Source organism: Sebastes umbrosus, chromosome 15 (assembly GCF_015220745.1).
Source record: "Sebastes umbrosus isolate fSebUmb1 chromosome 15, fSebUmb1.pri, whole genome shotgun sequence".
In the NCBI taxonomy this organism is placed as follows: domain Eukaryota; kingdom Metazoa; phylum Chordata; class Actinopteri; order Perciformes; family Sebastidae; genus Sebastes; species Sebastes umbrosus.
In genome coordinates, this window is record NC_051283.1 from 28752113 (window position 1) to 29306676 (window position 554564).

A 554564-nucleotide genomic window follows, 5' to 3' on the forward strand; every position below is an offset into this window, starting at 1 on the left:
CGTGACTAAAGGGAGTTGTTCGGCTGAGATGAAGGTCGTGGTGAGGTTTCTGAGGAAAGCAGCAGTTTCAGTGGTGAAAAGGTTTCTTCTAATCTGATGGCGAGCGTGATCGGCGCCGTTGAGTTGGCAGGAAGTTGGGTTGCTATCATGTCCTGTTTTGTCAACAGTGGTTAGCTTGATGTTAACGTTGGCTGATAAAGTGAGCAGGACTTCTATTAGCCATCTTTTCCTCCACTGGGTGACGTTTACAATCAGTTTTATTGGTAACATTCATAACGTGCCGGTTGTGACTTGTCATCTTCAGTTTGGGCTCAGCGGCCGTGACGTTCAGTCGTCTGAGCTGCTGGGTTTTATTTCATGTTTCACATGACGTGTGGAAGGTTGCAGGAAAACAGCCTTTAGCGTCATGCAAACTGTTTCATTTGGTTTAAAACCTGACAGATGTTTCTCTAAAAAGAAATGCAGATTTTAAATGTCCTTGTGGTTCACATGAAAATGATGACACTGAAATCATGTAAGAAGCAGCTCTTTGTTGTTCCAACTGGAAACAAAGTTATGTTTCAGAAAAATTGAATCAATCAATCAGAAATCAATCGATCAGTCATTAACTGTTCCTGTATTTTGTGTCTCCAGGCGTTGACGGGGAGTCAGCCAGGCTGCCATGTTGGACTCTGGGGATCTGTGTCCTTCCAGCTGTCTTCGTCCTCTGTCTCGTCTTCATCGTTGGAATCTGCCTGCGCTCAGGTGTGTGTTTGTGTCCTCTACTTCTATCTATGAGGACCAAAGGTTTAGACATAGAGAGGGAGGACATTTGTGTGGACAGTGTCTCCACCTAGTGGTGGAAAGTACTCAGTACATGTCCTCAATACTGCAGCTTTAAGCCTCTGAGACCCACAATAGACCCATTTGTGTCTTCTTTAGGGGGAGATAGAGGTCAGCAGTAGATGTCACATAGAAGTGGTGAACATCATCTGAAAGCTGGGAAGCTGATTATTAATTTGAGATGCTGCTCAGCATTTTGTGTCAAGTTGTTCTAGTCATAAATCAGAAATAAACATGAATGAATGAATTCAAATAAATTGTGAAAGTGTATAAGGTAAGGCGTAAGTGTGTAGCTACTCCCGTGCTCTGAGAGGTAAAATGACTGGTTTTGTGAATGGAGTCTGGAGGCTTCGAAGAGAGCATTAACGGTTTCAGTTCCCCGTCAGAAAGAGCCGTCTGACGGCGAGGTAAAGCCGTGAAAATATTCTAAATATAGCGTACACTTTTTTTTTTTAGGTGTCGTAGAGAACTCAACTGCTGCTTGGATTTATGTCCAATGTTTACAGATGACATGTTCATTTTATTTTTTAATTTTCCAGAAGTTACACCCATGTAAAACTGCTGTGTTAACTCAATTGAGTTCTACAGAGCTTGTTTATTTAAGTAAGGCAGCTTCAGGTCAGTAAGTCAGTGTGTAATGTTACAACATGTACATGTCGCCTTTTGAGAGGAAAAACAGCATTATTCTTGATAAAATGTAACCTAACGGTGAACTGGTTTATTGGTAATTCCTCCAACAAACAAACAGTCCTCCTCAGCAGCGTTGAGCGTATGAATCATTTTTGTTGATAATCAAGAACACTAATTAATGTCCCCGATAACCGTGAAGACGTGGTTTGATCACACCGGCGTCAGCAGCATCCCGTACGGTCGGATGGACTCCTGCACGATGACCCTCGTCTCGACGTCGCTGCTTCCCTCCGGGACGTAGACCAGCCAGACGTCCTCCCTCTGGCACTTCGCCCTCTTCTCCGGGTTGATGCGGTTCTGAAGAACCACTTTGTACGTCTTCCCGTCCACTTTGGACTTGAACTTCTTGCAGTACTTCTCCGCCATCTTGATGTCCGGCGTGGAGTACACCCCTCTGCCCCTCGTCTCCCCGGTGACCAGAGAGGAGGCGGCGACATCCAGGAACTCCTGCTCGACGCCGAGGCTCTCGTCCCGGGTCAGGATGATGCCGAGGGAGCCGTCCATGTTCCGTCCCTGGTAGGAGACGGGCCAGGCGTCCTTCCCCGTCCCCAGCCAGGTGTCCCCGCCATCGTACCGCTGCGTGACCCGCAGGGCGACCCGGTTCCACCCACAGGGACGGACGTACGGCTCGTTACCGCGGAGGAACTTCTTGTCGCCGTCCTGGAGGGGGAGAGCGGGGTCAACAGGGTCAGAGGGACATGCTAACATGCTACATGCTAATCTCAATATTTAATATTAGTATAACAATAATATATTCACATGTACTGCATCACTTCCTCCCTCATTCACCCTCTCACTTCCTCACTCACTCATTCCCTTCCTCACTCACCCTCTCACTTCCTTACTCCCTCACTCCCTTCCTCACTCCCTCACTCACACACTCATCACTCACTCACTCCCTTCCTCACTCCCTCACTCACACACTCATCACTCATTCACCCTCTCACTTCCTCACTCACTCACTCATTCAACCTCTCACTTCCTTACTCCCTCACTCATTCATCCTCTCACTTCCTCACTCACTCACTCACTCCCTTCCTCACCTACTCCCTCCCTTCCTCACTCACTCCCTTCCTCACTTCCTCAATCACTCACTCCCTTCCTCACTCACTCACTCACTCCCTTCCTCACCTACTCCCTCCCTTCCTCACTCACTCCCTTCCTCACTTCCTCAATCACTCACTCATTCACCCTCTCAGTTCCTTACTCCCTCACTCACTCACTCACTCACTCACTCATTCACTCACTTCCTCCCTCACTCACTCACTCACTCACTCTCTCACTCACTTTCTACATTCCTCCCTCACTCATTCCCTTCGCCCCTTGTTTGCTCCCTTCCTCACTCACTTCCCCACTTACTCCCTCACTCACCACCTCCCTCCCTCCCTCACTCATTCACTCACTCACTCTTTCACCACCTCCCTTTTTCCTTCTTCCTTCCTCCCTCCCTCCCTCACTCATTTCCTCCCTCACTTCCTCACTCATGCACTCATTTACTTCCTCTCATCACATTTGACATTTTGCTCAAACTAAACAGAAAAACATCCAAACTTACTATATACATAAATACCATATAAACGTGATCATGTTATTGATCTTAATCCATTGATTAACTCGTAATATCACTATTATTCTAGTAGAGAATGAATCACGTGACCTCCTCACCTTTACGTTGGTGAAGTCGAAGTTGTACTGCGGATCAAAGAAGTCCTTTGGGTTGACCTTCACCTTGGTCCTGTGGTTCTCATCCGGCCCGGCGGTGGTGGGGCCTTCTGTCAGCGCCGGGGGGGAGCTGTACATGTCCTTGTCGTCCAGGTCCTGCAGGGACAACGTCCCCAGACTGGGGTACTCCAGCTCTTTAAACCCCTCCTGCTTGTAAAACTCCTTCAGAGCCACGATGTTGACAAAGTCCTGGGGGGTGAGCTGGGAGGCTCCACCTGTCGACTCGACTCTGAAGCCTGAGAGAGCCGACAGGGCCTCCAGACACAGCTGGCTGTCCACCGGCATGCTGCTGGCAGGAAACTACAATCTTTACTCCTCCCTTAGACAGAGGTTAATGTTAGAAACCGTCTGTTTCTCTGTTCTGAGTAGTTGTTGCCTTGAAGAAAAGGTAGAAATGAAGAGGAAGAAGTCTCTTTCTGTCTGCTGCTTCGTCGGCAAAAACAACTCGCCCTAGTTTCACTTTCATACTTTCACTTTCACTGACTGTGAGTCACAGGCTGTTCTCATAAGGGCTGGACTTGTGTGCTGTATTTGTCCAGGCTAGCTGGACTCATGTTACAATATTGAGTACTAGATTCAGAGTCAGTGAGTCCAATTTAAACCAGATTAAAATAGAGAATCAGCTGTTTGTGTAATCTTCCCTTCTCTCCTTTGTCTGCAGGTAAACCAACTGTTTGCTGCTGTAATCCGGAGAGAAGCAGCACAAGTCAGAGGGTCACAGAGGTCAGTAAACAATGAACACGTCCACAGCCCTCCTCCTCTTCCTCCTCATCTCTTTATTCTTCACTTCTTTCTCACTTAACATACTATAATTATATTTATAATATATATACAAATATATATATGTATATATATTTGTATATATATATAAAAATTACTCATTCTATTTCTAACGAAAACACAACGATTCTCATTTTCAGGTGATTATATACTAAAGAAAACATACTTATTAATATTATATTCCATTTCTGCCAATAGATCCTCCTAAATGTTACACACTGGTCCTTTAAATAACAGCAATACTGAATACCCTCATTACAAATATTAAGTAAATTACTGATCTGATATTAATGAAAGTTTAATTTGGTGAGACAAATTAGTTTTCTGTCTCTGCAGGAAGTGTCTTTGCACTATTCCAGTCTGAAGCATGCAGACAAGCCCCGCCCCTCCGGCCGAGGAGGAACAGGATTGGTCGAGAACGACGTCACTTACGCGGCAGTGACCAATCGCAAGATCCCAAACTGCTCACATGACCACAGATAGAACGGCTCTTTGCTGTTGTAGTCATTTAATGGCACAAAAAAAACTTGAATGTAAGAGATTTTATAAACTTGGCTATTCAAAAATGACTGTTTTTACTTTCTGCTCTTTAAACAAGTCAATAATGACTTTAAATACAAGTTTCTATAAATGATCTCTCTCTAAAGTAAGTTTCAGAAACCATCTTTCCCCCCAAAAATGTGTAATTTTTCTTTAACTGTGATATTTTAAGCTATTTCACTGATCTTTTTTCATATTAAATGTGTGAAATGTGTAGAAAAAATGTTTCAGATTTATATTTTGCTTTCTTACTGCTGTAACGCTGTTACTGCCAGTTAATTGCACATAATGAAAGAAAGTTTATTTGTTTAAATGCTGTAGCATCCACTGTGATGTGTGTCTCACTGTTGTTCTTATGTATCTGTCAACACTTTGTTTTTTAATTCTAAATAAATATATTCACATATAAAAAGGCTCTTGTTGTGTTGAATTTCTACACCTCGTCATTTATGACATGTTTGTTACATACAAACACGTCATAAATACAAATTTAGAGCATAAAAATGTGATCAGATGTGGAAGTATTGAAGTAGTGATACGATTCTTGAGCACTACTGGCTTCCTCGTATTTTCATATTCAACAGGAGTGAAATGAGACTTCATTTTGAAAACTGTTGAAAAAAAAAAGAAAATTCTAAAACCTAAAAGAAACGTGTTTCTTTTTCAACAATTTCCAAATTTCGCTATGGAGGATGGAACCTGCCAAAATAAAAAAAATAAATTACTAAAAAAATAAATGCCCCGATAAATATGTCACTAAATGCAGCAAAAATAATATTAAAATTAAATAAAGCCCTTAATTAATTGATAAAATGTGACATAAATTGATATTTCTGTTTTTATGTTTTCACTTCTATATTTATCTCTGTATTATTTCCCTTATTTATTTACTCTTCTGTTTAATTTTCCCTCGTATTTATTTATGTATTTTTTTTTATTAATTTTGAATTCATTATGTATTTATTTATATATTTAGTACGTAATTTTATTTATTAATCCATTTATTTATGCATGATTTTCTTTACATTTCACCCCTTATGTATTTCCCCAAACTTAAAATAAAAAATACATACATTTTAAAATAAATATAAAATAAAAAATGAATGCAAAAATAAATAAAGTTAAAGATTAATAGAAAAATAAATAAATAAATAAATAAAAGGGAAAATTAAACAGAAGAGTAAATAAACAAGGGAATTAATACAAAAATAAAGAAGAAACAAATTAAAACAGAAATATCAATTTATATCACATTTGATCAATTAATTAATGGCTACATTTATTTTTAAATATTATTTTTGCTACATTTAATGAAATATGTATTTATTTATTGAGTCATTTACTTATTTATTCGCTTATTTTTCATTTAGCAGGTTCCATCCTCCATATTTCTCAGGATAATCAACCAACCAACAGTTTTCATTGCAAATAATTACCAAATATGCTAAAATATTGAAAACTATAGCGAGATCAGTGAATTATCCAGCACATTATTTCTAGATTAGCTCCTCTTCATCACTCAAATAAAAACGATCAGAGTCCAGTTTTACATTTTTATAGTTTTAATTGATTACTTCTTTTTAACAGCTGAAGAAAGTTCGAAAAGTTTGTCAGTAAAACCTTCTAGTTATGAACTTTACAAAAAGATTAAAAAAAAAAAAAAAAGGATCTTTAATGAATAGAAATGTTCCATGAAACCATCTGTTTTGTGAAATAGCTACGCTTATTCGCTTTCTTGTTTAGATGTTCAGATTGATACAGCAGCTTGTTAGCTTAGCTTAGCATAAAGACTGGAAACAGAGGGAAACAGCTAGCATGGCTCTGGTCAAATGTATCAACCAGCAGCTCTAGAGCTCACTGATTGACACGTTATATCACGTTTAATCTGTATAAAAACCAAAGTTGTGGTTTTACGGGGGGTTAGCTCCCTTTAGGCGATGTGATCTCATCTCTACTCGTCATATTTTACCACTTGGGCAGAAGCAGCCTTTCTGTTGTATCTTGACGCAGAAGGTTCGCGCTTAACGTTGTAACGCGTGGTTAACGTTGTGAAAACCAAGCTCCCAGGAAGAGCGCCGGGCTGTGAGTTTGGCGGTACTACGGAACTAAAAGTTCAGATCAGAAACAGCCTCTCACGGTTTCACAGGTAACATTTCATTGATGCAGCCGACGTCGCTTCTGTTTGGCGGCCGGTCTGGTGATGACAGAAGAGTAGATGACGTCGTGGCGGTCCTGGTCCGGCGGAGTCCTGCCGGGTCTCTCCCTCCAGTTCTGGCGGCCCAGAGAGGCGTAATGGATCGTCTCCTCCGGCAGAGAAGGATTCTTGTTGACCTCTCGTTCTGCAGAGACGCAGGTGTGCGTCGGTGAAAACAGAACCGAGGGTGAAAGAATCGTACGGGACGAAGGTGTGATGGCGTTACCGGTTGGTTTGTCGGACGTCTTCCACGGCTGCAGCTCGGTGTCTTCAGGCCTCTGTGCTGCAGACAAACAGCACATGGCAGCAGTGTCACTTCTCCAAATGTCATCATGAATAAGAAAAATACATGTTGATATTGAGCTCAACTGATATGAAGGTTTTAATGCACCCAATAACATTTCAAAGGTTTTCTTCATGATGGGTTAAAGAAGTTTTCTACTCCTTCAATACAGATTTTAACCCGAAAAGATATGTCCTATTTCACACATATACATGACAGAACAGGAAATAAATACATGAATGAATCATGCAGTAAATAAAATTATAAAATCAAAGAAAAAATGCACAACTTGAATTGGGAAACAAAGTTGTAGAATATAAATGAGAGAAAAATGTGTGAAGTATTCAGACTTCTTTCACATTTGTATTTGAGCTCAGGGGCCTCCTGTTTCTCCTGATCGTCTTTGAGATGTTCCCCTTGATTGGAGTCCACCTGTGCAGCTGATTGGACATGATTTGATAAACACACACCTGTCTGTCTCACAGATGACAGAAACTGAGCCATGAGGTGGAAGGAGCTGCTCGCTGAGCTCAGAGACTCAGATCTGGGGACGGCTCTAAAATCATGTCTGCTTTACTGAAGGTTGCCGAGAGCAAAGTGACCTCCGTGAGTCTTCAATGGAAGAAGTTTGGAACCATAAGGACTCTGAAGGTTGGTCCACACTAAACTAAACAGATGTGTAAGATGTGAGAGAGCCCACACGTAACGACATGATATATCAAATTTAACAGTTTTGTTCCTATAGTGTGTGGAGAGCAACGATTTGACCAAATCAGCCAAAACACCACACACTAACAGATCCATTCATCAACAACAAGAGTCCCCACTAAACAAAACGGGAAATCTCACAAAATCTCTCGTGATTAAACGTGACTTTAGTGTAAACAAACATGGTGGATGACAGGCAGGAAGAATTAGTGATGTTATTTTTTACTTTGTACTGAATATTGAGGAAGGATGGCCGGATGAAGTCATAGAGACATGTTAAATAAACACTAATCAACAAGTTGCTCCTCCATCTCTGAGCTCCGGCGGTAGTTGTCCTTCCTTCTTCACTCAGCTTTCTTCTCTATTGGCTGTCGTTCTTTCTCACGTGATAGTGTCATTAGCTGTCCTCGGGGTTCCCCACACATAACAGGAGATCCCATCGGAAATATTCAACATGTTTAATATTTACGATTTGAAATCAGTGCAGCCAGGATGGACTTCTGAGCCAGTTGGGGATGTAAAAAAACATCTTTGTCTCATTATGCAAATGAGGGGGCTATCACTCAACATGTGACATCAAGGCGTCCCTCTCATTTGCATAATGAGGCAGAAATACATAAAGAAATGTAAAAAGAAATGAATACAGAAATAAATACATTTTGGGAAATAGATAATGGGTGAAATGCAGAGGGTAAATTGCGCAGAAATAAATAAATAAATACATGAATAAATACATACATTTAAAAATGAATATAAAATAAATAAATGCGAAATTATATAAATAAATATTAAGATTAATAAAAAATAAATACATAAATAAATAAATAAAAGGGGAAATTAAACAGAAGAGTAAATAAATAAGGAGTTAATACAAAGATAAATAAATAAAGAAGCAAATTAAAACGAAAATATCAATTTAATTGTTTGTTTTTAATATTATCTTTGCTACATTAAATTACATATTTATTTATTTATTGAGTCATTTATTTATTTATTCATTTCTTTTTTTATTTTGGCAGGTTCCGTCCTCCATGTAACGACAGCTGAATACAACTCATGTCGATCAAATATTTCTCAAATTATTGAGTCAATAATATGAGCGACTGGACACAATGGAATTTACTGAATTTTGAATTTCAAAACCTTCGCCAAATGTTGACAAAATGCAGCCAAAGTTTCATCTACCAGCCGAATGCTATTTTTACCCCAACCACTTTAATCAAAAGTAGTCTAGCTGGGCAGAAACCAGCCCAACCTGGCAACACAGAGCTCATCACCTGCACAATCCCAACCATGCAGCATGCAGCAGCATCAAGCTGATGAAATAAACCAAATATAGAAATATCAGATACCTGCAGATCTGTATTTCTTCTTCCTCCGGCACTTCATGCTGGTCAGTAAAACACAGACGGCGGCCATGAGGAGGATCATCAACGCCAACCCAACAACGACGACCATCAGCAGGGCTGAGAGACCAGACAGACATTAAAACACCTGTACACAGTTAACCTTCTGTATGAGGCCGCAGGTGAAGCGGATGTATGTAGCTGACTGACCATTCTCAGGTCTCTTCTTCTTCTCTATTTCAACCACATCTGATGAACAGAACAGAAACACACAAATCCAGACGGACGTCATATCATATTAATAGAGTTTTTTTTCTAAATGTTTTCAGTTTAAGTTTATGTTATGGATATATAAATGACAAAGTATATAAAACCCCAGATAAAATAAATAAAAACATTTTAAGACATAGAATAAACTAATTTGGAGAATTAGTCCAGTTTGTCTGCTTCTTATTGCACTTAAATTGAGCAAAAAATATATATATTTGTATGACATTTGGAAGATAAAATAATCATCTTATGTGATACTGTATTGGTAAAAAAGAGGCACAAATATACATTTGTTCACCATTAACTGGATTCAAAAAAAAAATTAAAATAAAGTAAAATAAATGGTAAACAGCTCAAGGGCGCCCCCTACAAAATTTCAACAGGGTAGCCCCTGCGGTGCGTTTCCAGGCTGGTCTAGTACACCGTTCGTAGTAACACATCCTACCTGTTTCCATGACAGCAGCTGTTGCAGTTGAACTGATGGTTTGCTGGATGCTGGTCGTCTCTGGCGGCTCTGATTAATCAAAAAGAATATTGTTAAATCACCTGTAGAACAAGTTGTTGTTCTTCTCAAGGCTGATGCAAAACACAACTACATGCTCAATATATTCCTTTAAACGGGACATTTTGCACAATGAGTTTTTGCCTGTGTTTTTTATTTTCCGAATAGATTAAAATATTAAATCAGCTTTTGTAGGAACATTTATATAAAATCAAGTAATTAAATTCCAGCTAAACAAACCAGCAGTCAGGACGGTGAGTCTGGCCTGCAGCTGTCCGTTGCACAGGTACTCTCCAGCGTCCTCCGGCTGCAGGTCCTGGATCTGCAGGGCCACGTTACCGAAGCCGAACCGGCTCCTCTCCGGTTTCACCGTACCGTTCCTGAACCGGGTCAGGACGGTCTCCCACCTCCCTCCCTCCCTCCGCTGAGACCACCTCTTTTTGGGTTTGGAGGAGCCGCTGCAGGGGAGCAGCAGCGTCCGGCCTGCAGACACCATGAAGTCACGGCCTGAGGGGGCACAGACACAGAGGAATTATGGGTATTCTTCATTGGTATTTACTCTGGTAAATTTACGACTTTATAATCTTGCAAATTTGAGAATTCATTTTTGTAAATTTACGACTTTATATCTCGCAGATTTGTGAGTTTTGTTCTTGTAAATATACGACTCTATAATCTTGCAAATTTGTGTTTTTTTTCTCCTAAATTCACGATTTTATAATCTTACAAATTTGTATGTTTTTTTCTTGTAAATTTCCCATTTTATTTTACAAATTTGTGGTTTTTATGTTTTAAATTTAAAAACATCTTTAAACTTTATAATCTTGCAAATTTGAAAAACCACACCTCTAGATGTCACTAAATCCTACACACTTTACCTTTTAAAGATATTAAAGGCATAAACCATACAAACATACCCACAAACTAACTGAGCTCAAAGCTTCATAATCCGTCCAACGGTTTAAAGACACACTACTAAATATGTCCCCTCATTCCCATAATGCACCACTCCTAGCTCCGCCTCCAGCGTATACCTTGTAGCACCTGCAGCTCGGCCACCAGCTGCTGGTTGCAGCGAAACTTCCCGTCGTCAGAGTCGTCGAGCCGCAGGAGGCAGAGGCCGCCGCCAGAGAGCAAGCGGTAGCGTTGGCGGTCCGCGTTGGTCTCGTAGCTGCCCTGTCGGGTCACCAGGACCTCCCGGTCCCGATGAGTCCAGACCACATCAGAGCTGTCCGGGCCGCCACATTGCAGGCAGACGCCATGATTCTCCGGGACTGAATACCGGATCACTGCTGGAGGACAGAAACAGATCTGAACCTACTTTAGACCTTATCTCATTCTATTTCGGTACTTTCCCTGCAGTGCAATATTTTATAATAACATTTTCAAACACACGACTTCATGTCTTTATGACGGCACCGTGTCATCAAACGGAAATATTCTGTCCTCCATATTTCCCAGCTGCTTTTTTGGATGCGGCGCTGCGTCACTCACATCCTGCTGATGGTCAGTTTTTAGCCTGTTTCCTGTTTTATCTCATGGAAACAGGCTCCAGCCAGTCGGCCTTAAATATAACAACGAAGGAAACAAACTGAAATTACAATAACTGACAGTGTGACTGCTCTTCATGAGAAAATGAACATTTATAATGTGCAGAATTGTTTTAATTAAAGAATTGAAAGCTATAATTACAATAAAACTGTATGGGGAAAAGATGTAAGGGCTAATACTTGTTAAAAATAAATAACTTAATAATAATAATAACAATGATAATCATAAAAATATATATTTTTAATATATAATATATATTTTTTAAATATATATAAACTTTGACATGTCACAAGTCACAGAAAATATTGTCATAAAAATGTTGTTGATTTTCATGAATTACTTTTAGTTGAAGATTCTGTATGTTGTTTATGAATTTAAAGCAGTTCAAGAAAAAGCCTAGACTGTTTTTTATTTATTTATGTTAAATTTTATATCACAATCAAACAGTATTTTGCGTATACAGTGTACATGTAGTATCTTCATTCCGCTGAGTCAAACAACTTTCAGTTTAAAAAATAAACATTTATTTTGAAGTATTCAATGTCTCAAACTGTGACATTTAAGATGTCTTTTATTTAGACATGAAGACGTGATATATTTTACACACCAACACAGAAAACAATTCAATAATACAGCAATATAATATAATAAAATAACCATTTTTAAAGATTGAGAATAGATGATATTGTGCAAATACTTTTGCACATGTAACAAGAATTAAAAGCGAATACAGTTCATATTAAAATGTTAATATATGAATGTGAAAGCCACCTGTACCTGTGGAGTTTCCACTGCAGCGGATCAGATCTGTGTGCAGGAACCAAACGTGACAGAAGATCATGAAACTGAACATCTTCAGATGAAAAGCATCAAACTGCTGCTGCTGATCCAAGTCTGAAGCTTCAGTCTGTCAGAGACACTTTTCCACTTGTTCTTCTTCCTCTTCCTTGTTTCAAAGACTTCGTCATCGTCCCGGAAAAAAATGGATGTTTGTATTCACAGCATTTAGCTGCTGTCTTCAATAAGGACTGTAAAATCAATGAAACTGAAGAAGCAATATGTCACCTACAGGTACTTGTAATTTAGAATAAAATAGAATAGAGTAGAATAGAAAGCTTTATTGTCATCGTATTAAATACGAGATTCAGAGTTGCCACTCCTGGTCAGTGCTTTAAAACAAATACTTGACAAGACTAAACGAGGCAGGTAAAACATATAACAGGTAAAACACACACAGCTATAAAGCAAATAAAACAGGAATAAAACAGGCAAAGTAGATGTAATGTAAACAGAAGTAATTGCCCTTGAAAATAGGTAGAGATGATGTAATAAAAAAACATTTCTGAAAACATTGAAAGAATTCTGAATTTAAAGGTGCAGCGTGTCGGATTTGGCGGCATCTAGTGGTGAGGTTGCAGATTGCAACCAACTGAAAGTTCTCCCGTGTGTTGAGCATAGACCGTATATACTGTAAGACCCATCACCCACTGGTTGGTATACTACGGTTTAGAAGCCACGACTTCAGTCGTCAACATCTTGGTTTTTGGCGGTTGCCTTCTTGGTTTTTGGCCATCGCAATCTCGGTTTTTGGCCGTCGTTTTTGCAACCAGAAGTGAAACGAGCTAAGAGCGACCGAACCCTGAATAAGACATTTTTAGGCAACCAAAATGTTTATAATTACATTTTTTTAACTGAAAACACACTGTGAAAGGGTTAAAGTTCTAAGACAAAAACACGGACAACTCCCAGACCGGACAATGCCGTGGTAGCGACCTGTCAATCACAAGGTAGCCCCGCCCTAAAGCATCCCCTGCTTTATGGTCTATCTGACTCTAAATGGGACCATAATTTACTAAATGAACATCATGCTGTGTTGAAGAAGACTTGAAACTAGCGATTGAGACCATAAACTCATGTTTACAATGTTTACTGAGGTAATAAATCAAGTGAGAAGTAGGCTCATTTTCTCATAGACTTCTATACAATCAGACTTCTTTTAGCAACCAGAGGAGTCGCCCCCTGCTGGCTGTTAGAGAGAATGCAGGTTTAAGGCACTTCAGCGTTGGCTTCACTTTTCAGACACGGAGGTTGCCCACTGGTTTCTGCAGTAAAGAATAGGAATCGTCAGTGAGCTGTAATGAACCTGTAGATTGAGAAAAACACAAAACACAAAATTTTTTTCAGTTTCATTCTCATTCAGCATTTTGATAAAGTAGGATTTAGTTTCTCTTATCTTCAATTTTAAATGTAATCCATTTTACGTATCTCAGGTTATAATAACCAGTAAACCTACAGTGCATATGTATTTACCAACCTGATTTCTTTATAGCAGACCTTTGCTATGTATAACAGACCGTTGCTATGCATAACAGGCAGTTGCTATGTATAACAGGCAGCTGCAATGTATAACAGACAGTTGCTATGTATAACAGACCATTGCTATGTATAACAGACCGTTGCTATGTATAACAAACCGTTGCTATGTATAACAGACCACGGTTATGTATAACAGACCGTTGCTACACTTTGGGACACAAACAGCGGTTTCCTGGTTGAAAGTCCTGTGTTTGTTGGATCCATCCACCTCCCCTCCCTCAGTCTCTCTCGCTTGTTACTCTACCTCACTAGCTCTGAGTGTAGCATATTCATGCCGACGCGTTTACATTGCAGTCAGTACAGACTAAATGGCGTGAAATGACAGGCCAAAAGCAAGAACGGCGTTCTTATTGCACGCGAAATGACTTACAAATTACCGTGCCATTCATACACCATTTTGGTGCGACCAGCTGGTATTTACAGAGTTCACATTTAATATCATGCAAGCCAAAATGAGGAGCGAATAGTTAAAGTTACCTTTATCGTTTCCACCAATAAAAGTGCTGCCAACAAAGGAATATGTGGACTCATTGGGTAGAGATGTGTCTGTAAAAAGAAATTAAACATACTGAATATATATACTGTATGGAACCAGAATATTTAGTCAAATGTTGATGAGAGCTCCGTCGTTACCGCTTGTCTTCACCACTGGAAGAAGATCCGGGATGGTGGAGTACGTGGGATCATTATTGTTTGATCCAGCTATTAAAACATTGAAAAACAAGCGTTATTAACCACGTTAAAACAACAGAAGACCGTCCCATTCGTCTGCTTTTCTTAAAGGTATTTGGGGAAATATGTTTATTTTATTATTATTTCTTTCTTATTATATAATTATTTACCTGGAAAATCTGCCAGGGAGTATATAGCAGTTGGTCCACCTGCTGGTCCACCAAAATAAAAGATGTTGATGTCAGTCTCGATCATAATAGAAAAAAGGAAGTGGTCTGTCTTTTTTTAAAAAAAAGAGGAACTCTTCTTAGTTCTCACCATTTGACGGCTGAAACACCGACCCATCCTGTATCTCATCATAGACGGGGCTAATTTCTCTTCTTCCTGTGGAAAACAGAACGTCATTACATTAGTAATCTGCTGAGTAATCACTGATGAAGTGACGTCACATTGGGCTGTAGTGTAGCGTGACATCACTGTTGTGTACAGACCATTTTTGTGTCAACGTTATGATTACATCACGGTGTTAGCTGGAGGTGAAACAAAGGAAAGACTGGAGGATAAAATGTCATCTTGCTGTGTTGTTGGGTGCCAGAATCCAGATATCACATTTATACATTTGAGATGACAAACTGTGATTCGAGGCTCCAGCGAGCTACAATATCGGTGAAACGTTTCAGAGAGTAACTACCTCTTATCTACTGGAGCTGTCAGAGCTTATCATTATTGTATATCATTTATTGTTTATTCATTTGCACATCTTATTTAAAGGTCCCATATTGTGCTCATTTTCAGGTTCATACTTGTATTTTGTGTTTCTTCTAGAACATGTTTACATGCTTTAATGTTAAAAAAAAAATTATTTTCCTCATACCGTCTGCCTGAATATACCTGTATTCACCCTCTGTCTGAAACGCTCCGTTTTAGTGCATTTCAAGGGAATTGCAACAGAATTGCGTTACCTGGCAACAGTTTGGGTCCATGTTTACTTCCTGTCAGCTGATGTCATTCACATACACTGCAACAGGAATAAACTGGGACACATTTAGAATGTTTACGATTAAAACCGTGTAATGGTCTAAATATTGTATATTTGTGACATCACAAATGGACAGAAATCCTACCGGCTTGTTTCAAAAGCACAATTTCTGAAGACAGGCTGTGTGTGTATTTCTCTGTATATTGAGGGCTTTGATACTTTCACGGTATTTATATAGGACTTTATAATATAAAAGACATGAAAATCTCACTTTTTACAATATGGGACCTTTAATATATATTTATTTTCCTCAGATGTGTGTACAAGTCAGGGTTGGTTCACCTCGTCTTTTCAACCTGCGAGTAAAGTAGACGACGACGATGATGATGACGAGGAGGAGGAGGAAGGAGACAACTATTCCAAACACCAGAAGAAGAGGTGGATTCCCTGGAAGACAAAGTAAGAATGAATAACTAACAACATGTCAGTTACAAATACAGCCGAGTGTTATTATAAAAACTACAGTATGTTGATGTGTAATTTTAATTTCAGCATAATTACAGACACTAGATTCTGTAGCTTAGAACTGATGGTTGCATCGTATTTACTGTCGGCTCTGATGTTTGTTCATATTTTTCTGTCTTGGTTTCTCAGAAGGACTTTGTTTCTTTCCTGTAGTCTTACCTGTGTTTGCCACCGATGTTGTTGTAGTTGTTGTAGTTGTTGTTGCTGGTGTTGTTGTTGGTGTTGTTGTTGTTGTTGTTGTTGTTGGTGTTGGTGTTGGTGTTGTTGTTGTTGGTGTTGTTGGTGTTGGTGTTGTTGTTGTTGTTGTTGTTGTTGTTGTTGTTGTTGTTGTTGTTGTTGTTGGTGTTGTTGTTGTTGTTGTTGTTGGTGTTGTTGTTGTTGTTGTTGTTGTTGGTGGTGTTGTTGTTGTAGTTTTTGTTGTAGTTGTTGTAGCAGTTTTTTTCTTTCTGGGTTTCTTCGTGTTTTTCTGTTTCCTTGTTGAAGTCGTATCTATACTAGTCAGAGGTGGTTCAGGCGTTGTAGGTGTTGAGGTTGAGGTCGTTGTGGGCGAGGTCTTGTTATCTTCAGGGTGAGAAGGAGGACGTGATACACGGCACAGAAATGCATTTTACCACAGAAAGTCATGAGGTCATGACTCATTTAGAGATGGGAGAAGGCTGTGTGGTTTTTGTGGTGTTTCATTTAGCAAAAGTGTTCTCACGACACAACAATTAACCTCTAAAGCTGCAGTGGGTAGAAATGGAGCAAGATGATGGATAAATGACAATTTCAGACAAATGTCTAACAGAATAAAATTATGACATTTTGGACGTAAACTGCAACGTGACTGGTTGGCGGACGTGTACAACCACGAAGTGGTAGTTGTAGTTTAATCAACAAATTCTCACTCCCAGTGCCCTTCGACATCGGGTACCCCTCTTGCATTACTTTTGGATGGACCGAGGACGGCCCGTCAATAATATTGTGTCCAGATGGTCAACCTAGATTTATGAAAAACTTGCGAATACTCTCCCGAGACTCTCAAGGTCAATGTCTAACCTCAACCATCTCGCTAGAGTTTCGCAAATCAAGTGTTACCATCTAGACACAATCAGGGATGGCGTTTCAGTTTCCACTTTTTACATGCATATAGTACATAGGTTTACTTAGTTTCTAGGTTTACTTAGTTTTTAAGTTTACTTAGTTTTTTGGGTTTACTTACGCGATGAAACTACTTGGTTAGGTTTAGGAAAAGATTGTGGTTTGGGTTAAAATAGGTACAGTATGTTACGTAAAATAAGTATGTTACATAAAATAAGTATGTTTGTTACGTAACTGGCGTTAGTTAAAAGGGAACACTACCCAAAATAGGAATTACAATATGTTACTTTGATGGCCTAGTTAAATTCAATAAATATTTGTGAACATGTGAACATTCTCACTCCCAACTTGTCAAATACCGCGGCTTGGTCAGCGCCCCTTAGCGTCAGAGACCGACGCACGGGTTACCCCTCTAGCGTTACTTTTGGACGGACCGGGGATGGTGTGTCAATGTCCTCAAAATAAACCTCAGTTTTCACAGGAAGTTAGGTTTAGGCAACACAGCCACTTAGTTAGGGTCATCGCACCCCTTCATAGCGCCCATCGGAAACCAATGCTGAGGGACATTGACCAAATGGCAGTATTTGACGAGTTGGGATTGAGAACGGGTTGGTTTAAAATGTACAAAAAACGAAGTGTGAAATGACCCGTTGTGGGGAGTCTGATGTCTTGTGTCTCACCTTTGATCACATTCAGGTAAACAGCTGGTTTTCCATCACAGTAGTAAAGTCCAGAGTTACCAAGCTCCACGCTTGCTACGGTCAACGTCTGGTCAAGAAATGAAAAATGAAACCCTCTTTGATATTGTAAGTCACGAAAGCCTCTGCTGCTCCATGTAGTAATATGTGATCCTCCAACATCATGAGGGCATGTCATAGTGACGCTGGTCCTCTCTGTAGCATCAAGTCTGGTTGCTCCTGCACACAACAAACATTCATGTTTTATAAAGCACCAAAAACTTTTAACACATATTCAGGAAGAAGAGTTTTAGGGGGGAGATCTTTCTCATGTGACTCTAAATGAACAAGAGGACTTGTTTCTTTTATAGTTTTTATAGTATAGACCCCTTTTCTATTAATAAACATGATGACGTATTTTGTGGAGCGTAGGCAGAATAATTCTCTGAACACGTTAGTTAACGTTCCCTAACAAGTTTTGTTGGCTGAAGAAAATACTAGTTTCTCTCAATATGTACTTTTCTGATCCAGAAATGCAGAAGTACACCAAAAACTTCTCAGCTACAGTACCAGGAAGTAAATATGAAAATAGTTGTTGTTAAAGGTAAAAATAAAAAACACATTTACATTAGCCAAAGTGTTTCTATTATCAGAGTTTAAGACAAATTAAACATTTAGCTCAGAGGTGTGATTCAGAAACAGGAAGAGGAAACAGAAAGCTGAACAACTTGATTAAAGTTGATTAAAGTTACCTGATGGGATCACCGTCAGCTCCACGACTGGTTCATTATTACACCAGTATCTTCCAGACTCTGAGATGTTAACTCTGCGATTGTACAGTGACTTATCTGCCTGTGAACTGTATCGTTTGCCCGGGTCATTGTGTCTTATGTCTCCGTCACCACCAGCTGTCAGAATGAGAACTTTACGTCCATCAATCTCTCTGCTCCACGTCACATCACCCTCCACAGAGTGAGGACAACGCAGAGAGACTGAGGTCTTTTCCTTCACGATTTCATGGATTATTTCTACAAAAGAAGACAAAATTACAATAAATAAGCATCTCTTCTCAGATTGTCAGCATCTCTAATATTGCAAAGAACTCAAAAGTGAGTCATAGGATGCAGCGGTTGAATAGTCTTTTTTTTTTTTTTTTTTAGGGCTGTCAGAGTTAACACGATAATAACACGATAACGCAAATTCGTTTTAACGCCACTAATTTCTTTAACGCATTAGCGCAACTTGTGATTTTTAATTTGTAGCGGGCTCAGTTTTGAAGCTAGAGTAAAGATATGAAGGGTATCAAATGAAACTATAAAAACCTAATGAATCCAGTGGTACCAACCATGTCATACTAGCTTGTCATGAAGGAGGTTAAATAACGCTCCAAACTTGTGCTAAATTTTGGCGCGGAAAAACTGTCATGTACATTTTCAAGGGTCCCTTGACCTCTGACCTCCAGATATGTGAATGTAAATGGGCTCTATGGGTACCCACGAGTCTCCCCTTTACAGACATGCCCACTTTATGATAATCACATGCAGTTTGGGGCAAGTCATAGTCAAGTCAGCACACTGACACACTGACAGCTGTTGTTGCCTGTTGGGCTGCAGTTTGTTATGATTTGAGCATATTGTTTTATGCTAAATGCAGTACCTGTGAGGGTTTCTGGACAATATCTGTCATTGTTTTGTGTTGTTAATTAATATCCAATAATAAGTACTGTATATACATACGTTTGCATATTTGTCCACTCCCATGTCGATAAGAGTATTAAATACATTACAATTCTCCCTTGAAGGTACATTCTGAACAGATAAAAAATGTGTGATTAATTTGCGGTTAATCACGATTAAATATTGAATCGATTAACAGCCCTAGTTTTTCTCTTAGGAAGGTTCCTAACGGAGTGAAATGACCCGGAAGTATCTCAGTAGCAGCCATGATAAGAGCTGGTCGAATCCTCTAAATGCTTAAGAAAGGAGCTTCAATTCACCTTTATTATAAAACCAAGATGGCGATGCCCAAAAATCAGGATGGCGACGTCTAACAACCAAGATTGTGACGGCCAGAAATCGGTTGTACTTAGCTCAACCTTCTCGTGTCACTTCTGGTTCCAAAAAAATGATGGCGACGGCCAAAATGCTGAACTCGAGGCTCCAAAACAGCAGGCCACAAACCAACGGGTGACGTCACGGTGACTACGTCCACTTCTTATATACAGTCTATGATTAGGACATAATTTTTTCGACTATTCGACCGCAGCCAGAATCCCATTTAGCTGTCGAGCGCTCACTGAGTTTGAATGTGAACTTGGTGTTCCGACATTAACCAGACTTTCACAGAGGAGGGTAATTTCAATGAAGATTGTAGCTACGCTCTTCTAAACACATTCTAATGCTTTAACTTTGACCTCTTAATACCTATAGTCTACGATGAGTGTCCAGCGGCATTTTGACAGACAGGAAGTGGAAATTCAACAATTGATAATTCTATTTTGTGTCGGCCACAGTTTCATCTTCACTACACAATAATAACAAAGAAACACGCAAATATCAGAGCAGATGATGATATGAGGTTAAAATATTTGTTTATGTATTCTGTAATCTGAACTAAAACTTGTGGTTGAATGACTTCCTGAAGTGCTTTCACTGAACACCAACCTCACGTTGACTATTGATTTCTATTTGAACATTTGGTTGGAGTTTAACTACAAACATCACTTTATGAAATTAATAAACTGTAAACAACACTGTTAAAGCTGCTGAGACAGAATAGATTAATATAAAAAGTTCTTACCTGCAGTGACGCTGCAGCCGAGCACTACAGCTAACAGCCAGACATCCACCCGCATCATCATCCTTCACACAGACTGGAAAGACTGCAGAGTGACCACAGTTTCTATCTGAAATGAGAACAGGAACTCTGCATGGGTGTTGTTCCTCTGACTAAAAAACCCACATGTCAACTAATATTAATGTCTCTGTCTGTTTCCGTATGTGGTTAATGAATGCTGACGTCTCTTCTTATTTGAATATAATTTAACTCCCAGTGAGAGACAGTAAACGATCAGCTTTCTTTATTAAGTTATTAATGTTCAGATCTGTTCATGAGAGTCATAATTCTCTCTGATACACTTGGATGTGACGGTGTTTATTTCTGCTGTATTATTTGTCTTTTTTAAACTGCAGTATGTTGTCTGGTCATAGAAGAAGTAACTGTGTGTTGGAAAACAACATATTTTCACCTTATAAACTAATGTGTTAACAAACGGACGTCAGCAGTCACAGAGCAACATGATCATCCCTTTGGAATCCTGTTTGTGTAAATAAAAGTCCAATATTTACTCTCTGGTTTGGTCTCCACCAACTCCTGAGGGAATTATCTTTCTACCCTTTTGTATCGCCGTTGATTTACTGTAACCATATGAAATTAAAGTAGAATTAACTAGAGTTACCGCCTCGCGGTTGTATGCCTCCGCCAACCAGCCAAGTGTCAGTTAACATAAATGTCATCAATTCATCATTTTATCCTCTTAGACATCCGTGTGAAATTGTCATAATTAGCATATGAATTCTTGAGTTAGGGTCAAAAATGTGTTTTGTGAGGTCACCAGTTCATCCTTGAGTTCAGGTGGACGTTTGTGCCAAATTTAAAGAAGTTCCCTTCAAGGCGTTCTCGAGAAATGTGTTCTCGAGAACGAGACGTCCAGACGACTATTTCACAAACTGCCGTGAGACTGTGTTGGCATGTGCCATTGTTATCCTTATTTTGAGGTATATTGCCATAACTACACATGAAACAATGCTAAGGATGTTTTTTTGTTTCTTTAGATGTACTACAGCTCATAAAGCCATGAGAGCGGCGTTCATACACAGAACACGAAGCAGAAATCAACTCAGTTTGTTTGTACACATTCTCAAGAATAAAAATGGGGAAGGATGTGACTTAAGAGCTTTATGAGAGGAGATGGCACGCAGAGAAAAATACATGACTTAATGAAAATGTCGTAGCAGCTGAATGAAAGCAGAAGTGATATGAGGCAAATAAACACCAGACTGTGTAGAAAGAGACTGTCTGAGCTGTGCAGGACGACGTCCTCCATGCTGTCAACCAGACTCCTGTGAGGAAACACGAGAGGACAGGTCAGGACATATCACTTCACAACCCCAGTTCTCATGGAAAACAGTTTAAAATAATCATCAACATTTAACTATGAGGATGTTTGGATTATTTCCTGGGTGGTCAGATATTTTAAAGGTGCAGTGTGTAGGATTTGGGGACATCTAGTGGCGTGGTTGCAGACTGCAACCGACTGAATACCCCTCCACTGGGAGTTTGGACTTTTTATTTCACTAATATATCTCTGCTCTTGAAAACAGAAACACACACCTGACAGATTGAGAGGTCATAACTTTAAGGTCATTTTAAAACCTGCTGTGACATCACTGGGGTGTGGCCAGATGTTCGAGACACACAAACAGCTGTTAACTTTTAACATCTTAAAGGCGAAAAACGACCATTTTTTAAAACCACTGATATTATTCTGGAGACTATGGCAACGGTACACATAAAATGGCTGCCACTCTGACCGTTCTGCTTCGTTGATTTGAAGGGTTATGTCCGTTCTACTCCTATATTCTATTTCTATGAGGAAAACGCAGAATAACTTTACGTAAGATATCATACGAACCGTTGTTCGTAAAGAGGATAAGTTGACTGTAACAACACAACTACCATAAATAAATAACCACCAACCTTAGCGGACTTTCTTAGATAACGTAACATAGCAAGCGTAAAGTTTACGTTTACTACTGTTATGTAACAAGCATAAAGTCAACGCTGAGTTGACTTTAAGTCAACGCCCCGTGTGTAGTGCCTCACACGGGACACCAATAGTGGTCTCCCGGGGGAAAGTCCTGTGTATGTATTTCCTATTTGATTGAACATGTTTGGAATTTGTAATGAAAAGTGACGGCCCTAAGAAGCAGTCCTAGTTGTAGTTTCAGCAGTATATCAGTAGCATCAGTGGTGGAAGCAGAGTAACTGTTTACTGTTGAGACTGAATGAAGACAAATGCTGATGACAGTTGAGTTTTTACCACTCTTGTTTCTGCATGATGGAGGATCAGAGATCGTTTCCTGTTTCTGTTGTACGTCGCTTCCGTTCGTCGAGCTGCAGAAGAGAGAAGGTAAACACGGAGATGATGGAAGACATTTTTATTTATTTAACGGTGTATCACAACTTTTCAGTCAATGTCGACATTTAAAACAACACATTTATGGTTTATGTTTACGTCTGGTTTTCAAAATAAGATGTTAACAAAGGGAACTGTATATACAAAATACATATATGGAAATAAGATTGATTTGATTATATTCACCAGAAATATAAAACATTACATGTACCTTGTAAAAATTAAAGAGAAAATACCACTATATCTGTGAGGGAAATTTTACTGTATTAATTTAGATATTTTCCAAAGTAAAAGTCCCTAGAAGTGTATGATTCAACTTCTCTCATTGTCTAGTGTTAAAAAAGTTAACAAAAATCGCAATAAATCCTAATAATGAATCGCAATACTTAAAAATCACAATACATATCGAATCGGCACCCAAGTATCATGATAGTATGGAATGGGGAGATAGGCGTATCGTCCCAGCCCTATAAAACGGTTTTAGGTCAGACTATATTCACCTTTTATCCAGGTGGTGACAGTGATGCTGATCATGATGATTAAATAGAGGATTACAACCACCGTACGAACACACATTGGCCACAGATAAGGAGTCGCTGCAAGAGAAGAAACACTCAGAATCAGAGTTTCATCCATCACCAGTTCAGATCAGATATGCAGGAATGTATGTTGATGTGCATTTATACAGACACTCATATTTACATATTGGAATTGAGTTGATGAAAATTTAGCAAACATTCAACATTTAGATGTTTCATCTTTTTGTTTCTGTGTTTCTTCATTGTAGTCTGTAGTGTTTGTACCTGTTTCTGTCAGAGTTGTTGTTGCTGCTGCTGTCAATGTTGTTGTAGTTGAGGCCGTCGGTGGTGTCTTGTCACCTACTGTGTGGAATAATCAAAATATATATTACAAAGTAGAAGAATGCAGTTATAGATCACTTAAAGGGGCTATTATGTAGGAATCAGAAATTGCTTGTTAACAGTGACACCTGTGGCCGTTAAGTCAACGACAGTGAGCGTCCTGTTGCTCGCTCTTGTTCTTGCATTTACGTAGATGTGAGCGAGCATTGGTTAAAACAGTGATGTGACACACTTGAGACTGAACGTGATTGATTAGCCAGCTAAAACCACAATATCACTTTATTCACATGCTTGGCAGTAATGTTAGCTCACCTGACCAAACAAACAAAGGAAAGACTGGAGGCTAACACTAGCAGAGAGCTAAAGTTATACAACTAAAATGTCATCTTGCTGTGTCGTTGGCTGCCAGAATCCAGATATCACAGACATTTGAGATGGCAAACTGTGATTCGAGGCTCTAGCGAGCTACAATATCAGAGAAACGTTTCAGAGATGGAGAGTAAATGTTGTTAATATTTAGCTGTCTGCTAACAGCAGCTCTGAACCATTGGCTGCTGTTAGCAGAAGGGTAAATATCAGCAACACTTTCTCTCCATCTCTGAAACACTTCTCCGATATTGTACGACTCTCTTTTTGACTGACTTTACTGAAGGATAGTTAGATAGATGCGTAGATATTGACACGTGCATCACGTGTTGCTCGACATTTGTTGGAAAGCGGATGAAAAGTACGTTGTTGAAAGTCGTGCTGAGCGTTACGAAAACAAAAAGAGAAATTTGTGTTTATTTACACGGACTGCCGTGAGGCTGTGTTGGCTGTCTCTGTAATGCGTCCATGACTCTACGTTGATTTTAGGCTTTCAGACATATTTATTTATATTTCTCTCTTTCTGTAGCATATTTTTGAGAGAATATCTGCTTTAATCTCCTTTTTTATTTTAAGTGTTTTCTTGTGTTTGAGTTCTTTATCACATCAGTTCAACAATTCATCTTACTGTTCTTTTTCTTTCTGGGTTTCTTGGTGTTTTTTTGTTTCCTAGTTGTAGTTGTATCTGTAAAAAAAAAAAATGCATCTCATAATACAGACTGCTGTAAAACAATTCAGCACGTTTAAAAATAAAACCAAAGGCCACGTCCACTTTTTGTGGTGAGTCGATTAACTGAAACCAATTTGAACTCAGCGTTCAGAGCAGGTTGTGTACTTCACTTCCTGTCCATGTCTGTCGTCAGCACAAAATCAATCTTTATGTATTCCACGTAATTGTGAACCGGGAAGAATAGATAGCGGCGAACGCCGTGTAGTGGTGGAGGTCGGAGTGGATGAGTGGATCAAAAAACACCAGACTTTCACCCGCTGTTCGTGTCCCTTGTGAAACCACAAATCAAAGTTGATTTATTTTTTCACTTAACTTCCGTACTTAAGTTACAACACTTCCAGAGTTATTTTAACCCAAACCACAACCTGTTCCTAAACCTAACTAAGTAGTTTTATTTTGAAAAGACTGGAGTGGAAATTGACACGTGCGTCACGTGTTGCTGGACATTTGTAGGAAAACGGACATAAATACGTTGTTGAAAGTCGTGCTGAGCGTCAGATAAGGAGTCGCTGGAAGAGAAGAAACACTGAGAATCAGAGTTTCATCCATCACCAGTTACAGTCAGTGTTCAGACACTGGTTGGATCAGATATGCAGGCATGTATGTTGATGTGTATTTATACATACAATCATATTTACATATTGGAATTGAGTCGATGTACCTGCAAGTGAAAATTTAGCATTCAACATTAAGATGTTTTTCATCTTTTTGTTTCTGTGTTTCTTCATTGTAGTCTGTAGTGTTTGTACCTCTTTCTGTCACAGTTGTTGTTGCTGCTGTCACAGTTGTTGTTGCTGTAGTTGAGGTCGTCGGTGGTGTCTTGTTATCTGTGTGGAATAATCAAAATACACATTACAAGGTAGAAGAATGCAGTTTACAGTAGCTCACTTAAAGGGGCTATCAGAAATTGCTTCTTGTTGCTCGCGTTTGTTCTCGCACTACGTAGACGCGAGCGCGCATTGCGCCACATCCGTTGGATTTTACCGGAAAAACAACGCAGAGAGGCTGAGGTCTTTGCCTCCACCATCTCATGGATTATTTCTACAAAACAAGCAACATTTACAATAACAAGCATCTCTTCTCAGACTGTCAGCATCTCTAATATCGCTCTAATATGTTATAGATTTTATACGTAACTTGCGTAACTCTCAACATGGCTAGTTTGACTCAAGATTCTTAATGAAGTTTGCAGCCACGCTCTTCTAAACACCTTCTAAACATTGCCACAAAGTTTTTAACCCAAAACTCATGTTTAACTTTCACCTCTAAATGTGCCGCCGTCTACGATGCATGTCCATGTGGCATTTTGACAGACAGGAAGTGGAAATTCAACAAACTACGTTAATACTACGGCGGTTGCTCCGACCGTCGAATAACACCGTGGGTGGGTCTACATTGGAGTTAATTGAAAGTCCGGTTCGTCACATGCTGTCGTTGGGAGTTGGTTTAATATGTGCAAAAACAAAAGTGTGAAATGACCCGTTGTGGGGAGTTATGGGCTGGCTGAGCCTCAAGGAAGACGACTGATTTCTTGTGTCTCACCTTTGATCACATTCAGGTAAACAGCTGGTTTTCCATCACAGTAGTAAAGTCCAGTGTTACCAAGCTCCACGCTTGTTACGGTCAACGTCTGGTCAAGAAATGAAACATAAAACCCTTTTTGATTTTGTAAGTCACGAAAGCCTCTGCTGCTCCATGTTACAATATGTGATCCTCTAACATCATGAGGGCATGTCATAGTGACGCTGGTCCTCTCTGTAGCATCAAGTCTGGTTGCTCCTGCACACAACAAACATTCATGTTTTATAAAGCACCAAAAACTTCTAACACATATTCAGGAAGAAGAGGTTTAGGGGGGAGATCTTTCTAATATGCCTCTAAATGAACAAGAGGACTTGTTTAATTTACAGTATTTATAGTGTAGACCCCTTTTCTGTTAGTATGTATTTTGTGGAGTGGAGGCAGAATAATTCTCTGAACACGTTAGTTAACGTTCCCTAAAGCAAGTTTTGTTGGCTGAAGAAAATACTAATTTCTCTCAATATGTACTTTTCTGATCCAGAAATGCAGAAGTACACCAAAAACTTCTCAGCTACAGTTCCAGGAAGTAAATATGATAATAGTTGTTGTTAAAGTTAAACAAATACAAAATAAAGCAAATTTACATTTTAAAAACACCATTTAATTAATGTGCCGAAGTGTTTCTATTATCAGCGTTTAAGACAAATGAAACATTTAGCTCAGAGGCGTGATTCAGGAACAGGAAGAGGAAACAAAAAGCTGAACAACTTGATTAAAGTTTATTAAAGTTACCTGATGGGATCACCGTCAGCTCCACAGCTGGTTCATTATTACACCAGTATCTTCCAGAGTCTGAGATGGTAACTCTGCGAATGTACAGTGACAGTGAGTTATCGTGCAATGAACTGTATCGTTTGCCCGGGTCATTGTGTCTTATGTCTCCGTCACCACCAGCTGTCAGAATGTCAACTTTACGTCCATTAATCTTTCTGCTCCACGTCACTACACCCTCCACAGAGTGAGGACAACGCAGAGAGACTAAGGTCTTTTCCTCCACGATTTCATGGATTATTTCTACAAAAGACACACAATTTTCAATAAATAATAAAGTTCACATGTGACTGTCAAATGCAGTGATCGCACATTAAATATATATGATCTTGTTAACAGAGTGCTGCAGGGATGACGTATTTTTGTAGGCCAACCAGGAAGTTAGCGATGCCCTGTTTCCCTCGAGTGTTAAAACGTTAACTCATTTCTAGGTTTTAAGACTCATTCCTGTAGAATTCTATAGAGTCGTGATGTCCCATGAAACAGTTGTGACAATTGTTTAGAGAAAGTTAAGACTATTTTGAGAAATGAGCCAAAGCCATCGAGGAAAAACTGTGAATAGAGTTCAGTTCAGTGCCGTTGAGTTTCAGGATGTGAGCCAGTTATATTGAGAAGATGATGTAACCAATAAGAAACAGGTGAAGAGTAACTGATTAATATGAAAAGTTTTTACTTGAGGCGACGTTACAGCCCAGAATAAAGGCCAACAGGCAGCTGAAGATATTCACCCTCATCTTCATACACACTGAAATGATCCAGTACTCAGAATAACGTCTGACTTCAACTTATATTTAAAATGAGAACAGGAACTGTGTGGTTAGATGAGTGTCTCTCAAACAAAAACACCTCTCTTTGTGGTCGATGAGCACTGATGTGTCTCTTTAGTGTGTGTGTTCATGCATCTTTCACCATCAACAAATACTGTGTTGGTACTGGAAAGTATTGTTTGTTTCCAACCACAGTAAAAATGTAACACTTCACTGGTCTGATCCTAGCATTAAGAGCAGCGTTATCTTCCATGAATGACACTCATATGCAAATATTTAATAACGGTGTGTTATATGGGAAATGTTATGCTGTCTTGATTAGGTTTCTTTCAACAAGTCATGCAAAATATGAACTGGTGAAACATCTCAGTGGATATTCAGTCATATTATTGTGTGACTACTAAGTTTAGTCAACTAGAAGTTTGTTAATGTTTGGAAAAGATGGTGGTTGTTAATGTTGATCTTTGCAGCTTTGACGTATTAACAGAAAATAATTGTTTTTGATTGTTTCAGAGGTTTCTTTTCCTTTAACACACTGAAATTAAACTGAAAGCAGTTAGTAAATTCTTAAAGAACACAAAAATACCCTTGTTTGCACAGCAGACCACAAGAAAGTAGGTGGTTTATTTAGGTTAGGAAACATTTACTTCATATTCATACTATATTCAGAACTGAATTACAGATATCTGCAGTGATGTCACTGAAAACGACTCTCAACTCGTCACACATCCTAACATCCTGACAATTGCAGATATCTATAATTCAGTTCTGAGTATCCCAAATAACACCTACAGATATCTCAAACCTCATTATGACTAGTCAGAGTTGTTGTGCATGACGTTGCTCATCAAGGCTTCTCATTGGATATCGGCCCAACAAAGCCTCTGAACAGTGTCAGCGGAAGCTTTTGCTGCTGTTGATCAGATAGTTAGAAAATGCCATGAATCTGTGGCCAACGAGAGCTTTGTTCACTAGAGAGTTGTGGTAGAAATTCACAGCGTATTGTAGATTTATTGTCTCCAGACACACTTTATAAACCCAAACGGCTGCAGTGCAGCGCCGTAGTAAAACTCTAATTCAAGATATCTGTAATTACATTTGACTCGGCAGAATGTAAATTAAAGATATCTCCAAATGAGATATCTCTGATCAAAATTCATTTCCAGATATCTATAACTTGATAGTAGATATCTCCAATTAAATTATGACTATTCCTAACTCCAGTTTGAGATATTTACATTTTAATTTTGACTAGTTATAATTCCAGTTCAAGATATCCACAACGTCATTCTGACTATAGTCACAATGTAATTTTAGATAGCTAAAAAGGAAAATATAGACGTCTTTAAATGAGGGGAATTAAAGATATCTTCGACTGGAATTCTGATACTACCACCAACTCCTGAGGGAAATGTCTTTCTTCTTTCTCTTTTCGTAACGCCGTTGATTTACTCTAACCATATGAAATTAAAGTAGAATTAATTAGAGTTACCGCCTCGCGTTTGTACGCCTCCACCAACCAGCCAAGTGTCAGTTTACATCCATGTCTGTAAATGTCATCACTTCATCATTTTATCCTGTTAGACATCTGTGTGAAATTGTCATAATTAGCATATTCATTCTTGAGTTAGGGCCAAAAATGTGTTTTGTGAGGTCACAGTGACCTTTGACCACCAACATCTAGTCAGTTCATCCTTGAGTTCAGGTGAACATTTTTGCCAAATTTAAAGAAATTCGAGATGTCCGGACGACTATTTCACAAACTGCCGTGAGACTGTGTTGGCATCTGCCATTGTTATCCTTATTTTGAGGTATATTGCCATAACTACACATGAAACAATGTTAAGGATGTTTTGTTTGTTTTCTAGATGTACTACAGCTCATAAAGCCATGAGAACCGTGTTAATACACAGACCACAAAGCAGAAATCAACTCAGTTTATTTGTACACGTTCTCAAGAATAGAAATGGGTAAGGATGTGAGTTAAGAGCTTTATGAGAGGAGATGACACGCAGAGAAAAATACATGAGTTAATGAAAATATCGTAGCAGCTGAATGAAAGCAGAAGTGATATGAGGCAAATAAACACCAGACTGTGTAGAAAGAGACTGTCTGAGCTGTGCAGGATGACGTCCTCCATGCTGTCATCCAGACTCCTGTGAGGAGACACGAGAGGACAGGTCAGGACATATCACTTCACAACCCCAGTTCTCATGGAAAACACTTTAAAATAATCATCAACATTTAACTATGAGGCTGTTTGGATTATTTCCTGGGTGGTCAGATATTTTAAAGGTGCAGTGTGTAGCAATTTGGGGACATCTAGTGGCGTGGTTGCAGACTGCAACCGACTGAATACCCCTCCACTGGGAGTTTGGACTTTTTATTTCACTAATATATCTCTGCTCTTGAAAACAGAAACACACACCTGACAGATTGAGAGGTCATGACTTTAAGGTCATTTTAAAACCTGCTGTGACATCACTGGGACGTGGCCAGATGTTCAAGACACACAAACAGCTGTTAACATCTTAAAAGCCAAAAACGGCCATTTTTTAAAACCACTGATATTATTCTGGAGGCTATGGCAACGGTACACATAAAAATGGCCGCCGCTCTGACCGTTGATTTGAAGGGTTATGTCTGTTCTACTCCTATATTCTATTTCTATGAGGAAAACGCAGAATAACTTTACGTAAGATATCATACGAACCGTTGTTCGTAAAGAGGATAAGTTGACTGTAACAACACAACTACCATAAATAAATAACCACCAACCTTAGCGGACTTTCTTAGATAACGTAACATAGCAAGCGTAAAGTTTACATTTACTACTGTTATGTAACAAGCATAAAGTCAACGCTGAGTTGAGTTTTTACCACTCTTGTTTCTGCATGATGGAGGATCCGAGATCGTTTCCTGTTTCTGTTGTACGTCGCTTCCGTTCGTCGAGCTGCAGAAGAGAGAAGGTAAACACAGAGATGATGGAAGACATTTTTATTTAACGGTGTCAAACTTTTCAGTCAATGTCAAAATTTAAAACAGCATGTTTATGGTTTACGTTTATGTCTGGTTTTCAAAATAAGATGTTAACAAAGGGAACTGTATATACAAAATACATATATGGAAATAAGATTGATTGAATTATATTCACCAGAAGTATAAAACATTACATGTCCCTTTTAAATTTTACTGTATTAATTTAGATATTTTCCAAAATAAAAGTCCCTAGAAGTGTATGATTCAACTTTTCTCATTGTCTAGTGTTAAAAAAGTTAACAAAAATCGAAATAAATCGTAATAATGAATCGCAATACTTAAAAATCACAATACATATCGAAACGGCACCCAAGTATCGTGATAGTATGGAAATGGGATTTAGGCGTATCGTCCCAGCCCTATAAATGCCGTTTTAGGTCAGACTATATTCACCTTTTATCCAGGTGGTGACAGTGATGCTGATCATGATGATTAAATAGAGGATAACAACCACCGTACGAACACACATTGGCCACAGATAAGGAGTCGCTGCAAGAGAAGAAACACTCAGAATCAGAGTTTCATCCATCACCAGTTCAGATCAGATATGCAGGATTGTATGTTGATGTGCATTTATACAGACACTCATATTTACATATTGGAATTGAGTTGATGAAAATTTTGCAAACATTCAACATTTAGATATTTCATCTTTTTGTTTCTGTGTTTCTTCATTGTAGTCTGTAGTGTTTGTACCTGTTTCTGTCAGAGTTGTTGTTGCTGCTGCTGTCAGTGTTGTTGCTGCTGCTGTCAATGTTGTTGTGGTTGAGGCCGTCGGTGGTGTCTTGTCACCTACTGTGTGGAATAATCAAAATATGTATGACAAAGTAGAAGAATGCAGTTATAGATCACTTAAAGGGGCTATTATGTAGAATTCAGAAATTGCTTGTTAACAGTGACACCTGTGGCCGTTAAGTCAACGACAGTGAGCGTCCTGTTGCTCGCTCTTGTTCTCGCATTTACGCAGACGTGAGCTAGCATTGGTCAAAACAGTGATGTGACACACTTGAGACTGAACGTGATTGATTAGCCAGCTTAAACCACAATATCACTTTATTCACATGCTTGGCAGTAATGTTAGCTCACCTGACCAAACAAACAAAGGAAAGACTGGAGGCTAACACTAGCAGAGAGCTAAAGTTATACAACTAAAATGTCATCTTGCTGTGTCGTTGGCTGCCAGAATCCAGATATCACAGACATTTGAGATGGCAAACTGTGATTCGAGGCTCTAGCGAGCTACAATATCAGAGAAACGTTTCAGAGATGGAGAGTAAATGTTGTTAATATTTAGCTGTCTGCTAACAGCAGCTCTGAACCGTTGGCTGCTGTTAGCAGAAGGGTAAATATCAGCAACATTTACTCTCCATCTCTGAAGCACTTCTCCGATATTGTACGACTCTCTTTTTGACTGACTTTACTGAAGGATAGTTAGAGAGATACGTAGATATTGACACGTGCATCACGTGTTGCTCGACATTTGTTGGAAAGCGGATGAAAAGTACGTTGTTGAAAGTCGTGCTGAGCGTCACGAAAACAAAAAGAGAAATTTGTGTCTATTTACACGGACTGCCGTGAGACTGTGTCGGCTGTCTCTGTAATGCGTCCATGACTCTACGTTGATTTTTAGGCTTTCACACATATTTATTTATATTTCTCTCTTTCTGTAGCATATTTTTGAGAGAATATCTGCTTTAATCTCCTTTTTTATTTTAAGTGTTTTCTTGTGTTTGAGTTCTATATCACATCAGTTCAACAATTCATCTTACTTTTCTTTTTCTTTCTGGGTTTCTTGGTGGTTCTTTGTTTCCTAGTTGTAGTCGTATCTGTAAAAAAAAAAAAAATGCATCTCATAATACGGACTGCTGTAAAACAATTCAGCACGTTTAAAAATAAAACCAAAGGCCACGTCCACTTTTTGTGGTGAGTCGATTAACTGAAACCAATTTGAACTCAGCGTTCAGAGCAGGTTGTGTACTTCACTTCCTGTCCATGTCTGTCGTCAGCACGAAATCAATCTTTATGTATTCCACATAATTGTGAACCGGGAAGTATAGATAGCGGCGAACGCCGTGTAGTGGTGGAGGTCGGGGTGGATGAGTGGGTCAAAAAACACCAGACTTTCACCCGCTGTTCGTGTCCCGTGTGAAACCACAAATCAAAGTTGATTTATTTTTTCACTTAACTTCCGTACTTAAGTTACAACACTTCGGGAGTTATTTTAACCCAAACCACGACCTGTTCCTAAACCTAACTAAGTAGTTTTATTTTGAAAAGACTGGAGTGGAAATTGACACGTGCGTCACGTGTTGCTGGACATTCGTAGGATAACGGACATAAATACGTTGTTGAAAGTCGTGCTGAGCGTCAGATAAGGAGTCCCTGGAAGAGAAGAAACACTGAGAATCAGAGTTTCATCCATCACCAGTTACAGTCAGTGTTCAGACACTGGTTGGATCAGATATGCAAGCATGTATGTTGATGTGCATTTATACAGACACATATTGGAATTGAGTTGATGTACATGCAAGTGAAAATTTAGCATTCAACATTTAGATGTTTTTCATCTTTTTGTTTCTGTGTTTCTTCATTGTAGTCTGTAGTGTTTGTACCTGTTTCTGTCACAGTTGTTGTTGCTGCTGCTGTCAATGTTGTTGTAGTTGAGGCCGTCGTTGGTATCGTATCTGTGTGGAATAATCAAAATATATATTACAAAGTAGAAGAATGCAGTTTACAATAGCTCACTTAAAGGGGCTATACGTAGAAATCAGAAATTGCTTCTTGTCGCTCGCGCTTGTTCTCGCACTACGTAGACGCGAGCGCGCATGGCGCCACATCCATTGGATTTTACCGGAAAAACAACGCAGAGAGGCTGAGGTCTTTTCCTCCACCATCTCATGGATTATTTCTACAAAACAAGCAACATTTACAATAACAAGCATCTCTTCTCAGACTGTCAGCATCTATAATATCGCTCTAATATGTTATAGGTTTTATACGTAACTTGCGTAACTCTCAACATGGCTAGTTTGACTCAAGATTCTTAATGAAGTTTGCAGCCACACTCTTCTAAACACATTCTAAACATTGCCACAAAGTTTTTAACCCAAAACTCATGTTTAACTTTCACCTCTAAATGTGCCGCCGTCTACGATGCATGTCCATGTGGCATTTTGACAGACAGGAAGTGGAAATTCAACAAACTACGTTAATACTACGGCGGTTGCTCCGACCGTCGAATAACACCGTGGGTGGGTCTACATTGGAGTTAATTGAAAGTCCGGTTCGTCACATGCTGTCGTTGGGAGTTGGTTTAATATGTGCAAAAACAAAAGTGTGAAATGACCCGTTGTGGGGAGTTATGGGCTGGCTGAGCCTCGAGGAAGACGACTGATTTCTTGTGTCTCACCTTTGATCACATTCAGGTAAAAAGCTGGTTTTCCATCACAGTAGTAAAGTCCAGTGTTACCAAGCTCCACGCTTATTATGGTCAACGTCTGGTCAAGAAATGAAACATAAAACCCTTTTTGATATTGTAAGTCACGAAAGCCTATGCTGCTCCATGTTACAATATGTGATCCTCCAACATCATGAGGGCATGTCATAGTGACGCTGGTCCTCTCTGTAGCATCAAGTCTGGTTGCTCCTGCACACAACAAACATTCATGTTTTATAAAGCACCAAAAACTTCTAACACATATTCAGGAAGAAGAGGTTTAGGGGGGAGATCTTTCTAATATGCCTCTAAATGAACAAGAGGACTTGTTTAATTTACAGTATTTATAGTGTAGACCCCTTTTCTGTTAGTATGTATTTTGTGGAGTGGAGGCAGAATAATTCTCTGAACACGTTAGTTAACGTTCCCTATAGCAAGTTTTGTTGGCTGAAGAAAATACTAATTTCTCTCAATATGTACTTTTCTGATCCAGAAATGCAGAAGTACACCAAAAACTTCTCAGCTACAGTTCCAGGAAGTAAATATGATAATAGTTGTTGTTAAAGTTAAACAAATACAAAATAAAGCAAATTTACATTTTAAAAACACCATTTAATTAATGTGCCGAAGTGTTTCTTTTATCAGCGTTTAAGACAAATGAAACATTTAGCTCAGAGGCGTGATTCAGAAACAGGAAGAGGAAACAAAAAGCTGAACAACTTGATTAAAGTTTATTAAAGTTACCTGATGGGATCACCGTCAGCTCCACGACTGGTTCATTATTACACCAGTATCTTCCAGAGTCTGAGATGTTAACTCTGCGAATGTACAGTGACTTATCTGCGAATGAACTGTATCGTTTGTCCGGGTCATTGTGTCTTATGTCTCCGTCAGCACGACCAGCTGTCAGAATGAGAACTATACGTCCATCAATCTTTCTGCTCCACGTCACTACACCCTCCACAGAGGGAGGACAACGCAGAAAGACTGAGGTCTTTTCCTTCACGATTTCATGGATTAGTTCTACAACAGACACACAATTTTCAATAAACAATAAAGTTCACATTTAACTTTTAAATGCAGTGATCGCACATTAAATATATATGATCTTGTTAACAGAGTGCTGCAGGGATGACGTATTTTTGAAGGCCAACCAGGAAGTTAGCGACGCCCTGGTTCCCTCGAGTGTTAAAACGTTAACTCATTTATAGGTTTTAAGACTCATTCCTGTAGCATTCTATAGAGTCGTGATGTCCCATGAAACAGTTGTGGCAATTGTTTAGAGAAAGTTAAGACTGTTTTGAGAAATGAGCCGAAGCGATCGAGGAAAAACTGTGAATAGAGTTCAGTTCAGTGCCGTTGAGTTTCAGGATGTGAGCCAGTTATATTGAGAAGATGATGTAACCAATAAGAAACAGGTGAAGAGTAACTGATTAATATGAAAAGTTCTTACCTGCGGCGACGTTACAGCCCAGAATAAAGGCCAACAGGCAGCTGAAGATATTCACCCTCATCTTCATACACACTGAAATGATTCAGTACTCAGAATAACGTCTGACTTCAATTTGTATTTAAGACGAGAACAGGAACTCTGTGGTTAGATGAGTGTTTCTCAAACAAAACACCTCTCTTTGTGGTCGATGAGCACTGATGTGTCTCTCTAGTGTGTGTGTTCATGCATCTTTCACCACCAACAAATACTGTGTTGGTACTGGAAAGTATTGTTTGTTTCCAACCACAGTAAAAGTTTAACTGGTCAGTTCCCAGCGTGAAGAGCAGCGTTATCTTCCATGAATGACACTCATATGCAAATATTTAATAACGGTATGTTATATGGGAAATGTTATGCTGTCTGGATTAGGTTTCCTTCAACATGTAAGACAGCTGCAAAATATGAACTGGTGAAACGTCTCAGTGGATATTCCTTCAATCATATTATTGTGTGGCTACTAAGTTTAGTCAACTAGAAGTTTGTTAATGTTTGGAAAAGATGGTGGTTGTTAATGTTGATCTTTGCAGCTTTGATGTATTAACAGAAATTGATTATTTTTGATTGTTTCAGAGGTTTATTTTCTTTTAACACACTGAAATTAAACTGAAAGCAGTTAGTAAATTCTTAAAGAACACAAAAATACCCTTGTTTGCACAGCAGACCACAAGAAAGTAGGTGGTTTATTTAGGTTAGGAAACATTTACTTCATATTCATACTATATTCAGAACTGAATTACAGATATCTGCAGTGATGTCACTGAAAACGACTCTCAACTCGTCACACATCCTAACATCCTGACAATTGCAGATATCTATAATTCAGTTCTGAGTATCCCAAATAACACCTACAGATATCTCAAACCTCATTATGACTAGTCAGAGTTGTTGAGCATGACGTTGCTCATCAAGGCTTCTCATTGGATATCGGCCCAACAAAGCCTCTGAACAGTGTCAGCAGAAGCTTTCGCTGTTGTTGATCAGATAGTTAGAAAATGCCATGAATCTGTGGCCAACGAGAGCTTTGTTCACTAGAGAGTTGTGGTAGAAATTCACAGCGTATTGTAGATTTATTGTCTCCAGACACACTTTATAAACCCAAACGGCTGCAGTGCAGCGCCGTAGTAAAACTCTAATTCAAGATATCTGTAATTACATTTGACTCGGCAGAATGTAAATTAAAGATATCTCCAAATGAGATATCTCTGATCAAAATTCATTTCCAGATATCTATAACTTGATAGTAGATATCTCCAATTAAATTATGACTATTCCTAACTCCAGTTTGAGATATTTACATTTTAATTTTGACTAGTTATAATTCCAGTTCAAGATATCCACAACGTCATTCTGACTATAGTCACAATGTAATTTTAGATAGCTAAAAAGGAAAATATAGACGTCTTTAAATGAGGGGAATTAAAGATATCTTCGACTGGAATTCTGATACTACCACCAACTCCTGAGGGAAATGTCTTTCTTCTTTCTCTTTTCGTAACGCCGTTGATTTACTCTAACCATATGAAATTAAAGTAGAATTAATTAGAGTTACCGCCTCGCGTTTGTACGCCTCCACCAACCAGCCAAGTGTCAGTTTACATCCATGTCTGTAAATGTCATCACTTCATCATTTTATCCTGTTAGACATCTGTGTGAAATTGTCATATTTAGCATATTAATTCTTGAGTAATGGCCAAAAATGTGTTTTGTGAGGTCACAGTGACCTTTGACCACCAACATCTAGTCAGTTCATCCTTGAGTTCAGGTGGACGTTTTTGCCAAATTTAAAGAAATTCGAGATGTCCGGACGACTATTTCACAAACTGCCGTGAGACTGTGTTGGCATGTGCCATTGTTATCCTTATTTTACCATAACTACACATGAAACAATGTTAAGGATGTTTTGTTTGTTTTTTAGATGTACTACAGCTCATAAAGCCATGAGAGCGGCGTTCATACACAGAACACAAAGCAGAAATCAACTCAGTTTATTTATACACATTCTCAAGAATAGAAATGGAGAAGGATGTGACTTAAGAGCTTTATGAGAGGAGATGGCACGCAGAGAAAAATACATAAGTTAATGAAAATATCGTAGCAGCTGAATGAAAGCAGAAGTGATATGAGGCAAATAAACACCAGACTGTGTAGAAAGAGACTGTCTGAGCTGTGCAGGACGACGTCCTCCATGCTGTCAACCAGACTCCTGTGAGGAGACACGAGAGGACAGATCAGGACATATCACTTCACAACCCCAGTTCTCATGAAAACACTTTAAAATAATCATCAACATTTAACTATGAGGCTGTTTGGATTATTTCCTGGGTGGTCAGATAATTTAAAGGTGCAGTGTGTAGGATTTGGGGACATCTAGTGGCGTGGTTGCAGACTGCAACCGACTGAATACCCCTCCACTCGGAGTTTGGACTTTTTATTTCACTAATATATCTCTGCTCTTGAAAACAGACACACACACCTGACAGATTGAGAGGTCATGACTTTAAGGTCATTTTAAAACCTGCTGTGACATCACTGGGGTGTGGCCAGATGTTCAAGACACACAAACAGCTGTTAACTTTTAACATCTTAAAGGCCAAAAACGGCCATTTTTTAAAACCACTGATATTATTCTGGAGGCTATGGCAACGGTACACATAAAAATGGCCGCCGCTCTGACCGTTGATTTGAAGGGTTATGTCTGTTCTACTCCTATATTCTATTTCTATGAGGAAAACGCAGAATAACTTTATGTCAGATATCATTCGAACCGTTGTTCGTAAAGAGGATAAGTTGACCGTAACAACACAACTACCATAAATAAATAACCACCAACCTTAGCAGACTTTCTTAGGTAACGTTACATAACAAGCGTAAAGTTTATGTTTACTACTGTTATGTAACAAGCATAAAGTCAACGCTGAGTTGAGTGTAAGTCAACGCCCCATGTGTAGTGCCTCACACGGGACACCAATAGTGGTCTCCCGGGGGAAAGTCCTGTTTATGTATTTTCTATTTGATTGAACATGTTTGAATTTGTAATAAAAAGTGACAGCCCTAAGAAGCAGTCCTAGTTGTAGTTTCAGCAGTATATCAGTAGCATCAGTGGTGGAAGCAGAGTAACTGTTTACTGTTGAGACTGAATGAAGACGAATGCTGATGACAGTTGAGTTTTTACCGCTCTTGTTTCTGCATGATGGAGGATCAGAGATCGTTTCCTGTTTCTGTTGTACGTCACTTCCGTTCGTCAAGCTGCAGAAGAGAGAAAGTAAACACGGAGATGATGAAAGACATTTTTATTTATTTAATGGTGTCGCAACTTTTCAGTCAATGTCGACATTTAAAACAGAACATTTATGGTTTACGTTTACGTCCGGTTTTCAAAATAAGATGTTAACAAAGGGAACTGTATTTACAAAATACATATATGGAAATAAGATTGATTGGATTATATTCACCAGAAATATAAAACATTACATGTACCTTATACAAATTAAAGAGAAAGTACCACTAACTTGTGATGGAAATTTTACTGTATTCATTTAGATATTTTCCAAAGTAAAAGTCCCTAGAAGTGTATGATTCAACTTCTCTCATTGTCTAGTGTTAAAAAAGTTAACAAAAATCGCAATAAATCGTAATAATGAATCGCAATACTTAAAAATCATAATACATATCGAATCGGCACCCAAGTATCGTGATAGTATGGAATGGGGAGATAGGCGTATCGTCCCAGCCCTATAAATGCCGTTTTAGGTCAGACTATATTCACCTTTTCTCCAGGTGGTGACAGTGATGCTGATCATGATGATTAAATAGAGGATTACAACCACCGTACGAACACACATTGGCCACAGATAAGGAGTCGCTGCAAGAGAAGAAACACTCAGAATCAGAGTTTCATCCATCACCAGTTCAGATCAGATATGCAAGAATGTATGTTGATGTGCATTTATACAGACACTCATATTTACATATTGGAATTGAGTTGATGAAAATTTAGCAAACATTCAACATTTAGATGTTTTTCATCTTTTTGTTTCTGTGTTTCTTCATTGTAGTCTGTAGTGTTTGTACCTGTTTCTGTCAGAGTTGTTGTTGCTGCTGCTGTCAATGTTGTTGTAGTTGAGGCCGTCGGTGGTGTCTTGTTATCTGTGTGGAATAATCAAAATATATATTACAAAGTAGAAGAATGCAGTTTACAATAGCTCACTTTAAGGGGCTATTATGTAGAAATCAGAAATTGCTTGTTAACAGCGACACCTCTGGCCGTTAAGTCAACGACAGTGAGCGTCCTGTTGCTCGCTCTTGTTCTTGCATTTACGTAGATGTGAGCCAGCATTGGTTAAAACAGTGATGTGACACACTTGAGACTGAACGTGATTGATTAGCCAGCTAAAACCACAATATCACTTTATTCACATGCTTGGCAGTAATGTTAGCTCACCTGACCAAACAAACAAGGGAAAGACTGGAGGCTAACACTAGCAGAGAGCTAAAGTTATACAACTAAAATGTCATCTTGCTGTGTCGTTGGCTGCCAGAATCCAGATATCACAGACATTTGAGATGGCAAACTGTGATTCGAGGCTCTAGCGAGCTACAATATCAGAGAAACGTTTCAGAGATGGAGAGTAAATGTTGTTAATATTTAGCTGTCTGCTAACAGCAGCTCTGAACCATTGGCTGCTGTTAGCAGAAGGGTAAATATCAGCAACACTTTCTCTCCATCTCTGAAACACTTCTCCGATATTGTACGACTCTCTTTTTGACTGACTTTACTGAAGGATAGTTAGATAGATGCGTAGATATTGACACGTGCATCACGTGTTGCTCGACATTTGTTGGAAAGCGGATGAAAAGTACGTTGTTGAAAGTCGTGCTGAGCGTTACGAAAACAAAAAGAGAAATTTGTGTGTATTTACACGGACTGCCGTGAGGCTGTGTTGGCTGTCTCTGTAATGCGTCCATGACTCTACGTTGATTTTAGGCTTTCAGACATATTTATTTATATTTCTCTCTTTCTGTAGCATATTTTTGAGAGAATATCTGCTTTAATCTCCTTTTTTATTTTAAGTGTTTTCTTGTGTTTGAGTTCTTTATCACATCAGTTCAACAATTCATCTTACTTTTCTTTTTCTTTCTGGGTTTCTTGGTGTTTTTTTGTTTCCTAGTTGTAGTTGTATCTGTAAAAAAAAAAAATGCATCTCATAATACAGACTGCTGTAAAACAATTCAGCACGTTTAAAAATAAAACCAAAGGCCACGTCCACTTTTTGTGGTGAGTCGATTAACTGAAACCAATTTGAACTCAGCGTTCAGAGCAGGTTGTGTACTTCACTTCCTGTCCATGTCTGTCGTCAGCACAAAATCAATCTTTATGTATTCCACGTAATTGTGAACCGGGAAGTATAGATAGCGGCCAACGCCGTGGAGGTCGGAGTGGATGAGTGGATCAAAAAACACCAGACTTTCACCCGCTGTTCGTGTCCCGTGTGAAACCACAAATCAAAGTTGATTTATTTTTTCACTTAACTTCCGTACTTAAGTTACAACACTTCCAGAGTTATTTTAACCCAAACCACGACCTGTTCCTAAACCTAACTAAGTAGTTTTATTTTGAAAAGACTGGAGTGGAAATTGACACGTGCGTCAAGTGTTGCTGGACATTTGTAGGAAAACGGACATAAATACGTTGTTGAAATTCATGCTGAGCGTCAGATAAGGAGTCGCTGGAAGAGAAGAAACACTGAGAATCAGAGTTTCATCCATCACCAGTTACAGTCAGTGTTCAGACACTGGTTGGATCAGATATGCAGGCATGTATGTTGATGTGTATTTATACAGACAATCATATTTACATATTGGAATTGAGTCGATGTACCTGCAAGTGAAAATTTAGCATTCAACATTAAGATGTTTTTCATCTTTTTGTTTCTGTGTTTCTTCATTGTAGTCTGTAGTGTTTGTACCTCTTTCTGTCACAGTTGTTGTTGCTGCTGTCACAGTTGTTGTTGCTGTAGTTGAGGTCGTCGGTGGTGTCTTGTTATCTGTGTGGAATAATCAAAATACACATTACAAGGTAGAAGAATGCAGTTTACAGTAGCTCACTTAAAGGGGCTATCAGAAATTGCTTCTTGTTGCTCGCGTTTGTTCTCGCACTACGTAGACGCGAGCGCGCATTGCGCCACATCCGTTGGATTTTACCGGAAAAACAACGCAGAGAGGCTGAGGTCTTTGCCTCCACCATCTCATGGATTATTTCTACAAAACAAGCAACATTTACAATAACAAGCATCTCTTCTCAGACTGTCAGCATCTCTAATATCGCTCTAATATGTTATAGATTTTTTACGTAACTTGCGTAACTCTCAACATGGCTAGTTTGACTAAAGATTCTTAATGAAGTTTGCAGCCACACTCTTCTAAACACCTTCTAAACATTGCCATGAAGTTTTGAACCCAACATTCATGTTTAACTTTGACCTCTAAATATGCCGCCGTCTACGATGCATGTCCATGTGGCATTTTGACACACAGGAAGTGGAAATTCAACAAACTACGTTAATACTACGTCAGTTGCTCCGACCGTTGAATAACACCGTGGGTGGGTCTACATTGGAGTTAGTTCAAAGTCCGGTTTGTCACATGCTGTCGTTGGGAGTGATAACGAGTTGGTTTAATATGTGCAAAAACAAAAGCGTGAAATGACCCGTTGTGGGGAGTTATGGGCTGGCTGAGCCTCGAGGAAGACGACTCTGACTTCTTGTGTCTCACCTTTGATCACATTCAGGTACACAGCTGGTTTTCCATTACAGTAGTAAAGTCCAGAGTTACCAAGTTCCACGCTTGCTACGGTCAACGTCTGGTCAACAGGTGAAACATGAAACCCTCTTTGATATTGTAAGTCACGAAAGCCTCTGCTGCTCCATGTAGTAATATGTGATCCTCCAACATCATGAGGGCATGTGATAGTGACGCTGGTCCTCTCTGTAGGATCAAGTCTGGTTGCTCCTGCACACAACAAACATTCATGTTTTATAAAGCACCAAAAACTTCTGACACATATTCAGGAAGAAGAGTTTTAGGGGGGAGATCTTTCTCATGTGACTCTAAATGAACAAGGTGATTTGTTTCTTTTATAGTATTTATAGTATAGACCCCTTTTCTGTTAGTAAACATGATGACGTATTTTGTGGATTAGAGGCAGAATAATTCTCTGAACACGTTAGTTAACGTTCCCTAAAAAATATTAGTTTCTCTCAATATGTACTTTTCTGATCCAGAAATGCAGAAGTACACCAAAAGCTTCTCAGCTACAGTACCAGGAAGTAAATATGAAAATAGTTGTTGTTAAAGGTAAAAATACACAAAATAAAGCAAATTTACATTTTAAAAACACCATTTAATTAATGTGCCGAAGTGTTTCTTTTATCAGAGTTTAAGACAAATGAAACATTTAGCTCAGAGGCGTGATTCAGAAACAGGAAGAGGAAACAAAAAGCTGAACAACTTGATTAAAGTTGATTAAAGTTACCTGATGGGATCACCGTCAGCTCCACGACTGGTTCATTATTACACAAGTATCTTCCAGCGTCTGAGATGTTAACTCTGTGAATGTACAGTGACTTATCTGCGAATGAACTGTATCGTTTGCCCGGGTCATTGTGTCTTATGTCTCGGTCAGCACCAGCTGTCAGAATGAGAACTTTACGTCCATCAATCTCTCTGCTCCACGTCACTTCACCCTCCACAGAGTGAGGACAACGCAGAGTGACTGAGGTCTTTTCCTTCACGATTTCATGGATTATTTCTACAAAAGACACACAATTTTCAATAAACAATAAAGTTCACATTTAACTTTTAAATGCAGTGATCGCACATTAAATATATATGATCTTGTTAACAGAGTGCTGCAGGGATGACGTATTTTTGTAGGCCAACCAGGAAGTTAGCGACGTCCTGTTTCCCTCGAGTGTTAAAACGTTAACTCATTTATAGGTTTTAGGACTCATTCCTGTAGAATTCTATAGAGTTGTGATGTCCCATGAAACAGTTGTGACAATTGTTTAGAGAAAGTTAAGACTGTTTAGAGAAATGAGCCAAAGCCATCGAGGAAAAACTGTGAATAGAGTTCAGTTCAGTGCCGTTGAGTTTCAGGATGTGAGCCAGTTATATTGAGAATATGATGTAACCAATAAGAAACAGGTGAAGAGTAACTGATTAATATGAAAAGTTCTTACCTGCGGCGACGTTACAGCCCAGAATAAAGGCCAACAGGCAGCTGAAGATATTCACCCTCATCTTCATACACACTGAAATGATTCAGTACTCAGAATAACGTCTGACATCAACTTATATTTAAAATGAGAACAGGAACTCTGTGGTTAGATGAGTGTCTCTCAAACAAAAACACCTCTCTTTGTGGTCGATGAGCACTGATGTGTCTCTTTAGTGTGTGTGTTCATGCATCTTTCACCATCAACAAATGCTGTGTTAGTACTGGAAAGTATTGTGTGTTTCCACCCACAGTAAAAGTTTAACTGGTCAGTTCCCAGCGTGAAGAGCAGCGTTATCTTCCATGAATGACACTCATATGCAAATATTTAATAACGGTGTGTTATATGGGAAATGTTATGCTGTCTGGATTAGGTTTCCTTCAACATGTAAGACAGCTGCAAAATATGAACTGGTGAAACATCTCAGTGGATATTCCTTCAATCATATTATTGTGTGACTACTAAGTTTAGTCAACTAGAAGTTTGTTAATGTTTGGAAAAGATAGTGGTTGTTAATGTTGATCTTTGCAGCTTTGATGTATTAACAGAAATTGATTATTTTTGATTGTTTCAGAGGTTTCTTTTCCTTTAACACACTGAAATTAAACTGAAAGCAGTTAGTAAATTCTTAAAGAACACAAAAATACCCTTGTTTGCACAGCAGACCACAAGAAAGTAGGTGGTTTATTTAGGTTAGGAAACATTTACTTCATATTCATACTATATTCAGAACTGAATTACAGATATCTGCAGTGATGTCACTGAAAACGACTCTCAACTCGTCACACATCCTAACATCCTGACAATTGCAGATATCTATAATTCAGTTCTGAGTATCCCAAATAACACCTACAGATATCTCAAACCTCATTATGACTAGTCAGAGTTGTTGTGCATGACGTTGCTCATCAAGGCTTCTCATTGGATATCGGCCCAACAAAGCCTCTGAACAGTGTCAGCAGAAGCTTTTGCTGCTGTTGATCAGATAGTTAGAAAATGACATGAATCTGTGGCCAACGAGAGCTTTGTTCACTAGAGAGTTATGGTAGATATTCACAGCGTATTGTAGATTTATTGTCTCCAGACACACTTTATAAACCCAAACGGCTGCAGTGAAACTCTAATTCAAGATATCTGTAATTACATTTTGACTCGGCAGAATGTAAATTAAAGATATCTCCAAATGAGATATCACTGATCAAAATTTCCAGATATCTATAACTTGATAATAGATATCTCCAATTAAATTATGACTATTCCTAACTCCAGTTTGAGATATTTACATTTTAATTTTGACTAGTTATAATTCCCGTTCAAGATATCTACTACGTCATTCTGACTATGGTCAAAATTTAATTTTAGATATCTAAAAAGGACAATGTAGATATCTTTAAAAGATATCTTGGACTAGAATTCTGATATTACCACCAACTCCTGAGGGAAATATCTTTCTTCTCTTTTCGTATCGCTGTTGATTTACTCTAACCATATGAAGTGAAAGTAGAATTAATTAGAGTTACCGCCTCGCGTTTGTACGCCTCCACCAACCAGCCAAGTGTCAGTTTACATCCATGTCTGTAAATGTCATCACTTCACCATTTTATCCTGTTAGACATCTGTGTGAAATTGTCATATTTAGCATATTAATTCTTGAGTAATGGCCAAAAATGTGTTTTGTGAGGTCACAGTGACCTTTGACCACCAACATCTAGTCAGTTCATCCTTGAGTTCAGGTGAACATTTTTGCCAAATTTAAAGAAATTCGAGATGTCCGGACAACTATTTCACAAACTGCCGTGAGACTGTGTTGGCATGTGCCATTGTTATCCTTATTTTGAGGTATATTGCCATAACTACACATGAAACAATGTTAAGGATGTTTTGTTTGTTTTTTAGATGTACTACAGCTCATAAAGCCATGAGAGCGGCGTTCATACACAGAACACAAAGCAGAAATCAACTCAGTTTATTTATACACATTCTCAAGAATAGAAATGGAGAAGGATGTGACTTAAGAGCTTTATGAGAGGAGATGGCACGCAGAGAAAAATACATGAGTTAATGAAAATATCGTAGCAGCTGAATGAAAGCAGAAGTGATAAGAGGCAAATAAACACCAGACTGTGTAGAAAGAGACTGTCTGAGCTGTGCAGGACGACGTCCTCCATGCTGTCAACCAGACTCCTGTGAGGAGACACGAGAGGACAGATCAGGACATATCACTTCACAACCCCAGTTCTCATGGAAAACACTTTAAATTAATCATCAACATTTAACTATGAGGCTGTTTGGATTATTTCCTGGGTGGTCAGATAATTTAAAGGTGCAGTGTGTAGGATTTGGGGACATCTAGTGGCGTGGTTGCAGACTGCAACCGACTGAATACCCCTCCACTCGGAGTTTGGACTTTTTATTTCACTAATATATCTCTGCTCTTGAAAACAGAAACACACACCTGACAGACTGAGAGGTCATGACTTTAAGGTAATTTTAAAACCTGCTGTGACATCACTGGGGTGTGGCCAGATGTTCAAGACACACAAACAGCTGTTAACATCTTAAAGGCCAAAAACGGCCATTTTTTAAAACCACTGATATTATTCTGGAGGCTATGGCAACGGTACACATAAAAATGGCCGCCGCTCTGACCGTTGATTTGAAGGGTTATGTCTGTTCTACTCCTATATTCTATTTCTATGAGGAAAACGCAGAATAACTTTATGTCAGATATCATTCGAACCGTTGTTCGTAAAGAGGATAAGTTGACCGTAACAACACAAATACCATAAATAAATAACCACCAACCTTAGCAGACTTTCTTAGGTAACGTTACATAACAAGCGTAAAGTTTATGTTTACTACTGTTATGTAACGAGCATAAAGTCAACGCTGAGTTGACTGTAAGTCAACGCCCCGTGTGTAGTGCCTCACACGGGACACCAATAGTGGTCTCCCGGGGGAAAGTCCTGTTTATGTATTTTCTATTTGATTGAACATGTTTGAATTTGTAATAAAAAGTGACAGCCCTAAGAAGCAGTCCTAGTTGTAGTTTCAGCAGTATATCAGTAGCATCAGTGGTGGAAGCAGAGTAACTGTTTACTGTTGAGACTGAATGAAGACGAATGCTGATGACAGTTGAGTTTTTACCGCTCTTGTTTCTGCATGATGGAGGATCAGAGATCGTTTCCTGTTTCTGTTGTACGTCACTTCCGTTCGTCAAGCTGCAGAAGAGAGAAGGTAAACACGGAGATGATGAAAGACATTTTTATTTATTTAATGGTGTCGCAACTTTTCAGTCAATGTCGACATTTAACACAGCCTGTTTATGGTTTACGTTTACGTCCGGTTTTCAAAATAAGATGTTATCAAAGGGAACTTTATATACAAAATACATATATGGAAATAAGATTGATTGGATTATATTCACCAGAAATATAAAACATTACATGTCCCTTTTAAAAATTAAAGAGAAAATACCACTAATTTGTGAGGGAAAGTTTACTGTATTAATTTAGATATTATCCAAAATAAAAGTCCCTAGAAGTGTATGATTCAACTTTTCTCATTGTCTAGTGTTAAAAAAAGTCAACATAAATCGCAATAAATCGTAATAATGAATCGCAATACTTAAAAATCACAATACATATCGAATTGGCACCCAAGTATCGTGATAGTATGGAATGGGGAGATAGGCGTATCGTCCCAGCCCTATAAATGCCGATTTAGGTCAGACTGTATTCACCTTTTCCCCAGGTGGTGACAGTAATGCTGATCATGATGATTATCATAGATATGATAATGAGGATTACAACCACCGTACGAACATGCATTGGCCACAGATAAGGAGTAGCTGGAAGAGAAGAAACACTCAGAATCAGAGTTTCATCCATCAACAGTTCAGATCAGATATGCAGGAATGTATGTTGATGTTCATTTATACAGACACTCATATTTACATATTGGAATTGAGTTGATGAAAATTTTGCAAACATTCAACATTTAGATATTTCATCTTTTTGTTTCTGTGTTTCTTCATTGTAGTCTGTAGTGTTTGTACCTGTTTCTGTCAGAGTTGTTGTTGCTGCTGCTGTCAGTGTTGTTGCTGCTGCTGTCAATGTTGTTGTGGTTGAGGCCGTCGGTGGTGTCTTGTCACCTACTGTGTGGAATAATCAAAATATGTATGACAAAGTAGAAGAATGCAGTTTACAACAGCTCACTTAAAGGGGCTATCAAAAATTGCTTGTTGTTGCTCGCGCTTGTTCTCGCACTACGTAGACGCGAGCGCACATGGCGCCACATCCGTTGGATTATCCCGGAAAACAACGCAGAGAGGCTGAGGTCTTTTCCTCTACCATCTCATGGATTATTTCTACAAAACAAGCGACATTTAAAATAACAAGCATCTCTTCTCAGACTTTCAGCATCTCTAATATTGCTCTAATATGTTATAGTGTTCAGAGCAGGTTGTGTACTTCACTTCCTGTCCATGTCTGTCGTCAGTACAAAATCAATCTTTATGTATTCCACGTAATTGTGAACCGGGAAGTATAGATAGCGGCCAACGCCGTGGAGGTTGGGGTGGATGAGTGGGTCAAAAAACACCAGACTTTCACCCGCTGTTCGTGTCCCGTGTGAAACCACAAATCAAAGTTGATTTATTTTTTCACTTAACTTCCGTACTTAAGTTACAACACTTCGGGAGTTATTTTAACCCAAACCACAACCTGTTCCTAAACCTAACTAAGTAGTTTTATTTTGAAAAGACTGGAGTGGAAATTGACACGTGCGTCAAGTGTTGCTGGACATTTGTAGGAAAACGGACATAAATACGTTGTTGAAAGTCGTGCTGAGCGTCAGATAAGGAGTCCCTGGAAGAGAAGAAACACTCAGAATCTGAGTTTCATCCATCACCAGTTACAGTCAGTGTTCAGACACTGGTTGGATCAGATATGCAGGCATGTATGTTGATGTGTATTTATACAGACACTCATACATATATTGGAATTGAGTTGATGTACATGCAAGTGAAAATTTAGCATTCAACATTTAGATGTTTTTCATCTTTTTGTTTCTGTGTTTCTTCATTGTAGTCTGTAGTGTTTGTACCTCTTTCTGTCACAGTTGTTGTTGCTGCTGCTGTCAATGTTGCTGTAGTTGAGGTCGTCGGTGGTGTCTTGTTATCTGTGTGGAATAATCAAAATACACATTACAAGGTAGAAAAATGCAGTTTACAGTAGCTCACTTAAAGGGGCTATCAGAAATTGCTTGTTGTTGCTCGCGCTTGTTCTCGCACTATGTAGACGCGAGCGCGCATGGCGCCACATCTGTTGGATTTTCTCGGAAAAACAACGCAGAGAGGCTGAGGTCTTTTCCTCCACAATCTCATAAATTATTTCTACAAAACAAGCAACATTTACAATAACAAGCATCTCTTCTCAGACTGTCAGCATCTCTAATATTGCTCTAATATGTTATAGATTTTTTACGTAACTTGCGTAACTCTCAACATGGCTAGTTTGACTCAAGATTCTTAATGAAGTTTGCAGCCACGCTCTTCTGAACACATTCTAAACATTACCACAAAGTTTTGAACCCAAAATTCATATTTAACTTTGACCTGTAAATATGCCGCCGTCTACGATACGTGTCCATGTGGCATTTTGACACACAGGAAGTGGAAATTCAACAAACTACGTTAATACTACAACAGTTGCTCCGACCGTCGAATAACACCGTGGGTGGGTCTACATTGGAGTTAGTTGAAAGTCCGGTTCGTCACATGCTGTCGTTGGGAGTGAGAACGAGTTGGTTTAATATGTGCAAAAACAAAAGCGTGAAATGACCCGTTGTGGGGAGTTATGGGCTGGCTGAGCCTCGAGGAAGACGACTCTGATGTCTTGTGTCTCACCTTTGATCATATTCAGGTAAAAAGCTGGTTTTCCATTACAGTAGTAAAGTCCAGTGTTACCAAGCTCCACGCTTATTATGGTCAACGTCTGGTCAACAGATGAAACATAAACCCCTTTTTGATGTTGTATGTCACTAAAGCCTGATCTGCTCCATGTAGTAATATGTGATCCTCCAACATCATGACGACATTTGATAGTGACGCTGGTCCTCTCTGTAGCATCAAGTCTGGTTGCTCCTGCACACAACAAACATTCATGTTTTATAAAGCACCAAAAACTTCTAACACATATTCAGGAAGAAGAGTTTTAGGGGGGAGATCTTTCTCATGTGACTCTAAATTAACAAGAGGACTTGTTTCTTTTATAGTATTTATAGTATAGAACCCTTTTCTGTTAATAAACATGATGACGTATTTTGTGGAGTGGAGGCAGAATAATTCTCTGAACACGTTAGTTAACGTTCCCTAGCAAGTTTTGTTGGCTGAAGAAAATACTAGTTTCTCTCAATATGTACTTTTCTGATCCAGAAATGCAGAAGTACACCAAAAACTTCTCAGCTACAGTACCAGGAAGTAAATATGAAAATAGTTGTTGTTAAAGGTAAAAATACACAAAATAAAGCAAATTTACATTTTAAAAACACCATTTAATTAATGTGCCGAAGTGTTTCTTTTATCAGAGTTTAAGACAAATGAAACATTTAGCTCAGAGGCGTGATTCAGGAACAGGAAGAGGAAACAGAAAGCTGAACAACTTGATTAAAGTTTATTAAAGTTACCTGATGGGATCACCGTCAGCTCCACAGCTGGTTCATTATTACACCAGTATCTTCCAGAGTCTGAGATGTTAACTCTGCGAATGTACAGTGAGTTATCGTGCACTGAACTGTATCGTTTGCCCGGGTCATTGTGTCTTATGTCTCGGTCACCACCAGCTGTCAGAATGTCAACTTTACGTCCATTAATCTTTCTGCTCCACGTCACTACACCCTCCACAGAGGGAGGACAACGCAGAGAGACTGAGGTCTTTTCCTTCACGATTTCATGGATTAGTTCTACAACAGACACACAATTTTCAATAAATAATAAAGTTCACATGTGACTGTCAAATGCAGTGATCGCACATTAAATATATATGATCTTGTTAACAGAGTGCTGCAGGGATGACGTATTTTTGAAGGCCAACCAGGAAGTTAGCGATGCCCTGGTTCCCTCGAGTGTTAAAACGTTAACTCATTTCTAGGTTTTAAGACTCATTCCTGTAGCATTCTATAGAGTCGTGATGCGCCATGAAACAGTTGTGGCAATTGTTTAGAGAAAGTTAAGACTGTTTTGAGAAATGAGCCGAAGCGATCGAGGAAAAACTGTGAATAGAGTTCAGTTCAGTGCCGTTGAGTTTCAGGATGTGAGCCAGTTATATTGAGAATATGATGTAACCAATAAGAAACAGGTGAAGAGTAACTGATTAATATGAAAAGTTTTTACTTGAGGCGACGTTACAGCCCAGAATAAAGGCCAACAGGCAGCTGAAGATAATCACCCTCATCTTCATACACACTGAAATGATTCAGTACTCAGAATAACGTCTGACTTCAACTTATATTTAAAATGAGAACAGGAACTGTGTGGTTAGATGAGTGTTTCTCAAACAAAAACACCTCTCTTTGTGGTCGATGAGCACTGATGTGTCTCTTTAGTGTGTGAGTTCATGCATCTTTCACCATCAACAAATACTGTGTTGGTACTGGAAAGTATTGTTTGTTTCCAACCACAGTAAAAATGTAACACTTTACTGGTCTGATCCTAGCATTAAGAGCAGCGTTATCTTCCATGAATGACACTCATATGCAAATATTTAATAACGGTGTGTTATATGGGAAATGTTATGCTGTCTTGATTAGGTTTCTTTCAACAAGTCATGCAAAATATGAACTGGTGAAACATCTCAGTGGATATTCAGTCATATTATTGTGTGACTACTAAGTTTAGTCAACTAGAAGTTTGTTAATGTTTGGAAAAGATGGTGGTTGTTAATGTTGATCTTTGCAGCTTTGACGTATTAACAGAAAATAATTGTTTTTGATTGTTTCAGAGGTTTCTTTTCCTTTAACACACTGAAATTAAACTGAAAGCAGTTAGTAAATTCTTAAAGAACACAAAAATACCCTTGTTTGCACAGCAGACCACAAGAAAGTAGGTGGTTTATTTAGGTTAGGAAACATTTACTTCATATTCATACTATATTCAGAACTGAATTACAGATATCTGCAGTGATGTCACTGAAAACGACTCTCAACTCGTCACACATCCTAACATCCTGACAATTGCAGATATCTGTAATTCAGTTCTGACTATCCGAAATAACAGTTACAGATATCTCAAACCTCATTATGACTAGTCAGAGTTGTTGTGCATGACGTTGCTCATCAAGGCTTCTCATTGGATATCGGCCCAACAAAGCCTCTGAACAGTGTTAGCGGAAGCTTTCGCTGTTGTTGATCAGATAGTTAGAAAATGACATGAATCTGTGGCCAACGAGAGCTTTGTTCACTAGAGAGTTGTGGTAGAAATTCACAGCGTATTGTAGATTTATTGTCTCCAGACACACTTTATAAACCCAAACGGCTGCAGTGCAGCGCCGTAGTAAAACTCTAATTCAAGATATCTGTAATTACATTTGACTCGGCAGAATGTAAATTAAAGATATCTCCAAATGAGATATCTCTGATCAAAATTCATTTCCAGATATCTATAACTTGATAGTAGATATCTCCAATTAAATTATGACTATTCCTAACTCCAGTTTGAGATATTTACATTTTAATTTTGACTAGTTATAATTCCAGTTCAAGATATCCACAACGTCATTCTGACTATAGTCACAATGTAATTTTAGATAGCTAAAAAGGAAAATATAGACGTCTTTAAATGAGGGGAATTAAAGATATCTTCGACTGGAATTCTGATATTACCACCAACTCCTGAGGGAAATGTCTTTCTTCTTTCTCTTTTCGTAACGCCATTGATTTACTCTAACCATATGAAATTAAAGTAGAATTAATTAGAGTTACCGCCTCGCGTTTGTACGCCTCCACCAACCAGCCAAGTGTCAGTTTACATCCATGTCTGTAAATGTCATCACTTCATCATTTTATCCTGTTAGACATCTGTGTGAAATTGTCATAATTAGCATATTCATTCTTGAGTTAGGGCCAAAAATGTGTTTTGTGAGGTCACAGTGACCTTTGACCACCAACATCTAGTCAGTTCATCCTTGAGTTCAGGTGAACATTTTTGCCAAATTTAAAGAAATTCGAGATGTCCGGACAACTATTTCACAAACTGCCGTGAGACTGTGTTGGCATGTGCCATTGTTATCCTTATTTTGAGGTATATTGCCATAACTACACATGAAACAATGTTAAGGATGTTTTGTTTGTTTTCTAGATGTACTACAGCTCATAAAGCCATGAGAGCGGCGTTCATACACAGAACACAAAGCAGAAATCAACTCAGTTTATTTATACACATTCTCAAGAATAGAAATGGAGAAGGATGTGACTTAAGAGCTTTATGAGAGGAGATGACACGCAGAGAAAAATACATGCGTTAATGAAAATATCGTAGCAGCTGAATGAAAGCAGAAGTGATAAGAGGCAAATAAACACCAGACTGTGTAGAAAGAGACTGTCTGAGCTGTGCAGGATGACGTCCTCCATGCTGTCATCCAGACTCCTGTGAGGAGACATGAGAGGACAGGTCAGGACATATCACTTCACAACCCCAGTTCTCATGAAAACACTTTAAAATAATCATCAACATTTAACTATGAGGCTGTTTGGATTATTTCCTGGGTGGTCAGATATTTTAAAGGTGCAGTGTTGTGGATTTGGTGACATCTAGTGGCGTGTTTGCAGACTGCAACCGACTGAATACCCCTCCACTGGGAGTTTGGACTTTTTATTTCACTAATATATCTCTGCTCTTGAAAACAGAAACACACACCTGACAGATTGAGAGGTCATAACTTTAAGGTCATTTTAAAACCTGCTGTGACATCACTAGGACGTGGCCAGATGTTCAAGACACACAAACAGCTGTTAACATCTTAAAAGCCAAAAACGGCCATTTTTTAAAACCACTGATATTATTCTGGAGGCTATGGCAACGGTACACATAAAAATGGCCGCCGCTCTGACCGTTGATTTGAAGGGTTATGTCTGTTCTACTCCTATATTCTATTTCTATGAGGAAAACGCAGAATAACTTTACGTAAGATATCATACGAACCGTTGTTCGTAAAGAGGATAAGTTGACTGTAACAACACAACTACCATAAATAAATAACCACCAACCTTAGCGGACTTTCTTAGATAACGTAACATAGCAAGCGTAAAGTTTACATTTACTACTGTTACGTAACAAGCAGAAAGTCAACGCTGAGTTGAGTTTTTACCACTCTTGTTTCTGCATGATGGAGGATCCGAGATCGTTTCCTGTTTCTGTTGTACGTCGCTTCCGTTCGTCGAGCTGCAGAAGAGAGAAGGTAAACACAGAGATGATGGAAGACATTTTTATTTAACGGTGTCAAACTTTTCAGTCAATGTCAAAATTTAAAACAGCATGTTTATGGTTTACGTTTATGTCTGGTTTTCAAAATAAGATGTTAACAAAGGGAACTGTATATACAAAATACATATATGGAAATAAGATTGATTGAATTATATTCACCAGAAGTATAAAACATTACATGTCCCTTTTAAATTTTACTGTATTAATTTAGATATTTTCCAAAATAAAAGTCCCTAGAAGTGTATGATTCAACTTTTCTCATTGTCTAGTGTTAAAAAAGTTAACAAAAATCGAAATAAATCGTAATAATGAATCGCAATACTTAAAAATCACAATACATATCGAAACGGCACCCAAGTATCGTGATAGTATGGAAATGGGATTTAGGCGTATCGTCCCAGCCCTATAAATGCCGTTTTAGGTCAGACTATATTCACCTTTTATCCAGGTGGTGACAGTGATGCTGATCATGATGATTAAATAGAGGATAACAACCACCGTACGAACACACATTGGCCACAGATAAGGAGTCGCTGCAAGAGAAGAAACACTCAGAATCAGAGTTTCATCCATCACCAGTTCAGATCAGATATGCAGGAATGTATGTTGATGTGCATTTATACAGACACTCATATTTACATATTGGAATTGAGTTGATGAAAATTTTAGCAAACATTCAACATTTAGATATTTCATCTTTTTGTTTCTGTGTTTCTTCATTGTAGTCTGTAGTGTTTGTACCTGTTTCTGTCAGAGTTGTTGTTGCTGCTGCTGTCAATGTTGTTGTGGTTGAGGCCGTCGGTGGTGTCTGTACTACTGTGTGGAATAATCAAAATATGTATGACAAAGTAGAAGAATGCAGTTATAGATCACTTAAAGGGGCTATTATGTAGAATTCAGAAATTGCTTGTTAACAGTGACACCTGTGGCCGTTAAGTCAACGACAGTGAGCGTCCTGTTGCTCGCTCTTGTTCTTGCATTTACGTAGATGTGAGCGAGCATTGGTTAAAACAGTGATGTGACACACTTGAGACTGAAAGTGATTGATTAGCCAGCTAAAACCACAATATCACTTTATTCACATGCTTGGCAGTAATGTTAGCTCACCTGACCAAACAAACAAGGGAAAGACTGGAGGCTAACACTAGCAGAGGGCTAAAGTTACACAACTAAAATGTCATCTTGCTGTGTCGTTGGCTGCCAGAATCCAGATATCACAGACATTTGAGATGGCAAACTGTGATTCGAGGCTCTAGCGAGCTACAATATCAGAGAAACGTTTCAGAGATGGAGAGTAAATGTTGTTAATATTTAGCCGTCTGCTAACAGCAGCTCTGAACCATTGGCTGCTGTTAGCAGAAGGGTAAATATCAGCAACACTTTCTCTCCATCTCTGAAGCACTTCTCCGATATTGTACGACTCTCTTTTTGACTGACTTTACTGAAGGATAGTTAGATAGATACGTAGATATTGACACGTGCATCACGTGTTGCTCGACATTTGTTGGAAAGCGGATGAAAAGTACGTTGTTGAAAGTCGTGCTGAGCGTTACGAAAACAAAAAGAGAAATTTGTGTCTATTTACACGGACTGCCGTGAGGCTGTGTTGGCTGTCTCTGTAATGCGTCCATGACTCTACGTTGATTTTTAGGCTTTCACACATATTTATTTATATTTCTCTCTTTCTGTAGCATATTTTTGAGAGAATATCTGCTTTAATCTCCTTTTTTATTTTAAGTGTTTTCTTGTGTTTGAGTTCTTTATCACATCAGTTCAACAATTCATCTAACTGTTCTTTTTCTTTCTGGGTTTCTTGGTGTTTCTTTGTTTCCTAGTTGTAGTCGTATCTGTAAAAAAAAAAAAAAATGCATCTCATAATACGGACTGCTGTAAAACAATTCAGCACGTTTGAAAATAAAACCAAAGGCCACGTCCACTTTTTGTGGTGAGTCGATTAACTGAAACCAATTTGAACTCAGCGTTCAGAGCAGGTTGTGTACTTCACTTCCTGTCCATGTCTGTCGTCAGCACGAAATCAATCTTTATGTATTCCACATAATTGTGAACCGGGAAGTATAGATAGCGGCGAACGCCGTGTAGTGGTGGAGGTCGGGGTGGATGAGTGGGTCAAAAAACACCAGACTTTCACCCGCTGTTCGTGTCCCTTGTGAAACCACAAATCAAAGTTGATTTATTTTTTCACTTAACTTCCGTACTTAAGTTACAACACTTCCAGAGTTATTTTAACCCAAACCACGACCTGTTCCTAAACCTAACTAAGTAGTTTTATTTTGAAAAGACTGGAGTGGAAATTGACACGTGCGTCACGTGTTGCTGGACATTCGTAGGATAACGGACATAAATACGTTGTTGAAAGTCGTGCTGAGCGTCAGATAAGGAGTCCCTGGAAGAGAAGAAACACTGAGAATCAGAGTTTCATCCATCACCAGTTACAGTCAGTGTTCAGACACTGGTTGGATCAGATATGCAAGCATGTATGTTGATGTGCATTTATACAGACACATATTGGAATTGAGTTGATGTACCTGCAAGTGAAAATTTAGCATTCAACATTTAGATGTTTTTCATCTTTTTGTTTCTGTGTTTCTTCATTGTAGTCTGTAGTGTTTGTACCTGTTTCTGTCACAGTTGTTGTTGCTGCTGCTGTCAATGTTGCTGTAGTTGAGGTCGTCGGTGGTGTCTTTTTATCTGTGTGGAATAATCAAAATACACATTACAAGGTAGAAGAATGCAATTTACAATAGCTCACTTAAAGGGGCTATACGTAGAAATCAGAAATTGCTTGTTGTTGCTCGCGCTTGTTCTCGCACTACGTAGACGCGAGCGCGCATGGCGCCACATCCATTGGATTTTACCGGAAAAACAACGCACAGAGGCTGAGGTCTTTTCCTCCACCATCTCATGGATTATTTCTACAAAACAAGCAACATTTACAATAACAAGCATCTCTTCTCAGACTGTCAGCATCTCTAATATTGCTCTAATATGTTATAGATTTTATACGTAACTTGCGTAACTCTCAACATGGCTAGTTTGACTCAAGATTCTTAATGAAGTTTGCAGCCACACTCTTCTAAACACATTCTAAACATTGCCACAAAGTTTTTAACCCAAAACTCATGTTTAACTTTCACCTCTAAATGTGCCGCCGTCTACGATGCATGTCCATGTGGCATTTTGACAGACAGGAAGTGGAAATTCAACAAACTACGTTAATACTACGGCGGTTGCTCCGACCGTCGAATAACACCGTGGGTGGGTCTACATTGGAGTTAATTGAAAATCCGGTTCGTCACATGCTGTCGTTGGGAGTTGGTTTAATATGTGCAAAAACAAAAGTGTGAAATGACCCGTTGTGGGGAGTTATGGGCTGGCTGAGCCTCGAGGAAGACGACTGATTTCTTGTGTCTCACCTTTGATCACATTCAGGTAAAAAGCTGGTTTTCCATCACAGTAGTAAAGTCCAGAGTCACCAAGCTCCACGCTTGTTACGGTCAACGTCTGGTCAAGAAGTGAAACATAAAACCCTTTTTGATTTTGTAAGTCACGAAAGCCTCTGCTGCTCCATGTTACAATATGTGATCCTCTAACATCATGAGGGCATGTCATAGTGACGCTGGTCCTCTCTGTAGCATCAAGTCTGGTTGCTCCTGCACACAACAAACATTCATGTTTTATAAAGCACCAAAAACTTCTAACACATATTCAGGAAGAAGAGTTTTAGGGGGGAGATCTTTCTAATATGCCTCTAAATGAACAAGAGGACTTGTTTAATTTACAGTATTTATAGTGTAGACCCCTTTTCTGTTAGTATGTATTTTGTGGAGTGGAGGCAGAATAATTCTCTGAACACGTTAGTTAACGTTCCCTAACAAGTTTTGTTGGCTGAAGAAAATACTAATTTCTCTCAATATGTACTTTTCTGATCCAGAAATGCAGAAGTACACCAAAAACTTCTCAGCTACAGTACCAGGAAGTAAATATGATAATAGTTGTTGTTAAAGTTAAACAAATACAAAATAAAGCAAATTTACATTTTAAAAACACCATTTAATTAATGTGCCGAAGTGTTTCTATTATCAGCGTTTAAGACAAATGAAACATTTAGCTCAGAGGCGTGATTCAGGAACAGGAAGAGGAAACAGAAAGCAGAACAACTTGATTAAAGTTGATTAAAGTTACCTGATGGGATCACCGTCAGCTCCACGACTGGTTCATTATTACACCAGAATCTTCCAGCGTCTGAGATGTTAACTCTGCGAATGTACAGTGAGTTATCTGCCAATGAACTGTATCGTTTGACCGGGTCATTGTGTCTTATATCTCCGTCATCACCAGCTGTCAGAATGAGAACTTTACGTCCATTAATCTCTCTGCTCCACGTCACATCACCCTCCACAGAGTGAGAACAACGCAGAGTGACTGAGGTCTTTTCCTTCACGATTTCATGGATTATTTCTACAAAAGACACACAATTTACAATAAATAATAAAGTTCACATTTAACTTTTAAATGCAGCGATCGCACATTAAATATATATGATCTTGTTAACAGAGTGCTGCGGGGATGACGTATTTTTGTAGGCCAACCAGGAAGTTAGCGATGCCCTGTTTCCCTCGAGTGTTAAAACGTTAACTCATTTCTAGGTTTTAAGACTCATTCCTGTAGCATTCTATAGAGTCGTGATGTCCCATGAAACAGTTGTGGCAATTGTTTAGAGAAAGTTAAGACTGTTTAGAGAAATGAGCCAAAGCCATCGAGGAAAAACTGTGAATAGAGTTCAGTTCAGTGCCGTTGAGTTTCAGGATGTGAGCCAGTTATATTGAGAAGATGATGTAACCAATAAGAAACAGGTGAAGAGTAACTGATTAATATGAAAAGTTCTTACCTGCGGCGACGTTGCAGCCCAGAATAAAGGCCAACAGGCAGCTGAAGATAATCACCCTCATCTTCATACACACTGAAATGATTCAGTACTCAGAATAACGTCTGACTTCAACTTATATTTAGGACGAGAACAGGAACTGTGTGGTTAGAGTGTTTCTCAAACAAAACACCTCTCTTTGTGGTCGATGAGCACTGATGTGTCCCTTTAGTGTGTGTGTTCATGCATCTTTCATCAACAACAAATACTGTGTTAGTACTGGAAAGTATTGTGTGTTTCCACCCACAGTAAAAGTTTAACTGGTCAGTTCCCAGCGTGAAGAGCAGCGTTATCTTCCATGAATGACACTCATATGCAAATATTTAATAACGGTGTGTTATATGGGAAATGTTATGCTGTCTTGATTAGGTTTCTTTCAACAAGTCATGCAAAATATGAACTGGTGAAACGTCTCAGTGGATATTCCTTCAGTCATATTATTGTGTGGCTACTAAGTTTAGTCAACTAGAAGTTTGTTAATGTTTGGAAAAGATGGTGGTTGTTAATGTTAATCTTTGCAGCTTTGATGTATTAACAGAAAATAATTGTTTTTGATTGTTTCAGAGGTTTCTTTTCCTTTAACACACTGAAATTAAACTGAAAGCAGTTAGTAAATTCTTAAAGAACACAAAAATACCCTTGTTTGCACAGCAGACCACAAGAAAGTAGGTGGTTTATTTAGGTTAGGAAACATATACTTTATATTCATACTAAATTCAAAACTGAATTACAGATATCTGCAGTGATGTCACTGAAAACGACTCTCAACTCGTCACACATCCTAAATGACAATTGCAGATATCTATAATTTAGTTCTGACTATCCGAAATAACACCAACAGATATCTCAAACCTCATTATGACTAGTCAGAGTTGTTGTGCATGACATTGCTCATCAAGGCTTCTCATTGGATATCGGCCCAACAAATCATCTGAACAGTGTCAGCGGAAGGTTTCGCTGTTGTTGATCAGATAGTTAGAAAATGACATGAATCTGTGGCCAACGAGAGCTTTGTTCACTAGAGAGTTGTGGTAGATATTGACAGCGTATTGTAGATTTATTGTCTCCAGACACACTTTATAAACCCAAACGGCTGCAGTGCAGCGCCGTAGTAAAGCTCTAATTCAAGATATCTGTAATTACGTTTTGGACTCTGCAGAATGTAAATTAAAGATATCTCCAAATGAGATATCTCTAATCAAAATTCATTTCCAGATATCTATAACTTGATAGTAGATATCTCTAATTAAATTATAACTATTCCTAACTCCAGTTTGAGATATTTACAATATAATTTTGACTAGTTATAATTCCCGTTCAAGATATCTACTACGTCATTCTGACTATGGTCAAAATTTAATTTTAGATATCTAAAAAGGAAAATATAGACGTCTTTAAATGAGGGGAATTAAAGATATCTTCGACTGGAATTCTGATATTACCACCAACTCCTGAGGGAAATATCTTTCCTCTTTCTCTTTTCGTAACGCCGTTGATTTACTCTAACCATATGAAATTAAAGTAGAATTAACTAGAGTTACCGCCTCGTGTTTGTACGCCTCCACCAACCAGCCAAGTGTCAGTTTACATCCATGTCTGTAAATGTCATCACTTCACCATTTTATCCTGTTAGACATCTGTGTGAAATTGTCATAATTAGCATATTAATTCTTGAGTAATGGCCAAAAATGTGTTTTGTGAGGTCACAGTGACCTTTGACCACCAACATCTAGTCAGTTCATCCTTGAGTTCAGGTGGACGTTTTTGCCAAATTTAAAGAAATTCGAGATGTCCGGACGACTATTTCACAAACTGCCGTGAGACTGTGTTGGCATGTGCCATTGTTATCCTTATTTTGAGGTATATTGCCATAACTACACATGAAACAATGTTAAGGATGTTTTGTTTGTTTTTTAGATGTACTACAGCTCATAAAGCCATGAGAACGGCGTTAATACACAGAACACAAAGCAGAAATCAACTCAGTTTATTTATACACATTCTCAAGAATAGAAATGGGGATGGATGTGACTTAAGAGCTTTATGAGAGGAGATGACACGCAGAGAAAAATACATGAGTTAATGAAAATATCGTAGCAGCTGAATGAAAGCAGAAGTGATATGAGGCAAATAAACACCAGACTGTGTAGAAAGAGACTGTCTGAGCTGTGCAGGATGACGTCCTCCATGCTGTCATCCAGACTCCTGTGAGGAGACACGAGAGGACAGGTCAGGACATATCACTTCACAACCCAGTTCTCATGGAAAACAGTTTAAAATAATCATCAACATTTAACTATGAGGCTGTTTGGATTATTTCCTGGGTGGTCAGATAATTTAAAGGTGCAGTATGTAGGATTTGGGGACATCTAGTGGCGTGGTTGCAGACTGCAACCGACTGAATACCCCTCCACTCAGAGTTTGGACTTTTTATTTCACTAATATATCTCTGCTCTTGAAAACAGACACACACACCTGACAGATTGAGCGGTCATGACTTTAAGGTCATTTTAAAACCTGCTGTGACATCACTGGGGCGTGGCCAGATGTTCAAGACACACAAACAGCTGTTAACATCTTAAAGGCCAAAAACGGCCATTTTTTAAAACCACTGATATTATTCTGGAGGCTATGGTAACGGTACACATAAAAATGGCCGCCGCTCTGACCGTTGATTTGAAGGGTTATGTCTGTTCTACTCCTATATTCTATTTCTATGAGGAAAACGCAGAATAACTTTATGTCAGATATCATTCGAACCGTTGTTCGTAAAGAGGATAAGTTGACCGTAACAACACAAATACCATAAATAAATAACCACCAACCTTAGCAGACTTTCTTAGGTAACGTTACATAACAAGCGTAAAGTTTATGTTTACTACTGTTATGTAACGAGCATAAAGTCAACGCTGAGTTGAGTGTAAGTCAACGCCCCGTGTGTAGTGCCTCACACGGGGCACCAATAGTGGTCTCCCGGGGGAAAGTCCTGTTTATGTATTTTCTATTTGATTGAACATGTTTGAATTTGTAATAAAAAGTGACAGCCCTAAGAAGCAGTCCTAGTTGTAGTTTCAGCAGTATATCAGTAGCATCAGTGGTGGAAGCAGAGTAACTGTTTACTGTTGAGACTGAATGAAGACGAATGCTGATGACAGTTGAGTTTTTACCGCTGTTGTTTCTGCATGATGGAGGATCAGAGATCGTTTCCTGTTTCTGTTGTACGTCACTTCCGTTCGTCAAGCTGCAGAAGAGAGAAGGTAAACACGGAGATGATGAAAGACATTTTTATTTATTTAATGGTGTCGCAACTTTTCAGTCAATGTCAACATTTAACACAGCCTGTTTATGGTTTACGTTTACGTCCGGTTTTCAAAATAAGATGTTATCAAAGGGAACTTTATATACAAAATACATATATGGAAATAAGATTGATTGGATTATATTCACCAGAAATATAAAACATTACATGTTTCCCTTATAAAAATTAAAGAGAAAATACCACTAATTTGTGAGGGAAAGTTTACTGTATTAATTTAGATATTATCCAAAATAAAATTCCCTAGAAGTGTATGATTCAACTTCTCTCATTGTCTAGTGTTAAAAAAAGTCAACATAAATCGCAATAAATCGTAATAATGAATCGCAATACTTAAAAATCACAATACATATCGAATTGGCACCCAAGTATCGTGATAGTATGGAATGGGGAGATAGGCGTATCGTCCCAGCCCTATAAATGCCGATTTAGGTCAGACTGTATTCACCTTTTCCCCAGGTGGTGACAGTAATGCTGATCATGATGATTATCATAGATATGATAATGAGGATTACAACCAACGTACGAACATGCATTGGCCACAGATAAAGAGTAGCTGGAAGAGAAGAAACACTCAGAATCAGAGTTTCATCCATCACCAGTTCAGATCAGATATGCAGGAATGTATGTTGATGTTCATTTATACAGACACTCATATTTACATATTGGAATTGAGTTGATGAAAATTTAGCAAACATTCAACATTTAGATATTTCATCTTTTTGTTTCTGTGTTTCTTCATTGTAGTCTGTAGTGTTTGTACCTGTTTCTGTCAGAGTTGTTGTTGCTGCTGCTGTCAATGTTGTTGTGGTTGAGGCCGTCGGTGGTGTCTTGTCACCTACTGTGTGGAATAATCAAAATATGTATGACAAAGTAGAAGAATGCAGTTTACAACAGCTCACTTAAAGGGGCTATCAAAAATTGCTTGTTGTTGCTCGCGCTTGTTCTCGCACTACGTAGACGCGAGCGCACATGGCGCCACATCCGTTGGATTATCCCGGAAAACAACGCAGAGAGGCTGAGGTCTTTTCCTCCACCATCTCATGGATTATTTCTACAAAACAAGCAACATTTAAAATAACAAGCATCTCTTCTCAGACTTTCAGCATCTCTAATATTGCTCTAATATGTTATAGTGTTCAGAGCAGGTTGTGTACTTCACTTCCTGTCCATGTCTGTCGTCAGTACAAAATCAATCTTTATGTATTCCACGTAATTGTGAACCGGGAAGTATAGATAGCGGCCAACGCCGTGGAGGTTGGGGTGGATGAGTGGGTCAAAAAACACCAGACTTTCACCCGCTGTTCGTGTCCCGTGTGAAACCACAAATCAAAGTTGATTTATTTTTTCACTTAACTTCCGTACTTAAGTTTCAACACTTCGGGAGTTATTTTAACCCAAACCACGACCTGTTCCTAAACCGAACTAAGTAGTTTTATTTTGAAAAGACTGGAGTGGAAATTGACACGTGCGTCACGTGCTGCTGGACATTCGTAGGATAACGGACATAAATACATTGTTGAAATTCATGCTGAGCGTCAGATAAGGAGTCCCTGGAAGAGAAGAAACACTCAGAATCTGAGTTTCATCCATCACCAGTTACAGTCAGTGTTCAGACACTGCATATCTGATCCAACCATGGTTGGATCAGATATGCAGGCATGTATGTTGATGTGTATTTATACAGACACTCATACATATATTGGAATTGAGTTGATGTACATGCAAGTGAAAATTTAGCATTCAACATTTAGATGTTTTTCATCTTTTTGTTTCTGTGTTTCTTCATTGTAGTCTGTAGTGTTTGTACCTCTTTCTGTCACAGTTGTTGTTGCTGCTGTCACAGTTGTTGTTGCTGCTGCTGTCAATGTTGCTGTAGTTGAGGTCGTCGGTGGTGTCTTGTTATCTGTGTGGAATAATCAAAATACACATTACAAGGTAGAAAAATGCAGTTTACAGTAGCTCACTTAAAGGGGCTATCAGAAATTGCTTGTTGTTGCTCGCGCTTGTTCTCGCACTACGTAGACGCGAGCGCGCATGGCACCACATCTGTTGTATTTTACCGGAAAAACAACGCAGAGAGGCTGAGGTCTTTTCCTCCACGATCTCATGGATTATTTCTACAAAACAAGCAACATTTACAATAACAAGCATCTCTTCTCAGACTGTCAGCATCTCTAATATCGCTCTAATATGTTATAGATTTTTTACGTAACTTGCATAACTCTCAACATGGCTAGTTTGACTAAAGATTCTTAATGAAGTTTGCAGCAATGCTCTTCTAAACACCTTCTAAACATTGCCACGAAGTTTTGAACCCAAAACTCATGTTTAACTTTAACCTCTAAATATGCCGCCGTCTACGATACGTGTCCATGTGGCATTTTGACAGACAGGAAGTGGAAATTCAACAAACTATGTTGATACTACGTCAGTTGCTCCGACCGTCGAATAACACCGTGGGTGGGTCTACATTGGAGTTAATTGAAAGTCCGGTTCGTCACATGCTGTCGTTGGGAGTGAGAACGAGTTGGTTTAATATGTGCAAAAACAAAAGCGTGAAATGACCCGTTGTGGGGAGTTATGGGCTGGCTGAGCCTCGAGGAAGACGACTCTGATGTCTTGTGTCTCACCTTTGATCACATTCAGGTAAAAAGCTGGTTTTCCATTACAGGAGTAAAGTCCAGAGTTACCAAGCTCCACGTTTAGTACGGTCAACGTCTGGTCAAGAGGTGAAACATAAAACCCTTTCCGATGTTTTATTTCACCATAGCCTCTGCTGCTCCATGTTATAATATGTGATCCTCCAACATCATGAGGGCATGTCATAGTGACGCTGGTCCTCTCTGTAGCATCAAGTCTGGTTGCTCCTGCACACAACAAACATTCATGTTTTATAAAGCACCAAAAACTTCTAACACATATTCAGGAAGAAGAGTTTTAGGGGGGAGATCTTTCTCATGTGACTCTAAATGAACAAGAGGACTTGTTTCTTTTACAGTATTTATAGTATAGAACCCTTTTCTGTTAATAAACATGATGACGTATTTTGTGGAGAAGAGGCAGAATAATTCTCTGAACATGTTAACGTTCCCTAGCAAGTATTGTTGGCAGAAGAAAATACTAGTTTCTCTCAATATGTACTTTTCTGATCCAGAAATGCAGAAGTACACCAAAAACTTCTCAGCTACAGTACCAGGAAGTAAATATGATAATAGTTGTTGTTAAAGTTAAACAAATACAAAATAAAGCAAATTTACATTTTAAAAACACCATTTAATTAATGTGCCAAAGTGTTTCTTTTATCAGAGTTTAAGACAAACAAAACATTTAGCTCAGAGGCGTGATTCAGAAACAGGAAGAGGAAACAAAATGCAGAACAACTTGATTAAAGTTTATTAAAGTTACCTGATGGGATCACCGTCAGCTCCACGACTGGTTCAGTATTACACCAGTATCTTCCAGAGTCTGAGATGGTAACTTTGAGAATGTACAGTGAGTTATCTGCCAATGAACTGTATCGTTTGACCGGGTCATTGTGTCTTATGTCTCTGTCACCATAAGCCATCAGAATGAGAACTTTACGTCCATTAATCTCTCTGCTCCACGTCACTACACCCTCCACAGAGGGAGGACAACGCAGAGAGACTGAGGTCTTTTCCTTCACGATTTCATGGATTATTTCTACAAAAGACACACAATTTTCAATAAATAATAAAGTTCACATTTAACTTTTAAATGCAGCGATCGCACATTAAATATATATGATCTTGTTAACAGAGTGCTGCAGGGATGACGTATTTTTGTAGGCCAACCAGGAAGTTAGCGACGCCCTGTTTCCCTCGAGTGTTAAAATGTTAACTCATTTCCCGGTTTTAAGACTCATTCCTGTAGCATTTTATAGAGTCGTGATGTCCCATGAAACAGTTGTGGCAATTGTTTAGAGAAAGTTAACACTGTTTAGAGAAATGAGCCGAAGCCATCGAGGAAAAACTGTGAATAGAGTTCAGCTCAGTGCCGTTGAGTTTCAGGATGTGAGCCAGTTATATTGAGAAGATGATGTAACCAATAAGAAACAGGTGAAGAGTAACTGATTAATATGAAAAGTTCTTACCTGCGGCGACGTTACAGCCCAGAATAAAGGCCAACAGGCAGCTGAAGATATTCACCCTCATCTTCATACACACTGAAATGATCCAGTACTCAGAATAACGTCTGACTTCAACTTATATTTAAGATGAGAAGAGGAGGTGTGTGTGGTTAGATGAGTGTCTCTCAAACAAAAATACATCCTAAAAACACCTCTCTTTGTGGTCGATGAGCACTGATGTGTCTCTCTAGTGTGTGATTTCATGCATCTTTCATCATCAACAAATACTGTGTTGGCACTGGAAAGTATTGTGTGTCTCCACCCACAGTAAAAGTTTAACTGGTCAGTTTGATGTTAATCGAAATGATAGATGTTAAAGGGACTGTTTGTAAGAATCACAATTGCTTGTTAACAGCGACACCTGTGGCCGTTAAGTCAATGAAAGTCAGCGTCGGGCTCGCACTTGCTCGCTCTAAATAGACATGAACGAGCATCGCTCAACACAGTGAGGCGACACACGTCAGCTAAAACCACAATATCACTCTATATTTCAGCTGCTTGGCAGTAATGTTAGCTGACCAGACGAAGGTCTCTCGATGAATCAGTGCTGATCCTAGTGTTGGCTTTTCCTGCCTTAGCCTCCCGGTCAGAGGGAGACACCGGAGTTTTGGTCAGAGACGATAACGTTTCTCACTGCGGAGCTCCGTCACTTCACAAAACACGGGAAACCTCTGTTGGTCTGGAGGAGCTGCAGCATTTATTTCTGCACAAACGTCCACTGTACATTCACTAGATATTCTCAGAGCTACTAACTCTTCTGCAGTGTGGAGTGTGCGCGCATGCACGTGAGAGTGGAACGAGCTGAGTGAAGGCAGGCAGAGGAGCAGAGGAGCAGAGACTCCGGCCCTGGAGACCAAAGCTACGGTCTCCGACCACGGCCAACACTGTTTAACAGACGGGCTTCACTAGATATAACTTTGCGGTTTTGGTGCTTCTGTGTAGTTTGTGTTGGAGTCTGAGTCTGAACAGCGTAGCCAGACACGAGCGCGCATGGGACACCGACCCGCAATGATTTATACGTATAAGTTACAAACAGTCCCTCTAAAACGGCTTGCCATAGGTATTCAGTTGGTTGCAATCTGCACTTTGTTGCCACAAAAATCCTACACACTGCATCTGTAATGGACTAGTTTGGAAAACACACTCATGTGCTTTCTTTTTAACAATAAAATGAGAACGTGCAATGCATGTTTTTTAGCCTAACTTAGTATAAAGACATCTTGAGAAGTGGAGTTTAATTGATTTAAAAACAATCTGCAGTGCAGAAAGAAGAAGTCCAGTTTCAGCATGTCCTCATTGGAGTTATGCAACAACTCCCCCACTACATCTCTACACATTAAGATTAAAAATAATAGTCTCAGCAGCAGGAGTTTACTTTAAGCAAAGCTTTATTTGTGTAAACCAGCGTCTGTTATTTCGAGTATAATCTTTTTTTTGCTCAGATAAACCGTGATTGGCTAGCACGCACGTCAATAAAACGCGGACCCGGAATCCCCGCGTTTCTATTGGCTGATTGTGCCTGTCCATCAAAATGCGCTGTTGTGATTGGTCCAAATCACCTTTTAAAACCCCGTCCCCTTACATCAGCCCTCAACGACAGGCTGACGGACACTCCAATCGCACTCTCTGAATGAATCATCCCCATTGGCTCTTTGTCTTGTCAATCACAACATTCTCTGCTGTGATTGGCTGCTCTGTCACAAGTGGGCGGCAACTTTTCCGGAAAATGCTAGTGATGGGAATTCCGTCTCTTTTTAGTGATCCAGATCATTTGGCTCAGCTCACCAAGAAGAGCCGGCTCTTTCGGCTCCCAAACGGCTCTTCATTTTACTTCACTTCTGCCTTTTTATAATTCAGCCAAATTTAGCTTTAGCTGTTTTGACCTATGATTAGTATGTGTGCACATATATCACTTAAATTATTCAATATAATTATACTAAACCTCATCATTTCCAGAATACCATAATTTGACAATCTGATTCGTTTCCGACTGTCACTTGTCTTTTCTGCTATTGGCACAACGCACTCCTGTCTCTTTCTCTCCTCCTCTCCCTCCTGCTCTGTACCTGTAGACCGTTAGTGCGCCGCGCACCCCCGCCCCTCTCTGCTTGATGATATGATCCTTGTCTGTCATCACCTGATTGGTCGCACGGACGTCATTAACACAACATTCAGTCACAGTCAGTGCATGGAGTGCACGTGGTGCGGAGAAGATCATCCTATCATTCTGCCTTGAATTAATTAGAGAAAGAAAAAAAAACGGCTCTCGGACGGGAGCCGGCTCTTATGGTGCGTGTCCACAGGCTCCGTGCTTTCTACGCTCCCCATTCATTGTCTATGTAAGCAGCCGCGCAATGCATTCTGGTAGCGTGGCGTTGCGATTCGAGAAACGGAGCGTCACAACGCCCGCTCCTTATTTGCATAAAGTTGAGGGCAAGTCTAATTTATGCAGATCACGGGCGTCCGACGCGACTCGCCGCCTCTCGTCGAAGCTCAACAGAATCTTTTAAACTAAACGTAATCGATCCAATATAAAGACAGATTCATCAACTGCACGGCTTATTTCTCGCCTCAAATGTTTTCAGAAACACATTTCAGTGAACTATTTTCGTGAAATAAGAGAAGAAAGTTTCCAAACGAGCCTCCATATTGTTTCCGGTTTGAAAGCTGGGAGCAGCAGCCCACGGAGGGAAAGCATTCGTCCAATCAGGTGGGGACAGCCTTGTGTCTAGTGACAGCCCATAGTGATGGCGAGCTGAAGCTTCATGAAGCATTGAAGCTTTCCAGCAAATTGGTTTGGAAAAGGGTTAATTTCTCGAGGCTTCATGTGCACGGAACCACCTGGTGGTCAAAGAGTGTAAAACAGGCAGATATGATCTTAACCATGTGATCTGTGATATACTGTATTTAGAGCCAGTAAAGGCTGTTGGGGAATGACTATAAACAATGAACAAACATATATTACCATGTAATCTATTTATATCTATATAATATTTAAAATAATGTCTATTTTGTAATAAGTATATTATGAGTATATAACATACATGTATAATAAACTGTAATTGTTTTATGAGTAATGCATCTTATGTGTGTAAACCAATCCTTTGGTCAATAATTGTATTGTAGTGTAAAATAATATAATAATGGCAGGAGGGGTAATATTAGTGTTCTGTGTCACTTCTGGAAAGTGGCATTGGTTCAACCAGTGAAGATCTGAACCACTTCCTGAACCAGTCAGCGGTATGGCCGGGCAGCGAGGCTTCGGACGTCATCAATGACGTAATTGGTCTAAAACGATACAAGCCTCGATACGCGCATCGCGGAAAACTTCCTGGATTACTCGACACGCGCTTACACAGCACGTAAGATCACTAGCAGCCCACCAAGCGTCCAATGTTGCGATAAAAAACGCCCCTGTGGACACGTACCATTATCGGTCACTTAAAAGAGTCGGCTCTTTGAACCGGCTCGTTCGTGACCAACACATCACTAGTAAACGCGTTTCCTTGTCTGTCATATGTGAAGCTAAAAGGGAAGAAGCGAAAGATCGTTTATGGAGATGCAATCTGACTACATATATCACTATTAAAACGGAGGAAATACCGCTTTAATCTGAGCTCTAAATGCTCTAATATCACCATAACCCGGGTAGCTTAATGCTAAATCAGCCGCCATCTTGTGGTCGTTTGTTTAGTTAGCCGTTAGCCGTTAGTAGCCGTTAGCCGTTGCTATCTCTCTCCACAACACACTCCGCCTTTAGTGGCGATGAGTACGGACTTACTGTCGGATCTGGACAGTCGTTTCTTCGCTGATAACCTCCTGACGAGCGAAGACTGGGGTGAGTTCACATTTAAAGCCTTTATAATGTTTATAATGTCAAATAAACACGTCTTTAAGCTGCTAACGGCTACTAACGGCTACTAACGGCTGTGTGGATGCTCCTCCGCCCAGCAGCCGTTAAAACCGTTAAAACTCCAACTGCTGCTGTTAAATCTCCTTTTTGCTGTTTTATTTGTTAATATAAGGTGTTAATGATGCAGGTTACACGTGGTTGCAGTGTGTAAGCATGTATGTTGTACTTCCTCAGTCAGCAGACCCGGATATGTCAGGTTATTTATCAGTACTAACATGGTGGGTGGGTGGACGTGTGATTATTACACATTAATACCAGCTTCTTCTTCCCCTTCTTCTACTTTATAAAACCTACATTTTATTGTCTTTTGATGACATGTTTCTTGTTAAAACTCTGTTATAACACAAGCAGTGGAATATGGCGTCCAAGTGGTGTTATTATGGGATGAATATTAAGATTAAATGCACTCATTTGAATGCAGTTACTATCTGTTTTAATAGGAACCTACCAGGTGTACTATTTATTAAAGGCACTTGCATTGTACAGAGTAACGTTACAGGTATAGAGACAATGAAATGCAGTTTATTATCTAACCAGAAGTGCACAAAGCAGTAAAGTGTAGAGCAATATATATAATATAATATATAATGCACAGTATGAATACACCTTATGAACTGTATGAGCAGTATTAACAGTGTGTATGAAAGCACTATATTATACAGTATGAACATAGTGGGCAGTGCAGGTATAGTATAACATATATAGAGATATTATATACAGAATAAACAGCTGGAGGTATGAAATAAATATGATTTTTATATATATATATATATATATATATATATATATTTCATACTTACTACTACATACTTTCATACTTTATTTTATTTATTTAATATATATATATACACATATATATATATATATATATATATATATATAAAATAATATAAATATGGATATTTACAGGGGTTTCGCAATATACCAGTACTGGCGATAACTGTGATATTTTAAAATGAAATAGTGATATCATGTTAATAATACACATATTATAATATTGTGTAAATAATCCAGAGCCTCTTCAATAGTTATATACGTACTGTTATGGTTACAGACTCTCTCTGCCTCCCTACACTCGTGTTTTGAGTGTAATTCATTTGCCCAAAAAAAAGAGACAAAAGGCACAATAAACAAGGTTAAATATGAATTTGACTGATCATATTTTATTTTATTTTATTTTTAATTGATAGGGACGATGCAATTTAACTTAATTCCAATACAGAGCATGAAACTGACACTGGTTTATATTTTCATTATTATCAACAGATTCTATGATGGTATAAATTTATTTTAACAAATATTATCAGAGTAGCAGCAGCTTGTTCTGTCATGCTATAAAACTCCACTATTTTCGATATTTTTTAAACAAACTCAGAGCTTTTAACGGATACATTACCTTTTTTACAATTAATATTGGATTTAATGCCTGCAACCTCTAAGATTGTTCTTGCTATCATCTGTTTTATCATTGCAAATTGAATACTGTGTTTATTCATCTTTGTTTGGTAAAACTAAAAATCAGATTATTTTTTTCATATTAAAGATAGATGTTTTGAGGACAGAAAAACAACAATCATAGATAATTAAATCCATGAAATATTTCCCTGATATTGTGTTGGAGACGACACACAGCACATTTAACCTTCCAGTGTTCTGAAATGTGAAGATATTCTCTCGTTCAGAGCAAATATTGATATGTGATACACCTGCGATTCACACCTGCTCTGTTTGACAGGATGTGGGCTCAATAAACGGCCTCGCTGTTTGTTTCAGTTTCAAAGTCCAGAGTTGTGTTGTCACCTCTGGCATCGTGAAATCAGGCAAAGCATCATGGGAGAAATGACGGCATGGTAAAAAAACGGTCTGTTGGTTTCCTGGATATGAAGCGTATAAAGAACTTCACATCATCAACAACTACCTGAGTGTTTAGAAACAGCTTTAAATACTTCTATTTATTGATGTGACGTTATGATGACATGTAATATGATTTAAAGTATTTAACTTATCAATTTACCCTGGTTGAACTTTTGAGTTCAACTTTTGAGTTCAACCAGGGTTGAGCCTCTCTCTCTCTGTCTGTCTCTCTGTCTGTCTGTATCTTTGAGACAAGCTCCTTCTCCTCTCTGGTGTGTCTAGTGCGAATAAACACAAATGAAAACGGCGGTCCAACTCGTCCGAGTAAAGCGAGGCGTAAATTCGCTTTGCTCTTGGTGTGAACATAACATGACCTCCAAATCTGCCACTGATGGCGCTTAAATCTGACAGCATTTTTGGGGTCTTTTCACTTCTAGTTCTTACATAATAATATGTTGGATAATACGACCTCTCTCTGATATCTTTTGTGCTGTCGTGACTCTCTGATTTCAGTTTTTAAATCCCGTGTCTCTCCTCAGATGCCTGCCTGTACCAGTGTGAGAGCATGGAGGAGGGAGAGGACGCAGACTTCAGCGTGGGGTTGAAATACGAGCCATCGGTACGGAGACAAAAAACAAAAGCTCTGGTGAAAGAGTGAAACTGATGCCCAGCCTCGGATACAAACGCTCCTTCACATTCACACCGTTCACACTTTTGATGAGCTACAGCTACAACGACTGTTTGTTTCTTTACAAAAAGAAGGGCAGAATTCACATTATCCTCATAACAATGTCTTCCTCTCTGTTCATCTTCTGGTTTTAATAATATGTTTAATTCCTTTAAAGGCCTTTGCACTAGTTTAGGCTTTAGTTCATTTTCTCGTATCAGCAGCTGCGTTTGGACAATGGACGCTACAATTATCCACTGAAAGTGAAAGTTTCTGCTCCGCACGGAGTCTCAGCTCAGAGCACACACACACACACACACACACACACACACACACACAGACAGAGGTTGCGCTCTGACTAATCCAACACTTGTTTGGTCTAATTTTCCACCTGACTCTCTCTCTGTTTTTCCTCCCTCCTTTCTCTCCCTCCTCCTCTTCCTCTGCCAACCTCTCGCAGTTTGACAATGACCTTGTGCTCACCCTCGATCCTGACAACCCCACGTCGCCATGGCGACACCTTGACGACAACCTTCTCACAGGTACAGATCAGCCAACCGTGGCCGCTCACAGGAAACCTTAAACCAGCTGCGGTCAGCGTTTTGCTTTCCACGCTTCAAACGTCTCTGAAACACGAGACGCTTCGTCCTCGCTGCTGCTACAGCGGCCGGTCAAACCCGCTTTAATGAGAAATACTCCAGTAATGTATATTATAAACATATTTGTGTTCCTAGATAGATCAGGTTTAATACAGTTTTCTTATTGTCAACAAATCCCATGAAAAGACCAAAACCATTAATGTGTTAGCAGTCCGTCTCTCAATACTGTCTGACTTCCTGTCTGTGGCCCTCAGCTCCAAGCTCATTGGTTCCTACTGAAGATTTAAATCTTAAAAACACAGATATAGTTTTATGTTTAAAGAGTCTCAGTAATTTCCTAAAACAGCTGCTCACTGTAGTTTTTATCAAACAAACAGGAAGTTAACTTATGTTTTCTTTCTTTCTTTCTTTTACTTTTATTTACTTATTCTATTATTTGTATTCTTTTTTTATACCATATTCTTGATTTAATACATTTTATTTATTTATTTATTATTTTATTTTAATGTTTTTTTTTAGTTACCCCATATTCTTAATTTTATTTTATTAATTAATTAAATTTGTAATTACTTTGTTATTTTTATTTATACCATGGTCTTAATTTATTTTATGGATTTATATAATTTATAGGTTTTATTTGTCTTTATTTTTCACTTTATTCACTTCATTATATTTTCATTGTAAATATATATCCTTTTTAACTTTATGTTTAGCTATTTACTTTCAAGCTATTTTTTATCATTATTATTTTATACACTGCCATATGTTCCATTTCTGTTGTATATAGAATCTGTTCAATGCATAAAATGAATAAATATATGTTAAAAAAAAATTAAACAGGAGTAAATGGTGCATTAGTTAGAATCCAATGGATTCATTAGGTTTTCTAGTTTCATATAATACCAGTATCTTCACTCTAGCTTTAAAAACTGAGCCGCTACAACCTAAAAATCACAAGTTGAGGTAATCCGTTATTGTCGCGTTAACTATGACAACACTAGTCTGAACCTCAGCGGTCTTTGTCTTGATGTTTCTGTCTGTGTTTTGTCTCTGAAGGGGAAGCTCCTGTGATAAAAAGTGAAATGACCATCACTAAGCCGCTACCAGTAGAAATGTGTAAGTTCTCCAGTTTCTCTTCCAAATCAAACTCATCTGTTGAACAAAAACAAACATGCTTACATCCTCTGTGTGTTTCACTGGTTTAATTGTCTGTTTGTGTGTCCAGTGTTCCAGGTGAAAGCAGAGCCTCCCTCTCCTGCATCCTCACTCGGGTCCGACTGCTCTTCATTCTCACCTGACCCTCAGGTGTGTGTTCAAGAATGACTTTTAAACAGTTTTATAGGTGAATGGAGGTTTATTTCCTCTCTTGTGGTTCATGATATCTGACTGCGTCTTCTCTCCCCGTCCAGATCACCGTTAAAGGGGAAAACCCTCCGACTCCTCCGTACATGTACGGAGACGTGCTGTCTCCTCCGCTGGGCGCCATGGAGGTCACCGTGGCAACATCAGCCATACCCCGACCACAGACGCAACTACAGACGCCGTTAACGACACAGATCCCAGCGGTCATCGGTGGAATACAGACGCAGGCTGCAGGTAGAGACATCAACGTGTTGTGTTATCTGTCTGAATGTTGCTTCAGTTCATCAGCAGAGAGAACAGCAACACTTTAACCTTCGTGTCTCACTTTAAATGAGTTGCTCTGATGTTTTCGATCAGTGGTTCTCAACTGACCCCCTCCAGTTTTGTTTAATTTTATTTAGTTTGAACAGCTAGGCACCTAGGTGTTGTCTAATGTGCTCCAGGCACTGGATTTTTGATGCGTTCGACGACTTTTTCTCTCCCCCTGAAATCCCCCGTCAGAGCACACTTTGACTCTCACAAACATTCTCAATAAAATCTATTCCGAGTCAAATTATATCACTGGTACAGGCGATATAATGTTAAACCATTCCCCAGTCTAAAATATGTTTATTTGTTTCTCCACAATAATCTGGCGACCTCCATAAACGATCTTGCGACCCCCTTTGGGGTCCTGACCCACAGGTTGAGAACCACTGTTCCCTCGAGAACAAAAATATCTGCATCAAAAAAACTGCTATAAAATGAAATATTGATATTATTTTCTACTTTCACTGAGTTAAATCTTTTAACCAACATCAGTCCCGATCACAACTACCAAATATTCATTCATTTTAACCCTTTAAATACCAGTCTGTTTACATGAGGCCTCTGTTGTTTTCACTCCCATGTTGATAAGAGTATAAATACTTGACAAATCTCCCTTTAAGATACATTTTGAACAGTTAAAAAATGTGCGATTAATTGTGATTAAATGTTTTAATCGATTCACAGCCCCCGTTTTTAGACTGATGGTATATTTATGTAGCATGTTTGTTTGTGGAACTGAGAGAGAACAAATGGAGAGATCATTTAATAGGATAGGTAATAAAACGGGGCCTCAGGCTGTTGTTGGTTTCTTGTTCAGGCTGTTTGATTGTACTGGAGTCAAGCCGTCTGGGCTGAAGGGAAAGCTCTCGATTTACCAGTTAGTCTAGTCTTCACCTGTGGAGGTATTCTGTGTCGAGCCCTCAGGGCAGACCCGCAAATAATTTGAGTGGGAACTTGTATTTGCATACTGAGGTTTGAGTCGTGTGTGTTGTTGACAGCTGGAGTATTTGAAAGAGCTGCAGTGTTTCTACAGTTAAAATGACTCCGTCTAAAATAAAATGTTTGAACTGTAAACTGACATTTGTTTCCTGTCACCTGAAGTTCTGCCGGGTTCGGCCACATTAAAGGCCAACACCATCCTGAGCACCAAACCTCCCATCCAGCCCAGACCAGTGTGTGTCACCACCCTCCCCGTCACCCACACCCCCGCACCGCCCAAGACCCTCATCCTGCAGGGCCTCCCCTCCATGGACCAGAACAGACCCGGTAAAGACCTGCTTGTGTTTCATCACCCAATAGGAAAACACTGATTTTAGATTGGTTCTGATGATCCGTCTCTCTCTCGCTTTCCACCTCCAGTCGTCTTGTCTCAGTCCGTCTGTCTCGGTTCGGCTCCGGCCATCGTCAAAATGGAGCCCGTCTCTCCCAGCATCCCCCAGCACTGCTCCAGCCCCACGGCTCTGCCCACCAGCAAACCCATCGTCCCGGCGACGACGGCGTTACCCGGCAATAACTCCAACGACATCGATGTGAGTAGGCCGGATGTTCCAACTCGCACCGATCCTCAAATCACAACCAGAAATCTGCAAGTTGATGGTTATCAGGTCAGACAACATAAACATTTGTTTTATTGAAGAGTATGTACCATCAGATAATAGAGTTGGGGGAGAAAAAATCTATATATGTATGCCAGAATCAATATACTTGATTAATTTGAGTCTATGTGGAGGTAGAAGGAAGTTACCGCTTTTATTGTTGTAGTGATGTAGTAACGTGACGTCATATCCATTCCGTATCTGTCAACCAAAACAAACCATAGAAAGTATAAAACGTTGGAGGGTCTGCGTGGATACGACCTGCACCCTCACATGTTAAATCCAGCGTGGTAAACACTACACATCCAGTAAAGGATGGAAACACTTTGGGTTTCACACATTGACAGGAAAAGCAGAGTTAGACATCACGGCTAAAGCTGCATGCTAACTCTGTCACGGACAGGAAACTTTATCGTATCACGGTAACGTAGCCGGCCGTCACTCTCATCTCCATGGTCAAATGGGCCGACGCTACAACTGTAGAGCACCCATACACTGACATTTCTGTTCTCTGCATTCAAACGGCCCCGATGGAGTTGACCATAGAGGGATAAAGAGAACGGAGCTGACGGGAGAGCTAGAGACCACCTTGGAGAAGTTAGAGGAAGTAGACACGTGTGAATACGTCCGGTTTTCAAAATAAGGTGTTAACAAAGGGAACTGTACATACAAAATACATCTATGGAAATAAGATTGATGGATTATATTCACCAGAAGTATAAAACATTACATGTCCCTTATGAATTAAAAAGAAAATACCACTAATCTGTGAGGGAAATGTCTTTATTCTTTGACTTTTGGGTTGACTGATATATTTGACTTCTCTGACTACATACATGCTGAAAATCAAACATTTTTTCTGTATTAATTTAGAGATTTTCCAAAGTAAAAGTCCCTAGAAGTGTATGACTCAACTTTTCCCCATGATGGTCTAGTGTTAAAAAAGTTAACAAAAATCTGAATAAATTGTAATATCGAATCGCAATACTTATAAATCTTAATACATATTAAATCTGCACCCAAGTATGGTGATAGTATAGAATCAGGAGATAGGTGTATCGTCCCGGCCCTATCAGATCACAGATGTGTTTGATTTTTCTAGTTGAATATATGAGAGTTGTGTTATTTAGTCAGAAACACAGCAGTGTGTTCAGTTTAGCAGGTTTGGTAACGTGAGACTGAAGCTCTGTGTTTCACCTCCTTATATAAGATGTGATATATGAACACTCAGCCTCCCTCAGGGAGCTGGATTATATCACTCACCTGTTGAACCTTTTGTTTTCTCCATTTGTGTTGATGCTTTTTCTCTCCTCCTCCTGTCTTCTTATCCTCTGTTTCAACCTCCTCCTCCTCCTTTCTTTCTCTTCATCATTGCATGTTCACTCCACCCAACCTCCTCCTCATCCCTCTTCCCTCCTCTGGGCAATTTCCATCCCTTTTTCCTTCTCCCCTTTTCTCTCCTCCATCTTTCTCCTCCTCCTCCAGATGAAGGTGCTGAAGCGGCAGCAGAGGATGATAAAGAACCGGGAGTCGGCCTGCCAGTCGAGGAAGAAGAAGAAGGAGTACCTGCAGAACCTGGAGGGTCAGCTCAGGGAGGCCCAGCAGGAGAACGAACGCCTCCGCCGGGAGAACCAGGCGCTGAGGGAGAGACTGGCAGGGAAAGAGGTGAGGGAGAGGAGGGAGGATGGGACTCTTCATCTACTCCATCACCTGCGTCTCCTTCTTTAGGGGCCGTTCACATGTTGCGTCTAAAAACAACTGGAAAATGCTGCTTTTATCGTTTTATCCAAGGTGCTTGGGAGGTTGCGCTCCCGTCGCGCCTGCCGTTACTAAGCAAGCAAAACCTGCATGCAGTGATGACGAGGATGAAGTTGCGGTAATTTAGCCATAAGCCTCACAGACTAAACTAGACAAAGTCAAAACACAGATAAATGGATAGTCCATGGGACAGATCATAAAGCTCTGGGTAGTCCTGCACTCAAATGAATGTGGTTGTTCCTCGTCACATGACCTGCGGTGCGCGCTGCAACGTTCCAAAAGTGTAACTATTTTTATCTTGCGGTTTTAGTTCAGCAGCTGCTCAGTAAACAACAGCAACAGGTTGAACCGGAGGAAATGACCGTTGAGGAACAGAGCGAGGAGAAAGACATACTGAACTGCAGAACACAAAAACATCTGAAGAGAGAAACCTGTTGAACCTGATGATGGAATCAGTGAAATGAAGATGACAATATGTTGTTAAGCAATGCTTCAATTTCCCTTGTGTGTTTTTTCAGGGCAGCGACTCGGCGAGCAACAAGAGAGCCGTGTGTGTCATGGCCGTCCTGCTGTTCATGACCTTCAGCTTCGGACCCGTCAGGTATCCGGCACACTTTTTTGATTAAAGCATCTACTTTTTACTTTTATTTTTTTTTATATTTATCTTATTTGTTTCTTAAATGTTCTCTGTTCTCACAAGTCTTTTTGTGACTACTGTTTTGAATATGCATTATAAATAAAGTTTTCCATAAAGTGAAATGTTCCTGAAGAATCTAAATTTAGGGACAAAAATGTTATTTAGGATCTCCTGAAAATCTGAGCTATGATGAGACTCTCATTTTCAAAAAAAAAAACTGCACGATGCCACAATGATTCAAAATCGAATCATCAGTCCCGCAATTTGACTTTCTTAATCTACAAATTCAAGAAAGAAGGTTTATATTAGCTTGACTTCTCCTTTCCTGCAGCATCACAGACAGGAAGCTGTCGGGCCTACAGGACGGCGTGATGTCGTATACGGGACGGCGGCTGCTGGAGATCGAACAACAACAACAACAACATCAGCAGGAAGCAGCTGCTCCGCCTCCGAGCAGAATGGAAGACAAGACGGAGACGGAGGAGGATGGAGTAGACGACGCTGCAGAGTCCTATCAGTTCAGGTGAGTAGAGTCTGATGACGTTCAGTTCATCAACTCAACCTGTCTCAGCGTCTAATTCAAGAAAAACTTGACACATTAATTCATTTCACATCATGTTTGATAATATAATCTGCAAAATATTCACTTTCCCACACAGAAACTCCTTCTATAAACATGTTTATCAGTTAGATATTTGTCAGCTGTAGCTTAAATCAACTACTGAAGGCTCTTGGTTCAGAAGTTTATAACTTTTAAATCACTGATCTGATATATGAATGAAAGTTTAACTGGAGAATATGACTCCTGAAAGTGATGCAACGTGATGCAACGTGATGCAACGTGATCCCCTAGAGAGACGATGTCTCACTCTGTTGGTGTTGTGGGGACGACAAAAAGTGCTGGTTTGCTGCTGCTGTTTGCTAATAAGAAAGAGAAGAGAAATAACAGATTTCTTGGATCATTAAATCTGTGTATTTACTCAGAGTCACTCTGCACCCACGTTTTCTCATTCACGCACTTTAACTTTCAGTCTCATGTGCAGTGAAATGATGCAGGTACAGTATTAGGCTGACAAAGCACAGTAGAATAAAGACGGGATCTGATTTTGATCAGCTTTATTTTATCCGATTCCAGCCCTTTTAAAACATGACATGTCTTGTCTATAAAGGTTTGGAGTTCAGAACAAAGTGGTCACTCTTAAATGTGCTCTCATCACTTTAATATGAACTGAAGGAACCAGAAGATGCTGTCAGCTCAGCTCAGAACTCAGTGAATGATCTATGAACATCAGATGAAATCAGGTGGAAAACCTCTCAGACGTTCTCTCAGTGTGTTGGTAGATAAAAACATGTTTTACTGCTCCGACTAATGACAGCAGACAGATTCACTTCACACTCTGATAATCATCTTGTCTCTCTTTAACTGTTAGAAAGAAATGCAGAAAAACATGTTTTCAGCATCTAACAGAAGAACTGGTTCTTTAACTGGTTCTTTAAGTGAAAGAATTGTTTGCTTCACAAGCTGATGTGTACATTAACGAAATTGATTACACTGCTGTGTTGAATCTCGATTCTGATTGGTCAATCACAGCGTTCTGCAGTCTGTAATTTCTGTATAACAGACCGTTGCTATGGGTGCAGCTCTGATGTTAAGTAGGAGTGTAATAAGTGGGATAATGTACAGCTAGCGGGTCATTGTTGTGAAAGAATCCGCTTCAGGGTGATGAGAGACCTGCGGCATCGCCCTGTCAGGGTTTCTTTCACAGCATTCACCGGCTCGCTGTACATTATCCCTTACGTCTTATATAATGAATCTTTAACTCATCCTGATGTGTTCGTGTGTCATCAGGAACCTGAGTGATGTGTTCAGTGACATGAAGGATCTGGTTCTTCAGGACATCGATCGGTACTTCAGCTCCTCCGACTGCAGACAGTTCAACCGCTCAGAGTCTCTCAGGTCAGCTGATAAAATACCACTTTTATAACTAGCTGAGTAAACCTCTGGTATCTCTTCCTGTCCTCCATCCTCAGTATTTGAAGTTGTATTATTTTTGTCACTTAGGACACCAGAAGTCATGTCATTGTTTTTCTCTCAGTTTAATGTTCTTTTCTCTCTCCTCGTGTGTTTCAGGCTGGCAGACGAGCTGAGAGGTTGGGTCCAGCGACACCAGATCGACAGGAAGAAGTCTGGAGGAAAACCAAAAATCGCCAAGAAGGCCAAGATCGCCCAGGTGCAGTAGACAGCGTCTGCTTCCTTTTGATGCTGACGCTGCTTCTTCGTCTTCTTCTCTTCTATCTAGATTCTGTTTTTATGTTTTTGATTTATCAAAGACAGTTTTTTATTTCTTCAGTTTCTTGTTTTTTAACATAAAGTAAAAAGTAATTCATTGATATCTGTAGTTTAACAGTAAAGCATTTTAGGAACCTCAATATAGGACGTTTTTGTATAATACCTACAAAATGTATTTTGCATCCCTTAGAAATAAACCTGGATCATTAAAGTTCATATTAATCGTTTTTCCATCTCATTTTGTTGTTGCAGAAAGCTCAGCTGAGGAAGACGAACTTCTCCAGATATCTGCCGATCCAGGCTCACCGCTCCATAGAAAGGTACACTTCATTACACATTTACACGTTTCTGGTAAAAGATATTCAGTCGTTAGATAAGTTTCAGTCCAAGTGTCTAGAGAAATGCAAAACTTTGTGAAACTGAACATATCTTTATATACATACTGAAAGTAAACTGGTGTGTTTCTGTCAGCTGGGTGAACAGAAGAGAAACTGTCTTTAATTAATGTAAAACAAATACTAAACGGAGCAGAAGAAAATGCATAAATGTATTGAATATCTGATAATTACTTCATTGTTTTATTGTTTCATTAAAAAATTAAAGAAGAACAACAGGTGATAGTCACATAAAATATCCCTAAATGTCCAGAGACATTTTCAACTGTTTGTGAGGTGCTGATATCCTCAAATCAAATGTTTTTTCATTACATATTTAATTGATTGAAGAAAGAAAACATTTCCGTTAATATTTCAGTCAGTGAAACGATTTATTTGAGTCTTTTATTTTGTAGTAAAACTCAATAACGACCTTGAGCTTGTTCTTCTTCCTGACTTTAGTCAGCTGCAGGTGCTTCCTGGTCCTGAGGTCACCTACAGCGACTTCCTGGACGCCATCGACCGCAGAGAGGACACTTTCTACGTCGTCTCTTTCAGACGGGTACGACACACATGAGGAGTTACTCCACAGCTCAATCTATAGAGACATAGGAGTGCCATAAATAAGATAATAAATCTGTAAAAGAATAAGAAAATAAATGTGGAAATATAAAGACAAATAATAAAATATAATAGAACAATAATAAGCATTTTCATTTATTTGTTCATTTATGTCTGTAAATATTTACTGATATATTTTTTGAAAATATTTTTATTTATTTATTTTAAAATATTTATTTTCACATGTAATTGTTCATATATGTCTGTAAATTTATTTATGTATATATATATTAATATTTATTTATTTATTTTCACATTTATTTATTCATTTATATCTGTAAATATTTATATATTTTATATATATATATATATATATATAGAGAGAGAGAGAAAAAAAAAAATGTGAAAATACTTAGTATTATTATTTTATATTTTGTTATTTGTCTTTATATTTCAAAAAAAATGTATGTGACCCGTTACTGACTTTGATAATTAAACCAGCCTGTCTCTTCTGTGTCTCTACAGGATCACCTGCTGTTACCGGCCATCAGCCACAATAAAACCAGCAGACCTAAGATGTCTCTGGTGATGCCGGCCATGTCTGTGAACGGTGAGTCCGTCTCAATATCAAACTGATCTGTTGTGATGCTGAACCGTTAGATGGTAAATGGAACAACCCTGCAGGTTACTGTTTGATGGAGGGTTCGTAGGCATGAAAAATTCCGGAAATGATTAATTGTCTAATCCAAGGGTCGCCAACACGGCCCGTGAGCGCCTGGTTGCCCATAGGGCACGTCCTAAAAGTAGCATGAGTAGATTTGAGCTTTATTGTTTTTTCCTGAGGCGCTGAGCGTCTATTTAGAGCGCTGCACGTTTGTTTGTTTTTTTTCTGGTCGTTGAGATTTGAAAAATGTTCAACTCCTTTCCTCTCTCCTTTCCTTCTTTCCTCCTTTCCTCACCTCCCTCCTGCCCCCTCAGAGAGCCTCTATAACTCCTCTCAGGGCTACGAGATGATGATGCAGGTCGATTGTGAGGTCATGGACACCCGCATCGTCCCCATCAAGTCCTCCGCCGTCCCACCGTCTCTCCGCGACCCGCCGCCGCCTCCCCCCTCCTCCTCCCACCACCATCACCACGGCAACCACACCTCGCTGCGAGGGCGCCACCACCACCACCCCTCGTCCTCCTCTTCATCTTCCTCACCGTCTCCGAGGCAACCATTACCCGCCCGCCAACGGACAGCGGAGTATTTAATCAGCCAATCAGAAGGAGTCTGAGGAGGTTTGATGTTTGAGACGGACATCTTTTAAATCATTATCCCTCCGACAGGTAACAAACACACGTGTCTGCTTCCTGGAAACGTTTTCTAGAGAGCAGGAAGTCGAGGAAACCTCCATGAAAACGCCTGCAGAAGGATTTTAATCGGTAAATAATACTGTTTAGAACTCGCCACTAAAACTCCTCGTTCACACCTTAAATAAAATGTCCTAATATATATATAAGAAGATATTTCTAGAAGTCGGAGGCAGACCCGGCAGCACACCGCACTTAGAAATAATCCTGAGTTTTAATATTTAATGTGAGAAGTGTACAGTTTGAATGAAGCGTGGAGGACAGGAAGCTGTCGGGGGGTTTATGTTGGTGCTGAAGAGACTTTACGTCTTCTTAAAGGACGGTTTGTTTCTGTTTTAGCTGCCTTAACAAACCGTCGCTGGTCGTGTTGTGACCGAGTCAGCTGACAGGTGGCGCCACAGAGCTGCACAGTAACGGCCGTTACACACCGGGGGCATTGTTTCCGCAGGGCAATATATTTGTTTTCATAAATACTTTAACACTGAACGGGAATATTACACAGCAAAGTGTAGTGTACTTTTTTTCGTAACGAGATTGATTTTTCTGAGCTACCCACCGTGAATAAAGGCATCAACCAATCAAGTTGCGCGGAACGGGTTGATTTGCGTCTTCCAAAATTGAGCGTAAGTTTAGAGCGTTATTTAACCTCCTTCAGGACAAGCTAACATGACATGGTTGGTACCGATGGATTCATCAGGTTTTCTAGTTTCATATGATACTAGTATCTTCACTCTAGCTTTAAAACTGAACCCGCTATAACCTTCAAACTTTGACAGCCCTAATTTTATTATATTTTTAAGATGGTACCAGGATCCTAAGTTCCTTAATTCAAACGCCTTTTGTTTGTCGCTGCCTCTCCTTTTTTTTTTTTTTTTACCTCACTTCGCTAAACTGACGCTAACTCTGCCCGCCGTGCTCATATTATGAAAAATAATTAATAATTAGGGATCCTACATATTTAAATTCAGTAGCATTTTTACCTCACAAAAAAATAAAAAAACAGCGGTTTATATTATCATTATTGTTTTTAATTAATTTGTTTCTGCTAGAAACATCTGGCAGGTCACTTTGGGCAGCCCTGCCCTAGACATATAATATTCGCAGGCGAGTATTTCGCATTTTCGTGTCGTTTATTCGTCACGCCCCCGATGTGTAACGACCTTTAGACCTTAAAAAAGGAAAACTAATTCAGGATTTTTCTGCATTTCAGCACCTCATCTGTTGTAATTAATCTTTTGATCAGCAATAAACCAGTTTATTAAAGTTGTAGAACTGTGCAGCTCCAGCAGGACAACTTCCTGTTTTCCTCGACGCACTACTGATGGTCCGGCTCTGTGTTTGTCTGTGTTGTCTGCATTTATATATTTGTGTTGTTGTCAGATGTTCACGTAGAAATGGAAACGTGTCGTCTGGATGCTCGATATCAGCGCCGACGGCTGCTGCATGAAGCTGGATCTTAACGTTAGCCTGAAGAAAATATATAATCTACTGCGTCTGGAGGACGAGAGGGATATAATAGAGTCGATATATTATCAATATAATATAATATATAATATAATAAATATAATATAGAGGTTAAAATAAAAAAAGACAGACTAAGATCTTGCTTCATGTGGCATCCGTCAGATTTATTATTCATGTTTATTATTTTGTTTTTATAGAAAAAATCATGTTCTTGTTTTGAATGGGGATTATTTAATAGTTGTAAATATCAGTGCTCCCTCTGTAGATATTGTGTTTGTTTTTGTCACCTTTTTATATTTTTTTATTTCTTTGTCTTTTGATCTTTTGACACAAAAAGTAAAATTTAAAAAATAATAAAGTTTGTGGAATAATGAGGCTCGGAGGGAAAAAAAAACAGACGCCAATATTTTTTATTCTTGTGTTCAGTTCAGTGGACCAACCACCTTCTCACTCTGTGAACTCAGGATATTCTGTCCTCATAAAACAATATATTTATGGAAATATATACACAGATTTTTGTTTTTATTGTACAGAATTAAGAAGTTTCAGCTCCTCCTGTAATTACAGTATATGATCAGTTTTGTTTAAAAAAATAAATAAAAATAAAATCATCCCAGAAAAGATCATAACTGCAGAAACAAGACACAATACTTTTATTTTTACACGTAAAATGGAGTTTTAAAAACGTCTCAAACCTTTAACACTTCCTGTTTTTCTTGTTTTCATACAAAAACTTGTGTTTTTGTATTCGTCTTTGTGTTTTATCTCGTGTATCATCGAATCTAAAAACTTTAAAGAGTCACTCCAACTATTTCCTCAGTTTACTCGGCATCATGGGAAATGTAGGATCTTCTGCGGCTTCTCTGGAGTGAGCTTTGTCAAGAAGTAAACAAACAAAAGAGGCTATTGAGTTGCATCATGGGAAATGTAGGATCCAGTGTTTTTACTTTAAACTCTGAATATCTCTGCGGCTCGTATTTCTTCTGCTCTTATTTTATGAGTTGCTTTAATTTCCTCAACTTGATGGAAGAGTTTAATTGGTGGAGTGGCCCTTTAAGTGTTCACCAGCTCAACACAGCAAAACGTAAAACTACAAAACATCAAGTTTGACAATCAAAGAAATAAAAAACTAGATGTTAACCATTCACATATTTTCCATTTAGCAAAAGAACTACCTGAATATTTTGTATTTGCTGATAAAATGTGTGAAAATCACGAATCAACAAGAGAAAAGAAGAGTTGATATTTTTTTTTATTCGCTTATTTGTTCACCGTTTTTACAGGCGGTTAAGAAATAGTACGGCACATAAAATTGTTGTTTTTACATTTGGATTTTTGTACAGAGTAAACAGATGGGATATAACATGCTGATCAGTGAGCTTTAGAGGAGCTGGTTGGTGGATGTTTGTTACCTTTGACCAGAGCCAGGCTAGCTGTTTCCCTCTGTTTCCAGTCTTTATGCTAAGCTAAGCTAAGCTAAGCAGCATATTTAGCAGTTTGTACAGTTTGGAGTTTGGCATCGATCTGAACGTCTAACTCTCAAAAAGCGAAAAGGCGACATTCCCAAAATGTCAAACTATTCCTTTACTAACGTAAACCGTCTTTATTTTTGGCTCTGCTTTCTTTTTTTTATTTTGTTTGTGAAGCTCTTTGTCGTCTGTCGTCTCCGGCCCGCTGCACTGCACGCTCCTCCTCCATGTTCCTCCTCCACGCTCCTCCTCCATGTTCCTCCTCCATGTTCCTCCTCCACGTCTGGAAAAGAAAGTTAAAAAAATATGCTTGTTTTTTTTTTTTTTTCATTTTTTATACTGATTGAATTTTGTTACTTTTTTGTGTAAAGAAATGCAAAGATGGAAAAAAAATGGATATAAAGTTAAATGTGTGGCTGGGACACCGTTCTGTTCATGTGAAACACCTGGTCTAAAAATATTGTTATTGTATGCAAATGTTTTGGCAATATTTCTCATCTGGTTGGTGGTTCTTAAAGTGGCAGTAGGCAACAATATTTTGGCATAATTTGGCAAAAATTCCATAATAACCTTTCAGCATATTGTAATTCAAGTGATCTGAGAGAAAACTACACCTCTGCACCTCCTCATGGCTCTGTTTACAGGCTTTAGAAAATCTTGCCCGTGACGGCAGACTTTGACCAATCACAGGGCATTTCAGAGAGAGCGTTCCTATTGGCTGTTCCACAAAAGGAGATGCGCGTTCACGTCTGGTCTCTGCAGATAGTGAAAGCCTCGGTCAATGGCGGAACAACCTACTGGAAAGCTTGCTATTCCAGCATTGGCAGCAACTGCCAACACCTCAAAACAACCCAAAAAAAGAAAGACAGACTTTCAAAAAGACAGTCCAAACTGTTGATGTCGTTAGAAGGTAATGTGTAGCTCGCTGCGGTAGCCTCCTCAGATGTAGCGAGCACGTATGAAGCGCGTGCATATGCCCGTTCTCGTGTGGGGGGAGGGGCTTCGGACAGAGAGGGGAGAGCGGAGAGAGGAGAGAGCAGCTCGAGGGGATGCAGGATTTTGCGTTTTCCGGATTTCTACGCACTGCAGCTTTAACCATAGACTCTATATAACAAGTGGACGTAGTCATCATGACGTCAACCATTGGTTTGTGGACTGGCCTAGAGTTTGGCGAAACAATGGCCGTCAACATCTTGGTTTTTGGTTGTCGCAATCTTGGTTTCTGGCCCTCTTTATTTCTGTTTTTGGCCCTTTCTATCTTTTTTTTTGCAACCAGAAGTTAAACAGTGAGAACATTGCAACCAGAGGAGTCGCCCCCTGCTGGCTGTTAGAGAGAATGCAGGCTCAGGACACTTCATTGGCTTCACTTTTCAGACCTGGAGGTTGCCACTTGGTTTTAACAGATAGATTTTACTTCCTGTCTGAAACCAAGGCCTGTGGAAATGAGTCTGGGTCACGGGCAGACATGTGTCTTGGGGTTCGAGGTATAACACATGCGCAGTGTAACTGAAGCTGCAGTCGTGCGTTGCGATTGGCTCAATTTCGGCGACTGCAGGCCAGATTTCACTGCGCATGTGTTTTACCCCCAAAGACATGACGCGTGACCCAGCCTTCTTTCCACAGGCCTTGTCTGAAACAAGGAAATGTGTTTTTGTGACGTTTGAGTCACTGTTAACAATTAATGGATATTTTCATTATCAGTTAATTTGTCTGGTATTTTCTCGATAAATTGATGGATTATTTGGGTTATAAAATGCCATAAAATATTTTTTAAAAAGGCGATTGAAATGCTTCAAAGCTCAAATTGATGTCCTGATATTGCAAAGACGAAGCGGAAAATAAGCAAATAATCACTTTTTGAGCTGAAACCAGTGGATATTTTGGGACTTTTTTGCTTCAGAAAATAATTTGAACGGTGACTGAATATCAAAATAGGGTATTAAGGTAAAATACGTATTCATTTTCTGTTGATAGACTAATCAATTAGGCGACCAGTCATGTTTGTATTGTCCCTGTAAAAAAATAAATAAGATCAAATAAAATGACTCAAAGTTGGCAGAGATTCCTTGGATCACAAATCATAATTGTTTGAATTATAAACTGGTGTTTAATTCTGTTTTTTGTGTTAAAAACATAAAAGACATTTCACACTAAATCAATAAAAAATATAAATGTGATTGTGATTGTTTGATTTAGAGTTTCAGATCCGGTTAAGAACCACCGACCTGATCAGAGTCCAGATATCAGACATTCACTTTGTTTTATTTTAAAAAGGATTTCCCAACACACCCAGCAGAGTGTGACAGCATGCTGTCTGTGGTGATAACGGTAACAATGTAAATACGATATGTAGAGTACGTCTTTGTTGTTTTTTTAATTTAAATATGTAAATACATCTTTCTAATTCCATCCTCTCTGATGACACATTTGAACTTCTGCCTTTTTGTGTTTGTAGGAAACGAAACGTTGAATTTGATAAAGATATAATAAACTAACAGTTCTCCTGTTGTTTGTTAAATTTAGTCTGTTTTAATTATTTGTTTCATTGGATTGATTATCAGTCCGTTTATATGAATAACACAAGCTTGTTTTAATGAGTTAGTTTGAGACGTTGATGCTGCTTCATGTTCACACAGCAGCTGCTGAAATTTAACTATGAAAACATACCGACATGCTAAACTTTACCTGGAAATGTTAGCTTGTTATCAAGCAGATAATGCACGAGGCATTTAACGTGCAATAAGAACGCCTTTCTTGCTTTTGTTGTGTCATTTGCACATCATGTAGTCTGTACTGACTGCAATGTAAACGCATCCATGTAACTATGCTGCGCTCAGAGCTAGTGACGTAGAATAAGAAGAGAGAGAGACTGCTGATGGTGGGAGAGGAGGGGAGTTGGATGGGTCCAACAAACACAGGACTTTCAAACAGGAGACCGCTGTTGAAGACAGGTGTTTTTGTTTAAGTTACGTAAGTGATGTTTGTGACGTGTTTTCCATAACTTACTTATGTTAGGTTGTTTCCGTACGTGTTTTATTTAGCTTACGTACTTATTTTAAGCCAACATATTCTCACTCCCAACTCGTCCGACATGCGGGGTCTCCTCTAGCGTTAAGTTTTGGACGGTCCAGGTACGGCGTGTCAACATGCACTCATTACATGCATAGTGTCCTTTCAAAATAAACTTCAGTTTTCGCGGTTGAAAGTCTTGTGTTTGTTAAGTTTACATACTTATTTTAAGCCCAACCGTGATGTTTTTCCTAACTAAGCAGTTTTGTTGCCTATTCATCATACAGGAACATTTTGCGCACACAACTACAGTAAATCGGTTACAGCTGTTATTAGGCTCGATTTGTTTTCATTTTTTTGAAAAATGTCCCCATTGAAAGTAATGTTTGAAAAAAAAATCTGAAAAAAAGTTTAAAAAATAAAGTCTGAAAAAAAAGTCTGAAAAAGGTTTGGAAAAAAAATTTGAATAAATAGTCTGAAAAAGTCTGAAGAAAAAGTTTGAAAAAATGTGTTTACATTTTGTCCACAAATATCAACCTCCTGAGAATGAAACTCTTCCAGTGACAGAAACACCGTGACCCAGCAGCTGCAGACCTCCCAAGGCTCTCAGTTTAACGTCTAATTGTTGAGCTGTAAATGTTTAAAGTTTTAAGTTTAGAGTTTAGAGTCATAAAAACAGCTGTTGTCGCGTGTTGCTGCAGGTTAATAACCGTCCCTGAGGAGATGTGAGGGTGGAGGTCAGCACTAACACACCTCACCTGTACACACAGGTGTCCTCACCTTGATTCTGTACCTGAGGGGAAGCATTTCTGCTTCACCTTTGAGACTCACATGTTTGTTTAAGCTCATATTCGCTGCCAGTCAATATTATAACAGATCTTTAATTTTGTTTTTTCATTGTCAAACCAAAAAATTAGAAGTAGCTATTTTAAGTCAAATGCAGTGATAGGGGAAATTCTGGAAAACACACTGCTTTAAAATCATTTAAAAAATGTTTCTGCATATACAATTCATTCAGAAAGTATTAAAACCCCTTCACTTTTTCACTCAATTTAATGCAAAATACCGGTAGTTTAAATCCATCTACACTCGATGCCCCATTATGACGAAGCGAAAACAGGATTATTTATTCATTTATTTTTAGTCTGAGGAATGTCCAAAAAAAAGTCTAGAAATAAAAGTCTGAAACAAAAGTCTGAAAAAAAAGTTTGAAAAAAAAATCTGGTAAAAAAGTTTGAAACAAAAGTCTGAAAAAAAAGTCTGAAAAAAAGTTTGAAAAAAAAGTTTGAAAAAAAGTCTAAAAAAAGGGTGTGAAAAAAAAGTTTGAAAAAAAGTTTGAAAAAAACCGTCTGAATAAAGTCTGAAAAATGTCTAAGATAAAAAGTGTGAAAAAAAAGTTTGAAAGCAAAAGTGTGAAAAAAAGTTTGAAAAAAAAGTTTAAAAAAAAACATCTGAAAAATGTTCAAAATAAACGTCTGAGAAATGTCCAAAAAAAATTTAAAAAAAAGTCTGAAAAAATGTTTGAAAAGAAAAGTTTGAAAAAAAAGTCTGGAAAAAATGTTTGTAAAAAAGTCTGAAAAAATGTTTTGGAAAAAAAAGTCTGAAAAAATGTTTGAAAAAAAAAGTTTGAAAAAAAGTCTGAAAAAAAAGTTTGGAAAAAATGTTTCTAAAAAAGTCTGAAAAAATGTTTTGGAAAAAAAAGTCTTAAAAAAAAACGTTTGAAAAAAACGTCTGAAAAATTTTCAAATAAAAGTCTGAGAATGTCCGAAAAAAGTGAAAAAAAAAAAGTCTGAAAAAAAGTTTGAAAAAAAGTCTGAAAAAAAAGTCTGGAAAAAATGTTTCTAAAAAAGTCTGAAAAAATGTTTTGGAAAAAAAAGTCTTAAAAAAAAACGTTTGAAAAAAAACGTCTGAAAAATTTTCAAAATAAAAGTCTGAGAAATGTCCGAAAAAAAGTGAAAAAAAAAAAGTCTGAAAAAAAGTTTGAAAAAAAGTCTGAAAAAAAAGTCTGGAAAAAATGTTTGTAAAAAAGTCTGAAAAAAAGTCTGAAAAAAAAGTTTGGAAAAAATGTTTGTAAAAAAGTCTGAAAAAAAGTCTGAAAAAAAAGTTTGGAAAAAATGTTTGTAAAAAAGTCTGAAAAAATGTTTTGAAAAAAAGTCTTAAAAAAAACGTTTGAAAAAAAACGTCTGAAAAATGTTCAAAATAAAAGTCTGAGAAATGTCTGAAAAAAAGTGAAAACAAAAAATTGAAAAAAAAAAAATTGAAAAAAAAGTCTGAAAAAAAAGTTTGAAAAAAAGTCTGAAAAAGAAGTTTGGAAAAAATGTTTCTAAAAAAGTCTGAAAAAATGTTTTGGAAAAAAAAGTCTTAAAAAAAAACGTTTGAAAAAAAACGTCTGAAAAATTTTCAAAATAAAAGTCTGAGAAATGTCCAAAAAAAGTGAAAAAAAAAAAGTCTGAAAAAAAGTTTGAAAAAAAGTCTGAAAAAAAAGTCTGGAAAAAATGTTTGTAAAAAAGTCTGAAAAAAAGTCTGAAAAAAAAGTTTGGAAAAAATGTTTGTAAAAAAGTCTGAAAAAATGTTTTGAAAAAAAAGTCTTAAAAAAAACGTTTGAAAAAAAACGTCTGAAAAATGTTCAAAATAAAAGTCTGAGAAATGTCCGAAAAAAAGTGAAAACAAAAAATTGAAAAAAAAAAAATTGGAAAAAAAAGTCTGAAAAAAAAGTTTGGAAAAAATGTTTGTAAAAAAGTCTGAAAAAATGTTTTGAAAAAAAAAGTCTTAAAAAAACCTTTGAAAAAAAGTCTGAAAAAAAAGTTTGGAAAAAATGTTTGTAAAAAAGTCTGAAAAAATGTTTTGAAAAAAAAGTCTTAAAAAAAACGTTTGAAAAAAAACGTCTGAAAAATGTTCAAAATAAAAGTCTGAGAAATGTCCGAAAAAAAGTGAAAACAAAAAATTGAAAAAAAAAAAATTGGAAAAAAAAGTCTGAAAAAAAAGTTTGGAAAAAATGTTTGTAAAAAAGTCTGAAAAAATGTTTTGAAAAAAAAAGTCTTAAAAAAACCTTTGAAAAAAAACGTCTGAAAAATGTTCAAAATAAAAGTCTGAAAAATGTTCAAAATAAAAGTCTGAGAAATGTCCGAAAAAATTTGAAAAAAAAGTCTGAAAAAATGTTTGAAAAGAAAAGTTTGAAAAAAAAGTCTGGAAAAAATGTTTGTAAAAAAGTCTGAAAAAATGTTTGAAAAAAAAGTTTGAAAAAAAAGTTTAAAAAAAAGATTGAAAATAAAGTCTGAAAAAAAAGTCTGAAAAACAAGTTTGAAAAAAAAGTTTGAAAAGTCCAAAATAAAAAAGTCTGAAAAAAAGTTTGATAAGAAAAGTCTGAAAAAAAAGTTTGAAAAAAAATGTGTAAAAAGTCTGAAAAAATGTTTTGAAAAAAAAGCTTGAAAAAAAGTCTGAAAAAAAGTTTGAAAAAAACCTCTGAAAAATATCCAAAATAAAAGTCTAAGAAATATCCGAAAAAAAAGTCTGAAAAAAAAGTTTGAAAAAAAGTCTGAAAAAAGTCTGAAAAAAAAGTCTGAAAAAAAGTTTGAATAAAGCCTGAAAAATGTCCAAAATAAAAAAATCTGAAAAAAAGTTTGATAAGAAGTCTGAAAAAAAGTTTGAAAAAAGTCTGAAAAAAGTTTGAAAAAAAAAGTTTGAAAAAAAAGTTTGAAAAAAACGTCTGAAAAATGTCCAAAATAAAAAAGTCTGAAAAAAAAGTCTGAAAAAAAGTTTGAATAAAGACTGAAAAATGTCCAAAATAAAAAAATCTGAAAAAAAGTTTGATAAGAAGTCTGAAAAAAAGTTTGAAAAAAAGTCTGAAAAAAGTTTGAAAAAAAAAGTTTGAAAAAAAAGTTTGAAAAAAACGTCTGAAAAATGTCCAAAATAAAAAAGTCTGAAAAAAAAGTTTGAAAAAAAGTTTGAAAATAAAGTCTGAAAAAAAAGTTTGAAAATAAGCCTGAAACAAAACTTTGAAAAAAAGATTAAAAATAAAGTTTAAAAAAAATGTTTGAAAATAAGTCTGAAAAACAAGTTTGAAAAAAAAATCTGAACTAAATTTGAAAAATAAATTTGAAAAAAAAGTTTGAAAAAAAGTCTGAAAAAAAGTTTGAAAAAATGTCTGAAAAAAAGTCTGAAAAAGGGCTAAAAAAAGTTTGAAAAAAAATGTTTGAAAAAAAACATCTGAAAAAAAACGTCTGAAAAATATCCAAAATAAAAGTCTGAGAAATGTCCGAAAACAAAGTCTGAAAAAAAAGTTTGAAAAAAAGTTTGAAAAAAAAGTCTGAAAAGTCTTAAAAAAAAGTTTGAAAAAAAAGTTTGAAAAAAAAATCTTAAAAATAAATTTGAAAAAAAGTTTGAATTTTTTTTTTTTTTTTTAAAACGTCTGAATAAAGTCTGAAAAATGTCCAAAACAAAAGTCTTAAAAAGGTGAGAAATGCCAGAAAAAAAGTCTGAAAGAAAAGTTTAAAAAAAAGTCTGAAAAAAAGTCTGGAAAAAAAGTTTGAAAAATACATTTTTGGAAATAAGTCTGAAAAACAAGTTATAAAAAAAGTTTAAAAAACACTCGAGGCACAGATCTGAAACATTTCTGCTGCACCGAAGGATCCCTGGAGCTTAGTGACCTTCATGATTCTTCAATGGAAGAAGATTGAAACCACCAGGACTCTTCTTAGAGCTGACCGCCCGACTAAACTGAGCACTCTGGTGATGTTATGGTCACTCTGAGCTCCAGAGACACGAATGCTTGGAGGCTTATAGGGTCAACTCTTTCTATCTCTATCAGCTAGAGGGCGACGTAGCGCTGCAGTCGGAGACGGTTCATCACTCTGCTGCTTCTGGAAACTGATGGAAAACACTGAACTGACTGTAAGACAGTAAAGTGACACAGACATATATATATATATATATATATACATGGTACAACACACATCACAGTGCTTCACTGTAACCATTTAAATGTCTGAATAATTTACTTCAGGCCTTATGAATAAACTACAGATGGAAGAAACACACACACAGTTAACCGTCTGCCAGGGAAACTCATCAATGAGTTGATTACTAATCCTCAGCATGATATCATATCCTAACTGTGTGTGTGTGTGTGTGTGTGCGTGTGTGTGTGTGTGTGTGAGTGAGTGATGGATGAGCTCATGGTGGTACATCACTGTCGGGTTTTATAGCTCTCTATTAATGATTGTTTTCCTCAACAGCCTGTAAATCTGCAGCTGATGACAGACGCTGCTGCTGAGAGAGGAAACACTCGTTTTTCTGCTTTAAAGACAAAACTCTTGTGGCAACGTATTTTTTGTACAGGTGATTTAGGGAAATGGTTGTGAACTTTCAGTGTCAATGCAAGTAAGAAAATTGAGCAAGCAGCAGCAGTGAGGAACCTGGAAATGAGGGGAAATTCTATGAAACTATATTTGCAATCTTATTGTTGTAGTTCTGGAGTTGTTTCCTGAGATCTGGGAACAAGAATCACAAGCAGAAAGACAAGCTGTAAACAAACTGAAAAGTAAAACAAGAAAGTGAGGCACCTGTGAGGTTTTACGACTGTTGTTACCCCAGATTTGTTAACATTTTGGCAAATTAGCACCATTAAAAGTATGCCGAATAAGCTGTTAGCAGCTCCTGTTAGCAGTGAACTCATTAATGTACAGACAACTATCACTGGATTACTTTGATACTGAAGAAAATTTAAAAATGTGAAGATTTTCAAGTTCTGCAGGTATAAAAAAAATCTTTTTCCTATGGTTTCTAAGCAGATTTATGGACGTTTATTTGCTAATTTTCACTTAGAAAAACAAATGTCAACCTCACGGTGGCGCTAGAGGAAAAAATCTGATTTATCTTCTAGGGACTATGAATGTTTGTACAACATTTCATGGCAAATGATTCAATAGTTGTTGAGATATTTCAGTCTGGATCAAAGTGTCCCATTCTGGGAAGTGAAGTCCAGACAAACCACAGCAAAGAGCGCCGAGGGTTAAAGATGGAGACGAGATTTTAATAAAAGACAGACAGCTCTTTATCACCTATCTGTCTGTCTGTCTCTTTACAATTCTTTCCAGTCATTATCTTCCTGCTGCGGCGTGAATCTCAGACGCGTTTCATCTCAAACTGCACATATTCACATCATAAGCCTGTGAAATGACCTGAAGGACATTTATGTGAAAACACACAAAGAAAAGATCCAGACACACATTTTTCCCAGACAGATATAACGTGTATGTGTTTGATTTCTGTTCACACCAAATTAGAGAATGAATCGTCAGATATGGATGTGATTCCCAGGGGGATCGTATTCAGAGAGAAACCTCATAATAAGAAAAAACTCTGATATTCTCTGAGATTAAAGTACGGTCTGATCATCTATCTGTCTAATGTTGCTATGGTGATATCTGGTGAAATTTGACGCTGAACTATAAATCAAAACCTGCACCACAGGTATCTACAGTACGGCAGGTCTGCCTTGAACTCCTCACATCATTTAATAAACGGTTTTGGTGATATTTCTAACTCAGGATGGCAGCTTTAATGTTTTCTCTCGACCTCCTCTAAGCCTGTAAGTCCACAGTCTTCCTCCCTCAGGAGCAACACGAGTCCAGATTTACACCAGCGTGTCTCAGATTTAGAGCTCCTGTTCGACGGCCAAAAAGCTCAAACATGAGAGAAAAACACAGGAAATGCAGACGGACTCTGGTTTAGGAGATTTAAAGCTGCACTTGTTAACTTGGCCTCAACAAAACCTGAACATGATTTTCACAGAAGCTACTTTTACGTTCAGTTTGTGGATAAAATGAAACTCTGTTACGTTGAATTCTCCCACAGAAACGCTGCTGCATCGTCACCACCGAGCCTGTATGTTAAAGAGGCCACAAACTCTCCTTTAATTACTGCTTATTATTTTAACACGCTGGTAATTAGGAGAATTATCTATTCATGAACAGCCAAGAACGTAACTCTGGCTCCGAGGTTTTAACAGGCAGCTATAGCTCGTAACAAGCTGTCTGTCTGTATATGTAATGTATATATAAACAGTGTGTGTGGGAACTATACAGAATGAAGATATTTTCCGTTGTAAACATGCTGCAGTTTATCTAAACGAGCACATAAACATCCAGGCGTTGACAGCGTGCCAGTGGCTCAAAGTCACGGGACCTGTAGTCGTTGGATACGAACAAAATAATCAACATTTTATCTAATTTATCACAAAGACAAAGGAAATACACTGAGTTACAGATGCTACAGATACTCCAAGCCGTTCTCCAACACATTAGTTGATATATTAATGCTCTGAATACTTTATATAGGACCTTTAAAGCTGCAGTAGGCAGTATATATTTTTGGCATCATTGGGCAAAAATGACGTAATAACCTTTCAACATATTGTAATTCAAGTGTTCTGAGAGAAAACTAGACTTCTGTTCCTCCTCATGGCTCTGTTTTCAGGCTTTAGAACATCTAGCCCGTGACGGGAGACTTTGACCAATCACAGGTCGTTTCAGAGAGAGCGTTCCTATTGGATGTGCTCCGGTCATGTGACCAGAACTTGGCGTTCCTTCACCAGATTTCACAATGGCGTCGGCGTCACAAACTTTCTCATTTTACAGCTAAACCGTGCACTACAAGATGATTCTGAGAACATCTGAGGAGAGAAATAGGCATTAACGTAACAGAATATTGATTCATATTTGATCAGCGCTGCCTAGTTTAACCGTTTGGTCGGAGTTCGCAAGTGATTGACAGCCGGCTCTCATAGACGGCAGCTGGACAGCAGACCTCAGATCAGCTCTTACTGCTTGTTTTCCTCCGGTCTGGGAAATCTTGCAGATGCAGTTAGGAGCACCGGAGGACACAGAGGCACATGATTTATTTCAGGTTACCTGTCTCTACTACTATCACGATATAGCGACTGTTTCATAAAAATAAAATGTTTTAATCATATTTGATCCGTTCTCTCCTACTTCAGCTTTAATTGACTGTGTTTTATGTTGATAGAGTCTCGTACTGACGGACTGTGTTGGATGTAAAGAGCAGAAGATGTTATGTTGTTTACTTCTGTTTCATCATTTCATCGTCCTCTCTGGCCTTCGCTTGGTTCCAGTCCTCACCTAACGACTTGTTGGAAATACAGAGGAGCGACTCGGAAACTCAGGACGCTGAATTGTCGTTCAAGTTCAAGTCCGTTGATGAGTTTCTCATCTGAGAGCAGAGAGATGGATGAAGACGTTAAACACAAACACGCTGAGACTGTGAGTCCAGCTCACAGGCCTCTGTGTGTCTATAAAAGACTTTTTATTCAGGAAGAGACAAATTTTATAACAACTGTTAAACTGCTCCATCATTTTCCATTTCAAACCATTTGCTATAATGGGAGCTTCCCTGCAGCAGACCAGTGATCCCACTGTGATGATGTGATGAGAAAACAGCGTTGAATAGCGTGAAGTGCCCTTGAGCAAAACTATCTCCAATGATTTAGAACAGACTGCAGAAGACAGTGAAGGTAAAAACACAGATAATATGATTTGCGAGCATTGCAAGTGTTTGTGTTCATGCATGAAAGTGTGTTGTGTTAGTGTGTCATATATTCATAATTGATGTTTGTTTGTGTAATGTCTATAATGTGGTTAAGTCTGCTCAAATAACCCTGATGACGTCATAGTGATGTCATCGGGGTTATCTGGGATTGGAGGCTACAAATGTTCAATCAGGCCACAAAACAAAAGTGTAACTCCAGCATTTTTATACATTTTTGTTGCATTTCACGGTTTGGGTTTAGTTTGACAAGAGGTGGCGCAATAAAGTTGAACTTTTTCTGTTGGTTGAATGTATAATTTGGAGAGAAAAACTTAGAAATTGACACTAGGGGTGTCGCGGTATACCGGTTTTGCAGTAATCGCGGTATTAAAAACATGAAAATTATATATATATATAACTAGTTTTGTCTTTGTGCGACCAGCCATTGTCTACAAGCAGATGTCATTTATTCTATTCCTTCATGATGGAACAATCCTCTTCATTTCATGGCACCGGTTCCCGACTAAATTGGATCCATCCCATTACGAACCCATTCGAATCTCCTTCAACTGCTTTTATTATTCACTGTAATCACCAGCGTCTCACGCATCATCACCAGAAACGAGCCGGACGTTTCCAAACGGCCAGCGTACGGCTCTGCCCATTACTGTCCATCAAATAAAGATCACCGCACCGCAGCCACCTCGCTCGTATCCACGTCCTTTTATTTTCCACTGCAGCTCCAACCACCGTGACCACTTCAATGTTCCCCCCGAAAAAAACCCTGTTTCATCTCGTCTCGGAGCGGCTCCATCACGCTTCATCATTATCTGGAAACCACATTATTTTCATTATATGTGAAAATTACTTCAAGTTACCTCAACAGTGATTAAACGGAAAGACCCAAATACTGCAAAGTGTTTCACATATCAAAGAACTGACTGACCCATGAAGATGTACCAGAGGAGGTTGGTTTCACTATTAAAATCTATGGAAAGAGAGGAGAATATAATGTAGGGTTGCATGTAGGTCGGCAAAGCAAAGATTGATTATCAGATTTGTGATCTTTGTGGCTAAACTCATATTAGACACTCAAAATGACAAAGATTAAATAGGACATAAGTGTTTGGAATTGCAATAAATTGTGTGTTTACATTTGTCCCACCATGCAGACACACCTGTCCAGGTTCAAGTAATTATATTATATATATATATATACATATATTCATATACAGTCTGCTATACGTAGCAACAGACTGTTATACATAGCAACGGACTGTTATATATAGCAACGGTCTGCTATACATAGCAACGGTCTGTTATACATAGCAACGGTCTGCTATACATAGCAACGGACTGTTATACATAGCAACGGTCTGCTATACATAGCAACGGTCTGTTATACATAGCAACGGTCTGCTATACATAGCAACGGTCTGTTATACATAGCAACGGTCTGTTATACATAGCAACGGTCTGTTATACATAGCAACGGTCTGCTATACATAGCAACGGACTGTTATACATAGCAACGGTCTGCTATACATAGCAACGGTCTGTTATACATAGCAAAGGTCTGCTATACATAGCAACGGACTGTTATACATAGCAACGGTCTGTTATACATAGCAACGGACTGTTATACATAGCAACGGTCTGCTATACATAGCAACGGTTACCAATATGTGGTAACATTGTTACTGTCAAAAATGGAAAATATGGACTTCTTTGTGTTGATATTTGTTTGGTGGCTGACGTGATTCCAAATTTATTATAAAAAAGAAATTAAAAACAAACAAATACAAATGCAGAATTTGTCTATTTTTATTTTGTTTGTTTGGTCTGTAATGTAAACATATATTTTCTATTTTTTATTTATTTATTATTTTATTTTAAATTCTGATAATGATGATAATAATTGTTGTTTATTAATAATAATATTATATTTTTATATGTTACTGTCATTGTTGGGTTTCTTGCAGGGTTGACTAGAGATGAGCCATGGAAACTTCTGACAATTAATTTTTATTTAATTTCTTTATATCTTTAAATTTGTATTTTTTTTTACAGTTTTTATGGAAACGTTATAATTCAAGCAAAAAATTAAAAAAAATCTAAATTTTAAAAATCATGTAATAAATTAGTTAAAATTATTTAAATAAATAAATTAGTAATTTTTCAAAAGTATAATATGAATTCACTGCTGCTGTTCTAGTGCTTCTTCTTCTTCTTATACTCATCACAATCCACCCGATATCTGCTCATCTCCGCTCTCTGGTGGTCGACGTGGTGGAACTACAGTTCCAGTATTTATGATTAAGTATCGTGATCTTTTGTCTTTTACACTTAAAACTAAGACTGGCTACTAAAAGGTAGATTGATAGAGAAACAAAAGGTAAACAGTGAGAGGAGGGGAAACCTTTTCACCTGGGAACCATTAACCTGACAGCTGTGTTTCCACGGAGGGGGGGACTTTCAGGGGGGGTGCGATGCAGTCATGTGTCGCCAATAAATGTGTTCCCCCACCTCAGCCAGATGTTGAGGTTTGCCCAGATGGTTTTAACAGCTGTGAATGAAATATGCATCTCTAATGTAACACAGGAACCTGCAGACGGCTGCAGTTCGATCATATCTGTGCAGCTCTTTGTCAACACGGAGTTGTGATGCATTTAACATATAACAAAGTAAATAAATACAATTGTTTGGTTTAATTGCGCCCAATCAACTGAACTTTGACCTTTTACATCTTAAATTGTTCCTTTAACTGTATTATAAGTTGTATTTTTTTATGAGTGCATTTGGAGTAGAAATCCACCATTACAACACATATTACATATATATATATATATATATATATATATTTTATTTTTGGTATTTGGAAAACAGACCTGTAGGTTGAATTATAATCAACTGCCTGTTTTCCAAATTCTGCAACATTTTTTACATTAAATGAAAGTAAATAAAATTGTCCATAAATTACTGCGTGGACAGCTTTTCTTTTTTTTTTATCGGGTTTACTCTTAATTACATTAAAATTAAATCAAAAACATGAACAATTTAGGGGTCATGAAGGTCGTTAGCAGCGTTGGTGTTAAAACACTGTTTCTGTACCAAATATTTAGTTTTTCCTCCAGTTTGTGTGCAACAGAGAGTTTGTTATTCATCAAGCTGTCCAGCAGAGGAAGTAAATATTAGTTATAGGACTATTTCCTTTTTCCAGGTTTAAACACACACAACTTAAAATTCACTCCCGTTTAACCTCAGTGCAGTGGTTTAGTGTCCGTCTGTCTGAGACCTTTGAATCAGCTGCAGGTCTGAACACAGAGACACTTGTTGTGTTTGTGGGTTTGACTTTAGAGACACACAATGAACGAGGTCTGCAGCGTCAAAGTCACATGTTGTCCATGAAGGTAACTCAGAAAAGACCGAGTTGTGGACACATAATGTGACATCTTCCAATGTTTTTCTGTGTGTTTGTCACGTGATGCATAAACAGCTCCAGAGAAAAATGTTGCTGTGTAACATTACGTAAGAAAGTCCGCTAAGGGTGGTTGTTATTTATTTACGCTAGTTACGTTATTATTTTAACATAAACCTTGATCTTTTTCTAACTTTAACTAAGTAGTTTAATTACCTAAACCTCACCAATCATTTCTCAATGTTAATCACGTGACATTGTGTGTTTCTACAAGCGTGATATGAGGCTGTGGTTTGCAGAAACGTACAATGCCAACATTTTTTCTGGCGACTGGGTTGAGCATTAAACATACAACATCTCGTTACAGTGAGGCCTTTACAGTAGCTTTTAAATATGATTAAACGTTTGTTGGGAGGTGAAAGCATCTTAAATAAGATGGAGATTTTGTCAAAATCTAATTGATTGAAGTGAAAAAAAAGTCAAAGGAAGAAGAAGAGTTTTCCTGCTGCTCAGATGGTTATCAGTTTACCACCAGATTAATAACAGAGATACATACTGATAGCAGTTGTTACAGTTGAAAGAAACTTTCTTTGTCTTAGCGACCGTTTCTGTTTGTGTGAACCACCTTTTACTCAAAAATAAAGTCACAGTAATTGATTTTCTTTGTTTAAAAATAAGTGTGAACATTATGTCCACTCTCTGTTGTGACCTGAGGATTCAAACCAACAACCCTGCGTAACCTTCAGAGCTGCTTTTAACCCGACACACTGCAGGAGTATCGTCATCACAGCAGCCTTTAATTCTGTTCATCCTGTCTTGATTCAAACAAGCACCTGCACTGTGCTTTAATTCACTTATTCAAGCAGGAAGTTCTAGACGTGTGCGTAAATGAAAGACAAATATTTAAAATGTAAATCAGCTTTCTTACTTTGGATATAAAGGTAGTTCTGTGAGCTGAGAGAGAGAGACTGTAACCTCAGACAAACACACCTTCAATATAACGTTGGTTTCTCTATTTACACATGTGCTTTTCATATTAAACGCCAAAATGAAAAAGTAAAGAATAAGTCACTTATATCGAGTATCACATAACAGGAATAAAAACCCTTAGAAAGTGTGAATGTAACTCTATAAAACTATGAGCTGTGTCGGGGTTAATTATGTTTTCTTACTTTATGGCTACAGTTTTTTCTGGGCGCTGTGTGCTGTATAGTGAAGGTGTTGGAGAATGACTGTGACTCTCTTCCTCTTAAATCCTGTTATACGCTGTCATCATGTAACAGAGCAACATGATCGTTCACTAGGAGTGGTGTTTGTGTCCACGTGATTAATGTGAGTCCAATATTCTCTCTCTTTTAGCTCTGTTTTTGGTCTCCACCACAGCCAATCAGAGTGATTTCTCTCACCGAAGAGCTCCGCTGCCGATTCAACATGCTGAATTGGACGAAAAAACTCAGACACGGGCAGACTAGAGCCAGAGAGATCGCAGAAGTGAAGAGACGAAACTCCGGTGTTTTTTTTTTTTTTAAAACAGCCGCTGCCGCCATTTTGGACTGATCGCTTATTATATGTATAATATTTAATTGTTCAACACAGGCCATTTCAGTAGAATATGACAATAGAATTTGTTCTACTTTTTTACGGCACTTTTTAGGTGGACATTTTACTGACGTCTGGTAGTCGCTTTCAGTCCAAAATGGCGGAAACGTAGCTCTGCTGTTGGGCGCTGATATTGCAATGGATCGAACAATTGACTTTCACTTCTTGACAATATATGTTCTTTGCTAGAGCCGACAGACACTAGGCTGACAGACGCTCACGACAGCCCCAAGATGTCTGACGGCCGACCTTCAGCGTGGTGTGTCGGGGCCTTAAGGAGACAGTCCCTGATTTTATTAAAAGGCCTTTCTCCACTTTACCTCGCACGGCAGCTGGATTCTCGCGATGTCACGAGATCATGCGAAAATCGCTGTATCACATATTACGCCATCCTGCCAGGCTTCAAGGAATGTGTTTGTGTCCAGCAAGCCAGCGCACGGACCAATCGGCGTCCTGAGAGGAGCTACTGGCGGCTACGTGGCATGGTGTAGGCGACTGTTCGTTCGCTCCTGAAGAGGTTAGCGTAGCTGCAATAGCATCGGTTCTATCAGAACTGGAGAGTATTTCTTCATTGAAAGAAGAGAAAAAAACAACACTGATGGCTTTTCTATTTGGAAAACGTGTTTTCACTCTTCTCCTGACTGGCAACTGCAAGGGTTTGATTGACAGATGGTTCCTCCAATCACCTGCCAAGTATTTTTCTTTTTTAAAGTGCCTCTCCTTTTTCCAAACAGTTTCCAATGATGGCTTCTCAGATGGTTCTGTGTAACAAACCATCTGGCGGATCAGGTTATTTCTCCCCTGCTCAGTTTGAAACTAAACTGTGCATAAAAGTGCATGTGGCCTTGGGGTTCGGCTACCGGAGACCCTGAAGTCGTTTTCTTTTCAGTGAATTTTCTTCTTCCTGTATTGGTGCAGATGTGAGCAGTGGATGCACAGCCGATCTTTAACCTTTAACCTCAAAGTGTGTGCACCGACACTGAGAAGAGAAAGTTTCTCTGCAGCGAAGAAAGATCTGACTCTGAGGACCGAGTGTGGAGGCGATTTTATCTCCCTAACAGCAGCAGTGATGATGAAGGTGATGATGATGATAAAGCCTCTGGAAAGCCGCCTGCCGGACCTGCATGACATCACAGTTGCTCTTCGTCCTTCCAGCAGCACTTAAAGTTCAGATATTTAGTTACCGAATCCCCCGACGATAAAATAAACTCACATTACAGATGTGACTTCAGGAGCCGTTGATCTGGATCGGCTCCTGTTGGCTCCGACAAACACGACTTCTGTTGGGTCTTTAACGGGTCCAGTCTCTGATGACGGACTGTGTTTCACGTCTGGATCTCAGACTGGAACCATTTATTGATCTTAGACCATTTAGGATCTCAGACTGGAACCATTTAGGATCTCTGACAGGAACCATTTAGGATCTCAGACTGGAACCATTTAGGATCTCAGACAGGAACAATTTAGGATCTCAGACTGGAACCATTTAGGATTTCAGACAGGAACCATTCCCCTTTGTTTGGACTTAACAGTTAACTGCACCACAGTTACTAAATCAGACTGTGGTGACATTGCAAATTGGTTCTCATATTCGTAAAATAAATATCGGTTGTCATCCTGTTTCTGTCAGATGAAAAGTAAAACCGCCCGTGATGATTGCATTGCTTTCTTATCTCCTTGATATTTGTGTAACATCTCCGCTGGTTCCCACTCGGTGTGAGTCTCTGCATACTTCACATTCTCCTTTTCATTTGTAATTGAATAGTTTGAATTCCTGCAGAGGAATCCGCCGTCACAATGGCCGCTTTCAGCCTCCTGGGAACAGACCAACAATTGCTTCTCTGGGCCGCTGATCCACTTCAGCATCTGAATTTTGATGTGTCATATTAACGTATCTGCGTCTGTTTTTTCATATACTAAAAACACAGTCTCACGGAAGTTCCTGAAATAGTCACGAAATTTAATCTATTTCATTCGTGTACGTAGACACGAATTTACCTTTTTTTTTGTGACGCTCGATCAGCACAACTTTCAACAAAGTATTTTTCTTTTCCGAATGTGCAGCAACACATGACGCATGGGTCAATTTCCGCTCCAGTCTTTTAAAAATAAAACTACTTAGCTTTAGGAAAAGATCGTGGTTTGAGTTTAAATAACATCGGAATTGGCGTAACTTAAGTACGGAAGTTACTTGACAAAATTACTTAGTTAGCTTTAGGAAAAGATCGTGGTTTGGGTATAAATGACATCGGAAGTGGCGTAACTTAAGTACGGAAGTTACTTGACAAAAACGAATTAGTTAGCTTTAGGAAAAGATCGCGGCTTTGGGTTTAAATAACATTAGAAGTGGCGTAACTTAAGAACGGAAGTTATCCGACAAAAACGAGTTAGTTAGGTTTAGGAAAAGATTGTGGTTTGGGTTTAAAAAACATTGGAAGTGACGTAATACAGAAGTTACCTGACAAAAACTACTTAGTTAGTTTTAGGAAAAGATCGCGGCTTTGGGTTTGAATGACATCGGAAGTGACGTAACTTAAGTACGGAAGTTACATGACAAAAACTAGTTAAAAAGCTTTAGGAAAAGATCGTGGTTTGGGTTTAAATAACATCGTAGGTGACATAATACAGAAGTTACCTGACAAAAACTATTAGCTTTAGGAAAAGATCGTGGTTAGAGTTTAAATAACATCGGAAGTGGTGTAGCTTAAGAACGGAAGCTTTGTGACAAAAACTGCTTAGTTAGCTATAGGAAAAAGGTCGTGGTCTGAGTTTAAATAACATCGGAAGTGGTGTAACTTAAGTACGGAAGTTACGTGACAAAAACTAGTTGGTTAGCTTTAGGAAAAGATCGTGGTTTCAGTTTAAATAACATCGGAAGTGGCGTAACCTAAGTATGGATGTTACGTGACAAAAACTAGTAAGTTTGCTTAATGAAAACATCGCGGCTTTGGGTTTACATAACATCGGTGATAAATCAATATTGACTTCTGGTTTCACAGCGGTTTCCAGGGAAAAAGGGAGGTTTTTTTTTACCATCCACCCCGACCTCCTTCGCCACTCTTTACATACGAATTGATTTTGTGCTGACCATCACGAAAAGAATGTGAAATTGGTGTCTATGAACACGAATCAATACATTACATTTTGTGCCTATTTCATGAACTGCTGTGTGACTGAACTGATACTAAAGAAGGTGATTGACTGATTTTATGAAACTGCGGTGGGTATTAAAGAATCTTAATTACACAAAACACTAAAATGTAATTAGAACATTTTTAGAGCAACTTGCATAAAATTAAAAAAAGCTCAAGTATTTATAAGTTGATGGATAAGTAGCTTTTTTTCCGGATACTAGTCTCAGATCTGTATTCAGAATAATTTATTTCTAGATATGAACACCAGTAATATCTACTTGACTGCAGGCCAACTACCAAACGTGCAGAAATGCTGAAACTCACACGGGGGCTGAAACCCTCTTCACACTGCTGACTCCCAACAGAAGTCTGTGTTTCAGTGACATATGAATAACTTCGCAGGCATCCCCTGCGGCGGCCCACAGGAAGTCTTTTCCCAGAGCATTACTCAGCCAAAACAAAGGCGGCCCCCGTCGCTGGCGTCCGTCCAGCCGTCACATCACCGAGAAACATTTCGCCTTTGTCTAACAGGGAAGTAATTCATTTGTACTGTCAGACAGCTGAGTTGTTACTGTGCTAATTCTGTGTTAGAGGATATAATATACTCCATCCATTATAATAATAATATACTCACTCACACTACCTTGTCATGAAGGAAGTTAAATAACGCTCCAAACTTACGCTAAATTTTGGCGAGGAAAAACTGTCCTGGCCATTTTCAAAGGGGTCCCTTGACCTCTGACCTCCAGATATGTGAATGTAAATGGGTTCTATGGGTACCCACGAGTCTCCCCTTTACAGACATGCCCACTTTATGATAATCACATGCAGTTTGGAGCAAATCATAGTGAAGTCAGCACACTGACACACTGACAGCTGTTGTTGCCTGTTGGGCTGCAGTTTGCCATGTTATGATTTGATCATATTGTTTTATGCTAAATGCAGTACCTGTGAGGGTTTCTGGACAATATCTGTCATTGTTTTGTGTTGTTAACTTATTTCCAATAATAAATATATACATACATTTGCATAAAGCAGCATATTTGCCCACTCCCATGTTGATAAGAGGATTAAATACTTAACAAATCTCCCTTTTAAAGTACATTTTCAACATGTAAAAAATGTGTGATTAATTTGCAATTAATTATTTTAAACGATTGACAGCCCTAGTTAAAATAAGTACATTACTTTTGGTTTCACACGGGACACAAACAGCAGTCTCCTGGGTGAATGTCCTGTGTTTGTTTGACCCATCCATCCACTCTGACATCGCCACTACGCGGATCTGCACGGGTTTCGATAAAAGGTATTTGTGATGCATCAAATACAAAAGTAATCGGGTAGAAAATATGTTCCGTTGCACCGTATTTGACAATGCACTTGTTGCGATTGTCTTGTAATTGTTTTGCACTAATAAATAAAAATCAATTCCTAAACTTTTAGCATTCAACAGCTTCAGTTCTGCTGATGCTTCTACAGACTCACCGGAGTCCAAGTGTGTAGCCGTTTTGCAAGTTTGGACCTTTCTTCTTGCCACATACATGAATATATGAATGCCTTTTTTGCATCTTCTCGTCTGTTTAGGTACATTTTCCTGCTCTCTGCTCTTTGTCTTTCAGAGGTCATCATGTCTTCCACCTCCAACTTTCTATCCCTCAGCTCTTTTTTATGAGACGTGGGGTTAGGAGCTCCATCTGGTGAAGGAATGATGAAGAGGAGGAAGAAAAGGAAAGGTAGGCTGTCCCTCTTGTAAAACCTGCCCTACACCTCCCTCTCTTTAGCTCCGTCTCTCTCAGAGGAGCGATCGCTGAGCTGGTTCTTGATGTTCTTCCAGTCTCAGTCTCTCACTGTGAGATGGACAAACCAGAGTTTCAAGGCCGCTCGCCGTGGATAACGTACGCGGTAACGGACCAAAACAAAGACAACACAACAACCGCTCCAACAAAAATACTTTATAATATGTCCGCACGTAAAACTTTTATTATCAAATAATACGTTTAAAAAGTTTTTGGCACAATGTAGTTCAAAGGAAAAGGATGTTGTTGAATTTCAGAATATCAGGAAAATAAATCACCCTGTGATGTTTGTGTGGTTCATGTGTTTGTTTCCAGCTTGAATTTCCACTCTGTTTTCATTTTTTTTCAGAAGATATTTTGGCGGGTAGCGAGCCGTGGTCAAATGTTGCGATCGTCATTTCCGGTCAGTGCGCCGCAGAGTATTCGATTTGAGACGACCCTACCCCGTTGAAATTTACGCACTACTCAAGTGAGTACAGAGTGCACAAAGTGCACTACATTGAAGTGTACTTCTGGAAGTACGTGGATTGGAACACACTCCAGGTCTCACAAACTGATTTATAACATCTAACGCTGGCATGAATGTGAAAGAGTCCTGTGTCTCCACATCTGCCCAGTGTGGAGAGGTTTTATATGGTTCCATCTGTACTGTGTGTGTGCGTGTGTGTGTGTTGTACCTACACATCGTTCACCTCGACCGTTCACTAGCTGCGGAAGCTGGTTGAGTGTCGGTGGAAACTGTGAGTCGGCGGTCAGACCGGCTCTCTGTGTGGCCGACATGTGCCCGTCTCACACCGACTGTATGTTGGTCTGCATATAAAGTCAGTAAGAGATTGTAAAGTATTTGAGCTCATGGTTCGCTCTCTACATACCTGATGCTTTCTTTTCAAATACAGTAAATTCTGCAACCAACCCGGTCTCACAGGAGGGCGTATAAACAGCCTGATATTTCACTGACATTCTGCGTGTCATGAATACGCATTTTAGCCTTTTTGCGTGTCATTTGTCCGCAACAAAACCACTTAGTTAGGTTCAGGTAAAACCACATGGTTGGGCTTAAATATAAGTACGTAAACTAAGTAAAACTTGTATGGAAATAACGTAAAGCAGCTACGGAAAACACGTCACTAACGTAACTTACAAAGCAAAACATCGGTCTCGAACATGGGTGTCCTGGTTAAAAGTCGTGTTTGTTGGACACAGAAATCAAGAATGGTGTTCTTATTGCACGCTATACGCCTTACACATTATTGTGTTACACATTTGCCTTTTTGTGTGAACAAGCCGTGAAAATACATTCAAATTCACCTAAAATGATCGTAAACGTGTAAATCTTTAATTCTTTCAAAGTGTTGATTTGGTCCCCCAACCGAAACGAATATAAAGCAAGACATTATGAAATTAATATTCACTCACTGACCACTTTATTAGGTACACTTGTATAGTCTAAGAGCCATTGACTTTCAAGCCAACACATTCTCACTCCCAACTCGTCAAATATCGAAGTCACAAACGTCATATCCCACATGTCTTAATCTGAAAATGCTCCTTTCAGAATATCCAAACATCATTGTTACCTGCTTCAAATGTATTGTAGCTTGTAATTATCATAATGCAACCATTTATAAGACAACATGACTAATGAGGTCACATTTTAGACCAAATAAAGACAATGATTTAGCAATAATTTATTTAAAACATGTAAAGTATCTTTGTGAGATGTGTTTTCTACAGGATCTGAATGATTAAAGTGAGAAGGAACTCAAGTTTTCAGTGTGTTTGTCGTATCAGCTGCAGCCTTCCTACATGTGTGTGTCTGTTGTGTTAGTTTCAGCGACCTGTCGGCCGTGTTTATTTTGGACAGATGTTAAAGGTGCTACAGTGCATGTCTCATAAAGCTGACACATGACTCCTCGCTGTTGTTGTCAAACCGACAGTTTTATAGTCAGGCGACAGTTGACCCGTTACTGGAGCGCTGACACTCCTCGCCAGCACCACCTGGAAGACGTCAAGGTCAGCTCCACGTTCACATGCTGAGCATAGTTTTAACATAATTTATATCTCCTTTGTCTTTCTGTATCACCAGCTGAGTGAGTCTGCATGGGCAGCTCAGATTAGGCGTCTGGTTCCTACGCCGTAGAGGTTTACAAACACGGTCTGGTTCCTCGCCGTAAAGGTTTACAAACATGGTCTGGTTCCTCGCCATAGAGGTTTACAAACACGGTCTGGTTCCTCGCCATAGAGGTTTACAAACATGATCTGGTTCCTATGCCGTAGAGGTTTACAAACATGGTCTGGTTCCTCGCCGTAGAGGTTTAAAAACGTAGTCTTGTGTCTTTTATAACCACAGAGCGGGACCCTTGCCGTGTCAGTCAGCAGCGTAACGCTCCATTAGAGGCTTGGCAGGTAGGACTCATGAGTTATAAGTGTTTCTGTGGGCTGATTTTTCCCTTTGCGTGTCTTTCTGTGCGTTGCGTTCGGCGGAGGAGCGAGGCGGCGAGCAGCCAGACAGACGGACGAGTCCGGACGGGCCTGTTGTACATGAGCTACTCGCTCTAATGAAAACCTGATCCCTCCTGAGGTAATGCTACAGTCACTTTGTGTTGAAGTGGTCCGCAGAACGGGGAGCGAGCTGGATCCCCTCGTCTCTAATAGATTCCCAGTCTGGACCGCCGTATTTCACAGCCGCTGGCAGTTCAGGGAACAACAAAGAGCTTTGTATACACACACTGATGTATGAGGGCATCAACATGTGGCTGCATCAGCCCAGTTTCACCTGGAGTAACATTCATGTTGGACAATTCTGCACAATTTACTTCCAGTGCCTCACAGGAAGTCGTACATATATACAGTAAACCGTACATATACAGTCATAAAGTAGTTAATTTAACAAGACATTTTACATATTGTCTAAAACAATAAGTCCCTGTCCCTGAATGATAGATTGATTGTGGTTTAACCTCCTCACTGCTAACAGAGGACGCTGTGGGTGTAGAGTAGGAAGTCAGTTCACAGCCTGCAGGTTGTTGATGTGCTGCTCAGATGTGGGGTTTTTGTGGTTGAGGTGAGAAGAGGCTGTTAGTCATTTAACCGCCGGTGGTTAGAAACACAGAGCGAGGACTGTGCACCACACAGGAAGTGGAGAACCGATACCTCACACACTCAACCGCCGACCACAGAGCGGCTTCTCAGTTTCATATGAAGAAACCACAGCCGGGATCGGTGTGACTGCAGGTCTGTGTGGAGTCACAGGCCACCTACTAACATCCCACTTCAGACCTCAAACCAGTTCAGGATTCAGAGTCCGTGGAGAGTCAGGAACCAGTCAGGTCGGTTTCAGATCAGCTGGTTCTGGTGTAGCCGACACAGTTCTGCATCCAGAGGAGCTTTCAACTTCATGGGACTGGATGTGATTAAACAAAGAGTTGAGTAGCATCATATCTGATCAGATTTTGGTGGTCGAAGGTCACTGTGACCTCACAAAACACGTTTTCGGCCATAACTCAATAATGAATATGCTAATTATGACAAATTCACACTAATATCTAAAAAGATAAAAATGAAGCAGTGATGACATGTTGGGCAAACATGGATGTAAACTGGAACTTGACTCGCTGGTGGAGGCAGACAACTGAGAGGCTGTAATTCTACATTTTAAATTGCCCCATATTCTCCCAGTTTGTAATCATTTTTTGCATATTTTGTCTCCGGCTATTTTTAAACCACGCTAGCGGCGTAGCTCGATGTCTGTCCTTAACCTGATCTCATGGAAAGGCAAATAAATACCACGACATTTTAAAGGGACTATTTGTAACTTTCAGAAATGCTTCTTAACAGCGACACCTGTGGCCGTGAAATCAACGAAAGTCAGTGTCGGGCTCGCGCTTGCTCGCTCTAAATATACCTGAATGAGCATCGCTCAAAACAGTGAGGCGACAGACGTCAGCTAAAACCACAATATCACTCTATATTTCAGCTGCTTTGCAGTAATGTTAGCTGACCAGACGAAGGTCTCTCCATGAACATGATTTAGATCTGATCTTAGTGTTGGCTTTTCCTGCCTCAGCGCAGGCTGAGGCAGCGGGGCTCTGCAGCGTGTCTCCCTGCTCTCTCCGCCCGCAGCCGGAGAGAGCAGGGAGACACCGGCACCCGGTCGGTAACGAGACGATAACGTTACTAGCTGAGGAGCTCCGTCACTTCACAAGACACGGGAAACCTCTGTTGGTCTGGAGGAGCTGCAGCATTTATTTCTGCACAAACGTCCACTGAACATTCACTAGATATTCTCAGAGCTAAACTAACTCTTCTGCAGTGAGGAGTGAGCGCGCATTCACGTCTAGAGGTGGAGCGAGCTGAGAACGCGCGCGCTCTCTGAGTGAAGGCAGGCAGAGGAGGAAAGGCAGCGGCCACACGCAAACCCGCCTATGCGAGCGCGCATGTGTGGCGACCCGCTACATTTATACGCTTAAAAAGTTACAAACAGTCCCTTTAAGGACATTCTGCATGTCATGTGTCATTTAACGCCACGTCGTTACCGCGAAACAGTCATGGTTATGTGTAAGCAACAAATATATAGTAATGGCTGCAGTTAGGTATACGCCTCGTTTCCGTTTTGTTTTGTGTCCGTAAATCCATATAGTATTCGGATTACGCCCCCTAGTGTTCAACGCAAGGAAATGCATCTCTTTATGGATGGATAGAAACACCACCACAGAAATAGGAATAGAAGTTAATTTTGTCTGTTTTCGCCGTCCAGTCTAGATGAATCATATTACATTCTTTCTAAGTGAAAAGTTAATATTTTACAAAACTGGCTAAATATGACGTCGAACTTTTCACTTGGAGAATAATGTATAATGTAATGTATAATATAATTCATCAATAAGTAATTAATTTGCTAATTCCATATTAACTTCCTCTGACACACAGTGCATACAGTCTGTGTGTTATCTGCCGCAAAAAAAACGCGTCGCAAACACATCGGAGATCACAGAGGTTCCCATAGGAATGAATTAACTTCCGGTGGATTCGCACACAGAGCTACAGGGAAACGAGGTGTTAGGCAACAAAATCACTTAGTTAGGTTTAGGAAAGTCTTCATGGTTGGGCTTCAAATAACTACGTAAACTAAGTCAATTATGTGCGTAAGCAACGTAACAGAAGTACGGAAAACAAGTCACTAACTTAAAAATAACTCAACAACACTTTGGGACATGAACACCGGTCTCCTGGTTGAAAGTCCTGTGTTTGTTGGAGCCCTCCCTCCTTCCCTCCATCAGCAGTCTTTCTCTCTTTATTCTACGTCACTAGCTCTAAGCATAGCATATTCACGCAGATGCATTTACATTGCAGTCAATACAGACTACATGCAGTTCAAATGACACGATGACACAAATACTAACACCTCCCACCTGCACATAGAGCGACATAAAGGAAGTAATGTGATAGTCAGTTTTATGTGTGTATTATGACCCACAGGAAAAAGGAAGGAGCTGTTTTATAGTGTCTTTGAACAGCACACAGACTTGTGCACACATAAAGTCTTGATTGGTAAATTTGGCCGACTGCTAACACTCTCAAAGCATTTGTCTAAAGCAGAGAGCTCTGAGCTTTTGGTCGACAATGAAACGAGTCCAACAGATTTTTTCCTCCGTCTTCGTCCCTTCATCTCGTTGCTCTCTGACCAAGTCAACACATCCGAGGGGTTTGACTCTGACTCTAACGGGCCTCTGGGGGATCAGGTCTGGAGCGGAAACAAGCTGCAGAAATAGAAAGAACAGAGTCATTTAATGGTGATGAGGAGAAAGGGGAAAAAATAACGATATCGCTCTCCTATAAATACGAAGCCCGCAGGTTTAACATCTGTGTGTCGGACAGAGGAAGTGAACTGCAGAGTTTCATGATAGAAATGTGAAATATGACGTTCCAATAATTAGCTCTGAGTTTGTTTCACATGGGATGGAAACGTCATGTGATCTCTGCTTTGCACTTGTTTGCATGATGCTGACTTGTGTTCCTGTAGCGGTGATGTGATGAGCTGCATGACGTCGTATTCACAACCTCATAAGTGGAAAGTTTATGAAAAGTCCAAGTTCACGAGTTGTGACGTGTTTGTTGACATTGTCAGAAATGGCGGAGGCCACGGAAGTAAATTTTTCGGTGCATAATAACTTAATATATTTTAATTTTAGCCGTATATTGTTTTTATTCATAATTTTATATTATGTCTGAGGAAAATGTTGATATTGCCAACGGCCTCATCGTTTTCCTCTCCAAAATTGGAGATTTCCAGAATAAAGTCATAACTTTACGTGAAAAAAGTCGTAACATTACGAGAATAAAGTCATATCTTTAAGAGGAATAAAGAAAATAATATGTAAAATTAGTACTTTATAATATTATGACTTTATTCTCGAAATCTCAAATTTATTTTTTTTCCTCAATGTGGCTCTAATACTCCGTCGTACCGTCATACCATAGACCTAAAACAATGATAAATAAAAATGAAAATTCAAACAAAAAGAACAGTTTCTTCATTTCCATTTTTAAAACTCCACAGGGAGCCACTGGAGAGGAGCTAAAGAGATGCAGGTTGCTGACAGCCTGATTTAATTCAATCATTTTCACATTTTCATACAGCCACAACTTATCTATATCTTTGCATGTAATTCCCTGTATTTTGCCCAGTTATTATATACTTTTCATATTGACATAAATTACATTATACACTGTACCATTAACTACTGATTTATTATCTGGATTCCACACTTAGCTGGAAGCCTGAGTGAAACCAGAGCGGTTTGTGGTCTCACACTTCTGTCATTTGTGGGTCATAAACTGACTGAAACCACAGAGGAAATAAATAAATAAATGACCCACATTGGCTGTTTCCTGGTCAAACACACACAGTCTACATCCGTCAGCGAGTCATTGACAGAACAATCAAGACGTAGGTGTCCACTTCAATTATCATTTTCCATCTTTACAGTGTCCATGCTCTCGTTAGTTTCTGCTTCACGCTCCCCACGGACTCCACTTGGCTCGGCTCTAAAGGCATCTGGTGCAATTAGCCTTCGCTTCATCGTGCATGTGGTCCTGGTTTCTGAGGCATCTCAGGGCTCCCTGAGAGACCATGAAGGTCCCAGTTGATGAGTCTACGGGGTCGGACTGAAAGGCTTCAGAGCTCCGTAGTTAAAGTTAGTAGTTAAGATGATTAGCTGTGAATATCCTCCCCAAAGATAGACAGATATCTCAACGTCAAAGCTGCTGAGAGACTTCACACGGAGAGGTGAAAGGTTCTCATTCTCAAAAAGTACTCATCATGCATAATGGATCCTTTCAAAGTGCTTTATTATTACAGAATATTATTCTGTTTTTATCACTAATGAATACATGTAAGAGCATTTTAATGTTGCAGTTCGTCAATGTGGAACCAATTTTAAATACTTTGTGTACAACTGGGTAGATTGGTAGTATATTCCTGCATCATATCGTATAACATCATCATGCTTTTATATTTAAAAATGTAACTTTAAGTGTCAAATAAATGTAGTGGAGTAAAAAGTATAATATTTCCCTCTGCGGTGTAGTGGAGTAGAAGTATAAAGTGGCAGAAAATGGAAAAAGTGATGTTAAAATTGTTCTTAAAATGTACTTAGTTATATTCCACCACTGCCAGAAGATGTATTTGTTGTAAAATAGCGGTGTCTTGTAATCCCTTGTGGGATGAGAAAATGAATTAAAAGATACTTTAATAAAATAAACTATAATATATATACATATTAGGGGAAAAGGGAGTTGCAAATCACAAATAGCGATGCAACGCATGAAAGAAAGTGCAGAGTTATGCGTTGTAAATGATTAATTAATAATAAATATAAAGATATTTTTTAAATATGTACAAAGTGCATCAGTGTTACAATTTGATAATAGTGCTATGACATTTTCACACTTATGTCAATATTCTGATTGAAATATATCTTTGCAATTAGTTTCTAAGTAAACACTTTGATTTTAAATTAAATGTTTGTGTTTTACATAAAATAAGATCTGTTGAACGTTTGTTTTTCTATTTGAGTTTATTTGCACATTTTTTTAAAAACCTTCATGTTGAGCAAAATCTGAATATTTCTCAGAAAGAGGTGACATTTTGATTTTTTTTTTAAGGACAATGATTTTAATAGAATATAATTTCTCTATAACAACTTGTTAATTCTGATTTTATCTGAGATTTTAGATTTTAAAGAACTCGCTAATGAACATTTTTTTAATATTTTAAGTATCTTAAATGTATGAAAATAAAATATGCAGCATGCCTGGCATCTGTGACAACATCTGTATTTTATTTATAATTTTTTGTGTCAGCATTTGTTGGATATTCATTTGTATCTGCTCTGCTACTACTAATAATAATTATACCAAATTCAAGATATACATTAATAAAAACCTCCTCTCCACATCTGTGCTGACACTGAAACAGATAAACATTTTATTAATATTTTATTATTTATTAATTTAATTTTTTTTGCTGAGATGCTTCACACAATATGAATACAAGGGAATATTTGAAATATATGTATGTGCACATTTTTTTCTATTTCACGAATTTCACTAAATCCACTCCATTATGCATGTTTTTTAAAGCAGCCAGGTGTAAACGGAGGATATAATGGTGCTCAGAGAGTGAAAGGAAACAGTGAGTGAAGTATGCAGCGTGGCGTGCCAGCTACCGTCAGGATTTAGGACCCGGGTAGTAAACCTGATAGTAAAGTTGATTGACCTCCGACCCCGATTAGTGAGCCTGAAACCACGAAGTCTGTATCTCACACTGAAGTCTACAGAGATGAAACTGTTTAACCAATATAATAATAATAATGATTAGCTCTTAAGAGCAGTTTGAAGGAACATTTCTGAGCAAAATGTCTTCATGTAAAGTAGAAAAATAAGTTCTTTTCAATGATTCACAGGAAGAGTTTCAGGTGTCAGCAGGTCAGTCTGAGTTCACAGTCAGGTTGTAAAGTTGAAGGTTAATAAACTTGATTGGCTTCAGCCCAAAACCAACACAAGTCAAACATTTTATCTTCATCCTCCAAACTTAATGAACATCTGATAAACTCCCTGCAGATATTGTGGTATATGCTAAACTATCGATTAGTCTTTTGACAGAAAATTAATCAACAACTATTTTTATTAAATAAATAAATTGTTATGTCAACCATTCCCAAAGTCCCAGCATCAGTGAGGTCTTATGTGATGGTGATTGATAATCTTTGGACTGTTGGTCGGATCAAACGAGCTGTTTGAAGACATCAACCTGGGTTGTAGGGATATCTACGTCGCCGTTCGATGTTGATGTTCATTTAGTAAATAATGATGGTCCCATTTAGAGTCAGATAGACCATAAAGCAAGGATGCTTTAGGGCGGGGCTACCTTGTGATTGACAGGTCGCTACCACGGCGCTGTCCGGTCTGGGAGTTGTCCGTGTTTTCGTCTTACAGCTTTAACCCTTTCACAGTGTGTTTTCACTTCATCAAAGTTTATTTATTACATTTTGGTCTTATAGCGTTCGGGTGTACTCAGCTCAACCCTCTCATGGCACTTCTGGTTGCAAAAGATGACGACGAGAAACCAAGATGCTGATGGTCGAAAACCAAGATGGTGACGGCCAAAAGCCAAGAAGGCGACTGCCGAATACCAAGATGGTGACAGCCAAAAACCAAGATGGCGACTGGCGAAAACCAAGATGGTGACGGCCAAAAACCAAGATCAAGGCCTATAGAAAGGAGGATACGTCACACGTCATCAGGGGGTATAACACATGCGCAGTAAAATCAGGTCTGCCCTCGCCGAAATTGAGCCAATCACAACGCACGACTGCAGCTTCAGTTACACTGCGCATGCGTTATACCTCGAACCCATGTCTGCCCGTGACCCAGCCTCCTTTCCATAGGCCTTGACCAGGATGGGGAAGCCCAAAAACCAAGATGGCAACGGCAAATAGAATGGACCAGAAATAAAGTAGAGTGATAAATTGTAAGTTGCCCCAAATGCAATAAAGGAAACAAAACAATTCAGACCTCTCCAATTGTTCAACTCATCAAAAACCATCCAAACCTGCTCTGACAGCAACATTTCGAGCATCCTAGATCAGTGGTTCCCAACCTCTTTTTGTCCCTTTCGTCTCTTTGTTTTCAACCAGTGGGAGAGCAGTGAAAAAGTGGAAAAAATCTCCCTTTAAGGTACATTTTGAACAGATAAAAAATTTGATTAATTGCAATAAACTATGGACAAACGTGATTAATTGTGATTAGATATTTTATTCGATTGGCAGCCCTATAGTTTATACATGTGTGAATCTAATATAGACAACCTCAGTGCAGACAAATCCTTCTGCACCCCCTGTGATCTCTGGCGCCCCCTAAGGGGGACCCAGACCCCAGGTTGGGAACCGCTGTCCCGGGTTACGGTTGTACATCCTCTCCCTGAACAAAACAAGACAGAAGGCAGCCAAATGTCTGTGTGACGTCAGATCCTGGAGCTGCTTCAATGACAGTCAATAGAGAGCAGGTTTATCAGCATCACAATGTGACCGAGGCAACAAACAACAAGAGTCTCTGACGCCACGGAGAGTCCAGTAGAGGACAGAGACACATTAAAGACCTTCAGGCCCCCACGTTCCCCTAAAAACATCTAAAAATTCAGATGTTTTCCATCTCAAATCGTCCGCCCAACAGGGACCTGTAAAGCACATAGAATTACATCAGAGAGCAAGAGGAGGAGGAGGAGGAGAGAGAGAGGAGGAAAAATTCTTCAAGTATGAGAAAATTTTACAGCTCTCCTCCCCTCTCTCTTTCTCTTTTTTTTCCTCCTCTCTTTCTGTCCGTCCTCTCGTCCTCCTGCTGGTCATTCAATGAGAGTTTCACAGAGACGGAAAGTCACCTCAGCTCACAGCAGGTAAGATGCTGCTTTGATTGATTTCAATCAATTTGGAAATAAGTTCATTGATATTATGAATATTGCATCAATGTGCACGAGGAGACATGAATTCAATTAGCAAAATGAATCAACTACAGATGAAACAATGAGGCAAATATCTAAATCTCAGCTATTTTGTTACTGATTAATCCTTTTTAGTTGTGACGACTTTGTCTTTATGAATATCTTTGAACCTGAAGACGTCGTCTTGGACTTTAGGAAATCATAGATAACTGATAATATACAACCATATATTCAATATTCTGAATAATTCAACAGTGTGCAATATTTTATTTGCACGGTACAGAAAGTATGAACAACTTTCAGCTCCACAGCTGATGGAAAATAGAAACTTTCGTACAACTTTTTGTGACTGAAAGTGATTTTGTATTTAGTATGAGTCACAAAAAGGATGTTCTTGTGTCATGCAATATTGTTTTTTGTTTTTGTTTTTGGTGCAAAGGGCCGTACACAAAACAGTATACACAATATACAATATGTATGCAATACATAGGAATGGACAGAAAACAAAGCATAACAAAATCAATTAAAAAATTACAAATTAACTTTACTATTTTATATTTAGTTGTGTTTATATTAAGAGATATGTTTTAACAGCTCTATTTTATGCCTTAATTATCATTTTGCTTTTACTTTTACATATTTTATGAGCATAGTTGAAGGAACCTGGAACCAAATTTTTATTGCCTGCTTGCTGGAATTGACAAATGACAAGTACCTTGAAAAACAAAACAATAAATAAATAACAATATATATATATATCTTGTATATTCCACAGTCTGCAAGTGGGATGAGTTTATTTCAGCCAGATCAATATCAATTAAAACAGAAAGGAGACAGATTGTTGCAGGAATATCAACAGAACGATGCCTGTAAAGTCCTAAAACATGAGACTTTGTATTAGAAACAGGTGAAATCACTCTGTCGGCGTATTCTGACTTGTTTTCTCCAGATGTTTTAGGAATAAAAAAACTGAATAAAATGTTAAGAAGAGGATGTTTTGACTGCATCTTCACCTTAAGGCTCCTGCATGAATGCATGCATTATGTTTAAATGTGCTGCGGTGATAATTACAGTGGCTGCAAGATGAAAATCGATGCAAATTTATGTGAAAACCATAAACTCTGTGAGTTTCTTTTCCAAATGATTTCATGTTGTCATATGTTGTCCGTGTGACCTCGTCCTGTGAAAGCCCCCGTCTGGCTGTCCAGACTGAGTACGTCACTGATGCTCGTTAACGAAGGCGGTGTGGCGGCTGTCAATCATTACATCACCAATGGCCAGGCAAAGCATTACAACACGCCATTAACCTGCAATAAAAACTAAAATATTCTGACCAAAAAGCCACTAACCAGAGGCTTTTTTTCACTTGTCTTCCTCAGGTTATTGAGTTTACTCTTATGGTACATGTCCACAAGATCTGTCATTTCCACACAACCCATTCCCAAAGGCCTCAGAAGGAGGTTATGTTTTCACCGGCGTTGGTTTGTTTGTTTGTGCGTTTGTTTGTCTGTTAGCAGGATTACTCCAAAAGTGCGTGATGGAGGACATAATAATGGCAGAGCTTCTGAGAAGACAGCAGGAAACAAAACTCAATATGCAACATGTTGACAGGCTGGCTCCCTTATGATAATAACCGGCCCCAGATATTTATTAATTTGTGCAGACGGGATGGCGTTATGCTGTTGTTGTGGACTCGGGTCCAGCACTGGGAAGTCTGAACAGCTGGTTTTACTGCTGCAGAAAGTGGATTTGAGCTCAAATAGCAGAAGTATTACATACGTGTGTGGAGCTGCTGTCCGGGAGAAAGAAAAAAGCGGTAGATGACGGGACGAGAGACAACATAGTGTAACGTTATACAGACATAACAAGGCTGCTAAATGAGAGAAGCATCCGCCGATACGTTACACGTGTTAATAATAAGCCGACTATCTCCGTTGGCGGAGGTCTGCGCTCTCCGGGTGCCATTCTAGTTATCTACGTAAGCAGCCCTTGCAATGCATTCTGGTAGCGCTGCATTGCGTTTCTAGAGACGGGGTGTCATGTTGGCAGCTCCTCATTTGCATAAAGTAGGCGACTTTATGCAAATCAGGGGCGTCCAGCGCGACTCGCTGCCTCTGGAAACTCACGAAAATGTTTAAATTAGGGCTGTCAAAGTTAACGCGTAAACGCAAAACAATGTCATGCTAGTTTGTCGCTAAATAAACTTAAATTTTGGCAAGGAAAAACGGTCATGTCCGTCCCTTGACCTCTGACCTCTAGATATGTGAATGGGTACCCACGAGTCTCCCCTTTACAGACACATCTGAAAGCCTCCAGGTTTACTCACCTGTTCAGTCGTATCTCAGCATCAACCAGAAGTTTGTGTTTTGAACGAGCCGCTCTGAAGGAGTTTATTTTGGCTTCTGAAGCTCGGTGTGAACAGGAGGAATGAAAACCAGCAGCAGTGAGAGAAAGTAAAGCTGGAGAGTCTTTACGGTGCGTTCAGGGACTTTCTATTGCCCTCCTGTGTTTTCTCAGAGGGTCCGTCCGACAGGAGCAGCTGCAGCAGCTTTAACGGGCAGGTATTTACAAGCTAATTGTTCCCATTGAAGTCAATAGAGACGGCTCACGAGAGTTCTAGACAAAGATGGACGTTAAACTGCAGATGCTGAACCCTGTTTGTGTCGGGTCAAGTTAAATTAGCAACAGAGTCAGGTTCACATATGAGACGCAGCAGTTTGAAGGAGGCATAGGCCTTCAGTACACAAACTGAGTACTAGGAGACATACTGTGTCCAACTTTATTTGGTATATTCATAGATTTGTCCAACTTTATGTGGTATATTCATAGATTTGTCCAATTTTATTTGGTATATTCATAGATTTGTCCAACTTTATTTGGTAAATTCTTTTTTGGTCCATGCTTCACCCTTCCACCAAGTTTCATGAAAATCGGTCAAGTAGTTTTTTCTGTAATCCTGCTGACAAACAGACAAAGAAACCAACAAACCAAACCGAAAACCTCCTTGGAGGACGTAATAATGGCAGAACTTCTGAGAAGACAGCAGGAAACGAAACTCAGTTAACAATATGCAATATGTTGACAGGCTGGCTCCCTTATAATAATAACTGGCCCCAGATATTTATTAATTTGTGCAGTCAAATTGCAGACGGGATGACGTTATGCTGTTGCTGTGGACTCGGGTCCAGCACTGGGAAGTCTGAGCAGCTGGTTTTGCTGCTGCAGAAAGTGGATTTGAGCTCAAATAGCGGAAGTATTAACCAGCTTCGGTTCTAAACCTCTCTGGGGAAACACGGTGGTTGGATCATTTAGGGTTTGACTCATATTTGTGGATTCGCTCAGCTACTGAATGTGTGCAGGAGGAAATGTCAGGGGGAAACTCTAAGTGTGGAGATGTTTATCTTTTTCCTGTAGTTTAATAATATCGTGGTCTTTTGTGGGGATTTACATAAATACTGTCTGACCATAAAATAGAGATTCAATTTAAAAAATGTCAAACAGTAACAGATTAGTTTTGACCATTGTTGGAAACTCTGATCAACGCTTGTCTTGTTGTTATTGACCTATTTATTTATTTATTTTTTCCCGTAATAATTTATTGGAAGTAATATCAGGTGTACAGAAGCACAAGTGCAAATGATTGTCCCTTCACCCACTGACGATGCAAAAAGGATAAAGAACAAAAAAGAAAGTTAAAATGAGAAAAAAAGAAAGAAAAGAGGATAAAAAAAATTATTAAAATAAATCTGTACAATATCTGTCATTGTTTTGTGTTCTTAATAGATTTCCAATAATAAATATATACATACATTTGCATAAAGCAGCATATTTGCCCACTCCCATGTTGATTAGAGTATAAAAAATACTTGACAAATCTCCCTTTAAGGTACATTTTGAACAGATAAACACGTTCATATTGAGCTTCATTTTCCAAATCAATCAGGATCAGTAAGGCCTAACACAGCTAAACCAATAAGACATGAGATTCCATTTCATTAAATACTCTTCAAATACTAAATATATTAAGTAGTCTAAATAACCAGCCTTTAGTCTGATCCATCGCCAAGACTGCATTATAACAAATTACCCTTTCAGACCAAGTTAGTTTTTCCGTTGTGGTTTATTGGCCGACACGCTGCACCGACAGGCCCGTAAACAGCTAATGGCCCCATATCTGCTAATTGTGACCAAAGTGGAGTCTGCTGAGCTAACGTGAAACTTTAAGATGTCTTTAAATGTGTTTCTGTCTTCGTTCCAGAGGAGGAAAATCACCTGGAGAACAGCGGAGAGACGGGAGGCAAAAGGAGCGGTGAATGTCATCACCTCTGTGGGATGTGATTGAAGTGACAGCAGCCGACAGAGATCTCTTTCACCTGCAGCTCGAGTGCTGCTAATCTGTTCATCTTTGGAAACAATCAGCTTCAACTCAACCAAACTAAACAGCTTCAATCAGCCCAGATTTCCTGAGCAGTTTCCCTTCTTTCCCTCTCCTTTTTTTATTTTCCTAAACAACCTGAGGAAGATTTTTCCTGGTCCGACCCCAGCGATGTTTCCCTTCATCCCCTCCTCCCTCCTCCTCGTCCTCCTCCTGGCTGCTCCGGCCCTCCTGACTCCATCAACCTCCCACGAGTTACAGGTCAGAGGTCAGAGGACGCCGAGGGATGCCAAGCAGGACTCCGTCAAGGTGAGTCGATTGTCGGTTTGGTGATTTAGTGAGGAACAGTTGGACCGTCGGCAAAACGAGTAGAAATGACTGACAGGTTATTGGCTGCATTGACAGAAACATCCTCCAATTGAAGAGATAATATTTCCTTCAAGAAGTGAAGACTAATCTCAACCTGATTCTCCTCAAATCCTCCCAAATAAAGACAGAAAAATAATGATGCATTCAGACAAGTTTCGTGTACTTAATGCCAAAAATGTACGATTTTTGATCATCTGGAAGTTACGCCCAAATGAGCAGTAGTAAAAGAAGTATTCAGATCTTTTACTCAAGTAAAAATTGTAAACAAAATCATTAAAATGAGCTCCACCTTTAACAGCTGCAACATTAAAGTGATGAATTCATGAATGCATCAATAATTATAATACAATAATATCTGCATAATGTTTCTTTTACTTTTGGTACTTAAAGTATATTTTGGTAGTAGTATTTATGTACTTTTACTGAAAGCTACTACGAGGAACTTAAATCTTGTGTTGATTTTAGCGGCCCCTCTGGACAAAAGTGGTAGTGTTTCTGAGCGCCAGACTCCCTTTAGAAATCCTCTCATTTTAAGTAGATTTTGATGCTCAGAGTACTTCTTCCACCTCTGTTTATCAGCTACATCATCCCAGAAAAGACAAACTGTCTTTGCTGTAGTTTAGTAAAGACTGCATTCTTGATAGAAATGCATTCAAACGTTGACCGTTTACTTGTGAGATGTGAAAACTCTGCAGAAACGTTTGGTTTAGAAGTTGGATTGAAAAACTGTCAGAATTAGTAATTAGAAATACTCTGTTACAAGTAAAAGTCCTGCATTCAAAATATTGCTTAAGTCAAAATCAAAATATATTTAAAGTACCAGAAGTAAAAGTACTCATGTAGCATTACCGGGACGACCTGGAGGCCTGATCCCCGGTAAGTTACCAGCGTTACTGAAGAAAAACGAGTAAAGTTTGGCTTTGAGGAACTGCAGTTTTTGGCACCTCAGTATTGGCGTCATTTCTCAGCACCAGAGGTCATCGCTTGTTCCTAACTCAATGCATCGTTTAATAATTGCTCTTTTAGGACGCAGCAATACTGCAAACATAACACAAAGAGATACTAAAGTTGAGCTTTGACATTGTTACAGGTGGTGATCTCAGAGAGCTTCCTCACTCAGGGGGATTCATCTGATGTCAGCCAGGGAGGTAAAAACCTGTTTATTTTATTAATCATACTCATTTAAGCATCTAAAGTTCAGTTTCCATCTCCTCCCAGTTTTTTAATCCAACCTGTTCATCTCTCAGGTAGAGAAATCAACCTGATCCCCGGTTCTCCTCTGGTCCTGACCCACAAGATCAAACTGGTTCCGTCGGGCTCAGGTTCCGGGTCTTGCGGTTGTGAGGCGGACTTCGCTGCCCTGCGGGAGCGTCTGGAGAGGCTGGAGAGGGAGGTGTCGTCTCTCAGGGAGAAATGTGGAGGAGCTGAGGGAGGCTGCTGCACCTCCAAGGAGAGCAAAGGTAAAACCAGCTCATTGTTAATATTTCTCTCTAGCTTTACATAAGCAACAACAGTTAAAGTGTCTGTAAGCAGCGTGAGAACAATGTGACAATGCTTCACTCGGCTTTGCAGAGCAGAGAAATCAATAAACAAAACAAACCCTCAAAGGTACTGCATTTAGCATAAAACAATATGCTCCAATCATAGCATGACAAACTGCAGCCCAACAGGCAACAACAGCTGTCAGTGTGTCAGTGTGCTGACTTGACTATGACTTGCCCCAAATTGCATGTGATTATCATAAAGTGGGCATGTCTGTAAAGATTCACATATCTGGAGGTCAGAGGTCAAGGGACCCCTTTGAAAATGCCTGTGACAGGTTTCCTCGCCAAAATTTACTTTGGAGCGTTATTTAACCTCCTTCGCACAAGCTAGTACGACATGGTTGCTACCAATGGATTCTTTAGGTTTTCTAATTTCATATGACACCAGTATCAGACTTTTCTTCTGTCTTTCTTTCGGACATTTTTCAGATTTTTCTTCAGAACATTTTTCAGATTTTTCTTCAGAACATTTTTCCGACTTTTCTTTCGGACTTTTAAAAAAAAAAAAAATTCTGACTTTTATTTCGGAAATTTCTCAAACTTTTATTTCAGACTTTTTTTTCGGAGGTCAAGACCCCTTTGAAAATGGCCATGACAGTTGAAATGCAAGATGCGTTAATGTGCTAAAGAAAGTAGTGGCGTTAAAACAAATTTGTGTTAACGCGTTATTGTCACATTAACTTTGACAGCCCTAGTTTAAAGGCCTTTTTACACACCAGGTTTTATGTTGTGCGATTAATTCGCACATCACAGAATGTGATGTGCGAATTAAGGCGAAAAATCAAAAAAAAAAATTCAGAACAAGGTGGATTTTTCTGAGCTTTTGCACCGCGAATAAAGGCATCAACCAATGAAGTTGTGCAGAACGGACATAGCGGACACATACAGTATATTACTCCTTTAAACCTTGACAAAGGCAGCGCGGACCAGATCCACTCTTTCCATTCTTACCTTACACAATAAAAGCCCTAGACATAAAATATTCCAACCCGATCTCACAGTAAGGCATTTTAGCCTTAAAATACGTATGGAAACAGCGTAACACAAGTACGGAAAATAGTCACTAACGTCACTTACAAAACAAAACATTGGTCTCGAACAGCGGCCTCCTGGTCTAAAGTCCTGTTTTTGTTGGACCCATCCACCCAGCATCAGCAGTCTCCCTCTCTTCTAATTCTACGTCACTACCTCTGAGCGTAGCATTCACACGGATGCGTTTACATTGCAGTCAGTACAGACTACATGGCGACAAATGACACGCCAAAAGCAAGAACGCCGTTCTTATTGCACGCTTTTGCCTCGCACATCATCGTGTCATTCATAAGCCCTTTCATGCAACTGAGCTGAATATTCGCAGGCGAGTATTTTCGTTTTCGTGTTGTTTATATTTGTCACGCCGCCTGCCCCTCCGGTGTGTGAAGGCCTTCAACCTCAAAAACATCATATTTAGGTGATGATGTCATGTTTTTGTAACTGAACCCCGCCCATCTCCAAAACCACAAATACATGAAAATCTCTGATGTGAAATAAACAAAACAGCAGAACATTGTGTGTTCCTTTTAAGCTGATTGAGAAAATATGTTTGGATGTTTTGAGGACATGTTTAGCTCCGTTATGATCGTCTGGACCAGAGGAAGTTAAACCCTCAGGGGGTCACGTGATTTACAGTAACGTCTTTTACGGGACAAAACGCCAGAGATCCACCCTAAAACCACTTAAAACTTGTCTTTTATCAACATGTTGTTGTCTGTGATTTGTTTTGACACACAGTAAAATTAAGTTATTAGGACATAATAAATCATAAATATAAGACGGTCCCTTCTGAGAACAAGATGGTGCATCTCAAGGTGCTTATCCCCAGATAAATAACGGAGGTGTTGAACCTAGATTTGATTCCTAAATGTTATCCTAACTATGAAAAATGATGATCATTCTCACACAGCTTTTCAATCTGACCACAGTCATGCTATCACTATTCGCCATGTGCTTCACCATGACAACAAATACAAACACATGATCTAATATGATTCTTTTGGTACTGATAACGTAACAGAACAGTCTAGACTCTCACTGTTATGAATTTTTAGCCCGATTACATTCTGAAATGACACATCTGGGTTTTGTGTTCTTGCTTTGCTGCGCAGCATGTGTTTATAGCAACATGTCTTGTATAAACACGGCACTGAATGTTCTTTGTTTGTTGAAAAATCCCTGTTTCTCTGTAGTCACAGCTGGATTGTTGTTGGTCAAAAGCTGCGAACAAAAACAGCCACGCTCGGTCGGTCCACCCCTGTGGTCCAGACTGATGTATTTTAACTGTTGTTGGATTTGTAAATTACATTTTGTACGGACATTCACGTTCCCCAGAGAATGAATGTTAAAGATTTCTTCTGATTTTTCCTCTGGCGCCACCGGGAGGTTTTGAGTGAAATAAATGTTGACAATTATTGGATAGTTTGCCATGAAACTAACGAATAAATGTCTATAAATCTGCTTAGAAATCATAGAAAAAAGAGTATTCGTATAACTGTAGAACCTGCCTGAGAATAATCACATTTTTAAGTTTTCTTCAGATTCAAAGTAATCCAGTGATAGATGTCTGTTGATTAATGGGTTCACTGCAAACAGGAACTGCTAACAGATAATTCGGCATACATTTAGTAGAAAGAAAAGTAGTAAAAATACTCTATTATAAGTAGAAGTTCTGTATTCATTCACTCCATGATTCTATTGTGATATCTTTAGATTCAGTGTGACGTACCCTTTCCGATGATATCATTATCTCTGATGTCCATCGAGAATAAATGTCCATAAAGATTAAGGAGGCGATTAAAAAAAAATATATATATATATATATATATATTAAAAATGGTGGAAAATTTAGTCAAGTGGACTTTAGAGGTTCTTGAGGTTTTTTTATAGAGCACATTGAGCTGGACATGTGGGTCAAATTTAAAGTCAATCTGACTTACGATGTAAGGGGTTTTGGACGTTAAAGACACCGATTGGGGTCATGTTGGAGTCTTGAACCCTACCTAGATATAACAAAGTGTAAACTATTCATTTGCAAAACAACTCAGTACAGTCGTTAAATAATCGTAGTGGGTTTGAGGTACAAAGTCGGAGTACCATTACCTCCGTTTTGTACTTACTAGAGTATTTGTACTTGTGACTGTCAGTTAAATCATCTTTGACAGATTTATGTTAGATTCAGTCCATCAGTCACTTCCTCCGTCGGAGTGGAGCTGACCTCAGGACTGATCCATTAGAAACTGGCAGAGCTCGAAGCATGAGCTAACTGTGTGTGTGTGTATGTGTGTGTGTGTGTGTGTGTGTGTGTGTGCGTGGGTGTGTGTGTGTGTGTGTGTGTGTGTGTCCTCCGCTCGCTGCCCAGTGTGATCTCAGTCCGGCTCCATCTCCTCCCAGTCCGGAGCAGCTTCCCTCCTCCACCCTCCTGTAATTAGTCAAAGCAGCGCTGCGTTACAGTCTAATTAGAGAGGATTAGACCTCCACCCCCCCAAATACTGAGAGGGACGACGACTCTGCTCTAAATAATTCAAGACATGTTTCAGATCAACTTCCATTATTAAACTGCAGCAAACAAAAGCTTCTGTCAGGATGAACTGTACAGTTCGAGCTCCGCTACTAGTGAGGCTATAAGGACACATTTTTATTTTTGGCAACTCTTTCATCTACATCTGACTTCACAATACGTGCTTGGTTAAAGCCTTTCTTTACCCACAGAGCAGGGCGTTGTCCAATTACAAAAGATTATAGGCTAGCCGAAGAATAGCTAGCATGGAAACATCCTACATGAAAGACCACATGGTTGAAGTGTCTCTGTGTCCTCTCCCTTGTTTAACCCGTCTGTCCTCTGTCTCTCTGCTTCAGGTGCAGGTTGCTCCATCAAACCAAAGACGGACGAGTGTCCCAACGAGTGCAGCGATCAGGGGCGCTGCGTGGACGGAAAGTGCGTCTGCTTCCCCGGTTTCAGCGGCCCGGACTGCAGCGAGTCCAACTGTCCCGGAAACTGCAACGACAACGGGCGGTGTGTGAACGGACAGTGCGTTTGCGACCCTGGTTTCGCCGGCGTCGACTGCTCGCAGAGAGGCTGCCCCGACAACTGCAACGACCACGGCAGGTGTGTGAACGGCAAGTGCGTCTGCGACAGTGGCTTCGCTGGTCCCAGCTGCTCGGACAAATCCTGTCCTGGTAACTGCAACAACAGGGGGCGCTGTGTGAACGGGCAGTGTGTGTGCAATCCTGGCTTTACCGGCACAGACTGCTCTGAGAAATCCTGCCCAGGTAACTGCAACAACAAGGGCCGCTGCGTTAACGGACAGTGTGCGTGCAATCCTGGATTCACCGGCCCGGATTGCTCAAAGAGGGCCTGTCCTGACAACTGCAACAACCGCGGCAGGTGTGTGAACGGTAAATGTGTGTGCGACAGCAGCTTCACCGGTGCAGACTGCTCTGAGGACTCCTGTCCAGGAAACTGCAACAACAAGGGGCGCTGCGTTGATGGAGAGTGCGTTTGCGATGACGGATTCGGCGGCCCGGATTGCTCTGAAAGAACATGCCCGGATGACTGCAGCGACCGCGGCAGGTGTGTGAACGGTAAATGTGTTTGCGACAGCGGCTTCACCGGAGACGACTGCTCTGAGGCGTCCTGCCCAGGAAACTGCAACAACAAGGGACGCTGCGTTAACGGACGGTGCGTCTGCGACAGCGGCTTCACCGGAGACGACTGCTCTGAGGCGTCCTGTCCAGGAAACTGCAACAACAAGGGTCGCTGCTTGAACGGACGGTGCGTCTGTGATGCTGGATTCACCGGAGACGACTGCTCTGAGGCGTCCTGTCCAGGAAACTGCAACAACAAGGGTCGCTGCTTGAACGGACGGTGCGTCTGTGATGCTGGATTCACCGGAGACGACTGCTCTGAGGCGTCCTGCCCAGGAAACTGCAACAAAAAGGGGGCGCTGCGTTAACGGACTGTGCGTCTGCAACGCTGGATTCACCGGAGACGACTGCTCTGAGAAAGCTTGTCCCAAAAACTGCAGCAACCACGGGAAGTGCGCAAACGGGAAGTGCGTTTGCGAGGTGGGCTTTGCCGGGCCGGATTGCTCCGCCAAACGCTGTCCCGGAAACTGCAACAACAAAGGGCGGTGCGTCAAAGGGAAGTGCGTCTGCCGGCGAGGGTTCACCGGACCAGACTGCAGCCAGTGTGAGGAGGGGAGGACCGGAGCCAACTGTGATACCGGTGAGTCCTGGAGACCTGAGGCTACACTGTGGTATTGCTATATTTTACTTTAGCAAAAGATCTGAGTACTTCTTCCACCACAGCCAGTAAATTCTGATGTTGAAATGCTAAAGGTCTTTGTACACCAAGTCCGTATTTTTTAGGGGTTTTTTTTACGATTTTTTTAATACCAGAATCGATATATCTGCTTCATTTGAGTAAAAGGAAGTTACCGCTTTTATTGTTGTAGTCTGAGTAACGTGACGTCATATCCGTTCCGTATCCGTCAACCAAAACAAACCGCTTTCTGGTTTCGTCTAGAAAACGTCGGAGGGTCAGCATGGATCCGACCTGCACCCTCACATGATAAATCCAGCGTGTTAAACACTACACATCCAGTAAAGGATGGAAACACTTTGCAGGAAAAGCAGAGCTCGACATCACGGCTAAAGCTGCATGCTAACTCTGCTTTGAACTGGTCTTGATTCATTCAACAACTTATTTTCCATCAATGATCTCATCGTTTCTGCTCAGAGCACTCGTAAAGTTTTTATTTTCATCATTGAGGACGTTTCCGTTCACTTTGTTGATTCGCTGCATCCTTGTTTGAGTGACGTCTAGTTGCTGTTTTCGTTGTTGTTCTTTGCCGTCGTCCTTGTTGTTGTTGTCGAGGCTACGTTAGCGCGTTAGCTTGTGTGTGTCTGTGCTGCTTCCAGCTGCAGTGGTTCCAGAGAGGGAAGTGTTTCATTAACAGCAGGATCCCCTCAGACTGCTGCTGCTGCTGCGTAATGGCCGACACGTGTGTGTGTGTGTGAGAGCGTTAAGTGTTTTCCCAAATGTAACCGACCGCTGATCGGAGCGAAGGGAGGGAAGTCCTGCAGTCTGAGGCCCCGTGTGAGACGGAGGGAGATAAGAGGGCAGCAGCAGTACGTTTCCATCAACCTGCTTTTATGCACATTTTGAACTTGTGCAAAAAATACCTGAATTCAATCACAATGTTTTTCTTTTTGCAGGGTGAGGTGACAAGGTTGGTAGTTTAAATATGAACACATGTTTGAACTAGGGCTGTCAATCGTTTACAATATTGAATCACAATTAATCGCAAATTAATTGCAAATTTTGTATCTGTTCAAAATGTACCCAATCTCCCGATGTGACAAGTATTTAATACTCTTATCAACATGGGACCGGGCAAATATGCTGCTTTATGCAAATATATGTATATATTTATTATTGGAAATCAATTAACAACACAAAACAATGACAGATATTGTCCAGAAACCCTCACAGGTACTGCATTTAGCATAAAACAATATGCTCAAATCATAACATGGCAAACTGCAGCCCAACAGGCAACAACAGCTGTCAGTGTGTCAGTGTGCTGACTTGACTATGACTTGCCCCAAACTGCATGTGATGATCATAAAGTGGGCATGTCTGTAAAGGGGAGACTCGTGGGTACCCATAGAACCCATTTACATTCACATATCTGGAGGACAGAGGTCAAGGGACCCCTTTGAAAATGTCTGTGACAGTTTTTCTTCGCCAAAATTTAGCCCAACTTTGGAGCATTATTTAGGTTTTCTAGTTTCATGTGATACCAACATTTATTCACTAGCGTTAAGACGAAGAGAAAAAGAGTCTAGAATCGGCGCTGCTGCTGATCATTTATTGTAGTTTCAACATCTTGAATCTTTATATAAAAGCAGTTAAAGGAAAAACTTTGCAGTTTCTTGCACCTTCTTTTATGGAGCTTCTGCACCAGTTTCTGAACGCATGTGGTAGTAAATGCCTCAGCTCGTATGATGTAAAGTGCCTGTTGGTAATTGGTTACGGGAAGCATGACGTCAGGCTCTTGGTGAACCACTGAGCTGTGAATTTTTCAGCACTTATTTTACGAGAGACTGGTGATTTATTACGGAGTGTGCCTCCGCTGTGTGCAGTCATACATCAGCTGTGTGGCTCCGCCAGGCTGAGAGCTGAGAGCGTTGGCAGCTTCACACACAGAGCCACATGTTTCACTCTGTGGTTTCATCAACTGCACTTTATGTGGAAGACCGATGCGTGTGAAATGTATACAACGTGACAGAAAATACATTGTCGTGGTCATAAAAATGTCATAAAACTTCGTGATAAACTGTTTATTGATAGAATAGAAAAGAATACAACTTTATTTTCCACAAAAGTGAAGCATTTCTTTTGCCCAGTGGAAGAAGAAGTACTCAGATCTTGTACTAAAAGGTCGACTCCATCTGCATCACAGTAAGCTAATCAATAAGGTTATGAATAATGTGAACGCTATCACCAGCTGAGTCAACGTTAGCTGGGCTGAGGTTGGAAATAACTGAAAGGGTTAGTTTGGAATAAAATAACTGTTTTTGTGAATGGAGTCTGGTGGCTTTGAAGAGAGCGCTATAACGGCTTCAGTTACCCATCTGATGGTGAGGTAAAGCGTCAGCAGAAAAACGTATTTTAGCCACCTAACAAAATCTAGTGTATGCTATATTTAGAATATTTTCACCTCGCCATCAGACAGCCCTTTCTGACGGGGAACTGAAGCCGTTACATCGCTCTCTTCAAAGCCACCAGACTCCATTCACAAAAGCACCAAACTAGAGACCTAGAGCATTCAGAGGATGAATGGCTTTACTAGCTACATTGACAATAAGGGGGTTTCTGAGCAGTTTACAGAATAGAAGTGCTCGCCATCCAATCGACGAATTATGCAATTCTTGCAGAAAATCTCCAAATTTCAAAGGTTTTTGATCCTAAATCACAGCATGGCTTTTTCTATGGTGATCCTCAAGGTCTTGGTGTCTTAATGTGGTATTTTGGAGGGATAATTGATCATTTTTATCAATTCTCCAGTGGTAAAAAATGGTTAGATTTAGTACCAAATCTGTGTATCAAATGTTATCAACCCAAAAAATGCAGCAACAACTTAAGAGACATAATAGAGCATGTGGATGACCATCATATACTTCTATCACTACAACAACTTGACACAGTAATGAGCCGCATCTCAAATTAATCTTCTTATATTTTGTATAAATGATCTAAATTTGAACAAAGTCACTAAAGCTGTCGGACAAATGTAGCGCAGTAAAAAGTACAGATGTAGTAGAGATGTAGTGGAGTAGAAGTATAAAGTAGCAGAAAATGGAAATACTCAATAAGTACAAGTACTTTAAAAGTTGTTCTTAAGTTGTTGTTTGTTCTTTTAGCTCTGGTTTGGTCTCCACCAGCTCCTGAGAGAAATCATCTTTCAGATCTGTTTCATTCTTGTCTCTCAGAGCCATCCAGCTTCTTCTCCCTGATCTGATCTGAGGCTCTGAATCATGAACCCGGTCTGGATCAAACCCTTTAATGACTAAAACATCCTCCGTATCACTTACAAGTAGCAGATCAAATCGAAGAGTTTGTTTCATTGTCGTGATGCCAGTTTAGCAAACGGCTGACGGTTTGATGCCAAACGCTGATACGTACATCAGTTTTCAGCACCAGTGGAGGCCTGCTGGTTCATTTGTTCCATCGCATCAATCACATGAGAAAGAAAGACAGACGAGACGAAGGAAAACTTTTTACATTAAAAAATCTGAAGGAAAAAAAGACTTGTTTGTCTTGTTCTGGGGCCGTGGTACACAATATATCTGTACATACAATCTGATTTCATCTTATTTTATGTTGAATTATTTGCTATGAGGTAGTTAGGAGGGAGCGGCTACAACCAATGAAAGAGGAGTTTCTCTAACGAGCTTGACAGCGTTGCATTGAAATGGCAGTAGGCCCCTACTGACCCTCATCTATGATGCTTTTATTACACGGCTTTGTTGAATACTCTGTTCCGATTAGTATAGTGATGTCCGGTATGATGTTTTACTAACATTAATATTATATTTATTATTGTTCTGCATGCTTATAATAAATGATCTCAATAACTTTGTCATTTTAATCTTCTGTTTTTAGAGTGTAACATCTGTTCATGGACTATAGATATAAAATACAGTGATGTTTATTAATGTGCACTGTCTCTGTTAAATAAACCAACAAATGAACTATATAAATCTCTCTCTCCAGTCATGTCGGGGGTTACCCGGCTGAGCACCAGAGACATCACAGAGACGTCCGTCACTCTGCTCTGGACTCAACCTCGCGTCCAGTACGACACCTACTACATCACCTTCACCAGCCAGGTAAGACATGTTGTTTTCAGTTTATTCTAGATAAAGAGTCATACAGACTCACGATAACCTCAAGTCTTTCAGTCGAGTTCAAACATTTTCACTTTGAGTCCATGTATTATTGCCTCAGTTAGTGCGTCACGTTTATTTGCATCTACAATGACTTTGTTTGCATCCACATCACCTGTAGTTTTTGATGCATGTTCAGTTTGAACACACCAAAATCCACCTGGGGAATTACTGTTTTTCAGGTGCATTTTTATGCTTTTATTAGATCGTAGACAGTAAAGAGGACAGTAATAATAAATAAATATATTTAAAAATAAAAAATAAAAAAATAATTATTTATTATAAAATACATGCAAAAATAAATAAATTTAGACATGAATACAAATAAATAAATAAAAAGGAAAATTAAACAGAACCATGAATAAATAAAGGACTCGATAGATAAATAGTCATTCATTGTAGCCATTAATTAATTGATGAAATGTGACATGAATTGATATAAATAAATACATACATTTAAAAAAAATAAAATAAATAAAAAGATTAATAAAGAATAAATGTAAAAATAAATAAATTCAAAAATAAATAATAATAATAATAATAATAATAAAATAATTATTACACATGATGAAATAAATGCATAAATAAAAGGGGAACATTAAAAACAGTCAAAACCCAGATAAACACTCACTCATACTTCTAGGAATAATTCAGACAGCAGATGTGTTAGTCGACAGGCTCTCACAGAGTCCCGGATGTCCCGGCATTCAGAGCTGCTCAGAGGGTCCAAATCTCCGTACGGCCGCTCCTCGTGGAGAGGAAAAAATACTGTGGCCGAAGTTTAAACAGGATCCTCGGGGGAGCTTTAAAACATGACGATGAAGTCTGCAGACAGGACCGTAAAACTGCTGAGCATCACCTTAAATAACCTCGACTGTCTTGACAGGATTAAAAACAAAAACAACCTGACCTTTGACCTGCAGATAATAAGACATGAGCTCTTCCTCTGAAGAGAAACGGTATGAAAACTGAGGATTTGCACAGATGGACGAAGTCTCCAAGAGGAATTATTCAAAGAGAAAATGTTAAATTGAATGCCAGGTTAGATATAATAAACTCTGTTTGTGGGTTTGGATGAGGATGTTGTTTAAAGTCAGATCTTGTATCTTCTCCATGACAACGAGGATAACCACGAAACGACAAACAGTAAATTTAACAGAGACTTCAGCAGCTCCACGATCCATTAACACAACTGGATGATGGTTTATGAGAAAAGTGACTCAAAACACTGATATTAAATAATAAATGTGAGGTAAACTCAGATAAAAATGTATTTTTGTCCTTTTCTAGGATAATGTTTTAGCTACTTTATGTCATCCACCAAAATCTGAGCTCAAAACTGTTTTAAAACATTTAAAAGTTGAAAAGTTTCATCAGTACTTTGGGAGAAATTTTGGAAAACTGTCACAAAATCAGGGATTGTATCTTCATGTCATAAGATTTATCTCAAAGTAGGATGAATTATTCAGGGATTAAGTAATATCTGTGTTGCAAATCTAATTAGAGATTGTAAAAAAAATTTAATAGATGGCTTTAAGGCTGCAACTAAGGATTATTTTCAATTAATCTGCAGAATATTTTCTAGATTATTAATAGGTTATGCCTTTAAATGTCTTGTTCTGTCCAAAACCCAAAGATATTCAGTTTACCATGATATAAAACAGAGAAAATCTCCATATTTGAGAGGCTGAAAACAGCGTTTTCTGCATGAAAAATTACTTTAATGATTAATTTATTATCAAAATAGGTGGAGATTATTTTCCTGTCGGTCCACTAATCGTTGCAGCTCTAGATGTCTTCTAATAAATCAAACCATGGATCCTGATCCGTGTCAGGAGGGCAGACATTCTCACCAGACTTAATTTCCACAACAAACACAGAGTAAATTCAGAGTAATCCTCGGGAGCCTCAAGATGCCAACAACAACAACAAACGTCTTCTCTGGAAAAAAATATTGACTCGATTTAGTGATGATGTTTGGATCAAAAGTGCCAAGTTTATATATTCTGACAAACTTTTCCATCGTTATCTAAACCAGGACGTCATCACTCAGCAGCTGTTTGTGAAAACAACTCACCTAAATATTACACTCATCCTCGGCTAAGAGGCTGCAGCTCCATGCACACAAAGCATCACTGAATACGATTTATTTTGAACATTAGAAATTAAATAAATACATTTAAAAAAAAAAAAAAAATGTATATATTAAAAAAAAAACTTTAACGCATAAAATGTCAGAAAAAAAGTCTGTAAAATGTCTGAATTTTTTTTTGAAAGATGTCTAAAATTTGTCCAAAAAAAATCCTAAAAAGTCTGAAAATGTCAGAAAAAAAGTTAAAAAAAAGTCTGAAAAATGTCCAAAAGAAAGCCAGAAGAAAAGTCCGATACTGGTGCTATTTGAAACTAGAAAAACCTCAAAAATCCATCGGTACCAACCATGTCATACTAGCTTGTCCTGAAGGAGGTTAAATAACGCTCCAAACTTACGCGAACCAACGAATGATCTGGGTTTGAACTAATCCACAACGTAAATGTGTCTCCAAATGTTGATCATATTTCATGATTGTTTAGACAAACATGAAACTGTTTATGCTCAACAGATCAACAGACACGATTACGCTGCAAACAGCTCAGTGTCGACTGGATCAAGACGGTTTATGTGAGACACATTTAGCTGCAGTTAGAAACACATTATGATCTATAAAAACACACCTGATAACTTAACAAACTGATCTTTAGTCTGCTGTCTCTCTGAATCCTCTTTTTAATGAACCGATGTCAACTTCTGACCTGATTTGTTCTTCAGACAGCGAGTGTCTGGTGCAGAGATTCATCAGATATCAACAACAACAGCTTGAGTGAGAAATATTTCACGAAATCCAAATTATATAAAATTCAACACACAAATGTTCAATTACAAATAGTATTAGAAATGAATTATAAAGATGTGAGGAAAGATTCGCCACAAAGACCTGAAAAAGTTGTAAATTACTGTTAGACGAAGGAAAATGTTTTCACCAAAGATCATAAATAGAAATATTATATTTACAGATATCTATAAATGTCTGTAAAACTTGTGTTTTATTTTTATACTTACACAGAGTGCTGTTTTCTAAAACTATATTTAATAGACAAGAGAGAAATCTGTGTTTTAGTGCTGAAACTAACCATTATTTTCATTCATTATCAATTAAACTAATGATTATTTATTGCTGATTAATAACTTCTAGTCTATAAAATAGTAAAAAATGCCCAGTGCAATTTCCTAGAGCCCAAAGAGACGACTTCATATACTGCAAATTCTGTCCAAAGCCCAAAGATAATACGAATAAACCTGCAAATATTCACAATTGAGAAGTTTGCATCGGTGAATTTTGGGGATTTTGCTTCAAAAATGACTAAAACGATTAACGATTATCAAAATTGTTGCAAATCATTTCCCCGTCGGTCGACTAATCAAAGAATCAACTAATCGTTTCAGCTCTACTCTGTTTTGAGTTGTTATTGAAATGTAAGAAAAATTAAAATGTAAAAACAAATCTGTGCCGGTAACACGGTGTAACCACAGCCGGAGTAACCGCTGAATCAACGTGTTCTCATCTCAACTCGTCATATAAACGAGCTGTACGTTCGACCGTAACCTGAAGTTGTCTCGTCTCCGTTGGATGAACTCAGCGGTCGATACCCGCAGACACCTCATCTTCCTTCTTTCTTTTCCTACATCGCTCCTCTCTCGCCAGATCTTTAGATTTATTTCCGCCCCTCCTTCAGGAACCTGAACACATCATTTAACAGGGTGAGAGGGTGTGTCGTTGGCGACGGCGTTAGCAACAAAAACAGCATCAACAGATCATCGGTCTCGCTGGTTCTGTCTAAACACAAACTGCAACGTAGCAACGAGGTCCGTTAAAGAGGAATCACATCACTCAGGTGGCAGATTAACAGATTAACAACACCACACTCCTTTACTTCAGTAAAAGTATGTAGGTATTCAGTTAAAGGGAGTTAAAATATTAAAACAGGGATTTGCTGTTGTAGTTTTGAGCTATTAACTAATGATTATTTTCATTATGGATTAATTTGCTGTAAGCAGCGCGGAGGTGTTATGTTTTCGGGTTGTCCGTCCGTCCGTCCGTCTGGTCCATTCTTGTGAACGTGATATCTCAGGAACGCCTGAAAGGAATGTCTTCAAATTTGGGCTCAAGGATGATTAGATTTTAGTGGTCAAGGTCAAAGATCAAGGTCACTGTGACCTCACATCCGTCCCATTCTCGTGCTATTTCGGGAACACCTTGAGCAAATATTAATAGTTATATTGCATGTGTTCATCACTTTAATGTTGCAGCTGGAAGAGGGGGAGCAGATTTTATTATTATTATTATTATTATTATTATTATTATTATTATTATTATTATTATTCAAACATTTGTATTGATTCCACTTATATACATACATATTACCCCAAAAAAATTAAAATAATAATAATAAAAAATACTAAAAAAAAAAAATTAAATCAAATTAAATCAAATTAAAATAATTAAAATTAAATTAAATTAAAATAAATACATAAATTATAGTGGAGCTGATTTTAATTACTTTATATACAGTACTGTTGCGTGGTTTCATCTATATTGTTCCACAGCTTTGTTGAACACTCGATTCTGATTGGTCAATCACAGCGTTCTACGGTCTGTTATTTCTTTTTAACAGACCGTTGCTATGTATAACAGACCGTTGCTATGGGTGCAGTTCTGATGTTGGACTCTGGCAGACCGTTTTTGTGTGAAATTATTGATTTCTTTAGTAAGTAGCCGTGTAATAAGCGGGATAATGTACAGGTAGTGGGTCATTGTTGTGAAATAAACCGCATCGCCCTGTCGGGGTTTATTTCATAACAATGACCGGCTCGCTGTACATTATTCCTTACATAATACATAATCATTTATTAGTTGATTTATATTTTTGCATTAATAATCTGAATCTGCAAAGTAACTAAAGATGGGAAATAAATGTAGTGGAGTAGAAGTATAAAGTAGCATAACATGGAAACACCCATGTAAAAATACTTGATTACTTAATTTAATGTGTTGACCATCATTTCTCCTTTCAGTACATAAACCAGTAACCTCTGCTTCACTTGTTCATCCTCTAACATGTGCGATCAATCAGCAGCAGAAGGCATTAAAGAAGTGGAAAATTACTAATTGCGTTGGTATTTGTGAGCGTCGTGTTGAGTAGAGAGAGAGAGAGAGAGAGAGAGAGAGAGAGAGCAACAAAGAAAAACACTCAACTTCACTTTCTACTTCAGTCAAAATCAAAACTGTGATGATGAAAAGAAAACCAGCTCACTGCTTTAGATTACAGCTCACACAGAGGAATCACCTCACCGCACATGTCCTGGCTTCCTCTCAAACATGTAACACACACACACACAGTTACAGCGATCACCTCCACACAACAGAGCAGCGACCTCCCCGCGGTGACATCATCGAGGGATTAAGCCTCAGTAATGACTCCGAGAAGTTTGGACCGGACCGACAACACCAGGAATTATCTAGAGCCGCCAACAACTGGGGAGAGGAGATGTGATGGATGTATGGATGGATGGATGGATGGATGGAGGGAGGGATGGATGGAGGGATGGATGGAGGAAGTGATGGAGGGATGCCTGAAGAGTCCTGGATGAGGGAATAAGACAGGAAATGATGAGAGGAATCATGTATGATATTATTTACTTTATGAACCCACAGAGAGCAGAAATGATCCAGACTGGAGAAACGGAGAGAGAGGATCAGGGAGTGAAATAGACCAGAGGAAGAAAAGACAAAAGAAAACTGTAGGGCTGTCAATCGATTAATATAATTAATCGGGATTAATCGCAATTTTTTTTATCTGCTCAAAATGTACCTTAAAGGGAGAATCATCAAGTATTTAATCCTCTTATCAACATGGGAGTGGGCAAACATGTTGCTTTATGCAAAAGTATGTTTATATTTATTGTTGCCAATCTATTAACAACACAAAACAATGACAGATATTGTCCAGAAACCCTCACAGGTACTGCATTAAGCATAAAACATATGCTCAAATCATAATTGGAGAAGGAGAGACTCGTGGGTACCCATAGAACCCATTTTCATTCACATATCTGGAGGTCAGAGGTCAAGGGACCCCTTTGAAAATGGACATGAGAGTTTTTCCTCGCCAAAATTTAGCGCAAGTTTGGAGCGTTATTGAACCTCCTTCACGACAAGCTAGTATGACATGTTTCATATGATGCCAGTATCTTCACTCTATAGCTTTAAATCCTGTTAAAAATGTTAATGCATGGCTTAACGCCACTAATTTCTCAAACGCATTAACGCACCATAATGTGTCTCCTCTGTTAAAGCTGAAGTAGGCAGATTGGTTATTTTTATAAAACGATCGCTATATGGTGACAGTAGTACATGAAACAGGTAACCTGAAATAAATCATGTGCCTCTGTGTCCTCCGGTGCTCCTAACGGCATCTGCAAGATTTCACAGACCGGAGGAAAACAAGCAGTAAGAGCTGATCTGAGGTCTGCTGTCCAGCTGCCGTCTATGAGAGCCGGCTGTCAATCACTCACGAACTCCGACCAAACGGTCAAACTAGTCAGCGCTGATCAAATATGAATCAATATTCTGTTACGTTAATGCCTATTTCTCTCCTCAGATGTTCTCAGAATCATCTTGTAGTGCACGGTTTAGCTGTAATGAGAAAGTTTGTGACGCCGCCAAGTTCCGGTCACATGACCAGAGAACAGCCAATAGGAACGCTCTCTCTCTCTCTGAAATGACCTGTGATTGGTCAAAGTCTCCCGTCACGAGCTAGATGTTCTCCTCATGTTCTGAAAACAGAGCCATGAGGAGGAGCAGAAGTCTAGTTTTCTCTCAGAACACTTGAATTACAATATGCTGAAAGGTTATTATGGGATTTTTGCCCAATGATGCCAAAAATATATACTGCCTACTGCCACTTTAACGGAGCCGTTTAGCTCCGTACTGTCGGCAGGCGAGCCGATCACTGTGATCACTCTGAGCAGCATCGTGGGAACGAATCACAATATAAGAAGTGTCTGATTAAGTTAGTTGCTCCAGGGTTGTTCCTCCATGACGTATTCTGGACTTGCTGTTGTGACAAATTGCAGCTTTATGTCTTCTTCACTCACACTGAAGAACTTCCACACTGCCGGCATGTTGTGACGTTACTGACTGCCGCGTGATGTGCCGACGTAAAAAACGTTCATGTGGCGGCTGCATGTGTGTGCGTGAGCGGCAAAAAAATCTTCCAATCGTCATTCGAAAAAACGTCAAAGCAGAGTTTTCTCTGAGCGGAGCATTTTAAACGTCAATATCACAGTCGATCTTGTTTATTTAATTGTGGGAAGCCAAAATGAATGGGATAGAATAATTGAATCATACGGCTCTTCTAGACTTTCTGAATGTTATTGGGCCAAATGGATCAAATTCTGAAAATAAAGTGTAATTTTAAACATATATTCCCAGGATTACAGCCACTCCTTCTCCAAAGAGGGAAAGAGGCAGTGATGCAGAGAGCAATCCACTGATATCCAGCAGAGTAACTCAGTGGCCTCAGACTGTCATTTGCTGCAACACTAAATAATAAGCAGTAAATTTAATTGACTTTGGTGACTTTGACGCTGCTGTTTGGTTTCTGTTTCCCACCGACAGTAAACATCGGTTTCTTATATCCATGACAGACCTTCTTTCCCCTGACCATAAATCAGAAAATCAGTCCAAAGAATGATGTTTGTGGTGCACCCGGGTGGGGTTAAAGCACCGACCGTGAACCACAACATCCCGGTTTACTCTCAGCCTTTGTTGCATGTCTATCCCCGTCTCTCTCTCTTTCTCTCTCTCTCTCTCTCTCTCTCTCTCTCTTCATTTCTCTGCCGGAGCTATGAAATAAAGACATAAAAATTCCCATAAAAGAGGAAGAATTTAATGGTAATAGTTTTGGAAGGCGATGACGGATCAGAAAACGTTCAAACGTGTCATTTTGTGATCGATGCCAGACTTTTTGTTTTGTCGTTTATTTTGGAGGACTTTAGTTTTGTTGTAGTTTGACTTGTTGCAGCAGTATCAGTGTGAGGAATCGGTCCTGAATATCAGACTCTGGACTGTCTTTGGTCTGGTTTCCTTTATTCTGGTGTCTTTTAAAGAATGGAAATAAGAAAATATTAAGTACACTGCAACAGCATTTTGATGTTAAATAGGCCTGCTTTTAATTTGACTTTTAATTCTCAGGAAAGTCTTTAAGTCTGTGTTTAGGATAATTCATTTACTGCCATTAAAGCGGCAGTAGGCAGTATATATTTTTGGCATCATTGGGCAAAACTTCCATAATAACCTTTCAGCATATTGTAATTCAAGTGTTCTGAGAGATAACTAGACTTCTGCTCCTCCTCATGGCTCTGTTTTCAGGCTTTAGAACATCTAGCCTGTGACGGGAGACTTTGACCAATCACAGGTCATTTCAGAGAGAGAGAGCGTTTCTATTGGCTGTGCTCCAGTCAACTTTGGGACAAGTGCAACTCAAGCTGTGTTGTGTTGGGAGCATCTCCTCCGCCGGGAAACAACGTTTGGTGGTTTGATGTTGCTCTATTGACGTCCGGGTGGAAACAGTAGGGCGTTTAGACGCTGTACAGAGCTAGAGGCAGGTTGTGATAAGGAAAAGGAAAAAAAAAAAGCGTGTAAATTTGCCATAAATCAGGAGAGATACGGGAGAATTATGACACCGGGAGGAAACCGGGAGAGGGCGATGGAAAAATGGGAGTCTCCTGGGAAAATCGGGAGGGGTTGGCAAGTCTGGTCAAGATCAGAGCGCTTCTCCCACCGCTGGTTAGAGAAGGACGAAATAGAAGCCAATAGAACAAATAGAAGAGAGTAGATGAAACTCAGAATGAAAACAGAGGAGCAGTCAGTGAATGAAATGAACGTTGGGAGGTGGAGAGGGATGCAGATGTGGGATGCTTGTTGCTACGGAAATGTGTAAACACTGTCAAAAACATGGCGGCTGCCAGAGAGATGACATCACCGCCGGTCCACAGCTGTGACACAGAGAGAGAGAGATAGAAAGAGGGAGAGAGAGAGAGAGAGAGAGAGAGAGAGATGTTTACCAGACCAACAGATAAACAACAACAAGAAGAAGAAGAAGATTCGTCTCTGAGGAACGAAGAGAAAAGAGAGAACATCTGGCTGAAATAATGTTTTATTCAAGTGGTTTGATGAAACACGTTTACATCCGACAAATATTTATTGATTCCAGACGACTCTTTAAAATAGATCTTCCCTTTTAACAATTTACTCAATAACAGACGGACATTAGCATTTTAAGGGCTGCTGGTAATTATTATTTTATGGTTTATTTTGTGAATGATTAATTCTTTTGTGCTATAAATGTTGAAAAATCTGCCAATCAAACGTTCCCAAAGCCAAAGGTGACGTCTTAAAATTACCTGTTTTGTGTTAAAAAAATATACATATATATTCAGTTTATAATGATATAAAACAGAAACATCTGAGGAGCAGAGAACATTTGATTCAATTATCAAAATATGTTTATTATTTTTTTGTCATCAAATTAATTTTTTTTCTAATAACCCTGTTAAATTCTTTATTTAACCCATAAATATCTCATAAACGTTTATATTATAAATATGTTTTGTTAAATTAAATACAAGTGCAGCTGAAATTATTAGTCAATTAACCAATTAGTCGATTGAAACGATCAAAATAGTTGCCACTCAATTTTCTGTCAGTCATTTTTAAAGGTCCCATATTGTAAAAAGTGAGATTTTCAGGTCTTTTATATTATTAAGCAGGTTTAAGTGCTATATAAATACTGTTAAACTATCAAAACCCTCAGTATACGGAGAAATACACACAGCCCGTATTCAGAAACTGTGTGTTTGAAACAAGCCGTTAAGATTTCTGTCCATTTGTGATGTCACAAATATACAATATTTAGACAATTACACGGTTTTAAATGTAAACATACTAAATGTGTCCCATTTCCTGTTGCAGTGTATGTGAATGACATCAGCTGACAGGAAGTAAACATGGACCCAAACTGTTGCCTAGCAACGCAATTCCGTTGCAATTCCGTTGAAATGCACTAAAACGGAGCGTTTCAGACAGAGCATGAATACAGGCATATTTCAGACGGACAGTATGAGAAAAATAATGTGTTTTTTGAACATTAAAGCATGTAAACATGTTCTAGTCGAAACCCAAAATACAAACATGAACCTGAAAATGAAAACAATATGGGACCTTTAATGGTTCCAGCTTCACAAAATGTGAATATTTGCTGCTTTTCCTTTTAATAATGTTAATAATGTTAATATATTAGTAATAATGTTGAGGTTTGGAACTAAACAAACATTGTGAAGGTGTCACTTTGGGCTCTGGGTCGTTGTGACCAAACAATCAATCAATTAATGGAGAATATAATCAGCAGATGAATCCATAATGACAATAATCATTAGGTAATAGTTCAACAGGCTATAGCAGTAAAATCCTGCTTTTACATAAATGCATGAGTAATAATAATCTAATGATAGAATATATAATAGTAGAACTGTCACAGTTTTAATACTGTAAGTACGTTTTCCTGCTTAAATCTATACAGTATTCAGTGTGTAACCGCTTTAATGAGCTGCACTGAATCTGAACTCTTGTTTTTAAGCCTCGTGTCTCCAGTTAATGACGTCCGTCTCGTTCACGTCGTCGTCGCAGATTAAAAAAAGTCTGGCGGTCCAAGATGACCAGTTCAGTGGCAGGAAGTGGAGCCTTTATGTCAGAGGGAAACGATGAATCAACCCTCAGTGCTGCCCAGCAGCCGTTGTGTGATTGGTTATTTGAATTAAGTTGCATTTAATTCAGAAATAAAGTGCAGTTTTATTCTGGAGTCCGTGAATCATCTGAGCAGAATAAATCAGAATAAATCAGTTTGATTCATTCAGTTTTTATTGAAATCTTTACGAACCACACAATGATGCATTCAGGAGCTGAAAAATGAAAGACTGGACCCACAATGTCAGTGTTTCCCAGAGTGGTTCTGTTTCTTTAGACAAACGTGATTTATCTTTTATGTTTTAATTTAAGGATATCACTGTGATCCAGACTGAAATATCTCAACTTTTACTGGACTACAGTGGATTTCTGTGCAGACAAATTAACCGACTGATGCGGGGGTAGACCAGCAACTCTTGTGTTCTGAGAGGTAAAATTACTGTTTTTGTGAATGGAGTCTGGTGGCTTTGAAGAGAGCAATATAGCGGCTTCAGTTCCCCGTCAGAAAGGGCTGTCTGATGGCTAAGTGGTGAAAATATTATAAATATATCATACACTTAAACTAATATTGATTTATTTAGGTGTCAGACAGCCCTTTCTGATGGGCAACTGAAGCTGTTTAATCGCTCTCTTCAAAGCCACCAGACTCCATTCACAAAAACAGTGATTTTACCTCACAGAACACAGGAGTATACATGCAACCTTTTCCGTTATTTCCAAACTTAGCACAGCTAACGTTGACATTATTCATACCTTATTGATTAGCTACCAATCAATAAGGTAACCTACGTTGCTGCTTTTTGCTAAAGGCTGAGTGGACGTTTCCATTTGAAAAAAAAAAAGAACAGATGGACCCGCCCTTTAATAACCCACTTAGACCTCTTCAAATCCAGAAAGAACCACAGTCCCTGAACGTCCCGCAGGGACGCCACAGAGCCTCGACTTTGTCTTAAAGCGAGTCATCTCAGTTTTAATGATGTCACCCTCATTCATATGGAAATGGATGAAAGTGTTTGTTTGACACGAGGACGTTGACCTCTATCGCCAGGCAGCCACCATAGCAACCAGCGTGGCGACCAGCTGTGGTGCATTTACTTTATATAACACGGCATCCATTCACTAGAAAACACCAACCCCAGTGCTCCCAGTTGAGTAACTGGTGACTCAGCTTTTGATTCATGGGCAGTTCCCAACAGATAGTTTTAATAAAAAGACACTTTGTGCAGCGGGAAATGATCCTGACTGGAATTATGGGATTTATTACATTCACTGAACAACAGAGTCACGAGAACAGAGTCTGTAATGACACGGCAATAATCAATAAACAAGAAGTATTTACATCTCTGAGTATTTAGACTGTAGAACAAAACAAAAATGATTTTTATTCTGAAAACGACAAGCCCAGAAACAGGCCTGCTTTTTTAAAAATATATATGTAATAATACTAATATTAATAAACTTTATGCAGCACTTTTCTTAAATGTCCAATATTGTAAAAAGTGAGATTTTCATGTCTTTTATATTATTAAGCAGGTTTAAGTGCTTTATAAATACTGTTAAACTATCAAAACGCTCAATATACAGAGAAATACACACAGACCGTATTCAGAAATTGTGTGTTTGAAACAAGCCATCAGGATTTCTGTCCATTTGTGATGTCACAAATATACAATATTTAAACCATTCCATGGTTTTAAACATAAATGTTTTAAATGTGTCCCAGTTTATTTCCTGTTGCAGTGTATGTTAATGACATCAGCTGACAGGAAGAAAATATGGACCCAAGCTGTTGCCTAGCAACGTAATTCCGTTGAAATGCACTAAAACGGAGCGTTTCAGACAGAGGGTGAAAACAGGTTTATTCAGGCAGACAGTATGAGGAAAATAATGTGTTTTTTGAACATTACAGCATGTAAACATGTTCTAGTAGAAACACAAAATACAAACATGAACCTGAAAATGAACATGATATGGGACCTTTAATAAGGTTGCTTTACAAGAGTATACTGTACTTAGTGCTGTACAGAAAAAACAGCAAATCCCAAAACAACAATAAAAATTATAAAATAAAATACAAACAACAGAGGCATCATGTCGGCATTTTAGGAAATACACTTATTGGTGAGAAGATTGATACCGCTCTCTGACTATTAGTAATAGTCATTATCTTCGTTTTTTATTATGCCTCGGTGCCAGCGACATTTTTGTGAATGCGATATCTCACAAAAAAACAATTATATCTCAATTTGGCACAACCTTCCACTAGAACTCAGGATGAACTGATTAGATTTTGGTGGTCAAAGGTCACTGTGACCTCACAAAACATGCTTTTGGCCATAAGTCAGGAATTCATATAATAATGATAATGATAATAATAATAATAATATATTTTATTTAGTCTGAGGAGCATCTTTACTGTTAACCACAACTCAGAGCATCATCCTGCAGCATGTCAAACTTTTATTTTTAGATAAAGGAGATTTTAAATTCATGCTTCTGGCTGCAGCAATCACTGAATATTATAATGTCAACATTCAATCACATACAAAACAACAACTAAACAAGAAGAGCAGTTATTTTTCCCCCCTCAGGATTGTTTCTGTTTCTGCTTCAGTTAATTTAGATTCTGGAAACTCCAGAAAGTAAAAAAACCAACAGAACACACACAGACACACGATGCCCTGCAGACAGCACCGTGTTTCCACTCAGTCTGATCAGACTCTTCATGCTCCGTAATGATAATGATAACATTGTGATTTTTTAATTATCGTTATTATTATCATAATTATCATTATTATGTGGGAATGTGTTTGTTCCCTCCATCAGTTTGTTGAGAGTTAATTATCAGCCGTCAGTGAGGAAACAGGAGACAACGCTCCCTCTACTGGTCCTCTTCTGTGCAGCACTTTAATAGTTTCAGTTTCACCATTTAAACTGGATCACTTTCAAATGTGCCACCGTGTTCAAACTCTACTATTTAATATCCTCTCAGTAACTCTTTAGGTCTTCTGAGAGGTCCATATATTCAATGCATGTATTTGTTTTTAAGTTTTAACCTCCATTAATGATTTAATAAATATGTCTGCTCAGATCCAAAAATATTTTAACTACTGTACATTCACTAAATATGCTAATTTAATAGATTTAGATAACTTTATTGTTAGATATTGTTTATTTTAATTTTACTAAAATATTTTTATTTAATTTTTTTTTCTCATAAAACAAAACAAGACAAACACTGGACTACTAGCATACTGGTACCATAGCTTACATACCGTCACAGACTTTCACACTTACACACAGACATATCTATTGTGCTCAAGCGTGGGGGGATAGGTGACTTAAATAATAATAATAATCCAAATTAAGTGGATCAGAAACAAAAAACAAAGAATAAAATTAAATTATGCTAATTCAATTAATTATATATATAATTAATTTAATCAATATAATTTTATATTTTTATATTTTTTATAGTTATATACATACATACATGCATATAAAATAATTAATTTAATTAAAATAAAATATATATATACATACATACACACATATGCCGTAATAAATTAATCTAATAAATGTAATAAATAAAAAAGTATTAATAAAAAGTAGAATAAAAAAAATTAACATAAATAAATAGAAATTAAAAAATATATATTAAATAATAATAATTAAAATAATTAAAATTGTATTGTTTATTATAACTTTAAAGATTGTCTTGCAGCAGATACTGTTTGGTGAAAAAAGTACCCAGCCCTGTAGTGTATGTCTTTGTAAATTAATTAGGTATTAAAGAGGTAATAAACAAATGTTTTTTTATTAAAAGTTAACAGGAAAAAAAATGTATTTATTTATTTGTTTTTTTTGGAGGAGCAAAGTAGCTTCACTGTGTCCTTCACACTTCTACATTTTCATTTTATTTCATATTTGTTATTTTGATTATTGTTGTTTTGGAACCTTTTCAGTTGTTTTTAATGACTTTTTTGTTGTTGTTGCTGTATATTTTGTAGGCAACTTGCTGTTTATTGTTTCATATGTGGAATCATTTCACATATTTTCTGATCTTTATAATTGGCTTGTTTTCCTCTCCTTGTTTTATTGACACTAATGGGAAGAATAAAGAATATTTCATGTCAGATGTTGTTGCAGTGGTGGTCTCACTAAGCTGCAGACCTCCACATCTCGGTCTACGTCTTACCAGCATTTAGTCAGTGGACTTCAAAGAGTGATTCATGCAGTTTTGTTGTCTGGTCCAAACAGAAGGAGAGCGACCAGCAGATCAGTGTGCAGGTGGAGGGCAGCCTGACCTCCTTCACCCAGACGGGGCTGGCAGCCGGTCAGGATTACACCGTCAGCATCACCGGAGAGATCGACGGCAGGAAGGGAGCCGAGACCTCCGCTGAATTCATGACCCGTGAGCTATTTCTCCTTTCCTTAAATAAAAATACACAAATGTGATTCTGTGTTTTTCTTCTCAGGTAAAAAAAAGTAGACCCAATAACAAGGGTTAGAATAGTTTGCTGATGTTAGTTTTTTATGACATTTTCAGGAAAATTGAAGACATTAGATATATTTTAAATGAAAGATATTGATAAGCATGCTTCAGCTTCAATACTAGAATATTGGTATCAATACCTGCTTTGTGAAAAGTCACATTCATCAAATATGGCAGGTGCTGAAATCATGAATATATTGCAGTTGACAGTAATGCTTACCAAAGTATATTTCTGGTTAGAAAACGGAGCTTCTGACCGACATATTGGCAGACATGAGCGGCTCAAATCGCCAAACTGGCAGCGAGAGTTTAAACATTTCCGTCTCGCTGCCCTTCCTGTGAAAGATATAATATCTGTGGCAGCTGCAGGAGTGTAACTGTGATGCTGCAGTGTGAATTTAATGTTGAAAAAGTGGATGTTTGTGTACCTATTCCCACATGTTACATGCTAACTGGCAGAATAGAGGTTGTAAAAACTGTATATTGTCTTCCTCTTCAGTCATCTCCGGTCCCGCCAACCTCAGAGTCGTCAAGACGACCTCCACGTCTGCGGTGGTCCAATGGGAGCAGTCGCAGGGTGAGATCGACAGGTACCGTTTGACCGTCACACCCAGCGACGGAGCGGGGAGGAGTCAAGAGATGACCGTCCCAGCTGGCCAAGACTCCGCCGAACTTCGGCAGCTGGAGGCGGGGCGTTTGTATGACATCACACTGGTGGCGGAGAAGGGCACGAGTCAGAGCAAACCAGCAACAACTCAGGTTACTCCAGGTGAGTAGGAACAAAGTTTATCTGAACGATTGAGGTCAATGAAATCTTATTTTAGCAGATTTCTCAATAGGGTTCAAAATGACATTTAAGATAACTCCAGTTATAAGATGAGACGGCTGTTTTGGGAACGTTTCCACTATTACTCCAAGGATAAAACAGAGTCCTGATCATGGAGACCTTTTACTCACTCGAGCAACGAGCAGTTGCAAACTACAGTAACCAGCTGTTAAAGAAAATTACTGAAATTATATATTTGTGAGGTGTTTTTCAAGATTTACGTCTTCAGTAGGAACCAATGGGCTTGGAGTTTAGAGCCACAGACAGGAAGTCAGACAGTATTGAGAGGCGGACTAAGACGTTGTTGGTTTTGGTCTTTTTAGGGGCCGTTCACCAAGCTCCCAGGAACTTTATAAACTTTATAAACTTTGAAGCAAATTTTCGTAGTGGACAAACGGCGCTACTACAACTTCCGTGTCCAGACTGATAAATCGAGCGGTAAAGTTACTGTGAGGGATTTACGGTGCTGGGAAAACCATTTCTCCATCCATTTTTGTTTTTACTTTAGTCGGGGAGGCTTAATGCTGTATTACCGCAACGTCATCATCATTGAAACGAGGTTTTGGTTACTTAGTAACGGCAGGCGCAACAGGAGCGCAACCTCCCAAGCACCTTGGATGAAGGCATTTTCAACATTCAACAGCCCCTTTTGTGATTTGCAGAAAAAAAGAAAAATATAGAATAACACCAGACTTATCCTTGAAGTTTTAAGCTTGTTACAATGTATTTTTAAGTTTAGAAAAAAATCTCCAAAACAAACACTGCTTGAACCCTGCATATGATCTGTGTGAGCAAATCAAATGTTTCTCTTTCAGGTTGTCTTCAGGTGGGAACAAACTTGCTTCAGCTAAGTGAAACATGTGTCCAGACACCTCATTATTCAATAGAACACATCATTTAAAACACATTACACTGTGGAGACAGTAAAAGTTAATGAAGTGAGGTGCAGCCTCAACTCTCAAGCAGCAAAAATAGAGAGCTTCAGAAGAAAATATTCCTTCAACTGCTACGTTTTCCTGAACTCTGTCATGATATTTACCTTTCAACAGTGACACTATGTTGAATTCTTCTGTCCAACATTAACAATTTTCCTCTTTCAGGTTCTCCATGGATCCAACTGTCCTGAGTTGTTTGTTTGCTCTTGCATAATAACTGACAAACTATTGTTTATCAGGTTTTCTTGACTAGAATCGTAATGAATATTAAAACTGCTTTTCTTCCTTTATTAGAGCTCTTCTGGATTATTAACAACAGCAGCATATGATGACCTTAACTCTGAATCCAAATGCTCACTCCCCTCACATCTTTAGGAACGACATCACCAAGGGTTACCACGGCAGCTTTGACACTAGCACCTGGACGAGATGTTGGCGACAGACACCAAGACTTTAACCCCTCGGCTGAGGTGCAAGTCTTTGACCAACAGGATGGGAGCGAGGCCGTAAAAGTCGGAGGTATCGATGGACCTAACAAAGTCTCAACAACCTCTGTGACTGCAAGAACTAAACCTCTGGTCAGCAGAAAGATGGCAATAAATGGCACCAAGCCCAAAGATTCTGAAAGGCCCGCATTGTACAGGAAGCCAAATGCCTCAGGCCCTTTCCGTTTCAACACAACCAGAGTTGTGCCTGGACGGAGAAAGTTTGGCCCAGGCCCTTTGAAAAAGCCCCCGGTGGGGCAGAAGAAGAAGGCACCAATAGTACCCAAAAAAACTAAACCAGGTGTTCCCGCTATCGGAGACGGGACTTTGACTGTGAGAGACCCGAGTGTGGAGGCATCAAGCACCGAGAGGAGGGACAACAAGAACCCAGCTATAATGTCTGGGACTGATTCAGATGCAAACAGACTAAGTAGCTCCGAGGAACCAACTGTTGCTGTCGGCTCCAAAGAGCAACCAGATGTTGGCACGGCAGGCCAAGGAAACGACACTGCTCCAGTGTCTGCAGAGCCAACTGGGACTGCTCAAAGCCAAGAGAAGAAATGTATGAACAAAGTTAAAGTGACACACATTAGATTACCCCATCGGGGCAGAGGCGGTGGGTGTAGGGGGGATGGAACAGTGCTGGTAGGAAAGACACCGGGTTCAGATCGAGGTTCCTCCGAAACAGATGATTTGAAACCCTCGTCTGCAGCGACGGACCTCGACTATTCACCAGATCCTTTACGTAAACTCCTGATGGACACTTTTGACAGTTTGAATATCACAACATTTTCTGTCCACCTGTCGGAACCGTCAACCCTCTCTGTTAATGCAGAAACGACGAGGAAGCAGATTTTAAGTGGACTGAAGCCATTGTCGCCATCTTCGTCCTGGTCTTTGCCCTCGTCAACCTCACAATCATCATCACGAACATCATCCTCTTTAGCATCACCTTCACTTGTTCCATCTTTTTCAACAGCAGCGCCTTCATCATCACTAACATTGTTAGGATCATCACCCTCATCCTTACCTTCACCACCATCATCACTACCATCAATTTCACCGTCACCTCCATCAGTATCCCTTTCCAGTTCAGATAAATCAGGTTCAGTTGGACGCAATGAACTAGATGTTGATACCAGCGAAAGTGGGACCGACGTTACCTCACCTCAAGACCAAAAATTACCACCCTCAGGAAAAGGTGGCATACCTCTTTTCCAACGTAGACCTGCAAAACGTGGATACGTAAGTCGCCTACGCCCAAATTTGGGATTGTCTCAGAACAAAACCCGTCTAAATTTGAGAGTTCCTCACGGTTCAACTCCTCGTTTCAGCCTCATCCCTAGGAGAGAGCCAGAGACCAGACATACATCCACAAGTGAATTATCATTTTCACCATCTACATCTGCTTCAGAGGAACCTTCCTCAGTTGAGATAAATGCACCGGTGAGGGATTCGAGTGGACTCAAGCCATTGTTGCCATCCTCATCCTGGTCGTCGTCCTCCTCAACCTCACAATCATCATCACAGTCATCATCCTCTTTAGCATCACTTTCACTAGCTTCATCTTCATCATCAGCAGCTCCATCACCATCACATTCATCAGCTGAACCATCATCATCATCATTGCCATCATCCCCATCCTCTTTAGCATCACCTTCACTTGCTCCATCTTCATCAATAGCAGATCCATCATCATCACTAACATCATTAGTATCATCACCCTCATCCTCACCATCATTGCCATCATCACTACCATTATTATCACCGTCACCTTCATCAGCATCCCTTTCCAGTTCAAATAAATCAGGTTCAGTTGGAAGCAATGAACTAGATGTTGATAACAGTAAAAGTGCGACCGACGTTACCTCACCTCAAGACCAAAAACTGCCACCCCCAGGAAAAGCTGGCGTACCTCTTTTCCACCGCACACCTGCAAAACATGGATACGTACGTCACCTACGCCCAAACTCTGGACAGTTTCAGAATAAAACCCGGCTAAATTTGAGAGTTCCTCACGGTTCAACTCCTCGTTTGAACCTCATTCCTCGAAGAGAGCCAGAGACCAGACATACATCCACAAGTGAATTATCGTTTATACCATCGCCCTCCGTTTCAGAGGAACCTTCCTCAGTTGAGGTAACTGCACCCCTCAAGGATTCGAGTGGAGACCAAGAAGGGGCAACTACACCTGCGTCCACTGGAGTTGAACAAAACCAGAAAAAAGTCCCAACAGAAAGAGGGCGAATCCCAGTTCGCCGTCTTCCTCCAAAGGGGGGATACCTGCGTCGTCCAAACTTTAGACCTCTTCAGAACCGGACTCGTCCAAATTTGAGGCTGCTTCCTCCCCCCTCTCGACCTTTAAATCCTGCATCAGACACAAGAAAAGAGCAGGCATCTTCCACTGAATTGCCAGCCACTTCTTCTTCTAAAGAATCCTATCTGGCTGAAGGTACAGGGCCAAAAGGAGAGGAAGATGAAGACAAAGTTGGGACAAAAATGTCCTCGACGAGCATGTCCACTGAGTTCAATCAGACCTTCAGAGAAAGTGAAGTGCCTTCCTCTCATCGCCCATCCACCAGATTTGGTTACTATCGTCGGCCGCAACTGTATGATGGACGTTTCCCAAACAAAACTCGTACAAACCTGAGACCACCTCAACATCCCATGCGCAAGCCTTTCCCAGCCAGAAAGCTAAATGAAGGCATTACTTTTGGAGGTCAAGTTAGACAATCAGAAAAGGATAGTACCCCTGAAATCCCAGATAACCCATCAGGAGGGCAGGATGTCCCCATGCCAACCCAAGGAGTCCAAAATAGACAATCAGGAGAACAAGACACTGCAAAGGTAATTTCAAGTTCTCAAATGGATGGCCATGATGCTACCGTCAGACCACAGATTAACGAAGTAGAAGGGGGTGCTCCAGTCCAAACTACTAAAACTGGGGAAGAAGAAGAAACTAGCACCCCAGATTCAAACTCCCATAAAGAGAGAGACAATGCTGGCAAAGCTACAAGTCAAGGTAGACCGACTATAAAACAGGCTTCCTCTGATTCAAGACCCGGAGCCCCGAGACCAGTCACACCTCCAAAGAGGAAACCACCAACAAGAACTATGACAGCACCGCATCCCACCCAGACAAGACGCTACAACAGTGGGGGCAAAATGAGAGAGGACAAAACAAATAGTACCGCAAAAAGGTTGTTTGACAGTAAACCCAAACAGTCAATCAAAAGTGCTGATTCCAAACCTCGGACGGGATCAGATGTTCCCTCTTCAGGAGTCACAAGGGAACCTCTGGACCATGTGGGAGTGACGAACCAGACCTCAGATGGATTTACGCTCATATGGGACTCACCGGAAGAGAAGTACAAAAACTTTGTTGTGACAAGCAAAGACGTTGAGAAAGACGAAGGGCCAAAGCGGAAGGAAAGCAAGAAAGATCAGGTAGAAAAACAAGAAGACTCTGGCGATGAGGAGGAGGAAGTGAAGCATCAACCATCCAAAGGAACAGAAAATGGAGGCAGTGAAGATGAAAATAGAGTACCTGAAAGTGTCTCTACACAAAGTCCGCTGATCCAAAGAAGCACAAAAACCAAACCTGTAACAGGAAGTGACAAAACCTTCAAAAAAGTTCTTCCTGGTTCAGCTCGCTCCTTCCAGTTTGAGAATCTGCCTCCTCAGACCGAGTACACCGTGACCTTGCTTGGAAAGGGTCCTGGCCTTCTGTCCAGACTGCACAAGCTTGTCATCAGTACAGGTACAAGCCATTGTGACAGTAGAACAACAGTTACTGCACAATGAAACAACATTACCGTCAATGTTGAATTCCTCTACAGAAAACTTGTTCCTTTCACCATCAGCTTAGAAAATAAAACTGTTCACGCACACATCTTTAAAGCGCCACATGTCTCGTGGTGATTTAAACCAAAATCCATCTGTTAACTAATTGTCGTGTCGTGTTAACTCGTGTTAAGTATGATTGTCAATGTTTGCTCACCCACTAAATGCTTCCTCTATGTTCATTTCAAGAGCTGTGATGCTCTTGAATACTGTAAGCTCACGATTTACAGTTTCCCTCCATGTATTTCTTCTTTAATCACTGGTTCGGTGATGACGTAACCTGTTTTGTTTGTTTTCAGTGGATCTTGATGTTCAAAATGTCTATCAAGTGGTTGTGTTTTGTGTTAATGCTGTGTTTGTGCACTCATTCCTCAGCTTTCGTCGGCAATTACACATTAAAATAATCGACACTCTCTCAACCATAAACAGACACTCTCCGTTATTTGATGTCAAACCTCAGATGTGCATTGACAATTTTGTCACAATAGCCGTGTTTCTATTCACATATTTTTATGTACGTTATGTATGGAAACGGCAAACTTCAATCGTGCAAAATTACGCTTGCTTGAGGTGTTTTTTGTCTTTGTCGAAAAAGAGTTGATGCGCTAAATGGATTATGCAAACGCCCTTGCCGAATAAATTTGGGGCGTAGTGAACATTTAACTCACATGACTGATCAGCTGTTTCTGCTGTCGGCGTCTTCTCAGATATTCCCATAATGTTCGTCGTTAACGTTTGCTTGTCTTCGTCTCCGGACAACATGAAACATGGCCAATACTAGCTGACATTAACGAACTTTTAAAACTTGCCCAATTGAAACAAATTCCTGATTCTCTCGTAGATAGATGGTAAGATGGCCAAGGCAACTTGTTTTGTTTTCGGTTCGCAACCTCTACTCTTCTTCTGCTCTGTTTACTGGCGGATTACAGCCTTGCTTAGCCGATAGCGCCAACTTCTGACCAAACTACACCTTAGCCGAGTTTGATCGTTCCAAACTAGTTGATGGAAACCTAATTCACTTCTTTTTTTTGCGACATTTCAAAAGTTAGCTTAAAATTCGCTTCACAATTGAATGGAAACACGGCTACTGTTAGCTGGCTAAGTTGTGCACCAGCTGGCTTGTTGTGGCTTGTAGGATAGCATTGGCATCCGTTGCCTTTAGCACGTTGGCTAACTTTGTGAGCTTACAAAGTTCTATACTTGCTGGATCTTTAGTATTTGTTTACTGCTTCAAGGAAATTAAGCCTCCAGTAAGATTCCATCCAAATATTGAGCAGATTAAATGTAAATATGCAACAATTCACCAATTCTACATCTACGTTACCAGAAATAAAAACAAGAAGCAAACTTTACCGTGTTTTTTTAGTTGCCTACTTCATCAAACCTTAACTATACTCAGTGGTGGAATGTAACACACACATATTATGTGAAAAAAGAATATATTGTTTTTTAAATGTTGGCAGCAAACACACAAACAGCTACAAGCCACATTGATAAATGACTTCCAGGACTGCAGACTGGCAGCAAAGAGAATTTTTTTGACTGAGTTGACATCAAATGAGAGTTCAACAGTAACAACATAACAACACAATTCATTCACTGCTGCTCTGGTTTTCTCTCATTCAGGGTAAGCTAACAGCCAGCTTCACTGACACCCCTTCACCTCTCACCCAAACCAGGGTAAGACCACGTCTGGTCTCTGTACGTTTGGTCTGTCTTCACCTCTTACATCCAAGTTTTAATCCCATAAGTTAACAAGGATAATAAATGAAAGAACATTTCAATTAAGTTAAAAGTGGATATTTTATCATTTAACAGGTCTGGGTGTCAAAAAGAACATCACTGAACCAGATTGTGTTACGAAGAAGAGTCTAGTACTTCTTTGTAATACAAATGTGTAAATGTTCACCAGATTCGACCGTTATCAGGCCATTAAATGGGCGTTATCGCTCGCTATAAGCATCAATAGATGTGAGTCAGTAGGGGCTTACTGCGCCTACTATGTTGTAAAAGTGAACGCGAAACTTAAAATAAAACGTTACGTTTTGAACACAAAACAGCTTCTTTAGGTTTACGCCGACCTTACACCAAATCATTTTTCTAGTGATTTCATTGTCCCAGACATATTTCCAATGTCGGAATAAAATCATCAGAGTTTTGTTAGAGTTGCAGCGCGCTCCCGGGATCTTGATTGTTTAGTGTAATGTTCATAAAACTCAGTCCAAGCTGTCTTAAATCAGTCTTTTTCTCGTCTTGACGTTACGATAAGAGTTTAATATTATCGTTAAGTTCAATGACGCGAACATTGTCAACAACCAAAAGGTGCGCTCTCAACTTTCACTTTTTACCAATAAACGTTCTTTGACTACAGCGTCTGACTTCCACTTCTGCTCCTGTCACAATTACTACAGTCGCTGTCGTCTTCTTTTATACCTTCTTCAGGGATAAACCATGTGAATAGATGATAAAACCTACTAGTGGGTGTAGCAGGCCCCTACTTACCCATGTCTATGAGGCTGATAACCGCTGATAACGCCTATTTTATAACGTGATAACAGTCTAATCGGCTGAAATGTTGCACAATATATTAAGATATTAAATGCATTCCAGGACACGTGATACCCAGCCCTTCTTACAGTTTTGTCCTATTTTTTTAAGAGACTAATTAAATCGTTTTTACCTGGAAAATCATTCACACTATAGTGAAATTAATTACAAAAACGCTTTAAATCTTCTGTTGAATTAATATCTGAATGTGTTTGTTTTCATTCACCCTGTAAACCTTTTTCTTCCTTCACTCCTGCCACGCTTTTATTTTCAGGTTTGAGCGACCAGCTATTAAATATCATCCTTCTTTCCTTCGCTGCTGTCCAGGATCCATCGTCTGCATTTAAGTGTTATGATCATGTCTGTATATATATTTGTATACTGTATATATGTTTGCACTGTACATATATACACACAAACTCGCCGGAGCACTAATAGCAAATGTGTGGATGAATAAATAATAATGTACACACTGTTTTCACTCTTTTAGTGGCCACTTTTAATGAAACCTGCTACACTGTCTGTCCAAAATTATTCTTTTTACCTTCTTTACTATACTTCTCTTAACTTTTATTTCACCTGCTGTTTCTTATTCCTATTTCGTCAGTTTTTTCTTTCTTTCCTTCCTGTGCTATCATCCACCTCTCTTATGGTATTCTTCGTATACCGTTCAGGCCCGGAGCCTCCGACCGACATCGTCTTCAGTGAATTGACAGAAAACTCTCTGACGGTGTCGTGGACCAAACCCAAGACTTCAATCAGTGGTTTCAAGGTCACCTACACCCACGCGGAGGAAGGTGAGAGCTGACATCACTGTTTTATTGAAGGGCACTTAAGTGAATAACATGAAGTGTCTTGATATGTTGTTCCCTCTGCGGAGTCTCTTATTTTCTTTATCAGGACACCTCTGAGTTTATTATAGCTTTACCTTTTTTGGCTACACACCAAAGCGTTGAATATGTCAACCCGTTCTCACTTTCAACTTGTCAAATACCGCCGTTTGGTCAGAGCCCTTCGGCATCGGAAACCAATGCACAGAGGCAGCCCTTAGCGACAGTATGTGACAAACTGGGCTTTCAACTAACTCCAATGTAAACCCACCCGCGGCGTTATTCGATGGTCGGAGCAGTGATGTAGTATTAATATCTTGAGAGTCCGTTCAGGGTTGGAGGGAGGGGAGGTGACCGGTCTTTAGTCCCGTGACTGAGTCACTAGTCAGTGATGTTAACGTCAACCACGACCGATTCCTAACCCTAACTAAGTGGTTGTGTTGCCTAAACCTAACTTTCTGTGAAAAAAAAAGTTTATTTTGAAAGGACACTATGCATGTAATGAGCGTATATTGACGCGCTGTCCCTGGTCCGTCCAAAAGTAACGCAAGAGGGGTATCCTGTGAGTCGGTGTCCGATGTCGAGGGGCACAGACCAAGCGGGGGTAGTTGACGAGTTGGGAGTGAGAATGTGTTGAAGATGTCTGCGGGTCTCAGAGGATTAAAGGGTTAATAGGAGGCCAAAATGTCAACGGCTTAAATACAGCACAACTGGTTGCCAGACTCTTGACAAGATCTGGTCCAAGTACAGCGGCCCACTTCTGGCCCATAGTTGCTGCTAACTGGAGAAGCCTCATACGGACTAGAGGCAGCTCTCATTGGTTCCTCTGGGATCAGAACACAGTGGAGCGCATCGACGTTCAGCCACAGTTCATGAGTATCAGTGACAGAAGTCAGATTATTGTGAATATCCTGCAGCTTTTCAGCTTGTAAAGTGAACACATCATTAATATTTGCTGTGTCTCTGCAGGTGAGCCGGTGTCCGTGTCCGTGGACTCGGACGACTCCACCGTCGACCTATCGCAGCTCTCGCCTGGTTCTTCCTACGAGGTCAGCGTCCTCTCCGTCCTCGGGCTGGACGAGAGCGATCCGATCAAAGACTTTGTCATGACACGTAAGTTTCCCTTTTGAGCTGGTGTTGTTGACCACAATGAGAATATGATATAAATGTACAAATATGAGGCGTCGTGTGTTTTTTAAGTGAAATATCACTTATTACTAATATAACATGATGTCATCCACACAATAAATATAAATGATGATATCTTTCTGTCTCTCTCAGTCCCCGACCCACCGACACACCTCCGGACCTTAAACGTCACCGACACCAAGGCTTTGTTGTTGTGGCGTCCAGCGTTGGCCGCTGTTGATAAATACGCCATCGTTTATGGCTCTGGGACGGGTGAGTCCTTCTCGCTGATGTTCAGAAAGCACAGCTCCATCATAATAATAAAAATAATATATGATGTTAAACTAGATAATAAAGAGTTGACTGATGGTCTCTGGGTGTTCAGATTCAGAGTTGAGGGTCACGGTGTCTGGAAACGCAGCAGAGCAGCAGCTGAGCGATCTGGAAGGATCCACCACCTACACCGTCACCATCACCAGCCAGCTGGGCGGCGTGGAGAGCTCAGCGGCGTCCACCAGCTTCACCACCGCCGGAGGTCAGCACACGACCCACACACACACACAAACACACACACACACACACACACACTAACACACACACACACACAGGCCTCGAGGCAGTTGAAATAACTCTACTCTTCCTCTCCAGGCTCTGGGAGCGGCGGCGATGGTCCAAGCGATCTCCAGGCCAACAACGTGAGCCCTCGCACCGCCCTGTTGTCATGGAAACCAAACGCAAATCCCGCGAGCAGCTACAGGCTGACCTATCAGACCGAAGGTCAAGAAATGAAGGTCAGAAGATTTATTTGTTCTATTTGAAGTTTGTCACTCAGGATGTTTTTAAAAACACAGATGTTATCCCCGTGGTTACCGTCAAAGACGCACATAAGAAGTACATATTGTATATATATATATATATACTGTATATACCATCTTGGTTTTCGGCCGTCTCCGTCTTGTTTTTTCCTTTTCATACTTTATTTCAAAAGATCAATACGGTAGTGATATAAACATGTTCAGATTTTTCATTACAAAAAAATTCTACAAATATATTTTACAATATAAAATTATATAAAAATAATATAAATTATACAACAAATAAAATGTAAGAAAAGGAAAAGATTTATAAAAACTAAATAAAAGAAAAAACAGTCAGGGTCTGGTTAAAAATTGGAATAAATTTGAAATGTCTAAACAATCTAATATTTTTTGTCAATTTAGATTTTGAGTTTTCAATAATAGTCAAATATGTTTTAAAATCAGCATCTTTAAAAGTATACTGCAACTTGACTGGTTGGTGGAGGAGTGTAACTGTAATTCTAGTTTTAAAATATGTCTTAAATGGGTTTAACTTAGTAAACATCCATCATCGTCTCTTGTCTTTGTGCTTCTTCTTCTTCACAGGAAGTGATTGTGGACGCCTCGTTAACGGAGTACAACCTGACCAGACTTCACCCCGGATCAGAGTACACGGTGCAGCTGCAGGCGGAGGGAGGAGGCCGGTACACTGACGCCATCTCCACTGACTTCACCACCGGTAACAGCTTCCTCCGTCTTACATCACTGTCACTGTGATTAACCGATGGAGAGCTAAAGTCCCTCTTCCTGTGTTCCTCTTCCTCCTCCTTCCTCTTCCTCAGGCACCCTGAGGTTCCCCTTCCCCACAGACTGCTCTCAGGAGCTGCTGAACGGCATCAGGACGTCCGGCGAGGTGGAGATCTTCCCTCAGGGGAAACTGGGGACGCCGATAATGGTTTCCTGTGACATGGAGACAGACGGCGGAGGCTGGACGGTACGCTGACATCACTGTTATATGACTTTATTTTCATTAAATTACGACTTTATTATCGTAATATTACGACTTTATTTCTTGAAATATTATGACTTTATTTTCATTAAATTACGATTTTATTATTTTAATATTATTTTTTTTCTTGAAATATTATGACTTTATTCTCATTAAATTACGACTTTATCATAACATTATTTCTTTCTTTCGTGATATAATATGACTTTATTTATTCAATTAAGACTTTATTATCATAATATTATTTCTTTCTTTCTTGATATATTATGACTTTACTTTTATTAAATTACGACTTTATTATTGTGATATTACAATTTTTTCTTGAAACTATTATGACTTTATTTTCATTAAATTATGACTTTATTATTGTAATATTACGACTTTCTTTCTTGAAATATTTTCACCTTATTTTCATTAAATTACGACTTTATTATCATCATTTTATTTATTTATTTATTTATTGATATATTATGACTTTATTTTCATTAAATTACAACTTTATTATCCAAATGTTACGACTTTCTTTCTTGAAATTTTCTATTTTTAATGTTTGTACTTAACTGGAGTCTTTTTCTGTCTTAAGATTTTCAAAGACGTTTGCTAATGACGGAGTATTTTTATAGTGTGGTATTATTATTGAATACTTCCTCCAGCCTGTAGTCTCAGTCTCAGGTTATACTGAGGTTTTCCTGTGAGGAACCTGGTCTGTGTGTTTCCTGTCTGCAGGTCTTCCAGAGGAGGAAGGACGGCTCGGTGAATTTCTTCAGAGGGTGGAAGGACTACACTAAAGGATTCGGGAGTGTGAGTGGAGAGTTTTGGCTCGGTGAGAATCGTTTTTTTATTTAAAGATGAATCCAAACAGGAAGTGATGTTTATCTGAGACTGAACTGATTTATGTCACGCTGCTTCAGGCCTCGAGAGCCTCTACAACCTGACAGCGATGACCAAGATGACTCTACGCGTCGACCTGCGAGACAAAGACGAGGCGGTGTACGCCAAATACTCGACGTTCGAGCTGCTGAAGAGAAACTACAAACTGAATGTGGGCGGATACAGCGGCACTGCAGGTGAGAGGAGGTCGGCGGGGTCGACTGGCGTTTTTATTAAAATGTGCTGAACTCTTTCCTGTAACATCTCCTGAAGGAAACCAGACTTTTCTTTCATTTTGTTCTTTTGTCCCTCGTGTCTCCTCTCCCGTTCACGCTCTCAGGCGACTCTCTCAGTTACCACAGCCAGCGGATCTTCTCCACCAAAGACCGCGACCTGTCGCCCTTCATCACCCGCTGCGCCATGTCGTACCGAGGAGGCTGGTGGTACAAGAACTGCCACGAGGCGAACCTCAACGGCCTCTACGGCACCAACGTCAACCACCAGGTAACCTCGTCACTCACACCGGTTCAGGGATGTTTGGGTCAGACGTAGTCGGGTAAACTGCAGGTGACGTGACAGGACATTATTCTTCTTACTGTATTTATGTTAGTGTGGACGCGGTCTCTTCACACCTGTCTGGTTCGGTTAAATCAAACTCTGGCATGAAAGTTGTCTGTCGAATTCTGGCGCGATTTGTTTGGTGACGTTGAAGCAAAACGGACCGACCGCAGGAGTTTATGAGAGTAGATTTGTGATTTCAGCATGAAGTTAAAAAGCTAAACTGCAAATACGTCCACCTGCAGATGGTGAACTTTTAAAGGTTTAATGTGTAACGTTTCCACATTAAAATGTCTAAAAACAACTAGACCTACGTTATACATGTTGTTGAGTTGTGTACACATATCATTCCCAAACAATTTTCAAACCAGAGAAATCTGTAATTTCTTAATCAAGGTAACTGTGTTTGTCGTCTTGACTTTACTCGTTGTCTTGCTTTCCTCACTTCTGTTTCTCTTCTCGTGCACTGATTAGTTTAAGCTTAACAACCAATCAGAGTGATTTCTCTCACCAACGAGCGCCGCCGCCAATTCAAAATGCTGAATCGGCCAAAAAACCTCCAACACGGGCAGACTAGAGCCGACGGTGCGGGACACACCGCAAAGACTAGACCGACAGACGCTCACAGACGACCTAAAACTGTCCGACGGCCGACCGTCGGCTTTGTGTTTATTAGAATGAGCTGTTTATACCTACATAGGGAGCGGGTCCTCTTCACGGAGTTCGCCATGTTGCACCGCCATGTTTCTACAGAAGCCTAGAACGGATAACTTTTCCTGCTTGGGCCGGAGTCGATAACGTTACTCGCTGCTGCGCCGCCACTCTCTCTCTCTTTTGCTTCACCACTCACTTTCCACGTACACACACACTCTACGCACTGGCGTGTTTTCGTGTCGGCCACCGTAGCTCTCCAACACGCTTGGCACACGGGAGAGGCTTCAGCTGGTTGCAATCTCCTCACCTCACCGCCAGACACCGCCAGATCCTACACACCGCACCTTTAAGAAGAATTATTGAATTAATAAATATAAATGATGTTTTGTCAGGGTGTGATCTGGACCGCCTGGAAAGGAAAACAGTTCTCCATCCCGTTCACTGAGATGAAGATGAGACCAGCAGCCTTCAGTCCTCCAACCGCAGGATGAGGACGAAGACGAGGATGATGAACTGATGAACACATGATGGACAGCAGTGTGTACATACATGTGTGAACACACACACTCTCATTTTAACAGGGAGCCTCGCTCTCACAACAGAGGAGGGATGAAGACGTATTTTTTCATTTGTATAGAGGTCAGTTATCAGTATGTTACTGTAGATTGTACAGTTTTATTCTTCTTTTTAAAGCACCACTTTCTTTATATTTAAAGGGTCAGTTCACCCAAATTACAAAAACACACACACACCACCGATCAAAAGTTAGTATTCAATGTAAAAAACACACACACACGACCGAGCAAAAGTTAGTATTAAATGTAAATGCAAAATAATACATTTGGTGAATTATACTGTTTTTTTTATCTCTGTTAGAATAGTTGTTATTGAAGGAAAGAAGATGAATCCGAGTCTTCTGCCACCACGTCGACATGTAACGCAGGATCACCTCTACAGGTGTAAATGTAGCCCATGTTTGCAGCACTTTAATCTTTTTTTTGTCTCCAGGTTTGACGGACCAAAACTGCAACTTCTCATTGTTTTTGATGTAAATAAATATCAGCCAGTTGCCAAAGAGATATACATGCAGAATCATTATTAAATCATCGTTGTTGCTGGTCAAGCAAAAAAAAATTTGTGTTCTATTCAGGAAATAAATAATTGTTTTGAGCTTGATGTTTGTTTGACTTCATCCCAAAACAACAAATGTATTTTCTGTTTCTGATCACCTGAAATGAAACCAAACAGGAGGATTGTGGTTTGTGGTTTGCAGCCTGTAGAAGAAGAAGCTCTTCATGATTCAACCCTGTTTCAAAGCTCCACAGCGTCACCTGCTGTCTGCTGTCAGATATCTCAGATTCATCTGCTGTCTGCAGTCTGTGGGTGCAACACTGGAAACCAGCAGGTGAGTGATGGAGAGTTTGGTTTGTCATTCTGTGAATATCTCCATGTTTTATTTTAATTTTTTATGAGAATAAGATAATGAAATGATTGAAATTGAAAGAGGCATCTTTGCATTAGTTGATATCAGCAGACGAAATACTCAGTACATGCTTGGAAAAAATACTGAGGACATTTATTTATTTATTTATTTATTCAGTTACTTCAGCAGTGGTGGAAGAAATAGGCCTACTCAGATCTTAAGTAAAAATTGAAGTACCACAGTGTAAAAATACTCTAAAATAAGCCCTGCATTCAAAATTTGAAGTAGAAGTACAAAAGTAAGTTGTCTACATTAAAACGTCTACATTAAGTTGTAGACATTCAACTCCAGACACATTTATAATCCTTTTATTGTGTTTGTGAAGTTAAAAAGAGTGATTTAATATGATGTAAAATATTATGTTTCTGGTGTTATTTATTGTAACATAATGGAAAGTTATGCTAATGCAGCTACTTTATCAAGTGACTTACTCAGGTTGTGTTAGATGTTATTAAATGAATTAAACTCAGTGGTAAAAGATCAGATATTTTTAAATATATTTAAAAGTGAGTAAGTAAAGCTTTATTTATATAGAACCTACTTAGTTTTATATATTCTCAATCAAATTTAGTTGTAGATGTCGTTCAACTCCACGGGTACGTTTATAATCCCTTTGTAGTGTTTGGAAAGTTAAAAAGAGTGAGTTAATATGACGTACAATATTGTGTTTCTGGTGTTATTTAATAAAACCTAATGAAAAGTTATGCTCATGTTAAACCTAGTTAGCTAGGGCTAGGGGGCTAAATCTACCAGCACACAGCTACACTGTTCTTATCTTTTACTGTTATTTAGATGAAGTGTCGGAAGATACTCTTTTAATACCAAAGTGTAAAAATATTGTGTTACAAGTAAAAGTACTGCATTCAAAATCCTACTTCTATCCTAAAGTACGCATCAGTAAAATGTACTTTAAGGTATCCAAAATAATAATACAGCATTCAAAATGTTACAAAATAAAAGTACACAAATATTAGCATCATGAACTTAAAGTAACGTTAACGTTGCCAAAATTAAAAAGTACTCATGTAGAATGGTCCATTTCAAAATAATGAATAATACAGTAAATTATTTGTATATAATACGTTGTATTATAATATGTTTGAAGCATTGCTTTAATATTGCAGCTGGTAAACTAGATATAGTTTATAGTGCTGTATAATAGGATAAGATAAGATAAGATAAGATCAGATATTCCTTTATTAGTCCCACAGTGGGGAAATGTGCAGTGTACAGCAGCAAAGGGGAAACAAAAACAAGATGCACCAGCTAACACAGTAAAAAAAGAGCTAAACAAAGTGTAACAAAATATGAACCATTAAAATAGAAGGAAGTATAAAAATAAGAGCAGTATATACAGTATTGACAATATCATTCATAAATAAAAGCCAGTAAATTACCAAAATAATCTGTAAATGTAATTTCTTTCTTTTGCAAACAGTATTCATTTTGGATAAAAAGTGATCAAATCCCTCATTTAAAAACTTGTAATTTCCTCACAATAAATCCAGCACACTAACAAGATATATTTCAGTGACTGGAGCAGATTTTATCGTATTTTTGCACATTAAAAACTTCTGAAATTCTCATTCTACACGCGCGATAAATGATTAAAAGCAACAATACATGGTGTTTTTGTTTTAAGTCCAGGCTTAAACCTAAATTTTAGCCTACTTATATAAAACCAGTGTATATAAATTACAACACGTCTCAATAGAGTGCTGCAGGGTTGATGTATTTTTGTAGGCCAACCAGGAAGTTAGCATTGCCTTGGTTCCCTCGACAAAAAGCCAACGGGATTGTTCCATTGGGTTTTGGATTAAAATAGCAAAAATATTAAAAATAAATTTAGTCATTAATTAATTGATAAATGTGACATAAATTGATATTTCTGTTTTAATTTGCTTATTTATGTATTACTCTAAGTATTAATTCCCTTATTATTTACTCCTCTGTTTAATTTTCCCTTTTATTTATTTATGTATTTATGTTTTATTCATTATCTTTGATACATTTAATGACATATTTATCCTGTCATTTATTTATTTTTGATTTTGGCAGGTTACGTCCTCCATAGTTAAGGCAGACAAGTCGGCGTGATGACGTTTAGTAAACTCATTTAGCCACGCCTGTTTTAAGACATTTAAAACCTTCAAAATTCACGGGTGTGATATTTACTCGCGTGTTTTATGTCGTAGAACAAAATCTCCTCAGCTTGTGTTAATCACAGACCTTATTTCAGGCATCGAACTAAAAATCCATTAAAAAAACAAACCACTGACTTCAAGACAAAGGAACAAGAAATGATAAATATGCTATCTCATTTCTGGGTTTTTGGACTCATTCCTGTAGCACTCTATAAGAAGTGGACGTAGTCAGCGTGACCTCACCCATTGGTTTGTGGGCTGCCATTTTGAAGCCTTGAGTTCGGCATTTTGGCCGTCGCCATCTTGGTTTTTGGCCGTCGCCATCTTGGTTTTTTGCAACCAGAAGTGACGCGAGAGGGTGGAGCTAAGTACACCCGAACACTGAAAAATAATTTTTAGTTGACCAAAATGTTATAATTAATGTTTAATTAACTTTACGCCGTGGTAGCGACCACAAGGTAGCTCCGCCCTAAAGCATCCCCTGCTTTATGGTCTATTTGACTCTAAATGGGACCATAATTTACTAAATAAACATCTATTGTAGTTCTGATCAATTTGTTTTCATAGAAGTGCCACAACACAAGACCGTGTTGACGCTGTTTGAATATTTAAATTTCAACTTACTGAAGTTCAAACTCAGTCCCTGTACTGCCCGACAGATTTACCCTAAACCCATTTAAGAGACTTTTTGTTGTTGTTCTTGTTGATTTCCAGATTCTACTATCAGATTCTACTATTAGTTGTATTATTGGTTAATTTGGATCCAGAGAGCACAGTGAGGCTTGATGTACTCTGATGGAAATGATGTTATTCTCAGACTTCCTCTGCATTCCCCTCCAGGAGGCTGGCGGCTTCAGGGGTGGTGGTTTTGTTGCCATCGCCTGCAAAAAGTGAACAGAAGTGCTATTTTATATATACAATAAGACACTAAAAACATAGACGCTCGATGTAGCTTTCAGTCAAAGATACTTACCAGAGATGCCAGAGTCAGAGAGACCCACCTGAGCCTGTGAAGAAAAGAGAATTATTTTCCATAACATGTCTTTCTTTAGACTAGTGGAAAGAAAACATCCAAAATACACATTTAGGTGTTTATTTTACTACTTTGTCTATTTACGTCTGTAGATTTCTACTAAATTCACCAAAAGTTAGCGTTAGATAATGCCTCATTTGCATATTTAAAAATACAATTTCAAAAAACTTGTAATACAAAAAAAATGATTGTCTTAATGTAAGTAGTCAACCGGGGAAGTTTCATGTTGATATCTATTAGTTCTTCTTTCTTTTTTTTTACCATATTCACGTCTTCAAAATGTATGAAATTTAACAATCCACATATTTAATGGCCGTTTTTTTCAAAATTCGTTTTTTCTCAGACTTTGAGCCAGAAATCTCCACTTTAGTAGCACTTACATCCACCAACCTTTCCAGTTTCATTCCTATCTATATTCTCAAGGTTTTACAGAGGAGTTTGTTCCTATATAAGATAAGATATTCCTTTATTAGTCCTGCAGTGGGGAAATGTGCAGAGTACAGCAGCAAAGGGGATAGTGCAAAAAACAAGATGCATCAGCTAACAGAGTAAAAAAAGAGCTAAACAAAGAGTAACAAAATATGAAGTATTAAAATAGAAGGAAGTATAAAAATAAGAGCAGTATATACAGTATTGACAATATCATTCATAGCCTGATTTATACAACATTTTATTACTAAAAACAGAGAAAATGGATTTTTTTTTATGATTTATGGAGTGACAAAAAGAGATATCCTTGCACATTTAAACATACATTTTCAGAAAACTTGTAATACAAAAAATATCAGTGATCAGCTGGGGAAGTTTCATAGTGATATCTATTAGTTAAAATGTTTACCCTATTCACCTGTAGTGTCTTCAAAATGTATGAAATTTAACAATCCATATCTTTAAAGGCCGTTTTCTCAAAATTAGTTTTTAACATAAATAAATATAAAATATAAATATAAATAAAATAAAAGGGGTGGTGTAGGCTTTCAGAAATGTTTTACCATTTGACACATACAGTATATGAACTACCACATTAATATTCATAATATGGGGAGACAATCAACGATTATATGATTTAATTCATGTATTTTAATGTAATGAAGCTTAATGCAAAATTGCGTCTTTGCAACATATTTCTAGAAGAATAGACTTACCAGTGTGAGCTTTGTTCACCTCGCCAGTGTTGCCGTTGCTGTTGTTACCATTCACGTCTACACACACACACACACAGGATATATTAAGGCCCATCTGCTACAACCTGTTTTTGTACATATATATTTTTTACATTGTTTTTTTTTTGTACATAATTACATGATTGTTTTCAGGCCCATCAACCCCACACATGAGAGATTATTTAAAAACACCCACCACCAACAGAAGCCAATCACTTTGTTTGCCAAGTGATCAAGCCATACTCTTTTCATCCAGTCTTTGTTTGCCCTTTTTTAAAATCTAATTTATTTGATGAACTTAAATTTGGTTTGACCAGACTTTTGGGTTTCCTCCTTCAGGTTGTAAAAATATAAATGTCATTAACACAAAAATACTCAAAACTTCAGGAATAAAGTTTATATAACTATAAATAAAGTTTTAATAGAATCTATAGCAGAGAAATAAAACACTCACTTGAGGAAGGCGTTACATCAGTAAGGGGTTCACCTGTTAATAAAAACACACAAAAGTTAAAACACACACATATACACGACAAACTATTTTTATCCATTTTTATATTTTTGGGATAATCTCTGTAGGTTGGCATTATTCAGTGTTTTTGTTAACCACCTTTGTAAAAATGGTTACAGCACATGACGTCCCAAACTGTGGACAAAGATACTTACCACTGTTACCAGAGCGATCGTTGTCGAGAGACGGATTTGACCCTGCGAAGGAAAGAAAATCAATTTAGGTTATTTACAAAATGCAGCATCACTTATTTTATTTTACCAAAATGATAAAAGACAACTTATATAACTTAAATTAGATATCACAAAGCACTAACATAAACATACAGCACATTAAGAGTAACACTGTAATTGTTCTACTTATTTTGTAGGATGTCTAATGCTGACTTCACGCCAAGCGTGAAGCAAACTGCATACAAAGTCAATGCAAAGACAATCGAATAGACACGAGTTCGTAAACCATAGCCTGTTTATGGTAAAAACAATCGGGGTGGGAAAAAATAGATTCCCCTATGTATTGCCATTTTTTTTTTTTACAATTTTGAAATAGATTTTTAATGCCAGAATCGATATATTTGCTTCATTTGAGTCTATGCGGAGGTAGAAGGAAGTTAGGACTTTTATTGTTGTAGTCTGATTAACGTGACGTCATATCCGTTCCGTATCCGTCAACCAAAACAAACCACAGCGAGCCGAAACAAGAAAGTATAAAACAGGCGGAGGGTCTGCGTGGATACGACCTGCACCCTCAAGTGTTAAATACAACGTGGTAAACACTACACATCCAGTAAAGTACGGAAACACTTTGGGTTTCACACATTGACAGGAAAAGCAGAGCTAGACATCACGGCTGAAGCTGCATGCTAACTCTGTCACGGACAGGAAACGTTATCGTATCGCGCTAACGCGATACAGCACCCATATACTGACATTTATGTTAAATGCATTGAAACGGCCCCGATGGAGCTGACCATGGATGGATAAAGAGATTGGAGCTAACGGGAGAGCTAGAGACCACCTTGGAGAAGTTAGAGGAAGTAGACACGTGGGACTACGTCCGGTTAACGTCCGTTAACAAAGGGAACTGTATATACAAAATACATCTATGTAAACAAGATTGATTGGATTATATTCACCAGAAGTATAAAACATTACATGTCCCTTATGAATTAAAAAGAAAATACCAATAATCTGTGAGGGAAATGTCTTTATTCTTTGACTTTTGGGTTGCTGCAAAAAAGACTGACTTAAGACAGCGTGGACTGAGTTTTATGACCACCTTACACTAAATGATCGAAATCACAGGAGCGCGCCACAACTCTAGCAAAACTCATGATTTTATTCATTGGAAATATGTCTGCTAGAGTGAAATAAAAAAATGTAATAAATAATTCCTGACAATGACTGATATATTTGACTTCAGGACATCTCTGACTACATACATGCTGAAAATCAAACATTTTTACTGGATTAATTTAGATATTTTTCAAAGTAAAAGTCCCTAGAAGTGTATGATTCAACTTTTCCCCATGGTCTAGTGTTAACAAAGTTAACAAATATCACAAGAAATCATAATATCGAATTGCAATACTTCAAAATCTCAATACACATCGATATTTTAGGAGTCTGCAATACATTTTGCTGCTGCTGTTGCTTTGCTCCTGGGCTGATAAACTCCATCTTCTGTAGGTAATACACCGACTATGGATAAGTACCTCAGACAACCCCACTTCAAAACCCCCAAACTATCCCTTTAATGTGAAATAAAATAGTTACCTTGGCCGGTTTGGAGTTGATATCCTGTAAATAAAGACAACAAACTGTGTAACTGATCATGGATGATATGGTTTAAATATGCATAGTCTTTCCATTGGCTGAGCCTGCTGACCTTTAAATACACAGTGGTAAAATTCACAGTCACTCGATTATCACCCATTTACTGACATTTATGTTAAATGCATTGAAACGGCCCCGATGGAGCTGACCATGGATGGATAAAGAGAACAGAGCTGACGGGAGAGCTAGAGACCACCTTGGAGTAGTTAGAGGAAGTAGACACGTGGGACTACGTCAGGTTTTCAAAATAAAGTGTTAACAAAGGGGATTGTATATACAAAATACATCTATGGAAATAAGATTGATTGGATTATATTCACCAGAAGTATAAAACATTAAGTGTCCCTTATGAATTAAAAAGAAAATGCCTCTAATTTATGAGGGAAATGTCTTTATTCTTTGATTTTTGGGTTGCTGCAAAAAATGTAATAAATAATTCCTGACAATGACTGATATATTTGACTTCAGGACATCTCTGACTACATACATGCTGAAAATCAAACATTTTTACTGGATTAATTTAGATATTTTTCAAAGTAAAAGTCCCTAGAAGTGTATGATTCAACTTTTCCCCATGGTCTAGTGTTAACAAAGTTAACATTATCACAAGAAATCATAATATCGAATCGCAATACTTAAATATCTCAATACATATCGATATTTTAGGTGTCTGCAATACATTTTGCTGCTGCTGTTGCTTTGCTCCTGGGCTGGTAAACTCCATCTACTGTAGGTAATACACCGACTATGGATAATTACCTCAGACAACCCCACTTCAAAACCCCCAAACTATCCCTTTAATGTGAAATAAAATAGTTACCTTGGCCGGTTTGGGGTCGATGTCCTGTAAATAAAGACAACAAACTGTGTAACTGATCATGGATGATATGGTTTAAACATGCATAGTCTTTCCATTGGCTGAGCCTGCTGACCTTTAAATACACAGTGATAAAATTCACAGTCACTCGAATACTGATTAAATTTGAGGACTATTTAATATTTTTGTGTTTGAGCAATATGACTTAAATTGTTTATGAAAATAACACTTTATTTAAACTTTTATTCTCTCAATGTTGATGTGATGAGAGCAAGCTTCATGGTAGAGAAAAAAACACATTCAATTATAGTAAATGATCACGTTTCCACACACTGTACTGTACGTATCTTTTTTCACACAATACTCTGTTCTAGCAAAATTAATAAAACAAACTTACAGGACTGTACTGGAAACGTTTAGTAATATGTTATGTCATGGTGGTTTTTAATGGTATTTTAAAAAGAAAATGTATTAATGTCCTACGGGTAACAGAGGTTATTGTATGTATGTGTGAGGTAGAAACTCAAAACCAGCACTGTGAGCTCAGTGTGACTTATAATAAACACTTTTGCCACATAATGATTGACAGGACGGCTATTCGATGTGACCTCTGAACCCCTCATGAAGTCCATCATAAAATAATAATAACAGACCTTTGCTCCTGATAACGACACCACATCTTAACTTGTGACTGAAAAGACTGCAACATCAAGTACTTTGTAATTGGTGTAAATACATTATATTGAATACTGCATTACAGTTTATCATCACATATCAATGACTTTGATGTGTCCATGTTGGTCAAATGTTCCTATGAAGCTTAAATCTCGATATTAAATACAGAATTTGGAACAAATATATTTCCCTCTTCTGGTATCTTGCTGTTGAAAGAGGACAACAGTTATATATATATATATAATATATATATAATAGTTAAGTATTGCACCTACCAAGTTTTTTACGAAAGACGATCAGCAGCACACCGATAACGATCACGAGCAAGAGAAAACCCACGCCGGCGATGAGAACTACTTTATTGTCGTGAGGAGGTGAACGATCTAAAACACAGAAAACATTCACACTAGTCATTTATTCAGTTCACCTTCAACATAATTTCTATTTGTTAGGTTCAATTTAATAATCTTTCTTGTGGCTTAAAGGTACAAGATGTAACTTTTCCACATTGAAATGTTTAAAAACAACGAGACCCATGTTGTATATGTTGTTGAGTTGTGTTCTTACTAAGGCTGTCAATCAATCATTTTTCATCTGTTCAAAATGTACCTTAAAGGGAGATTTGTCAAGTATTTAATACTCTTCTCAACATGGGAGTGAACAAATATGCTGCTTTATGCAAAATGTATGTATATATTTATTATTGTAAATCAATGAACAACACAAAACAATGACAGATATTGATCCAGAAACCCTCACAGGTACTGCATTTAGCATAAAACAATATGCTCAAGTCATAACATGGCAAACTGCAGCCCAACAGGCAACAACAGCTGTCAGTGTGTCAGTGTGCTGACTTGACTATGACTTGCCCCAAACTGCATGTGATTATCATAAAGTGGGCATGTCTGTAAAGGGGAGACTTGTGGGTACCCATAGAACCCATTAACATTCACATATCTGGAGGTCAGAGGTCAAGGGACCTCTTTGAAAATGGCCATAACATTTTTTCCTCACCAAAATTTAGTTTTGAGTGTTATCTAACTTCCTTCATGACAAGCTGGTATGACATGGTTGGTTATTATCCTGTTGACTTTGACAGCCGTAGTTCTTACATCATCCCAAATGTTTCCAACAACTTTCAAACACAAAGAAATCTGTAATTTTAATCGAGGTTAACAGTGCGTTTCATTAGTAGGGCCCTTTGATTTCCCGCGATGCGGAAAACAAGGACGGAATCTGATGATAAAAATTGAATCAGCTGTAAAACGCGGAATTTGCCGAAATATGAATGCAACTTATTAAAATCAGTAAGAAAGCGTTTCTTACCCCAAACCGCCTCAACATGTAACCCGGATGCAGCAGGGCTCACTTCACAGGTGTATGTGGACACGTCAGACTTTAAAATCTCCACGTGGTCTCTTCTCTGGAAGGTGTCGTCGCCGTTTGGTCGAGCCTCCGTTGTAGCCACGCCGTCCTCTCGAGTTAAAATACGGCCGTTCCTTTTGATCTGCAGGATGATGTCTTTTGGGTAGAAACCGGTAGCCAGGCACATCAAAATGACGTTTTTCTCGACTTTGGCTTTCTTTGTATACACGAACACCTTTGGGGGAGCTGGGAGGAAGAAACCGTAAAGTAAGATCATATTTGTAAGTTTTTAATGTTTAATAATAACACCAGTATGATACAAAAACACATACTAGTGATTCTGAAACTAGCAACATCAAACACCACTGCTGAGACTCATACTTCATTTTATAATTTCAGGTCTTTTTTTTTTAGATCATGCTCGTTACTGAATGTGACGTTTGCGAGGGTTGGGATCCAATAGCTGGTGTTGTTGCCCGGTATACCGATACTAGAAAGGTATCACGACACCCTGCCGTTAAAAACGGTACGATATCCCGTTTTATTAGTAGGTTGGCAAATTACATTAATTAGGCTGCCATTTAAACTGTGATGTTTCTGCCTTCACAGCCAAAACAAAAGGGGATTTCAGATCTCAAATTAATCTTTGAGTTTTAGTGATGTTATTTTTAACTTTACTTAGAAATGCTGAGAGTTGAACCTGAGTGCATTTGATAAGGAAATCTATAGAATTTAAATTTAATAAAATACTATTGAACCATGAATCATAGTTTTTTATGTTTTTATGATGGAAATGTTGCCACATCTGGAGCTAAAAAATAAAGAAATGGTCACATACTGACACCCCCTTTTAGAATATGCAAGTAATTCATTTTGTCAGTCGTCTGAACACCACCATTTTTAGATTTTGTGTGAATCCCAATTGTTTCAAGACCATTTAGTTCTATATTTCAACAACCTGCATAATAGTCCTTCCATCACCAAAGCTACTTCTATTATCTCTAATTATAATGACAATAAAAATAAAGAAATGATTTTCAGTCATACTTACAAGCACTTCGTGCTTGCTCTGCCTCATATTTCATGAACTTGCCCAACCAATCTATGCACTCGTTCTCCAGGTAGCCTTTGGTGTATTCTTTTAGCACATGGACATCATCCCACTCCCTCTTGGTCTGGAGTGCCGCGTCAATCGGGGCGACCCAGACCGAGTTGGCGTCGTCGAAGTACAGGAAGTCGTTTCCGTCGTAGCCGTACCTGTCAATGCCGCGGTGGAACTTCATCGTGCCGTCGGACTGCGTGTCGCCCTCACAGCCGCGCATCCACTGAAGAACATGGACGTCTGAAACCGGAGAGAGGAGCAGGACGTTGACGCCAACAACAATACGCAGACAAGATGAAGAGGTGGGTCACATTTGGATATTTGTGGCTTTCTGGTTTAACATTTAAGAGTAACTGACTGAAAATCTCTTTAACTGCCCTCTGTGGTTAAAAGTTTCAGACTGTTTCCCTTCTGACCCCACCCAGCATCACTGATATGTGTGTGGTTAGAAATGAGCTCGGTTTAACCTGGAACCACACCCGGCAGTGATGTCACAGGGTCCTGGAGAACACCTGGGCATCACTGCAGCAAGGTGAGCTATGGGCTACTGCAGAAACATGGCGGTGCAACATGGCAGACTCCATGAACAGTAGATATAAACGGCTCATTCTAAGCTAACAAAAACACAACAATTCTTATTATCAGATTGATTATACACTAAAGAAAACATATTTATTAATATTATATTCCATTTCTGCCAATAGATCCCCCTAATTGTTACACACTGTTCCTTTAAGCGCATCAAAAAATACAATTAAAACAGTTTTATTCACGCAGACTAGCAATAATACCTGCCTCAATAACATTTATCTCATGGAGAGTTATTATAGATTCTATGGTCAATAAAAGTGATCTTACCGGAGTCGTTCTGTCTCATGTGTTTCTTCAGGCTGTTGATTTTGTATTTGAACCACTGCTGCTCGTTCTGGCAGGACTGTGTGCCCTTTTTCCAGTAATCTTCAGGCAGTTTGTCTTTCATCCATTTCTGTTTGGGTACTTTCACCTGGTGATCGCTGTCAAAGTAGTCGATGATCTTGCTGTCCAGCTGACCCATGGCTGTGAACTCATGGATGCCCGGGAGTCCAACAGGGTTTTCGGAGAGGGCCGTGTAGATGTAAGTGAGGGAATGCCTGTCTGAGAGTCACACAGGTAGAAAAAGACAGATATTTATTAGACAAGGCAGTAGATTTGACTCATATGTTTTGAATGATCCAAATATTGGGGGCTGGGACGATTCACCTATCTCCTGATTCGATACCTTCACAATACTTGGATGCCGATTCCATATGTGTTGCTATTTTTTAAGTATTACGATTCGATATTACAATTCATTGCGATTTTTGTTAACTTTTTTAACACTAGACCATGGGAAAAAGTTGAATTATACGCTTATAGGGACTTAATGAAGGGAATTAATACAGTAAAAATGTTTGATTTTCAGCATGTATGTAGTCAGAGCTGTCCTGAAGTCAAATATATCAGTCATTGTCAGGAATTATTTATTCCATTTTGTTTATTTCACTGTAGCAGACATATTTCCAATGAATAAAATCATGAGTTTTGATAGAGTCGTGGCGCGCTCCCATGATTTCGATCATTTAGTGTAAGGTGGTCATAAAACTCAGTCCAAGCTGTCTTGAGTCATTCTTCTTCTCGTTTGATGCGTAATGTTTAGACAGGCAGCCATGTTGACTAAAACAGAGGTGTGTCTTTTCCTGTGTGACTTCCTGTAACGCTTCCTTATTTATATATCTTAACTGGCATTAAGAATGAGGAAGTCAAACTCAGAAAATAGATCTAACGTTTACAGTCCTGCTTTGTTTATGAGCCAATTCATCATGTCAGAGATATCTCAACAATGTCCTCTGTTCACCTCAGTGACGTCAGTCAAAGGGTGGCGTTTATGGATCGAGTCAAAGTTTTGAAGGGTAATAAACACTCAAACGTGTCTGCCAATATCAAGTATATCTTAGTCTCAGAATATGACTATAACGACCACCGGTCATTAGTTGATCAATCTGATACCCTAAGCAGCAATCATTTTAATTTTTACAACTGATCCACTCATCATAAAGCCGATTTAAAATAAGAAAAGAGAATAAACAGAGAAAAATAATGTTTCTTATCTTTCTGATAACAATCATAGACCTGCGATAACACCAGCTAACTGATTTTGTTTTACCTTATCTTTATTTATTTATTATTTTATTTAAAAGGGACCATGTACAGTTTAAAACATAAATGTCACCATTTGATGCACCGTATACCAGATTATAGCTTTAAGATAATTCACATCTGAAGTCCCTTGGCAGGTCAAAACAAAGAAACATACTACAGTCATACAAGAAAGAAAATACAAAACGCACAATACACAGCTACACACAATAGCACATCACAAAGAATGCTTGTCAAGTAAAAGCAGGTCATGAAGACCAGTTCTGTAGAACAGATCTGTCAACTCTCCTGAATTTGCTCCACTTTATTTGTATATTGATGTTGTTTACAGCTGAAATGATTAATTATCAACTATTCTGACAGTCAATAGCACAAATATCAAACACTCATTGTGGTGTTCTTTTGCTTTTCTTTGTCTTACGGTAAATAAATTAAATATGTTTTAGCTAGTTTGACAAAACAATTTAAACATTTTTAGACGTTTTCTTGGGCTTTAGGAAGTAAAGATATTTTTCACCAGTTTAATAGTGAAAATAATTGTAACTTTCAGTTCTAACATATTATTGTTTTTGCTTTAAAGTGACGTTATTTGAAACACAAAGAGGTAAAGCAGAACTAACTTGCTTCATACCTTTTTTATTATTATCAATTTATTTATTTATTTATTTTTATTGTTTTTTATTATTTATTTTATTTTATGTTGGTTTTGTTTCATTTCTGTTGTCCTTTTATGTTTGTCACAGCTCTTTGTTTCTGTTTTCACTATGCTTCTTTTGTATGTAAATGTTTTTAATGTTTTTAATGTTACTATGGATACTGTCATTTTGAAATAATAAAAAAAAGAACTTGCTTCCTGCTGACGCCATGTTAGACACTACTAACTTTACTATTAAAGTACTAAATCCACATTTATAATGGTTTGTTTCGACGTACTGGACCTGTGGAATAAATGTACATTACAAACATATAAACAACCACCGTCCATTTTAACACATTCAGCTAAAATAACAGCCAGAAACGACGAATTTCAAAGAAGTCACATCGTGTTTTTTTTACTTTCGTTTTCAACCTGAAGTCAGAAAAGTCTCAACTTACCCCCGTTCACCGTCAGTCCTGTCCCCAAAAGGACAAAGACTGCGATCAAATTCATCTACACCTCAAACCAGTCATGTCTCATCGATAAAAGTCGACTTTTATCGGACAGTAGGACCGGGTTTTGTCTCCGGGTTTTGTCTCCGGGTTTTGTCTCCGTGTTCAGCGCGTCAGTCCGTGTATCTGCTCTACACGGTGCGTTCAGGGGAGGCTCGTAAATCGCAATCCAGTTACATCCAACTTTCTCAACACTTTCAACGACTTCAACTCATGCTGCTATTCCAAATGGATTCATTTAAGTGTAACAATAAGCATTTTTGTCAAACTTTTAGTACTATATTTATATTAACCATATATATGCATTGACTGGATAACCCAATCAATAAAGTACATCTATCTATTTATTTATCCATCTATCTATTTATTTATCCATCTATCTATTTATTTATCCATCTATCTATTTATCTCAAACAAAGCAAAGGGAGTACATTTATGAAAAGCTATTTAAGTTATGGTGACAATAACATAACACAACCTTTACTCATTTTGGATGGACTTGAACTAACAGATATTAAGTGTAACTAAGCATTTTTGTCAAACTCTTAGTACTGTATTTATATTAATTATATTGTGTATTCTATATATATATATATATATATATATATAGTGTTGGTATGTACATTTTATTTACTGTTCCTGTGCATTGACTGGATAACCTGCTGCAGTAACACAATAATTTACCAATTTGGTATCAATAAAGTACATCTATCTATCTATTTATCTATCTATCTATTTATCTCAAACAAAGCAAAGGGAGTACATTTAAAAAGTTGACATAAAATATATAAATACAAAATTTATACAAAATAAATTCATTTTCTGTACTACAGAAAATATGTGATTACACAACAGTTGACTAAACAATTAATCAACTAATCATTTGAGCTCTATGCTTTATATTTCTTTTCTTTTTTTTAAATCATCTTTTTCATTCTTTTCGTATTTTTTATTGTATTGTAAATAAAATAAGAAAATTAATATTATATAATATATAGCCTTATATTTTTTTCATACATTTTCAGTGCAATGGAAAGGTGTCTGAAAAAAGCACATATAACACATATTACCAACCATGATATCGTTTTAATATTGGCCTAATCTGTTATATATATGGATTAAGATTACATATGTAATATAATAATATGATAATATACTGTTATAACCAGTATGATTGATAAATTAGGATCCATTGTTACAGATTAAACTACCAAAAGTTTGCACGTGAAGTATTTTCATACTGTTGCTACTTTTACTCGAGTAAATTATTTGATTACTTCTTCCACAACTGATCATTAAGAAACAACATGAAGCTAGAGACATGAAGTAACTAGCACTGCTGCTCTGCGAGAATCATCCAATCAGATACTACAAAGAACCTAAAGAATCCATCGGTACCAGCCAGGTCATACTAGCTGGTCATGAAGGAGGTTAAATAACGCTCCAAACTTACGCAAAATTTTGGCGAGGAAAAACTGTCATGGCCATTTTCAATGGGTCCGTTGACCTCTGACCTCCAGATATGTGAATGTAAATGGGTTTTATGGGTACCCACGAGTCTCCCCTTTACAGACATGCCCACTTTATGATAATCACATGCAGTTTGGGGGCAAGTCATAGTCAAGTCAGCAAACTGACACACTGACAGCTGTTGTTGCCTGTTGGGCTGCAGTTTGACATGTTATGACCATATTTTTTTATGCTAAATGCAGTACCTGTGAGGGTTTCTGGACAATATCTGTCATTGTTTTGTGTTGTTAATTGATTTCCGATGATAAATATATACATACATTTGCATAAAGCAGCATATTTGTCCACTCCCATGTTGATAAGAGTATTAAATACTTGACAAATCTGTTAAAAGACAAACGCGTTGTGGAAGTAAAATTCTCAGAAATATAGTTAAACATGTTAATCGGTGATAAAGAATATTGATCATATAAACATGAATCCAAACAGGAAGTGATGTTTATCTGAGACTGAACTGATTCCTCTCACGCTGCCTCAGGCCTCGAGAGCCTCTACAACCTGACAGCGATGACCAAGATGACTCTACGCGTCGACCTGCGAGACAAAGACGAGGCGATGTTCGCCAAATACTCGACGTTCGAGCTGCTGAAGAGAAACTACAAACTGAATGTGGGCGGATACAGCGGCACTGCAGGTGAGAGGAGGTCGGCGAGGTCGACTGGCGTTATTATTAAAATGTGCTGAACTCTTTCCTGTAACATCTCCTGAAGGAAACCAGACTTTTCTTTCATTTTGTTCTTTTGTCCCTCGTGTCTCCTCTCCCGTTCACGCTCTCAGGCGACTCTCTCAGTTACCACAGCCAGCGGATCTTCTCCACCAAAGACCGCGACCTGTCGCCCTTCATCACCCGCTGCGCCATGTCGTACCGAGGAGGCTGGTGGTACAAGAACTGCCACGAGGCGAACCTCAACGGCCTCTACGGCACCAACGTCAACCACCAGGTAACCTCGTCACTCACACCGGTTCAGGGATGTTTGGGTCAGACGTAGTCGGGTAAACTGCAGGTGACGTGACAGGACATTATTCTTCTTACTGTATTTATGTTAGTGTGGACGCGGTCTCTTCACACCTGTCTGGTTCGGTTAAATCAAACTCTGGCATGAAAGTTGTCTGTCGAATTCTGGCGCGATTTGTTTGGTGACGTTGAAGCAAAACGGACCGACCGCAGGAGTTTATGAGAGTAGATTTGTGATTTCAGCATGAAGTTAAAAAGCTAAACTGCAAATACGTCCACCTGCAGATGGTGAACTTTTAAAGGTTTAATGTGTAACGTTTCCACATTAAAATGTCTAAAAACAACTAGACCTACATTATACATGTTGTTGAGTTGTGTACACACATCATTCCCAAACAATTTTCAAACCAGAGAAATCTGTAATTTCTTAATCAAGGTAACTGTGTTTGTCGTCTTGACTTTACTCGTTGTCTTGCTTTCCTCACTTCTGTTTCTCTTCTCGTGCACTGATTAGTTTAAGCTTAACAACCAATCAGAGTGATTTCTCTCACCAACGAGCGCCGCCGCCGATTCAAAATGCTGAATCGGCCAAAAAACCTCCAACACGGGCAGACTAGAGCCGACGGTGCGGGACACACCGCAAAGACTAGACCGACAGACGCTCACAGACGACCTAAAACTGTCCGACGGCCGACCGTTGGCTTTGTGTTTATTAGAATGAGCCGTTTATACATAGGGAGCGGGTCCTCTTCACGGAGTTCGCCATGTTGCACCGCCATGTTTCTACAGAAGCCTAGAACGGATAACTTTTCCTGCTTGGGCCGGAGTCGATAACGTTACTCGCTGCTGCGCCGCCACTCTCTCTCTCTTTTGCTTCACCACTCACTTTCCACGTACACACACACTCTACGCACTGGCGTGTTTTCGTGTCGGCCACCGTAGCTCTCCAACACGCTTGGCACATGGGAGAGGCTTCAGCTGGTTGCAATCTCCTCACCTCACCGCCAGACACCGCCAGATCCTACACACCGCACCTTTAAGAAGAATTATTGAATCAATAAATATAAATGATGTTTTGTCAGGGTGTGATCTGGACCGCCTGGAAAGGAAAACAGTTCTCCATCCCGTTCACTGAGATGAAGATGAGACCAGCAGCCTTCAGTCCTCCAACCGCAGGATGAGGACGAAGACGAGGATGATGAACTGATGAACACATGATGGACAGCAGTGTGTACATACATGTGTGAACACACACACTCTCATTTTAACAGGGAGCCTCGCTCTCACAACAGAGGAGGGATGAAGACGTATTTTTTCATTTGTATAGAGGTCAGTTATCAGTATGTTACTGTAGATTGTACAGTTTTATTCTTCTTTTTAAAGCACCACTTTCTTTATATTTAAAGGGTCAGTTCACCCAAATTACAAAAACACACACACACCACCGATCAAAAGTTAGTATTCAATGTAAAAAACACACACACACGACCGAGCAAAAGTTAGTATTAAATGTAAATGCAAAATAATACATTTGGCGAATTATACTGTTTTTTTTATCTCTGTTAGAATAGTTATTATTGAAGGAAAGAAGATGAATCCGAGTCTTCTGCCACCACGTCGACATGTAACGCAGGATCACCTCTACAGGTGTAAATGTAGCCCATGTTTGCAGCACTTTAATCTTTTTTTTGTCTCCAGGTTTGACGGACCAAAACTGCAACTTCTCATTGTTTTTGATGTAAATAAATATCAGCCAGTTGCCAAAGAGATATACATGCAGAATCATTATTAAATCATTGTTGTTGCTGGTCAAGCAAAAAAAACTTGTTTACTATTCAGGAAATAAATAATTGTTTTGAGCTTGATGTTTGTTTGACTTCATCCCAAAACAACAAATGTATTTTCTATTTCTGATCACCTGAAATGAAACCAAACGGGAGGATTGTGGTTTGTGGTTTGCAGCCTGTAGAAGAAGAAGCTCTTCATGATTCAACCCTGTTTTAAAGCTCCACAGCGTCACCTGCTGTCTGCTGTCAGATATCTCAGATACAGCTGCTGTCTGCAGTCTGTGGGTGCAACACTGGAAACCAGCAGGTGAGTGATGGAGAGTTTGGTTTGTCATTCTGTGAATATGTCCATGTTTTATTTTCATTTTCTATGAGATTAAGATAATGAAATGATTGAAATTGAAAGAGGCATCTTTGCATTTGTTGGTATCAGCAAATGAAATACTCAGTACATGCTTGGAAAAAAATACTGAGGACATTTATTATTATTATTTATGTATTTATTTGTTTATTCAGTCACTTCAGCAGTGGTTGAAGAAATAGGCCTACACTCAGATCTTAAGTAAAAATAGAAGTACCACAGTGTAAAAATACTCTGTTAGAAGTAAAAGTCCTGCATTCAAAATTTGAAATAAAAGTACAAAAGTATTTGCATTAAAAATCATTTATTATTGTAATATCACGACTTTCTTTCTTGAAATACCACGATTCTTTTTCATTAAATTACATTTTTATTATCGTAATATTATGACTTTTTTCTTAAAATATTATAACTTTATTTCCATTAAATTATGACTTTATTATTTTAATAATTTGACTTTCTCACCTGAAATATTATGATTTTATTTTCAGTAAATTAGTACTTTATTATCGTAATATTACGACTTTCTTTCTTGTAATATTATGACTTTATTTTCATAAAATTCCAATTTAATTATCGCAATATTACAACTTTCTTTCTTGAAATATCATGACTTTATTTTTATTAAATTACGACTTTATTATCTTAAGATTATTAAAATACTTAAAGTACCAAAAGTAAAAGTACTCGTTCAGAATTGCCCATTTTAGATTAATATATATTATATTATTGGATTCAAATTATTAATGCATTAATGTGTTGCAGCTGGTAAAGGTTGTGCTCATTTTAATCACTTTATAGTCTGCTGGGTAGTTTAATCTATATTAATCATAATTGTGTGTGTGTGTGTGTGTGTGTGTGTGTGTGTGTGTGATGTGGATAATGGGTGTGTGTTTGGATTTAATGAGGCTAGATGGTCATATATGACATATATCTACTCTTAAACACATATACTGTACACATGCACACATATCTACACAGATCAGATATGTTTTAGTAGTAGCAATACTACAGTGTAAAAATACTCCGTTACAAGTAAAATGGTGCATTTAAAATCCTAGTTCTCTCCTGATGTACAGAAGTATTATCAAAAGTAGATAACAAAATGTATTTATAAGTATCCTTAAAGCTAGTTAGCCAGGGGGCTAAAGCTAAGTTAAAGTGAAAGCATGCAGCTACTTTATCAACTGTCTGACTCAGCTAAATATATTTAAAAGTAAGTAAGTAAAGCTTTATTTATATAGAACCTACTTAGTTTTATATATTCTCAATCAAATTTAGTTGTAGATGTCGTTCAACTCCACGGGTACGTTTATAATCCCTTTATAGTGTTTGGAAAGTTAAAAAGAGTGAGTTAATGTGACGTAAAATATTGTGTTTCTGGTGATTTTTAATAAAACCTAATGAAAAGTCATTCTAATGTTAAACCTAGTTAGCTAGGGCTGGGGGGCTAAATCTACCAGCATACAGCTACACTGTTTTTATCTTTTACTGTTATTTAGATGAAGTGTAGGAAGATACTCTTTTAATACCACAGTGTAAAAATACTGTGTTACAAGTAAAAGTACTGCATTCAAAATCCTACTTCTATCCTAAAGTACGCATCAGTAAAATGTACTTTAAAGTATCCAAAATAATAATACAGCATTCAAAATGTTACAAAATAAAAATACACAAATATTAGCATCATGATATGTACTTAAAGTAACGTTAACGTTGCCAAAATTAAAAAGTACTCATGTAGAATGGCCCATTTCAGAATAATGTATAATACAGTATATTATTTGTATATAATACGCAATGTATGAAGCTTTGCTTTAATATTGCAGCTGGTAAACTAGATATAGTTTACAGTGCTGTATAATAAGATAAGATAAGATCAGATATTCCTTTATTAGTCCCACAGTGGGGAAATGTGCAGTGTACAGCAGCAAAGGGGAAACAAAAACAAGATGCACCAGCTAACACAGTAAAACAGAGCTAAACAAAGTGTAACAAAATATGAACTATTTAAATAGAAGGAAGTATAAAAATAAGAGCAGTATATACAGTATTGACAATATCATTCATAGATAAAAGCCAGTAAATTACCAAAATAATCTGTAAATGTAATTTCTTTCTTTTGCAGACAGAATTCTTTTTGGATAAAAAGTGATCAAACCCCTCATTTAAAAACGTTTAATTTCCTCACAATAAATCCAGCACACTAACAAGATATATTTCAGTGACTGGAGCAGATTTTATCGTATTTTTGCACATTCAAAACTTCTGAAATTCTCATTCTACACGCGCGATAAATGATTAAAAGCAACAATACATGGTGTTTTTGTTTTAAGTCCAGGCTTAAACCTAAATTTTAGCCTACTAGTATAAAACCAGTGTATATAAATTACAACACGTCTCAATAGAGTGCTGCAGGGTTGATGTATATTTGTAGGCCAACCAGGAAGTTAGCGTCGCCTTGGTTCCCTCGACAAAAAGCCAACGGGATTGTTCCATTGGGTTTTGGATTATTGCAGAAAATAAACTCTGTGGCAAACAAACGTTTATGATACTTACACATTTTGTTCAGCAAAACAACAAATGAACACCACTTCATGATTTTTTTAAGCATAAATGCAAACGCCAGAAGCAAAAAGTTAATGTTAGGCTATAAACAAACTACACCACGGTCGGATGAGGGCGAGTATACACAACGAGGCTGTAGATATGAAAGTACAAGAATAAATAAATAAATAAATGTCATATGTAGCAAAAATATTAAGAATAAATGTAGTCATTAATTAATTGATAAATGTGACATAAATTGATATTTCTGTTTTAATTTGCTTATTTATGTATTACTCTAAGTATTAATTCCCTTATTATTTACTCCTCTGTTTAATTTTCCCTTTTATTTATTTATGTATTTATGTTTTATTCATTATTTTTGATACATTTAATAACATATTTATCCTGTCATTTATTTATTTATTTTTGATTTTGGCAGGTTACGTCCTCCATAGTTAAGGCAGACAAGTCGGCGTGATGACGTTTAGTAAACTCATTTAGCCACGCCTGTTTTAAGACATTTAAAACCTTCAATTCCTGAGTGTGATATTTACTCGCGTGTTTTATGTCGTAGAACAAAATCTCCTCAGCTTGTGTTAATCACAGACCTTATTTCAGGCATCTCACTAAAAATACATTAAAAAAACAACCCACTGACTTCCAGACAAAGGAACAAGAAATGATAAATATGCTATCTCATTTCTGGGTTTTTGGACTCATTCCTGTAGCACTCTATAAGAAGTGGACGTAGTCAGCGTGACCTCACCCATTGGTTTGTGGACTGCCGTTTTCAAGCCTCGAGTTCGGCATTTTGGCCGTCGCCATCTTGGTTTTTAGCAACCAGAAGTGACGCGAGAGGGTGGAGCTAAGTACACCCGAACACTGAAAAATAATTTTTAGTTGACCAAAATGTTATAATTAATGTTTAATTAACTTTACGCCGTGGTAGCGACCACAAGGTAGCCCCGCCCTAAAGCATCCCCTGCTTTATGGTCTATCTGACTCTAAATGGGACCATCATTTACTAAATGAACATCATGCTGTATTGAAGACTTGAAACTAGCGATTGAGACCATAAACTAAACTAATAAATCAAGTGAGAAGTAGGGTCCACCACCCAGGCAAACTTTTCTCATCACTTTCCTGAATCTCCACCTGACCTACAACCTCCTGATCAAAACAAGCCTAACCTAAGTTTAACCCATTTCAGACGAGCAATAGAACTCTATTTTAGTTCTGATCAATTTGTTTTCATAGAAGTGCCACAACACAAGACCGTGTTGATGCTGTTTGAATATTTACTGAAGTTCAAACTCAGTCCCAGTACTGCCCGACAGATTTACCCTAAACCCATTTAAGAGACGTTTTGTTGTTGTTCTTGTTGATTTCCAGACTCTACTATCAGATTCTACTATTAGTTGTATTATTGGTTAATTTGGATCCAGAGAGCACAGTGAGGCTTGATGTACTCTGATGGAAATGATGTTATTCTTAGACTTCCTCTGCATTCTCCTCCAGGAGGCTGGCGGCTTCGGGGTTGGTGGTTTTGTTGCTATCGCCTGCAAAAAGTGAACAGAGGTGATATTTTATATATACAATAAGACACTAAAAACATAGACGCTCGATGCAGCTTTCAGTCAAAGATACTTACCAGAGATGCCAGTCAGAGACCCACCTGAGCCTGTGAAGAAAAGAGAATTATTTTCCATAACATGTCTTTCTTTAGACTAGTGGAAAGAAAACATCCAAAATACACATTTAGGTGTTTATTTTACTACTTTGTCTATTTACGTCTGTAGATTTCTACTAAATTCACCAAAAGTTAGCGTTAGATAATGCCTCATGTGCATATTTAAAAATACAATTTCAAAAAACTTGCAATACAAAAAATGATTGTCTTAATGTAAGTAGTCAACCGGGGAAGTTTCATGGTGATATCTATTAGTTCTTTTTTTCTTTTTTACCATATTCACAACGTCTTCAAAATGTATGAAATTTCACAATCCACATATTTAAAGGCCGTTTTCTCAAAATTAGTTTTTTCTCAGACTTTGAGCCAGAAATCTCCACTTTAGTAGCACTTACATCCACCAAACTTTCCAGTTTCATTCCTATCTATATTCTCAAGGTTTTTACAGAGGAGTTTGTTCCTATATAAGATAAGATATTCCTTTATTAGTCCTGCAGTGGGGAAATGTGCAGAGTACAGCAGCAAAGGGGATAGTGCAAAAAACAAGATGCATCAGCTAACACAGTAAAAAAAGAGCTAAACAAAGAGTAACAAAATATGAAGTATTAAAATAGAAGGAAGTATAAAAATAAGAGCAGTATATACAGTATTGACAATATCATTCATAGCCTGATTTATACAACATTTTATTACTAAAAACAGAGAAAATTGATTTTTTTTATGATTTATGGAGTGACAAAAAGAGATATCCTTGCACATTTAAACATACATTTTCAGAAAACTTGTAATACAAAAAATATCAGTGATCAACTGGGGAAGTTTCACAGTGATTCTATTAGTTAAAAAAAAAAGAAGTACCATATTCACCTGTAGTGTCTTCGAAATGTATGAAATTTAACAATCCATATCTTTAAAGGCCGTTTTCTCAATATTAGTTTTTAACATAATAAATATAAAATATAAATAAAATAAAAGAGGTGGTGTAGGCTTTCAGAAATGTTTTACCATTTGACACACACAGTATATGAACTACCACATTAATATTCATAATATGGGGAGACGATCAACAATTATATGATTTAATTCATGTATTTTAATGTAATGAAGCTTAATGCAAAATTGCGTCTTTGCAACATATTTCTAGAAGAATAGACTTACCAGTGAGAGCTTTGTTCACCTCGTCAGTGTTGCTGTTGCTGTTGCTACCCTTCCTGTCCCCACACACACACACACAGGAAATATTAAGGCCCATCTGCTACAACCTGTTTTTGTATATAAATATTTTTTACATTGTTTTTTTTTGTACATAATTACATGATTGTTTTCAGGCCTATCATCCCCACACATGAGAGATCATTTAAAAACAGCCACTACCAACAGAAGCCAATCACTTCTTTTGCCAAGTGATCAAGTCATACTCTTTTCATCCAGTCTTTGTTGCCCTTTTTTAAAATCTAATTCATTTGATAAATTTAAATTTGGTTTGACCAGACTTTTGGGTTTCCTCCTTCAGGTTGTAAAAATATAAATGTCATTAACACAAAAATACTCAAAACTTCAGGAATAAAGTTTATATAACTATAAATAAAGCTTTAATAGAATCTATAGCAGAGAAATAAAACACTCACTTGAGGAAGTCGTTACACCAGTAAGGGTGCAGCTGTTAATAAAAACACACAAAAGTTAAAACACACACATATACACGACAAACTATTTTTATCCATTTTTATATTTTTGGGATAATCTCTGTAGGTTGGCATTATTCAGTGTTTTTGTTAACCACCTTTGTAAAAATGGTTACAGCACATGACGTCCCAAACTGTGGACAAAGATACTTACCACTGTTACCAGAGCAATCGCTGTCGAGAGACGGATTTGACCCTGCGAAGGAAAGAAAATCAATTTAGGTCATTTACAAAATGCAGCATCACTTATTTTATTTTACCAAAATGATAAAAGACAACTTATATAACTTAAATTAGATCTCACAAAGCACTAACATAAACATACAGCACATTAAGATTAACACTGTAATTGTTCTACTTATTCTGTTGGATGTCTAATGCTGACTTCACGCCAAGCGTGAAGCAAACTGCATACAAAGTCAATGCAAAGACAATCGAATAGACACGAGTTCGTAAACCATAGCCTGTTTATGGTAAAAACAATCGGGGTGGGAAAAAATAGATTCCCCTATGTATTGCCATTTTTTTTTTTTACAATTTTGAAATAGATTTTTTAATGCCAGAATCGATATATTTGCTTCATTTGAGTCTATGCGGAGGTAGAAGGAAGTTAGGACTTTTATTGTTGTAGTCTGATTAACGTGACGTCATATCCGTTCCGTATCCGTCAACCAAAACAAACCACAGCGAGCCGAAACAAGAAAGTATAAAACAGGCGGAGGGTCTGCGTGGATACGACCTGCACCCTCAAGTGTTAAATACAACGTGGTAAACACTACACATCCAGTAAAGTACGGAAACACTTTGGGTTTCACACATTGACAGGAAAAGTAGAGCTAGATATCACGGCTGAAGCTGCATGCTAACTCTGTCACGGACAGGAAACGTTATCGTATCGCGCTAACGCGATACAGCACCCATATACTGACATTTATGTTAAATGCATTGAAACGGCCCCGATGGAGCTGACCATGGATGGATAAAGAGATTGGAGCTAACGGGAGAGCTAGAGACCACCTTGGAGAAGTTAGAGGAAGTAGACACGTGGGACTATGTCCGGTTAACGTCCGTTAACAAAGGGAACTGTATATACTAAATACATATATGTAAATAAGATTGAATGGATTATATTCACCAGAAGTATAAAACATTACATGTCCCTTATGAATTAAAAAGAAAATACCAATAATCTGTGAGGGAAATGTCTTTATTCTTTGACTTTTGGGTTGCTGCAAAAAAGACTGACTTAAGACAGCTTGGACTGAGTTTTATGACCACCTTACACTAAATGATCAAAATCACAGGAGCGCACCACAACTCTAGCAAAACTCATGATTTTATTCATTGGAAATATGTCTGCTACAGTGAAATAAAAAAATTGAATAAATAATTCCTGACAATGACTGATATATTTGACTTCAGGACATCTCTGACTACACACATGCTGAAAATCAAACATTTTTACTGGATTAATTTAGATATTTTTCAAAGTAAAAGTCCCTAGAAGTGTATGATTCAACTTTTCCCCATGGTCTAGTGTTAACAAAGTTAACAAATATCACAAGAAATCATAATATCGAATTGCAATACTTAAAAATCTCAATACACATCGATATTTTAGGAGTCTGCAATACATTTTGCTGCTGCTGTTGCTTTGCTCCTGGGCTGATAAACTCCATCTTCTGTAGGTAATACACCGACTATGGATAAGTACCTCAGACAACCCCACTTCAAAACCCCCAAACTATCCCTTTAATGTGAAATAAAATAGTTACCTTGGCCGGTTTGGAGTTGATATCCTGTAAATAAAGACAACAAACTGTGTAACTGATCATGGATGATATGGTTTAAATATGCATAGTCTTTCCATTGGCTGAGCCTGCTGACCTTTAAATACACAGTGGTAAAATTCACAGTCACTCGAATATCACCCATTTACTGACATTTATGTTAAATGCATTGAAACGGCCCCGATGGAGCTGACCATGGATGGATAAAGAGAACAGAGCTGACGGGAGAGCTAGAGACCACCTTGGAGAAGTTAGAGGAAGTAGACACGTGGGACTACGTCAGGTTTTCAAAATAAAGTGTTAACAAAGGGAACTGTATATACAAAATACATATATGGAAATAAGATTGATTGGATTATATTCACCAGAAGTATAAAACATTAAGTGTCCCTTATGAATTAAAAAGAAAATGCCTCTAATCTGTGAGGGAAATGTCTTTATTCTTTGATTTTTGGGTTGCTGCAAAAAATGTAATAAATAATTCCTGACAATGACTGATATATTTGACTTCAGGACATCTCTGACTACATACATGCTGAAAATCAAACATTTTTACTGGATTAATTTAGATATTTTTCAAAGTAAAAGTCCCTAGAAGTGTATGATTCAACTTTTCCCCATGGTCTAGTGTTAACAAAGTTAACAAATATCACAAGAAATCATAATATCGAATTGCAATACTTAAAAATCTCAATACACATCGATATTTTAGGAGTCTGCAATACATTTTGCTGCTGCTGTTGCTTTGCTCCTGGGCTGATAAACTCCATCTTCTGTAGGTAATACACCGACTATGGATAAGTACCTCAGACAACCCCACTTCAAAACCCCCAAACTATCCCTTTAATGTGAAATAAAATAGTTACCTTGGCCGGTTTGGAGTTGATATCCTGTAAATAAAGACAACAAACTGTGTAACTGATCATGGATGATATGGTTTAAATATGCATAGTCTTTCCATTGGCTGAGCCTGCTGACCTTTAAATACACAGTGGTAAAATTCACAGTCACTCGAATATCACCCATTTACTGACATTTATGTTAAATGCATTGAAACGGCCCCGATGGAGCTGACCATGGATGGATAAAGAGAACAGAGCTGACGGGAGAGCTAGAGACCACCTTGGAGAAGTTAGAGGAAGTAGACACGTGGGACTACGTCAGGTTTTCAAAATAAAGTGTTAACAAAGGGAACTGTATATACAAAATACATATATGGAAATAAGATTGATTGGATTATATTCACCAGAAGTATAAAACATTAAGTGTCCCTTATGAATTAAAAAGAAAATGCCTCTAATCTGTGAGGGAAATGTCTTTATTCTTTGACTTTTGGGTTGCTGCAAAAAATGTAATAAATAATTCCTGACAATGACTGATATATTTGACTTCAGGACATCTCTGACTACATACATGCTGAAAATCAAACATTTTTACTGGATTAATTTAGATATTTTTCAAAGTAAAAGTCCCTAGAAGTGTATGATTCAACTTTTCCCCATGGTCTAGTGTTAACAAAGTTAACATTATCACAAGAAATCATAATATCGAATCGCAATACTTAAATATCTCAATACATATCGATATTTTAGGTATCTGCAATACATTTTGCTGCTGCTGTTGCTTTGCTCCTGGGCTGGTAAACTCCATCTACTGTAGGTAATACACCGACTATGGATAATTACCTCAGACAACCCCACTTCAAAACCCCCAAACTATCCCTTTAATGTGAAATAAAATAGTTACCTTGGCCGGTTTGGGGTCGATGTCCTGTAAATAAAGACAACAAACTGTGTAACTGATCATGGATGATATGGTTTAAACATGCATAGTCTTTCCATTGGCTGAGCCTGCTGACCTTTAAATACACAGTGATAAAATTCACAGTCACTCGAATACTGATTAAATTTGAGGACTATTTAATATCTTTGTGTTTGAGCAATATGACTTAAATTGTTTATGAAAATAACACTTTATTTAAACTTTTATTCTCTCAATGTTGAGGTGATGAGAGCAAGCTTCATGGTAGAGAAAAAAACACATTAAATTATAGTAAATGATCACGTTTCCACACACTGTACTGTACGTATCTTTTTTCACACAATACTCTGTTCTAGCAAAATTAATAAAACAAACTTACGGGACTTTACTGGAAACGTTTAGTAATATGTTATGTCATGGTGGTTTTTAATGGTATTTTAAAAAGAAAAGGTATTAATGTCCTACGGGTAACAGAGGTTATTGTATGTATGTGTGAGGTAGAAACTCAAAACCAGCACTGTGAGCTCAGTGTGACTTATAATAAACACTTTTGCCACATAATGATTGACAGGACGGCTATTCGATGTGACCTCTGAACCCCTCATGAAGTCCATCATAAAATAATAATAACAGACCTTTGCTCCTGATAACGACAACACATCTTAACTTGTGACTGAAAAGACTGCAACATCAAGTACTTTGTAATGGGTGTAAATACATTATATTGAATACTGCATTACAGTTTATCATCACATATCAATGACTTTGATGTGTCCATGTTGGTCAAATGTTCCTATGAAGCTTAAATCTCGATATTAAATACAGAATTTGGAACAAATATATTCCCCTCTTCTGGTATCTTGCTGTTGAAAGAGGACAACAGTTATATATATATATATAATATATATATAATAGTTAAGTATTGCACCTACCAAGTTTTTTACGAAAGACGATCAGCAGCACAGCGATAACAATCAAGGCGAGCACGAGAAAACCCACGCCAGCGATGAGAACTACTTTATTGTCGTGAGGAGGTGAACGATCTAAAACACAGAAAACATTCACACTAGTCATTTATTCAGTTCACCTTCAACATAATTTCTATTTGTTAGGTTCAATTTAATAATCTTTCTTGTGGCTTAAAGGTACAAGATGTAACTTTTCCACATTGAAATGTTTAAAAACAACGAGACCCATGTTGTATATGTTGTTGAGTTGTGTTCTTACTAAGGCTGTCAATCAATCATTTTTCATCTGTTCAAAATGTACCTTAAAGGGAGATTTGTCAAGTATTTAATACTCTTCTCAACATGGGAGTGAACAAATATGCTGCTTTATACAAAATATATGTATATATTTATTATTGGAAATCAATTAACAACACAAAACAATGACAGATATTGTCCAGAAACCCTCACAGGTACTGCATTTAGCATAAAACAATATGCTCAAGTCATAACATGGCAAACTGCAGCCCAACAGGCAACAACAGCTGTCAGTGTGTCAGTGTGCTGACTTGACTATGACTTGCCCCAAACTGCATGTGATTATCATAAAGTGGGCATGTCTGTAAAGGGGAGACTTGTGGGTACCCATAGAACCCATTAACATTCACATATCTGGAGGTCAGAGGTCAAGGGACCCCTTTGAAAATGGCCATAACATTTTTTCCTCGCCAAAATTTAGTTTTGAGTGTTATCTAACTTCCTTCATGACAAGCTAGTATGACATGGTTGGTTATTATCGCGTTGACTTTGACAGCCGTAGTTCTTACATCATCCCAAATGTTTCCAACAACTTTCAAACACAGAGAAATCTGTAATTTTAATCAAGGTTAACAGTGTGTTTCATTAGTAGGGCCCCTTGATTTCCCGCGATGCGGAAAACAAGGACGGAATCTGATGATAAAAATTTAATCTGCTGTAAAACGCGGAATTTGCAGAAATATGAATGCAATTTATTAAAATCAGTAAGAAAGCGTTTCTTACCCCAAACCTCCTCAACATGTAACCCGGATGCAGCATGTTTCAGTTCACAGGCGTATGTGGACATGTCAGTCTTTAAAATCTCCACGTGGTCTCTTCTCTGGAAGGTGTCGTCGCCGTTTGGTCGAGTACCCGTTGTAGTCACGCCGTCCTCTCGAGTAAAATTACGGCCGTTCCTTTTGATCTGCAGGATGATGTCTTTTGGGTAGAAACCGGTAGCCAGGCACATCAAAATGACGTTGTTCTCGACTTTGGCTTTCTTTGTATACACGAACACCTCCGGGGCAGCTGGGAGGAGAAACCGTAAAGTAAGATCATATTTGTAAGTTTTTAATGTTTAATAACAACACCAGTATGATACAAAAACACATACTAGTGATTCTGAAACTAGCAACATCAAACACCACTGCTGAGACACATACTTCATTTTATAATTTCAGGTCTTTCTTTTGGAGATCATGCTCGTAACTGAATGTGGCGTTTGCGAGGGTTGGGATCCAATAGCTGGTGTTGTTGCACGGTATACCGATACTAGAAAGGTATCACGACACCCTGCCGTTACAAACGGTACGATATCCCGTTTTATTAGTAGGTTGGCAAATTACATTAATTAGGCTGCCATTAAAACTGTGGTGTTTCTGCCTTCACAGCCAAAACAAAAGGGGATTTCAGATCTCAAATTAATCTTTGAGTTTTAGTGATGTTATTTTTAACTTTACTTAGAAATGCTGAGAGTTGAACCTGAGTGCATTTGATAAGGAAATCTATAGAATTTAAATTTAATAAAATACTATTGAACCATGAATCATAGTTTTTTATGTTTTTATGATGGAAATGTTGCCACATCTGGAGCTAAAAAATAAAGAAATGGTCACATGCTGACACCCCCTTTTAGAATATGCAAGTAATTCATTTTGTCAGTCGTCTGAACAACACCATTTTTAGATTTTGTGTGAATCCCAATTGTTTCAAGACCATTTAGTTCTATATTTCAACAACCTGCATAATAGTCCTTCCATCACCAAAGCTACTTCTATTATCTCTAATAATAAGGACAATAAAAATAGAAAAATGATTTTCAGTCATACTTACAGGCATTTTGTGCTTGCTCTGCCTCATATGTCATGAACTTGTCCAACCAATCTATGCACTCGTACTCCAGGTAGCGTTTGGTGTGTTCTTTTAGCGCCTTGTCATCGTCCCACTCCCTCTTGGTCTGTTGTGCCGCGTCAATCGAGGCGACCCAGACCGAGTTGGCGTCGTCGAAGGACAGGAAGTCGTTTCCGTCGTAGCCGTACCTGTCAATGCCGCGATGGAACTTCAACGTGCCATCGGACTGCGTGTCGCCCTCACAGCCGCGCATCCACTGGAGAACATGGACGTCTGAAACCGGAGAGAGGAGCAGGATGGTGACGTCAACAACAATACGCAGACAAGATGAAGAGGTGGGTCACCGTTGGATATTTGTGGCTTTCTGGTTTAACTGCAGCAAGGTGAGCTATGGGCTACTGCAGAAACATGGCGGTGCAACATGGCAGACTCCATGAACAGTAGATATAAACAGCTCATTCTAAGCTAACAAAAACACAACAATTCTTATTATCAGATTGATTATACACTAAAGAAAACATACTTATTAATATTATATTCCATTTCTGCCAATAGATCCCCCTAATTGTTACACACTGTTCCTTTAAGCGCATCAAAAAATACAATTAAAACAGTTTTATTCACGCAGACTAGCAATAATACCTGCCTCAATAACATTTATCTCATGGAGAGTTATTATAGATTTTATGGTCAATAGAAAGTGATCTTACCGGAGTCGTTCTGCCTCATGTGTTTCTTCAGGCTGTCGATTTTGTATTTGAACCACTGCTGCTCGCTCTTGCGGGACTGTGTGCCTTGTTCCCAGTAATCTGCAGGCAGTTTGTCTTTCATCCAGTCCTGTTTGGGAACTTTCACCGGGTGATCGCTGTCAAAGTAGTCGATGATCCTGCTGTCCAGCTGACCCATGGCTGTGAACTCATGGATGCCCGGGAATCCAACAGGCTCTTTGGAGAGGGCCGTGTAGATGTAAGTGAGGGAATGTATCGCTGAGAGTCACACAGGTAGAAAAAGACATATTTATTAGACAAGGCAGTAGATTTGACTCATATGTTTTGAATGATCCAAATATTCGGGGCTGGGACGATTCACCTATCTCCTGATTCGATACCATCACAATACTTGGATGCTGATTCCATATGTATTGCTATTTTTTAAGTATTACGATTCGATATCACAATTCATTGCGATTTTTGTTAACTTTTTTAACACTAGACCATGGGAAAAAGTTGAATTATACGCTTATAGGGACTTAATGAAGGGAATTAATACAGTAAACATTTTTGATTTTCAGCATGTATGTAGTCAGAGCTTTCCTGAAGTCAAATATATCAGTCATTGTCAGGAATTATTTATTCCATTTTGTTTATTTCACTGTAGCAGACATATTTCCAATGAATAAAATCATGAGTTTTGCTAGAGTTGTCATTAGGTGGATCAATCTGATACCCTAAGCAGCAATCATTTTAATTTTTACAACTGATCCACTCATCATAAAGCCGATTTAAAATAAGAAAAGAGAATAAACAGAGAAAAATAATGTCTCTTATCTTTCTGATAACAATCATAGACCTGCGACCTTATCTTTATTTATTTATTATTTTATTTAAAAGGGACCATGTACAGTTTAAAACATAAATGTCACCATTTGATGCACCATATACCAGATTATAGCTTTAAGATAATTCACATCTGAAGTCCCTTGGCAGGTCAAAACAAAGAAACATACTACAGTCATACAAGAAAGAACATACAAAACCCACAATACACAGCTACACACAATAGCACATCACAAAGAATGCTTGTGAAGTAAAAGCAGGTCATGAAGACCAGTTCTGTAGAACAGATCTGTCAACTCTCCTGAATTTGCTCCACTTTATTTGTATATTGATGTTGTTTACAGCTGAAATGATTAATTATCAACTATTCTGACAGTCAATAGCACAAATATCAAACACTCATGGTGGTGTTCTTTTGCTTTTCTTTGTCTTATGGTAAATAAATTAAATATCTTTTAGCTAGTTTGACAAAACAATTTAAACATTTTTAGATGTTTTCTTGGGCTTTAGGAAGTAAAGATATTTTTCACCAGTTTAATAGTGAAAATAATTGTAACTTTCAGTTCTAACATATTATTGTTTTTGCTTTAAAGTGACGTTATTTGAAACACAAAGAGGTAAAGCAGAACTAACTTGCTTCATACCTTTTTTATTATTATCTATTTATTTATTTTTATTGTTTTTTTTATTATTTATTTTTATTTTATGTTGGTTTTGTTTCATTTCTGTTGTCCTTTTATGTTTGTCACAGCTCTTTGTTTCTGTTTTCACTATGCTTCTTTTGTATGTAAATGTTTTTAATGTTTTTAATGTTACTATGGATACTGTCATTTTGAAATAATAAAAAAAGAACTTGCTTCCTGCTGACGCCATGTTAGACACTACTAACTTTACTATTAAAGTACTAAATCCACATTTATAATGGTTTGTTTCGACGTACTGGACCTGTGGAATAAATGTACATTACAAACATATAAACAACCACCGTCCATTTTAACACATTCAGCTAAAATAACAGCCAGAAACGACGAATTTCAAAGAAGTCACAACATCGTGTTTTTTTTACTTTCGTTTTCAATATGAAGTCAGAAAAGTCTCAACTTACCCCCGTTCACCGTCAGTCCTGTCCCCAAAAGGACAAAGACTGCGATCAAATTCATCTTCACCTCAAACCAGTCATGTCTCATCGATAAAAGTCGACTTTTATCGGACAGTAGGACCGGGTTTTGTCTCCGGGTTTTGTCTCCGGGTTTTGTCTCCGGGTTCAGCGCGTCCGTTCTGCTGCTGCTTCCTGCTTTTGTTGACTCGCTGCTCTACACGGTGCGTTCAGGGGAGGCTCGTAAATTAGAGACGCGTGTCGCAATCCAGTTACATCCAACTTTCTCAACACTTTTAACGACTTCAACTCGTGCTGCTATTCCAAATGGATTAATTTAAGTGTAACAATAAGCATTTTTGTCAAACTTTTAGTACTGTATTTATATTAACCATATATATGCATTGACTGGATAACCCAATCAATAAAGTACATCTATTTATTTATTTATCTATCTATCTATTTATCTCAAACAAAGCAAAGGGAGTACATTTAAAAAGTTGACATAAAATATATAAATACAAAATTTATACAAAATAAATTCATTTTCTGTACTACAGAAAATATGTGATTACACAACAGTTGACTAAACAATTAATCAACTAATCATTTGAGCTCTATGCTTTATATTTCTTTTCTTTTTTTTAAATCATCTTTTTCATTCTTTTCGTATTTTTTATTGTATTGTAAATAAAATAAGAAAATTAATGTTATATAATATATAGCCTTATATTTTTTTCATACATTTTCAGTGCAATGGAAAGGTGTCTGAAAAAAGCACATATAACACATATTACCAACCATGATATCGTTTTAATATTGGCCTAATCTGTTATATATATGGATTAAGATTACATATGTAATATAATAATATGATAATATACTGTTATAACCAGTATGATTGATAAATTAGGATCCATTGTTACAGATTAAACTACCAAAAGTTTGCACATGAAGTATTTTCATACTGTTGCTACTTTTACTTGAGTAAATTATTTGATTACTTCTTCCACAACTGATCATTAAGAAACAACATGAAGCTAGAGACATGAAGTAACTAGCACTGCTGCTCTGTGAGAATCATCCAATCAGATACTACAAAGAACCTAAAGAATCCATCGGTACCAGCCAGGTCATACTAGCTGGTCATGAAGGAGGTTAAATAACGCTCCAAACTTACGCAAAATTTTGGCGAGGAAAAACTGTCATGGCCATTTTCAATGGGTCCGTTGACCTCTGACCTCCAGATATGTGAATGTAAATGGGTTTTATGGGTACCCACGAGTCTCCCCTTTACAGACACGCCCACTTTATGATAATCACATGCAGTTTGGGGCAAGTCATAGTCAAGTCAGCACACTGACACACTGACAGCTGTTGTTGCCTGTTGGGCTGCAGTTTGACATGTTATGACCATATTTTTTTATGCTAAATGCAGTACCTGTGAGGGTTTCTGGACAATATCTGTCATTGTTTTGTGTTGTTAATTGATTTCCGATGATAAATATATACATACATTTGCATAAAGCAGCATATTTGTCCACTCCCATGTTGATAAGAGTATTAAATACTTGACAAATCTGTTAAAAGACAAACGCGTTGTGGAAGTAAAATTCTCAGAAATATAGTTAAACATGTTAATCGGTGATAAAGAATATTGATCATATAAACATGAATCCAAACAGGAAGTGATGTTTATCTGAGACTGAACTGATTTATGTCACGCTGCTTCAGGCCTCGAGAGCCTCTACAACCTGACAGCGATGACCAAGATGACTCTACGCGTCGACCTGCGAGACAAAGACGAGGCGGTGTTCGCCAAATACTCGACGTTCGAGCTGCTGAAGAGAAACTACAAACTGAATGTGGGCGGATACAGCGGCACTGCAGGTGAGAGGAGGTCGGCGGGGTCGACTGGCGTTTTTATTAAAATGTGCTGAACTCTTTCCTGTAACATCTCCTGAAGGAAACCAGACTTTTCTTTCATTTTGTTCTTTTGTCCCTCGTGTCTCCTCTCCCGTTCACGCTCTCAGGCGACTCTCTCAGTTACCACAGCCAGCGGATCTTCTCCACCAAAGACCGCGACCTGTCGCCCTTCATCACCCGCTGCGCCATGTCGTACCGAGGAGGCTGGTGGTACAAGAACTGCCACGAGGCGAACCTCAACGGCCTCTACGGCACCAACGTCAACCACCAGGTAACCTCGTCACTCACACCGGTTCAGGGCTGTTTGGGTCAGACGTAGTCGGGTAAACTGCAGGTGACGTGACAGGACATTATTCTTCTTACTGTATTTATGTTAGTGTGGACGCGGTCTCCTCACACCTGTTTGGTTCGGTTAAATAAAACTCTGGCATGAAAGTTGTCTGTCGAATTCTGGCGCGATTTCTTTGGTGGCGTTGAAGCAAAACGGACCGACCGCAGGAGTTTATGAGAGTAGATTTGTGATTTCAGCATGAAGTTAAAAAGCTAAACTGCAAATACGTCCACCTGCAGATGGTGAACTTTTAAAGGTTTAATGTGTAACGTTTCCACATTAAAATGTCTAAAAACAACTAGACCTACGTTATATATGTTGTTGAGTTGTGTACTCACATCATTCCCAAACAATTTTCAAACCAGAGAAATCTGTAAATTTTAATCAAGGTAACTGTGTTTGTCGTCTTGACTTTACTCGTTGTCTTGCTTTCCTCACTTCTGTTTCTCTTCTCGTGCACTGATTAGTTTAAGCTTAACAACCAATCAGAGTGATTTCTCTCACCAACGAGCGCCGCCACCTATTCAAAATGCTGAATCGGCCGAAAAACCTCCAACACGGGCAGACTAGAGCCGACGGTGCGGGACACACCGCAAAGACTAGACCGACAGACGCTCACAGACGACCTAAAACTGTCCGACGGCCGACCGTTGGCTTGGTGTTAATTAGAATGAGCCGTTTATACATAGGGAGCGGGTCCTCTTCACGGAGTTCGCCATGTTGCACCGCCATGTTTCGAGTCGATAACGTTACTCGCTGCTGCCGCGCTCTCTCTCTTGCTTCACCACTCACTTTCCACGTACACACACACTCTACGCACTGGCGTGTTTTCGTGTCGGCCACCGTAGCTCTCCAACACGCTTGGCACACGGGAGAGGCTTCAGCTGGTTGCAGTCTCCTCACCTCACCGCCAGACACCGCCAGATCCTACACACCGCACCTTTAAGAAGAATTATTGAATCAATAAATATAAATGATGTTTTGTCAGGGTGTGATCTGGACCGCCTGGAAAGGAAAACAGTTCTCCATCCCGTTCACTGAGATGAAGATGAGACCAGCAGCCTTCAGTCCTCCAACTGCAGGATGAGGACGAAGACGAGGATGATGAACTGATGAACACATGATGGACAGCAGTGTGTACATACATGTGTGAACACACACACTCTCATTTTAACAGGGAGCCTCGCTATGAAGACGTATTTTTTCATTTGTATAGAGGTCAGTTATCAGTATGTTACTGTAGATTGTACAGTTTTATTCTTCTTTTTAAAGCACCACTTTCTTTATATTTAAAGGGTCAGTTCACCCAAATTACAAAAACACACACACACCACCGATCAAAAGTTAGCATTAAATGTAAATGCAAATAATACATTTGGTGAATTATACTGTTTGTTTTTTTTATCTCTGTTAGAATAGTTATTATTGAAGGAAAGAAGATGAATCCGAGTCTTCTGCCACCACGTCGACATGTAACGCAGGATCACCTCTACAGGTGTAAATGTAGCCCATGTTTGCAGCACTTTAATCTTTTCTTTGTCTCCAGGTTTGACGGACCAAAACTGCAACTTTTCATTGTTTTTGATGTAAATAAATATCAGCCAGTTGCCAAAGAGATATACATGCAGAATCATTATTAAATCATTGTTGTTGCTGGTCAAGCAAAAAAAAACTTGTTTACTATTCAGGAAATAAATAATTGTTTTGAGCTTGATGTTTGTTTGACTTCATCCCAAAACAACAAATGTATTTTCTGTTTCTGATCACCTGAAATGAAACCAAACAGGAGGATTGTGGTTTGTGGTTTGCAGCCTGTAGAAGAAGAAGCTCTTCATGATTCAACCCTGTTTCAAAGCTCCACAGCGTCACCTGCTGTCTGCTGTCAGATATCTCAGATTCATCTGCTGTCTGCAGTCTGTGGGTGCAACACTGGAAACCAGCAGGTGAGTGATGGAGAGTTTGGTTTGTCATTCTGTGAATATCTCCATGTTTTATTTTCATTTTTTATGAGATTAAGATAATGAAATGATTGAAATTGAAAGAGGCATCTTTGCATTTGTTGGTACCAGCAGATAAAATACTCAGTACATGCTTGGAAAAAATACTGAGGACATTTATTTATTTATTTATTTATTCAGTTACTTCAGCAGTGGTGGAAGAAATAGGCCTACTCAGATCTTAAGTAAAAATTGAAGTACCACAGTGTAAAAATACTCTAAAATAAGCCCTGCATTCAAAATTTGAAGTAGAAGTACAAAAGTAAGTTGTCTACATTAAAACGTCTACATTAAGTTGTAGACGTTCAACTCCAGACACATTTATAATGCTTTTATTGTGTTTGTGAAGTTAAAAAGAGTGATTTAATATGATGTAAAATATTATATTTCTGGTGTTATTTATTGTAACATAATGGAAAGTTATGCTAATGCAGCTACTTTATCAAGTGACTTACTCAGGTTGTGTTAGATGTTATTAAATGAATTAAACTTAGTGGTAAAAGATCAGATATTTTTAAATATATTTAAAAGTGAGTAAGTAAAGCTTTATTTATATAGAACCTACTTAGTTTTATATATTCTCAATCAAATTTAGTTGTAGATGTCGTTCAACTCCACGGGTACGTTTATAATCCCTTTATAGTGTTTGGAAAGTTAAAAAGAGTGAGTTAATATGACGTACAATATTGTGTTTCTGGTGTTATTTAATAAAACCTAATGAAAAGTTATGCTCATGTTAAACCTAGTTAGCTAGGGCTAGGGGACTAAATCTACCAGCACACAGCTACACTGTTCTTATCTTTTACTGTTATTTAGATGAAGTGTCGGAAGATACTCTTTTAATACCACAGTGTAAAAATATTGTGTTACAAGTAAAAGTACTGCATTCAAAATCCTACTTCTATCCTAAAGTACGCATCAGTAAAATGTACTTTAAGGTATCCAAAATAATAATACAGCATTCAAAATGTTACAAAATAAAAGTACACAAATATTAGCATCATGAACTTAAAGTAACGTTAACGTTGCCAAAATTAAAAAGTACTCATGTAGAATGGTCCATTTCAAAATAATGAATAATACAGTAAATTATTTGTATATAATACGTTGTATTATAATATGTTTGAAGCATTGCTTTAATATTGCAGCTGGTAAACTAGATATAGTTTACAGTGCTGTATAATAGGATAAGATAAGATAAGATAAGATCAGATATTCCTTTATTAGTCCCACAGTGGGGAAATGTGCAGTGTACAGCAGCAAAGGGGAAACAAAAACAAGATGCACCAGCTAACACAGTAAAAAAAGAGCTAAACAAAGTGTAACAAAATATGAACCATTTAAATACAAGGAAGTATAAAAATAAGAGCAGTATATACAGTATTGACAATATCATTCATAAATAAAAGCCAGTAAATTACCAAAATAATCTGTAAATGTAATTTCTTTCTTTTGCAGACAGTATTCATTTTGGATAAAAAGTGATCAAATCCCTCATTTAAAAACTTGTAATTTCCTCAAAATAAATCCAGCACACTAACAAGATATATTTCAGTGACTGGAGCAGATTTTATCGTATTTTTGCACATTAAAAACTTCTGAAATTCTCATTCTACACGCGCGATAAATGATTAAAAGCAACAATACATGGTGTATTTGTTTTAAGTCCAGGCTTAAACCTAAATTTTAGCCTACTTATATAAAACCAGTGTATATAAATTACAACACGTCTCAATAGAGTGCTGCAGGGTTGATGTATATTTGTAGGCCAACCAGGAAGTTAGCGTCGCCTTGGTTCCCTCGACAAAAAGCCAACGGGATTGTTCCACTGGGTTTTGGATTAAAATAGCAAAAATATTAAAAATAAATGTAGTCATTAATTAATTGATAAATGTGACATAAATTGATATTTCTGTTTTAATTTGCTTATTTATGTATTACTCTAAGTATTAATTCCCTTATTATTTACTCCTCTGTTTAATTTTCCCTTTTATTTATTTATGTATTTATTTTTTATTCATTATTTTTGCTACATTTAATGACATATTTATCCTGTCATTTATTTATTTATTTTTGATTTTGGCAGGTTACGTCCTCCATAATAAAGGCAGACAAGTCGGCGTGATGACGTTTAGTAAACTCATTTAGCCACGCCTGTTTTAAGACATTTAAAACCTTCAAAATTCACGGGTGTGATATTTACTCGCGTGTTTTATGTCGTAGCACAAAATCTCTTCAGCTTGTGTTAATCACAGACCTTATTTCAGGCATCGAACTAAAAATCCATTAAAAACCCACTGACTTCCAGACAAAGGAACAAGAAATGATAAATATGCTATCTCATTTCTGGGTTTTTGGACTCATTCCTGTAGCACTCTATAAGAAGTGGACGTAGTCAGTGTGACCTCACCCATTGGTTTGTGGACTGCCGTTTTGAAGCCTCGAGTTCGTCATTTTGGCCGTCGCCATCATTGTTTTTTGCAACCAGAAGTGACGCGAGAGGGTGGAGCTAAGTACACCCGAACACTGAAAAATAATTTTTAGGTGACCAAAATGTTATAATTAATGTTTAATTAACTTTACGCCGTGGTAGCGACCACAAGGTAGCCCCGCCCTAAAGCATCCCCTGCTTTATGGTCTATCTGACTCTGAATGGGACCATCATTTACTAAATGAACATCATGCTGTATTGAAGACTTGAAACTAGCGATTGAGACCATAAACTAAACTAATAAATCAAGTGAGAAGTAGGGTCCACCACCCAGGCAAACTTTTCTCATCACTTTCCTGAATCTCCACCTGACCTACAACCTCCTGATCAAAACAAGCCTAACCTAAGTTTAACCCATTTCAGACGAGCAACAGAACTCTATTTTAGTTCTGATCAATTTGTTTTCATAGAAGTGCCACAACACAAGACCGTGTTGATGCTGTTTGAATATTTAAATTTCATCTTACTGAAGTTCAAACTCAGTCCCTGTACTGCCCGACAGATTTACCCTAAACCCATTTAAGAGACGTTTTTTTTGTTGTTCTTGTTAATTTCCAGATTCTACTATTAGTTGTATTATTGGTTAATTTGGATCCAGAGAGCACAGTGAGGCTTGATGTACTCTGATGGAAATGATGTTATTCTCAGACTTCCTCTTCATTCTCCTCCAGGAGGCTGGCGGCTTCAGGGGTGGAGTTTTGGTCGCTATCGACTGCAAAAACTGAACAGAAGTGCTATTTTATATATACGATAAGACACTAAAAACATAGACGCTCGATGCAGCTTTCAGTCAAAGATACTTACTAGAGATGCCAGAGCCAGAGTCGAGAGACCAACGTGAGCCTGTGAAGAAAAGAGAATTATTTAGATGCAGTATGTGTGTAGAAACATGCAGATATCCTGCTTTTAATTCATCTATCGACTGGAAACTAAAGATAAAATGTGCTGTCTTACTGAAATCATGAGCTGTGATTCAGCGTCGGCAGAGGAAGACCACCTTTTTTATGCTAAAACGTTGTTTTTTTTATGCACTGGCCAAATTTGAGATCACGGGCTATTTTACTTCCATAACATGTCTTTCTTTAGACTAGTCAAAAGAAAACATCCAAAATACACATTTAGGTATTTATTTTACTACTTTGTCTATTTACGTCTGTAGATTTCTACTAAATTCACCAAAAGTTAGCGTTAGATAATGCCTCATTTGCATATTTAAAAATACAATTTCAAAAAACTTGTAATACAAAAAATAATTGTCTTAATGTAAGTAGTCAACCGGGGAAGTTTCATAGTGATATCTATTAGTTCTTCTTTTCTTTTTTTTTACCATATTCACAACGTCTTCAAAATTAATGAAATTTAACAATCCACATATTTAAAGGCCGTTTTCTCAAAATTCGTTTTTTCTCAGACTTTGAGCCAGAAATCTCCACTTTAGTAGCACTTACATCCACCAAACTTTCCAGTTTCATTCCTATCTATATTCTCAAGGTTTTTACAGAGGAGTTTGTTCCTATATAAGATAAGATATTCCTTTATTAGTCCTGCAGTGGGGAAATGTGCAGTGTACAGCAGCAAAGAGGAGAGTGCAAAAAACAAGATGCATCAGCTAACAGAGTAAAAAAAGAGCTAAACAAAGTGTAACAAAATATGAAGTATTTAAATAGAAGGAAGTATAAAAATAAGAGCAGTATATACAGTATTGACAATATCATTCATAGCCTGATTTATACAACATTTTATTACTAAAAACAGAGAAAATTGATTTTTATTATGATTTATGGAGTGACAAAAAGAGATATCCTTGCATATTTAAACATACATTTTCAGAAAACTTGTAATACAAAAAATATCAGTGATCAACTGGGGAAGTTTCACAGTGATATCTATTAGTTAAAATGTTTACCCTATTCACCTGTAGTGTCTTCAAAATGTATGAAATTTAACAATCCATATCTTTAAAGGCCGTTTTCTCAAAATTAGTTTTTAACATAAATAAATATAAATATAAATAAAATAAAAGGGGTGGTGTAGGCTTTCATAAAAGTTTTACCATTTGACACATACAGTATATGAACTACCACATTAATATTCATAATATGGGGAGACGATCAACGATTATATGATTTAATTCATGTATTTTAATGTACTGAAGCTTAATGCAAAATTGCATCTTTGCAACATATTTCTAGAAGAATAGACTTACCAGTGTGAGCTTTGTTCACCTCGTCAGTGCTGCCGTTGCTGTTGTTACCTTTCACGTCTACACACACACACACACACACACACAGGAAATATTAAGGCCCATCTGCTACAACCTGTTTTTATACATATATATTTTTTACATTGTTTTTTTTTGTACATAATTACATGATTGTTTTCAGGCCCATCAACCCCACACATGAGAGATCATTTAAAAACAGCCACTACCAACAGAACCAATCACTATTTTTGCCAAGTGATCAAGCCATACTCTTTTCATCCAGTCTTTGTTTGCCCTTTTGTAAAATCTAATTTATGTGATAAACTTAAATTTGGTTTGACCAGACTTTTGGGTTTCCTCCTTCAGGTTGTAAAAATATAAATGTCATTAACACAAAAATACTCAAAACTTCATGAATAAAAGTTTATATAACTATAAATAAAGCTTTAAAGGTCACATATTATACTCCATTTAAACTAGTTATTATAGGTCTCAGACACCTCCAAACCATGTCTCTGAAGTTTTTTTTTCAAAAAAACAATCAGATCATGCATTCCAGCATGTCTCTATAACCTCTGTTTCAGCCCATTTCCAAAAGTGCTGATTTCTGTGTCTGTAGCTCTGTAGGTCTCATATTATGCTCATTTCCAGGTTCATAGATGTATTTTAATGTTGCACTAGAACATGTTTACATGCTGCAATGTTCAAAAAACCCTTTATTCTTCTCATACTGCAGCCTGAGTCTGCCTGCCTCAGAGCCTAATTCAGCCTGTCTGAAAACCACTGATTCACAGCCTGTCTCCTCCCACTCTGCTCTGATTGGTCAGCGTTTTCTGTCAATCAAACGTCCTCAACAACACAGCATCACTCTCTCCCCCTCCCTCCCGGAGAAGCTCTCTCGAGAGAGAGAGAGAGATGAGTGGAGAGATAGCAGCTAGAATAAAGTTTATAAACTACTTTAAAGTTTATAAACCAGAAACTTCACCCAGCGCACGTTACCGGAGGAATCTGATCAGAAATCGGTGACACATGATGAACATCTGCGGTCCAGACTCCAGGTTCTCCTGACGGGTTCTCTCAGGTAAATAATGCTATTTATAGCTCTGTTAGTTAGCTCAGTGTTTACCTTATGCATCAACTCTGTAAACCGTAAACATACACTCTGTTTTACGTTTGACTTTACAGATCCATCTGTGAGAAATGACCGACAGAATCATCCCAGAGGAGAACAGACAGCTGAGAGCAGACAGCTGAGAGCAGACAGAGGAGAGCAGACAGCTGAGAGCAGACAGCTGAGAGCAGACAGAGGAGAGCAGATGGCTGAGAGCAGATGGCTCTGTTTACATGGAGATACAGAGCTAACCCGTTAGCATGTAGCTACATGCTAACGGGTTAGCTACATGCTACCGCTATGAGACGGTGTGTAAACACAGCGACCATCAGGGTGGAAAATAGAAGATGTGAAACAGTAGTAAGTTCATTATTTGTGGTAAAAGACACCTGATAAACGTAGTAAAGTAATCAGAGTAATGGTGTTTTAGTTACAGTAGAAGCTGTCTCTGTGTTACCATGACTACAGACCACCGGAGCTTAGCTCACCGGAGCTGAAAGACTTTCTCCTGTACCATGTGAACATAACTAACTAACAGGTGGGATGATTACAAATGCTGTGAATAATTAATATTGTCATCTGTCAACTCAAATAAAGTTTGACTGTGAAACAGAAACGTGTTGTGTTGCTTACAGTCACTACCTGAACTCTTCTACATGCATGACATCAAATATATATAATATATAAATATCAGCTGTTTAAACAGTGTAATTACATAAAGCCTTTGTGAAAGAACATGTTATATTTAGATGATGGGAGTACATGAAGACTGTTCTGCTGGTTCTTGCAGACTAACAGTAGGAGCTACTTTGCTCAAGTTCGGTTGAGGAGGAGAGACAGTGACGCGCTGTGGGGCGGGGTCAGCTACTGAAGGTTCTGCTCTGGTTCCACCAGGAAACCCTTATATGGCTAATTCTCAAATGACGTCAGAAGAAAAGAAAAGCTGCGCAGCGTTGTTTCGACACCCATTTCCGGACAAACGGAGCAGGAGAAAAAGAGAGAGGATGGTCTTTTATGATACTATGGTGACTTGTAGACACACTGGGGACAGATATTGATGTTTAAAAGACATGGAAAAGTGCATTTTGCATAATAGGTGACCTTTAATAGAATCCATAGCAGAGAAATAAAACACTTACTTGAGGAAGTCTTTACACCAGTAAGGGGTATACCTGTTAATAAAAACACACAAAAGTTAAAACACACACATATACACAACAAACTATTTTTATCCATTTTAATATTTTTGGGATAATCTCTGTAGGTTGGCATTATTCAGTGTTTTTGTTAACCACCTTTGTAAAATACAAATGGATGTGGATACGACCTGCACCCTCAAGTGTTAAATCCAGCGTGGTAAACACTACACATCCAGTAAAGGATGGAAACACGTTGGGTTTCACACATTGACAGGAAAAGCAGAGCTAGATATCACGGCTGAAGCTGCATGCTAACTCTGTCACGGACAGGAAACGTTATCGTATCTCGCTAACGCGATACAGCACCCATATACTGACATTTATGTTAAATGCATTGAAACGGCCCCGATGGAGCTGACCATGGATGGATAAAGAGAACGGAGCTGACAGGAGAGCTAGAGACAGACTTGGAGAAGTTAGAAGTAGACACGTGGGACTACGTCTGGTTTACGTCCGTTAACAAACGGAACTGTATATACAAAATACATCTATGTAAATAAGATTGAATGGATTATATTCACCAGAAGTATAAAACATTACATGTCCCTTATAAATTAAAAAGAAAATACCACTAATCTGTGAGGGAAATGTCTTTATTCTTTGACTTTTGGGTTGCTGCAAAAAAGACTGACTTAAGACAGCTTGGACTGAGTTTTATGACCACCTTACACTAAATGATCGAAATCACAGGAGCGCGCCACAACTCTAGCAAAACTCATGATTTTATTCATTGGAAATATGTCTGCTACAGTGAAATAAAAAAATGTAATAAATAATTCCTGACAATGACTGATATATTTGACTTCAGGACATCTCTGACTACACACATGCTGAAAATCAAACATCTTTACTGGATTAATTTAGATATTTTTCAAAGTAAAAGTCCCTAGAAGTGTATGATTCAACTTTTTCCCATGGTCTAGTGTTAACAAAGTTAACATTATCACAAGAAATCGTAATATCGAATCGCAATACTTAAAAATCTCAATACATATCGATATTTTAGGTATCTGCAATACATTTTGCTGCTGCTGTTGCTTTGCTCCTGGGCTGGTAAACTCCATCTACTGTAGGTAATACACCGACTATGGATAAGTACCTCAGACAACCCCACTTCAAAACCCCCAAACTATCCCTTTAATGTGAAATAAAGTAGTTACCTTTGTCGTTTTGGCTTGGATTTCCTGTAAGTAAAGACAATATTAACACAAACTGTGTAACTGATCATGGATGATATGGTTTAAATATGCATAGTCTTTCCATTGGCTGAGCCTGCTGACCTTTAAATACACAGTGGTAAAATTCACAGTCAGTAGTTAATATCTTTGTGTTCGAGCAATATGACTTAAATTGTTTATGAAAATAACACTTTATTTAAACTTTTATTCTCTCAATGTTGATGTGATGAGAGCAAGCTTCATGGTAGAGAAAAAAACACATTCAATTATAGTAAATGATCACGTTTCCACACACTGTATTGTACGTATCTTTTTCACATAATACTTTCACTTCTAACAAAATTAATAAAACAATCTAAAGGGACTGTACTGGAAACGTTTAGTAATATGTTATGTCATGGTGGTTTTTAATGGTATTTTAAAAGAAAATGTATTAATGTCCTACGGGTAACAGAGGTTATTGTATGTATGTGTGAGGTAGAAACTCAAAACCAGCACTGTGAGCTCAGTGTGACTTATAATAAACACTTTTGCCACATAATGATTGACAGGACGGCTATTCGATGTGACCTCTGAACCCCTCATGAAGTCCATCATAAAATAATAATAACAGACCTTTGCTCCTGATAACGACACCACATCTTAACTTGTGACTGAAAAGACTGCAACATCAAGTACTTTGTAATTGGTGTAAATACACTATATTGAATACTGCATTACAGTTTATCATCACATATCAATGACTTTGATGTGTCCATGTTGGTCAAATGTTCCTATGAAGCTTAAATCTCGATATTAAATACAAAATTTAGAACAAATATATTCCCCTCTTCTGGTATCTTGCTGTTGAAAGAGGACAACAGTTATATATATTATATATATATATATATATATATATATATATAATATAATAGTTAAATATTGCACCTACCAAATTTTTTACGAAAGACGACCAGCAGCACAGCGATACCGATCACGAGCAAGATCAGGCCCCCAACCAGGCCCCCAACCACGCCCCCAACCACGCCGCCGATGATGATACCTACGTTAGAGTCGTCAGGAAGTGAATGATCTAAAACACAGAAAACATTCACACTAGTTATTTATTCAGTTCACTTTCAACATAATTTCTATTTGTTAGGTTCAATTTAATAATCTTTCTTGTGGCTTAAAAGTACAAGATGTAACTTTACACATTGAAATGTTTAAAAACAACGAGACCTATGTTGTATATGTTGTTGAGTTGTGTTCTTACTAAGGCTGTCAATCAATCATTTTTCATCTGTTCAAAATGTACCTTAAAGGGAGATTTGTCAAGTATTTAATTCTCTTATCAACATGGGAGTGGACAAATATGCTGCTTTATGCAAAATGTATGTATATATTTATTATTGGAAATCAATTAACAACACAAAACAATGACAGATATTGTCCAGAAACCCTCACAGGTACTGCATTAGCATAAAACAATATGCTCACATCATAACATGGCAAACTGCAGCCCAACAGGCAACAACAGCTGTCAGTGTGTCAGTGTGCTGACTTGACTATGACTTGCCCCAAACTGCATGTGATTATCATAAAGTGGGCATGTCTGTAAAGGGGAGACTCGTGGGTACCCATAGAACCCATTCACATTCACATATCAGTAAGAAAGCGTTTCTTACCCCAAACCGCCTCAACATGTACCCTGGTTGCAGCATGTATCACTTCACAGGCGTATGTGGACATGTCAGACTTTAAAATCTCCACGTGGTCTCTTCTCTGGAAGGTGTCGTCGCCGTTTGGTCGAGTACCCGTTGTAGTCACGCCGTCCTCTCGAGTTAAAATACGGCCGTTCCTTTTGATCTGCAGGATGATGTCTTTTGAGTAGAAACCGGTAGCCAGGCACATCAAAATGACGTTTTTCTCGACTTTGGCTTTCTTTGTATACACGAACACCTTTGGGGGAGCTGGGAGGAGAAACCGTAAAGTAAGATCATATTTGTAAGTTTTTAATGTTTAATAATAACACCAGTATGATACAAAAACACATACTAGTGATTCTAAAACTAGCAACATCAAACACCACTGCTGAGACTCATACTTCATTTTATAATTTCAGGTCTTTTTTTTTTAGATCATGATCGTTACTGAATGTGGCGTTTGCGAGGGTTGGGATCCAATAGCTGGTGTTGTTGCCGGTATACCGATACTAGAAAGGTATCACGACACCCTGCCGTTAAAAACGGTATGATATCCCGTTTTATTAGTAGGTTGGCAAATTACATTAATTAGGCTGCCATTTAAACTGTGGTGTTTCTGCCTTCACAGCCAAAACAAAAGGGGATTTCAGATCTCAAATTAATCTTTGAGTTTTAGTGATGTTATTTTTTAACTTTACTTAGAAATGCTGAGAGTTGAACCTGAGTGCATTTGATAAGGAAATCTAGAGAATTTAAATTTAATAAAATACTATTGAACCATGAATCGTAGTTTTTTATGTTTTTATGATGGAAATGTTGCCACATCTGGAGCTAAAAAATAAAGAAATGGTCACATGCTGACACCCCCTTTTAGAATATGCAAGTAATTCATTTTGTCAGTCGTCTGAACAACACCATTTTTAGATTTTGTGTGAATCCCAAATGTTTCAAGACCATTACCATAGTTCTATATTTCAACAACCTGCATAATAGTCCTTCCATCACCAAAGCTACTTCTATTATCTCTAATTATAATGACAATAAAAATTAAGAAATGATTTTCAGTCATACTTACAGGCACTTTGTGCTAGCTCTGCCTCATATGTTATGAACTTGCCCAGCCAATATATGCACTCTTTCTCCAGGTAGCTTTTGGTTTGTTCTTTTCGCGCCTGGTCACCATCCCACTTCCTCTTGGTCTGGAGTGCCGCGTCAATCGCGGCGACCCAGACCGAGTTGGCGTCGTCGAAGGACAGGAAGTCGTTTCCGTCGTAGCCGTACCTGTCAATGCCGCGGTGGAACTTCAACGTGCCGTTGGACTGCCTGTTGCCCTCACAGCCGTGCATCCGCTGGAGAACATGGACGTCTGAAACCGGAGAGAGGAGCAGGACGGTGACGTCAACAACAACACGCAGACAAGATGAAGAGGTGGGTCACATTTGGATATTTGTGGCTTTCTGGTTTAACATTTAAGAGTAACTGTGACTGAAAATCTCTTTAACTGCCCTCTGTGGTTAAAAGTTTCAAGACTGTTTCCCTTCTGACCCCACCCAGCATCACTGATATGTGTGTGGTTAGAAATTAGCTCGGTTTAACCTGGAACCACACCCAGCAGTGATGTCACAGGGTCCTGGAGTACACCTGGGCATCACTGCAGCAAGGTGAGCTATGGGCTACTGCAGAAACATGGCAGTGCAACATGGCAGACTCCATGAACAGTAGATATAAACAGCTCATTCTAAGCTAACAAAAACACAACAATTCTTATTATCAGATTGATTATACACTAAAGAAAACATACTTATTAATATTATATTCCATTTCTGCCAATAGAGCCTCCTAATTGTGACACACTGGTCCTTTAAGCGCATCAAAAAATACAATTAAAACAGTTTTATTCACGCAGACTAGCAATAATACCTGCCTCAATAACATTTATCTCATGGAGAGTTATTACAGATTTTATGGTCAATAAAAGTGATCTTACCGGAGTCGCTCTGATTCATGTGTTTCATCAGGCTGTCGATTTTGTATTTGAACCACTGCTGCTCGATCTGGCAGGACTTTGTGCCTTCTTCCCAGTAATCTTCACGCAGTTTGTCTTTCATCCAGTCCTGTTTGGGAACTTTCACCTGGTGATCGCTGTCAAAGTAGTCGATGATCCTGCTGTCCAGCTGACCCATGGCTGTGAACTCATGGATGCCCGGGAGTCCAACAGGGTCTTTGGAGAGGGCCGTGTAGATGTAAATGAGGGAATGCTTGTCTGAGAGTCACACAGGTAGAAAGAGACATATTTATTAGACAAGGCAGTAGATTTGACTCATATGTTTTGAATGATCCAAATATTGGGGGCTGGGACGATTCACCCATCTCCTGATTCGATACCATCACAATACTTGGATGCCGATTCCATATGTATTGCTATTTTTTAAGTATTACGATTCGATATTACAATTCATTGCGATTTTTGTTAACTTTTTTAACACTAGACCATGGGAAAAAGTTGAATTATACACTTCTAGGGACTTAATAAAGGGAATTAATCCAGTAAAAATGTTTGATTTTCAGCATGTATGTAGTCAGAGCTGTCCTGAAGTCAAATATATCAGTCATTGTCAGGAATTATTTATTCCATTTTGTTTATTTCACTGTAGCAGACATATTTCCAATGAATAAAATCATGAGTTTTGATAGAGTTGTCATTAGGTGGATCAATCTGATACCCTAAGCAGCAATAATTTTAACTTTTACAACTGATCCACTCATCATAAAGCCGATTTAAAATAAGAAAAGAGAATAAACAGAGAAAAATAATGTTTCTTATCTTTCTGATAACAATCATAGACCTGCGATAACACCAGCTAACTGTTTTGTTTTACCTTATCTTTATTTATTTATTATTTTATTTAAAAGGGACCATGTACAGTTTAAAACATAAATGTCACCATTTGATGCACCGTATACCAGATTATAGCTTTAAGATAATTCACATCTGAAGTCCCTTGGCAGGTCAAAACAAAGAAACATACTACAGTCATACAAGAAAGAACATACAAAACCCACAATGCACAGCTACACACAATAGCACATCACAAAGAATGCTTGTCAAGTAAAAGCAGGTCATGAAGACCAGTTCTGTAGAACAGATCTGTCAACTCTCCTGAATTTGCTCCACTTTATTTGTATATTGATGTTGTTTACAGCTGAAATGATTAATTATCAACTATTCTGACAGTCAATAGCACAAATATCAAACACTCATTGTGGTGTTCTTTTGCTTTTCTTTGTCTTATGGTAAATAAATTAAATATGTTTTAGCTAGTTTGACAAAACAATTTAAACATTTTTAGACGTTTTCTTGGGCTTTAGGAAGTAAAGATATTTTTCACCAGTTTAATAGTGAAAATAATTGTAACTTTCAGTTCTAACATATTATTGTTTTTGCTTTAAAGTGACGTTATTTGAAACACAAAGAGGTAAAGCAGAACTAACTTGCTTCATACCTTTTTTATTATTATCAATTTATTTATTTTTATTTTTTTATTATTTATTTTTATTTTATGTTGGTTTTGTTTCATTTCTGTAGTCCTTTTATGTTTGTCACAGCTCTTTGTTTCTGTTTTCACTATGCTTCTTTTGTATGTAAATGTTTTTAATGTTTTTAATGTTACTATGGATACTGTCATTTTGAAATAATAAAAAAAAAGAACTTGCTTCATACTGACGCCATGTTAGACACTACTAACTTTACTATTAAAGTACTAAATCCACATTTATAATGGTTTGTTTCGACGTACTGGACCTGTGGAATAAATGTACATTACAAACATATAAACAACCACCGCCCATTTTAACAAATTAAGCTAAAATAACAGCCAGAAACGACGAATTTCAAAGAAGTCACATCGTGTTTTTTTTACTTTCGTTTTCAACCTGAAGTCAGAAAAGTCTCAACTTACCCCCGTTCACCGTCAGTCCTGTCCCCAAAAGGACAAAGACTGCGATCAAATTCATCTTCACCTCAAACCAGTCATGTCTCATCGATAAAAGTCGACTTTTATCGGACAGTAGGACCGGGTTTTGTCTCCGGGTTTTGTCTCCGGGTTTTGTCTCCGGGTTCAGCGCGTCCGTTCTGCTGCTGCTTCCTGCTTTTGTTGACTCGCTGCTCTACATGGTGCGTTCAGGGGAGGCTCGTAAATTAGAGACGCGTGTCGCAATCCAGTTACATCCAACTTTCTCAACACTTTTAACGACTTCAACTCGTGCTGCTATTCCAAATGGATTAATTTAAGTGTAACAATAAGCATTTTTGTCAAACTTTTAGTACTGTATTTATATTAACCATATATATGCATTGACTGGATAACCCAATCAATAAAGTATATCTATCTATTTATTTATCTATCTATCTATTTATCTCAAACAAAGCAAAGGGAGTACATTTAAAAAGTTGACATAAAATATATAAATACAAAATTTATACAAAATAAATTAATTTTCTGTACTACAGAAAATATGTGATTACACAACAGTTGACTAAACAATTAATCAACTAATCATTTGAGCTCTATGCTTTATATTTCTTTTCTTTTTTTTAAATCATCTTTTTCATTCTTTTCGTATTTTTTATTGTATTGTAAATAAAATAAGAAAATTAATGTTATATAATATATAGCCTTATATTTTTTTCATACATTTTCAGTGCAAAGGAAAGGTGTCTGAAAAAAGCACATATAACACATATTACCAACCATGATATCGTTTTAATATTGGCCTAATCTGTTATATGTATGGATTAAGATTACATATGTAATATAATAATATGATAATATACTGTTATAACCAGTATGATTGATAAATTAGGATCCATTGTTACAGATTAAACTACCAAAAGTTTGCACGTGAAGTATTTTCATACTGTTGCTACTTTTACTTGAGTAAATTATTTGATTACTTCTTCCACTACTGATCATTAAGAAACAATATGAAGCTAGAGACATGAAGTAACTAGCACTGCTGCTCTGTGAGAATCATCCAATCAGATACTACAAAGAACCTAAAGAATCCATCGGTACCAGCCAGGTCATACTAGCTTGTCATGAAGGAGGTTAAATAACGCTCCAAACTTACGCAAAATTTTGGCGAGGAAAAACTGTCATGGCCATTTTCAATGGGTCCCTTGACCTCTGACCTCCAGATATGTGAATGTAAATGGGTTCTATGGGTACCCACGAGTCTCCCCTTTACAGACACGCCCACTTTATGATAATCACATGCAGTTTGGGGCAAGTCATAGTCAAGTCAGCACACTGACACACTGACAGCTGTTGTTGCCTGTTGGGCTGCAGTTTGCCATGTTATGATTTGAGCATATTGTTTTATGCTAAATGCAGTACCTGTGAGGGTTTCTGGACAATATCTGTCATTGTTTTGTGTTGTTAATTGATTTCCGATGATAAATATATACATACATTTTGCATAAAGCAGCATATTTGTCCACTCCCATGTTGATTAGAGTATTAAATACTTGACAAATCTGTTAAAAGACAAACGCGTTGTGGAAGTAAAATTCTCAGAAATATAGTTAAACATGTTAATCGGTGATAAAGAATATTGATCATATAAACATGAATCCAAACAGGAAGTGATGTTTATCTGAGACTGAACTGATTCCTCTCACGCTGCTTCAGGCCTCGAGAGCCTCTACAACCTGACAGCGATGACCAAGATGACTCTACGCGTCGACCTGAGAGACAAAGACGAGGCGGTGTTCGCCAAATACTCGACGTTCGAGCTGCTGAAGAGAAACTACAAACTGAATGTGGGCGGATACAGCGGCACTGCAGGTGAGAGGAGGTCGGCGGGGTCGACTGGCGTTTTTATTAAAATGTGCTGAACTCTTTCCTGTAACATCTCCTGAAGGAAACCAGAGACTTTCTTTCATTTTGTTCTTTTATTACTCGTGTCTCCTCTCCCGTTCACGCTCTCAGGCGACTCTCTCAGTTACCACAGCCAGCGGATCTTCTCCACCAAAGACCGCGACCTGTCGCCCTTCATCACCCGCTGCGCCATGTCGTACCGAGGAGGCTGGTGGTACAAGAACTGCCACGAGGCGAACCTCAACGGCCTCTACGGCACCAACGTCAACCACCAGGTAACCTCGTCACTCACACCGGTTCAGGGATGTTTGGGTCAGACGTAGTCGGGTAAACTGCAGGTGACGTGACAGGACATTATTCTTCTTACTGTAATTATGTTAGTGTGGACGCGATCTCTTCACACCTTTCTGGTTCGGTTAAATCAAACTCTGGCGTGTTTGCCAGTTTACTTTGGTTCGTTTTATCTGGTGTGAATGTTGTCAGTCGAACTCTGGTGCGATTTGTTTGGTGGCGTTGACGCAAAACGGACCGACCGCAGGAGTTTATGATAGAAGTAGATTTGTGATTTCAGCATGAAGTTAAAAAGCTAAACTGCAAATAAATCCACCTGCAGATGGTGAACTTTTAAAGGTTTAATGTGTAACTTTCCACATTAAAATGTCTAAAAACAACTAGACCTACGTTATACATGTTGTTGAGTTGTGTACTCACATCATTCCCAAACAATTTTCAAACCAGAGAAATCTGTAATTTTAATCAAGGTAACTGTGTTTGTCGTCTTGACTTTACTCGTTGTCTTGCTTTCCTCACTTCTGTTTCTCTTCTCGTGCACTGATTAGTTTAAGCTTAACAACCAATCAGAAGGATTTCTCTCACCAACGAGCGCCGCCGCCGATTCAAAATGCTGAATCGGCCGAAAAACCTCCAACACGGGCAGACTAGAGCCGACGGTGCGGGACACACCGCAAAAACTAGACCGACAGACGCTCACCGACGACCTAAAACTGTCCGACGGCCGACCGTCGGCTTGGTGTTAATTAGAATGAGCTGTTTATACCTACATAGGGAGCGGGTCCTCTTCACGGAGTCTGCCATGTTGCACCGCCATGTTTCGAGTCGATAACGTTACTCGCTGCTGCCGCGCTCTCTCTCTTGCTTCACCACTCACTTTCCACATACACACACACTCTACACACTGGCGTGTTTTCGTGTCGGCCACCGTAGCTCTCCAACACGCTTGGCACACGGGAGAGGCTTCAGCTGGTTGCAATCTCCTCACCTCACCGCCAGACACCGCCAGATCCTACACACCGCACCTTTAAGAAGAATTATTGAATTAATAAATATAAATGATGTTTTGTCAGGGTGTGATCTGGACCGCCTGGAAAGGAAAACAGTTCTCCATCCCGTTCACTGAGATGAAGATGAGACCAGCAGCCTTCAGTCCTCCAACCGCAGGATGAGGACGAAGACGAGGATGATGAACTGATGAACACATGATGGACAGCAGTGTGTACATACATGTGTGAACACGCACACTCTCATTTTAACAGGGAGCCTCGCTCTCACAACAGAGGAGGGATGAAGACGTATTTTTTCATTTGTATAGAGGTCAGTTATCAGTATGTTACTGTAGATTGTACAGTTTTATTCTTCTTTTTAAAGCACCACTTTCTTTATATTTAAAGGGTCAGTTCACCCAAATTACAAAAACACACACACACCACCGATCAAAAGTTAGTATTCAATGTAAAAAACACACACACACTACCGATCAAAAGTTAGTATTAAATGTAAATGCAAATAATACATTTGGTGAATTATACTGTTTTTTTTATCTCTGTTAGAATAGTTATTATTGAAGGAAAGAAGATGAATCCGAGTCTTCTGCCACCACGTCGACATGTAACGCAGGATCACCTCTACAGGTGTAAATGTAGCCCATGTTTGCAGCACTTTAATCTTTTTCTTTGTCTCCAGGTTTGACGGACCAAAACTGCAACTTTTCATTGTTTTTGATGTAAATAAATATCAGCCAGTTGCCAAAGAGATATACATGCAGAATCATTATTAAATCATTGTTGTTGCTGGTCAAGCAAAAAAAAATTTGTGTTCTATTCAGGAAATAAATAATTGTTTTGAGCTTGATGTTTGTTTGACTTCATCCCAAAACAACAAATGTATTTTCTAGCAGCACACAGCTACACTGTTCTTTTTAATCTTTTGATGTTATTTAGATGATTTAGATGAAGTGTCGGAAAATACTCTTTTAATACCACAGTGTAAAAATATTGTGTTACAAGTAAAAGTACTGCATTCAAAATCCTACTTCTATCCTAACGTACGCATCAGTAAAATGTACTTTAAAGTATCCAAAATAAGAATACAGCATTCAAAATGTTACAAAATAAAAGTACACAAATATTAGCATCATGAACTTAAAGTAACGTTAACGTTGCCAAAATTAAAAAGTACTCATGTAGAATGGTCCATTTCAAAATAATGAATAATACAGTATATTATTTGTATATAATACGTTGTATTATAATATGTTTGAAGCATTGCTTTAATATTGCAGCTGGTAAACTAGATATAGTTTACAGTGCTGTATAATAAGATAAGATAAGATAAGATAAGATCAGATATTCCTTTATTAGTCCCACAGTGGGGAAATGTGCAGTGTACAGCAGCAAAGGGGAAACAAAAACAAGATGCACCAGCTAACACAGTAAAAAAAGAGCTAAACAAAGTGTAACAAAATATGAACCATTAAAATAGAAGGAAGTATAAAAATAAGAGCAGTATATACAGTATTGACAATATCATTCATAGATAAAAGCCAGTAAATTACCAAAATAATCTGTAAATGTAATTTCTTTCTTTTGCAAACAGTATTCATTTTGGATAAAAAGTGATCAAACCCCTCATTTAAAAACTTGTAATTTCCTCACAATAAATCCAGCACACTAACAAGATATATTTCAGTGACTGGAGCAGATTTTATCGTATTTTTGCACATTCAAAACTTCTAAAATTCTCATTCTACACGCGCGATAAATGATTAAAAGCAACAACACATGGTGTTTTTGTTTAAAGTCCAAGCTTAAACCTAAATTTTAGCCTACTTATATAAAACCAGTGTATATAAATTACAACACGTCTCAATAGAGTGCTGCAGGGTTGATGTATATTTGTAGGCCAACCAGGAAGTTAGCGTCGCCTTGGTTCCCTCGACAAAAAGCCAACGGGATTGTTCCACTGGGTTTTGGAGTAAAATAGCAAAAATATTAAAAATAAATGTAGTCATTAATTAATTGATAAATGTGACATAAATTGATATTTCTGTTTTAATTTGCTTATTTATGTATTACTCTAAGTATTAATTCCCTTATTATTTACTCCTCTGTTTAATTTTCCCTTTTATTAATTTATGTATTTATTTTTTATTCATTATTTTTGCTACATTTAATGATATATTTATCCGGTCATTTATTTATTTATTTTTGATTTTGGCAGGTTACGTCCTCCATAGTTAAGGCAGACAAGTCGGCGTGATGACGTTTAGTAAACTCATTTAGCCACGCCTGTTTTAAGACATTTAAAACCTTCAAAATTCACGGGTGTGATATTTACTCGCGTGTTTTATGTCGTAGAACAAAATCTCTTCAGCTTGTGTTAATCACAGACCTTATTTCAGGCATCGAACTAAAAATCCATTAAAAAACAAAACACTGACTTCCAGACAAAGGAACAAGAAATGATAAATATGCTATCTCATTTCTGGGTTTTTGGACTCATTCCTGTAGCACTCTATAAGAAGTGGACGTAGTCAGCGTGACCTCACCCATTGGTTTGTGGACTGCCGTTTTGAAGCCTTGAGTTCGGCATTTTGGCCGTCGCCATCTTGGTTTTTTGCAACCAGAAGTGACGCGAGAGGGTGGAGCTCAGTACAACCAAACACTGAAAAATTATTTTAAGGTGACCAAAATGTTATAATTAATGTTTAATTAACTTTACGCCGTGGTAGCGACCACAAGGTAGCCCCGCCCTAAAGCATCCCCTGCTTTATGGTCTATCTGACTCTAAATGGGACCATCATTTACTAAATGAACATCATGCTGTATTGAAGACTTGAAACTAGCGATTGAGACCATAAACTAAACTAATAAATCAAGTGAGAAGTAGGGTCCACCACCCAGGCAAACTTTTCTCATCACTTTCCTGAATCTCCACCTGACCTACAACCTCCTGATCAAAACAAGCCTAACCTAAGTTTAACCCATTTCAGACGAGCAATAGAACTCTATTTTAGTTCTGATCAATTTGTTTTCATAGAAGTGCCACAACACAAGACCGTGTTGATGCTGTTTGAATATTTACTGAAGTTCAAACTCAGTCCCTGTACTGCCCGACAGATTTACCCTAAACCCATTTAAGAGACTTTTTTGTTGTTGTTCTTGTTGATTTCCAGATTCTACTATTAGTTGTATTATTGGTTAATTTGGATCCAGAGAGCACAGTGAGGCTTGATGTACTCTGATGGAAATGATGTTATTCTCAGACTTCCTCTGCATTCCCCTCCAGGAGGCTGGCGGCTTCAGGGTGGAGTTTTGGTTGCTATGGCCTGCAAAAAGTGAACAGAAGTGATATTTTATATATACAATAAGACACTAAAAACATAGACGCTTGATGCAGCTTTCAGTCAAAGATACTTACCAGAGATGCCAGAGTCGAGAGACCCACCTGAGCCTGTGAAGAAAAGAGAATTATTTAGATGCAGTATGTGTGTAGAAACATGCAGATATCCTGCTTTTGATTCATCAATCGACTGGAAACTAAAGATAAAATGTGCTGTCTTACTGAAATCATGAGCTGTGATTCAGCGTCGGCAGAGGATGACCACCTTTTTTATGCTAAAAGCGTTGTTTTTTTATGCACTGGTCAAATTTGAGATCATGGGCTATTTTACCTCCATAACATGTCTTTTTTAGACTAGTCAAAAGAAAACATCCAAAATACACATTTAGGTGTTTATTTTACTACTTTGTCTATTTACATCTGTAGATTTCTACTAAATTCACCAAAAGTTAGCGTTAGATAATGCCTCATTTGCATATTTAAAAATACAATTTAAAAAAACTTGTAATACAAAAAATGATTGTCTTAATGTAAGTAATCAACCGGGGAAGTTTCATGGTGATATCTATTAGTTCTTTTTTTTTTTTTACCATATTCACAACGTCTTCAAAATTAATGAAATTTAACAATCCACATATTTAAAGGCTGTTTTCTCAAAATTAGTTTTTTCTCAGACTTTGAGCCAGAAATTTCCACTTTAGTAGCACTTACATCCACCAACCTTTCCAGATTCATTCCTATCTATACTCTCAAGGCTTTTACAGAGGAGTTTGTTCCTACATAAGATAAGATAAGATATTCCTTTATTAGTCCTGCAGTAAATTACTAACACAGTAAAAAAAGGAGCTAAACAAAGTGTAACAAAATATGAACCATTTAAATAGAAGGAAGTATAAAAATAAGAACAGTATATACAGTATTGACAATATCATTCATAGCCTGATTTATACAACATTTTATTACTAAAAACAGAGAATTTTTTTTTTTTTTATTATGATTTATGGAGTAACAAAAAGAGATATCCTTGCATATTTAAACATACATTTTCAGAAAACTTGTAATACAAAAATATCAGTGATCAACTGGGGAAGTTTCATAGTGATATCTATTAGTTAAAATGTTTACCCTATTCACCTGTAGTGTCTTCAAAATGTATTAAATTTAACAATCCATATCTTTAAAGGACGTTTTCTCAATATTAGTTTTTAACATAAATAAATATAAATATAAATAAAATAAAAGGGGTGGTGTAGGCTTTCAGAAATGTTTTACCATTTGACACATACAGTATATGAACTACCACATTAATATTCATAATATGGGGAGACAATCAACGATTATATGATTTAATTCATGTATTTTAATGTAATGAAGCTTAATGCAAAATTGCGTCTTTGCAACATATTTCTAGAAGAATAGACTTACCAGTGAGAGCTTTGTTCGCCTCGTCAGTGTTGCCGTTGCTGTTGTTACCATTCACATCTACACAAACACACACACAGGAAATATTAAGGCCCATCTGCTACAACCTGTTTTTATACATATATATTTTTTACATTGTTTTTTTTTGTACATAATTACATGATTGTTTTCAGGCCCATCAACCCCACACATGAGAGATCATTTAAAAACAGCCACTACCAACAGAAGCCAATCACTTTGTTTGCCAAGTGATCAAGCCATACTCTTTTCATCCAGTCTTTGTTTGCCCTTTTTTAAAATCTAATTTATGTGATAAACTTAAATTTGGTTTGACCAGACTTTTGGGTTTCCTCCTTCAAGTTGTAAAAATATAAATGTCATTAACACAAAAATACTCAAAACTTCAGGAATAAAAGTTTATATAACTATAAATAAAGCTTTAATAGAATCTATAGCAGAGAAATAAAACACTTACTTGAGGAAGGCGTTACATTAAGGTGTACAGCTGTTAATAAAAACACACAAAAGTTAAAACACACACATATACACAACAAACTATTTTTATCCATTTTAATATTTTTGGGATAATCTCTGTAGGTTGGCATTATTCAGTGTTTTTGTTAACCACCTTTGTAAAAATGGTTACAGCACATGACGTCCCAATCAGTGGACAAAGATACTTACCACTGTAACCAGTGCGATCGCTGTCGAGAGACGGATTTGACCCTGCGAAGGAACGAAAATCAATTTAGGTAATTTACAAAATGCAGCATCACTTATTTTATTTTTACCAAAATGATAAAAGACAACTTATATAACTTAAATTAGATCTCACAAAGCACTAACATAAACATACAGCACATTAAGATTAACACTGTAATTGTTCTACTTATTCTGTTGGATGTCTAATGCTGACTTCACGCCAAGCGTGAAGCAAACTTTTTGCGCGCCGTTCCGTCAACCTAAAGCTGCATGCTAACTCTGTCACGGACAGGAAACGTTATCGTATTGCGCTAACGCGATACAGCACCCATATACTGACATTTATGTTAAATGCATTGAAACGGCCCCGATGGAGCTGACCATGGATGGATAAAGAGAACGGAGCTAACGGGAGAGCTAGAGACCACCTTGGAGAAGTTAGAGGAAGTAGACACGTGGGACTACGTCCTGTTTAAGTCCGTTAACAAAGGGAACTGTATAAACAAAATACATCTATGTAAATAAGATTGATTGGATTATATTCACCAGAAGTATAAAACATTACATGTCCCTTATCAATCAAAAAGAAAATGCCTCTAATCTGTGAGGGAAATGTCTTTATTCTTTGACTTTTGGGTTGCTGCAAAAAAGACTGACTTAAGACAGCGTGGACTGAGTTTTATGACCACCTTACACTAAATGATCAAAATCACAGGAGCGCACCACAACTCTAGCAAAACTCATGATTTTATTCATTGGAAATATGTCTGCTACAGTGAAGTAAAAAAATGGAATAAATAATTCCTGACAATGACTGATATATTTGACTTCCAGACATCTCTGACTACACACATGCTGAAAATCAAACATCTTTACTGGATTAATTTAGATATTTTTCAAAGTAAAAGTCCCTAGAAGTGTATGATTCAACTTTTCCCCATGGTCTAGTGTTAAAAAAGTTAACAAATATCACAAAAATTCGTTATATCGAATCGCAATACTTCAAAATCTCAATACATATCGATATTTTAGGTGTCTGCAATACATTTAGCTGCTGCTGTTGCTTTGCTCCTGGGCTGGTAAACTCCATCTACTGTAGGTAATACACCGACTATGGATAAGTATCTCAGACAACCCCACTTCAAAACCCCCAAACTATCCCTTTAATGTGAAATAAAATAGTTGCCTTTGTCATTTTTGCATAGATTTCCTGTAAATAAAGACAACAAACTGTGTAACTGATCATGGATGATATGGTTTAAATCTGCATAGTCTTTCCATTGGCTGAGCCTGCTGACCTTTAAATACACAGTGGTAAAATTCACAGTCAGTAGTTAATATCTTTGTGTTCGAGCAATATGACTTAAATTGTTTATGAAAATAACACTTTATTTAAACTTTTATTCTCTCAATGTTGATGTGATGAGAGCAAGCTTCATGGTAGAGAAAAAAACACATTCAATTATAGTGTGACTTATAATAAACACTTTTGCCACATAATGATTGACAGGACGGCTATTCGATGTGACCTCTGAACCCCTCATGAAGTCCATCATAAAATAATAATAACAGACCTTTGCTCCTGATAACGACACCACATCTTAACTTGTGGCTGAAAAGACTGCAACATCAAGTACTTTGTAATTGGTGTAAATACACTATATTGAATACTGCATTACAGTTTATCATCACATATCAATGACTTTGATGTGTCCATGTTGGTAAAATGTTCCTATGAAGCTTAAATCTCGATATTAAATACAGAATTTGGAACAAATATATTCCCCTCTTCTGGTATCTTGCTGTTGAAAGAGGACAACAGTTATATATATATATATACTGTATATATAATATAATAGTTAAATATTGCACCTACCAAATTTTTTCCACAAGACGACCAGCACCACAGCGATACCGATCACGGCCACGACCAGGCCCCCAACCACGCCCCCAACCACGCCCCCAACCACGCCGCCGATGATACCTACGTTAGAATCGTCAGGAAGTGAATGATCTAAAACACAGAAAACATTCACACTAGTCATTTATTCAGTTCACATTCAACATCATTTCTATTTGTTAAGTTCAATTTAATAATCTTTCTTGTGGCTTAAAGGTACAAGATGTAACTTTACACATTGAAATGTTTAAAAACAACAAGACCTATGTTGTATATGTTGTTGAGTTGTGTTCTTACTAAGGCTGTCAATCAATCATTTTTCATCTGTTCAAAATGTACCTTAAAGGGAGATTTGTCAAGTATTTAATACTCTTATCAACATGGGAGTGGACAAATATGCTGCTTTATGCAAATGAGTGTATATATTTATTATTGTAAATCAATTAACAACACAAAACAATGACAGATATTGTCCAGAAACCCTCACAGGTACTGCATTTAGCATAAAACAATATGCTCAAGTCATAACATTTACATTCACACATCTGGAGGTCAGAGGTCAAGGGACCTCTTTGAAAATGGCCATAACATTTTTTCCTCGCCAAAATTTAGTTTTGAGTGTTATCTAACTTCCTTCATGACAAGCTAGTATGACATGGTTGGGTATTATCCCGTTGACTTTGACAGCCGTAGTTCTAACATCATCCCAAATGTTTCCAACAATTTTCAAACACAGAGAAATCTGTAATTTGAATCAAGGTTAACAGTGCATTTCATTAGTAGGGCCCTTTGATTTCCGCGATGCGGAAAACACGGACGGAATCTGATGATAAAAATTGAATCAGCTGTAAAACGCGGAATTTGCCGAAATATGAATGCAATTTATTAAAATCAGTAAGAAAGCGTTTCTTACCCCAAACCTCCTCAACATGTACCCCGGATGCATCATGTTTCACTTCACAGGTGTAATTGGACACGTGAGACTTTAAAATCTCCACGTGGTCTCTTCTCTGGAAGGTGCCGTCGCCGTTTGGTCGAGTACCCGTTGTAGTCACGCCGTCCTCTCGAGTTAAATTACGGTCGTCCCTTTTGATCTGCAGGATGATGTCTTTTGGGTAGAAACCGGTAGCCAGGCACATCAAAATGACGTTTTTCTCGACTTTGGCTTTCTTTGTATACACGAACACCTTTGGGGGAGCTGGGAGGAGAAACCGTAAAGTAAGATCATATTTGTAAGTTTTTAATGTTTAATAATAACACCAGTATGATACAAAAACACATACTAGTGATTCTAAAACTAGCAACATCAAACACCACTGCTGAGACTCATACTTCATTTTATAATTTCAGGTCTTTCTTTTTTAGATCATGCTCGTAACTGAATGTGACGTTTGCGAGGGTTGGGATCCAATAGCTGGTGTTGTTGCCGGTATACCGATACTAGAAAGGTATCACGACACCCTGCCGTTACAAACGGTACGATATCCCGTTTTATTAGTAGGCTGGCAAATTACATTAATTAGGCTGCCATTAAAACTGTGGTGTTTCTGCCTTCACAGCCAAAACAAAAGGGGATTTCAGATCTCAAATTAATCTTTGAGTTTTAGTGATGTCATTTTTAACTTTATTTAGAAATGCTGAGAGTTGAACCTGAGTGCATTTGATAAGGGAATCTAGAGAATTTAAATTTAATAAAATACTATTGAACCATGAATCATAGTTTTTTATGTTTTTCGATGTAAAATGATGATGGAAATGTTGCCACATCTGGAGCTGAAAAATAAAGAAATGGTCACATGCTGGCACCCCCTTTTAGAATATGCAAGAAATTCATTTTGTCAGTCGTCTGAATAACACCATTTTTAGATTTTGTGTGAATCCCAATTGTTTCAAGACCATTTAGTTCTATATTTCAACAACCTGCATAATAGTCCTTCCATCACCAAAGCTACTTCTATTATCTCTAATAATAATGACAATAAAAATAAAGAAATGATTTTCAGTCATACTTACAGGCACTTTGTGCTTGCGCCCCCTCATATGTCATGAACTTGCCCAACCAATCTATGCACTCGTTCTCCAGGTAGCCTTTGGTGTATTCTTTTAGCACCTGGACATCATCCCACTTCCTCTTGGTCTGGAGTGCTGCGTAAATCGGGGCGACCCAGACCGAGTTGGCGTCGTCGAAGGACAGGAAGTCGTTTCCGTCGTAGCTGTACCTGTCAATGCCGCGGTAGAACTTCATCGTGCCGTCGGACTGCGTGTCGCCCTCACAGCCGTGCATCCACTGGAGAATATGGACGTCTGAAACCGGAGAGAGGAGCAGGACGGTGACGCCAACAACAACACGCAGACAAGATGAAGAGGCGGGTCACATTTGGATATTTGTGGCTTTCTGGTTTAACATTTAAGAGTAACTGTGACTGAAAATCTCTTTAACTGCCCTCTGTGGTTAAAAGTTTCAAGACTGTTTCCCTTCTGACCCCACCCAGCATCACTGATATGTGTGTGGTTAGAAATTAGCTCTGTTTAACCTGGAACCACACCCAGCAGTGATGTCACAGGGTCCTGGAGTACACCTGGACATCACTGCAGCAAGGTGAGCTATGGGCTACTGCAGAAACATGGCGGTGCAACATGGCAGACTCCATGAACAGTAGATATAAACGGCTCATTCTAAGCTAACAAAAACACAACAATTCTTATTATCAGATTGATTATACACTAAAGAAAACATACGTATTAATATTATATTCCATTTCTGCCAATAGATCCCCCTAATTGTTACACACTGCTCCTTTAAGCGCATCAAAAAATACAATTAAAACAGTTTTATTCACGCAGACTAGCAATAATACCTGCCTCAATAACATTTATCTCATGGAGAGTTATTACAGATTCTATGGTCAATAAAAAGTGATCTTACCGGAGTCGTTCTGTCTCATGCGTTTCATCAGGATGTCGATGTTGACTTTGAACCACTGCTGCTTGCTCTGGCGGGACTGTGTGCCTTTTTCCCAGTAATCTACACGCAGTTTGTCTTTCATCCAGTCCTGTTTGGGAACTTTCACCGGGTGATCGCTGTCAAAGTAGTCGATCATCCTGCTGTCCAGCTGACCCATGGCTGTGAACTCATGGATGCCCGGGAGTCCAACAGGGTTTTTGGAGAAGGCCGTGTAGGTGTAAGTGAGGGAATGCTTGTCTGAGAGTCACACAGGTAGAAAGAGACATATTTATTAGACAAGGCAGTAGATTTGACTCATATGTTTTGAATGATCCAAATATTGGGGGCTGGGACGATTCACCTATCTCCTGATTCGATACCTTCACAATACTTGGATGCTGATTCCATATGTGTTGCTATTTTTTAAGTATTACGATTCGATATTACAATTCATTGAGATTTTTGATAACTTTTTTAACACTAGACCATGGGAAAAAGTTGAATTATACACTTCTAGAGACTTAATGAAGGGAATTAATACAGTAAAAATGTTTGATTTTCAGCATGTATGTAGTCAGAGCTGTCCTGAAGTCAAATATATCAGTCATTGTCAGGAATTATTTATTCCATTTTGTTTATTTCACTGTAGCAGACATATTTCCAGTGAATAAAATCATGAGTTTTGCTAGAGTTGTCATTAGGTGGATCAATCTGATACCCTAAGCAGCAATAATTTTAATTTTTACAACTGATCCACTCATCATAAAGCCGATTTAAAATAAGAAAAGAGAATAAACAGAGAAAAATAATGTTTCTTATCTTTCTGATAACAATCATAGACCTGCGATAACACCAGCTAACTGTTTTGTTTTTTTTACCTTATCTTTATTTATTTATTATTTTATTTAAAAGGGACCATGTACAGTTTAAAACATAAATGTCACCATTTGATGCACCGTATACCAGATTATAGCTTTAAGATAATTCACATCTGAAGTCCCTTGGCAGGTCAAAACAAAGAAACATACTACAGTCATACAAGAAAGAACATACAAAACGCACAATACACAGCTACACACAATAGCACATCACAAAGAATGCTTGTGAAGTAAAAGCAGGTCATGAAGACCAGTTCTGTAGAACAGATCTGTCAACTCTCCTGAATTTGCTCCACTTTATTTGTATATTGATGTTGTTTACAGCTGAAATGATTAATTATCAACTATTCTGACAGTCAATAGCACAAATATCAAACACTCATTGTGGTGTTCTTTTGCTTTTCTTTGTCTTATGGTAAATATATTAAATATGTTTTAGCTAGTTTGACAAAACAATTTAAACATTTTTAGACGTTTTCTTGGGCTTTAGGAAGTAAAGATATTTTTCACCAGTTTAATAGTGAAAATAATTGTAACTTTCAGTTCTAACATATTATTGTTTTTGCTTTAAAGTGACGTTATTTGAAACACAAAGAGGTAAAGCAGAACTAACTTGCTTCATACCTTTTTTATTATTATCTATTTATTTATTTTTATTGTTTTTTTATTATTTATTTTTATTTTATGTTGGTTTTGTTTCATTTCTGTTGTCCTTTTATGTTTGTCACAGCTCTTTGTTTCTGTTTTCACTATGCTTCTTTTGTATGTAAATGTTTTTAATGTTTTTAATGTTACTATGGATACTGTCATTTTGAAATAATAAAAAAAAAGAACTTGCTTCATACTGACGCCATGTTACACACGCAGCCTGAATTACTACTAACTTTACTATTAAAGTATTAAATCCACATTTATAATGGTTTGTTTCGACGTACTGGACCTGTGGAATAAATGTACATTACAAACATATAAACGGTCTGGGTATCATCGGATAATCCGTTTTTCCTTTGGAATTCAGAAAGGAAAAAACGTTTTTTTATTTTTTCGTTTTAAACCAAAAACGAGAAAACGGCCGTTTTCTCGTTTTTCGTTTCTGAATCAAAAAATGAAAAACGAACCCAAACCGGGCCGTTTGTTTGTTTTTGCGAATTCCTTTTCTCATTATTCATTTTGAATTGAAGAACGGAAGTCACGTGGGTTTTTCGTTTTTTCGTTTTAAACCACAAACAAAAAACGGAATCACGTGGCGCTCTGTTTGTTTTTTGTTTCCAAACGAAAAACGAAAAAAACAAATTAAAAAAACAATCCGATTTAGTTTCTTCAAGTTTCTTTCTGTCATTTTCTCTTCTGAATCGAAGTGCGGAGAACGGCAGTCACGTGACCAGGAAGTGAAGGCAAACATGTCAAAATAAAAGCCAAGAAGATAGTTTGGTCATTCTATAAAAGTGTGACATTATTTAAGCACATGATCGAGGTAACAGTAGAAGATAAATAGGCTAAATAAATACATACTGTACCTAAAAAAGCCTAATTAATTATATATCCTAGACACCTACACTGTGCCAAAATCATGGAAATTCACAATAATTAGGCCTGTGCTAAAAAAGCCAGGCGCAAGTAAGCCAAATGATCTTCGGCCCATCGCAATAACCTCCATATTGTGTAAAACCATGGAATGAGTTCTTGCCAGCCACCTGACCAGCACAGTGGCTACTAAGCTAGATCTGCTCCAGTTCGCTTAAATAAGAGCGACAGAGTCCCAGACGACGCTGACTCTGCTTAACACCGTCCACAAAACACCTTATGCATCCTAAAGGTTATGCCAGAGCTTTATTTGTGGATTTTAGCTCAGCTTTTAACTCAATGAAGACGCATATTCTCCTGAAAAGGCTCCTTGATCTCAACATCAACACAGGGTTAGTTGTGTGGATCAGAGGGTCTGTGTCAGGGAGAACATGTCAGACAGGCTGCCCACAAGGCTGTGTTCTTTCCTCTGTGCTATTCTCTCTTTTTACTAATGAATTTATGATCAATGAGAAACATTTTAGACTGTTCAAGTATGTGGATGACATGGCCTTAGTTGGCCTTTTACAGGAAACAGGCCCACTAGGTGAAGCTGCCTATCTGACCCACACTACAGCCCTTCAGACACGGTGTCACACTAGCCAGCTAGAAATCAATGTGGCCGAGACGAAAGAATTAATCATGTGCTGCACAAAACAACATCTGATCACAGAGCCAGTTTCACTTGATGGCCAACATGTTGAAACTGTGGAACACTTTAAATACCTCGGTACAGACTTGGACACCCAGGTGAGCTTCTCTGAAAATACAGAGTATATCTTCAAGAGATGCTCACAGTGACCTTTATCTTCTAAGGAAACTCAGTGGCCTCGGTGTCAGCCAGCAGATTTTAGAATTAGTGTACAAAACTATTGTTGAGAGGATTTTAACCTTTAACCTTCCTGCCTGGTACGGTCACCTACACTGTAGATAGAAGAATAAACTGTCTAGGATTGTGTCAATGGTAGGCAAAATAGGTGGTAAACCCCAAAAGCCCTTGACTCAACTTTTTACAGAAAGGACGAGGAAGAAGGCGAGGAGTATCCTGGCAGAGAGCTCCCATCCTCTCTGCAGCCAGTCGGGAGGAGCTATAGAGCCCCTCTGGCAACTAAACATGTGTTTAAAAAGTCTTTCATCCCAAATGCCATCAATACTCTAAACTCAACACAGTGACTGAGCAGATCTGAGCCACAGACACTGACATGAACTGTTTTAATGTGTAACATAACCTGTCTCTGTTTTTTACTAACTGCTGTCTGTTGTTTTCTGTGTTTTGTGAGCCGAAGAGAAAAATCCACCCTGGTGGACAATAAAGTTTGATTGTATTGATCAGTTCATATTGAGGGGCCGTCAGCTTTACAATTTAGTTTGGAGGGAGATTCGGTACCAGTGAAGTCAGTGCATTTTATGAGTGGGCCTTCTGTGACGTTACCCACCGTAGGGGTCAGAGGTCACCACTCCTCAATCCCCAAGGATTTTCTTTTCAGTCAAATTTTCAATTTTGACGCATTTATAGATGAAAAGTCAAGTCAATAATCCTGGTCAATGATAGATAAGTATGGTTGATCAGCATGTTTGCCAACCTTCAGACATCATAGTCTAATATGAGGATTAATCAGCCTGAGTTCACTAAAAAACTGAAATCACTAACTTTCTGTATTCTGTTTGGTAGTTTATGATGCTTTTCAATCATTTCTAGTCTGTTTGTTAGTATATGTAATTTAGTTAATTTGTTCGACATCATGATAAGGCTGATTTTTCAACCAGTGGTTATGACATTAATGCCAGCTAGACAGAATAAAGCTCTGTCTGTCATGACAGTAGAACTGTACTGAAGGCCTTTCCTTTACTCGGGTGACTCTTTACAGCCGTCTGAAGACAGCAGGTATCTGTTAAATCTACAGTATCTAGAGTGATGGAGTGGCCTTCAGTCCAGTACAGTATTGTCATGACAGACAGAGCTTTATTCTGTCTAGCTGGCATTAATGTCATAATCGCTGGTTGAAAAATCAGCATTATCATGATATAGAACTACTCGGCTACAGTCTTCCTAATGGAGTGCAGGGGATCAGGTGGAAGTGTCAGGTGTGTTGAAAGGATTAGCCACATAGTGCTTCTCACCTGCCGACATAAAGAAACAGCCCATAGTAAGAGTGTGAGAGAGAAAATTGTCAATTATGTGAGAGTTCTGTATAACATCTGTAGAAACCCTCCCTGTTGTATAACATCTGTAGAGACCCTCCCTGTAATTTATCACACACTTTCTGGATAAAAGACATTCATGTGTTAATGAAAAGAACAAAACAAAAAAATATCTATGTATGTACTTATTTGTGTATTTATTTAGCCTATTTATCTTCTACTGTTACTTCGATCATGTGCTTAAATAATGTCACACTTTTATAGAATGACCAAACTATCTTCTTGGCTTTTATTTTGACACGTTTGCCTTCACTTCCTGGTCACGTGTTTGCCGTTCTCCGCTCTTCGATTCAGAAGAGAAAATGACAGAAAGAAACTTGAAGAAACTAAATCGGATCGTTTTTTTAATTTGTTTTTTTCGTTTTTCGTTTGGAAACAAAAAACAAACAGGCCACCACGTGATTCCATTTTTCGTTTGTGGTTTAAAACGAAAAAACGAAAAACCCACGTGACTTCCGTTCTTTAATTCAAAACGAATAATGAGAAAAGGAATTCGCAAAAACAAACAAACGGCCTGGTTTGGGTTCGTTTTTCATTTTTTGATTCAGAAACGAAAAAATAAAAAAACGTTTTTTCCTTTCTGAATTCAAAAGGAATAACGGATTATCCGATGATACCCAGACCATAAACAACCACCGCCCATTTTAACACATTCAGCTAAAATAACAGCCAGAAACGACGAATTTCAAAGAAGTCACAACATCGTGTTTTTTTTACTTTCGTTTTCAACCTGAAGTCAGAAAAGTCTCAACTTACCCCCGTTCACCGTCAGTCCTGTCCCCAAAAGGACAAAGACTGCGATCAAATTCATCTTCACCTCAAACCAGTCATGTCTCATCGATAAAAGTCGACTTTTATCGGACAGTAGGACCGGGTTTTGTCTCCGGGTTTTGTCTCCGGGTTTTGTCTCCGTGTTCAGCGCGTCAGTCCGTGTATCTGCTCTACACGGTGCGTTCAGGGGAGGCTCGTAAATCGCAATCCAGTTACATCCAACTTTCTCAACACTTTCAACGACTTCAACTCGTGCTGCTATTCCAAATGGATTAATTTAAGTGTAACAATAAGCATTTTTGTCAAACTTTTAGTACTGTATTTATATTAACCATATATATGCATTGACTGGATAACCCAATCAATAAAGTATATCTATTTATTTATCTATCTATCTATTTATCTCAAACAAAGCAAAGGGAGTACATTTATGAAAAGCTATTTAAGTTATGGTGACAATAACATAACACAACCTTTACTTATTTTGGATGGACTTGAACTAACAGATATTAAGTGTAACTAAGCATTTTTGTCAAACTCTTAGTACTGTATTTATATTAATTATATTGTGTATTCTATATATATATATATATATATATAGTGTTGGTATGTACATTTTATTTACTGTTCCTGTGCATTGACTGGATAACCTGCTGCAGTAACACAATAATTTACCAATTTGGTATCAATAAAGTACATCTATCTATCTATTTATCTATCTATCTATTTATCTCAAACAAAGCAAAGGGAGTACATTTAAAAAGTTGACATAAAATATATAAACACAAAATTTATACAAAATAAATAAATTTTCTGTACTACAGAAAATATGTGATTACACAACAGTTGACTAAACAATTAATCAACTAATCATTTGAGCTCTATGCTTTATATTTCTTTTCTTTTTTTTAAATCAGCTTTTTCATTCTTTTCGTATTTTTTATTGTATTGTAAATAAAATAAGAAAATTAATGTTATATAATATATAGCCTTATATTTTTTTCATACATTTTCAGTGCAAAGGAAAGGTGTCTGAAAAAAGCACATATAACACATATTACCAACCATGATATCGTTTTAATATTGGCCTAATCTGTTATATGTATGGATTAAGATTACATATGTAATATAATAATATGATAATATACTGTTATAACCAGTATGATTGATAAATTAGGATCCATTGTTACAGATTAAACTACCAAAAGTTTGCACGTGAAGTATTTTCATACTGTTGCTACTTTAACTTGAGTAAATTATTTGATTACTTCTTCCACAACTGATCATTAAGAAACAACATGAAGCTAGAGACATGAAGAAACTAGCAGTGCTGCTCTGCGAGAATCATCCAATCAGATAATTCTGAACGGGTTGACTCATTTGTTACTGGGCAGACTACATCACAGCAGGTTGTCAGACAGCTCACTGTCATGTTAAGAAGGGAACCACAAGTTGGGCTGCTACTCTCACAAGATGACTCAAGTTGGTTGTTGATCTCGATTAGGAAATAGGTAGTCGGGCAGCAAGTCTCGCGAGAGTGTTGGCAAGTTTTTGCAGATCTCAGATCAGATTTATTTATTTATTTCTTCAGAGCGTAAAAGTACTAATAATACTGAAGTAAATGTATTTATTTAAATTCCACCATTGTTAATAGTCTGTTTATTGTCAATACTGTATATACTGCTCCTATTTTTATGCTTCCTTCTATTTAAATGGTTCATATTTTGTTACACTTTGTTTAGCTCTGTTTTTTACTGTGTTAGCTGATGCATCTTGTTTTTTGCACTATCCCCTTTGCTGCTGCACACTGCAAATGTCCCCACTGCGGGACTAATAAAGGAATATCTTATCTTAGTCTGATGACACTGAACAGTGAATGAACAACTCTTTATTCATTGGCAACAAATTAACACACAACTCATACTTCCATCATAGCCTATCTATCTATGTATATATCTATATCTATGTACATATATTATTATTATTACACTATTAGACTTTGGATTTGACAGAAATACTTTTACATTTACATTTGTGTTTTATTCTTTTTGATGGAAATAAAAATCTGTTTATTTTCCTCCTCCTGTTCTGTTGAATATTTCCTCAAACTTAAGTGCAACCTGCCTTAAAGGTCCCATATTATGCTCATTTTCAGGTTCCTACTTGTATTTTGTGTTTCTACTAGAACATGTTTCACTTCAGCAGTGGTGGAAGACCACTGCTGAAGGCCAAAATAGGCCTACTCAGATCTTAAATAAAAATAGCAGTACCACAGCGTAAAAATACTCTGTTAGAAGTAAAAGTCCTGCATTCAAAATTAAATTAAAAAGTAAAAGTACAAAAGTATTAGCATTAAAAAGCATTTATTATTGTAATATTACGACTTTCTTTCTTGAAATATTATGAACTTTTTTCATTAAATTATTATGACTTTATTTCCATTAAATTATAACTTTATCGTAATATTTCGACTTTCTTTCTTGAAATATTTAGAGTTTATTTCCATTAAATTAGGACTTTATTATAGTAATATTATTACTTTTTAAAAAATATTATTAATTTGTTTTCAGTAAATTAGGACTTTATTATCATAATATTACGACTTTTTTTCTTGAAATATTATGACTTTATTGTTACGACTTTATTATCTTAATATTATTAGAATACTTAAAGTACCAAAAGTAAAAGTACTCGTTCAGAATTGCCCATTTTAGATTAATATATATTATATTATTGGATTAAAATTATTAATGCATTAATGTGTTGCAGCTGGTAAAGGTTGTGCTCATTTTAATCACTTTATAGTCTGCTGGGTAGTTTAATCTATATTAATCATAATTGTGTGTGTGTGTGTGTGTGTGTGTGTGATGTGGATAATGGGTGTGTGTTTGGATTTAATGAGGCCAGATGGTCATAATATATGACATATATCTGCTCTTAAACACATATACTGTACACATGCACACATATCTACACAGAACAGATATTTTATAGTAGTAGCAATACTACAGTGTAAAAATACTCCGTTACAAGTAAAATGGTGCATTTAAAATCCTAGTTCTCTCTTGATGTACAGAAGTATTATCAAAAGTAGATAACAAAATATATTTATAAGTAATCTTAAAGCTAGTTAGCCAGGGGGCTAAAGCTAAGTTAAAGTGAAAGCATGCAGCTACTTTATCAACTGTCTGACTCAGCTAAATATATTTAAAAGTGAGTAAGTAAAGCTTTATTTATATAGAACCTACTTAGTTTTATATATTCTCAATCAAATTTAGTTGTAGATGTCGTTCAACTCCGCGGGTACGTTTATAATCCCTTTATAGTGTTTGGAAAGTTAAAAAGAGTGAGTTAATATGATGTAAAATATTGTGTTTCTGGTTTTATTTAATAAAACCTAATGAAAAGTAATTCTAATGTTAAACCTAGCTAGCTAGGGCTAGGCAGCTACACTGTTTTTTTTAATCTTTTGCTGTTATTTAGATGAATTACATTCAGTGTAGGAAGATACTCTTTTAATACCACAGTGAAAAAAAATACTGTGTTACAAGTAAACGTATTGCATTCAAAATCCTACTTCTATCCTAACGTACGCATCAGTAAAATGTACTTTAAAGTATCCAAAATAATAATACAGCATTCAAAATGTTACAAAATAAAAGTACACAAATATTAGCATCATGATATGTACTTAAAGTAACGTTAACGTTGCCAAAATTAAAAAGTACTCGTGTAGAATGGTCCATTTCAGAATAATGTATAATACAGTATATTATTTGTCTATAATACGCAATGTATGAAGCATTGCTTTAATATTGCATCTGGTAAATTAGATATAGTTTACAGTGCTGTATAATAATACAGCATAATTTATTTGTATTTTATATTAAAGCTTGAGTAGGCAGGTTGGAGGAAATGATTAAAAATATGTTTATTTTTAATTTTGTACATTATTTTATTGTTAAACATTGTTTTACTGCACAGAATATATCTTCTGTTGGTTCAATCACTGCTCTTTGTTATTGATTTCAGTTATATTAACACTGTGTGCCTCATTTGAACGGGTTTCAAGTCAATTTGCTTTGTGAATAAATATAAATTTGTTTTATTCTGTAACTGAAGTCTCACTCTGGATGCAAGCAACGATTTTAATCTCATTTTGTTTCTTTGTGTGATGTTAAACAGGAGGGAAAAGTCCCCAGTTAAGCCGAGGGATCGAGGGAAAAGTCGAGTTCTTGCCGTTGTCTTTTCATGCTGGAGAGCAGATCCCAGAAGTCCTTTTAAACACCCTTTGTTGTTTTTTTAATTGGTCCCCAGAGTGCAGCCCCTCCACCCCCAACCCCACCCATCTGCTCACCGGGCGGCCAATCAGATCAGTCTTCACCTCCTCGCTTGTTTACAGGTGTGTGCCGGGACGTCACCTGGGACAGGTGCTGCTGATTCCTGGTGTCAGTTCAGATGCTGTGACCTGTGATTGGTGGAGGATGAGGTGGAAGCAGATCTCAGGTCAGCTTCTCTCGGGGAAAGAGTGGAAACTGATCCCGAAACCACAAGACAGGAGGCTGCAGAGACGCCTGGAGGAGTGAAATCTGCCAAAGGTCAAGACAATACAGGAGACATTCAGGTAAGTTGTTCAGGTGAAGCGTTCACACGGAGCACCAACCAGGAGACTCTCAGCAGGAGACAAGGTAAGATCTTATTCATCTCCTCCTCAGTCTACCTGAATACAAAAGGTGACTCTTTATTGACTTTAAAAATGGGAAAATTTCCATCTTCAAATGTCTTATTTTGTTTGACCGACAGTCCAAAACCCGACAATAAACAGTTTATAATAATAAAACATTTTCAATAGAACAAATTAACATTATAGAAGCTGATACCAGAAAATGTTGACATTTCTTCTTCAAAAAAGACTCAAACCGATTAATCGATTATCAAAATTATTGCTGTATCTGTTTGTTGACAAATCGTTGCAGCTGTAATATAATTTGCTTTACATTTTACATTTTTATGTACTGAACAATTGAACAGTATACACACTGCATTTTAATACTTATATTACACATTTATAATTTGTTATCTTTGAATTTGTATCCTTTATATTCTTACTTTTACTCTTATTCTTAATTATTATTCTTTATTACACACTAGCCTTTTTAGTACAGGATCAAAACCTTTGAATCTTTATTTCACTATTCAAGTCCTCTTTGGTTTTATTTTATTTTTGACAGTGGCTAAAAAATGTTAAATTCATCTTGTTCCATCTTAACACATTTTTACCAACATGTTAAAAACAGACTTGAAAATACTTTGTAAATAAAAATATAGTTTTCAAAATTAATAATAAAAAAGGGATAAGAAATAATACTTTCATCATTGTTGAAAATTAATGAATAATATAGAAAGTCATTGATTTATTTCAGAGTTAAAGTTTCTCACAGGAAACAGACACTAACTAATGGTTTTCTTTTTAAACACTCTTTTTTAATAACACGTAAAAACACTACACAACCCCTATGTAATGAACTGTACTTGTACCTCCTGTTTTTGTTTTACATATTAGTTTCTCTGTCAAAACTAAAAATCTATTAAAATAAATAAGTTAAAAAAAAATACTTTCTCACACATTTTTAGAAAAACTAATCATAATAAGAACTGAATAAAACTGAATAAATAAATGAATAAATAAATGCATGATTAAATACGTAAATAAATAAATGCATAAATAAATATATAAGTAAATACATAAATAAATAAAAGAATAAATAAATGCATGAATAAATATGGAAATATATAAAAGAATAAATAAATACTGAAATAAATAAATAAATGTATACATAAATGTATATATACATACAGAAATAAATGCATGAATAAATACTAAATAAATGAATGCCTAAATAAATTAAATAATAAATAAATGCATAAATAAACATATAAATAAATACATAAAGAAATAAATGCATAAATAAATATAAAAATGAATAGGGAAATATATATATATGATTAAATAAATGCATAAATAAATAAATATATAAATAAATACAGAAATAAATACGGAAATATATAAAAGAATAAATAACTGCTGAAATAAATGCATTAAAGTGGCAGTAGTCAGTATATTTTTGGCATCATTGGGCAAAAATTCCATAATAACCTTTCAGCATATTGTAATTCAAGTGTTCTGAGAGATAACTAGACTTCTGCTCCTCCTCATGGCTCTGTTTTCAGGCTTTAGAACATCTAGTCCCTGACGGGAGACTTTGACCAATCACAGGTCATTTCATTGAGAGAGCGTTCCTATTGGCCGTGCTCCAGTCATGTGATCAGAACTTTCACCAGATTTCACAATGGCGGCAGCGTCACAAACTTTCTCATTTTACAGCTAAACCTTGCACTACGAGATGATTCTGAAAACATTTGAGGAGAGAAATAGACATTAACGTAACAGAATATTGATTCATATTTAGGAGCACCGGAGGACACAGAGGAACATGATTTTTTTCAGGTTACCTGTTTCATGCACTACTGTCACGATATAGCGACCGTTTTATAAAAATTACTTTTTTTAATCATATTTGCTCCAATCTCGCCTACTGCTGCTTTAAGAGAATACATAAATATATGCATAAATACATGCATTGCTGTATGTAACTACAGATGACAAAAAGAACATAATTAATAACATTTCACAGAAAGAGAAGAGCTGTGTGTCGCGTGTGTTGTGATACAGTTTGAGTCTGGATGTTTTTGTTGTTTATTAATAGAGATATTAAACGAGTCTGTTTTTAGTTCTCTAATGAGGGCTGTGATTATCAAGTGGACTGATTATTACCACCTCTACCTTCTCAGGACAATCATGATGTCGCCAGACGACCGAGCCCTGGAGGACCTGTTGTACGGCAGTGACCTTGGTGACGAGGCGGACGGGGAGGAGCTGAGCGGAGGCCCGGTGGGGACGGAGGAAAGTACTGCTGCTGACAATGTGAGCATGAAAAACAGTACTGATAGAGCAGTGATGTTTCTGGATTAATATTACTGCTGCATTAATATCTATACTGCATTAAGTAAAGTACAAGTATAAGTCGAATTTATACAGTATAGTACTTGAGTAAATGTACTTAGTTACATTCCACCGCTGGAGTATGAAGACAATAAGAGATTATTAAAGCTGCAATCATTTTGAACAATGATGCAACATTTTTCAGACCGTTCAAATTCGATTTTTTGGTGTCTGAAAATGAATCTCACATGGATGCCAAAGTTGAAGTATCAGTTTGATCACATCACGTTATTTATTTAAACTAGGGCTGTCAAAGTTAACGTGATAATAACGCGTTCATCGGTACCATCAGTACCAACCATGTCACACTATAACTATCCAAACTTACGCTAAATTTTGGCAAAGAAAAACTGTCATGGCCATTTTCAAAGGGGTCCCTTGACCTCTGACCTCCAGATATGTGAATGTAAATGGGTTCTATGGGTACCCACGAGTCTCCCCTTTACAGACATGCCCACTTTATGATAATCACATGCAGTTTGGGGGCAAGTTATAGTCCAGTCAGCACACTGACACACTGACAGCTGTTGTTGCCTGTTAGGCTGCAGTTTACCATGTTATGATTTGTGAATATTGTTTTATAATAAATGCAGTACCTGTGAGGGTTTCTGGACAATATCTGTCATTGTTTTGTGTTTTTAATTGATTTCTAATAATAAATATATGCATACATTTGCATAAAGCAGCACATTTGTCCACTCTAATGTTAATAATACTTGACAAATCTCCCTTTAAGGTACATTTTGAACAGATAAAAAAATTAGTGATTAATTTGTGATTAATTTGTGATTAATTTGTGATTCATTTGCGATTAACTACGGACAATCATGCGATTAATCGTGATTAAATAATTTAATATAAAATAAATCTGTCCCAGACTCCGACAGCCGTGTCCATCCAGGAGCCAATGACGTGTGCCGGCTGCAGCGAGCAGGTGTGCGACCGCTTCTTCCTGTTGGCTGCGGGCAGCGTGTGGCACGGCGTCTGCCTCCGCTGCAGCCAGTGTCATTGCGAGCTGCAGACACACCCCTCGCTTTACTGGAGGGACGGAAACATCTACTGCCAACAAGACTACTGCAGGTCAGAGAAATGAAGGAGTTTGTTTCCCAAACAGGTCCTTTAACAGACAAACACTTTGTGCTCTTCAGGTTCAGTTCAGTTGAACCTTCGTAGCGTCTGTTAATATCTCCTGACACCTCTTTTGACTTCTCCTTCTGCTCAGGATGTTTGGAGGCGGTCAGTGCGCTCGCTGCTTCCAGCCAATCCCAGCCTCCGCTTTGGTCATGAGGTCTGGCGAGCTGACCTTCCATCCTCACTGCTTCTCCTGCCAGGTAGTTTAAATAGATTGGATTGGTTGACATTACAATCCTTTAAACTTTCTGAATTATGATAAAATATGAGCAATTTATGACTTACTGTTGACCTCGTTTATATTTTTGGCATATATATATGGTATATTTTGGATTGTCTGTTTATTAGTATTTGCACTCTTTCCTACTTTGTTATTAATATCCCTCGGGGTTAAATAAAGTTCCATCTTTATCTTATATTAAATGCAGGTATTTTTATATTGATGAACATGTTTTGCAGGAGTGTGATGTGACGTTAATACCAGGGAACCTGTACTGCATGCAGGGCCAGAACCTCTACTGTCAGTCCCATTACCATGACGATGGCGGGAATGTCCCGCTGTCACACGACCTCCAGCCCAAACCCAATCTGAAAGAAGGTGAGAGCTGCGTGGGTTTGATTCCTTTGCATTTCTAGTAAAATACACCATTCCCTCCTCTCCTCTACCTCCTCTTCCTCCTCCTCCTCCTCCTCCTCCTCCTCCTCCTCTGCTGAAGTGACGAAGTCAAAAGTTAAAACATTTTAACTGTATATAAACATACATAATACATGTACATAATTAAATGCATAAATAAATGTATAAATAAATACAGAGAGAGAGAAATGCTTAAATAAATACAAAAATAAATAAATGCATGAATAAAAGCATAAATAAATGAATAAATAAAAAAATAAATACAAAATAAATGAATACATAAATAAATGCTGAAATAAATACAGAATAATTAAATGCATAAATAAAAAAAAGCATAAAGAAATGTATAAATAAATGCTGAAATAAATACAAAAATAAATAAATGCATGAATAAAAGCATAAATAAATGAAAATATATAAATAAATAAATTCTGAAATACAAAATACATGAATACATAAATAAATAAATGCTGGAATAAATACAGAATAAATAAATACTGAAATAAATAAAGCATAAAGAAATGCATATATAAATACGAAAATAAATGTATAAATAAATGCTGAAATATATATAAAATAAATGAATACAGAAATGAATCAATGTATAAATATATACTGAAATAAATGCTGAAATAAATACAAAATAAATAAATGTATAAGTAAATACAGAAATAAATACAAAATAAATGAATGCATACTTAAATGCTTTAAAGAATAAATAAATAAACAATAAATGTATTGTTTATTTTTGGCTGTTAGAGGGTGAAAAAACTCTACAACATGCTGAAAACACACACGTCTGACATCTTATCACCTTATAAATTTGTTTTGGCTAACATGTTAGCAAACAGCTAACTGTGTCGGTCTGCTGCTGGAAACACTGAGACTGAAATGTGCTGCAAAACCAAAACTAGGAGCTTAAAGAGGCTAAAAAGCATTACGTTTTTTTCAGATTTTAATCTAACAAAACACTCCCGTATGTGTGTGTGTGTGTGTGTGTGTGTGTGTGAGAAACAGCTCAAAATCAGGTGTCCGGTGAAGGGGAGGAGTCCGTCAGCAGTCCTGAGCCACGATTGGACGACAGGGTGTCGGGTGGGCGGACCCGCAGGCGGACCAAGCGGATCAGGACGTGTTTCCGCAGCGAGCAGCTCAGAGCGCTGGAGTCGTACTTCGCCCAGAAGCACAACCCTGACGGTAAAGACTGGAACTGCCTCGCACACAAGACCGGCCTGCCCAAGAGAGTCCTGCAGGTACCAAACACGTAAAGTCAAAGTATTAAGACGTGTGTTTTTTTTATTGTTTCGGCTCTGAAGATTATGTAAACAAATATTGATATTAAATAGTGATGTACTGGATCAGATATAAAACTGATGCGTTCACACTGGTGTTCTCTCTTCATATTCTGAAACAATCCAGTCTAGTGTACGGACATTCTAGGTCAGGGGTTCTCAACCTTTTGTAACTAGAGGCCCACGTCTGATTGGTAAAATTATTCCGAGGACCACTTTCCCAAATAAATGCCAAACTATTCAGGGTCATATTTCCTCATGACATGCTTTGGAGCTTTTACTGGTGCAGGGTTGTCTCCAACATCACTTTGCGTTTCAAAACATGCTCTATGTTGTGTCACTGCATCCCAGACATATACAGTATGTCTGTAAAAGGGAAATTCGTGGTTACCCATAGAACCCATTTACATTTACATATCTTGAGGTCAGAGGTCAAGGGAAACCTTTGAAAATGACCATGACAGTTTTTCCTCGCCAAAATTTAGTGTAACTTTGAAGTGCTATTTAGCCTCCTTCCCGAAAAGCTAGTATGACATGGTTGGTACCGATGGATTCCTTAGGTGTTTTAGTTTCATATCATTCCAGTATCCTTCCTCTAGCTTTAAAACCCGCCTGCTACAACCACTGAAAAACAGAACAGCGGCCGTTGGATTTTGAAGAGGTTAATTTAACAGTTTGTCAGTACCTCCGCGGCCCACTAGGTGGTGCTCTGGGACCCACTATTGGGCCGCGGCCAAGTGGTTGAGAATACCTGTTCTAGAGATTACAAGGTAGGAATACAATAAGATCAAACTTTATTTATCCTGAGGGACGTTGTTGTGCAGCAGTTCCAGTACAAAGTGGGAAAGCGTGCAAATAGAACAAAATATAAAGATTATCAGTAAGGTGCAAAACCAAATGTACATAATGCCCTAACTGTAAACAGGTTAAAGGTGCAATTCTAAATATATATTCAAAAACTAAAATAATTAAAGTAAAAACTCACTCTCTCTCAGGTGTGGTTTCAAAACGCTCGGGCCAAACTGAGACGCTCCCTCACCGCAGACGACTCTCAGGTCAACTCGCCCTCCACTCCCCAGAGAGGCGTAACCATGGCGACCGGCTCTCCTCCGCCGCCATCCTGCTCCCCGCCCGACCAATCACAGCCCTTCTCCTCCACCAGCACCATCGACCAGCTGCAGCTCTCCCTGCTCACCGCCCCGCTCAGCGAGCCGCCGGGGAGTCCGGCCGTCAGCCACTCGCATCAGCTGCAAAACCCCGCCTTCTTCCTGGACTACGACTCCCAGAGTGCACCTGGATGCGTCTCCTCTCTGGAGGCCTACGAGGACTTTGGGGAGGCAGGAGGAGGAGGAGGAGGAGCAGAGGGAGAAGCTGATCCGGATGATTCTTTTAGACCACATTACTGCTAGTCCAGGGTCCCTAAACGACCTCCACACTATGAGTAACTCCCAGAAACAGATTTTCAAAATAAGAGAGTAGTGAAAGTTATAATTCTTGAGATTTTAGTTAAACGCTTTTAATGTGAAACAACAGGAAAACAGAAAGACATGTTTTTTGTCACTTAATCCAGCTCTGATAACAGAGATATATCAATCAATCAAATTACAAACAGTAACGTTGGATTATTTGCTGCATCGTTTCCTGTGTGAGAAGACAACGTGGCGGACTCCGCCACTAAGAATGAAAACTACTGTATAGAGAGGTAGTTACATAACATAAATCCTTTAATAGCTAATGCCAGTAGTGGAATTTAACTAAGTGCATTTACTCAATTGCTGTTCTTTGGTACAAATTTGTCTTGTACTTGTACTTTACTTGAGTACTTCTACTTAAAGGGAAATATTTTACTTTCTACTGCACTGTGTTTATTTGACACTTAAAGTTACTAATTACTTTTTAAATAAAACATTATATATTATGATGACCCAGTAGTATACAAAGTATTCAAGATTTGCTCTACATTGATGAACTACAACTTAAAAATACTTTTATTTGTCAGTGAAAAAAATATAATTTTCTATATATAATAATATGACACTTTGAAAGGAGTCAATCTGCATAATGATTGTTTCAACACTTTTAGGAGTACACAAGTCAAATGTTTGGACCACTTCACTAAAACTATATAGCTGTCTGACCGCCGTGTGAAGCTGGTCCATGAACTGAATATTTCAAACTGGTTTTGTAGATTTATATATTTTTTTTCCACCATCAACAACAAACCCGTGTTGAACCAGTCGTGCATCGTGTCTTCGTCTCTGCTTCCTGTTTGATAAAGCTCTCTGTTTGTGTTCACTGAATAAACCATCAACGGTTTTCTCACTACTTTTTCTTCCAAGTTTCCTCTTTGTGCACATCAAGTTGAGGCTCATCCATGACACGTAGAGTTAAAACAATTAGCTGATTAATTGATTAGCTAGTTGATCAGCAAAAAATTGAATGGCAACTATTTTGATAATCAATCATATAAATCATTTTTTAAGCACTTCCAGCATCTCAGGAGTGAGAATTTTCTGCAATATTTTTGTTGATGGGCTTTAAGATATTGTGATGGATATTTTTCACAATTTTTATGACGTTTTATAGGTCAAACAATTCTGAGAGTAAAAGTTTTCTTGTAAACAGACAAAGTTTATATTCAGTTTTCTTCTTCTTCTTCTTGTTCTTGTTCTTCTTCTTCTTCTTCTTCTTCTTCTTCTTCTTCTTATTCTTATTCTTATTCTTGCTCTTCTTCTTCTTCTTCAGTTCCTCTAAAACTACAGTTTATGTGTATCAGTAATCACATTTCTCTGCTCTACAAACTTGTAAATGAGTTTGTGTGATCGTCTCACTGCTCGTTTTTCAACGTGTTCCCAGATCTCGGCTGTTAACTCGGTGAGTACGATGTTTCTATTACTGGTAGAAATGAAGAGCAAAACTACCAAAATAAGAGTAATAAGTAGAAATGACCAAACTAAGAGTAATAATGAGAAGTGACGGACAAAACTACCAAAATAAGATTAATAAGTAGAAATGATGGACAAAACTACCAAAATAAGAGTAATAAGAAGAAATGATGGACAAAACTACCAAAATAAGAGTAATAAATAGAAGTGACGGACAAAACTACCAAAATAAGATTAATAAATAGAAGTGACGGACAAAACTACCAAAATAAGATTAATAAATAGAAGTGACGGACAAAACTACCAAAATAAGAGTAATAAGTAAAAATGATGGACAAAACTACCAAAATGAGAGTAATAAGTAGAAATGACCAAACTAAGAGTAATAATGAGAAGTGACGGACAAAACTACCAAAATAAGAGTAGTAAATAGAAGTGACGGACAAAACTACCAAAATAAGATTAATAAATAGAAGTGACGGACAAAACTACCAAAATAAGATTAATAACAAGAAATGATGGACAAAATTACCAAAATAAGAGTAATAAGTAGAAATGATGGAGAAAACTACCAGAATAAGAGTAATGCACCAGAATTTTCCTTTAAAAGTAAAAATGAGTTTGTGGAATTAAGCCTCTAAACGTTATCAGTGATGGAGTGTATTTAAGTATGTTTACTCATGTACTGTACTTAAGTACAATTTTGAGGTACTCCTTTAAACATTTATTCAAGAGCTATATTTACTTTTCAAATTAATATTTAATAAACAAAACGTGATCAGTTTTAAAATATATATATATTAATTGTTACTAGGGCTGTCAAAGTTAACGCAATGATAACGCATTAATGCAAAATTGTTTTAATGCCACTAATTTCTTAGTAACACATTAACACATCTTAATATATTAATTTTTGACAAGGGTAACCTTTAGGAACCAGGCAAGATGTTAAAGCACACAATACACAACTCTTAAGAAGTGATACAAAGCCAATGTCCACAATTTAGGCTTTAAATGCAGCTTAGAAATGTATTGTATAATTAGGCAGGACAAAGCATACAGTTGAAATGTAATTCAAACAAATATATTAATCATAATAAATTGTATATAATTGATGATCGATTAAGAATATAATTTTGTAAGATGTTAAAAACCTGATTTAAATGATTGAATTAGTCCATTTTGTTTGGGGAAGAGAGGGAAATGGTCGATTGGCCTTTGCGATCCTTCTTTGACTGCCAAACTGAACCTGAACCTTGTGATCTTATCCAAAATCATTTTAATGATCCTCAGTCCATAATGGCAGCCATGTTTGGTTCTTGGTTTCCTCTAGCTTCTGTCCGACGTGGAATGGGACTTTAGGACTGGGAGAATGTTTTTCATCTCACTGTCTCCACCTCGGCTCTTCATGCTGGTCTTAATGTCGAGCTCAGGGTCTAGCAGGATGTCCTCCCACCTTACCCATCTTGCATTTGTAGCTTTGGTGCCTTCTATCCTCCCTTTCTTCAGGGAACGATGCACTTGACTCTGGGTGATGACTTTGATCCCCTGGCCTTGTGCGAGCTCCTTTAGGCGGTCCCAATATTTGTAGTATACAAAACTACCAAAATAAGAGTAATAAGTAGAAATGATGGACAAAATAAGATAAATAAGTAGAAATGATGGACAAAACTACCAAAATAAGATTAATAAGTAGAAATGATGGAAAAAATAAGATAAATAAGTAGAAATGATGGACAAAACTACCAAAATAAGAGTGTCCGATGTGGAATGGGACTTTAGGACTGGGAGTATGTTTTTCATCTCACTATCTCCACCTCGGCTCTTCTTGCTGGTCTTAAAACCACAAATCCTGTGTCGGGCCAATTTCGAGCTCAGGGTCTAGCAGGATGTCCTCCCACTTTCTCCACCTTGCATTTGTAGCTTTGGTGCCTTCTATCATCCCTTTCTTCAGGGAACGATACACTTGACTCTGGGTGATGACTCTGATCCCCTGGCTTTGTGCAAGCTCCTTTAGGCGGTCCCAATATTTGGCCAGGACTGCTAGTTCCTTCTCCTCGGGTGGATATTTGTTTTCCACGGAAGACAGCGTGCAGCTCAACAAAGTAACTATTCCCCCGTCTTCATTGCTGACTTTTACCACAGCGTCATCGTCCTCGCAGATTACCTCAGCCACCAGCTTGGTGGTACGGCTCCTTGGCTGCAGCCTAACAGCTCCCTTGATGGCTTCTTTCAACTTGTCCAAGTTGAGCTGGTCTGTCGCCCTCCAAGTCCAGTTTCTGTAGTCATACTGTTTGTTATTCAAACGGGCATATAGAGGCCTGGCATATTTCTGGTAATTAAAGACATGATCTCTCACGAAGTTACATTGCCCAAGGATTTTCTGCAGCTCTTTCTTCGAAGTTGGTGGGCTGATCTGGTTCAGCTTCTCTCGACAAGCCTCCAAAAGTCTCCGGTCTGCAGAGACCTGGAATCCCACGTAGTTCACTTGAAACTGTCCAAACTGACACTTCTTCAGGTTGAGCTTCAACCCTGCTGCACTAATCCTCTCTATTACCTTTCGTAGTTTGTTCAGGTGTTTCTCCTCTGTGTCGTCGGCTATGAACATATTGCCGGCATAGATGGTCACCTCCAAGTCACCCAGAATATCCATTACCGCTGACTGGAAGACTTTAGGCGAATTTTTGTACCCGAGTGGTAAACGTTGCCAAACGTAGGCTTTTCCCTTGTATTTGAAGGCGGTTTTCCATTGGGAATCTTCGGACAGCCCCAAGGAAAAGAATCCATTCGCCAGGTTAATACAAGATTTGTATTTCCCGACTTGCAAAGTTTTAAGAGTTCCTTGTGAGCTGATCAGGCTGGCTCTGGTAGCTATAGTCTGTTCATTGAGAGCACTGAAATCGATGACAAGCTTCCAACCCCCTCCGGACGATTCCGCATTTTTCTTCGCCAGAATCGGACTGTTGGTAATGGGGTTTGGCTCTTCTCTTATAATTCCCAACGCTTCGAGTTCTTTCACGGTAATATCAATTTCAGTGACCGCTCCGGGCTTCGGTTGTCTTTCTCCAACTGGCCAGTGTACACCCCCTTCAATGGTGTGGGTGTATTTGGCTTCCAGTTCCCCGCAGTCATTTTTGAATCGGGCCACATTTGCATTTTCTATAATCCTCTTCAACTCTTCCTTTCCGAAGAGGGAAAAGTCGCTCTTCTGGAGTTTTTGTTCGATTATGTCTGGGATGTCTACCGGCTCATACCAATATTCTGCTGGCAGTTCTCCTTTAATCCGCACCAATCTTGCTTGAAGCTTTTCCAGTCGTCGTCGCAGCGAGCTCTGGCGATTCCTGGGCATGTGCAGTTCTTTCAAATCTCTAGGAGTGATCAGGTTGTATGGCCCTTTAACCCATACGATCCCTCCCCATATTCCAAATGGCATTCTGGCCACTATCCCGTTGCCGAACTGTACTTTTAGGTGTCCCTGTATTTGAAAGCTTTCGCAGGTCATTGACACCTCTGCCCTCGTGTCTACCAGGTAACGAACTCCATCCACTTCTGTGTACATTTTGTTCCCCACCGAATAGGTATGTTCCATTATTTGCTCGGTGCTTCAGGAGGTATCACCGCTGCTGTATTCCTTACTTTGTCTTTGTCTTTGTCTTTATCGTTTCTAGTCGTCTGCTCCTCAAAGCCTCTCGTAGCACGTTGAGTAGGGATGAGTTTCAGGCTCGTTCGGGTTACTCAGCTCCGTCCTTCGGGCACAGCGGCTCTGTCCCCCTTAAGGCAGCTCTTCTTACCGCTTGCCACTGGCTATCTCTGCGGTTCAGGCGACTGCGTCGTTTGGCTGGCCGCCTGGCAACACTGCTTCCTTTGCAGGATGCCTCTCCGACGCTCGGGCAGAAATCCTCTCTGCTGCACGTCCTTCTCTCGGTTCGTTTCACACGTACAGCGGCTGGTCACTCCGCTGAGGTCCGTTGAATCTTTGCACGACAAATCCTTTCGTTGTGTCCCTTGTTAGATCCGCTATTTCCTACTCCTGTTCAGGAAGTGTTTTTAATCCAGTTCTCCGTTTAAAGGGTCCGGTAGTCAGCTCTGTCGGTATTACTCGATCAGTAATTTTAGCTGAAAGCTGTCTAAGCTGGTGGCGAGGAGACACGCCTAGCTTCTAAGCGCCGACGTCCGGATGCCTACCCAGCTTCAGCCCGTACTGTGCTTGGTATGGTGCTAGGATAAAATTAAGAAACTTCTACAGCAAGTTCCAAGGGTCTGTTTTATATAAATTTTTGACAAGGGTAACCTTTAGGAACCAGGTAAGACGTTAAAGCACACTATACACAACTCTTAAGAAGTGATACAAAGCCACAATTTAAACTTTAAATGCAGCTTAGAAATGTACTGTATAATTAGGCAGGGCAAAGCATACAGCTCAAATGTAATTCAAACAAAACTCAATCATAAGATATTGTATATAATTGATTATCGATTAAGAATATAATTTTGTAAGATGTTAAAAACCTGATTTAAATGGTTGAAGTCCGATTAGTCCATTTTGTTCGGGGGAGAGAACGGGAAATGGCTGCTTGGCCTGTGCGATCCTTCCTTGACTGCCAACCGTGTGATCTTATCCAAACTCCACAAAGTCCTTTTAATGATCCTCCAAATTATGATTTACAACTGGGGAGCGGGGTTAATCCTCCTGAATGCTGTGATCTCCTGTTTTCCAAATTCCTCCGTCAAAGTCCTCTCCTCAGCCTTCTGTCTTCCGAGAGTGAGCAGAAACTAAATTCCTGTTAGTTCAGAGCGGTAAACTCCTAATAGAGAATAATCCAGTTGCTCTCTGAGATCCAGCGCTGGGAAGAAGAACACACAATCCCTCCAAACCTCTTCTTTAATACTTCTCTCTGTGTCTCACTCTCACCCACTTTGCCCGCCCCTCTCTTTCTGCGTTAGTAAGAGTTTAGGCGGGATTGTTCTTCTGCAGCTCTCTGCAGAAAAGGCTCACTTCCTCATACTTTCCTTCACTGGCCTCATCTCTTGTTTAACTTTGGCTGCTTCTTGTACTTTCTCTCTTACAGTAAAACAATCAATGGATTACACTTTACATAATCAATCATACACAATCAACTCTTATATGATCTCTTTTTGTTATATTTTGTGGTTACATAGGTGTGAGTTTACTATCCGTGTCGGAAACCCCCCAAGAGTCCCAGTTATTCACTTGATCTGTGCAGACGAGAAGTCTCAACCTTATTTGCATGAAGCAGCATACTTGTCCACTTCCCATGTTGATAAGAGTATTAAATACTTCATAAATCTCCCTTTTATGGTACATTTTGAGCAGATAAAAAAAATGCATGATTAATTTGAAATTAATCGTGATTAACTGTGGACAATCGTGTGATTAATTGCAATTAACATTACATTACATTACTTCTTTATTCAAAATGATTATATGATCAATATTCTTTATCACCGATTAACATGTTTAACTATATTTCTGAGAATTTTACTTCCACAACGCGTTTGTCTTTTAACAGATTTGTCAAGTATTTAATACTCTTATCAACATGAGAGTGGACAAATATGCTGCTTTATGCAAAATGTATTTATATATTTATTATCGGAAATCAGTTAACAATGACAGATATTGTCCAGAAACCCTCACAGGTGCCAACATGATTAATTTGAGATTAATAGTGATTAACTATGGACAATCGTGTGATTAATTGCAATTAAATATTTGAATTGATTGACAGCCCTAATTGTTACAGATTAAAAGCTCTGGAGCTGCAGTTTCAGTCAGATTGAGTAATTTTTTAAGTAAAAAGAAGTCTATATTCTCTAATTTCAGTTTCTTAAATGTGAATATTTTTTAGTTTATTTACTCCACTATGAATGTAAACTGATTATCTTTGAGTTGTGGACAAAACAAGACATTTGAGGACATCATCTTGAGTTTTGGGAAAACAATGATCCACATTTTTCACCATTTTACAGACCAAACAATTAAACAAGAAAATAATTGACCGATTAATCAACAATAAAAATAATCATTATCCACAGCCCTGGTTAGCTCCACCAACAACAACATTAAAGTACATATTAATACATCAATAATAATGATCCAATAATGTAAAATATATACAATACTTTTGATAATAAGTACTTTTTGTTGTTAATACGTCTGTACTTTTACTTCAGTGAAATTTTGAATGCAGGCCTTTTACTCGTAATAAAGTATTTTATACTGTGGTGTTAAAGTAAATGAATAAATACGTCCTCCTCCACTGAACTTTGAACAAAAAGCATCAATCTAAAAACAGAAATCGTCACAGAATCGACACTCTGCAGATCATTTGTCGTATAATTGGTGGTAAATTAATTCAGCGTCGTTCGGTTTGAGGTTATGACTGATGTTTTGTCAATGAAGTGATTCCTCGGAGCCAAACTACTTGAATGACATTCTTTCAGGTGTGTTTGTTGTTTTCCCAGCGAGACGACCTTCATGGCGACCATGGCGACAGAAGAAGCCACCAACGTGTCCTCCATCCCCCCTCTCCCGGAGACTTTCTCTCCTCACAAGCATCTTAATGAATTGGCTGCTTCCTTCTTTGTGAATTGGCTCCTCAATCAGGCGGCGATAATTGCGGCGACGCTCTGGGCCTTGTCGCTGAAGTGGACCGAGGTTTCTCAGCTGAAAGAATGAAGGTTACGACTGTGGAAGCTGGCTTTGTGTGCGTCAGAGGGGCGAGGGGCCAATGGGGTGACGGCGGCCTGTGACCCGAGGGCAGAGGGGGCGGAGGGAGGGCGGGCAGTTTTTAAAAAGGTCCGAGGCGACGAACGTTAGATCAGATACAACAAGTTAGAGCGCGACACAAGGTAAGAAATGGGAATTTTCTTGTTTGTCTTCTTCTTCTTCGTTGATGCCGACACGTATGAATGATTTATTTCTCCAGGTTTTTTACGGATATTTCACACTTTTGACAAAATGTTTCTTGCAGCATATTTATGTCTGAAACAGCCAGAATGTTTCTCAGTGATGCAATTTTGCCGGCGTCGACACGAGGAGCTGCACCGGGTTTAATTTGTCAAAATGCTGCTGCAAGACTTATTTATTATTCTTATTCAACAGACGTATTTAACCTGATAAAGGTCTAGTAGCAGAAGGATTTAGTTGCATTGGACGTCTTCTTTTTTGCATATTTGATTTGTTTTAACCAATAATTAGAGAATTTACGCGGCCTGGCTCTCAGATGTCTGTTATTTCTGAGAAAGGTTTGGTGATATTTCTCACTTGATTCTAAGTTTTGAGTGTTTGAGAATAATATTTTTTCTTCAGGAAGGTTAGAGAAAGAAAGAAAAATATCAAATTGCTATTTTGGTATTTAGTCCTGGTCTTTAATTCAGTGATTGTAGCTGAGGTGAAAGGACGCTAGACAGTCACGTGATTCAGGCTTCTTCCTGTCTGCGTCCGGTATCTTAGGGACTTTCCACTCAGCTACATGGGGCTGAGACATATCACCATCTGTGAGGGAAGATAAGTCCCAACTCCCCCACATACTGAGCTCATTTCGAAACAACTCATAGTGGGTGAGATGGCCAAAGGATTTACATACTCCCCTAAAATAACTACACATCTGTTAGGCAAGGCAGCTTTATTTGTGGAGCACATTTCAGCAACAGGGAAATTCAAAGTGCTTTACATAAACGTTCAAGAACAAAGTGCAAAAGAACATTAAGACATAATTAAAACAGTTATAAAAAAATAAAAACGTTAAAGATTAGAAAATAAAAACAAGCTAAAAATAAAAGCTAGGATAGAAGCTAAAATAAAATAATAAAAGGCAGCAGCAGCAAACAGGAACATTTTAAGTTTTGATTTAAAAGAACTCAGAGTTGGAGCTGGTCCTGCAGGTTTCTGGGAGCTTGTTCCATATATTTGGTGCATAAAAACTGAACGCTGCTTCTGCATGTTTAGTTGTGACTCTGGGGACACTAAGCAGACCTGATCCAGACGACCTGAGAGGTCTGGACGGTTCAGAACATAGAAGAAGATCAGAAATGTATTTTGGCCCTAAACCATTTAGTGCTTTGTAAACCAGCAGGAGTATCTGTTAGTCTTAAAGGCAACATGAACATGCAGTGAACATCACAACAGTGATTACTTATCATTACCTTCTTTATTCAAAATGATTATATGACCAATATTCTTTATCACTGATAAACATGTTTAGCTGAGAATTTTACTTCCACAACGCGTTTTTGTTTTTTTAACAGATTTGTCAAGTATTTAATACTCTTATCAACATGGGAGTGGACAAATATGCTGCTTTATGCAAAATGTATGTATATATTTATTATTGTAAATCAATTAACAATACAAAACAATGACAGATATTGTCCAGAAACCCTCACAGGTACTGCATTTAGCATAAAACAATATGCTCAAATCATAACATGGCAAACTGCAGCCCAACAGGCAACAACAGCTGTCAGTGTGTCAGTGTGCTGACTTGACTATGACTTGCCCCAAACTGCATGTGATTATCATAAAGTGGGCATGTCTGTAAAGGGGAGACTCGTGGGTACCCATAGAACCCATTTACATTCACATATCTGGAGGTCAGAGGTCAAGGGACACCTTTGAAAATGGCTATGACAGTTTTTCCTTGCCAAAATTTAGCGTAAGTTTGGGGCGTTATTTAACCTCCTTTGTGACAAGCTAGTGTGACATGGTTGGTACCAATGGATTCTTAAGGTTCTTTGTAGTTTCATATGATACCAGTATCTTCATACTAGCTTTAAAACTGAGCCCGCTACAACCTAAAAATCACAAGTTGCGTTAAAACAAATTTGCGTTATTATTGTGTTAACTTTGACAGCCCTAAAATAAACATACGAAATATATACACACAGGCCTCCAGTGTAACTGAAATGTTACACTATGTAACTATAAGACTTATAGATCAGAAATTTGCTGCTTATTGCAATATGGCCTACTGAAATTTTTAGAAACAAACATTTACCTAAACGAAGTTTTACTTTCATTAATTCTGTGATGAAAGTAATTTATGTGTATTTGATTTTCTTACTGTAATCATGTGATCATGTTTATGAGCTGCTATTAATTTAGTTGTGACTCTTTCTTATTTCCAGATGAGACCTTCTTTCCATCTCGGCGCCTCAAAGCTCACCCTCCTCTCCCTCGCCCTCCTCTTCCCCGTCCCACGGACCGTCACATCGTACCCCACCGCCATCCTGCCCACGGTGGATGGAGCTGAGCTGGAGTCCACCCTGCTGCACCTCCAGGCTGCTCTGGGCGACTCCAGGGGCGACTGGCTGGTTCGGCCTGACGCATGGGCCAAGTGGCTTCGAGACCCCCGGGAGGAGGAGGAGGAGGAGGAGGAGGAGGAGGAGGAGGGCGGGTCCTGGGAGGAAGAGGCGCTGCTGAGAGCCCAGAGAGGAGGCGTGGTAGCCCGGGCGCTGTCACCTTTCCCCAGGGGTCACGCTCTAGAGAGCAGGAACTATCAGGAGGGAGGAGAAGGCGAGGACGGGGGAAAGAGGAACGAAGCTCTGAAATCCATCGCCGGAGGCCTCCAAGCCGTCAGCCGGGAGAAAGGAGGATTCGGTTTCCGCTTTGGGAGGAAAAGATGGACTGAGAGGGGATGGTTGGATTAAGGGGTGGGGGGGCACAGAGGAGAACTGATGAGGGTTTTTAATGGGAAGGAAAGATGAGATGATTCAGGCTTCTTTCCATATGAGGTGGTGATACACTCAGCAATTTTCTAGGCAACGAAGACGGCCTCCAGCAGAGTCAAAAAATGTCTTTAAATGATTCATGGCAACTAAATGTTACCGGAGACGTTGCCCAGTGCATCACTGCCTTGAAAAATAAGAAGGTTTAAAGGTCCCATATTATAAAAAAGTGAGATTTTCATGTTTTTTATTATAAAGCAGGTTTAAGTCCTATATAAATACTGTGAAAGTATCGAAACACTGAATCCACAGGGAAATACTACACAGCCCATATTCAGAAACTCTGCATTTGAAACAAGCCGTCAGGATTAATGCCCATTTGTGATGTCACAAATATACCATATTTAAACCCTTGACATAATTTTAAATGTAAACATTCTAAATGTGTCCCAGTTTATTTCCTGTTGCAGTGTATGTAAATAACATCAGCTGACAGGAAGTAAACATGGACCCAAGCTGTTGCCTAGCAACGCAATTCTGTCGCAATTCCGTCAAAATGCGCTAAAACGGAGCGTTTCAGACAGAGGGCAAACACAGGCATATTCAGGCAGACAGTATGAGGAAAATAAAGTTTTTTTTTTAACATTAAAGCATGTAAACATGTTCTAGTAGAAACACAAAATACAAGTACGAACCTGAAAATGAGCATAATATGGGACCTTTAAGGCACTTTAGTTTGAGGAAATATTCAACAGAACAGGAGGAAGAAAATAAACAGATTTTATTTCCATCAAAAAGAATAAAACACAAATGTAAATGGTAGAATGTGGATACAACACTGCAAAAAGTGAATGCATGTCTCCCACTTCTTCTTTAGTGACCGGATGTACAGAAAGACAGAGAGAGAGGACACAAATGTTACAGCTGCTCTGCAAAAAGTGAATGTAAATGTAAAAGTATTTCTGTCAAATCCAAAGTCTAATAGTGTAATAATAATAATATATGTACATAGATATAGATATATACATAGATAGATAGGCTATGATGGAAGTATGAGTTGTGTGTTAATTTGTTGCCAATGAATAAAGAGTTGTTCATTCACTGTTCAGTGTCATCAGACTAAGATAAGATATTCCTTTATTAGTCCCGCAGTGGGGAAATTTGCAGTGTGCAGCAGCAAAGGGGATAGTGCAAAAAACAAGATGCATCAGCTACCACAGTAAAAAAAAAGCTAAACGAAGTGTAACAAAATATGAACCATTTAAATAGAAGGAAGCATAAAAATAGGAGCAGTATATACAGTATTGACAATAAACAGACTATTAACAATGGTGCAATTTAAATAAATACATTTACTTAAGTATTATTATTACTTTTACACTCTGAAGAAATAAATAAATAAATAAATGATCTGAGATCTGCAAAAACTTGCCAAAACTCTCGCGAGACTTGCTCCCCGACGACCTGTATCCTAATCGAGATCAACGCCCAACTTGAATCATCTCGCGAGAATTTCCCCCCAACTTGTGGTTCCCTTCTTAACATGACAGTGAGCTGTCTGACAACCTGTTGTGATGTAGTCTGCCCAGTAACAAATGAGTCAACCCGGTCTGAATAATCTGATTGGATGATTCTGGCAGCGCAGTAGTCCTCGCTAGTGATGGGAATTATGTCTCTTTTTAGTGATCCAGATGATTTGGCTCAGCTCATCAAGAAAAGCCGGCTTTTTCGGCTCCCAAACGGCTCTTTGTTTTACCACTTCTGCCTTTTATAATTCGGTTTGAAAGCTACTCCCAGCGTTCAAACCGGAAATAGTATGAAGGCTCGTTTGGAAACTTTCTTCTTTTATTTCACGAAAATAGTTCACCGAAATATGTTTCTGAAAACATTTTCTGGCAAGAAATAAGCCGTGCAGTTGCTGAATCTGTCTTTATTTTGGATCGACAACGTTTATTTTAAAAGATTCTCGGGAGTTTCGAGAGGCGGCGAGTCGCGTCGGACGCCCCTTGATCTGCATAAAGTAGACTAGCCCTCAACTTAATGCAAATGAGGAGCGGGCGTTGTGACGCTCCGTTTCTCGAATCGCGCCGCCACGCTACCAGAATGCATTACTGCACGGCTGCTTACATAGACAATGAATGGGAAGCGTGGAAAGGACGGAGCCTGTGGACACAACATTCAGTCACAGTCAGTGCATGGAGTGCCCGTGGCGCGGAGAAGATCGTCCTATCATTCTGCCTTGAATTAAGTAAAGAAAACAAAAAAAGAAAAACGGCTCTCGGACGGGAGCCGGCTCTTGTCGTTCACTTAAAAGAGCCGGCTCAATGAACCGACTCGTTCGTGACCGACACATCAACAGTCCTCGCGCACTCTGTGACTTCAGTCTCAACAGTTTATTTTCTCCTTTTTATCAGAAGTTTTGTGCTTTTAAACCATGATTCAACCACAGACCTGGATATTTCTGTTTTTACCGTTCATGTTTCTGAACTTAGAGCCGACTGCAGGCGGTAAGTTGACTGTAGACGCTCACATTTGTGAAAAAGGAAGTAAAAACGCCTCTGTTTTACAGCCGTTTACAGTAAACAGCTAATTTATAGCTAACCAACTAGCTAGCTAACTAACATTACAGATGTTGTGTACTTACACTGCTGTATCTAACTACACACTACTTCTATAACATGTGTTTGGGCATGTCCCATAGTTATATCACACCAAATAATAAACATTACACTATATATATATGTAAATATATATATATACACATGTATATATATATATACATATATATGTATATATATATATGTTTGTATATATATATGTATGTATACACATATATATAAATATATATATGTGTATATATATATATGTTTGTATATATATGTATGTATGTATATATGTATATATACACATTTATACATATATACATACATGTATATATATATGTATGTTTGTATATATATGTATATATACATATATATATATACACATATATATACATGTATATATGTATGTATATATATACATACATACATACATACATACATACATAGATAGAATACACAATATAATTAATATAAATACAGTACTAAAAGTTTGACAAAAATGCTTAGTTATACTTAATATCTGTTAGTTCAAGTCCATCCAACATGAGTAAAGGTTGTGTTATGTTATTGTCACCATAACTTAAGTAGTTTTTCATAAATTAATCCATTTGGAATAGCAGCACGAGTCGTTAAAAGTGTTTAAAAAGTTGGATGTAACTGGATTGCGACATGCGTCTCTAATTTACGAGCCTCCCCTGAACGCACCGTGTAGAGCAGATAGTTGACAGAAGCAGGAAGCAGATAGCAGAGAGCAGCAGCAGTTCACCGCGGACGGACGCGCGGAACACGGAGACAAAACACGATCCTACTGTCGGTTAAAACACGACTTTTATTAACGAGACACGTCTGGTTTGAGGTGAAGATGAATTTTATCGCAGTCTTTGTCCTTTTGGGGACAGGACTGACGGTGAAAGGCGGTAAGTTGAGACCTTTCTGACTTTTCATGTGAGTCCGGTTGAAAACGAAAGTAAAAAAACACGATGTTGTGACGTCTTTGAAATTCGTCGTTTCTGGCTGTTATTTTAGCTTAATTTGTTAAAATGGACGGTGGTTGTTTTCATGTTTGTAATGTACATTTATTTCACAGGTCCAGTACGTCGAAGCAAACCATTATAAATGTGGATTTAGTACTTTAATAGTAAAGTTGGTAGGAATGTAGGCTGCGTGTCTAACATGGCGTCAGTATGAAGCAAGTTATTTTTTTATTATTATTTCAAAATTACAGTATCCGTAGTAACAAAAAGGAAAACAGAAATGAAACAAAACCAACATAAAATTTTAAAAAAAACTATAAAAATAAATAGATAATAATAAAAAAAAGGTATGAAGCAAGTTATTTTTATTATTATTACAAAATGACAGTATCTATAGTAACAGCAGAAAACATTTAAAACATTTACATACAAAAGAAACATAGTGAAAACATAAACAAAGAGCTGTGCAAAACATAAAAGGACTATAGAAATGAAACAAAACCAACATATAATAATAAAAAATAAATAAAAAAACAATAAAAATAAATAAATAGATAGATAATACAAAGAAAGGGTGAAGCAAGTTCTTTTTTTATTATTTCAAAATGACAGTATCCATAGTAACAGAAGAAAACATTAAAAACATTTACATACAAAAGAAGCATAGTGAAAACAAACAAAGAAGGACAACAGAAATGAAACAAAACCAACATAAAACAATAAAAAATAAATAAATAAACAATAAAAAAAAGTAGATAATAAAAAAAAAGGTATGAAGGAAGTTCTGCTTTACCTCTTTGTGTTTCAAATAAGCAAAAACAATAATATGTTAGAGCTGAAAGTTACAATTATTTTCACTATTAAAATGATGAAACATCTTTACTTACTAAAGCCCAAGAAAACATCTAAAAATGTTTAAATTGTTTTGTCAAACTGGCTAAAAGATATTTAATGTATTTACCATAATACAAAGAAAAGCAAAAGAACACCACAATGAAGCCCCTTAGAGTGTTTGATATTTGTGCTATTGACTGTCAGAATAGTTGATAATTAATAATTTCAGCTGTAAACAACATCAATATACAAATAAAGTGGAGAAAATTCAGGAGAGTTGACAGATCTGTTCTACAGAACTGGTCTTAATGACTTGCTTTTACTTAACAAGCGTACTTTAAAATCTTTGACTCGATCCATAAACGCCACCCTTTGACTGACGTCACTGAGGTGAACAGAGGACATTGTTGAGATATCTCTGACATGACTAATTGGCTCATAAACAAAGCAGGACTGTAAACGTTAGATCTATTTTCTGAGTTTGACTTCCTCATTCTTAATGCCAGTTAAGATATTGATATTTGAGAGTTTAAAAAAAAGCTGATATTCATTCTATTTTTACAGTATAGTTAAAACATATCTTTAGTGTTCCTGTACTGCTTTTTCTTGGTACTTATTGACAGACATATACGCCAACGCTGACATTTCTGTGAAAAGCTTTATGTCAGGTTTCTAACAGGCTGTGTAAACAGGAAGCGTTACAGGAAGTCACACAGGAAAAGACACACTTCTGTTTTAGTCAACATGGCTGCCTGTCTAAACATAACGCATCAAACGAGAAGAAGACTGACTTAAGACAGAGTGGACTGAGTTTTGTGACTTCCTTACACTAAATGATCGAAATCACGGGAGCGCGCCACAACTCTAGCAATCTCATGATTTTATTCACTGGAAATATGTCTGCTACAGTGAAATAAACAAAATGGAATAAATAATTCCTGACAATGACTGATATATTTGACTTCAGGACAGCTCTGACTACATACATGCTGAAAATCAAACATTTTGACTGTATTAATTCCCTTTATTAAGTCCCTAGAAGTGTATAATTCAACTTTTTCCCATGGTCTAGTGTTAAAAAAGTTAACAAAAATCGCAATGAATTGTAATATCGAATCGTAATACTTAAAAATAGCAACACATCGAATCGGCATCCAAGTATTGTGAAGGTATCGAATCAGGAGATAGGTGAATCGTCCCAGCCCCCAATATTTGGTTCATTAAAAACATATGAGTCAAATCTACTGCCTTGTCTAATAAATATCTGTCTTTTTCTACCTGTGTGACTCTCAGACAAGCATTCCCTCACTTACATCTACACGGCCCTCTCCAAAGAGCCTGTTGGACTCCCGGGCATCCATGAGTTCACAGCCATGGGTCAGCTGGACAGCAAGATCATCGACTACTTTGACAGCGATCACCAGAAGAAAGTACCCAAAAAGGACTGGATGAAAGACCGACTGACTAAAGATTACTGGGAAAAAGGCACACAGTCCCGCCAGAGCAAGCAGCAGTGGTTCAAAGTCAACATCGACATCCTGAAGAAACGCATGAGACAGAACGACTCCGGTAAGATCACTTTCTATTGACCATAAAATCTATAATAACTCTCCATGAGATAAATGTTATTGAGGCAGGTATTATTGCTAGTCTGCGTGAATAAAACAGTTTTAATGTATTTTTTGTTGCGCTTAAAGGAACAGTTCGTAACAATTAGGGGGATCTATTGGCAGAAATGGAATATAATATTAATAAGTATGTTTTCTTTAGTGTATAATCAATCTGATAATAAGAATTGTTGTGTTTTTGTTAGCTTAGAATGAGCTGTTTATATCTACTGTTCATGGAGTCTGCCATGTTGCACCGCCATGTTTCTGCAGTAGCCCATAGCTCACCTTGCTGCAGTGATGCCCAGGTGTACTCCAGGACCCTGTGACATCACTGCCGGGTGTGGTTCCAGGTTAAACCGAGCTCATTTCTAACCACACACATATCAGTGATGCTGGGTGGGGTCAGAAGGGAAACAGTCTTGAAACTTTTAACCACAGAGGGCAGTTAAAGAGATTTTCAGTCAGTTACTCTTAAATGTTAAACCAGAAAGCCACAAATATCCAAATGTGACCCACCTCTTCATCTTGTCTGCGTATTGTTGTTGACGTCACCGTCCTGCTCCTCTCTCCGGTTTCAGACGTCCATATTCTCCAGTGGATGCACGGCTGTGAGGGCGACACGCAGTCCGACGGCACGTTGAAGTTCCACCGCGGCATTGACAGGTACAGCTACGACGGAAACGACTTCCTGTACTTCGACGACGCCAACTCGGTCTGGGTCGCCCCGATTGACGCGGCACTCCAGACCAAGAGGAAGTGGGATGATGTCCAGGTGCTAAAAGAATACACCAAAGGCTACCTGGAGAACGAGTGCATAGATTGGTTGGGCAAGTTCATGACATATGAGGGGGCGCAAGCACGAAATGCCTGTAAGTATGACTGAAAATCATTTCTTTATTTTTATTGTCATTATAATTGGAGATAATAGAAGTAGCATTGGTGATGGAAGGACTATTATGCAGGTTGTTGAAATATAGAACTAAATGGTCTTGAAACAATTGGGATTCACACAAAATCTAAAAATGGTGGTGTTCAGACGACTGACAAAATGAATTACTTGCATATTCTAAAAGGGGGTGTCAGCATGTGACCATTTCTTTATTTTTTATGTGGCAACATTTCCATCATCATTTTACATCGAAAAACATAAAAAACTATGATTCATGGTTCAATAGTATTTTATTAAATTTAAATTCTCTAGATTCCCTTATCAAATGCACTCAGGTTCAACTCTCAGCATTTCTAAGTAAAGTTAAAAATAACATCACTAAAACTCAAAGATTAATTTGAGATCTGAAATCCCCTTTTGTTTTGGCTGTGAAGGCAGAAACACCACAGTTTAAATGGCAGCCTAATTAATGTAATTTGCCAACCTACTAATAAAACGGGATATCGTACCGTTTTTAACGGCAGGGTGTTGTGATACCTTTCTAGTATCGGTATACCGTGCAACAACACCAGCTATTGGATCCCAACCCTCGCAAACGCCACATTCAGTAACGAGCATGATCTAAAAAAAAAAAGACCTGAAATTATAAAATGAAGTATGAGTCTCAGCAGTGGTGTTTGATGTTGCTAGTTTCAGAATCACTAGTATGTGTTTTTGTATCATACTGGTGTTGTTATTAAACATTAAAAACTTACAAATATGATCTTACTTTACGGTTTCTTCCTCCCAGCTGCCCCGGAGGTGTTCGTGTATACAAAGAAAGCCAAAGTCGAGAAAAATGTCATTTTGATGTGCCTGGCTACCGGTTTCTACCCAAAAGACATCATCCTGCAGATCAAAAGGAACGGCCGTATTTTATATCAAGAGGACGGCGTGACTACATCGGGTACTCGACCAAACGGCGACGACACCTTCCAGAGAAGAGATCATGTGGAGATTTTAAAGTCTGACATGTCCACATACGCCTGTGAAGTGATACATGCTGCAACCGGGGTACATGTTGAGATGCTTTGGGGTAAGAAACGCTTTCTTACTGATTTTAATAAATTGCATTTATATTTCGTCAAACTCCGCGTTTTACAGCTGATTCAATTTTTATCATCAGATTCCGTCCGTGTTTTCCGCATCGCGGAAATCAAGGGGCCCTACTAATGAAACGCACTGTTAACCTTGATTAAAATTACAGATTTCTCTGTGTTTGAAAGTTGTTGGAAACATTTGGGATGATGTAAGAACTACGGCTGTCAAAGTCAACAGGATAATAACCAACCATGTCATACTAGCTTGTCATGAAGGAAGTTAGATAACACTCAAAACTAAATTTTGGCGAGGAAAAAATGTTATGGCCATTTTCAAAGAGGTCCCTTGACCTCTGACCTCCAGATATGTGAATGAAAATGTTATGACTTGAGCATATTGTTTTATGCTGAATGCAGTACCTGTGAGGGTTTCTGGACAATATCTGTCATTGTTTTGTGTTGTTAATTGATTTCCAATAATAAATATATACATACATTTTGCATAAAGCAGCATATTTGTCCACTCCCATGTTGATAAGAGTATTAAATACTTGACAAATCTCCCTTTAAGGTACATTTTGAACAGATTAAAAAATGATTGATTGACAGCCTTAGTAAGAACACAACTCAACAACATATACAACATAGGTCTCGTTGTTTTTAAACATTTCAATGTGTAAAGTTACATCTTGTACCTTTAAGCCACAAGAAAGATTATTAAATTGAACCTAACAAATAGAAATAATGTTGAAAGTGAACTGAATAAATGACTAGTGTGAATGTTTTCTGTGTTTTAGATCATTCACTTCCTGACGACTCTAACGTAGGTATCATCATCGGCGGCGTGGTTGGGGGCGTGGTCGTGGCCGTGATCGGTATCGGTGTGCTGCTGGTCGTCTTGTGGAAAAGATTTGGTAGGTGCAATATTTAACTATTATATATATATTATATATATAATATATATATATATAATATATATATAATATATATATAATATATACAACTGTTGTCCTCTTTCAACAGCAAGATACCAGAAGAGGGGAATATATTTGTTCCAAATTCTGTATTTAATATCGAGATTTACGCTTCATAGGAACATTTGACCAACATGGACACATCAAAGTCATTGATATGTGATGATAAACTGTAATGCAGTATTCAATATAGTGTATTTACACCAATTACAAAGTACTTGATGTTGCAGTCTTTTCAGTCACAAGTTAAGATGTGGTGTCGTTATCAGGAGCAAAGGTCTGTTATTATTATTTTATGATGGACTTCATGAGGGGTTCAGAGGTCACATCGAATAGCCGTCCTGTCAATCATTATGTGGCAAAAGTGTTTATTATAAGTCACACTGAGCTCACAGTGCTGGTTTTGAGTTTCTACCTCACACATACTGTACATACAATAACCTCTATTACCCGTAGGACATTAATACATTTTCTTTTAAAATACCATTAAAAACCACCATGACATAACATATTACTAAACGTTTCCAGTACAGTCCTGTAAGTTTGTTTTATTAATTTTGCTAGAACAAAGTATTATGTGAAAAAGATATGTAGTGTATAGTGTGTGGAAACGTGATCATTTACTGTAATTTAATGTGTTTTTTTCTCTACCATGAAGCTTGCTCTCATCACATCAACATTGAGAGAATAAAAGTTTAAATAAAGTGTTATGTCATATTGCTCGAACACAAAAATATTAAATTGTCCTCAAATTTAATCAGTATTCGAGTGACTGTGAATTTTACCACTGTGTATTTAAAGGTCAGCAGGCTCAGCCAATGGAAAGACTATGCAGGTTTAAACCATATCATCCATGATCAGTTACACAGTTTGTTGTCTTTATTTACAGGAAATCCATGCAAAAACAACAAAGGTAACTATTTTATTTCACATTAAAGGGATAGTTTGGGGGTTTTGAAGTGGGGTTGTCTGAGGTACTTATCCATAGTCGGTGTATTACCTACAGTAGATGGAGTTTACCAGCCCAGGAGCAAAGCAACAGCAGCAGCAAAATGTATTGCAGATACCTAAAATATCGATATGTATTGAGATTTTTAAGTATTGTGATTCGATATTACGAATTTTTGTGATATTTGTTAACTTTGTTAACACTAGACCATGGGAAAAAGTTGAATCATACACTTCTAAGGACTTTTACTTTGAAAAATATCTATATTCCATTTTTTTACTTCACTGTAGCAGACATATTTCCAATGAATAAAATCATGAGTTTTGCTAGAGTTGTGGCGCGCTCCTGTGATTTCGATCATTTAGTGTAAGGTGGTCATAAAACTCAGTCCAAGCTGTCTTAAGTCAGTCTTTTTTGCAGCAACCCAAAAGTCAAAGAATAAAGACATTTCCCTCACAGATTAGTGGTATTTTCTTTTTAATTTATAAGGGACATGTAATGTTTTATACTTCTGGTGAATATAATCCATTCAATCTTATTTACATAGATGTATTTTGTATATACAGTTCCCTTTGTTAACGGACATTAACCAGACGTAGTCCCACGTGTCTACTTCCTCTAACTTCTCCAAGGTGGTCTCTAGCTCTCCCGTCAGCTCCGTTCTCTTTATCCATCCATGGTCAGCTCCATCGGGGCCGTTTCAATGCATTTAACATAAATGTCAGTATATGGGTGCTGTATCGCGTTAGCGCGATACGATAACGTTTCCTGTCCGTGACAGAGTTAGCATGCAGCTTCAGCCGTGATATCTAGCTCTACTTTTCCTGCCGATGTGTGAAACCCAAAGTGTTTCCATCCTTTACTGGATGTGTAGTGTTTACCATGCCGGATTTAACACTTGAGGGTGCAGGTCGTATCCACACAGACCCTCCGCCTGTTTTCTACTTTCTAGTTTCGGCTCACTGCGGTTTGTTTTGGTTGACGGATACGGAACGGTTATGACGTCACGTTACTCAGACTACAACAATAAAAGTGGTAACTTCCTTCTACCTCCACATAGACTCAAATGAAGCAAATATATCGATTCTGGCATTAAAAATCTATTTCAAAATTGTAAAAAAAAAAAAATTCCAATACAAGGGGGAATCTATTTTTTCCCAACCCCTATTGTTTATACCATAGACAGTATATGGTTTACGAACTTGCGTCTATTCGATTGTCTTTGCATTGACTTTGTGTGCAGTCGCGCCGCGCAAAAAGTTTGCTTCACGCTTGGCGTGAAGTCAGCATTAGACCTCCAACAGAATAAGTAGAACAATTACAGTGTTAATCTTAATGTGCTGTATGTTTATGTTAGTGCTTTGTGAGATCTAATTTAAGTTATATAAGTTGTCTTTTATCATTTTGGTAAAAATAAAATAAGTGATGCTGCATTTTGTAAATGACCTAAATTGATTTTCTTTCCTTCGCAGGGTCAAATCCGTCTCTCGACAGCAATCGCACTGGTAACAGTGGTAAGTATCTTTGTCCACAGTTTGGGACGTCATGTGCTGTAACCATTTTTACAAAGGTGGTTAACAAAAACACTGAATAATGCCAACCTACAGAGATTATCCCAAAAATATTAAAATGGATAAAAATAGTTTGTTGTGTATATGTGTGTGTTTTAACTTTTGTGTGTTTTTATTAACAGGTGAACCCCTTACTGGTGTAACGACTTCCTCAAGTAAGTGTTTTATTTCTCTGCTATAGATTCTATTAAAGCTTTATTTATACTTATATAAACTTTATTCCTGAAGTTTTGAGTATTTTTGTGTTAATGACATTTATATTTTTACAACCTGAAGGAGGAAACCCAAAAGTCTGGTCAAACCAAATTTAAGTTTATCAAATGAATTAGATTTTAAAAAAGGGCAACAAAGACTGGATGAAAAGAGTATGGCTTGATCACTTGGCAAACAAAGTGATTGGCCTCTGTTGGTAGTGGGTGTTTTTAAATGATCTCTCATGTGTGGGGTTGTTAGGCCTGAAAACAATCATGTAATTATGTACAAAAAAAAACTAAAAAATATATATGTATAAAAACAGGTTGTTGCAGATGGGCCTTAATATTTCCTGTGTGTGTTTGTGTAGACATGAATGGTAACAACAGCAACGGCAGCACTGGCGAGGCGAACAAAGCTCTCACTGGTAAGTCTATTCTTCTAGAAATATGTTGCAAAGACGCAATTTTGCATTAAGCTTCATTACATTAAAATACATGAATTAAATCATATAATCGTTGATCGTCTCCCCATATTATGAATATTAATGTGGTAGTTCATATACCGTATGTGTCAAATGGTAAAACTTTTCTGAAAGCCTACACCACCCCTTTTATTTTATTTATATTTATATTTATTTATGTTAAAAACTAATATTGAGAAAACGGCCTTTAAAGATATGGATTGTTAAATTTCATACATTTTGAAGACACTACAGGTTTTAATTTATAAGGGACATGTAATGTTTTATACTTCTGGTGAATATAATCCAATCAATCTTATTTCCATAGATGTATTTTGTATATACAATCCCCTTTGTTGACACCTTATTTTGAAAACCAGACGTAGTCCCACGTGTCTACTCCCTCTAACTTCTCCAAGGTGGTCTCTAGCTCTCCCGTCAGCTCCGTTCTCTTTATCCATCCACGGTCAGCTCCATCGGGGCCGTTTGAATGCAGAGAACATAAATGACAGTATATGGGTGATATTCGAGTGACTGAATTTTACCACTGTGTATTTAAAGGTCAGCAGGCTCAGCCAATGGAAAGACTATGCATATTTAAACCATATCATCCATGATCAGTTACAGTTTTTTTTTGGTTTTTTTTTACAGGAAATCAACCCACGAACGTCCAAGGTAACTATTTTATTTCACATTAAAGGGATAGTTTGTGGGGTTTAAGTGGGGTTGTATGAGGTACTCATCCATAGTCGGTGTATTACCTACAGTAGATGGAGTTTACCAGCCCAGGAGCAAAGCAACAACAGCAGCTAAATGTATTGCAGACACCTAAAATAATCAGTTTAAGTGTACGCTATATTTAGTATGGCTGGTTCGATTCACCTATCTCCAGATTCAATATTATCACGATACTTGGGAGCCGATTTGAAATGTATTGAGATTTTTAAGTATTGCGATTCGATATTATACCATTAAAAGTCTATGATTTACGAACTTGCGTCTATTCGATTGTCTTTGCATTGACTTTGTATGCAGTTGCGCCGCGCAAAAGTTTGCTTCACGCTTGGCGTGAAGTCAGCATTAGACATCCTACAGAATAAGTAGAACAATTACAGTGTTAATCTTAATGTGCTGTATGTTTAGGTTAGTGCTTTGTGATATCTAATTTAAGTTATATAAGTTGTCTTTTATCATTTTGGTAAAAATAAAATAAGTGATGCTGCATTTTGTAAATTACCTAAATTGATTTTCTTTCCTTCGCAGGGTCAGGTCCGTCTCTCGACAGTGTTGGCAGTGCTGGCAGTGCTGGCAGTGCTGGCAGTGCTGGTAGTGGTGAGTACCTTTGTCCACAGTTTGGGACGTCATGTGCTGTAACCATTTTTCCAAAGGTGGTTAACAAAAACACTGAATAATGCCAACCTACAGAGATTATCCCAAAAATATTAAAATGGATAAAAATAGTTTGTTGTGTATATGTGTGTGTTTTAACTTTTGTGTGTTTTTATTAACAGACGAACCCCTTACTGGTGTAAAGACTTCCTCAAGTAAGTGTTTTATTTCTCTGCTATAGATTCTATTAAAACTTTATTTATAGTTATATAAACTTTATTCCTGAAGTTTTGAGTATTTTTGTGTTAATGACATTTATACTTTTACAACCTGAAGGAGGAAACCCAAAAGTCTGGTCAAACCAAATTTAAGTTTATCAAATAAATTAGATTTTAAAAAAGGCCAAACAAAGACTGGATGAAAAGAGTATGGCTTGATCACTTGGCAAACAAAGTGATTGGTTCTGTTGGTAGTGGCTGTTTTTAAATGATCTCTCATGTGTGGGGTTGATAGGCCTGAAAACAATCATGTAATTATGTACAAAAAAAAACAATGTAAAAAATATATATGTATAAAAACAGGTTGTTGCAGATGGGCCTTAATATTTCCTGTGTGTGTTTGTGTAGACATGAATGGTAACAACGGCAACGGCAGCACTGGCGAGGTGAACAAAGCTCACACTGGTAAGTCTATTCTTCTAGAAATATGTTGCAAAGACGCAATTTTGCATTAAGCTTCATTACATTAAAATACATGAATTAAATCATATAATCGTTGATCGTCTCCCCATATTATGAATATTAATGTGGTAGTTCATATACCGTATGTGTCAAATGGTAAAACTTTTCTGAAAGCCTACACCACCCCTTTTATTTTATTTATATTTATATTTATTTATGTTAAAAACTAATATTGAGAAAACGGCCTTTAAAGATATGGATTGTTAAATTTCATACATTTTGAAGACACTACAGGTTTTAATTTATAAGGGACATGTAATGTTTTATACTTCTGGTGAATATAATCCAATCCATCTTATTTCCATAGATGTATTTTGTATATACAATCCCCTTTGTTGACACCTTATTTTGAAAACCAGACGTAGTCCCACGTGTCTACTCCCTCTAACTTCTCCAAGGTGGTCTCTAGCTCTCCCGTCAGCTCCGTTCTCTTTATCCATCCACGGTCAGCTCCATCGGGGCCGTTTGAATGCAGAGAACATAAATGACAGTAAATGGGTGATAATTGAGTGACTGTGAATTTTACCACTGTGTATTTAAAGGTCAGCAGGCTCAGCCAATGGAAAGACTATGCATATTTAAACCATATCATCCATGATCAGTTACACAGTTTTTTTTTGTTTTTTTTTTTACAGGAAATCAACCCACGAACGTCCAAGGTAACTATTTTATTTCACATTAAAGGGATAGTTTGGGGGGTTTAAGTGGGGTTGTATGAGGTACTCATCCATAGTCGGTGTATTACCTACAGTAGATGGAGTTTACCAGCTCAGGAGCAAAGCAACAACAGCAGCTAAATGTATTGCAGACACCTAAAATAATCAGTTTAAGTGTACGCTATATTTAGTATGGCTGGTTCGATTCACCTATCTCCAGATTCAATATTATCACGATACTTGGGAGCCGATTTGAAATGTATTGAGATTTTTAAGTATTGCGATTCGATATTATACCATTAAAAGTCTATAATTTACGAACTTGCGTCTATTCGATTGTCTTTGCATTGACTTTGTATGCAGTTGCGCCGCGCAAAAGTTTGCTTCACGCTTGGCGTGAAGTCAGCATTAGACATCCTACAGAATAAGTAGAACAATTACAGTGTTAATCTTAATGTGCTGTATGTTTAGGTTAGTGCTTTGTGATATCTAATTTAAGTTATATAAGTTGTCTTTTATCATTTTGGTAAAAATAAAATAAGTGATGCTGCATTTTGTAAATTACCTAAATTGATTTTCTTTCCTTCGCAGGGTCAGGTCCGTCTCTCGACAGTGTTGTCAGTGCTGGCAGTGCTGGTAGTGCTGGTAGTGGTGAGTACCTTTGTCCACAGTTTAGGACGTCATGTGCTGTAACCATTTTTCCAAAGGTGGTTAACAAAAACACTGAATAATGCCAACCTACAGAGATTATCCGGAAAAAAAAATACATAGGGGAATCTATTTCTCCCCCCACCCCGATTGTTTTTACCATAGACAGTCTATGGTTTACGAACTCGTGTCTATTCGATTGTCTTTGAATTGACTTTGTATGCAGTTGCACCGCGCAAAAAGTTTGCTTCACGCTTGGCGTGAAGTCAGCATTAGACCTCCAACAGAATAAGTAGAACAATTACAGTTTTAATCTTAATGTGCTGTATGTTTATGTTAGTGCTTTGTGAGATCTATGCATTTTGTAAGTGACCTAAATTGATTGTCTTTCCTTCGCAGGGTCAAATCCGTCTCTCAGCAGCAAAGGCAGTGATGGCACTGATAAAAGTGGTAAGTACCTTTGTCCACTGATTGGGACGTCATGTGCTGTAACCATTTTTACAAAGGTGGTTAACAAAAACACTGAATAATGCCAACCTACAGAGATTATCCGAAAAATATAAAAATGGATAAAAATAGTTTGTTGCGTATATGTGTGTTTTAACTTTTGTAAAATGTAATGTAAAAAATATATATATACAAAACAGGTTGTAGCAGATAGGCCTTTATATTTCCTGTGTGTGTGTGTGTGTGTGTGTGTGTGTGTAGGCAACACTGACGAGGAGAAGAAAGCTCTCCTCACTGGTAAGTTTTTTCTTCTAGAAATATGTTGCAAAGACACAATTTTGCATTAAGCTACATTACACTAAAATACATGAATTAAATCATATAATCGTTGATCATCTCCCCATATTATGAATATTAATGTGGTAGTTCATATACTGTATGTGTCAAATGGTAAAACATTTCTGAAAGCCCACACCACCCTGTGGCGGTACCGAGTTCCCCAGACTGTAGTTGATCAATCAGAAGACTGAAAAACAGTTCCCATCCACATAATAATATAAAATAAAATGCCTCCTTAATAATAATAATGAACAAATGCCTCTACAATAACAAACAATTAAGGAAACTGAAATATTGGTTTTATTTTTCCTTTTACCCTCCTTTAAAGTTTCCCCAAATAAAATACACTAAAAGAAATGGGTATAAAGGGTTTCAGTGAAAATCAACAAATGAATAAAATAACAAAATGCAGCCTGCAGGCACTAGGCTATTGTGAGGTAAGCCAGATTCTTGCACAAATAGCACCTAAACATCTTAGTGCAGGTAACCCAATTGATTGGTATTTATTTTGTTTCCCCAACTAGGATAGTCAACAGTCTCAATAAACAAGACACAAAGAGCACAGAATCTCAAAAGGGCCTAAAACAGACCAGAGTTTCTGGTTTGGCTGATAACACATGTTGCATTTAGTGAAGGAGAGAGCAGAATGACACTGGGTGTGCAGTTTCCCTCCTCTTTTAAGCCCTACAGAAAGGGCGTCGTTACACCCTGATTGGCCAAGAGGGGAATGCACCAAGCTGCTCTCAACTATCATTTAAGAGCCAGTCCCCACACCCTGCGCAACAGGTGAACTGAATAACCCTCTAATCACTCAGCAACTCAACCAAAAAAACACCAGGGAAAAGGAAACAACAGCAAGCACTAGAGAATTGGCAGCTGCCACAACCCTTTTATTTTATTTATATTTATATTTATTTATGTTAAAAACTAATTTTGAGAAAACGGCCTTTAAAGATATGGATTGTTAAATTTCATACATTTTGAAGACACTACAGGTGAATAGGGTAAACATTTTAACTAATAGATATCACTATGAAACTTCCCCAGTTGATCACTGATATTAAGACAATTATTTTTTGTATTACAAGTTTTTTTGATATTGTATGTTTAAATATGCAAATGAGGCATTATCTAACGCTAACTTTTGGTGAATTTAGTAGAAATCTATAGATGTAAATAGACAAAGTAGTAAAATAAACACCTAAATGTGTATTTTGGATGTTTTCTTTCCACTAGTCTAAAGAAAGACATGTTATGGAACCAAAATAACCCATGATCTCAAATTTGACCAGTGCATAAAAAAGCAACGTTTTTAGCATAAAAAAGGTGGTCTTCCTCTGCCGACGCTGAATCACAGCTCATGATCTCAGTAAGACAGCACATTTTATCGTTAGTTTCCAGTCGATAGATGAATCAAAAGCAGGATATCTGCATGTTTCTACACACATACTGTATCTAAATAATTCTCTTTTCTTCACAGGCTCACATGGGTCTGACTCTGACTCTGGCATCTCTGGTAAGTATCTTTGACTGAAAGCTACATCGAGCGTCTATGTTTTTAGTGTCTTATTGTATATATAAAATATCACCTCTGTTCACTTTTTGCAGGCGATGGCAACAAAACCCCCCCCTCTGAAGCCACCAGCCTCCTGAAGGAGAATGAAGAGGAAGTCTCAGAATAACATCATTTCCATCAGAGTACATCAAGCCTCACTGTGCTCTCTGGATCCAAATTAACCAATAATACATCTAATAGTAGAATCTGATAGTAGAGTCTGGAAATCAACAAGAACAACAAAAAAAAGTCTCTTAAATGGGTTTAGGGTAAATCTGTCGGGCAGTACAGGGACTGAGTTTGAACTTCAGTAAGTTGAAATTTAAATATTCAAACAGCATCAACACGGTCTTGTGTTGTGGCACTTTTATGAAAACAAATTGATCAGAACTACAATAGATGTTCCTTTAGTAAATGATGGTCCCATTTAGAGTCAGATAGACCATAAAGCAGGGGATGCTTTAGGGCGGGGCTACCTTGTGGTCGCTACCACGGCGTAAAGTTAATTAAACATTAATTATAACATTTTGGTCACCTAAAAAATATTTTTCAGTGTTCGGGTGTACTTAGCTCCACCCTCTCGCGTCACTTCTGGTTGCTAAAAACCAAGATGGCGTCGGCCAAAAACCAAGATGGCGACGGCCAAAAAACCAAGACGGCAAAACCAGGGTTGGAAAATAGCACCAGCCACCAGCCAAATGCTGGTGAAATATGGCTGCTAGATTGTAGTTAAATATAACATTTTGGTCGTGCTTAGCTCCACCCTCTCGCGTCACTTCTGGTTGCAAAGAACCAAGATGGCGACGGCCAAAAACCAAGATGGCGACGGCCAAACTGCCGAACTCAAGGCTTCAAAACGGCAGTCCACAAACCAATGGGTGAGGTCACGCTGACTACGTCCACTTCTTATAGAGTGCTACAGGAATGAGTCCAAAAACCCAGAAATGAGATTTTTATCATTTCTTGTTCCTTTGTCTGGAAGTCAGTGTTTTGTTTTTTTTTATGGATTTTTAGTTCGATGCCTGAAATAAGGTCTGTGATTAACACAAGCTGAAGAGATTTTGTTCTACGACATAAAACACGCGAGTAAATATCACACCCGTGAATTTTGAAGGTTTTAAATGTCTTAAAACAGGCGTGACTAAATGAGTTTACTAAACGTCATCACGCCGACTTGTCTGCCTTTATTATGGAGGACGTAACCTGCCAAAATCTAAAATAAATAAATAAATGACAGGATAAATATGTCATTAAATGTAGCAAAAATAATGAATAAAAAATAAATAAAAGGGAAAATTAAACAGGAGTAAATAATAAGGGAATTAATACTTAGAGTAATACATAAATAAGCAAATTAAAACATCAATTTATGTCACATTTTATCAATTAATTAATGACTACATTTATTTTTAATATTTTTGCTACATATGACATATTCATTTAATTATTTATTCATTTATTTTCATATCTACAGCCTTGTTGTGTATACTCGCCCTCATCCGACCATCGTGTAGTTTGTTTATAGCCTAACGTTAGCTTTTTGCTTCTGGCGATTGCATTTATGCTTAACAAAATCATGAAGTGGTGTTCATTTGTGGGGATTATCTTACTGAACAAAATGTGTAAGTATCATAAACGTTTGTTTGCCACAGAGTTTATTTTCTGCAATAACCCAAAACCCAGTGGAACAATCCCGTTGGCTTTTTGTCGAGGGAACCAAGGCGATGCTAACTTCCTGGTTGGCCAACAAAAATACATCATCCCTGCAGCACTCTACTGAGACGTGTTGCAATTTATATACACTGGTTTTATACTAGTAGGCTAAAATTTAGGTTTAAGCTTGGACTTAAAACAAAAACACCATGTATTGTTGCTTTTAATCATTTATCGCGCGTGTAGAATGAGAATTTTATAAGTTTTTAATGTGCAAAAATACGATAAAATCTGCTCCAGTCACTGAAATATATCTTGTTAGTGTGCTGGATTTATTGTGAGGAAATTAAACGTTTTTAAATGAGTGATTTGATCACTTTTTATCCAAAATGAATACAGTTTGCAAAAAAAAGAAATTACACTTAAAACATCATTTTGGTAAAAAAATCCAGCCTCTTGTGTGTTTGCTGGATTTATTGGGAGGAAATTTAAGGCCTTTAAATGAGGGATTTGATCACTTTTTATCTAAAATGAATACAGTTTGCAAAAGAAAGAAATTACATTTACAGATTATTTTGGTAATTTATTGGCTTTTACTGCAGCTGTTCCTGGTGGGCTTTGTAAATGCAGTCATTATTCATGAAATATTAAAGGGACTGTTTGTAAGAATCAGAAATTGCGGAAGAGAAAGAGGAGCGAAAGAGCGAAAACGAGCGCGGTGTGTGAGTGAAGGCAAGCAGAGGAGCAGAGTACAGCAGAGACTCCGGCCATGGAGACCAAAGCTACGGTCTCCCCCGCGTACTACGACCGCGGCCAACACTGTTTTGCAAGACGGGCTTCACTAGATGTATAGTGTAGTTTGTATTGGAGTCTTGTCTGAACAGCGTAGCCACACGCGAGCGCGCATGGGACACCGACCCGCAATGATTTATACGTGTAAGGAGTTACAAACAGTCCCGTTTAAATGTGATTTTATTTTATGGTTTTAAAGTGTTTTATTCTTTTGGGGAATATGTATTACTATCTTGTTGTTTATTTCACAATTATTTCTAGTAAATATTAGTATCAATCTGTCAGTCAAAGAAATTTCCAGTGAATCCTGAAATGATGTGTTATGAACATGTTTGTATTTGCTAAGATCCACGCTGTGAATCGTAAGACACTAGTGACAAATATCCAATATTTGTAGCTTCTGTCTAAAAAGTTTAAATTCGTCATAAATCATTCATCAGTCTAAGAAATCTCCAGTGAATCCTGAAATTACGTGTTATGAACATGTATGTATTGCTCAAAGACGCTGTGGATTGTAAGACACTAGTGACAAATATCAGATATTTGTAGCTTCTGTCTAAAAAGTATATATATATATACATATATATATATATGTGTATATATATATATGTATATATATGTATGTGTATATATGTATATATATATACATATATATACATTTTTATAAATTTTTTGGTTAAATCCTGCTTTCACTTTGAAGACATTTGTGCTGCACAATATCTACTTGAGAAATAAATAATAAATCATTGATGAATGGAAGTGAATGATTGCTTTGGATATTTAACAGTTTTGTAAAAGAAGGAGAAATCTAACAGACTTTCCTGCATTTCTTCAACGCCATCTTGGTTTTGGCCCTCACCATCATGGCTTTTTGCATAAAAGCTAAAATATATAAATTATGTATATACAAATTATGGATTTATATATTAAATATTAGAATTTATATATATATAATTGTGTGTGTGTATATATATATACACATATATACACATACATACACATAACACAACACACATATATTATACAGCATTACATATTACGTTATATATAACAATAGCAATATATATTACTAGTGATTCTCAAATCTGTGACTGCCAGGTGTTTTGAAATGGGGACAAACGAGATAACAAATTTAATTTATAAATTTTTTCTGATGCCGTTTAAGATTTGTTAACAGCAGTGATATATGTATATATATATTCTTTAATTTACTTTCAATGGTGTTCTTCTGATTATAAGGATTTTTAGGGTGATTTTTCTGTTTTTTTCCAGGTGTTTTGAAACGGACAAACACAAGACAGTAATATATATATATATAAAAAATAATTAAAATACATGTTTTAATTTACTTTCAAAGGTGTTCTTCTGGTTATCAGAATTTTCTTATTTTTAGATGACCGGTTATTTACATTTTATTATACTTTATTTTATTTTATTAAATCATATATGTGTTTACATCAGAGCCAGTGTATTCACAACTTTATTATTATTATTATTATTATTGTTAATATTAATAGCAGTAATATATGTATATATATGTATATATATATATATACATATATATACATATATATGTATATATATATATATTCTTTAATTTACTTTCAATGGTGTTCTTCTGATTATAAGGATTTTTAGGATGTCTTTTCCTGATTTTTTTTCCAGGTGTTTTGAAACGGACAAACACAAGACAGCAAATTAAATTTATTGATTTTTTTATGGTGCTGTTTTAAGATTTGTTAACAGCAGTAATACAAACAAATAATGAAAATACATGTTTTAATTTACTTTCAAAGGTGTTCTTCTTGTTGTCAGAATTTTTTTATTTTTTATATGACCGGTTATTTACATTTTTATTATACTTTATTTTATTAAAGGGACTATTTGTAACTTTCAGAAATGTTTCTTAACAGCGACACCTGTGGCCGTGAAATCAACGAAAGTCAGCGTCGGGCTCGCGCTTGCTCGCTCTCAATATACCTGAACGAGCATCACTCAACACAGTGAGGCGACACAAGTCAGCTAAAAGCACAATATCACTCTATATTTCAGCTGCTTGGCAGTAATGTTAGCTGACCAGACGAAGGTCTCTCCATGAACATGATTTAGATCTGATCCTAGTGTTGGCTTTTCCTGCCTAAGTGCAGGCTGATGCAGCGGGGCTCTCCAGCGTGTCTCCCTGCTCTCTCCGCCCGCAGCCGGAGAGAGCAGAGGAGACACCGACACCCGGTCGGTAACGAGAGGGTAACGTTTCTCTCTGCAGAGCCCCGTCACTTCACAAGACACGGGAAAGCTCTGTTGGTCTGGAGGAGCTGCAGCATTTATTTCTGCACAAACGTCCCCTGTGCATTCACTAGATATTCTCAGAGCTAAACTAACTCTTCTGCAGTGTGTAGTGAACGCGAGTTCACTAGCTGTCTGAGTGAAGGCGAGCAGGCAGAGGAGGAGGGTACAGCGGCTACACGCGAACGCGCATATGCGAGCGCGCATGTGTGACGACCCGCTACATTTATGCGCGTACAAAGTTACAAATAGTCCCTTTAAATAAATTATACAGTGTGTTTACATACGCACGTTACGTCATGACGTCACTAGGCGGCGGCAGAACAGCGCGTTTTTGAATCCCCGCATCAGTTAGTCGGTTGTCCGGTTGTCCGGTTATCGAGGGTGTTTTTCGGGGTGTTTTTGTGTTTCAGCTCCGCCTCAACACACGGAGCAGCAGCCAGTTCAACCGAGGGACGTGAACGTGTTTATCTCCGTGTTCTGGCGTCGCTTTCTCCTCACTTTTCTGCCGTTAATTTACCGGTAATCTTAGCAAACCGTTGGCTTGTGTGTTTGTGTGTGCGGCGTTACCATGGTGACGCTCCGCGGTCGAGGCAGAGAGGACCCGGATTAAAGGAGCGGGTCGCTGCGGCAGCAGAGGCCGGCCAAGAACTCCCAATTCCCGCAGAGGGCTCCAATTGGGACCCGGAGCAGGAGCACGGTCTGTCTGTCTGTCTGTCTGTCTGTCTGTCTGTTTGGACTTCTGAGGCTTCACTGCATCATTTAAATATTAAGTTAACGGAATTATTAAAGCTGTTAATTAACTTCTAATAATTATTAATAATTATATATATATATTTGTATATATATGTGTGTGTATGTATATATATATATATGTGTGTGTGTATATATATGTGTATATATATATACATACATATATATATGTATATATATATATATATATATGCATGTGTATATATATATGTATATATTTGTTTATTTATTTGTATATATATATGTGAATGTATATATATATGTGTATATATATATATATATGTGTGTATATATATGTATATATATATACAGACGTAGGCAAAATTGTTGGTACCCTTCCGTTAAAGAGAGAAAAACCCACAATGGTCACTGAAATAACTTGAAACTGACAAAAGTAATAATAAATAAAAATTCACTGAAAATGAACTAATGAAAATCAGATATTGTTTTTGAATTGTGGTTCAACAGAATCATTTTAAAAAACAAACTAATGAAACTGGCCTGGACAAAAATGATGGTACCCCTAGAAAAGATGTACAATAATGTGACCATAGGGACATATTAAACTAAGGTGTGTCCTGTAATTAGCATCACAGGTATCTTCAAACTTGTAATCAGTCAGTCTGCCTATTTAAAGGGTGAAAAGAAGTCACTGTGCTGTTTGGTATCATGGTGTGTACCACACTGAACATGAACCACAGAAAGCTAAGGAGAGAGTTGTCTCGGGAGGTTAGAAGGACAATTATAGACCTTCATGTTAAAGGTAAAGGCTATAAGACCATCTCCAAGCAGCTTGATGTTCCTGTGACTACAGCTGCACATATTATTCAGAAGTTTAAGGTCCATGGGACTGTAGCCAACCTCCCTGGACGTGGCCGCAAGAGGAAAATTGATGACATATTGAAGAGACGGATAATACGAATGGTAACCAAAGAGCCCAGAACAACTTCCAAAGAGATTAGAGGTGAACTCCAAGGTCAAGGTACATCAGTGTCAGATCGCACCATCCGTCACTGTTTGAGCCAAAGTGGACTTAATGGAAGACGACCCAGGAGGACACCAAATCATAAAAAAGTGAGACTGGAATTTGCCAAAATGCATATTGACAAGCCACAAAGCTTCTGGGAGAATGTCCTTTGGACAGATGAGACAAAACTGGAGCTTTTTGGCAAGTCACATCAGCTCTATGTTCACAGACGAAGAGATGAAGCATCCAAAGAAAAGAACACTGTACCTAATGTGAAACATGGAGGAGGCTCGGTTATGTTATGGGGCTGCTTTGTTGCATCTGGCACAGGGTGTCTTGAATCTGTGCAGGGTACAATGAAATCTCAAGACTATCAAGGCATTCTGGAGCAAAATGTGCTGCCCAGTATCAGAAAGCTTGGTCTCAGTTGCAGGTCATGGGTCCTCAAACAGGATAATGACCCAAAACACAGCTAAAAACACCCAAGAATGGCTAAGAACAAAACATTGGACTGTTCTGAAGTGGCCTTCTATGAGCCCTGATCTAAATCCTATTGAACATCTGTGGAAGGAGCTGAAACATGCATTCGGAGAAGGCACCCTTCAAACCTGAGACAGCTAGAGCAGTTTGCTCACGAGGAGTGGGCCAACATACCTGTCGACAGGTGCAGAAGTCTCATTGAGAGTTACAGAAATCACTTGATTGAAGTGATTGCCTCGAAAGGTTGTACAACTAAATATTAAGTTAAGGGTACCATCATTTTTGTCCAGGCCAGTTTCATTAGTTTGTTTTTTAAAATGATTCTGCTGAACCATAATTCAAAAACAATATCTGATTTTCATTAGTTAATTTTCAGTGAATTTTTATTTATTATTACTTTTGTCAGTTTCAAGTTATTTCAGTGACTATTGTGGGTTTTTCTTTCTTTAACAGAAGGGTACCAACAATTGTGCCTACGTCTGTATGTGTATATATATATGCATGTGTATATATATACGTATATATTTGTTTATTTATTTGTATATATATATGTGAATGTATATATATATATGTGTGTATATATGTATATATATATATATATATATATACATATGCACGTGTATATATGTATATATTTGTTTATTTATTTGTATATGTATGTGTGAATGTATATATATATATATATATATATATATATATATATATATATTTGTTTATTTATTTATTATTTAAGCACAAAAGCTAATCTAATTAGGCAACAAACAAAAAGAAAATCACTTGTTGACTCTTGTTGATGAATGAATCTCTGTGTGTGTGGTTTGCTGTTTTGGTCAAATCGTTGTTGCTCTCCACACACTATAGGAACTAAACTGTTAAATTTAACACAATGTGTGCGTCCCAAAGCTCTTAATTTTCATTTCCTCGCTCCTCGCTCCTCGCTTGAACAGGAAGTTGTTCTGCTGCGCCATTTTGAAGACCGTCCCAAAGCTCTTATTTGTGCATCGAGGATCGAGGATCGAGGATCGAGGATCGAGGAGGCTTGCCGGAAGAGCTATGATTGAGGATACACCAGTGTATCCTCCACGGAAGTCTTTTACCGACCGACACGCCCCCTTATTGGATATGAGTTACTGCTTGGACTCTGCAGATCAGACTGATCTGATAACTTTACCTCTCAACATCACTGGAGTTTCATACCGGAGTGAAAACAGATCACAGATTAAACGTTTTATAGTTTCGTTGTCTTCTGATTCACCATCTAGTTATAATCTGTGTTAACTGAAGCTCTGAGCAGCAGCAGAAGGACCTGCAGTATCTCTCCTTCACACAGCGTCAGTGAAGCAGCCTGACACTGAGAGAGGTTTATAAAACCTGATAAACTGACTTAAAATAATTTTCTGCATTTTTTAGAAAGATTTTTATTTTCATGATCTGTTATTTCCCCCGTTAACTTTTATTAATTAAACTATTAAAGTCAGAGAGAAAAGGAGAGTCTGTCTGTCAGCAACAAACACCTTTTACATCATTTATCCTCATTTCCATTCAGTCACATGAGGCTGATGATTCCTGAACGTCGGGTTTGATATGAGTTACATCATTTACATTTTCCCTTTAGCCTAATAAATAATGTCCAGTGTTCAAAAAACACCACAGTCATATTCTGGGTTATTAAATAATTAACTCACAGTCAGAATATCAATAACTACAGATGCTAATAATGAATAAATAATATAAAGAGCACTTGTCTTTATTAGTATTAGTACAGTTCAGACACAAACAGCTGTTAAAGCTGACTGACAGCTGATCCAGCTGTGGTCAGCTGCTGCTGTCATCAGAAACTGACGTCGCTTCACGTGACGCTTCAGAGGAAACGACCGTCTCATGTCGCTTAAATCGTATTTCCTCGTTTCCTCTCTCCTCGCATGGTTTCCTTGCGTCTCTCCATGCTTCCCTGGTGGGAGGGACTTATGGTACGTGTGCACAGGGGCGTTTTTTATCGTGAGGCTACACGACGCTTCCCAGCATTGGACGCTTGGTGGGCTGTCCCTAGAAACAAGGCACTCGGCTCCTGATTGGACGAACGCTTTCCCGCTGTTGGCTGCTGCTCCCAGCTTTCAAACCGGAACCAGTATGGAGGCTCGTTTGGAAACTTTCTTCTCTTATTTCACGAAAATAGTTCACCGAAATGTGTTTCTGAAAACATTTGAGGCGAGAAACAACCCATGCAGTTGCTGAATCTGTCTTTATTTTGGATCGACAACGTTTATTTTAAAAGATTATCGGGAGTTTCGAGAGGCGGCGAATCGCATCGGACGCCCGTGATTTGCATAAAGTAGCCAGGACTTCAACTTTATGCAAATGAGGAGCAGGCTTCCTGCACGCCTAGTCTCTCGAATCGCGACGCCACGCTACCAGAATGCATTGCGCGGCTGCTTGCATAGACAATTAATGGGGAGCGTGGAAAGCACGGAGCCTGTGGACACGTACCATAAGACGCAAGGAAAAGACGCAAGTGAGGAAAACAGGGATGCAATTAAGAGCTTTGGGATGCAGCTATAGCCGGAGGATCGAGGAGCGAGGAGACGAGGAGGCGAAAAATGCTGAAATGAGAAGCACCTAAAGAAACAGCCCATAGTAAGGGTGTGAGAGAGAAAATTGTCAATTACGTGAGAGTTCTGTATAACATCTGTAGAGACCCTCCCTGTAATTTATCACACACTTTTTGGATAAAAGATATTTGTGTGTTAATGAAAAGAACAAAACAAAAAAATATTTATGTATGTATTTATTTGTGTATTTATTTAGCCTATTTATCTTCTACTGTTACTTTGATCCTGTGCTTAAATAATGTCACACCTCTATAGAATGACCAAACTATCTTCTTGGCTTTTATTTTGACATGTTTGCCTTCACTTCCGGGTCACGTGTTTGCCGTTCTCCGCTCTTCAATTCAAAACAGAAAATGACAGAAAGAAACTTGAAGAAACTAAATCGGATCGTTTTTTTTATTTGTTTTTTTCGTTTTTTTTTGGAAACAAAAAACAAACAGGCCACCACGTGATTCCATTTTTCGTTTTTGGTTTAAAACGAAAAAACTAAAAACCCACGTGACTCTCGTTCTTCAATCAAAAATGAATAATGATAAAAGGAATTAGCAAAAACAAAAAACGTCCTGGATTGGATCCGTTTTTAATTTTTGGATTCAGAATCCAAAACCGAGAAAACGGCCGTTTTCTCGGTTTTGGTTTAAAACGAAAAAATAAAAAATTGTTTTTTCGTTTTTGAATTCAAAAGGAATAACGGATTATCCCATGATACCCAGACCGATATTTCTGTTTTTACCGTTCATGTTTCTGAACTTAGAGCCGACTGCAGGCGGTAAGTTGACTGTAGACGCTCACATTTGTGAAAAAGGAAGTAAAACGCCTCTGTTTTACAGCCGTTTACAGTAAACGGCTAATTTATAGCTAACCAACTAGCTAGCTAACTAACATTACAGATGTTGTGTACTTACACTGCTGTATCTAACTACACACTACTTCTATAACATGTGTTTAGTTATATCACACCAAATAATAAACATTATACTATATATATATATGTATATATATATATATGTGTATGTATGTATATATATGTATATATATATACATACATACATGTGTGTATATATATATATATATACACATATATGTATATATGTGTATATATAAATACATACATACATATATATGTCTATATCTATAGATATATAGATATAGATATCTATAGATATAATACACAATATAATTAATATAAATACAGTACTAAAAGTTTTACAAAAATGCTTATTGTTACACTTATTATCTGTTAGTTCAAGTCCATCCAACATGAGTAAAGGTTGTGTTATGTTATTGTCACCATAACTTAAGTAGTTTTTCATAAATTAATCCATTTGGAATAGCAGCACGAGTTAAAGTCGTTAAAAGTGTTTAAAAAGTTGGATGTAACTGGATTGCGACATGCGTCTCTAATTTACGAGCCTCCCCTGAACGCACCGTGTAGAGCAGATAGTTGACAGAAGCAGGAAGCAGATAGAGAGCAGCAGCAGTTCACCGCGGACGGACGCGCGGAACACGGAGACAAAACACGATCCTACTGTCGGTTAAAACACGACTTTTATTAACGAGACACGTCTGGTTTGAGGTGAAGATGAATTTGATCGCAGTCTTTGTCCTTTTGGGGACAGGACTGACGGTGAAAGGCGGTAAGTTGAGACACGATGTTGTGACGTCGTCGTTTCTGGCTGTTATTTTAGCTGAATGTGTTAAAATGGGCGGAGGTTGTTTTCATGTTTGTAATGTACATTTATTCCACAGGTCCAGTACGTCGAAACAAACCTTTATAAATGTGGATTTAGTACTTTAATAGTAAAGTTAGTAGTAATTCAGGCTGCGTGTCTAACACATGCGTGTCAGTAGGAAGCAAGTTCTATTTTTAATTAATGAAATTAATTAATTAAACAAAGAGCTGTGCCAAACATAAGAGGACAACAGAAATGAAACAAAATCAACATAAAATAAAAATAAATGAATAAAAAAACAATAAAAATAAATAAATAGATAATAAAAAAAAAGGTATGAAGCAAGTTCTTTTTTTTTTATTATTTCAAAATGACAGTATCCATAGTAACAGCAGAACACATTAAAAACATTTATATACAAAAGAAGCATAGTGAAAACAGAAACAAAGAGCTGTGACAAACATAAAAGGACTACAGAAATGAAACAAAACCAACATAAAATAAATAAAAAATAAATAAAAAAACCAATACAAATAAATAAATAGATAATAATAAAAAAAGGTATGAAGCAAGCTCTTTTATTTATTATTTCAAAATGACAGTTGTGACGGCCCCCTGCTTGTCTGCAGAGGTGTGATGTAATAGTGACGTGCCTGTGTTGTGTTTAAGGAGCTGATTGGAATCCCTGGCTGATCTGGAGCACCTGGGCCCGGTGCTCCACCGGATATAAAGGCCGGCTTCCCGTGCCTCTCTCCCTCTCCCTCTCTCTCCCTCTCTCTCCCCCTGCTGGCTGCCTGCAACCACTTTTGCTTTGCTTAGCTCTTGTTGGACTTTTTACTTCACAACACCTCACACTATGTTATTCAAGCACACCTACATTGACACTACTGATTTCACTGACTAACACACTCCATAAGTACATTTAATTCTTAATTCATATTATTTGTTATAATAAATACTTTATATTATTTGGCATTTTGTGTCCGTTCCCGTTTTTGTCATGGCCCACGGGCCGGGTTATGACAAATTGGGGGCTCGTCCTTTTCGTTGCATTTTCCTGGCTGTAGGTGTTGTACTTCAGTGCAGGTTTTGTAGTTTGGTGCGCGGGGCCGGTTGTGGCACGCGTGCGTAAAGGTAGTTGGAGCGCTTGCGGCGCACTCCGGTTCCTTTGTTCCTTTGTTTATGAGTGGCGGTAAACATTTGTTTGCTCGTGCACGAGCAAGTTTGTGATTAAGGGAAAGGACACAGATCATTTGAGCGGGTTTAGCAGGGTAAGTTGATTTGTGGAGTTTTGTATATGGTTTAAAATATACATTTTGTACAGCCTTTGTTTCTTACCTTGTAGTTGGTAGGGAGATTTAGTTCCTGTGGGTTTCGGTTCTGCTGGTAGCAGGTGGACCGGGTGACATGTGTGGGTTCTTCTGTGCGTATTTTGTTTGATGGTGCGGAGTTTTCCCTGGTAAGCTGAAGCGGCGTTCCCCTTTGGGTTCGTCGGGGGGGATCTTGGTAGTGTTGTGGTAAACGTGGGAGAGGCTTCGGCTTCGGGAACATTTCCGTGGACTCGGGAGGGTTGCTAGTTCGCTAGTCGCCCCCCTGACCCAGCGGGCTTCAGTGCATAAATACCCATCACAAGTAACCGCATGAAGACTAGGGGGGAGCTTAGTCAGGGGCTCTGGCTGTTTAGGTAGCGGGGAAACTTCAAACCGGATGAGGATTCTGTCCTAGTGCGCACAGAGGAGCTTTGCTGCGTATTTCTGGTCCTGTTTGAGAGCAAAGTTTGTTTGTTAAATTGTTTGATTTAAAGGTGAAAATGGCTGAAAGTGAGGCCTTCATTGCTGCTCCATCCGAGGAGGCTTTAGAGAAGTGCACAAAGGAACAGTTGCTTGAAATTGCTGAACGTTATTCTGTGGTTGTGCCAGATAAGCGTCTTAATAAAGAAAGCATTAAAGTGGCGTTGAAGTTAAAATTGATTGAAATGGGTGTTATGACAGCAGACAGAAGAGCCCTCTCCAGGTGGAGCTGCTATTTCAATTCAGACACAGGGCTTAACATTTGAACAACAAAAAGAGCTTCTCTTGCTGCAGATGGAGCATGAGACACGTAAACATGAATTGGATGTTAAAAAACAAATTGAGGTGGAGATGATACGCCAGCAGACAGAAAAGGCCAAGGTAGATTTGGAGAGTTATCGGTTGTCTTTGGGTAAAGATGTTAAAGGGCCCAGTAGGGATCAGGATGGGCAAGTGCCTAGGCCTGGTGGGCGTCCCTTTGATGTTAGTCATTTGCGTCTCTTGCCACCGTTTAATGAGGGATCCAGATACTTTTTTTGTGTTGTTCGAGCGTGTCACCAGAGCTAGGAACTGGCCAGAGGCGGACTGCGCCCTGATGCTCCAGTGTGTTCTCACAGGGAAAGCACAGGAAGCCTATTCGTCTCTGAGCTGGAAGATAGCTCTAGTTATTCCAAAATAAAGTCAGCTGTGCTTAAAGCTTATGAGCCGGTGCCGGAGGCATATCGCCAGTGATTCAGGTCTTGGGGAAAAAAGAAATGGGCAGACGTGTTGAATTTACGCGAGATCATTTTAAAGATCTCATATTATGCTCATTTCCAGGTTCATAGATGTATTTTAATGTTGCACTAGAACATGTTTACATGCTGCAATGTTCAAAAAACCCTTTATTCTTCTCATACTGTCAGCCTGAATATGCCTGCTTACTGCAAACTACTTTAAAGTTTATAAACCAGACACTTCAGCCAGCGCACGTTACCGGAGGACATCTGCGGTCCAGAGTCCAGGTTCTCCTGACGGTTTCGCTCAGGTAAATAATGCTATTTATAACTCTGTTAGTTAGCTCAGTGTTTACCTTATGCATCAACTCTGTAAACCGTAAACATACACTCTGTTTTACGTCTGTCTTTACAGATCCATCTGTGAGAAATGACCGACAGAATCATCCCAGAGGAGAGCAGACAGCTGAGAGCAGACAGCTGAGAGCAGACAGCTGAGAGCAGACAGCTGAGAGCAGACAGCTGTGAGCAGACAGCTGAGAGCAGACAGCTGAGAGCAGACAGTTGTGAGCAGACAGCTGAGAGCAGATAGCTGAGAGCAGACAGAGGAGAGCAGACAGAGGAGAGCAGACAGCTGAGAGCAGACAGTTGTGAGCAGACAGCTGAGAGCAGACAGCAGACAGAGGAGAGCAGACAGCTGAGAGCAGACAGCTGAGAGCAGACAGCTGAGAGCAGACAGCTGAGAGCAGATAGCTGAGAGCAGACAGAGGAGAGCTGTCGCGGGGTTCTATGTCAAAACTCCGTGCAACATGAAAAACACTGGCATAGTCGGAAAACGTTGTATTAATCCCTTTTTATTATGCCGGCCTCCCAAAGTGCAATCATTGCTTACTATTTACAAAAAGTGAAAAATAGAAAATAAGCTATATACAAAACATCAAATAGTACTGAAAATCGAGTTCCTCAATAACTCCATGATTTCTTTCAGAACAGGTAAAAACAATCCAAAAATACAATCTATATTTTACCTTCCTGAGTGTGACCTTCTCTGTCAACACTTCAGATCAGACTCACTTCAGCTGGCCAAGATGACCTCCTTTTAAACCAATAGCCCCTCCCCTGGGCGTATTCCTTACACAGAAAAATAACAATTAACATTATTTTTCATCATAGAAGATATTTATAGTCCCTTTAACCTAGGCATATTTTACCTTTAAATGATATACCTCTGTCTAAACATTCCCCCCCAACCAAAACAAGTTAATTTGCAACATAATCACAATTCCAAATAATAAACATATTTAAACTGATCACATGATCTCAAAAACGCGCGAGGGCACCCTTTATAACGGGGGGATTTGTTACGGCCCTGTTTGCTCGTCAATCCCATGAATGGGACATGACAGGATGGACACGCAGCGTTTCAGCAACTGGTGAGTGAGAATAATGTTTGTGTAAATATATGCGTATAGGAAACAGCAGAACAATCAAGTGTGCACCTTTGGTCGCACTACTGATAAACAGTTTAGGGGAGAGGGATATGTCGCGATGTGTTTTAACTACGGAGTGAATCAGGAAGGGAGCGGAGAAATGTTTGGCGTGTGTGTGTGTGTGTGCGTGTGTGTGTGTGCCTGCGGCGCAGCGGAGAAATGTTGGTGTGTGTGGCCTGAGGTGATGTGTGTGCGCTGCCCACAGTCAGTGACGGCTACTCCGTCACATCATCCCCCTCCTCCTGGAGGTTGGCGATGTGCGGCAACCTGGAAAGGTAATCTGCCACCACATTGGCCTTGCCGGATCGATGTCGGATGGAGAACTTGAAGGGCTGCAGTGAGAGGTACCATCGAGTCAGGCGGCTGTTGTGATCCTTCATGGTGTTTATCCAGGTGAGAGCCCGATGGTCAGTTTCCAGGTCAAACTCTCGTCCAAGCAAGTAGTAACGTAGGCTATCCAGTGCCCACTTGATGGCCAGACCCTCTTTTTCCACAGTGGAATACCTGGTCTCACGTGGCTGCATCTTGCGGCTGAGGTACAAAATCGGGTGTTCGTCCCCAGGGTCCCCTTGGGCCAGGACTGCTCCAAGGCCGACTGCCGATGCGTCCACCTGTACCAGAAATCTTTTGTTGAAGTCTGGACTCTTGAGGACGGGAGAAGAACACAGGTGTTTTTTCAAGGTGCTGAAGGCTGTTTCACAGTCATCTGACCAAGTTACCGGGTTCCTGTGTTCGTTGCGGGTCAAAGCTGTGAGTGGGGCTGCAATGGTCGCGAACTGTGGCACGAATCGCCTGTACCACCCAATCAATCCCAGGAAGGACCGTACCTCCTTCTTGGTCCGTGGTCGAGGGCAGTTCTGGATAGCTTCCACCTTATCCACTTGTGGCCGTACCTCCCCTCGTCCCAACTGGTAACCAAGGTACCGTGTCTCCTCTCGCGCCCACTCACACTTGGAAAGGTTGAGTGTCAGCCCAGCCTTCTGGATCCTTCCCAGAACAAGCGATAGATGTTGGACATGCTCTACCCAGGTGTTGCTGAAGATCACCACATCATCCAGGTATGCAGCGCTGCAGTTGTCACAACCCTGGAGTACTCTGTTCATCAGTCTCTGGAAGGTGGCTGGTGCTCCGTGTAGTCCAAATGGCATCACTGTAAACTGGTAGAGTCCAGCTGGGGTTCGGAACGCCGTGTAGGGTCTGCTTGTCTCCTCCAGTGGCACCTGCCAATATCCCTTGCAGAGATCAAGGGTGGTGATGTACTTTGCAGCTCCGATCTTCTCCAGTAAGTCCTCGATTCTTGGCATGGGATAGGCGTCAAACTCTGAGATGGCATTGATCTTCCTGAAATCAATGCATATTCGGAGGGAGCCATCCTTCTTGAAGACGATGACCACCGGACTACACCACTCTGAGTTGGATGGTTCAATCACTCCAAGTTTCAACATCTCCTCCACCTCCTGCTTCAGTTTTCCCACCAGCTGCTGCGGAATACGGTAGGGACGTTGACGAATTGGTCGTCCATCTTTGAGGCGAATGACATGCTCCACTAGCGTTGTCTTCCCTGGGCTGGCAGCAAATAAGGACGGAGTCATCTTGAAGACCTGGAGGAGCCGTGCAACTTGTCCTGGTTCAAGATGTGCCAACACAGGAGCAGCTGGTGTAGTAAGGGTCTCCAGTCCCATCTCCACCTCTTCTTCACTGTCGACCTTCCTTGCCATCAGAACCTCCCCTGGTACCTGGATCAACCGGTCCTTCCACTCTTTCAAGAGATTCACATGGTAGGTCTGCTTGGGTTTCTTCTTGTCTGGGTGATGGACCTCGTAAGTGACCGGACCCATTTTTCGGGTGATGAGGTACGGCCCTTGCCATTTTGCTAGGAGCTTGCTGTTGGATGAAGGGAGAAGCAGCAAAACTTTTTGCCCAGGCTGGAACTCACGGCGCCGGGCCTGTTGGTCATACCAGGTCTTTTGGCTTTTCTGGGCCTCCCGCAGGTTAACCTCTGCCTCCTCCTGGTACCTTGCCAGCCGATCCCTCATCTCCAGCACAAACTGCACCACCCCTCTGTCGTCTTGCGAGGTGGAAGGTGTCTCCCAGCCTTTGCGGAGCAGATCCAAGGGTCCCTGTACCTCCCAGCCATAAAGCAGCTCGAATGGGGAGAAACCAGTTGATGCCTGGGGAACTTCACGATAGGCGAAGAGCAGGAATGGCAGCCAACGGTCCCAGTCCTTGCCAGTATCATCCACGAACTTCCGCAGCATATTCTTCAATGTCTGGTTGAACCTTTCAACCAGACCATCAGTCTGTGGGTGGTATGGCGTAGTTTTGATTGCTGAGATGCCCAGCTGCTTTTGGAAGAGCTGCATCAACCTGGAGGTGAAGTTTGTTCCCTGATCCGTCAGGATCTCATCAGGTATTCCCACTCTGGAGAACAGTTGCACCAACGCACGCAGCACAGCAGGAGCAGTTATCGTGCGCAGGGGAAAAGCCTCTGGGAAACGAGTAGCATAGTCACACACCACCAATATGTACTGATGTCCACCACTGCTTTTCACCAACGGGCCCACAATATCCATGGCAATCCTGCGGAATGGAGTGGAGATAACAGGTAGTGGCTGCAGAAAAGCTCGGTCAGACTTGCGGGCAATGCATGTTTTTTGACATGTTGGGCATGTGGCACAATATTTCTGAATGTCTGTGTACATGGAGGGCCAATAAAAGCGTGAACTGATGCGCAGATATGTTTTGTGGCGGCCAAGGTGTCCAGACCATGGGAGTGTGTGTGCTAGGTGCATGACGAGTGACCTACAGTTAGCAGGAACTACTAGGCGTTTATGGTCATTATCAACGGTGTACAACACATCCTTTTCCACAATAAACCTTTCCCTTCCCACACAATCTCCCTTTGCTGCCTCCCCCACCTTAGCAAACAAATGTTTCAAAGTTGTATCCCCCCTCTGTAGCACAGAAATATCATCCGGTACTGCCCACATTTCATTTGACAGTGTACTCTTTGTTTTGGGCTCTGCTGACTTCAGCTGCTTCTCAAAGCGGCGTTGGCGACGGGATTTTCTTGGGCCCTTGGTGCCACCATCGAACAGACTACTGTCAAAGTCTGGGAAAGGATGAGCACAAGGTTCCTCTTTTCTTAGCCCCTGAGTGCCACCCTCACACAGACCACGGTGAAGGTCTGTGAGCGGTTGGACCCCAGCTTTCGCCTGGGCACGAGTGATCACAGGACAAGAAACAGTGACATTGACTTCCCCCCTCTGCCCGGAGTCAGTTTCCACTGGCCTGTTCTCCCGCAGCAAGTCCAGAAGTACAGGTAAGTCCCAACCCAAGAGGGCAGCAACAGGTAACTTTGCAACCACCCCAACAGTCAACAAGTAAGACTGTTCATCAATGGTAACAGTTAATTCAGCTGTGGGATAAAGATGCTTATCCCCATGAACACATAGTATGTCCTCTTGTCTGCTGTAATCCACACTGTTTACAGGCACCAGATCCTGCCGCACCAGCGACATGAAGCTACCACTGTCCAAAAGAGCAGTAACCTGCTGGCCATTAACAGTCACAGTTTTGTAGCGTTGTAACCTCACTTCACTATCCTCCACCTCAGGCCGGGGAGCATAGCAAGCGCAGGTGAGTTTAGCTTTGCGTATGGGACACACAGAAGCTTTGTGCCCTGGCTGTTGACAATAAAAACAAACAAAGTCCTTACCGGGTCCTCGTTGGTTTAGGGCCGAGCTGAAGTTACCTGGTGGCTCCTGGCTAAACTCTCTCCTCGTAGGCCGGGGCTGGGGTAACTGAAGTGTAGGTCTGGGGGCTGCACTGTAGGAACGTGCAGCTGGTCCTCCTCTCCGAGCGTTGAGGTACTGTAGCGCCAGCTTGGCAGCGGAGAGTCCACCCTCTGGTTCATGCTCCTTCACCCAGGTCCTCACTTCAGGGGGGAGTATCCGGAGTAGCTGCTCCAGGATAATGGCCTCACCGACCTCCTCCTTGGTGTGCTGCTCTGGCCGAATCCAGCGTCGATAGAGACCCTTCAGGCGGTGGTAGGTCTCTGTGGGGGTTTCACCAGGTGGTACCACTGTGGACCGGAACCGCTGCCGATACGTCTCTGGAGAGATGTCAAACTTGGTCAACAGTGCTCCCTTCAGGTCGTTGTAGCAGTGGGCCCTCTCCTCATCCATCATGGTGTAGGCCTCCAATGCCTTCCCCGACAGCAGTGGAACGAGTCTGCATGCCCACTCATTCTCTGGCCATCTCCATGTTTTGGCAATACGCTCAAAACGTAACAAATAGTTCTCAATATCCTCCCCCATCTGAAACGGGGATAATTTGGGCTCGTTGTAATGTCTCCACCCTGGCCTTGGATGCTCAGGGCTGCTGTTATAGTCTATAGCTGCTGCTATAGGAGAGAACGTCTCTGTTGGTGCATGCCATTGCCCACGCTGGGGTACTGGCGTCGGCAGATCAATTCTTGGACTGCTTGCTGTCACCGTGCTTGGAGTAGGAGCAGCGTATCTCAGGCCTCGGATCTCTGCTAACAGGCCCTCCTCCCTCCTATTTTGTGCTGTCATAAATTCTCTCATCATTGTCAGTAGTTCTTCTCCTGGCCCCCCAGTTGATGATGGAGCTGCAGGTGCTATGAGATCTTCTCTGTACCTGCTCCCCTCCTCATCTTCCTCTGAGGACGACGTAGTATGATCCGTCTCCCCAGCCGGGTCCATGCTGGCGGCCGCGCCCTCCTCTGACTGCCCTTGCCGTTGGGAACGCAGTCCTGTGCGCTCCTGTGTGGTTATGTCCTTCCGACTAGCCATCCCGCTTCTGACACCATATGTCGCGGGGTTCTATGTCAAAACTCCGTGCAACATGAAAAACACTGGCATAGTCGGAAAACGTTGTATTAATCCCTTTTTATTATGCCGGCCTCCCAAAGTGCAATCATTGCTTACTATTTACAAAAAGTGAAAAATAGAAAATAAGCTATATACAAAACATCAAATAGTACTGAAAATCGAGTTCCTCAATAACTCCATGATTTCTTTCAGAACAGGTAAAAACAATCCAAAAATACAATCTATATTTTACCTTCCTGAGTGTGACCTTCTCTGTCAACACTTCAGATCAGACTCACTTCAGCTGGCCAAGATGACCTCCTTTTAAACCAATAGCCCCTCCCCTGGGCGTATTCCTTACACAGAAAAATAACAATTAACATTATTTTTCATCATAGAAGATATTTATAGTCCCTTTAACCTAGGCATATTTTACCTTTAAATGATATACCTCTGTCTAAACATTCCCCCCCAACCAAAACAAGTTAATTTGCAACATAATCACAATTCCAAATAATAAACATATTTAAACTGATCACATGATCTCAAAAACGCGCGAGGGCACCCTTTATAACGGGGGGATTTGTTACGGCCCTGTTTGCTCGTCAATCCCATGAATGGGACATGACAGGATGGACACGCAGCGTTTCAGCAACTGGTGAGTGAGAATAATGTTTGTGTAAATATATGCGTATAGGAAACAGCAGAACAATCAAGTGTGCACCTTTGGTCGCACTACTGATAAACAGTTTAGGGGAGAGGGATATGTCGCGATGTGTTTTAACTACGGAGTGAATCAGGAAGGGAGCGGAGAAATGTTTGGCGTGTGTGTGTGTGTGTGCGTGTGTGTGTGTGCCTGCGGCGCAGCGGAGAAATGTTGGTGTGTGTGGCCTGAGGTGATGTGTGTGCGCTGCCCACAGTCAGTGACGGCTACTCCGTCAGACAGAGGAGAGCAGACAGCTGAGAGCAGACAGTTGTGAGCAGACAGCTGAGAGCAGACAGCAGACAGAGGAGAGCAGACAGCTGAGAGCAGACAGCTGAGAGCAGACAGCTGAGAGCAGACAGTTGTGAGCAGACAGCTGAGAGCAGACAGCTGAGAGCAGACAGAGGAGAGCAGATAGCTGAGAGCAGATAGCTGAGAGCAGACAGCTGAGAGCAGACAGCTGAGAGCAGACAGAGGAGAGCAGATAGCTGAGAGCAGACAGCTGAGAGCAGACAGGAGAGCAGACAGAGGAGAGCAGACAGAGGAGAGCAGACAGCTGAGAGCAGATAGCTGAGAGCAGACAGCTGAGAGCAGACAGGAGAGCAGACAGAGGAGAGCAGACAGAGGAGAGCAGACAGCTGAGAGCAGATAGCTGAGAGCAGACAGCTGAGAGCAGACAGAGGAGAGCAGACAGAGGAGAGCAGATGGAGATACAGAGCTAACCCGTTAGCATGTAGCTACATGCTAACGGGTTAGCTACATGCTACCGCTATGAGACGGTGTGTAAACACAGCGACCATCAGGGTGGAAAATAGAAGATGTGAAACAGTAGTAAGTTCATTATTTGTGGTAAAAGACACCTGATAAACGTAGTAAAGTAATCAGAGTAATGGTGTTTTAGTTACAGTAGAAGCTGTCTCTGTGTTACCATGACTACAGACCACCGGAGCTTAGCTCACCGGAGCTGAAAGACTTTCTCCTGTACCATGTCAACATAACTAACTAACAGGTGGGATGATTACAAATGCTGTGAATAATTAATATTGTCATCTGTCTACTCAAATAAAGTTTGACTGTGAAACAGAAACGTGTTGTGTTGCTTACAGTCACTACCTGTACTCTTCTACATGCATGACATCAAATATATATAATATATAAATATCAGCTGTTTAAACAGTGTAATTACATAAAGCCTTTGTGAAAGAACATGTTATATTTAGATGATGGGAGTACATGAAGACTGTTCTGCTGGTTCTTGCAGACTAACGGGAGCTACGTTGATCATAGTTCGGTTGAGAGTGTGGGGCGGGGTCAGCTAGCTGAAGGTTCTGCTCTGGTTAGACCAGGAAACCCTTACATGGCTTGCAATTCTCTAATGACGTCAGAAGAGAAGGAAAAGCTGGTCCATTTAGGGCTGACTCTAAGCCTCGAAGCAACTTTGACAGCAGTAAAAGTTGTAATTATTGTCACGAAAGAGGTCACTGGAAAGCTGACTGTTCTTTGTTACAGACAAGAAGCAGAGGAGGGAGGCATCATGGCGTTAAGCCTGCTGCTTTCGCTGCGCCCGTTTGTAATGGCGGTGTTTCTGATGAGCTTACCTCTAATTCTTGTGAACTGGACGTTTTGACTGCTTATGCTCCTTTCATTAGAGGGGGTTTTGTTTCACTTGTAGGAAGTGATGCCAAGGTACCGATAAAAATCCTGAGGGATACAGGAGCTCATGACTCCTACATAGTGGACTCTGTGTTGCCTTTGTCGGCAGAGACTGACACTGGTGACTGTATCCTCAGTCGCGGGATGGGATTGACAGTTTTGCCTATTCCATTGCATAAAATGACTTTGAGCTGTGAGCTGTGAACGGTGAGGTAGCGGTAGGAGTGCGCCCGGCGCTGCCCATTGATGGTGTTCATTTCATTTTGGGAAACGGCTTGGCTGGTAGCCGTGTTTGGGCCGACACTCCTCCTTCACCTGTTATTACACTCTGTCCGGTTGACTCTGGTGCTGATTACTGCTCCAGTTGCTTACCAGAAGTCGGTTCGGCCTGTGCGGTCACACGCGCAATGGCTGGGGCCGAGCTGGATGCGCTGTCAGACGGTAAATATGATGATGTTGAGTTGGAGGTTCCTCCTCTCTCTGATTTTCCGTTGTCAGTGTCACATAGTGAGCTGTCGCAGGAGCAGCAGAGTGACCCCTCTCTAAAAGAGATATTTGACCGTGTTTTGTCTGCTGTGGAGATCGACAGTGCTGTCAGTGGGTACTTTTTGCAGAATGGGCTGTTGTTCAGGAAGTGGATTTCTCTGCGTAATGATGTTGTGGGAGATGCAGTATTCCAGTTGGTGGTGCCGGCTAAGTTTCGTCCCATGGTCTTAAAAGTGGGCCACGATGAATGTGGACACTTTGGCGTCAGAAAAACATATCTCAACATCTTAAGGCATTTCTTTTGGCCGCGCGTAAAAAGAGACGTCTCCTCATATATACGAACTTGTCATGTGTGCCAGTTAACGGGAAAACCGAACCAGTGCATCAAGCCCGCTCCACTGCAGCCCATTCCTGCCCTAAGTGAACCCTTTGATCACCTTATTGTGGACTGTGTTGGTCCGTTGCCGTGCTCTAAATAAGGTTGTAAGTATTTGCTTACCGTTATGTGTCGGAGCACTAGGTATCCTGCTGCGTACCCGTTGCGCTCAATTACTACCAAAGCTGTGGTAAAAGCCCTGTTATGTTCTGGTTAAACAAAATGTGGACCCAAAAGCAGCACACACTAGTCAGGTTTTAAAGGTATAACAAGAAAGAATTTATTAATAATAATAAATTTAAATAGTGGACAGGGCAGGGTTCTCCAAGTCGGTTGTGGATGGAATGAAGACTGAAAGTCTTAAGGGGAGCGAGGAGCATGGGGAATGGGGTTCCAGTGTTCCTCCAGATGGTAATCCCAGTCCACTGTGATCCAAGAGGAAGCAATGAGGTTGGAGATTGAGCAGGTAGGTGCAGCAGGAAGCGGAGGCAGCTGGCAGGTAAGTATACCAGACTAGGGCAAAAAATACAAAAACAGGATGAGCACAACAGGATCAAAGCGAGCAAGTACAAAGTCAAAAAGGAAGCTAATGAGCAAGGTAAGTGAGCCTGAAGGATTACTACCACTGTGGCGACGAAAACGATCTGGCGATGAGTGGCAGAAAGACCAGGGTTGATATACTGCAATATGTCTCTTTCTATCTGTCTGACTCTCAGACAGGCATTCCCTCACTTACATCTACACGGCCCTCTCCGAAAACCCTGTTGGACTCCCGGGCATCCATGAGTTCACAGCCATGGGTCAGCTGGACAGCAGGATCATCGACTACTTTGACAGCGATCACCAGGAGAAAGTTCCCAAACAGGACTGGATGAAAGACCGACTGCCTGAAGATTACTGGGAAAAAGGCACACAGTCCCGCCAGAGCAAGCAGCAGTGGTTCAAAGTCAACATCGACATCCTGAAGAAACGCATGAGACAGAATGACTCCGGTAAGATCACTTTTATTGACCATAGAATCTATAATAACTCTCCATGAGATAAATGTTATTGAGGCAGGTATTATTGCTAGTCTGCGTGGATAAAACTGTTTTAATTGTATTTTTTTATGCGCTTAAAGGAACAGTGTGTAATAATTAGGGGGATCTATTGGCAGAAATGGAATATAATATTAATAAGTATGTTTTCTTTAGTGTATAGTCAATCTGATAATAAGAATTGTTGTGTTTTTGTTAGCTTAGAATGAGCCGTTTATATCTACTGTTCATGGAGTCTGCCATGTTGCACCGCCATGTTTCTGCAGTAGCCCATAGCTCACCTTGCTGCAGTGATGCTCAGGTGTTCTCCAGGACCCTGTGACATCACTGCCGGGTGTGGTTCCAGGTTAAACAGAGCTCATTTCTAACCACACACATATCAGTGATGCTGGGTGGGGTCAGAAGGGAAACAGTCTTGAAACTTTTAACCACAGAGGGCAGTTAAAGAGATTTTCAGTCAGTTACTCTTAAATGTTAAACCAGAAAGCCACAAATATCCAAATGTGACCCACCTCTTCATCTTGTCTGCGTATTGTTGTTGACGTCACCGTCCTGCTCCTCTCTCCGGTTTCAGACGTCCATATTCTCCAGTGGATGCACGGCTGTGAGGGCGACACGCAGTCCGACGGCACGTTGAAGTTCCACCGCGGCATTGACAGGTACAGCTACGACGGAAACGACTTCCTGTACTTCGACGACGCCAACTCGGTCTGGGTCGCCCCGATTGACGCGGCACTCCAGACCAAGAGGAAGTGGGATGATGTTCAGGTGCTAAAAGAATACACCAAAGGCTACCTGGAGAACGAGTGCATAGATTGGTTGGACAAGTTCATGACATATGAGGGGGCGCAAGCACGAAATGCTTGTAAGTATGACTGAAAATCATTTCTTTATTTTTATTGTCATTATAATTAGAGATAATAGAAGTAGCTTTGGTGATGGAAGGACTATTATGCAGGTTGTTGAAATATAGAACTAAATGGTCTTGAAACAATTGGGATTCACACAAAATCTAAAAATGGTGGTGTTCAGACGACTGACAAAATGAATTACTTGCATATTCTAAAAGGGGGTGTCAGCATGTGACCATTTCTTTATTTTTTAGCTCCAGATGTGGCAACATTTCCATCATAAAAACATAAAAAACTATGATTCATGGTTCAATAGTATTTTATTAAATTTAAATTCTATAGATTTCCTTATCAAATGCACTCAGGTTCAACTCTCAGCATTTCTAAGTAAAGTTAAAAATAACATCACTAAAACTCAAAGATTAATTTGAGATCTGAAATCCCCTTTTGTTTTGGCTGTGAAGGCAGAAACACCACAGTTTAAATGGCAGCCTAATTAATATAATTTGCCAACCTACTAATAAAACGGGATATCGTACCGTTTTTAACGGCAGGGTGTCGTGATACCTTTCTAGTATCGGTATACCGGGCAACAACACCAGCTATTGGATTCCAACCCTCGCAAACGTCACATTCAGTTACGAGCATGATCTAAAAAAAAAAAAGACCTGAAATTATAAAATGAAGTATGAGTCTCAGCAGTGGTGTTTGATGTTGCTAGTTTCAGAATCACTAGTATGTGTTTTTGTATCATACTGGTGTTATTATTAAACATTAAAAACTTACAAATATGATCTTACTTTACGGTTTCTCCTCCCAGCTCCCCCAAAGGTGTTCGTGTATACAAAGAAAGCCAAAGTCGAGAAAAACGTCATTTTGATGTGCCTGGCTACCGGTTTCTACCCAAAAGACATCATTCTGCAGATCAAAAGGAACGGCCGTATTTTAACTCGAGAGGACGGCGTGACTACATCGGGTACTCGACCAAACGGCGACGACACCTTCCAGAGAAGAGACCAAGTGGAGATTTTGAAGTCTGACATGTCCACATACGCCTGTGAAGTGATACATGCTGCAACCGGGGTACATGTTGAGGCGGTTTGGGGTAAGAAACGCTTTCTTACTGATATGTGAATGTGAATGGGTTCACTGGGTACCCACGAGTCTCCCCTTTACAGACATGCCCACTTTATGATAATCACATGCAGTTTGGGGCAAGTCATAGTCAAGTCAGCACACTGACACACTGACAGCTGTTGTTGCCTGTTGGGCTGCAGTTTGCCATGTTATGATTTGAGCATATTGTTTTATGCTAAATGCAGTACCTGTGAGGGTTTCTGGACAATATCTGTCATTGTTTTGTGTTGTTAATTGATTTCCAATAATAAATATGTACATACATTTTGCATAAAGCAGCATATTTGTCCACTCCCATGTTGATAAGAGTATTAAATACTTGACAAATCTCCCTTTAAGGTACATTTTGAACAGATGAAAAATGATTGATTGACAGCCTTAGTAAGAACACAACTCAACAACATATACAACATAGGTCTCGTTGTTTTTAAACATTTCAATGTGTAAAGTTACATCTTGTACTTTTAAGCCACAAGAAAGATTATTAAATTGAACCTAACAAATAGAAATTATGTTGAAAGTGAACTGAATAAATAACTAGTGTGAATGTTTTCTGTGTTTTAGATCATTCACTTCCTGACGACTCTAACGTAGGTATCATCGCCGGCGGGATTGGCCTGCTCTTGCTCGTGATCGGTATCGCTGTGCTGCTGGTCGTCTTGTGGAAAAAATTTGGTAGGTGCAATATTTAACTATTATATATATTATATATATATATATATATATAATATATATAACTGTTGTCCTCTTTCAACAGCAAGATACCAGAAGAGGGGAATATATTTGTTCCAAATTCTGTATTTAATATCGAGATTTAAGCTTCATAGGAACATTTTACCAACATGGACACATCAAAGTCATTGATATGTGATGATAAACTGTAATGCAGTATTCAATATAGTGTATTTACACCAATTACAAAGTACTTGATGTTGCAGTCTTTTCAGTCACAAGTTAAGATGTGGTGTCGTTATCAGGAGCAAAGGTCTGTCATTATTATTTTATGATGGACTTCATGAGGGGTTCAGAGGTCACATCGAATAGCCGTCCTGTCAATCATTATGTGGCAAAAGTGTTTATTATAAGTCACACTGAGCTCACAGTGCTGGTTTTGAGTTTCTACCTCACACATACATACAATAACCTCTATTACCCGTAGGACATTAATACATTTTCTTTTTAAAATACCATTAAAAACCACCATTACATAACATATTACTAAACGTTTCCAGTACAGTCCTGTAAGTTTGTTTTATTAATTTTGCTAGAACAGAGTATTATGTGAAAAAGATACGTACAGTATAGTGTGTGGAAACGTGATCATTTACTATAATTGAATGTGTTTTTTTCTCTACCATGAAGCTTGCTCTCATCACCTCAACATTGAGAGAATAAAAGTTTAAATAAAGTGTTATTTTCATAAACAATTTAAGTCATATTGCTCAAACACAAAGACATTAAATAGTCCTCAAATTTAATCAGTATTCGAGTGACTGTGAAGTTTACCACTGTGTATTTAAAGGTCAGCAGGCTCAGCTAATGGAAAGACTATGCAGATTTAAACCATATCATCCATGATCAGTTACACAGTTTGTTGTCTTTATTTACAGGAAATCCAAGCAAATACTACAAAGGTAACTACTTTATTTCACATTAAAGGGATAGTTTGGGGGTTTTGAAGTGGGGTTGTCTGAGGTACTTATCCATAGTCGGTGTATTACCTACAGTAGATAGAGTTTACCAGCCCAGGAGCAAAGCAACAGCAGCAGCAAAATGTATTGCAGACACCTAAAATATCGATGTGTATTGAGATTTTGAAGTATTGCGATTCGATATTACGATTTTTTGTGATATTTGTTAACTTTTTTAACACTAGACCATGGGGAAAAGTTGAATCACACACTTCTAGGGACTTTTACTTTGAAAAATATCTAAATTAATCCAGTAAAAATGTTTGATTTTCAGCATGTATGTAGTCAGAGATGTCCTGAAGTCAAATATATCAGTCATTGTCAGGAATTATTTATTACATTTTTTGCAGTAACCCAAAAGTCAAAGAATAAAGACATTTCCCTCATAAATTAGTGGTATTTTCTTTTTAATTCATAAGGGACACTTAATGTTTTATACTTCTGGTGAATATAATCCAATCAATCTTATTTCCATAGATGTATTTTGTATATACAGTTCCCTTTGTTAACACCTTATTTTGAAAACCGGACATAGTCCCACGTGTCTACTTCCTCTAACTTCTCCAAGGTGGTCTCTAGCTCTCTCGTCAGCTCTGTTCTCTTTATCCATCCATGGTCAGCTCCATCGGGGCCGTTTCAATGCATTTAACATAAATGTCAGTAAATGGGTGATATTCGAGTGACTGTGAATTTTATCACTGTGTATTTAAAGGTCAGCAGGCTCAGCCAATGGAAAGACTATGCATATTTAAACCATATCATCCATGATCAGTTACACAGTTTGTGTTAATATTGTCTTTATTTACAGGATATCCAAGCCAAAACGACAAAGGTAACTATTTTATTTCACATTAAAGGGATAGTTTGGGGGTTTTGAAGTGGGGTTGTCTGAGGTACTTATCCATAGTCGGTGTATTACCTACAGTAGATGGAGTTTACCAGCCCAGGAGCAAAGCAACAACAGCAGCAAAATGTATTGCAGATACCTAAAATATCGATATGTATTGAGATTTTGAAGTATTGCAATTCGATATTATGATTTTTTTGTGATATTTGTTAACTTTTTTAACACTAGACCATGGGGAAAAAGTTGATTCATACACTTCTAGGGACTTTTACTTTGAAAAATATCTAAATTAATCCAGTAAAAATGTTTGATTTTCAGCATGTATGTAGTCAGAGATGTCCTGAAGTCAAATATATCAGTCATTGTCAGGAATTATTTATTACATTTTTTTATTTCACTGTAGCAGACATATTTCCAATGAATAAAATCATGAGTTTTGCTAGAGTTGTGGTGCGCTCCTGTGATTTTGATCATTTAGTGTAAGGTGGTCATAAAACTCAGTCCACGCTGTCTTAAGTCAGTCTTTTTTGCAGCAACCCAAAAGTCAAAGAATAAAGACATTTCCCTCACAAATTATTGGCATTTTCTTTTTAATTTATAAGGGACATGTAATGTTTTATACTTCTGGTGAATATAATCCAATCAATCTTATTTACATATATGTATTTTGTATATACAGTTCCCTTTGTTAACGGACGTAAACCAGACGTAGTCACACGTGTCTACTTCCTCTAACTTCTCCAAGGTGGTCTCTAGCTCTCCCGTCAGCTCCAATCTCTTTATCCATCCATGGTCAGCTCCATCGGGGCCGTTTCAATGCATTTAACATAAATGTCAGTATATGGGTGCTGTATCGCGTTAGCGCGATACGATAACGTTTCCTGTCCGTGACGGAGTTAGCATGCAGCTTTAGCCGTGATGTCTAGCTCTGCTTTTCCTGTCAATGTGTGAAACCCAACGTGTTTCCATCCTTTACTGGATGTGTAGTGTTTACCACGCTGGATTTAACACTTGAGGGTGCAGGTCGTATCCACATCCATTTGTATTTTACAAAGGTGGTTAACAAAAACACTGAATAATGCCAACCTACAGAGATTATCCCAAAAATATTAAAATGGATAAAAATAGTTTGTTGTGTATATGTGTGTGTTTTAACTTTTGTGTGTTTTTATTAACAGCTGCACCCCTTACTGGTGTAAAGACTTCCTCAAGTAAGTGTTTTATTTCTCTGCTATGGATTCTATTAAAGCTTTATTTATACTTATATAAACTTTATTCCTGAAGTTTTGAGTATTTTTCTGCTAATGACATTTATATTTTTACAACCTGAAGGAGGAAACCCAAAAGTCTGGTCAAACCAAATTTAAGTTTATCAAATGAATTAGATTTTAAAAAAGGGCAACAAAGACTGGATGAAAAGAGTATGGCTTGATCACTTGATAGGCCTGAAAACAATCATGTAATTATGTACAAAAAAAAACAATGTAAAAAATATATATGTATAAAAACAGGTTGTAGCAGATGGGCCTAATATTTCCTGTGTGTGTGTGTGTGTGTGTGTGTGTGTAGACGTGAATGGTAACAACAGCAACGGCAACACTCGCGAGGTAAACTACACTCTCACTGGTAAGTCTATTCTTCTAGAAATATGTTGCAAAGACGCAATTTTGCATTAAGCTTCATTACATTAAAATACATGAATTAAATCATATAATCGTTGATCGTCTCCCCATATTATGAATATTAATGTGGTAGTTCATATACTGTATGTTTCAAATGGTAAAACATTTCTGAAAGCCTACACCACCCCTTTTATTTTATTTATATTTTATATTTATTTATGATAAAAACTAATTTTGAGAAAACGGCCTTTAAAGATATGGATTGTTAAATTTCATACATTTTGAAGACACTACAGGTGAATAAGGTAAACATTTTAACTAATAGAATCACTATGAAACTTCCCCAGCTGATCACTGATATTAAGACAATTATTTTTTGTATTACAAGTTTTTTGATATTGTATGTTTAAATATGCAAATGAGGCATTATCTAACGCTAACTTTTGGTGAATTTAGTAGAAATCTACAGACGTAAATAGACAAAGTAGTAAAATAAACACTGGATGTTTTCTTTTGACTAGTCTAAAAAAAGACATGTTATGGAAGTAAAATAGCCCATGATCTCAAATTTGACCAGTGCATAAAAAAACAACGCTTTTAGCATAAAAAAGGTGGTCATCCTCTGCCGACGCTGAATCACAGCTCATGATCTCAGTAAGACAGCACATTTTATCGTTAGTTTCCAGTCGATAGATGAATCAAAAGCAGGATATCTGCATGTTTCTACACACATACTGCATCTAAATAATTCTCTTTTCTTCACAGGCTCAGGTGGGTCTCTCGACTCTGGCATCTCTGGTAAGTATCTTTGACTGAAAGCTGAATCGAGCGTCTATGTTTTTAGTGTCTTATCGTATATATAAAATAGCACTTCTGTTCACTTTTTGCAGACGATAGCAACAAAACCACCAACCCCGAAGCCGCCAGCCTCCTGGAGGTGAATGCAGAGGAAGTCTGAGAATAACATAATTTCCATCAGAGTACATCAAGCCTCACTGTGCTCTCTGGATCCAAATTAACCAATAATACAACTAATAGTAGAATCTGAGGAACTGAGTTTGAACTTCAGTAAGTTGAAATTTAAATATTCAAACAGCATCAACACGGTCTTGTGAGGTGGCACTTCTATGAAAACAAATTGATCAGAACTACAATAGATGTTCCTTTAGTAAATGATGGTCCCATTTAGAGTCAGATAGACCATAAAGCAGGGGATGCTTTAGGGCGGGGCTACCTTGTGGTCGCTACCACGGCGTAAAGTTAATTAAACATTAATTATAACATTTTGGTCAACTAAAAATTATTTTTCAGTGTTCGGGTGTACTTAGCTCCACCCTCTCGCGTCACTTCTGGTTGCAAACAAACAAGATGGCGACGGCCAAAATGCCGAACTCGAGGCTTGAAAACGGCAGTCCACAAACCAATGGGTGAGGTCACGCTGACTACGTCCACTTCTTATAGAGTGCTACAGGAATGAGTCCAAAAACCCAGAAATGAGATAGCATATTTATCATTTCTTGTTCCTTTGTCTGGAAGTCAGTGTTTTTTTTTTATGGATTTATTTTGGTAATTTTCTGTCTTTTACTGCAGCTGTTCCTTGTGGGCTTTGTAAATATAATCATTATTCATGAAATATTAAAGGGACTGTTTGTAAGAATCAGAAATTGCAGAAGAGAAAGAGGAGCGAAAGAGCGAAAACGAGCGCGGTGTGTGAGTGAAGGCAGGCAGAGGAGCAGAGTACAGCAGAGACTCCGGCCATGGAGACCAAAGCTACGGTCTCCCCCGCGCCCTCCGACCGCGGCCAACACTGTTTAACAGACCGGCTTCACTAGATGTAATTTGTATTGGAGTCTTGTCTGAACAGCGTAGCCACACGCGAGCGCGCATGGGACACCGACCCGCAAGGATTTATACGTGTAAGAAGTTACAAACAGTCCCGTTTAAATGTCATTTTATTTTATGGATTTAAAGTATTTTATTCTTTTGGGGAATATGTATTGCTATCTTGTTGTTTATTGCACAATTATTTCTAGTAAATATTGGTATCAATCTGTCAGTCAAAGAAATATCCAGTGAATCCTGAAATGATGTGTTATGAACATGTTTGTATTTGCTAAGATCCACGCTGTGAATCGTAAGACACTAGTGACAAATATCCAATATTTGTAGCTTCTGTCTAAAAAGTTTAAATTCGTCATAAATCAGTCATATTCATATTCCATTGCGAATGAATCCATACGCCAGGGATTTAGGAAAGACAATGAATTATTAATATTTATATGTTTTATGGTTTCTTTTAAAGGCCAAGACGATATATTTTTCTCCCATCACTTGTCTGTCTATTTAGATTTTCTCTTTACTGTGTATTTTTTGTTTAAATCCTGCTTTCACTTTGAAGACATTTGTGCTGCACAATATCTACTTGGGAAATAAATAATAAATCGTTGATGAATGGAAGTGAATGATTGCTTTGGATATTTAACAGTTTTGTAAAAGAAGCAGAACAGACTTTCCTGCATTTCTTCAACGCCATCTTGGTTTTGGCCCTCACCATCATGGCTTTTTGCATAAAAGCTAAAATATATAAATTATGTATATACAAATTATGGATTTATATATTAAATATTTGAATTAATATATATATATAATTGTGTGTGTGTGTGTATATATATATATATGTATATATATATACATACATACATCCACATAACACCACACACAACATTATATATATATTATACAGCATTACATATTACATTATATATAACAATAGCAATATATATTACTAGTGATTTTCAAATCTGTGACTGCCAGGTGTTTTGAAATTGGGACAAACACGAGATAACCAATTTAATTTATAATTTTTTTCTGATGCTGTTAAAGATTTGTTAGCAGTAACATGTATATATATATTCTTTAATTTACTTTCACTGGTGTTCTTCTGATTATAAGGATTTTTAGGGTGATTTTTCTGTTTTTTTCCAGGTGTTTTGAAACAGGGACAAACACAAGACAGTAATATATATATATATAAAAAATAATTAAAATACATGTTTTAATTTACTTTCAAAGGTGTTCTTCTGGTTATCAGAATTTTCTTATTTTTAGATGACCGGTTATTTACATTTTATTATACTTTATTTTATTTTATTAAATCATATGTGTTTACATCAGAGCCAGTCTATTCACAACTTTATTATTATTATTATTATTGTTAATATTATTATTACTATTATTATTATTATTATTAATAATAATAATAATAATAATAATAATTATCATTATTATTGTTAATATTAATAATAATAATAATAATAATAATAATTATTATTATTGTTAATATTAATAGCAGTAATATATGTATATATATATATATATTCTTTAATTTACTTTCAGTGTTGTTCTTCTGATTGTAAGGATTTTTAGGATGTTTTTTCCTTCTTTTTTTTTCAGGTGTTTTGAAACAGGGACAAACACGAGACAGCAAATTAAATTTATTGATTTTTTTCTGGTGCTGTTTTAAGATTTGTTAACAGCAGTAATACAAAAAAATAATAAAAATACATGTTTTAATTTACTTTCAAAGGTGTTCTTCTGGTTGTCAGAATTTTTTTATTTTTATATGACCGGTTATTTTAATTTTTATTATACTTTATTTTATTAAATAAATTATACAGTGTGTTTACATACGCACGTTACGTCATGACGTCACTAGGCGGCGGCAGAACAGCGCGTTTTTGAATCCCGCATCAGTTAGTCGATTCTCCTGTTGTCCGGTTATCGAGGGTGTTTTTTGGGGTGTTTTTGTGTTTCAGCTCCGCCTCAACACACGGAGCAGCAGCCAGTTCAACCGAGGGACGTGAACGTGTTTATCTCCGTGTTCTGGCGTCGTTTTCTCTTCACTTTTCTGCCGTTAATTTACCGGTAATCTTAGCAAACCGTTGGCTTGTGTGTTTGTGTGTGCGGCGTTACCATGGTGATGCTCCGCGGTCGAGGCAGAGAGGACCCGGATCAGAGGAGCGGGTCGCTGCGGCAGCAGAGGCCGGCCAAGAACTCCCAATTCCCGCAGAGGGCTCGAGCGGAGACCCGGAGCAGGAGCACGGTCCACCAGCCCGATGTGAGTCTGTCTGTTTGGACTTCTGAGGCCTCACTGCATCATTTAAATATTAAGTTAACAAACAGTTTGTTAGGAATTATTAAAGCTGTTAGTTAACTTCTTAAAAGTAAATTAATGTAGTTTTTTTATCATCGTTGTGGAAATATAAATCATCCAGACATTTATTGGGATTAGAATTTAAAAGGAAAAGTCACCAAATCACATCAGAGCCAGTGTATTCACAACTTTATCATTATTATTATTATTATTATAATTATTATTATTAATAACAATAATAATTATTATTATTATTATTGTTAATATTGATAATAATAATAATTATTATTATTATTAATAATAATAATAATAATAATAATAATAATAATAATAATAAAGTTGTGAATATTATTATTATCATTATTGTTAATAATAATAATAATAATAATAATAATAATAATAATAATAATCATCATCATCATGATCATCATCATCAGTAATCATTCAAATAATGGTCACACTAATCTGACCTGTCTTTATATAACAAAAAGATAAACAAATATATACATATATATATACATATACGTATATATATATATATATATATATATATATATATATATATATATATATATATATATATATATATGTTTATTTATTTATTATTTAAGCACAAAAGCTAATCTAATAAGTCAACAAACAAAAAGAAAATCACATTTTATTTTTAGATGGCTGGTAATTAAACATTATATTATATGTTGATAAATCATATAAATTAAATAATAAAAACTATGTATTGTATATTTATAAACATGTATTAATTTTATTATTTATTTACATGTAAATTATATCTATTTTTTTTTTAATAAATATTTTTGTTTGCTAGTCTTCTGTTTGTTTTCTTATCAGTCAAAATACATTTCTTTCTTAAGCTTTAATTCAAGTAAAAGGTATGACCATTGATTCAATAAATTAGTGACTGCCAGGTGTTTTGAAACAGGGACAAACACAAAACAACAAATCTGTGTTATTATTTTTTTCTGGTGCTGTTCTAAGATTTGTTAACAGCAGAAATATAAAAAATAAATAAATACATAAATGCTTTAATTTACTTTCAATGGTGTTGTTCTCATTATCAGGATTTTAAGGAGCATAAAAGCTAAAATATATAAATTATATATGTATAAAAAGTGTGGATTTATATATTAAATATTACTACATATATATCCTAAAGTAAATGTGTGCAGTGTTGTCTGTCTGTACTGATCATGTTGTACTTTGTCAGTGTGAGTATGATACCGACTTCTTGTAATGTTTGACATATTTTTCAGGGAGTTTATGGCGAAGACGATGAGCAGAATCACGTCGATTCGGAAACACAAGAGGATGAAGATGAGGAAGCAGTGAGATTCATCCTCAGGTCCGACCAACATGACCAGTGAATGTTGTCTGATAACCACCTTCAGTTAGTTTATACGCCAGTTGACAGAAAATTATGAGTGTCAGTTTGAAAATATATGTATCAAAGAACCTTCCACCCTTTTACATGATGTAACGTAAATCACTGCCCGCATGGTGTCTCATACTGAGTTTTGTTTTGTGTTTATAGGAAATCTCCAAGGCTTCAAAGCTCCTCAGGTAAAAATGTAAAATGCAAAAAAAAAAATGTCTGCAATGATTTAATGAAGGAGTATTTAATGTAAAGGAATCAGTCCTGGGACAGAACAGATGGTTATTGATATTTGCCTGGTTTTATTTGAGAGTTTTATTCTCTCATGATGGTGTAAATGCTGTTTCAGAGGCTTTAGCAGCCTTTGGAAATCACTGGTAATATTATTACCATAATGGTGACTTCAGTCAACATGTATGAGTGTGTTTGTGTGTGTGTTCTACATCCAGGTGTTGGGAGGAAGATTGGGCCGAGGAGAAGCAGCAGGCCAACCAAACCGATCCGCAGATATCAGGCCTCCAACATGTTCGACGGCATCAGCACCAAGTGAGACATCAACACTCAGAAAAGTCTTCCTGCAGCAACATGACGATTAGTCGATTAATTCATCAGTCGATTGACCGAAAAAATAATTAGTTTAAGTCTTTTTATTTTTACCATTTCAAGTAAATTACCGTGAGGATTTGTTGGGGTGTTATTGGATAATAAACTGAGTATTTTTAGGTTTTGGTTGACTGTTGACTTGAGAAAAGAAGCTATTTAATGACATCACCGACTTTATGAATTATATATAAATTTGCGACTTTAATCTCAGAGAATATCCGATTGTTTTTCTTGTAAATTCACGACTTTAATCTCGGAAGTTCTTTCTCTGAATATTACGCCCCTCCCCCGGCTCCGTCATTATTATGATTTTTTCTCTACACTGGCCCTAATACGCTGTCACAGATAATAAAGTAGATTTAATCTGAATATGAATATTTAAATCTCCACCGTTCTCTGTGCAGCGCGGCCAGGTCGGTCCTGACGAGGATGGACAACATGAAGAAGATAAGGTGGCTTAGTAACAACAAAGAAGGGGTGAGTAGAGTAATATTTCCATCCTGACAGTAAACCCCTCCCCGATCTACTGGCTGTTGCCTGAGCACCTGAACGTGCTTCCTGTTTGCACACAGGAATGTCTATTTTCCATATATGTTGCTCCTGAAGTGGTCAGGAGACACACTGTGGTTGAATTTGTGTCTCCAGACTCGACAGCACGTCAATTTGATTTGATTCGACTTTCACTCTGGATTTGCAGTTGCAGTTAGATCACTGAGGGTGCATGTTAAAGAGTCAGTCCATAAAATTAACACACAAAAAAACTTGAGTTATGTAAAAGGGTGGGTCCATTATTATTATTATAATATATTTTCTTTAGGTTTTATATCATTATGTGGCTTCCTAGTGGTGTTCCTTGTCGATTCAAATCCGAACACTCAAATTTTGGTCAAAGTTCGTATGTTTCAGCATTAAAATGCAATTTTTCAAAGCCTCTCTAAAACCTTGTTCCCACCTGACCTGATGTACCTGTAGGTTTCTGCATGATGACGCTGCTACATGTACAGTATATATACATCCTTATAGTCAGTGTATTAATACAGTAACTAAGATGGCGGTCGGTGTGCTCCCAGTTTGGAGAAGCAGACAGGAGTACCGACAGGAAGCTGAGCAACGTACTGCTGTGGACGCCACGTTAGTTCAGATCAGAAAGTCACACAATAACACAAACTAACTAACCGATGGAGGCAGCGGTAGACCAGCAACTCCCCTGTTCTGAGAGGTAAAATTACTGTTATTGTGAATGGAGTCTGGTGGCTTTGAAGACAGCTATATAACGGCTTCAGTTCCACGTTGTAAAGGGCTGTCTGATGGCGAGGTAAAGTGGTGGAAATATTCTAAATATAGCGTACACTTAAACTAATATTGATTTCTTTTAGGTGGCTAAAATCCGTGTTTCTGCTGCTCCCGTCCACAGCCGCTTTACCTCGCCATCAGACAGCTGTTACATCGCTGTCTTCAAAACCACCAGACTCCATTCACAAAAACAGTAATTTTACCTCGCAGAACTTGGGAGTATACATAAAAAGCTCACTTCAAAACACAGCGCAGACCTCAGTTTCTATTTCTTTAGTAACTTTTGTTTTCGTCTGTATTCTTTGATGACCTTTTAATATAAAATGAGATTAGGTAGTTAATGTTCAGTGTTGTTTTGAGTGGTGTATTTCTCTGAATGACACTGCTGCTGTATTGAGTGTTTACATTTGGAAGCAGCTTTAAAACCCCGTTCACACACTCTGTGTCTGTCTGTGTGGGTGCTGCCTCTCTTATCAGGCCGCCGTGAGGGCGGTGCACCCAGCTGCACCCTGCCGCCCTCCCTCTGCTCGCCGGTCATGGGGAGTGGGCGTCGGGGGGCTAATCTCTATCAGCTGCAACCATATTGGAAGGCATACGAAAGCCTGAGGAGCACCAGCCCTTGTTTTTGTGTTTGTGTGTTTTTGTCATATGAAGTTTATATAGTTAGACATCATAGTTTAGATCCGTTGCTCTCAAACTGACCTCCAGTTAACTGACTGATTAAGATTAACTATGGACAATCATGCGATTTAATATTTTAATCGACTGACAGCTCTAATAATCATCATTTTTAAGTGCCATGATTTCTTCCCAAACCCTGAAAAATGTGATATGTTTAAGATCTCTGCGGGCTTTACTGTTTAGTTTTGTCTTACAGTGTTTTTGTGTGTGAAGAAATTGCAGAAGATCTACTCTAAAGCGCAGAGGAGCAGAACACCGGTGCCTCCACAGACAGAGCTCAGTGACAGTGAGGATGACAACGGTTTGTTCCAACGATCAGGAAGAAATAAGAGAGAGAAGGAAGAGCGTGGATTATGAGTGAAGACGCCACATTTTTTAATCATCTTCTTTGTCTTTTCGCTCATATGAATGGTTACTTCCAGGTGGAGTCGTTGACAAGGACAGCAGGCGGGAAGTGGCTGCAGACGACGACAGCAACTGCAGCACCGACCAGAACTTTGACGCCAAATTGAGCCGAGCCTCGTTGCTCTACAAGGGACCCACCAGCGGTCAGTACCAAACCAATGACACGGTTACAATAAGCATCCACAACACCTGACATGAAGTTAAATTCTGCTTTGGAAGTAACAGAAAAGTCATATCGCTTTTTAATTTATATTTGATGTTGATCCTTTCAGCAAAATATTTCTCATATTTCAATTTACAAAACTCCAGTTTTGCGATTATTTTAACTGATATTGATTACGATATGATGTTGCGATATTAAAGGGAATGCTCATTTTTGCACCTTTATTCTCATTTTAAATGAAAAACATATTAAAGGTGCTATTGATGACATTGATAACATTCACCTCCTATGATTTGTAAATTGCAGTCGGCCATATTACGATTAAATGTGAAGTTCTGATGTTTTCTCTGTCGTTGTTCAGAGTTCCCGAGAGGAACGTTCAGGATCAGCGCCTCCGGAGCGAACACGACCCGCAGAACAGCGTTCAGGTCAGACTGTTGGCAGAACTTTATTTTCTGTGTGTTTGCCAGATATTGTCAAATTATTACCAAACCTGGATCGACGTCGCATTTTTGCAGCCCGGTAGGAAACTGTCCGGATGGAGAAAAATGGCTTGACTTTACTGACGTCATACCTGAAAGATGTTCCCGGATGATCAAGTTCAATCTGGTTTAGTTTATTTGTTGTTACTTGTTGCGAGTTAACATTTTATTTCCACTGCTTTACCTCTTCCTGTCTCCTTGTTTCTTTTCCTTTCCTCCTCCAGACCCACCGATCGGTCTGACGAAGACAGCGACTCTGACGATGAAGTGCAAGACGTCGGTAAAGTCCCTGGAAGGTCAGTAGGGAGATGATGAAGCTCTTTTGATACAACATAACTTTTCCTTTACGATCACGATATTTTCGCTGGTTTTGTAAAGTCAGCTGTGCCTTTCTCAAACATTCATCGTTTCTGTTTCTGTTTCTCTCCAGCAGCCGTCAGCCGCTCGGCCCGCGTACGGAGGACTTTCTGGGGACTCGCAGACACAAGATGAACGCAGGAGCAGGTCTGGCAGATATCGATCCCATGGCCATCGACCAATCGGTGAGTTTAGACACATTGTCAGACACATGCTCAGACAATGAAACTATCACTGAGCAGTTTGTCACCTTCCTCTCTCACTGCCTTTCCTTCTTTCCTTCCTCAGGTGGGGTTTGACAGCATCGGAGGTCTGTCGGGTCACATCTCAGCTCTGAAGGAGATGGTTGTCTTCCCACTTCTCTACCCTGAAGTCTTTGACAATTTCAAGATCCAGCCTCCCAGGTGACACACAAACACAGATTCAGATATTTACGGAGGTTAAATACATTCTATGATACTCACAGATAAAGAAAACACCGCCTGAGGTCGAACAACATTTCACAAAACTTTGTTGTCTTTTGAAACAAAACATGCGAAAACAGATTCATCAGTGGAACTTCTATTTTAAATTTAAGAAGAATAATTGAACATGTTTCGTCCGTCTCCCTCTCCAGAGGTTGTCTGTTTTACGGACCTCCCGGGACGGGGAAAACGCTGGTTGCCCGGGTGCTGGCCAACGAGTGTAGCCATGGCAACAGGAAGGTGGCCTTCTTCATGAGGAAGGGAGCCGACTGCCTCAGCAAGTGGGTTGGCGAGTCGGAGCGGCAGCTGCGGCTGCTGTTTGAGCAGGTAATGCCGGGCACAAAGTACACGAGGATGAAGACGATTTTAGGGTCTGAATCCTCCAGACGATCGTCAGCAAAGCCCTGAGTCTAAAGATGATCCTGTCAGCTGCGTCTAATGCATGAGCTAATGCTTAACTTGAAGCATAAAGTAGTAGTAAGATGGAGCTCAGAAATGGAGGAGCAACTTGTTGATTAGTGTTTATTTAACATGTCTCTGTGACTTCATCCATCCATCCTTCCTCAATTTTCAGTACAAAGTAAAAACTATCATCACTAATTCTTCCTGCCCGTCGTCCGTCATGTTTGTTAACTCTAAAGTTACGTTTAATCGCGATAGATTTTGCGAGATTTCTGTTTTTTTTTAGTGGGGACTCTTGTTGTTGTTGATGAATGAATCTGTTAGTGTGTGGTGGCTGTTTTGGTCAAATGGTTGCTCCACACGCTACGGGAACCAAACTGTTAAATTTAACCTAACATGTTGTTATGTGTGGGCTCTCTCACATCTTACACATCTGTTTCCCCAATACCCGTCTGTTACCGAGTCACAATGTTACTGCATCCTGCACTTAATCAGCACAGTTTGTTTTCTTTATCTGAGTGTGTGTTGGTGTGTATCGTCCTCAGGCGTATCAGATGCGTCCGTCCATCATCTTCTTTGACGAGATCGACGGCCTGGCTCCGGTCCGATCCAGCAGACAGGACCAGATACACAGGTCAGAACAAACATCCCCTGAATCAACCAATCTTTTTATATAATAAAGACAGAGTAGTTTAGTTGTTTTGTCTCGTTGTGTCCGTCCTGCAGCTCCATCGTGTCGACGCTCCTGGCTCTGATGGACGGGTTGGACAATCGAGGGGAGGTCGTTGTGATCGGAGCGACAAACCGCCTGGACTCCATCGACCCGGGGCTGCGACGGCCCGGACGCTTCGACAGGGAGTTCCTCTTCGGACTGCCTGACAGAGAGGTGACGTCTCTTTTACATGTCTCACAATGTCTGACTACACAATACATTCAGTTATCATTTCAGTTTGTTTACAGATTTTTACCAAATCCATTAATTACTTGAATCCTTTTTTAGCTGAATTTTGGCTTTAAAATGATGATGGCACACTGATACTCCAAGCTTGTTTGGCTATTATAGATTCATTTATTATTTATTCATTTATTCTGGGCAGTTTGGACAAACATAGTGTTTGTTAATATCTTTTTATAATTCACATGGTGACTAAACAGCTGACTGTTTGATTCGGTTTGTGTTTCAGTCTCGTAAAGAGATTCTGAAGATCCACACCAGGCAGTGGAAACCCCGTCCGTCTGAAGATTTCCTGGACGAACTGGCCGAGAAATGTGTCGGTAAGAACGACAGAAAGCTTCAAGTGCATCACACCAAATCTAGAAATATTTATTTCTAACCACTGACTGTTAGTGGGAAAAATTATACACAACAATGTGCAAAATCGCATTTTCTAGACATGAGTTTAAAAAGAAGGATGTTCTTAATAAAAAATCTTGAAATAAAATAAAAAATTTTAATATATTTGAAATAAATAAAATAAAAATAAAATAAAAAACAAATAAGAGATAAAAAACATAAATAAAAATATCTAAGAAATTTAACATTTTAAATATGAGAAAATAAATAAATAACAATAATAAATAGATAAAAATAGATAAGAGTTATAAAAAATATAAATAAAAAAATCGAATAAATTAAACATCTTATAATAATAATTGAAATAATAATAATGAAATATAAATACATTCAAATACATAAATTAATAAAACAAATTCACACTCACTGTGGTCCCCTCCACGTTAATTCACTCGCCAGGATAGATACAGAATTTATACTGTAAGGCACGTTTACAGAAGAGTAAATAAAACAGAATATAAAAATAAATAAGTAATATGAATACAATTAAATAAAATACATAAACAATTAAATAAAGGTTATATAAAAACTATTCAGGAGACAGACCTTTACAACAGTGCAGGTTTGGGTACCTTTATATGTCTCTGCAGGACTGAATGAATCTGTTGGTTAACTGACTTCCTGTCTCTCAGGTTACTGCGGTGCCGACATCAGGGCAGTGTGCACCGAGGCGGCGCTGTGCGCTCTGCGGCGCCGCTACCCGCAGATCTACAGCACCTCCCAGAAGCTCCTGCTGGACGTCTCCTCCATCGCCGTCAGCAGCTGCGACTTTGTGGTGGCCATGAAGAAGATGGTGCCGGCCTCCCACCGCGTCACCGCCTCGCCAGCCAAACCCCTGTACCCTGAGGTTCAGCCGCTGCTGGCAGCCACCCTGCGCGACATCCTGGACGCTCTGCAGAGGTTATTCCCTCATGCCGAGCAGGGGATGAAGAGGGAGCCAGGTGAGTCGGAGCTGGAGGCTGGAGACGCTCCTGATGAAATATTACATCTCTTATACCTGTTGTTTTCTACACGTCAGATCTGACGTCTGGGATCTTCGACCAGGGCCCGATGTGTGGAGGAGACGAGGGCTCCAGCACATCCAGCATCTCCACAACCTCCACCTCCAAGAGCAAAAACTTCCTGCACTTTGCCAGGTGAGTCTGAACTACAAGAATGTGAAAACATCTTTCCAGCCTGATGCCATCTCTTAAATCCCTCTCGTCTCATCCTTAGGAGTGCAGTCAAACACCCGACGTCCCACCGTCCCAGGATGCTCCTGGCTGGTCGTCCCGGTTCCGGTCAAACCTCCCACTTGGCTCCAGCGATCCTGCACGCTCTGGAGCGCTTCGTCGTCAACAGCCTGGACTCTGCCGTGCTTTTTGGAGTCAGCAGCACCTCCCCAGAGGAAGCCTGCGTCCAGGTGACTCCTCAGCAAACACCACAGTGATGGAGGCTTAATGGCTAGAAATGACATCACGTTCTCGTTGTAATTGGAGCGACTCAGGGAAAACAACTCGAAAGGGATTGGATGCCCTTTGCGGGGAGCGACGACTGTTATATTAAAAACAGAGTCATGCAGGTTCACTAGAAACTTGCAACGTTCTTACAAGTGTAGAGATACACGATGCCTGCAGAATGTAAATACTTGAACACAAACTCGCAATAGTTTCACACAAGACGGATCCTTTCTAACCATAACCACTTAATGCTGACTTTAAATTAATTCCAAAAGTCTTGAGGAGGATTGTCGGTCCAAAATTGTGTTTCACCAGGTAGAGTTAACAATACTTTCTGTCTTCTTGTGCTACTCTTGTTAATTTAGTATCCACTGGTGTGTCTAGAGGTGAGCTCAGCTGTCCTTTAGCGACATCTGGTGGTGATGACGTTTTTTTTAGCTGCCGCTCTGGTCTAAAGAGTGTGTTGTAATCTTCAGACACAGATATATAAAATGTATTTCAGAGGAAGAAACAACCTGGTTCTCTGCGTTCTCTCTCAGGTGTTCTGCGAGGCCAGGCGGACGTCTCCCAGCATCCTCTACATGCCTCACATCCAGCAGTGGTGGGAGACCGCGGGGTCCTCGCTGAGGGCATCCTTCCTCAGCCTGCTGAGCAGCATCCCATCCCTCTCCCCCATCCTCCTCCTCGCCACCTGCAGCGTCCCCCTTCAGCAGCTGGATCCAGAGGTGAGCAGCTGGACTGAACCAATACAGAATGTGTCTGAAACATAGACTGTATATAAGAAGTGGACGTAGTCACCGTGACGTCACTGAGTGGTTTGTGGACTGCCGTTTTGAAGCCTCGAGTTCGCCCTTTTGGCTGTCCCATCTTGGTTTTTGGCCGATGCCATCTTGTTTTTTTTGGCCGATGACATATTGGTATTTGGCCGATGCCATCTTGGTTTTTACCCGTCGCCATCTTGGTTATTGTTTTTACTGTTTTTACTTATCTTCTTCTATGCTCAGATTCAGTCTCTGTTTTGGGAGGACTGCGGGGAGATTTACACCATCGGTGTTCCCAACGAGCATGAGAGGACCGACTTCTTCCAGGACCTCATTCTGAACCAGGCGGCCGAGGCGCCCTCCAAGAACAGAGCACGTATGTGACTCCATCTTGTTCAGATGCTTGTTGGTGTGATAATTAAACCCGTAACATTAAGTGTTAAGTAAAGCAGTTAAATAAATAAATGATGTTGATGATGATAAATGAATTTGACCTCCTCCCCCTCTCAGTGACTCGGGCCATGGAGATCCTTCCCCTGGCTCCCCTGCCTCCCCCCCGCCAGCTGCCGAAGCAGGAACGCCTCCGTGTGCAGGAGCGGGAGGAGGACGTGATGCGGGAGCTACGCCTCTTCCTGCGTAACGTCACCGAGCGTCTGAGTCTGGACCGCCGCTTCAAGGCCTTCTCCAAACCGGTCGACACAGAGGAGGTGAGTGAATTTTCTTCAGTAAACTTAACTTTAGTAAACTTTAAAGGTGCAGTGTGTAGGATTTGGTGACATCTAGTGGTGTGGTTGCAGATTGCAACCAACTGAGTACCCCTCCACTCACCGTGGTAATGCCGTTGGCCTCGCTCAGAGGTCATCCATACCATAATAACACTACTTTAGGCGCAACAGAGCTCGGACGGCGGCTGGCGGTACCACCGTTTAGCGCTTTGCAGCTCACGTTACTGCAGTTTCACAAGCGTGTCGGAGAACTACGGTGGCCTTCAGGTAACGTGAAAGTCTCTCTCTAGAGCCAGTGTTTGATTTGTCCGTTCTGGGCTACTGTAGAAACATGGAGGACTCAGTGGTCGGAAAGTCTTTTCAAATCATGCTGATGGCTGAAATGGCTGCCAGATTGAACTCATTCATACACAGCATAAGGTCAAGCATCCTCCAGTTGGTGCTTATGGTGAAAAAACAATGTCAAACAATTAGATAGTCGCCCAAATAGATAATAAAAAGCAAAGGGGCGATGCTAGACTATCATACAACGGTGGTGATATGTTGCCAATATATTGTTGTCATAGAGCTGAGAGCGCTTTTTTAATGAAACGCTGAGATGAAGCGCCCCGCTAGCACTTATAGACGCTACATGGACACATGAAATGTGCAGAATACAGAAACGTTTGAAGAAATGGTCCGGGATCTGTGTTTGAGCACCGTCAGCATGATTTTACATTTACTCTTTTAGTCCTCGCATCACTCCCTCCTCCTCTTCCTCCCTTCTTTCCTTTCCTTCGTTCCCTTCTTCACTCTCTCCTCTCCTCTGTCTCCATCCAGGTGCCGGACTACGTGTTGGTGGTCAAGAAGCCCATGGACTTCTCCACGCTGCTGACCAACATCGACGTGCAGAAGTACGTCACCGTCAGCGAGTTTATGTCAGACGTGGACCTGATCTGGCAGAACGCCCTCGAGTACAACCCGGACAGCGACCCCATGGGTGAGACAACCACTGACACATAAATATGATGTACAGTCGATTAAAGTAAATACAGGAGCTCAATATTCATTTGAAGTTGTTTTTTTTATTTGAATTAATGTTTATAGCAGTATATAGGAAAGAAATTATATATTTTACTATTTATGTATAACTCTGTTTGTGTGTGTCAGACCGCCACATCCGTCACCGCGCGTACGCCCTGAAGGACACGGTGCGCGCCATCATGAGAGACGAGCTGAACAAAGAATTTGAGGGAGTCTGCGAGGAGATCAGAGAGTCGCGCTACAAGAGAGGTGAAACTTCCTGAAACTTGTCCCGTTGCCGCTTGTCTGTTTGTCAGATCTGACCTACAGCAGGAAGTGGTGGCGAAGTGCAGCAGAGGTCCAACACGGACACTGTTGTATCAATTCAGTCTCAGCTACATAACCTGAGAACCACAGCAGTAAAACACAGTGTCTGACATTCACCGGGGAAAAGAGCCTCTAATGAGATGCAACTCAAGACTTTTATTTTGCTTTCAGCGTCTTCCTGTGGGACTGAGGCCAACCCAGAGGAGGCCGACGGCGTCTGCAGCTCGGCGTTCACCAGAAACAGCCCCGGACCTCGACGTAAGTCCACCACGAAGGATGAAATATATGAGAACGTACAGTAGAACAACACTTGGACAACTTATGTCCTTTGATGCAGCAGAAACGACAACAGGTCGTGTCCTTGGTATTCTTTGGGGACCTAAATTGCAGCATAATTTTATAATTTAAAGTTACATGTAGGTTTTTATTTAAAGGAACACTGTAACATTTTAGGGGATCTATAATATTCGTAACTATGTTTTCATTAGTGTATAATCACCTTAAACTAAGAATGGTTGTGTTTCCGTTAGCTTAGAATGAGTCCTTCATATCTACATTGACAGTTTTTCCTCGCCAAAATTTTAGCATAAGTTTGGAGCGTTATTTAACCTCCTTCACGACAAGCTAGTATGACATGGTTGGTACCGATGGATTCCTCTCTAGCTTTAAAACTGAACCCCCTACAACCTAAAAATCTCAAGTTAAAAGTGGCGTTACCACGTTATTATTGCTTTAACTTTAACAGCCTGAATAAAAATGATATCTTAGATTTGTAACTTCAGTATTTTTAAATCTTATCTACGGACGACGGTGGTCAAATGTCTAATTTGTGGATCATAAAACCGATTCATAGCAGTTCATTTGGCTGCTGTGTTGCAACAAAAGGTTCAGTGTTGATACAACGAAAGTGAAAGTGAGGGTGAAGTGAAGCTACAAGGACAGGAAGCTGCAGTCTTTATTTAAGCATCAAAGCATCCGAGTGAGAGAGCAGATGAGGAGAGGAAGAGGCAGCGACGAGAGAGAGCGCAGATGAAAAGGAAAAGTCAAGAGGAGAAGATCAAGTGGAGAGAAGAGGAGGTTTGATTGCACTCAGCAGCATCCTCCGGCCTTCTTCCTCCTCTCTCTTTCTCTAATGACCTTCCCCCCGTCTCTCCTCCCCTCCTGTCACTTCTCTTTGCAGCTCGTAAGAAAAAACGTTACAAACGGCCGAGAAAATCCAAGTGGAGCACCGGCGTCATCAAGAAAGCCCAGAAAAAGAAGCCGCCGCTCCCTGCCTCCTCTTCGTCCTCCATCACATCCAGCAGGGGCAGCTCTGAGTCGGGCCCCGAGGAAAACAGAGTCGTTGAGATGAGAAATGGCGCAGTTGATCCGAGCTCATCCACCGCGTCAGAGAACAGCGACGGCGAGCGTCTGAACGGGTTTCACCACCCCTTAAACGGCGTCCTTGTGAACGGGTACAACCGTCCCGAGCCAGCTGACAGCGCCCCCGCAGGGAGGCTGGGGCATCGAACCCGGACCTCGAAGACTCCCCTGAACCTGAACGCGATGGTGAACGGGGTTTGTTTGAGCGAAATAGGTCTGTATCTGTAAGGAAAGCGCCTCTGAGTGGCGGTGTGAGCGCCTCGCTCTACTAACTGGTCTCCGCTGGACTGCGACCGAGCTACGCTGCTGCGATGACACGTGTGTAAAACAGGAAGTGAAAGTAACACGCTGCTTCTGCTTCCTGCTGCTGCTGAGCAAGCTTCAACGGGCCAAAGCTTCAGACTCTCTGCAGAAGTCTGCTGGGCATCGAGCCGACACTGACACAACACGTTCTCTTTAGTCTACATATAGGAATGAATATACATATGTTTACAGATGATGATTGATGAATGATGAATACACTATAACTAATGATTTAAAGGGCCATTTTTAAAACATTAATATTATTCTGGCAGCCGATTAGACTGTTGTCAGGCTATTAAACCCCCCCCACTCCCCTCCAGACAGTTTTACTTCCTGTTTTTTTGGTTAACGTTCTTTCTCAAGCAGAGAATGGGGGTCTGGTTAATAGTCAGATGTAATTCATCACCATGGCAACCAGATTTCATAGTTTTTCAACCCAGTTTAGATGAATTTACTGTTTATCAGACCACAAAATGAGACAAGAATTATCTCAACACACCGACTCTCTCTCACTCGCTCCTCTTCACCGTCTCCTCCTGGCGAGGCGGCCGTCTGGCTGCTGCTTCAGTGAGGATCCGCACCGATAGACACCGCACCAGGCTGCACTGTGATTCGTTTATTTCTCTAACGTGACTTCTTCTCTTGATTTCTTTTGGACTGAAAGTTGTGCTCCCCGTCGTTCGGACCAGTTAGAGGTCCGCAAACCTCTGGTATCGGCTGCTTTCCGTTCATTTATCTCCAGGAGGAGGAGACGGTGAAGAAGAGAGCGAGTAAGAGAGACAGTCAGTGTGTTGTGTTCATTCTGCCGGTGGGAATAAACACACTAAACTAAGGTGGAGGAAACTAAAAAATAAAATGAAAACCCTCAGTTAGCTGATGCAACGAGTTGGGCTAACTAACTACACAGAACTAGCTAACTAACTAGAAAGACAAACTGACAGACAGAGAAACAGGTTCATTGGTTTCATCATGAGTACACCTGCAGCTTGGAGGATGACCTTTGACCTGCAGCTTCTACTATAGTCATACGTCATATTCCTGTTTTACCAACAACCTTCTTTTTATTAACTTTGAGCATGACTCAAATGAATATGAAATATCATAGAAATGGCAAAATACACTGGCTTTAATTAGGCAGTTATCAGTCGCTATAAGCCCTAAACGTAAAGAAGCCTTGAAGAATAAACCCCATCTCTGCCTCCTCTTCCTCCTCCACGTCTTCCTCCTCAGAAGAGCATAACAACGGGGGTGAGACGAGAGCCAACATGGCCGCCTTGGAGCAGATGCAGCTGTTCAAAAGCGTCAGCTCTGTGGAGATCCTCGACGAGGAAACGAGGCCGCTGGTCGTCAATCACAGCAAACTGAGGGTGAGTCGACCCGGTTCTGGTTATGACAGATGACATCCTAATTCTTAATCTTTCCTACTAAACTTTGATCGGCTCTGTGGTTTTTCCAACTTGGGATCCAGCCGTCAATGAGCACAACACCAGACCTGTTTCAATCACAGAGAATATGAGACTGAGGATAAGGATTCAGAGATGTGAAGGCAGGCTGCCGTGGTGACCTGGTGGTTGTAGTAAATGTTTCTAAGTGGTATTTATAGAGCTGTGGTTATTGTGATGTGTTTCAGGATCTCCTCAGCAGAGCCGTGGTTAAAACGGAGCGCTGTGAGGTGGAGATGCTGGAGAAGTTTTACGCTCTGCTGGCTCAGTGCATCTACCGCCACCGAAACAACCACAACAAGACGGCGCTCCTTCAGGTACGACCATCACACCGAGATTCCCAGAATGCACTGAGGACATTTCTTTATATCAACAACGATATGTTGTTGGCTGCTCAGCTACAGTTTACAGACGTCATGAGTCTCACTTTGAGCAGCTTAAATGGCAAGCACGTTATTTTTATTTTAGGTTTTATATAATTCTGTAGCTTCCCAGTGGTGTTCCTGATGTATTCAAATCTGAACATTCAAATTTTAGTCAAAGTATGTTTTAGCCTCAAAACGCTATTTTCCCTTCAAAGCCCTTCTAAAAACATTTTCCCACGTGGTGACCTGATGTAGGTTTCTGCATGATGATGCTACTACATGTACAGTATATATATACATCCAAATTTGCACGCTTTTTTTTTGCTAGCGTTCACATTATTAACAACCTGATTGATTAGCTTACTGTGGTAACCTACGTCACTGCTTTTTGCTCATGGCTGAGAGGGCGTTTCCATTTGAACGCAGATGGACCGACCCTTTAAGAGCCACCAGTGACAGTGATGAAGGCCAGACAGCTATTTGGGATTGCGACCCTCGTCTCTCATTAGTCTAAATAATCTTGACCATTTAATTAAAGTATCTTGTTAAGAAGCTCTGGTTTAGGCCCCACTCTTCTTGTTTAATTGACACCAGATGATGTCAGAAAAATACCGACTTCTTTGTGTGTTCAGCAGGTTGATTTAGTTTTAATATGACCTTTTTCTCTCTCTCCAGGAAATGAAGAAAGCAATCGACAGCTTCTCTTGATCCCCCATCTCAGGTCTATTTCAATAAAACCTCAAACAGGAAGTTGCTTATTTTGTTTTTACGTTTTGATAATGGCACATATATACCTCAATATTTATTCTGTTAGATGTTAGTATTTATTAATGTGACCAATTTACAATCCATATGCCCATGTACTATTATTTAATTTAAATGTATCTTCGAATAAACTTGAATAAGAGTGCTTATTGAGGCTTAGTTATAATAATTGTTTTTGTGGTTTCTGTTCAGGAACCAACTGCAAAATGATCATTGTGTATTTACAGTATTTCTTATTTTCACACCTGCACATTCACACCTATAGCGACACTAAAATCCACCTAAACACTGTGAAATGTGGCCAAACAGACAATAAATAAAAATGTAGAAAAATATGTTTAATTTTTGTCATATCACTGTTTTTCTTCTGATAGTTTAGTCTTAAAAATATTTAATTTTCATATTAAAAAATCTGTGGTGTAATACTTTGCTTACAGTTAGTGTGGTGTTGAGGTACTTTACTTGAGTAATTCAATTTTATTTAATTTTAATTCATACCTATATTACAGATTACATCATAAAATATATGATAAGCATAAAAACAACATTTTTCTAAATTAAACTTCCTGAAAGTATATTAAAGAAACTATCCAGAACTTTTACTTGTAACAGAGTATTGCAGTACTTTTACTTAAGTAAAGGATGTGAGTACTTCTTCCACCACTGTAAATAATACATTAAAGCAGCTGTGTCTTTGGTACAGTATGTGACTGGAACTTCTTGCATAACTACATCAGAACACTGTGAGTCGCTCTGATAGTACACAGTTGGAACACACGCCTGACGTCTGTCTATGACGCAATGACGTACATAGTCAAACTTACGTCAGTACACCGACGCACATTTCCGCTTAATAGGGATACCTTCAAAATAAATGATTGGAGATGGTCGTGCATAAAAGTTACATAACAATGTACAGCAATTTCATGCAAATAAAAATTAAATTAGGAAAAACAAAATATACAATACATAATGCACAAATGAATATAGTACAGTACATACATAGAAATAAAATTAATCAATACAGAATGTTTACATGTAGAAAACGCAGAAATAATATACTAAAATAATCACCAAAACATAAAAAAAACCTTTTGATTTTCAATGAATATAATGTATTGTAATTGAAATTTGAGGTCTAATTCAAATGATCTATAGGATAATGATATAATTAAAACCGTTTATATATTATAAATAACATTATTTTATGGTTTTCTCTGAGAACAAACCACACGATGTCAGGAATTTAATGTTTAGCTATTTCATTTGAAAAAATAAAAAACATGGTAAGCCCACAGTCAACCATAATTACTATTTGGGATTTATATATTTCATTGAAATGGTATTGTAGTTTAAAGCAATTTTAGCTCATTTAGCATATTTGTGGAGACGTTTTGAAATTTGTTGTCCTCGTTAGTGAGGCTGTTTATGATGTGGTTTTATTATTATTATTTTCCGTGGTGGAGTGTTTATAAGTACATTTAGTCAAGCACTAAGTACAATTTTGGAGTAATTGCACTTTATTTGAGTATTTCCATTTCATGCTACTTTATACTTCTACTCCACTTCATTGTTCTTATTACTCTCCTACGCTACATTTATCTGAGAGCTTTAGATAGATAGATTTGGATTACAAAATGTAAATCTAAATTATAGAAAAATGTTTTTTAGAATAAATAGATAATGTTATATTATTATGGACTAAACTACCCAGCAGTATATAAAGTACGTGAAATGAGCTCCACCTTTACCAGCTGCAACATTAAAGTGATGAACACATTAATGCATCAATAATTTTAATATGTATATATATATATATTTATATTAAAATTATGTATATATATATATATATATACATATTAAAATTATTGATGAAAAACAAATATATATTTATATTAAAATTATGTATATATATATACATATTAAAATTATTGATGCATTAATGTGTTCATCACTTTAATGTTGCAGCCCCGGAGGCTGAAGCAGGAAAAGCCAACACTAGGACAAGCATTGATTCATGGAGAGACCTTCGTCTGGTCAGCTAACATTACTGCCAAGCAGCTGAAATATAGAGTGATATTATGGTTTTAGCTGACGTGTGTCGCCTCACTGTTTTGAGCGATGCTCGTTCATGTCTATGTAGAGCGAGCAAGTGCGAGAAACAGGACGCTGACCTTCGTTGACTTAACGGCCACAGGTGTCGCTGTTAACAAGCAATTCTGATTCTTACAAACAGTCCCTTTAAAACTGCTAATTTGGTGACTACTTAAGTTCAAGCTCTTACTTTGAAAAGCTCCTCCCGGATGTGCTGGTGGGCCGTTGCTCGCTCGTAGCGGCGGTATGAAAACCCTCCGTCGTCTCGTCAGATTCTCTGAACTCTCGCTGCCTCTTTCTCTTTAAACTCTCCGTTTTATTACCGAAGCAAACCGAGTAAAACGATGCGGGTCGCGGCGGTGGTGGTGGTGGTTCTAGTAGCTGGAACCGGAGCTTCCAGGCGGTATTGAGCCGGTTCTCCGCCGCAGAGAGGCTCCAGGTCCCGGACAGCAGCAGATGGCTCCTCGGTGTGTTCCGGTGGAAGGCGGAAGACTGAAGACTGCGCATCAACATCAACACAGCGAGCCGGAGACGGTACCGAGCTACAGCCGCTAGACAGCCACCTGTACCGGGTTTAACGGCAGCAGGTAAACACACACACCGGCTGGAGGAGGGCTGGAAGCGGTGTCGGTGTGGCCGTCACTACGACGCCTCGACGCGGCTAACACTAGTGGAGACCAGCTAACGTTAGCTAGCTAGCTGTTATGGAGGCTTGTTGTCGTTCCTCTTTCTCGGTTATTTCTCTCAGTGAGCTGCAGAAGAGACTTACTGAGACTGTGCTGGTTAACATGTCTTTACACTGTGTGTGTGTGTGTGTGTGGACAGGAAGTGCATGCTCTGCTGCAACAGTGTGTTCAGCATGCTCAGAGCTGCAGCAGCAATCAGGACTTTCACCCAAAAGCTGCAGCAAAAGTTGCTCTAAAATCTCATCAATTAATTGCTTTACATGGTTGCAACAAGAACAACAAAATGATTTCAGGACTGCAATGAAATTTTAAATCTGTAAATTACAACAATATCAATTAAAATGGAAATAAGATGCCCAAAAAGAATATTTAAAAATATCAATAAAATAAAATAGAAATGTTGGAAATATAATGACACCCTGGCATTAATAGAAAGCTTTTTGAAATTATAAATTTTTAGAAGTAATTCTAATTCTAATATTTAATTAATATGAATTCTAATAAAGTCCTGATTGCTGCTGCAGCTTTTGAGTATGCTGAACAAACTGCTGCAGCAGCAATCAGGACTTTCACCCAAAATCTGCAGCAAAAGTTGCTTTAAAATCTGAATCTGAAAAATCTTTTTTACAACAATCACGTGCAATTTACACAGCTCACACTTGTCTTTTTAAAGCAAACAACAGATTATTTAGATTGTTAAATATTGACAGATAAGAGAAGTAGCCAGAGGCATGTTTATATAAGTTATAAGAATTACAAGAAAAGCAAATGCATAATAATACTAATAATCAACCTTATTTATACAGAGATTTTTTTTTTAAACAAAGTGCTTTACATGGCTGGAACAGGAATTAAAAAAACATTTCAGGACTGCAATGAAATTAAATCTGTCAATTACAACAATATCAATTGCTAAACTAGCTGAGGAGACTAACTGAGACTGTGCTGGTTAACATGTCTTTACACTGTGTGTGTGGACAGGAAGTGCATGTTCAGATTTCATTTCATTGCAGTCCTGACATGTTTTTTTAATGATTGTTGCAACCATGTAAAGCACTTCATTGATGAGACTTTAGAACAACTTTTGCTGCAGATTTTTGGGTGAAAGTCCTGATTGCTGCTGCAGCAGTTTGTTCAGCATGCTCAAAGCTGCAGCAGCAATCAGGACTTTCATCCAAAATCTGCTGCAAAAGTTGCTCTAATATCTCATCAATTAATCTGATTTTTTTTATCACAATCACGTGCAATGTACACAGCTCACATCAGTCTTTTTAAAGCAAACAACAGATTTAGATTGTTAAATATTGACAAGCTGCAGCCAGATAAGAGAAGTAGCCAGAGGCATGTTTATATAAGTTATAAGTGGATAAGTGGAATTACACTCAGTAGCAAGGACATGGAAAATAGTTGCATAATATTACTACTAATAATAAACCTTATTTATACAGAGATTTTCAAAACAAAGTGCTTTACATGGTTGCAACAGGAATTAAAAAACATTTCAGGACTGCAATGAAATTAAATCTGTCAATTACAACAATATCAATTAAAATGGAAATAAAACACCCAAAACAAATATTTAAATAAAGCAATAAAATAAAATAAAAATAGACATGTTGGAAATATAATGATACCCTGGCATTAATAGAAAGCTTTTTGAAATAAATACGTTTTTAGAAGTGATTCTGCAAAAGGCATGATATAGATTAGATAGTTCAGCTAAAATAGTTTATACCCATGTAATATAAAGCAAAAAATAGCAATACAAAGTACTATATACCCCACACACGCACTCAAAATAGTAAGTACTAGGGCTAGTACGACATGCTAAAAATCACAAGTTGCGTTAATGTGTTAAAGAAATTAGTGACGTTAAAACAAATTTGTGTTTATGTATTATTATCGCGTTAACTTTGACTGAATTATAAATTCATGTAAAAAATAATATTGGCCAATTTATTTTTACCATATTTTTTTTTTTTTAAATCTGATATTTGTATTTTCATTGCCTCAAAATGTATGTATAATAAATAAATAAAAGGAAAATCAAACAGAATATTACATAAGTAAGGGAATTAATACAAAGATAAATTAATAAAAAAGCAAATTAAAACATCAATTTATTAATAAATAAATAAATTAATGGCTACATTTATTTTTAATATTATTTTTGCTACATTTAATGACTTATTTATTTATGGAGTCATTTATTTATTCATTTATTTTTTATTTTGGCAGGTTCTGTCCTCCATAGTCGTGTCGTCCATTTTATGTCACCTGTGTTCATTTTGTCTGTTTGTACCTGAACACACCAAATGAGCTAATGGAAGAACATCTGCTATAAACTAGAGCTGCAACAATTAGTCGACTAATCGATTAGTTGATCAACACATGAATAATCAAATATTTTAATTATTTTATGCAAAAATGGCAGAAAATGATGTTTTCAGCAAACCGAGCGGCCGTCCCTGACCTGACCCGTCCCTGACCCGTCCCTGACCCGTCCCTGACCCGTCCCTGACCCGCCGAGCCGGCTAAAGGAAAGGGCTGTTCTGGATTTATAACACAAGACGAAACAAAAAGAAATGTGTCTCAATAATCTTTTTATGTCGATTATCTTGTTTTCATAATCATTGGAAGCTGTGATTGTAATTTGATTAATTGCACGGCAGTAACGCTAACACTTTACTTTCTCGTCTTCAGGAATTAAAGATAACAGAGGAAACATTTCGACTGACGACGTCCTACTTTATGGAGCTACAACAGGACGACTTGAACTGAGACAGCTTTAACACTCGTCTAGACTCATCGCTCCCCGACCCTCAGGATGGCGAGCAGGAGGAAATCCACCATCCCTTGCATGGTCCCTCCTCGGGAAGCCACCGTGGACTCGGACCAGGAGATGGAGGACATCACAGATCCGGCTGAGCCGGAGGACAGTAACGGCGTGGCGGCCGTCTCCTCAGAGTTTCAGGGTCTGTCGGAGGAGCAGGGCGAGGACGTCGGACCCGTGTCGGACCACTACCTGGACCTGAACACGGCCGAGGGAGGATACGAGTGCAAATACTGCAGCTTCCAGACGTCGGAGCTCAACCTGTTCACCATGCACGTGGACACGGAGCATCCCGACATCGTCATCAACACCTCATACGTCTGCATGGAGTGTGACTACCACACCAAGAGGTACTACTATATAATCACTATAATACTTGTGTCTGTGTGAGAGTAGAAGTCTATGGAGGATGGAACCTGCCAAAATCAAAAATAAATAAATAAATATGTCATTAAATATGAAAAATGTAGCAAAATAGTAGTTGTAAATGATAAAATGTGACATAAATTGATATTTCTGTTTCAATTTTCTTATTTATTTATATATCTTTGTATTAATTCCCATATTTGTTTACTCTTATGTTTAATTTTCCCTTTTATTGATTTATGTATTTATTTTTATTAATAAAAAAATAATAAATATATAAATGACTCGATAAATAAATAATTGTGATTAAATGTAGAAAAATATTTAAAAAATAAATGTTGCCAAATAGTAGTAGTAAATGATAAAATCTGACAAACTGATATTTCTGTTTAATTTTGATTCTTTATTTATTTATCTTTGTATTAATTTCCTTATTTATTTATGCGTCTGATTAATTTTCCCTTTTATTTATTTATGTATTTATTTTTATTAATTAAAAAAATAATAAATATATAAAATGACTCAATAAATAAATAATTATGTAATTTAAATGTAGAAAAAATATTTAAAAAATAAATATTGTCAAATAGTAGTAGGAAATGATAAAATGTGACATACATTTATATTTCTGTTTTAATTTGCTTATTTATTTATCTTTGTATTAATTCCATGATTTGTTTAATCTTCTGTTTAATTTTCCCTTTATTTAATTATTTGTTTATGTTTTTATTTGTATTCTTTTTTAAACTTATTTATTTATTTTTTAATTTTTAAAAAAAGAATAAAAATAAATACATGAATAAATAACAGTCAGAAAACGTGTCAGGCCGATCAATAATGGACGCAATCATTAGTTGTATTCCTTCAGCCTGTTTCTTCTCGGTTGCAGCAAGAAACTACTCTTTGGTCAGTGATTCATTCGCTCAGATAAAGAATATGATTATTTACTCTATATATTAAGTCCTCTGTGTGTCTGATAAACGAGATATTGACCGACATTTCTCCCCGTCCAGTTATGACACCCTGCTGGCCCACAACGCTCGCCTCCACCCGGGCGAGGACAACTTCACGCGGACGATGGTGAAGCGAAACAACGAGACCGTCTTCCAGCAGACGGTCAACGACCTCACCTTCGACGGCAGCTTCGTCAAAGTGGAGGACGACGAGGGGGAAGAGACGTCCCGCAAAAGCATCGCCCTCAGCAAGACGCCCATCATGAGGATCAAGAGCAGACCGGAACCCAAGAAGTTCGCCGCCTTGCACAAGATGTCCGTCGACGACGTCATCAAAGTGGAAAGCGACGATGAGGACTACGAGAACAAGGAGCCGCCCACGCTGTCGCCCGCTCCGATGACCCCCGCCGCCCCTCGCCTCATCCCCGTCTCCACGGCGATGCAGGTCCACGCCATCCCGCAGAGCATCATGGTCAACAGCTCCAACGTGCTTCAGTTTAAAGGGGGCTCGGGCAGCGGCGCCGTGCTGCCTCCCGGGACGCTGGCTCAGGTTCTGTCGGCCCTGCAGAACCAGCAGAACTGCAATCAGACGCAGACTCAGCTCCTCATCCCCATCAGCAGCATCCCCACCTACAACACGGCCATGGACAACAACGTCCTGCTGGTCAGCGCCTACAACAGGTAACCGCTACCGTCTGTTATCTTTCAGGAGAAATTACTCCCTCATAAATGTATATTATTTTAGAATAATGGAGTTATGATGCTGGTGCTGCGTGTAGTTTCTTAAAGGGCTAATCTGCTGTTACTCTATATATGTTTTACTTTGAACAAATCCATGAAAGAGCAAAACCAACACTGTTTTAGTCCGTCTCCCCACTGCAACCATTAGTCCATCAACAGAAAATCATTTGGCAACTATTAATACTTGATAATGGAATAATCATTTTAATCATTTGTTAAGAAAATGTGCCAAACATTAGCTGGTTCTGGCTTTTCAAATGCAGAGCAGTGTGCAGAATGTGAGGAGATAACGTAAACCCTGAGGCCAATATACTGTATATAACTCCATATAAAATCATACATATCTGCACAAAGCTTGTTTTTTTTATGAGTTTTCAAGTTACTCTGAGGGTCTGATATTGTGTCATTTGGACTGTTAAAGTGTCTCCCTGTGTCTCAGTGGGTTCCTCCTGGTTATATTATGAATAAATAAAACAGGAAACAAAGAAGTAAACGAAACACCAAGACTGCAGCGATGTGTTCAGTACAGCCGCTCTGTTGTTTCCGTTCCTTCTTCAACAGCTTGTAGAAAACTAAACTGTTTTTTTGTGTCGTAGGTTTCCGTACCCGTCGGTGTCGGAGATCATGGGTTTGTCTTCGCAGACCAAGTTCAGCGAGGAGCAGATCAAGGTCTGGTTTTCTGCTCAGAGGCTGAAACACGGAGTCAGCTGGACGCCGGAGGAGGTCGGTGCACATCCATCCACACCTTGTTTTAGGCTGAATGGTACACTTTAGTCCCTCGTGTGTGGTCTACATATACACTCACCGGCCACTTTATTAGGTACAAGGTGTACCTAATAAAGTGGCCGGTGCTAGTACCGGGTGGTCTTCTGCTGCTGTAGCCCATCTGCTTCAAGGTTGGACGTGTTGTGCGTTCAGAGATGGTATTCTGCATACCTTGGTTGTAACGAGTGGTTGTTTGAGTTACTGTTGCCTTTCTATCATCTCCAACCACTCTGCCCATTCTCCTCTGACCTCTGACATCAACAAGGCATTTTTGTCCACACAACTGCTGCTCACTGGATATGTTCCCTTGTTCGGACCATTCTCTGTAAACCCTAGAGATGGTTGTGCGTGAAAATCCCAGTAGATCAGCAGTTTTTGAAATACTCAGACCAGCCCGTCTGGCACCAACAACCATGCCACGTTCAAAGTCACTTAAATCCCCTTTCTTCCCCATTCTGATGCTCGGTTTGAACTTCAGCAAGTCCTCTTCCCCACGTCTAGATGCCTAAATGCATTGAGTTGCTGCCATGTGATTGGCTGATTAACTATTTGTGTTAACAAGCAATTGAACAGGTGTGCCTAATAAAGTGGCCGGTGAGTGTATATCTGCAAATGACATGGTAAATACAGCCTGAGCAAGAAACCCCTATATTTCTATTTTATTCCCGTTAATTCCCACGGAAAGTTTCCAGTATTTTGCAACCCTACTCATGTGGTATCTGATGTTTTTCTAATTACTTTGAATGTAAAAAAAAATCCCATTTATTTCCTCATATATGGCAAAAAATCAGACCAAGACTCAGATTACTTTATTTAAATGATCAATCTGAATTAAGTGTCATAGTGTCTGTGTCGGGAGAATAATTAAAGCAGTGAGAAAAAAGTTTTATTTCCTGTGTAAGCATGTTTTTTTTGTTTTTGTTTATCATGTTCGAGTCATATTGGCATCAGATCTGAAGTGCGTTCTGAAGATTCATCCATTAAAATCAGATTAGAGACCTTTTAACCTCACAGATCACAACATAAGTTTCTTATTCTGACTGATCCAAAATCTTAATTTGGAAGACACTTGGAACGATCGGCCTGAAGTTGGCAGACGCGGAGTCTAAAAGTAAATTTTATAGACTTGTAATTATCTCTTTATTGATTGTGGCCTTCTTTAAGTGGTGCCTTTTTATTTCATTTATTTCAGGCTCCTTTTTTTTCCTCCTTAAATTGATGATAATTTAGTATTTTGTTGTTGTTTTTGAGCATTTGCCATCTTGATTTGTTTCACTCTGAGGGACAAAAACTGTGAAGTGTTTCTGTCATTTACACAATTTATAATAACACTGCTGCATGAAATTCATGACTTGGTGTTAAACAATTGTTTAGTCAATTAGCCGACTAATCGGTCGTTTTGGTCGTAGTCGACTAAGATTTCTTTTAGTAAATTAGTCATTTTAAATGCTTTTTTCATGCTGAATGATTTATTTCTAAGAAACTTCATCTCTGGTAAACATCAGATTTAAAGTCCTGCTTTTGTGTGTTTTTTTTTTTTTTTTTTTTTTTTTTTTTTGTTTTTTTTTGTTTGTGGAGAAACCCAGTTTTACAGATCTGTCGATTAAATCAACTCATCGATACGACAAAATCGTATGAGTGTTAGTCGACTGAGAATTTGTTTGGTCGAGGACAGCCCTTCAGAGATCTATACATCAGAACTGGGACGATTATTTTCATTGTCGATTAATCTATCCATTATTTTCTCGATTAGTTGTTTGGTCTATAAAGTGTCGATCAGTGTTTCCTAAAGCCCAAGATGACGTCCTCAAATGTCTTGTTTTGTCCACAACTCAAAGATATTCAGTTTATTGTCATAAAGAAGTAAAGAAACCAGAAAATATTCACATTTAAGAAGCTTGAATAAGAAACTTTTTTTTCCTTTTAAGTTCTGGAGCTTTCCATCTTATCACATGATCTTCATCAGCTGGCAACATGTGCAATAAATCCTTAAAGATAAAGTTTGTAAATGATTTGTCAATTTGTTACACATCCAAGAAGTTCTTTGGTTCCGTTGCGTTCACTTCACAACAAGTCGTTGCCAGACACTCACCATCACTCTCAGCCATTTATGTTTTCTATTCACACTAACTGATGACTTGATGACGTCATACCAACGTCGTTTTACTATTAGCTCACAAGCCCCTTTAGAAGTGGGAACCCCGACGTCAGGTATCCTCCACAGAGATCAACAAAACATTCATTTTGGACCCGCCAAAATGTCTAAATTGATTAATTCACAATCATATTGTTTTTAGTAAAAAGCCATACTTTTATTCGGCACATTTAGTTCAACAGTCTCTTTGCTCCTCTCTGCAGGTGGAGGAGGCGAGGAGGAAGAAGTTTAACGGCACGGTGCAGACCGTCTCTCAGACCATCACCGTCATCCCTGCCAACATCGCCGCCGCCACCAACGGCCTGCAGTCCATCTTCCAGACCTGCCAGATCGTCGGCCAGCCGGGCCTCGTCCTCACGCAGGTGACCGGTAGCGGGGGCACCGTGCCGGTATCCTCTCCCATCACCCTGACGGTCGCTGGTCTCCCCGGAAACCAGCCCAAAGCCGCCGAACCTTCGACGTCGGAATCAAAGACCGAGATGTCGGCCAGCGCGGCGCTCAGCTTTGACGGGGGGGCGACCAAACCGAAGAAGTCCAAGGAGCAGCTGGCGGAGCTGAAGGCGAGCTACGGCAGGAGGCAGTTCGCCACAGAGGCGGAGATATCACGACTCATGCAGGTCACCAAACTCTCCAAACGGGCGATAAAGAAATGGTTCAGTGACACGCGCTACAACCAGAGGAACTCTAAGGATCACCACGGCGTCTTGCTGAGCGAAACCCCGCCCACCAAAGCGCCAGGAGGAGGCCGGGGAGGAAGGAGCAGCAGCAGCGGCAGCCTTAACGACAGCCACAACAGCGACAACACAACCACCATCGTCATCGACTCCAGCGACGACGCCAGCGAATGCTCCCCGATTTCTGCCAACGCCCCGTCAGGTCCCACCAGAGACCCGCGGGTCAAATTCCGCCACGCCTTCCCCGACTTCACGCCACAGAAGTTCAAGGAAAAGACTCCGGAGCAGCTGCTCATCCTGGAGGCCAGCTTCCAGAAATTGGACACGCCCTCCGACGAGGAGCTGAGCCGGCTGCGCACGGTGACGAAGCTGACGCGGCGGGAGGTGGACGCCTGGTTCACCGAGAGGCGGAAAATGCCTTCAAAGGACGAAGACGACGACGACGATGACGACGAGGGGGACGACGAGAAGGTGAAATCCTCCGTGGCTTCGTCCTCGTCGAGGAAGACGATGAAGAAGACGCCGGAGCAGCTCCACATCCTGAAGAAGGCCTTCGTCCGCACGCAGTGGCCGACGTCCGAGGAGTACGACGAGATGGCGGAGGAGAGCGGTCTGCCGAGGACGTACATCGTCAACTGGTTCGGAGACACGCGCTACGCCTGCAAGAACAGCAACCTCAAGTGGTACTACCTCTACCAGAGTGGGAAGGTGAAAAACAGAACACACTTGTTTGAACTTGAACTACTGTCAGGAGAGCAGTCACAGTAATACTTTACTACTTTGACTTGCAGTTACTTGGACTTTACTGTATAAATAAATCAATGTGATGTATTTAAGGTGGACGAGGCGCTGAACGGTGGAGCCAAGATCCAGAAGAAGTCCAGGAAGCGTTTCCGTGGTTGGTCCAGGAGGACACGCCGGCCGTATCCCTGCAAACGCTCCCCACAGGGGGGCGCCACCGCCATCAAGGTCAGTGTCTCGACCGTTTTGTGTGTTTGTTGCCCTAGTTAGAGTGTTATATTTCACAATAACGCCACAGTCGATTGAGTTTATTATTTTATTTTTTGACACTTTATTGCAGGAGTTAACATAAATTTACATTTGCTTACATATGATGTTATTCCTTCTTATAACATTCCTACATTTTATATATTTTATAGTGAAAAAAAATGGAAAACAAGGAAAATATAAAGAATAGGGCTGTCAATCGATTAAAATATTTAATTGCACATTTTAAGTTACAGACTTTATATTACAGCTGTTTACAATAAGATAAAACAAAGAAAAGCAGAAGTCTGACTATCTTAAGGTTTTAGACCTCGGAATCAACATTTCTTTATTTTATTTTTTTAATACTTTATTGCAGGAGTTAACATAAATTTATATTTGCTTACATATGATGTTTTTCCTACTTATAGCATTCCTACAGTTCAGATATTTTATAGTGAAAAAAATAATGATAATAAAATATAAAAATCAGGAAAATAAGAATAAAAAGAAGGAAAATATTAAGAATGAAAAACCTATACTCTTCTTACAATTCAGTAAGTTTCATTTTAAAATATTAGCTACAAGTCCTGCATTCAAAATGTTAGACTACTCAAGTAAAAGCACAAGTATTAGCACCAACATATACTTAAAGTGTGTATATATATATATATATATATATATATATATAAATAAAAATCTTTTTTCGTATCGGGCCATCTCTAATACAAGCATGTTTCTCTAAACTTTTTTGATGTAAAGTATGTAGTGGTTTTAACGCCGAGGCCTGTTTTTCGTGTCTCCTTTCGGTAGGTGAAGTCCGGTAAGTCGTTCCTGAGGGACTACTACCTCAAACACCGAGCCCTGAGTGAGAAGGACCTGGACGACCTGGTGACAAAGTCCAGCATGAGCTACGAGCAGGTGAGGGACTGGTTCTCTGAGACCACCAGGAGGGTGGAGGAGGGCAAGGAGCCCTTCAGCGACGAGGAGGCTGCTGAGGGGGAGGAAGAGGACGAAGAGGAGGAGGAGGAGGAGGAGGAAGAAGAAGAGGAGGAGGAGGAGGAAGATGCGGCGGCAGCAGTAGCAGAGCATGCAGACAGCGAAGGGGAGATGGAGGTGAAAGAACAAGGAGAGGAGGCCACTGACGAAGACGAAAACGGCGACGACGACGACTGCAACGAGGAGGAAGAGGAGGAGGAGACCGAGGAGAAGGAGGAAGACGAAGATGAGACGATCCAGGAGGAATCTGAAGGCGTCAGCCAATCACCGCCTCAGGCAGAGGAGCAGACATGAGCAGTCGGGTGAGTTTGATTTTCTCTCACTAAACCCAGATAGGAACTTTATGACTGACGATATGATACTGACGTACTATATATATATATATATATATATACTGTGATTAACTATTAATACTATTTTATCATTATATTTCAACGTACTATACTACGACTTTTTCCACCAAACTGTACTATGACTTTTTTGACATTGTATACTATAACTTTTTTTCAACATACTATACTATGACGTTTTTATCGAAATACTATACTATGACTTTTTCGACATTGTATACTATGACGTTTTTATCGACATAATATACTATGGCTTTTTTCATTCAGGGTTTCATAAAATAAACACAGCAACAAAAAATGCAGTAATTTATTGACAACAAATGATTATTCTTCCGCCTAGCAACACATAGGAAAAAATGCTTAACGATTGGGGTGATGAGTAACATTCATCTGGATATAACCATTAATCATGATAACACCCATTTTTGCTGGTTTTTAACACCCATTGTTTTCAGGCCAGTAGTGTTTTAATTGCATAATGCCAGAAGCAAGGACAAAGCTCCAGCATCTTCTCTCGCTGTTGTTTAGTTGCCATCAAGATTATCATGGAGGATTCACATTGATGCCCGGTCACTGACATGATATCTTTCAGCATCAGAACGTTTTTGTACAGTGGTTGGTGTAGATTATAGCGGTGCTGGCTGCTTCACAAATCCATGGCAACATGTAGCCAAGGCAGTTCAACACCACGCTGCTCTCTAGTATACCTAACGTTAGAAGAAAGAAAAAAAAAAAAAAAAGTTCATGTTGTAGTTCCATTAAAACCACATTGTCTCTATCGTCGGCAACAATTATGCCCACTTTCCTGTAGCTGTTGTCACTGTTATCGCTGGCAGTTGGCAACATAACTAGAGAAAGGTGAACATAATAACATAAAGGCATATTACTATGACTGTTTTGACTTTTTTCAACATACTGTACTATAACTTTTTTTTTAGACATACTGCAGTAGGACTTTTTTCGACATGTTATACTATTCGTTTTTTATCAATATTTGACATATATGTTTTTAATAATTTTTTTCAACATACTATGACTTCACTTTTATGATAAAAAGTGAAAAAAAGTTATAGTATAGTATGTCGAAAAAAGTAAAAAAAAAAGTCATGGTAGAGCATGTCGAAAAAAGTAAAAAAAAAAAAAAAGTCATGGTATAGTATGTCGAAAAAAGTAAAAACAAAAAAAAAAAAAGTCATGGTATAGTTTGTCGAAAAAAGTTAAAAAAAAAAAAGTCATGGTATAGTTTGTCGAAAAAAGTAAAAAAAAAAAGTCATGGTATAGTTTGTTGAAAAAAGTTTAAAAAAAAAAATCATGGTATAGAATGTCGAAAAAAGTAAAAAAAAAAAAAAAGAAAAGTCATGGTATAGAATGTCGAAAAAAGTAAGAAAAAAAAAAAAGTCATTGTATAGTTTGTCGAAAAAAGTTAAAAAAAAGTCATGGTATAGTTTGTTGAAAAAAGTTAAAAAAAAAAAAAAGGTCATGGTAGAGCATGTCGAGAAAAGTAAAAAAAAAAAAAAAGTCATGGTAGAGCATGTCGAAAAAAGTGAAAAAAGGTCATAGTATAGTTTGTCGAAAAAAGTAAAAAATAAAAAAAAAAAGTCATGGTATAGTTTGTTGAAAAAAGTTAAAAAAAAAAAAAGTCATGGTAGAGCATGTCGAAAAAAGTGAAAAAAGGTCATAGTATAGTTTGTCGAAAAAAGTGAAAAAAGGTCATAGTATAGTTTGTCGAAAAAAGTAAAAAAAAAAAAAAAAAAAAGTCATGATGGAGCATGTCGAAAAAAGTTAAAAAAAAAAAGTCATGGTATAGTTTGTCGAAAAAAGTAAAAAAAAAAAAGTCATGGTATAGTTTGTTGAAAAAAGTTAAAAAAAAAAAAAGTCATGGTATAGAATGTCGAAAAAAGTAAAAAAAAAAAAAAAAAAAGTCATGGTATAGAATGTCGAAAAAAGTAAGAAAAAAAAAAAGTCATGGTAGAGCATGTCGAGAAAAGTAAAAAAAAAAAAAAAGTCATGTTAGAGCATGTCGAAAAAAGTGAAAAAAGGTCATGGTATAGTTTGTTGAAAAAAGTTAAAAAAAAAAAGTCATGGTAGAGCATGTCGAAAAAAGTAAAAAAAAAAAAAAAAGTCATGATAGAGCATGTCGAAAAAAGTAAAAAAAAAAAGTCATGGTATAGTTTGTTGAAAAAAGTTAAAAAAAAAAAAAAGTCATGGTATAGAATGTCGAAAAAAGTAAAAAAAAAAAAAAAAAAAAAAAGTCATGGTATAGAATGTCGAAAAAAGTAAGAAAAAAAAAAAGTCATGGTAGAGCATGTCGAGAAAAGTAAAAAAAAAAAAAAAGTCATGTTAGAGCATGTCGAAAAAAGGTCATGGTATAGTTTGTTGAAAAAAGTTAAAAAAAAAAAGTCATGGTAGAGCATGTCGAAAAAAGTAAAAAAAAAAAAAAAGTCATGATAGAGCATGTCGAAAAAAGTAAAAAAAAAAGTCATGGTATAGTTTGTTGAAAAAAGTTAAAAAAAAAAAAGTCATGGTAGAGCATGTCGAAAAAAGTGAAAAAAGGTCATAGTATAGTTTGTCGAAAAAAGTGAAAAAAGGTCATAGTATAGTTTGTCGAAAAAAGTTAAAAAAAAAAAAAGTCATGGTATAGTTTGTTGAAAAAAGTAAAAAAAAAAAAAAGTCATGGTATAGAATGTCGAAAAAAGTAAGAAAAAAACAAAGTCATGGTAGAGCATGTCGAGAACAGTAAGAAAAAAAAAAAAGTCATGGTAGAGCATGTCGAGAAAAGTAAAAAAAAAAAAAAAGTCATGGTAGAGCATGTCGAAAAAAGTGAAAAAAGATCATAGTATAGTTTGTCGAAAAAAATAAAAAAAAAAAAAGTCATGATAGAGCATGTCGAAAAAAGTAAAAAAAAAAAGTCATGGTATAGTTTGTTGAAAAAAGTTAAAAAAAAAAAAAAAGTCATGGTAGAGCATGTCGAAAAAAGTGAAAAAAGGTCATAGTATAGTTTGTCGAAAAAAGTAAAAAAAAAAAAAAAGTCATGGTAGAGCATGTCGAAAAAAGTGAAAAAAGGTCATAGTATAGTTTTTGTCGAAAAAAGTAAAAAAAAAAAAAAAAAAGTCATGATAGAGCATGTCGAAAAAAGTAAAAAAAAAAGTCATGGTATAGTTTGTTGAAAAAAGTTAAAAAAAAAAAAAAGTCATGGTAGAGCATGTCGAAAAAAGTGAAAAAAGGTCATAGTATAGTTTGTCGAAAAAAGTAAAAAAAAAAAAAAAAAGTCATGGTAGAGCATGTCGAAAAAAGTGAAAAAAGGTCATAGTATAGTTTGTTGAAAAAAGTTAAAAAAAAAAAAAAAGTCATGGTAGAGCATGTCGAAAAAAGTTAAAAAAAAGTCATAGTATAGTTTGTCGAAAAAAGTAAAAAAAAAGTCATGGTATAGAATGTCGAAAAAAGTAAGAAAAAAAAAAAAAAGTCATTGTATAGTTTGTCGAAAAAAGTAAAAAAAGTCATGGTATAGTTTGTCGAAAAAAGTGAAAAAAAAAAAAAAAGTCATGATGGAGCATGTCGAAAAAAGTTAAAAAAAAGTCATAGTATAGTTTGTTGAAAAAAGTTAAAAAAAAAAAAAAAAAAAGTCATGGTAGAGAATGTCGAAAAAAGTCATGGTATAGAATGTCGAAAAAAGTAAGAAAAAAAAAGTCATGATAGAGCATGTCGAAAAAAGTTAAAAAAAAGTCATAGTATAGTTTGTCGAAAAAAGTTAAAAAAAAGTCATGGTATAGTTTGTTGAAAAGTAAAAAAAAAAAAAGTCATTGTATAGTTTGTCGAAAAAAGTAAAAAAAAGTCATGGTATATTTTTGTTGAAAAAAGTAAAAAAAAAAAAAGTCATGGTAGAGCATGTCGAAAAAAGTAAAAAAAAAAAAAAGTCATGGTAGAGCATGTCGAAAAAAGTAAAAAAAAAAAAAAAAAAAGTCATGGTATAGAATGTCGAAAAAAGTAAAAAAAAAAAAAAAAAAAAGTCATGGTATAGAATGTCGAAAAAAGTAAGAAAAAAAAAAAGTCATGGTAGAGCATGTCGAGAAAAGTAAAAAAAAAAAAAAAGTCATGTTAGAGCATGTCGAAAAAAGTGAAAAAAGGTCATGGTATAGTTTGTTGAAAAAAGTTAAAAAAAAAAAAGTCATGGTAGAGCATGTCGAAAAAAGTAAAAAAAAAAAAAAAAGTCATGATAGAGCATGTCGAAAAAAGTAAAAAAAAAAAAGTCATGGTATAGTTTGTTGAAAAAAGTTAAAAAAAAAAAAAAAAGTCATGGTATAGAATGTCGAAAAAAGTAAAAAAAAAAAAAAAGTCATGTTAGAGCATGTCGAAAAAAGTGAAAAAAGGTCATGGTATAGTTTGTTGAAAAAAGTTAAAAAAAAAAAAAGTCATGGTAGAGCATGTCGAAAAAAGTAAAAAAAAAAAAAAGTCATGGTAGAGCATGTCGAAAAAAGTAAAAAAAAAAAAAAAAAGTCATGGTATAGAATGTCGAAAAAAGTAAAAAAAAGTCATGGTATATTTTTGTTGAAAAAAGTAAAAAAAAAAAAAGTCATGGTAGAGCATGTCGAAAAAAGTAAAAAAAAAAAAAAGTCATGGTAGAGCATGTCGAAAAAAGTAAAAAAAAAAAAAAAAGTCATGGTATAGAATGTCGAAAAAAGTAAAAAAAAAAAAAAAAAAAAGTCATGGTATAGAATGTCGAAAAAAGTAAGAAAAAAAAAAAGTCATGGTAGAGCATGTCGAGAAAAGTAAAAAAAAAAAAAAAAGTCATGTTAGAGCATGTCGAAAAAAGTGAAAAAAGGTCATGGTATAGTTTGTTGAAAAAAGTTAAAAAAAAAAAAGTCATGGTAGAGCATGTCGAAAAAAGTAAAAAAAAAAAAAAAAGTCATGATAGAGCATGTCGAAAAAAGTAAAAAAAAAAAGTCATGGTATAGTTTGTTGAAAAAAGTTAAAAAAAAAAAAAAAGTCATGGTATAGAATGTCGAAAAAAGTAAAAAAAAAAAAAAAAAAAAAAAGTCATGGTATAGAATGTCGAAAAAAGTAAGAAAAAAAAAAGTCATGGTAGAGCATGTCGAGAAAAGTAAAAAAAAAAAAGTCATGTTAGAGCATGTCGAAAAAAGGTCATGGTATAGTTTGTTGAAAAAAGTTAAAAAAAAAAAGTCATGGTAGAGCATGTCGAAAAAAGTAAAAAAAAAAAAAAAAAGTCATGATAGAGCATGTCGAAAAAAGTAAAAAAAAAAGTCATGGTATAGTTTGTTGAAAAAAGTTAAAAAAAAAAAAGTCATGGTAGAGCATGTCGAAAAAAGTGAAAAAAGGTCATAGTATAGTTTGTCGAAAAAAGTGAAAAAAGGTCATAGTATAGTTTGTCGAAAAAAGTTAAAAAAAAAAAAAGTCATGGTATAGTTTGTTGAAAAAAGTAAAAAAAAAAAAAAAAGTCATGGTATAGAATGTCGAAAAAAGTAAGAAAAAAACAAAGTCATGGTAGAGCATGTCGAGAACAGTAAGAAAAAAAAAAAAGTCATGGTAGAGCATGTCGAGAAAAGTAAAAAAAAAAAAAAAAGTCATGGTAGAGCATGTCGAAAAAAGTGAAAAAAGATCATAGTATAGTTTGTCGAAAAAATAAAAAAAAAAAAAGTCATGATAGAGCATGTCGAAAAAAGTAAAAAAAAAAAGTCATGGTATAGTTTGTTGAAAAAAGTTAAAAAAAAAAAAAAAGTCATGGTAGAGCATGTCGAAAAAAGTGAAAAAAGGTCATAGTATAGTTTGTCGAAAAAAGTAAAAAAAAAAAAAAAAGTCATGGTAGAGCATGTCGAAAAAAGTGAAAAAAGGTCATAGTATAGTTTTTGTCGAAAAAAGTAAAAAAAAAAAAAAAAAAGTCATGATAGAGCATGTCGAAAAAAGTAAAAAAAAAAGTCATGGTATAGTTTGTTGAAAAAAGTTAAAAAAAAAAAAAAGTCATGGTAGAGCATGTCGAAAAAAGTGAAAAAAGGTCATAGTATAGTTTGTCGAAAAAAGTAAAAAAAAAAAAAAAAAAGTCATGGTAGAGCATGTCGAAAAAAGTGAAAAAAGGTCATAGTATAGTTTGTTGAAAAAAGTTAAAAAAAAAAAAAAAAGTCATGGTAGAGCATGTCGAAAAAAGTTAAAAAAAAGTCATAGTATAGTTTGTCGAAAAAAGTAAAAAAAAAGTCATGGTATAGAATGTCGAAAAAAGTAAGAAAAAAAAAAAAAAGTCATTGTATAGTTTGTCGAAAAAAGTAAAAAAAGTCATGGTATAGTTTGTCGAAAAAAGTGAAAAAAAAAAAAAAAGTCATGATGGAGCATGTCGAAAAAAGTTAAAAAAAAGTCATAGTATAGTTTGTTGAAAAAAGTTAAAAAAAAAAAAAAAAAAAAGTCATGGTAGAGAATGTCGAAAAAAGTCATGGTATAGAATGTCGAAAAAAGTAAGAAAAAAAAAGTCATGATAGAGCATGTCGAAAAAAGTTAAAAAAAAGTCATAGTATAGTTTGTCGAAAAAAGTTAAAAAAAAGTCATGGTATAGTTTGTTGAAAAGTAAAAAAAAAAAAAAGTCATTGTATAGTTTGTCGAAAAAAGTAAAAAAAAGTCATGGTATATTTTTGTTGAAAAAAGTAAAAAAAAAAAAAGTCATGGTAGAGCATGTCGAAAAAAGTAAAAAAAAAAAAAAGTCATGGTAGAGCATGTCGAAAAAAGTAAAAAAAAAAAAAAAAAGTCATGGTATAGAATGTCGAAAAAAGTAAGGAAAAAAAAAAAGTCATTGTATAGTTTGTCGAAAAAAGTCATGGTATAGTTTGTCGAAAAAAGTAAAAAAAAAAATCATGGTATAGTTTGTCGAAAAAAGTTAAAAAAAAAAAAAGTCATGGTAGAGCATGTCGAAAAAAGTAAAAAAAAAAAAAAGTCATGGTAGAGCATGTCGAAAAAAGTAAAAAAAAAAAAAAAAAAGTCATGGTATAGAATGTCGAAAAAAGTAAGAAAAAAAAAAAAGTCATTGTATAGTTTGTCGAAAAAAGTCATGGTATAGTTTGTCGAAAAAAGTGAAACAAAAAAAAAGTCATGATGGAGCATGTCGAAATAAGTGAAAAAAAGGTCATAGTATAGTTTGTTGAAAAAAGTTAAAAAAAAAAAAAAAGTCATGGTAGAGAATGTCGAAAAAAGTAAGAAAAAAAAAGTCATGGTAGAGCATGTCGAAAAAGTAAAAAAAAAAAAGTCATGATAGAGCATGTCGAAAAAAGTTAAAAAAAAGTCATAGTATAGTTTGTCGAAAAAAGTAAAAAAAAGTCATGGTATATTTTTGTTGAAAAAAGTAAAAAAAAAAAAAGGTCATGGTAGAGCATGTCGAAAAAAGTAAAAAAAAAAAAAAAAAAAAAAGTCATGATGGAGCATGTCGAAAAAAGTAAAAAAAAAGTCATAGTATAGTTTGTCGAAAAAAGTAAAAAAAAAAATGGTATAGTTTGTCGAAAAAAGTTAAAAAAAAAAAAGTCATGGTAGAGCATGTCGAAAAAAGTGAAAAAAGGTCATAGTATAGTTTGTTGAAAAAAGTAAAAAAAAAAAAAAAAAGTCATGGTAGAGCATGTCGAAAAAAGTGAAAAAAGGTCATAGTATAGTTTGTCGAAAAAAGTAAAAAAAAAAAAAAAAAAGTCATGATAGAGCATGTCGAAAAAAGTAAAAAAAAAAGTCATGGTATAGTTTGTTGAAAAAAGTTAAAAAAAAAAAAAAAGTCATGGTAGAGCATGTCGAAAAAAGTTAAAAAAAGTCATGATAGAGCATGTCGAAAAAAGTAAAAAAAAAGTCATGGTATAGAATGTCGAAAAAAGTAAGAAAAACAAAAAAAAGTCATTGTATAGTTTGTCGAAAAAAGTAAAAAAAGTCATGATAGAGCATGTCGAAAAAAGTAAAAAAAAAGTCATGGTATAGAATGTCGAAAAAAGTAAGAAAAACAAAAAAAAGTCATTGTATAGTTTGTCGAAAAAAGTGAAAAAAAAAAAAAAGTCATGATGGAGCATGTCGAAAAAAGTAAAAAAAAAGTCATAGTATAGTTTGTCGAAAAAAGTAAGAAAAAAAAGGTCATGGTAGAGCATGTCGAAAAAGTAAAAAAAAAAAAAGTCATGATGGAGCATGTCGAAAAAAGTTAAAAAAAAAGTCATGGTATAGAATGTCGAAAAAAGTAAGAAAAACAAAAAAAAGTCATTGTATAGTTTGTCGAAAAAAGTAAAAAAAGTCATGGTATAGTTTGTCGAAAAAAGTGAAAAAAAAAAAAAAGTCATGATGGAGCATGTCGAAAAAAGTTAAAAAAAAAGTCATAGTATAGTTTGTTGAAAAAAGTTAAAAAAAAAAAAAAAAGTCATGGTATAGAATGTCGAAAAAAGTAAAAAAAAAAAAAAAAAAAAAGTCATGATGGAGCATGTCGAAAAAGTTAAAAAAAAGTCATAGTATAGAATGTCGAAAAAAGTAAGAAAAAAAAAGTCATGGTAGAGCATGTCGAAAAAGTAAAAAAAAAAAGTCATGATAGAGCATGTCGAAAAAAGTTAAAAAAAGTCATAGTATAGTTTGTCGAAAAAAGTTAAAAAAAAAAGTCATGGTATAGTTTGTTGAAAAAAGTAAAAAAAAAAAAAAGTCATTGTATAGTTTGTCGAAAAAAGTAAAAAAAAAAGTCATGGTATATTTTTGTTGAAAAAAGTAAAAAAAAAAAAAAAAAAGTCATGATGGAGCATGTCGAAAAAAGTTAAAAAGTCATAGTATAGTTTGTCGAAAAAAGTAAAAAAAAAAGTCATTGTATAGTTTGTCGAAAAAAGTTAAAAAAAAAAAAGTCATGGTTAGAGCATGTCGAAAAAAGTAAAAAAAAAAAAAAAGTCATGGTAGAGCATGTCGAAAAAAGTAAAAAAAAAAAAAGTCATGGTATAGAATGTCGAAAAAAGTAAAAAAAAAAGTCATGGTATAGTTTGTTGAGAAAAGTTAAAAAAAAAAAAAAGTCATGGTATAGAATGTCGAAAAAAGTAAAAAAAAGTCATGGTGTAGTTTGTCGAAAAAAGTAAAAAAAAAAGTCATGGTATATGTTGAAAAAAGTAAAAAAAAAAAAAAAAAAAAAGTCATGGTATAGTATGTCTTTTTATGACTTCTATGATATGTTATACCATGACTTATTTAATTTCTTTTTTACGACATACTATATTATGAAACAGCAATGACATCACCTTTTAAGATCAGGTGCTCTGACGTCCAATCAGGATCCTCTTAGGCGCCTCCCTTACGGTCGACCCAGAACATCCTGCGGATATTAAGTAGATACAATAAATTAAATTCTTTTCTTTTATTCCACAGCATCAACGTTGCTTCGCCCACTGTGGAGACGATACGTGTCAGTGTTTCTCAGCTGGTGGGTCGGGACCTAAACATGGCCGCAGGAAGCTCAGACAGGGTCACAGCTCAGACGGATGAGGTGTTAACTAACTAAAACGACGGGTTTGTGCCTTGGAGATGAACTTTGGGTCCTGATGCAGCTGAGAAGCACTGAGATGATGGAGCTGACTTAAAGGACAAAGCGTCAGGATGTAGTTTTTGCTTTTGTTTGATGAACTGTGGGGACCAATCAAACGTGCAGGACGACTCAAACGTCACCATGAGAGTAAGTTCAAGCTCTGCTCCTGTACAAATAACAAGGTTTTTATTTTGGTGAGAATGACGGGCCTTTTATTTTGGCCTTTTTTCTTACAATAAAAAAATAAATGTTTTTAAAGTAAGAGGTGAGACCTCGCATGGTTTTCTCATTAATAAAAAATAGATTTTTTCAGAATAATGGACCATTTTTTTTCAAGGGAATGTCCTCGCCCCAAACAATGAAAACATTTTACTGTTCTGAAAGAAAAAAAGGTTTTTGAAACCGTGCTGTTTTTTTGTGACTAGACAATTCAAATTAGTGCCATTCTGTTTATAAGTCCTTGTTTTAAATCAAAAGAAATCAGTGCTGGATTGAATTCCACATCTGCGTATTTTGTATTTTTTAGTCTGAATGACATATAAATATAATGGGGACTGAATCCATTATACTATTATTATTATGCTATTATGAGTTCTTTTGAATATGGTGGTAATTTCCATGTCAGCAGGTCTTTTGGGTCCATTCAGTTTCAATGACGTCAATCCAGTTTGTGAATTTACCTCCAAACTTACAAATCACTGAAGGATGGAAGTACAAAAAAAAACTCCTTAAAAAGGGAAAATCCACCTTAAAACACCTCATTAAAATATCTAATCTGATTTATTATACTTTACATAGTGAATTTTAGTTAATCAACAACGCAGCTATAAAATTAGTGTCATTAACTTAAGAGTTCTTAACATAAATATACAAAAAAATGCAGAAAGCTTCAACTAAATATTTTATTTATGAGTCTCAAAAATTCCAAAAATGTTATATTGGCTGATATAAACAAACAATTCCTCAAATTTGGTTATTGAAGGAACTGTGATCAAACTATGTAGTGAGCAGGACGTTTTACAGTATAGAAATAAACTCGTTAGCGCTCTCTGGTGGACAAACTTAAAACACACATATCTGAACATTATAATCTTCATGAAGCTGAATTATTTATCAAACACAAATAAAACCGTTCTCATGTTTCAGCTTCTTTTAAATGTGAAGATTTGCTGCTTTTCTCTGTTTTTTTATATCACAGTAAATTAAATATCCTTGTATTTTTGACTGTTTATCTAAAGATGTCACCTCAGGCTCCTGGGAATTATTATGGCTATTTTTCACTTTATAGAGGCAGATTTATCAATATTTTTAATAGTATTTAATATCTTTTTTTTGTCCGACCAACATTGTAAAAACCCCCAAATATTCCGTTTATAATTATATAATTAAAGGAAACTAGGAAGAGTAGGCTATGGGAAGTTATGATGGCTAATCATCACTATTTTGTGACATTTAATGGACTAAATAATCAATCAAGGAAATAATAATTAATCAAGGAAATAAGGGGCAGATTAATCAATATTTTAAATAGTATTTAATGTTTTGTTTTATCTGACAACAGTGTAAAACCCCCAAAATATTCCATTTATAATGATATAAAATAAAGAAAACTGGGAACCTTAGGCTCTGGGAAGTTATGACTTAATGGACTAAGTAATTAATCAAGGAAATAAGGGGCAGATCAATCAATATTTTAAATAGTATTTAATGTCTTGTTTTGTCCGACCAACAGTCTAAAAACACAAAAAGTTTACAATGATATAAAACAAAGAAAAGCAGGAACCGGAGAAGGCATCGGCTTTAGCTGGGTGTACCTAATAAACTGGACACCGAGTGTCGTCTTTAACATATAAACACCCGTAGAGTTGATGAACTTATGGATGCAGGTGGTTGTGTCGTCTTTCTGCAGCCGCCAGTTCAACAATCCCGCAGAGAGAAATCAATTATGAATATTTGTCTTATGATGGCGACGTCCAGATGTTTGTTGATCTGGTTCAACACGACTTGTTTACTGATAAAACAGAAAGCAAACAGACAAATATCGGACTCAAACTGTTTAAAAAAAAAAATTAAAAACAGTAAGAACTGACCTTGTTTGCAAGTGCAAGGGTCTTCAGATGCATTCTGGGAAATGTAGGAATCTGGTGTAAATAGATCAGGCAGTTAGATAGAGAAATGGTTAATAACTAAAACATAAACAATGTGTTTTCAAGGTGGATTTTTCCTTTGAGCTCTACATTTAAAAAAGAAACAGACTGAACTTCAGTCACTTTTCAGTCATTTAAGGTTTCAACGTTCCCAACTCATTTCTTACTTGGGTCTTTTTTTAAACAAGCAGATTTATTGATGGACTTGAAAGGGAGATGAACCCAAATACTGTTTTGTGCCCTCGTCCAAAAAAGAAAATAGAAAGCATGTGTGCTCTACTTCAGGAAACAGGCAACTTTACCTCAGTCAGTTAAGCTACAAACTCGGTAAGATTGTGACATTTAACACTTTTACGACAGTTTCTAGAGAATTCAATACTGTATGCATGAAAATATGAGTACACAATAATAATTATGTCTTTCAGATGGCGTTTCTTTTTTTTGTCGTTGTCGTCGCCACCAAAGTTAAAAAAAAAAAAAAACACTTTAAAAAAGGTTTTAAAAAAAGACATAGTTATTAGTGCGTTTCTTTGCTCCGATACGGGTGAACTAGCAGAATCTTTCAGGTTTTCCACAAGAAATTACAGACGATATTTTAGGGGCGAGAAACCACAAGCACTCGGCTCGGTTCCTACGGGAACTTTTTAACTTTTCATATGTGGGGTTTAAAAATAAAAAAAGAAGAAGCTTTTATTTTGCTTTTCTCTGCTCTCTCTCTCTTCCTGTGTTTCCTGAACCTCGTAGGGACTCTGGTAGGATATGCAAACATCAAAGAACAATCAGCAGCTTGAAGCGGTGGTTTGGGTGTTTTTTTTATTGACCCTTATATGAGCTCTGTAAGTTACGCCTTTCTGCCATTCTTTACATTGCTTTAATAGCCAACGGTTTTTAGTAGTTAATTTATTTATTATATCTGGACTTTCATGGATATCTTTTTTTGTCTGCAAGCAAAAAATAAAATGTTTAAATATTCAGATACTGTTTTTTTTGTTTTTTTAAGACTCATTTTAATATTTATCCTCAACCTTCTTTGATATTTACATTTAGGGATGCACCGATACCATTGTTTTTCAGACCGAGTATGAGTACTTACATTTGGGTAGTCGCCGATACGAGTACCGATACGAGTACTTCTCTGTGCCAAAAGACCCTCGTTAACAGCCAGCTGGAGGGTGAGAGCGACACACGGCAGGCTGGGGAGTCCCGCATACGAGGCAGTGCGCCGCGACCGGCTCTATGTCGGCTTGGAAAGTCTCGGGGTGAAGGTGAATCGCAGCCCGCAGCTTTACAGCGCTCCACGCCTGGACCTCGCCGCACCTTGACAGGCCTCCCTGCTCACGGTGCGACTTCCGACCGCGTCGTGCCGCGGCCCACGTAAAGATGTCAGATTGGATTTCGGTTTAAAAATGTTGATCAAAAGCTCAAATAACAGTATTCTTCTCAGCTACACAGAAAATATAACGTGTTGTTCAGAGGTGGACTTTAACTAAGAGCATTTACTGTATAATACTGTACTTGAGTATTTCCAGTTCATAGTACTTCTGCTGCTTTAATGCATCAATACAAATTATAATAATATGAAATTATATATCATAATACAGCAGTCTGTACTTTAATTTAAGGTGATACATTTTGAGTTTGGAGTATTTTTACTTCATTGTACTCGTCAGTAAAGGATCAGAATACTTCCACCGCTGGTTGTATTTAAATTCAGCGTTGTCGTAGCAACTCCAGAAACTGTTGGATTGTGACCTTTTGACCTTTTACACTGTGACCTGTTTGTAAATTGGTGTTTTTAGAAACTTAAATATCTCACATAAAGAACATGTGTTGTCATGTTTTAAAAACAGAAATATTAACCTTTATGTTAATATTTACAGACAGAAATCAAATATGATAAATGTAAACGTCTTTCGTTTCACGTCTGCTGTTTTGTTTTTCTGTCGGCAGCAGCAGCTTCATTCCTTTAGTCTTGATTCCCACACTGAGCCTGTATTTTTAATCCTCGGCGGACCGCCTCAGTCATTCAAGGTATTCAGCGCCGTCGCCAAGTGCGCCTGGTGAACTACCATAGAAACCAGCAGCGCCATAGAAACCAGTCCAACCAGTCCAGGGACATACTGTTCTCCTTCACATTCAAACCGCTGCCTTTCATACTTCACTCCACCTTTTTTACCTGTCGGTTCAACGCACTCCGCTTTACATTTCTATACTTTTAACGTTTTTTATTTAATTAAACTAAACCGATTTTAAGGTGAATTTGTCCGAGAGGTTGCCTGAGACATTTTCGGGAGCCATGTTGGGGCGTTTTGGCAACGCCTGTGTGGTGAAATAAGGGTTCTTGTTGTTGCTTCGTCCTCCAGCAGATGGCAGTGTGAGCTCAAACACCCGCCTCTCCTGCCTCTACTGTAAATCATGTAAAGCTGGTTGGGGTTAGGTAATACACCATTTGTTCACAGATCTGGGCATTATCCAGCCTTCCTGGAAGTTCACTGGCTGGAAACACGGAGCCACTCTGAGTTTTTTCTCTCTGTTAGTGAATGAAACATCAGAGTAATAAAAGGTTGATTCGTGTCCTTTCACAACACACAGCTCTGCCCCATTTTGTGGCGTCGGGTCTCCCTCGAAAACACCGGCTACGCGCCACAAACGGTCTGGCAGAGGCGTCCGTGAAAACACGAGCCGACCGCCGGCCTCGCGGGAGGTACGAGTTGATTTTAGGTGGGAATAAAGAAAGAGAATAAGAGAGGGCGGCAGCTGAAGAGTTAACCTCCACAAGACCCATCTGAACCAGGGGTGGGACCTGCTCCCTTCCTAATCAGAGCAGAGAGGGAGGAGGAGGAGGAGGAGGAAGAGGAGGGGGATGATAGAGGGAGGAGGAGGAGGAGGAGGAAGAGAATATTAGAGTCGACACGAGTGGTGTGACGGGCCGAACAGAGGCCGTGTGAGGACAACCGAGAACCCTTTCACTACTGACCTACTTCCACCGACACACACACGTCTACACATGTGTGAGAGTCTATACGGCAGGTCGATGAGGACGACATCTCACATTTAATGCTTCATAAAAAAAAAAAAAAACACATGTTGGAATCACACTCTGAAAACAAACAGGTCTACATGTTGAACCTTCTTAGGTGAAAGAAGTACTCAGATGTGTTAGTAAAAGTAGTAATACTACCGTGTAGAAATACTCTGCTGCAAGCCAAAGCCATGCATTCAAAATATTACTGAAGAAAAAGCACAAAAGTATCGGCAACAAAATCACCTAAAGTACCGAAAAGTATTCATTATGCAGAACGGTCCATAGACTGCAGAGGTGGATGTAGTCACCGTGACGTCAGCCTGTGGTTTTGAAGCCTCAAATTTGTAATTTTGGCCGTCACCATCGCCATTTTGGTATTAAGCTGTCGCCATCTTGGTTTTTGGTTGTCAACATCTTGGCATTTGGTGTTGCGGTCTTGGTTATTGGCAGTCGTCATCTTGGTATTTGGCCGTAGTCATCTTGGTATTTGGCCGTCACTATCTTGGTTTTGGCCGTTGCCATCTTAGTATTTGGCCGTTGCCATCTTAGTATTTGGCTGTCGCCATCTTGGTTTTTGGTCGTTGCCATCTTGGTATTTGGCCGTCACTATCTTGGATTTGGCCATTGCCATCTTGGTATTTGGCTGTCGGCACCTTGGTATTTTGCTGTCGCCATCTTGGTTTTTGGCCGCTGCCATCTTGGTTTTTGGCTGTTGCCATCTTGGTTTTTGGCCGTTGCCATCTTGGTTTTTGGCCATCGCCATCTTGGTATTTGGCCGTTGCCATCTTGGTTTTTGGCCGTTGCCATCTTGGTATTTGGCCATTACTTGCCATCGCCATCTTGGTTTATGGCCGTTGCTATCTTGGTTTTTTGGCTGTCGCCATCTTGGTTTTTGGCCGTCGCCATCTTGGTATTTGGCCGATGCCATCTTGGTTTTTGGCCATTACTGGCCATCGCCATCTTGGTTTTTGGCCGTTGCCATCTTGGTTTTTGGCTGTCGCCACTTGGTTTTTGGCCGTCGCCATCTTGGTATTTGGCCGTTGCCATCTTGTCTCATCTCAAACTCATGTTAACAATGTTTACTGAGGTAATAAATCAAGTGAGAAGTAGGCTCATTTTCTCATAGACTTCTATACAATCAGACTTCTTTTAGCAACCGGAGGAGTCGCCCCCTGCTGGCTGTTAGAGAGAATGCAGGTTTAAGGCACTTCAGCGTTGGCTTCACTTCTCAGACCCTGGAGGTTGTTGCCTGTATTAACATTCATTATATTATTGGATTGTATTATAATAAATGAAGCATTAAGGTGCAAAGGTGGAGCTCATTTTAATTATTTTATATTCTGCTGGGTGACTTGTGAATTTTCCTCCAGGGATCAATAAAGTTTTATATTAAAATTTAATAAAACAATTTATGTGCTGATTATAATTTGTATTAATAATCTGAATTTGTAAATTAACTAGTAACTTAATAAATGTAGTGCAGTAACAAGTACAATATTTCTCTCTGACACGTAGCAGAAAATGGAAACACTCAAGTAAAGTACAAGTACCTCAAACTTGACCTTAAGCACAGTACTAAGACTTTAAAACACTACCCAGCCCTAGTTTGAACTTTTTTCTCAAACACGTTTGTATCACCTGATGGGGTCTGGCCAGCGTTCAGCTCCGGTCAGGTGGAGAGGTCACATGACACACGTCCAGATGGACTGTAGACGTTCTGGAGGTCCAACCGTCTCGGTGCTGATCAGGAACACAGCAAAAGAAACAAACACAGATTTAAGATGCTGCTCTCACTTTATTTTATTGGACATTACTTTTGACCTGAACTATAAAAAAGCACACTTGGTAACAATATTTTGATATATTTTTATGTTGTGTGTTTCCATTCAGGTTCTTTTACATAAAAATTTAAAATGGGACTAAAATGGATGGATGGAAACACACTTACACTTCTCAAAGTTTTCTAATTTAAAGGTCCCATATTATAAAAAAGTGAGATTTTCATGTTTTTTTTATTATAAAGCAGGTTTAAGTGATATATAAATACTGTGAAAGTATCGAAACACTCAATCCACAGGGAAATATACACAGCCTGTATTCAGAAACTCTGCATTTGAAACAAGCCGTCAAGATTTCTGCCCATTCGTGATGTCACAAATATACAATATTTAGACCCTTGACACAATTTTAAATGTAAACATTCTAAATGTGTCCGAGTTTATTTCCTGTTGCAGTGTATGTAAATGTTATCAGCTGACAGGAAGTACACATGGACCCAAGCTGTTGCCTAGCAACGCAGTTCCGTTGCAATTCTGTTGCAATTCCGTTGAAATGCACTAAAACGGAGCGTTTCAGACAGAGGGTGAATACAGGTATATTCAGGCAGACAGTATAAGGAAAATAAAGTTTTTTTTTTAACATTACAGCACGTAAACATGTTCTAGTAGAAACACAAAATACAAGTATGAACCTGAAAATGAGCACGATATGGGACCTTTAACATCTTAATCTATAGAATCACAAGTTTTGATTAAAAGCTGTCAAAAACAGTGACCCAGTCTAAACACTATGGGTGCTCTATTTTTGCCAGTAGGATTACATAACAAAATAAACTAATTAAAACAATATAATTATAATATATAAATATAACAACATTTCCGTCTGAATTGAGTACAAGAATGACATGAGAAGAAAATAATCAAGTAAAGTACAAGTACCTCAAAAATGTGTAAATGTCACAGAATATAACGAGTCAAAGAACAACGAAACAAAGGTATTTATCTGTACAAATCTGTGGGGTTTCATTCTGAACCTTTTTGTTTTTAAGAGTGCAGGCGTCCCGGCCATGCTTCTCTTTTTTCAGCCGATTACGCCGCAAAGAGCGAGCGAGCATGCAGAGATATAGGCTGTGAGAGAGAGAGAGAGGCTGTCTGGTGCTGCTGTGGGTCATTCTGAGGACAACTCTCCTCCTCTCCTCCCTCCTTCCTATACCCTCCTCCCCTCTCTCTTCCTATACCCCTCCACTCCCTCCCTGTCTCCTCCACTCCCCCCGTCCTCCCATGTGTCTGCAGCTCGTGCCCGCGGTCCCTCTGCCTGCTCGCTGCGTCGGCCTACATATCTCCAAACGCCTGGATGAACGGCTGCACGCAAACACCGACTGCAGCGCCGACACATAGCTTTTCATATGCAGCTGTTCTGGCAGTTTATTCATGCATTCATTTCCATTATGAAACACAACGAAGGAGAAAGAGACAAAAAGATGGATCAAAACTGTCACAGAAAAGACTGCAAAGGAATATTATACAAGAACATTTTAAATACAGGCTGTAAGCTGGAACACTATAGGTCCTTACAGGTGTATACGATAACAATACGAACAACAGAGATTAATATAAACACACATTCTCACTCCCAACACGCTGAGGGCTCGGTTAGTACCCCTCGGCATCGGAGATACACGGGGTACACCTTGTGTTACTTTTGGACAGACCAGGGACGGCGTGTCAATATACGCTCGTTACATACATAGTGCCCTTTCAAAATAAACTTCACAGGAAGTTAGGTTTAGGCAACACAACTACTTAGTTAGTGTTAGGAAACGGTCGTGGTTGACGTTAACATCACTGACTAACGAGACTAAAGACTGACGTGACAAAATAAGCTCAGTGGGTAGAGCGGGTTGTCTTTTAACCACAAGGTTGGCGGTTCGATCCCCGGCTCCTATAGACTGCATGTCCAAGTGTCCTCGAGCGAGACACTAAACCCCAAGTTGCTCCCCGGGCGCTTGCATCAGCCCACAGCTCCTAAAATACTTAGGATGGGTTAAATGCAGAGGTCAAATTTCATGTATGTACCTGTATGTTCTATGACAAATAAAGGTTTCTTCTTCTTCTTACTTTTAGTTTCACACGGGACACGAACAGCGGTCTCCTGATTCAAAGTCTTGTGTTGTGTTTGGAAATGACATGTTCTGCACATTGATGTACTCAGCCTTGCAATTTAATCAGATCCACCTCATAATTTGTCAGAAGAGTCTTAAAACCTTAATGATGCTTCATTGTGAAGATGGGGAGTTTTCGTTGAACGGCGACGCCCTGGCTTTGCGACGAATTTCGATGCCTCGCCTTGAAATACGAAACTAACCCGACTCCATATGGTCACGTTTGATGAGCGTCCCGGCCTGAAGACATCTACAGGATGCGATCATCGCTGCTTGCAGCTTTAATTATATTCCATTTCTGCCAATAGATCCCTCTAAATGCTACACTGTTCCTTTAAATTTGATTTTTTTTTTTAACTCTGTAGTCTATAGTTGCCTCGTGTTGCGTTCACTGTCTGTACTGTTGACCCGTCGACCTCACTGTGTAATGAAATCTGCCGCCTGTAAACGTGATACATCGAGACGTATTGCATGTCTGCGACCAAACAAATGACGTGAACACTGATGCATGAGGAGGTTCTTCTGTTAGAATCTAATGTGTATTATTGAGTCAAATTTAACTATTTATGAACCTTTTTCAAACCCCCATGACTGCGTTTCAGAACAATAGCACTTCCTGATTGTTTTGGCGACCAGTGACTTCTTTAATAAACGGTTTATTTTTAATTTTATGCCATCATTTTTTTCTTCCCCAAATGGTGGATATCTCTGAGATAAATTGGAGACGACGTTATTCACGCGAACACACTGGCTGGCAACCTGCTAACAATCATCACACCTCTCATTATATCTATTCAATCGGGAAAAAAATGGTGCAAATGAGACATTTCTCTCCTCCGTCCCACCACAATACGACTCTCCAGCCTTCTATTAACTGTCAGAGCGCTCAGCTCTCCTCCTCCTCCTCACTGATAATCCCTCCAACATGAGAATAAATAATTCACCGCTGTCGGCTCACTGCCACGTCACTGCAGCTTTTTGTGTTTTCTCCTCCCTGGATTTTAAAGTTTACATGCTCGATTTATGTGCCGTCTGTCGGCCGCGGCCTTTCCACTTTTTAATGTGATTTCAGGAGGAGGTGAGTATTCGTCCCTGGGAATAGTTTGGTGACATATAGTCCCTGCAGGCTGCTCTGACAGTCCGTGGTGCTTCCCCTCCTCTGTTCTGTGATAATCCCTTTAACATGAGGACATTTGCAGTGTCAATACCCCCCCCCCCCCCCCCCCCCCCCCCCCCCCCCCCCCCTCCCTAAATGAAGTAATGGCCGCCTGTCTCGGATGCCTCAGCTCTGACAGATCGGTTGGCTGGACCGCCGCGTCCTCACAAGACCCCTGACAGGCTGCGTTCTCACAGATCAAATCTCTGCACGCATAAAATGTTTAAAATCAGGAGGGATGATCGTCTGTGTGACAACAGGAACTCAACAGGAACTGTAGTTTGTGTCCAGCTCACATCACAGTTATAAGAAAACTTCTCCAGCCTGATCTCATGGGAAGGGATAACAAATAATATGATAGATAATATATTACAATATTACAAGGTCATTCTGCTTTTCATGAGAACGCCACGCTACAAAACTACGGTAACGGTCGCAGTTTGGTTTAGGCAACAAAACCACTTATTAGGTTTAGGAAAAACATCATGGTTGGGCTTAAAATAAGTATGTAAACTATATTCTGTATATAGGAAGTGGACGTAGTCACCGTGACGTCACCCATTGGTGTGTGGACTACGGTTTCGAAGCCTCGAGTTTGGCCTTCTCCATCTTGTTTATTGGCAGTCGCCATCTTGGTTTTTGGCCGTTGTCGTCTTGGTTTTTGTCTGTCGCCGTCTTGGTTTTTAGCCGTCGCCAGCTTAGTTTTTGGTCGTCGCCATCTTGGCTTTTGTCTGTCGCCGTCTTGGTTTTTGTCCGTCGCCATCTTGGTTTGGTTGCCGTCTCCATCTTGGTTTTTGGCCGTCGCCATCTTGTTTATTGGCAGTCGCCATCTTGGTTTGGTTGCCGTCTCCATCTTGGTTTTTGGCCGTCGCCATCTTGGTTTTTGGCCGTCGCCATCTTGGTTTGGTTGCCGTCTCCATCTTGGTTTTTGGCCGTCGCCATCTTGTTTATTGGCAGTCGCCATCTTGGTTTGGTTGCCGTCTCCATCTTGGTTTTTGGCTGTCGCCATCTTGGTTTTTGGCCGTCGCCATCTTGGTTTTTGGCCGTCGCCATCTTGGTTTTTGGCCGTCGCCGTCTTGGTTTTTGGCCGTCTCCATCTTGTTTTTTTGCCGTCGGCGTCTAGGTTTATGGCCGTCGCCGTCTTTGTTTTTGGCCGTCGCCATTTTTTTTTTTGCCGTCACCATCTTGTCTTTTGTCCTTCGCCATCTTGCCTTGTGGATGTTGATGTTTTTTGCAACCAGAAGTGAGACGAGATGTTGGAGTTAAGTACAACTGAACACTGAATAAGACATTTTTAGGTGACCTACATGGAAATATTCTAGCAAAGTACAAGTACCTCAAAATGATCCTTAAGTACGTTGAGTAAATGTACTTAGTAACATTCCAACACTGCATACCATAATACTCTCAGCTGCCGAAAAAACTTGTCTCCTCTCTTGAGCCACTAAAACGTCTGTTTCCTAAAATAAAACTTGTGTTTTATAATCATCCAACAAAAGGAAGTCAATGAAGAACATTTTAATGATTATTTTCATTATCGATTAATCTGCTGATTATTTTCTTGATTGATTGTTTTTCCATGAAATGTCAGATAACAGAGGAAAATGCATATTATTTATCTTGTCACATCACCACTGATGAGCAAAACTTGTCATATTTCACCCTCATGGCTCACTCTGCTTACAGTCAGTCTGCCAAATACCAATCAATACAGCTATTTCACTTTCTCTCTGTTGTTATCTTGCGTTGTCATGGCGACGGGAGATAATTGAAGAGATAATTGAAGTTTTATTGGCTCATTTAACTACTTCTGTATTTATCTCTCGGCCATATTTATAAATGGGATGTGCTTATCGCAGCTTCTCGATGTTTCTCTTTCACAAACACATTAATGTGCAAACACACATATATACAGTATATATTATATTATATACTTCAATGTGTATATTCTGTAGGTGTATTGTCATTCATGTGCAAAGGTATGTTTTTTGCCTTTATTTGATACTGATAGTGACAGCTCGGTTTTAATGGAGATTTAATGGATCAGGAAATACCTTCAAAAGAAAGAAAGTAAAATATCCGAAAATTAGTAAAATGTCTCAAAGAAAGTAAAATATATGAAAATTAATTAAATATCCGAAAGCAAGTAAAATATATGATTATTAGTAAAATATCTCAAAATAAAATATATGAAAATTAATTAAATATCCGAAAGCAAGTAAAATATATGATTATTAGTAAAATATCTCAAAAAAAGTAAAATATATGAAAATTAGTAAATATCCGAAAGCAAGTAAAATATATGAAGATTAGTAGCAAACTATCTGAATATTATTAGTAAAATATCTGAATATTATCAGTAAAATACCTCAAAATAAAATATCTTAAAATTAGTAGCAAACTATCTGAATATTATTAGTAAAATATCTGAATATTATCAGTAAAATACCTCAAAGTAAAATATCTGAATATTATTAGTAAAATATCTCAAGTATAAAACAACTACACATTCATGCATCTTTCTGTAGTTCATCATCAGACGGACCTGCCTGAGAGGAAGTTTAAAAAAAGAGGTTTGGGAAAACTTTGAGCTAAAGGTCAAAGTGAGGACTCGTCTCATACATGACCCACACCAGATCTATGAATCTCCTGTACCGCATTAGAAAGCTCAGTAGGTGTGTGATGTGGTGGAAACCCGGCCTGTGTGACGGGTCTTCCCAGGATACCAGGCAGTCAGCTGAATGTACACACCGACTCTCTCACTCCAGCGCTCTCACGTTTGAGCCGGCAAACGCACTCCCGGCTGACACGTGCGTGCTCTCGCCGAGCCTATACGACCCTCCTAAAAAATAAATAAATATAGTCCTCATCCACAGTGAGTCACCTGGTCAGAAGAGACTCGTATATACAGTCGCTCCTGTTTGTTCTCAGGCTCGAAAAACAATCCGCTCACCACCTTTCAGGTCAGTGCATCATAAACCTAAACACACACTCTCCACCCACGCAAACACGTATGCATGAATGCAGGCGGAGGGCAACGCATGAGCACACAAACATACTCTGATCCTCCGCTGAGGACAAAACACGGGCGAGTGAGCGGCTGGCTGGATGTCCTCAGGTGACCCCACATACGCCGCTTTAAATAGAAATATGATTATGTCAGTAACCGACTGGGAACGACCAGGCAGACCTACAGACTGACACCTTCATCAGATCAGTAAAATAACCAAAGTTATTAGTCAAATATCCAAAAATTATTAGAAAATAATAATATATAATAATATATAATATCCAAAACAATGTGTTAAATATCTGAAAATATTAGAAAAATATCTGAAAAAAGTCAGTGAAATATCAGAAAATGATTAACAAAATATCACAAAGAAAGTAAAATATCCCAAATTATAAGAAAAAAATCCTAAAAAAATGTTATATATCTGAAAATATTAGAAATAAAATCTGTGAAATATTCAATGAAGAACAAATAGTGAAATATCAGAAACATATTAGTAAAATATTCCCCAACATCAGTAAAATATCCCAAAAATATTAGTAAAATATTCTAAAAAAAACTGTTAAATATTGAAAATATTAGAAAAGAATCTGTGAAATATTCAAAGAAAGAAATAGTGAAATATCAGAAAGTTATTCGTAAAATATCCCCAAAAAATCTGTAAAATATCCAACAATGTTAGTAAAATATCCCAAACTTATTAGTAAAATATCCAGAGAAAAAAAATCTATGGAATATTTGAAGAAATAAATCTGTGAAATATATTAGTAAAATATCATAAAAAAGTTATTAGTAAAATATCCAAAAGTTATTAAAAAATATTCCAAAAATGTGTTAAATATCTGAAAATATTAGAAAAATATCCGAAGAAAGAAACAGTGAAATATCAGAAAATGATTAGCAAAATATCACAAAGAAAGTAAAATATCCCAAATTATAAGAAAAAAATCCTAAAAAAATGTTATATATCTGAAAATATTAGAAATAAAATCTGTGAAATATTCAATGAAGAACAAATAGTGAAATATCAGAAACGTATTAGTAAAATATTCCCCAACATCAGTAAAATATCCCAAAAATATTAGTAAAATATTCTAAAAAAAACTGTTAAATATTGAAAATATTAGAAAAGAATCTGTGAAATATTCAAAGAAAGAAATAGTGAAATATCAGAAAGTTATTCGTAAAATATCCCCAAAAAATCTGTAAAATATCCAACAATGTTAGTAAAATATCCCAAACTTATTAGTAAAATATCCAGAGAAAAAAAATCTATGGAATATTTGAAGAAATAAATCTGTGAAATATATTAGTAAAATATCATAAAAAAGTTATTAGTAAAATATCCAAAAGTTATTAAAAAATATTCCAAAAATGTGTTAAATATCTGAAAATATTAGAAAAATATCCGAAGAAAGAAACAGTGAAATATCAGAAAATGATTAGCAAAATATCACAAAGAAAGTAAAATATCCCAAATTATAAGAAAAAAATCCTAAAAAAATGTTATATATCTGAAAATATTAGAAATAAAATCTGTGAAATATTCAATGAAGAACAAATAGTGAAATATCAGAAACGTATTAGTAAAATATTCCCCAACATCAGTAAAATATCCCAAAAATATTAGTAAAATATTCTAAAAAAAACTGTTAAATATTGAAAATATTAGAAAAGAATCTGTGAAATATTCAAAGAAAGAAATAGTGAAATATCAGAAAGTTATTCGTAAAATATCCCCAAAAAATCTGTAAAATATCCAACAATGTTAGTAAAATATCCCAAACTTATTAGTAAAATATCCAGAGAAAAAAAATCTATGGAATATTTGAAGAAATAAATCTGTGAAATATATTAGTAAAATATCATAAAAAAGTTATTAGTAAAATATCCAAAAGTTATTAAAAAATATTCCAAAAATGTGTTAAATATCTGAAAATATTAGAAAAATATCCGAAGAAAGAAACAGTGAAATATCAGAAAATGATTAGCAAAATATCACAAAGAAAGTAAAATATCCCAAATTATAAGAAAAAAATCCTAAAAAAATGTTATATATCTGAAAATATTAGAAATAAAATCTGTGAAATATTCAATGAAGAACAAATAGTGAAATATCAGAAACGTATTAGTAAAATATTCCCCAACATCAGTAAAATATCCCAAAAATATTAGTAAAATATTCTAAAAAAAACTGTTAAATATTGAAAATATTAGAAAAGAATCTGTGAAATATTCAAAGAAAGAAATAGTGAAATATCAGAAAGTTATTCGTAAAATATCCCCAAAAAATCTGTAAAATATCCAACAATGTTAGTAAAATATCCCAAACTTATTAGTAAAATATCCAGAGAAAAAAAATCTATGGAATATTTGAAGAAATAAATCTGTGAAATATATTAGTAAAATATCATAAAAAAATTATTAGTAAAATATCCAAAAGTTATTAAAAAATATTCCAAAAATGTGTTAAATATCTGAAAATATTAGAAAAATATCCGAAGAAAGAAACAGTGAAATATCAGAAAATTATTAGTAAAACATCCACCTCACTCCCCCCCCCAAAAAAAAGAAAAATCAGTAAAATATCCAAAAGAAAGTTAAATATCTGAAAATTATTACAAAAATATCCGGAAAAAAATGTAAACTACGTCACCACACTCTCGGCGCACTTTCTCGGAGCGTTTACTGTTGCCGCGGACGGGTTTACATTATAGTTAATGGAACGCTCGTTGCATTTCATACCGGCGCTAAAGGGCGTTTTGTGTGGCGGTATCAGACAACCGAGACAAAACCTCGGTATTTGACGCCCTTGGAATGATCGGAACGGGCTGATACTAAAAGCTGTTCATCCTCCACTGGATCAGTCGTCTAATTCATGCAGCTGAAGACGACGATGATGATGAAGATGAAGATGATGATGGTAGCCTGTCACACGTATACGACCTCAATATAGGACGACATGTAAAGACCTTGAACATATTGAGAAACTGTGTTCAGTCACATCTCTCATCTATTAGTATTCCTTTTGTTTCTCGTCTCGCTTCATCGTCTCTCCCTCTGCTCGGTCTCCTTCCTCTCTGTCTCCCCTCTTCTTCATCACTCGCTCTTTTACACCCTCCACTTCTTCTTCTTCTTCTTCCTCTTCTTCTCTCCTTCTTATAACCTGCCCTCTCTCTCTATCTCTCTCTCAGTCTGCCCTCATTCTCAAACCTTTTCATTTCACTTCTCTGGCTGTTTTTTTTTTTCTGGCTCAGATTTTCAGACTTTTCCCAAACAGAAAGTGACAAAACTGCTTTCCAACTTCCCTGAAAACTGCTTACATGTTTGTTAAAAATCAATACGTCGATGAAATAATTGAGTAAACTGGAGGAAATTGCTCACTTCGATCTCGTTGGTTGCTTCCTCTTAAAGAGTAAAAACTGTTTTCCACTCCTTCCACGGCACAAACTCTGAAATCTTTAACTCTCTTTGTTCTCGGTCTTCTTCCTCTCTTATACCATGAAGCGATCCAGGTTACAAATGATCAGAAATAGCAAGATAGATGTGAAAAAATATGTTCCCTGTGCTGCTAACGGTGAGCTGAATTTTACTTTATAGAAACGCGATAAAACATTCAGCGGTTTAACTCAGTTTTCTGGGTCAGTTTCCGACTGAATTAAATAGAAGATCATCAAGTTAAAGCCGTACTTCACTAATGCAGAGTCACATTTCACTTTCTAGGAACTTTAAATGTACTTGAGGTGTTTTCTGCAGGTGTACTATCCAGGGGGGGAAAACCTGACTGTGACATCTTGTGTTTCAAATTGAACGTGTTAATGATGTAAACGTGTTGAGATGCTACACATGACACCTCTTCAGGTGAGACGAGAAGCTGCTAATTTTACAGCTACAACGTGCCGCGCTCCGACACTCAAGACTTCTCCTGTTAGAGCTTCATATTTCAGTCTCAGGTTTCAGGTTACAGATATTCACGTTCCCCTGAGGATGATCCCTAATGACTACGGTGATCCCGACTTTACCACCATCATTCGTGGTTTTGAGTGAAATGTCTCGAATCTGCTTAAAAATCATAGAAAAAGACGCTCCTTATACCTGCAGAATCTTCACGTTTTTAAGTTTTCTTCAGTATCAAAGTAATCCAGTGATAGTTGTCTGTACATTAATGGGTTCACTGCAAACAGGAGCTGCTAATAGATAATTCGGCAAAGTTTTAAGGCTGACAATTTGTCAAAATATAGTAGAGAATAGAGGCTGCATCCGTATTTACTGTAGTTGTGCACACATTTTTCCTGTACAATGAGTACATCATTATTATTATATTTCTCCAACAGTTCAGACATTCACGTCCCTCTCAGGATGAATTTTAATAACTTTGATGATCCTCTGACTTTTCCTCTAGCGCCATCATCAAGTCAACATTTTAATTTGTCCAATACTTTGGTTTATGACTAAAAAACCTGCAGAACTAATGACATTCCCTTCAGCATTCAGCTGTACTTTGAGTTTACTGCCACATTCACCGTCCTAGTTTAGCGTGTAAGAATGCAAACATTTTAGCATGTGGGGGTCCAACAAACACAGGACTCTCATCTCCCAAAGAGTTGTAGAGTTATTTTGAAGTGACGTTAGTACTTATGTTACGTTGTTTACACATGCATTTTACTTAGTTTACGTACTTATTTTAAGCCCAACTATGATGTTTTTCCTAAACCTAACTAAGTGGTTTTGTTGCCTAAACCTAACTGCGGAGGTTACCGTAGTTTTGTTACAATAAACGGATCAAAATGATGCCGAAATAACTACATAATAATGCTGATTTGTAAAAAGTCTAAATCCATGCTTTGTCAGGTCTGTCCGCAAGATGACAAGCAAACAACTTTTAAAATGCTTGTTTTCTGAATGGAGTTTGGATCGATCAGAGCCAGGCTCTGCAGCTGCTCCATCAACACTCAACATAAAGTCATAAATACAGCAGCGACGTTTTTGTTTCTACCGTAGATAGTCTGTGGTTTCTACACAGAGTTTGGTCCGTTCTCTGTACAGATATGATGGACTATCGTAGCTCTGGGTGAACACACATACATACACGATTTACTTCCTCCATTTCTGATTCCACAACGTCAGGACGTCAGTGACGACAGGAATCTCAACACTGAGAGGATTTTCACGACACAGCGTCACGCAAATTTCTCACTCGCGTTTGAATATTTCAACTCGCGCGAATGAAGTGAGTTTTGCGTTGCGTCATTTGCACCATTCACGTCACGTAGAGCAGCACACGTTACGGTGTCCACATACTTTTGGCCACATGGTTTATTCCTTTTTCCTCTCTACATCCTCGTCTGTTCTGTCTCTCTTTTCGGCACTCGTTTCCTCCAAATGCTCTTTCACTTTCTCTTCTTTGTCTACATCTCAATCCCTCGTCTTTCCCTCAAATGTTTCCTCCTTTTTCCAATTTACCTTCTACTTTTTCCTCCGTCGTCTCTGACTCGATCTCCCTCCATTATTCTTACTCTCTGTGCCACATCTCCCTCCCTCCCTCCCTCGGCCTCTCCATCTCTGTGAAAGGAGGTCCGTTACACAATTGTATCGAGGCTATTGAGGTCTTGGGTGCACAAAGACTGTATTCAAACCTCTGTGCTATTTTTCAGGAACCGGGCTCGGTGCTGAATCACACTTACCATCTGCTGTGTGTGTGTGTGTGTTTGACTGTGTGTGTAAATGTGTGTATAGTGTGTGCCCCTTTCTCACCTGAATACAGATCCCATTCAAATCAACAGCGAACCGAAATCCGACGGGGTCGAAACTTTTGAAACAATCACGAAAGAAGGATTGTTCGACGTTCACAAAAAAGGTACACGGCGAGGAAATTGGGGTGTAGTGCACCTTTAAGTGACACACACACACACACACACATTTCGACTCTGTATTTACATCTGCGAGCGCATTTGGCTCCTCAAGGCCTCACCTCGATCTTAAACAAATCTGGTTTTCTAACCTCAGAACCTCAAAAATAAAACGTTTCCTCAAGCTGGTGAGACCTCACAAATGGTGTAAACCCTCACACACACAGTCGTGTACTTCTATCTTTGTGAGGACACTCATTGACATAATGCATTTCCTAGCCCCTTACCCTAACCATCACAACATATGACTGTTTATTGGATCACCTTATTATTGAAAAATTTAAATTAACTATTTTCTTTAAAGATATTCTTTTATCTGCATCCTGAATTAATCGACATTGGGTAATTTACATGAATATATGCACATATAATACACTTATTTTATCGTCTTTTTACTTGTGTATTTTAAGCATGAAGTTGTAAAAATGGTTTTATATATATTTATTTTTATTGATATTTAACACAAATTTATATCTCGTATTTATTGTCCTTTAAGCACTTATAAATTACAACTCCTTTTTTCGTTTTTTTTTTTATGTTTTAAGCAATTAACCCAAGCACTTTACTCAACTGGTGTGTAGATATATGTGTATATATATATATATATTGTGCTTATTTAATCGTATTAATTCTATCAACAAAATAATTCTTAACATTCCTTTTTGCACGAATAAAATAATACAACGACTGAAATCTATAAATAATATTATAATATTGTTTGCTGTGCCTCCTTTAAACAATTTACACATTTATTTTATTTGTTGTTTTTTCTCCGATGGGATTTTAACCTACCAAATATGGTTTTAAATAAAGGAACCCTTTAAAAGTGCCCGTAAGGCATACAAAGCCCCTCGAACCACCCAATTAGGGTGCGACGCTTTAACCCAAACCCTAACCATGACAAATAAATACCTGACAACAACCCTTACCCTAACTCAGGGGTCTGCAACCTGCAGCTCCGGAGCCACATGCGGCTCTTAAGCCCCTCTCCAGTGGCTCCCTGTGGATTTAAAAAAAAAATGAATAACGGTTATTTTTTTTAACATTTTGATTTATCATTCTTGTAGGTCTACGGTGATTCCTACATTCTCCAGTTGCAAAAATCTGTAGCCTATACTATACTAAAAATTTCAGTCAACCAAAATGTGCGTCATCTACGGCCGGGTGCTCAACCTCAGGAGCTCAATTGGCTAGCTATGGATTCTAAATCCCAAAAAAAAGAAAAGTCTTGGAGGAAAATAGAGAATGTAATATTGTGTGGACAGATTCGACAACAAAAAAAATAACATTGAAAGACATTTCAAGGACAAGCACACTGGATTTGCTGAAAAGCCAGAAACAGCTTCCAGCCAAATGTCCTGAGATGTTTCTTCAATGTCCTGCCTCTCATTTGCATTTGGACCCCTCAATGCATTAGACATAATAGGCTGTGTTACCTTCATCACAATGATAAAATGTTTTGCGGCTCCAGACAGATTTCTTTTTATTTTATTTGGCCTAAATTGGCTCTTTTGATAGTAAAGGTTGCTGACAACAACCCTTACCCTAACCATCACTACTAAATGCCTGACAACAACCCTAATGGTACGTGTCCACAGGGGCGCTTTTTATCGCGAGGGGACGCGACGCTTCCCAACATTGGACGCTTGGTGGGCTGCCACTAGACACAAGGCTGTCCCCATCTGATTGGACGAACGCTTTGCCTCCGTGGGCTGCTGCTCCCAGCTTTCAAACCGGAAACAATATGGAGGCTCGTTTGGAAACTTTCTTCTCTTATTTCACGAAAATAGTTCACCGAAATGTGTTTCTGAAAACATTTGAGGCGAGAAATAAGCCGTGCAGTTGCTAAATCTCTTTATTTTGGATCAACAACGTTTATTTTAAAAGATTCTCGGAAGTCTCGAGAGGCGGCGAGTCGCGTCGGACGGCCGTGATTTTCATAAAGTAGACGAGCCCTCAACTTTATGCAAATGAGGAGCGGGCGTTGTGACGCTCCGTTTCTCGAATCGCGACGCCACGCTACCAGAATGCATTGCGCGGCTGCTTACATAGACAATGAATGGGAAGCGTGGAAAGGACGGAGCCTGTTTACACGTACCATTACCCTTACCCTAACCACAACTACTAAATGTCTGATAACAACCCTTAACCTTACCATCACTACATCTAATCTAACCCTAACCCCGCCTGTGCCCCGAGGACCTAATTCCCATATATATCTATTTTCTTGTTTTATACTGCGTTCATACCTGACCCCAACCCTAACCATGACAACTAAATGCCTGACCCCAACCCTTACCCTAACCCTAACCCTAACCTTAACCTAATCTAACCTGAACCTGAAAACCAAGTCTAAACCCTCAAACAGGCCTTTAAAGGTATTTTGTACTCTGTACATTTTGGCCAGTCCCAAATGTCCTCACTTTCCAAAAATGTCCTCACTCTGAAGGTCTAAACCTCAAATTGGTCCTCATAAAGATAGCTGTACAAGTACAGACACACACACACACACAGTGCCAGCCATGTGGGTCTATTTGGGTCAGAGCTGAAATGAAAGTGTTGTCGCAGGAACAGACAGTTACACCAACACAGATTCTCTCTCAGCGCTGCTCCCAGAGTGTGTGTGTGCATATAGAGTGTATTTATATACGTATATATATCCGAGTGTGTACATAAGTGTGTGTTCGTGCTCCCGTCAGCTCCGCTCCACTTGTCGGGCCACGTTTGGACAAGTGCGTCAGCGTCTCCCTCCTTTCTTGCTGTCATGTTTATTCTCGGCTGTATACCTTTATGTTCCCGCCGTCGCATTAACCTATATTAACACCGCGAAGACGCCGCCTCATCAAAAGACGCCGCAGCCGTTTGAGCCTGTCACATCTAACTAGACTGAACGTGATTTCCTTTACATTCCCCGCGCGCCGACGGGTCGCCGGAGCGAGATGCAAACTCCCCTGTGTAATGTCGGCGGAGTTTGAAGAGCGATCCTGGCAGCCTGCATTAGGAGGCAGATCTGTGCTGGTGGTGGTGCAGTGATGTTATATAATGCTCTTAGCGTTTTGTTTTAACCTCGGCAGCAGATGGGCGCGGTTCAACACGCCAAGACAAACACACACACACCCGTCTGCTGCCTAAAGGGTCGATACGTCAGATTTGACTGTCAGTATTCTATTGATCAGCAGCCACAAACATTAAACGGATTAAACGGCGCTACAGGTGAACAACACGTCTGAGCTTCAACGCCTAAAATCTAATTCATACTCCGACGCTCACTGCTGGAAAGTACTCAAGTACAATTTTGAGGTACTTGTACTCTACCTGAGTATTTCATTTTTCTGCTATCTTATACCAGCGGTGGAGGAAGAACTCTGATGCTACTTAAAGGAGCTCATTTTCAGGTTCATACTTGTATTTCTGGGTTTCTACTAAAACATGTTTACAAGCTTTAAAGTGATAGTTCGGGTGTTTTGAAGTGGGGTTGTATGAGCTACTTATCCATTAAGGGTGGGAAAAAAATGGGTTTGGACCCATCCGTCCTCCCACCAGCCAAAATTGGACTTTCTCTCTCTTTATACTACGGCAGTTGCTCTGACGTCTAATAAACCCTTTCACACCAAGGACTCAACCAGGGTTGCACCAGGGTTGGTTGTGTGTATGAAAGGGTTAACCCGCGTTCATCGACTTGCCCTTACGACCAAGGTCGACAGGTGGGTCAGACCAGGGTCAATTTCGATGTGAATGGCACGGAGCAGGGTCGCTAACAAACGGGGCAGGACAAACCTGGAAACGAGGGCGCACAGTCCGTGACGTAACGGTCACAGGTCGCCGCTGCTCATAAACAAACGACGGGAAGGTGGCAGGAATGATTTCAGACACACCGGAGATGAACGACGGATGAGAACAACATGGATGTGTGGCGAGACATCGAGAAGCGGGAGCTGCTGGCCGTCTGCGGTCAGGAAGAAAAAAGCGGTAGATGACGGGACCGTGATGGACAACGTAGTGTAACGTTAAACGAACATAATGAGGCTTCTGAATGAGAGACACATCCGCCGTTACGTTACACAGAAACACACCGTGTTAATAACAAGCCGACCACCTCACGGTACCGCCAGTTGTACGCACATCTGTTTTTAAAGCGTGTTTACACAGTTTCTATTTATAACGTTACCTTTTTTTAACTTTTTATCTTTCAAAATAAACCTGCTAAAAGATCCATCTGTCACCTTTTCTCTCCGTTGCAAACCAAATCCTAGTTCATTACATTATCAAGCAATTAGTAAACTAAATGAAACTCATTTATTATGTTTGGACAAGCTCTCACATTATACAACAGTTGCCACATGTCCAGCTGAACAACTTTAGTAGGTCTACTATATAATCTTTGCTGGGATGGTGGAGTGAGTGAAATATACATTTCAGTCTTCTGAAGTGTCTTATCCGTTTATAAATGTAGCCTATATTATCATATTAGATAACACAATGTAGTCTAATATATGATAAATGGGTTCTGTAGATAGACCGAGGAGAAAGGGTTCATGTTGATGAATAGATCCTGTAAATCTGTATGTCGTCTGTATGTTTTTGCAAACATTAAAGCTCCATACATTCAACATAGTTAAACATTTTATAAACCTAAAAATGCTGTGTGTTCTTTATTTACACTGTATACCAAAACCATGATTCACTCTGTGACATTTTATGTTTTTGCACACATGATGATGTCACTATCATCTCCTCTCAAATACTGACATGGGTGGGTTTACATTGAAGTAAGTTGAAAGCCTGGTGCGTCTCATACAGACGCTAAAGGGGCGGCGGTATTTGACGAATCGGGAGTGAGAACGGGTCGTTTTAGTCAACAAATATTATTATTATACTATAAATTATTCAAAATATTTCATTCTGAGATGCATGTGACGACACCGCTATAGTCAGGAGTAACACTGGATCACCAACCAGACAAAAACAAAACGCCTGACAGAGACCCTGAAACCCGACTGAAAACAGGTTGACACGACAATTAAAAAGACGTCTTCTTCGTTGCCTCCAGGTGTTCCATGTTTTCCCTCTCTGACACTGACTGGCTGTTGAATCAACAAATCGAAACCTTGCATCAAAAGCTTGTTTCTTTCAAAACGAGACCCAAATAGTTTGAAGGAGACACTTCAGCTCTGAACAAAGTGTTGAAAACAAACATGAACAAAAGCTGCAGGTGCATTCAAACGGCCTCCAAAGAGCCCCCCCCCCCACTCCACACACACACACACACACACACACACATGTACTGAGTTAAAAAGAAAAAGGAAAAGTTTGCAGTCCAATAAAACAGCCTTGTAATAAATCTAAGTAAACTGGATTCTGTTGGTGAGTTTTACAATTTGCTGACATATTACTCATCTGAAAATTCACAGGGTTTGAATGCCTGGAAGGAAAATCCCAAATTTCTGATGACAACTGAAAAGCAGCTTGTGCTGATATACTGAGTCTCTAAATACAAACTTTAAACTAATACAGTATAAAAGGTTAATGCACGTACATGTAACGCTGGTGGAATTAAATCAATATAACAAAAACATACCAGACATTATGCTCAAAATGTACGGAAACTAGAAGCAAGTAAATGCAGATACGTAATATGTAAGGATGTCAATCAATTATAATATTTAACCACGATTATTTGCAAATTAATCACATTTTGTATCTGTTCAAAATGTACCTTAAAGGGAGATTTGTCAAGTATTTAATACTCTTATCAACATGGGAGTGGTCAAATATGCTGCTTTATGCAAATGTATGTATATATGTCCTCAATCTAGCTTTAAAACTGAGCCCGCTACAAAATCTTTATTTTACATTTACACCTTTAAACATTATGTTGGGGATTCTGGATGAAAAGTGTCCCCAGATAATAAATACAATTATTCTAGTTGGGTTCAATCAAGAGCTTATCTGAGTTTAAGTTTCCCGAACAAAATACATTGCAAAGCCAATTTCTTTTGGGAAAAATAATTGCTAAAAAAACACCAAAATGCAGCGCAACACAACATGAGGTAGAAAAACATCTGCTTTAGTGAAGAGGGGCTATATAAAATATTAAATACACTCTACCTGTCTTTACCTCCCTTTAATTTCCTTTTGTCTCAGAGTTTTCTTTATTTTTATCTTCTTTTTGTGAGGTTGTGTTTGTTTTGTGTATTTTATTAAATACAAAAATAAATAAATAATTAATAAATTAATCAAGAATCTAATTGTCATATTAATCAATAATTAAAATAATAAAAAAAGGCTTTTTTAGTACATTACATTGTAGATGTGTTTCTGTTTTTCTGCTGTGCGAGTACATTTCCTTTCAACCCCCCAAAAAAAGCAAAAAATATGACACAAACTGTATAATAATGATTTTACAGGACATAAGTTGAGCCATTGATCTCCAACAAGAGACACGCTGAAGTCACTGATGAAGCAACATAAAACAAACCACAGAAGAAGAGTGTTTTCAAAGAGCATTTTGATCAGAGCAGAGAGAGACATTTAAAACCAAATCCCCAAATATAGAGAAGTGACTACTGTATGGGACAGATGATCCTGTGAAACCTCTCAAATCAGCAAGTTCAGCACACGGCGGAGTAAATACGAGTGTGTGTGAGTGTCTGCTTTCTTTTTTTTTTGGTGTTTGTGACACGTTGTGCAGCGCCGCCGCCTGTCAGACGTCTCGTCTTCAGATACTCTGACAGATTGGGATGTTAAGACGGTGATTTCAGCCCGGTTACATCAACCCTCCTCCTCCTCCTCCTCTCCTCTACGCTCTGCACCAGCCGACAAAAATCAGCAGCAGCCATTTAAGATGTTGTCAAAGGAAATTACAGCGTGTCCGTGAAGCGCTAAGGATACCTCCCCCACCTCCTCCTCTTCCTCCCTCCTCCTCCTCCTCTTCTTCCTCCCCTCCGGCTCACCTGGGGAGGAGCAGAGGGAGCTGCAGGAGGAGGTCAGATGATGTTTCTCAGTTCACTTTACTGGAACTTTCAAATCAATTCTCATTTGTCTCAAGAACAGAGCTGACAAAAAATGTGTCTGTCTATTCCTGGAAAGCTGCGATGAAAAGCTGTGTGATGTTGTTTTAAATGACTCCGACAGGAGAGGTCAGAGGTCGGCGTGATTCATCGCTCCGACCCGTTCACACACACACGGTGTCACAATTTGTCGTCGATTTGATGAAAGTGGAAAACGCATGTAACATGAGTTTACTTTTAATTCATTTAGATTGTTAACAATGGGATGTAATTAAGTACATTTACTCAAGTATTGTACTTCAGGACAAGTTCGAGTTACACATCAGAGGTACTTTTTATTCCACTACTAGGGCTGGGCAATACGGACAAAATGTTCTATTCCGATATGGCTCATTTCATATCTCGAAAAACAATATTTATCATGATATAGCATGTTTTCTGGTAATTCAATAAATAGTCTTTATGAAATAGGGCTGTCAAAGTTAACGCGACAATAACGAGGTAATGCAAATTAATTTTAACACCACTCATGTCTTTACCGCATTATGCAAATTCATTTTAATTTGCGATTAACTATGTACTGTTAGATACTTGCCCAAAGTATGTTACCTTTAAACGGCCATGTTTATTGAAATTATTTGAAAATTTCTTATTTGAAATTTTAGTTGAGTTTCTGCTGAGAAAGAAATCCTGTCAAACAGCTCCGTTTCACCTCAATCTCCCTGTTTAACTGAGGTGTTTCTATTAGATTACATGTTTCCAGCAGCAGCTGCATGTTAACAGGAGACATTCCTGATGTTTTGTGTAAATATTTAAGTTGAAAGTGTCATAAAAACAACAGCTGCCTGGAGGGAAGGAAGTCAATCTAAAGACTGATTGTATGCTTTGGCACATCGTCGGCGGTAAAGTAAAGTTCCTTGTCTTGTTTGTTTTTTAAGTAAGCATACAGTGGTTCTTTAGACGGAGTAGAAACTTCAAAAGCAGATTTAAAAAGGTTTCTACTATTAAAATAAATCCTGAGGAAGAGTTTGTTCTCTGCTGTTGATGCAGCGACATTAAGACGAAGCTGATGAAAGCGACAGAAAATAAAACTGTAGTTTGGATGTTCATCTTTTTGGTGATGTTGAAAACAATGAGAACGTTTCAGAGAGAAAAACACATCACAAAACAAAAAACCCCACCCATGTAAAACATTATGGAGGAGGAGAAGGAGGAGGAGGAAGAGGAACGGCAGCAGGATAAACGGTCGGTTGCACCATCAGCAGCGCTCCTCGCGGTTTGATCCCTGACAGGGGACAAACGTTATTACTGCGGCGGGTTATTTAATGTGCACGCTAATAGAAAACACACAAATTCATTAAAGAGGAGCTCCTGAATACAGCTGTGATACTGAGGAGACTAAACCAGAGGCAAGATGTTGAATCGTATCTTTCTGATTTCCTTTATATACGACTGATACGACACATATTCATGGTTAAACTAGAGAAAACAAGCTGATGAATGAGAAACACATCTTCATAACAACGTGTTGAGCGATCGATACGCAGCAGAGCAACCCTGACTCTTCATCACAGCTCTGATCTGTGTTGGCATGCTCAGACAATACCTGATCAATAACCTGATCGATACTGTATTACAGCTGAATCAGGTGAGCTGCTGGCGGAGTTTAACAAGCAGGCCGCAGAGACTCAAAAACAGAAAGAAGATTGTCTTTATTCTTTTTCTATGAAGTGCTGACCTTGACTGCTCAAATAACATTTACTTGTTCCTGACACATCCATCAATCCGTCCTCCGGTGAGTTCAGTTGCAGGAGAGACAATTTAATGTGTTGTTTTTAAAGACATTTACCTCGTTAACTATTGAGGACTAAACCTCTTCCATACACTAACGTTCAAGAGTTAGTAATCTGCTACGACAGAGCTCGATTAGTCCAGTCAGATATGTGAGAGGACGACTTTATGTGCCACTAATTTCTTTAACACATTATCGCAACTTGTGATTTTTAGGTTGTAGCGGGCTCAGTTTTAAAGCTAGATTGAAGATACTGGTATCATATGAAACTACAAAACCTAATAAATCCATCGGTACCAACCATGTCGTACTAGCTCGTAGGGAAAGAGGCTAAATAACACTCCAAACTTACGGTAAATTTTGGCGAGGAAAAACTGTCATGGCCATTTTCAAAGGGGTCCCTTGACCTCTGACCTCCAGATGTGTGAATGTAAATAGGTTCTATGGGTACCCACGAGTCTCCCCTTTACAGACATGCCCACTTTATGATAATCACATGCAGTTTGGGGCAAGTCATAGTCCTACATACATACTGTGAGGGTTTCTGGACAATATCTGTCATCGTTTTGTGTTGTTAATTGATTTCCAATTATAAATATATACATACATTTGCATAAAGCAGCATATTTGTCCACTCCCATGTTGATAAGAGTATTAAATACTTGACAAATCTCCCTTTAAGGTACATTTTGAACTGATGAAAATGTGTGATTATTTTGTGATTAATCACAAATAACTATGGACCATAATGCAATTAATTGCGATTTAATATTTTAATCGATTGACAGCCCTAGTAACAAATAAATACATAGATATGAATTTACTGAGATGTTATTTAGCTATCATTAAATAAAGAGGAAAAAAGGGCTTTCACAAAATATTTAGACAATAAGATTTTTGATAAATAACCATCAGTTATGTGGATATAATGACTAAGTGACTAAAGGCAAATAATAGAACAGCTAGAACAGTCTGGGAAGTTCAGAAAATTACATCACTTTACTGTAACGCAGCCTTTAAAACCAGGAATAGATTAATGCGATATCCAAAATCTTTTTTTTTTCTTTGATGAGACTAGATATCGTCTTAGATTTTGGATATCACTACATCACGATATCCAAAATCTAAGACGATATCTAGTCTCATATAATATCGGTATATTGCTCAGCCTTAGTGGAGGCCACTGTGTGCCGGTTACAGAGATAAAAGATCTGCTGTAGTAAATATAAAACTTTCACTTTGTAAGAAAACACACGATAAAACACGAAGAAGCAAAACAATAAATAATAACCAGCCTGAGACAAAAACAACAGAAGAACAATAATAAATTCACCACCAGCAATCCCAACAAAACCATTAAAGACAGTCTCTTATCTCAATAACTACACACCAATAATAAAACAGTATAACACCGACAGTATCCACTCTTTACTTTAAATACTTTAAATACATTTTGTTGCTAATATTATGTTGAATGCAGGACTTTTAGTTGTAATAGAGTATATTTGTATACTGTGGTATTATTACTACTTTGACTTGAGTAAATGATTTAAATACCTCTTCCAGATGTTTGCTGGGATGCAGATGTGTTGTTTGTCATCTGAAAAGAGAAAGAAAAAGAAGAAAGTTGGTTGTTTTTAAGTTGTTCAGGTGTTTTATTATCATTAGTTTAGGGTCTCTAATGACCCGGAAACACTAATGTGGGTAAAAGATGTTTTTAATAGAAAGCTAATAGAAGGAGCAGCTCAGTCACCTGGATTAATTGGCAATTAACTTCAAAATTATTCTAATTTACTTCTGCGTTTTGTCTTCACACACATAGTAAAACTATTTGTTTAGTGTTTGTTGTTAGCTAGAGAGAAATCTCTGTGATTATAAACACTGTTAGCATGCTACCTGTTGTTGATTAGCTAAATGTTTGTAGCATCCTGCTACCTGCTGCTGCTGCTGCTGCTTCCGGCTCCTAATGGCCAAACCGGAAGTTAAGGCTTCCAACCGGCTTTATAGTGGAGGGAACTCTGGACTGTACCATGTTGAGTAGAGTGCAGGGGTGTCATTGTTTTTAAAGTACCCTGAACAATACATACGGTTAAATAATTATCTGTTACTACAATTCGAATAATTATTAGAGATTTATGTTGTGTTGTTTTCTCGTAGAAACGTTATTTTGTTGTCTTAATTGAATATAAATTGATTAAAAGAGGATAGACACCCCTAATGGGTGTAAAAATGTCACTAATAGATATCAGCATGAAACTTCCCCAGTTGACTACTGTTATTTAATGCTAACTTTTGGTGAATTTAGGAGAAATCTACAGACGCAAATAGAGAAAGTAGTAAAATAAACACCTAAATGTGTATTTTGTTAATGTGTACTTATGTTATAAATAAAGTTATAATAACTTTATATTTATAAAGTTTAATAACTTTATATTTATAAAATTATTATAAATAACTTTATATTTATAATAACTATAAATAAATAAATACAAATAAAAATGAAAATGGAAAAGTGAAGTGTATATATATACATAAATAAATAAAAATGGAAAATTAATGGAAATTAATTAATTAAAAAATAAATAATAATAAATGATAAAAATAATAATTATGCTTACTTTTGGTGAATTTAAGAGAAATCTACAGACGCAAATAGATAAAGTAATAAAATAAACACCTAAATCGGTATTTTGGTAGTGTGTACTTTATTATAAATAAAGTTATAATAACTTTATATTTATAAAGTTACTAAAAATAACTTTATATTTATAGTAACTAGAAATAAATAGATAAAAATAAAAACTGAAAATGGAAAAGTGAAGTATATATACATAAATAAATAAATAAAGATGGAAAATTAATGGAAATGAATTAATTAATAAAAAAAATCATAATCATGTCTATTTATTTCTTCTTTTCTAGGAAACATCATTATATTCTTAGATCTTCATTACAGATGTCTTTTTGTTTTAAAGTGATGGAGCAGGAATCAAACCTGCAGTATTACACCAGCAGCTCCCCTTCAAAATAAAAGACCTCTTCTGCTCAAACTTCTCCCGTCTTTATTCCAGCGGTTGGTTTTTAAAACTTTCTCAGAGTTTGAGGCTGTAAATGGGACTCAAACCTGCAGCCTTCGTGCTACCAGCTGACTGAGCTGCAGCTGCTTCACTCTTTACTCTGTTATTGGCTTTCAAAACAGCCTTTTAGAAGTAGAGATGTGACTTGATCCCACCACCTCTAAACCTATCTGCTCTGCTGATTGAGCCATTGAGTCTTCATGTGCGAGAGCTTTTTCAAGCCCTTTTCCTTTAGATGCCGTCTCTTGATTGTCAAAAGCAAAAAGCGTTGTGTCAAATCCAAAAACACCACAACTGAGTGCAGCTGCGTACTGCAGTGAGCTAACAGCCTCAACACTCTTCTCTTGAAGCTTTTCAATATTTCCACTACATGGAAGCTTTGATAAACACACTTGCAAATTAGGAATCTGAAAGGAAACTTGAACCTGTGACCTCAAGTTCTTCATGCGAGCTCTTTGCCCATTCAGCCACTGAGTCTAATTATTCTCTGATATTTTTTTCTTTCTTTTGGATGCAGGCACTTAAACATGCAACCAGACATTTAATCATCAGCGTATAAAAGACTGGATTCTCTCCACGCATTAGGGAACAGCTTTTTCTTTTCACGCCGGTGAATTGGAGGATGCTCCAGCTTGTCTGTTGCAAAATAAAAAACACCTGGAGGGGTTCAAAAACACAACGTCTGGGGCTCTGACGAGGTGCTGATCTGCTGCAGCTACCGGACCTGATCGTGTCCCTTTGCTTTACATTTAAAGGGACTATTTGTAACTTTCAGAATTGCTTGTTAACAGCGACACCTGTGGCCGTTAAGTCAACGAAAGTCAGCGTCGGGCTCGCGCTTTGCTCACTCTAAATAGACATGAACGAGCATCGCTCAAAACAGTGAGGCGACACACGTCAGCTAAAACCACAATATCACTCTATATTTCAGCTGCTTGGCAGTAATGTTAGCTGACCAGACGAAGGTCTCTCCATGAATCAATGCTGATCCTAGTGTTGGCTTTTCCTGCTTCAGCCCCGCTGGGTTCCGCAGCGAGAAACGTTGTCGTCTCTGACCGCAGCCGGAGGGAACAGGGGAGACACCGGAGTTTTGGTTGGAGACGACAACGTTTCTCTCTGCGGAGCCCCGTCACTTCACAAGACACGGGAAACCTCTGTTGGTCTGGAGGAGCTACAGCAGTTATTTCTGCACAAACGTCCACTGTACATTCACTAGATATTCTCAGAGCTAAACTAACTCTTCTGCAGTGTGGAGTGTGCGCGCATAACCGTGAGGTGGAGTGAGAACGCGCGTGTCGTGTGAGTGAAGACAAGCAGGCAGCGGAGCGGTCTGAACAGCGTAGCCACACACGAGCGCGCATATGCGAGCGTGCATTGGACACCGACCCGGTAGATTTATACGTTTAAAAAGTTACAAACAGTCCCTTTAAAGGTTCAGCGTGTAGGATGTGGCGGCATCTAGGGGTGAGACTGCAGATTGCAACCAACTGAAACTTCTCCAGTTGGCCAAGCGTGTTGGAGAACTACGGTAGCTGACGCAAAAACGTGAAAACTTGAATATGCCAACCTAGAGTCAGTGTTTGGTTTGTCCGTTCTGGACTACTGTAGAAACATGGCGGGCAGCTTTGTGAAGAGGATCGGCTCCCTATGTAGGTTTACTAAGTGCAAAGAACGTATATCGCCAAGAAGTGAAAGTCAATTGTTCGTTCCATTGCAACATCAGCGCCCAGCAGCAGAGCTGTGCTTCCGCCATTTAGGACTGAAAGCGACTACCGGATGCCAGTAAAACGTCCGCCTACAAAGTGCCGCACAGAAGTAAAACTAGATTATTTCTATTCCATTGTCATATTCTACCGAAATGGCCTGTGTTGAACAATGAAATCATTATTGATATAATAAGCGTGTTCAGTCCAAAATGGCGGCAGCGGCTGTTGTTAAAAAAAACACCAGAGTTTCGTCTCTTTGCTTCTAAACTCTTTGATAAACGGCTCATTCTGAAGTAACGAAAACACAACGACTCTGAGTTCCAGGTGATTATACACTAATGAAAACAAATTTATGAATATTATATTACATTTATGCTATAAAATATAAATGTAATTCTATACACTGTTTCTTTAAAGACATTAAGATTGACTTTACTGTTAACCTGTTTACAGTTCTGGCATTGTGTGCATTTGATTTTTGCACCTTATTGATAATCTTTACTGTTTCTATTTTGTTTATACTTTATATTTTCACCCTTGTACTGCAAAGTTGTATCTTATCTTTATGTGGATAAAGTGTCAAATAGCATAAAATAAGGAGAATATTTAACTTTTCCTAAAAATGTTCAGCTCCACGTGAAAACTCTGATTATTGTAGCGTCTAATATCAGCATGCTGATTTTGTTATAAAAGTGTAAACTGTCTGTAACTAAAGATTAATCCTCACATCTGAAATCACAGTGACAATATCACAGTGACATCACACGTCAGATACAAAATATGCAGTCACATGTTTCAGGACTGAATAACAGGAATATTATTCCAAAATTTGTAATTCGTGAGACTTCAAAAAAATTAATTCCATGTTCATATTTCATACTTTCCAACAACATTTCAGATGGTGAAAGTTTTTTTTAAAAAGAGGTCACCATTATGTCAGTGGGGTCGGTCCTGCATTTAGCATCATCTCCAGTAAACTGAAAGTCAAAGAGCAGAAAGTAAACGGTCAGCTCACACAAATCACAAAAACAACATCATATTTCCCACTTACCTTAAGTACGATGGAGGCGAATGAAATATAATTTATGATGCTCGAGGCTTTCAATTCACAATTCCATTTACATCCATTGTTTTCAGTCGGCAGCAGAGGCTTCAAAAGGTAGAAATCCAGCAGAAACCTTCATACATAAAACTCAATCTGCTCAGTATCATGAGGGGTATGTGAAAAAAAAACATGTTTTTATACATATTTATTATATAATATATTTTTCATATAATTTAGTTTTCTTATTTGGGTCCAGATCTACCGGTTTGATCGGAATTATGAAAACAGTCGCACAATATTGAAACGTTGATTGTAGAATAATAAACATTAAAGGTCCCATATTGTGCTCATCTTCAGGTTCATACTTGTATTTTGTGTTTCTACTAGAACATGTTTACATGCTTTAATGTTCAAATAACACATTATTTTTCTCATACTGTCTGTCTGAATATACCTGTATTCATCCTCTGTCTGAAACGCTCCGTTTTAGTGCATTTCAATGGAATGGCAACGGAATTTAGAATGTTTACATTTAAAACAAATTGAAATTGTCTAAATATTGTAGATTTGTGACATCACAAATGTATAGAAATCCTGACGGCTTGTTTGAAATGCAGAGTTTCTGAATACGAGCTGTGTGTATTTCTCTGTGGATTGAGCGTTTTGATACTTTCACAATATTTATACATCACTTAAACCTGCTATATAATATAAAAGACATGAAAATCTTACTTTTTTACAATATGGGACCTTTAACATCCATTCAATGAGTAACATTTATTTACATAACACCACTGAAAATAACAGTTAAAAGAGGCTTTACCATAAATTAATTCATTCCATCAATAATACCAACCGCATACTACACAACTACATAAACACATAATGTAAACAAACAATCTTTTTACGGATCCTTACATTTCTGTTTGTGTGTGGAATGCTGGAAGAGTGATTAACATCTTAAATTCAGTGTAAAATGTAACTAATGAAGGACCAATATTCAAATAAAACAACAGTGGAATACTTCAATAAAGATGAGAATAATAAAGAGTGATTGTGGTGAATGGGGGATAATGCAACGGGGGAATAAAACTCCTCCACACCTGGCAACCAGCAACGCAACAAGAGGAAATATAGGTCAACGTCCAAAAATACAAACAGGACTAATGTCTCGCCAAAACTACTCTATCAACAAAACACTCGCCTGATGCTTTTCTCCCTCAGGACGCCACGTTTAACTTCACCGGCTGAGCTGTTTTTAGGTTTGGATAATGAGGTACAGTCCGTGAAGATACTGGTATCGTATGAAACTATAAAACCTAATGAATCCATCGGTACCAACCATGTTTAATACGGTTTTACATACGTGGTTAACACTGTAAAACAAAACAAACAAAACTACTTGGTTAGGTTTAGTAAAAAAACATCACGGTTTAGTTTCACACAAGACACAAACAGCCGTTTATCATTGTTGTAAGTTGTATGGTACGACGGTACGACGGTACGACGGTACGACGGTACGACGGTACGATGGAGTATTAGGGCCACATTGAGGAAGAAAAATAAATCTGAGATTTAGAGAATAAAGTCAGAAGTTTATGAGAATAAAGTCATAATATTATAAAGTAGTAATTCTACATGGTAAGTTATGACTTTATTCTCTTAATATTAAAACTTCGTAGTACATTTGCACTTGGGCCCTCAATGCATAGACTTATATACTACAGTATATACTTTCATTCATCACAATGCTTGTACCACGTAAATTTCAATAACATTACTATTAGGGCTGTCAAAGTGAACGCGATAATAATGCGACAACGCATTAACGCAAATTTGTTTTAATGCCACAAATTTCTTGAAGGCATTAACGCAACTTGCGTTACTTGTCATACTATCTTGTCACAAACCAAACTTACGCTAAATTTTGGTGAGGAAAAACTGTCATGGCCATTTTCCAAGGGGTCCCTTGACCTCTGACCTCCAGATATGTGAATGTAAATGGGTTCTCTGGGTACCCACGAGTCTCCCCTTTACAGACATGCCCTCTTTATGATAATCACATGCAGTTTGGGGCAAGTCATAGTCAAGTCAGCACACTGACACACTGACAGCTGTTGTTGCCTGTTGGGCTGCAGTTTGCCATGTTATGATTTGAGCATATTGTTTTATGCTAAATGCAGTACCTGTGAGGGTTTCTGGACAATATCTGTCATTGTTTTGTGTTGTTAATTGATTTCCAATAATACATATATACATATATTTGCATAAAGCAGCATATTTTTCCACTCCCATGTTGATAAGAGTTGTAATACTTGAAAAATCCCCCTTCAAGGTACATTTTGAACAGATAAAAAATGTGCGATTAAATGGTTTAATCGATGGACAGCCCTAGTTATAACTAACACATAATTATATCCTACACTGGCAAACTGTTATAAATCAGTAGTTGTTTATTAGAAAGTTATCTAATCCTATACATTTGCTTGCCAACACTACATCGTTAGTGTCTAATGTCAAGTTTAGTCAAGTTAAAAGTTGATACCGCAGGTATAAATCAAAGTCATCATAAATGTCCATGGGGTGTTGCCGATGCAAAACAGACGGTATAATTTGCTCCTTCAAGTTATCCCACCTTTCAAAATGATGCGCCATGCCAACCGCTATTTTACGGAGGACTTTTTCACCTTTCACCACGGCTAGGTGTAAGATAAGAAGGTGTAACTTGTGTCTACTCCATTTAAATGTTAGTAGCTTGCAAACTAGCGTTAGGATATGCATATAGCCGGTGTAGATGTTTAAACTTACAGCAGAGAGCATTGAGTCTGTGTGGATATCTTTTCCTCTGTTTTTTGTAATGCAGGCAGTTTGTTGAACATCAAAAGCATCATCAAAGCTGCAGCTGTAGTTTAACTGACCCAGAGGACGTTCAGGGTCACAATCTGTGGTTTAGCAAATTATGCTGGCTAACAAAGAACATACAGACGGATACATATCTGTATATCTGCATATGTGAGTGTGTGTGTGTGTGTGTTTAATGTGTGTTTTGCGTGACCTCCTTGCTGTCGTCACGTCTCTGCAGATTTCCCAGACGCCTCGTGGATCTGAACACCATCTTTGTTCCAGAAGTTTATCCTCCACAGATTGTTGCACGGCATGCAAAAACAAAACAAAACAGAAAGTAGATAGTGAAGTTATTTACCGCCGTGTTTAGTTTAAAAGTAACGGAGCAGCAGAAGAGAGATAATTTACTGTGTTTTTAATTCAACTCGTTTCAGGTTTAAATTAAGCGTTGACATCTTGTGATCAGGCAGCTCACACTTGATTTAAAATGCTCCCCACTTCACCGAAAAACTAATTCCTGAAAGGATTTGTGATGCAATTAAAGAAGGGAAATGAGCTCTGCCTCCGTGCAGAGTGTTTGTTTTAAAGCAGTTTTATCTGAAACGCCGCTGCAAAACGAGACAAGGAGACACTTCTTCACTGACTGAGACACCGAATACCAACAAAAGACATCCTGTACATTTACTCAAGTATTACTGAAGTACAATTTCATCATACTTTGCTTGAATATTTTCATTTTCTGCTACTTTATACTTCTACTTGACTACATCTCAGAGGGAAATATTGTACTTCATTACAATATTTGACACTCATCGTTACTTTTACACATAAAAACATGATATTTGTATACGATATGAAGCAGTACTATACTACTAATCTACCCAATAGTACAGGAAATATCTAAAAGTGGCTCAGTATTGTCGAACTACAACATTAAAATGCTTTTGCATTGTGTGTATGTATGAACATATATGTATGTTTATATGTCTATATAAATGTATATGTATTTATATATATTAAATACTTGACAAATCTCCCTTTAAGGTAAATTTTGAACTTATAAAAAATGTGCGATTAATTTGCGATTAGTCACAATGAAATATTTTAATCGATCGGCAGCCCTAGTTATCATATAAGACACAAAAAAGCAGACAATCTTTCTAATTTAGAAGATGGAATCAGCGAATATTTGGCATTAATACTTGAAAAATGACTTAAACGATTAATTATTCAAATTGTTTTTTCCATTGATTGGCTAATAAAGGGCTGTATTAGACTGAATTATATATATTTATTATGTTTTCCTCATTTAAACACCTCACAATATAACGCAGTCCAATACAGCAAACTTCAGCCTCGGTAAAAATGTTTTTCTGTATTATACTCCATAAACAAACAGTAAAAAACAATAACACAGTGACACATACTATAAAATAAACACAGACAAACGTGATTAATTGTGATTAAATATTTTAATTGACAGCCCTAGTTATTATAACACAACTTTCATTAACGGTTGATCGATCTACTACGTCTACATTTCCGTCTAAACGAGATTCAGAAAGCAGTCTAGTTGTTTGGGAATGTTCGGGCTGCAAAATGGCTTGAAAATGAATCTGCATTATGTAAAATCCGTGGAGTACCCCTTTAAAATAAAACCAGCACTGAAGCTATTAAAAGGTAACTTTCTGTTGGCGCTGCGTCCAGAGAAAAACTAAATTTGTTTACTTGTTTGTGATCACAAGACGGTCACCATGTGACCTCAACACAACAAGCTTCTTATCCTGATGTCCAAAAATAACCGTTTGATAATCACGAGAAGGATTTATTTAATCTTGTCACAACAAAGAATTATCCAGCGACTCAACAAGCTGTCAGACCGGTTTCTCTTTCCAGGAATCACGCAAAGTTAAAACTGGTATTTTTATCAGCGCAGAGCTCTCGTGGCGTCACATTTATCATCAGATAAAAACTCTCCGGCTGTGGATTTCAATACGTCTCAGTGTCGGCGGTGTCTGACAACCTGCCTGCAGGCCTGTAAACACTGCAGTCATAGAGGCAGCAGGACAACGGCTCGTTTGTCGACTCCGCTCGTCAAATGAGGACAAGGCGTCCTCGCGCTGCCTCTGACATTTCTGCTCCTCCTGTGGCGTCTATATCTGGGCCGATGAAGGTCGATGGAGGTCGAATGTGATTTCAGACGCCGAGCGAAGAGACGGAGACTGTGATTTTTTGTATCCGGCTGCTACCAGACGACCCAGTTGTCACTTCGTCAGGTTACGACTACTTTCTACAAAACAAAAACCTTCCAGAACAAATGGCAGAGTCCTGAAGAAGGACCTCAGATCAGCCTCTCATGCATCTAATCTGCTCTTTTCTAATAAAAATGGAACTACCACGTCCTCTGAATCCATCTCTTTTCTCTTTCTCCCCCTTTCATTTCTTTGCTTGTTTCAGGTGTGGATGTAAAAGTGCTCTCTGTGCGGCTGGTCCCTGTGAGAAGGTTGCTAATTTTCTAATTTTATTCTGCCGTTGAACACACAGCACATCAATCTCTATGAGTGACAATTTAAATGGCTGAAATGTAATCTACAAAGACGGAGGAAGAGAAGAATAAAAGGACATAAGAGAAGACTTGAAAAAGGAGGAAGAAAAGAGGTGAAAAGAACCATAAAAACAAAGATGAGGAAGATTCACAGAGAGAAGAAGGAAATTTAGCCGACTCGCTTTGTTTTATACAACACAGTCGCCAGAAATGGTGGTGTTGTACGTTTCTGAAAAACCTCGGGATACGTTGAATGTCGATGTTTCTGAAAAATATGTTTCATATCAGCCTCGTATCACGCTTACAGAAACGTACAATGACACGTGGTTAATGTGGAATGATTGGTTAGGATTAGGCAACAAGACGACTTCGTTATGGTTAGAAAAAAGATCGTGGTTTGTGTAACAATGTAACGTAACAACGTAGCGTAACGTAAACACGTTACAACAACCTTACAAGGTAACGTAAGAAGGTAACGTAAGAAGGTAACGTAACAAAGTAACGCAACAAGGTAACGCAACAAAGTAACGCAACAAAGTAACGCAACAAAGTAACGCAACAAAGTAACGTAACAAAGTAACGCAACAAAGTAACGCAACAAAGTAACGCAACAAAGTAACGCAACAAAGTAACGCAACAAAGTAATGCAACAACGTAACGTAACAACATAATGCAACGCCGTAACATAACACCATAACGTAACGCCATAATGTATTGCCGTAATGTAACACCATAACGTAACAACGTAACAGAACGACGTAACAGAACGACTTTACAGAACTAGCGTAAAGAAATATCAAATGCCCTTCGCAGACTTTCTTACATAACGTTACGTAACAAGTGTAAAGTCAACGTTTACTTTTGGTTTCACACAGGACACGGACAGCGGTCGAAGTAAACTCAACTCCCGTTGGAGATAAGAACAGGCGCATATTCGTAATAGCTGCGACCACGTACGCTGATGCATCCACGTGTGTATACGTTCACACAACCTCACTAACACTTGACCTCAATGCCAAAATGAAAGATGAACTCCCTGCTGAGACCAATGATGCCTCCCACAAGAGAAATGGGTCATGAGTTTGGTATGTGACATTTGGTTATAAGCCACACCCCCTTTTTGCCAAATGGCATGCACACCAAGACACACCTTTACACCCACACATTTGACCTACATGGGTGAAAACTGTGGCCGCCAAAGGGCGAGGAAGTGGTTGTGGACGGACCGACAGAGTGAGCTGAAGATCTGGTTCTACGCCGCTCTGTGTATGTGTCTGCACCATCAGCTGATTTAAAGTTATTAATAACATGATTCAGAGGAAACGGCGTGGCGTTCAGACGTGTTAACATGCTGCTTTTTGTTTGGTGAACAAACTCTTCGGATCCGGTTCTTCCTGTCGGCCGATCGCCTGCAGCATATTTTAACACCACGCACCCTCATTAAGTGAGTCAACAGAACGGTTAGAGTTAACTCTGGGTGTGTTTACATTTATAATCTCTCAGCCAACAGGAACTGATTAACCAAAATATTCAACCAAACCGTCAGATACTCATCAGCTCCTTGTCGGTTTAACCTGGCGCCACAGAACCGGTCGAACTGGTGCAGTTTAACGATGTCGTCTCACCAAAGATATTTCACCACTTGCCTACTGCACCTGGAGGAAAAGAAAGATAATTAGACTAAATAATCCTGTTAAAAACTGAATTAAAACACCAGAAACTTTTATTCTTTCTGACACGTCTGACCGTTTAATCTCTTATTCGAACACACTTTCATCTGAAATGTTTTTTTACTTGATTTGTGCTTTTATTTCCTTAATGACATGCTAATTAATTTTCCTTTTTTTTTAAATTCTGGTCGAGTTTAATGTATTTAATCTACTTACATTTTCTTCCATTTGTATTATTGTTGGTTTATACTTTAATATCTCAACAAATATCAGATGGATTTTCATGAACTTTGGTGCAAACATTCATGTTACCGTCTGGATAAATTGTGATAACTTTGATGATCCTCTGACTTTTCATCTAGCGCCACCATCAGGTCAACATTTTAATACGTCCAATTCTTTGGTTTATGACTAAATACCTGCAGAACTAAGTAAACCTACGTTGGGAGTTTATTTTGAAAATAGACTGTCTGCATGTAACGAGCGAAAACTGTAATTTTCCTGTGAACACAGGAATTTATTTTTAAAAGACACTATACACGTAACAAGCGAAAACTGCAAGCTTCCTTTGAACACAGGAGTTTATTTTGAAAAGACACTATACACTGCGTTTCCTGTGAACACTGACGTTTATTTTGAAAAGACACTATACACGTAACGAGTGAAAACTGCATCTTTCCTGTGAACACTGGAGTTTATTTTGAAAAGACAATCTGCATGTAACAAGCGAAAACTGCATGTTTCCTGTGAACACGGGAGTTTATTTTGAAAAGACACTATGCACGTAACGAGTGAAAACTGCAAGCTTCCTGTGAACACTGAAGTTTATTTTGAAAAGACACTGCATGTAACAAGCGAAAACTACATGTTTCCTGTTAACACAGGAGTTTATTTTGTAAAGACACTATACACTATGTTTCCTGTGAACACTGAAGTTTATTTTGTAAAGACACTGCACACAGAACGAGTGAAAACTGCATGTTTATTTTGAAAAGACACTGTACACGTAACGTGTGAAAACTGCATGTTTCCTTTGAACACTGAATTTTATTTTGAAAAGACACTATGCACGTAACAAGTGAAAACTGCATGCTTCCTTTGAACACTGAAGTTTATTTTGAAAAGACACGTCATAGAGCGTCATAGTTTGAAGCGTAGGGCCACTGATCAAGCGTCAGTATTTGACGAGTTTGGAGTGAGAACGTGTTGCAATATTACCATACTATTACTATAATTTGTATTAATAATCTAAACCTACAAAGTAAAGCTGTTAAACACCAGTAAATGTTGTGGAGTAAAAAGCACGAAATGGAAATACTCAAGTAAAGTTCAAGTACGGCAAAACTGTACTTAAATACTTAAATAAATGTACTTCCCACCGGTAAAAATAAAGATTATTATTATTTAATATGTCAAGATGGACCTCAAAATAATTAAATAGATGAATGAGAAGCCAGATATTAAAGTTAATGAATATCAATAGAGAAGTTATTGATGAGGCTTAAGCTCTAGAAGGTAACTAGTATACGTTTGTGGTTTTCTTGTAGTTAAATGAAGGATTGTGTGACTTTCTAGTTGTGTTCTGCGTTGATCTCGTATTTACGGCCCGATCAGGTTTGACATGAGAGCTGAAGACGTCCTCCGTGGGACCGAAACCGAAGAAACCAAACACGTCCAGGTCCTGTTGTCTCATTTCTGCGTTTCACTTTTAATTTAGTTTTGGTTTTGATTTAATTAAAAGTTTAGAGGAGGAACAATAAAACACTGAGTCAAAAGGTTCCTCATGAAGCGCCTCGTGGGGACGACAGGAAGTGTGAACGTACTCGTGTCACTTAGTTTTGTTGTTTGTACGATTAAAGTTATTCTGAGCCGCGGCGGCGCCGTTCTCCTCTGTTCTGACAACAGTGTTAAATTATAAAAAGCTGTTTAATGACACAGAGTATACGTCTGAGGACTGAACACGTCTTTGTCTGCTGCTTTTACAGGTAGAAGAAAAGAAAAAATGTATCTGATTGATTTCTCTCTGCAGTGCTTCACTGTCATGTTTCCTTTACCAGCTGATTTATTGTTTTACTACCTCTGGTGTTGATTTAAAAGAAAAAAAACTCAGATTTTTCTTTTTTTTTAGATTAAAGTGGTAAATTTTCAAGAAAAAACTCATAAATTTATGAGAAAAAAACCTTGAATGTTCTCTGAGATTATAAAGTCATAAATCTGCAAGAAAAAAACACGGAGAAATAGTGTGCCACCGTGGCGGATTCCACATTGAATCAGACGAAATATTGCAGGTTCACCAGAAACTCCTTCAGCTCAGACTCCAGCTGGGCCTCCGGCAGCGACCAACCCAGACCGTGGACAGACCCAGATCCGGCTTCGTTACCGCCTTCGACCTGCAGTCGGAGCAACGGCGGGAGGTGGAGAGCTCCGCGCACGGCCAACACCGCTGCTGGAGGCCCAGGTCGTACTGCTGGGCCCGCTGGAGGGAAGGGAGGCTCGGGAAGACCAGAACCAGGACTGAGCGGGGCAAGCTGTTAGACCCCGCTGCAGTAAAATGAGAGGTTTTCTAAAGGGAATCTGGTGCTCAGAAACACTACCGCTTTTATCCACAGGCACCGCCAAAATCAACACAAAATGAAAGTTCCTCGTAGTAACTTTAAGTAAAAGCAACAGCGTAGAAATAAAGTAAACTAAGTAAGACTACGTTGGAAGTTTATTTTGAAAATAGACTGTATGCATAAAAAAAAAAAAAAAAATTAATTAATGACTCAATAAATAAATAAATGTCATTAAATTAAAAATAATATAGCCATTAATTAATTGATAAAATGTGACATAAATTGATATTTCTTTTTAAATTGCTTCTTTAATTAATATTTTTGTACTAATTCCATTATTTATTTACTCTTCCATATCATTTTTCCTTTTATTTATTTATGTATTTTTTTTATAAATAATCTTTTAAATATATTTATATTTTTTTTATTTATTCATTTACTTTTGCATTTAATTTAATGTATTTATTTATTTTTGCACAATTTTCCCTTTGCACCCCTTATTTATTTACCTAAACTTATTTATTTCTGTATTCTTTTATATTTACACATTTCTTTATGCATTTCTGTACATAATTAAAGTATAAAAGTAAGTTAGTAGTATGTATAAAAGTATAATATTATATCATAATTTATTTGTTGAATTATATCAATTTATATTTATAAGTACAAAAGTATTAGCATCAAAATATACTTAAAGTACCAAATGTAAAAGTACTCAGAATAGCCCCGTCCTGCTGCAGTGTGAACTTTAAAATGAGAATGTTCTTTGTGTAGAAAAGTGATTTCAATTCACATAACCAGGCCGAAGTGTAAATATATACGTAACACACACACCTACACACAGGGAGGTCAGAGGTCACACGGGCGAGGAGCTGGTTGGGGGTTCAGCGTCTTGCTGGAGGGCACTACAGCAGGAGGAGGAGATGGTCGTCTGTGAGCTTGTTATCACTTTCTGGTGTGCAGACGCTGGACGACCTTGATGGGGGGGGGGGGCTTTCGTTTGATGTTACTGTGTGTGTGAGAGAGAGGGGCATTAACAGGACAGCATGTGTGTGTGTGTTCTTGTGTGTATTTTCTGGCAGGGTGTCCGGTTTCTGCTTCACCTCGACAACACACAGAGTTTTGAACAGATAAAAAAGGTGATTAAATATTTAAATCGATTGACTGCCCTAGTTGAGTGCGTTGTGTCTTAATTTTTATGTAAAAAAAACTGTTGCAATGGATTTATTAATGTCTTTGGAAAAATATAAATCATGTTCTGTTTAAATGGAAACATGTTCTACCTCCGACTCACAATAGTTGGGTGAACGATACGTTACTGTCCGCTGGTTTGGAGAAACTTAGATTTCCCTTTAAGGGTTCCCTCTTCTCCTTGCCTGGCTGTGACAACTGAGCCTCCATATTTGTTTTGTTGGATTGGCGTTGTTATTTTTTTTAATCTCTCTTTTTTTTTTATACATTTTATTTATTTTTTTACTACCTAATTTATTTTTATTTTATTTTATTTATGGGTTCTTTTTTTTTGTGTATATGTGAATATTGTATGTGTTTCATTATTTCATGTGTCTAGTGTGTTTCTAATTTTGGTGTCATTGCTGCCTTAAAGCATCAGTAGGCGAGATCGGAGCAAATATGATTTAAAAAAAGTTATTTTTATAAAACGGTCTCTATATCGTGACAGTAGTACATGAAATAGGTAACATGAAAAAAATCATGCGTCTCTGTGTCCTCCGGTGTTCCTAACGGCATCTGCAAGATTTCACAGACCGGAGGAAAACCAGCAGTAAGAGCTGATCTGAGGTCTGCTGTCCATCTGCCGTCTATGAGAGCCGGCTGTCAATCACTCTGAACTCCGACCAAACGGTCAAACTAGTCAGCGCTGATCAAATATGAATCAATATTCTGTTATGTTAATGCCTATTTCTCTCCTCAGATGTTCTCAGAATCATCTTGTAGTGCACGGTTTAGCTGTAAAATGAGAATGTTTGTGACGCCGCCGCCATTGTGAAATCTGGTGATGGAACGCCAAGTTCTGGTCACATGACCGGAGCACAGCCAATAGGACAATCTCTCTCTGAAATGACCTGTGATTGGTCAAAGTCTCCCGTCACAGGCTAGATGTTCTAAAGCCTGAAAACAGAGCCATGAGGAGGAGCAGAAGTCTAGTTGTCTCTCAGAACACTTGAATTACAATATGCTGAAAGGTTATTATGGGATTTTTACCCAATGATGCCAAAAATATTCTGCCTACTGCAGGTTTAAGTCTTATAACTATTAGTGTTATATTAGTTATTTCCTTTATTGTCAGGGGTGGGAGGGAAAAATGGATGAAAAATAGAAGACTACTTATTTGCTCTGTACTTTATACGCCTTGCAATGTTCTTCCAATTAAAACAAAAATCATGAAGCTAAAATGTCACTGAGAGGTGGAGATATTTTAGAGTACACTCTCTATATATGAAAAGTGTGTTATTTATGATGTTGACGTTACATAAAAATGAACCTCAATTTAATTGACAAATACACAAAAAGGCAGTGTGTGTGTGTGTGTCGTCACTCCAGAGAAACGCACACTCTTGGATATCCGGTATCAGCTTTGAGAGTCGAGGTTCAGGTCGGCCCCCTGCTCGCCCTGCTCGCCCCCGAGACGTTCGTATCGCCAACGCCACCGCAAACCCCCCCCCCCCACCTCCCGGGACGTCCTGACATCTGCCAAGAGCCTGAAAATGAGTGTGTGTGTGTGTGTGTGTGTGTGTGTGTGTGAGAGAGAGAAAGTGAGAGGAGTCGAGTGAGTAAGAGTGTGTTCATGTTGTGAGATTGAGAGAAATGGAAGCGTTAGTGTGTGTTTGTGTATGTGTGTGTGTGTGTGTGTGTAGGCAAAAAGAAGAATGTGAAAATGAGAAATGTGTGAATATGTGTGTGAAAGAGATGCAGAGTGTGACTGAGTGCAGAGTGTGTTTGTGAAAAGAGAAAAAAATGTGAAGAAACATAGTTAATGTGAATGTGTGTGTGTGTGTGTGTGTGTGTATGTGTGTGACAGTGTGTATTGTGTGTGTGTGTGTGTGTTTGTGTGTGTGTGTGTGTGTGTGACAGTGTGTATTGTGTGTGTGCTCCCTGGCCTCTTCCAGCTGTTGTTTCTTCTTCTTCTTCTTCTCGGCGGAGGAAAAACTAAACTCTGCTGCTGCAGCAAAAAAATAAAATAAAAAGTGGCATCAAAAACATAAATTTATTTTATTTAGTAAAAAAAAAGAAACTTCCTGATTCTTCCCCACAGCTCCCACACTGTCGACTGGAAACCAGGAAAGTTCGTCCGGAGCCAGATGGTGTTCAACGTTCGGAGACAATGCAAAATTATTTAGTTACTAACAAAAACCAGAAAGGAAAACGTCTGTTTTTACACGTTTCCTCTCATTTATTTATGGATAAGTCACATTTCACCGTATGTTTATCCAAAACGGAATCAAAACAGATCGCAGCACCGGGAAATTAAACAAAACAGCCGTTCTAGTCCCGACATAAATCTACATTTGTTAACTTAAAATAAAAATCAGATGAAGTTATGAACTCGAGAAAAGTTTAGGCTTTAGAAAGTCTAGCCCGTGACGGGAGACTTTGACCAATCACAGGTCATTTCATTTGGGTCAGTTCTTTCTCATTTTACAACTAAACCGTGCACTACAAGATGATTCTGAGAACATCTGAGGAGAGAAATAGGCATTAATGTAACAGAATATTGATTCATATTGGATCAGCGCTGCCTAGTTTGACCGTTTGGTTGGAGTTCAGAGTGATTGACGGCTGCTCATAGACGGCAGCTGGACAGCAGACCTCAGATCAGCTCTTACTGCTTGTTTTCCTCCGGTCTGTGAAATCTTGCAGATGCCGTTAGGAGCACTGGAGGACTCAGAGGAACATGATTTTTTTACCTGTTTCATGCACTACTGTCACGATATAGCGACCCTTTTATAAAAAATAACTTTTTTAAATCATATTTGCTCCAATCTCGCCGACTTCAGCTTTAAGTTTACTACTGAGATAGTGTAATTAACGAGGAGGAAGACAGAAAACCAGCAGGATGAGGGGCCGTTCACATGCCGCCTTTATAGCTCCCTCAAATCTATCGTTAATCAATGTAAATGCATGGAAGCCGCGCTCAAAAGCGAGAGCGACGCCGGTCGCCGTGCGCAAACGTTCCCAAGTGCCTATTTCCATGTTGTGACAGCGGCACCAAAGATAAAAAATAGTTAAACTTTTGGAACACAGCAACGCATGTCATGTGACGAGGAATAACCAATCACAGCTGGCAGATACAGTATAATTTCTTTCTTTCGTAAAATATCATCCAACAAACTGCAATACAGACACGAGTGTGGCTAGTTTGGAGGAGAAAGTGATGACTTCCGTCTCGTGCAGCACCGTCGCCACTTTGGCTCTTTGTGAAGTCGAGTGGCATCAGGAAGAAGCCAATCACCAAAGACATTGTGAATGTAACATAACATTTTTTTTACATTTTTGGGCATAAATATTAAGACACGATGCGCTCAACTTACGATTGTACCTTGGAGACAGGATGCTGGATCCTTAATGTGGATAATATAAATGGAAAGACGAAGACAGCACACCAAAGTTAAGTAGTAATTAGTCCGAGCAGTGCTCGACAAAAAGCGTAAAAAAGACGGTAGTCCGTCATCTTTGTTATTTGTTTCTGGTGCATGCTCATTACACAAAGCAACAACGGGCACAAAATAAGGAGACGCTCCGTTTTACACGTCCACACAGATACACAGCAACCGGAGTTTTTAAAAATCGGCACCTTAGACGCTATTTTCAAGAATAGAAAGCCCAAAACGTAGAGGAATATATCTGTTTTTAAAAAATATCTGTATACGTGTAGACGGGGCCTTCGTCTTTTCTGTTTCTAATGTTTCTTTGGTGCATTTTACACACTAAATGTCTTTGACATCAGACGGCTATCTGAGCCAACAGAGACACATGAAGTGTGAACGCGATCTAAAAGTCCTTCTTTCTCTACATCAGTGACTCTGGACCGTTTTGGCTTCCGACCCTCCGTCACAGGTAGCTTCAACTGTTTCATCTGAATCTGTTTTAGAGTTAAAACTATTTTAAAAAAGACACGATTAAAGAAAAGCCAAGTTCTGTCAAAGAGAAAACTGTTTTTTTTTCATCTTTCCAATCCTGTTTTTTGATGGTTATAAATTAATCCACCCAAATCTTCATTTTGCTCTAAATGCCCTGACAATAATTAACTGAATCATTAGTGAAGATTCACTTTAAATTCTAGCAAATGTTTACAAAGATACCAAACATATCAAGGTGAATTTTGGGAAACAAAATGATGCACAAGAAATCTAAAATATTATGCAGTTTGAATTTTTGTGACATGTTGTAAATAGGAGTTATTAGTGCTTATCAGATGCACTAAGAGGATGTAATTGTGTGTATATCTTGTTAAATTCAGTGTGCAGAGGGAATAATCAGCAGCATTTTGGAACAGAAACCTTCAAACTTTAGCAGCAGCGGAATAAAACCAGCGTTTAGATAAAAGATGTATTTACTTTATCTCCTAAAAACTCACATTTGGAGACCTTGATATCCTGCGTGGCGTCTAAAAGCATCTCAGGCTGCTGTCGGGGGAGGAAGAGGAGGAGGAGGAGGAGGAGGAGGGTTTCCACGTCGCAGCATCGCCTCACTCACCAGCTGCCAAAAATACTGATGCGCTCAGAGTTTTCTTCTCGTCTTTCTTCTTCTCCTGAAAGAACGGGTTGAAAAGTTCAGTGTGAAATCACATTGCCGTGCGATATAGAGCTGCAGTCAGGAATGAAAGCTGCCGTGCCCCCAAAAAAAACTGTGAATGTGTGTGTGTGTGTGTGCTTGTACGTCTATATTTGAGAGGACCGGTTTGAGTTTTAGTTTTCAGAGTAAGGACGTTTTAATTCAAAAGGCCTGTTTGAGGGTTCAGACTTGGTTTTAGGGTTCAGGTTAGAGTTAGGTTTAGGTTAGAGTTAGGTTTAGGTTAGGGTTAGGTTTAGGTTAGGGTTAGGTTTAGGCAGGCTGCATCATGGTACGGCTCTGCTGGATTCAACATAGAGAAAATGACCTGGTCACAAAAGTGAGTTGTGTTTCCACTGCGGATAGTACTCCCTCAGTATAGATGGGATTCTCAGCTGATTATGGCCATTTCAACATCTATTAGCTAAGCTTGACTTTACGGAATTAACATTAGAGATATACACAATGGCTATAACATCATTCATGGCCATTTTCAAAGGGGTCCCTTGACGTCTAAAATTTTCTTTCACAAAATGTCAAAAAAAAGTCTGAAAAATGTCTGAAAAAAAATTCTAAACAAAGTCTTAATTTTTTTTTTTTTCAGTATGTAAAATGTCTGAAAAAAAATTCCGAAAAAAGTCAGAAAATTGTCAAAATGTAGAAAAAAAAATAATTAAAAAAATTTAAGAAAAAGTCCTGAATATGTCTGAAAATCTCAGAAAAAATATCCGAAAATTGTCCAAAAAATTTCCTGAAAAAAAGGCAGAAAAATGTCCAAAAAAAGGCAGAATTTTTTTGAAAAAAAAGTCTGTAAATAGTCTGAAAAAATTTCCCAAAAATTGTCAAAATGTAAAAAAAAAAATAAAAAGATAAAAAAAGTCTGAAAAATTTCGAAAAAAGTCTAAATTTTTTTTTAGTATGTAAAATATCTCAACAAAAATTCTGAAAAAGTCTTAATTTTTTTAAAAAAAAGTTAGGTTTGTAAAATGTCTGAAAAAAAAATTCCGAAAAAAGTCCTAATTTATTTTTTAGTATGTAAAATGTCTGAAAAAAAATTTCCGAAAAAAGTCCTATTTTTTTTTTTTTTTTTTTAAGTATGTAAAATGTCTGAAAAAGAATTCTAAACAAAGTCAGAAAATTGTCAAAATGTAAAAAAAAAAAATAATTAAAAAAAAATGAGAAAAAGTCCTGAATATGTCTGAAAATCTCAGAAAAAATATCCGAAAATTGTCCAAAAAATGTCCTGAAAAAAAGGCAGAATTTTTTGGGAAAAAAAGTCTGTAAAATGTCTGAAAAAATTTCGCAAAAATTGTCAAAATGTAAAAAAAATAAATAAAAATATAAAAAAAAGTCTGAAAAATGTCTGAAAAATTTCGAAAAGTCTAAATTTTTTTTTTTAGTATGTAAAATATCTGAACAAAAATTCCGAAAAAAGTCTTAATTTTTAAAAAAAAAAATTAAGTTTGTAAAATGTCTGAAAAAAAAATCCAAAAAAAAGTCCTAATTTTTTTTTTTTTAAGTATGTAAAATGTCTGAAAAGAAATTCCGAAAAAAGTCTTAATTTTTTTTTTTTTTTTTAATTATATAAAATGTCTGAAAAAAAATTCTGAACAAAGTCTAAATTTTTTTTTTTTTTAAGTTTGTAAAATGTCTGAAAAAATGTTCCCGAAAAAAGTCAGAAAATTGTCCAAAAAATGTCCTGAAAAAAAGGAAGAAAAATTTCCAAAACAAGTCAGAAGAATTGTCCAACAAATGTCCAAAAAAGGTTAAAAAAAATGTTTGAAAAATGTCCAAAAGAAAGGCAGAAGAAAACTCCGATACTGGTGTTATTTGAAACTAGAAAAACCTAATGAATCCATCGGTACCAACCATGTCATAATAGCTTGAAGGGAAGGAGGTTAAATAACGCTCCAAACTTACGCTACATTTTGGCGAGGAAAAACTGTCATGGCAATTTTCAAAGGGGTCCCTTGACCTCTGACCTCCAGATCAATGAATGTAAATGGGTTCTGTGGGTACCCACGAGTCTCCCCTTTACAGACATGCCCACTTTATGATAATCACATGCAGTTTGGGGCAAGTCATAGTCAAGTCAGCACACTGACACACTGACAGCTGTTGTTGCCTGTTGGGCTGCAGTTTGCCATGTTATGATTTGAGCATATTGTTTTATGCTCAATACAGTACCTGTGAGGGTTTCTGGACAATATCTGTCATTGTTTTGTGTTGTTAATTGATTTCCAATAATAAATATATACATACATTTGCATAAAGCAGCATATTTGTCCACTCCCATGTTGATAAGAGTATTAAATACTTGACAAATCTCCCTTTAAGGTACATTTTGATCAGATAAAATATGTGTGATTAATTGCAATTAAATATTTTAATCGATTGACAGCCAAGTTTTTTTCTGAAACGTCACCGTAAAACAGTTAGTGAAAGCGTAACGCATTTTCCTTTATTTACTCAGGGGCAGTGATGAGCCCAGTGCATTCTGGGTGTTGTAAGTTTTCTACCTTTTGAGCTTAAAAATACCACAGCCCCAATTTTATAAAATATTTGCGTCTTTCTACTGCATCGAGAGTCTAGTTTTATGAAAAGACCATATTTCCAGCAGTGAAATACTTCTTTAAGGGTAGAGTAAAGGGATGCATTATGTCAATGAGTGTCCTCACAAAGATAGAAGTACAGGTGTGTGTGCGTGTGTTCGCCGAAGTGCGTTTATCGTTCTGCCTTTTAGCTCCATATTCATACAGTGTGTTTGTGTGTGTGTGAGATATTTTCCTGTGAATTGCTCCATTTAACAGAAGGCCATGTGTGTGTGTGTGTGTGTATGTGTGTGGAGGCTGCAGATGAGAGTGTTTCCGCGGCGACGCAGATGCAGCAACACTCTGCTCCCATATGGGCGCTCGCACTCGGAGGGTTTGTGGGTGAAAACGCTCCTCTTGACAAACAGTGAGCTCGTCAGCAGCTCGTGACTGACTGACGTCTCGCAGGTTGAGTTAAATCTGTACAAACACCGGCGGGGAGACGGAGGTGGAGACGGAGGTTCAACGGGATGTTTAGGGTGTTGATGTGCTCCACCTCCGTCAGGTGCTCACAGATGGAAAACCACAACTCGGCGGCTCTTGAACTGCTGAATATCGTTGATTTGAAGCATTCAGTGAAAGTTATTTTTTGATTTTGGAATTTATCAAGTCGAACCACTCATCTGGATCTACACCTGTTACTGATGTAGTTTCACAGCAGGTCCTTTAAAGTGCCTACAAATATAATCGCGATTAATCACAAATTAATCACACATTTTGTATCTGTTCAAAATGTACCTTAAAAAGGAGATTTCTCAAGTATTTAATACCTTTATCAACATGGGAGTGGGAAAATATGCTGCTTTATGCAAATGTATGTATATATTTATTATTGGAAATCAATTAACAACACAAAACAATGGCAGATATTGTCCAGAAACCCTCACAGGTACATTTAGCATAGAAAATATGCTCAAATCATAACATGGCAAACTGCAGCCCAACAGACAACAGTCCCGTGAGTCGTTAGTATCGTCAGTCTCTTAATTTACGTGAATCGTTAGTATCGTCAGTTCCGTAAGTCACATGTGTCATTAGTATCGCCAGTCCCGTAAGTCATTAGTAGCGTCAGTCCCGTAAGTCACGTGAGTCATTAGTATCGTCAGTCACGTGAGTCATTAGTATCGTCAGTTCCGTAAGTTACGTGAGTCATTAGTATCGTCAGTCCCGTAAGTCACGTGAGTCATTAGTATTGTCAGTTCCGTAAGTCCCGCGAGTCGTTAGTATCGTCAGTCCCGTAAGTCACGTGAGTCATTAGTATCGTCAGTCCCGTAAGTCACGTGAGTCGTTAGTATCGTAAGTCCCGTAAGTCACGTGTGTCGTTAGTATCGTCAGTCCCTTAAGTCACGTGAGTCGTTAGTTTCGTCAGTCCCGTAAGTCACGTGAGTCGTTAGTATCGTAAGTCCCGTAAGTCACGTGAGTCATTAGTATCGTCAGTCCCGTAAGTCACGTTAGTCATTAGTATCGTCAGTCCCGTAAGTCACGTGAGTCGTTAGTTTCGTCAGTCCCGTAAGTCACGTGAGTCATTAGTATCGTCAGTCCCGTAAGTCACGTGAGTCGTTAGTATCGTCAGTCCCGTAAGTCACGTGAGTCGTTAGTTTCGTCAGTCCCGTAAGTCACGTTAGTCATTAGTATCGTCAGTCCCGTAAGTCACGTGAGTCGTTAGTTTCGTCAGTCCCGTAAGTCACGTGAGTCATTAGTATCGTCAGTCCCGTTAGTCACGTGAGTCGTTAGTATCGTCAGTCCCGTTAGTGAAGTGAGTTTGGAGTGAGAATGTGTTGTTAAGACACGTGCAAGCTTCAAAATTCATGAGTGGTATATTGACAGACGTCTTTATATCGTAGAAAAATCCATTCAAAAAACCCATTGACTTTCAGACAAGAGAACAGGGAGGGATAAGATGCTAACTCATTTACAGGTTTTAGGACTCATTCCTGCAGCAACGGTACACATAAAAATGGCCGTCGCTCGGACCATTCTGATTGATTTAAATGGTAATGTCCGTTCTACTCCGTTTCCATTTCTATGGCTCCAACTGAAGTGTTGCTAGAGCAGCATCCTCTCCTCACACCTTTCTGACGTCGAGGCCCTTTCTGTCAATTTCTCTTCAACTTTGTGAAACCGACGTTCCAACATTCACACCCACTTCACACGGCGATTGGCCAGATGTGGGCAGCTGAGAAACGTCTTCACACAACTACTTCTGCCACTTTTCGTGTGAACATCCGAGTGCAACACCGTGAACGTCTTCCAGGAAAAGATTGCCCAAAAAGCGTGCATCGTTATCTTATACCCCACTCCTCTATACCAGCAGATCAGACTGGTTGTACTGGGAAGCTTCCAGGTGTGAGTGCTGAAAAAGAGCGCTGCTCTTTGAAAAAGTACCCGAGGTAAATAGAGGTTAAACAATAATAATAATAATAAATCTGGGTGTGTTATTTTCCCACTTGAGTTCAGTCAAAGATCTTCAGATTGGTAAGACCCACCACTTTGTCCTCCTACCTGATTGTAATAAAGTGCTCTGCTAAACTCCTCCGAGTGGAGCGTCTTTCTCCGGGGAGCCATCTTTGAGAAGGTGAAGTTATTAGTTTTGGGGACGAAGGCTCCCTTTCGGTGTAATGACTCCAGTTCTCATTTATTCTGATAAACCTGTTTAAAGGGACAGACTTTTTAAAAGTTATAACTCACTTCTTGTACCTGCAGTCCTCCTTACCAGAATTATTTTAGATAGATTATCAGCAGCTACATAAATTAATATGTTTGTTAAGATTCTCCGTCATCCAGATCGTTGAACATCGTGAATGTTATACCTGCTAAACACAGCCCAGTCCCCAGGGAAAAAAACATTGTCATTGTACGTTTCTGAAAACCGGCGATACGTTGAATGTTGACGTGTTTGCATTTGGGCAGAGCAAGTGACGTAGTACATGGATCGACCGTTATTGAAAGTTCCGTGTTATAAAAGTTCCGTGGTGTAATAACGAGTTTTTAATAGGTTAGGTAATAAGTTTAACGAGCGAGAAAGTCCACTAAGGGTTGGTGGGAGGTTTGGTGGTTCACCGTTGTGTCCCATGTGAAACCAAAAGTAAGCGTTGACTTTACGCTTGTTACGTAAGAAAGTCCGCTAAGGGCGGTTGTTGTTAAGTCACGTTGCTCCGTTACATTGTTACGTGACATTGTTACCTTCCATTGTTATGTTCCGTTGTTATGTTTTGCTCTTATGTTACAACTTTACGTTGTTACGTTACGTTGTAATGTTAAGTTGTAATGTTACGTGGTAATGTTAAGCTGTAATCTTACATTGTAATGTTATGTTTTAATGTTACGTTTTAATGTTACGTTTAAGTGTTACATTTTAATGTTACGTTGTTACGTTGTTACGTTGTTACGTTGTAATGTTACGTTTTAATGTTACGTTTTAATGTTACGTTGTTACGTTGTTAGGTTGTAATGTTACGTTTTAATGTTACGTTGAAATGTTACCTTGTAATGATACGTGGTAATGTTAAGCTGTAATGTTACGTTGTAATGTTACGTTGTTACGTTGTTAGGTTGTAATGTTATGTTTTAATGTTACGTTTTAATGTTACGTTGTTACGTTGTTACATTGTTAGGTTGTAATGTTACGTTTTAATGTTACGTCTTAATGTTACGTTGTTACGTTAGGTCATTACGTTGTTACGTTGTAATGTTACAATGTAATGTTACAATGTAATGTTACGTTGTAATGTTATGTTTTAGTGTTACGTTGTTACGCTATGTTACGCTATGTTACGTATGTTACGTTGCATTGTTATGTTGCATTATTACGTTACGCTGTTACATTATGTTGTTACGTTACGTTGTTACGTTACGTTGTTACGTTACCTTGTTACATTACGCTATTACATTACGCTATTACATTACGCTATTACATTACGTTATTACATTGCGCTATTACATTGCGCTATTACATTACGCTATTACATTACGCTATTACATTACGTTATTATTTTAACACAGACCTTTCTAACCTTAACCAAGTAGTTTTGTTGGAAAATGAAGACACCTATATGCCAAGCCTTTATAATTACCTTGAGTGACGCCATTAGTAGCTTATCATCACTGATTACACGAAATATCTGTTTTTTGACCTTATTCTGAAAAAGACAATATTCCTACTAAGCTGTTTACATGTCTAATGAAAATTAATATTGCACCGTTTACATGCAGCCGTTCATACTCCAAGTCTTTCATAATGTTTAAAAGTAGGTGTGTTTCTCCTTCGTTTCTTTTGGACATGCATCTCTGCAAACTGAGAAAACAGAGCTGACTGTAAACAGGCAAGAGGCCGTGTGTCGCGAACTGCCGTAAAAACCCTGATTGAGACACATGAATGTGCTGTATACATTCACGTCCAAAGAATTCTCCTAAAACCTGAATAATATAAGCATATCACACGTCTTAATCTGAAAATGCTCCATTTGGAATAAGTCCTAATTCAGAATATCCAGACTGTTTACGCGACCCACATCACATTCAAAATACTGTCATATTGGGAATATTAGTGTGCATGTAAACGTAGTCACCGTCTTCTGGCTAAAACAAAGTTCGGTTGTCGAAAAAAAAAATCTGAAATCTGGATGAAAATCAGTTTAAATCAATATTTCGGCACATTTTTCAGTGAACTCTGGTTAAAAAAGTGTAAACGACGAGCTTCAAGTGTTACACTCCTGCCTAAATATTTATGATGATGGGTTAAATGCAGCGGAGGGATTTCACTTCAGGGGTGAGTAAAATCTAACAGCTGCTTCGGTGGATCTGCTCAGTGCTGACCAGTTACAAGCTGTGGTTATAATGGGAAGCCCCCAGTGTGGCGCTGTGGTTATAATGGGAAGCCCCCAGTGTGGAGCTGCGTGAATTCTGCTGCTTCTCGCAAACCTGCTGCGCACGAAGGTTAAAAAATAATAAAGTGCAGCGGGATGGCTCATCGTGGGTTTCCTGGCGAGGCCCAATATCTGGTGTGATCGGGGTAAGCGCCTCTCTGTTGACGAGCAGCCGCCCATTAAAGCGTGATTCACACGTCGGCTCCACTCCTGATTAAATTTCTCATAACACACCACCTCGATCGGCCGCCACAGATAACCAGATCTTTATTGCTCCAGATGAGGAACAAATCTTTACCAAAAAAGCAGCATCTTGAGTCGTCACAAACAGCTGGATGTGAGCTGAATATATGAAATACAATTTTTCTTTCAAACACGATGAGGACAGAAAATGAATTTCTCAATTTTTTGTCTTTTCTCTATCGCCCAAAATATTTGAACAACCTGTTCTTTTGCCTCTTTTGTTTCTTTTTCATATTAAATTGTCATTCGGTGACGTGTGTTTCATCATTTTATACAAATTGTGATAGTCGCAAGTTGAACAGCAGGCAGACGCTCAAAGGGAGAGAGAGAGAGAGAGAGAGCCGACCGGCCTTGTATCGAGAGGAAACAGTCTTTTCTTTTACTGATGTATGAGCAGCACAAAGGTTTTTACAATTTTTTCAAGCATTCATTTTGTCTTCAAACAGCTGAATGAGACTGAAAACTTTAAACTCAGAGAGTCCCGTGATGCCGTTTAAAGCGCAGAGGGCCGACTTCAAGCAGCGCAAGGATTCAGATTCACATGATGAAGTTATTATTCTATCCCAGTCTGCACCGACTGAACTTTATATTTAAGATTAAGAGACATGTTGTGCATAACACGTCATTACCTGCTGAACACAAATCTAAAAGATAGACACAGTCTCTCTTAAAGTGTCAGTAGGCAGTATATTTTTGGCATCATTGGGCAAAAAATCCATAATAACTTTACAGCATATTGTAATTCAAGTGATAACTAGACTTCTGCTCCTCCTCATGGCTCTGTTTTCAGGCTTTAGATAATCTAGCCCATGACGGGAGACTTTGACCAATCACAGGTCATTTCAGAGAGAGAGAGAGCGTTCCTATTGGCTGTGCTCCGGTCGTGTGACTGGAACCAGATTTCACAATGGCGGCGTCACTAAACTTTCTCATTTTACAGCTAAACTGTGCACTACAAGATGATTCTGAAAACATTTGAGGAGAGAAATAGGCATTAACGTAACAGAGTATTGATTCATATTTGATCAGCGCTGACTAGTTTGACCGTTTGGTCGGAGTTCGCGAGTGATTGACAGCCGGCTCTCATAGACGGCAGCTGGACAGCAGACCTCAGATCAGCTCTTACTGCTTGTTTTCCTCCGGTCTGTGAAATCTTGCAGATGCCGTTAGGAGCACCAGAGGACACAGAGGCACAAGATTTTTTTCAGGTTACCTGTCTCTACTACCGTCACAATATAGCGACCGTTTTATAAAAATATATATTTTTTTAATCATATTTGCTCCGATCTGCCTACTTCAGCTTTAACTACAGTACACATATAGTATGTGTCATATATATGTTGTATTCTATACTGGTTAGTCCAAAAAGGCACTCTAAAGTTCAGTAAAAGCTAAAATGAGGCTTCAGCAGTCAGACAAATCAAAAAATAACGGTGTTGTGTTCTAGTAACAAAACCTACATGCGACTTCCGGTGCGTATAGTATCCCTCCACTGAGGAATCACCGTGGAAACACAAAGAGGGAATTTGATTTGGAACAAGAAGCAGGAGATCACTTCACAGCCAGCCAGTATGTACAGCCACCAATAACTCTTCCAATATAATACAGGAATGTGATTATCGTATTAAGACAGAAACAGTCTGAACGTGTCCTTTAATACTGGAAATAGAAACTATCGTCTAACTGTGTGTTCAGACGGACTGAAAAGTGATTTTATGTGTTGGTGCGATTGGCTACAAGGTCAATGGAAAGATGCAAAAACAAAAAAAATCCTGTCTCCTGGATTTATGAGTCTGTTTCATAAACGTACAGAGAGGAGAGGAAGAAGGAAAACAGACTGGAGGGAAATAACAGAAAGAAGTGAGTTGAGTCGGAGGCTGAGCTGAAAACAAATAATAAACACAAACCGTCCAGTGGTCAAAATAAATCACTTTGTTTTCTGTCTGAACACAACTTTAAAACGACCGACAGGGTGGAACACGGTCGTGCTTTTGGTGAACGGCGAGCTGAACGTGTCCGTTTGCAGCTGATGAACGTGAACGTGGGCTTGCGCGCTGACGGGCCCGGGATCCCACTTCAGCCGCCGCGCGCCGGACCTCACTTTCATTGCGCCACGGGGTTTTGCTTGCACCCTCTGACTAGCGTGTGCGTTAGACTCCTCGGTCCGTGTTTCAAGACGGGTCGGGTGGGTTGCAGACATCGCTGCAGACCCCTGGCGCCTTTTACGTGGGCCGAGCTTCGCCCTGGGGGCACGACGCGGTTGGGGGTGCACTGAGGACAGTCCGCCCCGATGACACTTTGGCCACGGCCCCGGGAGGCACCTTCGCCCCGAGCCTTTCCAAGCCGACCTAGAGCCAGTCGCGGCGCACCGCCTCGTATGCCGGACTCCCCAGCCTGCCGTGTGACACTCACACCTTCCAGCTGGCTGTTAACGAGGGTCTTTTGAACCTAGAGCATTCAGAGGATGGATGGCTTTCCTAGCTAGATTGATCAATAAGGGGTTTTCTGAGCAGCTCACACAACAGAAGTGCTCACCATCCAATCGCTAAAAAAAATGCAATTCTTCTGCAGAAACCTCAAAAATGTCAAAATTTTATGATCCCAAATCACAGCATGGATTTTTCTATGGTGTTCCTCAAGGTCTTGGTGTCTTAATGTGGTATTTTGGAGGGATTATTGATCATTTCTTTAAATTCTCCAGTGGTAAAAAATTGTTAAATTTAGCATCAAATCTGTGTAACAAATGGTATCAACCCAAAAATTACTGCAACAACTTATGAGACATAATAGAGCATGGGGATGACCATCATATACTTCTATCATCATGTTCCTAAACCCTTATACATTTTTAATCAATTTATCTTATTTAATTAATTAATGTTTATTTCTGATTGATGACTAGAGGAATTTCACACAGTGCTGAGCTGCATCTCAAATTAATCTTCAGGTTCCCAGCTTTCAGATGATGTACACCACTTCTATGGGACATCTACTGTTGACCTGCTATCTCCCCCTAAAGACTGTACCCTGTACCTCTATTGTACAGACTGGACCTGTTGTTATTCACAGTGTGTTATGGTTAAAGTTACACTGATGTATTTAGGAATAATGTTTTTAAGTCTACTTCCCTGAGACGACCCTGGAAATATTGGATTTTTACATGTAGATGTAACACACCTGGAGTCATAAAGCAGCGGCTCATCTGAGACAGCGGGTCGGCTAAAAGGTCACGCCTTCCTGGGCCGCCTCCGTCGAAGGATCTGGTCCTGAATCGAGATGCAGCAATCGAGTGAAAGACCCTGCGAGTGGACAAAAAAAAAAAATGACATGAGACGCTGAATCCTCCCCGGCTGCAGGGCTCGCCCAGTCCGACCTCTGACCTTCCAGCCCAAAAAGAAGCATTTCTCTACAGGGATCGATAAAATATCCGATTATTATTCTGCACAGAGAGTGATCTGTAAGATGTGTGTGTGTGTGTGTGTGTGTGTGTGGGGGGGGGTTAATACGAGGCTAAAGATGAACACCCACCTTTTTAATGTTTTATCATTGCTGCTTCACATGCACACGCCGTTTCCTCACTCGCTCTGCATTTAGAAGAGTTTCACTGCAGCGCTTGTTTCAGGAGTACAAACAGCTCTTTTTATGTCTTTGAAGGCGTTTAGACAACAAATCAAACTGCCATGTTTCATATGTTGATTCATGTTTGCCCTCCAGGTGGAGGTTAAAGTTCAGCAGCGCAAAAAAAAGAAGAAGAACGCTGTCTTCTCCTACCTGTTATAATCTCTATGTTTAGTCTCTTCTCACACTGCCACATTATTCCAGATAGAAGCAGTAAAACAGCCCTTTGTTCTGGCTCTGTGGATGAATATGCATTTGGATTACGACGCACCGCCGGTTGCACAAGCAGAGGGGTGATGCAACAACTCTGAAGACATCCAATTACAGGCCCAACAGCCACGGTGGAGGCGCCGGTGTGAAGAGACGCAATTACACAATGACGAGTTGCATAAGCCTTTCTGAGAATTTCTGTCCATCTCTCGCCGCCGCTCTGAGTGCGTCTGACATGCGAAGAAAATGGCGGCGGCTGTCTCTCCGGCCAATTAAGACACAGACGTGTTATGTAACGGTGTTTACCGCATCCAGCGGCAGATGCAGCCCCAGCTTCTGTTTGGTAATTTGACCGGTGATGTGTGTGATTTAAAGTGCAGCTTACTTACTGTACATCCTGAACACAGCTGGGGTCGTGTTGAACATTTTAAGAAGCAGAAAATAAAGAAGCCGTTTTTTTTTTAATCCCTGGAGTTCGACAAGGAAATCTAGTCGGGATATTTCTCACGAGACTCTCACCTATGATTTTTCTTTTCTCTTTAGTTTTTTATTCATGCCGGGAAGCTTATCTGAAGCGTGTGCTGCGCTTCTCAACAACATCCTGATTGACATTCACACAGTTACACTCGTTCACACCTGGGAGCTGCAGAGTACAACCGCAGTGAGCTGCTGAACAGCCTCAGAGGAGGAGGAGGAGGAGGAGGTGGAGGAGGTGGAGGAGGAGGAAGAAGAGCAGGAGGAGGAGGAGGCCTCACTCTCAGGCCCAGGGCCACGTTCCCCAGGCTGGGGGGGGTTTAACCCAGTAGTCCTGCAGCCCACCAGGCCTGAGGGGGTAAAGATTCAGCTCTTTGTACACACATGACACAGTTCAATACTAAAACCAGAGTTTTTAAACTCAATTTTAAAGAAAACTAACTCACAAAAGCTGTTAATTATTACTTTGTATGCATAAAAGTCATTTTTTTACTACATTTTATACTTCTTTATTGCAGGAGTTAACATAAATTCACTTGCATATGATGTTGTTCACACTTATATCATTCCTACAATGTTTATATATTTTATAGTGAAAAAGTAAAAATTATAGTAAATTAGAAAAAATAAAGAAAATAATAACGGGAATAAAACAAAGAAAAGATTAAGGATTAAAAAATCAAAACAAGAAAAAAAATATAAAATAAATAAAGCCAGGAGTTTGGTTCCAGAACCGCCAGAGAGGTGACGTTCCACCGTACCTAGATCCCGTCTGCGATGCCGGAGATCAGCACGCCTAGATCCCCGCCTTCGCCTGCCGCATGGCTCGCACCGCACCAGACTTCAATGCCTATCCCTAACGGGTGGTGGGCCCACAGGTTGGCGGCTCCATGTTGTTCTTTCTTAAATAGGGGAGAAAATGCAAAAGGAAAATAATAAATAAATTTGAAAATGAAAAAAATACATTTAAAAATACATTTTGAATAAATAAAAAAAGAAATGCCAAAATAGAATAAATAGATTAAAAATTTATAAAAATAAATGAATAAATAAAAGGGAAAATTAATGTGTACATTTATTTCTAATATTATTTTTGGAGCATTTAATGGCACATTACTTAATTTATCGAGTCATATATTTTTGATTCTGGCAGCTTCCGTCCTCCATACAAACCAAACAGCTCAGACTTCAAATCAAAGATTTCAAAACTTACCAGGAACTCCAGTTTCTCATTTTTCATATTTTCCTTCTTCTTCTTTTTCTCCTTTTAATTCTCCACATTCACAGCTGGACTCGTACAGCTGTGGTTTGGTAAGAAAAAGCTTCAGGTAAATATCAATTAATCAATTGTTTGTATTGGAAACTTTATTCATATTTGTTGAAGTGTGTGCTTACAGTACCTGCAGGCATTTCTTTGCACGGTTTGCACGTTGATCTCACCGGTCTGTAGTCAGTACATCCGTTTGAGTCTTATATCGACTTTGTACGCATGAATCATGACCTTCAACATCACAATGCCAAAAATAAATGAAAAAAATTATATTTAAAGTATTTTTAAGCTTTATAAATGAAAAAAATCACCTGTGAGATAGAAAAGAAAAATACTTATCGTCCCCGCCAGAGGTTATGTTTTTGGTTTTGTTTGTCTGTATGTCAGCAGGATTACGTCAAAACTATCGGCCCAAATTTCATGAAACTTGGTGGAAAGGTTTAGCGTGGGCCAAAGAAGAACCTATTTAAGTTTGGAGTGGATCTGAATCACGGGTCGGGTACATAACATTGCGAGATATGTGCATGGGTCTTGGCGGAGGTCTGCGCTGTCCGAGTGCCCTTCTAGTTTCCTCATGTTATCTAATATAAAATACATATAATATATAATAAATACAACTTTCTTTACATGAGGCAAAATACAAATTTTATCAAGGTTTGAATTTTCAAGCTGTATTTACCACTGGGAAGCTGACAAAAACGGTGTTTCAAGTAGAGAATTCATATTTACCTGATTTCCCACGGGGCCCGAACGCAGCATCATACACTAAAAAAGTGTTTTCTGTAGAAATGTTCATCTTTCACAGGTCGATTTATCTGCTGAGACACGAGCCGAAACCCCAAACACTCGACACACAGCATGAATATTTACACGCACATACACACTGCACACATCACTAGAAGAGCTACACACACCGAAACACACCGAGCGCTCTGAGGGCACGACAGCTTTCAATCCGCTCTGTGCTGCTATCAGCCCGAAATGTGATTCCTCACCTTTATTCTTATTCATTTTTAATTTTTTTTACAGCCCCCTTCATTCTCATTGTGATTCCAAAGGCAGAGCTTATCTTAAATTAACACCAGCGCCGTGATATCCTTTGAGAGTACCGACCAGATATTAGGCTACGGCATGCCTGGGATGGGCTCAGCGACGTGGAGAACATCCAGAATGAACGGATGGAGACGCCTCCCTCATCTTTTACACTTCCAGCAGGTGTTAACAGTTTCAAGGCCGTTAAAGTTTATTTACTTTTTTATAGTTTTTTTTCCCTTCCAATCGTCTCCATCATCGGCCTCTTTTTCGTGACTGAAGTGGTGTTTATCAGGTGAAGATTGGAGCGTTCACCTCACTCCACTGGAGCAGACTGAGCGGTGGATGGAGAGAACAGGAGGTCAAAGATGTTTGGAGTTTCTTCTTTTTACAGAAATGATTGAACAGACAGTTTGTTTACTTTTAGTCCAAACCAGAGTTTCTTTTTCTGTATTGATTTACGCAAGATGCCTAAAGATCTCATTTATAAAACAGCGTGTAGGATCCACACTAAATGTTTGCGTACGTACTAATGAGGAAACGTAAGGCAAGAACTGCACTATTACTATTACTATGCCAGGAAATGATTTACTAGGTCAACTGTAGTATAGAAAAAAATACCAGGATGTCCTACTGCATCCAGTCGCATTTTGCAGTATGTAAGCCAGCATGCTGTTCTGGCTGTTCTGACCCACAATCCACTGGACATATGAGCAAGAGGATCAAAGTTCAAGGCACAATGGTACGAGGAAGGAGTATGTATTAATTGTATGCATACTGCATGCAACAGTACGTACTTTGTAAGGGCAGCTGCAGTATGTACTGAAAGTAATGCGATCTGAAATGCATGCTGGCTTGCATACTGAAAATGCAACAGGATATAGTAGGACATCCTGGTGTTTTTGCCATACTATATATTGGGACATATTAAATTTCCTGGCATACTAAATAGTATGGGAGTATGGGTATTGGAACGCAGTGCCGAACTATTGCGTGGGAAGTGGCGTGCGCCTCTTTCAGGCCCCGTTTTGTGCATAAGGAACGGTTGTAAATGAGAGCTCTGTTTTGCGTTAACATTTCACCGTCCGTGCATTCTGCCGCTCTGTAGGCAAAAAACAATCTATTTGCAATGCACCACAGCAGCAGCAGCAACACATAAAACAGAGCTGCAATGATTAATCGATTAGTCGTCAACTATTAAATTAATCGCCAACTATTTTGATAATTGATTAAAATCGATTTGAGTAATTTTTTTTTAAAGAAAAAAAGTCTGCATTAATTCCAGCTTCTTAAATGTGAATATTTTCTGGTTTCTTTACTCATCTATGACAGTTAACAGAATATCTTTGAGTTGTGGACAAAACAAGACATTTGAAGACGTCATGTTGGACATTGTTTGTACACACAAAACAACGTAAACAGAAACTCTAGTGTGCTCAGTGTCAACAATATTAAAGCATCATGTAGTTATTTTCCAAATAATGAAATTTCAGCTCCTCAAAGTCTTGCTTTTCTTTCCGTGTGAAACAGAAACTGGTGGAATCTACCTTTTGCCTGTTATTGACTATGGAGATGTGTTGTATATGAATGCTTCTGCTCATTGTCTTCGCATGCTGGATAGCGTGTATCACGGGTCACTGAGATTCATTACAAACTGTCGTTCTTTGACTCACCATTGTGTACTCTACTCTAAAGTGAATTGGTCTTCCTTATGTGCTCGTCGCCTCAGTCATTGGTGTGTGTTTATCTACAAAAGCATTCTGGGTTTAGTTCCTTCTTACTTGTCTTCTCTTCTAAAAAGGAAAACTGGAAGTCATAATCTTCGTTCTATGGACATTTTGCAATTTGTTGTTCCCAAAGTACGGACTGAATTGGGAAAGAAAGCTTTTAGGTGTTCGGCACCTACTGCTTGGAATAATGTACAAGCTGATCCTCAACTTCAACACTTAGTTACCTTGAATGAGTTTAAAGCTCTGGTGAGATCGCTGCAGTCCAGGTTGTCTGTGTGTGTGTTTTGTATGAGCAAGTTTTAATGTTGTTACTTTCACTATAACTGCCTTGCTGCTATCTCGGCCAGGTCTCCCTTGTAAAAGAGATCTTTGATCTCAATGAGACTGACCTGGTTCAATAAAGGACAATAATAATAAAAGCATCATGTGCAGTTATTTTCCAAATAATGAAATTTCAGCTCCTCAAACAAAATAATACCAGTTCAAATCTCTCCTCTTTAACTCTTTCTCATGTGTGAAAGTTTCATCAGCAACTTAAACAACAACTAGAGAACAAATAAATCTTTTTACCTTTTTCACACCTGACCTCTGAGCACCTGCTGCCTCTTCTCTTCTGGAGTGAAGGCGGTAACGTTACCATCTCTTGGTTCTATTACTCCCAGGATCAATTTATCTTAACAACAAATCCCTCTGTTTTTAATTCACATAATGTAGATGGTTTAGACCGGCTGCAGCATCTTTTATCCTCACAGTGCTGCATTTGTTTTGAGTTTTCTCAAAGACAATCAAACCTGGTGTCTGTATGTCAGGCTGCTATTGGCTGGTGAGAGCTGGGGGGCGGGAGGTGCAGCGTGATGGACACATTCCTCAGCCAATCACGTGCTTACAGAACTTGTGACCTAGCAAGACTATGGCAACAGATATAAGGCTGTTTTTACCACTTATTTTGGTCCTTTAAACTTACATATGAGCTGTGGAAAGATGTTAACAGTTTTATAATTGACAGCATTTTACTATAGAAATATTAAATTTGGTTGCTATGATTACAGTGACAAAGACAGTAATGCATTTTTTTCCGCATTAATCTAAATTTAATTCTCTAATTTCTTTGTATTTATGAAGAAAATGGAACAATTTATTCCTCACAAAACAAACGAGATTGGCAATGAAACTGAAAAGATGACGCCTCGATCACATTATCAGAGGACGGATGTTATACAGGAAGTTTTTATTTCTGCATTAGAGGACGTCTGACACGAAAACACAAGAAAATAGACATTTCTGGTGCCGAACTATAGGCTAGTGTGAATTTAATGTTTGTTTAAAGGTGAGGTTTTTTTTATTTATAAAAGGGGTCTATTGATGAGCTTACTTTGGTAACCTACATCACGACTGAGTGGGCGTTTCCATTTGAATTAAACAGAAAAGAACGCAGATGGACCGGCCGTTTAAAGAGTGGTAAACTGTAATATACACATAACAACGTGGGTGAGTTGGGTTCATGTAGACGACACAGAAACACACACAAAGTGAAAAAGGTGTACCCTTTGAAAAAGGCTGTGTTTTATTGAAATACAGCAGACATCAACAGGTTGTTTTGCTGACCTGAGCAACAGAAACGGAGCTGGAATACTTTTCAAATCCACGTCAAAACAAATATCGATGGCTATTGTTGTCATTAAATCTACAAAGACGCCCCAAACTGAGGAAATGAAGCCTCGTTTTGGGCCACAGAAGTGTCTTTGTCACGTCGGGAACTAAATGAAAACAAGCCGGTGCAGAGACTTTTAAAAATGCTGGTATGTGAAGTTAGAAATCCGGCGGATTTGAAACAGTGTTCAGGTCTGTTTTTGTGCCCAAGGCTGGTTGTTTGATAGTAGCAGTAGTAGAAGAAGCAGAACCTCAGTTATGAAGCAGGGCTGGCCTCAACTCCCCTTAAAAAAGACGTTTAGAGCACCTGGTTTCACCCCAAAAAATAAATCAGCAACCTGCTTGCACATAGGAGTCAAGTTTGATCTATTAACGTGATTTTTATTTATGATGTCTGACGGAAAACTGCAGAAGAGAGACGCTTCTATGCTCGAATACCTCAGTAACATTATTTCCCCGTGAACAGAGAGCTCTTAAAACCTTTAAAAACCTTTAAAAACACGGCTTCAGGCCTCCTGACTTGTTCTTTTTCATCCTGTTGTTGATATTTAGGACCTTTTGAAGAGGTTTAATCGAACCACAAGATACTCAAAGACTTCATTCATCCACATTTATTTTAAAAAATGCAGCTTGTGTTCAGCTTGCATGAACCCTGTCAGTACCTTTACAGCATGTGGATTTGCATCGCAGAAAGTTTGTGTTTAAGCCCAAACACTTTTTGGTTGAATCAACCTTTCACAAACTGATCTGAATATCTGAACGTCTTGATTGACCCGAGCTTTAAAAACCTTTCTTCAAGCTTAAAAAATGAAAAGACTGCAGACTGAGGACGGATAAAGATCCCTGAAGTTTACTTGACAACTGAGGATCAGACCAGAGACATTTTGTCCACACAGCGCTGCAGATTGTCGTATAAATGACCCTCTGTAGTTACAGTTGTAGATGTAGTAGTAGATGTAGTACAGTAAGTACAAATCTTGGGGAGTCTGCATCGCCTCGACTTGTATTTTCAGTAGGGCTGTCAAAGTTAACGTATTACCGCAAATTCGTTTTAACGCCACTAATTTCTTTAATGTGTTAACGCAACTTGCAATTTCAATTAACTTCTTCGGGCCACCGATCGTTCGGAGGTTGTAGCCGGCTCAGTTTTAAAGGTAGCGTGCAGATGCTGGCATCATGTCCTACTAGCTTGTCGCGAAAGACTCTAATAACGCTCCAAATGTCTGCAAAATTTTGGTCAAATTCACCAAAGTTAACTTACCGCAAAAAAAAATCATGGTCATTTTTCTTTGCCGCTATGAGCAAATCCATTAATCGTGGCGTTACCATGGAAATAAACAGATTTTGCTGTGACATTTTGCCGTTTAAAACGCTAGTGTGACAAAAACAAAGACGATCCATCGTGACGTAAAGGGCGCAAGAACGTGTTTAATATTTAAACTATTGCTATCAAAGTTAATGCGATAATAATGCGTTAACGCAAATTTGTTTTAACGCCACTAAGTTCTTTAACGCATCAACGCAACTTGCGAATTTTAGGTTGTAGCGGGCTCAGTTTTAAGGCTAGAGTGAAGATACTGGCATCGTATGAAACTAAAAAACCTGATGAATACATTGGTACCAACCATGGAATACTAGCTTGTCGTGAAGGAGGCTAAATAACGCTCCAAACGTATGTGAAATTTTGGCGAGGAAAAACTGCCATGGCCATTTTCCCTTGGGTTCCTTGACCTTGAGTATTAAATACTTGACAAATCTCCCTTTAAGGTTCATTTTGAACAAATAAAAAAATGATAAATCACAATTAACTATGGACAATCATGCGATTAATCGTGATTAACTATATTAATCGATTGACAGCCCTAACTATAGTTTTTAGCTATAACTGTAACGTTGTTTGAGCTAAAAAGCGAAGGGTTAAAAATAGCTGACAGACAAATCAAAATTGGAGTTTTGTGGACGGAAAAGGAAGTTTTTAGGTTGTAAATGAAGGTTAAAGTTTTAATCTCAAAGATCTCCGTTTTGTTCTTTTTGGTGACAAGTATGGCGATAAGCGGTAGTGACGTCTTTTACCGAGAACGTCGCCACAGACACCCAGTTCGTAATACTGCAAATGCAAGACTTTCATCAGTGGGCCATTGGCTCAATCACTTTTGTTCTCTTAACAGACATTTAGTTGAATTAAATTCTTTGAGATTATTACTTTAAAATCCACGTTAGAAGATTTCAAAGAGCTAATTGATGGTAAAACGTCAAACCTAAACTTTCTCAGGACGTTTCAATAAATAAACTTTAGGGTACAAAGTCGTCATCCAGTTGTGAACATTGATCTCGTCACGTCTCTAAAATGCAAACTGATTGCTGAAAATCTTTTTTGGGGGGGAAACCAGGAGCACGCAACAGATACACTTGAGCAAACAGAGCAACTTTAAATGAACCAAAGGAAGGACTCGAGCACACTAGTCGTTTTGTTATTTGGTGAATAAATCTGGAAGGTTTGTGTCCGACAAACGTTCATCCAGAAACTGTGACCAGATATTTGCTGCTTCATCACAAAACATCTGCTGCTAGAAGCTTGTTAAGCTAGTTAGCTCAGTCGCTAACAGGATTACGGATAAACTACTCGCATGATTTTCATGAAACTTGGTGGAAGGGTTCAGCAGGCGTCAAGGAAGAACACTTCTTAAGAAACTAGAAAAAACCTAAGGAATCCATCGGTACCAACCATGTCATGCTAGCATGTCGGGAAGGAGGCTAAATAACGCTCCACTTAACTTACGCTAAATGTTTAAAAGAAAAAACTGTCATCTCCATTTTCAAAGGGTCCCTTGACCTCTGACCTCCAGATGTGTGAATGTAAATGGGTTCTATGGGTACCCACGAGTCTCCCCTTTACAGACATGCCCACTTTATGATAATCACATGCATGTTATAGTCAAGTCATGTTATGATTGGAGCATATTGTTTTATGCTAAATGCAGTACCTGTGAGGGTTTCTGGACAATATCTGTCATTGTTTTGTGTTGTTAATTGATTTCCAATAATAAATATATACATACATTTGCATAAAGCAGCATATTTGTCCACTCCCATGTTGATAAAAGTATTAAATACTTGACAAATCTCCCTTTAAGGTACATTTAGAACAGATAAAAAGTATGCGATTGATCGCGATTAACTATTTCAGCTCTAATTTAAACACTAAATTTGATGCCAGCGACCATTTTTTTGTCAGATTATGTGTCACAGTTTGTGGATGTTAGACATCGAAATAATTTTCTCCTGCCGTTTAGCAACTTTTTGCTAATTTTTCACACAGATTTTCTTTTTTAATCAGGTTCCCACAAGCAGCTGGTTCAAAATCTGCTTTTTGCCATTTCAAGTTTCAGACCTTATTAACACCTTTTTTAAAAAAGCCTCTGGTTCTAGTGTGCTCGACTTCTTCTCTCCTCTTCAAAACATTCAGACAGCACTTGTGACTCCTCGAAGCAAATACATTCAATCATTCATCAGAAAAATATGCGATTAAAACTATACACTTATGCAAAAATAAAAGTCTCTTGGAAGCTTTCTAAGGCTGTGCGTCCACCAGGAGCGTCTCTTTACAGCGCTGACGCGCAGCGGCGCCGAGCTTTAGTGATGCTGAACGCTACGAGTTTAAAAAACGAAGCAAAGAAACCAGCAGTACAAAAAGAAACCGATCAGCCCCCCCTAGTGGACGGAGTTTAAAACCCTCCCACCCCCTTGTTGTTGAGTTGTTCGTTGAGGCCAGCCCTGGTATGCATTTGTAAATACAGTATTTCAGATATATGTAGTCTTATCATCTTTAAATCTGACCAGGACACTACAGCGGCAGAAGCAATACATAAAGAAGCTCATATTTTTGTTTTTACTATTATTCTTTTTCTGTCGGAATGGAACTAGTTTCAACTAAGCCTACCAAGCCAACATGTAGTTATGTATTGAATAAAAGGCTATTTATCTTTTTTTGTTTTGTTTGTTTTTGTTTATTACAGGTGTGTATGATGGTGTGCAGGACGACAAAGAGAGAGAGAGAGAGAACGAAGAAGGGAAATAGAGGAAAGAGAGATAAAGTGATAGAGAGAAAAAGAGAGTATGATTCAGGCAGCATGATTCTGGGTGTTTTTTGTGTTGTGTGATCGTTACCGTTGAATCCTTCTGCGCTTTGCCACCATTTGACAGTTTTTTTTACTGCGTTTTGTTGTTGTTGTTGTTTGTTCGTTTGTTCCTTATCGGTTTTAAAACAAAGATCCACGACAGTCACTTGGTCATACAAGCATGTTCGTCGGAACAAGAAGTGCAGATTGGCTTTTTTTTTTTTTTCTGTGTGTTTTTTCCTTTGCTTTTTCTTCAAAAAAGGGTTCCAGACAGAGTGGCTACAATAATAATAATAATATAATAATAATAATATAATAATAGCACTTGACTTCACTTCAGCACAGTAAAAAAAAAAAAAAAAAAAAAAAAAAAGAAGAAAAAAGGTCCAAAGGTGCTTTTTTTGTGTTTTGTTTTTTAAAATCTGATTTGATGTGAAGCGAAGTCCCCCCCTCTTCCTCCCTCCTCCTCCTCCTCCTCCTCCTCCTCCTCCTCTTCCTCCACCCTCCTCTCAGCGGGGAAGTGGCGGGCGGAAGTCCAGTGCCGGTGAGATGAAGAAGAAGTGACTGAAGTATTGCCAACTGGTCCGTCTTTTTTTTTTTGTGTTTTTTTTTGTAGTGGTTCCACTCTGGTTCAGTACAAAAACAGACGAAGAAAGAAAAGAAAACGCACACCACTGCTGGCATCGTTTTTTTTTTTTTTTTCAAAAGTCCAAATAAAATAAAAGAAGAAGAAGAAACCGAGAGAGAGGGTTTAAAAACAAACAGGAGGGTTTCGGAGGGGGACGATTTGCTCCCATTTTACAAAATGTAACAAAATTTTTTCCGCAAAATTTTACAAATCTGTAGCAATACAGGAAAAAAAACAAAATCAAACAAACATATATATCCTATTTACAAGAAGAAGAAGAAGAAGAAGAAGAAGAACCCTTTTTTTTTTTTCAAAAGTGTAGTGAGAATGCAGCAGATCCCAGCTTTGGCACTCGGCGTTTGTGTTTGTTTTGTTTGTTTTAAATCCACCCTGTCGGTCGGTCGGTCGTCGGTGTGTACAGTCAGTCTGCTGCTGCAGGCACACATTCAGTGCTCTGTTTCACCCTCCTCCTCGCGTCTCCACGGCAACGCAGGTCACGCACAACATCACCTCAGCCGAAAACATCCGTCCAGGCCAGAGTTCACAACCTGCTAATCCTCCCCTCTCACGAGACGGACGCCGCTTCCTTCACCGAGACTTAAAGGAGAAGTTCAGGGTTTGGTGCTGATCATGAAACTGGCTTCTTCTTAAAGGGAAAGTTCTAAATGTTCATCACGGTTCAGGATGTTAACAAAATGAAATCAAGCTTTTGGGAAATCTCTGTGATCATCAATCAAACTCCCACTTTTAAATCTTCAAAAGGGAAGCAGCCAATCCTCTTTATCGATAACAAATCCTCCTTTTAAAGGGAAGTTAGACTTCAACATACCGATCAAACCTCGTCTTTAAAGGCAAGATCAGGAAGTTACAGTCCAAATTTAGTGAAAATTTTAAAGGAATCCACCACTGTTACGAGAATATTAGTTAACTGGTTGAGATAAACAGCAAGGTGTCATTCCCAGGACACCATACACCGACAAAGGCAGACCAACAACGGTTAGGGCAACCAAGACAAGATTCTCAGGAGGTGTTTAGTTTCTCTTTAGGAAACATCAACACTTTCTTATCCATCTTTTCACATACCGCCACTTTGTCACGCGCCTCGGTGTCACGCACTTCGGTGTCATGCACCTTGTTGTCACGCACCTTGGTGTCACGCTATTTTTGGCATCAAAACTACGACAGGTTAGGTTTAGGAAAGAACTTCATGGTTGGGCTTAAACTTACTGCGTTTGTTCGGCGAAAATGAAACTGAACATTGTGAACACGGGACACGAACGAACAGCTGATTGTAACGTGACGCTCGGGATGTGAACGGCGGTCTCCTGGATGAAAGCCTTGTGTTTGTTGGATCCATCCACCTCCCACCGGCCGGCCCTGTGTGTCTGTTTTCACTCTTTAAATTACGTCAACACACTCCCGGCGCACTTTCTCTGAGCGTTTATACTGTTGCCGCGGATGGGTTTACATATTACATATAGGTAATGGAACGGCCGCTGAACGGGCGGTGCTATCTTATTTATTTGTTCCTTTTTTACCTGAATGACTTCCATGCCTCCTGATGAAACAGGCGGTTTGTAGCAGTAGTCATAAACTGTGATTGGCTGGTAAGACTTGTACTTATACAGCACTATTGATAAGTATAGATACTAACTAATCTACCTATACAGAACTGTGTCCGACTGAAGGAAAACCTCGTCTTCACCTACGAGTCTGATTTCTGAAGGTGCGCCGAGCCTCGTCTCTGCATATACTAGACGAGGATCAGCTCCTTTATGGTAATACTATTGTAAAACTCACATTACTGCGAGAAATGAAAAGAAAGCACCAATTTGAGTTTCACTGTAAGGGAGGGCAGTTTCAATTATCTTCACAGATCGTGACCCTGAATCTCTCCTTGCACTCTTCTGATTTCAATTTGCGAGCGTGTTTACGCCTCGCCAAAATAAAATAAAAGCCCCCGCCGAGTCTTTTTTTAAACTCATGCTTTTGTTGTGTGAATGTGGAGGGGTGGGGGGGGGTCACTGCGGGTCGAGAACGCTGACGAGATTACCTCCGACGTGACGGAGGAGAATGTTGTGCGTGAGCTGGGATGCGACAATCAAGAGATAAAAATCGATGAAATAAAAAAAAAAATCTGGAAAAAAAACTCTTCTTTTTGTTGCTTCATTCTCCGTCCACCTCGTTTTCTTTCCTCCTGTATGTTTCCAGCAGCAGCGGCGGCGGCGGCAGCGATGGCGGCAGATCCTAGTCGCACCTGAGATGGACAGAAGAGAGGACAGAGGAGGGGAAGACTGTCAAACGTTTCTCAACACAAGAGAAATGTCAGTTTCACAACGACTCAGATCATTCCCACAAAACAAAAACAAAAGAGGGGGGGATTAAAAAGTAATTGTTGTGCCAGGAGCCGGTGTTTTCGTGGTCGCCTGGTGCTGCTGGGAACTGGGACACATTGTGAAATAACGGCTTTCTCACCGACGGCGGACCTGACCGGCCGGCCGGCCGGCGCTCTCTCTCCTAATCCGTGTAAAGAGGGAAACTGTGTTAAAGTTGTGTTTTTGTGTGGGAGTGATTAAAATGAGGCAGTCGCTGCGGTTACACAAACAGGACAATGGATGGTAACACACAGACGGATTCCCTCTGTTAGTCTCTAATAGTGGAGCTTCGGTTACCTCCAGAACGATGATACAGGACGGCAGATCAAAATATTCTGAACACATGAATTATATTCGAATGTAGAGGCATCTCTCTCAATGTTTTATAGTTTTATGTATTAATCTTTCTGCCATTTGAATGCACTGCACTGATGTGACATTACAACATTTGGCCGTCGCCGTCTTGAATTTTGGCCGTAACCATCTTGATCTTTGGCCATCAACATCTTCTTGGTTTTTGGCCGTAGCCATCGTAATTTTTGGTCATCGCCATCTTGATTTATGGCTACCGTCATCTTGTTTTTTGGCTGCCACCGTCTTGATTTTTGTCTGTCGCCATCTTCACATTGTGAAATAACGGCTTTCAGCTCATTCTTTATCCGTCCAGGCCACAACTTTACTGTTCTGGTTCACTCTCACCGCTCTAAGAGCGTCTTTTACAGAGGAAAAGCTGTAAAAATCAACGCAAACAGACTCAGTTAGAGACTAGCTGGTGAACGTACCGGAGGTGGGAGTGAAGCTTCGGTTATACTTTCCGCAAAAATGGCTACCCGACATGAGCTGACGTTGAATCGTGACGTAGAAATCTTTACATTCCTTACATTCACAAATTCTGACGTCGCCATATCTGACCTCATCATCTTTCAGTCTATCAGCAGTCAGTCTTTCTCCAGACGTTACAGACCGCTGCCTGTTTTTAAAACTGAACTCACTGTTAATATTTTGAAACTCAACAGTGATGAAATCATCAGCTGTGAGTTAAAGAGAACGGTTTCTGTTCAGCTGGATGAGCTGTGAACAGCTGTTCAATCAGCTGTACAATCAGACGCTGTTACATCAACAGCTGACGGTCCAATATGGCCGACAGAGGGTGTGTTTCATTACGTACACAAACAGCCGAATACTCACAGGATGATGGAGCTCTACTGTAACAGCCACAAGAATCTAAGGGAACCTAAACAACAAATGAGTATGTGGAATTTGATGTACAAAATATCCAGATCTTTGTAGGAACCTGGTGTTTTGTGTTTTGCTCTCAGCTAACTTCACTTTTGTACCAAATATTTCACTGAGGTTCTGGAAAAGTTCTGCAGAAAAACAAGACTGTTTTGTGTTAATGTTAGACACAATCATCTTTTTCAGTCCTTTTGTCAGCAGGATGTTTCAACAACACGTTCACAAGTTTCAATGAAAGTTTGTCCTTGTGCCAAAAGAACAAGTGTTTAATCTTTGTTGTCGTTTTTTAAAAGATGTCAGATGATACAGAACAGCAGGAAAAAATATTCTGAACACATGAATTATATTTAAACGTAGAGGCAGCTGTTTTTGGTCGAGGCCGTCTTGGTTATGCCTATAGAAGGAGGCTGGGTCAAGCGCCATCAACGCATCATATCTCTGGTCTGCACTCGCCGAAATTGAGCCAACCGCAATGCACGACCGCAGCTTCAGTTACACAGCGCATGTGTTATATCCCATACCCCAAGACCCATGTCCGCCCCTGACCCATCCTCTTTTCCATAGGCCTTGATCTTGCAGTGTGTTCCAATCCTGGTACTTCTGTACTTACACTTACTATTTTTAGTGCATAAGTGCGTTCACACTGTGAAGTATGGCAAAATGCAGTGCACTCAAGTACCCGGATGTTGTACTCAAAACGTTCAAATGGTTGAGTGTGGACCGCTGGACACTTTTCACACTCAATTGTCGCCATGTTGGCTGCGTAGTGGAATGGGCGGGACCACGACCGCCATTCAAACGTGAAAATGGCGGCAGATGATGCAGGACCTTTTGCAGTGCTGAACAACGTGCCTCATAGATGTAAGTTATAACGTTTCACGTCGACTCATTTGATTTCATTTTCTGTGTATTCTGGATCGACAAAGCAGGCAGATATTTTGGCGGGTAGTTGACGGGTAAAACCTGAAGGAGGCAGCAGTGCAACACAAAGGATGTCAGCTGCTGTAAAACCACGAAGAAGAAGAAGATATTTTGGCGGGTAGCGATCCGCGGTGAAATGTTGCGATCGTCATTTTTGGTAAGCGCGCCGCAGATTATTCGATTTGAGACGATCCTACCCCGTTGAAATTCACACACTACTCAAGTAAGTACAGAGTCACACAGTGCACTGTATTGAAGTGTACTTCAGGAAGTACGTGGATTGGAACACATTGTTGGATTTTGGCCGTTGCGATCTTGTTTTTTTGCAACCAGAAGGGACACGAGAGGTTGGAGCTAAGTGCAACCGAACGCTGAATAAAACATTTTTAGACGACCAAAATGATTATAATTAACTTTGATGAACTGAACACACACTGTGAACGGGTTAAAGTTGTAAGATGAAAACAATCATCTGTACTGACGAGGTTTTCACTCCTTTCTTTTAGCAGGATGTTTCAAAAACACATTTACAAGTTTCAATGGAAGTTTGTCCTTGTGCCAAAAGAACAAGTGTCTGGTCTTTGTTGCAGTTTTTTAAAGGATGTCAGATGATACAGAACGGCGGGTAAAAATATTCTGAACACATGAATTATATTTAAACGTAGAGGCAGCTCTCTCAACGCTTTCTAGTTTTATGTATTAATATTTCAATGTACCAACATTACAGTTGGGTTTGATGTAAAGTCGGGAAGGCGACTCTGGATGATGATGCACTGAAAACATGTTTCTGGCTGCAAATCAATTTTTTTTTTTACTGAAACGAAAACCTCCTTTTTTATTAAAATTAAAATCAATTATTATGATTCTTCTTTTAAGATTGCGGTTACCTGGAAACAGGTAACTTTCATTGTGTGCTGCCTCTGTGTTTTACATTATAATGATGACAGCGAGGGAGAAGCACTGCAGCGTTTTGGCAATTAAGCCTTCATCTATAAGCTACGACTGTTGATAGGTTATTATGGGACGCTGCGCAGTGCTCTGCTGATTAAATGAAGCCCCGAGCTGCTGTGATTAGTGAGACAGGACAATGGATGGCACGCACACACACACATACACACACAAACTCTCACACAAACCATTAACACACACACTTACAGACAAGCTGGAGACATCGTATCAATTTGCGCAGCAGGAATTTGTTTTTGCTCCATCAATCGTTACAGCTCCTTAATGTAATCTGGGCGGTGCCATCACTCTTTATTAGTATCATCTAGCTGCCGTGACCTTTGACCCCCGATTCTGACCCACACAATGCGTAGACGGAATAAAAGAAACAGTTTGCCTAAAGCTCGGCAGATAATGTGACACTACATGTTTTAATCTTCCTCTCTACACGACCAGAACCGGTTTCTGTTCACATGAGTTCACCATGAGGTTAGACATCAAATCCTCAATGTAGACAGAAAGAGAGAACGGCAGCGGTACTCTTCAAATTCTTTTATGAACAGAAATTAAAAGAGATAAATATGTAGCCGCAGAAGTCTGGAGGATCAGATCAGTCTCAGTCACGACTATAGTTTTAGCCCCGACCATAGCCTGGATATAAGAAGTGGACGTAGTCGCCGTGACGTCACCCATTGGTTTGTGGACTACGGTTTTAAAGCCTCGAGTTTGGCATTTTGGCCGTCGCAATCTTGTTTTTTGTCCTTGCCGTCTTGGTTTTTGGCCGTAGCCATGGTGATTTTTGGCTGTTGCCATCCTTGTTTATGGCGTCACCATCTTGATTTTTGGCCAATGCCATCCTGGTTTTTGGCTTTCGCCATCTTGGTTTTTGGCCTTCGCCATCTTAGTTGTTGGCCTTCGCCATCTTGGTTTTTGGCCTTTGCCATCTTGGTTTTTGGGACACCGGTCTCCTGGTTTTAAGTCTTGTGTTTATTTGACCCTTCCACCACCCCTCCCTCGCCTGCCGTCTCGGACTCTCACGTTATTAATACTACGTCGACTAAACACCGCGGGTGGGTTTACGTCTGAGTTAGTTGAAAGCCCAGTTTCTCACATACTGTTGCTAAATGGCGCCTCGTGCGTCAGTATCCGATGCCGAGGATCACTTCCCAAACGGCGGTATTTGATAGGTTAGTTAGTGAGAACGGGTTTGTTTGACGTAACGTCAGCACTGTAACCTCTTCACATCCTGTTGATTAATGTTTTAAACTAAAATTAAAGAAGATAAAAGAATGAATAGTCAAACAAGTCTCGCTCTTTATTCTAGGATTTATTGGCTCCATTCACTGAATTTGCTCTCTCACCTATTTCTATTTTGTAATTCAGAGACACGTTTTTTTTCCCGCCGCCTCTCAGTAATTGATTTCAGTGCCGTTATTCTTAGCAGACATGTTTGTCTCTTTTATCTTCCATTTACCTTGGCCTCCTCCCCGAAAGCACAGCGTTATGATTACTACTGACTGATATCAGGGGGATGGAAATCTCATTTTTTATAATGTTTTGGCTTAATAACTTTTACAGTCTTTAATTCCAGCTGAATATGAGATGATCTTTTTTGTTATGATTCATAACCAACGCTGCTTTTAACTCCTCTTGTTTATCAATATTTATATTTAATGTAGTTATTTTGTTCTTCTTCTCCTCACTCTGCTTTCACAAGATATAATTATATTTTCACACCTTTCTTGTGCGTTTTTTTTCTTTTAAAAGAAGCTGATTTACTCCACGAGTTGTATTTAACCTGTAACGTGACTTTTGAAGTTGATTTATTTTAGTGTGTGTAAGCAGGAGGAAACTGTTGGAGGGCAGATGTGACGGGCAGTTAAATATAATAAGGAATGTAATAAACACACATTCATGTTTTTTTGTGATGAGATGAGCGCCTCGAACATCCAGAGTACACAAATAAAAAAATGCATTTTTGTTGAGCTACATGCAAAGCAGAACGGACACGTGTGAAAAATGAGGTGGCGACAAAAGACGAGGTCACCACGGTGATCCGAGGTCGACACGAACACGCGAAAACATACATACCGCAAACATTTCTGCCTTTCATTTAATCGCATCCGTACAAAAGTCCTTATTCAATATCTCACATTCTCTTTCACCTTCTGAAGCAGGAATCTGAGCTGAATAGCTGATGTTTGATTTATTCTCCCCGGTGTGCCACACAGGAGGGGCATCACTGAAATCAAGTGAGCCTGAAAGTCTCTTCGGCGTCCTCGGTTTTGCTGGCGTTCGGTGTGACAAACCCCACCCGTCTGGCACTGGAGGGGCTTAAAACAAACACCACTTGAGTGTCTGGTCCAGGAGAGACGAGCGCCAAGCACACCGACGGCATCAGAAAGAAAGAAATGAATAGGAGGGATGAAAGAAAAAAAAATTCTAAATATTTGAATTAAGAACTCAACAGAAAGGTGACTGGAAACCATTTTCACCTGTTCCCAAGTGACAGATATTAAAATATTACAATTTTAACCAGATAAGCACAAAGGAGTAAATTCAAAATGAAGCCAGGCAGAAGATACCAGCGCCGGTTCTGGCCCTTTTGGTGCCCTAGGCGTTACTCGGATTTGGAGCGCCCCCTCGCCGCCACCATTAGGGTTCAACCCTCCAGAAACCGAACCCTACTGTACATCAGCGTTTCTCAAACTCTTTTCAATAACGCACCCCCTTTGAAACATTTTTCACCAACACGTCTTTAATGTTTTATGCTGAGATGTGATTGGAGGTGCGCTGGCTTCATGCAACTGTTGGCTGTTGAGGTAAATCTCGTTAAAACATGATACTTCCTGATACTGACTGCTATTTTATTGGCTCAGTTTCCTTATTTTCAACCGTGTTGCTGCTACCTTTACATTTTTCTTGATTTTACGTCTGTCATTTATTCGGTCACACTGAACAAACATAATCGTGATTACGATTGTTGCGGCAGTTGACAGTGAATATAAAATATGGTAACACATTAACTTGTGATTTTTAGGTTGTAGCGGCTCAGTTTCAAAGAGAGAGTGAAGATATTGGCTCCATATGAAATTAGGAAAACCTAAAGAATTGGTACCAAACATGTTATACTAGCTTGTTGTGAAGGAGGTTAAATAACGCTCCAAGCTTATGCTACATTTTGGCGAGGAAAAACTGTCATGGTCAATTTCAAAGGGGTCCCTTGACGTCTGAAAAAAATGTTTGGAAAAATGTCCAAAAAAAGTTTTAAAAAGTCCGGAAAATGTCTGAAAAAATTAGAAAAATGTCCGAAAATATGTCGAAAAATTGTCAAAAAAAGCTAAAAAAATGTCCAACAAATGTCAGAAAAAAGTTAAAAAAAAGTTTGATACCGGTGTTATTTGAAACTAGAAAAGAACTAATGATACTAGCTTGTTGTGAAGGAGGTTAAATAACGCTCCAAGCTTATGCTACATTTTGGCGAGGGAAAACTGTCATGGTCAATTTCAAAGGGGTACCTTGACGTCTGAAAAAAATGTTTGGAAAAATGTCCAAAAAAAGTTTTAAAAAGTCCGGAAAATGTCTGAAAAAATCAGAAAAATGTCCGAAAATATGTCGAAAAATTGTCAAAAAAAGCTAAAAAAATGTCCAACAAATGTCAGAAAAAAGTTAAAAAAAAGTTTGATACCGGTGTTATTTGAAACTAGAAAAGAACTAATGAATCCATCGGTACCAACCATGTCATACTAGCTTGTCGTGAAGGAGGTTAAATAACGCTCCAAACTTACGCTACATTTTGGTGAGGAAAAACTGTCATGACCATTTTCAAAGCGGTCCCTTGACCTCTGACCTCCAGATATGTGAATGTAAATGGGTTCTATGGGTACCCACGAGTCTCCCCTTTACAGACATGACCACTTTATGATAATCACATGCAGTTTGGGGCAAGTCATAGTCAAGTCAGCACACTGACACACTGACAGCTGTTGTTGCCTGTTGGGCTGCAGTTTGCCATGTTATGATTTGAGCATATTGTTTTATGCTAAATGCAGTACCTGTGAGGGTTTCTGGATCAATATCTGTCATTGTTTTGTGTTTTTAATTGATTTCTAATAATAAATATATACATACATTTGTAATAAAGCAGCATATTTGTCCACTCCCATGTTGATAAGAGTATTAAATACTTGATAAATCTCCCTTTAAGGTACATTTAGAACAGATAATAAATGTGTGATTGAAAGTGATGTACTATAACTTAAATAGGTCACTAAAATATGGGATTTGTTTGGTTTTAAGCAATCAGATTCACTCTCCTTCTATGTAAATCTGTCACAATTAATCATCACGGTTCATGATTTAATGATTATGTTAAAAGCTTCATTCTGATTAGAAGAATCTTCCCCGTTTCACCTCGTATTGTAATTTCAGACGGTTGGAGTGCGACTGAACTGGAGCCGTTTTTTCCATCAACAGAGTTTCGGTGGATTCCAGCGTTCACCTGCCACAGTCAGTAATCTGTGAGCCAAACTGATCCGGAGAGCAGAAACTCAGCCGGCGGTGAAAGCTGGCACCTGAACTGAGCGTCTGGCGGAGCAGACGAGTGTGTGTGCGGACGCAGAGTTTAGTTTAGATAGCAGCTCGTGTTAATTTATCATCCTGCTCACAAACTGGATCTGATCTACCAAAACAACAACCCCCCCTCTCATGATGATACACGCCTCACCGTCCTGCTGCTATAGCGGCGTTAACTGTCTGATTTAGGCGTTAACATGTCGGACATTATCAAGTTGCATTTCTGTAAATCTCAAAAAACTGACCACACTAAACGCCGGATGGCCTCACTAAGGACACATTCCTGGTCGATGACTTTGTAATGTGAACGCTGTATTTCTACCGTTTACTTATTTATTTGTCTCCCCGATATCTCACGGCAACGCAGCCCCTTTGCGTTGTTTTAACGCGGGGCAGATTTCGTCCTGACATCTGTGGACATCCAGTGCTCTACGATAATACCGAATATTTGGACAGAGAACGGACAAAACTCTGTTGTTTTTTTACTTTCATGTTTAACAGTATCACTAACTTTCATATTTTAAATTTTTGAGAACCTTTTTTCTGTTTCTGCATTGTTTTTTATGTGAATTAACAGTTTTATGTTTTTATTTTCGCCTCAATGGACAAAAAAAGCATTTTTGAGCTGAAAGATTATAGCAGGAAAAACACATTATGAGACATTACTGACAAATCCTACAGTTATAGCTGCGTATTGATTATTGATTTCAGCTGTCAAGTGTTGATTTTGAAGACATCCAAAAGTGGTGACAATCTTTCAAGAGTGACGATGTCAGAAGTCGAGTCTCCGCCGTGTTTACGGCTGTTTGTCTTGAGGAAATCATTTGAACGATGAGTCTATTTTGAAAAAGCCGAAGCCGAACGTGGAAACATTAAAACTTTCAATCTTCTGTCAGAACAGACAGGAGAGGGAGGAAGCAGCAGACTTTTGTCGTCACACTTTGCCCCAGGCGGAGCCTTTTATCTATCAAACTTTACCACACCGGGGGGTCTGCTGCTATTTTAGGCCTCCAATAACGCTTCTTTTTGTTTTTTTTCTTCCCTTCCTAAATTTTCCTGAAGTTGGTGTTTGTTGCTGAGCAGCTGAAGCCAAAACTCACACAGCTACACACACACAGACGGCGACTGGCTGGAGAGGTTTTGTTTGTTGCCTGGGATCGAGGTGTTGGCGTCAACGCTGACAGACTGGGAGGTGGAGGGGAGACACTGGGGACCAGCAGGACCTCCATCAGTTAAATCACTCTACATGTGAAAACCTGCACACACACATTCAGCTAACGGATCGTATCTACAGCCTCCGTCCTCGCCACGCTCCCCATTCATAGGCTGTATCTGAAACCTCGTACTGTACTAGTAGAACAACCTCATATTATACTAGTAGAACAACCTCATACTATACTAGTAGAACAACCTCATACTATACTAGTAGAACAACCTCATACTATACTAGTAGTACAACCTCATACTATACTAGTACAACAACCTCATACTATACTAGTAGAACAACCTCATACTATACTAGTAGTACAACCTCATACTATACTAGTACAACAACCTCATACTATACTAGTAGAACAACCTCATACTATACTAGTAGTACAACCTCATACTATACTAGTAGAACAACCTCATACTATACTAGTAGTACAACCTCATACTATACTAGTAGAGCAACCTCATACTATACTAGTAGAGCAACCTCATACTATACTAGTAGAACAACCTCATACTATACTAGTAGAACAACCTCATACTATACTAGTAGTACAACCTCATACTATACTAGTAGAGCAACCTCATACTATACTAGTAGTACAACCTCATACTATACTAGTACAACAACCTCATACTATACTAGTAGAACAACCTCATACTATACTAGTAGTACAACCTCATACTATACTAGTAGAGCAACCTCATACTATACTAGTAGAGCAACCTCATACTATACTAGTAGAACAACCTCATACTATACTAGTAGAACAACCTCATACTATACTAGTAGAACAACCTCATACTATACTAGTAGTACAACCTCATACTATACTAGTAGTAGTTATACTACTAGTATAGTATGAGGTTGTACTACTAGTATAGTATGAGGTTTCAGATACAGTCTATGTAAGCAGCCGTGCAAGGCATTCTGGTAGCATAGCGGTGCATTTGAGAGAGATTTGCATTAAGTTGAGGTCTACGCTATTTTATGCAAATCAGGGGCGTCCAGCGGACTCGCCCGCCTGCGACTCCCCGCCTGCGACTCGCCCGCCTGCGACTCGCCCGCCTGCGACTCGCCCGCCTGCGACTCGCCCGCCTGCGACTCGCCGCCTGCGACTCGCCGCCTGGGAATCGCCGCCTGGGAATCGCCGCCTGGGAATCGCCTATTTCTTTCTCTTTGTTCACCACTGCGCTCTGAAACACGTTATTTCTAACGGCTTGCATTGCATCACGACGGCTTTTTTCGCTACGTCGAGCAAAGCCCGACTTTGAGCGCTGTGATGAGCGCTGAAGCTCAAACTGCGCTGTGTCGCGAGCACGCTCTTCCACCAGGAAATGACATCATGCAAGGCGATATATTGTGATTTTTTAAATCTAATTTTAGGAAACTGTCACAGTATAACGAACGCACCGCCATACGCAAAAAGAATCTGAGTAGAGAAAGTTAACTATTAATTAAACATTTTGTACCATGTGTTTGAGAATCGATACAGTATCACAAAACATAATATTAGGATACTCGATATTTTCAATATTTGTTTACACCCCTACTAGCAGCACAACTTTTGACAGAAAACCTCCAACTACAAAGTAAATCATTACTCTTTGTATTCTGAATATATAAATCATGATGATTATATATTTGTAAAACGTCCCCCAGCGGGCCGCACGACGCTGAAGCAAAGCAGGAAGCTGGAAAACATTTTCTGCGTCCAGCCTCCAGTCTCACAACGACACGTCATACGTCTCTTATTCACAACGATACGTCACTGGATGTTAACGAGGCCGGTTTAAAACTTTTAAGAACTTTGCAAACATGTTTTTATGAGGAAGGAGAATATGCATTCAACATGTTTGTTTGAGCTCAAGGATAAACACAAGTGAGTAAAGAAAACCACGGATCACATTTAACATTATCACCGTTGTTAAATCGTCTTGTTTCTCGATGGAGAAAGAGACGCCTCCGTGCTTCATGCTGCACTTAATGACTTAAAAGGAGGTCATTTGTCATTTTTGACATTTTATGGAATAAGCGATTAATCATCTAACTGAGAAATAATTAGCGTTTGTATTGATAGTGATGTAATTCAGTTACAGGTCTAATTAAAAGATATTGGCCTTTTAACATTTACAAAATACTCCATATCAGACATGAATGCATCTTTTCACAGAATACCCTGTAAAATAATTTTAAATACATCTAATAGTTTTATCATAAAATGAAACACACGTCTGAACCACGGACGGATTACATCAAACCCAACATGGCCGCCCGCTCACCGTTTATCCAGTCAGCCTCCCAGACGCGTCCTCCGTCATCTTCCTCTCTCGGTCCAGCAGCAGCTGCCGTCCTCTTCTCGAGTGTCCGTCCTCCAGCCAGCTGCCGAACACCTCCCGCGCTCCTCCCACGACCCCGCCGTTCTGGCCGCCGTTCTGGCCGCCGTTCTGGCCGCCGTTCTGGCCGCCGTTCTTCAGCTCCGCCGCGGTCTGCTGCCTCAGTCTGTTGAAGCCGGTCACAGGTTAACGGACAGTTAGCTGATACTCACCGATCAATAATCAGCTGTTGAATCATTACTGGTGATCAATGAAAACACACGTATGAACACTACGAAAGTAACACTTCAGATTCATTTTAAATCGTTAACGATGGAAACTAATTTTTGTTGTGATCAACGACTCACTAGTTCTATCAACACCAGGAGTGATTTTAAACGTGGAATGACTGCGGTATAATTTGACTGTAATCAGACGTTACGCATTCTGACTTTCAACGCCATTAGTCGGGACGAAACCAACGCAACGGTATTAACTTGAATTGTTTATATTATTCTTATTTTTATTAAACATGTCTGATAATTATTATTATGTCCTTTATCTTAATAAAAAATATTAAATTTAATTTCCAATTTCATCAAATGTTTTACATGTTTTACACGCGGTTCTGGTAAGTGTTGCGTGTTGTACGTGCTGACGTAGTTGGGCTCGGAGAAAATTACCTTGTTATTTTCATCCCGCATTACTTTGGTCTCGAGTCATTTTCGTCTCGCGTCACTGTCGTCTCGCGTCACTGTCGTCTCGCGTCACTGTCGTCTCGCGTCACTTTGGTCTCGCGTCACTTTCGTCTCGCGTCACTTTCGTCTCGCTTCACTTTCGTCTCGCTTCACTTTCGTCCCATTTTACTCCTGTGTTACTTTCATTCCACATTAATCTGGTCTCGAGTTATTTTCGCCTCGAGTTACTTTGGTCTCGCGTCACTTTGGTCTCGCGTCACTTTGGTCTCGCGTCACTTTGGTCTCGCGTCACTTTGGTCTCGCTTCCCTTTCGTCTCGCTTCACTTTCGTCTCGCTTCACTTTCGTCTCGCTTCACTTTCGTCCTGCTTCACTTTCGTCTAGCTTCACTTTCGTCCCATTTCACTCCCGTCTTACTTTCGTCCCATTTCACTACCGTGTTACTTTCGTCCCATTTCACTCCCGTCTTACTTTCATACCAAATATTGAATGTAAGCACATAAGAAAACTCTACAGAACAGCTTTAATTTTCCTATAACATATGGTATATTCATGCTGAAAAGTGATTTGTTTTTAAATTTTCTTTTTAATTTATGTCAGGGTTTAGCTTGAGTGCAAGAACTGAAACTAACATTTTCAAGTCAAACCAATGTCATATAAACAATTTTTTAATAAGATGCTCCTCTTTTCTTTATTTGGTCTTTGCATAAATAATAAAGAGAATTCCTTGAGAATTTGAGTGTTAAACAGATTCAGAAATGAAAAGATGTGCTGTATCAGCAGATGAGGTTATCTTTTATACATTTCATCACTCTTGATAAAATGATTCATATTATGAATCGTCTCTCTGACCACCTTGAACACAGTGAAGTTAAGATGTAATGAATCTGGCATTGATTTAATTATAGCAGGCAAAAAAAAAATCAGCCGAATAATTTATGAAGTCTGTTTTTTTACGAAATTTGTTTTTCAGAATTAAAGAGATCTGTCAATCAATTTTCGATATTTAAGCGACTGACGCTCGCAATCAGATTAAACACAAGTGGGTCATAAGAGGGGCATTGTTTTTAATTATAATGAGTAGAAACTAATAATCAAAATAATTTAATTCTGAAGGAGGACATTGTCTTTGTGGACACCTCAACTGTGTCAGACACTGTGAGGAAAACTGGGACAAACTTTTTCAATTGTTGGAAAACATAATCATGTTTTACTTGAAATAAAAATGCTTTAAACTGTTACGAGAGTTGAACCCTACCAATCCGAGCCTTTCTTTTGCAGCATTTTTTCACTGCATTTACTGTAAATAAGCCGAAATAATGACTATTTACTACAACTTTGCATTGCTGTCTAATTCATTCTTAGTTCTCTGTACAACACAGAGTACGAGCTTTGTTGTGTTTATAAAACCAACAAGAACCAGAAGGGTTTCAATGTGCTGTCAGTGCAGGTTCATACTGTGGTGCTTTCCAAACCCAGAGCTCACTCATGGGAAGAATAAAACTCTTGCCCAAATTATTGTGGAGATATTGGTTTTCAACCTAATGGCTCTGTTATTTAGCCAAAGATCTCCCAAGCTCCGGCAAGGGAAGGGAAGACTAAATAGAGTCCCGTAGATTTGTGGGTTAATGTCCTGAAAACAATGTTAATGTGGCAACGAGAAAAACAACAACACAAACCCGCTGGGAGGACGCAGAAATTTGTTTTGGTCGCACAGGTGACCAGAGAAGGTGTCAGCGGGTAGAAACCGAACCCCGAGGATGGAGGAGGTTCTACGTTGTACAGATTGTAAAACACTTTGAAGCAATTTTGTGTTTTTTGGCTGTAAAAATCTATATAAACTCAATATTGTTGGTCAAACCCACTGTACCAGGTTTGTGGAAGATTCACTGTGGTATTGTGCATCATTTATGTGTGTCTCTCTCATCCCTGGAAGTTTGTCCTTGTACCTGTTATTTATAGTATTTAAATTTTTAATTAATTAAAGAAATTGTATTCAAATTTAAAGCGTATTTAATCATATTGGTTACACTTCATGATAACCATAATTTTGGTAAAATGATAGTTATTTAAACTTAACTTATTTTACTGTTACGAAACAATGAAATGGTAATTAATAATGTTTCCTAATTATTAATAATGCTATGATTTATGTTATTTTATCATTAGTTTGTGTAATATGAAATAATTAAAATATAAATTATTATATTGTATCATAGCTGATATCAATTACATTCTGATTACAGTAGTAAACTATTTATTAACAGTTTATTGTTGCACACATTATAAGTACACAAGTATTTGTTAATAAAACATTACATAGACAGAAAGACCAGAAACCAATTATTAACCATTGACAAAGTATTAACTATCTAACTAAATAATGATAGTTTGTAGATGCTTTACAAAGTATTTATTAACCATTTAACAAGGTATTATAATCTGTATAATACATATTATATATATATATAAATAATATATATATATAAAATGTTATACTGTGTGCAACAATAAAATGATGTAATAACAAATTAAATCATCACTAATAATTGGTTAACATTATTGATTTAGTTCTGAGAGGTAAAATTACTGTTTTTGTGAATGGAGTCTGGTGGCTTTGACGAGAACACAAATATCAGGTTGAGTTCAAGCATCGAAAAGGGTTGTCTGATGACGAGGTAGCGGAAGCGTTGAAAATATTCCTAATATAGCGTCCACAGCCACTTTACTTCACCATCAGACAGCCCTTTCTGACGGGGGAACTGGAGCCGTTATATCGCTTTCTTCAAAACCACCAGACGACATTCACAAAAACAGTAATTTTACTTCAACACCACTTGAAATATCCGAACTAACCCTTTCAGTTTTTTCCAAACGTAGCACAGATAACGCTGACTCAGCTAGTGCTAGCGTTCACATTATTCATAACGTTATTGACGTTGTTTCCGTTTAAAACCCCCAGAAGAGAACGCAGACGGACCTGCCCTTTAAGTACTTTTTAAAGGATAAAGTATGACTAATAATGGAAGATTCCACTGAAAGGCCCTTTGAACAGTAAAACAAAATACATGTAGATAAAAACGTTGAATATTCTGTGAATACAGTACCTGCCAGCCAACCGGTCTTGGAGCTCATCGTGCTGTTGACTGCTGAAGCTGTTGGCGCGCTGCTCCATTAGCCAGCCCAACTCAACCTCCAACACCTTACTGCTGTTGTTGTTGTTGTTTGTTAGGGCTCCTTCCTGACAGCGCTGCAGGATGCTGGTGGGAGTGTTTTTGGGAGAGCACACGAGCGGCCGCTGCCCTCCATTCACTCCATTGTTGTGAAAAAGGTCCGTCAGCTCCAGGCTGCCGCTCTGCAGCCGGCTGTCGTTGAACCAGCGGGCGAGTTCGGCGCGTCCTGTCCGACCCTCCAGTTGGCTGAACTCCTCAGGGGAAGGCCACCGCGTTTGAGCAAAATCGTCCTTGAGGAGCGCCAGGGATCGGCTGTCTGGAGGCACTGAGCAGGAATTCTGGTTGGGGATGGAGGGTGCGACGATGGGCAGGGAGTGCGAGGGTGGAGGAGGGCTTTTGAGATAGCCCACACCAGTGCTTGGTTTGTGAATCCCATTCAGCTGAAGAGTTTGGTGTTGCTGTTGCTGCTGATGTAGTCGTTTCTTGGTGATGGCGGCGATGCCGCCGGTGCCCATCCTCTTAGTGCCCATGGAGTTGAGAAGGGCTTGTTCCAGGTTGTCGCGGAGTGCGCGGCGCTCCGCAAACCAGCTGTCGATTTCCTGGTGAGACATGCAGGTGGTGCCCGCCAGATTGTCCACATCGCTGAGTGTGGGAAAGCTGTTCCTCAGGAAGTTCTCCTCCAAGATCTTTAGCTGTTCCGCCGTCTTTCCTTTCATCCTCTCCAGCAAGGGGAACTGGGTCAGCACCGAGGACTTTTGCTGAAAGTCTGGTTTCAGCACTGCTAGCCCATCCAAATGTAGGAACCCATTGTTGTGATGAAGGGAGGTTTGATCGTGGGACCATTTGCCATCCATGCGAGATATCCCATTGGCCTCGGCCAGAGGAGTGAGTACCTTATCTCCTCTGGGGTAGCTGGCTTTCACTTCCACTCCTTGCTGCTCTTGTAGTTTCTTGCTATCCAAGTGGAACCCTGTAATCTGGGTCAGGGCCTTAGTCGGAGCGCAAATGGACTGGATGATGGTTGGCCTCCTTATCTGTGGGGTGATAAGTGGTGGGGAGTTCGTCAGCTTCAGATCTGGCGAAGCTTGGCTATTCGGGTGCTTTTCTTTGGAAGTGATGGGCGAAGTAAAAGGAAAAAGTAACGTGTTTTTGAATGACGGGGCAAAGATAGGCGGGGGAACTATCAGCCCCCTCGTTAAATGCGGTGGAAAGACTAAGGAGGGAAGCGACACCACCGGCTTTGTTTTGGGGTTTCCGAACATCGAGAGAATCTTCCCTTTGGGCAACGAAGATGGTGATGACGACGGCGGTGGCATTAAAGGCACGGTAACGGATTGCCTCCTCATCTCTGTGGTGACCAGAGGAACTGCTACAGGTCTCTTCATCTCCATGGGAACAGGAGGCGGAGCCATTGGGAGGCGGTCTTTCGGGGGAGGAGGGGGCGGAGGAGCCATGAGGCCCCTGTCTTTGGCGTCGCCAGAATGGGGGGCGACTGCCATGATGGGCCGCTTGGACTCCGGGCCGAACACTGTCGTTAAGTATGTTGGCAGGGTTCGTTTAAGGGAAAGGCTGGAGCCAATCGCTACCCCAGCGGGAGAGTTTGTGATGGCGACTAACCCATTGGACGCGGTTGTCCGGACATGCCCGACTGTAGTGTGGACAAAGGACTGCTGGGAGGATTTGGCAGACGGTTGATAGACGGAGTTTGTAGGCAGGACGGTGAACGTGTGATGTGCAGGAGGGATGGAGCCATTGAACATCTTCTTCCTGGCTTCTTCCACCTCCTCTGGGGACCAGGTGATGCCTTGCTTAAGCCGCTGGGTGGTGAACCAGACTTTGATCTGGTCCTCCGGGTGCTTGGAGACAGCCGTCAGCCACGACAGCTCAGCATGTGTCGGGTAAGGGAACTTGTTAAAGGAGGTGATCAACGTCAAGTTGTCATCTAAAGAAGGGTTATATTTGGTGGTGTTCAAGGGAACAGCTATTTTTGGTACAGAGGTAAAGTTGGGCGGGCGCTGGAGCATCGGGGTGACATGGGGGAGCCCTTGGAGGATGGTGGGTTCAGGGATGATGACCGTTCCGTTGATGTTCACTGCTGTGATTTGATTCTTCTGGATCAGGCCGTCCCGCTGGCTTTTCAGTTCGCTGCCTTGATAGAGCGACTGGACATTGTCCGGGGTTGTCACCGCGGTTGATATGCAAGGTGGAAACACAGAGCTGCCGTCACCCCGTTCATTTGTCACTTCGCATTCGACTGAATTGTCCTTGCCTTCGATTGTCTGCTCCAAGATCGTCTGATTGTTCATTTTTATCCTCTTGAACTTGAAGTTCGTCTCGCCCGGGTGCTTGCTCTCGTTGTGCTCCGTGAGCGAGTCGAACTTCTTGGTGTTGAAGTTGCAGACGGCGCAGAGGTACAACGGATTGAGAATGACGCTAGGGTGGCTGGAGTCCACGTGCTCTTTAAAGTCATTCAGGTTCTGCGTTGAAAACGGGCAGTATTTGCACTCGTAGCCTCTGGGCTGCTTTTTCTGGGACGCCAGGTCAGAGTCTTCCCTGTCCTTCTCCTCTGTGGCTTCTAAGTCTTCCATAACAGGGGGTTGGTCTCTTTCACCCGACTGCTCCTCTTGTTCTAATGGCTCAGGATTCTGTTTTTCCACTGGTTTCTGAAACGTCTGCTGGTCTGGATTCTCTGAATCCTCCTGCTGGGGACTCTTTTCTGCAGATTCAGATGATTCTGATTGTTCTTTTTCTGCCGCATCGTTGTCCGCCAATATTTCCATGTCCATTACATCCTCGGGGTCATCTTGCTCTTCAGGCAGGTCGTTGATGACCCGGACCATGCACGGGGTGGAGGACTTTCTACGACTGGACATGATGGTTGCTGCTGGTGGTGGTGTTGGTGGTAATGGTGGTGCTGGTGTTGCTGATTGCGTTGAAGATACTGTGGTTTTTGGCTGCTGCTGCTGGTGCTGGCTGAGGACTTCAGCGTGTCGGTTATTAAAAGGGACTTACTGGGGTGGATCGGAGCTGATGGTTGTGGATACTGGTAAGTGGGAGGAGTCAGAGTCTCCAGCGTGCGAGAGGGAGGGCGAGAACCGGCTGACGGCGCCGGCCCAGGACCGGTTGTGCAGTGGCGTCTCCCGCTCACTGGCAATGTCAGCTTCCGACCTGGGCGTCATGGGAGGGCATCACAGACAGCAACGGCTCTCAAGCTGCGCAGAGACAAACAGAGAGAGAAAATTACATGTTAATATTGTTTGTGTTCAGTGAGCTGTGCTGCAGCCACTTGGGGAAAAAGACTAAAAGCAGAGAAAAATACATGTTAGAAAAACATAGAGAGAAGTCATGTTGATATTGTTTGTGTGTGAAGTGATGTGCTGCATTCACCCAGAATAAGACAAAGAACGGGAAAATGCATGATGGGCAATGACAGGAGGGTAAAAAATAGATAATTTGCTTTTGTAAACAGGCAAACTACGCTTTTGGTTGTATTTATTTGAGAGATGTGAGATCAACACAGTACCAAGGATAAAACACGGCAACATCAACAGAGATTTTTATTCTTACTGGGGTCACTTGTACTGAAAATATATGCAGTGTTGTACTATTAATGCGCTTTGGATCAAATGCTCCTTCAAAGACGGTAAGTTGAGTACGAAGCAAGAAACTAAAAACACCTGAAAACTTAAATCTGAAAGTATTTCTCTACAAATATTTATGACGGAATAAGCAACACAGTTTCCTGAAGAACTCTTAACTTATTGGTGACACTTTCTATGATGCCATTGTCTATAATGAATTCTACTTATAATCTGCTTATAGCACTGTATAATTCTGAGTGCTATATAAAGCACTCAGAAATATGAATATGCTTTATAACAATAATAATTAATAATCACATTTCAAAATGACTTATAAGGTCAAGTATCATAATAATTCATAATTGCTGGTCACTCTGACATCTTTTTTTTCATAGTTGTAATACATAATCATCTTTTTATAATACATTTATAGGCATTATAATGTGATTATAAGTTACTATAAGAGGTCATTGTTTTCTTTAAGTAAAGTGAAAATTAATTTTACAACGTTTTGTGTGTTGTTTTGCATATTTAACAATGTTTTTTTTTCAATTTACTTAAAGCAAACAATGACCACTTAGAATAACTTATAATGCATTATAAAAAGATTATAATTTAAGACGTAATGTAGAAAACGGCCTTTAAAAATGTGGATTGTTAAATTCACTACATTTTGAAGGCACTACAGGAGAATAGGTTAAAACAATTAACTTACAGATATCACCATGAAACTTCACCAGCTGATTACTGACATTAAGACAATTATTTTTTGTATTACACGTTTTCTGAAATGTGATGTTTTAAATATGCAAATGAGGCATTATTTAATGGTAACTTTTGGTGAATTTAGAAGAAATCTACAGAAGCAAATAGACAAAGTAGTAAAAATAAACACATAAATGTGAAAATTGGATGTTTTCTTTCCACTATAGTCTGAAAGAAGACACGTTATGGAAGAAAAATAGCACGAAATCTCACTATTGAATGTTTTTACCTGTAGTGTCTCACCTTAAAAGCCCATAATGTTGGCCTGTACATGCATCTGCTATAGGCTGCATTTGATAAATAGTTTGTATACTTTTATTTTGGAAGGTTACAAATGGGGAAATCTTGGAAATGTGAAACTATATCTAAGATATATGTCCCATGTTTGGGAGATAAACTCAGAGCGCACATATGAGACAGATATTGATAAAGTGATCGTCTATATAACAACACAAATACACAGAACTCCACATCAAAGATGAGAGTCTTGATAAGCAACATTACTTTTTTTTTATTATATGATGCAATGTCCGTGACAAGGGAAAGAAAAAGAAAAGAAAATAAATAGTAAAAAAACAAATAAATAATAATACAAAATAATAATAATAAAATTAAATAATTTTAAAAAGTATATAAATATAAATAAAATTCTATCAAATCAGATAATGGATTTAACTTAAAAAAATAAAATAAAGAGGATCGTAGGAAAGGAGTAGTGAAGCAACATGACATTACAACATCGCCCGCCCTTCAACTATTCCTCTAAAGTCCACGCCAACTTTCTGAACTTCAAAGGAGCTTCATCAGGTCCAGCTTCACCAGACGCTGGCAGTTTACTGACAAGGCCGAAACCAGAAAGTTTAAAAATAAAGCCGTGCATGACTGACAACTCGGAGTGCAGACGCCGAAAAAAAAAAAAAAAAAATCACGTTGAATTGCCACTTAATCAGGACACGCTGTTCCAGGCCAATCACATGTAAATGCAATAAATTGAAGAGTCCACAGCAACTACAAAAGACAAAAAAAAAGTCTCCAAACCCCATTAAAAAGACATTAAGCGTCTTTCATGGATTCGGGCAAAGACAACTTCACAGGATAATTACCCTGTAATCATGTAATAAGAGAGACTCAGTGATGAGATCTCCTGACAGCTATCATCCACACAATGGAGGAGAGAGAGCGCGGTAGAAACAGCTGGAGAGAGAGAGAGAGAAAAAGAGAGGGATAACAGGTATGAATAAATATGGGGAAGAGAGGATATAATAAAAAAAGGACAAAAGCAGGTAAAAACGGAGAGAGAGATATAAAAAGAAGAAGGGGAAGAGAAAGAGGGGAGAGTCTAAAAAACTTCCAAGCTGATGAAAGAGAACAGGCACAAAGCAGAAGACGTTTTAACGAGGCCATGGCCTGGCAGACAGAAAGAGAGAGAAGACGGCAAAAAGAAAGAAGAAATAGCAGACAAACATAAAGAGGGAGGAGGAGGAGGAGAGAGGGACAACAGAGCGTTTAAAAAAAAAGGAAGACAGAGAAAGAAAATCAAAAGCAGATGAAGACGAGAGGAAGAAGAAAAGAAAAATTTGAACAGAAATATCATAAAAAAATAACATTTTATATCTGCAGAGCTTTCAAAAGGTGTCCCAATCATTATTTTTTGGGGGGTAAAAAAAAACAACACATTTGCCAGAAAAATTGAGAGCATTTCAACACTTAATTAGTATTGGGCAAGCTGTTATTTGTCCCCAGTGTCACTTAATGTTGGACATATTTCATGCTCTCACAGCCTTGATCAGCTTCTCACCGCCCGCTCAGGAGACATGTTTTATAGTTTCACAGCATCCAGAGTCCTATTTGAGTTGTTGCGATTGTGCAATGAGACTGAACTAATCCTGTGTTATTATAAATCTTATGCATTTACATTGCTGTTTACGGCATACTTCAAGTAATGAGATTTCCTCAGCCGGTAAGAATATAAATAACGTGATGGACAAATTATTGTTCAAGTCATTTATGGTGCGGTTATTGAACCTCAATACTTCTTCACAACCGACGAATTTTGGACGCGATTCGAAACAAACATCGAAAAACCTCAACAGTCAGCTCGTCAAAAACCGCCGCTTGGTCAGCGCCCCTCGTCATCGGAGACGATGCACGGGGTACCCCTCTAGCGTTACTTTTGTACGGACCAGGGACGGCGTGTCAATATATGCTTGTTACATGCATAGTGTCCTTTCAAAATTAACAGGAAGTTAGGTTTAGGCAACACAACCGCTTAGTTAGGGTTAGGAAACGGTCGTGGTTGACATAACTCACAACACTGACGATACATACGAGCCAGGACTCTAACGACTCACGTGACTCACAGGACTGACGATACTAACGACTCACATATTAGCGACTCACATCATTTACAGGACTGACGATACTAACGAGCCAGGAGACTAACGACTCACGTGACTCACAGGACTGACGATACTAACGACTCACGCAACTACATGACAAAATAAGTCAACGCTACTTTTAGTTTAACACGGGACACGAACAGCGGTCTCCTGGTGGAAAGTCTAGTGTTTGACTCATCCACCATCCCTCCCATCCGACCTGAACGGACTCTCACACCGCCGAATAACGCCGTGGGTGGGTTTACATTGGAGTTAGTTGAAAACCCGGTTCGTCACATACTGTCGATAAAGGGCGCCTCCGTGCGTCGGTTTCCGATGTGCGTGGGGCGCTTGCCAAACGGCGGTATTTGACGCGTTGGGAGCGAGAACGGGTTGAAAACCTACCAAAACCTGAACCAACAGGGACCCAAAGATGTTAGATAGACGTAGAGACATGAGGACAATTAAGCCCAAATATAGAGAGAACACCTACACCGGCAGCTCCACAATCCTCCACCAATTAGCAGCTGTAGTGGAAAGCTGTAAAAACTCCTCACTTTTCCTGCACTTCACAGCTCACACTCTCCGTCTCTCTCCAAAAACTTGCGGCGATACAAAATGACCTGATTAATCTGGATATGATTTTGGACCCGGACCAGCTCAGGTCCTGGGTCAGGTCGTTACTAGGAAACCAGAGGACCTACGAAGACCTTTTCAAGCATCGAGCATCTCAAACTGTCAAGTATGGAAAGTTGGCATCAGAATATTTGGCCACATTCTTACTTTTGTTTGCTTTTTCTTCAATTTATTACTGATCCGAATCACAAAACTTTTCTAACTCCAGACTTTATTCTATTTAGTCTTTATTTAAAAGAACAGTCCAGGGTCATTCCTACTAAAGTAGGACCAAAGGTGTTGGCCTTTTAATTACTAATGGAATAAGTCTAATTGAGCACAATCCTTCCTCAAGTCAAGGGTGCCCAAAATCTTTTGAAATTTTCAACCATCATACCAAATTTGAAGTTCCCAAGTGAAATAGTTTCCGAGCTCTACTCCGGAAACGAAATTGAAGTCATAAAAACAACAGTTTTTGACCAAAATTTCAAAAAGATTTGGGGCACCCTGGACTTCTAACCCCCAAAGGTCACAACTACACCACACTGTCAACCATCATACCAAATTTGAAGTTCCTAAGTTAAATAGTTTCTGAGTTCTGCTCCGGAAACGAAAACGGTCGAACAGACGGAAGGACGGACACGCAGAGCGCTATATACCCCCGACTACGTTGTCGCGGGGGTATAACAAACGTCATTCAAGCTGAAATAGGGTGTTGAGTTTCTCTTTAAAGACTTCAGCTTGGACTCTTATTTATAGATAATACAATAATTGTTGCTTGCAGCCTAAATATCGACCAAGTCTTAACAAGTAATGTGATTTCCATTCATATTTTCTACTTCTGTACATGTCGGTTTGCTTAAAAATACTTTGCCGGAGACCCAGCTGCTGCCAGAGGTGAAGTGAGAGAAGAGAGATGAAACTAGAGGAAAAAGACAAGAGAGTAGGAGGAGGTGGAGAGAAAAGAGCAGAGGGTACATGTATAGGAAGAGGTGGAGGGAGACGGGTGTGTAGGAGCCAAAGAAGAAGAAGAAGAAGAAGAAGAAAGTAGCGCAGATCAACGGTAAAGGGAAAAGGCCGAGAGAGTGTAGGAGGAGAGACAGAAAGTGGAAAGATGGAAGGAGGAAACTGAGAAAAAGAGAGTTTAAATGAACAGAGAAAAAACAGGAAAAATAAGAACAGCAGAGGCAGACGAAGCTGCAGGCCGAAGCATTTCACTGGAGCTGCGACGGCGGCTTCGCTTCATGTCGGCGAGGAGAAGCGCTGCCGCTGCCAGCTCCACAAAGAAAGGAAGAAAGAGGAAGAAAAAAAAGAAAAAAAACACAACAGTGTCATGTTTTGCTGCATCACTGGATCGGCCTCGAGGACTCCGGGCCAACTTCTGACGAGGGGAGTCATATGCCGCTTGGCTGCGTCCCATTTTGTCGGGCTCAGCTCGCCTCCATGCATCCTTGTAATTACTTGTACAGTATTTGTGTACAGAGGATTGTTCAGAGCACGGCAGCGCTCTGTAATTATGTGGAAAATAATAAATCTGCAGCCGTGACAACAGTGATTTGCAAATTACAAGAAGCAAATTTTCTTTTTGAGAGGCAGGTGAGATTCCTCAACCGGAGAACAAACAAACACTTGTCCCTTTTTTCTTCTTATTCTTCTTCTTCTTCCACTGACATGATTTTTTAAGGCAGGCACCGATAAATATATACATATATATATATACATATATATATATATATGTATATATATATATATATAATCCACGTAATTGTGAACCAGGAAGGATAAAGAGCGGCGAACTCTGCGTAGGGAGGAGGTCGGGGTGGATGGGTGGGGCAAAAAACAACGGACTTTTGCCCAGGGCACCGGAGTTCATGTCCCGTGTGAAACCAGAAGTCAACGTTGATTTATCTGTCACATAACTTCCGTACTTGAGTTGCGCCACTCCGGTGTTATTGTAACCCAAACCGTGATCTTGTCATAAAGCTAAATAAGTACTTTTTGTCACGTAGCTTCCGTACTTCAGTTACGGCACTAACAGAGTTATTTTAACCTAAACCGCAAGATCTTTTCCTGAGTAGTTTTTTTGCCTAAAACTTAACAATTCAATCTTTTGCTAAACCTAACTTGGAGTTTTAGTCACGTAACTTCCGTACTTAAGTTACGGCACTTCTGGTGTTATTTAAACCCAGACTTTGACCTTCTCCTAAAACTAACTTAGTAGTTTTGTTTTTGAAAAGACTGAATTGGAAATTGACATGTGCGTCATGTGTTGCTGGACTGAAAAAGCAAGAAAAGTACTTTGTTGAAAGTCATGCTGAGCGTCACGAAAAACAAGGGAAATTGGTGTTTATGTGCACGAATCAAAAAGTTTAAATTTCCTATTTCATGAACTACCGTGAGACTCTGTTGGACATTCAGGACCTTTTTCCTTCCAGGATTCCCGTCTTCGAAATCCTCCCAAAACCAAATCCCGACCAGGATGGGACACCAAACTGAAAGTGACACCAGAGTAACTGGAGTGGATCAGCCCGGGTGAGGCAGGGTTCACAGACACCGATGAGGAGAAAACATATCAGACTGTCTCCTCCATCAAGGGCAAAGCGAACCATCAGTCTAACAACAGAAACGGTATCCATCCATCTATCTGACTGCACTGTAGGCAATTCAGTTTGTATGGCGAAGGCGATCAAGGGCATACCGGAGAGAAAAGGGTGTCGAAGAAGCCATAAAACAACTCAGAGCCCAGAAAGAAGGTAATGAGGAGATATCTTGGGAAATGAAATGACAAATTGGGAGGACGAAAGGAAGATCGGAAGGCGCCAAGTGTGCTAATAGGGGGGGTTAAAGACGTTTTACTGGAACAAGGGCAAACTGGAGGGGACGGGGACGACGAACATTTTGGCACAGAAAAGAATCCACTGAAAACAAATTCCTCCGATACTCGTCTCACGGTCACTGGGGGTTCTGAATTAGGGTGGCTCATAACTCATCCTGCAACCTCACAGATCTGACGTCCAAAAATCTGTTCTGTGTCGAACTTTTAGAAACTTCTATAAGGCGTCGGGATATTGGTGTTCAGAGTAAAAAACGGCCTCGCTGAACGTAATTACATGTTTTTAATCTCTTCACCAAAACCTCTTCAGCTGTGCGTGGATCCGTTTCTCCTCACAAACCAAAACCAACCTGATAACAATCTCCTCCTTTTGTCATGTTGATTTTTTTTAAACTCCAGCTGCTGAAGCTTTGTTGATCATGTAATTAAACATATTTTTTCCATGCAATGTTTCCAAACTACCTCCTGACAAAATGTGTTTATCTATTTGTTTGAATTAATTCATATAGTGTTGTCCATCTGTTGGTGGTTGGAGAGTGTCTTACCCTTCAGTATAGTCTTTACATTAAAGATGTCAATCGATTTAAATAGTTAATCATGATTAATCGCAAATGAATCACACTTTATAAAAACTTCCGTTTTCACAGGAAGTTAGGTTTAGGCACCACAACCACTTAGTTAGGGTTAGGAAACGGTCGTGGTTGACGTTAACTTCGCTGACTAGTGACTCATGTGACTCACGAGACTGACGAAACCAACGACTCACAGGACTCATGGGACTGACGATACTAAACGACTTAGTGACTCACGAGACTCACAAGGCTGACGATACCAAACTAAGAATGACGTGACAAACTAAGTCAACGTAACTTTTAGTTTCACACGGGACACAAACGGCGGTCTTCTGGTTGAAAGTCTTGTGTTTGTTTGACAACTGAAGATTATGAGATGGTGTCATTTGGAAACTAAAAGCGTCCTGGTTTCGGAGTCCCCCTGACCCCCCCTCCTCGGGCCCACAGTCCTCATGCATCACAAACTGCCAGCTCCATGTGTGTGTGTGTGTGTGTGTGTGTGTGTGTGTGTGTGTGTGTGTGTGTGTGTGTGTGTGTGTGTGCGTGTGTGTGTCTGTGTTTCAATATAAGTGTGTGTGGGGATGCTAAATGATTGATCAAAGGATGCCTTTGTGTAGGCACCTCGTGGTGCTAATGCATCATTAACACAGCTGGTAGTATGACCCAGCTCTTCTGAGAGTGCCAGGCTATTTCCAGCAGCTTTCTCTTAAGCTTATAGAGATCCAAATCTCACTCCATGTTATATAAGAGTTCTGCGAACCCTACAGAAAGGACGTCATGACTAGTTTTACCTCAGGTTATTTTGCTGGCCCTTTTAGAGGAGGGGAGAGAGGCCTGCTGTTTTTAACAGTAACTGCAGTCTGTAGGAATTACTGACATGGGACTGAAATTACAGACAGAAACAGTCTGGTAGAAAAATCATTCCCTCCTGAAAGATAATCCGTCCTAACGGGACTCTAAGTAGGTCTGGATGATACCGACAACATCAAACATGGTAGTTTTATCCAAGTACCTTCATATTGATAACAATATTTTATCAGAAAACATCCCTCAAACAGGATTTCCACTTTGGACAGCTTCCTCTAACGCCACCTTAAGGACTAAATAACAACTTTATAAACAGGATTTTTAAAAATCTAAAATGAGATTAAAAATACTTTATTTTATTTTCTCTGTTGCTACCCTTATGACAAACTGTACATTTTCAGCTCTTACACCAGCCCAGTCACCGGGAAAAAATGTTGGCCTTGTACGTTTCAGCAAACCACGGATATGTTGGAAGCAAGTAATGTAGTTCAACAAGCGGCGCGCAGAGCAAATGACGTAGTATATCGATGGAGCGTTATTGAAAGTTACGTGGTATAATAACGAGTATAACAAACGAAAAAGTTCACTTAGGGTGGGTCAAACAAACACAGGGCTTTCACCGGCAGGTTGGTGTCCCGTGTGAAACCAGAAGTAAACGCTGACTTTACGGTTGTTACGTAACGTTACATAAGAAAGTCCACTAAGGGCGATTGTTATTAATTTACTAGTTACGTTATTATTTTAACACAAGACAAACGGGGCTGGGCCGATACACCTATCTCCTGATTCGATATGTATTGTGATTTGAAGTATTGCGTTTCTATATTACGATTTAACTTTTTAACACTAGACCATAGGAAAAAGTATTTCTACATGCATACTAGGCTGATATGAAATTCATTTAAGTTTATTTAAGTGACATAATGTTATTTTATTACTATGTTCCTTACTATCCAGCCCAGTCGCACAGTAGTTTGTGAAACAGTCAGGAAAAGTTAATGTATTGATTCGTGTACATAGCCACGAATTTCACAAAAGCGGCGAACACCACGTAGGGAGGAGGTCGGGATGGATGGGTGGGTAAAAAAATACAGGACTCTGGCCCAGGAGTCCATATTGGTGTCCCGTTTGAAACCACAAGTCAAAGTTGATTTATTTGCCATGTAATTTCAGTACTTAAGTTATGGCACTTCCAGTGATATTTTCACCCAAACTGCAAACTTTTCCTAAACCTATCCAAGTAGCTTTTGTCACGTAACTTCTGTACTTAAGTTCCGCCACTTTTGGTGTCATTTTAACCCACAGCCTGACCTTTTTGATACCTAACTAAGTAGTTTGTTGCCTAAACCTAACCAAGTCGATCTTTTCCGAAACCTAACTAAGTAGTTTTTGTCACGTAACTTCGATACTTAAGTTATTTCAATGCCAGTGCTATTTTAACCCAAACCACCATCTTTTGTTAAAGCTAACTAAGTAGTTTTGTTGCCTAAACCTAATCAAGTCGATCTTTTCCGAAACCTAACTACTTCTTGCCACATAACTACCGTACTAAAGTTAAGGCACTTACGGTGTTATTTTAACCCAAGGTCACGAAAAACAAGGGAAATTGGTGTTTATGTAAACGAATCAAGTTCTATTGCCTAAACCTAACCAAGACTATATATTCCTAAACTTAACTAAATAGTTTTATTTTTGAAAAGACTGGAGTGGAAATGGACACATGCGTCACGTGTTGCTAGACATTCGTTTGAAAAAGCGCGAAGAAAATACGTTGTTTAAAGTCGTGCTGAGCGTCACGAAAAAAAAGGCAAATTCGTGTCTATGTACACGAATCAAATAGATAAAATTTCGGGACTATTTCAGGAACTGCCGTGAGACTGTGTTGTATTTTCATGTTACGTTGGTGTGGTTTAGGAGTCTTTATGTGTATGTCCTTGCTGATGTTGTTATGTGTCGTTGAATTGTTTATTTTATCATCATTATGTTTATTTATTGGCTTAAATGTTTGTTAACTTCCATGTTTTGTGCCTGAGGACCCCCCTTCAAAATGTGATGGTGCATCTCAAGGTTTTTATCCTCTAATTAAATTCTGAAATAAACTAAAAAATGCATTTTCTAAATTTTTTAATGAGGCCTCAACTTAAATTCACAGATAAGACAGGATATCTGTTCAGAAGGTTTTAGTTGTAAAGCCCCCCGGACTGGATTTAACCTCAGTTTTAGGGGCATGGCCTTTAAATCTAATCAGTGTGAAGAATTATTTCATGTTAACAATAAATACAGTCCCAGAACAGCAGCAGATGTATATCTCATTCCACCGAGGAGCCTGTTGAAGCCCACCCTGACCGGGTCCGTGCGCCCCACATTGGGAACCACCCACCAAGACGGCACTTTGAGCATTAGATAACTCGGAAATGTTAACTGGCAGCAGAGCTAAATGACTAATGGATCTTGTGAGGCAATTTGATGTGCTGATGAGAACAAAGCTGGCTTTTCATTGGCAGAGAACCTTGAGAGAGCGTTTCAGGTTTCGGGTGATTGGCTGGATAATCGGAGCGCCGCTCTTAGCCTCGCGCAGAAGACGTGCGTCGAGTTAGCCAAACTCTTGTATCGCCGAGCGTCTCAAGGTCGAGCCTGTGGAGCTGAATATGAATGACAACCATCAATCTATTCATCCCTCCATCGCTAATGTCTTTTCATTCACCCACTTTTCTTCCATCAGTCCTGACTTCACATCGCTGGAGCTGCTCTACATGTTCACTGGAACATACTGTAAAGAGATAGGAAGAACTCTGGATGGAAACACTATTATCTGTTTCTTTATTGGATAATTATCAGTCAATCTTTGTGGTATTTAAAAGAATATTACAGCATTAGATTTAGCGGCAGCAGAGAACAGTGTTTTTACATTAACATAATACTTTATATTAGAGCTGATTGATTTTGTCAGATATATGTATGAATTACAGTGCATTACTTTTCATCGGTATAGCTACGAACGGTGTATGAGACCAGCCTGAACTGTACCTGAACTTCGTTCCTCCATTCCTGTCCTTCATTTCCTGTCGCTTTATTTTGTCAAGATAAAAATGCCACTGTAGAAAACACTCAAAACTCCAAATACAGACTCAGTTTCACGCCACTAGTCAATATCGTTTTTCCTCCTCAGTTTAGAACAAAAGTATAAAAAAAACTACGGCTGTCAAAGTTAACACGTTAACAACGCGTAAGATGGCGATGGCCAAAAACCAGGATGGCTAATAGATAATAACACGTTAATGCAAAATCGTTTCAACGCCATTCATTTCTTTAACACATTAATGCAATCAATCTATCTTAAGATTGTAGCGGGCTCAGTTTTAAAGCTAGAGTGAAGATATTGACATCATATGACACTAAAAAACCTAAAGAATCCATCGGTACCAACCATGTCATACTAGCTTGTCGGGAAGGAGGCTAAATAACGCTCCAAACTTGACCTCTGACCTCCAGATATGTGAATGTAAATGGGTTCTATGGGTACCCACGAGTCTCCCCTTTACAGACATGCACACTTTATGATAATCACATGCAGTTTGGGGGCAAGTCATAGTCAAGTCAGCTCACTGACACACTGACAGCTGTTGTTGCCTGTTGGGCTGCAGTTTGCCATGTTATGATTTGAGCATATTTCCAATGATAAATATATACATACATTTGCATAAAGCAGCATATTTGCCCGATCCCATGTGGATAAGATTATTAAATACTTGACAAATCTCCTTTTAAGGTACATTATGAACAGATAAAAAATGTTAATTGCAATTAATTTGCTATTAATTGCAATTAACTCAGTCATGTGAATAATCACAATTAAATATTTTAATCGATTGACAGCCTTAATATAATGTATATTCAATGCATAATAATAACAGAACCAAATAATAATAATACGGTACAATTAACCCAATAGTGAAAAAAATAACTGCAGGAAGTTTGAGCAGATTATTTCCTGTGAATATTAAAGAAATTAGTTATTTTTACGAACTTTTAATACAATTCTCTGTATTGTTTTTTTTTTTTATTATTATTTTTAACTATCATACATACTTAACAGGCTTCTACGAAAAATGTGCGATTAAATATTTTAAAAGGACTGACAGCCCTAAAAAAAAACTTTTCTAAGAATTTCTCCACCTTCACGTTGTGTAAATCTGACATTTTAAATCTTATTATTACGACGCCTGGATGTCATTTTAATTTCATTTTCACATTAGCTTTCATTTCAGCTGTTATTCCGTTGACATTTAAGTAAATAAAAGCAGACAGTCGGGAGAATCTTATGAGTAGATGCTGATAATAAAATGATAACAAACACTCTCCACGGGGGGCTCAGGAGTTAAGCAACACCACCGACCGAAGTGAAATGTCTAAAAACTTGAATCATGTTTTACACACCAGGAAATCTGGACCGATGAAATATCTATGGAGACACACACACACACACAGATATGCTGACTCACACACACAAATACACACACACACACATTCCCATTGACCTCCAGCTGTCATGGCGGACAAACACAAGACACACACAGTCACACAAACACCCGCCGGCTTCACGTGGCCATGGTTTTAGGAATGCAACACACACACACACACACACACGACGTCCTATCAATTCTCCCTCTGCAAACCGTCTGCCGCCCGCGACCATGAAATATGAATGAAATACAATTAGCAGCTTTAAAGAACTTCATCAAGGCCAAGGTCTCCGTCCAAACACCCCCAACGCACACCTCGGGAAACAAATAAATAAATAAATAACGCCGTCCTTGGAGCGACCAATCAAACATCTGTCAGAGCCGCAGATACATAATCACGCCTCACGACGGCTGAAACATTTACTTTGTTTTTAAGAAATAAAAACTTTTTCTACACCCTTTAAATTTCCTGTTCTCGCCGCTTTGCCCTCGTGACTCCCTCGCCGCCATCCTTCCATCCTAAAATATAATGGATGCAGTGACTCATTAAAAAGTGAAAGAGGGGGAGGAAGAGGAGGAGTGGAGTGGTGGGGAGGGGGCAAAAAAATTAGGAAAGAGACAGAGAGAGAGAGAGATAGAGACGGAGAGAGCGGTGCTTCATTTCCATGGCGTTACCATGGCAACAGCAGCGCAGGAAGAGACGGCGAGGTGCCCTTCTGCCGTCGCAGCGCCTCGCCGCCGAATATTAACCAGCCCTGTATGCTCAGGTGCTAATTAGGAGGAGAGGAGGAGGAGGTGAGGAGGAGGAGGAGGAGGAGGAGGAGGGAGGTCAGGAGGGAGGAGAGAGAGGGGACGAGAGTGAGAGGAGAGGTCAGGAGGGGGTAGGAGAGGAGGTAAGGATACCAAAAAAAACAGAAGAGGTGACAACACAGAGGAGGAGGAAGAGGTGTAGAGAGGAGGTCAGGAGGGGCAGAGGATGGAGAGGAGGAGGAGGAGGAGAGAGGAGAGAGAGGAGGAGAAAAGGGGAGCGAGGTGGAGAGAGGAAGTCACGAGGGGGTAGCGGATGGAGAGGAAGAGGAGAGATGAGGAAAGAGGAACAGGTGGTCAGTGGAGGAAGAGGGAAAGGAGGAAAAAGAGGAGGAGAAAAGGGGGAGAGGAGGTAAGGAGGGGCAGAGGATGGAGAGGAAGAGGAGGAGGGGGAGGGAGGTCAGGAAGGAGGAGAGAGGGGACGAGAGTGAGAGGAGAGGTCAGGAGGGGAGGAGGTAAGGAAAAAAAACACAAGAAGTGACAACAGAGGAGGAGGAAAGGTGTAGAGAGGAGGTCAGGAGGGGCAGAAGATGAGGAGAGGAAGAGGAGGAGGAGGAGGAGGAGGAGGAGGAGGAGGATGGAGAAAGGAAAGAGGAACAGGTGGTAAGTGGAGGAAGAGAAGGAAGAGAAAGGGGGGAGAGATGGAGAGAGGAGGTCAGGAGGGAGCAGAGGATGGAGAGGAAGAAGAGGAGGAGGAGGAGGAGGAGGAAGAGGAGAAGTGGGGGCGCAGTGGAGAGAGGAGGTCACGAGGTCACAAGGGGGCAGAGGATGGAGAGGAAGAGGAGGAGGAGGAGGAGGAGGAACAAAGAAAGAGGAACAGGTGGTGAGTGGAGGAAGGGGAGGAGGTTAGGAGGAGGGAGCAGAGGAGAGGAGAGGAGGTCAGGAAAAAAACACAAGAGGTGACAACACAGAGGAGGAGAGAGGAGGTCAAGAGGTCAGGAGGGAGCAGAGGATGGAGAAGAAGACGAGTAGGAGGAGGAGGAGCAGGAAGAGGGAGGGAGGGAAGACAAGAGAGAGGAGGAGGAGGAGAGGTGGAGAGAGGAGGCCAGGAGGGGGCAGAGGATGGAGAGGAAGAGGAGGAGGGAGCACGAGGAGAATAAGGGAAGATTTGAGAGGAGGATGAAGTTGGAGGATGCAGGAAGGAGGAAGGAGACATTATGAGGAAGGAGAGGAAGGACACATAAGGAGAGAGGAGAGGAAGGAGACATAAGGAGGAAGGAGGAGAGGAAGCTCAGGAAGGAAATAAAGAGATAAAAGGAGGAGAAAAAGGGAAAAATAAGGATAAAGGAGGAGAGTAAGAACACAAGGAGAGAGGAGGAAGGAGAGGAACAGGGTAAAGAGAGGAAGGACATAAGGAGAGAGGGAGAGAGGAAGGACATAAGGAGAGGGAGAGAAGAAGGACATAAGGAGAGAGGACGAGAGGAAGGACATAAGGAGAGAGGGATAGAAGAAGGACATAAGGAGAGAGGGAGAGAGGAAGGACATAAGGAGAGAGGGAGAGAGAAAGTGGTATCATGGGAGTCTCGTCTCCTCGGAGCCGTCAGGCTGATCTGTTCTGTTCTGAGAGGTCAGAGGAGGTGAAAGAGGGAGAGATGGAGAGACGGAGGAGGAGAGGAGAGACAAAGGAGAGGAGGCACATTAAAGGGAGAGGGAGATGAAAAGAGAGAGAGACGGAGGGATGAGAGGAGGCGAGACGGAGGAGGTGTAGAAAGAGAGCGAGTCGGGTCAATAAAACATGCATGAGGTAGTCGCTCTCTGTCCTTTTACAGGTGTCTTCCTCTTTCTTCTTCATGTGTTTATAAAGTGTCTTCCTCTCTCTTCTTCATGTGTGTATAAAAGTGTCTTCCTCTATACGTGTGTGTGTGACTTTGTCTGGTTCAGCCTCCCGTGTCCTCACATCACGTGTACGTACTTCCGAGTGTACGCGTGCATGAACGTCTCCATATGTGGACGTGTGTGTCTTCACGTGTCCTCAGCTAACACGGCGCCGCCTCCATCCAGCCGTGAGCTGCTGCTATAAGCCTGGGAGAGACTCTGTGCTCCGACGCAGACTTATATTCAGCTGTATATAGGTCAGTGCAGCCCGTCCATGCTAACAGTCACTGCGCCGCCGCGTCACGGCCTCGACTTCACGTCATTTCACAGCACATGTCACGAAGGAAGACATAAAACGTGAGTTAAAGGAACAGAAACACTTATAGGCCCAGCGATCAACATATATATCTATACGTATGAGTGATAGTAGACTTTTAATATAAACTATGTTGAATTATATGGAGGACATAACTTGCCAAAATAAAAAAATAAAAAATAAATAAATAAATGACTTGATAAATAAATAAATGTCATTAAAAGTAACAAAAAATAATATTAAAAATAAATGTAGTCAATTAATTGATAAAATATGACATAAATTGAAACTTCTGTTTTAATTTGCTTTTTTATTTATTTACCTTTCTATTAATTCCCTTATTTATTTACTCTTCTGTAAAATTTCACTTTTATTTATTAATGCATTTCTTTTCAGGAATTTTTAAATTAATTAATAAATGTTTGTATAACCAGCAATATCAAAAATAAATGAAAAAATAAATGATTCAATAAATAAATAAATACGCCATTAAAAGTAGCAAAAATAATATTGAAATTAAATGTAGCCATTAATTAATCGATAGAATGTGACGTGAATTGATATTTCTGCTTTAATTTGTATTTATTTACCTTTTATTCATTTTAATTAATTTATTTAATCTTTTGTTTAATTTCAACTTTTATTTAATTATGTATTTATCTTTATCTTTATTTATGTTTGAATTTATTTTCTATTTATTTAATTTTAAATGTATGTATTTATTTATGCATGACTTTTTTCTTTTGCATTTCACCCCTTATTTATTTCCCCAAACATATTTATCTCTATATTCTTAATACTTTTATTTATACATTTGTTTTTACATTTCTTCATGGCATATTTATTTATTTATTATTTATTGAGTCAATTTTTAATTTTTAATTTCATTTGGCAGGTTCCGTCCTCCATACACTTGAGCCAGATGTCATTGTATGGAGGACAGAACCTGCCAAAATAAATGAATAAATAAATAATAATAATAATAATAAAAACAATATTATTATTAATGTATATTATTATTATTATTATTATTATATTATTATTATTATTATTATTATTATTATTATTATTATTATAATATATTATTATTATTATTATTATTATTATTATTATTAAATAAATAAATGACTCCATAAATAAATAAATATGCCATGAAGAAATGTAAAAAACAAACTGTATGACTAAAAGTATAAAAAAATAATATAGAGCTAAATATGTTTGGGGAATTAAATAGGGGGTGAAATGCAAAGGGAAAATCATGCATAAATGAATAAATAAATAAATGCTTAAACACATAAATAAATACATACATTTAAAAATAAAAAATGAAATAAATAAATACATACATTTAAAAATAAATATGAAATAAATAAATACATACATTTAAAAATAAATAAATAAAGTAAATGCAAAAATAAGTACATATATTTAAAAATTAATAAATAATAAATAATGCCAAAATAAAAACATAAATTAAAATAAATTCATAAATTAAAAAAATCATAAAAATAAATCCATGAATAAATAAAAGTGGGAATTAATTACACTATGCATGCAGAGTCATAGCAGACTCTATGCAAACAATTCATTATTGAGTACTGTAAACGTTAGAATGCTTTTGATGAGTGATTGTCAAATTAATGCTAGCGCGTTAGCGATAGCAGAATGAATACCAATGTTTTATCGTAAACTCTGCAGAGGGACAGCAGAAAACTTTACTTGATGCTAAATCCTTCACTCTAACAAATTAGCATTCGCTGTATCGAGTGACGATAGACGAAACACTTTAGCATTTGTTTTATTGAGTGATAGCAGACTCCCAAGCTAAGCCTTTAGCTAACCTGTCCAGCAATATCCAATGTTAAATAGTGTATAAATAAGGTACAGAAAATGCAGTTATTGTTGTTATTTATAGGTGAGAACACGTGAAGAAGGCCACACTAAAGGTTACCATTACTGAGAATGTATGCACTCAGCGTCCTGTAAGGCGCTTTGGATAAAAGGTTCCACCAAATGGCACATTTTAATGACAAATCCTTTATGGGGATTTAGTGAAAAGGACTTAGAACTTTCTAAAAATCATTCTATTTGTGGCCTGTCTTTTATAGGATAAGCTCAGCCATAGGCAGCCAGCAGTGCATGCTGATGAAAAGGTATTTTAAACAGTATAAAGTGGAGACAATTCAACACTTTTCACTTCACTTGTAAAATACCGACTGGCGTTGTTTTAAATGTGAGTTCAAATTGTCACAATATTGAGTTTTTGTGTGAAACCAATAATCACGACTGTTAACTGTCACCTTCGTCTTGCTGCACAAAATAGACTTTTCTCATTATTCATGCTGCTGCACACTTTTAAACCTTCTTCTCTGAGTTATTCCTTTGCACCAAGCTGTTCTGTATCTGTATATGAAGACACGACGAGAGGTAGCTGACCTGCACCTCATCACAAATGCTATTTTTACCTTTATTTAACCAGATATGCTCATTTTACGAGCATACAAAGCTGCAGACAAAACAATACAAAATCAGGCGATGGAGAAAACAAAACTATCAACAGATTACAGTACTAAAATACGGCTGACATATAGTATGATCTGAGATAACAATGACAAGATGATATTTAACTACATTTAGAGAAATGTTTTTGGTCGCCTGAAAATATCTTATTCAGCGTTCGGTTGTACTGAGTTCCACCTTCTCATGTCACTACTAATTGCAAAAAACCAAGATGGCGACGGCCAAAAACCAAGATGGCAACGGCTATAAACCAAGATAGCGACGGCCAAAAAGTAAGAAGGCAATGGTTAAAACCCAAGATGACAACGGCCAAGAATCAAAATGGTGACGGGCACATACCAAGATGGCAACGGCTAAAACAAAAGAAGGCGACGGCTAAAAAGTAAGATGGCGATGGTTAAAACCCAAGACGACAATTACCAAAAACCAAGAATGCGACGACCAAACAGCAAGATGGCGACAGCCAAAGATCAAAAAGGCGACTGCCAAAAAGTAAGATGCGACGGCTAAAAACCCAAGAAGGCGACGGCTAAAAAGTAAGATGGCGAGGGTTAAAACCCAAGACGACAATGGCCAAAAACCAAGAAGGCGACGACCAAACACCGAGATGGCGATGGCCAAAATGCCAAACCAGAGCCTTCAAAACGACAGTCAACAAACCAGTGAGTGTTGTCATGGTGACTATGTCCACTTCTTACAGTTTATATACAGTTTATGGTCTAGCCACATACTTTTGGCCGTGTAGTGTATAACTTTAAGCATCAGGTGCTGCTTGTTAGGAGCACTACTTCAGAGAAAACCAGACTCCAGTTATTTTATCCATATCCTTTAGATACTTTCAATCAGGTTTATTTTAATCATCCTCAACAACCCGATCCGTCTGCTTCTTGTTGCTTCTTTTCCACCCAGGACTTCCCTCTGACTCGCTCACTCACAGATTTACAGAAATATCTTCCTTCCTGCTGCTCGAGGAATTCCAGCTTCATCTACGACTGCTCTCATTGTGAGCCGCTCCGGATAAGACTGCCCAAAATGCAAATGTAAATGTAAATAACCGTCCAGCGATGGTACTTGGTGCGTATAAAAGCGCTGCTGGGGGTGCGATGCATTCTTTACGCGGCGAGGGGGGGGGGGAGAGAAAGAAAAGGCTTCCTCCTCTTCATCTGAATAGGCAGGATGGGCCACCTCGCCGGAGAGAATTCCATTAGTATTGGTTTCTGTGGAGGGTTTTACTGTCACATGGGCTGTAATGCTGCCTCAGAGGGCCTTTACGGCCTGCCAAGAAAAATTTCTGGAGCCGGGTGTGGAGGGAGCCATGCTGAGGGGGAAAAAATAAAAAGCTCAGGACTCCACAAAAGGACTTCTAATAAACTTTTATCAGTCACGGTGCTTTACTGCAGAGCAGATTTATTCCTTCACGTTACTCCATTTCCACTCTGTCTTTTATAGCCGCTTTTACAACGCTGTGGGTCTGGATCCGAGGCGGAGTCACGGCCACGCTGCTTATATACGACGTCCACACGAGGAGAGAAGGAATGCCGAGCTAAATCACCTGGATGATGGCAGCTTCTTTTTCATGTGTTGGTTCGGATTTAAAAACCTGATTAAAAATAAACTCATTTGGCTACAAGGATCTGTATCTGAAGTTAATGGTTCAGTGTAAATCAAGTAAAAATACTTTGTTACAGTATTTAAGTATTTTTTGGGAGTATCTGTACTTTAGTTGAGTTTTTATTAGGGTTGTCAATCGATTGTACATAGTTAATCACGATTAATCGCAAATTAATCACACATTTTTTGTCTGTTCAAAATGCACCCCAAAGGGCGATTTGTCAAGTATTTAATACTCTCATTATATAACAATTATTAATTATTATTATTATATAATATTAAATTTGAATTAATTAATTACTTTTTTTATTTATTCATTCATTTTTTATTTATTAATCTATTTTTGAATCTATTTTTTTTAATTTTTTTTTAGATCTAATTCTATTTATTTTGTCACATTTTATCAATAAATTAATGGCTACATTTATTTTTTAATATTATTTTCTACATTTATTTGTCTTTGTATTCATTCCCTTATTTATTTAATCTTCCATTTCATTTTTCCTTTTATTTACTGATATATTTATTTTTGCAACTATTTTTTATTTATTTATTTGTTTTTGCATTTTTTTCTATTTATTATGTCACATTTTATCAATTAATTAATGGCTACATTTATTTTTTAATATTATTTTTGCTACATTTAATGACAATGATAATGATATTTATTTATTTATCAAGTCGTTTATTAATTTATCAATTTATTCTTTATCTTGGCAGGTTCCGTCCTCCATAGTTCATCACTTTAGATGCTTTTTTAAAAATCATTTAGAGGTGAAAGCAGTGAGGAAAAGCATACAGCTTTTTATTGAAAACATATTGATTGAAATTCTGAATATTATAAGTTTATTTTCTAGATATTTTCAGAAACACTTTACAGTTAAACTTATTCCTCAACAAGTTGCAGACTGCAACTGTTTTCTTTGCCCGCATTAACTCGAATCAATATCCAATTATTACCTGAGACGTTCAGGTCTATTTTGATTTGATTGGCTGCGTATGAACATATTTTCTGGCAATAACTTGGACAAGCTCTTATCTCGCTTATGAGAAACCTGAGAGAGATGCGTGCCGGAGATTAGCCGGGATGCCGAGACACGCACACACCTTATCTTGTTTACTGCTGGGCTTCTGCAGTCTGCCTAAGCTCTGTTGCCATGGTAATATTAGGATGCTGAATATTGTTAATTCGTGTTTGAATCAATCGGCTATTGCCGATGCTCTGATTGCATTGATTTCTGCTAGTTTTCCTGTCTCCGTCATCTATTCTCTCCGTACACACACACAGCACTGAATTCTCCTTCTGCTGACCCTAATCCGGCACAAGGAGGTCAGAGGTCAAAGTAGGTATTCACTGCCTCGCTGAAGGGCCCTTGAGCAAGGAGGTTTGCCTATATAGGGGGGGCTTGAACCGGAGCGCTCCAGTGGAAGACCCTCTCCATGCTCCCCACTCAATCTCAAAGAACCAACCGGGGGAAATCAAAGTTAAATAAAGAAAATGAAAAGGAGAATAAATAATCACCGGTGAGCGGGGCGTGGAGCTGCATCGCAACGAATCTAATGTGGGTTTCTGGGTGGGAGACGGGACCGCACCAAGAAAGAGAGGGGAGAGAGAGGAGAGCAATTAGGGAAACAGAGAGGGGGAGCTGTGGGACAATCACGGGGAGGAGCACAAGACAAATTGAGAAACACGAGGTCGGTGACAAAACACACACATTTGCTCTTTTCCACTCAGTTTTATCCCCGTTTCATTTGAATGTAACAGGCTGCTCATACCAAACACCTGCATCACCGTCTGATGACAGGAGGAAACGCTCAGGACCGACGAGCTGCAGCCACATTCAGGAACTCAATATGAAACATTTCACTAACGTTGTCTTTGTTCATTATTATGATGTTATTCAGCATCACAAACAAATCTGAAAGACTAAATAAATGGATCATTTAATACTCTTATCAACATGGGAGTTGGCTGCTTTATGTATATGTATGTATATATTTATTATTGTAAATCAATGAACAACACAAAACAATGACAGATATTGTCCAGAAACCCTCACAGGTACTGCATTTAGCATAAAACAATATGCTCAAATAATAACATGTCAAACTGCAGCCCAACAGGCAACAACAGCTGTCAGTGTGTCAGTGTGCTGACTTGACTATGACTTGACCCAAACTGCATGTGGTTATCATAAAGTGGGCATGTCATTCACATATCTGGAGGTCAGAGGTCAAGGGAAAGAATCTTCACCATGAACACTACAACCTCAAGATAGATTGATTATATTAATGCGTTAAAGAAAGTAGTGGCGTTAAAACGATTTGGGGTTAACGCGTTATTATCTATTAGCCTGGATTTTGGCCATCACCATCTTGGTTTTTGTCTGACACCTTCCTGGTTTATGCAAGGCGTATGGAAGGAGGCTGGGACACGGGCAGACATGGGTCTTGGGGTATGGGATATGACATATGCAGAATGTAACTGAAGCTGCGTCGTGGGTTGCGATTGGCTCAATTTCGGCAAGTGCAGACCAGATTTTACTGCACATGTGTTGTACCCCCAAAGATATGACGCGTTGATGATGCGTGACCCAGCCTCTTTCCATAGGCTTTGGTTTATGGCCGTCACCATCTTGGTTTTTACCCGTTGCCATCTTGGTTTTAGGCCGTTACCATTTGGTTTTTGGCTGACACCATCTTGGTTTTTTGGCTGACACCATCTTGGTTTTTTGGCCATCACCATCTTGGTTTTTGGCTGACACCATCTTGGTTTTTTGGCCATCACCATCTTGGTTTTTACCCGTTGCCATCTTGGTTTTTTGGCCATCACCATCTTGGTTTTTGGCTGACACCATCTTGGTTTTTTGGCCATCACCATCTTGGTTTTTGGCCGTCGCCATCCTGATTTATGGCCGTCACCATCTTGGTTTTTACCTGTTGCCATCTTGTTTTTTTGCCGTCCCCATCTCAGTTTTTGTCCGTCACCCTAAAGCATCCCCTGCTTTATGGTCTATTTGACTCTAAATGGGACCATAGTTTACTAAATGAACATCATGCTGTATTGAAGAAGACTTGAAACTAGAGATTGAGACCATAAACTCATGTTTACAATGTTTACTGAGGTAATAAATCCAGTGAGAAGTAGACTCATTTTCTCATAGACTTCTATACAATCAGACTTCTTTTAGCAACCAGAGGAGTCGCCACCTGCTGGCTGTTAGAGAGAATGCAGGTTTAAGACACTTCAGCGTTGGCTTCACTTCTCAGAACCGGACGTTGACCAATGTATGAAGCCAAATGGGGCTACTGAACACTGAGCTTCCAGTTTTGCTGGTCAGAAGTGAATCAGACTGGACTCTTTCAACCAGCGAGGACAGCGAAACACTGCTGTTACTCTTTAAAACCAAAACTGCAATCAAGAAGTGTCACAACTACCATGTTTCCCATAAATGTTCCAGATGGAAACATTGAGAACACCGTGGTCTCCTCTATCAGAATCCTGTGTATCATTAATGCACATTGCCTCGTTTTTTTATTTTCATTTTGATATAACAATAAAGTTAAGGTGTGTTTGTTGTGACTCCCGTCAATAAGGTCCGTGGGGTTCAGGTTAATGAGGTCAATGTTCTCAGGAAGTACGGTGTGTACTAGAAGCTGGTGTTCTCTGTAATGAGCCTGTTAACCCGCTTTAAGAAATGTTTGATTTCCAGGTGTTGGCGCCGAGTCTCCAGCTGTTGCTCGGGGGTTGGAGGCTTGAGAGGGTTTCTCTTTGGGCTCGCTGCTGCTATTTTAATCAAAATATAAAGTGATTATGAATATGCAAATTGAGTCGTTTACTAATTGTCGCAGCCAATCCCTCCTAAATGAAGCCCAAATGTTGGAGGGGGGGGAACTCATTTTGAGCTTGTTTTTGGAGGGTCAAAGGTTCAACGGCTGCTGTGGGCCGCGAGTCCGTCCCTGCCGAGTGTCCTTGAGCCGGACACTAAACCCCGCCCCTCCTGCAGGCTCTGTGACCTCTGACCCCTCTGCTGGAATAAAAACAAACAAAGGTGCATCACTATGAGCCTCCATTTGGAATATATTCACTAAAAAATCCACCGCAACCTGCCGAGTCTTCTTCTTTATTTACTGAGCGGTTTGTGTAATTTTGACCGAAAACGGCGGGCTGCTCACAGCGGAGGACGGCCCTGAACGGTGGCTGGTTTTAATCACACACACACACACACACACACACACTGGGAGGAGGCACGGAGAAACACAAGCATGTACACATTAATATGCATGCACGAGCAATGGGAAGCACGCAGGGATGCTCACACACACTAAGCTGCCCATTCTAATAGGCTAAGCTTTACTCCATTTGGTTAAATGTTCTGTTAAAGACGAGCTACACCAGTGGAAGGAGGGAAGGAGGGAAGGAGGGAAGGGGGAAGGAGGGAAGGAGGGAAGGAGGGAAGGAGGGAAGGATTGGGAAGGATTGGGTGGGTGGTGGGCGAGGACAAGAAAGGAGGAAAAGAGGGGAGGAAGTAAGGAAAGAGATGGTTTACGTAGGATGAAAATAGACAAGATAGGAAGGAGGAGAGGAAGGAGACAACAGAGGGAATGTTTACAAGGTTACAAGGAGAGAAAAAGAAGGGAAGAAGGAGGTGATGAAGGAACAAGGAAGGAAGTGAGGAGGTGATTCAGATAAGAGAGGAGGTAAGAAGGGAGAAGGACTAAAAGGAAGAATGGAGGAAAGGGAGGGAGGAGGAAAGAAAAAAAGAGAAATGGCGGGAGGGAGGAAAAAAGGACTAAAAGGATGAATGGAGGAAAGAGAGAAGGAAGAAAGGAAGAAAGGAAGGATAGATATAAAGATCCAGATAGGAGGAGAGGAATGGAGGTAAAGAAGAATCAGATTTTAAGGGAGAAATAAGGAGGGAGGAAGAACGGAAGAAAAAGGGAGGGAAGGAAAAGATGGTTTAAGATAAATTGAAGGAAAGAGGATTAAAAGGAGAGAAAAAGAAGGGAGGAAGGAGGTGATTCAGATAAGAGAGAGAGAGGGGGTAAAGAAAGACTAAAAGGAAGAATGAAAGAAGGAGAAGATTTTCAGATGCATGAAAGGAATGAAGAGAGAAACGGAGGAGGTAAGAAAAAAGGACGAAAGGAGGGAGGGAAGGAAAGAAAATTTCAGGCGGATGAGAGAAAAGGAGGGAGGGAAGGAGGAAGGAAGGAAGGAAGGAGATGATTCAGATGGAGAAGAGAAATGGAAAAGGAAGAAGAGAAATTAGAGGAGGGATGTAAAGGAAGATAGGAGAGGTAACGAGGAGAGGAATGGAGGAACGGAAAAGGAGGGATTGAAGGAAGGAAGAGAGAGTAAAAGGATGAATGAAAAATAATGAATGGAAGGATGAATCGAGGAAAGAGAGAGGGATGGATGGATGGAAGGAAGGAATGAAGAGAAATTATAGGAGGAATGTAAGGAGGGAGGAGAGGAAAAAAGGAGACGAATAGACGAGAGGAGAAGGAAGGTTTGAAGGGGAGAAAAAGGAGGGATGGAAAGAAAGAAAGATTCAGACAGGAGGTGAGGAACGGAGGTAAAGAAGAATCAGATTTTAAGGGAGGAAGTAAGGAGGGAGGGAGGGAGGGAGGGAGGGAGGGAGGATATGATTCAGATGGATGAGAGAGAAAGAGGGGGAGAGGGAAGGATTGAAGGAAAGAAAAGGAGGGAGGGAAGGACGGGAGGAGACGAACGGAGGTAAAGAAAACTGGACTGAATCAGATTTAAAGGGAGAAATTAAGGAAGAAAGGGGGGAAAGAAAGAGGGAGGGAAGAAGGTTATGATGGAGATGGAAGAGAGAAATGGAGGTGAAAAGGAAGGAGGGAGGAATGTAGGAAAGGAAGGAGGCGAACGGAAAGGAGATAGAGGGGGGAAAGTAGGAAGGAAATAAAGGAGGAGAGGAAGGAGGGAAGGAAGATGATGGATTAAATTGGACAGAAGGGAGTAATTAAGGAGGGAGGGGAAGAAGAGGAGGAGGAGAAATGATGGAAGGAGGAGGAGAAGGAGGAGGAGGGAGGAAATGAAGGGAGGGAAAGCTAAGATAGATAAAGTAAGAGAGGAGTTAAAGAAAGAGGAGGAAGGAAGGAAGGAGAGAGAGGAAGCAGGAAAGGACGACGATTGGAACAAATTGGACTGAAGGGAGTAATTAAGGAGGGAGGGAAAGAAGAGGAGGAGGAGAAATGATGGAAGGAGGCGGAGAAGGAAGGATATCAGGTAAGAGAGGAGGAGGAGGAGGGAGGAAAGCAGGAAGCATGAAAGGAAGGATGGAAGGAAAGAAAGATTCAGACAGGATGAGAGAAATGGAGCGAGGAAGAAGGACTAAAAGGATGAATGGAGGAAAGAGAGAGGGAAGGAAGGAAGGAAGGAAGGAAGGAAGGAAGGAAGAAAAGAAGGAGGAGATGATTCAGATGGAGAAGAGAAGGAGGAGAGGTAAAAAGGAGATGAAAAGGAAGGAGGTAAGGGAGGAGAGGAAGGAGAGAAGGAAGACGATTGGATCAAATTGGACAGAAGGGAGTCATTAAGGAGGGAGGGAAAGAAGAGGAGGAGGAGAAATGATGGAAGGAGGAGGACAAGGGAGGATATCAGGTAGGAGAGGAGGTGGAGGAGGAGAGAGGAAAGCAGGAAGCAGAAAGGAAGGGGGGAAAAAGAAGGGAGGGAGTAAAAGAAATGGAGGAATTGGGGGGAGAAAAGGAGGAGATTACTGGAGGAACGGAGGAACGGAGGAAGGATTAAAGTGAGAATCGAAGTCGGGAGGTTTGTTAGGAGACTGAGTAAAAGAGGAGTAAAAAGAGGAGGAAGGAAGGAGGAGAAAGGAGGGATGGAGGGAGGGATGGAGGAATGGAGGGATGAGGGAGGGAGGAGTGGCGGCTGGAAGGCCAAATAATGGAGCAGCTCATCTCACGGTGAATTTGAATGGAGGCTGAATTAATTTAAATCTCATCACGGCCCGCCCTCTAATACCTTATCAGTTCTGCACGGAGACAAGGGACGTAATCGCATTAGAGACGCCACTCTGCTCTACTGCACACACACACACACACACACACACACACACACTGGAAACACACACCAAACACACACTGAACCTACACTAACACACACACACACACACACATACAGTACCTGTTCTGGTATGTGCTGCTTTACACACACACAAACACACACTGTGTATGCACGCTGTCATGGTGATGTACGTGTGTGTGTGTGTGCGTGACTTCATGCTGAGTGTGCACGTGCATTAAAACCAAAACACACACACAGCATGAAAAAATGCCCCCATGAGTACAAACCAGCAAGACAACAGCACGCATGTGAAGACACACACACACACACACACACACTATATGTATGCACACACACACATGCACAAACACCACATGCACACACACAGCGTAACAATTTATAGGCTAAAACACACAGACAGCATGTAAACACACACTCACGAACACACACAGCATGGATACACACTGATGAAAAAAACACAAACACGCACCTTGTCCACACACACACCACATGTACACACACACACACACACAGCGTAACAATTTATAGGCTACAACACACACACAGCATAGATACACACTGGCGAAAAATACACACACACACACAAACCTCGTCCACACACACACACACAGACACAAACACCACATGCACATACACACACGCAGCGTAACAATTTATAGGCTGAAACACACACACACACAGCATGTAAACACACACACACACAGCATGGATACACACTGATGAATGGGTGTAAAAACACACACACACACACCTCCTCCACACGCACACACACACACACACACACACACACACACACACTCAGAGTCGTATGGACTAGCGCCGCAGCCGTCCGGTTACCTTCTAGGGGAAAAGGCTCATGGGAAGTTATGCGCTGGGCTGTTGACATTGGCTGCGGCAGGACGGCGAGCAGCTTTACAGCGCCGACTCCTCACACTGAAATGTACACACACACACACACACACACACACACACAAACCTCTCGACCACGGCCAAACACACACACACACACACACACACTCTAAACAAGATGGCGGGTGAGTTATAGGCTGCACACACTAACTCACACACTCGTAACAAGATGGCCGGAGACGTTCTTCTATCAATAAAAAGGAGATCTGCAGCCTGACTTCCAGAACCCGACGGAGGCGGTTCTGCTGGTTCATTTGTTTTTCCTTAACAGGACGAACGTAGAGGATGTGACTTCTATAGCAGAAAGAGACGAGTATCGATAGACTGTTATCAGTATTGGTCTTTGTTTGTTTTCGTTGTTTGATTCTTCTGTTGTCTGATGAGGATTCAGTCATTTCTTCTCGTCTTCTTTGAGATGATGAGTTGCAGGTCTGGGACCGATCCGATCTCACTGGAAGGAGTACAATGACATTTCACGTGTCATGAGAACGCGTTTAAGCCTTTTTGCGTGCCACGCAACAAAACTACGATAAAGGCCGCGCTATGTTTAGGTAACAAAACTACCTAAAATAAGTACGTAAACTAAGTAAATATGTACGGAAACAACGCAACAGAAGTACGGAAAACACGTCACAAAAGTCACCAAAATCATGTCACAATCGTCAATGAAAATTAATGGAGGACGGAACATGCCAAAATCTAAAAATAAATGAATAAATAAATAAATCATCAATAAATGCAGCCATTAGTTAATTGATAAAATGTGACATAAATTGATATTTCTGTTATAATTTCCTTCTTTACTTATAAATCTTTTTATTCATTCCCTTATTCATTCACTCTACTGTTTAATTTTCCATTTTATGTATTTGTCTTTATTTTTAATAATTTTTTAAAATATATTTATTTTTGCATTTATTTTTTATTTCTGCATTCATTTGCATTTTTGCATTTATTTTTCATTAATGTTTATATTTATTTATTTATGCATTTCTTCATTAATTCATTACTGCACGATTTTCCCTTTGCATTTCACCCCTCCGAATCAATAAACAAAGATTTTTTTGCCATTTTTAAGCAACATTCAACAGTCAGAAACCAAAGGGGGTTTGAGTAACTTCCTTTTCTTACTAAACTCAACGTATCCTCATGCAACGGTTCGTATGATATCTTACGAAAAACGTATTCCTCATTTTCCTACGAATGTCCAACAACACGCGCTAATTTCCGTATATTTATACAGGCTTATCAAAATAAACTTCCGTCTTCTTGGGGAACAACTTGGTTAGGTTTAGGAAAAGATCGTCGTTTGGCATAAAAATAACCTTGGAAGCGGCGTTACTTAGGTACGAAAGTCAACGTTTGGGTTTAAATAACTACGAAAGTGTTGTTACTTATCTACGGAAGTTACGAGACAAAAACGTTGACTGTGTAGCTCTTTATACTTCCTGGTTCACGATTACATGGATTAAATATGAATTGATTTTGGTGGGATACATATGAATTACAGTGCATTATTTTTCGTAGGTGTAGCTACAAACGGTGTATGAGAACAGCCTGTCCGAGCACTACCAATCCCCACTGAGGAAATACAAGAAACAAGAGCGTTTCTATGTGAATATATATAGAGCTGAAATCTGCTCTTTGCAAACAGCTTTAATGCTGTTGACCAACGAGAGTCCGGTACTTCTGGACTGCAGCCGAACTACTGCACATTTATCTAAAAAAACACAACTCTGTTCATAAAACAGGAACTGTGACAACCAGGAGAGTTGATGTGATAACTCCAAAGAGAAGAGCAAGAAAGAGAAGTAACAGATGATTCAGTGTGGAGAGGGAGTGATGCTAAGTGCTTCTACTTTGTGACTGGATTAACGTTAAACAGCCTTAACAACAGGTTCGTAGCACCAAAACGCCGTCTAATAGGAGGTGTGTACGTCCAGAGGAGGACGGGAGAGAAAAAGCCAAGGTCGCACCTGAACACCACCAACAACCTTTTCCACAAACTAAATTGTACGGTGCGGCTAATTATCGTTAGTTCAGAAATGTCACATCAAGCCCCCGAGGAAACGGTGGCCCTGAAACAAATCACTTTGATATCGAAGGGATGAAAATAGTGATTTCATCAGGAGCACAAGTGAAGTTAATATAATAGAGTTTATTTGATGTTCTTTATATCGGAGGGGAATCTAAAAGCATGTCGAGGTCGCTCCACAAGTAGCCGGTTTACCTTCGAGGCTCTTATCCGAGTGCATTAGCAGAATAAACCGTTTTAGTTCTCTTTAAAACAGGAAGTCCAAACTTTCAATCTACTTCTCTAATGTTTAGCTCATACTCTCACATTCTTCCACCCGACAACAACCACAGACTGTTTGATTACCAGTGAAAAGTCTTCAACGAGTTTCTCTGAATTCCTCGAAAGGAGGCACAACGTTGGGAAAAATCCCCTTTAAATCAAAAGCACATTTCCTTGCCCTGATTATAATCTCGTTTAGTCACAATTTCCATGTAAGACAGAAACTCTCAACAACAGACGGTTTGACTTATGAAACACATGTTTAGTAGTGCTTCACATTAACATTTGTTACATCAACAGTGGCTCAAATGACGGCGTAATGTGAATGCGGTCGCTCCTCTTGAAGCCACACAGAGGTATTGCTCAACTCTGCAGAAATATTGATATGAATCTGACGATGAGCTGGATCGTTCCTCCGCTCTGTCGTCCGACTACAGAAACAGGTCGCATGTTGCAGAGAGCACATTAATAAGGAATTAAAGTGATTTATGGGCAGCTGATCTAATGTTTGTCAGCGGCTTCTACAAATGAGAATCTCGCTACCAAACTGTTTTCTAACAAGAGAAATAAACTGTTTGATAACTGGTTTGTTGGCGTCGGATCTAAGCCGGAATATTTTGCCAACTTGGAACTGAATCTAACAAAGAACCATCAATCAGAACCAAACATCCAAAACCCTACCACTGGATTACCTGCTATGACACGTACAAAATGTTTGTTTTTAATAAGGCTGTCAATCAATTAAAATATTTAATCATGATTAATCGCAAATTAATCACACATTTTTTTATCTGTTCAAAATGTACCTTAAAGGGAGATTTGTCAAGTATTTAATACTCTTATCAACATGGGAGTGGACAGATATGCTGCTTTATGTAAGTGTATGTATATATTTATTATTGGAAATCAATTAACAACACAAAACAATGACAGATATTGTCCAGAAACCCTCACAGGTACAGGTAGTTTTTTTTGACTTTTTTGGGACATTTTTGGAAACTTTTCTGAATTTTTTTTTGACATTTTTTAGTGAATTTTTTAGACAATTTCTGGACATTTTTCCGACGATTTTCTGACATTTTTCTAATATTTTTTCTGACATTTTTAGGACGCTAGCTTTTTTTTTGACAATTTTTGGAAATTTTTTCTGGACTTATATTTTATTACTTTTTTGGGACATTTTCAGACATTTTGCAAAAAATGTTTCAGATGTCAAGGGCCCTCTTTGAAAATGGCCATGACAATTTTTCCTCGTCAAAGGTTTGGAGAGCTATTTAACCTCCCTCTTGACAAGCTAGTATGACATGGCTGGTATTGATGGATTCTTTAGGTTTTCTGGTTTCATATGAAAACAGTATCTTCAATCTAACAACTGTTCTAATGTGTAACAAACTGAACTGACCTGCTTGGTGGAAACGTGCCATTAGTTTGACAAAGAGCCCTTGAAAAACCCTTCCTTCTTCAATAAAACTGTTCTTCAGAAGCAGATAGTTCTGGGTAAAGCCCTCCACTAAAATAATTCTTTATATGGTCCTTGGGAGGAAGTTTATCATTGATGCTCTTGGACTAAATTGATCCCTATGGATCCCTTTCAGGTGTTATTTTTAATATTGAGGTGTACAATTATGATTAACTCGATATCAACAATTAGTTTTTTTCTCATCCATCTGTTCCGATTCAACATCATGTTTCTACAGAGTTCTCAAAAATACTGTTTCTCTTGGAATTTAAGTAGTAAATTCCTGTGGCGGCATCATTTAAAAAGGCATATGACGACACATATTTCAGGATTACTGCACTGGCTCCAGAGTGAAAAAAATAGTGTTTCCAAGAAAAAGAGAGAGAAGAAGAAGAAAAAAAGCTCACATCTCCGAGCTGGCAGGTGAGGATATTCTGAGGCTGGAAAATTTTCATTGAAACCAGATGAACCTTCGCAGGTCTTATGCAATGAGACTGACTGCTGTTTACTGTATGTGGGAGTGTAAAAAAAAAACATGAATTCTTCCTCGAGTCCGCCGAATCAGAAGCAACACACACACTCAGTGAAACACATCAGCATGACCTAATGAACCAGCCAATAACGAGTGTGTACAAGCTGTGTGGTTTCCACTGCGGTTTATTCTCCGTCCAAATCGCTGCTGGCAGGCATCTGTGCATTTAAACAGTGGACACACGTCAGCTCGCACTGATGTGGTTAAATTACAAACGTTTTCTAAGGATGCAGCCGCGGCAGCCGAGGCAGGGCGAGCTTTCACTAAGTTCATGTCTCTGATTGAAAAGAAATCTTTTAAGCGGAGCACGTCTTTGTACGAGAGTGAATACTCTTTCAAAGATCTGAATTTTTCCGTTAATACCACAAGTTATTGAAGATTCATTGAACGAGTATTTCCCCGCTGAAAAAAGGGCACTGTCCATTTAATTTGTAATTTGACCACAAGCAAAGCATTTACGTCGATGAAAAGGACTTGATTTGGCTCAGAAATATTATTAAACGTCGGTTCACTTCTTTTTTTTTTTTTCATTATTCTTGTTCAACTCTTTGGATTTCCAGACATCCAGATCCATCTACCGTCTGATGAAAAGAAATGATCAAAACACAGAAATACCAACAAATAATCAGTTCTTTATATGACATTAAAGGAAGGTTGAAATAAATCATTATAGTGTGGTTAAACAACGTGTGAAATGTGACTTTAGATGCGACAGATTATAGCTCGCGAAGGCTTTGACTGATGATTGAGGGGACCTGACGTCAATATAATCTCTGATATGAGACACTTGGTTAACACACAAACTAGGGAGGCACTGATACCACTTTCTTTCAGACCGAGTACAAGTACTTACATTTGGGTACTCGCCGATACCGAGTACCGATACGAGTACCGATACGAGTACCGATACGAGTACCGATACGAGAACTTCTTAAGTTCTTAACAGCCAGCTGGAGGGTGTGAGCGACACACGGTAGGCTGGGGAGTCCCGCATACGAGGCGGTGCACCGCGACTGGCTCTAGGTCGGCTTGGAAAGGCTCGGGGTGAAGGTTTGAGGCACCCCCCACCGGGACCTCGCCGCACTGTGGACAAACGGCTCGCTGTGCCCTCTCTCCACGCCGCAGAGGGCCCCCTGCTCCCGGTGCGACTGTCGACCGTGTCGTGCCGCCAGATCGCGGCTCGGCCCACGTAAAAGGCGCCAGCGGTCTGCGGCGATGTCGGCAACCCAACCAACCCCTCTTGAAACACGGACCAAGGAGTCAGATTATTTTGAATAGGTAAGCTAGCCATTTCTAAGAGATATATAGTTGATAAATCACAACTTCATTTTATGCATGGGTTGTTTTTTTTCTCTCTCATCAGTAAAACAGACCGAAGCTAACCTTTCATACTAGATTCAATGTTATAGGCTTCAATTATCGGAACAACTGATCTCCATTTTTCTGACATTTTATAGACCAAACAACTAATCGATTAATCGAGAACATAATCAACAAATTATTCAACAATGAAAATAGTCCTTAATTGGAGCCCTAAATATATCAAACATCTGTACAGTGACTCACGCTGAGCAGCTGTGCTTCTCACACCGTAAGATGTCAGATTTTTTTTTTTTTTTTTTTATTAAATCAGAATCCAGATCAGTTTAATTCAACTGTCATCTGCAGCTGTAGGAGCTCTGCAGGCGGGTGAACCCCCCCACAGCTCCACCATAGTGGGTGTTGGAAATCTAACACAATGACAGTCTTCCTTTAGGGTTTTATGTGGAGTCCTGTAGAGTCTTTCAGAGGTAACGGGCTCAGTGCTAAAGCTAGAGTGAAGATACTGGTATCATATGAAACTACTAAAACCTAAAGAATCCATCGGTACCAACCATGTTATACTAGCTGGTTAAATAACTGTCCCTAAACAGTCTTGGAATTACATGAATTGTCTCACTGTAAAGCTGAGACTCTTGTGGATCCAATGAGCCCAACTGTATTCATGTGTGATGATGTTAGTCCCCATAGGAGACATTTCATTGTAGTGAGACCATGTTTTTTAAAACTTGACCTCAATGTATAAAATGACCTGTGGTGACCTCTAGGATAATCACAGCCTCATGAAACTTTACAGCCACAAACTAGAGACCTATAGCATTCAGAGGATGGATGGATCAAACTAGAGACCTAGAGCATGCAGAGGATGGATGGCTTTCCTAGCTAGATTGACAATAAGGTGGTTTCTGAGCAGTTTACACAACAGAAGTGCTCGCCGTCCAATCGCCGAAAAATGCAATTCTCGCAGAAAATCTCCAAAATGTCAAAAGTTTTTGATCCCAAATCACACCATGGATTTTTCTATGGTGTTCCTCAAGGTCTTGGTGTCTTAATGTGGTATTTTGGAGGGATTATTGATCATTTTTATCAATCCTCAAGTGGTAAAAAATGGTTAAATTTAGCACCAAATCTGTGTAACAAATGGTATCAACACAAAAATTGCTGCAACAACTTATGAGACATAATAGAGCACGAGGATGACCATCATATACTTCTATCATCATGTTCTAAACCCTTATACACTTAAAACATTTATTTAAATTAACTAATTCATGATTATTTCTGATTTATGACTAGAACAACTTGTCACACAGTGCTGAGCTGCATCTCAAATTAATCTTCAGGTTCCCAGCTTTCAGATGATGTACACCACTTCTATGTGACGTCTACTGTTGACCTGCTATCTCCCCCTAAAGACCCCTTGGACCCCCCTAAAGAAGACTAAAAACTGTGGGTCTCGGAGGGTTAAAACACGCCCTCTCCTCTTCCTCTCTGTGTGTTTTTGGGATGAAGACGTTTTTATGAACCGTTCCAGTTGAATAAAACTGAACATCCAGCTGGATTAACCTTTTACAGCTGACATTTTACACACTTAATCACAAATCAATCAGCGAGCGCAGAGTCAGTCAGGAGTTTAGGCTTTTGCAGAGACACGCCTCCTCCGCCGAACTCCCCCCCCCACCACCCCGGATTTAAGGACGCCACACACACACACACACACACACACACTTTCTTTTGTAATAAAGCGTCAGTTAATAAGAGATTTTTTTCTGTTGTTGGCCGAGCCGGTCGGAGACGGAGGAAGACGCTCTGGCTGCCAAATCAGTGTTTTCACAGCCTGAATCACAGCTTACCACTGATACTGGCCCGCACACACACACACACGCACACACACACACACACACACACACACACACACTAGCACACACACACACACACACACACACACAATGCCTGTGCGTAACTACATGCTTTCAAGCGACTAAAACGAATCCGAAAACACACACGTGGCGGCAAAAAGAAGCAGAAATGCATGGATGGACACACACACACACACACACACACACACACACACACACACACACACCTACGTTTCTTTCTTTCCCCGCTCTGTCTGGCCACACACACACACACACACACACACACACACACACACACACACTAAACTGTTCACATTGAGTGGAGAAGAACAACAGTCGCCATCAGAAGGCCTTCTTCTTCTTGGTGCAAAAAAAAAATCTGTCTCTCTTTTTCTTTCTTTCTATCTCCGTCTACCTCTCTCTCTCTCTCCCTCTTTCTCTCCCCCCCTCCTCAATCACTCCTCCGGTGCAGTTTGGGCTGTTTCCATGGCAACGCGCCGAGTCCCATGGTCGCTGGAGGGAGAGAGCGCTACCCCGCTCGTCCTGCCCAAAAAAAAACAGAAAGAAAAAAAAAGAAACCACCCAAAAAAAAAAAAAATCTGCTAAACACTCCTTCAAACTGTGGACAATGTGTGTGTGTGTGTGTGTGTGTGTGTGTGTGTGTGTAAGTGTGTGTGTGTTTTATTTCTCCCAAATGATTGGAGTGGCTACACCAAAAAACACCAGTCGGCGTCTGCCTCCAGTCTTTGTCTTTGAGAGACACTCACAGATACAATATGTGCTGCTTTAGATGCCGATGATTATTATTATTGATTAACACACATTTTGAATCCCTCTCTGGGTTTATTAGAGACATTATTACTGTAATTAATATAAAAAAACAGTCAGTCAAGTCTAATTGAAGGCAGTTTGATTGATTGAATCTGATGCACATTTGATTGTTTATATATATATTAGGGCTGTCAAAGTTGACGCCATAATAACACGTTGAATCATATTCGTATTAAAGCCACTAATATCTTTAACGCATTAATCTATCTTTCGATCTTAGCTGAGCTAGAATGAAGATATTGGCGTGATATAAAACCAGAAAACCTCCATCCATTTTCAACCGCTTATCCGGGATCGGGTCGCGGGGGCAACAGCTCCCCGCAGAAAACCTATTTAACTCCTTTATAGTTGGTATCTTTAAAGGTAATTATTGACTCTTTTTTGTATGAAGAGCGACAAAACATGTACGGGGTGGCGGTTGGGGGGGGGCGATGGACGGGTCAAACAAATGAAACCAAAAGTCGATGTTGACTTATTTTACCGTACTTTTGTTCCGTAACTTAATTTGTGTACTTCACTAACGCCAAGTTACGTAACAAGCGAAGTTATTTTAACCCAAACCACGACCTTTTCTTAAACCTAACCACGCAGCTTTGTTGTCTAAACCTAAAGTTGTTTTTACGGTTAACGTTATAATAACGCGCTAACGCGATCGATCTTCCGGAGGTTGTAGCTGGCTCAGTTTTAAAGCTAGAATGAAGATACTGGTATCATATGAAACTAGAAAACCCTGATGAATCCATCAGTACCAACCATGTCATACTAGCTTGTCGTGAAAGACGTTAAAAAAACGCTCCAAACTAAATCTTGGCAAGGAAAAACTGTCATGTCCATTTTCAAAGGGGTCCCTTGACCTCTGACCTCCAGATATGTGAATGTAAATGGGTTCTCTGGGTACCCACGAGTCTCTTCTTTACAGACATGCCCACTTTATGATAATCACATGCAGTTTGGGGGCAAGTCATAGTCAAGTCAGCACACTGACACACTGACAGCTGTTGTTGCCTGTTGGGCTGCAGTTTGCCATGTTATGATTTAAGCATATTGTTTTATGCTAAATGCAGTACCTGTGAGGGTTTCTGGACAATATCTGTCATTGTTTTGTGTTGTTAATCAATTTACAATAATAAATATATACATGCGTTTGCATAAAGCAGCATATTTGTCCACTCCCATGTTGATAAGAGTATTAAATACTTGACAAATCTCCCTTCAAAGTACATTTTGAATATTCTGCTTCAATCCATATTCGTTGGCGTTTAGCCTTTCAAAAACAACCTTTTCCCTGCTCTCCCGCTGGTTGCAAACAAAGGGAGGGACTGATGAGTTATATTCATTAAAGAAAGTTGATTTGAACTCTTTTAATACACTGAAACACCGTATTCAAATTAAGGGTTTTGTTGAGGATTTGTAAATTTTGGGTGATGACGTTAGAAAATAGGGAGGCTTTTCTTAGATACAAGTAGAGAGGCTTGGAGGAAAATAGTTTAATGGTTTAATTGTTGGTAAAATGCTGAACGTTAAATGAGTTTGTGAGCTTGAAAATGGTCAAATTCTGTTTCAACAAACCGACTACGGGTAACGTAATTAGATAAAACGCCATTATCTTCCTTTAAATACCCACAAGAACTGGTGATTAAGTGTTATTACGGATGGTTTCATGTATAATAATCACTATTAAAATGTTAATGAGTATTCATTTATGTATTGTAGACATTTTTTAATAAAATGCTGCATTGAGTGCCCTCTTTATAGGCACACAGAGAGATATTAAAAGATAATACTAAAGAGATGAAACAAAGACAAATAAAAGCAAAGAAACAGATGGAGGTTTTCTGTCGCTGCAGATCGTCTGTTTTTATTCATTCGTTCATTCAACAGGCAGTCAGAGAGGAAGAGGAGGATGAAAGGGAGGAGATAATGAAAGAAGGAGATGGAAAGATGAGAGGTGAAAGAGGAGAGAAGACTGGTAGAGAGGGAGGAAGATGTGACGAAGAAAGCAGGAGAGGACGTGGTGGTGAAGAAGAGAAAGTTGGGTTGGAAACAGATATGGAGGGTAAAAGTGGTTGAAAAGAAGGAAAGGATGAAGGAGAAGAAAAGGAAAGAGGGGATAATGGAGGGAAGAGAGGGAGAGAAATGAAAAAGGTGAGGATGGAAGACGAGGAGAGAGAGGAAGGAAGGAGGTGACGTTAGAGGAGGGAGGAAGATGAAGAGTAAAATAAATACAGGGGGAAGAAACAGAGGAAGAGGAGGAGGAAAAGATGAACAAGCTGAAAAAGGAAAGAGGGGATAATGGAGGGAAGAGGGAGAGAAAAATTAAAAAGGTGGCAAGAGGAGGAGAAAGAAGGAAAGAGGTGAAAGTGGAGGAGGGAGGAAGATAAAAACAGGGGGAAGAAAGAGAGGAAGAGGATGAGAAAGAGGAAGGTAGGAGGTGAGATTAGAGGAGAGAGGAAGATGAAGATATAGATAAAAATGGGGATGAAACAGAGGATGAAGGAGGAAGAGGAGGAGATGGGAGGGAGGAAAAGGAAGAGTGAGAGAGTGAAAAGGAAACAGGAGTGAAGAGGAAAACAGGATGGAAGAGAAGGAGAATCAAAAAGGAGGAGGAAGAAATGACAAAAGAAAGAAGCGAGAGAGGAGTGAATAAAAGAAGAAGTGGTTGAAAAGAAGAAAAGGATGAAGGAGAAGAAAAGGAAAGAGGGGATAATGGAGGGAAGAGAAGGAGAGAGAGAAATGAAAAAGGTGGTGAGGTTGGAAGAGGAGGAGAAAGAGGAAGGAAGGAGGTGAAAATAGAGGGAGGAAGATGAAGAGGAAGACAAAAACCGGTGGAAGAAATGGAGGAAGAGGAGGAGGAAAAGATGAAAGAGATGAAAAAGGAAAGAGGAGATAAAGGAGGGAAGAGGGAGAGAAAAATGAAAAAAGTGGAAATGATGGAACAGGAGGGGAAAGAGGAAGGTAGGAGGTGAGATTAGAGGAGGGAGGAAGATAAAGATAAAGATAAAAAATGGGGATGAAACAGAGGATGAAGGGAGGAAGAGGAGGAGATGGGAGGAAGGAAAAGGAAGAGGGGCAATCAAGAAGGAGGAGGAAGAAATGAGAAAGAAAGAAGCGAAAGAGAGGAGTGAATAAAAGAAGAGAAAACAAGGAAAGAGGAGGGTGAGGTAAAGAGAAAGTGAGGAAAACTGGAGGAAAGAGGAAGAGGGAAAGAGGCAGGAGAGAGAGAGAGAGAGAGAGGAAACATGATAAGGAAAAGAGTGAGGAAGAGGAAAAGGAAGACAAGAAAGGGAGGGAGAGAAGAAAAAAGAAAGGGATGATATAGACAAGAAGGAAAGGAGGAGAGGGAGGAGGACAAGAACGAGAGAAAGAAGAAGAAGAGAATGAGGTAAAAGGAGGACAGAAAGGAGGAGGATGTCTTTTCCTTTCCTCCCCTTCCTCTTGTCCTCTCCTTCTCCCTTCTTCTCCCTCTTTACCTCCTCTCTCCTCCAACTTTCCATCCCTCTTCTCTCCTTCTTTTGTCTCCTAATCTCCTCCCTCCTCCTCTCTCTCCTCTTTGATTCTTCTTTCTAAAGCCTCTAGAACTCCGGCGTCCTCCCGCCGTGTCTATTTGTTTGTACATCAATAATTTCTGGTGACAAACGGCGGCCTTTTCATCGCTCACATGCCAACCTGAAGCCTGACACGCTCACTTTCTTATTTCTTTTCATTTTTTCCTGTGTGTGGAGCGAGCGGTTTGCTTCGACAGGTAGATTTCAAGTTTCCTTTTTTTTCTGTTGTCTGTTGAGATAAATACTCCTCCCTCCGCCGACCGAAAAACACACATCACACAAAGACAAAATAAAAATGAAGAAATAAAATCTGGACGGCTCCCAAAAAAAAAGAAGAAAAAAACGGATCAATAAATAACTAATGAAATAAAATGTTTACAACAAACCTCCGAAAAGTTGTGTTAGAAACAAACATCGTGAATAATGTGCAGACATCATGTTAAATTAAACTGATGGTAAACAAGCCGATATACTTGAACGTTTATATTTTAAAGCATGTATATGAATTGAAATGTTAATTAATTAAACTGTATGTATGTTTTATTTAATTAATTTTATGAAGTTTGTTGGCTTTTTTTAATTTAATTTAATTTTACTACTTCATTTTGAATCATCATTCCCTGTGTAGATATACGTTATTTTGTCTAGGCGGGGACACATATTGTCAAATATTTGTGCCCTTTTCCTTAAATACAAATATTATTAAAAAAAATTAAATACAAAATAAATAAAAATATTATAAAATAATAAAATAATAAATAAATAAAAAATATTATAAAATAATAAAAAAAAAATATTATAAAAAAATAAATATAAAATAAATAAAAATATTATAAAAAAATAAATAAAAAATAAATAAAACTAAATGGATTGGACTTCTATAACGTTGTCATGGTGGACAGTTTTAAACCAAAAGGATACAAAAAAAAACGCAGCAGAACCAGAGATATTTTCTATTCCACACATTCTTCTTCTTTTGTGCGCCTACATTACCCACAATGCATTAGACTGGCACATACGAGTACTTTGCAAAAAAGGCTGTGAAGATCCCAGAGACCTCAACGCAATTTGACGTATGTTGAATTGTAATTTTGACAAGTTCAAGTTCAAGGAATCTAGAAAAAGATCCAAACATGAATTAGAGACGAACATGTTACGGTGAAAGCAGCTAAAAGACTAAAAAAATACTCGAAAAAGATCCAATTAAATAAAGATTAATAACAGCAAAACAAAAATCAGCACAAAAAAAGGAAGAGACTCGACTATTTGAATGAAACACTATTTGGTAGATTAAAACAGAACACGTGAGAGAAGTTCGTCGTAGTAAAATTAGTTTTTTACAACCGAGTGAAAAGGTATAATAACAAAAATAGTTCTTATTATAGTACGCATTGGTGAAATAACTGAAGACCTGGAAGTGAAGGACGGTTTGTCGGATTTGTCATGACTGCTGCAATAAAAATAAATGAAAAGTCAAATTCCTACTATGAGTCATTTAAATAACCTTGGACCGGTGAAACTTAGAAAATACTCTCATTGCTGGAAACTTTCTCTTTCAGACGGTTTAGCAGCTCGACGAGTGAAACTAAAAAGCAAATAGTTAACATTTAACAGCTAAACGCTATCTCCAACGCCAGCTACAGCTACAGCAACAGCAACAGCAACAGCAACACTAACAGCTACAGCAACAGCAACAGCAACAGCAACACTAACAGCTACAGCAACAGCTGCAGCTATACTGTATATATGGACGGTTAATAAATTAACATTTACTATCATCAGGTGTTTTTGCTTGACTGCTTTTTATACGTGGGCGACTGGTTTTTATAAGTGGGCGACTGGTTTTAATAAGTGGGCGACTGGTTTTTATACGTGGGCGACTGGTTTTTATAAGTGGGCGACTGGTTTTAATAAGTGGGCGACTGGTTTTTATACGTGGGCGACTGGTTTTTATAAGTGGGTGACTGGTTTTTATACGTGGGCAACTGGTTTTTATAGGTGGGCAACTGGTTTTTATACGTGGGCGACTGGTTTTTATACATGGGCGACTGGTTTTTATACGTGGGCGTCTGTTTTTTATACTTGGGCAACTGGTTTTTATACATGGGCGACTGGTTTTTATAGGTGGGCGACTGGTTTTTGTAGGTGGGCAACTGGTTTTTATACTTGGGCAACTGGTTTTTATACATGGGCGACTGGTTTTTATAGGTGGGCGACTGGTTTTTGTAGGTGGGCAACTGGTTTTTATACTTGGGCAACTGGTTTTTATACATGGGCAACTGGTTTTTATACGTGGGCAACTGGTTTTTATAGGTTGGCGACTGGTTTTTATACATGGGCAACTGTTTTTTATAGGTGGGCGACTGGTTTTATAGGTGGGCGACTGCTTTTTGTAAGTGAGTGACTGGTTTTTATACGTGGGCAACTACTTGTTGTACGTGTCCGACTGACAGACTGACCCTGAGGGTTCAGGACTGAATACCTTAGGGGGGGCATTGGGACTGGGCCAATGACAAGATCCCTTACCTGCTTCCCACCTGAGTAAACAGCTGGTTGTGTTTGTTGGAACGTGTGAGAGAACCGGAGGTACCGCTACCAGGAACTCTGAACAGAGAGAGAGCAGGCCGGGAGCGTTTCCTCTCTGCCAGTCTGACTTTCATATTTGTGTTGCTACAAGTTTCACTTCCACACTCCAGAAACGTGTTTTAAAGACGTTAAAGTAACTCAGGTGAGACTGAAAACTACTCAGGTATCTGTGTTAGTGCTGATTAGTGTGTGTGTGTGTGTGTGTGTGTGTTGACTGTAGACACACTGCTACATGTGTGCATGCTGTTTATCATTAACTGTAAGTGTGTGTTGTGCATGTGCCCCTCCCACTTGATAGTAAAGAGAACAAGTGACATCCCATCAGCCATCTCTTCACCAAACCCCCCCCCCCCCCCCACCCCACATATCCAACCACACACACAAACACACACACACACACGCACACACACACACACACACACACACACACACACACACACTGAGGAGCTGCAGCCAAGCAGAGAAAATAGTTTGGCTGCACATCCTGTACTGCTGCTTGTTTAAGCTCCACACTGAGAAACACCAAACTCTCTCTCACTCTGTTTCTTTGTCTCTTTTTCTCTCTATTTTGTTCTCTTTGTCCCACTTTCTCACACACACACGCACGCACGCACACACACACGCACACACTGCTCGCCATGTGGACAAAGCCTTCATTCAGGGAGGTTTTGGTCAAGCGGCTCGGCCTGCTGGCGAAACTCAACAATGAGACGGAGGAGCTGATCCAGATCTGACCGACTGGGTTTAATAAGGGGAATGACAAAACAACGAAAGTTTGAGATAATAATAATAACGCAAATTCGTTTTAACGGCACAAATTTGTTTAACGCATTAACGTGATATTTGGGAGGTTGTAGCGGGCTCAGTTGTGAAGCTACAGTGAAGATATACTGGTATCATATGAAACTAGAAAACCTAAAGGAACCACACAGCTTTACCACAAATATGAATTCCTCAGCGTGTGACAACAGGAATGTTTTTATAACTGCTGATGATGGATGGCTTCTTGGTTTACTTTTAAAAATACTCAAAGACAATCTGTGTTTCAGCTTCATATCTGTCATATGTTTCAACTAAAAATGTCTTCTTCAATCTTAAAAGGTATCCAAAGACATTTAAGGTTTTGTGCCTCAATTATTTTGTAAGAGTATTATTAAGATGTATTTAACCAGATCGTCCCAGTGATGTTAAGAGTTGATAAGAGTCATATAGCTTTAAAATAGGGCAGTCACAGTTATATTAACGCATTAATGTACATTCGTTTTAACGCCACTAATTTCTTTCACTCGGTAGCACAATCGATCTTTCAGAGGTTGTAGTGGGCTCAAGTTTTAAAGCTAGAGTGAAGATACTGGTATCATATGAAACTAGAAAACCTGATGAATCCATCGGTACCAGCCATGTCATGTTAGCTTATCGAGAAGGAGATAAAATAACGCTCCAAAGTTATGCTAAATTTTGAAGAAAAACTGTCATGGCCATTTTCAAAGGGGTCCCTTGTCGTCTGAAAAAATGTTCGAAAAATTTCTGAAAAAAAGTCTGAACATGTCTGGAAAAGGTGTCCAAAAGAGGTCCAAAAAGAGTTTTAAAAAGTCCGGAAATTATCCGAAAAAAGTCTGAAAAAGTTCGGAAAAAAACCCCTGAAAATATGTCCGAAAAAACGAAAAAAAAGTCCTGAAAAAGTTTAAAAATGTCAGAAAAAAATCTGAAAAATGTCCAAAAAATATTAAAAAAAAAAAAAAGTAAAAGAAAAAGTCTGAAAAATGTCCAAAAGAAAGGCAGAAGAAAAGTCCAATACTGGTTTCACGTGAAAGTAGAAAACCTGAAGAATCCATTGGTACCAACCATGTCTTACTAGCTTGTCATGAAGGAGGCTAAATAACGCTCCAAACTTACACTAAATTTTGGTGAGGAAAAGCTGTCATGTCCATTTTCAAAGGAGTCCCCTTGACCTCTGACCTCCAGATATGTGAATGTAAATGGGTTCTATGGGTACCCTAAGGGCTGCAGTTTGCCATGTTATGATTGGAGCATATAGTTTTATGCTAAATGCAGTACCTGTGAGGGTTTCTGGATCAATATCTGTCATTGTTTTGTGTTGTTAATTGATTTACAACAATAAATATATAATTACGTTTGCATAAAGCAGCATATTTGCCCACTCCCATGTTGATAAGAGTATTAAATACTTGACAAATCTCCCTTTAAGGTACATTTTGAACAGATAAAAATTGATTGACAGCCCTACTTTTTGTATGTTAATGACTTTTCTTTTTTATATATATATCTCTGACGACTGGTTCTGGTTTACAGGTTTTTATTTATTTATCTTCTAACTTGGCCGGGAGGATCAGATGTTCCTTTAACTCTTTTGGTTGACTGGTTTTCATCGTGTGTTTGACTGACTTTATTCTGAGTTTGATTAACCCTGTTTAAGTTTACAGCCAGATTTTTTAACTCTGACAAAACCAGTGAGAGGTCGGTTTGTTGACTTATTCTCATGTTGACCTGGTTTGAACTGGTTTAACTTACATTAGTTTAAGTTTTACTGTCTGGTTTGATGAAAGTTTAGAGAACAATACAGGATGTTTACTGCCAGGCTGTGATGCAATCTGTGTGTAAGTATGTGTGTGTGTATGTGCACATACAGCCTCGTAATATGATGCAATTATGAATTAAATGTGTGTGTGTGTGTGTGTGTGTGCGTGTAGCTGTGTGTCTATAGATAGTGTATATACGTGTGTGTGTGTGTGTGTGTAACTGCAGTATGATGCAACGTGCATGCAGCGCAGCCAGTAAAACGCAGCTACGCACTCCAATAAACAGATATACTGGCACCGTGTGTGTGTGTGTGTGTGGGAGAGAGAGAGGCATTACTGTACTACTGCTAATGTGTGTACTGTTGGTGCGTGAGCGAATGTGTAAACAAGTGTGAAGACAAAGTGTGTGTGTGAGTACTATTATACATGCAAAAAAAGGGAAGAATCTTAGCAGGAGGTGTGTTAGAACGGCAGGGGAGATGAATGCATGTGTGTGTGAGTGCGTGTGAGTGCATGTGTGCGTGTGTGTGTGTGTGTGTGTGTGTGTGTGTGTGTGTGTGTGTGCGTTGACCAGCTGGTGTTACACATGTGGACGTGTCCTACCGAGCCAGGGACTCCTGCAGAGAGAGAGACCCACTCCTACAGCAGATCTTTGCCCAGAGAGAGTGTGTGTGTTAATGTTAGTAAAGTGTATATGTGTGTGTGTGTGTGTGTGTGTGTGTGTGTGTGTGTGTGTGTGTGTGCGTGGGTGTGTTGTGAATGTGTCATGTACGTATGAGTCAGTTTATTTGTATATGTGTTTATTAAACCACTCGGTATCAATACAGTGAATCACAGTACGCAGTAGGATACCTCAGCAGTACAATAGAGAGTCACAGTACTAGAACTCAGTATTTATATATCCAGGGATGCACATTGAGATAGATCTACAGCGTGTGGTCTAAAGTGCATTTAGGGTGTGTCCAACTCCACTTTTGCTAATTAAACGGCGCATGATCTGGGCGCAAAGTAAGGCGCAAGAGGCAAAGGGGGTTGTATTTAGTCTCTTGATTAATCAGAGGTGTGTTTTAAACCAAATCAGAGTGTCGTCTCCCGTTCCCTTTAAAAGTCAGGTGAACCTGCACGTTGGTGCGTTGCTATTTAAAAGGATTCGGCAAAATTGGAGAAGCGAAGTGAGGAAACGGATCAACTCCATCTGACTGCATCTGAACACTGATAACCTGTTTAACCGCCGCAGGTTAAATTCATTATATGATAATACAACAACACCACAAACTGTGAAGTCTAGCCTACAGTACGTCTACACTCGCACACACACACAGAGGGATGATGGGAGGAGACACCACAGAGGCGTGTGACCACCGGGATCTCTCTGGTCACGGCGAGGAGCGCTGATAGAGCGCTGCAGGTTGATCAATACAGAATACCTGAGAGTCATTATATTCTGAATTCATGTTTACATAAACGTGAATAAAAACATTGTTTTAGCACTGACACTGTGTTTCACTGCTGCGTCCCAATCAGAGAACACGTGTTGTGAACCCGCCTGTAGATTCATCTGACTATCTGAATAATGAACCCTTTAAATATCAAGAAAATACTGTTCCAGACTTAAGACCAGGTGTTTGTTTGGTAAATCGCTTTCTGCTGCCACAATGTGCCAACAAAGCACCTGACCACACCTAACTTTAAGACCAACATGGGCGTCGGAACTGTGAACTGCGTCGGTCTGAAACTAGCAATGATAGCTGCACCGCTTTGCGCCGCTTTGCGCCGCTTTGCGCCGCTTTGCGCCGCTTTGCGCCGCTTTGCGCCGGGTGTAAAATAGGGCCCGCTAGCTGTACATTATCCCGCTTATTACACGGCTACTTACTGAAGAAATCAATAATTTAACACAAAAACGGTCCTCCAGAGTCCAACGTCAGAACTGCACCCATAGCAACGGTCTGTTATACATAGCAACGGTCTGCTATAAATAAATAACAAACCGCAGAACGTCGTGATTAACCAATAAGAATCGAGTATTCAACACAGCCGTGTAATAAGTATTAATAAAGTGAGTCACATTGAGATTAGAGATGTGACGGTGAGGACATTTTCCCACCGGTTAACAAACTCGTGTTACCGATTACACTGGACATTTTACAAGAAAAGATGACGGTCAATATGTGTAGCGCGCTTACTTTGACCGTTACCGTGCTTACTTTGACCGTTACCGTCAGACGGCAGTGGGTCTGGCCTCTCCGGTAAAACTTTCGCTGCGAGGCCGCGGGTTTCCACCCGACGCTGTTCCGCCTCGCACACCGTCTGTGACCACTCCGTCCTCCTCACGGCGATTACCTCATCATTATAGCGTTGGGTTTAAATCTGAAATATTGCCAAATAGTCACTTTTGCTTTTCTCTTTGACCCCAAATCCTCCGCCATCTCTCGGTCTGTCAACTCTCTCTCGTCCCGTGTGTGAAATCTGACACCTGACGCTCTGAGCTGAGACTCCGTATGCAGTTTGTAGCGTCCGTCGTCCGACTACGTATTGATATTGATTCAATATTAACTATAAAAAAGTAAAAAGAACGGAGGCGGCGGAGGGTATGTAATTTAATCAGTGTGTGCCCGACCACCGTGTAACACCGGTAACACCGAGCCTAGTTTACAGTGAGTCAGAGTGTGATTCAGTGTCAATAGAGATTATCAGATTGGTCTGATTGGTCAATCACAGCGTTCCACAGTCTGTTATTTCTTTATAACAGACCGTTGCTTTGTATAGCAGACCGTTGCTTTGTATAGCAGACCGTTGCTTTGTATAGCAGACCGTTGCTATGGGCACAGTTCTGATCTGGGACTCTGGCGGACCGTTTTTGTGGAAGAGAGAGACGAGTGCAGCATCGCCCTGTCGGGGTATATTTCACAACAATGACCGGCTCGCTGTGCGTTATCCCTTACATAGTTCAGTATCAATACACACGAGTCTATCAGTCTATCAGTCCGTCAGTACTGTGTAGTATCTTTCTGTACTGTGACTGTGACTATACCTCCTGTCGTAGTACTCGAGCAGTACAGATACATTATACATGGAGCAGCAGGAGTATTCTGTTGTGTAGTATCTGTTGTCAGGGCGCTCTGCTTAATATTGGCTGCTTGTAAGGTCGGGTATTTACCAAGTGTGTGTGTAACAGTGTGTGTGTGTGTGTGTGTGTGTGTGTGTGTGTGTGTGTGTGTGTGTAACTGTGTGTGTGTGTGTGTGTCCAGAAGCAGTGCAGTGGAGGGGAGCTAATCCAGTAAAGTAACGGAGAACCAACAGAGTCAGAGGTCATTATCATTCACACACCGCCGAACACAACACACACAATACACAACGCTTAATCTGCAACACATCCTACACACACACACACACACATCAGAATCCGTTACACTAACACACACACACACACACACACACACACACACACATCTTTTGTCTTGATACCCACGTTGCTGTATATCTGTTTTTAACTGCTTCTTTCTCTCTCGTTTACACACATGTGAAGCTGGAAAAATCATTCGCCAATTCTATTCTTCTTCTCTCCCAACCAAACCAAACCTACTACCCACCCACCCACAAACACACACACACACACGAACACACACACACACACACACACACACACACACACACACACACACACACACGAACACCAGATGGGTCTTAATCTCCTGTTGCCATAAACAAACACAAAGCGTTCGAAGAAGCAGACAGAGAGACCACTGTGTGTCGGTGTAACTTCTTGTCATCTAACATCCTGTTAATTCCTGCGACGGCGTCAAACAAAACTCCTCCGAGTCTCACGTGCACACACACACACATGCACACACACACACACAAACACACACACACTGGCCTCGGACAGAGACGAGCAGAAAACAAGCTAATGCTGCACAGATGTAGGGGTGATCGGAGGCCTTTACTTTCCACGCCGTAGTTCTCACCGATATGTCGTATGAAAGCTGATATGTTTGCTCTGTAGTAAATATCAGATATGAGTCAGCAGGGTTAACGTCTGATGTGATGGGTAGACTGGAAAACCTGCAGTCAAACGTCCAGTTAGTTCAGGTTTTTACTGGTTTGACTTTTCGGTCGTTCTTTCTGGAAACCTGAGCTCCGTCTCAATTCAGGTAGTAACATACCGTTAGCACTAGGGCTGTCAAAGTGAACGCGATAATAACGCAAATTCGTTTTAAGGCCGCTAATTTGTTTAACACATTAACGCAACTTGCATTTTTTACATTACATTACATTATTATCGATTAATATTAATATTTTTTTTATTTAATTGAATAGTAATTTAATCTATAAAAATAATGAAACCACAGATTAATTTAGATCATTCATGCTTCATCGGATTAATAACATGTTTCTAAAGAGAATAAATATGTTAAGTTAGTGAAATAAAACAAGAAAAAGAAGCACAAAATCTTCACTTTTAAGAGGCTTAAGCCGGCAAATGTGGAACAATTTTGCTCAATAAATGACTTAATCGATACCAATATTGTCAGATTCGTGTTGATGGACCAATCTCTGATCATTTCAGCACCACCTGACTTCCCAGCAGAGTTTACTTGACTCCCTAAAAGATGATAATCTGTAATCTAGAGCGACTTCCATCGCACAGCTTCATAAAATGATGAGCGTCTTGATCAAGGACACTTCAGCAGCGCACACCTCAAAACAATGGCCGACTTTCTGCCTGTTGGATCACGGCAACCCCGCCAGCTCTGCTGGCACCAACAGGTTGAAACCGAACCCCGCGACCCTCAGGAGGGAGATATTAAAGTTTCTGTACATGCTCCGCTGCTCTGCTGTAAGTCTTCACGCCCCCCAGGGAGGAATTACTGTGAGAGAATCAAGATGTTGTTGCAGAGAAAACCGGCTCTGGCCTCTCAGAGTAGATTAACAAGTGTAATGCTGTGCAGATGTAGGCTCGCTGTACGACTCCCACTCGCTGCTCTGCTGCTACGGCGAACAAGGAGAATCTGGAAGCGTCCTGAAATAGTTTACACAGATTCTCTGACAGCGTTAGGAAGCATCAGTTTGGAGTGTTTATCACATGTCAGGGATCAGTTCAGACGCAGCAAACGCAGCACACGCAGTGACGAGTGCATGAACTCGGTCTTTATTTGAGGGAAGCGTTTCTCCCCAAAGCTTTTAAACTCAATAACCTCAAAGTTCCCGAAGAAGGAACTGGAGTTTCCCGGATAATTCGCCAATTTTCAACAGTTCTAACATCAGCTTCAATCATTGAACTGCTTTTTCATGGTTTGGTCTCCTTAGCGCGGATGAAGGGGGATCTTCATGTTACAGCAGATATTTTAGACGATAGTATACGTCCAACATGACACTACACTCGAGCACAAAGTCAGCTCCATAAACAGGATTTACCCTGGTTCACAGTGAGGTGGAGGTACCATCCAGGATTTTGTTCAAGAAAATGTTGTATATTTTAAAGTTAAATGCATCAATCTGGTGCACTTTGAGAGCAAAATGAAGAGGATCTTGTGCTCTTGTAAATGTTGTCCAGAAACCCTCACAGGTAGGGATGCACGGATATCCGATACCAGTATCAGGTATCAGGTCCGATACTGTGCTCATGTACTCGTACTCGTACTTGCAAAACAGCCCCGATACAACGGCACCGATACCACTTTACGGCAGCGTGACGTTAACCTCTCCTCACCATCTTTCGGGTCCTATCGCACGCACTCACGCTCACGGGCTGGGAATGGATAAGGTGCGTCGATAGTGAGTTTACTGCATCCCGAACACATTTTCTATTGTCCCCGGGACGACGGGACGTCGTTAGTCTCGAGCCCTGACGGTAATTACGGTATTGTGGAAAAACAAGTACCGTCACGTTTTCAGAATTTTGGCAAACGACTGGACATCCCTACTTTCAATACCTTTGAGATATGTAAACAAGATGTTTCTACAATTTTCATTTAACAAAAGAAGTCAAAGTTGTGACATTTTAAATGTCATCTAAAAAACAAGCAGTTGTACAAAAGAAAATGGCAAAAAATGCGATCGAACTACGTGATCGAAGAATAAGAAACCAATCCTACAAATCTATCAGACCTTTAATGCCAGCTTCAGAGTTTTTGATACTCTGTCCTACGGACCCATTTGGTTCGATACCCATCTCTGCACATCGGATACGTTTGGCCATTTATCCACAACAAGAATAAAACATACGTCAAACTGCTAAACGGACCCAACCATGTGAAGCACGCTGCCAACAGTTGTGTAACAGCGTTCAGGGTGAAACTCTCCTTCAGGCGAACACAGAAACACTTGAACCAGGTCCGACTGTTTCTGTTGTTTTCGACCCGTGAGGAGGATTTTTGTGGAAAAATTCATGCAGCACTAATTCGAAATAGACTCCCAGAAACCGAACTCACAAGGAGGAAATCAACAAGGATAATATTGTACAGATGGAGCCATGGTCCAGGTCCCACTTCTCCATGCTCCGTACGTTGGTATTGTTTCCTGCTACGAGAGGAAAAACCAAGCGAGCAGGAGGTGGGTCGAGTTCAGTGTCGACTCAAAGAAGCTCCAATTATACAACAGAAAATAATATAAGTGCTTTGAAAACTGTGCTGAACTGGCATCAGACCGACAAAACATAAAAATGGTTACAAGAAAAAAAATGAAGTAAAGCTGCTCTGATACAAGACAGATTTTATGGCTGCGTTGCCATTTTTGTCTCTTTCTCTCTGTTACACCACCTCGGTCATTGGGGAATTGTTTGGAAAATCCTGCAGAACAAATGGATTGTTGAAGCGTTCAGTTTACATCAGAGAGTCTCTCTGCTCCTCCCATCCTTTTCTCTCCCCATCTCTCCATCCATCCTCGACATCCTCGACCCTTCTCCGCCCTCCATTCCCGTCTCCAGTCTCTCAGCAGGACAGCTCAGGTTTCAGAAAAGCCAAATTTAACTGTTCTAAAAGAGACCTTCTTTGGACTTTGGAGTCAAAATACAGAAATGCAGAGGCTGAATTCTGCACAGACCCGACTGTCAACAGATGTGAGAATAAAGTGTGCAGGCGTGCTGTGATTTCACATGTTTTGTCATGTTGTATCACCACTTCTAAAGCTGGAAGGATAGTCCTCATTCATGTTTTACAAAGTCATCGTACTGCAGGTACAAACACTCTCTGAAAATACAGGTGAGTATTCACTGGTATCATTTTGAGGACTGCAGATAGATTTACTGTTTTTGCCGTTTCGGTCGCTGTACTTGAGCCCAGTTCACACATATGGACTCAAATACGGGAGACGTGACAGCATGCCATTCACTGAGCATTGAACCTCGAACAAGACTAAAGGTCTTTGCGGATTTTTTGTTTGGGACTATAGCGCTATCCATTGCACCCACATAGTTAATTCTGTTTTGTCTTATCTTGTCTTATCTTCTCTTGTCACCACGGATGGAATAATAAAACACATCGGACTCGGTGTGCAATTTTTATCGGATGATGGATAAAAAAAATACAGACTTGGTGTGCAAAGACCTTCAGAGTCTACGCAACCCGTTGGTTTGTAGACGACCGTTTTGAAGCTTCGGTTTCGGCAATTTGGCCGTCGCCATCTTGGGTTTTAGGAGCCAGAAGTGACCATATTAGACGAGAGGGTAGAGCAGGGGAGAAGCGAGGCCCCATTAGCATTGCAAATACTAAGTTACCAGCTAACGCTAGCTTGGTTAGCAAGGTACCGACTCCTTAGAGTGTCTTTTAGTACAACCGAACGCTGAGTGAGACCTTTTTAGGCGACCAAAATGTTTAAATTAACTTTGAACTGAAAACACACTGTTAAAGGGTTAAAGCTCTAAAGCAAAAGCAGTAGCGACCTGTCAATCACAAGGTAGCCCCGCCCTAAAGCATCCCCTGCTTTATGGTCTATTTGACTCTAAATGGGACCATAATTTACTAAATGAACATCATGCTGTATTGAAGAAGACTTGAAACTAGCGATTGAGACCATAAACTCATGTTTACAATGTTTACTGAGGTAATAAATCAAGTTAGAAGTAGGCTCATTTTCTCATTGACTTCTATACAATCAGACTTCTTTTAGCAATCGGAGGAGACGCCGGAAAAGTATCCGATACTGCACAAAATTTGAGATCGGGTACCGGCGAGTACGCCAGTCTATGCACTGATCCGATACCACAAGTTCAGGTATCGGGAAGGAAAACTTGCTATCGGAACTTCTCTAAACAATGCCAAGAAATCTTTGTTTATTTATTCTGAGGGACTCGCACCAAAACCTGATGAGTTGCTTAAACAATTTCAGCTTTTCCAACCTCACTTCCCTTTTACATTTGTCCAGTTATCTACAGGAAAGAAAAACAAACGCACCTATATGGCTCGGAATTTCACCTCTAGGTCTCTAAGAAAACACAAATAAATTACTCAATCCTCAGCGTACCATGGAAGAATGAAAAGTAGGCTCATTTTCTCATAGACTTCTATACAATCAGACTTCTTTTAGCCACCAGAGGAATCGCCTCCCTCTGGCTGTTAGGCGTAGCAGGCCCCTACTGACCCATATCTATGAGGCTTATAACAACTGAAAACACACATTTAATGAGCTGATAACATTTGAATCGGGTGCAGCGTCAATTATCTCCTGACACGAGACACACCTTCAGCTTCAGGCTAGTGAGAGACAAGACACTGTGACAATAACACTCTGAATCTGCATGTGTGAACACGGTTTCATTGTTCCTGCTGAATGAATGAATGAATAAATGAATGGTAAACTTTCAGACCTACAGATTGGTGACAAACATGAAGTGTGTTTTTGCTGCCTCCGGCAGTTGGTATGAAAGTTGTGAAATCATAAATATGTAGAATAAGAAAGAAAGAACACAAGGAAATTAAATATTTGGGGAGGTAGAGTGTATCAGTAAAGCAAATTGTGCTTCTAAATCTGCTCTGGATTAATCCTAAAAAGAAGAAGAAGAAGCTTCATTACATGGTGAAGAATAAGAACTCATATTTAAAAGACTGTATTCATTATATATCTCAACATTTAGAAGCTCTGCGTGTGTATAAAAGTACCTGTAGGTGTTCTTTAAATGCTGCAGCCTCCCTCTGAGGAAGCAGAAACGCTGCAGCTCGATCTGCAGTGTAAATGCAGGTTGGGGAATCCTCCATAATGTTTACCGAGTTTACCGACTTGGCTGACGGCTGTGTTTTCTTATCCTCTGACTGAGAGGGTGATTTGACTGATGCTCGTAACAGATTGCATCACAGCAGGAGACGAACTAAAACGGTTTACGCACCGCGGCTCTCCCTAAACTGTCTAACAGTGGCAGCGCTCCACCTTGTAAATTTGGAATAGTAATTTTAGAAATTTCCCAGCAGTATATCTCCAATTGGCTTTCACCGGGAGTACTGTTTGATATCAGTGAAGTATCGCAGCGTACCACCTCTGAACAGCAGAAATATGATCTCAGCTCTGTGACACACTCTCGCTGCAGCAAAACACCTGAGCCACATTCAAATCTGCTTTTATTCACAACAACAACCGACGTTTCTTTTCCTCCAGTCAGTCCTCGGTTAACATTTATTCATAGTTTTTTTTTTAAATGTGCATGCTGCTGTGACCCACACCGATGTGAAGGTGTTTCTGTTAACAGAAAAATACTAAATAAACAAGAACATAGTAAAGAATTAAAGTTTTATCAGCATACAGCCAAGATGAATCTCTGCAGGCTACATGCAGGTCGTCCTACGCCATGGGTGGTGGTTGTTGGGACTTTATGCAGCCAGAGGGGAAGACTACTTCTTCCACTTTCTCTGCACGCTACTCGAGTTAAAACAATAATAATTTGGGGGTTTAAGGTAGTGATGTTACGAGCTGTACCGAGGCTTCGGAGCGTGTGTCGAGTTCCAGGAAGTTTTCCGTGAATCGAGGCTTGTATCATCTTAGACCGATGACGTCATTGAAAACGCCCGAAGCCGAAACACAGTCGAGAAATTATTGTTCCTGAATAAAAACGAATAAAGTCTCCCGTCTATCTATCTATTGACCAACAGGTGGTTTCGTATGAAGCACAGATGAAGCCTCGCCAAATGAACGCTTTTACGGACCAATTTGGTGGAGCTTCAAGCCCCCCTCCAGTGTATGTCAAACGGGAGGACCTCGGCAACACGTCTATCCGTCCTCCGATGCGCTGTGGCCGGCGTGCGGCGGTGCGGCTCCTCGGTGCAGCAGCAGCCAGACGGCCGCCTCGCCAGGAGGAGACGGTGAAGAAGAGAGCGAGTGAGAGAGAGAGAGAGTCAGTGTGTTGAGATAATTCTGGTCTCATTTTGTGGGCTGATAAACAGTAAATTCATCTAAACTGGGCTGAGAAACGATGCAGTCTGGTTGCCATGGTGATGAATTACGTCTGACTATTAACCACACCCCCATTCTCTGTTTGAGAAAGAACGTTAACCAAAAAAAACAGGAAGTAAAACCATCTGGAGGGGGGACTTTAAATGCTTCATGAAGCTTCATCTCGCCATCGCTAGCTTAAGCCGATGACCGTTAATCCATCCTCGGTCGCACTAAATAGCGTATGAATGACGCGGTAATTCGCAAGTCATTTCGCGTGAAATAAGAACGCCGTTCTTCTGTCGTGAATATGCTACGCTCAGAGCTAGTGACGTAGGATAAAAAGAGAGAGAGAGACTGCTGATGGAGGGACGGAGGTGGATGGGTCCAACAAACACAGGACTTTGAACCAGGAGACCGATGTTTATGTCCCAAAGTGTTGTTGAGTTATTTTGAAGTTACGTTAGTGAGGTTTGTGACGTATTTTCCGTACTTCTGCTACGTTACTTCCATATGCATTTTACTTAGTTTACGTCATAAATATAAAACAGCAGATGCAACATTATGTCATAACTACTGGGATAACCGTCCGTCATCTTACCTGGGTACTGATTACAATCACCATCTATGAGCCGGTTGTCAGCTGTTCAGCACCGAACTGCTTTACCAAAGAGACCAGGGAGGAAGCGCTCGTCTTAAATCCCATTTCATAATATTTCAAGTCAAATCCAGTAAGCCACTTCTAACCCCAAACTAGCCATCTTGCAATCATTCATAATATATTAACCTATCATCTGTTGTCATCTTACCTCACGCCTTAACATGATTTAGTTTCATTAAAATATTAAAAATTAATCCATGTCTAACGTAATCCAGTTGGAGAAAGGAGACTTCAGTAGTTCAGGTCAAGCTTGTAATTTTGCAAAACTTCCCGTGATTTCTTCGTATTATTATCATCATAAAGTTAAAGTCCATAACGTTACACTTGAGATGAGAATGAGACGAGTCCATCAGGAGTTCTGCTGAAGGCATTAACCTTTCCAAACAAAAGTCACTTTATCAACTAAAATAACTCCTCATTGACAGTTAGCACGGCTCTCCAACCTCCAACCTCTCCTCTCAGCATCAAAACAAACCACACAACCAGTCGACCGGAAAAAAAACAGCAAAACAGGAAGTGACTGATTGTAACTGAACTGCCTATAGGTCATAAGACTGAGTCTATTAGTAGTAGTAGTGTATTCAGAATACCAAAGACAGTTCTTACATATTAAGTTCAGGCAAAATTTAAAAAATAGAATCATTGTCTGCAATAAAGATGCACATTTATGAAATTATCTTCATTATTGAACGCGTGATTCGTTCTCTTGGGAGCCAGAATCTATGAAAAATTCCCTTTAACGATACAGGGATTTACCTTTCTGGAAAGCACAATAACAAATAGAAATAGCAATCACTTTTTTATTTTTATTTCTCCACTTGTGAAACCAAACCCACATTGTTGAGAAGTCGCTGCCAAACTTCTGTCTCCTCATTGCTGAAATTATCTGCCAATTTTTACCAAACTTCAAAAAAAAAAAAAAATGTTTCCGCCTCGGGCTTCAGCTCGTGTGATTTCTGACAAATGCATCTAAAAAACTGTAATAAGTTGTTGATCATTAGCAGGAGGGCCGAACGCGGGTCATCTGGTGCAGCAATTAGCTCGAGTCCCGGCTCCATTTTGAACACATTTTCCTCGAACGTAATTGGATTAGTTACCTTTAAAATCTCCATCTCTTCTGTTACTTTAGCTCTTAAAAACATGTAAAATCTGCACCTTTCTGCCTCCACACCCCCCCTAAAATACTAAATAAAAAACAATTTGAGAATTTGAGGAATATCTCTTGAGTGGCACTTAACAAAATTGAACAAATGCGTTGGTGGGTGGGTGGGAGGCTGATTGGTGGGGGGGGGAGCTGTGAGGCGGATCTACCTTCCAGAATAAAACAGTCTAACACTCATTACTCTGAAAAACACTTGACTTCATCATGGCCTCAATTATGTGGTGCTGGATAAACTCCAGTGTTACTGAGCTGCTTTCGCCGAACGGAGGGAGGCGGCGTTAAAAACTCCAAAAAAACTGTCTGGAGGAGAAGTGAGGCTTAAATCTCCTCCTGACCTCCTTTATCCTCCATGGACGGGGTTCCTCAGAGTCTCTGAGCCAGAGAGACGCCCCCACGAGGAGACACTTTAAACCTTCAGAGACCTCCAGTCGATTAAAGTTTGACGATTTTTTAAAACTTCTAAAACTGGGGAGAGTTAGTGTTGACGAGATTCTCCAGAAACCTCCACGAAGAGTTCATTTAACTCTGCTGTGTTTGATTAAATTATCTTTTAACAAGTAGTTGGTGTTAAAACACAGATTTAAGGGGAGGATTTCTCTAACTAACAACTTTATTTTGTTGAAGAGAAGAAACTTTTGGAATTGAAAGAAGGTGAAATGTGAGGAAATATCAGCCTGATATCAACGAACTCAACAAAAAGATCAGCGGTTCAATGAGTTATGAAACATCTTGTGTGATTTCTGGTCAAATCATTTCTTTTTTTTCTGTGAACATCATTGCCGACTAACACGAGGTCTAATAAGTCGTAGAGTAAAGTAATTTGAAAAGCCTCTTTTAAATTGCATTTCTGTCTCTCATTGTGTTCACAGTGCTGCAGATTTTACACCTGCTTTACCCAGATGTTAAACTTCATGTTAAACTTTTCTGCTGTGATTCATCTGGTGCAGCAGCTATTTGTATAAACTAGGGCCGTCAATCGATTAAAATAGTTAATCATGATTAATGCAAATGAATCACACTTTTTTTTAGCGGTTCAAAATGTACCTTAAAGGGAGATTTGTCAAGTATTTAATACTCTTATCAACATGGGAGTGGACAAATATGCTGCTTTATGCAAAATGTATGTATATATTTATTATTGGAAATCAATTAACAACACAAAACAATGACAGATATTGTCCAGAAACCCTCACAGGTACTGCATTTAGCATAAAACAATATGCTCAAATCATAACATGGCAAACTGCAGCCCAACAGGCAACAACAGCTGTCAGTGTGTCAGTGTGCTGACTTGACTATGACTTGCCCCCAAACTGCATGTGATTATCATAAAGTGGGCATGTCTGTAAAGTGGAGACTCGTGGGTACCCATAGAACCCATTTACATTCACACATCTGGAGGTCAGAGGTCAAGGGACCTCTTTGAAAATGTCCATGCTAGTATGACATGGTTGGTACCAATGGATTCAGTAGGTTTTTTAGTTTCATATGATACCAGTATCTTCATTCTAGCTTTAAAACTGAGCTGCTACAACCTAAAACGCAAGTTGCGTTAATGTGTTAAAGAAATTAGTGGCATTAAAATCTGTTTGTGTTAAAGCATTATTATTGTGTTAACTTTGACAGCCCTAATACATACATTTGCATAAAGCAGCATGTGTCATCACCCTAAAAACAACTTTAGGTTTAGGCAACAAAACTGCGTGGTTAGGTTTAATAAAAGGTCGTGGTTCGGGTTAAAATAACTACGCTTGTTACGTAACTTGGAGTTAGTGAAATATGGAAATTAAGTTATGTAATAAAAGTGCGGTAAAATAAGTCAACGTTGATTTTTCGTTTCATACGGTTCAAGTTCCAAGTTTGTTTGACCCGTCCATCGCCCCCCCGACCGTCATGGCATGCAGGCTTTGTCGCTCTTTAAATAATTACTAAATACCAACTATAAAGGAGTTAAATGAATCGATATACACTTGCTGCAAACGTTTCTATAAATCCAGGATCTCGACAGAACAACAGAGAGGTTGAATCTGTGCACAGATTTCAGATGACACATTTCTCAACTCTGAACACCCACAACATTTCACAGCAGAGGGGAGAGAAGAGAAAAACCTAAAAGTTAAAAAACTACACACCCCAGACCTCCGAGGAATCACACACAACCATCAAGCACAAACAAGTGAATCACCCAGTGAAATGTCTCCCGCTACAAACCGGCAATCGCTGCGGCGCCGATGTGTGCTGGTGGGAAACACACACAGAGGCGTTGCGGTGGTGAAGTTACGGTTTAATACTACAGCTCGGCAAAGAGGCGAGCAGCAATCTGCCCGGCCACACTGGCTGCCCACACACACACACACCTCCTCCACAGGTGGATTTTCAGGGTGAGTCATTTCTCTCCCACGTAGTCGATACCTCCACCAGCGGTTGTGGAGATCCCATCAGTCCCTGCACCGCTCCTCGCACTCCCACCGCTGGTTCAGATCCCTGCTCGCTTCCTGCCTCTACGCCGCCGCCGCTCACATTTAAGACTACAGCAGCATTTGGAGGTAACAGATGGCGGTTTTATCAACAACAGTATGATCAGAGAGTGACACAACATTAGGGCATCGCACTGATCGTGCAGTCTTTGTTTGTTCCATAATTAATAATGAGACAAACATTTAGATCTGCTGCAAATATTTTTGATTCATCGCATAATTAAGACTAATAATCATAATAGGAATAATAATTGCAGCATACAGAGAGGTATCTCAGTGGATGATAAAGCTTTCCAGAGAAGGAAACAACAGCATTATCTCCTCTTAATGCCCGTTCATTCTTTAAATGATACAGTAGGTTTTTAATCAGGTTTCTGAGGCCCGAGGGTCGTGAGACTCACTCAGCATGAAAACGACTGAGGAAGCTTCAGTGTGAGGAAGAAGGAGGAGAAATAATCAGTTGCACAGCTGCTACTGCTGCAACCGCAGCAATGTGTGGCGTGAGTCGTTAGTATCGTCAGTCCTGTAAGTCACGTGAGTCGTTAGTATCGTCAGTCCTGTAAGTCACGTGAGTCGTTAGTATCGTCAGTCCTGTGAGTCCTATGAGTCACGTGACTCGCTAGTATCGTCAGTCTCGTAAGTCACGTGAGTCGTTAGTATCGCCAGTCCTGAGAGTCACGTGAGTCATTAGTGTCGTCAGTCCCGTAAATCATGTGAGTCGTTAGTCAGGTGAGTCGTTAGTCACTTGAGTCGCTAGTAATGTCAGTCCTGTAAGTCACGTGAGTCGCTAGTAACGTCAGTCCTGAGAGTCACGTGAGTCGCTAGTGTCGTCAGTAGCGTGGGTCAGGTGAGTCGTTAGTCACGTGAGTCGCTAGTATCGTCAGTCCCGTGAGTCGCTAGTAACGTCAGTCCCGTCAGTCACGTGAGTCGCTAGTATCGTCAGTCCCCTCGGTCACGTGAGCCGCTAGTATCGTCAGTCCCGTGAGTCGCTAGTAACGTCAGTCCCGTCAGTCCCGTGAGTCGCTAGTAACGTCAGTCCCGTCAGTCCCGTGAGTCGCTAGTAACATCAGTCCCGTCAGTCACGTGAGTCGCTAGTAACGTCAGTCCTGAGTCACGTGAGTCGTTAGTGTCGTCAGTAGCGTGGGTCAGGTGAGTCGTTAATCACGTGAGTCACTAGTATCGTCAGTCCCCTGGGTCACGTGAGCCGCTAGTATCGTCAGTCCCGTGAGTCCCGTGAGTCGCTAGTAACGTCAGTCCCGTCAGTCACGTGAGTCGCTAGTAACGTCAGTCCTGAGTCACGTGAGTCGTTAGTGTCGTCAGTAGCGTGGGTCAGGTGAGTCGTTAGTCACGTGAGTCGCTAGTATCGTCAGTCCCCTGGGTCACGTGAGCCGCTAGTATCGTCAGTCCTGTGAGTCCCGTGAGTCGCTAGTAACGTCAGTCCCGTCAGTCACGTGAGTCGCTAGTAACGTCAGTCCTGAGTCACGTGAGTCGCTAGTATAGTCAGTCCTGTGAGTCATGTGAGTCATTTCTCAGTGAAGTTAACGTCAACTACGACTGTTTCCTAACTCTAACAAAGTGGTTGTGTTGCCTAAACCTAACTTCCTGTGAAAACGGAAATTTATTTTGAAAAGGACACTATGCATGTAACGAGCGTATATTGACACGTCGTCCCTGGTCTGTCCAAAAGTAACACAAGAGGGGAACCCCGTGCATCGTCTCCGATGCCGAGGGGCACTGACCAAGCGGCGGTATTGACTCACAAGGGGGTACAAACACCGGTCAGGTGATTTTAGACCCACCCTTTCACCCAGACGTGGCGTTTGTTGCTCTTTATACTTCCTGGTTCACTGGATTACATACGCATTGATTTGATAGATATCGCTACGAACGGTGTTTGAGAACAGCCTGAACAGACTTAACTAACTCTTTAAATGATACAGTAGGTTTTTAATCAGGTTCCGGAGGCCAGAGGGTCGTGAAACTCACTCAGCATGAAAACGACTGAGGAAGCTTCACTGTGAGGAAGAAGAAGGAGAAATGATCAGGTGCAGAGCTGCTTCTGCAACCCCAGCAATGTACCATTTGGTGGATGTTTTTTATTCGAGGTGCTTCATTGCACCTTTTCGATGCAAATATTTTTAGCAGGGATGACCCGTGTGCAAACTGCACCCATCACCCCGGCAGTGTTAGCACGGCGCTCCACCCCTTGAGCTCCACAGAGCCCATTCAATGAAGCAGAAGGGCTGTGAAAACAAAACCTTTTCCGAGCACCCAGTGGGGCTGGCAGCGGCCTGCAGGCTGGCTGCGGCCCAGGAAAACGCTGAAAAATCTGACTGGATAGCAGCCAAACACTGGTAGATTTTGGCTTTTGCTGGTCTGGTTTTAGACTGGTGACTATGGTTTGGTGTTGCAGTGGAAGGATCTTACTGGGAAGCAGAAATGGTAAAAGTTGTTGACAGGTTCAGAGATGCACAGGGACAAAATTATATTTGCAACACAACATTTACACTTTCACACTAACTTTACAGTCCAACAAGTCATCAGTGGTGTAAATCAGGCAGACCAGTGTTTCCGGCATCAGAGTTTTTTTTAATTAAGTAAATAGTTCCTGATGGCTTCAATTTAATTTTAATACACCACTTGTTTTTATTCAACCCGTTCTCACTTCCAACTCATCAAATACCGCCGTTTGGTCAGCGCCCCTCGGCATCGGAAACCGACGCACCGACGGAGGCACCTTTTAGCAACAGTACGTGATGAACCAGGCTTTCAACTAACTCCAATGTAAACCACGGCGTTATTCAGCGGTCGGATCAAGTGACGTAGGATTAATAGCATCAGAGTCCGTTCAGGGTGGGAGGGAGGGGTGGTGGATGGGTCAAACCAACACAAGACTTTCAACCAGGAGACCGGCGTTCATGTCCCGCATGAAACTTCAGTCTTTAATCACGTGACTCGTGGTTCCAAACCCGGGTTCGGGCCCCCCTTAGGGGGGCGCCAAAGATCACCAGGATTTGTCTGCTCTGAGGTTGTCAAATTAGATTAACTTTAACTCACTTACTGCATAATTTACACAAAAGTCTGTATATACAACTATTTAAAAAGATACATTTAAAAATCTAACGAAATATTCTGCTTTAATCCATGTTTGTTGGCGTTTAGCCTTTCAAAAACAACATTTTCACTTTGGTCAAAAACCTTCAGCCAAGGTCCCCTTACAAGATAAAGAATATACCAGTCGATTGAATCAACTAATTGTTTAGTCGACTAAGAATCTCTTTGGTCGAGGACATCTCTAAAAAACAGGGTTTTCCGATGCATTTAATTCGGGGTAGAAGACGGTAAAAAATAAGCATGTTTCAGCCGGTAGAAATCTTGCTGTTGATAAAGTAGAGAAAGAGAAGAGGCATTGTAGAGAGAAGGAAAGGAGTGAGAGTGATGGACGAGGACTGGAGAGTCTCACCTGGAAGGCCGAGAGGTTTTTTTCCGGGTGAGTTAAGAGAAGGCCGAGGCAGAAAGTGGCTCCAGGAAAAAGTCAGAGGGACACTTTGAGAGATGTGACATTTCATCTCCAAAATTGAGGTCTAAACGGAGGTCTCTGCAGAGTGTGCTTTTATAGAGTGAAAAGGTGTAGACGGAGTGAGGAAGAGCGAGCAGGAGGAAGAGGGGGAAATCAAATTTGAGAGTGACGTATCAAATGATCCGACAGCATAAAGAGGAAGATTTTAGATACTTGAGGAGAATAGAAGAGGACTAACGGTAGAGACTGTGTTTACAGTCCGAGCCAGGAGGGACGCCGGGAAGAGCTGCTTTTTGAATCTGGTATAAATGTGTGTGTGATAAACAGCGTGGATCCGTCCTCAGCTGGAACCAACATGCTCGGTTCAGCAGGTTCACTCAGTAACAGTTTAAACATGGCAGCGTCCGCAGCCTCTGGTGCCCCCGCGGCGCTCTACTAAACCCACTTTGTAGTCCGAGCTGCCACGGAGGCTCCGAACGCCACATTGTGTAATTCGGGACACATTTTGGTGGAACTTCTAAACACCGCTTGTTCCTGGAGAGGTAACCACATCTGGAGCATGTTTCACAACCAACTGAGTTATTCAAATTTATTCAGGCTTTTCTCAAACACCGTTCGCAGCTTTACCTACGAAACTGAATGCACTGTAATTCAGTTACTATATCCACAAAATCAATGCGTATTTATTCCACGTAATCATGAACAAGGAAGTGTAAAGAGCGAGAAACGCAGCGTAGGGAGGAGGTCGGGAGGAGGCCCTCACTTTCATTGCGCCACGGGGTTTTGCTTGCACCCTCTGACTCGCACGTGCGTTAGACTCCTTGGTCCATGTTTCAAGCAGGTCGGGTGGGTTGCCAACAACGCCACAGACACCTGGAGCCTTTTATGTGGGCACGACGCGGTTGGGGCGCACTGAGGACAGTCCGCACCGGTCGAAAGTTGCCCCGGGAGCAGGGAGCCCCGTAACGGTACGGCGAGGTCCAGGCGGGGGGCGCTGTAAAGCTGTGGCCGCGAGCCACCTTCGTCCCGAGCCTTTCCAAGCTGACCAAGAGCCGGTCGCGGCGCATCGCCTCGTATGCGGGACTCCCCAGCCTGCTGTGTGTCGTTCACACCCTCCAGCTGGCTGTTAACGAGGGTCTTTTGGCACAGAGAAGTACTCATATCGGTATTCGGTATTGGCGAGTACCCAAATGTAAGCACTTGTACTCGGTCTGAAAAAAAGTGGTATCGGTGCATCCCTATTAGATAAACATTGTCGTCATTTCTCCACAGTTCTCCAACCTTTTCTATGTATATATATATATAACTACATACTTATAAATAAAACAAACTTAAAACTAACTAGCGAACACACTAATTGAAAATGAAAAACTATTTTAATCCAGAGGACTAAATAACTCTTAAGGCCTCGAATGTTTCCAAAAATGTGTTTTTCATCCTCTTCTTCCTGCTTCAGAGACCGACTGAAGGACGCTGAGGGGACAGAGAGGCTGGGTTTGATTTAACAAAGAGGACAACTTGTTGAGTCTAAGCCAGCGAAGACGAGACGATCCTCTCTGTTTCTTCCCACTGAAACGGTTCGTTCTTTTTAACCAAACATTGTAATGCTGATTTATACATTTTCACGGCTGGCTTTTGTTTCTTAAATCATTGTCTGGTAAATCTGGTTCTGCGTTTGTCCTCCGAGGCGTCTGATCAGAAACCTCCTCTGACTGACTCATCGCTGCCGACCGAGGCGCTGAACAAATCTCTGGGATTTCATCGGCTCGCTTTACACTCTTCACTCTTCAGACTTTCTGACGGTTCATTCTCATACAGCTGCTTGTTCTGGGTGATATGATATACTGTATATTTACAAATATGAAAAAAGATGATGTTTTTCATGAGTCTATAGTATATTTGGTAACACTTCATTTTACAGGAGGTAATTAGGTGATAATTAGCAAGTAACCTATTTGAAATTTCTTTAGAATTATTACCAATTACCCCAATATCTACCTCAAAATGTATCAAAAATGACTTTATTATAAACATTGTTTGTCCACTCCGATGTTGATAAGAATATTAAACACTTGACAAATCTCCCTTTAAGATGCATTTTGAACAGATAAAAAAAATGTTCGTTTAATTTGCGATTAATCACAATTAAATATTTGAATCGATTGACAGCCCTCCTTCTATTGAAATACCTATTTATTAACGTACAACACATACAATTAAAATGTTCTGGTCAAAGCTACCAGAACAGTCATTTTACCTCGTCACCTCGTGTGTTTCATTTCATTCAAACCTCGACAGAAACAAAATAAAACTCATCAAAACCGTCTTTGTTTGTCTTTCCACTGTTAGAACAATCACCAACTCTGGTTTGGTCATCATAAACACTTAAAGAGGAACAACAGACATTTTTAAAACATTGATATCCAATAATATCCAATAATAATCGCCACTGAGAGGCAGTTACCGTTTATCGTAATGACGAGGCCACCTTGTGGTTTCCCGTGGCGCCCTCACAATATGCGCGTTCATGTAATATAGCCTCCTGAATAATATCAACGTTTTAAAAATGGCCTCCGTTCCCCTCTAGCTACAGATTGACCTCCAGACGGTCTTAACTTCTGAGCTGAACGACTATCATTCATTCTGAAAGCAGGTATTGACGTTATTGTTTGCTGACGCCGGAGGAACTGAAACTTGTGGATCACATGCACGGCATCACTTATTATAATCATGTAACTAGAAGAAGCAGCAGTAGATGTGACACTGCCGTTACACTGCAAGGTGAAAATTAAATCAGGTTGTTCACACGGACAAAATGGCAGCAACAAAACAGCGAAACTGAGAAGAGCTCCCATGGCAGCAACAACAACAACACGTCCTCACCTGCAACAGCTCGGCAACGCCACTTACTAGTTCACTTCTTCTTTGTCTCAAATCCTAAACTCCACAATCCTGCAGAGCCGCCATTTAAACCAACACGACTCAAGACCTGGTGGCCGACGCCGTCACCTCTCAGCCCACCACGCAAGAGCGTTTACGCAGTTCTTTCTGGTGGTTAAAGGTGTATTATCCAGACGTATCGCCGGTCTGATGTATCCTGTGACGCTAACGCTAACAAACTATACCGGCTAACGTATCGCCTTCACTTTGAGATCAAACACCAGCCGAGACACAACCTTGATATGTAACGCTGCTTTTTACTAAATGAAAACCTCTAAACTTAATACGACAGAGCAGAGCAGTCAAACAGGATGTGCTCATGTACATATTTAAAAAATAAAAGACCAGATACCGACAGAGTGAAAACAACAAGTCCAACAATATGAAGATAAAAGCTGCGACTCACGTCACTTCCTCAGAGGGGCGGGGCTTCACTCGAGGCGGAGGAGGTTTCTCCTCTTTCTGATGCTCCACCTCCTCCTCCAATCACAGTATACGTCCTCCTCGTTCTGCCTCTCTCCTGGATGATCCTCAGGCCAGCGGCACTCTGGGTAATCTGAAAGCAGAGAGGGAACGTCAACGACGGAGAGAGGAGACCAATCCGGATCCAGCGTACGTGTGCGTAGGTGTGATGGTGTGTGTGTGTGTAAAAGAAGGAGCCCAATATGGGCCTTAAAAACCTGCACTACAACTCCAACTCCAAAATTTACCAAAAAAAGAAAGAGGCTGTGGTTACCGTGGCAACATGTGCCAAAACTGAGAGAAGGGAGGAAGCGACAGACAGAGAGAGAGAGAGAGCGAGACAGAAAAACAAAGAGAGAAAGACAGCAGGAGAGTGAGACAACGAGACAGACAGCGGTGCATCGTGGGAGAGAAACTTTCAATTTAATGTAAATGTCTTGTTTTTAAAAAACACTTAAGTGTAACCAGAACCACACCGGGACCAGGACCAGGTTTAACCCCCTGAGACCTGCAGAACCAGGATCAGGACCAGCTTTAAGAGCAGATACGAAACCACAGAGACAGTCTGGGCAGCTTTTAAATCTACTTGTTGAAATCTGAATTATTGTTTATATAAAAGTGTGTTTACAAAGTGCTCTTTGTGTTTGAGCTCGACTTTAATTAACTCAACTTTAACCTGAAGGCATTGTCTCACATTAGAGCACGCACGCACATTGATGTAAAATAAAAACCATAATAGTTAAAGCATTCATTGTTTTTGCAGCAGAAAGCCAAGGCTTCTGCCTTTAGCGTCATCATGATGTACGCTCGTGATGACATCACTACGTTACGTTACATGCGGAAGATAACAAAACTATCAAAACGCCTCATAAGAACTAACATACTCCTGGAGTGTTAAGAAGTATTTTGTTCATGTTTCTACATTTGTAAATCTTCTGGATCAAAATGTTTTGTGTGTTTATTTTGTAAAAAGTTTACAAAAAAACATGTCTGATTTTTGTATTTTTTTTTAATTTAAAACACAATTTCAATACTGTAAAGAGAGTCAACGATTCAATTTCAGCAAAGAGTTCATCAAATAATCTACGAACCATTTCATTTGTTCCATCAATAAAAATGTGATTGAAATTATTTCTTCCAAAAACTCTTAAAATCATCGTGACACGGCAATGCAGTGTAATTAATAACGTTAATGATTAGGGTTTGGTATCGTACATACTGGCTCACTGAAGACGCTTCCTGAGACACTTAAAGTAACAAGTATAGTAATGCCTAGCTATGACGTCCCTGAGGGGTAATTTATCTTAGAGACAGTAGTCATATGAATAATAAATACAACAACAATGAATCATCACCGTTGAGATCCATCTAAAAAGGAAGCAATGACACAAAGTAAAACCAGGGGAAACCCGCGTCACCAGGAAACAGGACTAATTACACTTCATCACAAAGGTTGAGGTATAGAAACCTGTTGGTGCTGCTGACGGGTGACTTTCATTTTCAGGTTTTTCTGCATTTCAAATGTGTTTGTGATATTTTTAAACACTTCCTTTTGCTACGCACAACTGTATTTCTGCTCTATCATGTTTGTATTTTATTTCCTGATGCTTAAAGCCTCTGTATGAATAACTTATTCTAGGCTTCAGTCCTTCCTTTCGCTCACAATAATTTTTTATAAAGCCAAACAATGAAAAGCAGCTTTCACAGACGCGTAAACAAACAAGTTAAAAAGAATCACCTTCAATTTCAAAATAACGCGGCTGGATTTAAAAGCTTGTTTATTAGTATTTAAATTTTTTTTTTACGATTTTGAAACAGATGTTTTAATGCCAGAATTTACGTATATATTTGCTTAATTTGAGTCTATGTGGAGGTAGAAGGAAGTTACCGCCTTTATTGTTGTAGTCTGAGTAACGTGACGTCATATCTGTTCCGTATCCGTCAACCAAAACAAACCGCAGCGAGCCAGAACAAGAGAGTAGAAAGCGTTGGACGGTCTGCGTGGATACGACCTGCACCCTCACATGTTAAATCCAGCGTGGTAAACACTACACATCCAGTAAAGGATGGAAACACTTTGGGTTTCACACATTGACAGGAAAAGCAGAGCTAGACATCACGGCTAAAGCTGCATGCTAACTCCGTCACGGACAGGAAACGTTATTGTATCGCGGTATCGTGGCGGTGGAGCCGGCCGTCGCTCTGATCTCCGTGGTCAAATGGGCCGACGCTCCAACTGTAGAGCACCCAGATACTGACATTTATGTTAAATGCATTGAAACGGCCCCGATGGAGCTGACCATGGATGTATAAAGAGATCGGAGCTGACGAGAGAGCTAGAGACCGCCTTGGAGAAGTTAGAGGAAGTAGACACATGGGACTACGTCCGGTTTTCAAAATAAGATGTTAACAAAGGGAACTGTATATACAAAATACATATATGGAAATAAGATTGATTGGATTATATTCATTAGAAGTATAAAACATTACATGTCCCTTATAAATTAAAAAGAAAATGACACTAATTTGTGACATTGAATATGATATATTTGACTTCTCTGACTACATACATAATGAAAATCCAACATTTTACCGTATTAATTTAGATATTTTCCAAAGTAAAAGTCCCTAGAAGTGTATGATTGAACTTTCCCCATGGTCTAGTGTTAAAAAAAGTTAACAAAAATCACAATAAATCATAATATCGACTCGCAATACTTAAAAATCGCAGTACATATCAAATCAGGAGATAGACGTATCGTCCCAGCTCTAATATTTAGTCCCAAAACACACCGTTCCTGCTCCATCTAAACGTTACGGAGCTCCTTTAAGAGGGAATCACCGGCAGTGTTTTCCCCAGGATGTGATGCGGTGTGTGTAGGTGTGTGTGTGTGTGTGTGTGTGTGAGTGGATGAGATCATCAGAGGACAGCAGCCCAGCAGGGAGACAGACACACAGAGACACAGTGAGAGTGAACAACAGGTCTTTTCCAGAGAGTCTGGATCCCCCTCAGGACTGACCTCATCCTCCATCCATCACCAGCCCGACACTAACCAGCTCTGCTCTGTGTGTGTGTGTGTGTGTGGGTGTGTGTGTGTGTGTGTGGTAGTAGTAGTACTCTCACACTGCCCCAGAGGCCCCGAGGCGATCATCACTACACTCAACTACTACAGATAGAAACCAACAGTGAGTATTTGTATTCTACTGTACATCTACTGAGAGAGTCTGACGCTGCGTTCACACACACTGATAATAAGTAGGAAATCTGTAGCTCTGTGTGTGTTAGGCTGCTTTATTCTATTTATATTAGGGCTGTCAAGCGATTAAAATATTTAATCACGATTAATCATACATTTTTTTTGTTCAAAATGTACCTTAAGGGAGATTTGTCAAGTATTTAATACTCTTATCAACATGGGAGTGGACAAATATGCTTGCTATATACAAATGTATGTATATATTTATTATTGGAAATCAATTAACAACACAAAACAATGACAGATATTGTCCAGAAACCCTCACAGGTACTGCATTTAGAATAAAACAATATGCTCCAATCATAACATGGCAAACTGCAGACCAACAGGCAACAACAGCTGTCAGTGTGTCAGTGTGCTGACTTGACTATGACTTGCCCCCAAACTGCATGTGATTATCATAAAGTGGGCATGTCTGTAAAGGGGAGACTCGTGGGTACCCAGAGAACCCATTTACATTCACACATCTGGAGGTCAGAGGTCAAGGGACCCCTTTGAAAATGGATAGTTAGCGTAAGTTTGGAGCGTTATTTAACCTCCTTCATGACAACTTAGTGTGACATGGTTGGTATTAATGGATTCTTTAGGTATCTTCACTCTAGCTTTAAATCTGAGCCCACTACAACCTCCGAAAAATCTATTTTCTTGTTTCATATGATACCAACATTTTTCAGATTTTTTCTGACATTTTCAGGACTTTAATTTCTTTTCTTAGCTTTTTCGACAATTTTCAGATTTTTTTTCGAGCATTTTTTAGACTTTTTTCTGACATTTTAAAAAACACTTTGGACCTTTTTTGGGCACTTTTTCCAAACATTTTCAGACTTCTATTTTTTACTCTTTTTTCAGACTTGTTTTCAGACATTTTTCGGAAAAAATTTCAGATATCAAGGACCCCTTTTTAAAATGGCCATGACAGATTTTCCTCAAAAGTTAGTGCAACTTTGGAGCGTTATTTAACCTCCTTCATGACAAGCTAGTATGACATGGTTGGTACTGATGGATTCTTTAGGTATCTTCACTCTAGCTTTAAATCTGAGCCCGCTACAACCTCCGAAAAATCAATTGCGTTAAAGCGTTAAAGAAATTAGTGGCGTTAAATCATATTTGCGTCAACGTGTTATCAATAATTTTACATGCAAAAATTTTAGAAAATGCTTTTTTCAGCCTCTCTAATGTGGAGATTTCCTGCCTTTATCTGTTTTATATCAGATTAAACTGAATATCTTTGGGTTTTTACTGATGAAACAAGACATTTAGAGACATCACCCGGGACTTTAACAAACTGATGTGGACATTTTTCAGTATTTTCTCTCAGTCATTTTTTAACCAAATGATTAAATTTAGAAAATAATCGGCAGATTAATCGATAATGAAAATAATATATAAGACAACTGTAATGCTCCAGTTTCCTGCCGGAGATCAATAAAGTATTTCTGGTTCTAATTCTGAACTTAAGGAGCATCTTCACAAATAAAATAAAATAAAACTAAATTAATTAGACTAAATTAAATTAAATTAAATTAAATTAAATCTATTTTTATATAGCGTCAAATAATAACAGAAGTTACCTCGAGACGCTTTTCATAAAGCAGGTCTAGACCGTACTCTATAATATATCTATATCTATATCCACACTGATTTGGAGCCTAAATAAGCGTAAACAATCCAAACACAAAGCTGATGTATGTTATTTTTTCCAGCGTGATGTCCTAAAGAGAGCAGATCTCCCGTCCCATCTGTCCCCGGCGTGTCCTCTCCTGTCTATACGTGCCGCTCCGTCTCCTCCAGGTCTTGCAGTCGTTTGCATCATACAGAGGTCCAGCTGCTCTCTGTCACTACATGCCGTATTAATATTTAAGTGCCAAAGTCACCGAGACAAATCCCCGTACGTCCTGCAACTTCCTGACTGTGACGCAGGGAAGCCTCAGATTAATGTGACGGCGGCGGAGGACACGTCCTCCATCCATTTTCCTGTCCATACCTCGGTGCCAGGGACTCGTTTAAAATATATTTAGGCTGCGGCGCTCATCTGGATATTTTGCATATCTTAATTAGTGCTTACAAAGCGTCCAAATGAGCCGGTCGGCCCTCATTAATTAGCTCTGTGGGTTTTTCTTCTTTTGTTCTGCTTTTTCTGTCCCAACCTGAATTTAATCAATCAGGTGGATTAAAGACGGGACTGTTGTTTACAGTGATAGTCAGCTGACACCAAGCTGCAGGGCTGGATTATCTACACACAACTAAACTATATTCTCTGATTGGTTTCAGTCTTTTCGGGACACTTTTGAATCTGAATTTGCTTTTTTTTTCAATACAGCCCTACTTGAAAATATTTTTATTTTATCAATAAATGAAATGACTGTGTGTGATGTGACAAGAGAGTCATTTACTGTCATAAAATCACATTTCACTCTCACCAACTCTGCAGCTCTGTGACGCTTTTTAGCCTCTTTTAGCTCCTCGTTCTGGTTTTGCATTTCATTGCAAAGTTTTTTTTTGTGGGGAGAATCTAACTTACGTTACTCCACGTAGATCATAAACCCTTCAATATAAAACGACTCATTGAAATCAGTTGAGAAATGTAGACGTTCAAATGCTTTTTAATCAGAAGAACGGCAGCTTTCCCGTTCATTTGTATGTGTTTACAGCCCAAACCTGACCTCCCCAATATGGCGGTGACGTTGATGTACGATCCAAAGACCAAGGCGGCATTTACGTATATGTATATGTATATGTATATGTATATGTATATGTATATGTATATAACGGCGAGATGTGTGTCAAAATACAGTTTTAAATTAAATATTGCTGCAGAGATGTCCTGGTCTATGGAGGATGGAACCTGCCAAATATAAAAAATAAATAAATGACTCGATAAATAAATGTGTCATTAAATGTAGAAAAATATTATTAAAAATAAAATCTGTAATTAAAAAAAATAAATGAAAAAAAATACAAAATAAATAAATTCTAAAATAAATAAATAAATTTAAAAATTAATAAAAACTAAATACATAAATAAATAAATGGTATAATTAAACAGAAGAGTAAATAAATAAGGGAATTGATATAAAGATAAATAAATAAAGAAGCAAATTAAAACAGAAATATCAATTTATGTCACATTTTATCAATTAATTAATTAATGGCTACCTATATTGTTTGTATTATTTTTGTTATATTTAATGATATATTTATTTATTTATTCATTTATTTTTAAGAAAACATCTTTGGTACAGATTGCTGCAAAAATCACACCACAATCATTTTAATATGTTTTTCAATAAAAATGAGAATAATGATATCGCGGGTCATATCACAATTGCAATATCAGTTGAAATAATCGCACTTAGATATTTCTTCAAAATCGTTCAGGTCCATTTATTATCTGTTCTGGAGCTTTCCACTGAATCACACAACCTTCCTCAGCAGGTGGAGTTTACATGGACTGTAGACGCTGAAATTTCCATTTTTTTTAAAGCACTTTAAGGACTCCTTATATCAATGACAACTGGGTAAACATCCGTCTGCTGAGGAGCAGCTACTAAATGGATCTTGTGGTGAAATTGTTTCCAAGGTCCAAACGTCTTTCAATTCCAGCCCATTATTTCAACGTAAAGGACGCACAGGAGGACAAAAGAAATACTGACTGCAGAAGAGGAGAGCCATTAGCCGCCATCAGCTAATGTTCATCACAGACCGCCGCGCCAACAGCCGACCAGACGGGAGCCGCTGTGTGCTTTTCAGAAACTGGTTTATCTTTAAAATGTGATGATAAGTGCACATTTAGATTTGTATTATGAAAACCGCTTGAAATGACCAACAGCTGGAGAGCATTAACACTTCATTTCCATCATTAAAGCATGTTTATCACAAAATATTACCTTTTAATTTACAGACAAACCGAGAGAGGCGAGAATGTATTCTTATAAGGAAGTGAGAAGATGAGCTTGTTTTTGTCTTAATGACACACATTAGTGGAGCTGTGGGGATTTCCACACAACGACATCGACACGCGACCTGCAGAGACACAACGAGGCCGCAATTTATGAGTGAAATCTGAGTCGCTGAGACGCTGATGAAGGCTTCATCCAGGCTGCACTGATTTGGACTCTACTCTCCCCCCTGCCTTGCTCAAAAGCACCGGGATGGATGGATGAATGCTTCAGCTCTTCCTGTTTGAGACGGAGCCAAGAGTCGCAGCTTCATCGCCGCGGTGTGAATATGAATTCCTCAGCGTGTGACGACAGGAATGTTTTTATAATTACGTACTGATGATGGACGGCTGCTTGTTTTACTTATTAAAAATACTCAAAGACGACCTGAGTTTCAGCTTCATATCTGTCATATAGAGAAGCTTGTCGGCACATTTCAGTCCGAAGAATGTGTCGACTAAAAATGCCTCCGAATATGTAAAATTAGAAGAGTATTTTTAAGATATACTTTATAAGATGTATTTAACCAGATCCTCCCACTGAAGTTAAGAGTTGGCATGAGCCATTGGCTTTAAAATGATTTTGTAAGATAATTAATCAATTAATTAAAAATCCAACAAACACAGGACTTTCAAGCTGGAGACGGAGACGGTGTTTTGTTTTGCAAGTTACATTAGTGACGTTTGCCACGTGTTTTCCATACTGATGTTACGTTGTTTTCCGTACGTGTTTTCCTTAGTTTATGTACTTATTTTAAGCCCAACCTTGAGGTTTTCCCTTAACCTAACTAAATGTTTTTTAGTGAGTGTTTTTTAGGGCTATGCCATTTTTCTTTTTCTCTTTTCTTCACTAAAACTCGACTATTTAATACACTTCAGACTCGTCCGCACGAGTAGCGCACCTGCACGAGTGTGAGACTGTTTACGCAGAAGTGTTTTAAATAAAAATACATTTATATAAAGTTGGTCATTTTGTGGGTGAATTATCCCTTTAATCTGACACATGCTACTTAATCCAAATACTGAAGTTCTTTAATCAAACCAAATTAGGGTTTATAAGCATAATTTTTTTATTTAACTGCAAAGCAACTCCTGAAATTGACATGATCCACTACATAGAAGACGTAAACACAAAAACAGTCTTGCCTCCTCTCAAATGAAGCTTTAAGCACGAGTACAATGGAAGTCTTTTTTGTAATCACATTAAGATTAAAACAGAAATTCACCAGCGATATAATGTCGCCTCCCCCCAGATAACAGTATCATACGTCTCATATTTAAGTCTAGAATAAAAGCATAAATGTTTCTAAACTAAAACATGATGACATTTCTGAATAAATTCTCCAAAATCTGAAGCAAACAAAGCTCTTAAACTACATGAATCACGTCACTCTTTAAAGACTGAAACTCACAGTTACATTAACTGTCCATTATTTGCTTGATTTGGTCTCTAATAAAACATTATAAATAGTGTCTATATAACAATTACACAAAGCTCAAATCGCTTGATTTCTGCAGCCAATAGTCCAAACTCCAAAGATATTCAGTTTACTACGATTTAAGACAAAGAAAAGCAGCAAATCCTCACATTTTACAACCAGCATTTTCGATATTTTTTCTGCAGATGAATTTTCTGTTGATCCACTAATCAATAAATAGTTTACTTGTTTTGTTTTAATAAACAAAAAACCTTGAAACTCATCCAGACGTCAACCCGACGTATACGTGCTAGAAGAATGTGGAAAACACCAGCAAACCTTTAACAATAACACAAAGATCAATAAATGTACAAGCTCTTTTTTAAAATTAATGCAACGTCCTTCACATCTCGCTGATCTGCACTTTCTGACTTCAGATCATAACAACGACCGCCGCCGCTGAATAACAAAGACGCCACAGATTTCATTACTGATCTTGGAGGACGGCGGTAAAATTCCTTCCCGGTTATTGACGCAGGATACCGGAGACGTCGTGTTGGTGAGGACTCAATATGTCAGGATGACCGGTGCTCGACCGAGCTAATAACAGGCCGGGACAAAGAGACGGCGAGCTGAATAAAGAAAAAAAAAAATCTCCCCCCCACCTGCTGAGAAAGTAATAAAAAACAGACACAACAGCTGTGACTGAAACATCAGCCCCACACACACCAAAATAAAGAAAAACATCTAATAACATCTCATTGATTGTATTACGGCTGTGTAAGTGTGCACAAGCTCGCTCTCCTACTCCTAAAAACACACAAGTTGTTGAGCCGTCCTGTCAGCATCCTGTCTGTCTCTGCTCTTTATGCATCGCTATATCATTTTATTATAAAATGTCCAAAATAACAGCTTCAATTTGAGCTTTAAAGACTTTCATTTTAAATGCCCATAAACTGTGTTGAGCTTTAAAATGTCAATTAAGTAATATTGATTTATTACACTGTGGGCTACAACTTAAGCCCTGTTTTCTTTAGCCTATATTTGTTGACATTTTGGCAAAGTAGCAGCATTAAAAGTATGCCGAATTAGCCGTTAGCAGCTCTTGTTTGCAGGGTAACCATTAATGTACAGACAACCATCACTGGATTACTTTAATACTGAAGAAAACTTAAAAACGTGAAGATTCATGCAAGTTCTGCAGTTATAAACAGCGTCTTTTTTTCTATGGTGTCTAAGCAGATTTATGGAGGTTGTCTAAAGTGAAAGTCACACTGAATCTAGACAGATGATTCTTTGTGTATGAATTTATGACCTGAATACAGCTTTAAGCTTTAAAGACTTTCACTTTAAATGACACGGTTGTAAACGTTTTAGCGTATATTTGTTTATATTTTGGCAGCATTAAAATTATGCCGAATTAGCCGTCAGCAGCTCCTGATTGCAGTGAACCCATTAATGTACAGACAACTATCACTGGATTACTTTGATACTGGAGAACATTTAAAAACGTGATGATTCTCGGGCAAGTCCTGCAGCTATAAGGAGCATTTGTTTTCTATTATTTTAAAGCAGATTTATGGATGGCCATCGTAGGTAACAACATCCTCGTAAAGTGTAAGTCACACTGAATCTAAAAAGACGTGTATCATGCCTGTGTGTTCCCTCGTGACTCAAAGACGGAGCTCTATTTCTGATGCAAATTGCAGCAATCAGGCGCTAAGAGTTTTAAAGTACCATAATCATCAACACTGACCATGTTGACACACGAGACCAAATCAGCTGCAAACAGTCTGAGAAAACCTCTGCTGGGACAAAACCAGGATTATACACGTCTTGTATAACACTGAATATAAACATTTTCCTTGCAATATTAAAGTGTTGTTTTGCTGATGTTGTTTGCGTCCACAGCAGGTGAGTTCAACTTTATAAGGAGATAATATATCAGTGTTGTGTTCGCTGCCCCCTAGTGGCCAGTAAAAAACAGTTAATGCAGCTTTAATTAAAGTCACACGATCACTACACGGCCGTTCGTTGCAGACTTTCTTCACTCGTGCACAGCTGCAAAACTACACAACAATAGCGTAACCATGATGACAAAAGCATTTTGGCGTGTTCGCTAAAAAATGACTCAAATGATAGATCATCAAAATCATGTGGAAAAACTGTTATTTTCTGTCAACCGACCAATAAACCAATTAATTCCACCTTAAGTCGGAAACGTGAGGATAATAATAATCATAATAATAATAATAATAATAATAATAATAATAATAATCTTTATTTCTACGGCACCTTTCATACATAAAATGCGGCTCAAAGTGCCTTACAAGAAAAATAAAATATATGTAATATTATAATAAATACAAATAAGACCAATAAAACAGTAAAATACATTAAAACAACAATGTTAAAAACGGCAAAAAAATTATTAAAAGCAAGATCATTAAAATAAGTCTCAGGGATGTGTATTAAATGGGCTAAAATGCAAAAAAAATTGGTTGCAACACGAAAAACTGAAAGTTGTTAAACTATAAACGGGCAAAATTAGATGAATAACAGATAGAAATGTATTATTTAAAGAGTACTAGACTCTGTTTCAGACAGCACGCAGGATGTCGACTGTACCGCTAATCTGACTTAATCTAAAAACACACATTATAATACTTATTTTGGGCCTTTAATTTAGATAATCTAAGATGTCTTTAGACCCTTTTAATACCCGGGACAAACTGAACCTCAGGTCTCAGTTTATCAGGGGAAACCCTGTCAGCCGTCAACGTGTCTCGGCGTCAACGTCACCGCCGCGAATTCCCGCATATTTGCTCGTTTCTTTTATTGATTAAAGCGGTCGTGGCGAGGTTCAAAATCCGGCTCGGGCGGCTTTTGCTAATGAGCGAACAAACAGCCTCTAATAGGGCTGTGAATGCGTAAACAGACTAATGCGGCTGGTTGAAGTCCGCCTGGTGCAATGTGGTGCTGTTACCAACCAATTACAGGACCAGCATGGCAGAGCTGGAGGAGGAGGAGGAGGAGGAGGAGGAGGAGGGGGGGGGGGGGGGGGAGGGGGGAGGGGGAGGAAGAGGAGAGACTCATCACTATCACTGCACATGCTCAGTGTGGCTCTAGAGAAGGGGGTGTGGTGCTGTTAGTACATGCAGAGAGGAGGAGGAGGAGGGTGAAGCAGGGAGTGGGTGGGTGTTTGACTCCATTCCTCTTCCTCCGTCCTCGGGGGGGATCACACGTTGTTTGTACTGTATTTTTTGCACCACATGACTTGCAGATTTTTTTTCTTTCTTTTTAAACATTTTTTTCCTCCTCCTCCTCCTCCTCCTCCACCTCCTCCTCCTCCTCCTCCTCTCGCTGTGTGAGCGGCGCTCTCTGCCAGGCAGGAAAGGCAAAACAGCTGTGGCGGTGCCGAGCAGTTCCCCATTAACCGAGGAATTATGCAAGCAGGAAATTCAAATAAGATGCAGATGAGTGGAGGAGCCAGGCTCCAACCAAATACCTCTTCCCCCCCCTACACCAGAGAGCGAAGAAGAAAACCCGACAGACTGCAGAAACCAACCCGACCCCGCAGTCTGCTTCCAAGTCCGGCAACTCCTCGCCCGTTTCAACAGTTAGTTTCCCCAAAACGACACGAGCGAAATCAAATCTACTGTAAGAGATGCCCGCCTCCTCTGACAAAATGCCTCCTGGCACTGAACGAAGGCAAAGAGTGTGGCTGTTTAAATACAGAATGTGTAATGTTTTCACACCATTTATTCATCAACACATTCATCTTGAGAAATTAATAAGCTAAAACACATGAAGCCGTCAGCAGCCAGACTGCCAGCCTCCTTCAGACTGTTGCAGGATGATCCACCAGGAAATCGGACGGGTGATTGTGAAGGCAATGAGACGAAGACGGGAGTGAAGGTGGAATATTTTCATCAATAGTCAAATAAAATGGAAATTCACTAGAAAGGGAAACGAGCCGGTTTACGATTAAAACACTGTGTCATATACCGGCTTTAATGTGCACCGTCATCGTGTTGCTCAACCAGGACGTGTGTGTGCAAGTTTTAAAACTGAACAACTGAGATTGTTTTTTACTTTTTCTATCTTTGATTAAGAAACTTTAACTAGGGATGCACCGATACCGATACCAGTATCGGGTATCGGGTCCGATACTGTGCTCATGTACTCGTACTCGCAACACGGCTCCGATACAACGGCACCGATACCACTTTACGGCAGCAAGACGTTAACCTCTCGTCACCATCTTTCGGATCCTATCGCACGCGCTCACGCTCCACCTCCCCGACGCCGCGGGGCGCACCGGACCTCACTTTCATTGTGCCACGGGGTTTTGCTTGCACCCTCTGACTCGCGCGTGCGTTAGACTCCTTGGTCCGTGTTTCAAGACGGGTCGGGTGGGTTGCAGACATCACCGCAGACCCCTAGCACCTTTTACATGGGCCGAGCCCCGTCCTGGGGCACGACGCGGTTGGGGGCGCACCAAAGACAGTCCGCCCTGGTCGACAGTCGCACCGGGAGCAGGGAGCCCCGAACCCTCCCCGGCGGGTAGAGAGGGCGCAGCGAGCACTGAGCCGTTCCAAGCCGACCTAGAGCCAGTCGCGGCGCACCGCCTCGACACGGGACTCCCCAGCCTGCCGTGTGTCGCTCACACCCTCCAGCTGGCTGTTAACGAGGGTCTTTTGGCACAGAGAAGTACTCGTATCGGTACTCGTATCGGCGAGTACCCAAATGTAAGTACTTGTACTCGGTCTGAAAAAAAGTGGTATCGATGCATCCCTAACTTTAACCTTTAACACTTTCTTCTTCAGGGTTCAAATGTGGACAAGACCACAAAATCTAGACCCCCACAAGAGGTCAAAGGATCAATGTGAGGGATCCCGAGGTGATTCATAGTTTAGGGAAGTAGAAAAATAATAATTGTTTTGATTTCTTTTTCTTTTTTAAGACATTTTCTGGACTTTTTTGTTCATTTTTCCGACATAGGGGGTTACCATGAATGAAGTGCGGCTGCAGAGCACAATCTGGACACAAAATTCCATTTCTTGGTGTCTAATGTGAAAGCCATTTCTGCAGTAACATCATAATTACACATCATTACTCAACTAACCTTATTAGATGAAATGATACGATACACCGTGTACCAAAACATCAGGAGCAGCTGTTCTTGGTGTGACACAGAGTGAAACAGGTGAACAGATGTTTTCTTATTGACTCTCCTCAGACCTGCAGGAGATGATTTTAGGATCCAATGGATTCAGGTTTAGGTTTTCTAGTTCCATATGATCCCAGTATCTTCACTCTAGCTCTAACACTGAGCCCGCAAGGTTCACAAGTTGCGTTAATGTGTTAATGCGTTAAAGACATTACTTATAGGCACAGTGGAGCTAAACGCTCACATCTTGATGTTTAGCAGGTCCACCACCTTCATTTGGCTGACTGCAAACTGTTTAAATAGCACAACTCCCTTTTATTCACAACACTTCCATTCTTCCATGTGATCCTCCTCACCCAGACGGTTCTCATTACAAAGGTTATAGACCATCTGATTCCTCTCCAAGCATTTATATCCTCCACAATACGTGAGGGATTATGTTGCTGAGAAACAGGTTACAAATAACCTCTGTCTGTAATTTCTGTTTTCATGCAATAGATAAATTGGCATTTAAACAAGAGTTTAAGTTTAAGACAGCCCAGCCCTAAACTAATCCTTCAGCAAGTCTGCCAACGCAAACGTGAAGGAACTAATGCAAAATATTAACTGATTTATGACCACAAACATAACGACAGATTTAACAATTTTTTTAATATTTTAATCTTTAAAGCCTCAGTCATATTCAGTGGCGGCTCACAGAAAATCACGTGATCCAACGTGAGTTTTTTAACTCCCTCTGACTCGCGCGTGTGTTAGACTCCTTAGTCCGTGTTTCAAGACGGGTCGGGTGGGTTGCCGACAACGCCACAGACCCCTGGAGCCTTTGAAATGGGCCGCGGCACGACACGTTTGGGGCGCACTGAGGACAGTCCACCCCGGTCGACAGTCGCACCGGGAGCAGGGAGCCCCGTCACGGTGCGGGGAGTGCTGTAAAGCTGCGGCCACGAGCCACCTTCGCCCTGAGGCTTTCCAAGCCGACCTAGAGCCGGTCGCGGCGCACCGCCTCGTATGCGGGACTCCCCAGCCTGCCGTGTGTCGCTCACACCCTCCAGCTGGCTGTTAACGAGGGTCTTTTGGCACAGAGAGGTACTCGTATCGGTACTCGGTATCGGCGAGTACCTAAATGTAAGTACTAGTACTGGTATCGGTGCATCCCTAGGAGCCAGAGTCTGTGCGGTACTGATCGAGAGGCTGCGATGGAGCCGCAGTATCGATGTCCCGCCTGAACCAATTCCGAACCGAGAGCGGCCACAGCTTGCTAGCGTGAGCCACCTAGCTGCTACATTAGCACAACAACTAACCATGATATCTCTATAACTACATTCATGATCAAACTGACACATGTTTTATTACACAGACTGGTGACAGTTATGGGAAGTTAAAGTTACATCTCCTCCTCTCGTACAATTCCCGAGCCTCCGGTAACATCCCATCACTGTTCCTTTCACACTACAGGATGTCGGGGAGACTCCGATCGGTAAGGTTGGTAATATTAGGATTATGTGTGTAAACCCGTCTCACTACAGGGTCATTCAGGCAGATAATCTGTTTAGAATCGGGGACACCTTCGTGATAGTCGGTAGGAGCGAATTGGACCCAAAATCGGCCCAATCATCCTCTACTGTGGGGCCAACGTAAGTGACAACAACATCCCTGCTGTCAGGACACTTCCCCTCTAACCTTTCCCCTCCTCTCATCACCATCGTTCGTCACGTTGCTGACTTTGGTTACCCGGCCTCCTCTCCTGTAAGAGTCTCTCTGCATTATGACATTAAAAAAGCAGCCAGCGTCCCAGATGACACAGCCGACTGACCTGACTTATCTTTATCATTCTCCCCTGTAGGATGAAGTCTAATAATAGCTGTGTAGAAAGTTGGCCTATAGCTGCACACATTCTGGCCTGGTTTTGATGCAGCGCTGCACAGAACGGTGCAGCGTACTGTACTGTAAAGCACCACAAGAACCACACTTCCTGCCTTTAATGTTGTTGTTGTATTTTACGACGCAGCGACACTCATGTTTGTGTGACGGCTTTAATACACAGAAGCTAACAAGAGCTAAACCAGAACAACGTCCTGAGCTGCAGAGTAATTATCCCACAGTGTTGTTGGTGAAACCAGGCAGGACTCAAGACAGTGCTGTCGGTAAGGATCAGACTGATGACACACACACACACACACAAACGCATACTTTAACAGCATGAGAGCACTCCGATAGGCCGGAGAGCAGCAGGGAGTGAAGATGGAAACGCAGCCAATTGGGACGGCGAATCTGTGGTCAGCCTACAGCGGCGAGCCAATGAAAACGCGGTTCTGGCTCCCAGGAGGCGGGGCGTTGGAGTTCTGCCTTCCTTGTTTTGTGTTTTTGGCTTGGACTGGGAGCCACATTCCTGCCGTTCCCCCTGCTCCATTCCCGGGCTGGTGGCTAGGTTCAATAGGTGAAGCAGGGAACTGTGGGAAACTAAGGAGGGGGGTTGGGGGGGCGGTTGGCAGAGAAGGTGAGGAGGTGCTGTGGCACGAACGTGCATGTTTTGAAAACCTCTGGGAGAAAGGTAGCCAGGCAGAAATGAATGCCAGAGAAGAAGACATGAAGGCAGAGTCACTTCCTATAAGAACACGCTTCAATTCTTCTTTTCAAGGACGTTTTCAAGACCTTTCAATGGCTTTCAATGACCTCAGCTCTTGATCACAAGTTGCTCAAAACACATGACCGAGGCTTACCGATCAGTTCAGATGCAAATATTTCATCAAATCTAAAATGTCATTGACTCTCAAGGACCAAATGAACACTTTGGTTACATTAAAAGCTGCAGGACAACAGGTGTGATGAAGCTGGAGTTGACTCAAGATGCACAGAGAGAGAGAGAGAGAGAGAGAGAGAAAGGGGTTATGGGTAATGTAGTTCGCATAGGACTTACATTGGAGACAAATCTCCCAAATCTCAACACTGCACAACAAGCTGATCCTGTTTGTCTAAAGTCTGAGGCGGATACGAAATAGAAAATAAAAAATGCAAGTTTACACGGTTGAAACAGCCACGTGAACGTCTTCAAACAACCTGCAACATCTGACTCGACTTCACTCGGGTTTGAAGAATCAAAACTGGACCAGTATCTCCTTCAGAGAGAGAGAGAGCAGAGAAAAACTACCTCACAAGATGTTGGATTAGTCAGGACGGAGAGTTTACAAGCAACAGCTGCCAATCACAGAAACACAAAGACAATCAGAACTCATAAAGAAAGTTCAGATTCAGATCATTTAAGCTAAAGATATTCAGTAGTAGAGTTGTCCATCTTGACTCAGGATTAAAACAATCACTTGATCCACAGAGAATACAGTTCAGTGGCCTTGAAAAGTGGACCAACATGCATTAAATAAACATATATACTTGAATATTGAGTCAATACAACTCAGCAAATGTGGAATATCCAAAGTGTAATATCTTACTGTTCTTATAGGTCAAGCAACTACATATTTTCTATATATAATATATATATTTTTACTCTTCTTTACTTGTATTACTGTATAAATATATGTTTATGCACAGTCAGGATTGATACTTAATTTCGTTGTACTTTGTGTTACGACAAATAAGTGAATACTATTCTATTAGATGAATAATGAATCCATAATAGTATAGGTGGCAGAAGTCCTCAGATCTTTTACTTAAAGTAAAAGTAGCAATACCACAGTGTAAATATATTAGTTACAAGTAAAAGTATTGCATTCAAAATTTTACTTCAATAAAAGTACAAAAGTTTTAGCACCAAAAAATATAATTAAACGTACCAAAAGCAAAATTACTCGTTATGCAGACGAATATATATTATATTATTGTAATAATTATTTATGCATTGTGTTCATCACTTTAATGTTGCAGCTGGTAAATGTGGAGCTTATTTCAATCACTTTATATACTGCTGGGTAGCTCAATCTATATTTATAATATATTTATTTTATTTTATAATATTATTTATTATCAACCTGAATCTGTAAAGTATCTAAATCCATCAAATAAATGAAGCGGAGTAAAAAAAGTACAATATTTTACTCAAAAATGTATCAGAATAGAAGAAATTTAAAGTAACAGAAAACTTTAATAATAAAAATAATAAAATTAAGTACTTACTTTAATTAGTGCTTAATCTATTAATCTTCTATTTATTATAATTTACTAAATTAAAAAGATATTATTGCATTATTTTACTAATCTAGATGCATTATTGTTTACTACATTTTTTTGAGATCCAAGACACAATCCTGACGAACTCCTAAAGAAGCTTTAGAGAGGTCAAAGGTCAAGGTCATACTGATGAGGAACCGAGAAGTGACAGGAAACTAGAAACACCAGAGTGTTTTTTATTTATTTTTTCCTGCAGGATGTTGGAGAGGAGGAAGAAACTGGAGAAGGAAGGATGATTGAGGAGGAAGAAGACGAGGACGTGAGGTACTTCTTGAGCAGATGAGTTTTCAGCCTCCGACACTCGGAGGAGAGTTACTGAGTGGGAAGGTCATTTCATGTTTTGAGGGGACGGGAGGAAGAGGAGGGGAGGACTCGGGAAGAACTGGTGAAGAAGAGTCAAGTTTAATAAGCTGGTCACAGACGGATGACCCTGAAACGGTGCAGGATATGTTCGAGGTAATTTAGAAAACAGTACACTGTAAAATGTCTTGCTCACTACATATTTCATTATTGATTGTTTGGTCCATAAACTGTCAAAAAATACTGTAAAATAGCCGTTATAATTTCCCAAAGCCAAGCTGACGTCTGCAAACTGCTTGTTTTATCCAAAAACCTCCAAAATATTAAATTTACTGTCAAATATAACACAAAGAAAAAGCATTGAATCTTCATATTTCAGAAGCTGAAACTAAGAAATGTGTGACTTGAAAAATGACTTAAACAATTAACTGAATATCAAAATTGTTGCTGCATTAATTTTTCCGCTCTAATTAAATTCCTCATCGATTAATCTTCAGAGTATAAAACATCGGAAAATAGGGAAAAATTCACAATTTTATTTTCTACAGACCAAGTCGACGTCTTCAAAGTTTGTCTCGTCCAAAAAGTCTCAGAGAAGACGAAGAAAAGCAGAAAAACAGTAGTTTTTTTGGATGTGTCGATACCAGAAATTTAGCAGTCGATACCAATACCAGTGAAAAAACAAAAGCAATGCAATAATAATATATATATATATATTAATTCTCATATCTATTTTATTTTGCTGTGAAAACATCTCCTTCAAACAACTGGATTTATTCAAGTTTCTCACCATTTTAAACTACACCAACTCTGCCCAATAACTAATTTTACTGAATAGAGCCTGAAAGCACCATAATGTAATCGGTAGAACGAGAGCTAGTTAACGTTCCAACACATTTAATATCGTCGACGGGACGCCGTTAGTCCCGAGGTCTGATCCCCAGTACGAAAAACGAGAATGTTTTCAGAATTTTGGCATCAACTTGGTACCAGGGTTCTCGTGACATCCCTAATTACGTTAATGGTTTGTGTAAATACCAGCTGATATATTGTCACTGTTTTGTTTTTTTTATTGTTTTTTTTAGCAAAACTAATAGACCTCGTCTGGCTTTATGGATAGCAATGTGTCGGTCTGTTCACTACTTTGAGAGATACTGAAAATGGACAGAAATATCTCAACAACAATTGGATGGATTTCTATGAAATTAGGTTCAAACATTCATGTTCCCCTCAGGATGAACTGTAATAACTTAGAGCACCATCATTGGGTCAACGTGTTCTTTATATCGGTATCGGCCTCAAGAAGCCAACATCGGTGGGCCATTATCTTCCATTAAACAACAGTTAAAAATACACAACAAAACATAACATGGTGCAACTAAACGGTAGCATTAAAGTTTAACTGGTTTGGTTTTTGATGCTAATTAGTACCTTCTGTTGGGCAGGAAGTGATGTCACCACCAGCCAAACCGGTTCAGTTTGGCAACATCTGGTGATTTTGGCAAGTAAGCAACCACTCAGAGGTGTGTGTGATGGAAAAAAAAAAGATTAACATCAAATTAAGTAAAAGAGCAAGGAGTGGCGGCTGAATTTGGAAACCCATCTGCTGCTGTGACTGGTGCAGAAAGACAGAAGTTCATTTCCTGTCGTGGTGATGAGTCAGGCGGAGAAATGGCACGATGGCGCAAGCCCAACGCCTAAAAATAGTCCCCCGGTGGTTTACGCCTCGTCTACACTTCGCCAAAACGTTGGAATTTTCTACCACATTAAAAAGTGAAGTAGGAAACTAACGAGCTCGCACGCCGCAGAGAGGACAGGAACAAAAGGCAGTTAAAATAGAAAATGTCATTGTGTTTGTGTTTCTTTCCAAGGTTGCATGTCGCTGCTTCCTCTCCCATCTTTCCTGTAACCTTTCCACTGTATAGACGTTGTCTAATGAAGCTAGAAGAAATAACAAAGAGACGTCGCAAAAGTGGTTAAAAATACCGTTGTTGTCATGTTCTTTTATAGGCTAAACGTTTCCTGTTCCATCTCCACTGTGTATATTATGGATTTAAGCAAACATACCAGTTAAAAATATTTAAAATATATTCCAAAAAGGTGGCATATAAACAGCTTTTGGAGACTTTTTTTTAGATTTAAACCATCTAACAAAAGCTCTCCCTATTTTGAAGAGCATTCACTTCCTTTGTAGGGCTGCGACGATACGTCTATCTCCCAATTCAATATGTATTGCGTTTTTTTTAAGTATTGCGATTCGATATTACAATTTATTGCGATTTTTAAAAAACTTTTTTTAACACTAGACCATGGGAAAAAGTTGAATCATACACTTCTAGGGACTTTTACATTGGAAAATATCTAAATTAATACATTAAAATGTTTGATTTTCAGCATGTATGTAGTCAGAGATGTCCTGATTTTTTTCCAGCAACCCAAAAAACTCAAAGAATAAAGACATTTCCCTCACAGATTAGATGTATTTTGTTTATACAGTTCCCTTTGTTAACACCTTATTTTGAAAACCGGACGTAGTCCCATGTGTCTACTTCCTCTAACTTCTCCAAGGTGGTCTCTAGCTCTCCCGTCAGCTCCGTTCTCTTTATACATCCATGGTCAGCTCCATCGGGGCCGTTTCAATGCATTTAACATAAATGTCAGTATCTGAGTGCTCTACAGTTGTAGCGTCGGCCCATTTGACCACGGAGATGAGAACGACGGCTGGCTCGAACGCACGTTGACCGCGATACGACAACGTTTCCTGTCCATGACAGAGTTAGCATGCAGCTTTAGCTCTGCTCTGTCTAGCTCTGCTTTTCCTGTCAATGTGTGAAACCCAAAGTGTTTCCATCCTTTACTGGACGTGTAGTGTTTACCACGCTGGATTTAACATGTGAGGGTGCAGGTCGGATCCACGCAGACCCTCCAACGATTTCTACTTTCTAGTTTCGGCTCACTGCAGTTTTTTTTGGTTGACGGATACGGAACGGATATGACGTTACTCAGACCACAACAATAAAAGTGGTAACTTCCTTCTTCCTCCACATAGACTCAAATGAAGCAAATATATCGAATCTGGCATTAAAAAATCAATTTCAAAATCGTAAAAGAAATTGCGATACATGGGTGAATCCATTTTTTCCCCACTCCTGTCCCTTTGACTGACACGTCGTCCTGCTCTGAAGTTAAGTGAGTCTTTCATCCGGACTCACACACTCACAAAAGTGCACAAACCTCATTGTGAAATATTAATGTGGATGTTAGGTATCAAACAGCAGGAGGCCCGACCGTCCACACTCAACCAGAGTCTGTCTGTTCACATCTCTGTGACGGCGAGAAGGAGGTCACTATGACAAATACCTGCAGTACACTGACCTGCATACAGTAGAGTACCTCTCTGCAGGCTGGAAACAAGAACAATACTCTGATACCTGCTGATTTCAAAACACACAGGGCCGCGTTCAGACACCTGCTCATGTAATACTCACTTTATATTCAAAGTCACACAAAAAAAACGTTTTCATCAAAAATAAATGGAAGTGAAATGCAGCAGGTTGTTTAACATAATAAACACTGGCTCCATCCTCGAGGATTATTATCTAAAGTATCACTGAATACGTGGAAGGTTTTGTTGACGATCTGTCACGTTTCACTTCTCTTTGTTGGCATTATTGTGCATTTGTGAGAAGTGACATTGCTGAAACAATTGAAACAATTTCAAGATTTTTTTCATCCATCCTTCAGGTACGACAATGTCAGGAAGTAAACACTTTGTGGTTTAATCATCAGTACTAAAGCTGTATTTGTACTGCTGCCTACGTACGTTCACACCAAGACACGGACAGCGGTCTCCTGGTTGAAAATCCTGTGTTTGCTTGACCCGTCCACCACCTCTACCTCCCGCCCTGAATGGACGCTATTAATATTAATATTGTCGGTATTCGACGAGTTAGGAGTGAGAACAGGCGAGTGTTTGGTTTGTCCGTTCTGGGCATAGACCGTAAATAAGAAGTGGACGTAGTCACCATGACATCACCCCAATGGTTTGTGGAATACAGTTTTGAAGACTTGAGTTCATCGTTTTTGGCCGTCGCCAGTTTGGTTTTTGGTCGTCGCCAGCTTGGTTTTTGGACGTCGCCAGCTTGGTTTTTGGCCGTCTCCAGTTTGGTTTTTGGCCGTCTCCAGTTTGGTTTTTGGCCGTCGCCATCCTGGTTTTTGGTCGTTGCCAGCTTGGTTTTTGGCCGTCTCCAGTTTGGTTTTTGGCCGTCGCCATCTTGGTTTTTGGCCGTCTCCAGTTTGGTTTTTGGCCGTCTCCAGTTTGGTTTTTGGCCGTCGCCATCCTGGTTTTTGGCCATTGCCAGCTTGGTTTTTGGCCGTCTCCAGTTTGGTTTTTGGCCGTCTCCAGTTTGGTTTTTGGCCGTCGCCATCTTGGTTTTTGGCCGTTGCCAGTTTGGTTTTTGGCCGTCTCCAGTTTGGTTTTTGGCCGTCTCCAGTTTGGTTTTTGGCCGTCGCCATCTTGGTTTTTGGCCGTTGAAGTTTGGTTTTTGGCAGCGCCATCTTGGTTTCTGGCTATCGCCATCATGGTTTTTTTGCAACCACAAGTGACACGAGACGGTGGAGCTAAGTAGAACCGAATGCTGAATAAAATATGTAGGTGTCTAAAATGTTATAATTAACTGTCCTGAAGTGAAAACACACTGTGAAAGGGTTATAGTTCTACGACGAAAACACAGACAACTCCCAGACCTGACAACGCCGTGGTAGCGACCTGTCAATCCCAAGGTAGCCCCGCCCTAAAGCATCCCCTGCTTTATGGTCTATTTGACTCTAAACGTACTCTTAACTAAATGAACATCATGCTGTATTGAAGGAGACTTGAAACTAGCGATTGAGACCATAAACTCATGTTTACAGTGTTTACTGAGGTAATAAATCAAGTGAGCAGTAGGCTCATTTTCTCATCGACTTCTATACAATCAGATTTCTTATAGCAACCAGAGGAGTCGCCCCCTGCTGGCTGTTAGAAAGAATGCAGATTTAAGGCACTTTGGCTTCACTCTTCAGACCCGGAGGTTGCCCACAGGCTTTCATCATAGATCTTATTTCAATAACCAGGACATTTATAGCTTTAGTGTCTGGATCTTCATTCTTCATCTCTATGGATTTTCCTGCTCAAGGATTCAAACCAGCAGCTTTCTGATCACAACACATTGACTCCCCTTCTGGTGATGGACTGATGGTCTTAGTGGATGAAACCGATCGGGGGGGTCGGGTGATCGATTGTGGAACTGCAGCATCAGTTTTCACCCCTAACTTTGATCCCCCTGATATCATTTTAGTCCTCACAACAACTTCCTGTCCAAAGACGGGGACAGTTTGGTAAGTAGAGTAACGTCTGAAACAGATTCTTTCATTAGAGATGAATAAGCCTCCGTCGGGGAGTATCACATTCAGCTGGTTTGGTTGGTGGCGGTGGCCTCGGTGGCAGCGGGGTTTTGTTCACAGTGAAGGGGACAGTGTGAGTAATGTCTGCCCTGATGGCTCTTTTAGTTACAGCTGGAGGAGCTGGGGGCCAAAAACTGATAAGACAAACAGGTTTTAATATAAAGTACACGATGGAGGGATTCATCTTGTGTCCCGGAAATATCCTAACTCAGGCAGATATTCTGTGTGCAAATGTTTTGCAGTTTTTATGTGAAAAGAGGCACTAAAATGATTAATGACTTAGCCTTATAAATACTATTTTCCCCAAAGAAATATGTCAATTTAAGAGTTGTTATCTCTGTTCAGCTGAGTCGATATCATCCGCACTTGTTGACTTCCTCTGCCGGACTGTCCCTTGCCCCATCTAGTCCGGCGTTGCCATGGCAGTGTGAAAAGGTGCAAGACGGAAATGTTCCTGAATGTGGTGCATGTGTGACTGAAAGGTTATTCCAGTAAGTTACCTGGAACTATGTGTGAAAAAGGCTTAAATTACAGTGGCTAGTATTTAATCACTGTCTTGAGACATCACTGATGTGGGCGTGGTCACGTGTGGAACATGCTCTCAAGAAGAAGTTTTGGGGTTCTTGTTATTTCTTGTTAAGACGCCATTGCTTCCTCCCATGTTTCCTACCTGACTGACACTATAATAACTACATTGCCTAAATAGAAACCTTCCTCTGGTTAGAAAAAAGAGCTTTTAAGTGTCTCCCAGTGCCGCTGCCTAGAAACTATTTCCTTTTACACAGAGAGACTGAGAGACATGAAGACTGAGAGCTCCAGATTCCTATGATTCCTGAATTTGGAGAGCAGCAGGACGGCAGGATGTCGCTAATTCAATCAGCCCAAAAATGAAAACAGAAACTATGATTCGTCGCCCAAATAACAAACAGTTTATTCTCATTTATATGTTAAACAGTCAGAAGAGTGTGACCAGAAGTTACATTAAAGTAGAAAATGTACTTTCGGAGTAGAGGTAAAACTAAAAATCCTAAAATCATCTCCTGCAGGTCTGAGGAGAGTCAATAAGAAAACATCTGTTCACCTGTTTCACTCTGTGTCACACCAAGAACAGCTGCTCCTGATGTTTTGGTACACGGTGTATCGTATCATTTCATCTAATAAGGTTAGTTGAGTAATGATGTGTAATTATGATGTTACTGCAGAAATAGCTTTCACACTGAGAGATGGAGGTTTGTGTCCAGGTTGAGCTCTGCAGCCACACTTCATTCAAGTTAACCCCCTATGTCTGAAAAAATGTCCGAAAAAATGTCCAAAGAAATGTCCGAAAAAGTGTCCAAAAAACATCCAAAAACAAAAATAAAAAAGTCCAGAAAATGTCCAAAAAAAGTCAGAAAAATGTATTAAAAAAGTCTGAAAAATCTCCGAAATGTCCGAAAAATATACTACTACTATACTATCTTGTCATGAAGGAGGTTAAATAACGCTCCAAACTGACACTAAATTTTGGCAATGTAAAACTGTCAAGGCCATGTCTATGTGACATCTACTGTTGACCTGCTATCTACCCCTAAAAACGCCCTGTATCCCCCTAAAAAAGACAAAAACGGGTCTATTGTGGGTCTCAGAGGGTTTAAGGACGAGTAGAATGTGTTTTTGGAGATTTATTATCATTATTTTTTATCTACGGTTTGTTTCTCACCAGTTGTATGCCTAAACTCGTCTGCTAATTAAAAAGTTGACCTGCTCCAACATGGCAGCCAGGACGCAACAAACTGCAAATAAACCAAAAGAAAACCACAGCGGGACGAAGAATACATCCCACAGGTAATTTATTCATGACTAGATTGGATGTTTTGTTGTTTATCAGGTAATAAAAAGCCACATATTTGCAGCCTTATTAAGGATAATTGAGTTGTATTTCCTTGAATGTCATATAATTATAAGTTAATAATTTTGCGGCTGAAGGTCATCTGAGGACATGTTTATAGGTTCTGGTAATGACGGGAAACATCATTTATCTTGACATTTTATAGACCAAACAATTAATTGATTGACTGCAATTAAAATTAATGGAATTCTTAACAATCGCAATTATTAATTAAACAATTAAAAATTAATTAATTTGCAGCCCTAGATATGGCATTATGTAATGAGCTCAGAGACAGTTTGTTTTAATTTGCACAGAAAACTTCTTCTAAATGTGAAAGCATGACTCAGCAGTAACTCAAATAACGAGTATTTTCATTATCGATGTTACTTATTTCCTCTGGAAAACAGTGAAAATATGTCAAAGTCTTTTGTTTTGTTTGACTAATTGTTCGAATCTCAAAGATTTAAAAAAGAAAAAAGCAGCAAATTATCACAAAAAAGAAGCTGGAAACAGAACTTGCTTGATTGATTTAAAGGTGCTCCATTCAGAGAGTGTCTGTTGCCTCTGCACGGCTCTGAAGATGGCGACAGCTGAGCCGGCGGCTCGTAGCTAACGTTGCTAACAACGGTATCAGGTAGGCTTAACTCCTCTATATCTTTACATAGCTAATAGTTGTTTGATGCTATGCTATGCACAATGACCTAATACAACCAGAGATATTGAAGTGATAACGGTACAAACAGTATGGCCAACCTGGTCTCATGGGAAGACGTATAAATAGCACAACATTTGAAGGACGTTCTGCATGTTACGGTTGGGTGATGTGGAGAACATCAAATATCACAATATCGATATTGCAACGATAACGTAGGGTTGACTTTTGGTGCTTTCACTAAATATTTACAACATATTTTAACGAGATTTTTGATAAATAATCATCAGTAATGTGGACATAATGACTGAGTGGGAAAAGGCAAATAATAGAAGAGCTAGAACAGTTTGGTAAGTTCAGAAAATTACATCACAGTTACTGTAATGCAGCCTTTAAAACCAGGAAAAGACAATATTTATACCGGATTACAATATTACGATATCCAGAATCTAAGACAATATCAAGTCTCATATCACGATATTGATATAACAGCCCTACAGCGTGTCATGATAATGTATTTTAGGCAGATTTCTGTGGTCTCACAGTATATATACAGTATATAATAACTCATGTGATTGTCTCGCCACTCTGCTAACCCGTTCATTAGCGGCTAAGTTTGAGTTGCTGTCAAACACAAACACAGACAGGAAGTAGAAAATGGGCCGAGGCAGATTCAGAGAAAGAGTCTCTCGCCTATAAACTGGGAACCAGCTGGCAAAACACTGGAAACACTGGAAACACTGGAAACACTGGAAACACGTGAATGAGAATCATCAGCCTTAAAAGACCTGCAGCTGAAGTTCTCTTGAGCCAGGCAGCATCGCGGCGTCCTCTCCCTGAGGAGTTTATGACGAGACGAGCCCGTGGCGTTAGCGGGCGGCCCCCAGGTGTGAACACGAGGAAACATATGAATATCAATGAGGAGGCTGATGGGAAAGAGAGAACCGTGCTCCGTAAGCTTTTTCTGGATAAATGAGGGTTTGGAACAAGGTTCAAATTAACGGTCCAGACGAGATGGGAGGGGTGGGGGGGGACTCCAACAAATCACAGTTTCCCTGTCTGGTCACTCATGTGTTGAGTAATTGAGAAACACACGGCGAGCTTTAATGAGAAAATAAGCAGTCGTTTCTCTCTCTTCATGAATAAAAATGACTTCTCTGAGATTTAAGGAAAAATCTAAATAATATAAGCAGCGATAACAAACACACAGCATCTGTTTTTGAAGTGTTTGGCTCTAAATATGAGATGTGACACCCACATTCACCGGATGATTGATGGCATAAAACACAAACTAATTCAGACACTTTTTTAAAGGACATTCAGTAAATTATGTCAAAATGACACTCTTCACAGAGCGAGGCCGGGATTTATTTTAGGAAGGAAATCAGATGATCATTTTCTTCTTTCTCCATCTGCAGAATTGAGTTCTTCAAGTTTTAATCCAGTGTGCACGATTACAGCAGCGACCCCTTTAAAACATAAACTGTCCTCCAGATATTAAATCAGAACTAATGCCGTTAACATGCTTCTCATTCTTAGATATCAATTAGTCAATCGACAGGAAATTAATCTTCTCTGATAGTCGATTAATTGTTTCAGCCAAACTGAGCATTTAGATAACATCTTCAGTTTTAATTCCCAGACGTGACTTACCAGCAGTTTTGTCATTATTACCGTAAACTAATATATATTAAAATAAATTAAAATATTTTATTTTTTTTAATCTGCAGCCATTTTGTTAATCAATTTGACATTTCAGTCAATTTTCCAAGAAATAAAATCCCCTAGGTCAACCTTCAACCTTGAGATTATTCAGAAATGTTAAATATCTCACTAAAGTGTCTTTAATTTCCCTCATATAGCAGTTACAGTATATATATATATATACATATATATATATATATATGCTTTTCTAGATACCCCATTTTTGATCCAAACAGTCTAATTTCTTCTCATATTAAAGGTTTTTTTTCTTTTTCACAAATACGATAGTGTACTATTTTGTATTTATTTATTCATTCATTTTTATTTATTTATTTTTAATCTTGTCTTTTTATTTATTTATTTTGGATTTATTTATTTTTATTGTATGTTCGGATTTTTCAGACTTTTAAAATAGAATCCCTTTCTTAATCATATTAAATAGTTTAAACAAGTTTTTATTTTATTTTACAAATAGTATACTATTTTGCATTCATTTATTTATTTTTATTTTTATTCTTGTCATGTTATTTATTGATGTATTGTTATTTATTTTAAATTTTGTCTTTTTATTGATTTATTTTGGATTTATAGATTTATATTTTATGTTCTGATTTTTCTTGACTTTTTGTGTACATAATATGTCCCTGAATATATCATACAGTCCTCTTTTTAAAAATCACAATAAACAAAGCAAAAAATAAATAAATAAAATACTCATTAAAGTGCTCCTCAAACATGTTTAATAAGGTGTGGAATCCCTTTCTTATCCATATAAAAGAGTTTTCTTTTTTAATTATTTTTTAATAAAAATTTTTTCTTAATTTTAGAAACACAATTTTGTATTTATTCAGTTTCAATATTGTCTTTTTATTTATAATTTTTTATGTATTGTAGGTTCTATTTTGTGTCACTATTTCTTCTGTTAGTTTCTTAAGTTAGAGAAAATAAAAAAATACTCAAAGACTTTTAATAAAGCATGTAATCCTTTTCTTAACCATATTTTATTTTACAAATATGATTCTGTATTTATTTATTTATGTATTTATTTAGAAAAAATATAGTCTTTTTATTTTTATTTTTTTATTTCTTTATTGTAGGTTTTATTTTTTTCATTGTCACTATGTGCTGTTGCAGCAGTATGCAGCAGTGACCCCCATAGAAACACACTAACGGGCTGAAACACTGACTATATGCGCATTTTATGTTATAATCTGCAGAATGTAAGCTTTTATTTAATTCTAACTCTTTATACTGACACCATGTGACCTCCCTGTGTGCCGTTAGTCCTGCTGATGAAGATGAGGGCGGTACTGAACTCCAGATCGATGTTAAGCTGATTGGCCCGGAGGGGAAACAACAGTCAGCGCTCCATAAAGGAGGTGACATATCTGTCAGTGATTGGTCCAGACAGACACCTCATGATGTGGAGGACGACGTGTTTACTGTTGGTGTGTTTATCCGTCACACGGCTCCCTGCAGCGCCGGATGAAGACCAGCTCTCTCTATATACCTCTTCTTTTCTGCACACGACAGAAGTGAAGTCTCACTTTTATTTGCATGTTACATTAATATTAATTAGAGCTCTCAGCTGACAAGCATCCACAAACTGTGTTTTATCTCATCTGCAAAAAAATAACTCATTTGCATTTTTCTTCCTCCTGTCATTGTATTTAACAGACTACATGTTCCGGAGTCATCAGGACGTACAGTAAAACCCTGTTTTCTGCTCTGACCCACGCACGTTTTCCCAAGAAATCAACGCTGATATTTTTGGACTGAAGCTGCCGTGTTGTGCCAGTTCTCAATATCCTAAAATTTAGCCGCCTCCTGCCAAAAAATTTCAAACAATTACAAGCATCCAGTGTTTCCCCCCGGTTATTCTTGGCAGTGTGGAAAAGCCTCTGAAGCAGCACGCCGACCACAAACTCCACCACCATCACCAGGAATATTCCTGTTGTTATGCACATTTTATCCTCACTAATATGATCAGGTGATCATATTGATTAATGGCACAACAGAAGCAATAAAATATCACACAGAAGGAGCCATAATCAGATACCTGATCCTTAATAACTAATACAGATGTACTGATTAAATCAGGCACTGATCACAATCAGCCGATTTCACTCGATCAGTGGTCCGGGAATTTGCCAAAACGGAAACCAAATGCAAAATAGAAGAAGGAAATGAATGTGTTTTCACAGCCGGAGACACTTTATGTTGTGTTGTAGATGAAAATAGGAGGATTATTTAATGATGTATGTAGAGTTTCATATGTAGTGCTGAGTGATAAATCAGATTCCAGTCCTCTGAATCACTGACCACATCTCTGATTGTCTGATTAAGCCTGGTGTTGTACTCACTGATCAACCAATAAACAACCAAGCAATTGCTTTTACTTTGGCGGGATGAATGCCATCTACAGAAAAATGGCCTCAAAAATACCAAAAAGCATGAATAAGATGGACGCAGCTTGGTTGAACCATCGACATATTATAAGAACTGGATACCGGAGATGCCCAAGATGACGCATATTCAGTCCAATGAGAATAGCTCGCCTGGCACAAAAAGTTGTCTATCTTCCGGGTTTATTTCCGAGGTATGCGTCACACTGAATATGCGTAGTATTTCTCGGCCCATATAGACTTTACATTGTGATGACATCACAGATTTTTAAATCGCTTTTCTCGGCTCGAGGAAAGTGTAAATATAAAACCTGCATGGATCAAAATTTCTATCTTTTGCGAGAATACCGCGAGCGACCACTTGAAAAATTGGAAGTAAGGCTGGGCATCGGCACCGTATCCAGGTCTTATTATTCATCCATGTGTTGGACTTACAAGAATAACGTCTCATAAATAAACAGCCTGATTTCCTAAATAATTACATTCCCATACAACAAAACTGCGTTAGTCAATTACGTTTCACAGGAACGTATTTGCTACTGGATTATATTTGTATTTGACATATCACAAAGTGTTTAATCAAAGTCAAAGTAAAGGCCTTTACACGCCAGACGAATAACCGACACAATAATATTACTAATGCAAATATTGTATGTATGCCTAGGGCTTTTATTGTGAAAGGTAAGAACAGAAGGAGTGGATCTAATCTGCGCTGCCTTTGTCAAGGTTGAAAGGAGTAATAAAGTTGTCCGTCTTGGTTCGGACTACGGAGTCTCAGTATTTGTGGTTCATAAATATAGGCACAACTCAACTCGTTCCGCGCTCAGAAAAATCAAACTCGTTAAATAAAAGGACGTTGCTTTTTCACCGTGTAATATTAGCGTTGTATGAAAGCACTCATGACAAAAACAACAGTTCGAAAAAAACATACTGATGTGCAAATTAATCGCACGGGGGAAAAAAAAAGTATTTTAACCCAAAACATGATTTTTTCCTGTTGCCTAAACCTTAAGGAATGCAGTTTCGAAAAGGAAAAAGCATCACAAGTGGTGAAAATACTATAATGTTGATATACACGTATGTAGAAAAGTTGATATGAAACGTATTTTTGATTCAGAACCGTCGAGATTCAACATATCAGTGGTTTGCAGAAATGTACAATGCCAACATTTTATTATGGTGATTGGGCTGGTATGACATAAAATTATATTTGTCACTTTTGGGACTCCGTAGCATAGACAGAGATATTAACATGTGCATGGCAGCAGTTTTCATAATGATTGGAATACATTTAAATGTATTTTATTGATAACAATTGAATACAGTTATAAAAATTTACAAAACAATCTCACCTAAATGTCCAATGTCGTTATTCTGCACACACAACATCTATTTCCTGTTTCCTGTCTGTCCGTCCAGGGAGAGGATCCCTCTTCCTGAGGTTTCTAACATTTCTTTCCCCATTAAAGGGGATTTTCCTCCTCTGAATCGAGGGTTTATAAGGACAGAGGGTGTCGTATTCTGTAAAGATGTTAACTCCCGAGGCAAATTTTGTGATTTGTGATATTGGGCTGTATAAATACAGTTCACTTGATAAAAGCCGAGCAGAACAAGAAGAAACGCTCCTTCTAAAAGCCTTTATTGTGTCAGGCGACCGGTTTCCAACTCACATGGTCTGAAATAAAAACAGATTGATTACACTCGGTACACTTTATAGACAATGTTAACTTGGTGTATTGTGCCTGAAGGATGTTTTCATTTGTGCTCGTGAAACTGATTGCCTCTGAAGTCTTTTTTTTTCATATTTCTTCAATAAACTGCTCATATTAACGTCTCCAAGGAACCGCAACCGGCTTCGACTGTCGACTGGAAATGCAGATGCATCACTCACTGCTGATTGGTTCAAATGGACCACAATGAGTGCGGCTGCTTTACAGTTGAAACTCGAGATGAATTAATAACAACTATAGCCTGACTGATACTGATATTTATATAATTGGGTAGCAGGTTATTTTACAGTGTTCAGTTATTGAAGACACCGTTTCTAAATGACCTCACATCTGGTTTGGCATTTCTGTTCTGTAAATTATTGTTACTAATGCTCCTTTCCCACTGGACAAAAACCCCACTAACACCCCAGCCTGTTCGCACAAAAAGTCGCACAAATGCCACGATAATACGCAAGGTGTTTAGCATGGAATAAGTACGCAAATAAATGAAATAAACACCTAATTCACAGAGTTAGATATGAAAAGAAACAGCCATTATACGTGCTCCTCAAAGCCACCAGACTCCATTGACACAGTAATTTTACCTCGCTAATCATCGTAAAACACACTTCATTCAAACTCGACAGAAACTAAATAAAACTCATCAAAACTGTCTTTGTTTGTGTTTTTACTGTTCCAACAATCACCAACTCTGGTTTGGTCAAAATAAACCCTTAATTCAAAGAGTTAGATGTGAAAAGAAACAGCCATTATATGAGCTCTTCAAAGCCACCAGACTCCATTGACAGAAACAGTAATTTTACCTCGATGATGACAAAACAAAACCATCTTTGTTCGTCTTTCCACTGTTCCAACAATCACCAGCTCTGGTTTGAGAGTTTGAAAGAAACACTGAACAAGTAACAGATATAAAAAGGTAACCATCGTAACATTTTCACAGTTTACTAACCCTGTTTTCTGGCGCATTTGTGACGTTGAACGTGACACACCAGAAAAAACAAAAACAGAAAGGCCAGTACAACGGCACGGTATACTCACAATGGGAAAAGAAGTCTATCGCTTATTTAAGCAGGCTTTCATGTGTTTAAAAGACCTGCATACACGTGCTAATTTTGGTGGGAAAAGGGTTTTATTGGCTGAGTGCAGCTGCAATGATTAATTGAATAGTTGTCAACTATTGCATGAATGCCACGATAATGCGCAAGATGTTTAGCGTGCAATAAGTACGCCTCTCTTGATTTCCGCATGTCATTTGTACACCATGTATCCTGTACTCACTGCAATGTAAACACATCCGTAATAAATGCTTAAAAGAGTTAGTGACATAGTATAAAAAGCAAGTTGGGATGGGGAGGTGGACGTGGAAGTGGTCGTACTTATTTGAATCCCCAACCATGACGTTGTCTCTTACCCTAACTAAGTGGTTTTCTTGCCTGAACCTAACTGCAGACGTTTGCGTGGCGAACATATAACATGCAAAAAGCAGCGTACAATTGACACGCAAAAACGCCAAAATGTGTACTCATGATACGCAGAATGTCCGTGACATTCATGACATGTCTTTCGTAGTTGTTTCCGTACGTGTTTTACTTAGTTTACTTACTTATTTTAAACCCAACCATGACATTTTCCCTTACCCTAACTAAGTGGTTTCGTTTGGAGTATAAATGACACACGAAAAGCGACACACGAAAATGCTTAAATGCGTACTCACAACACGCAGAATGTCCGTGCGATGTCGTGGTATTTATACGCCTTCCCGTGAGACCGGGTTGGATTAATCGGTTTGAGTAATTTTTTGAAGAAAAGAACGTCAAAATTCTCTGATTCCAGCTTCTTAAATGTGAATATTTTCTGGTTTCTTTACTCCTCTAAGACAGTAAACTGAATGTCTTTGAGTTGTGGACAAAAAAAACATTTGAGGACGTCATCTTGGGCTTTGGGAAACACTGATTGACATTTTATAGACCAAACAACTAATCGATTAATCGAGAAAATAATCAGCAGATTAATCGACCATGAAAATAATCATTAGTTGCAGCCCTATGGCCGACACGCCGGTATCGATATATATCTGGAATAAGATATCGTCTGTAATATCTAATAACTACAGCAGCTGCAGGGTCATCTCCTGGTTGGCTGATTTAAAAGATGTTTTTATTTTATTTTTAATATCTGCTCTTACAAACTGCTATGTGATTGTTTGAAAAATAAAACTGTCAATTTCCGAAGAACAGGATGTAACAGGAAAATTAGATTGGAAATGAATAACCAAAAGAGTTCAGGGGAAGATATGAATGTTTTGGAGAAGCGGGTCCAAGTTACCGTACATGGGTAAAAAGCCTTTCCACAGCATGAACAAATATTGGTACAGATTATTTGCACATAACTTTTTTTAAAAATTGATTTCACGGCGTGTATTGAAAGCTTCTACACTAGTGCAGGATGTTTGCAGAATATGGTTCAGATTGACTGACTGGAGAAAGAAAATCATCAGAAACATGATATATGCTTCAGATAGACGTCAGATTCTGCAGCGCTGATTTATTAACGGTGATTAAACACCAAAATAAGAGCTCTTTATATGAGTGGAGTTAGATCTGGTCGGACGGGGATCCCCCCCCTTAAAAACGCCCCCTGAACCTCCCAGTCCACGTGGAAGGTGGGTTTGGTCCAACAGCAGCTGTGCAGATCCAATACAGCAAGTGTGTGTGTGCGTGTGTGTGATATAGTGTCCGCCTCTCACACGCACACACACAGTGTTTCTGACCAGCCCGTGCTCTCCAGTGACTCATCACACACACACGAAATCACCGCCACTTCACTTACTCATGCAAAACCTGGCACGCTCGTACTCGCTTTCCCAAACACACAAACACACACACACTATTTCATAAAGCACTGAGAATATCCGCCCGCAGTCACACAGCAGTTCATGAAAAAGGCACGAAATTGATTGTATTGATTCGTGTACATAGACACAAATGTCAAATTTGTTTTCGTGATCTCAGCACAAAATCAATATTGTATGTATTCCACATAATTGTGAACCACAGAAGTATAAAGAGCGGTAAACGCCACGTAGGGAGGAGGTCGGGGGGGAACTAGAGCGTAACTTCCATATTTAAGTTACGCCAGTGTTATTTAAACTCAAACCGCAATGTTTTCCTAAACCTAACTACCGGTAAGTCGTTTTTGTTACGTAACTTCCATACTTAAGTTACGGCACTTCCGGTGTTATTTAAACCCAAACCACCATCTTTCCTCAATATTTTGACATAAAAAAAGTCTGCAAGAGTCCGTCATCAGAGCTGCGCCCATAGCAACGGTCTGTTATACATAGCAACGGTCTGTAACACAGAAATTACAGACCGCGGAACACTGTGATTGTCCAATCAGAATCGAGTATTCAACACAGCCGTGTAATAAGCAAATGTTATAACGTAGCTTCCGTACTTAAGTAACGCCACTTCCTGTGTTATTTAAACTCAAATCACGATATTTTCTTGAACCTAAGTAGTTTTTTCTCACGTAACTTCTGTACTTAAGTAACGCCACTTCCTGTGTTATTTAAACTCAAACTGCAATCTTTTCCTAAACCCCGTCTAAGTAGTTTTTGTCACGTACCTTCCGTACTTAAGTTACGCCACTTGCGGTGTTATTTTAACCCAAAACACAACCTTTTCCTGAACCTAACTAAGTAGTTTTGTTGCCTAAACCTAACCAAATCAATCTATTTCCTAAGCCTAACTATGTAGTTTTTATTTGGAAAAGACTGGATTGTAAATTGACACATGTGTCACGTGTTATTGGACATTCGTAGGAAAAATCCCGAGAAATTTGTGTCTATGGACACGAATCAAATAGACTAAATTTTGTGACTATTTCACAAACAGAAATGTGTGAGTGAAATAAAAACAATACAGAGTGAGTGAAATAGAAATATGTGTGCAGGATGCAGCTGTCATGCAGCTTTCTGCATGTGTGTGTGAAATAAATAGCGGTTACAGCAACAAAGAGCGTGTGTGCTGTTGCGTACTGTGTGAGGTGTGTGTGTTTGTTCCGGCTCGTATAGCTGCCATAAAGCCTCCTGACTGAATGCCACTGAGGGGCAACACAAACTGGGAACACAGAATGGGGTCCATTTCAATCGCCACAAATAATAAAAAAAAACATGCTGCAATTTCCAGCGATAAAAACCAACGATGTGAACAGTCTAAACGGCGAAATAAAAGCTTACTACTGTAGCAGAGAGTGTGAGTGTTTGAGTGAGTGTGTGTGTGGATTGAGGTGACAGGTCAGGTGGTAACAGCAAATCACAGCTGCACTTCCTAGGAACCGGCGAAATGTGTGTGTCAAAGAAATAGCAGCGTGTCAGAGCAGGAAGAGGAAAAGCGAGAGTGTGTGTGTGTGTGTGTGTGTGTGTGTGTGTGTGTGTGTGTGTGTGTGTGTGTGTGTGTGTGTGTGAGTGTGTGTGTGTGTGTGTAGAGGCGAGGAAGGGGAAAGCGCACGAGATCTGTGTGTGTGTTGGCGTTTGTGACGAATAAATAGCAGCCAGAGAGCAGGCGAAGCGAGCGCGCTCTGATTCGGAGACTGGCAGCATGACTGACTGATCCCTGCATCCATATCATAGGATTAAAAAGCCTGACACGGTGGCGATACAATAGCTGCAAAATATGAGACAAAAAAAAAAATCAATGGAAAAGGAAATGTGATTATGAACCAGAACAGGCGAGATAATATTTAAAATAAAAAAAAAAAATCTGACACACTTTTCGACAAGATCCATATAGAGTGCCGGTGGATGTTAACGCTGTCACCGGGCAGTATAGACGACGAAGGAGGGAGGAAGAGGAGGAGCTGCTGCCAAATATGAGCCTCCGAGAGCCAAGACACACTTCAGTCCCACTGTGAGGGATGTGGTGGAGGGTAGAACCTGCCCAAATTCAGTTTACACACCTGTTCGTCTAAATCTCCCCTCTGTACTGTACGTCCTTCAAAACTGGAAGCAGAGAGTCACACGAGGACAGCGAAACAAAAAGTCGACGATATATTCTCCTGACTGGGGGGGTCGTCGTATAGGTCGCTGATGGGCTCCTTTTTCGTTTGCTGCATATGGCCTGAACCGGTTTGGGAGGCACAACTAATTATTCATGATTTTATGTAACAAGATTTGGGTACAAAATTAGGTCGCAGAGCGAACTGAGTGAACTTGGAGAAGGGAAAAGTTTCATCATGAGGAAGACAACTCCTATATTATATACTACCGATGCTAGTCTATATATACACAGACATTAAAATATACGTGTGTCCTTATGCACAGTCTGGGTCAGCACACCATGTAAACCAGTTTGTCTTCATAACAACTGCTAGTTTCTGTAAAATAATAAAAATTAAAAAAACTGCTTTTAAATACAAACCCATTAACAAAATTGCCAATAGTCAATAATCCATTATAAGCAGCCTATATATGCACACTGGTTTCCATATCAACCAGTAGAAAACAGTGGTGTAGTGGTTATTGATGAGGTGGATGATAGGGTTACCGAGAAGGAAGTGGGTATATACTCTATGTACTGTATATTGCTTTTTGACACATTGCACTGACAGTCTGTGCCTTTTTATAGACCAGTTTACTGTAAATACTGGCAGCCTATTTCTGCATAAACCAGATAAAACCAGTCTGCCATTAGGTTTCTTTACAAACCAGTACCATATAGTCTGTGCCTTATATAAACCAGTAAAAACCAGTCTACCATTAAGGTAACTATAACAGCCAGTTTTTATTATAAACCAGTACATTACACACTGACAGTCTGTGCCTTATATAAACCAGTTTACTGTACATACTGGCAGCCTAAACCAGTTAAAACCAGCCTGCCATTATGGTAACTGGCCACCAGTTTCGTAATAAACCAGTACCACAAGTCTATACCTTATACAGTATAAAACAGTTTACTGTACATACTGGCAGCCTGTTTCTGCATAAACCAGTAGAAAACCAGTCTGCCATTGTGGTAACTGACTTTCAAACCAGTATCATACACACTGACAGTCTGTGTCTTATATAAACCAGTTTACTGTACATACTGGCAGCCTATTTCTGCATAAACCAGAAAAAAAAACTGTGCCTTATATACTGTAAAACAGATTAATGTATATACTGGCAACCTAAACCAGTTAAAATCAGTCTGCCATTGTGGTAACTGATAGACAGTTTCTTCATAAACCAGTAGGCTACCATACACACTGACAGCCTGCGCCTTAAATAAAGCAGTTTAAAACCAGTTTACTGTACATACTGGCAACCTATTTCTGCATAAACCAGTAGAAAACCAGTCTGTGCCTTATATAAAACAGATTACTGTATATACTGGCAACCTAAACCAGTTAAAACCAGTCTGCCATTCCGGTAACTGACAGCCAGTTTCTTCATAAACCAGTACCATACACACTGATAGTATGTGCCTTATATTAAACAGTTTAAAACCACAATACTGTACATACTGGCAGACTAAAACCAGTAGAAATCCAGTCTGTAACTGACAGACAGTTTCTTCATAAACCAGTACCATACACACTGACAGTCTGTGCCCTCATTGCCATACAGTATATAAAACAGTTTACTGTACATACAGGCAGCCTAAACCAGTTAAAACCAGTCTGCCATTGTGATAACTGACTGCCAGTTTCACCATACACACTGACAGTATATGTGCCTCATATATATTAAACAGTTTAAAACCAGAATACTGTACATACTGGCATCCTAAACCAGTAGAAAACCAGTCTGTCAACAGGGTAACTGATAGACAGTTTCTTTATAAACCAGTATCATACACACTGACAGTCTGTGCTTTAAATAAAGCAGTTTAAAACCAGTTTACTGTACATAATGGCAACCTAAACCAGTTAAAACCAGTCTGCCATTATGGTAACTGGCCACCAGTTTCTTCATAAACCAGTACCATACACACTGACAGTCTGTGCTTTATATTAAACAGTTTAAAGCCAGTTTACTGTACATACTGGCAGCTTAAACCAGTAGAAAACCAGTCTGCCATTCCAGTAACTGATAGACGGGTTTCTATATAAACCAGTACAATACACACTGACAGTCTTTGCCTTAAATAAAGCAGTTTAAAACCAGTTTACTGTACATACTGGCAACCTAAACCAGTTTACTGTACATAATGGCAACCTAAACCAGTTAAATCCAGTCTGCCATTATGGTAACTGACAGACAGTTTCTTCATAAACCAGTACCATACACACCGACAGTCTGTGCCCTCATTGCCATACAGTATATAAACCAGTTTACTGTACATACAGGCAGCCTAAACCAGTTAAAACCAGTCTGCCATTATGGTAACTGGCTGCCAGTTTCTTTACCATACACCCTGACAGTATCTGTGCTTTATATTAAACAGTTTAAAACCAGTTTACTGTACATACACATAGAGAACCAGTCCACCATTAACTGGCATGAAGTCAACGTCTGTTTACCAACCAGCCCTCTGAACGTTGCTACGTATATCACACTAAACGAGTTAAATAACACGATTAAACAAACTTAACGTGCTTATATTATCTCCATATAAACCAGTTAAAGACGTTAAAACCACAAACAAACGGTCGTTTTTAACGTAAAAACATTAATATCAAACTAATCGGCAGTTGGTGTGTTTTTTTGAATCAGCGACTAACCGTTCAGAATGTACACACCAACGGACCGATTCTATACCGTTAAAAGCGGCTCTAATGTTGAAGACAGTCGGTTAAAACACACAATAAAGGAGTTAAAAACGTTATAATGATATTATCTAGCGGTGTGTTTCTGTTAAAAACCGGTTGTGTGTGCCGTTATAGCAAGCTGTGTGTGTGTGTTTCTATACAGCAGCCCGCTGACGGCGGCGGCTTCACCTCAGATGACCCAACCAGCCAGACTGGCTGTCTGCTAGCTAGCCCCGTTTGAACCGAACATACAGCGGGGCAACAACAACACTTCAACGGACACTACAGACTCAAACTGTCGCTCCTCTCCACCTCCACCACCCACCATCCAAGAAAATACCGGGATAATAGTCTACTCTGCTCGGCTTGGAGGTAGTAGTAGTAGCGCTGACTCGGATGGTGAAGAAGAAGAAGAGAGGAGAGGAGCCAAAACAAATGCGTTTCCCCGACATGAAAGCATCCAGAGAGCCACGTTTGTGCCGCTGTGTTCGGGGGTAACGGTTACCTCTAGAGCGGGTAGCTCCAGCGGGGGTACCCGTCGTTGATTAGGGGGGCTCTTTGGTAGCTCTGCTGGGTAATAATGTGCACTTTCACCGGGGGGGTGGAGGGGGCATCGCAAAAGTTGGGCTTCCAGTAAAAAAAAATGACATTCACTTGTCTGACAACTATCCTCAAAGTTACCTGGTTGTCCAAGTGTTTTTAATGGTTGTTTTTGCCGGCTGATAGCGAGGTGGTTCCCCGCTCAGAGAGGTGTGATGGAGGGGGGTAGTACCAGCAGCGGCAGCAGCAGCGCCAGCAGCCCGGGCAGCAGACACTCACAGGCGGCTAGTCTGGCTCTGTCAACCCGCTCTAATAACTTCACTTTTGCGGTCACTTTTGGTCAAAATTTCTGCCCAGGAGTTAAATAAATAAGAAGTTCCCCTTGTGTCCTACCTGTGTGCGGTGTCTGGTTGCAGGGTGCGACAGCCTGGAAGTTGATTTATTCCCAGATATCCCGAGTGGTGCGGTGCGGGGCGCATATAGCTAGCGCTGGGTACAGTAAAGATTGTAGCATAGCTAACCTAAAGACAACAGTAGAGAGAGGAGAAGGAGAAAAAAAAAAAAACCTCCTCGTTGCTCATAGGGGGGATCGACGACAAAAACCACATGATCTTTTACGTCAGCATATATTTGCATAGGATGCCAAAATTTACGTTTAACGCAGGTTGCAGGTGGACGTGGAAAAATGCACAGAAAAGTTTGATTGTGGTGCAGCAGCAGCTGCAGCAGCAGCCCGGACTGCTGGCTCTGCTGGGCGGGTTGCGGTGGAGAGGAGCAGGCATGATGCAGCCTGGTCCTCCTGGTCCTCCTGTTGCAGACCTGAGCTGCACCGGGCTGCTGGGTCTCACTACTTCCAGCATGGGCTGAATAAACATCACTATAACCCTCCTATATGCTCATATATGCACTTATATCACACCTATATATTTAAGTTTATTATGACTTTATAGTGCGCAGACACTTTTCCACACTGCTTCTGCTGCATTCCTCAATTATAGTTATATATATATATTATGTATATAATTTTTTTTATTTTTTTTTTTACATTATTTATGATTTTCTTTATTTCTGCACAAGCCAATCAAATTGAAAATGTAAATAAAATTAAAAGATATAAAATGTGTTTAAATTTCTTTAATAACACCTGTTTGATCCTGGAGCTGACCTCACAAGGCAGCACTATAACCCTCCTATATGCTCATGTATGCACTTATATCTCACCTGTGGTGCAAGATATTTAACTTTATTATGACTTTATGGTGCGCAAAGACACTTTTCCACACTGCTTCTGCTGCATTCCTCACTTATAGTTTTATATATGTATATAATGTATAGTATTTTTTTAGTTGTTTTTTTTTACAATATTTATGATTTATTTTCTTTCTGCACAAGCCAATCTTCCTGAAAATGTAAATTAAAATTAAAAGATAAAAAAAGTGTTAATTTCTTTAATAACACCTGTTTGATCCTGGAGCTGACCTCACAAACAGCAGCCTGCTCTGCTGCAGCATCACCCTGTCATATTAAATCATCCATCTCTATATATATTTATATATATGATATACATTAGTAGTGATTATAAAGAGAGGAGTGGGAGTGGAAGTATAAGTTTCTCCCGCTTCGACAGATTATTGCTGTGTGTATTTCATCAGGCTCATGTATTTTTGATAAATGGGCTTGTTGTGGTTGATCAGATGCAATAAATGTGGAAACATCCCCACACAGGTCTGTGAAAAGATGACAGAGAGCGACACCTACAGGCACACCTGAGAGCTGCACCCTGCCTCATGGTGAAGGTGGGACTCTTTACTTTATGTTTAGTATTATATACCATAAGTTTATTTGTGATTTCAAGACATTTGTGCAGATTCAATTAACCTTTGACATCTGTGGTGAAGAGAGGGAACAAGCTCTTTTTTATTTATTTTATTATTATTTATTATTATTATTATTATTATTATTATTACTATTATGTTAAATTCATATATATATATATATATATATATATATGAGTGCAATTATGTGAATTATCACCCTTTTTAATTATTTTTTTGTATAATTTTATTTAATTAGTTATTTTATAAACATTTATATATATATATTATATATATATAGACATATATGAGTGCAATTCTGTGACTGACCAACCTTTTTATATTAAAATTATTAAATTGTATTTTTATTGTTATCTGTATTATTTTATTTTGTTATTATTATTTATTTTATTTCTTTATTTTATATATTTGTATATATGTATTTTATATATACAACTCCTCATTAATCACCACAGTTAAATAATCAATATTTTTCATCCACAAGGTCAGAGGCCACGTATAAACTAGTATAAAGTAGTAGTATTAGTAGTAGTAGTAGTAGTTTTAGTCTTACTCCCTCTTATCTATTTTATTTGTCATTATATTTTATCTAATTTACTGTTCTTTTAATCTCTTTTATTGCGTTCATTTTATTTTTTAATATTAGTATTACATTTTAACGTCACACAAATAACTGCACAATATTTGACCAGGTACTAATGATTAATACTTGAATAAATAAATATAATGTATATAATAATAATAATAATAATAATAATGCATATATATAATTACATTTTCATCATGTGTATTAGTCTCAAATAGTTTACATTTGTGCTGTCTTATTATCAGTCATCTACAAGGCACTTTGAGTCGCTATAACCTGAACGAAAGATGCTCTACACTTAAAGTTAAATTAATGCTAAAATAAATTTGATTTTATTATTTTTTCTAATGTACTGTACATTTGGCTTCATTTTTATTTTTCAATATTTTTATAAAATTTGAACATAACTCAAATAAATACACAATCTTTGACCAGGTACTAATATAATAATAATAATGCATACTGTATATAGTTATGTAAAATTACATTCTCTTCATGTGTATATGTGTCTCATATAGTTCACCTTTGTGCTGTCTTATTATCAGTCATCTATAAGACATTTTAAGTCGCTATAACCTGTACGAAAGGTGCTCTAAACATAAAGTTAAATTCATTTGATTTAGTGTCCTGCTCAAGGGCACTGCAGCAGGCCGGTGTCGGGGGCGTGAACCCTAAATTCCCAGAACAGAAGATCTTTTCTCTCCTCAGCAAAGCAACATGGTTTTATGTTGTTTTTATCTGTGGTTTTATTTTATGAATCTTTGTTTCTGGTGTTTTTTGGTTAATTAGGATGGCAGCGCTGTCATTTCTATGTTTTTATGGATGAATAAATTTAAACTTGAGTGTTGAGCGGTGGACCAGGCAGCTTCCCGGATGGTTTCAGATTATCTTGTGATAAAGAATCACATCTTAACATGGTCTGGACCGGCATTCACCCTCTAAAACTAGTTAAAATATCATTCAGTTTCTGCAGCAGGTTTCCATCCTCTGAACCAGGGGACCGTCT

At 38.9% G+C, this 554564-nt stretch overlaps 15 protein-coding genes and 8 long non-coding RNA genes across 58 annotated transcripts in view; 9 read left to right on the forward strand and 14 right to left on the reverse strand.

Annotated features, from left to right (window-relative positions):
* Window positions 1-4951, forward strand: part of LOC119502922 — a 6810-nt gene extending 1859 nt beyond the window's left edge. The window contains exons 3-5 of the mRNA XM_037794213.1: window positions 634-744; window positions 3896-3957; window positions 4351-4951. Of these exons, the coding sequence (XP_037650141.1) occupies window positions 634-744; window positions 3896-3957; window positions 4351-4497 (320 nt within the window). The 3' untranslated portion in view covers window positions 4498-4951. The remainder of the gene's footprint in view (window positions 1-633; window positions 745-3895; window positions 3958-4350) is intronic.
* LOC119502920 lies at window positions 1325-3714 on the reverse strand. The gene is made up of 2 exons (XM_037794210.1): window positions 3178-3714; window positions 1325-2172 (listed from the first exon to the last, which is right to left on the reverse strand). Exons 1-2 carry the CDS (start codon window positions 3517-3519, stop codon window positions 1663-1665), a joined length of 852 nt encoding a protein of 283 aa, XP_037650138.1. The 5' UTR covers window positions 3520-3714; the 3' UTR covers window positions 1325-1662.
* A 1179-nt stretch (window positions 4952-6130) lies between the features above and the next one.
* LOC119502776 lies at window positions 6131-13052 on the reverse strand. Its single transcript, XM_037793970.1, has 7 exons — window positions 12186-13052; window positions 10892-11146; window positions 10098-10364; window positions 9801-9869; window positions 9296-9334; window positions 9092-9205; window positions 6131-7031 (listed from the first exon to the last, which is right to left on the reverse strand). Exons 1-7 carry the CDS (start codon window positions 12259-12261, stop codon window positions 6709-6711), a joined length of 1143 nt encoding a protein of 380 aa, XP_037649898.1. The 5' UTR covers window positions 12262-13052; the 3' UTR covers window positions 6131-6708.
* A 336-nt stretch (window positions 13053-13388) lies between these two features.
* Window positions 13389-16175, reverse strand: LOC119503602. The gene is made up of 7 exons (XR_005210354.1): window positions 16120-16175; window positions 15778-15882; window positions 14775-14840; window positions 14627-14668; window positions 14418-14486; window positions 14262-14330; window positions 13389-13551 (listed from the first exon to the last, which is right to left on the reverse strand). It is a non-coding gene; the product is annotated as an uncharacterized LOC119503602 (long non-coding RNA).
* A 5478-nt stretch (window positions 16176-21653) lies between these two features.
* Window positions 21654-23785, reverse strand: LOC119503518. The gene is made up of 4 exons (XR_005210332.1): window positions 23718-23785; window positions 23415-23510; window positions 22819-22892; window positions 21654-21838 (listed from the first exon to the last, which is right to left on the reverse strand). It is a non-coding gene; the product is annotated as an uncharacterized LOC119503518 (long non-coding RNA).
* A 6157-nt stretch (window positions 23786-29942) lies between these two features.
* On the reverse strand, window positions 29943-59679 carry LOC119503559. Its single transcript, XM_037795401.1, has 9 exons — window positions 59619-59679; window positions 58913-59188; window positions 58144-58380; window positions 57344-57418; window positions 56500-56556; window positions 33641-33712; window positions 31422-31517; window positions 30869-30942; window positions 29943-30145 (listed from the first exon to the last, which is right to left on the reverse strand). The coding sequence occupies exons 1-9, from the start codon at window positions 59677-59679 to the stop codon at window positions 30134-30136; spliced, it is 960 nt and encodes a 319-aa protein (XP_037651329.1). The 3' UTR covers window positions 29943-30133.
* LOC119502809 lies at window positions 38022-40094 on the reverse strand. Its single transcript, XR_005210174.1, has 4 exons — window positions 40028-40094; window positions 39723-39818; window positions 39129-39202; window positions 38022-38159 (listed from the first exon to the last, which is right to left on the reverse strand). It is a non-coding gene; the product is annotated as an uncharacterized LOC119502809 (long non-coding RNA).
* LOC119502812 lies at window positions 41947-43740 on the reverse strand. The gene is made up of 3 exons (XR_005210177.1): window positions 43488-43740; window positions 42728-42964; window positions 41947-42000 (listed from the first exon to the last, which is right to left on the reverse strand). It is a non-coding gene; the product is annotated as an uncharacterized LOC119502812 (long non-coding RNA).
* Window positions 46276-48013, reverse strand: LOC119502811. Its single transcript, XR_005210176.1, has 3 exons — window positions 47972-48013; window positions 47377-47450; window positions 46276-46413 (listed from the first exon to the last, which is right to left on the reverse strand). It is a non-coding gene; the product is annotated as an uncharacterized LOC119502811 (long non-coding RNA).
* Window positions 54623-55517, reverse strand: LOC119502810. The gene is made up of 3 exons (XR_005210175.1): window positions 55451-55517; window positions 55147-55242; window positions 54623-54667 (listed from the first exon to the last, which is right to left on the reverse strand). It is a non-coding gene; the product is annotated as an uncharacterized LOC119502810 (long non-coding RNA).
* A 5154-nt stretch (window positions 59680-64833) lies between the features above and the next one.
* LOC119502671 lies at window positions 64834-66475 on the reverse strand. Its single transcript, XR_005210126.1, has 3 exons — window positions 66379-66475; window positions 65604-65840; window positions 64834-64876 (listed from the first exon to the last, which is right to left on the reverse strand). It is a non-coding gene; the product is annotated as an uncharacterized LOC119502671 (long non-coding RNA).
* Window positions 66476-70607: 4132 nt separating this feature from the next.
* atf6b (activating transcription factor 6 beta) lies at window positions 70608-87577 on the forward strand. Its single transcript, XM_037794960.1, has 17 exons — window positions 70608-70958; window positions 73427-73506; window positions 74015-74096; window positions 75210-75269; window positions 75379-75458; window positions 75563-75749; window positions 76926-77090; window positions 77184-77428; window positions 78905-79084; window positions 79696-79778; window positions 80146-80337; window positions 81664-81771; window positions 81946-82045; window positions 82357-82424; window positions 82941-83040; window positions 83565-83649; window positions 84018-87577. The coding sequence occupies exons 1-17, from the start codon at window positions 70886-70888 to the stop codon at window positions 84314-84316; spliced, it is 2187 nt and encodes a 728-aa protein (XP_037650888.1). The 5' UTR covers window positions 70608-70885; the 3' UTR covers window positions 84317-87577.
* Window positions 87578-119696: 32119 nt separating this feature from the next.
* Window positions 119697-166055, forward strand: LOC119503621 (tenascin-like). The gene is made up of 21 exons (XM_037795483.1): window positions 119697-119779; window positions 124083-124508; window positions 125659-125716; window positions 125816-126028; window positions 130004-131055; window positions 131150-131372; window positions 135429-135544; window positions 150703-150856; window positions 151437-151706; window positions 153074-156943; window positions 160248-160370; window positions 161373-161516; window positions 161685-161804; window positions 161917-162066; window positions 162180-162322; window positions 162935-163067; window positions 163171-163322; window positions 164064-164160; window positions 164249-164404; window positions 164548-164711; window positions 165812-166055. The coding sequence occupies exons 2-21, from the start codon at window positions 124371-124373 to the stop codon at window positions 165908-165910; spliced, it is 7575 nt and encodes a 2524-aa protein (XP_037651411.1). The 5' UTR covers window positions 119697-119779; window positions 124083-124370; the 3' UTR covers window positions 165911-166055.
* Window positions 166056-169834: 3779 nt separating this feature from the next.
* On the reverse strand, window positions 169835-200912 carry LOC119502950 (H-2 class I histocompatibility antigen, L-D alpha chain-like). Of its 4 annotated transcripts, none has more exons than XM_037794303.1 (11): window positions 200740-200912; window positions 198789-199064; window positions 198061-198351; window positions 196972-197256; window positions 175356-175463; window positions 174409-174432; window positions 171909-171950; window positions 171697-171729; window positions 171225-171281; window positions 170020-170053; window positions 169835-169927 (listed from the first exon to the last, which is right to left on the reverse strand). In XM_037794303.1, exons 1-10 carry the CDS (start codon window positions 200819-200821, stop codon window positions 170034-170036), a joined length of 1218 nt encoding a protein of 405 aa, XP_037650231.1. In that variant the 5' UTR covers window positions 200822-200912; the 3' UTR covers window positions 169835-169927; window positions 170020-170033. The 4 variants fall into 4 exon arrangements, with proteins under 4 accessions (XP_037650231.1, XP_037650230.1, XP_037650227.1 ...); XM_037794302.1 differs by lacking the exons at window positions 171909-171950; window positions 174409-174432; window positions 175356-175463 and adding exons at window positions 191587-191628; window positions 194089-194112; window positions 195916-196026; XM_037794299.1 differs by lacking the exons at window positions 171909-171950; window positions 174409-174432; window positions 175356-175463 and adding exons at window positions 191587-191628; window positions 194969-194992; window positions 195916-196026.
* LOC119502946 (patr class I histocompatibility antigen, alpha chain G-like) lies at window positions 189197-237916 on the reverse strand. Of its 21 annotated transcripts, none has more exons than XM_037794280.1 (12): window positions 237736-237914; window positions 232319-232594; window positions 231406-231696; window positions 230306-230590; window positions 229455-229506; window positions 229369-229424; window positions 228679-228702; window positions 227475-227516; window positions 227266-227295; window positions 226794-226850; window positions 225447-225479; window positions 224948-225354 (listed from the first exon to the last, which is right to left on the reverse strand). In XM_037794280.1, exons 1-12 carry the CDS (start codon window positions 237815-237817, stop codon window positions 225227-225229), a joined length of 1356 nt encoding a protein of 451 aa, XP_037650208.1. In that variant the 5' UTR covers window positions 237818-237914; the 3' UTR covers window positions 224948-225226. The 21 variants fall into 21 exon arrangements, with proteins under 21 accessions (XP_037650209.1, XP_037650212.1, XP_037650221.1 ...); XM_037794279.1 differs by having other exon boundaries at window positions 229369-229421; window positions 229452-229506; XM_037794278.1 differs by having other exon boundaries at window positions 229369-229415; window positions 229446-229506.
* A 4275-nt stretch (window positions 237917-242191) lies between these two features.
* On the forward strand, window positions 242192-250192 carry LOC119502951 (LIM/homeobox protein Awh-like). Its single transcript, XM_037794305.1, has 7 exons — window positions 242192-242438; window positions 244603-244735; window positions 245691-245893; window positions 246036-246144; window positions 246404-246542; window positions 247596-247828; window positions 248863-250192. The coding sequence occupies exons 2-7, from the start codon at window positions 244610-244612 to the stop codon at window positions 249274-249276; spliced, it is 1224 nt and encodes a 407-aa protein (XP_037650233.1). The 5' UTR covers window positions 242192-242438; window positions 244603-244609; the 3' UTR covers window positions 249277-250192.
* Window positions 250193-256904: 6712 nt separating this feature from the next.
* On the forward strand, window positions 256905-260424 carry LOC119503560 (pyroglutamylated RFamide peptide). Its single transcript, XM_037795402.1, has 2 exons — window positions 256905-257625; window positions 259903-260424. Exon 2 carries the CDS (start codon window positions 259903-259905, stop codon window positions 260422-260424), a length of 522 nt encoding a protein of 173 aa, XP_037651330.1. The 5' UTR covers window positions 256905-257625.
* Window positions 260425-262776: 2352 nt separating this feature from the next.
* On the forward strand, window positions 262777-278624 carry LOC119502945 (major histocompatibility complex class I-related gene protein-like). Of its 3 annotated transcripts, XM_037794273.1 has the most exons (15): window positions 262814-262949; window positions 263758-263962; window positions 266147-266422; window positions 267042-267332; window positions 268143-268427; window positions 269229-269345; window positions 273232-273255; window positions 273844-273912; window positions 274092-274124; window positions 274536-274592; window positions 275285-275308; window positions 275897-275956; window positions 276662-276697; window positions 278220-278255; window positions 278348-278624. In XM_037794273.1, the coding sequence occupies exons 2-15, from the start codon at window positions 263908-263910 to the stop codon at window positions 278419-278421; spliced, it is 1437 nt and encodes a 478-aa protein (XP_037650201.1). In that variant the 5' UTR covers window positions 262814-262949; window positions 263758-263907; the 3' UTR covers window positions 278422-278624. The 3 variants fall into 3 exon arrangements, with proteins under 3 accessions (XP_037650202.1, XP_037650203.1, XP_037650201.1); XM_037794274.1 differs by lacking the exons at window positions 263758-263962; window positions 273232-273255; window positions 273844-273912; ... (3 more) ...; window positions 275897-275956; window positions 276662-276697 and adding exons at window positions 270295-270318; window positions 271827-271868; window positions 272048-272080; window positions 272488-272544 and having other exon boundaries at window positions 262777-262949; XM_037794275.1 differs by lacking the exons at window positions 263758-263962; window positions 273232-273255; window positions 273844-273912; ... (3 more) ...; window positions 275897-275956; window positions 276662-276697 and adding exons at window positions 270295-270318; window positions 272048-272080; window positions 272488-272544 and having other exon boundaries at window positions 262778-262949.
* A 9930-nt stretch (window positions 278625-288554) lies between these two features.
* LOC119502949 (patr class I histocompatibility antigen, alpha chain G-like) lies at window positions 288555-309786 on the forward strand. 2 transcript variants are annotated; one of them, XM_037794297.1, is made up of 11 exons: window positions 288555-288600; window positions 302270-302545; window positions 303165-303455; window positions 304262-304546; window positions 305143-305253; window positions 306189-306212; window positions 307078-307101; window positions 308295-308327; window positions 308686-308742; window positions 309504-309536; window positions 309629-309786. In XM_037794297.1, the coding sequence occupies exons 1-11, from the start codon at window positions 288570-288572 to the stop codon at window positions 309694-309696; spliced, it is 1233 nt and encodes a 410-aa protein (XP_037650225.1). In that variant the 5' UTR covers window positions 288555-288569; the 3' UTR covers window positions 309697-309786. The 2 variants fall into 2 exon arrangements, with proteins under 2 accessions (XP_037650225.1, XP_037650226.1); XM_037794298.1 differs by lacking the exon at window positions 288555-288600 and adding an exon at window positions 289271-289468.
* Window positions 309787-312445: 2659 nt separating this feature from the next.
* LOC119502942 (ATPase family AAA domain-containing protein 2-like) lies at window positions 312446-328964 on the forward strand. Of its 8 annotated transcripts, none has more exons than XM_037794268.1 (27): window positions 312450-312855; window positions 314163-314251; window positions 314441-314469; window positions 314731-314827; window positions 315289-315361; window positions 317072-317159; window positions 317281-317406; window positions 317788-317854; window positions 318133-318204; window positions 318339-318450; window positions 318554-318669; window positions 318882-319056; window positions 319677-319765; window positions 319858-320017; window positions 320316-320406; window positions 321118-321426; window positions 321504-321621; window positions 321701-321887; window positions 322464-322649; window positions 322929-323061; window positions 323196-323392; window positions 324230-324389; window positions 324560-324682; window positions 324911-324997; window positions 327635-327771; window positions 328035-328163; window positions 328887-328964. In XM_037794268.1, exons 1-27 carry the CDS (start codon window positions 312712-312714, stop codon window positions 328917-328919), a joined length of 3327 nt encoding a protein of 1108 aa, XP_037650196.1. In that variant the 5' UTR covers window positions 312450-312711; the 3' UTR covers window positions 328920-328964. The 8 variants fall into 8 exon arrangements, 7 of the variants coding, with proteins under 7 accessions (XP_037650193.1, XP_037650194.1, XP_037650195.1 ...); XM_037794269.1 differs by having other exon boundaries at window positions 327638-327771; XR_005210220.1 differs by lacking the exon at window positions 327635-327771 and having other exon boundaries at window positions 312449-312855.
* A 2563-nt stretch (window positions 328965-331527) lies between these two features.
* On the forward strand, window positions 331528-354728 carry LOC119502943 (zinc fingers and homeoboxes protein 1-like). Its single transcript, XM_037794272.1, has 8 exons — window positions 331528-331657; window positions 334460-334939; window positions 335969-336589; window positions 337246-337372; window positions 339773-340951; window positions 341081-341212; window positions 342044-342531; window positions 351931-354728. The coding sequence occupies exons 2-7, from the start codon at window positions 334584-334586 to the stop codon at window positions 342521-342523; spliced, it is 2895 nt and encodes a 964-aa protein (XP_037650200.1). The 5' UTR covers window positions 331528-331657; window positions 334460-334583; the 3' UTR covers window positions 342524-342531; window positions 351931-354728.
* On the reverse strand, window positions 351824-382031 carry LOC119502952. Of its 2 annotated transcripts, none has more exons than XR_005210224.1 (4): window positions 381833-382031; window positions 381637-381679; window positions 358898-358999; window positions 351824-351877 (listed from the first exon to the last, which is right to left on the reverse strand). It is a non-coding gene; the product is annotated as an uncharacterized LOC119502952 (long non-coding RNA). The 2 variants fall into 2 exon arrangements; XR_005210225.1 differs by lacking the exon at window positions 351824-351877 and adding an exon at window positions 356736-357048.
* A 41096-nt stretch (window positions 382032-423127) lies between these two features.
* Window positions 423128-552416, reverse strand: LOC119503022 (zinc fingers and homeoboxes protein 2-like). Of its 2 annotated transcripts, none has more exons than XM_037794453.1 (5): window positions 551531-552415; window positions 510735-510884; window positions 441124-444401; window positions 437288-437507; window positions 423128-425997 (listed from the first exon to the last, which is right to left on the reverse strand). In XM_037794453.1, the coding sequence occupies exons 3-4, from the start codon at window positions 444060-444062 to the stop codon at window positions 437291-437293; spliced, it is 3156 nt and encodes a 1051-aa protein (XP_037650381.1). In that variant the 5' UTR covers window positions 444063-444401; window positions 510735-510884; window positions 551531-552415; the 3' UTR covers window positions 423128-425997; window positions 437288-437290. The 2 variants fall into 2 exon arrangements, with proteins under 2 accessions (XP_037650381.1, XP_037650382.1); XM_037794454.1 differs by lacking the exon at window positions 423128-425997 and adding an exon at window positions 431053-431575 and having other exon boundaries at window positions 551531-552416.
* Between the last annotated feature and the right edge of the window lie 2148 nt (window positions 552417-554564).

Bases quoted from the DNA above. Each gene is read 5' to 3' on its own strand.
- LOC119502920 (XM_037794210.1), bottom strand. From the start codon at position 3,519: ATGCCGGTGGACAGCCAGCTGTGTCTGGAGGCCCTGTCGGCTCTCTCA. The intron at 2,173-3,177 runs GTGAGGAGGTCA...CTCCCCCTCCAG, and splicing joins TCGACTTCACCAACGTAAAG to GACGGCGACAAGAAGTTCCT.
- LOC119502776 (XM_037793970.1), bottom strand. From the start codon at position 12,261: ATGTTCAGTTTCATGATCTTCTGTCACGTTTGGTTCCTGCACACAGAT. The intron at 11,147-12,185 runs GTACAGGTGGCT...GTCCTCCAGCAG, and splicing joins CTGCAGTGGAAACTCCACAG to TGATCCGGTATTCAGTCCCG. The intron at 9,870-10,097 runs GTTTGTTTAGCT...TTGATTAATCAG, and splicing joins ACTCACCGTCCTGACTGCTG to AGCCGCCAGAGACGACCAGC.
- LOC119503559 (XM_037795401.1), bottom strand. From the start codon at position 59,679: ATGAGGGTGATTATCTTCAGCTGCCTGTTGGCCTTTATTCTGGGCTGC. The intron at 59,189-59,618 runs GTAAGAACTTTT...TGTCTTTTGTAG, and splicing joins GGGCTGCAACGTCGCCGCAG to AAATAATCCATGAAATCGTG. The intron at 56,557-57,343 runs GTACAAACACTA...TTTTTTTTACAG, and splicing joins AACAACTGTGACAGAAACAG to ATACGACTACAACTAGGAAA.
- atf6b (XM_037794960.1), top strand. From the start codon at position 70,886: ATGAGTACGGACTTACTGTCGGATCTGGACAGTCGTTTCTTCGCTGAT. The intron at 79,085-79,695 runs GTGAGGGAGAGG...GTGTTTTTTCAG, and splicing joins AGAGACTGGCAGGGAAAGAG to GGCAGCGACTCGGCGAGCAA. The intron at 82,425-82,940 runs GTACACTTCATT...TCCTGACTTTAG, and splicing joins GCTCACCGCTCCATAGAAAG to TCAGCTGCAGGTGCTTCCTG.
- LOC119503621 (XM_037795483.1), top strand. From the start codon at position 124,371: ATGTTTCCCTTCATCCCCTCCTCCCTCCTCCTCGTCCTCCTCCTGGCT. The intron at 125,717-125,815 runs GTAAAAACCTGT...TTCATCTCTCAG, and splicing joins ATCTGATGTCAGCCAGGGAG to GTAGAGAAATCAACCTGATC. The intron at 164,161-164,248 runs GTGAGAATCGTT...ACGCTGCTTCAG, and splicing joins GAGTGGAGAGTTTTGGCTCG to GCCTCGAGAGCCTCTACAAC.
- LOC119502950 (XM_037794302.1), bottom strand. From the start codon at position 200,821: ATGAGACATGACTGGTTTGAGGTGAAGATGAATTTGATCGCAGTCTTT. The intron at 191,629-194,088 runs GTAACTATTTTA...TTTCCTTCGCAG, and splicing joins TCAACTCCAAACCGGCCAAG to GGTCAAATCCGTCTCTCGAC. The intron at 171,282-171,696 runs GTGAGTGTTTTA...GTGTGTGTGTAG, and splicing joins TGATGTAACGCCTTCCTCAA to ACGTGAATGGTAACAACAGC.
- LOC119502946 (XM_037794276.1), bottom strand. From the start codon at position 237,817: ATGAGACATGACTGGTTTGAGGTGAAGATGAATTTGATCGCAGTCTTT. The intron at 230,591-231,405 runs GTAAGTATGACT...TTCTCCTCCCAG, and splicing joins GGCGCAAGCACAAAGTGCCT to CTCCCCCAAAGGTGTTCGTG. The intron at 225,355-225,446 runs GTAAGTATCTTT...CACTTTTTGCAG, and splicing joins TCTCGACTCTGGCATCTCTG to GCCATAGCAACCAAAACTCC.
- LOC119502951 (XM_037794305.1), top strand. From the start codon at position 244,610: ATGATGTCGCCAGACGACCGAGCCCTGGAGGACCTGTTGTACGGCAGT. The intron at 246,543-247,595 runs GTGAGAGCTGCG...TGTGAGAAACAG, and splicing joins CAAACCCAATCTGAAAGAAG to CTCAAAATCAGGTGTCCGGT. The intron at 247,829-248,862 runs GTACCAAACACG...ACTCTCTCTCAG, and splicing joins TGCCCAAGAGAGTCCTGCAG to GTGTGGTTTCAAAACGCTCG.
- LOC119503560 (XM_037795402.1), top strand. From the start codon at position 259,903: ATGAGACCTTCTTTCCATCTCGGCGCCTCAAAGCTCACCCTCCTCTCC.
- LOC119502945 (XM_037794273.1), top strand. From the start codon at position 263,908: ATGAATTTTATCGCAGTCTTTGTCCTTTTGGGGACAGGACTGACGGTG. The intron at 273,913-274,091 runs GTGAGTACCTTT...TTTTATTAACAG, and splicing joins TGCTGGCAGTGCTGGTAGTG to ACGAACCCCTTACTGGTGTA. The intron at 274,593-275,284 runs GTAAGTCTATTC...TTTTTTTTACAG, and splicing joins GGTGAACAAAGCTCACACTG to GAAATCAACCCACGAACGTC.
- LOC119502949 (XM_037794298.1), top strand. From the start codon at position 289,414: ATGAATTTGATCGCAGTCTTTGTCCTTTTGGGGACAGGACTGACGGTG. The intron at 304,547-305,142 runs GTAAGAAACGCT...TCTGTGTTTTAG, and splicing joins ACATGTTGAGGCGGTTTGGG to ATCATTCACTTCCTGACGAC. The intron at 307,102-308,294 runs GTAACTATTTTA...TTTTATTAACAG, and splicing joins TCCAAGCCAAAACGACAAAG to CTGCACCCCTTACTGGTGTA.
- LOC119502942 (XM_037794265.1), top strand. From the start codon at position 312,712: ATGGTGATGCTCCGCGGTCGAGGCAGAGAGGACCCGGATCAGAGGAGC. The intron at 318,451-318,553 runs GTGAGTTTAGAC...TTCCTTCCTCAG, and splicing joins CCATGGCCATCGACCAATCG to GTGGGGTTTGACAGCATCGG. The intron at 322,650-322,928 runs GTGAGCAGCTGG...TTCTATGCTCAG, and splicing joins TTCAGCAGCTGGATCCAGAG to ATTCAGTCTCTGTTTTGGGA.
- LOC119502943 (XM_037794272.1), top strand. From the start codon at position 334,584: ATGGCGAGCAGGAGGAAATCCACCATCCCTTGCATGGTCCCTCCTCGG. The intron at 337,373-339,772 runs GTCGGTGCACAT...TCCTCTCTGCAG, and splicing joins TCAGCTGGACGCCGGAGGAG to GTGGAGGAGGCGAGGAGGAA. The intron at 340,952-341,080 runs GTGAAAAACAGA...GATGTATTTAAG, and splicing joins ACCTCTACCAGAGTGGGAAG to GTGGACGAGGCGCTGAACGG.
- LOC119503022 (XM_037794453.1), bottom strand. From the start codon at position 444,062: ATGTCCAGTCGTAGAAAGTCCTCCACCCCGTGCATGGTCCGGGTCATC. The intron at 437,508-441,123 runs GTACTGTATTCA...CGGCTTCAACAG, and splicing joins CAAGACCGGTTGGCTGGCAG to ACTGAGGCAGCAGACCGCGG.